The sequence below is a fragment of the Schistocerca piceifrons genome, chromosome 4 (assembly GCF_021461385.2).
Source record: "Schistocerca piceifrons isolate TAMUIC-IGC-003096 chromosome 4, iqSchPice1.1, whole genome shotgun sequence".
NCBI lineage: Eukaryota > Metazoa > Arthropoda > Insecta > Orthoptera > Acrididae > Schistocerca > Schistocerca piceifrons.
Window position 1 is genome coordinate 487,657,590 of NC_060141.1, and position 576,716 is coordinate 488,234,305.

General features: G+C 41.7%; 1 protein-coding gene and 1 pseudogene across 1 annotated transcript; both read right to left on the bottom strand.

Moving 5' to 3' along the window:
• Nucleotides 1-2,498: 2,498 nt before the first annotated feature.
• On the bottom strand, nt 2,499-285,753 carry LOC124795371 (tryptophan 5-hydroxylase 1). The gene is made up of 12 exons (XM_047259377.1): nt 285,639-285,753; nt 210,918-211,046; nt 203,264-203,477; nt 189,125-189,222; nt 173,721-173,788; nt 158,227-158,277; nt 62,065-62,163; nt 55,663-55,709; nt 34,505-34,640; nt 31,000-31,126; nt 9,154-9,383; nt 2,499-3,035 (listed from the first exon to the last, which is right to left on the bottom strand). The coding sequence occupies exons 1-12, from the start codon at nt 285,738-285,740 to the stop codon at nt 2,774-2,776; spliced, it is 1,563 nt and encodes a 520-aa protein (XP_047115333.1). The 5' UTR covers nt 285,741-285,753; the 3' UTR covers nt 2,499-2,773.
• Nucleotides 285,754-470,984: 185,231 nt separating this feature from the next.
• LOC124797111 lies at nt 470,985-471,103 on the bottom strand (annotated as a pseudogene).
• Between the last annotated feature and the right edge of the window lie 105,613 nt (nt 471,104-576,716).

The window sequence follows — 576,716 nt, forward strand, 5'->3', positions numbered from 1 at the left end:
TATAAAAAGGGAAGAAGAATTAGATGATACTGCAAAAAGAATTTCACAGCGAACTGATATACCCAAGTCGAAAAAAGGCACCTGGAGTAGATTGCATTTGGTCAGAATTATTGAGACCTTTGGGGGAGCTGGCCAAGACAAAAATATTCAACCTGGAATGCAAGGTGCATGAAACAGGTGAAATACCCTCAGACTTGGTGAAGAATGTAATAATTCAAAATCTGAAGAAGTCAGGTGTTGACAGTTGTGAATACTACTGCACTCTCTGCTTAATAAGTCACTGCCTCAAACTACTGACAATTATTTACATGAGAATATGAATACTGGTAGAAACTGACATAGGGGAAGAAAGGTTTGTTCTGGAGAAATGTATGGATGTGCAAGACAATACTGAGCCGATGACTTGTCTTAGAAGTTAGGTTGAAGAAAGCAAACCTATATTTGTAGCATTTGTAGATGTAAAAAAAGCTTCTCTCAGTTTTGATTAGAATACACTCTTTGAAAGTCTGATGGTATCAGGCAAAGAATACAGGGAACCATTGGTTACTTCAACTTGTACAGAAACCAGAAAGCAGTTATAAGAGTTCAAGGACATGAAAGGGAAGCTGCAGTGGGGGAGGACGTGACACTGGATTGTAGCTTCTCCCTGACATTAATCTGTACACTGAGCAAGCGGTAAAGGAAAGCAAAGAAAAGTTTGGAAAGAGAATTAAAGATCATGGAGCAGAAATAAAAATTGTGAAGTCAGCTGATAACTTTGTAATTGTGTCAGATGACATTGGACTTTAAGAATCAGTTGATTGGAATAGCTAGTGTGCTGAAAAGAGGTCATGAGATGGATATCAACAAAAGTAAAATAAGGATAGTGTAAGTGAATCAAATCAGATCAGATGACCGTAAGGGAATTACATTAGGACATTAGACACTGAAAGCAATAGATGAGTTTTGCTGTTTGGGCAACAAAAGAACTGTTGATGGCTGAAGTAGGGAGGACATAAAATACAGGCAAAAAAAAAAAAAAAAAAAAAAAATTGAAAAGAGAAATTTGTTAAGACTGATATAAATTGAACTATTAGGAAGTCTTCTCTGAAGACGTTTCTTTGAGGTGTAGCCTTGTGCGGAAGTGAAACATAGATGATAAACAATTTAGGTTACAAGAGGTTAAAGGCTTTAGTGGAAAATTTGTGGCCGCCTTGACTAAAAGAAGGGATCATTTGAAAGAACACATCCCAAAAAATAAGGAATAGTCAGTTTGGTAATGATGGGAAGTGTGGATGGTAAAATTGTAGAGAACAATGAAGGTTGACTACAATGAGCAATTTAGAATGGATGTAGGTTGTAGTAACAGGTCGCAGATGAAGCGGCTTCCACAGGTAGTCTAAAATGGAGAGTTGCACCAAAACAGACAACAACAACAACAACAACAACAACAACAAAGACAACAATGTACAGAGTGTGTCTGCGATTAGCCAAAGAAAAATGAAACACCCTCATAGTGCCAAGGGTTTCCTGAATAGCACGCACTTGTAGCAAAGTTTATACTGAAATGACAGGATGATCCATTATTGTCAGAATCTAATAACGTAAATGAAATTGCAGGCTGAGAAAGGAGGAAAAATTGGCCCTATATGAGCCCATGTTGACTGATGTCTTTGGAAGGGAATTACCATAGCTGTTCTTTTCAAGAATCCATCAAGACCTTTAAGCACAATAATAATTTCAACAAGAAAGAGGAAAACCACTGGCTAAGCAGATTTTGGATTTTTGTCTTACAAAGGATGATGACTGCAGTTTGAAAGTGGGAAGGCATGCCAGTAATGACCAGGAAAGCTGTGACAGTTCAGTCCAACAAAAGCAATGGAAGATGATTCTTTGAAAATGACAGCCATATATGCTGGTGAATCATCACATTATCAGCAAGATTAAAGTGAAAGCATGGTTGTTATAGCATATTAGTACACAATACAGTCTAATCTAACACTTCATCATTAAAACAGTATGTAATATCACACTGTGCTGAGATGTGAAGGGAGACAGTGACATGTGTATGCACATATCATCATCAGCTTTTTTTACAAATGTTCCAACAAAGTACTAACAACATTATAAATAAAAGCAGCATATGGACAATGTGCATTTTTTTGTATTCAGCCAAAATTTTTTAACTGAATAGAATAAATTCTGGGCACAGTGGAAAGTGATTCAGACACCAACAGAAAACAGAGTTTTTCAGCAGAAGTAATTAAGAAACTTAAAAAGAGGGAACTTTTAGTGATAGCATTGAATCATGGTGCCTGAATGCAGTCCACTACTGAACAATGTCCATAAAACAATAAAAACAAAAACAAAATTGAGAGCTTGTAAACGATTTAGATACATATTGTAATACACTGACATACATCTACAATCAAATGCCATGTGGCCCTATATGTATCAGATCATAAAGACTCCAAAGTAGTTGAGAAAGCAGTATTTGCAGTAAGGAAATAAAACTCAAGTTAAAGACATGTAACTTTTACTCAGCTAAATACAGCTAGTAAGCAATGTTTCTGGGGCAACATGTTCATGGGAATGCTCTAGTTAATACAAACATGTTTCTTGCAACAGACTTGAATGGTGAGCAATTATTTGGTAATTATACACAAATTACCATTTCTTATACAGCAAATGAAAAAGTGTTAAATAAACATCTTTTATGCTAGATTAACTAAAAAAATAGCTTTTTTTGCATTTACAGAGACTTATGAATGTGCCATGTAAGCTATTAAGTAACTTAATTTGGTTCAGTTTTAATATCATCATCTTTCTTGTCTTCTATGTTTATGCCAGACTGCAATAGATTTGTAATACTTTCAACATCTACAGTTTCATCTTGTTCGTGTATCTTCTTAAGTGCATTGCTGACAATGCAGAGGTCACCACGGAGTTCTGATACCAGTGCAGCTATCTTCTGTGCACTGCTTAACACTTCAACACTTTGTGTGTATGGATTATAACGGACACCAAATGGCCGCTGGATGTGACTAGCATATGCTCTGAAATACCAACAAGAAAGAATTAGAAAAGTTAAGATATAGAATTCTTTGCAAGAAAAGTATGCTGTCTTACAGAATACAACATGTCTAAAAACAAAGATGATGTGACTTACCAAACGAAAGCGCTGGCATGTCGATAGACACACAAACAAACACAAACATACACACAAAATACTAGCTTTCGCAACCAACAGTTGCTTCATCAGGAAAGAGGGAAGGAGAGGGAAAGACGAAAGGATTACTTTGCTACAAGTGCGTGCTATTCAGGAAACCCTTGGCACTATGAGGGTGTTTCATTTTTCTTTGGCTAATCGCAGACACACTCTGTATATTGGGCTGCACTTCTGCCTCGACTGACATCTCTGCCCAAACTCTTTGCCTCTGTATATGTCTGCTTGTGTCTGTATATGTGTGGATGGATATGTGTGTGTGTGTGCGAGTGTATACCCGTCCTTTTTTCCCCCTAAGGTAAGTCTTTCCGCTCCCGGGATTGGAATGACTCCTTACCCTCTCCCTTAAAACACAAATCCGCCTTTTCCTCTCCTTCCCTCTTTCCTGACGAAGCAACCGTTGGTTGCGAAAGCTAGTATTTTGTGTGTATGTTTGTGTTTGTTTGTGTGTCTATCGACGTGCCAGCGCTTTCGTTTGGTAAGTCACATCATCTTTGTTTTTAGATGTATTTTTCCCATGTGGAATGTTTCCCTCTATTAATTCATATCATTAATTAGAATACAACATGTGTAAGATAAGAAACAATAAGGGTGAAACAATATGTAATGTGTGAAGAATTGTTTTCTCTTTTTCAGGGATATTGCTTATGTTGTAAATGAATATGTAAAATTCTCTTTGTAGTATAAATGTGGCAATTTCAAGGTGAAAACATTTCATTTGCAAGAAAAAGGTCATACAGTATAAAACTATATCTCAATCTATCTACACCCACGTTCTACAAACAACTATGAAGTTCATAGCAGTAGGTGCTTCCCATTGTAGCACATATTAGCATTTATTTCTTTTCCATTCCTGTACAGAATGCAGGAAGAATGATTGCTTAAAGCCCTTCATGTGTGCTGTATTAATCTAATCTTGTCTTCAAAGTTCTTATCTGGACTCCTCACTTAAAACTGTTTCTCAACACCATGGACACGAACTCATCTTTGCAGTGGTGCAAGAATTAACCTGGGAGAGTACAGGTGGATCCTTCTTTGTTAATGAACATTTGAAAATAGAGTTCAGCATTTCTGCTTCTTGTTCCTGTATCATCTGTGAGTGTTTGGACACCAACTATGCTGCCAGTGATAGCCTGAATGTATGACCAGAATTTCTTTGGATTTGGTGAGAGGTCTTTCAGTAAGATTTTACTCTACTCATTACTGAGGGCTACACACTTTGCCTGTTTGATAGTGTAATGCAACAACTCAACACACCTCGTTTTTGTGAAATATGGAAGAACACAATACAAAAAAATTAAACTAATTAGTTATAATAGAGGGAAACATTCCACGTGGGAAAAATATATCTAAAAACACAGATGATGTGACTTACCGAGCGAAAGTGCTGGCAGGTCGATAGACACACAAACAAACACAAACATACACATGAAATTCAAGCTTTCGCAACAAACTGTTGCCTCGTCAGGAAAGAGGGAAGGAGAGGGAAAGACGAAAGGATGTGTGTTTTAAGGGAGAGGGTAAGGAGTCATTCCAATCCCGGGAGAGGAAAGACTTACTTTAGGGGGAAAGAAGGGGTATACACTCGCACACACACACATATCCATCCGCACATACACAGACACAAGCAGACATTTGTCTGTATTTGTCTGTGTGTGTGCGGATGGATATGTGTGTGTGTGTGCGAGTGTATACCCTTTCTTTCCCCCTAAGGTAAGTCTTTCTGCTCCCGTGATTGGAATGACTCCTTACCCTCTCCCTTAAAACCCACATCCTTTCGTCTTTCCCTCTCCTTCCCTCTTTCCTGATGAGGCAACAGTTTGTTGTGAAAGCTTGAATTTCATGTGTATGTTTGTGTTTGTTTGTGTGTCTATCGACCTGCCAGCACTTTCGTTCGGTAAGTCACGTCATCTGTGTTTTTAGATAAACTAATTAGTTAATTACTCTAATGATATATTATTAATATAGTACTTATTGTCTCTAATAATCATTGACAAAGATAAAATTGATAAAAAGAAGCTTTTAGTTTCCTGGTTCATAGCATCATTTTGGAATATGTATCTCCAAGCAACAACCCAGTTCGCTTGCAGCAAGCAGAATCACTGATGTAGATGAACACTCAATGAAGAATTTCTACATCAACTAGCACAAAGTTAAGTAAATAAGATTGTTTGACTTCCAGTTACCTATAATAACTTTATAATTATCCCAAAAATGGATGCATTGTTTGTTTTTTGCCAGTTTTGGAAACTTTGTTAGTACCTAGATTACTGAAGCCAACAGAGAAAGCCAAATGTGTTTAATTTAGCATATGCTTATAACCTTATGCTTTGAATACATCATCTGTGATGTATTTCCTCAGTTGAGTAAAAATATTGCTATGTTAATTGTATTATATAAAACCAACTAGTAAGAGGACAACATTTTGATCTGCTTATAGCCTGATATGATCCTTAAAGAAACTGTCAAGTCAGCTGGTTGCTATCATCTGTGGCAACACAGAAAACATTGCCTGCAATGACTTATTTCAAAAGCATATACTCTCCTATTCTACAGTTTCTTTTTTTCAATTCTCTTAAACACTGACTGATGCATACCAGCAAACTGTTGGTTACATATTTAATTTCTAAGTTTCTTGATATATGTATGTAATAGTTTTGTTGAGTTGCTGTTTTTTTGTTTTTTGTTTTTTTTTTTTTGTTTTTTAATCTTTTCCATTCTGTGATGGAAACATCTATGTGGAAAGGACAGACTGCTACTCACCACATTGAGGAGGCACTGAGTTGCAAACAGTGTAATGAAAGATAATGCTCAAACAAACAATGGAAAAGCCAGGATGGAATAATGACAATATTATGAAAAGGGTAGATTGCTACTCACCATATAGTGGAAATGTTGAGTGGCACACAGGCACAACAAAAAGACTGCCAAACAAGTGAGCTTTCGGCCAAAAGACCATCTTCCAATCTAGACAACATACACATGTTCACACAGGCACAACACACACCCGCATTACCACTGGCTGCCAAGGCCAAACTCTGAGCAACTGTGCATGGAGGTAGGGGTAAGGGGAAGGCTGTAGTGGGGAGGGGGAGGGATGGCAGGATAGAGGTTGGGGACAGAATAAAGTGCTGCTTGTTGGAGCGTACAGGGATGTGTTGGGGACATTGTAGGGCAGTTAGCTGTAGTCAGGAGGTTAGGGGTTGGTGGGAGTGGAAGAGGAGAACACTAAAGAGACAGTGCATGTGTTGATGTAATAGCACTACACAGCCTTCTGTTCCACCAATGCACTCACAGTAGTTCTTTACCTTTTCCACCCCCCCCCCCCCATCCCCCTCCCCCCCCCACCCCCCGCCCCTCAATCTGCCAATGCAAATAGCTGCCCTATCCTGTACCCACCACTTCCCTGTATGCTCCCACAAGTAGCACTTTACCATCCCCTACCCCTACCCTGCTATCCCTCCTGCTCTGCACCCCACCCTCCTCCTTACCTGCACCACCCTAATTGATTTTCCCATAATGCGCAGTTGCTTGCAGTCCAGCCTCGGCAGTGGCCATGTGCGTGTGAGTTGGTGCTTGTGTGAATGTGTGCGTGTTTACTTTAGAAGAAGGCCTTTTGGCTGAAAGCTCACTTGTTTAGCAGTCTTTTTGTCATGTCCATCTGCAAGGCAACATCTCAACTACCACGTGCGTAGCAATCTGTCTTGTCAAAATATTGAAAAAGAATACTAGAAATATTTCGGCTTTCAGACAAAGTCCTTCTTCAGAAGTAGAAAAATCACACACACAGCCACTGTCTACACTCTACTGCCTTTTCCTGTCTGAAACTGAAATATTTGTAGTACTTCCATTTTGCCTGCCTGCAACTCAGTGCCTCTTCTATTTTGTGAGTAGTAGCACTCTATTCTTTGCAAATTGTTCTTTCCAATCCTGTACATAAATGATTCTTGACTTCTTGTGTGGAGACCCAAGTTTTAATTGCAAACCACCAAACTACTTTAAATTATTTTAAACAATTTATTGGTACAATGGTGGTATAGAATGGAAGAGATTATTTATTTGAAGAGATTTGTTTGTAAGGAACAATTCAGTTCCATTAAGGAAGCCAACCCTTCCACCTTCCCTGACAAAAAATAAATTTGTTATGAAGATAATGTTTCAGTATATCTGAAAGAAATAGCATCTTATAAAAATAGCAATACGAGATAGAAAATAAAACTTTAGTAATTACATGAAGATAAACTAGTAGCAAAAGGTGAGGCATATATTTTTATGCACATGAGGAAATTATTATTATTATTAAATATAGGGCAAATAATATATTTTAATAGACCAGTCTTTGCAGCTGAGATCTCTAAGTGGCAATTGCACCATGAAGCCTTTGCACCATGAAGTCTTAAATTACATTTTCATGATGGTACTTAATTAGAAATTTGCTCAATTGGATTGGCTTTAGTATATTGTTTCAAAGAACTACATTATGTATGATTGCATACATAGTCACTTCGACAATATATGTGCCATCTACACCAAAGAACCAAAGAAATTGATACACCTGCCTAATATCATGTAGGGCCCCCATGAGTACACAAAAGTGCTGCAACACAATGTGACATGAACTCGACTAATGTCTGTAGTAGTGCTGGAGGGAATTGATACCATGAACCCTGCGGAGCTGTCCATAAACCCGTAAGAGTATGAGGGGATGGAGATCTCTTCTGAACAGCATGTTGCAAGGCATCCCAGATTTGCTCAATAATGTTCAGATCTGGGGATTTTGGTAGTGTTTAAACTCTGAAGGGTGTTCCTGGAGCCAATCTGTACCAATTCTGGATTTGTGGCATGTCATATTGTCATGCTGGAATTGTCCAAGTCCGTCGGAATGCACAGTGGGCATGAATGGATGCAGATGATCAGACAGGATGCTTACTACGTGTCACCTGTCAGAGTCGAAACTAAATGTATCAGCAGTCCCATATCACTCCAACTGGACATGCCCCACATTGTTACAGAGCCTTCACCAGCTTGAGCAGTCCCCTGCTAACATGCAGAGGATCCATGGATTCATGAAGTTGTCTCCATATCTGTACAAGTCCATCTGCTCAATACAATTTGAAATGAGACTCGTCCGAACAGGCAACATGTTGACAGTTATCAACAGTCCAATGTTGATGTTGATGGGCCCAGACGAGGTGTAAAGTTTTGTTTCATACAGTCATCAAGGGTACACAAGTGGGCCTCTGGCTCCAACATCCCATACCGATGATGTTTCATTGAATGGTTCGCATGCTGATACTTGACAGCCCAGCATTGAAATCTCTAGCAATTTGCAGAAGGGTAACACTTCTGTCACTTTGAACAATTCTCTTCAGTCATCATTGGTCCTGTTATTGCAGGATCTTTTTTTGGCTCCACAGATGTCAGAGAATGGATGTTTTACCAGATTACTGATGTTCACTTTAACACCACATTGAAACTCACTTAAATCTTCCTAACATGCCATTGTAGCAGCAGTAACTGATCTAGCAACTGTACCAGACACTTGTTGTCTTATATAGGTGTTGCTGAACGCAATGCCATATTCTGCTTATTTACATGTCTCTGTATTTGAATACTCATGCCTATACCAGTTTCTTTGGTGCTTTATTGTATATTATACAGTTTCATATTGGAAACACATGTACACTTTGGGAGGGTTCGTCCTTTAGTACACTTTTCTTCACCTCTTTCTTGTGCTGGAGTGTATATAAATAACTTTTAAGAGTATAGTCCAACGAGTGTTATGTATCACAATTATGAATTGTTTCATGTAATTTAACTGTGAAATTTGTACCCATAACCTCATCAAAAAACTTATGTCCATTGTAACATTCCGTAACTATCTTGTCCCATATCTTACGTACCCATAAATTCATAAAAAAATTGACATATTGAGTTTTAATTGTCACCTCATTTTCTCCTTTGCTTCCTCGAATGAATCTGTGTAGTAATAAGCATTCTGGTATGCAGTAATGATACACTCTTCATGACAGGTCACATCTGGATTAAAGCGTTTTATTTTATCTGTTGCTGCGACAGCATGGCGAAGCTCAGCAACAGATGACAAAAGTCCAGCTCCATATACTCTCAGTTGACCATCTTGCTTACACAAACCAAATTCAACTGTGAAGAAGTAGAGCTGTAAAATACAAAATTTTGATTTGATATTCGGAACAAAAAATTGTTAAAAATTAGCTGCAATTAAAATTTATCATCATCATCATCATAAAAATTATTATTATTATTATTATTATTATTATTATGAGAAAACCTTTCTCAGACATTATATCTGGTTAAAAATGGAAAGTGACACAAACCTTGATCAAGTGTGACTTCCTTTTAACTGTACGGTATATGTTACATTGCATTTAGGAACTTTCAGGTAATTGAACAAGTAACAATAATTACAGATTTCTGTAGTTGTATATATACGTTTGGTTGTAACTGTATTGTGTTGATGTACTGGTGGATATTGTGTGGTATGACTCCTGTAGTTAATAGTATAATTGGTATAATGTCAACTTTATCCTGATGCCACATGTCCTTGACTTCCTCAGCCAGTTGGATGTATTTTTCAATTTTTTCTCCTGTTTTCTTCTGTATATTTGTTGTATTGGGTATGGATATTTCGATTAGTTGTGTTAATTTCTTCTTTTTATTGGTGAGTATGATGTCAGGTTTGTTATGTGGTGTTGTTTTATCTGTTATAATGGTTCTGTTCCAGTATAATTTGTATTCATCATTCTCCAGTACATTTTGTGGTGCATACTTGTATGTGGGAACGTGTTGTTTTATTAGTTTATGTTGTATGGCAAGTTGTTGATGTATTATTTTTGCTACATTGTCATGTCTTCTGGGGTATTCTGTATTTGCTAGTATTGTACATCCGCTTGTGATGTGGTCTACTGTTTCTATTTGTTGTTTGCAAAATCTGCATTTATCTGTTGTGGTATTGGGATCTTTAATAATATGCTTGCTGTAATATCTGGTGTTTATTGTTTGATCCTGTATTGCAATCATGAATCCTTCTGTCTCACTGTATATATTGCCTTTTCTTAGCCATGTGTTGGATGTGTCTTGATCAATGTGTGGCTGTGTTAGATGATACGGGTGCTTGCCATGTAGTGTTTTCTTTTTCCAATTTACTTTCTTTGTATCTGTTGATGTTATGTGATCTAAATGGTTGTAGAAGTGGTTATGAAATTGCAGTGGTGTAGCTGATGTATTTATATGAGTGATTGCTTTGTGTATTTTGCTAGTTTCTGCTCGTTCTAGAAAGAATTTTCTTAAATTGTCTACCTCTCCATAATGTAGGGTTCAAATTAATGATATGGTTATAATAGAGGGAAACATTCCACGTAGGAAAAATATATCTAAAAACAAAGATGATGTGACTTACCAAATGAAAGTGCTGGCAGGTCGACAGACACACAAACGAACACAAACATACACACAAAAACACAAAAAAAACATACATGTTTGTGTTCGTTTGTGTGTCTGTCGACCTGCCAGCACTTTCATTTGGTAAGTCACATCATCTTTGTTTTTAGATATATGTCCATAATGTAGGTTTTTTATGTCGATAAATCCCCTTCCTCCTTCCTTTCTGCTTAATGTGAATCTTTCTGTTGCTGAATGTATGTGATGTTTTCTATATTTGTGGCATTGTGATTGTGTAAGTGTATTGAGTGCTTCTAGGTCTGTGTTACTCCATTTCATTACTCCAAATGAGTAGGTCAATATTGGTATAGCATAAGTATTTATAGCTTTTGTCTTGTTTCTTGCTGTCAATTCTGTTTTCAGTATTTTTGTTAGTCTTTATCTGTATTTTTCATTTAGCTCTTCTTTAATATTTGTATTATCTATTCCTATTTTTTGTCTGTATTCTAGATATTTATAGGCATCTGTTTTTTTCATCACTTCTATGCAGTTGCTGAGGTAATCCAATATGTGATCTTCTTGTTTAGTGTGTTTTCCCTTGACTATGCTGTTTTTCGTACATTTGTCTGTTCCAAAAGCCATATTTATATCATTGGTGAATACTTCTGTTATCTTTAGTAATTGGTTGAGTTGCTGATTGGTTGCTGCCAGTAGTTTTAGATCATCCATGTATAGCAAATGTGTGATTTTGTGTGGGTATGTTCCAGTAATATTATATCCATAATTTGTATTATTTAGCATGTTGGATAGTGGGTTCAGAGCAAGACAGAACCAGAAAGGACTTAATGAGTCTCCTTGGTATATTCCACGCTTAATCTGTATTGGCTGTGATGTGATATTATCTGAATTTGTTTGGATATTAAGTGTGGTTTTCCAGTTTTTCATTACTATGTTTAGAAACTGTATCAATTTAGGATCTACTTTGTATATTTCCAATATCTGTAGTAACCATGAGTGGGGTACACTATCAAAAGCTTTTTGGTAATCAATGTATGCATAGTGTAGCGACCTTTGTTTAGTTTTAGCTTGATATGTCACCTCTGCATCTATTATCAGTTGCTCTTTACATCCTCGTGCTCCTTTGCAGCAGCCTTTTTGTTCTTCATTTATAATTTTGTTCTGTGTTGTATGTGTCATTAATTTCTGTGTAATGACTGAAGTAAATATTTTGTAGATTGTTGGTAGGCATGTTATGGGGCGATATTTAGCTGGGTTTGCTGTGTTTGCTTGATCTTTAGGTTTCAGATAAGTTATTCCATGTGTAAGTGTATCAGGGAATGTGTATGGGTCTGCAGTGTAACTGTTAAATAATTTAGTTAGATGTGAATGGGTTGAGGTGAACTTCTTTAGCCAGAAATTTGCTATTTTATCATTTCCAGGGGCTTTCCAATTGTGCGTAGAATTAATTGCTCGGGTGACTTCATGTTGCAAAATTATCACTTCAGGCATTTGTGGTATCATCTTGTATGAGTCTGTTTCTGCTTGTATCCACCGGGCATGCCTGTTATGTTGTACCGGGTTTGACCATATGTTGCTCCAGAAGTGTTCCATGTCTGTTATGTTTGGTGGATTGTCTATTTTTATGTGTGTGTTATCTATTGTTTGGTAAAATTTCTTTTGGTTTGTGTTGAATGTTTGTTTTTGTTTCCTTCTATTTTCACTTTTTTTGTATCTTCTAAGTCGTTTGGCCAATGCTTGTAATTTCTGCTTCTTTTCATCTAATTGCTCTATTGCTTCTTGTTGTGAGATTTTACCTAACCTTTTTCGTTTTTTGTCTGATATTTCATTTCTTATAAATTGTGTTAGCTGTCCGATGTCTTTTCTCAGTTTTTCTATTCTGATCTGTAGCCTGTGTTGCCATGCTGGTTTTGTGGGTTTCTTCTGTGTGTTGGTTGGTTCTGATCTCTGCCTAGTGTGTATATTTAGTGTAGTGAGTGCTCCTACATAAACCAGTAGTTGTAACTCTTCCATAGTTGTGTATTCATTTACTTTGTTGTGTATGATTGCGTTGATAGTTTTTATTGTTGTTTCGACTTGTGGGTTATTTGGTGGTCTATGCAAGAATGGTCTAATGTCTGTATTTGTGTCTTTGTATTCTATATATGTCAACTGAAATTTTTCTTATATATCTAACATGTGTGTCACTTTGTTTGCTCTGGGATGTTTGAGTCCATTACTGTATTTTCTTCTTCTTCTTCTAATTGCACATTATTTTTTTCCAGTATTTGTTGTACTTGTTGTTTGATGTTTTCTAATTCTGACTGGGGTATCCTTTTTTTTATTTTTTTTTTACATGGATCGTTATTATTATCATTAGTATTAGTATTATTGTTTATATTTATTATTAAGAGGATGATGATTACAATGGTGTTTTAACTTTACAAAAACTGTGACTGTGTGCTTACAAAGTGCCATGCAAGCTGATATTTCAGTTATTTCAGTATGTGTATCTTAATGAAGTGAGTCTGGAATACGACCATAAGGATTAAACTGCATGTAGATGCAAAATAAAATATGCTGTTGAAATGGCCATGAGTATTTCTTTATTGGTCCTGTAAATTGTGATTTGGGACCAGTCAGGTTTGATACAGTAAATACAATTTATACATACTATGATTTTGAAAAATAATTCAATACATATTGCAAGTTGGTATCATATCTATAAAAACAAATAAGATAATGGAAGGAAACATTCCACGTGGGAAAAATTATATATAAAAACAAAGATGAGGTGACTTACCGAACAAAAGCGCTGGCAGGTCGATAGACACACAAACAAACACAAACATACACACAAAATTCAAGCTTTCGCAACAAACTGTTGCCTCATCAGGAAAGAGGGAAGGAGAGGGGAAGACGAAAGGAAGTGGGTTTTAAGGGAGAGGGTAAGGAGTCATTCCAATCCCGGGAGCGGAAAGACTTACCTTAGGGGGAAAAAAGGACAGGTATACACTCGCACACACGCACATATCCATCCACACATACAGACACATCTTTGTTTTTATATATAAAAACAAATAAGATGATAGAAACAATAGTATGGTTAAGAATATTTGATCAGTTACACTAATTTTATGGTGTTCCAAAACTTGGAAACAATAAATTTAAATTTGGTATCTGTTTCAAACAGGATGGCAATTGCTTATAGAGCGAAATACAGCATAACACACTCGTGCTCTCCAAATGTTTATGCTTGCTATATTGACATATAGATTATACCTCTGTGTAGTGTCATAAGAGTGAAAATCACAGTTATACTTGAAGACTTTTTTGTCTTTTAAGGGGCTTTTTTGTGAAGAATAGTGCTTCATTGTTATATAAACAATTAAAGGGCATTATATTGAGACTTTTAAATACTGATGTAGAGGTATCACTGTATTTGACATGTTTTATTTTTCTTACAGATTTAGAGAACCTATATTCAAAGAACACTGTTTGTTCATTATGTTGCCACCATCATATATCTTGGGTAAAGGTTATGACAATAAGATGAGAGATTAGGCCATATAGACAGACATATAGATAGCCACTTTTGCCTCACTCAGTATGCAAGTGGGACATGGCAGAAAACTGATAATATAGGGACAAAAACCCTCCACCATGAACTGCACAGTGGCTTATTGAGTATATATGTAGATGCAGAAACAATGGCTTGTCATATGCTGTGAGATATTTGAAAATATATGTGATAAAAATCATGGAACAAGTATGTAACATTAATTTGACATTCAAACCGCAATTTGAAACTTCTCCAAATTTTTGCCGTGGTATGTTTGGTCCATTTACTGCTAAAACACATCTAAAAGAGCCACATTTTTTAGGGTATCATTACCAAATTTTTATTCATGGTATGGTTCTGTCTTTCTCTTGTCTCATGAATTTTGGAATTACAAATACTGAGAGTGTGTAATAGCAAGGAAAACAAATTGGTCAAAAGAGGAAAGGAGGATTGACCTGATGGTTTTGATATTTACAGTGGGAGAGAACAGTTGAGATGCCATTAACATATAATGAGAATAGTGGCAGGCCCAATACTGATCCTTGCAAGACTCCTGATACTGCATTTGTCCAATGTTAACTTTTTGTTCTAATCACTACACTATGTAATGTATGAGTGGAACCATTGTACAGCAGCTGAAGAAGAGTTAGGCTTTTGCGTTTAGCAAGTAAAATGTCAAAGTCCACAGTGTTAAATGCTTTGCTGAAATCTAAAAATCACATAATAGTCAGTGCTGTTTGCCCATGACTTGTTTTAAATTGTCAGTCGCTTTTATAAGAGCGCTCATCATACTGTGATTTTGCCAAAAACCAAACTGGTATTCATCTAAAAGGTTGTGGGATATGGTGTGAAATAATTAGTGAGCTGTCGACAAACTATATATTCTAAAGGATTGGATTCAATGGGGTATATAGTTGGAGAGTTCTTAGGTAATGGTTTTTATGAGTCCCTGCTTCCAGTCTGATGGGAAGGAGAAAGAGGTTAGAGAATTCTTAAAAATGTCCCTTTATATTGGGTGGCAGTGGATCAATGAGAAAATTGATCATTTGTGCTGCAATATTATTGTGTCCTATAGCTGCAGAACGAATTCACAGCAATTGACTCTCTGACCATGTTAGGGCTTACAGTCTGCAGAGATAAATTTCCTCATATCCACTAACCACTGATGCACTGAGGGAATCAGTAGTTTTTGCTCTTGTGTGTTGGTCAAGTATTGATGTCGGCATTGTGAAATACTGATTTATGCCTTCATTAGAAAAAAGGTTCAGCAGCAGATATGGGTTTGCCTGTTTTTAGGCCTCCTAGATTTTTTCTCAGTACGGCACATCTGTGAAAGTACTCAGTGAGTAGGCATACCTGAATTTTGCATATCTGATGGATTGACTTGCTTGGTTGCATAACTGCCTGCATGTGATGTGATTATCAAATGTTGGGTGCCCCTTGCATTTCGTGTATGCTGTGTCTGTGACACTGTTTTTAGGGGAGCATCCTCCACAACCTATGAGGTGGCTTGTTAAGTATGGATGCAGATGTAGATTGTTAAGACTGTCTGCAGATTTACTTTCTGACAGCTGCTTATATGCTTATTCCAGTTAAGACCACAATTATAACATCATAACATAACAATTACTTTTCTTTTGTTAATAAATCCTTTGACTCATTCTTCATTCTTGAACATTCCTCTTTATGAAGAGATTTCTTGAATATGATGGATGAATGAATGAATGAAAGACTGGATGAATGATTAAATAATTACATAGACACTCACATATGCATGATGTTGTGGTCTTCAGCAGTTACATTATGAATTATCCTATTGAGATCTTTCTCCTGTAATATCTAGTCTTTTGAACTGAATAGGCAGGAACTGTACCTTCAGTACATTCTGTTCCTTGTAAACCTCCCTGACTCAATATTTTCTAGTTCCTATCACTCGTTTGCTTATCTCCTTTTTGTACTTAACATAGTTCTGTCTGCCCAACCTTCTCTTCTTGGTCTGTTTGTAGTCTATCCCTCTATTTTGTAAACTTCTCTATTGATAAACTCCACGATCTTGTATTTACTATATATTCACTTCTTTTAAATTTGATCCTACTTGGGCACTTTTCTCTTAAGTGTAGATACTTACTCTCTGATTGTCTTTTCCTACTGCCTCACCTGTACTTACTCTCCCTTTTGACTCCCTCACCCCCCCCCCCCCCTTTCCCACCTCACGAAACCTTTTATGATATTTACATCGCCAAGTAACCTTCCACTATCTTCACTTTCTCAAGTCTCCTTACCTTCCTGTCTCCTTACCTTCCTGTTTCCCTAATCTGGAGCACCAATAATGTCAGTAACATCATAGTATTCAAGGTGTAAATGTCTTTGCTACAATGAAGAACACTACTGGGATAGATCATAAGTAATTAGTTACTTTTATGAGCTTCCTCAGAGTGCTTAATCTTTAAGGAGGACTGTAAGTTGTCTCTAAAACTGTTGTTTTCTGTATATCACATGTTCTCCATTCAAAAACTAACATTCTTGTCACATGGTCAAGAATACTGATGAGCAGTTGGATTAGAGGTAGCATTCATGTTGTCACACCCAGTAAGTCGCACTACACTGCTAAGATATAGCTATACAAAGGATGGGCAAGATTCAAGAGCTCAGTGAATGTGATCACTGTTAGATTATTGAGGTCAGAAATACAGGACATTTCATCTCAAAATGCACACAAGCACTAAACTGGCATGGACCAATTATGCCAAAGGTATAATGTCAGTCATCCAACACATCAACAAAATGTGGATAATGAGCTCACAAGAGGATACCTCAGATTGTTAACCTAGCGAGGTGGTGCAGTGGTTAGCATACTGGACTCACATTTGGGAGGGTGACAGTTCAAACCCTAATCAGATTGTTAGGTGGATCACAATATGTCAGACCATTTACTTCATCACTATATGACAGCACTATCTCAGCAGCTATACACATAAGTTTAATAAATATGAAATATTGCACTGAGGAACATCCTGTCCACAATCCTTCCACCATCCACTTCATGCTCAGTCTCTGAAATATACTGATCCATCTTTATACTATACCTACTCCCACACACTCACCATATGGGTCATAACTCGGTAGAAAGTCCAGGTGCAAGACTTGTTCTATATGTGCACTCAACACATCCTGTTCCAGTCTCATCACAGGCATATCCTATCGTATCAGAGCCAGGGCCACCTGTGAAAGCAGTCATATCCATGGGAGTAGTCATAGGATACTGTGACACAAGGGAATATTGATGTATGGTGATCCACTTAGCGTCCCTGAATGCATGCACTTGACGATACACTCAACCCAATAACCATCCTGGCATTTGATTAATGTGTGGCAAAATTCTTGTGACTAGGCATTATGCATCGTTTCTTGCCTTCACCACCGGGGAGGAAAATGACTTTATGTAGGGGTGTTATAAATAGGCAGGCTATGTGACTTATCAGCAGTGAAGAGTTTGGTGACAGAGCTCAGAGGACCTGAATACAAAGGCTAACAGCTTCCTCCCTCCACACTCCCTGGGGTCCAAGGTTCCATGCCATCAGGCTGCCCATTGAATTCTGTAAACATGGTGGGCCTTTGCCAGGTGGCAACAGTTCCACTCAAAGTAAGTGAAGTTGCCTCCAAGGACACTGCTTTGGCATCAGGTAGCCATCACTGCAGTGAATCATCAGTGCACCAACTCTTACAGCATACATGGTCCTGTGTTTCTTGGATGTGGCCGTCTCCACTACATCAGGTAGAAAGACACCTTGGGTCAACAGCAGGCCTTGCCCACCAGACAAGGGAAAACATCTGTGTCTCTTTTAGTTTGATGTAACAAGAAGTTTTATTGTAATCTGCCTATGTAGTTGCTTCTCCTCCCCCCCCCCCCCACCCCCATCACCCTCCCCCCCCACCTCCTCCCAACCTTTGGCAGACTTTTGACTCCACTGCGCACTGATTGAATCCACATTATCTTTTAGGGATTCCAACTACATCATGCCCGGCAAAAGCAACACTCCCCAACTTCTCAGTGACAGACTGTAGTATCAGCCTGTTACAACTGGCAACTGTGATTGGTTTGCACAATTAGGGGGAGAGCTTGTACCCTTTTGGTACTTGTTAGGGGTTTTGCCAATGTCAGCACTCCAGCAATGCCATTGTGATTAAGTTTCAGCCTGTGCCTACAGTAACCTCTTGTGGGTTTTCTTTTTCCTATGTTCTCAGTTTTGTGTCCAGCCTGTTTTGTCCTTTATATACCATATACCACATTGGAAATAGAGGTGATTTCAGCTTGAGAAAGGGGTCCTAGAGTTAAACCTTGGAAACCATGATATGTACTCAGTGTAACCTATCAGGTACTGAGTCTCCATGTTCTGAGTCCCAGAACATAGTGTGTTGGGCATGTTAACAAAGAAGGCAGTACACCATGCAGTGCAGAGAAAGCACTTGGCTAAACTATGGTGAGTCTTGGGTTACAGAGAAATATAGATAAATATTGGTCAAATTTGAGAAAAGTGGAGTTGTCATGTGAGTTATAAGTCTGAGAGATCTTCCAGAGATGTACTCTAGTAGGTACATTGGATAATGTCCATAGAGTGCCTGAGTTTCTCCCTTCACATTTTGTAGTGCTTCGAGAATTTTGGAGTAAATTCTAGAACCACTAGACCTTCCACTGTTTCGAACACACAATATTTCAGAGGTGAGTGGGAGAAACGAATATGCCCTACTGTGCATTGTGTATTTGTATGTGCAGGTCTAAAAATGAGAAGAAGATGGACCCGGGAGCCAGATGGTGGCAAACAAGTACCTGCTGTATGGTCCACAGAGTCTCCATGTTTGGGTTGAGAAGAACAAGGAGACTTTATGTAGTAGTCTGTGCTCTTTAGTGTCTCTGTTGATTGTAAAAAGACTAATGAACAATTGAATATAGATTTCTATGTTCATTCGTGTCAAGACACATGTTCATATTTTCATATAGTTTTTAAACCAACTCTTATGTCTCAATGTACTTAATTATATCCAAAGCTCGAGATATGATTGAGATGACAAAGATATTTATATGTCTAAGAAGAGAATTTTTTTATGCATAGCAGTTCTATACATCGTTAATCAACAGGTACGTTGACACTGAAGTTCATATATGTTATCAATAGATTACAGAAATAAGAAGATATTATTTTCTGTCGCGAAAAATGTTAGAATGTGGCGACACAAGTGACAAGATCCGAAGAAAACGGGAATTTCAGGACAGAAACGGGAGGAAGATATTAGGTGTTGCCATAGCAACTAGGCCTAACAAGATATTAGAACTGTTTCCAATAATTGTATTGAGTCCAATAAACCAATAGAAGAAAGATGCTAGTGCAATGCAGTAAAACACCTGAGAAAGTAATAGCAAGGAGGTGGAGGAGGGGAACGGAGAGAAGACCTCAACTTTTTGACTAAGAAGATTGGGTGTGGACAGTAAGCAGTTTTCACACACGTACATTGCGCCAACACAGTAATCACCCACCGACACCGACTGCACCAGCTGCTGCTCACCGATGATGACTCCACGTCCGCTTGCCGACGCCGATGCTGAAACCAACATTCAACGCTGCTGGCGCAACTGCTGTTCACTGGCACTGATTACACATCTGCTCACCAACACAGCTAGAACTCTACGCCAGGTGAGTGAAAAACAATAATTGTTTGGTAAAGTTGAAGGAACTGTTGGATGATAAACTGTTAGTGTAGTTATTGTACTCACTGATGATTACTAGGTCTAAAATTAATAAAGTTATGCATCAAGAACAGCAAATATTCTGACAATTTGTAGGATAGTGGGACTCTAGTAACCTAAGTAAACATGTTATATATTGAATGGTGTATAGAGACATAGTATATACCAAGTATGATAAGTTGAAAAGTAGGGGAGAACTCCGGGGACTAAATGAAGTATCAAGAAGTGGAGTTGTGGTGTAAAATAGATTTGTAACTTTACCAGAAAACATTTAAGGAATTAAAACTGGGGCGTACCTACCAAAACAGAAGGAGAAAGGGTACTCATAGGATCAACTCATATGTGATGTACTGTTTCTAGAGGGGAAAGGACAGTATTGTGACAATAGTCACAAAATTTTGTGGAAATGATTCTGGTAAGTTTGAATTCTATACTTCACTTGTATTCTTATGTTTTTTGAGTGGCAATAGGAACACTTTTATTTTGCCCAGAGTTCCTCCAGACTACAAAAATTTTATAAATAATAAGACCATTGTGTACTAAAGCAGCAGTGCAAAGAATTAGAATAAAGAATAAAGTACTAAAGTGTCGGGAAAACCTGGAGTTTGCGATTGGAAATTGAGACAGAGTCCTAATGAAGCCTAAATATTAGAAAAACTTATAAGATCATAATGGAATATTCGGGTTTGATGTCACAATAGAGTGAGAGTAGAATATATGAAAGATTAACTAGATTTTATTCTAAGTGAGTACAAAAATTTATGTGGGAATGTATATTGTTAGAATTGTATGTGATATAAATTTGCGTAATGATTGTATAAAATATCATGTGTTCGATTTAAGCCAGCGTTTCAAACACCTAATATTTTAGAGGTGAGTGGAAGAAATGAATACGTCCTACTGTGCATCATCTATTTGTATGTGCAGGTACAAAAACAGTTACGAGAAAAAGATGGACCCGGCGGCCGAACGGCGGCAGACAAGTTCCTGCTGTACGGTCCACAGTGTTTTCATGTATGGGTTGAGAAGAACAAGGAAATTTTATGTAGTATTCTGTGCTCTTTAGTGTCTCTGTTTATTGTAAAAAGACTAATGAACAATTGAATATAGATTTCTATGTTCATTCATGTATTGGACTTGTTTGAGACTAGAGACTTTTGAATTACTTCAAGTCTTGACTATGAACGAAGCAAGACACATGTATGCTATTTGAATATGTGTAAATGAGTCTAATGTTTAAGGAATAAATTAGCTTGAAAATTTATTGTCTGTGAAAGTTGTAAATGTATAGTGATTGAACTGAAAAGTATTTTATGAGTACCAAAATTATTTCAAGGATAGAGAAGTATTTTAATAAATCCCTTTAACCAGCTATAGTCTTTGGAGAAGAAGCTTTTTGGAGATCGATGTAGCTGATTACCCAGAGAAGAGGATTGGTTACACACAACGTGACAGTTAACTGAATTGAGACACGTGTGTGCCTTGCAATCCAATACCACACTGTCTCTTGTTGTTTGAAAAATGTTAGAATTTCAGTGCCACACTTCTAATGTAACTGCAAGAAAGCCAAATGTGAATTCTTAATTACCTGTGATACAATACTGTCAGAACTGAAGGGAATAACATGGGAATCAGAAGTGGACTATCATCACAACAGGTTCTGCATGGTTGTGGCATTACCTTAAGTGGGATATTTAACTTTACATCATGTGGGCAATGGTTCAAAGCAGTGCATAATGGAGCTAAGATACCAAGCTGATACAAGATGGTGTTACAGGCCATGGCACTATTGCTATATCATGGTCAAAGGTATCCCGGGTACAACTAGCTTGACAGCAAAAAAATCTACCCCAGTTGGATGTTTGAACTAGTGTAGTATGTCAGGAGGAAGGACAAGATTAAAGCTGCGATACTGGACACTGTGCAAATTGTATGAAATCAGTGAGAAACATTTGGTGATGATTTTAATGCTATTGGTAAAGAATGTCAGAGTGAGAGATAGATAGATAGATAGATAGATAGAGAGAGAGAGAGAGAGAGAGAGAGAGAGAGAGAGAGAGAGAGACGAATGCCAACAAAAGTATGGTGTACAAATTGTAGCTGTGGAAGAAAACCTGCAATTTGTGACAGAACATGTAAGCTGGGTGAAATTACTGAAATCTCAAATATCTGCATGGCCGAGGTGGGACAGACACTGAGCCAGGACAGGTGGCCAAAGTAACCACTGTCCAAGGTCAAGCAGCTGCTGGCGTCTGGGCAGTGGCCCTAGGAATGGGATTTTACCTAGCCCTGGCAGTGGTGAAAGATGGTTGGCTTGAGTGCCAGCATGTGGAGACTGCTGAGGTGACAAACATGGCAGTTTTCACACAATGGTAGACAATGGCTACTGAATAATTCTTTGAAATCATGTAATAATTCAAAAATTTATTGGATCACAAATCCAAACACTGCACTGTAATAGCAGTGCTGAGGTGCACCTTTTGATACTTTAGAAACAATCATATTATAAAAACTAAACAAGGTACATCAACACAATAAAAGAACATGACTGCCTCCATGAAGGATTGCAAACTGCTGGTAAAGCTCTTTTACAAGAAAGGTGATTGGGTACCAGTAGCCCTGTCGAAGTTCTGGACATTCAAAGGTGTGTAAAAAGGCACTGGTCCTGTGTCTACTGATAGTATGGAGATAATGATTCCAAAATTTGAAAATACAGGTTCTTTTGAAGTGCAATATGGCAGACGTCTGTGAAAGGTGTGGCCACAGCATTGCAGGAGGTGTCGAGCAGTGGCGTGCAAACATGCAGTGCACGGGGAATTGTCCAAACATTGGACATCTCTGAGAGCTTGGCACCTAAATTCCTATGGAACACCTTGCATTGCTATCCACACAAAATCACCCATATTTAGGAGTTGCTTTCTGCTGACGTGCAAGCAAGAGAAACATTCACTCTGGAATTTCTTGCTTGCATGGAACTGGCCAATGATTGGCCATGGAGCATATCTACAAGGATATGTCAAGATGCACAGTCATCACTGGTAAACAACACGAGTGTCTTTTGAACACCAATGTCATTCCAACCTTTCAACAGCATGGATGTGTGGATAGGATCATTTTTATGCAAGATGGCACTCCTCCGCACATTGCACAGCCACTGAAGCAGCTGCAGCATAAGCATTTCAGAAATGCTAAAATTATCAGCCATCATTTTCATACAGCATGGCCATTCTGATCATCTGATCTTAATTAGTGTGACTTCTGCCTGTGGTGTTATGTGAAAGATGTTGTGATCTGTGCTCCAGTTATGAACATAGCTGAATTGAAGACATACATCACACAACACTTTCTGCTAGTGACCCCTGATACACTCTGATTTCTTGTGCAACATGCTGTTTCTTGATTTCAACTGGTGTCAGGAAATGATGGCAGCATGTTGAACATGTCTTGTACCAGTTTCGCGACAATGAAAAACCAATGTCGTTTTGCTTTTTGTGTGACTTTTGGCCCTAGCACAATTAAAAACCTATTTTTACCATTGCCATCATGGATGAGCTTACCTAACTAACAGAGCCACAACTACTGACTGTTGAACTTGTGCAGTCATACACACTGAACTGTACAGTTGGTGTAATGTGCAACTCAAACCAGAGCCACTGTATTGTGATTAATCTGTCATTTGTAGCTGACCACGTTTTCGTTAAGACACTTACAGTGCCCTCGATTGGTAAAATTTTCATTAAAATTTTCTTTTGTTCCATGACATTCACCCTGTGCCAATAATATGCTGTTCAAATTTGACATCATTCTGAATAGTGGTTCTCTTTCTAAAACTAGAACTTTAATTATGGACACACTATATTTTATTTATTGTATTGTACAAAGTTTTATACAATTTTAATGATGCACATGTATCAGAACATAATATTCTCTACACTTACAGAGAAAGTGAATGCAGCACAACATTCATTGAAGCTTTCCCTATGTAACCATGTATCATATGTATAGTTTGTTAAGTAGCTTTTTGTTGAATTAATGAAATGTTAATTCAGCTTAAATAGAGACCAAAGTCAGTTACATGTGGTAATAAGTATGCAATATAAAACCACTATTAAAAAAGAGTGGAATACATGTTTCTATTGATCAGGCCATAGTTAGATTAATAACATATTGATGACAATTTCTTTGTTAATAATATTGAGCACATGCGCAGAAATTTCATGTTTTGATGAATTGTGGATAAACTACCAGTGTTAGGATATTGTGTGTGGTCTGAGGGGACAAGCAAAGAAAGATGCCTCTTTTTCTATATTTCAAATGGTAGTCCATTTTATGTATTTTATGATCATTTCAAAATTTGACAGTTATCACAAATGGCATGTGAAGTGCCACTTCTGTCATTCTGCACTGTAGGGTCATTGAGGTAATGTGTATGTTGAAGAGCAGTTAGCATAGTTGAGAACTTGTTAGCTCATAGGTTTTGGGCAGCAAACAGCCATGGGAGTACTTTAATTTTTGTTCAAACTGAGAGAAACTCCATGCCTAGCTGAACGTAGAATCTGTGAACCAGTCAGGACTTTAACATTTGCAAATGTCTGATAATGCGCAGCTTTGGAAATTGTATTATTTTGACTGCATTTAAGGATAGGTACTGAATTGACTGTTAGAATATAAGCTTGATTACGAAAATTTAGGAATGTTAATTCCTATACTGGACTTTAATGATAATTATTTGTTAACTGAAGATTACTGTGTGAACTGTTTGGCAGAAGGGGCCTTGATATTTTCCGAACTACTGATCTTTAGTTAAGTCTTTGGGAAATCTGATACCTCTTACACATGGATAAATGTAATCTTTATTGAAGATCATCATTATTGTTTTTTTATTTCATACTTACCTGCATAACTGCAGAACAACCATTTCAATTATTTGCATGTTGTTACTGAATGAATAAATCATTAGTTCTTTAAATATAAATACTTTGGTGATGCCTATAACCATTTATTCAAAAGCATATGACTTTTCATCATTTTTAGTAATATTTTATTAATCAACTTGTACTTCTGCAAAACTTGACAAAACTTAGATAATTTAAACTGCAGGATCTCACACTATATCAATTTGCAGTGATTTACCTTCTAAGGCATGAAGCAGATGATGCACCGCTTGACTTTAGTACAATATCAATCTATTATTTCAAATAACATTATGAGAAGGAAAGTTGCTCTCACCATATAGTGGAGATACTGAGTCACGGATAGGCACAAGAAAAAGACCATACAACCAAACCCAAACCTCCTTGCAGTACCTTCTCTCCATGCGCAAAATTCTCTTGCTGTGAAAAAAAGACTTTTTTTTTTGTTGTGCCTATCTGTGACTCAGCATCTCTGCTATATGGTGAGTAGCAATTTTCCTTCTCGTAATATTGTTACTTTCCTTCCTGGATTTTCCACTGTTTGATATTATTTCAAATAGTTGGGCAAATGCACAACTGTGTGTCTTGAATGCTGCAAATGATTGATCTCATCAGGGACTATGGCATTTGTATTATTACAGTTGTATGTAAAGTCGCAAATGGTGTTTTCTCGTGTGGAATTTGAATTTATCTTCTTACAATCACTATCAGAGTTTTAATTTGAACTTGAATTCAAGTAGGACTCTTCAACTGAAAACTCATAAATAGCCAATGCAGCACAACAATGATGACCCATGCATGCCTTTATTCAGAGGCAGCAAAACAAATTGGTGCAGGGATGCTATAAATAGGCAGGCTCAATGTCTTACCAGCAATGAAGAGCTCAGTGACAGAGCTCAGCAGACTGGTCATACAGTAACTGCCAGTCAGTCAAACTTGCCGCACTCTATGGGATTGCAGGTTTGACACTTTCGGGCTGTCATGGAATTCTGTGAACACTTTGGGCCTTCGCCAGTTTGCCACCATATCAGCTAATTGCAGCTGAGCCTGCCTGCGAGGATGTCATGTTGTCATCAGCTGACAGCCACTGCCTATTAGCAGTGTACTTAGTGCTCAGACATGGTCACCTCCTTTACACCAAGTACAAAAATGCTGTGGGACAATGCCCAGCCGCACCCACTGGGCAAGGGCATACCTTTTTTGTCTGGCTCAGTTTGACGTAAAGTAAAGAGTTTTACTGAAATTCATCTCTGTTCCTGCAGCAATCTCCCAGCTTCGACATAGTCCTAACCTCTTTGTTGACTGATTGAATGACTGGGTGAGAGAGCTGCTTTTTTATCGTGCCCAAACGAAGCAATATTGCCCCCCACCTGTCAGTGACAGACCCTGGAAGTGATACATTGCGTATCACATTCACATACTTGCTTTTCAGTAATTTCTACAGAGACTTTTATGCCTGCATAACTACCAACCAGCTATTTGCTCAGTTGATAAAAATGCTTGATGTAATCCCATCTAACAAGAGTAGTTTCACCAATGGATCTTTTAGACTAATCAATAGTGAGGATTTGGAAACCTTCAGTAGACATTTGCAGCAGTTGGAATGGGACACAGTACATCAGGCTAAAGGTGTCAATGATAAATTTAACATATTCCTGAATGAGTTTGTTACCTATTTTGAAGCTGTGTTTTCCGAGAGAATTTCAAAAAACACCAGTCTGAATGACTGCAGCAGACAATGGCTCACTAAGGGAATCAAAACATTCTGTAAAACAAAGTGAATGCTTTATGTCTCACTCAGATATTCTAACAAACCTCAGGGTAGGGAGCACTACAAATTATATGGTAGCATACCAAAGAGTGTCATTAAAATGCAACAGCATGTTTATTAAATCTGAAATTAACAATTCAAATAATAAAATAAAAAGTATTTGGAAAGTGGTCAAAAGGGTGACAGGAAAAATTACAGAAGATACAGACAGTATCGAAGTGTGTTGTGCGTCATAATGGAAGCATGGCAGATGATGGTGATATAGTAGCCAATATCTTCAACAACCATTTTTTGACAGTACGAGATATAATTGGTTGTAAAGGGTCTAGAGTTGAAGCCATGAGCCTTCTACAAAAAGTAGTGCAGAACAAAATTAGTCAGATGCATGTACCCTATATTACAACTGAAGAGATTGAGAAGGTAATAAGGCAAATGAAAAATAAAAATTTCACTGGTGTGGATAATAAATCTATCAAAGTACTGAAGCACTGCTGCAAATTTATTCTTGATGTTCTCTGTCACATATTTAATGAGTGCATAAATCAAGGTACTGTCCCTAACAGCCCTCAAATATGCAACTGTGAAACCACTGTTCAAAAAAGGTGATAAAGCTGATGTTTCCAATTACTGGCCAATTTCATTCTTAACAAGTCTCTCTAAAATCATAGAGAAATTAACATTCAAGAGAATCATAGATCATCTTAGTGAAAACAAAATCCTTCATAAAAATCAGTTTGGATTTCAAAAGGGTGCTTCAACTGGACAGTCATTTTCTCATTCGCCAACCAACTCCTTGTATCTATAAACAATAAAATGTCATCAGTTGGAATCTTCTGTGATCTTTCTAAAGCATTCAGCTGTGTAGATCACAAAATTCTACTTACAAGGGGTGAGCACTATGGATTAAATGGCGAAGTAAGGATGTGGCTCAAGTCATATCTAGACAACAGAGGGCAGAAGGTAGTATTGAACAGTTGCACAATGGCATCTGCCTACTCTGACTGGGGAACAGTAAAATGTGGAGTGTCACAGGGCTTGGTGCTTGTTTCCTTACTTTTCCTCATCTTTATCAATGATCTGCTTTGCTGTATGACACAGAAAGCACACTTCACCCTGATGATGACACAGCCATTATGATTGACAAAACACCCAACTGCAGTCTGGAGAACACTGTGACCACTGCATTCAGAGAAGCACTTGCTCGCGAAAGGCATAGGTCCCGAGTTTGTTTCATATCAGCGCACACTTAGCTGCAGAGTGAAAATCTCATTCAAGCTCCAGATTGGTTCACTTCAAATGGTCTGTCACTCAATGTTAACAAGACTCAATTCATTCAGTTTCAAACAGCAAATGAAAAACAGGAAAATACTGAAATAAAATTTGGTGACAAAGAAATATTGAGAGTTGAGTCTTTCAAATTCCTGGGATTACACATAAACAACAATCTAAACCAGTCAGTTCACTTCAGTGATCAATGTAAAATACAATTCAGCAGAATTTGCCATTCCCTCAATTTCATCTGTTTGTGACTTGGAAACAATTAAAGCTGCATACCTAGGATATTTCCATCCACTTATGACATATGGAATCATATATTGGGGTAACCAGTCTTGAGCAAACAGATTCTTTATTGCACAGATAAGAGTCATCAGAATTATGGCTTGAATGCACCCCAGATGCTGTTGCAGAAACTTATTCAAACAGCTCGGGATCCTCCCCATGCCATCTCAGTACATTTTTTCACTAATGTGCTTTGTGAACAATAATCATACAATTTACAAAACAAACAGTGAATATCATGATCATGATACAAGAAGTAAACAAGATCTTCAAAAAGATAGAAAAAATCTCAGCATGGTACAGAAAGGAGTACATTATTCAAGCATAAAAGTATACAATAAACTTCCATTTCATATTAAATCAGTCATTGGGGATATGACTAAATTCAAAAAACAATTGAAACATTATCTTTTGAATAGTCCTTTCTATTCTTTACAGGAACTTTTTGACAGTGTGTAATAATTAGAACAAAGTGTTTAATTTTAAGTATTCTTATAAGAATTGACTATGTAGCACTGGGATATCAATTGATGACAGAATGCTTCCTATGTGTATTAGAATGTAAAACTTATAATTTGTTTGTGTAATCATTATTACTACTATAATCTGTCTTGTTGTTTAAACACTTGAACCTCATGCATCTGTTTATACATGGTTTAATTTCTAAGCCTCATGACCATTTAGATATCGTTATTACTGTAATAATCTGACACATTCTACCTCCTAGTGATACACTCACATCAAGGATCTATGGAACACAAAAATAAATAAATATAATAAGTCCAAATCAATGGCCACTTCCAAACTGTAGTCAAGGGCAAAGGTGACCACCAAACGTAGTACACATTGCTAAGCTCAATATAAACAACTTAAATAACTAATTCATCACCTGTGCCATCTGAGTCCTGCCACCCAACACCAGCTTCTCTGAATTACATAGATGCTTCGATGCAGTAATATTGGACTCAATCTCCACTAGCCCCTACCCCCTTTATCCCTGCTTCCATCATTCTGCACTCACACTCATCTCGCTTTTCCTATTCCTCTTTCCTAATGTCCTGTCCAAATCCATTGTTCCACTTCACTGCATGCCACATGCAATTCCCCTTTACTTGTGAAAGAGCAACTGCTTGAGTGCCACATTCCTTTATATCCTGTCCCCCATCACCCTTGTTTCCTCTTTCTCTCACTGCCAGTCCAATCTTCCTCCCCTCCTGCACCCCCCTCTCAGACTATTTGAGTTACTAATGACAAACCACACATTAGTTCATCAATGTTTGCTCACTTGTTCACCAGAGACTTTTCTATTTAATTACTTTTAATATTTGATTTTGTTTAACCATCCTGCCTATACACACTGCCTAAACAAAAAGTGAAGCATGCAGAAGACATAGTCAGATGTCAATGTAGCTTCGAACGTGCACAGCATCAGCAGTAGGTATGTAAATGATTAGTGCTGGAATTCTCTGTGACAGCCTCCTCATTAGTGTTGTTCATGTTTAGTGTTGTTACCAGCTCTGGTAGCATATATAAGGAGCATGAACAACATCAGATGTTGAGTGATCACTGTGAAGGTCACGGAGATGGCGCATGCTCAAGTGGACAGTGCTATTAACACCCAACAGAGTTTGAAATGGGCTTCATTGTGGGTCACATTTAGGGGCTGGTTGTATTGTGCAATATCCAGGTTTCTGGGTCATTTGGGTACGAGGGTGGCCTGATGTTGGACTGCTTGGGAACATGAGTGCAGTCATATGCATCAAGATTCCTGTCCACCATGTCTGACCACTACCAGGTAGGACTGCTGCATTGTGCACAAAGCACATTGTTACTTCTTCACATCTGTGGCTGTCATTAAAGGACAAGTAATGACTTCCTTGCAATATTCTTTTGACATCATGCACCATTGTTTGAAGAGTAGCAGCAGTCAGACTAGGGAATTCTGTTCCATGCATAGGCTGCCGTTATCACCACAATGCAAACAGCTGCATTTGGAGTGGTGCTGTGAATGGGAAGCAATGACTCCTGATGAATGACATTGCATTGTATTGAGCAATGAATCATGGTTCTTCACTATCCAGATGACCATTGTCTGTGAGTATGGTGATGGCCTAGGAAGAGATATCATTCTTCCTATGTTTTGGAGAGGCACTACAGTGGTATTCCTCGTATCATGGTGTGAGTTCCACTGAGTATGACTTCAGGCCTTGGTTGGTACTGATTGAGTGAATTCTGATGGCACATCGGTATGTCATGGACATCCTGTGTCCTAATGTACTATGTCTTGTGCAGCAACACTAGAGTACCATTTACCAACAAAACAGTTTTCATCTACATATAGCACATATCTCTATGAACTGTCTGCATGGGGCTGAGGTACTCCTGTGACCAGCAAGATTCCCAAATCTGTCAATGATAGAACATGGGGGTGTCAGCTCGTACATTAACTCAATCCCTGTTCCAGTGTTGAGGATATGAAGGACCAGTTACAACAGTTATCAAACAGCTTGCCTCAAAGAAGGATACAATCGCTTTATGATATGCTTCCCAACCAAATCAGCATGGAAATCCAGGTCAGAGAGGATGAAATATTATACTGGTAAGTGGGTTAATGCTGTCAAGTTCTTTGTAAATTTTACTCAATTTTGTAATCACTGAAGTAACATCACATGCCCTCTCAACCTGTGAAGTTCAATTTTGTTTCCTCCTCCCTTACTGTGTGCTTCACTTTTATTCAGGCAGTTTAGTTAACACCTGTTTGTGATAAACTACAATGCAGTTCTAGAGAAGAAATGAAGATAAGTAATAAAATTCTGTAGCAGTACTTACAGTTGCAAGCTTGTTAACATCTTCATCAAGGGCACCTAGAGAAGCCAGTCCTAGTTCCTGTGAAAACTGGGCAAAGCTTGGATTTGCTAACAGAGGCATGTGACCCAGCAGTTCATGGCAGCAGTCTCTGTGTGCAAAGAATTTTAATTTCCAAAATGTTGAGAACGGTAGGAAGTATATGGTACATCAAACATAATTTATTGCTTAGCTTATAAACACTCAAACACAGTTTGAGTGGAATCAAGTTGTAGCTGATTCATTTTTTGTCTATGAAATTTTCAATCTCCTGAAGTAATCTAATTCAGGCCTTAGCTTTCCTATGTATATTCCACCAGAAATTTACATACATACATTTGGTTCCTCATACATATAGTGCTTATAGAATAAATTTATTCAAATGTGACTGAAGAGTGTTCAAACAAAATACTAATATATGAACCCTATACAAAGTTGTATAGTCTGTTTACTGCTTCCTTTTAAAACTTCATGTGCAAGTTTCAGCTGGTCCCTTATTCTAGACTTACATGTGTAACCAGTTTATTATTTTCCATGATGAAAGTCTAGTGAGTTTTTTTATTAGATGATTAATGGAAATTTTACCATATAAATTAAGTAATATTAAATTGTTTGTTAATATATGTTCAAAGTGTAATTAATTATTATAACTGAGTGTGATGGGTGCACAAAGAATATCACGTAATTTTCACTGTACGTAGATTGACACTATTCATAACTTGCGGTTAGCATGCTTTACGAAGGTAGGCTGTTAATGTACAACTTGACTTGTTCCACATCTGTGAAGGCTCTTATTCATTATGGAATCTACAGAACCTGAAGTGTGAATGAATGACTGAAATGAAATAAATTGGTGATAACAATGTGAAAAGTCTTTGCATCTTTCCATTTCTTATGACTTAAAACTGTTACAATTGTGCTTCAGATATCAAATATAGTAATTTTACTTCTAATTATGAAAATAATGATGTTTTGGTCATGGTGGAGAAATCAGTGATTGTTGACACTGTGGAAATACTTTTTAAAAATATTTTATTGTCCATTACAATCACATATAATTTTAAAAAGAAATTAGTTTCAGACATCTCCAGCCATCTTTAGATCATAAGAAGGAAGTAGTAGTTCAGTCCTAAGTGTTTTGAGAATACAATGTTGTTGTTGATTGGCAGTGAAACTGTGAGTGTGCTAATGCCTCTTTCCTATGATCTGAAGATGGCTCGTTATTGACAATAGCAACAATTTCTTTTGAAATTATATGTTATTGTACTGGACAATAAACTATTTCTAAAAACATGTAATTCTGTTGATTTGTTTATGAGTCTCTTTCAGTACAACTCCCTCGATTTTATGAACAATGTTGTTCTCATTTCACTTTCAGGTGTTTGTCATTGCTCCGTGTTTCTGGTAATATTACAGTAATGCTTTCATTATCACAGTTTATTACCTGAATCGAGTGAACTAAAAAAAAGGAATTTTCAGACATCATTACAATGTTCTGCTTCTAAATGATGTCAACAACATTTGATACCATAACTGATTTGGTGGCTGCATGATAATATGCATGCCTGGAACCTGATAGGTTGTGGATCAAATCCTGGCTGAATCTTGGAAATTTTCCAGTCTGCCTTTAACCTAGCCTTCACTTCTCAATGATGTAAAGATTCACCAGGAATGACACTTGGTTTGGATTTCATGTTAAACTATAGGTCACCTTTCCTTCTTTGGCTAACTGGGACACCTAAGTTGCCAAATTGGTATCCAATTGAAGGACTTGCACCAGGCTGTTAGACCACACAAAATTAACATTATGAATGATTTGATGTGTTGCCTACCTGCCATAAATGTCTTGTCATGTTTTTGTAATGGTTCAATTATCTTTCAATGTATTATGATTTGCTTGTAATATTTTGCAGCATATTTTGTTAGTTTTATTTAATCCAGTATTTGTACAGTAATTATAAGATAATTTATCCTCAATCATCTTCTCTTCAGCAAATGTCATATTTATTCTGAAATCTTGTCTATTTTTGTCTTCTTCACATAGAAAATGAGTGAAGCTTCTCTGTTGTTTCTCAAATTTAAACCTGTAGGTTCTTCATTCCTAGTGCCTTAAACCTATAAGCTAATTTCAGTTGATACTTTTCCTCTTTCTCAGATATTAAGGATCTCTGAATGTGGCAACATGCTTAGTAGTTAAGATTTTTCCAGCTTGGGGTTTGTTTTCCATCTTTTTATCCCATGGTCATAGATGCAGGAAATGGTTTACAGTTCTGCATAAGACAGCAATCTGAAGTTCAAAACAGATAAATTTTAGGTTCTATGTATTCTAATTTCTCCAAAACTATTTATTGGATTCTGGAAAGTGTAACAGTTCAGCTAGTCTATTTGATCTAAAAAACTAGAAGCAAAAGCAAAATTGATATCAATATCTCTGCAATTAATATAGGTATAACAAAAGGTTGCCTCATTTGGTGAGGATTTCCATAAATTCATCTGGGTGAAAGTTATGGTATCTTAAACAGTTCTAGAATATCTGAAGTGAACATCTAATAGCCAAAACAATAAATACACTGAAATGGCAATTCACCTTTACGCCTCTTGAAAAAGTGGAATATGGGCATCTAATATCAAGGAAGTACTTACTATCTATGCAAAAATGAATGGAAAAAAATCAATGCTAACATTGTAGTGTGTAATTACAACCATCTGAAACAGGAATAACTGATGTGCTGACAGACACCCAAATTTGAAAATACTCAAGTCTTCAGAATTTTGTAAACTTTCTTCGTATGAATAAGAATGGATGAGAGGCAAAGTAAAGAATACATGCACTGGTGCTGAAGGAAAGGAAAAAAAGACACCAAATCCAAGACTAGGAGACACAATGGGTACAGGAAATGATTAAGAAGTAAAACGACAAACAACCAAGATTAGTATCAAGTGCTATTTGTAATAAGGACCTGCAGGGGATCCATTAGTTATCGAAGAGAGCTGAAGGCCAGAGAAATAAATAGAAAGAAGTAAGCCAACTGCAGCTGATGCCCATCACTCTTTTTCCCTCCTGATTTCAACCATCCCCTCCTCACCCCCACTCCTGCCACACATTGTTTTTGATTAGGTCTTGCTTATGTCATCTTGCACTCTATGATCAGTGAATAAGTAAAATATCATTGGAGAAACTGGAATGGATTAACATCAGTGTCAGTTAGGATAGATTGCTTACTCTCTATATAGAGGGGGTTCTGAGTAGCATACAGTTACAGGTAGACTATGGTGTCAGATAAAGTCCTTCACCAGATTTAGGGAAAAAAAAGGGCAAACCGTTCACACACATGTTCACTGTTGTTTCTACTTTTAAATGTGTGCCCTTCCACCCAGCCCTTTGCTGTGAGTAGCAATCTGCCCCAGTTCATATTATTGTTAATGCATATTTACATTAGTTATGGTGTTGTCTGTAGACATAATGCAATCAAGCAAATAATTTACTTACGGTTCAGGAGTATAAAAAGGGTCGGATGAGTGACGGATATACTGAGTGCAGTGAAACACTCTAAATGCCAATCCTGACAGGAAATCTCTTGGAGACAAGTATCCTGCAACTGGACGAAGTTGAAAACCTGTCTTTCCTGGAAAAAAAAAAAAAAAAAAAAAAAAAAAGTATGTATCAGTCAGTTAAAACATACCATTTTTCTTGTAAAATAATTAATTGCTGTAGATACCAGAAAAATATAGTGCTGACTTTTGAAGTCATTTTACACTAATGCCTGTGATAATTTAAAATAGGCAGACAGAAACCCCTAATGAATCTAAACATGGAGAATTTGTGGAACAGTGCACCAGCAATAATAAATGGTTGAGATTGTGGAACATTAAGTCCAACCCCTCGTCCAAGTCATGGGAGATGGGCAACAGCACAAAGTAGGGGACTGCCTATAGGGGCGATGTACAGCGGGGACTTCGTGTGCCCCAGGACCGCTACGGTAGCTGAGAAGGCTCTATGGGAACCCTGAAACGTGACGGCTAACGGGGCTCTGGTGAAGCTGCGATAGGCCTAGCAAGCCAGTAGTGGATAAATCAACTGCTTTTAAAAAGGGAACATGCCTCGGATCACGGAACGGATTTAAAGGAAACCGACCAAGCAATGGAAAAGGATTACGAGATGGTTTACGACTGGGCACCTTAAACGTAAGGACTCTAACTGGGAAGTTAGAAGATATTGTAGAAATGATGGAAAGGAGGAAATTGGACATCTTGGGACTTGCTGAGACTAGGTGGAGAGGAGTTGGTGAAAAACCACTAAGTAAAGGATGTAAACTGTACTGGATAGGGAATGAGAGGGGAAGAAATGGAATGGCAATAGTGGTCAGAGAGGGTCTGCAGGAGGAGGTGGAAGGTATCAATGATCAAATGATAAAAGCCAGAGTACGAGTGAAAGGAAAAAGCATTGAAATCATCCAAGCATATGCCCCACAGGTGGGGTGTACAAAAAAGGAGAAGGAGGAATTTGAAGATGACATGCAAAAGCAGCTAAATGGAGGTAATCAGATTATAATAGGGGACCTCAATGCACATGTTGGCACAGACAGGAAAGGATTCGAGGAGATAATGGGACCAGAGGGCTGGGGGAACCGAAATAGAGAAGGAAAATTGTTGCTGGAATTCTGCAAGAGGAATGGGCTGACGATCGCAAATTCCTGGTACAAGAAGAGAAGTAGTCACAAAATAACTTGGTACAGTGGGGACTGGTCCCAAACTTCAGTAGTAGACTATGTACTAGTGGATAGGCAGATGATGAGCAGCCTCACAGATGTTAAGGTCATTCCATCTGAGGCCTTAGACAGTGACCATCGGCTGTTGGTAGCCACCCTGAGAGAGAAAAAAGATAGGAGGGCAACAGATATACAGGAGAAAAGGTTGAAGACATGGATGCTGAAAGAGGATGAATGGAGGACCCAGTACCAGACACTGATCAGGAAGAAGCTGCCAAAGGAAGATCAGAGAACAGTGGAAGAGGAATGGGGAGATTTTAAGAGGGCCCTAGTTGAGGCAGCTGAGATTGTGTGCGGAAGAACTAGCACAAAAAGGAGAAGTAAGGAAACCCCATGGTGGAACAACATATGTAAAGAGGCAGTACTTCGAAAGAACAAAGCCTTCAGAGAATGGTTCCAGACCCGAACAGAGGAAGCTAGGGTAAAATATAAGGAAAGCAAGAAAGCGGCACAGACCATAGTAAGGGCTGAGAAGAAGAAGTGGATGGAAAAATGGACAAGAATGTTAGAACAGGACAGTGAAGGGAACAAAAAAGTACTTTACACCATGGTAAGAAATAAGAGGAACGACAGAAGCGAGTGCCTGAGGATCATGGATAATAATGGAAGAGTTGTGGAGGAAATGCATGAGCTCAAAAAGATTTGGAAGGAGTACTTTGAAGATCTGTTGAATGCCGCCAAGCGGGTAACTAACAGCGATGGAGAGCCTAAGGCAGCAGACGATGATAATAGTGGGGAAATTGATGATCTAACTTGGAATGAAGTGGAAGAAGCCATAAAGAGGATGAAAGGGGGCAAGGCACCAGGTTGGGACGAAGTAACAGTGGATATGATACGAGCAGCAGGAGAAGTAGGAACCCAGTGGCTATACAGAGTGCTGAGGGTGGTGTGGAAGGAGAACAGAATTCCTGAGGATTGGAAGAAAGGAATTATAGTCCCGATCTTCAAGAAAGGGGATAAAAGGAGATGTGAGAACTACAGAGGAATCACCCTGCTATGCCACTGTGGAAAAATCTATGAAAAGATCCTGGAGAAGAGAATAAGAAGCAGTATTGAAAGTAGACTGCAAGAGGAGCAGTACAGTTTCAGACCGGGAAGATCAACAACGGACCTCATATTTGCGGTAAGGCAACTGCAGGAAAGGCACTATGAGTACGGGAAGGACTTAATCATGGCCTTTTTAGATATTGAGAAGGCGTATGACAGTATCTGTAGGGACAAGCTCTGGGATGTGCTGAACGCAAAAGGGATAGATGAAGAGATAACACAAAAAGTCAGAAAAATGTATGAGGGAAGTGAGAGTTGTGTGAAAGTGGGGAGGGAATGTACTGCATGGTTCAAGCTGGAAAATGGGCTGCGACAGGGAAGTGCACTTTCGCCTTTATTGTTTATTATTGTTATGGATGAAATCCTACAGCAAGTGTCAGATGCAATTGGAGATCATAAAATGAAAGCAGTGCTTTTTGCCAATGACCTGATGTTATGGGGAAATTGCGAGAAGGAGGTGCAAGAGCAGTTAGATGCATGGGAGGCAATGGCAGCACAATATGGAATGCATTTCTCTGCAAAGAAAAGTGAAATAATTGTCACAACAAGGAAGACGAATAGGCCAAATGTGGATATAACTTGTGGAGGGGAAAAACTACAAGTGGTAGAGAACTTCAAGTACCTGGGAAGCGTGATTGAAAGTAAGGAGGGAAACGCATTGGAAATAAATGAAAGGTGCAGAAAAGCAGGGCAGTTCTACAAATGCATTAGGGGGCTTATTTGGAGCAAGGAGGTGCCACAGAAATCCAAGGGAATTATATACCGAACCTACTTTGTCCCCATATTGCCATATGGAAGTGAGACATGGGTAATGCACAAAAGCGACAAAAGTAGAATACAGGCTAGTGAAATGAAGTTCCAGAGGAGCAGGTTGGGTGTAACAAGATGAGACAGATTGCGAAATGTGTATGTGAGGGAAAGACTAAAGGAGGAACCAGTACAGGACAGGATAGAAAAATCAAGACTGCAGTGGTATGGACACATGAAGAGAATGGATGAGGGAAGAATTCCAAAGAGGATGTTTGATCTGCAACTGGAGGGGAAGAGGCCCAGAGGAAGACCAAGAGATAGATGGGTGAAGGGAGTGAAGGAATGTGTGACGAGAAGAGGAGAGAACTGTATGAAGGTGGAAGAGGGGGAATGGTGGAAAGACAGAACACGATGGAGAGGCTTGTGTTCCCGACAGACCCAGCCAGTGGCTGGAAACTGTCCAAGATGATGATGATGATACATGCAGCCCTAACAGCCCTCTCTCTTGGCTGACTGGAATGGTAAGTGTTACACCAAACTCAGACAGTGAAGAGATGTCAGATGAAATGTAAATGTGAAAACAATGCCAGTATATTTAGTTGACATCAAACCTGTGAAAGAGTTAGTATATCACAGAATGCTTGATCTCCTGAAAACAGATGACTCCTCTGTCTATTTTACAAGTTATCCTACACTAACAGTGAAGTGTGTGTGAAATATGTTGATAGGAGACACTCTTATTCAGTGACTACACCATGAGCTGACTGTCATCTCTGTATATCAACTATGTAGCTTTTCTCATTGTGCTGGAGCATCACAGTAGATGTAAACATGTCCACACTGATGCTGTGATGCCACCTGCATAGGAGTGGAAAGCTAGTATTTTTGCCATTGAATTAGCTTCCCTCCCCAGATACCACAAGTGCCTCAGACTACAACATGCATGGGAACACCATGCATAGGGGTGAAAGTACTATTTTCCAGATGAGTTCCACTTCAACATGTTGTTAACCTCATTGGTTAAATGTTGGTGTAATGTGGCACCCTACATTAGCAGCATGGTGGCTAGATACTCTTAAATACTGAAATGAAGTCAGACAGCAGCTGCTACATCAAGAAAGTTTTAAAGATTAAGGTAAAGTCCCTGTCTGGCAACTCGACAGTCTATACTTCTGCAGTACAATTTGCAGGCTCATGCAGAGATGAGCATTCTTCAAAGAATAGTGAGTGCCACTGCTTCTATGGCCTGCACATTCATTCCACATACCACACATCAAATAGACCTTGGGTATCTGCTGAAATCCATTATAGATAGGTTGAAATATGAAACAATAAGTCAATTAACTGAACTGAAGAAGGTGCAGAGGTAGTTTCATGTCCCTTAATTGTCCGTACCAGATCCATTCATAGTCATGAGTGGCACTCTGAAGAAAGATGTGGTAGAGATTTTAAAAGTGTCTAGCTGCTGTTTTTATTTATGGGTGAACTGCTACACCTCATGATTTGATGGACGATGAAACTGCACTAAATAAAAACTGTGATCTGAGTGAGTTCATAAGATTCAGACCTAGCTAAATGGATAAAACTGATTTGTGTGAGAAAAACAGTTATTATCAGAAACAGTTTGTTTCAGCACTAGTCATAAGAGAAGTGTGTAAACACTCCTCTTGAAACATTGTTGCAAATAAAAATTTATGTATCACAGCTGATGGTGCTTCTACCTGTGACTGTGAATGCAGTATCCATCTTGAAATGGAACAGGGGAGCATTTATGGAGTATTTGCAGAGATATTCTTTAATGTATTATGGAGTTTTGTTGTGGCTGTAATTCATTGCTTGTTTGATTCCTTTTTGTGGTATTGGTGCATTGAGGAGTTAAGAATATCCTGTCATAATCTGGGATAACATTGAGCAGCACCCAAGTAGCTTGAATCATAACATCAACTTTGGAAGAACTGCAATACAATGACACACTTATAGTTCTGAATTTTGATGTTAATATACCAAATACATATTCTCCTTATTTTAATTCTCCTTGTTTTCATCTCCTTGAAAATCCTGAATATTCTGTGCTCATTTCTCAAACCTCTCAGCTAATTCCTTGAGAATGATTTTATTATATTTGTGCAAACAGGCAAGGCCTCATCTGTCACAGAACAGTGAGGAACCTTACATTTCACCCAGTAATGGAAATGATCATGGCAAACTAGCATGTTCTTGTTTCAAAGTTCATCCAAAACTATTGTTCTGAAATGCTCATCTATTGATGTGGCATCCATAATCATTTGTGTCCACTTTCACAAATAAACTATCTGTGTCTACTGAAACTGTTGGGCAGGTGCTACAGAAGGCAGAAACAGTGAGTTCTTTCTAAGACACTTTGTAAATGTTCTGGAAAAGATAGGAATACATGTTCAGATCTTTCACTACATCAGTAACACCATATTTCTTCCACTTTTTTCCAGCTATGATGAATACATGCAATATCTTCTTTTCAGCTGAACATTTATGAGTTGGAAAAGATCCAGTGCTTTGCTATTATGCTTTGATGAAGATGACATTATTTATTTGTAACATGACTGTTCCATATCTCCTGGCAGCATCACAACCATGTGCTTTGCTCATCTCCTGCTCGTGTCACATCACTGCTTCACCATCACCTGATGTCCACACCATGTAATTTCCATGTGAATTGCACATTAAACCATGAAATATTGAAATGTTGTGGTTTAAGTTACATGAAATGGATGAGCTATTGAAAATATATGAAGCAGTAATATATTGAGAGACTACAGTAGTTATTTTATTCCCGAGGGCATGCAGATCTTTTTTATGCCTAAATGAAAATGGTATTCTCTTGAGTAAAATATTCTTGAGATGAAATAGTCCCCCATTCAGATGGCTGGGTATGGACAACTCAGGAGGATGCCATTACCAGGAAAAACAAAACTGGCATTATGTGAGGAATGTTAGATCCTTCAGTCAGAAAGATATGTTACAAAATTTAAAAAGGAAAATGGATACGTTGAAATTATGCATAATGGGAATTAGTGAAGTGCAATGGCAGGAAAAATAGGACTTCTGGTCAGGTCAATACAGGTTATTAACACAAAATTAAACTGGGGTAATGCAGGAATAGGTCCAATAATGAATAAGAAAATAGGAATATGAGCAAGCTGTTATGAACAACATAGTGACTGCATTATCGTAGTCAATAGACACAAAACCAACAGCTACCACAGTAGTGCAAGTTTATATGCCAGCTATCTCCACACATGAACAAGAGATTGCAAGAATGTGCTAAGAGAAAGGAAATTATTCAGATGGGAAACAGAGAAGGAAATGTAATTTTGATCATTTACTGGAATTTGATAGTAGGAAAGGAAGACAGAGAAAAATAGTCAGGGAACATGGACTGGAGGAACGTAATGAAACAGAAAGCTGCCAGGTACAATTTTACACAGAGCATAATTTAATCATACTAATATTTTGTTTAAGGGCCATGAAGGAAGGAAGATAGCTGAGGACACTGGAATGTTTCAAACATTATATAATGATAACACAGGATTTCAAAATAAAATGTTAAACAGTAAGTTACTTCCAGCAGTTGTAGCCTCAGACCATAATTTATTGGTTATCAACTGCAGATACAAGCTGAACAAACTGCAAAAAGGTAGAATTTAAGAAGATGGAACCTGGATAAGTGAAAGAAATAGAGGTTGTTGAGAGCTTCAGATGGAGTATTAGGCAGTGTTGAACTAAAACAGGGAAAAGAAAGACACTAGATGACAAATAGGCAACTTGAAGAGATGAAATAGTGTAGGCAGCAGAGGTCATGTAGCAGATGTAAAAAGACCAGGCTTCACAGAAATCCTTGGATAACATAGGAGATACTGGATTTAATTGACAAAATGTGAATACATAAAAATGTAAATGCAATAGGCAAAAGGCAGTACAGAGGTCTAAAAAATAAGATTGTCAGAAAATGCAAAATGGTGAATCTAGAATGGCAAAGGATAAATGCAATTCTGTAGAGACATGGATGATTAGGGGAAAGATAAATGTCCCTTATAGGAAAACGAGAGACCTTTGGTGAAAAGAGAAGCAGTTGTATGAGTATAAAGAGCTCAGATGGCAGGCCAGTACTAAACAAAGAAGGGAAACCTGAAAGGTGGGAGGAATGTATAGACTTACAGAGTGTCTATACAAGGGAAGAACAATAGTACAGAAATATAAAAGGATGTAAGTAAAAATGAGATGGACAGTGAGATACTGTGAGAAGTATTTGATAGAGCACTGTAGGACCTAAGTCAAAAAAAGGTTCCTGGAGCAAATGACATTTCCTCCGAATTTTTGATGTCCTTGAGAGAGCCAGCCATGACAAAACTATGCTACTTGGTGTGCAAAATACAGAAGTCACGGGATACCACCTAATATCATGTTGGACCTCCTTTTGCCCAGTATAGCACAATGCCTCAAGGTGGCATTGGGAGTACCCTACAGAAATATTAAGCCATGCTGCCTCTGTAGCTGTCCTTAACTGCAAAAGTGTTGCCAATGCAGGATTTTGTACACAAACTGACCTCTCAATTACATCCCATAAATGTTCAATGGAATTCATGTTGGGCAATCTGGTGGCTGAATCATTCACTCATATTGTCCAGAATGTTTTTGAAAGCAATTGTGAACAGTTGTGACCCAGTGGTAAAGTGCAGTGTGATCCATAAAAATTCGGTCACTTTTTGGGAGCATGATATCCATGAATGGCTGCAAATGGTCTCCAAGTAGCTGAACATAACCATTTCCAGTCAATGATGGGTTCAGTTGGACCAGAGGACCCAATCCATTCCATGTAAACACAGCTGACACCAATATGGAGCCACCACCAGCTCATACAGGGTCTTATTGACAGCTTGGGTCCATGGCTCCGTGAGGTCTTCACCACACTCAGAGCCTATCATCAGCTCTTACCAACTGAAATCGGGACTCACCCGACCAGCCGCTGTTTTCCAGTTGTCCAGGGCCCAACAGACATGATCACGAGCCCAGGAGAGGCACTGCAGGTGATGTGCTTTTGGTAAAGTCACTTGTGTTGGTCTTCTGCTGCTATATAATCACATTAGAAACCTTTTGACATGAATCACCTGAGTACAAATTACAGATCCACCAATGCACTGCCTTTCTATGCTTTGTCTGCATGATACTACAGCTATTGGTATAGGTGCATATCATCAACCCATGACTTTTGTCACCTCATTGTACCCTCATACTTCAAGACAAATGTAATAATTCCAGTCCCAAAGAAGGCAGCTGCTGACAGGTGTGAATACTACTAAACCACCAATTTAATGAGCCATTGTTGCAACGTATTGGCATGGAATATTTTACACATAAATGGAAAAAGTTAAAGGAACTGGAATCAGGGAAGATCAGATGGGCTCCTGAGATACACAGGAACATGCAAGGCAATAGTGACCCTATGTCTTACTTTAGGAGAGAGGTTGAAGAAAGGTAGTATTTAGATAATGTTTACTTTTTGTCCCAATGGACTCATAATGAAGAGACTGTCCAGGAAGTAGAACATGTTAAAAAAACTAGCGTACAAAATAAATATTTACAAATAAAAACAAGTATGTTAACGTACTTTCCACAGATCTCAAGTGAAATGGTCCTTATGGATGTGAAATAAGTCAAAAAATCTGAAATATATTTTCATTTTCATTTACAAAGTAATAGCAAAGATGTACAAAACATGTAAATGTTCAATACACTAAGGTGCATTTGATAGTTCTTAGGCTATTGTAGCTATGCATCATCAAATAGAAATGTCTTCTACATCACTTATTTGCAATAATCACATTGCTGTACTGAATTTACATCTTATTACACGTTTTTGGACTCTCAAAACTTTGAGTTACTGCAAAAAAATGTTACCATATGACATTATGAAAGTAGGCATAGTATGCTTGTTTTTTATTGTTATATCACCTATGTCTGACAATGTTTGCTTTGTAAATATACATTTATAGTGTTTATAGATTTAGAGAAAGCTTTTGAGAATGATAACTGAACTGCACTCTGAAATTTTGAAGGTAGCAGGTATAAAATACAGGGAGCTAAGGGTTATTTACAACTTATACAGAAACCAGATTACTATTACAAGAGTTGGAGGATGTGAAAGGGAAGCAGTAGTTGAGAAGGGAGTGAGACAGGGTTGTAACATATCCTCAATGTTATTCAACTGATCAAGCAATAAAGGAAAACAAGGAGGTATCTAGAAAGGACCTTAAAGTTCAGGGAGATGAAATATAGCCATTGAGGTTTGCATATGACATACACTCATACTCATAAATTAAGGATAATGCTGATACATGGTGAAACAATGCTCTGGTGGGCGGTTTGTGGGTTTAAATCACCCTGGGGTATGACCCTACAGTGCATCTGACCTGCAGTCATCGCATGGTGACGCTGGCAGCAGTCCACATACGTAGAGGTGTGTTGGTGCATGTCAGAGTACGCTGCAGCAAATAAGTGTGCAGACACTTTCAGACGTGCTAATGGTAACTGTGTGTTGAAAATGGCTCAAAGAACACATATTGATGACGTTATGAAAGGTAGAATACAAGAGTGACTGGAGGCTGGTCAAACACAGCAGGTCATAGCACGGAGCCTTCGTGCGCCACAAAGTGTGATCTCAAGATTATGGCAACAATTACAGCAGACAGAAAATGTGTCCAGGTGCTACAGTAGGGGATGTCCACAGTGTACAACACCACAAGAAGACCGATATCTCACCATCAGTGCCCGCAGGTGGCCAGGGAGTACTGCAGGTAGCCTTGCTTGGGACCTTACCGCAGCCTCTGGAACAGTTGTCTCATAACACACAGTCTGCAGACGACTGAACAGACATGGTTTATTTGCCCGGAGACCTGCAAGGTGCATTCCACTGACCCCTGGTCACAGGAGAGCCTGTAAAGCTTGGTGTCAAGAACACAGTACATGGTCATTGGAACAGTGGTCCCAGGTTATGTTCACAGACGAGTCCAGGTACAGTCTGAACAGTGATTCTCGCTGGGTTTTCATCTGGCATGAACCAGGAACCAGATACCAACCTCTTAATGCCCTTGAAAGGGTCCTGTATGGACATCATGGTTTGATGGTGTGGGGTGGGATTATGATTGGTGCACATACACTCCTGCATGTCTTTGACAGAGGAACTGTAACAGGTCAGGTGTATCGGGACGTCATTTTGCACCAGTATATTCACCTTTTCAGGGGTGCAGTGGGTCCCACCTTCCTCCTGATGGATGACAACACACGGCCCCACTGAGCTGCCATCGTGGAGGAGTACCTCGATGTAAGGCGAATGGAGTGGCCTGCCTGTTCTGCAGACCTAAACCCCATTGAGCACGTCTGTGATTCTCTCGGTCGACGTATCACTGCACGTCTTCAAAGTCCTAGGACACTTGAGGAGCTCCAACAGGCACTGATGCAAGAATGGGAGGCTATACCCCAGCAGCTGCTCGACCACCTGATCCAGAGTATGCCAACCCACTGTGCGGCCTGTGTACGTGTACATGGTGATCATACCCCATATCGATGTCGGGGTACATGCGCAGGAAACAGTGGCATTTTGTAGCACTTTTGTTTCGGGATGGTTTTCTCAACTTATCACCAATACTGTGGATTTACAGATCTGTGTAATGTTTGTTCCCTATGTGCCTATGCTATTAGTGCCAGTTTTGTGTAGTGCCACATTGTGTGGCACCACATTCTGCAATTATCCTCAATTTATGAGCATGAGTGTAGAATTCTCTCAGCTGTGACTAAGGACTTTGGAAGAACAATTAAATGGAATGAATAGTGCCTTGAAAACAAATTATAAGCTCAACAAAAGTAAAAGAAGGGTACTGAAATAAAGTTTAACTAAATCAGTTGAAGCTGAGGGAATCAGATTTTTACACTAAAAGTAGTAGATGACTTTAGATATTTAGAGAGCAAAATAACTGATGATGACCAAAGTGGATAGAATATAAGATAGAGTTTGGCAATAATGAGAAAAGTATTTTTGAACAAGAGGAATCTGTTTACATCCAAACAAATAGAAGTGTTAGCATGTATTTTCTGAAGGTATTTGCGTGCAGTGTAGCCTCATACAGAAATGAAGCACAGGTGATCACCAGTTCAGAAAAGAAGAGAAGATAAGATTTTAGAGTGTGGTGCCATAGAAGAATGTTCAAGATTAGATGGGTAGATCAAATAATTAATGAAAAAGTACTGAATCGAAATGGGAAGGAAAGAAATTTATGGTGCAACTTGACTAAAAGAAGGGCATCAAGGCATCCTGAGGCATCAAGGAATAGTCTGATTAGTAATGAAAAGAAATTTAGAGGGTAAAAATTGTAGAGGCAGACCCAGGCATGAATACACTATGGATGTTGAAATGAATGTAAGTTGCAGTGATTATTCAGAGATGGAGAGGCTTGCACAGCATAGACTAGCACAGAGACCTGCATCAAACTAGTCATTGGATTGAAGAATGTGACAATAAAATAACAACAGTATATCAAGAAGATATTTGTTTAGCTCTGCTTATGGGATACAAAACTTCATTGGAGCATTATTAATTAATCTTTACTAACATTAATCTACATCCATTTTTATGTGCAGGAACCATGGTGATATTCCATACCAGATCTGTAATGACTAAATTATTCACAATATTTCTAACCAATGGAAAGACCTAACGTAAATAAGTGTTAAAATATTTTTATTTAGTGTGATGGTGACTTATTCATTAGGAGAGTGCATTACTGTAAGACATACTAATCATTGTACACTTCACTCTTTCATTTTAGGAGCCCATTCATGAAAGACATTGACAATTTGCAAAAGGATCATATTTCATTTATTGTTTAACAAGTATTTCCAATGCAGTAGAATTTAATGTGGTGGATATGCAAAACTTTTGTGAGGCAAATTCCTCTGGATCATATCCACATTCTTTTTGATTCTGGCCATACCTGTGGGAGCTTTGCATACAGTTTTGTAATCATTATCATTTGTGTGTTGCAATGTATATATTCTAAGATGTAAAGTTTATTTCAATCAAACTGATTGTAATTTTCATTAATATTTATTTAATGAAAGGAAAAAGGGATTAGTTATATCTGTATCCTTACAACAGCTTGCAACTAGTAGAGTGAGACAGTACCTACAAGCATTAGAAATATTTTAGAATGTGTATTCTAATGAATAGAAATTGCTGAGACATTATCAGAAGGAATATATGTATTTTATTTGTATGGCTTGTACCTAACAGTATTCAGATTGTTTTGTTGAGCTCATTCATTCTGAGGTTGTTTCTTTTTATCCTATTTTTGTGCTGCTGCATCCTTTTTCTGGAGAACAACCCTTAAATTACCAATAACATAAAATATTCTTGGGTGTTTATCTTCCTTAACATTCACAGACCATTGGAAAAAATATGTGAAGAGCTAAACACCTTTCAGCTCTTTCAGTAGATTTTTTCTGTCTGCTCTTTAAGGAGAGTAGAAATCTAGTTATGTGATACAACTGTAACAACTGTTTATATTGTTGGTTATTAGGATCAGTGTGTACAGTGAATGCCTTTTTAACTTTTAACTGACATTTCCTAAGCAGCAATATTGTCAACACTTGCTGCGAGGTGTGATGGGAATGAAAGAAGGTGTGTCAGCTGGTGGTTTTGTGCAGCCAATGAGAGAGCAGTGGACAGACGACTTATTGGGAAGCAAGAGATTAAGGAATATTGTCACATTCTTACATCAATATAGAAGCAAACTCAATATGTATATAGATAACACAGCAGTGTTCTTAGGTTCCAATCTAACCACAATCTCAGAAATTGCAACATGTTCAAAAGAGACAGCCAAATATTTGTGACAACCAAGACTATAAATGTTACTGATGTCTGTTTTGCTCACAGCAATTGAAGTTGTGCTATTAGGTCTCTTCCTAATGACTACCTTGACAATTATGACACATTCAGAAGAAACAGCCAAATACTTGTGAGAACTAAGATTATAAATTTCACTGCTGTTCTTATATAGAAATATATTGCCTCTTTTCACACATTTCATTGGTTAGGTGGAACTATCATTCTGCTGGCTGTGTACTTACAAATAAAGATAATGGTACCAGTGATGATGATTAAAAATAGTGACATCACAAATGAATGGCTTAGATAGTAAGAAAAATGGAAGTGAAGATTAATTTAATGGAAACCATTTGTTTTTGCTTACTTTACTTCTCCTTCTATTATCAAAATGTTGACAACTAATAATTGGCCTTAATTTAAAATAGGTATAATGTTTACTTTTTCAGACAGATACCATCTATCAGTGACACAGTTAGTAATTTTGATTAGTTTGAGTATTGAAAATAAAATTTTTCAAGAAGTCTGTTAAAAAGAGAGGGTTGTCTTATATTCAGAATCATTTTATAATCAGCTAAATAAAGTACACTGTTTTGTGTGAAATTTGCATACTCAAGAAAGAAGCATTGAAATGACCTGAAGCTTAAATTAGAAGTTGGATGTGCCATGTTTGTCTTAATGCACAAAGTGACAAAGTTACAGAATATGAATGAAGGTGAATGGCTGGACTTTGTGAATGAATTTTGCTTTATCATGAAGTTACAACCAGTATGATGTGTGATGCCACTACAGTGGATGTATGTATCTCTGACAGGGCACAATAAAGTATGACAGTAGTATGTCAACATACTAGTTCATTCGTATGAAACACTTGTCTTAATGCTGCACTCAAAGAGACATTGCCCTGTGGATGACCCCTGTAATGCACACCTTTTTCTTTTGTGTTTGTTATCATAATAAATCCTGATCATGTAAATGTCACTGAGAACTACCTGTGTCCCCCACCTGAAATCTTTCCCTGTACCTTTCTACTCCAGAATTCCACCATTCTCTCAGATGCCACTGTCCTTTCTTCCCCTCTGCCATCTGTTGGCCTATGCAGTCCTTGGGATACAGTCACCTTCACTGTAGCTACAAAAATGTGAGTTCTGGTGCCCATGTGTCTATGTCTCTGAATGTATATACTAGTACGAGAAAAAGAATGAAAGCTGTTTCCAAAGCCAAAGCATTTATTGTGGGAGTTGTTTTAAGAAGAAGAGGGATAATATTCTGTTTAGCAATTGTTGAATCAGTACTTTGAGTATATGTGTTTTATAAAATCCTTATAAATTATGGTTCAGTAACAATGTGTGTCTATTTCTTGACTTTCTTTTCACTGTTTCTTTCAGGTAGCGTATAACTGGATCACTTCTTTTATTTATTTTATTTATTTTATTTATTTATTATCATCCCAATGATCACATTTGTGATATAGGATTTGTCAGGGTACATTTTAACAACTATATAATATCTTTACAAAATTTGTATCTGTGCTGAATTCATATTAATCTATCTTATGTTTAATACAATATACAACTAATAAGTGTTTTTATAACATAATTTCTTATGCACTGATGTAATTTCATTTCTAACATTAACTTAAACATATATTGTTATACAGTTGCGCAGAGATATTCACTTATGCTGTAATAACATTTGACAAGCATGTGGTTCTTTATAACAGTTTTAAATTTATTCTCGTTTTCCAGCTCTTTGATATGTTTTGGTAGTGCATTAAAAAGTTTGATGCCTTGATTACATACATGTTTCTGGCTTCAGGTCCTTGTTACAGCTTGTATGTGAAGATCTTTACATTGCTGTGTATCGTAATTATGGAAGTCTGTATTGGTTTTCATTTTGTCCTGATTTCTTTTGATCACCAACAGACATTTCAGAATGTATAATGACAGGATTGTTAAAATTTTCAATGCTTTAAAAAGGGGCCTACAATGTGTTTGAGGTGGGCTGTGCGTCATTATCCGAATAGCACGTTTTTGTAATTTGAAAGTCTCATTTAGACGACAATTTGTTTTTCCCCAGAATACTATCCCATAGGATGCAATGGACTGAAAATAGCCAAAATATACTAATCTGGTACAGTCATTACTACAAACTCTTGAAATTTTTCCAAGCACAAAACATGCTGAATTTAGTTTTAGTCCTAAGCTCACAACATGGTCCTTCCAATTAATCTTCTCATCAATGTGCATACCCAGGAACTTTGCACACTGTACTCTTTCAAGTTGTTTGCCCTCCATGGTGGGATTTAGGTCGTCCTGTTCACTTATTTTTCCATGTTGCACATAATTAGTTTTTTTTGCATTCAGTGTAGCTAACACAAGCTTTTATTGTTACACACAGTTTATTACTGTTCTGTATTAATGAATCTGAAACTATAATTTCTTCTCGAGGTGCAAGTACTGAAGCAGTGATACAAGAGCAGAATGGTGGAAGATTACTAAAATTAAATATTGGCATTTAAATAGAAGTTTAGAAATTTCCTACAGGGGATAGTACTGGTTAAAACTAGAAAAAAGTGTACTGCATATATCCAGAAACAAATAATTCTTGAGATACTTAGTATGGTATTTTGTTTGTGTCAAGAAGGGGCAGTATTCAGTGGTGTAGGATGCGTTTCTGTTGACAGTCACTACTGATTTATTATTGGCTGCATTTATCTCTGTACTTATTTATTTTGAATGTGCTGCTATTAAAAGATGTAGAGTTTACAGTTATCTCCTATGTCAGCCATTTTGAGGTTGTTTTAGCATGAGGAAAAAATTAATGATTTCAATGCAGTTAATCAAAATGCATGGGCTAATTATTCTGAACAACATTGTCAATGCTACATTACATATGAGAAAAAAAGAAGCTTAACACATTGTTCCAGTGAGATTCAGAGTTTGGATTATTCACTAAAAGGATGAGGATTGTGGCGGATCTCACACTGTTTGCATGCATGATATAGAGGAGCAAGAGTTGTGACAAGTAGAAGTTGATCCTGACAAATGCTGCTGCTGAAGGGAACAAATTATGCTCTTTCATTGTCAACTCTTTGTGGTCAGTTACTTTATCTGTATCACTTAGAACATGTGTAATCTCTCACACCACAATTCAAAATTACATTTCAGCTAATTGATTTTAAGATAGAGCACCGAAGATCTGTAGTTCACAGTTTCCACTTTGTTTATACATGACATGGGATTCTCACAGAGTGGAATAATAAATTACAATAACCACATGTGGGAAGATGAAAATATTCAAGCCATTCTGGAAGCGATGCATCAGGTTTGCTCTAGCATCAATGTATGAGCAGGAACTGTGGATGACAGACTTGTAGTGACATACATTTTACCAGAAATATTATCAGGTGCCGTTTATCACCAATTCATGTTCAATAATTTGCCCTTGCTGTTAGATAATGTTAATTTGGTGAAAGACAACAGATATGGTTTTTACACAAAGGGGCATCATCCATTTTCCTATGTCTGGTACAGTAATACAATAAGAGTTTTCCCAAGGTTTCTCTAGATTGTTTTACACAAACGCAAGACTGGTTTCTACTATGAGGCCGCTGTTGAATAACAGTCCTATCCCTGAGAAACTAGACCTGTAAGTATGTAAATGTCTATCAATTTGTCCAATATCCTTGTAAACATGCACCACAGATGAATAAAACTGCTAATGCCTCTACTTCACCTTCAGGCTGCTGTCTCGGGGTGTAGCAGTGGCGGAGAATTTGGCACATCATATGGGACACCTCAGGTGTCACTTGTTTTGCCCAAGGGCTCTGCTTCCAAGGCACCTCCTAATGCACCCGACGTGGTTGATCTGCCCTCATATCAAGGTGAGTGACAGGTGGTAACATGTTTGTATTGCTTGAGGAAGCAGGCCAATGTGGAAGCTGGTCACTTTGCCTTGCCCATTCACCCTGTGAGTGGACAGGTGGCTGCTCCTTCAGCAAGGTCTAAGCAGCCACATGGGGGGAGGAGTTTACTAGTTATTGGGAACTCCAACATTAGACGCTTTATGGAGCCCCTTAGGCAGTTAGCGTTCAGGGCTGGAAAGAAAGCCAGTGTGCAATCAGTATGTCTGCCAGGGGGCCTCATTTGAGATGTGGAGGTAGCCTTGTCTGTGTCTATCAAGTGAGCAGGGTGCAGTCATCTGCATGTTGTGGCTCACTTCGGCACCAACAGCACATATAGTATGGTTTTGAGATGATCCTCAGTTTGTACAAGCAGCTGGCAGAGGTGATGAAGATTGCTGGCCTCACATGCAGGATGCAAGCAGAGCTCACAATTTGCAGCATCATTCCCAGAATTGATCGGGGTCCTTTGGTTTGGAGCCAAGTGGAAGGTCTCAACCAGAGGCTTCGTCGACTATGTGATGGTCTTGGCTGCAATTTTCTAGACCTGCATCATAGTGCGGGGATTTGTAAGACTCCTATTGATAGGTCGGGGGTGCACTACACAAAAGAAGCAGCTACTCGGGTAGTAGAGAACTTGTGGAGTGCACATGAGGGTCTTTTAGGCCAGGCAGTAGCTTGAGGTACACTGATGAACATCTGCCAATCAATATGCAGCAAGGGAAGTCAAACAGCATTCAGAATAAAGACAATTCAATGTCACAATTTTATCAGCAAACTGTCAAAGTATTCGTAATAAAGTTCTTGAGTTTACTGCCCTCCAGGAAAGTTCTCGCACTCATATTATTCTTGGGACCAAGAGCTGGCTGAAACCTGAAGTGGAAAGCTCCAAGATATTAAATGAGCCATGGAATGTATATTGGAAAGACAGATTAGAGGCCAAAGGAGGGGGGAGTATTTATCACAATTGGCAAATATATTCACTCTATTGAGATCGAAGTTGAGTGTGATAGTGAAGTCATCTGGTCATGTATAACAGGTGTATGTGAAACCAAGTTAATTGTTGTATGTTTTTACTGTCACTTGATTCTACTGAGACAGTTCTAGAGTCATTCAAGAAAGTCTATGGTCAACAGCATGTGAATAACTAGATAATGCAATACTGGTTACAGGTGACTTTAACCTGTCGGGTATAGAGTGGGATGTCTGTGGATTCATTGCAGGGGGTACAGACAGACAGTCATTGCAAAATACTTTTGAAAATGTTTTCTGAAAATTGTCTTGAGCAACTAACTTGGCAGCCCACATGCAGTGGAAATGTCTTAGACCTTGTAGCTACAAATAGGTCAGACCTTATTGAAAACATTAGTATAGGCACAAGGATTCGTGATCATGATGTCGTTACAGCAACTATGATAATGTAACTTAATAAATCAGTCAAGAAGGCTAGGAGAGTGTTTCTTCTAGATAGAGTAGATAAGCAGTTATTAATGTCTCACTTAGACAGTGAATTGGCATCACTTAGTTTCAGTAAGATGGACATACAGGAAGTTTGGGCAAAGTTTAAGCAGTTTGTAAACTATGGTCTGGAGAGTTATATGCCTAGTAAGCAGATAAAGGATGGAAAAGACCCACCATGGTTTAATAACGAAATTTGACAGATGCGAGGAAGCAGAGGCTGTTGCACTCTCTGTTTAAATGGGACTGCATAAATGATGACAAGCAAAGGTTATTAGAGATTCATGCATCTGTGAAAAGATCTGTGTGTGAAGCATACAACTACTACCACTGTCACATCTTAGCAAAAGATCTGGCAGAGAACCTAAGAAAATTCTGATCTTATGTAAAATAACTAAACAGGTCTAAGGCTTCCATTCAGTCCCATGTTGATCAATCTGGTGTGGCAGTTGAAGATAGCAAAACAAAAGCTGAAGTTTTAGATTTCATGTTCAAGAAATCATCCACACAGGAGAATCATACAAACATACCAGCATTTGACTATTGGACAGACTCCTGTAAGGACAACATAGTAATGATCATACCTAGTGTAGAGAAACATCTGAAGGATTTGAAAACAAATAAATAACCAGGTCCAGATGGAATCCCAGTTTGGAGTACTCTACGGCATTGGCCCCTTTCCTAGCTTGCATTTATTGAGAATCTCTCGCCCAGCACGAAGTCCCAAGTGACTGGAAGAAAGCACAGGTGACTCCAGCATATAAGAAAGATAAAAGAATGGATCTGCAAAATTACAGACCAATATCCCTAACTTCCATTTGCTGCAGAGTATGTGAAAATATTCTCAGTTTGAATATAATAACCTCTTTTGAGACCGAGAAGCTTATGTACATGAATCAGCATAGTTTTAGAAACCATTGCTCATGCAAAACTCAGCTTACTCTTTTCTCACATGATATACTGAGGACTATGGATGGAGAGCAGCAAGCAGAGTCAATATATCTATATTTCTGGAAAGCATTTGACATGGTGCACCATTGCAGGCTGTTAACAAGGTACAAGCATATGGAATAAGTTCACAGATAAGTGAGTGTCTCAAAGACTTCTTAAATTATACAACCCAACATGTTGTTCTCGACAGTGGATGTTCATCAGGACAAGGATATCATCAAGAGTGTCCGAGGGAAGTGTGATAAGACGACTGTTGTTTTCCATATACATAAATGATTTGGCTGACAGGGTGGGCAGCAATCTGCTGCTGTTTGCTGATGATGCAGTGGTGTTTGGTAAGGTGTCGAAGTTGAGTGACTGTAGGAAGATACAAGACAGCTTAGGCAAAATTTTCAGTTGGTGTGAAGAGTGGCAGATAGCCTTAAATGTGGAAAAATGTAAGTTAATGCAAATGAGTAGGAAGATCAAACCTGCAATGTTCAGATACAGTATTACTAGTGTCCTGCCTGACTCTATCAAGTCATTTCAATATCTGGACATAACGTTGCAAAGCGAAATGAGGTGGAACGAGCATGTGAGAGCTGTGGTAGGGAAGGTGAATGGTTGACTTCAGTTTATTGGGAGAATTTTAGGAAAGAGTGGTTTCCCCTGTGAAAGAAACCACATATAGGATGCTGGTGCAACCTATTTTTGAGTACTGCTGGAATGTTTGGGATCCATACCAGGTTGAATTGAAAGAGGACATAGAAGCAGTTCAGAGGCGGGCTGCTAGATTTGTTACCGGTAGGTTCAAACAATACATAAGTGTTATGGAGTTGCTTTGGGAACTCAAATGGAAATCCCTGGAGGGAAGGCAGCATTCTTTTTGAGAAACACTATTGAGAAAATTTAGAGAACCAGCATTTGACCCTAACTGATGAACAATTCTATTGCTGCCAAAATACATTGCACATGAGAACTGCGAAGATAATGTACAAGAAATTAGGGCTCATATGGAGGCATAAAGACAGTCGTTTTTCTCTCGCTCTAGTTTTGAGTGGAGCAGGAAAGGAAATGACAAGTAGCGGTACAGGGTACCCCCCGCTACGCATTGTACGGTGGCTTGCAGAGTATCGATGTAGATGTAGATGTACTATCACCACCACCACCACCACCACCACCAACACCAACAAAGCAACCACTTCCATGCAACAGTCATTTAAAAAGGGATGGAATGGTTGAGATCTGATAGCAGGGCCTCCTTCATTCATTTGATCAATTGAAGGCAGTGATGTATTCCACACCCATGAATGACATGCCCTCTTTGTAGGAGCATGTCTACCATGCATGTCACTAAATCCATAGTCAGATAGATGTGTTGAATGAGTTGATGATTTTTTGAGAAAGAGCACTGCAGAACATTTAAGATTGGGTAATAACTAGATGTAACACCTGCTGCAGTGTCAAATGACAGATGGATATCATAGGACAGAGTGATCCCTATCTCAAGAATTAGGTATGTCTACAGGACTTTTTTAACCAGTACTCTTGCCTGTAAAAAATAGGACACTTTTTTAAACACTCTGTATGTGACTCCATTTTTGTGTAAATGGGAGACAGGGAGATTATATCAAACATTGACTGCCTATTATGTACATGAGATTTTTAAAAATTCTAAAATGAAATAAAAATATGAAGTTTGCACTTTGAAAACTTAAATGACTGGGAAAGAAGGGCTTTTATGCTATTTATGATATATGCTAGATATATATGACTGAAAACAATCCCTTGTATTTACAAAAATGTTTTAACAATATAAATTATTTTTGCTACAATCAACTGTCAATACTGTAATCTAAGTGAGTTTTACTTACTTTTGAGGAAGATATTGACATCTTCCAGCTGTGGTATATTGTCCTCCCTGAAAAAAGAGTATTGCCTTAATTTATATATTCAATAGAAATAATTGATAATTTGTTAATTGTTTTATGTTTACAATCTTTGCTACATTCTAATTTGATATAATCTAAAAAAAATTCACACACAAGTAGATAGGCTGAGGAAATCATGGAGCCTGAAAAAATAAGAATTAAGTATCATGTCACACTGAGCAATAAATACTATGCCTTACAACTCATTGAATGTACTGTGTCAATTAGGAATCTAGAAAAACACAGATTAATAGTACTGATAGTACAGATCAGCAATTGAATATATTTTAAATTTAATCAATCAATTAGAGAACTAAGCAGAGCTAACTGAAGAGTTAGAGAGATTGTTGAGACTTAAATATTTATTTCATACCACATACTGCAAAATCCATGGAAACTTGTTTGTAGATTACTTTGCGTTCAATGGCTTGGATGCAGAAGAAATACTAAACTGTGTATCTAACCACAATTAACAATCAGCCATCTTAATAAATTACATTTTGATAACCACACTGTAATGCAATATGAAATATAATTTGTTGTTGTTGTTGTTGTTATTGTGGTCCTAAGTCCAGAGACTGGTTGATGCAGGTTTCCAGGCTACTCTATCCTGTGCAAGCCTCTTCATCTCTGAATAACTACTGAAACCTCCATCCATTTGCACTGCTTACTGAATTCATCTTTGGTTTCCTCCCTCAGTTTTTAACCCCCTACCCACACACACTTCTCTCAAATATCAAATTGACAATTCTTTGCTGCCTCAGAATGTGTTCTAACAATTGATCTTTTCTTTTAGTCAAGTAATAGTATCATACATTATGCAATCTACCCATCTAATTTTTCTAATTCTTCTACAGCATTGTATTTCAAAAGTTCTACTCTCCTCTTTTCTGAGCTGCTTATTGTATGCACTTCACTTTTGTACAATGCTTCAGAAAAGACTTACTACAATTTGGTTTTGACTAATAGATAGACTGATCCTTGAGGAAGATTATGGTTTATAATTTATAAATATTTTTTGAAACTTGTCTGAACTATGATGGAATGAAGTCTGCCACCACTGTGAAAATGGCCGTCTAGCAGTTTGGCTACCACAACACTAGACAGCAGTGAAGCTTGAGCAGAATCCATGTCAGGCCTATTGGTATAGCATGTGGCTGAAAACTGAAACATTGCATGATCAAATGCTGGTGGGATTGTGGTTATTATTATTATAATAATAATTATTATTATTATCATATACCTTCCTATTACTTCAGCCATCCCCTCTGTTCAGGGCATCCTCGTCTCGTACATGACAATGCTCCTTTATTTTAATAAAATCGTCAGTAGCAGAACATTGTGAGAACTGTGGCTCTGACATTGATTTTAATAATGTACATGTGCTGTCTAAGGAAACCTACATTTATAGAATAAAGGTCCGAGAAGCAGTTTAAATTTCCAAGAATGCATGTAATTTCAATAGACAGGACGGCTATAGGCTTCCAGCATTGTGGCTCCCTGCCATCAAGGAATCGAACATGCGGCCGTGGTTTGTGAGCAATACAAACAATGCGCTGCAAGTCACCTCTGCAGACAATAATATTTTGGGTAAACATTCCCCCTCTCTTGTTCTGTCCATTTTACATGTAGCAAATGATGATGGATGACCAATAGCAGCAGGAGGAATTTCAACCAATAACCCTTTTCCAGTGCAAGTGTGGAATAGTGCCTTTCTATCCAATGATGATGGGTCACCAATAGTATCCACAAGAGTTTAGCCAGTAATACCCCTTTTTATGCACCAGCTTGGTAATATTAGCCTAAGATAATGGCTCACCAATGGTAGCCACAAAAATTTTAACCAATATTTCCACTTCTCCAGCACAAATACAGGAAAACTCCTTTTTATAAGAGAAAATGACTCTTGTCTCTGACAGTGTTCTAGCAGTAGTGGACACTGAAACATCCTGAAGAAGACTCCAGTAGAGGGGTTGAAATGTCAATTACTTCAGAAGGAAATATGATATGGCCTAACAACCCAGAAGATTTTAACTTTAGTGACAATGGCCATGAAAACCCACAGACTTACATAAAACTCCTTTATTTTGTTGATGTGGCCTTTCCAAGACTGTCGTGGTCTGATGCATTTATGTCTGTCAGGTGGTTTCCATTCGAAAATCTTCTTTGGTCACTGATGATCTGGCATTCTCAACAAACGCCTATACCACTAATGATTTTCCTTCAATTCTACACATGGCTGCCTCAGTTTCCCTCATTTCACCCCTTACTTCAGCATTAGTTTTTTCCTCAATTCTGCTCCTTCACAAATAATCAATTTCCAAAGGTATTACTCTTCCTTTGGGGTCAGGATTTAAAACTCATATTTCTGATCCACAGCAAAGGACAGATTCAACCATTGGCATACTCACTCTTTTCTAATTGTCATTGGAAATGTTCTTGTTCTACCAAAAAGAATTCATATACCTTATTACTTTTCTGCTTTGTTGTGTTCTGCATTTTACTTCTATATTGCCCAATCCATTTTTGTCAATATATGCCCCTACATATTTAAATTTTTCTACCTGTTTTATAACTACTTCATCATTGATGTAAATTTCAAATGCAGTGTCACTATTCTCTATCAAATATTTGGTTTCTGTTAGGCTCATCAGTAGTCCACATTTGTCCTATTCATGGTACAAACATCATATCATAAACTCAAGGTCACATTCATTTTGTGCTATAATGATTTGATCATCAGCAAAACCTAACTAAACACATATACATTATTAACAATGGTTCCCATTCCTCCACAGCTGCTCTTCCATCTTCAGAGAGCCACCACCATGTATAAGATAGTTGATATACTGCAACGTATCTCAGACCTTTTGTGGCATTAATAGGTTCTTATAATTTTGACCTTCTTTCAATCTGTACCATATTATCTCTGTACATTTCAGTAATAATCTGTAAAAGACAGTTTTTCATATCTGTATCTTTCAAAGCTTCCTAGAGTTTTGTATAGAGTCTGTGTCGTGAGCTTTTGCTAAATCTACAAAGGCAATGTGTAACTCCACTCCTACCGCTATAAATTTCTCCATTTGCTGTTGTAGAATAAAGAGGTTATCTGTACAGGATATGTTCTACTATTTAAAAACAGGACTTGTTCTGTCTGAACCCACGCGGGTTTCCCCATTATGGTTGCCAACATTCTGCTTTATTTTCTCATATGTAATTTTGCCAAATATGTGGCTCATTTGACAGTTCACTCTAATGCCTCTGTAGCATTCTGTATTCCCCTTCTTGGAAGTGGAAAACATGCATTATCTTTTACACTGTCCAAGCCAGTGAAGAGAATCTGGAGCGCACACGGTACAAGCTCTTTCTCCTGAAGCAATTCAACATAAAGGAATTATTTCAACAGAGATTAGAGTATGAACTAAAAATTATGCCAGAAGATGACAATGTTGATAAGGGAATATGAGAATAATGAACAAGAAATTATGAAAATTGCTCTGGATGTACTGGGGACTTAGAGTGAGAGTCCTGACAAGCAAGATCTTCTATGTATGTCAGAAGAACCTAAGATGATGATTTGGGAAAAGAAGAATTTATACAAAAATGGTAGTCTACTAAACCACATCAAGATAGTCATAATTACCAGACAATGAATCAAGGGTTAAGAAGCAGAATTAAATCAAAGAAGGGCGAGGTGTGGGAACAAAATGCATTCAAATTGAGAGTTTATAGGTGGATCACAAACTCAGAAGTGTGGAGGACAGTTACTGCTATGAAGAAAACAGCAGTAAACAAATAAGTAGACAACTTAATTCCTTTAAGGGAATACAAAAAGGATCATACAGATCTTTTAATTGAAGACAGAACCCAGTATTCAAAAGAGAAAGAAGATAAGACTGAAGAAACTGTTTTAAATGTGATCATTATGATTGAGGAAGTGAACAGTGCATTAGCTCAAATGAAGAATGGTTGATCACCTGGTCCTGGAAATATTCATGTGGAATTATCAAAAACTGGAGGACACCATTTGAAGAAAAGTGCAATGCACAATATGAACAAGCGTTGTCACACTGAGTTTTCACTGTATTTTAACCTCACATACAGTCTCAATGAAGTGGACATTCACCAGAAGCAGAACATGGTTCAGATTCCATGCTAAGCTGTGTGTCTCACTTTCTCAAAGTGGAATCAAAGTCCATTTTGATGGTGTAGTGCTAACTGGCATGGTAGCTCAGAATAGTCAGGGGACTGGCAACCCTCTGTAACAGGGAAAAAAAGAAAAGAAAGAAAGAAAACACTGACTGAAGTCTTCCCCATGGGAATTTGAGAGGTGTCATGCAACTTACACACAGAACTGAAGACAAAAAATGTTGAAGATACAGATAGATACAGCTAAAAAAACTGTGCTAAGGCATGGGACTAGCAGTTGAAAGATCATGGGTTCAAATCCAGCCAGACTACAGTTTTTTATCTCTGTTTTCTTAATTTGACTGTCACTTTTCAATGATGTGGAGATTTATCAGAAACAAAATGTATTTCAGATTAACCTTAAACTGTAGGTCACATTTTTCCAGGAGGATTACTGGCTAGGGAGAAATATGTCACTCATGTGATGTCCAGTCAAAAGACTTGCATGAGAACACTGAGCCAAACAAAATTATTGTCAGAACCTGTGCATATATAGATACATTCTCCATCTGAACAAGTTGTAAATTAAAGTTACCTACCTACTTTTTCTGCCTAAAAATGAGGGCTAATCTCAGGAACTACTTTAGGGATTTTTATAACATTTTCATTAATGGATATACTGACTCACAAGGAAAGTTTGTTTATATAATTTACAAATATTTGGTGCAAATTGGCTGAACTATGAGGAATTAAAGTATGCTGCAAAATTTTTTCTGTCTGTATGTGAAGCCTACTCTCAGCAACTACTGTAGAGATTTGATACTTACAGTGGATTGGTGTGACTGCACCACTAACAAATGAGTGGCCATGGAGGCGCAATATCTTTGATGCACAAATAGCTTGTTACTGGGTTGCTGTTGGGCAGTCTGCTCATACCTTTAGGCACTGCAGTATGCTAACAGTTGGCATGAGCTGCTTACATCATTTAAGTTATATGAAAGTGATGATTCAATTAGCTACCATCATCCTCTGATTTTTAATCATAACTCAACACAGTGCCCGGTATGCAAAATTTCCACTACAGAAAACAAGTTATCTGGCTGTAAATACTTAGTGCCACATGTGGGAAGCTGTGGTGGGTTACTAGTGAGGTATAACATTAATGTTTCTTTTAACTTTTTGGGAATGTAAGTGTCTTGCTCTAGGTTATATGGGAACTTACTGGAAATTATTGTAGTGTCAATCAAAGGTGTTAATCACTGTGAAGTTTTTAGAAGCAGATTTTCTCTTTGATTAAAGAGAGATGTTTTTTTGCTAATGATGCTCTTTTAATGGTATGGACATTTTGAACTTATCGTTTGTTTAATGATTTGCCTCTTCACATCTTTGAATCAGTTCCACTTGACCATAATATCTGAGAAATAATTCTACTTATCCAGTCACCCTTACAGAAAATATAATTTGGATCTTCACTACCGATATATTGTGTATCTTAAGTTATAATGCTCATGGTGTTCAACTGTGTAACCTTCCCTAACACAAAAATAGGGTACCCTATAATTATCATTTAACATTTACCTGCTCAGAAATCTTGCAGTATTGCCAGTAACTTGTAAAGTACTTTTTGTAGTATACTAGTCCAGACAACAAAACCATCTCTTTCATGATTAACAGTGAATGGTATTTTCCATCATAAGTCATCATCAGACTAACTTCTTGAGGACACAAACTACACAACCACATTTTACAAGGTAGCACTATCTGTGCTAGTTAGACTTTCATGAATACAAAGGTGTTCAAAGTTAAATATTTTTACATATGTAACCTTGTTCTTCCTGTATGAGGAACTTGTACTTAATATAGATGTGAATCTTGTACAAGAATCATCCACAACTGTTGCACTATTCACAGTGTCAAAATAATTATATTTTTTGCCAGTGGATGACAACACTACACACAATATTTTATTTATATTAATCTATAAATATTTTCCACTGATGAAATAACATTGATGCAAGGATAATGCAGTGCCACTGAGTGAATTGTGAATGTCTTCTGAGTTGTATCTAAGATCTAATCTAACTAGTGTGTGATTTATTTCTTGTTAAACAAATGCTACAGATTTACTATAGTTGTTGAATAAAAACTAAATGTTGTTTGGTACAGAATGATTTCTAATACATTTTTGAAATTTAGTGTCTGACCATTATTACATACCGATATCCACAATACTTCACAAGTTGAGGCCAGTTTTCCAAGTATTCCTTACATGCGTGGACAACATAGAGTTTATGCAGCTCCCGAAAAACAGTACCCCTGAAACAAAACGTTATTAATTTTCTACAAATGTTACAGATATATAAATATACTTATTAAAAAGAAATTGACATGACAGGTCACAAACAATTTCAAAAATACAAAAGTTAATATGTTAAAAAAAATTATGCCTTGAATATAATGATATTTTTATGACTGTGTGTGAGCAGCCTTTTTTCTGTTAGTAAGAATAATGAAGACATTTGATTAAACTGATGCTGTATGACCCTAATTAATAAAGTGACAATTTATGGCTTATCAAACTGAAAGCTTTGGTTGGAGGAGTTCACAAACCAAAAAGAATTTTAAATGACTTAGTTCAAAGGCAGGTTTGTATATTTAAAAACATGCACATGTGATGGAATTTTTCAACCTACCTTCATATGTAAAAGATTCAAAAACAGTACCATGCTATCTGCAGAGGATGTCAATTTATTCATTAAAGGAAAAATTGAGGAAATATAATTACTACCATAACAGAATGAATATGCAAAGATCAGCACATTCCTCAAACTGGGGAACTATCAAGAATGGGGTTCCACAAGGGTCAGTCTTGGGCCCTTTGTTGTTCTTAATATATATTAATGACTTGCCATTCTATATTCATGAAGAGGCAAAGTTAGTTCTCTTTGCTGATGATACAAGTATAGTAATCACACCTGACAAACAAGAATTAACTGATGAAATTGTCAATAATGTCTTTCAGAAAATTAGTAAGTGGTTCCTTGTAAACGGACTCTCACTGAATTTTGATAAGACACAGTACATACAGTTCCGTACAGTAAATGGCATGATGCCATTAATAAATATAGACCTTAATCAGAAGCATATAGCTAAAGTAGAATATTCAAAATTTTTAGGTGTGTCCATTGATGAGAGATTAAATTGGAAGAAACACATTGATGATCTGCTGAAACGTTTGAGTTCAGCTACTTATGCAATAAGGGTCATTGCAAATTTTGATGATAAACATCTTAGTAAATTAGCTTACTATGCCTATTTTCACTCATTGCTTGCATATGGCATCATATTTTGGGGTAATTCATCGCTGAGGAATAAAGTATTTATTGCACAAAAGCATGTAATCAGAATAATAGCTGGAGTCCACCCAAGATCATCCTGCAGACATTTATTTAAGGATCTAGGGATGTTCACAGTAGCTTTTCAGTATGTATACTCTCTTATGAAATTTATTATTAACAACCAAACTCAATTCAAAAGTAATAGCAGTGTGCATAACTACAATACTAGGAGAAAGGATGATCTTCACTATTCAAGATTAAATCTAACTTTGGCACAGAAAGGGATGAATTATACTGCCACCAAAGTCTTTGGTCACTTACTAAATAGTATCAAAAATCTGACAGATAACCAACAAGTATTTAAGAAGAAATTAAAAGAATTTCTGAATGACAACTCCTTCTATTCCATAGAGGAATTTTTAGATACAAATTAAGAAAAAAAAAGAAAAAAAAAACAAACAAAAAATTATTAAAAAAAATTAAAAAAAAAAACAAAAAAATAAAAAGTTGTTATATTAACTTAATTATGTTGTTAAATTAACTTAATTATGTCATGTATTGGAAAATTTGACTCGTTCCACACCATTACGAAATATCGTATTCATGATCCATGGAACTAGTATTAATCTAATCTAATCTAATCTAATCTAGAATGCACTGATTCAGTTTTAAGTGGTTTACTGACAGACTAACAAAATAACAGTCTGTCTGCACTTCCATATACAAAATAATAACATACAAAAACATGTGGGGACAAGGATTATCAAATAATAAAGAGCATTTTTGAAACTTAATTTATTGGCAGTCATATTTAATACAATCTTAAATAGACCTCATAAGTCTCTAAGGACAAACAGCAAAAAATCACGCAAACCATTTTTAAAGAATTTAGTACATTATCCTAATCCTCCTCAGCTGCTCCAGAAACAGGTTTAATGTGCTATTTCATCCCTTGATACCAAGAAAGCAGCTGATGGTGACCAAGTAAGAAACCAGTATTCCTCTTATCACCAGGCCTTCAAAAATCCATGACATCTTGTAATGTTATCAGATGAGCAATATCCTACGCAAAATCTGACCTTCATTCCCAAAAGTAGAGTTCTATCACATGCCTTGCATATGCAAAGTTCTAAACCATCCCTTCGACATCACCAATTTCGATACACCATCTCACACACCATTAATGTATGCACTCAGGTGTAAGCCCTGTCCGTTTTGGTCTCCCGTCACCTCCTACAGCCACCCTTTCATAGGCATTTTCTACTCAATCAAAGATAAGATCACATGTAAAATCAGCAATGTCATATACCAGCTGTACTGTAATTACTGTACAGCATCCTATTCAGGTATAGTATCTGACCAGCTGTGTTGACAGCCTGGTTGCTGGCTGTATCTACATCAAGTTCATGGGAGAGAATATGTTCCATTGTAACAGTTACTAGGACCTATTCCCTGTTCCATTCATGTACAAGGTGCAGGAAGAATGACTGTTTAAATGCTTCTGTGCATGCTGTAATTAATCTAATTTTGTTTTTCTGATCCCTGTAAGAACAATACTTAGGGGTGGTAATATATTTATAGTTCCATCAGTTTAAGTTGATGCTAGAAACTTTCTAAATAATATTTCAAGAGACAATTTGCATCTATCTTCAAGCATCTGCCAATTCAGTTCTTTCAGCATCTTTATGACACTCTCTCATATGTCAATATTAGATAGGTGTACTTTTTGTTCCAATTGATCCATAGTGAGGAGATCCTCTGGGATGTGGACTGTGCCAGAAAACAAGAATATGCAATAAATATTTGCAAAATAAGAACAGATATTCTAATATACCTTCCACAGATACCAAACGCAATTGCCCTTGTTAATGTGAACAGCACTTACTTACAACACTCACACTACTGCACAAAACCTGTACAGAAGTCAGATTGTATGTAATACTCACTTTATGTGATATGATTAACAACGTATGTGCATCAGTCGGTTCTGCTAAGAAATTCATCAATGGATTACAAGGAGTTGGCCACCAATAAATCCTTTAGACATTTCTCAAACTGAACTTTCATGGGTGCTGGCATGTCATTGAAAATGTGCTTTGCTGAACAGTGGAACGTTTATGAACCAAAGTAAGTGACTTTAAATCTTCATGAAATTTATCATTATTTTTAGTGTTGATTCATGAACTGAGCTGGAGAGAGAGACTTTCAATGGCAAATTTCATTAAGGTGTAAATATATTGGGAATGAGAAGTTAGCATCCCCAGTTCCTTAAACACCCCGCTGCAGGGCATTCTTGAGTTCACAGCAGATATAATTTGTATTGCTTAGTTTGATGAGGTACCCCAGAAAATTATCCCATATGCCATTTTGGACCGAACATAAACATAGTATGCTAGCCTTTTATTTTTATATCACCTATGTCTGGAAACATTCACATACTGAATAGAGATTCATTTAGATGATTTAGCAGTTCTGTGATATACTTCTCCTACTTAAATGTATTATCAAGCTGTATTACTAAGAATTTCACACTGTCAACTTTTTCTATCTGTTTGTCATCATATTTTAGCCAGACACTGGCAGGAAACATTTTACAAGTTCTGAAGTGCATATAGTATGTTTTTTCAAGGATTAGTGGCAGAGAATTGGCTAGGAACCATTTATTGACATCCATGAAAATTTCATTAGTTGACCTCTCTATGTCTATACCAGATTTAATATTTATTGCAATGTTTGTACCATCTACAAACAAAACAAACTTGGCATATAGTAATGTTACTGATGAAAGGTGCCTGAAAAAGTAAGAGTCGTAAGATGGAACCTTGGAGGACACCACATGTTATTGTTTCCCAGATGGATGATGCCTGATAGCTTAATACATGTCTCTTTCCTGTTGACATCCTTTGTTTTCTGTCAGAGGTACAGGCTTTGAACCATTTTGCAGCATTTACTGTTACACTGTAATATTTTAATTTATTTGTATGAATATTGTGATCTGCACAGCGAAATGCCTTTGATATATCTCACAAGATACTGGTAGCCCGTAATTTATGTCTAATGAGTTAAGTACATTCTCACTGTATGTGTAGATAGCACTCTCAATATTACAGCCCCTTAGAAATCTTAATTGTGACCTGGATAATACTGTATTTGTGGCCAGATGGTTAAGAAGACAGCAGTATATTATCTTTCCTAAAATTTTTGAGAATATGGTCAAAAGTGAAATTGGATAGAAGTTTTATGGTATTTCTTTATCTCCTTTCTTATAAAAAAAGCTTAACTTCAGCATATTTCAACCATTTAGGATATATTCCACTGATAAAGACTGGTTACACACATACAGTGTATTATAAAAAAAGCGACAGACCAGAACACAAATACAATACAAATGCACACATTGGATTTCAAGGAGAAATACTTATTCTTGCTGAAAGTCAAGGCCGAAAAATAGCAGAAATGTTGAAAAAACTACAAGCTAATGCAACAGGTATAGTTAAGCCGGGTGCTCCAATGAATGAAATCACACACGACTGCAAAACACTGGCAGGCCCACTAACTAAAAAGGATGTTGTTTTAATATTTGGTGGTGCAAATGATGTCTACCAAAACAATGCCAGAGAAGCCATCAGATCTGCTAGAAGGGCCCTGAATAATTTAAAAAATCTAAATGTAGTGTTATCAAGCATACCACTCGGAAAAGATCTAGTTCCAAATTTGTGTGTAAACAACAAAATTGAAGTCACGAACAGAAAACTGGAAAAGATTACCAAAGCCTTCCCAAATACATTGTTTTTAAAACTTGATGGCTTAGAAAGAGTGCATTATACCGGACATGGTATGCATTTGAATAATATGGGAAAGCAATATGTCTGCACACAAATAAAAAAGCTCATCTGGAAATTTATTAACAAGAAATATGATGATCCTATTATATTACAAATGGAAGCTGAAGACCCAACACAGTACTCTAATATGTTTATAGATACGAAGGTAACAACCACGGCACCTTCTCTAACTATGAAAGCTGTGCCTAAAGGACTAGTCCAACAGCTTCAAGAACCAATGTAATAACAAATGCAGTACAGCTCACTCCTGCTGGAACAAGCACACAGAAGTATGAAAGAAAGATCAATAATTCAGGGAAACACTCCACTATTACAAGTAGTTGCAAGAATAATGGAAAAACAAGATCAGTGCAGCCTACAGTGACAACCAACATACCAAAGAATGGAAAAATGAGCTTAAGACCAAAACAACCTTCAGGAATGAACCAGGATTTTTTCTACCCCAGAAAAGGAAAAGTTGCAGTATAGAACTTTCAACAAATGTGCAGACAACCAACTTCTCTATGACCAGTTCGATAAAACAAACTGTAAGCGTAACTAAATCTAGGATCCCATCAAATTCTTTTCAAGTTATGAATCTAAATATTCAGTCTCTAAGAAATAAATACCTTGAACAAGCAGTTGCTTTAGATGAGTTTAACATTGAGTGCTTGTGTCTTTCGGAGCATTGGTGTAGGGAATATGAATTAAACATCATTATTTACCCTTTTAGACTAGCTAGCTCTTACTGTAGGGAAAATGCCAGAAGTGGTGGTGTCCGTATTTATACAAAAACAGGGATAAAATTCAAAAGGAGATGTGATATTGAAAAGTTAAGTGTAGAAAAGCATTTTGAAGCAGCTGCTATAGAGTTGTATGGTAAGCAAAGGAAAATGATAGTAATGATTGTGTACAGGTCACCATGTGGAGATGTAGATAAATTTTTTTCAAAACTAGAAATTATGTTAAACATTGGGTACAATGAAAAAGCTACTGGGCTTCTTTGTGGGCATTTTAATATAAATCTTATGTGCAATAATACGGTTAAAGATAAATTTCTGAATATTTTACAGAGTTTTAACATATTACCCCATGTAATAGGTCCTACCCGAATATCACACACATCACATACTCTCATAGATAATATATTCTCAAACATAGATTCCAATGAAGTGGAGGTAAATAACACTGACCTTGGTTTAACTGATCACAATGCTCTTGTCCTTACCGTTCCATGTGAAAGAAACTTCTTGCCACACTTATAAAAGAATTTTTTGTAAAGAAAACTGCACACATTTTTTTAACTGTCTAACCAATGAAAGCTGGACATATGTGAGATCAGAATCAAGTGCAAATAATGTGTATAATACCTTTTCTTCTATATTCACGTTACAATTTGAAATGTGTTTCCCTAAGAAGTTAGTGAGGTCCAAGTCTTCAGAACAAAAAGCACGCAAATGTTGGATAACTACAGGCATTAGGATTTCCCGTGTAACCATGAAATGACTGAACCAAGAAATTAAAACTTGCTCAGATCCACAGTTTGTAGAATATGTGAAAACATACAGAAAAATATACCGAAAGGCAATAGCAAAGGCAAAGTTGTTACATAATGACCATTTAATCAGTAACTCAGACAACAAACCACAAACTATATGGGACATTGTGAGGAATGAAACTACTACCTGGGGAGAAGAGGAAGAAATAATACTCAAAAGCAGTGAAAATTGCAATATAGAAAAGAAGGAAATGGCAAACTATATTAATAACTATTTTTTAAATGTACCACATTCACTAAACTTAAACTCCACAAAACAAAAAATAATACATGCTCCAAGGGTTGCTTGCAGCATGAATATTCCTTCAACAAATGAACAGGAAGTAATTAGAGTGATTAGAAGCTTAAAACCAAAAATGTCAGCAGGTGTTGATGAAGTACCAGTTTCAATCATAATAAGGCCTGCAGTGCAGATTGCAAAACCTTTAGCACATATTGCAAATTTATCCTTTAGTGAAGGTGTGTTTCCTCAATGACTGAAGATCTCAAAAGTGAAGCCACTACTTAAAAATGGAGACAGTAATAAAATAGAAAACTACCGTCCCATATCACTTCTTACTGCTTCCTCCAAAATATTAGAGAAACTGATGAAATTGAGAGTCACTAGTTACCTAGGCAATAATATTGTATTGTATTGTATTTATATAGCAAAGGCAAAGTTGTTATATAATGACCATTTAATCAACATGGTTTTTGTGCAAAACGAAGCACAGAAACTGCAGCCATAGACTACACCCAAGAAATAATTAAAAATTTGGAGAAAAACAAAAGTGTAGTAGGAATCAATTTAGATCTATCTAAAGCTTTTGATACAGTCTGCCATGAAATCCTCCTTGATAAGTTGGAAGCAGTAGGTATTAGAGGAAGAGTTAAAATGTGGTTTGAGTCATATCACAAAAACAGATCTCAGATTGTAGAGCTCACCACTGTAAATTCAAATCAAAAAATAAGATTAGTTTCAGAAGCAAAAGAAGTTCCTTTAGGAGTACCCCAGGGCAGCATCTTAGGGCCACTACTCTTTCTCATATATGTCAATGATTTACAGCTACAATATGATAAAGCCAAAATAGTACTATATGCGGATGACACAAGTCTGATAGCGAGCGACTTTAAAAACTAGTTACAGTCAACTACTGACAAAATCCTAAAAAGTATTGAGACTTTGTTCAGTGCAAACAAATTTACACTCAATGCAAAGAAAACAAATTACATACAGTTTGGTAAAATGATTCAGGATGAAGACATTAATCTAGAACTGGATGATAGACTAATAGAGAGAGTGCATTTTGCACAAGTGTTAGGAATGGATATAGATGAAGCTATGAATTGGAAACACCATGTAAAATTTCTTACACACAGACTTAACTCAGCCTGCTTTGCACTGAGAGTTATTGCAAATGTTTGCACTTTAGAAGGCATCAGAATGTAATACTTCAAATACTTTCATTCTGTTGCCTCATTTGGAATAGTGTTCTGGGCCAGCTCAAAATCTGGGCTGTTTGAATAATTACCCACACTCCGACACAAGATCACTGCAGACCTCTTTTCAAAAAGTTAGGAATACTTACTCTGCCATCAGTCTGTATACTTAAATGTGTACTCTTAACCAAAGCTAATCTAAGCAATTTCCACACAAATGCAGACTGTCACAACTATAACACAAGGAACAAGAATGATCTCCACATAGAACAAGTAAGAGGACACGAACTCAGAAGCATGTAAGCCACATGGGCATTAAGCTCTATAATGCACTGCCTCAGTACATTAAAGATTTAAAGGATGATACAAATTTTAAATTGGAACTTAGAAAATTTTTAACTGATAAATGTTACTACTCAATAAATGAATATCTTGAAGACCAAGAAAATGACTTTACAAACTAATCTCCAAAATTTTCTATCTTCATTTGTTTCAGCTTTTATTATATTTTACCTTCTATAGTACTAGTTATATACTGATACTGAGAAACAAATTACTATAAACCATTTATGTGGAAATAAAGTGTGAGTTTGCTGTCATTTATTATAGACAATTTCATTTTGTGCATTCTATATTTTAATTTCTGTGTATGACAAATCTAATATCATTTGTATGATGACACGGATGCTAAATACATAAATAAAATAAATAAATAAATTGTTGAACTATACGAGAAAACATAAATTAGTTACAAACTGCAGCGTGCACACACTTTATTCAACATGTGAATGTCACTACAGATACTCGGATTTAAGTTATGACATGTTCATTGGTGATGATGTGGCATAGATGAATAGCTATATTGTGCATGATCCACTGAAGTGATGGAACATCAATGTTGTTGATGACTTCCTTAATGTCTGTTTTCAGCTCAGCAATGATTTTGGGGTTATTTCTGTACACCTTGTCTTTAATGTAGCCCCACAAAAAAGAGTTGCATGTGTTAAAATCCAGGAAATATGGTAGCCAATCAAGGCCCATGCCAGTGGCCTCTGGATACCCCAGAGCCAGAATGTGGCCCCCAAAGTGCTCCTCCAGGACATCAAACACTCTCCTGCTTCGATGGGGTCAAGTTCCATCTTACATGTTGTCGAAATCAGGGTCACTTTGGGTAATGAGGATGAAGTCATCTTCCAAAATCTCCACGTACTGTCTGGTAGTGCTATCAAGGAATTTTGCACTGATTATTCTGTGACTAGACACTGCACACCACACAGTCACCCATTGAGGGTGAAGAGACTTCTTGATAGTGAAATGTGGATTCTCAGTCCCCCAAATGCGCCAATTTTGCTTATTGAAAACCCATCCAAATGAAAGTGGGATTCATCACTAAACCAAACCATGCTTTCACATACTAATTCACATCATGCCCCACAGCCAACTGTGCAGTTTGAACATCCTAATGCAAACCATTCAGAAGTTATGGTGATTTTATTTCCTATAGTTCAGTAAGTGTCACCCTGTAACTTACAATGTCACTAAACTCAGAGGCACAATGCTTAATTATCTTTGATGATATATTATCATAACCACCAGATTATTATTATTATTTTTTTATTTTAAGGATTTTATGGTGGAGATTACTTCTACTGGTGATGTGAGGGTCATACTTATATTATGGTAGTTATTTGTAATGTCTTCTCTGAGATATTCCATGGCAGCATCTACTGAACCTGAAACCCTATCATTTCAGTAACAGTTATAAAGTGCTTATTGAAAAGTTCAGCAACACTGCACATATCTGATAGCCATGTTGCATATAGCTCAATGATATGTGCTCTTCTTCACCTCTGGTTCTACAAATCTCTTCATTCACTATTTCCGATATTGCATTTGCTTTGAAGTATACATTACTATCTTTAATATTTTGCACTATGTTTTGTAATGATCTATAGCATCTACATCAGAACTATTTTTGACTATAGACATAGTTTCCTTAGTGTCTTACAGGATACCATTATTCCTTGAGTAATCCATGACTTTTTTTATAGGCTTTGGTCTAATCTGCGTTAGTTTTTGGTGGAAAATGGGTTTTAAATAAGTTACGGATGTTATTAGTAAAAGTGTTGTGTGTCTAATTCATGTTGTGAGTATTGTACGCATCACTCCAACTCACATGTTTGAGGTGTTTCCCACAACAATCAATTTTTGGCTTACTGACTGCCCTCTTGAACTCTGATTTAGTAGCTTTTATATGCTGATTAGTATTTACAGTTAGCAATATATGTCATGGTCTGAGAGGCTACTTATTATTGGTTTTATAATATAATTTTGTTCATTAGACATTTCTATAAAGATATTGTCAATTGCTGTCTTTTAGCTCTTAGCTATTCTAGATGGAAAGTTAACAATATGAATTAAGTTGAATGAGAGTGCTACTGACTGCAATAAGTTCTTATTGGAAGAGTTTTCAAGAAAATCTACATTAAAATCACAGCAATCTCAAATTCTTTCCTCTTTGTTGTTAAATACACCAATAGAGCTTCAGAGTTATTAATGAACAGATTAATATTACCTGCTGGTACTCGGCATACACTACTGTTATGAACAATTTATTATGAAAATCTACTTCTGTTGCACCTGCTTCCATATGCTGTTCTGGGCAAAATTTATGAATGTCAATGTTATTAAATTTATGACAATTCCTGATGAATGTGGCAACTCCTCCATCCTCCATTTCTGCCCTCAAAAGTGAGAAGCTAACACAAATTCTGCAACACTTAATACATCTGTACCAGTGGTGACATGATGTTCAGAGAGGCAGATTATGTCAACTAGGTTGGATGACCAATTCATCAATGCAGATAAGTAGTACATTAATTTTACTTCTTAGCCCTTAAACATTTTGATGAAAGACATTTCACTTTGATTCAGATAAACCTGGGTGGAAATTAAATTTCTGCTGAATGATGAAAATTTTCAGCCAACGACTGTGATTGCTGATCCAGTGTGCCAGAATTATGCTGTCTAGTTTCTTTCTCAAACTGAAGGTTTGTTCCAATCCTGACCCCTCTTAGAACTTGACTTCTTTCTATCCCACCTGTCCTAAAAAAAATGTGTTGCTTCAGCACCTGTAACCACTGGAATCATACTACTCATGACAGTGCCTCCCCTCCTTAAATTTCCTGCTATTAGCCCAGCCAGTTTACCCTTCCTTTTCCTGTTGATGTGTAGGGTGTGCCTAATATAATCCCTTCTGCTGAGAGAATCAACAGCAACAACACCAGTATGTGATCCTGCACCAAATCCAAGCAGCCACTCTATGGTGATGGCGCTCAGGACTCCAGAGAGTACCAAATCACAATTGATAAGCCGTGCTTGAAATACTCATAGCACAGTAGCTGTCTGGGTTAGCAATAAGAACTGTACTGATGTCCACCAGGAGCCACAGCTGTCAACCCATGGACATCACAAGTGTGGATAGCAATTGATTGATGCTTCATTAAGTGTCAGAGCATTGAGCTATGATGGACAGTTCTCTTCAGTCGTGTACAGTCTCCAACTACCACCAAGTCTACAAGCTGCAATGTTCATCTGGCATCTTCAAGACTTAGGCTCTGTAGGCATCATAGGCCAGCTCTGGATTCTCGTAGGCATCACTCAGAGACATTGTAACAGGACTTTAATATTTTAGAGGACTTGTAATAACTTCAAATGTCTAATTGTGCTGGGCAATTCACAAAAAGCAGCATAATTTAAATTGAGCATTTCTTCATATCTAATAAATATCATTTTATTACTATCGTTGGGAATCTTTCTGATTGAATATAACCTACGCAATCCTCTTGTATCCCCTACACATTCCAACTACAAATTAACTCTCCTGACAGGAGAGTGATGGCATCGCAGAACAGACACAAACTCCACACTGGCAAGTTTCAATGTTGATGCAATCTTTACCAGGTCACACTATATAGTGTATCTGGGATCTCTGTCAATACTGTTGCCCAGCCCACCTGCAATAATCATGATGTCTTTCTTTGTAATGTCTTTACAGTGTGAACCTCAATTCTCTGTCACATGACCCAGACAAGCACTAGGTTTGCAAAATTGGTGACCTGTTACACTGATCCTAATTCATCCTGCACAAGTTGGCCTACATCTGTGGCATGAGAGCTACCCTACAATAAAACTTTTTTTCCTGTTTGCTGACTCACCTGCATTATTACTCAATTTTCTATTGAAAGTTTGTTGTGTCATGCTTACACCTACTGTGCCTGAAGCTCACCAGTTTCTAGCTGAAGCAAGAGATCAAACCTATTTTTTACATTCACCACAAAGCTGTTTGATGATGTTCTAACATGTTTCTTTTGTTACCTGCTGCCACTTCCTACTTCTCTGTACCCTTCTTCCTCTTTAACCCATCCAGATCTTTCCTAGCCTGATCTAACTCAGCCTGAAGGGCAGCAATTTCCTCCTCCTGTTCTATTATCTTCCTACCTCTACTACATATCCTACAGAACCACTGACGAGTCTGATTCACTTCCCCAATTCCCACAACACTACAGTCACCCCAACGGGAAAGACTACTGTATCTATCACACCAAACCCCAGGGCCAACAATTTGACACCAAGTCAGGCACTTTTCACTCACGGTAAAAATAATACTTTAGGGAAAAGTCAATTAAATTACCGACAAACAAGAAAACATGTTTACAAAAATAGGCCCACTCACAAAGCTACTATGTGCAAAGTTTCTAGATACAGCAAATTCAAATTTATGCTGCATTCTGCAAATGGGAATTAAAACAATGAAGGGATACTCCATACTTAACTTGTTGGAAAGAAGAAAGGCCAATTAAATGAGATTCTTTACATTTACTATGCCAAACCAAAATATAAACAAAAATATGACTGTAACCCTACTTTATGATCTATTCACATTTTCTGGAATAATGTGCAAAGAAAAGTCAAACCTTTAAAGGTAAGCTTGAAAAACACACTAATATACTTATTTAGTTAATTATCAGTATTAAACTAAATTTTATTTCAGTCTAGATCACTAATCTGTACAAGAGCACAAAACTTGCGCATCTTGCTTGGCGCAGGGCTACCAACTCAAACAAAATTGTGCTGCTCTGCTTTGTATCCATTCAATGTCCCCTGTTAGTCCTATTTGATACGGGTCCCATACATGTGACCAATATTCTAGAAAGGGTCACATGATCATTTTGTATGCAATCTTCTTTGTACACTGATTGCATTTCACTAGTATTCTGCCAATGAATTGCAATCTGCCACCCACTTTAGCTATTACTGAAATAATGTGATTGTTCCATTTCATAGCTCAAGTATTTGTATGAGTTGACTTATTCCAGCTGTGACTCACTGATACTGTAGTCATAAGATACCATGTTTTTTTTTTTTTTTTCATTTTGTGAAGTGCACAATCTTACATCTCTAAGCATTTCAAGTGAGTTGCCAGTATTTGCACCACTTTGAAATTATATCAAGTTCTGACTGAATATTTGTGCAGTTTTTCTCTGTCTGTGATTTCATTACATGTGATGCCATCATGTGCAAAAAATCTGAGTTTTCTATTAAAATTATCTGCAATGTCACTAATATAAAGCACAAACAGCAAGGGTCCCAATACACTTACCTGGGGCACACCTGAAGTTACTTCATCTGTTTGATGACTCTGCATCCAAGATATGTTGTGTCCTCTCCACAACAAATCCTCAGTTTAGTCACAAATCATGCTTGAGACCCCATATGAATATAGTTATGATGTTAAGGATATATTTGGTGCTGAGTCAATTGCCTTTTGCAAGTCAAGAAACTGCCTTGATCCACAGCTTTCAGCATCTCATGTGAGAAAAGTTTGAATTGGGTTTGGCGTGATTGATTTTTCTGTATCTGTGCTAGTTGGCATCATTCTGTCTGAGATAATTCATTACATCTGAACTCAGAGTATATTCTAAGATTCTACAACAACTGGATGCCAAGAATGTTGGATGGTAGTTTTGTGGATCACCTCTGCCACCCTTCTTGTTGATAGGTGACCTACACTCTCTTTCAAACACTGGGCACAGTTTTTTGTTCGAGGTATCTTTGGTATATTATGGTCAAAAGGAAATTTGGTGTAGAATCTGATAGGAATTCCATCAGGCCCTTGAGCTTTGTTCATTTTTGATGATTTCAGCTGTTTCTCAGTATCACTGACACTAATATATATCTGACTCATCTTTGCTGTAGTACAAGAATTTAATTTGGGCACTACTCCTGGTTTTTCATAAGCAAAGGCAATTTGAAAAAGGAGTTAAGAATTTCTTCTTTGGCTTCGCAGTCCCAAATTTCAGTTCCTGTCTCGTCCTTGAGTGTCTGGACCCTAACTTTTGTGGCACTAGCAGCCTCTATATATGAACGTAATTTATTCAGTTTGTGTGAAAGATCCTTTAACAATACTCTGCTGCAGCAGTCATTGAAATCTGCATAGATTATCCTCTTGACTGTCAAATGCATTTAATTCAGGTCCATCTGAAGTGCTGTGCTTTGTTTTACACTTATTAAGCAGTAGTCTGTGTTTCTTTAGAAATTTCTTTATAGTGGCTGTATACCATGGATGGTCTCTCCCATCATGAACTGTTCTGCTAAGTACATATGTGTCCAGTGCATGGTCAACTTGAGCCATAATTCATTGACATACTCCTGTCCTGAGCCAAAAATTTCAGATTCCTCATTGAGTGCGACACTACTACCTCTTTACCTAGTTTACCGAATGTATGAATCTTACCACTTGTTTTAATTGCCATTTGTACTCTGTTAGACATTGTTGCTACAGCTGCCTTATGATCACTGATACCAGTTTCATTGTGAACATCCTTGAAGGGATCATTTTTATTTGTCAGTGTTAGATCTAATATATTTTCATCTTGAGTGGCATTTTGAACTATTTGTTCTAGGTATTTTACAGAGAAGACATTTTGTAATGTTTTGCAGGATGTCTTATCACTTCACTAATAAAACTGTAACTATTGCAGTTGATTGTTGGATGATTAAAGTCTGATGACAGCATGATCGGGGAGCTTACATACTAGCTTAATCAGTAGTTCTGCAATCAGACCAACTAGGTCTCAATGACAGATGTTAAACATCAGGCAAAGAATGACTTTGTTGCTCAAAGCTGTGTTTCAGAATCTGTCCATCATAAGATATCCAAGAGTGACTGGTGCACATGGATATGACAATCCAAGTTGTGTGTGAAACAAACATTTGCATTCATAGTCTGTGAGTGTTTGTTTTACATACAACTTGAAATGCCATATCTACCTGCAGAAACTGCTCCCAGATATCTGATGATGGATAAATTCTGAAATACATCAAATCAGCAATAAAGGCATTCCTTGCCTGATGTTTGACTTTTACCATTGCAACCCAGCCAGCCTGAATGCAGAACTACTAGACACTATAATAATGGTTGCCTGCCTCCTGCATGACTTCATGTCACATTTATATAAAGTACTAGTGAACTGATGATATTGGTTACATCAGGGGATGGGTCTGGTGGTCAATAGAAGGATCCAGTTATAATTTCACACAAACCCCTGAGTCTTTCACAAACAAACTTGCATGCAGCTTCAATTTCTATATCGGTGTGTCTCAATGTATGTCTACTGTGATAATTATGCCACCTCCATTTCCCATTCAAGTATCCTTCTGATAAATGCTTAAACTTTCCCCAAAAATCTCACTGCTGTCAATGTTGGGTTTCAACCAGCTATCTGTGCCTAGTATTATGTGAGCTTCACTGCTTTTTATGTGCTTCAAACTCTGGCTCTTTGTCGTAAATGCTTTAGCAGTTAATCACTAGGATTTTAATCCTCGCACTTGTAAGAGGAATTTCACTGGACCTCATATTGATACTTCTGGGTTTCCTACAGCTGTTATTATCTGGAATGGGTAAAAATCTAATCTAAAAGCCCTTATGTGCACCCCACACAGAGTCAGCTACCTAGGTAGCAGCCTCTGACTGTAATGGTGACCTGATCCATTTAGGGGGCTCCACCAGCTTTCAGCCCTATGGCCTATGGCACAAGTCCAGGAAGTAACAGCTAGGTTGTCACGGAACCTTCAAAGCATCTGGTTCAAGCCTTTCACTTGGCTCCAGACAAGGGGGTCACAATATGTTCTAGAGACAAAACTGTTGATTGTGAACTTTATTGAAACTGCATGAGAAATGCTGTTATTCTCAAACTTCTGTGCCAGTCACTGGAATGATCCAAGTATGACCTTGGGGCCCAGTCAACTGCCATCGTTTGTTTCAGCATGTGTCACAATCTGCAATTGGTTGCACCCTGTTCTCTCAGTGGCTGCCAGAGTAGCCTCTGCAACATGTTGAGTGAACCCACCAGACATACACATTGAGAGCACATGACATTCCTTCCCACCTCTTGCACTCATTTCCCTAAAGGGGTATAATTATTCTCCATACATTTGAACTGCCAACAATTAATAGACCCTTACCTTTTAGTGTGTGCCCCCCTTGACATGGGACACAGCAGTTTGTAGCAGCCCTTAGCGACACATCCAACCCTAGCAATTCCATATATTCCTAGAGTGCTACAGCCATCTGCTAAGGCAGCAAGTTTTTTCTTCACATGCTGGCTTCCTCCACAAGCTGTTGATTCTGTCACATGACCAGATTCCTGGATACTATGGTTGCTGGCTACTGATTTAAAGAAAGTAGCTTGGGTTCTGGCGAGGCATCTGCCAACCTAACTTTGCTCAATCTGACTCTCCTTCTCATGGTATCAGCATCAGTTCAGTTGTGCAGCTGTGTTGTGATGGACACACCATGTGGCAGCATGCTTGTATCGAGATATTTGCCATTGAGTTTAAAGTTCCTCCTGCACTGTCTTGTCCCCACACCTGCAATGGAGCTTGTGAGTAACTGAAAGTTCACACTGCAAACATTCTGACCAGCGTTTTGTGCCCGCGTGGGTACTGTCTGATTCAGCACGTCACCACTGTTAATACACATGTGATAGCTGTGTGACCTTATTCTCAATCTTGCTATCAATATTTCCTGTGAGAAATGATTAATCCTGCACACTGTGTCAAGAGAAATGCAGTGTTGTGCTGGTGGATACCCTGGAGTGACGTAGCAACTTTGTGCAGTGATTCCTACTCTTACTACACGCTCCTTTATTTAGCACCATAAAATTTAGCGAGTAACTTTCTCCACAGACCATTCATTTGTGAGACTAATTCATGTTACCTTTGTGTAGCAATTCACTGTTTAAATAAAAGTACCATTTTTTTAGCCTTATGTAGAACTATTCTTTATACAACACCTATCATGCGACACTCCATTACATTTAAATTAGGTAAGAAAACATTCCCACAAGATGAAATGAGCCTCACTGGCTCAGTTTCAATATCTGTGGAAGACAGCACCACAAACTTGATGGTTAGGTCCCTGTTACCTTGTAAAATGGCCCTTGCTCTACCACTGACACACCACTCACAATCAAGTGAATGAGTAGTGATAGATTCCATATTTCCTGATGACAAGACAGCATCAACAGGAGAGGGTAGTACTTAAGATACCTTTAGTACCTCTGATACATGACTCTCAGGAGATATCCCAACACACCTATTTGCAGCATCTTCCAATCACTTGATGAAGGTCAGAGCCACTTCCAGCTGCTTGCAAATAGCAAGAAACTCATCCTGCACCTGTGAACGGCATATACAGTGGGGCTGTGCAGCATAACCGATGACACCATAGCTATTTTGATGTCTCAGTCATGTGTGTTCTCTTACTTAACAGCTGATGACCTCAGCCGTTTGGTCCCTCAGGAATTCACACACATTTGATCATTTTGAACCTACCCAGTAAATACTCCTGTGAACTTCACAGATGGGAAGTTTTCTTTCAGAACATCTACTGTTATCAAAATTTCCCTGGGCTAAATTCCTGCTTGTCTCCATCCCCAGGGTACCTCTCTTCACATTCTTCCTTTCATCCTTTTCTTATCTGTCATTTTCTAAAAATGTACGCAAATATTTTCACTTCTGTGTCTCATATTCCACTGTTGCAGTTTTGTGATTATTGGAATTTTAATCATAATATTGTCAGTGCCACTAAGAGCTGCCCATTTCTCCTCTCCCTTTCCCAATACGTCTCTACCTCTCATTGCACTGCACACTCACTTTCCCCAGTTCTCTCCTCTTCCATCAGAACTGTCAGCCTGAGAAACCACTCATTACAACCAGTACAATTTTAGCCAAGTAAATTAATATTTCACTTGATGGTAAATAAATAAAGATATAGAAGTTTCACTCAGTATAAACTTCCCCCCACAACTGTCAACCTGAGCAACCACTCATTACATTCAGCACAATTTTAGCCAAGTAAATCAATACTTTACTTGACAGTAAATAAATAAAGATATAGAAATTTCACTCAGTACAATTTAGCCAAGTTAATTAATATTTTACTTGACAGTAAATAAATAAAGATATAGAAGTTTCACTCAGTATAAACTTCCCCCCACAACTGTCAACCTGAGCAACCACTCGTTACAATCAGCACAATTTTAGCCAAGTAAATCAATACTTTACTTGACAGTAAATAAATAAAGATATAGAAATTTCACTCAGTACAATTTAGCCAAGTTAATTAATATTTTACTTGACAGTAAATAAATAAAGATATACAAGTTTCATTCAGTATAAATTGACATATCTTGCAAAGGAAAAGGAAACTGGGTGTCTTCCTAGCCTGATACTGCAGGCACATCATCTTTTAATGTCCTTGTTGATACAGTACTGGCAGAACCCAATAATTCGCATCATCCTCCCTGCCTCCCAAAACACATCACTGTCACAGCAATGCTTATTTCAACAAAAGCCACATACCATGGCAGCAATATCATGTGACTGGTGCATAAAGTCTAAACTCTGCCTTTTTATTCACCTCTCCAGTGTATTTCTCAACATCCATTTCACTAAGTAATTAATATGAAATTTTTCAGATGTTTCACATAGAAAATAAAATTAAATCTCTATTACAGTTAACAATCTTCAAGCAAATTGTATACAGATGAATAACAATGGTGAAAATAGATATGAAATATGTGCACACATTTGGTAAATAGATAATACAAACAGATAAAATATACACAACTGGTGCAATTTATACAAAGATCACAGTGTTTAATAACTTGTCACTCTGCAGGTCAAAACACATTGACACCACAATTCACATCAAATGGTGGTGTACATTATCACCAAAATTATCATATGCTGCTGGAGTTAGTTCTGGTCTTGGGTCAATGCAAGATCTTTTATTGCTTGGTGCATTATATGTGAGATCTATCTATAATTCATTGTTTAATTTATGAAAAGCAAACCTCCATCAGCAGATTCTCAAATCCACAAGTTCCATAGTCACACTTATGGTTGTTGGTTTGTTCAAGGTTGCAGGCCATGGCAATTTTTAAATTTATAGATAACAAACAAAAAGTTTGTGTAGCGTTTACTTGTAATCTTTGGTACAAAAATAAAGACAATTTGCTCCACTTTCAACTGGCATAGTCAGTATTGCTGCCTTACTATTTATTCAGACAGAAAAAAATCAAATCTGTGTCATACCTAGATCAACACTCTCAGTAACTGTCCACAACTGTCCTCACTGAATAGAGGCAGCTGCTTTTATTCTGGTGGCTTTTGATGTGTTTCCTATGCCATCAAACAAGCCTCATCTCATGAGTACTCTATGTCTCATAAATCAAATGAATATTTCTACATTTTCCATTGACAGTTAAGACTAATTTTCCATATGCTTCAATGAGTCAAAATGGCACTCAGGGACCCCCATATCAAAATTACATAGAATCTGATCCACATTCATCTACATAAAAATATTGTGTTTTAATCACAGATTACAAATCTGGACTTGGATACTTGCACAAAAAGTATCTCATAACTTATCAATGCATCTGTATCAGGTTTAATTTGTATTTGGATGAAATAAATTACCTGTATCAAGGTATTTTAATCTTGTGCATTGACTGTGTTACATTAGTTGCATCAGAATGCTTTTCATAGAGACTGTCAAAAAGTAAGCTGAGCAGTGCTGTCATTGCAGGGTCAGTTATGGCACCTATCCCCACAAAATTTATTTTGTCGCTGTGAATAAGTCATGGTTCTGACTTCCAGTACATATTAGTAAAGGTAGAGATAATTTCTAAAAGGGAAGCCAAACTTAACCACTTGAAGAAACCTGGTAAGGTAAATAGAGGTACAAATTTTGATGTGGAGAGATATGGATAATGTTCTGGGATAACGACAAGTACCGATATGACGATCAAGACTGGAAGATCAGAGAGGGCTGTGAGACAACAGCCAGTAGTACACTGACAAACACCTCTAGGGTGACACCAAGACAGAAGTGGCCCCTATGTGAAGAGTATATAAGTGCCGCGTCACCTAACCACAGCCGGAGTGGAAGACGAGCCATCATACAAACGCTACAGCAGTGACTTATGAACTGTATTGTTTTGACTGTAGTGAAATTGTATATACTGAAGGACATTGATTATTTGTATGTTACCATTTGCTTGTGACACACCTATGTGAATATGCAAAGTTATGTATTGTCAATTTAATTTACTGTAATAAACTCCATTAATATGCTTTGCTTGACTTTTTGTCTAATGATCTGAGAAAACAGCTTCCTAGGCACCCTATATTAGACAAGTGGGCAGAACACAATACAAAATTTCCAGCTCTTTTATGTACTGGTCAAAAGTGTCCATTATGTTGTAATGGAACCAGCTTTTATTCTGTGAAAATTTAGGTTATGATGAAAAAGGACCTTCCTTCTGAAGCAATTGATTAAAATTTGACTAAATGATTGAAATCTGCCTCTGATTTATGAAAAATTTGGATAATTCATAAGAGTAATTATATCACAAGGCAGTGAGCATTCCCTGTGTCATCAGTACTGGGATGTTCCGCTCAAAGACGTGGAACTTTTGGCAACATATTGGAACTTTAGCAATTTTACTTGATATAAAAATAAAAACTAACAGTCCAATCACAATTAATTACTAGAAGTAACCAATTTTGGTTATAATGACTATCAGACCAATATCCCAGAACACAGGAGGCATCAGGGCTCGGAGGCACTATATAATACCATATAGTATCTGTTGTCAATCTCTGGCATTTTTCATTTCTTCATATCACAAATGGCTTCATACAACTGGCATTTTTTCTAGAGTTTCACTGTTTTCAATGTTCATTCCCTGTGTTTCTGATGGTCATCTTGAGCTCTACAACAATTTAAAAAATTTTGGAGTGCTTGATAATTTTCTTTCTGTTGTTACTGTGTCATCTACCATGCCAGATGATGAAATATGTTGTGTATCCAATAAAAGAATGGAAAGTCCAGAATGGAATAATGACAATATTATGAAAAAGGATAGATTGCTACTCACCACATAACGGAGATGCTGAGTTGCAGATAGGCACACCAATAAGGCAATCAAACAAGTAAGCTACACACACACACACACACACACACACACACACACACACACACACACACACACACACACAACAACAACACCACCACCACCACACATTACTTATACACACATGACAACAGTTTCTGGCTGCTGAGGCCTCGGCAGCCAGAGACTGTGGCCATGTGTGTATGATTTGCATTTGTGTGGGTGTTTGTGTGTTTTTTTGTCTAATTCAAATGAAGAACTTTCTGGCCAAAAGCTTATTTGTTTGACTGTATTTTTGTTGTGCCTAGCAGTGACTCAACATATGGTGAGTAGCGGTCTATCCTTTTCATAATATTATGATGAAGTCAATGAAAGCTTTGTTATATTTTATTCATACTTTTATTATTTTCAGGTGTTTACCAGACCAAATTTTCAATGTGTGTTTACACATTTTCCCAAAAATTTATTTTCCAAATAGTTTTTTTGAAAATGAGGATATTCTGTCATCTTCCTATTATTGTTTGCCCAAAACTCCTGTCCCCTTTTTGATAGTTGCCAGCTCCCATATAACAATTCTTCTCATTTTTCATTGTTCTTAATTGCAGTACCTTCTACTGCTTGCCTAAGAACTTTTAGTCTCTAGTTATCCTTTTCATCTATGCTTGTGATCCTCTTTATCCAAGATGTTGAATGTGTTCTTTAAAATACCATGTATATCTTTCTATCCTTAAATACAATTTCATAATCAACCTACAGTATCCCATTTCTAGCTTCATCAGTCATTTCTAGCTTTGTATCTACACTATCTGATTAAAAGTATCAGGACACCACCATGTAATGTGGAACTGACCACTAGATGTCATGAGAGGGGGACCCACCAGTAGAAACGGAGGTGGAGGTGGTTGTTGTTGTCAGGAGAGAAGCAGTAACAGCAGAATAAGTTAGTCAGGAGAGTTCAGTTACTTCTAATGTGTATTAGTATTGGATATCTCCTGAATAAAAAATCCATCAGGAGCATTTCAACCCTTCTAAAGTTACTCAAGTCAACTGTTGGCGATGTGATTGTGAAGTGGAAATGCGAAGGAACAACTACATCTAAATGAAGACCAGGCAGACTTCTTATACTGATAGACAGGGGCCATCAAGCATTGAGGAAGTTGCTTGTCAAAATCACATGTAATCAGCTGAAGTAATCATTCATACATTTCAGTGCACTAGTGTCAGTCTGGCTAGCATGATGACTGTTTGTAGTGAACTGAAATATGGCCAAGGAAGGGAGGTTTGTGGTAATCTGTCACCCTCTTGGGCTTGATGTACTAATAATATTTCTTGCAGGCACCTATTTTGATGAGTTACTGATTTCGACCTGCAAGGCAGGGCCAAATAACCATGGTACAGTAGTAGTTTACGGACTTTGTCTCCTCTTGCACTCTTTGGATGCTGAAAGAGAGTGTGGATTTTCTTCCAAAGTACTGAAGTAACACAGTAGAATACCACATTGAACTCCAGTATTAACTCTTCTTAGTATAATAACTCATTCCTTCCATTCACAATAACTTTCACAGTCACGTTACCTTCCATTAGGAATGTGGGTACACTCAGTGACTGCAATCTGATTTATAAATTATAGAGCACAGCAATTAATTGTCCTCTTTTGCAGGTTTTATTTGGCAAATCCAGATTTTGGGTAGTGCGTAGCCATTATCAGTGCACTATTTTATAGTCTCAGTGCATGTCAGTTCCCTGTTGTTCGGGTGTAGAGTCACAGTTCTTTGAATAATACTGGCACTTACACCTGAACAACAGGGAACTCACTACTGAGACTGTAAAATAGTGCAGTGATAATGGCTAGGCACTACCAGAAATCTGGATTTGCCAAATAAAACCTGCAAAAAAGGATGATTGATTGCTGTGCTCTATAATTTATAAAACTTTTACAGTCTTCAAAATATGTTATTATGGTTGACTAATTTTTACATCATCTTATTTCAGACAAGATTAAACTGACACTTCATTAGATTTTTGCTTGTCATACCATTTACATTGCTGCAGTGACAACCCTTTTTTCTGTGGCTACAAAATACCTCCAAGCCATGATCTCAAGGAACAAATAGTGACACAGCAGTTGGAGATGCTAACTCACCATCCTGCCTTGTACATGTGATGCACCCGTGTCTTCCATTACACCCACACATATCGCAAACCGTTCCTCTCATAGTGTGACATCCAAAACTTAATTACTAATAAAATAAATTTTCTTAAAATATAATGAGCATCTTTCATTGTTATGAAGATGTGTGAGATTTTTTACATTCTTTTATCAAAACCGACATGTCACATCTTAGTAGGGAGTTAAAAAGAAATGGGTACAATGGTCAAGCAGCTCATAATAAGCCACACATTTTGGTAGTCTGTGCTAAGCAGTGTTTGAAGTTGTGTATAGAGTTATGCTACTGCACAGCAGATAACTGAAAAAGAGTGATACAGAGTAATTAATCATGCTATACCCTGTGGAAACCAAATGGGAGGATTTGAGTTGATGAATGCCTGAAAAACATTATCTGTCATCATGTGCAGTGCCAACAGTGAAATATGGAGACAGCATTACAACATGAGGGTGTATTCCATGGTTAGAGTATGGTCCACTTATTTGCTCTTGAGAAAATGCTAAATGCAGAAGGCTGTGAACACATTTTATAGAATTGGGTGCTATGTACAGTGATGGCAATGCACACTGTCATAAACAGCATCTCTGAGGCAATGATTTGTGAACAATAATATTCCTGAAATGGACTGGTTGAGCCAGAGTTTTACCTCAAGCCAACTGAACACCTTTGGGATGAGTTAGGATATCAAGCTCACTCCAGACCACAGCATCCAACATCATTACCTTCTTTGGTTACATTCCTCCACAGACATTCAGATACCTTCATAGAACTCTAAAGAAGTTTTAGACCTATTAGACCCCATAAATTTTCTTATTGAGTGATAAAATATGATCAGTTCTATTTTTAGTTCAATTTGATCCTTGCCAACTACATTTCCTACCTGTTTTTATTTTCTTTCAGCAAAATTTACTAATGTGTAATGTCTGTCATTTTTTTCTATCATGTTAAAAGTATCCTATTAATGCATTCCAGGGATTGACAGAGGAAGCTGAGAAGACCAGTCTTGCACATAAGGTCAAAGAAAATTCCTGTTAGATTCTCATTAAGTACCTCAAGCAAAAAACTGTGAGCAGTAGTTGGAAGAATGCACAGGTCACTTCTGTCTACAAGAAGGGTAGCAGAAGTGATCCACAAAACCACCATCCAATATCCTTGATATCTGTTTGTTGTAGAATATATTCTCAGAGTGAACTTAATGAGGTATCAAGAACAGAATTACCTCCTCCATGCTAACTAACATGGATTCGAGAAACAACGACCATGGGAAACTCGACTCATACTTTACTAACTTGATGCCCTGAAAACTCTGTATGAAGGCTGACAGATAGAGCAATATTTATTGTTTTCTGAATACCACTCCTAGGATTATTATGGAAAGGATGATCATATGGCATATCAGACAGAATCTGAGACTAGATTGAGGATTTTTGTAGAGACGATGCAGCGTGTTATCTTGGATAGAGTGTCATCAACAGTAACTTTGGGCATCACTCAGGAAGTGTGTTGGACCTTTGCTGTTTATGTTGTATATTAATGACCTTGTGGACACTATTAAAAGTAACATCAGACTCTTTGCAGATGCTGGAGTAATGAAGTATTATCTGAAAGAAAGAAAAAAAATGCAAATATTCAGTTGGATCTTAATGAGATTTCAAAGTGGTACAAAAATTGGTAACTTCTTTTAATTGTTCAGAAATGTAAAATTTTGCTCTTTACAAAACAAAAGTGTGTTTTTTTTATGTCTACAATATCAACGAGTCTTAACTGGAATTGGTAACTCATACAAATACCTGGTATAACAGTTTGGAGTGATATGAAATAGACCAGTGTGTCCTGTGGGTAGTGAAACAGCCCAAGGCAGACAAATGCTTGTCAGGGAAAGTGGAAGAGCTAGCAGGTGATGGAAGTAGAATGTTTGATCCAATGACATGCTTGTTTGTTCTTTGAGCAAATATATACTTTCATGGAAGTTGTTATGAAGCCCTCTGCAATACAGAAATCAGTATGAAATGTGAACTGTGGTACCAAAACAGAAACCAGGTGTAAATATTGTGACAAGATCTCTCATTACACACTGGCATTGTGACTGAACCAGCTTCTCAGTGAAGTCAGGTACACTAACAGTATATTAAAAACAAGGCTTTGTAATAACCTACAGAAAGAACAAAACAGAGGCAGTCCCAAATAGAAGATGAAAACAATACTGGTAGGGTTGGGCTTATGCCTTCTGCATCAGTGAGCATGTCATAGCCTGCAGAGGCCTTGTACCACTGTCCATATCACCATTTACCAATGAATTTTTAACTATCACAGATGTAGTAACTGATGAGAGTATTGTTCGAGAAGTGTATGAAACACATGTACTGCTTCCCCGGATAGAATCCAAATAATTGCACAATGTCTTCCAGAAGATATGACCCAATTATGAGCCATCTTTGCATCATGCACTTTGAGGTGACCTTCTAGATGCAAGTACCTGTTATGCAATAGACCCAGAAGTCACATTCACTTGCATTAATTGTGGATGGGTGGATGAATGTTGTAGCCACAGTGTGGTTAATTTCATAATAACCAGTCTGGATTTAGAGCATTAATGCTGGAGAGCAAAAGGAAATTTCCCAATACTGTGCATATACTATCACAAACATTATCAATGAGACAGACAATGAGAAGATTGTTACTATTTATAATAGACAGTGCTGGAAGTATGCTAGGTGCAGACAACATTTTACACCAATGATACCCACATGTTATCAGCACAGAATGTGCAACATACACATCAGCCACCTGATTATGTACTCTCTCTATAAGTACTTCACGAGCTTAAACATATACACAAAAAGATAATTCTTTTAAGTACAGCCAAATTCCCAGTACAATATTGGATTGTAAAAGGAAAGCTACATATGATACATCATTTGTCAAACTCAGACTTCCATCTTGAATGTGATGGAGTGCTGTAGCAATCTTTTGGTAGCTTGTTAAAGAACAGGGAAGTTATAATGGAAACAATTTCTTTCCCAATATACAGTCGACAAGACGAAGAAGCCTGCCATTCTGGAGGATGAGATATGGCAGAAATTTGAAGAGACTTTGCTGTTACTAACACCTATGCAAGGTAATATAATGCAAACAAAAGCAGATCATACCACTTTGTTGGAAGTACATGATCTTTTTACTCTGATTTCAGCTAACAGAGAGGCAGTGTTGAAGGAGAATAAAATGTTTTCTGCAGAAGATCAGTTATAAAAGTTGCTGCAAAATGTATAAAAGAGCTGACATGTAAAGTGGTCCACACAGATGCAAACTGTTTCAGTTCATGGCATAAGGAAGTGTGTCGTGGGGTAGACTCTTTTATGTACACACAAAAATGAATTAATCTGTCAATATAGAGTGTTATAATCATTGTTTCTTGTTGCTGTCCATTATACACAGAATATATATAACTTATTTGTGTCCTATATTGTTACAAATTTATATCATGTAAGCTATAATTGTTTTGCCCATATATTTAATTCAGATTGTTCTCTGATAGTTTTTACATAATATGTTGTTATTCATATTTTATCTGTATGTAACATATGACAAATCCCATATCATTGTACATGATAAAACGGGTGCTCAATAAACAAACAAACAAACAAACTCTTATCACAAATGAGCAAAGACAAGCAATGGACTATGTAGCAACATTACAATTTACTTCAACATGATTCTGGAATTATTATGCAAATCTAATGGCATTTTGAGTTTCTGCTGCTATCTGAGCAAGAAATCAAGAGAACTAGTTTGAGAAAATTCTTCCACACAAGCAACATATTTGGTGGACTCACCTCCACTCTCTCTCTCTCTCTCTCTCTCTCTCTCTCTCTCTCTCTGACAGTAGTTGTTTTTCCTTGGGTTCCTGGTTCCTGGTAAGATCATTTTACCATACATGTTTTAATGTTTCACTTAATTCCACAGAACATGAAATGATGTATGCAATATGGAAGAAAGCCAGCACTTTCATGATGCAACAGGTATTTGCATGTGGTGGTTAGGGGAATTGCAACATACACTTGCTTGCAATGCATTCACAATGTTGTATTTTTGTGAAGGCAGTATAATAGCAAGTCAGATAGTGGAGACTCTGGTAAAAAAGTTATACTACTGCTGCAATATACTGTACTTGTTACTTTTTAAAGATCATATTACTTTTACTTCTTTGATTTTAAATTTACATAATCATTGTAATGATAAGAAGTTAAGAAGTTACAATAATAAAACTCAATCTATTGTAAAAAAAAATCATAATTTCTAAGAAACAAGGAACTAAATATGGCAAAAAGTAAAATAAAATAAGGTCTTCCCTGCACTAGAAATCTCTTACCCAGCGTAAAGTTCCCTGTACTGGAAAAAAGTGCAGATGACTCCTGTATGTAAGAAAGGTAAAAGAACAGACCTAGAAATTTACAGACCAATATGTAACATTGGTATGCTGCAGTATTCTTAAACATATTGTAAGGTTGAATATAATAAATTTCCCTGAGACAAAAAAGCTTCTGTCCATAAATCAGCTTGGATTTTATAAAGTATAGCTCATCCAAAACTCAACTTGCCATTTTTTAATCATGGTAACCTGTGAACCATGGATGAATTGCAACAGGCAGATTCCTTACTCCCAGATTTTGAGAAAGTGTTCAACACGGTTCCCGATTTTTTTCAAGTCACCAGTCTTCTGACCAATTTGATGCAGTCCACCACAAATTCCTCTTCTGTGCCAACCAAAGTTCTCAATTATTTGCTGGAAGTATTCCAATCTCTCTCTAGTTCTACAGTTTTTATACTCTACAGCTCCCTCTAGTACTATGGAAGTTATTCCCCGACGTGTTAACAGATATCCTACCATCCTGTCCCTTCTCCTTGTCATTTTTTTCCAAATAGTCCTTTCCTCTCCAATTCTGTACAGAACTTCCTCATTATTTACCTTATCAGGTCATCTAATTTTCAACATTCATCTGTAGCATCACATCTCAAATGCTTTGATTCTCTTCTATTCTGGTTTTCCCACAGTCCATGTTTCACTACCATACAGTACTGTGCTCCAAATGTAGACCCGCAGAAATTTCGTCCTCAAATTAAGGCCTATGTTTGATACTGATAGACTTCTCTTGGTCAGAAATGCCCTTCTTGCCAGTGCTAGTCCACTTTTGATGGCTTCCTTGCACCATCTGTCATGATTTATTTTGCTACCTATGTAGCAGAATTCCTGAACATCATCTACTTTATAGCCATCAGTTCTGATGCTAAGTTTCATGCTCTTCTCATTTCTGCTACTTCTCATTACTTTAATCTTGCTTCAATGTAATCTCAGTAGCCATTCTCTACTCAGTAGACAGTTCATTACACTCAGCAGATCCTTGTAATTCTTCTTCATTTTCACTGAGAATAGTGATGTTATCAGCAAATCTTAACATTGACATCCTTTCACTTGAATTTTACATTCCACCCTGGAGTCTTTCTTTTATTTCCATCATTGCGTTTTCGATGTGTAGATTGGACAGCAATGGTGAAAGACTACATCCCTGTCATACAACCTTTTTAATGTTAGCACTTCCTTCTTGGTCTTCCACTCATGTTATTTCCTCTTGCTCTTGCATCTGTTGTCTGTTACCTGTCTCTCCATGCACCTTCACCCAATTTTCCTCAGAATTTTGAACATATTGCACCATCTGACATTGTCGAATGTTTTTTCCAGGTTGACAAATCCTATGAACATGTCTTGATTTTTCTTCAGTCTTGCTTCCATTATTAAGCACAACATTAGGACAAACTCCCTGGTATCTTTGGCTTTCCTAAAGCCAAATTGATCATCATCTAATACATCCTCAATTTTCTTTTCCCTTCTGTATTTTATTCTTGTCAGCAACTTGGGTGCATGAGCTGTTAAGTTGATTGTGCAATAATTCTCACACTTATCAGCTCTTACAATTGTCAGAATTGCACGGATTATATTTTTCCTAAAGTTAGAGGGTATATCGCCAGACTCATACATTCTATACACAAATGTGAATAGCAATTTTGTTGCCACTTCCCCCTTTAGTTTTAGAAATTCTGATGGAATGTTATCTATCCCTTTGTCCTTATTTGATCTTGAGTCTTCAGAAGCTCTTTTAAATTCTGATTGTAATATTGAATCCCCTGTCTCTTCCCTATTGACTCCACCACATCAGAAAAGTCTTCCCCCTCATAGAGTCCTTCAGTGTAGTCTTTCCACCTATCTACTCTCTCCTTTGCATTTAACAGTGGAATTCCCATTGAACTCTTGATTTTGTCACCTTTGCTTTTAATTTCACCAAAAGCTGTTTTTACTTTTCTATATCCTACGTCAGTCCTTCTGACAATAATTTATTTTTGGGTATCTCCACATTTTTGATGCAGCCATTTCATCTTAGCTGCCCTGCACTCACAGTTTATTTCATTCCTAAGCTACTTGTATTTTGTTACACATGGTTTCTTATCAGTTGCCTTCTTTGTACCTGTGTTTTTCTTTCCAACTTCGTGATTGCACTTTCTGGAGATGTCCATTCCTCTCCAGCTGTATTGAGTGCTGAGCTATTCCTCATTGCTGTATCTATAGCCTTAGAGAACTTCAAGCATGCCTCGTCATTCCTTACAAGGGAACCTCCCCATCGCACCCCCCTCAGATTTAGTTATAAATTGACACAGTGGATAGGCCTTGAAAAACTGAACACAGATCAATCTAGAAAACAGGAAGAAGTTGTGTGGAACTATGAAAAAATAAGCAAAATATACAAACTGAGTAGTCCATGTGTAATATAAGCAACATAAAGGACAATGATAGCTGATGAGCGCCGTGGTCTCGTGGTTAGAGTGAGCTTGGTTCGAGTCCTGCCTCGAGTGAAAATTTTACTTTCTTTATTTTCGCAAAGTTACGATCTGTCCGTTCATTCATTGACGTCTCTGTTCACTGTAATAAGTTTAGTGTCTGTGTTTTGCGACCGCACCGCAAAACCGTGCAATTAGTAGACGAAAGGACGTGCCTCTCCAATACGAACCGAAAACATTTGATCGCAAGGTCATAGGTCAACCAATTCCTCCACAGGAAAACACGTCTGATATATTCTTTACGATACTGGTGACGGCATGTGCGTCACATGACAGGAATATGTTGTCGACCCACCTAACTTGCACACTTGGCGAATGGGTAAAAAGATTATTCTACCTTGCCCGATTTAAGTTTTCTTGTGGATGTGATAATCACTCCAAAAAAAGTGATGAAAAACATAAGAGTTTGTCACATAAACTGCATCAAATGAATGCAACAGTTTCAGAGTCGCACAGTTTTCCCTGTGCTCTGTCAAAACATATGTTTTTTACGTTTTCAAATGTTTCCGTGCGTATATGTCCAAGCAAATCTGAACATGTCCTGGAATTTTGGAGAGCGAAGTTGATTATGTGTGAGTGCCTGAACTTTGATAATTATCTGAAAATAAAAAATTAAAATTTTCACCCGAGAGAAGATTTGAACCAAGGACCTGTCGTCCCACAGCTGCTCACGCTAACCACGGGACCAAGGCGCTCGTAAGCTAACACTCTCCTTGATGTTGCCTACATTGCACATGGACTACTCAGTTTGTATATTTTGCTTATTTTTTTCATAGTTCCACACAACTTCTTCCTGTTTTCTCGATTGATCTGTGTTCAGTTTTTCAAGGCCTATCCCTGTGCCAACTTATAACTAAATCTGAGGGGGGTGCGATGGGGAGGTTCCCTTGTTAGTACTTCCATATCCTACTTCTTTGTATATTTATTTTCCTAACTAAGCTCTTAAACTTCAGCTTACTCTTCATCATTACTTAATTGTGATCTGAGTCTACATCTGCTTCTGTGTACACCTTATAATCCAGTATCTGATTTTGGAATCTCTGTCTGACCATGGTGTAACCTAACTAAAATCTCCCGATATAATCAGGCCTTTTCCAAGTATATCTCCTCCTCTTGTGATTCTTGAACAGAGTATTCGATATTATTAGTTGAAATTTATTACAGAACTCAGTTAGTCTTTCTCCTCTCTCATTCCTAGTACCGAGCCCATTTTTTCCCATAACTCTTTCTTCTACTCTTTCCCCCACAACCACATTCCAGTCCCCCATGACAATTAGATTTTACATACTGAATTACCCATGCAATACCCTCATATACTTTCTCTATCTCTTCATCTTCAGCTTGCGACATTGGCATGTATATCCGAACTATTGTTATCGGTGTTGGTTTGCTGTCACTTCTGATGAGAACAACTCCATCACTGAACTGTTCACAGTAAGTCACTTTCTCCCTTATCTTCTTATTCATAACGAATCCTACTCCTGATATACCAGTTTCTGCTGTTGTTGATATTACCCTACACTCATCTGATCAGAAGTTTTTGTCTTCTTACCATTTCGCTTCACTGTCCCCACTATACCTAGATCGAGCCTTTGCATTTCCATTTTCAGACTTTCTGACTTCCTTATCTCAGCATACAGAACAGGTTCCCAGATATATGAGTGGCTCAAAGGCATCTTAAGTAATTGAATCCAATAGGGCTACATTGTTGTCTAAGGCACGTGGTCACCAGGGACATGAGTAGCATCAGTGTCACAGGACCTTACTTGTTCTCTTTATACATAAATGATGTAATGGAAAGTGTGATTGGCAATTCGTGACTGTTTACTAATGACTCTGTAGTATACATACAAGGAGTCATTGAGTGACTACAGAAGGGTACAGGATGATTTAGACAGAATTTCTATTCAGTGTGATGAATGACAGGTTGCTAAAAAAAAGTTAATGCAGATAATAGGAAAAAGAATCCTGTATGGTATTAGTGGTGTGCTGCTTGACACAGTCACAATGATTAAATATCAAGGCATAACACTGCAGAGTGATACAAAATGGAATGAGGACATAAGAGCAGTAGTAGGGAAAGGGAATGATTGACTTTCGACTATTGGGAGAGTTTTATGAAAGTGTAGTCCATCTGTAAAAAGAGATCTTGTATAGAATACTTGTGCTACCCATTCCTGAGCATTTCTCAAGTGTGTGGGTTATCTACCAGGATGGATTAAAGAAAAACATCAAAATAATTCAGAAACTTGCTACTAGATTTGTTACTGGTAGGTTCTATCAACACAGGAGTGATACAGGGATGCTTCATGAGCTCAAATGGAAACCTTTGGAGGGAAGTTGACATTGTTTTCATGAACCACTGGAGAATAGGCATTCACATCGGACTGCAGAACAATTCCTCCACTGTTGTCAACGTATATTTCATGTAAGTGACATAAGAGAAATTGGGGCTCTTACAGAGGCATATAGACAGCTATTCTTCAATCACTTGATGTGATGGAAAAAGTTTACATTTCAAATACATTTTTACTAACTAATGTTTGATGTTGACACCAGTGGCAGGTCATAATTACACATTCGCAATTACATTGACAAAAGACATGGGATAGTGATATGCACGTATACATGTTGCCGTATTATTGCATGCACATGGTATAAAAGGGCAACACATTGGCAAGCATGAAAGATAAAAGTAAGAGAAATTTTAAACAAAAAAAAGGCAAGACATATTGTAGTTGATTGTAGTGAGAAATAAACTAGATATAAGCTAGATTAAGAACTCAGTCAAATAAAGAAAATAAATAAAACAAAATGTATACAACGGGCCAGTAGAGCCCAAACCTATCAGTGGCCCACTCTATGTCTTCAAGATGGGGGAGGGGGGTGGGAGTGGGGGGTGGGGATGAAATCTGGCACATAGACTGAGGTGACAAGGTCATGGAATAACAATAACCACATATGCAGATGGCAGTAGTATCATGTACACAAGGTGTGAAAAGACAATGCATTGGCAAAGCTGTCATTTGTATTCAGGTGATTCATGTAAAAAAGTATCTGAAGTTATTAGGCCTGCATGATGGCAATTTAACATACTTTGAACTCGGAATCGTAGTTGGACCAAATGCATGGGACTGCCCATTTCGGAAATCGTTAGTAGATTCAATATTCAGTGATCCACAGTGTCAAGAGTGGGTTGAGAATAACAAATTCAGGCGTTACCTCTGAGCATGAACAATAAAGTGGCCAACGGCCTTCACTTACCGACCAAGAGTAGCAATATTTACATACAGTTGGCAGTGCTCCCAGACAAGCATCAGTGCTTAAAATAACGTCAGAAATCGCTGTAGGATTCATGACAAACAAGTTCATTAGGAAATTTAGCTTTAATTGGCTATGGCAGCAGATGACAGATGCAAGTGCTCTTGTTAACAGCACGATATCACCTCAGGTGCATATCCTGAGTTTGTAACTGTATCTGTTGGACCCTAGACAACTGGAAAACCTTGACCTGGTCAGATGAGTCCCGATATCAATTGGTAAGAGGTGTTGGTGGTGGCTCCATAATGGTGTGGGGTGTGTTTACAAGGAATTAACTGGGTCCTCTGGTCCAGCTGAACTGATAATGGTTATGTTTGGCAACTGAGAGACCATTTGCAGCCGTTCATGCACTTGACCTTCCCAAATAACGTTGGAAATTTTGTGGGTGACAATGCACCATGTCAGTGGACTATAATTGTTTGTGATTGGTTTGAAGAACATTCTGGACAGTTAGAGAAAATGATTTAGCCATCCAGATCGCCCAAAATGAATCCCAGCAAACATTTATAGGTCATAATTGAGAGGTCAGTTAATGAACAAAATCTTCCACCAGTACCACTGTTGAAATTATGGGCGACTATGGAGGCAGCATGGCTCAATAGCTCTGCAAGGATTTTCCAACGACTTGTTCAGTCCATGCCATATCGAGCTACTGCACTACGCAATGCAAAAGGCAGTCTGACACAGTATTAGGAGGTATGCCATGACTTTTGTCACCTCAATGTAATCCAATGACTCGGAACGAGATATAATGATTACAGGTAGTTTTTAGAGAACGCTTTTAGGAAAGTTTTGAAGGAATTTATGTATTCTCATCAATAGTGTAAGTATAATTTTCCCAAATTTCCTCCACTATTGCAACTTGTGTAGGAAATATTCATGGCTGGTCATTCAAGTTGCAACACCAGGAATGACAACAAACAACAAAAGTTACTTATTGTGTGTATAACGACTGGCAGGAGGATTAAATGATTAAATTTGCCAGTGAATAGAAGGTATATAGGATGCGAAATCTGGTACACAGAACTGCCACCTCTGGTAGAAACAATGTCTCTGACTGGGTTGGGGATCAAGTCGGCCTGAGATGACAGCTAGGGGTACATCACACAATGCTGCTTCAACTCTGTGTCAGACTTCATCAGTTATAGTTGGTGGTCTGCAGTCAGTTGACACCCTGTCGACATCTTACACCAGATGTTCTTAGTGTGTGAGAGACGTGGACAATGCGCTTGATGGGCCAACAGCCGAACACTGTCAGTATCGAGATATGTCAGGACAGCAAAACATATTTACGTCCATCGTTTTGTAATAGACGGCAGTAGCGGCAAGTGGTGGTGCAGGTGATAGGTCATGTCATACAATAAGCTTAGACGTTTGTAAACATAACGCCATTAAAATATCAGTTGATCTGAGCTTGCATAACAAAGCTATTCTCCAGAATGAGATTTTCACTCTGCAGCGGAGTGTGCGCTGATATGAAACTTCCTGGCAGATTAAAACTGTGTGCCCGACTGTGACTCGAACTCAGGACCTTTGCCTTTCACGGGCAAGTGCTCTACCATCTGAGTTACCGAAGCACAACTCACGCCCGGTACTCACAGATTTACTTCTGCCGGTACCTCGTCTCCTACCTTCCAAACTTTACAGAAGCTCTCCTGCGAACCTTGCAGAAATAGCACTCCTGAAAGAAAGGATATTGCGGAGACATGGCTTAGCCACAGCCTGGGGGATGTTTCCAGAATGAGATTTTCACTCTGCAGTGGAGTGTGCGCTGATATGAAACTTCCTGGCAGAGCTTCTGTAAAGTTTGGAAGGTAGGAGACGAGGTACTGGCAGAAGTAAATCTGTGAGTACCAGGCGTGAGTCGTGCTTCGGTAGCTCAGATGGTAGAGCACTTGCCCGCGAAAGGCAAAGGTCCCGAGTTCGAGTCTCGGTCGGGCACACAGTTTTAATCTGCCAGGAAGTTTCAAAGTTATTCTTGACTGAATATGTCAACTTACGAGCCCAATTCTCGTCATCTGTGGGAAATTTTAATTTCCTGCTTTAACATGAAGAAATATGCAGCAGAGACTCATAAAATGCTGGGCAAGACCTGTGGTGAAAGAACATGCAGATAATGATTTCAACACGTCAAGAATGGCGAGCTCGATGTCGAAGACTGGCAAGGCGGTGGAAGAAAGAAGGTTTACAAAGTTAATGAAACTGATCACAGGAGATCATTATCGAAGGCAGCTGATGCTTCTGAGCCGAGCACTGAAAGACAAACGGCTCCAATACAGTGATAGACATGGAAAAATGATTTTGCAGCATGACAATGCTCGGCACAATGTCACTGAACCTATCAAAACGTACTTGGAAGTGTTGAAACAGGAACTATTACCCCACCCAGTCTACTGCCTTTCTTGATCAATGGCAGCCGGCCTGTCTGACCAGCACTTCCGGTCAGATAAACAAGTCTAAAATTGGATCGATACATGGACCTTCTCAAAAGACGCCTAGTTCCTCCACTGCGGGATTCGTATGCCTCCCAAAAATAGGAGAAAGCAGTGGCCAGCGATCCCCAATACTTTGAATCATAATTTTTTTGTAAATTTGTTGCAACAAAGCCTCGAATTTAGAGACACAACGGCGGACGTAAAGTTGTAGACCTAATTCAGTCCTATGTTATCTTCTTGAAAAATAATGTCAGGATGACCTCAAAGATAAGGCACAGCCACGGTCGTTAAAACGACAGAAACGTTAAAGCTGCTGTCCAAATTACACGATCTGTGAACCAAACATGATTGTATTAAGCCGATATAAAAATGACAAATGCAGTTGGTAATATTCGTTCTTCAGATTCATGGATATCTCCATCATGATGCTGTATAACGGAAATTAATTTGAAAAGACAACGTGGTGCTGTGGCGGCAGCACCATCCAATGCACGAAGGGCTGAACTACGGCACTGCCGACACAAGTAGGGGCAGCTGTACCGTTACGCCGAATTTCGGCAACGGTGCGTGGCACGCCTGACTGCACGGGGACAAAAGCAGGCGGACAGTGCGAGCTAGTCGACGCGACGCGACACACATCTCTCAGTTCTCCCGCCGTGGACCACGACCGTCGAGTCAATGTGACTCCACCGTAAATGCGTACGCGCGGTCGTAAACGCAGTCGCCGTTCCGCAGTGTGCACCGTACTGTTAAAGTGCCTTTCGCTCCTCTGGGATCGGTGATCGAGCCGTGCCGCCAGTGCAACGCACCTGTATGGACGGACATTAGCGACGAATGGTATTTGTCATTTATTGTAACGGTAGGAAGAATAAATGTGTCCTGTTCCGAAACTGCTTTAGTCGTTTTTTATCACCAAGCCTCTCCCTTGAGCATAGTGCGTGGGCGCGGCGATAAAGCCGGTTCACTGCACGTGAGTGACTGTAAGAGGAGATACCACACGTTCCCGCTTCACTGGTGACCCCGACGTGATCTGAGGCTCAAGAAAAAAAAAAAAAAAAAAAAAAAAAAAAAAAAAAAAAAAAAAAAAAAAAAAAAAACACGTGGTGACGAACGTTCGTTGGTACGAGAGGTGTGGAAGCGCGAGTAGGCTTGCGCGTATATGCCCGCGCCGAACAGTGCTCCGTAGTAAAAAATTTTTTTTAACTATTTTTTTTGTATTGTTTTTGTGCACATATGTTTTGATCGCGGACTGCTTAGTGTTATTCTTTTTTGGTGTGTTTCCCTTGTCGTGTTATTTTCACTGTGTACTTTCCTCTTGTACGAGGATTTGACTCTGAACTAAGATGGCGACATTAGAGGAGTTACAAAAGACCGTTGAAGAACTGCTCGCACGCAACACGAGGCTAGAGAGTGAGCTACAAGTACGGACTACACGTGCGGACGCCGCACAGCCATAGACAGCTCAGGACAATGTTGGTGCGCAAATCCCTGCCACACCGACGCCTCCTATTATTGCCGGAATGCCGACAAGCGCTGGACGGGCATTGATCAGGCTGCTTCCCTTTTGGCCGCGTGACCCTGTAATGTGGTTCAGCCAAGTTGAGGTGGTATTTATGAGCAACCAAGTGACCTGCGACCTGGCGAAATTTGGGCAGGTAGTGAGCCAGCTGGACCAGAACTATGCAGCCAAAGTGCGGGATATAGTCTCTGCCCCGTCAATGCAGTCAAGCTACAAACGGCTCAAGGAAGAGCTGATCTAGTGGATGTCATGGTCCGAGGAACAATGAGTGCACCAACTGCTGCGGCAAGAGGAATTCGGCGATCGGAGGCCTTCGCAGTTCCTGCGCCACTTGCAGAGCCTCGCACAGTCTGATACAGTGCCAGATTCGTTGTTATGCACTATCTGGGTGCGCAGCCTCCCAGCTCAGGTGCAGGCAGTAATAGCCGTACAGACGGAGATGCAGCTGGATGCCGTCGCTAACTTGGCCGACAGGGTGCACGACATGCTGACAACTGCGCCTAGCGCCGCAGCTGCGGCAGCTTACAACTCCGTCCCCCCACCTCCGTGGCGGCACGCGCCTCCCGCACCCGCATCGGATGCCGAACTGCACCAGCTAGTGCAAAACTTGACCGCACAGGTGGCAGCTCTCTCCACACAAGTCGACCGGTTAGCGTGCTCGCAGCAAGAGGGCAGCATGCACCGCAGTGGCAGCAGACTGGGCGACAGGCAGCGCGGCTCGTGTAGCCAGCAACGCAGCAACAGGCATTCCAATAGTACCCCGCAGACGTCAGAGCACACACAAAGTGGCTACTGCTAGTACCACGCCCGCTTCGGCAAAGACGCAACCAGGTGCCGCACTCCTTGGTCGCACCCAAACACCAGCTGCGACCGGACCTAGGTGCACCCAGCTGCAGTGTGATATCGAAACGTCTGTTTGTTGCGGAACGGGGGGCAGGCGTGAGGTACCTCATCGACATGGGTTTGGACCTCTCGATATTCCCCCGTTCTATGTTACGAGACTGCAGGCGGGCCGAGGCACTCTGCCTTACAGCGGCGAACAATTCTGCTATTAAAACTTACGGCACACACAGCCGCAATATAGATCTAGGCCTACATCACACATTCTCATGGACTTTTACGGTGGCCGACGTCAATGAGCCGATCCTGGGCGCAGACTTTCTCGGCCACTACGGGCTGCTAGCCGACAGCGCAAACGGCCAGCTCATCAATGCGACACTGAATTTAAAGATAGTGAGACAGCGTCAGCAGGTTGCATACTACAGTGTTAAACCCGTGAAGTGCCCCGGATCATACGCTGACATCCTCGAACTATTCCCCGACCTCGCGCGCCCAGCCGGTGCACCGAGAGACATCAAACATTCGATGGTGTACCACATAATAACCACACCCGGACCCCCCACATCGTGTCGCCCATGTCTACTCGCGCCTGACAGACTTGCAGCAGCAAAGGCAGAGTTTGAGGCCATGCTGCGGCAAGGCATCGTGCGACCATCAAGCAGCTCATGGTCATCGGCATTGCATTTAGTGCCCAAAAACGACAATTCGTGGCTCCCGTGTGGGGACTATCGCGCCGTTAATTCGCGAACGGTGCCGGACCGATAACCAGTCCCACACCTTTAAGACTTCAGCTATGCCTTGGCGGGCTGCGCGGTGTTCAGCAAGATAGATTGCGCAAAGGCGTACACCCAAATTCCGGTGGCGCCCGAAGACATTGAAAAAATGGCCATCGTAACGCCATTTGGGCTTTTCTAAAGCCTGTTTATGACATTTAGTCTTCGGAATGCCTACCCAGACTTGGCAGCGGTTCCTGGACGGCGTCTTGCGAGGCTTGCCATTTTGTTTCGCGTATCTCGATGACATCCTGGTGTATTCCAAGTCGCCCGAACTCCACCGCTGCCACTTAACGACCGTCTTTCAGCACCTGAGTGAAGCCGACATCGTTATTAACCCCGTTAAATGTGAGTTTGGTGTGACAGAAATCGAGTTCCTCGGACATTTAATTACGCCCACCGGATCAACACCGCTACCGGAGAAAGTGAAAGCAATACTGAACATGCCGCGTCTGCAGACGCACAAAGAATTACGACGTTACCTCGGCATGTTGAACTTTTATCATCGACACCTGCCCAACGCCACAGCCGCGCAAGAGCCGCTGACTAAGGCGATACAGGTTCCTACCTCAAATGGAAAGACCCTCGTGAATTGGACAGACGCAATAGAGCAGAGCTTCATGGACTCAAAAAGGAATCTCGTGGAAGCGACGCTGCTCACGCACCCGGTACATGAAGCGGACTTAGCTGTAGTCGTGGATGCCAGCCAGGCCACCATTGGCGCGGCGTTACAACAGCGCGTCGGCGGGAGCTGGCAGCCTCTCGGTTTTTCCTCTAAAAAGCTTTCCGATTCGCAATGTGCTTGGAGTGCTTATGACTGAGAGTTGCTTGCGGTGTACGCGGTGGTGAAATGCTTCCGACCGTCCATAGAAGCCTGACAATTCGTCATTTTCACCGACCACAAACTCATTACCCACGCGTTCGAGAACAACCACACTAAGTGTTCACCGCGCCAACTCCAGCAGTTAGAATACGTGTCGCAATTCACGACAGACATCCGACACATTTCGGGGATAGACAATATCGTCGCCGATTGTTTGTCCCGAGCGTGTGCCGTTATTTCACCCCCTATGAACTTTGAGGATGTGGCCCAAGTACAGGAGAGTTATGAAGAACTGCACCGCCTCTGTCAAGACACTTACAGCGGCCTGCAACTCGAGCTGGTGCTTGTCCCCAGCTCCGCACGGAAGATTTGGTGTGACATCTCAACCGGCACCCACCAACCGTTCCTCCCAGAGAAATTCCGGCACAGTGCCTTCGACCATGTCCACGGACTGTCACACCCCGGCACCAACACCACTGCGATGCTCGTGGCCGCGCGTTTCGTCTGGCTCGGGCTTCGAAGGACTGTCGCGAATGCGCGCGCACTTGCATGGCATGTCAGCGTGCCAAAGTCGGGAGGCACACCCACGCACCCGTGGGCACCTTCTCGGACGCGACACACCGATTTGCGCATGTTCACGTGGACCTTGTCGGACCGCTTCCTCTCTCACAAGGCAAGCAGTACCTCCTAACTATGGTGGACTGCTTCACTCGCTGGCCGGAAGCAACGCCCGTCGCGGACATCACAGCCAAGACCGTCGCCACCACATTTGTTGACACCTGGGTGGCACGCTTCGGATGTCCCAGTCACGTGACAACTGACTGCGGCCGCCAGTTTGACTGTGCGCTGTTAACGCACGTCGCCAGACTGTGTGGCACCCGGTTACACAGGACAACCAGCTACCATCCGGCGTTGAATGGCATGGTTGAACGGTTCCACAGGACTCTGAAAACCGCTTTATCCTGCTACAACACCTTATGGCCAGAGGCGCTCCCACTGGTGCTGCTCGGCCTGCGAGTAACGCTGAAGGAGGAGATCGGCGCGTCACCTGCCGACCTCGTTTACGGGCAATCTCTGACAATCCCAGGCGATTTTGTCGAAGATGGAAGACTCCCACGCGACGCAGTGGCACCCACTCTGGCAGAACGTCTGCACACTCACATGGCCGGCCTCCGAGTGCACGCACCGACCCAGCACGGCACCGGGGAGATATTCGTCCACGCCAACCTGCAGCGCTGCACACATGTCATGTTGCATACCAACGCAGTACAGCCACCTCTCCGACCCCCCTACAGTGGACCGCACTGCGTGATCGCCCAAGGAGACAAAACACTGGTCATCGAGTGCAACGGGAAGCCATTGACAGTGTCAGTCGACCGCGTCAAACCAGCCTATGTCTTGCCTGCTCCATCAGCCACGCATTTCTTTGACCCGGCAGAGGATCTGATCATGGACGACACTCCCTCTGCCAGCGGTCAGACAGAACTCGCATCCATAGCCGCCGGTGACGCACAGCTGCAACCTGCTGTCATCGCGCCACCATGTGCGCCTCCTACCACCACGCCCAGGCAGCTGGCACAGCCTACTGGACTGCGCCCACCACAGGTGCACAGGTCCCCCCCCACCGCACCCGCCAGCGGACTATGTAAAGCGCGCCGGCCGCCGCGTCCGATTGAAATGGCTGTGCTGCGTCGCCAGCGCGCCACGACACCCAAACCGGCAATCACGCGCCGGAGCCGCCGAACGCCGTCAGAATCCGGCGCCCACGAGCCGCTGTAGAGACCCGGCCTCCAGCTGCAAGTGCCTTCGGCCGGTAACTCCAGTCGAGCCCCGGACACCGTCTCCTGCGTTCGTCACAGCTCCTGAACCTGCGTTCGCGTCGCTTCGCCTCCGCCACGTTGGGCATTGAGGCCGGATCGGCATCCGCGCCAGTTTATCGCATTCGCTTCACTGTCGAGCTCCGGACATCGCGCTCCACACCGCTCGGCTTGTCCGTAGCAGCTCCCGGACCCATGTACGAGTTCCGACGGTACCACACTCGTGCAAGTGCCTTCGAGACGTCACCACCAATGACCTGCAACGTGCTCCTTCACGCGCATTGCTATGGACAGTTGCAGCCAGTGCCTGCTGCCACTGTCACTAGCCGACAGCGCGAGGACACGCCTGCCACACGCTCGCCGGTCCGGCGCACTGGCGTCACGGGCCGCCGCCATTCCAACGCCGACCGACCCCCACCAACGCTGCTGCACTGCCATCACGCAGCGCGCGAACTTCAAACACACGCGCGCCACCGAACGATCGCCGCGTTTTTGCAGCTATGGAGCTCAGCTCTCCAAGGTGAGATCTGTGTAGCGGCAGCACCGTCCAATGCACGAAGGGCTGAACTATGGCGCTGCTGACACAAGTAGGGGCAGCTGTACCGTTACGCCGAATTTCGGCAACGGTGCGTAGCACGTCGGACCGCACGGGGACAAAAGCAGGCGGACAGTGCGAGCTAGTCGACGCGACGCGACACGCGTCTCTCAGTTCTCCTGCCGCAGACCACGTGCGTCGAGTCAACGTGACTCTGCGGTAAATGCGTACATGCGGTCGTAAACGCAGTCGCCGTTCCGCAGTGTGCACTGTACTGTTAAAGTGTCTTTCGCTCCTTTGCGGACGTTAAGGCGCCTCCGGTCGCGCCAGGAGCAAAACATTCAGTGACGCGGCCTTTTGTCTCGCTCGGTCCACGCGGTCGCGCCACGGCTCATCACTGGAGTGTATACCCTCCGGGATCGGTGATCGAGCCGTGCCACCAGTGCAACGCACCTGTATGGGCGGACATTAGCGACGAATGGTATTTGTCATTTATTGTAACGGTAGGAAGAATAAATGTGTCCTGTTCCGAAACTGCTTTAGTCGTTTTTTATCACCAAGCCTCTCCCTTGAGCATAGTGCGTGGGCGCGGCGATAAAGCTGGTTCACTGCACGTGAGTGACTGTAAGCGGAGATACCACACGTTCCCGCTTCAGTGCCACTCTTATGTCCTGTGTTGCTGTTGTTGGATGTATCACTATCGTATCCACGCCTCTGCAGCCTCGACAAGCGAAGCATATGGACACTATCGTATGCACGCCTCTGCAGCCGCGACAAGCGAAGCATATGGATGTATTTCATGTTGCAAACAAGCTCAGCTCCTCGCTTAAAGTATGTGACGGCGCTGTACAATTCTGCAGGACCCTGTGAACAATATCTCTGTCCTCTCGGGAGCTATTCTACGAGACCCTGCATGGCATTATGGTGTGGAATTTCTGAAACCATCAGATCGATACGCTTCCATATGACTGCCAAATGATCCCAACCACTGAAAGCAGCAGAGTTGTGCAACGAAAAACCACATTCTTAATTGGCCACGATCCTGCTGCTGTTGAATTCCGACACATGCTGACAATGTTTCTCCTTCTTGCAGGAGGTATAACGAGGTCTTCTCGCAAACACGCGATATTCAGATCGCAGATGCAGTTTCTCTATGATAAACCCAACGTATAATCTTTCCCGATACACAGAAAGTAGGCTGCATTGGTCTTAAATACTTTATACAGTTGTGCCGAAATGCTAATACTTTCACATTCAAGACAGTAGTATACTTCATGAAAATTGACATCTGCTGTATGTCATCTTCCTGCTGTTGCAATATTAATTGCCATCAATATACACTATCTGATCAAAAGTATCTGGAAATCCACTAGTGGACATTAATATGTGGTTTGTCCATCCTTTGCCTTTAAGATGGCTTGAACTCCGCTAGAGACACATTGAACCAAGTGTCTGAATGTTTGTGGAGGAATGGCAGCCCATTCTTCCTCAACAGTCGAAACCAGAAAAGGTAGTGATGTTGGACACTGAAGTCTGGAGAGAAGTTGACGTTTAACTCATCCTACAAGTGTTACATTAGGTTAAGGTTGGGACTCAGGGGATGCCAGCCCATTTCAGGAATGCTACTGTCCACAGACCACCAGATGCTGCTTATGACAGGATGCATTGTCACGCTGATACAGTTAATCATCGTCTCCGAACTGTTCTTCTACACAGTACACAGTACTGTAAAATATATTCATTCCCTTCCAGATTTGACGTATTCTTATGAGCTATAAGAAGACCAAACCCAGTCCCCCATTCTGTAACATCACCTCATCTGTACTTCACAGTTTGCACTACACATGATAGCACGTAACATTATCCAAGAATTCGCCAAACCCAAACCCTCAGGCGGGTTGCCAAAGGGAATGGGATGATTCATCCAAATCATTCGTTTCGTTCCACTCTTCACACCACCTCAAGCATCGCATAGCACTGACTACAAAAATTTGTGGCTTATGAGGAGTTCCTTCATCATTATGCCCCTCACTTTTTAACTCCCTCTGCTCAGCCAGTGTACTAACTGGATTGCAGATAGTGCTGTGGATCTAACTAGTGATTCATTCCGCTGATTACAGGCGATTTTTAGGATTCCGTACCTCAGTCAGGAAACGTCAGAATCTTTATATGACCACTTAGTCTGTCTGTCTGTCCGACTGTTAAGACCCCTTTTTCTCAGAAACGGGTATAGTTATCAAGTTAAAATTAGTGTCACATACTAAGGTATATGACCCCCTTGAGGTATGAAAAATTTAAGCTTCTAGCACAATTAGTCAATAGATACACTCACTTATGTCACATATTTCCATACTGGCAAACTCATTCATGAAAACGTTTAAGGTACTTCCCGTTGACCAAGAGTCATGAAATTTGACAAGAAGCAACGTTCCACAGTACACATAAAGGGAGAAAAATCCATAAATTGTTAATTCTTTTCACGAAATCGTCTCCTGTGCCAAACTTTTCATTTCTGAATATCACCTAGAACCTACATCCTCAACTGTTTGCCGGATGTATTCCAATCTCTCTCTAGTACCTAGGAAGTTATTCTCTGATGTCTTAACAGGTGCTCTATCGTCCTCTACCTTCGTCTTGTCAGTGTGTTACATATACGCCTTTCCTCGTCGATACTGCGGAGAACCTCCTCATTCCTTGAAAATTAGGTGGGCTGATAACGTAAGGAATTGGTAATTATGTCATCTTTTTGACATTTATTGTCAGTCTATCCGTCTCTGAAGATCCCCTTTTCCCAGGAACAGGTATAGGTATCAATTTTAAATTTATGTCAAATACACTCCTGGAAATGGAAAAAAGAACACATTGACACCGGTGTGTCAGACCCACCATACTTGCTCCGGACACTGCGAGAGGGCTGTACAAGCAATGATCACACGCACGGCACAGCGGACACACCAGGAACCGCGGTGTTGGCCGTCGAATGGCGCTAGCTGCGCAGCATTTGTGCACCGCCGCCGTCAGTGTCAGCCAGTTTGCCGTGGCATACGGAGCTCCATCGCAGTCTTTAACACTGGTAGCATGCTGCGACAGCGTGGACGTGAACCGTATGTGCAGTTGACGGACTTTGAGCGAGGGCGTATAGTGGGCATGCGGGAGGCCGGGTGGACGTACCGCCGAATTGCTCAACACGTGGGGCGTGAGGTCTCCACAGTACATCGATGTTGTCGCCAGTGGTCGGCGGAAGGTGCACGTGCCCGTCGACCTGGGACCGGACCGCAGCGACGCACGGATGCACGCCAAGACCGTAGGATCCTACGCAGTGCCGTAGGGAACCGCACCGCCACTTCCCAGCAAATTAGGGACACTGTTGCTCCTGGGGTATCGGCGAGGACCATTCGCAACCGTCTCCATGAAGCTGGGCTACGGTCCCGCACACTGTTAGGCCGTCTTCCGCTCACGCCCCAACATCGTGCAGCCCGCCTCCAGTGGTGTCGCGACAGGCGTGAATGGAGGGACGAATGGAGACGTGTCGTCTTCAGCGATGAGAGTCGCTTCTGCCTTGGTGCCAATGATGGTCGTATGCGTGTTTGGCGCCGTGCAGGTGAGCGCCACAATCAGGACTGCATACGACCGAGGCACACAGGGCCAACACCCGGCATCATGGTGTGGGGAGCGATCTCCTACACTGGCCGTACACCACTGGTGATCGTCGAGGGGACACTGAATAGTGCACGGTACATCCAAACCGTCATCGAACCCATCGTTCTACCATTCCTAGACCGGCAAGGGAACTTGCTGTTCCAACAGGACAATGCACGTCCGCATGTATCCCGTGCCACCCAACATGCTCTAGAAGGTGTAAGTCAACTACCCTGGCCAGCAAGATCTCAGGATCTGTCCCCCATTGAGCATGTTTGGGACTGGATGAAGCTTCGTCTCACGCGGTCTGCACGTCCAGCACGAACGCTGGTCCAACTGAGGCGCCAGGTGGAAATGGCATGGCAAGCCGTTCCACAGGACTACATCCAGCATCTCTACGATCGTCTCCATGGGAGAATAGCAGCCTGCATTGCTGCGAAAGGTGGATATAAACTGTACTAGTGCCGACATTGTGCATGCTCTGTTGCCTGTGTCTATGTGCCTGTGGTTCTGTCAGTGTGATCATGTGATGTATCTGACCCCAGGAATGTGTCAATAAAGTTTCCCCTTCCTGGGACAATGAATTCACGGTGTTCTTATTTCAATTTCCAGGAGTGTAATAAGGTACGGTCCCCTGGCGGAGTAAAAAATTTAGTCTTCTAAGTCAATGCAATCAAAAGATACGGGCGTCTGTGAAGACTCCTTCTTATCAAGAACGGGAATAGATTTCAAGTTGAAAATTATGCAAATAGTGAGGCCTACTTTCCCTTGGCGGGGTAAATAATTTAAGCTTCTAAGTAATTGCGATAAAAAAATACGGACATATATGTCGCATATTTTGACACACACGAACTCGTTCATCAAAACCTATAGGTTAAACGATGTACAGAAAAATCGGGCCTGGTGGCTTAGTGGTAAAGTGTATGGAGAGGTCTTGGGATCGAATCTCGGTCGGACCACGGATGACGTGAGAAGTCATCAGAAACAACACGTGATTCGTACTCCACGTTAAACTGTAAGTCCGATTTCCCCGGTTGGATGACCGGGATAGGCCAGGGACATGCAAGTTGCCAAAGTGGCGCGCAACGGAAAGACTTGCACACACGAAATTATTAGCTATTGTTATCTGTATACGTTACAACTTTGTACGGCACCCTTAGAGCGCGAGTCTCAGCCGCACTCGTTTGGCTTTTTTACAGCTACTGTCCCCAGTGCTAGACGATCGTTGTTGGTCGTTACATGAGGTCTGTCTGGTCTTGGTTTAGATGCGGTTGCTCTTTGGCATTTGGACTTCACAGGCACATCACCAACAGTCGAATCAGGCAGTTTTGGAAGGTCTCAAATGTTCTTGGTGGATTCGTTACTCAGGTGACATCGAATGACTAGTCCATGTTAGAATCGTTGAGCTCTTCTGGCTGACCGATTCTGCTGTCACTGCTTCTCTGCTCACAACACAGTACTCTCCGCCTCCCTTCATACTGGGCACCTCTCGCGACATCTAGTGGCCAATTTCACTTTACATGGAATGTCTAGATACACTACTGGCAATTAAAATTGCTACACCACGAAGATGACGTGCTACAGACGCGAAATTTAACCGACAGGAGGAAGATGCTGTGATATGCAAAAGATTAGCTTTCCAGAGCATTCACACAGGGTTGGCGCCGGTGGCGTCACCTACAACGTGCTGACATGAGGAAAGTTTCCATCGATTTTAATATACAAACAGCAGTTGACCGGCGTTGCCTGGTGAAACGTTGTTGTGATGCCTCGTGTAAGGAGTGAAAATGCATACCATCACGTTTCCGACTTTAATAAAGGTCGGACTGTAGCCTATCGGATTGCGGTTTATCGTATCGCGACATTGCTGCTCACGTTGGTCGATATCCAATGACAGCAGAATATGGAATCGGTGGGTTCAGAAGGGTAATATGGAACGCCGTGCTGAATCCCAATGGCCTCGTATCACTAGCAGTCGAGATGACAGGCATCTTATCCGCATGGCTGTAACGGATCGTGCAGCCACGTCTCGATCCCTAAGTCAACAGATGGGGACATTTGCAAGACAACAACCATCTGCACGAACAGTTCGACGACGTTTGCAGCAGTATGGACTATCAGCTGGGAGACCATGGCTGCGGTTACCCTTGACGCTGCATCACAGACAGGAGCGCCTGCGATGGTGTGCTCAACGACGAACCTGGGTGCACGAATGGCAAAACATCATTTTTTTGGATGAATCCAGGTTCTGTTTACAGCATCATGATGGTCGCATCCGTGTTTGGCGATATCGCGGTGAACGCACATTGGAAGCGTGTATTTGTCATCGCCATACTGGCGTATCACGCGGCGTGATGGTACGTGGTGCCAGTGGTTACACGTCTCGGTCACCTCTTGTTCTTATTGACGGCACTTTGAACAGTGGACGTTACATTTCAGATGTGTTACGACCCGTGACCCTACCTTTGATTCGATCCCTGCGAAACCCTACATTTCAGTAGGATAATGCACGACCGAATGTTGCAGGTGTTGTACGGGCCTTTCTGGATACAGAAAATGTGCGACTGCTGCCCTGACCAGCACATTCTCCAGATCTCTCACCAACTGAAAACGTCTTGTCAATGGTGGCCGAGCAACTGACTCGTCACAATAAGCCAGTCACTACTCTCGATGAACTGTGGTATCGTGTTGAAGCTGCATGGGCAGCTGTACCTGTACACGCCATCCAAGCTCTATTTGACTCAATGCCCAGGCGTATCAAGGCCGTTATTACGGTCAGAAGTGGTTGTTCTGGGTACTGATATCTCAGGATCTATGCACCCAAACTGCGTGAAAATGTAATCACATGTCTGTTCTAGTATAATATATTTGTCCAATGAATACCCGTTTATCATCTGCATTTCTTCTTGGTGTACCAATTTTAATGGCTAGTAGTGTATTTTTGATCAAATAGTGTATGCAATAGTGAAATGAGGTATCACTGTTATGTTATATGATCATTTGTAGTTGAGCCTGGTCCTCAGTGAAAGGAACCTCTAATGTCTCACCAATCCCGAGACGTGGTTACGGGTTCAGAATGTTGCAGGGATGTTGCTTGTACGGCTCATAGTTCGACAGCCGTAAGCCTAATGTTCACGGCAAACATATCATGTCAGGATGGGGGTTAGACTTACTCGTACACTGGAAGTAAATACTTAACACGGCAGGATCCTCAAGAAGTTTAATTTCAATTCTGAAGTCATTGTTCCGCCGATGCTCGAATACAGCTATTACCTTACTTTCAAGACCTCGACTTTCCTTCTGGAACTTCGTTGGATGTGATGTGTTATGTAATCGGTACCACTTCAGACTCACGTTGCTTGCACTTGCAACGTAGCTCTCTGCTGCATTTTTGGCTATCAGATTAGTGCCAGTCTTCGTTTTCACATGCACCAGTGACCTACATAGTTTCCTGTAAATCTATCACACTTTAGAACCAACTATAAGTTTCAGCTCGCCGATACCATTTCATACGTGGACTCAGCCTCTACTTCAGATAATTTTCGCTCCACATTCACTGCTTTGGATGGTACACTTCTTATATAATGGAGCCTGTCTACGTGGTAAACGCACTGGTTGTCCCAACGAGTTCACTAAATTCAATTTCTGATCTTTAATCGAAAGGAGGACTTTGGAGGAGATTCAGACCTTCCCTGACGGATGCTTAGCAACACTTCAGTACTCTCATCTGATGGAGTCTGTTTCTGGGATCTGATAAAACCTAAGTGTTTTCGAATCCTCTGTGGTTAAGTTTATGTTTACTGGATGAAGAGCCAATTTAGAAGAAAAAAACTCCAATGAGCATATATAACACTGTACAACCGCCCTGGGTCTTGGATTTGTGTCTGTCCTTGATACGATAATGCGTTCACTATTCTGTTCATAGCAACTCATCCACATTCATGACTGATATCGACAGAGAATGTCAAATTGATTCCATATTTTTGTATTTCCAAAAGGCTTTCGACACTGTTTCTCACAAGCGTCTCCTAACTAAACTGGATGGAATATCGGCTCAGTTGTGCGACTGGATTCGTGATTTCCTGTCAGAAAGATCACAGTTCGTAGTAATAGACGGAAAGTCATAGAGTAAAACAGAAGTAATATCCGGCGTTCCTCAAGGAAGTGTTATAGGCCCTCTGTTGCTCCTGATCTATATTAATGACTTAGGAGACAAACTGAGTAGCCGTCTTAGATTGTTTGCAGATGACGCTGTCATTTACCGTCCTGTAAAGTCATCAAATGACCAAAACGAATAGCAAAATGATTTAGCTATCTGTATGGTTCGAAAAGTGTCAAGGTATTCACATGAAAACTAAAAGAAATCCGCTAAATTTCGATTATGCGATAAGTCACACAAATCTGAAGGCTGTAAATTCAACTAAACACTTAGAGATTACAGTTACAAATAACCTGAAATGGAGCGATCACATAGATAATGTTGTGGGTAGAGCAAACCAAAGACTGCCATTTATTGGCAGAACATTTACTCGTAGAAGGTGCAACAGGTCCACTAAAGAGACTGCTCACACCACGCTTGTCCACCCTATTCTGGAGTATTGCTGTGCGGTGTGGGATCCTCAAGAGGGACTGACGGATGACATCGAAAAAGTACAAAGAAGGGCAGCTCGTTTCGTACTATCGCGAAATAGGGGGCATAGTGCCACAGACATGATACGTGAATTGGAGTGGCAATCATTAAAACAAAGGCGTTTTTCGTTTCAACGGCATCTTCTCCTGAAATTTCAATCACCAGTTTTCTCCTCCGATTGTGAAAATATTCTGTTGGCACCTTCTTACATAGGTACTCACGATAAAATAAGAGAAATCAGGGCTGGCACAGAAAAATTTAAGTGATTGTTTTTCCCGCGCTCCGTTCGAGATTGGAACGGTAGAGAGACAGCTTGAAGGTGGTTCATTGAACCCCCAGCCAGGCACTTCATTGTGAATATCAGAGTAATAACGCATATGTATATTTATTATTATACCTACTCCGTTGTTACTCCTATTTGATTCTGTATTGCTAACCCTGCTCTCGCTTGACCAGAAGTGCTGTTCTTTCTGCCACCATACTTGGCTAATTCCCACTGTATCTAATTTTAGCCTGTCTATTACTCTGCTGAAGTTTTGTATGGTACATTATTAAGGAATTTAACCTTCCACAATCCAACCCATCAACTGCCAGATTTATTTATTATTAATACTGTGGGCTTGCCCAGATTCACGACACATTCTCGGAGCTACACTTTGACTTATTCGTTCCTGGCTAGCTCACTTGGTAAGGGCTTTGCCCGCAATAGGCAGTTTCCTGGCTTGAGTCCTGTCTGACACTCTGTTTTAATCTGTCTGCAAGTTTCATTATGGCTGTAGTTTCCCCTTGCTTTCAGCCATGCGCTTTACCAACACAGCAAGACCATGTTGACTGTTGTGACAAGGCCAGGTCAGTCAATCATCCAGGCTGCTGATCCTGAAACTATTAAATAACTGCTGCCCCACTTCATGAATCATATGTTAGTCTGTTATAGTTGCACATACAGTATACTATCTGATCAAAACCATGCACACTTCGATATGTAACGGAGAACTGATCAACATATGTTACGAGAGAAGGACCTGGACGCATAAAAGGACGAGAATATTGTACTGTCAATAGAGAAGCAATTACAGCAGTATCGGTCAGTTAGGAGAGTTCAACGAATTCTAACGAGGACTGGACACTGGATATCAGCTGAGTAACAAATTGGACATTTCAGCTTTTCTAAAGATGTCCAAGTCGACTGTTGGTGACACGAACGTCAAGTGGAAACGTGCAGGAACAGCAGCAGCTAAGCCTAAACCAGACAGACCTGACTTACTGGTGGACAGGGATCGTAGAGCACTGCGGAGGTCAGTTGTAAGAAAATGGATGAATCGAGGAAATCAGGGACGCAATCACTCGTGAATTCCAAAGTGCTACCATTAGTCCACCCATCACAATGGCTGTGCGTAAGGAGGTCAAAGAATGGGGTCGAGCAAATTCTCATACGTCAAGCATTTCTGTAGTCAGTGGTAGGTGACGCCGCTGGACGGTGCGAGACTGGAAATGAGCGGTTTGGAGTCATTAATCACTCTGTATCACGTGGCAGTCAGATGTAGGTGTATGGGTTTGGCGAATCCCTGGGAAACAATACCTGTCACTGAGCGTAGTGCCAACAGCGAACTATAGAGGAGATGTTACGGTATGGGGGTGATTTTCGTGCTTAGGGCGCGGTCCCCTTATTGCGCTTACGAAAATGCTATATGCAGAAGAATATGAGTATGTTTTACAGTATTGTGTATTGCTCACAGTAGGGGAACAGTTCAGAGACAATGATGGACTGGCGTCACCAGAGTCTCGATCTCTACCCTAAGGAACACCTTTGGGATGAGTTAGAACGTCGAATTCGCTCTAGGACCCAGCGTCCAAAATCACTACCTGCCACAGTTCCGACTCTTGAGGAAGAATGGGCTGCCATTCTTCCATAGACTCTCAGACGCGTAATTGAAAGTATTCCCGGCAGACTTCAAACGGTCGCAAATGCCAGTGGTGGACACACCCCATATTAATGTCCGATTATAAGTGTCTGGATACTTTTGACCATGTAGTTCATGTGTATCCGTATCGTCGAAACATGCAAGCAACCCCACACACTGCAAGGTCCCTAATAAATAGGGGAGCATTTACTCACAGTTAACAATTATAAACATATCCCTCTCCCCACAATAAACTCTTTCTGCTGATCAAAACGTGAGATCTATTCACATTCACTATTTACTTGTTTTTATTATGCAGTTAGTGGTGATGTAAGACCGGTGAAATGAGAACTACTTTTGCCACAGCTAATCCCTATTTCTTTCATTCGCCAAATTTACATGAACTAGATTTCCCTCAACCTTACGATGAACAGATGCACATTTTATACAGGAACTACTTTCCTGACAGAATTGTGACAGCAGCAGGCTACAGAAAGTTTTCACCCGAACAGCAGCGACTAGGGGAAGAACACGCGTATCGAAAGGTTCTCTCGGTCACGGTACCAGTGAGAGGAAAGGAAAAACCAAGAGGGAGCGCGGGAGAGCCGGGATTGTCTTCGTTTGCTTCCGGCACGCTTGAGACTTGAGCAATTAGCGCTCCCAACTTCTGCGATGCTGAAGGTGCTGACGCAAGGAGCAGGACGCGTAGAGTCCGCACCCAAACTGTATCCGGTGTGAGCCAGGAGGAAAGATACATGTTTGACGGGTGTTGGTATTAGTGATTCTTAACAAAAACTTCATATGGACGTATGCCCTATTCCGAATGGTTTCCGAGATAGAACACATTTAATATCACTTTTGTACGTTTTTCTTGAATAGCTCGAAAACCGGGCCCTCTAGTGAAAACGTGTGGCAGTACAAAATTAAACTATATTAAATTTTCTACAAAAAAGATCCTATTAATTTTTTTCTCTAGAACTAATGGTTTGTGGCGAAGAGAGCGCGAGAATGTTGAAAAACTCGCTCTACGCGCTTGCGCTGTAGCTTACGTAGTTTTTGTAGGCCAATTTGAGGTAGCATATTGAGATAGCAAGTTGAGACGAACAGTCTGATACGGGACACTTGTCTATCAAGTCGGGAAACTACCTCAAATTTTCTGCAGAAAAAATGAATAGGGTCTTTTTTGTAGGAAATTTAATATAGTTTAATTTTTTACTGCGACACTTTTTCACTGGAGGGAGCGGTTTTCGAGTCATTCAAGAAAAACGTACAAAAGTGATATTAAATGTGTTCTATCTCGGAAACCAATCGGAATAGGGCATAAGTCCATATGAACTTTTTGTTCAGAATCACTAATACTATCACTCCACAACTCATGTACCTTTCCTCCTGACTCACCCCGTATACCTGTATAAAACGGAGTCTCAAAAAGTTCTCAGGAGCGCAGTTTCGGAGCTAGGCCTACACTGCACAGTAACACGACGAGTAGGTGCCGTAATAATAACTTAAAGACCTTTTCGTTCCACTGAGCGTATTTCTCTTAGACATTGTTGCAAAACACCAATCGTGACGAAGAAAATCGTAATGGCAGGAAAGACGGCAAATAATGAAATTTTACATCTTGTGCTTACACAATAGGAAGAACGCACAAGTAAGTTTGTGATGTGGAAGTATCCGTGGTGCGGAACTTAGTACACAGAGCTGAGACTTGGCAGCAAAGTTGGCCCCAACCTGAGAGGGCATCGAGTAAAACTGAGCTTTGATGACAGTTGCAGGCACGCTTTTACACTGAGGTGACAAAAGTTAAGGGTTACCTCCTAATTTCGTGTCGGATCTCCGTTTCCCCGATGTAGCGCAGCGACTCGACGTGGCACGGACTCAACAGGTCGTCGAAATTCCCCTGCAGCAATAATGAGACATTCTGCCTCTACAGCCGTTCATAACTGTGTAAGTGTTGCCGGTGCAGGATTTTGTGCACAAACTGATCTCTTGATTACGTCTCACAAATGTTCGAAGGGATTCATGTCAGGCAATCTGTGTGGCCGAATCATTCGCTCAAATTGTCCAGGATGTTCTTCAAACCGGTAATCTGGCGCACTGTCACTCATAAAAATATTCCATCGTTGTTTGAGAACATGAATTCGATTAATGACTGCAAATGGTCTCCGAGTAGACGAATATAAACATTTCCAGTCAATTATTGGTTCATTTCGACCAGAGGATCCAGTCCGTTCCATGCAAACACACGTCACACCATTATGAAACCGCCACCAGGTTGTACAGTGCCTTGTTGACAACTTTGGTTCATGGTTTCATGGAGTCTGCGCGACACTCGAAACCTACCATCAGCTCTTACCAACTGAAATCGGAACTCATACGACTAGGTCATGGTTTTCCAGTAGTCTAGGGTCCAACGGATACAGTTACGAGCTCAAGACATGCAGTGGAGGCGAAAACGTGCTGTTAACAAAGGCACTTACATCGCTCGTCTGCTGTCATAGCCCATTAAAGCCAAATTTCGCCTCACTGCCCTAACAGATACGTTTGTCGTACGACCAACACTGATTTCTGCGGTTATTTCACGCAGTGTTGCCTTTCTGTTGCGGATGAAAACTCTACACAATCACCTCTGCTTTCGGTCGTTGAGTGAAGGTCGTCGGCCACTGCGTTGTCGTTGGTGTGAGAGAGTGCCTAAAATTTGGCATTCTCAGCACAGTATTGACACTGTGGATCTCGGAATATTGAATTCCCTGATGATTTCCGAGATAGCGTCGTGAGTCCAGCACCAACTATCATTCAGCATTCAAAGTCTGTTAACTCCTGTGGTGAGGGCATAATCAAGCCAGAAATGTTTTCACGTAAATCATCTGAGTACAAGTGACAGCTTCGCAAATGCAATGCCCTTTTACACCTTGTGTACGCGATACTACCGCCATCTGTACGTGTGTGTATTGTTATTCCATGACTTTTGTCAACTCATGGTATGTGCCAGAGTTCATCAAACGACACGCCAGTCTCTCGGCAACCTACTCTTAGGCATTTTGAACGAGACGTGGAGAAAGCAGGACCTGGAGAAAGTACCGACCAGGGCAACTGTGGAACACACACACACTACCGAGGTAGGCGCGGGGCTACATTTCTGATTGTCTTTGAGGTAATCAGTTCGACCAAGCTCGGATTCCATGTAAACACAGTGCACAAAGTTATGAAGTATAATAGTTAAAGTTTTCTTTAATAAAGCTGAAGATCTGTTTGATGTTGTCTTGAAAATTTCCTATTCCGGCATTGGCCAGTCAAAGAGGCTGTACATGGATGAAATTCGTACCAAAATTCAATTTTCGCCGACTGAGATCGCGATTTCAGACTAATTGTATGACTGGAAAATTTCATCTCCTGGACGCATATGGGGCTCTGACTAGCTGACAAAGTTTCTCAGCTGGGGATCCATCGACCGAATAGCTTGATTAGGGCGGTCCCACAGATTCTCGATTGAAATCCAGCCAGTTTGGTGGCCAGTGGAGTATGCTCTTCAAACCACTGTGAGCTGTGTGATATGTTGTATTGGCCAGCTGGCAGATGACATCACACCGAGGAAAAACAAACTGCGTGTAGGGGTGAACATCGTCCCCAAGGATACGTGCATATTTGCATTGGTTCATCGTGCCTTTAAGAATGACGTGAGCGACCAGGGAATGCCACGGAATCTTTCCCCGGACCATAACACACTCCTCTTGCCTGGACCCTTCCAACGATTGTTTCAGGGTGTTTGCTTTCAGGCGTTTCACGCCATGCACGTCAACATCCATTTGTCTGATGATGTATAAAATGTGAATCATCTGGAAAGGCCATCTGCTGCTATTCAGTGGAAGTTTAGTTGCGGTACTGGCGTGCAGATTCCAGTCTTCGTTGCCAATGAACAGCATGAACCAGGCGTCTGTTGCAGGGGGTCGTACAAAGCAACGTTCACTGAATGGTGGTTGGAGATACACAGTTGGTAGCCCCTTGGTTCAGCTGAGTGGCTGGCAGCTCAACAGTTGCACATCTGTTCGTCTGTACGCATCTCCACGAACTTTATTCACCCCCTCAAGTATGGCTCGCGATGCGCCACAGTTGCCTTGGCGCCAATTTGAGATAACGTCATTTTGCCATGTACAGGACACTTTAACCAAGGCAGCAAGCGAACAGTTCACAAACACTTTTCAGAAATGCTTTCACCCTTGACTAGCAGTGTAAAGGGGGTTCTGTGCAACTTTTGATATCAAACTCATATGCTAATTAATTAAATTGCTGACATAATACCTTAATCTATTGTTATACTAATTGATTTATGACTCTATCCCCCTGGGGATAATCCATGCTTCTGAGAAGCTGCCACCCCATTCCCCTCCCCCAACCGTCCCCCTGCTTCTCACCAATCCCTCTGGGAAATATCCAACCCCCTCCCCCTTGCCAATACGAGCACACTACTGATATCAAATTAACTGACTAATAAATTAAGTTGATAAATTAATTAATCCCTCTCTCTAAAATAAATATCTAAGCCCTCACCTTCCCCAGTTGCCCCCATCCCTCATCTGGAATATGTGGGCAAAAGGCTCAGTCTGTGCTGGAAGGGAACGATCTCATGGCATGAAATTCAAATCAGTGTTTACAATAATAATATATTGATGAATATTCTTTATTTAATCAGTTTGTGGGAGACAGGGCTCTCCCATGTCTTATCATAGTAACTGTAAGCAGTGAATAATGGAATAAAGTGCAGCAAATTAGCTGCCAATTGGGGTTGCCTGGGCTAGTGCATGTGCATGCTGTGGAGGTCAGGTCCCTGTTGAGGCTCAAGCTCCCTGTGCTGCTGCCAGGAGGCAAGAGTGTTCCAATTGTCTCTCCCCCTAAATTGCTCAGTCTGTGTTGAGCGGTTGGACAGGAAGGACTCTCTATGGAGCACTCATGTGGTGGTGAAAAAAATCAGAGATGTTTTATAGTACGCTTTTTGCTGGATGCTTCAGCTTAGTTCAGAACCAATCACAGCAGTGTCTTCTTAATATGTAGTGTATTCCTAGAAAGGTACTTTCATAATGTGTTCAATTGAGGAGATGTTGGTATCAGACAGACAGGAAATTAATAAGTGTATCACCTGTAAGCATACAGCCAAGGACTGTGTCCATAGCATCCTATATGAGGAATGGAAGGAAGCAATAATGGATGAACATGGGATGAATAGTTTTCAGCACATAATGATGATGCAGAAGGATGGGCTGAGGATGCGTTTTACAACTCGTGGAGACTATTGCCTGTGATGGAGCAGTTCATGTTTCCAATGGTTCAAATGGCTCTGAGCACTATGGGACTTAACATCTGAGGTCATCAGTCCCCTAGACTTAAAACTACTTAAACCTAACTAACCTAAGAACATGACACACATCCATGCCTGAGGCAGGATTCGAACCTGCAACTGTAGCAGCAGCGCGGTTCCAGACTGAAGCACTTAGAACCACTCGCCCACATCGGCCAGCAGTTCATGTTTTTTTTTAAATGGCCTGTCCATCCACAGTGTAGGAGAAAACTTCTTTCTATTCTACTACCCTCGACAGAATAACAAGAGGTATTCATCTTGGTGTAGGGACCTCAACTGAGCGTGTTCACAAAACTTTCACACAGAGAGCTCTTGAAACAGGTTTTCTTCTCCACCACCACTTCACTCAGGAACCAATATGATCACTTGAATATTGCCAGGAGCCAACAGGAATGCAGGAACAGTATATTCCATAACGTGGTAATGACGTTGGATGGATTTGCTGTCATTCACAGTCAGTCTACAGTGTCAACAGCAGCCAAGATCCTCATCTGCCTCTCCATCACAGAAGAAGCATAAAAGTAAGTGCTCATTACATATCATTACTAATATTACCGTATGTAGCAGTTCTTCCTAATCTTTGTCAAGTTCTTTATTGGTTCAGTTCTATGTCATTGTCTGTAGATACCTATTGTTTCATCTTCTTTGTTCAGAGCAGCCTCTGGTGTGTCCAGACTAGTAACTACCTCATGCATGTCTGGACCAGCAGCAGCCATCATCGACTTATAGCTACCTCTGGCATGTTGGGATCAGCAGTGTTAGCAGCACTGTGGGATCCTGAAGTGCACCACACCAGCATGTTAGAGCAGGAGAACGAGCTGCTACTATTCATCACACTCATTGATCTGTGTACCGAAGACGCTCAGCCAGTTCCTGCCTCTCAGAAGTACTATGCTGAGGGCCCTATACCACGTGATGCAGGTCAGTAAGGGTCTCCAATGTATGTGTCATCCCAGAACTTTCTTGGGTTACTGCAACAACAGAGTGTTGATGTGATGGATAAGAAGCTGCTGATTCCTCACAGTGCTCTACTGCTTTTCACTTATAAGTTACAATTGAACAGCTAGCTGCTCAAAGCGCTGAAGGATTGATATAGAACCATCAGCGAACAGTGACTGATGTGTTGTGTTAGAGATCGAAAATGGAGCGAGAAGTGTTAAAGTGCTGTTTATGGAGTTGGAATGGCATGAACATCAACCAGCAGACGACCTCCGAGTATTCTCCATTTCTGGACATTTATTGTGCTGGCCTGATGTTATCTGTATCATTATTGTATGATGACATGACACTCTTGGTGAGATCTGGAGGTCGATCCATTTATCTGCAACACTTCATTGTAACACACTTGTTCAGTCTATGGATGGTGATATCCCTTGTGTCGGAAAGACTGAACTTTTGGCTGCTGTGTGTTCAAACTGTGCTACCTCTATATGTATAATGGGCATGCAGACGATTTAGTACACTGCATCAATACAGTGTCAAAAGAAGAAGCTAAAGGAACATCCATCAGTTTGAGAGGATTACTCACTGAATTGTATGTATACAAGAAACGTTTTTGCGAAATACTGTACTGTGTGAAGATGAGCCAGTGAATTCTTACTGATGTGTACCATACTGTACTGTGTGAAGTTGAACCAGTGAATTCTTACTGATGTGTACCGTTGTTGATGTGTAAATAAGAAAAATACTATCACGAATCTTTGTAGTATTTGTTATTTAGCCACCCTCTCTTTATATAATGTGAGGGTAGCCATTGTAGCCCACTCAGTAAGATGTTTGCTCTATGGTGACAACATCCAATATTATTATTACTACAAATGTTCATTTTCCTGTAAGACCTCATCGCACACCAAAACCTGATGTATTTGGTATCATGGCAGGGTGGGTGAAGCATTAGGACTTTTTTGTATGTGACTGTTATGTGACGGTATGGAAGAAGACCGGAAGAAGAAGAAGAGGAAGAAGAAAAGAAGAGGAATGGGATACTCCTATCTGATAATATTCTATGGATAATTGTAGGTCCTTTCAACTGTGGGAAGACAAATTTTCACATTTCAATACTAACACACAAGGCATTAATAATGGAGTCCGCTTTGAGAATGTATGCCTATTTTCAAAAACGCTGTTTCAACCCGAGTACCAGCTACTTTAAAAGATACTGCAAGGTGTAGATGGTGTAACATAAATGACATTTTCAAGGCAGTCCAGTCCCCCCAATAGAAAAAGTAAAGCCAAAGACAGTGTATATACTTGACTATGCTGCTGTGGAATGCCAGTATCAAATTCTTCGCTATTTTTTGCTTTGATCGTCATGTGGGTGGTTCCTGGGAGGTTTTGTAGTGGCTAGTGCTACCAACTACAAGACACAAACGTCGTCTGTTAAAACTTCCCATGACGAGAAAGATACCAGTAGAAATGCACTGGCATTTAGAACTTTTAAAAGCTTCAAACGCTACTCATCCGACACGGTGATGTGCGACATTTTTCACCTAATGTTCTTGATAGCGATCTTGTTCTCCTCTTGAGCTCCTTGACTGTACGAGTTGTTATCCGTTGCACTCTGTATGAGAATAACATCCTGTTTAACATTCAGAGCAAACTGCTACATGTCCTCAGAGTATCCCATAAGCAGTTTTAAAGGTATACATGCAGTGAATCATTTATACTCTTCCGCTTTTCTATCCATTGGCTCGTCTCTAAACCATCCAGCATTTTCTAAATCGTTCAAATGCGAAGGAGAAGTAAAGACATACGTTTTAAGAGTTCATGTTACCCGTGTATTGCATGTACAGTCAATGTCGACCCCGTTATGTTCATATCACATCCCATGAAACAGGAACGCTAAAGCACTAATAGTAAGGTTCGATGCCACTGTAGCAGTACCATCCATTTTTGTAAACGATCCATCAAGATACATGAAACTCTTGCATGGGAAGGTTAAAGGGATTTGATGTCGGATGACAATCCTAATTTCATCGTTCTTGTTAAATTTGGTTGATGCATAAGGTTTGCGCGAGAAGTATTTCTGGCATATAATACACTCGTCGTATTTCACCAAACTAATTATATCGAACAACGTCATTGCGCAGCTTCAGATCTACTGATTTAAGAAACTCGTAGTTTGCACATGTTATCACCTTGCTGTTGTGTTGTGAAGTGCCGCGCTGTAAGTTGTGCACTTTGGTTTTATACCTTACGCCCATCCTGTCTTTGTTGACAACACAGGACTGCTGCGATCCCTTCTGGTCTGGCAAGGAAATGTCTTTGCTTCTGCCTCCAACAGGGCATGGCTGGTTAAAGGCCGTCGCCGCCACTTCTGGGTTTCTGTATGTTCAAGGTCACTGCTAGTTCGCTTTGGATGTAACCGTACAATGATTTACTTGCCGTGAAAGTCGAGAAATTGATAACTCTGGTCCACAATACGCAGCTACAGATAGTCCAGTGTTCGAACTTTTACTGGGAGGTAAACAGCGTTGGTAAGGATCTAAAGGATCTTATACCCCGTTCCCATTCGCGGTCAACAACGCCATACGATCATTTCATTTCACGGATGGGCAGAATCCGAAAATTGTATGGCTCAATCTGTTGTTGAGGTAAGAGTTTGTTGCAATGTTGCACTCGACACAGATTGTACTGACGGGAAATGTATCCACTAACTTATTAGATCTGTAGAGTTTGTTAAGATCCTTCTTCAATATCTGTCCTTTTGTGAAACATAGTAGCCGTCTTATTGAACATTTCTGGTTAAAGTCAATCATTGCACTCGTTGTCTTTGTTTCAGATTTAAGCGTATTAATGATGGCACGCAGCGCATCCCTTTCTCAGATCATTTTAAAACTTCATTTAAATCGTCGATATCGTATGCATTAGGTTCTATTTCCACAATTTCTTTTCCACCATTAATTTCCAGATGAAGTTTATTGTCAGCCTCTGTGTTATTCCGAATGCTGTTGTATACATGCAGTCTAATCAACGGAATATTCCCGTTTCCTTAAATCAGTTGGTGGGAAGTAATTCGTGCGTAATAGTGATGATTGTTCTTTTAAAGTCTGAGTATACGACGTTGCATCTGAACCTCAGCTGACGGGTGGATTCTTGGTGGGCCTCCTCATGTACAGGGTGGTCCATTGATAGTGACCGGGCCAAATGCCTCACGAAATAAGCATCAAACGAGAAAACTACAAAGAACGAAACTCGTCTAGCTTGAAGGGGGAAACCAGATGGCGCTATGGTTGACCCGCTACATGGCGCCGCCATAGGTCAAACGGATATCAACAGCGTTTTTTAAAATTGGAATCCCCATTTTTTATTACATATTCGTGTAATACGTAAAGAAATATGAATGTTTTAGTTGGACCACTTTTTCGCTTTGTGATAGATAGCGCTGTAATAGTCACAGACGTATAAGTACGTGGTATCACGTAACGTTCCGCCAGTGCGGACGGTATTTGCTTCGTGATACATTACCCGTGTTAAAATGGACCGTTTACCAATTGCGGAAAAGGTCGATATCGTGTTGATGTATGGCTATTGTGATCAAAATGCCCAACGGCCGTGTGCTATGTAAGCTGCTCGGTATCCTGGACTTCATCCAAGTGTCTGGACCGTTCGCAGGATAGTTACGTTATTTAAGGAAACAGGAAATGTTCAGCCACATGTGAAACGTCAACCACGACCTGCAACATATGATAATGCCCAAGCAGGTGTTTTAGCTGCTGTCGCGGCTAATCCGCACATCAGTAGCAGACAAATTGCGCGAGAATCGGGAATCTCAAAAACGTCGGTGTTGAGAATGCTACATCAACATCGATTGCACCCGTACCATATTTCTATGCACCAGGAATTGCATGGCGACGACTTTGAACGTCGTGTACAGTTCTGCCACTGGGCACAAGAGAAATTACGGCACGATCACAGATTTTTTGCACGCGTTCTATTTAGTGACGAAGCATCATTCACCAACAGCGGTAACGTAAACCGGGATAATATGCACTACTGGGCAACGGAAAATCCACGATGGCTGCGACAAGTGGAACATCAGCTACCTTGGCGGGTTAATGTATAGTGTGGAATTATGGGAGGAAGGATAATTGGCCCCTATTTTATCGATGGCAATCTACATTTCCTACGTAATGTTCTACCGATGTTACTACAAGATGTTTCACTGCATGACAGAATGGCGATGTACTTCCGACATGATGGATGTCCGGCACATAGCTCGCGTGCGGTTGAAGCGGCATTGAATAGCATATTTCATGACAGGTGGATTGGTCGTCGAAGCACCATACCATGGCCCGCACGTTCACCGGATCTGACGTTCCTGGATTTCTTTCTGTGGGGAAAGTTGAAGGATATTTGCTATCGTGATCCACCGACAACGCCTGACAAGAGGCGTCAGCGCATTGTCAATGCATGTGCGAACATTACGGAAGGCGAACTACTCGCTGTTGAGAGGAATGTCGTTACACGTATTGCCAAATGCATTGAGGTTGACAGACATCATTTTGAGCATTTATTGCATTAATGTGGTACTTACAGGTAATCGCGCTGTAACAGCATGCTTTCTCAGAAATGATAAGTTCACAAAGGTGCATGTATCACACTGAAACAACCGAAATAAAATGTTCAAACGTACCTACGTTCTGTATTTAATTTAAAAAACCTACCTGTTACCAACTGTTCGTCTAAAATTGTGAGCCATATGTTTGTGACTATTACAGCGCCATCTATCACAGAGTGAAAAAAATGGTCCAACTAAAACATTCATATTTCTTTACGTACTACACGAATATGTAATAAAAAAGGGGGGTTCCTATTTAAAAAGACGCAGTTGATATCCGTTTGACCTATGGCTGCGCCATCTAGCGAGCCAACCATAGCGCCATCTGGTTTCCCCCTTCAAGCTAGAGAAGTTTCGTCTTTGTAGTTTTTTCGTTTGACAATTATTTCGTGAGATATTTGGCCCGGTCACGATCAATGGATCACCCTGTATTGGTATGCTTCTTCATAAACGATAGGAGGTATATGATACACAGATGCCTGCATAAGTAGGTATTAAACTCTTGGTAATGGTGAAAATCGCAGAACACACGTCTTCTGTCAGTGTAGTATCGGTATAACTCTTCTGGTGGCTACAGATGTCCAAATGAGTAGAAATAGTAGCCGTTATTTGTATTTTTCTTAACATGTGCCCAATAGTGGGTTCCTGGTCACCCAGCAACATCTAAATTCACAATCCACGTTCTCCAGATTTTCACATAGTCATCGATAATGTATCCCGCAGTAACGGAATCTTGGAATGCTGATTTTATTAAATGTATTCTTGCTTCCTCTAACTGCTCCTGGGAGTTCTGTGCATTCTTCACTGTTCTGGCAGTAACCACAGCACCACCAGTCAGTGAACCTGTCGCTGAGAGACCCGCGAGGGTGTCGGCAGAAACCGGGGTGCTTTAACCAATCGTTTATGCTTCAGGGCACTTTTAGCTGCATACATCTCTTTTAGTATACAGTTTTTTAAACACTGCTTCTTGTTGTTCACCGTTGTCTTCTTCCTCTTCTTCAGTGAACGCTGTGCAGCGTTCATAACTTGCTTGAAGTTCTCACCCAAATCCAACTTAGTTGTATCACACTTGGTTTTATCAACTAAAAATGCTACAATGCGCTGCCCTATACCATTTTCCTCTCTCGCACATATTTCCTTGATTTTATCATCAAAAATTCGATCTGCTATATTGACCCCCTAATCATAATGGTTTTATAATGTCTCTGTATTTCACACTATGTTGGTTTCCTGCTTTTCTGTATACACCAGTCACGTGTAGTATTTCAACATACATCTCCAGATCTTCCGGTGAAAATTTTGCGGTTTTTAAGGGTTTTAGGAAAATGAGGTTCAGTAGACCTGGTGTTCTTTGAAATTCACTATCGCCTATCTGTATTGTTTTTTCGTTTAAACTTATAAACTGCATGTCCAACATGTATGGTTTTTCACCATTGACATCAAATGTTTTGCCTATCCTAGCAGTGTCGTGATGGTTAGTAAAACTGGCAATGGCATCACCATTGTCGTTCTGTAATTTTGCAGGAGTTCATTGAGAGATTCAGTAAGCGATTTAAAGGTTTATCTCAGTGTCTGCTTTCGATCCAAATGTCCTAATATGTCTTCCGTGTAGCGATGAACGTATGCTTAGCTGGCGTCTTGTATACACAGCGAGCTGCTTCATAGGTTGCACCTTATATATACATTTCGCTCAACCTTTACAGTTAAGTCATGTACTTTCTTTTCAGTATCATCAACCTTTACAGCTAAGTCATCTACTTTCTTTCTCAGATTGATCTGGGTGTACGTCCCTAGTTCTTTAACCTTTGCACCTAATTCGTTGATCAGTATCAGAAGGGTCTGGGCATACATCAATATACAGACACAAGACACAGGGGAGCACTCATGTCGGGGGAGGGGGGGAGGGAGGGGGGTAGCGTCTCTGATTTGTTGTAATCAAAACGTGGTCAGGCCCAGGTTCGAAACCTGCCACTGCTTAAATTCTGATTAATAATCAGCATTGGTTGCCGAAGATTTCTGGCGTAAGAAGACACCCTCATTCTGCCAACGGCCATGTCAAAGAGGACGCAGGAGCGGACAGAGGTTCAGGGCACTCTCTTGTCCTTGGAGTGGGAAATTTCCCCTAAAGGCGGAAGAATCAACGACATGAGATGCAGAAGGCAATGGAAACCCCTGCATTAAAGACACATAACGTATATCCACAGGACGTGTGGCCTGTAATTCAGAAGGAGTCATGATGATCTGTCCACTGGCAAAAGAGTCCGGAATAGTCCCCATTCAGATCTCCTGAGGGGACTGCCAAGGCGGAGGTGATCATGAGAAAAAGAATCAGTAACCAACGAAAGGACAACGTTCTACGAGTCGGGGCGTGGAATGTCAGAAGCTTGAAAGTGGTAGGGAAGCTAGAGAATCTGAAAAGAGAAATGCAAAGTCACAATCTACATATAGTAGGGGTAATTGACGTGAATTGGAAAGAAGACAAGCATTTCTTGTCAGATGAGTGTAGGGGAATATCAATAGCAGCAGAAAATGGGATAAGGGGAGCAGGATTCGTTATGAATAGGAATGTGGGGCAGAGAGTATGTTGCTGTGAACAGTTTAGAGATATGGTTGTTCTTATCAGAATCGACACCAAACCAACACCAACAACCATAGTTCAGTTATACATGCCGACGTGGCAAGCTGAAGATAAGGAGATAGAGAAATTATGTGAGGATATTGAACGGGTAATACAGTACGTAAAGGGAGATGAAAATCTAATAGTCATGAACGACTGGAATTCAGTTGTAGGGGAAGGAGTAGACGAACAGGTTACAGGAGAATATGGACTTGGGACAAGGAATGAGAGAGGAGAAATGCTAATTTAATTCTGTAATAAATGTCAGCTGGTATTATCGAATACTCTGTTCAAGAATCACAAGAGGAAGAGGTATAATTGCAAAAGGCCAGGTGACACTGGAAGATTTCAGTTAGATTATATCATGGTCAGACAGAGATTCCGAAATCCTATACTGGATTGTAAGGCATACCCAGGAGCAGATATAGACTCAGATAACAATTTAGTAGTGATAAAGAGTAGGCTGAAAATTAAGAGCTTAGTGAGCAAGAATAAATATGTAAATAAGTGGGATATGGAAGTACTAAGGAAAGATGAGATACGCTTGTAGTTCTCAAAGGCTATAGATACAGCAATGAGGAATAGATCAGTGTGCAGTACAGCTGAAGAGTAATGGACATCACTAAAAAGTGCAATAACAGAAGTTGAAAAGAAAAATGCAAGTAAAAGATGGTAACTGCGAAGAAACCGTGGGTAAGAGAAGAAGTACTTCAGGCGATCGCTGAAAGAAGGAGTATAAAAATGTTCAGGGAAATTCAGGAATATAGAAATACAAGTCGCTGAGGAACGAAAGAAATAGGAAGTGCAGGGAAACTGAGACGAAATGACTGCACGAAAAATATGAAGAAATCGAAAAAGAAATGTCTGTTGGAAAGACTGTCTCAGCATATAGGAAAGTCAAAACAACCTTCGATGAATTTAAAAGCAAGGGTGGTAGCATTAAGAGTGTAACGGCAAATCCACTGTTAAATGCAGAGGAGAGAGCGGATAGGTGGGAAGAGTACAATGAAGGCCTCTATGAGGGGAAGATTTCTGTGATGTGGTAGAAGAAGAAACAGGAGTCGACTTAGAAGATACAGAGAATCCAGTATTAGAGTCAGAATTTAAAAGAGCTTTGGAAGATTTAAGATCAAATAAGGCAGGTGCGATAGATAAAATTCCATCAGAATTTCTAAAATCATTGGGGGGGAAGTGGCAACAAAACGACTACTCAAGTTGGCGTGCAGAGTGCATGAGTCTGGCGACATACCACCATCTGACTTTCGAAAAAATATCATCCACACAATTCCGAAGACTGCAGGAGGTGACAAGTGTGAGAATCAACGCACAATCAGCTCAACAGCACATGCATCCAAGTTGCTGACAAGAATAATACACAGAAGAATGGAAAAGGAAACTGAGAAATGTTAGATGACAATCAGTTTGGCTTTAGGAAAGATAAAGGCACCAAAGAGGCAATTTTAATGTTGAGGCTGATATTGGAAGCAAGACTAAGGAAAAATCAAGACACTTTCATGGGATTTGCCGACCTGGAAAAAAGGTTCGACAATGTAAAATACTGCAAAATGTTCGTAATTCTGGGAAAAATAGGGGTTAGGTATATGGAGAGAAGGGTAATACACAATATGCACAAGAGCCAAGAGGGAATAATATGATTGGACGACCAAGAACGAAGTGTTCGGATTAAAAATGGTGTACGACAGGGCTGTAGCTTTTTACCCATACTGTTCAATCTGTACATCGAAGAAGCAATGATGGAAATAAAAGATAGGTTCAGGAGTAGAATTAAAATACAATGTGATATGACATCAATGATATGATTCACTGATGACATTGCTATCCTGAGTGAAAGTGAATAAGAATGACGTGATCTCCTGAATGTAATGAACAGTGTAATGAGTGCAGAATAAGGATTGAGAGTAAATAGAAGAAAGATAAAAGTAATGAGAAGTAACAGAAATGAGAACAGCGAGAAACCTAACAGCACGAAGAAGATGAAGTTAAAGAACTGTGCTACATAGACAGTAAAATAACCAATGACGGAGAAAGCAAGGAGGACACAAAAGCAGATTAGTACTAGCAAAAAGGGCAATCCTGGCCAAGAGAAGTCTACTAGTATCAAACATAGGCCTTAATTTTAGGAAGAATTTTCTGAGAATCTACGTTTGAAGCGCAGCTTTGTACGGTAGTGAAACGTGGACTGTGGGAAAACCGGAGCGGAAGTGAATCGAAGCATTTGAGATTTGGTGCTACAGACGAATGTTGAAAATTAGCTGGATTGATGAGGTAAGGAATAAGAACTTGATGCGAAAAATTGGGGAGGAAAGGAATATGCAGAAAACACTGACAAGCAGAAGGGACAGGATGATAGGACATCTGTTAAGACGTCAGGGAATGACATCCATGGTACTAGAGGGAGCTGTAGAGGGCAAAAACTGTAGAGAAAGGCAGAGATTGGAAAACATCCAGCAAATAATTGATGACGTAGGTTGCAAGTGCTACTCTGAGATGAAGAGGTTGGCACAGGAGAGGAATTCGTGGCGGGCCGCATCATTTCAGTCAGAATTCAGAAGTGGCGCTCCTGAAACCATGGAGTCTATATTCGTACGACAGTCGTGTGAGATCTGAGTAACAATATCGCGAACGCTTAACCACATTGTGGATAGGAAAAAAAAAACCAGACATATCTCTATTAATGCACACCTATCCTCTCGGGCTGACTCTCTGACATACGTGCGAACTTGTCTATGGTGCAATGTATACTAACATACTCAATACTTATTTCATAGCTATCTATTAAGAAACTATCTATACTTACCATCATTCTTGATTTATCAATAACAAGAAACCCATACTATCTTTGATTGCTTCAATCTGCGCATATCTTTACAAAATCATTGAATGACATGTCTGTTCCTATGTGTCCTTGGTAAATATGTTTTTAATTCAAACTGAGTTCTTTGAAAGCTATAATGAGATTTGTATTATCCTTCCCCATCTCTTTCGGGTTTCTGGAATATGTCAGACGCAAATAAAATACATGACACCCATACGACGACCGAATAGAAATATCGAAGAATTTTATCCTGGTTTTCCACAGCAACATCGTCGAATACAACCTCTGTGTTTGGCTTCACTTATCTATAGGGGTGATTGGACTGCTTTGTCTGAATGTCGTGTATGTTACACTATCTACACCCTGCAGTATCTTTTACAGTAATTGGTACCCGTGTTGAAACAGCATTTTTGAAAGTACGCATACATTCTGGAAGCGGATTCTATCCAGGCATATTAGTACTGACATGAGAAAATTTCTCTTCCCACCGTTGGAAGGACCTACAATTATCGCTTGAATATTATCTTGTACGAGTATCCCATTCTTCGTCTTCTTCTTCTTCCGGTCTTCTTCCATACCATCACAGGACCAGTCACTTAGAACAAGATCCTGATGCTTCACCCACCCTGCCTTGGTACCAAACACATCAGGTTTTGGTGTGCAATGAGCTCTTACAAAAAAATGAACATTTGTAATAATAATAATAATAATAATAACAAAGCCTCTGGGGAGGGTGGAATTGTAGACGAATTTCTGAAAAGTCTAGGGCCTAATTCAAGAAAGGAGCTACTAAGAATTATTCAAAATATATGGGTCACCGAAGAAATCCCAGAAGATTTGAAGTGTACCCTAATACATCCATTACATAAAAAAGAGGACAAACATTAGAGGAATTTCTCTACTCTCTGTCACATATAAGATATTGCCAGCTTGTATTCTTGAAAGAGCACAACAACTGCTAGAACTCAAAATCTCAGAATTCCAAGCTGGTTTCAGGGCAAACAGAACGTGCCCAGAACAAATTATAAACCTAAAATTAATCACAAGAATAAGGAAGATGCGAGGCAATCCTACAGTATATGTTTTGGTCGACTTTAAAAATGCCTATGACTCAATCCACAGACCCACACTATTTAGGGTTCTTGAAGAAAAAGGATTGGATCCCAAAATACAGAAAATCATTCAGCAGCCATTAACAAATGCAACATCCAAAGTGAAATTTATGGGAAAACTTTCAAAACCATTCGAGATAAAAACTGGCGTTAGACAAGGTGATGGGTTATAGCTTTTGTTGTTCAATGTGGTTCTAGATAGAGTCATGGAAGAATGAGAAAAGTAAATGGGAGAAGAAAATTGCTGGAAACCAATTTCATTAGGAAAAAAAAAAAGAACCTACGAATCCCCTACTTAGCCTTTGCGGACGATCTCACAGTAATGGCAGATTCTTGTGAGATGGCTATAAAACAGATAGAAACTTTCAAAGAATGCGCAGAGAAAGTCGGCCTGCAGATATCATTTGAAAAGACAGTGTTTACAACAACAAATTTAGAAATTTTCAGATTACAAACCAAATATGGAGAAATTAACAGAGTATCACTCTTTAGATATCTAGGAGAAATTATCTCTGAAAAATATGCACAACAAGAAAGAATACAGAAAGGTTGTAAAGGTTTAGGATGCTTATCTTTATGTGCCAGAGTTAGATATTACGGAACAGTAATTAAACCATCAACGTTACATGCCAGCGAAACTTTGGCACTAAACAGGGAAACTGATATAGAAAATCTAAAGAAAGAAGAAATAAAAAAAAGAATTAGGAAAATTTTGGGACCAACATGGACCGAGAACGGATATAGACTACAGAAAAGGAGCAAAATTGAAGAATATTCTAAGAGACAGACATGAGGAAAAGATGCCTCAAATTCTATGGCCACATAATGAGGCTTCCAGAACACAGACTAACAAAAAGAATAGTAAAATACGTAGATTCCCTCGCCGATGGAGGAAAGTGGATCCCAAATGTTGAAACACACTTGGAATTAGCCAAAATCACCAAAGAAAAAATAGACGCAAGGAAAAATTTTAGAATAAAAGTAGAAAAATGGGAGATTAAATCAGAGACAAAAGCCCAAAGAACTGGAACAAGATGGAGCAAAGAAAGAAGAGCTAAATTCTCACAAACAATGAAAAACTGGTGGGCAAATAAAAAGAACCAGAAGAACAAGAAGAACGGAAAATGAACCATCTTCACTTAGCGTCTTGCATTCTGGAATCTTTGCGACTAATAATAATAATAATAATACATGTAGTCTAAACATCTTACCGACTGAGCTACAGTGGCTAACCTTACATTATATAGTGACAGGGTGGTTAAATAATAAAAACAACAAAGATCTGTGATGATATAGTTGTTGTTTACACATCAACAATGGTATACATCAGTATGAATTCACTGGTTCATCTTTACACAGTGCAGTATTTTGCAAAAAAGTTTCTTGTATGCATAGTATTTAGTGAGTAATCCTCTCAAAGTGATGGGTGTTCCTTTAGATTCTTCTTTTGACACTGTATTGATGCAGTGTACTAAATCGTCTACATGCACAGTATACATACAGAGATAGTACAGTTTGAACACACAGCAGCCAATAGTTCAGTCTTTCTAACACGAGGGATAGCACCATCCATAGAATGAACAAGTGTGTAACAATGAAGTGTTGCAGATAAATGAATAGACCTCCAGATCTCCCCATAAGTGTCATGTCATCATACAATAATGATACAGATAATGTCAGGCCAGCACAATAAATGTCCAGAGATGGAGAATACTCGGAGGTCATCTGCTGGTTGATGTAGGGTCCTGCACAACACAGTTCATACCATTCCAACTCCATAAACAGCACTTTAACACTTCTCACTGCATTTTCAATCTCTAACACAACACACCAGTCACTGTCCACTGATGCTTCTATAACAAACTTAAGCGCTTTGAACCGGTGGTTGTTCACTTATAACTTGAAGTGAAAAGCAGCTGAGCATTGTGAGGAATCAGCAGCTTCTTATCCATCACATCAACACTCTGTTGTTGCAGTAACCCAAGAATGTTCTGGGATGACGCATACATTGGAGACCATTACTGACCTGCATCATGTGGTGTAGGGCCCTCAGCATAGTTCTTCTGAGAGGCAGGAACTGCCTGGGTATCTTCATTACACAGATCAGTGAGTACCATGAATAATAGCATCTCGTTGTCCTGCTCTAACATGATGGTCTGGTGCACTTCAGGATCCCACAGTGCTGCTAACACTGCTGATCCCAACATGCCAGAGGTAGCTATAAGTCGATGATGGCTGCTGCTGGTCCAGACATGCATGAGGTAGTTACTAGTCTGGACACACCAGAGGCTGCTGCTGGACAAAGAAGGTGAAACAATAAGTATCTACAGACATTGACATGGAACTGAACCAAGAAAGGAACTTGACAAAGATTAGGAAGAACTGCTACATACGGTAATATTAGTAATGATATGTAATGAGCACTTACTTTTATGCTTCTTCTGTGGTACAGAGGCAGATGAGGATCTCGGCTGCTGTTGACACTGTAGACTGGCTGTGAATGACAGCACATCCATCCAGCGTCATTATCACCTTACAGAATATACTGTTCCTGTATTCCTGTTGGCTCCTGGCAAATTTCACATGTTCCTATTGGTTCCTGAGTGAAGTGGTGGTGGAGAAGAAAACCTGTTTCAGGGGTCCTCCGTGACAGTTTTGTGAACAGGCTCAGTTGCGATCCATACACCAAAGTGAATACCTCTGGTTATTCTGTTGAGGGTATGAGAATAGGACAAGTTGTCTTCTGCACAGTGGATGGACAGGCCATTTGAAAAACACAAACAGCTGCAGCATAGGCAGCAGTCTCCATAGGTTGTGATTGCATCTTCAGCACATGGCTCTGCAATGACATTATTTGCTGAAAAGTATTCACCCCATGTTTATTCATTATCATCTCCTTCCAGTCCTCACGTAGGATGCTATGGATGCAGTCCTCAGATGTTGCTTACAGGTAATACATTAAACTCCTCTCTTTCCAGTACCAACATCTCCTCAGTCGAACACATTATGAAAGTACCTTTCCAAGAGGACACTACATATGAAGAAACTGCGGTAACATGGTTCTGAACAAAGCTATAATATCCAGCAGAGTGTATATAATACCAGATCTCTCATTTTTTTCATCATCACATGAGTGCTCCATAGCGTGTCGTTCTTGTCTGACAGCCCACACAGACTGAGCAGTTTAGGGGTGGGAGCCAATTGGAATGCTTTTGCTGCTTGGTGGAGCCGTGTGGAACTGGAGCTTCAGTAGGGCCCGACCTCCACAGCATGCAGATACTCGCATATGGTGCCCTGATGCCAGACACATGCGTAAGTGACCCCAAATGGCGGCGATATACACTTCATTTCATTTCATTTCTTGGTGCTTACAGTTATTACATCATGGGAAATGGAGGTAGGCTTGAGCTCTACCCACGTGGGAGAGCCCTGTCTCTCACAAGTTGGTAAATAAAGAATCAATATATTATTATTGTTTTCATTGTTTGAAGTTTGTGTTGTGAGATCCTGAGCCCCTTTCCTGCCTGCCAAATTCCAGATGGACAACCGAGCGAGGTGGCGCAGTGGTTAGCACACTGGACTCGCATTCGGGAGGACGGCGGTTCAATCCCGTCTCCGGCCATCCTGATTTAGGTTGTCCGTGATTTCCCTAAATCGTTTCAGGCAAATGCCGGGATGGTTCCTTTGAAAGGGCACGGCCGATTTCCTTCCCAATCCTTCTCTAACCCGAGTTGCGCTCCGTCTCTAATGACCTCGTTGTCGACGGGACGTTAAACACTAACCACCACCACCACCACCACCACCACCAGATGGACAACGGGAAAAGTATAGGAGAGGAGGGGGGAGATATCCCTGAGGGGGAGGGATTAATTAATTTATCGACTTAATTAATTAGTCAATTTGTACCGGAGGGGTGAGCTGGAAGGGGTTGGGGATTCCACTGTGGGTTTGGGGAGGAAGAAGGGGATGGGCAGACAGGATGAGGGGGTTTTCAGAAGGACGGATTATAGATCAACTCTCAGGCTGTCATAAATCAATTAGCATAACAATAGGTTAAGGGATCATGCATCAATTTAATTAATTAGCATGTCAATTTGATGTCAAAAGCGTCTCAGAACCCCCTTTACCCTACAACTCTGTTGGTCCAAAACCGAATGATTATATGCTTTAGGGCTTCTGATAAATCGCTCTGTTTCCTCATGATCACGAATGCTCTGTGTTCCGCATTCCCCGACCCCCGCCCACAACTCGGTTTAGATACCCTCCACTGAGAGTGCTGCACTTGGACGAGAGACATAGGTGGCGGTCACATATATGTATGTACACACACTACACACACATCTATATATAGTGTGGCCAGAAAGAGGCTTAAAAATTTGTGAAGGTGTTGCAGGGGCGGTTGTGATGAGAAATAATTTTCAGGAATTGTCAAGAAAAAAAAACTGTATACGTTGCACCTTTTCCGAGTTATTTAGCATTGAAGTTACCTAGTCGGGTCGTCGTGCGCGCAAAATGAAGCACTCTTCCAGAGGCAGCGTCGCCAGAAGTGTGTTTCGTTTGGTTTCCTCAAACCGAACCAATGTTGTTTTTGACCAGCCAGCTTAAATTTGCCATTTCCGAAAAAGGCACATTTTAGCCGATAATGAGCTGCACAGAATCGGAGAGGAAAGGAATATGTAAAAAACGCTGACAAGGAGAAGGGTCAGGATGCTAGGACATCTGTTAAGACATTAGGGAATGACTTCCATGGTACTCGAGGGAGCTATAGAGGGCAAAGACTGTAGAAGAAGACAGAGATTGAATTACATCCAGCAAATAATCGAGGACGTAGGTTGCAGGTACTGCTCTGAAGTGAAGAGGTTGGCACAGGAGAGGAATTCGTGGCGGGACCATCAAACTAGTCAGAAGACAGGTGCTGATGACTCAAAAAAAAAGAGCATTTCAACAAGTGGTATATTCAAGTATATCTGTGAATTGCCGCATTTATTTTAGCGCGAGCAAGTGCTCGAATTTGCGCACACAGTGACTTGATTCGCTAACTGAGAAATGACACAACGTATCGAATTTTTTTCTAAACAGTTATTTCTCAGCACAGACTCCCCTACAACACCATTACAAGCTTTACGGACTGTTTCCGATCACCGATCAGCGGCAAATGAACTGTCCTTTAATCTTCTCTTGTAAATAAATTAGCTTCTTTACATGAGAAGTGAAGACGACATAAAATTAGCTTTCGACTCTACACACTTTTATTGCTCTCTCATACTTAAGACAACACGTATATCCTCAATAGCAGATAGAGTGACTCTTTACATTATTACTAGTTCATTACAAGAATAATTAGATTTTCATTTAATTACAACACCATCGACTGATGACGAATGAAAAGCAGAGTTCCGCAACAGTTGTCAGCAGGACCTTCTTGCTGTAACTAGATGTCGCTTCAGTGTGGCAGCGGTTAGTGATGATGATGATGGTGATGATGTTTAGTTGGGGGGGCGCTCAACTGGGCGGTCATCAGCGCCTGTACAAAGTTCCAAGTTTTACACAGTCCAATTTTTAACTCAATCCAATCTAGCAACTGTCACGAATGATGATGATGAAATGATGAGGACAACACAAACACCTAGTCCCTGGGCAGAGGAAAATCCCCAATCCAGCCGGGAATCAAACCCAGGTCCTCGTGATCCGGAGGCAGCAACGCTAGCCACTGGACCACGAGCTGCGGACACAGCAGATAGTACAACAGTTCTGGCGCCGGCAGCGAAGGCTGTGCCGTAGGAGTATTGGATCGTCCTTGATCTCGACATGAAATGAAGAAAACAGACATCCATGCAATAAACAGTTGTAGTAAGAAATATATTAAGTATATGAACTGGAATCAATTGCCCTTACATGCAATGAATTTAATCAAGTCGTCGTCTTACCTGTATTTGCTGAGGCGGTAAGAACAGCAGTTGACAGCTTCCGATATTCTGTTACGTAATATAGGCCGGGACAGAGCAGTTGGCATGTAGTCTTCCATTATTATGTAGAAAGGCAGCATCACTGAGACTTCAAAAACAAGACACAGCCACCAGTCCTCACACCACAGAAAAGTAAAGTCTGGTATTATCTGAATTAGAGATGATCGAGTTGTGTATCCAATGGCACCCATATGGCTACTCCAGAAGACAGGTCGTATGAAGACGATGAACGCATCTGACTACGCTTGTTCTCCTAGGAGCCTCAGCACATGTATACGTTCATAGTGATGCTGTGTGCAGAATCAGGACTTGTTCGGAAAGACACAGTAGCGCACATCCTACATCCAGCGCTGCTGTTGGGCGCACAGCTGTGGCCGCGCTTGTCTGCGTCTGCGTCAAGGGGAGCTGCAACAATTTCCGTCGTGGCGATAGTCCGTGATGCTGCAGACGTCGTCGCACTGCCCATGTGGTTTGTTTACTGTTGCAAGAAAATCCATTTCCCGTTTCAGGGCACATGGTGCGGCTGTGCGATCTTGAACAGCCGAGCGAACAATATGTCAGTCCTTTCAGAGCTAGTGGCGATGGCCGTTGAGATCCTGTTTAGCGCTGAGTATGGCTCTCCTGGCATTCCTGGCCGAGAGAAAGCTCATGCATCCAAGTTGCTTACAAGAATAATATAGAGGAAAGGTGCCTATTATGCGATAGTTCCCTAATATGAGACACCCCAACTGCGTTCATGTTAGGGGTTGCACTCTGGTGGAGAGTTTCGTAAACACGTCTATTGTGTGCCAGACGACGACACAGCGAGTAGGACGCCATAGTTGAGCCGGACACAGTACTAGAGGTTGATACAAAATTTCTTGTGTTTGGAGTTTTTGCGAAATCGGTGTTGAGACAATATTTCAGCTTAAAGGTAAGTGGATATTACTGCACTCTTTTATTGTTGTTATTTGTAACGGTATTACCTATAATTATTGACAATTAGGTTCATTTTCCAACGATCGTTGTTAGCAAGTGTTTGATTCTTCGTGTAAGATGGCGAAATTCTTAATATGCGATAGTGTGGGGATCCAAATACGCGACAGTGTCACATATTACGATACCTATCGCATATTGGGGGAACTCGTTCTCTCTCCATTTTTTATATGTAATTTACGCAATACTGTCATGAGATAACAATATTTCATCATTTATTGTAGTAAAATTTTGGCAACTGCGTTTATTTTAATTCGATTAATTTATCATAAATAGGGATTACTTTGACTAGTCTTATGATCAGAAATTGGAATGTTTTCTGGAACTTGATGGACGGTGCACCTGCAAGATCAATATCAGCTTGTCATCCAAGTGGCTGGATACAAACTCACATTTTTACTCAGTGGTTTGACCATTTTGTGAGTCATATAAAGCCATCTTCAAATGACCCTGTCATTTTGATCCTTGATGGGCGTTATTTCCACACAAAGAATCTCGATGTGTTAAATAAAGCACGTGAAAATAATGTTCATGTTCTATGTTTGCCACCTCACTCAACGCATAAAATGCAGCCACTTGACGTCGGATTTATGGGGCCTTTGAAAACCTACTATGTCCAAGAGATAGAAACGTGGTTGGCAAGTAACCCAGGTCGTGTTATCACTCCATTATTAATAGCCAAGTTATTTGGGGCAGCTTACAACCGAGCAGCAACAATGGAAGCATCTGTGTATGCCTTCAGAAAAACAGGTCTCATCCCATGCAACAGAAACATCTTTAGGGAACATGAATTTTCAATTCACGCCATGCTAACGCTCTTCAAGAAAGAGATGCCAAAAACTGAAAGGAAACTACTGATGGTGATGGTCAAGCTGTCAGCCCGGCAGATATCAGACCTCTCCCACACATCGCAAAACCACCTGGAGTTAGTCAAATAGGTCAAACATCGCGTTCGTGCTCTGCTGCGTTACTAACTTCAACTCCTTATTGTGAAGCAATTGCAAGAATCTAAACAGAAGAAATCAGAGGCTGAAGCTAAGAAAGCAGCGAGAAATTTATTTGGGGAGAAGAGTGAAAAATCTTCCAGTCGTAGACCCAAAGCAGAAGAATCGTCTAGTGACTCGGCATCCGATGTCCATCTTGATGACAGTGGGGATTCAGACAGCCTTGATGACGATGACGCAGAGTGTCTGTTCTGTACTGGGCGCTTTTCTGAAGGCAAACACGGGGAGAAATGGGTACAGTGCACGAAATATTATCGCTGGGCTCATGAATATTGCGGTGTCACAGAAGACAATTTTGTTTGCCCCGGACGTCGTAAATATAAACCTAAGTAGTGTGAAACGAGTGAAGGATAACAGAAATGAATGAACATGTAAAAATTGTATATTCATATGTCATTATTATGTAATAAAATAATCAAAGCAAAATATTATTACTGTCTCATATTAGGAAACCTTGATCTCACTTCTACGAAAAGCCTTGTTTGTGAAGATTTAATAACTACTCTGAAATATTGTTTATTATTGCAAATACGATAATTGTAAGATAAAATTAAATAATGCAAGATCTTATTACCATCATAAAAAATACAATTGCACTTACTGTTAGGTCTTTCAAATGGGTTTACAAAAGAGTGTCTCACATTAGGCACCTTTCCTCTACAGAAGAACGGAAAAGAAAACTGAGGATGTGCTAGATGACGATCAGTTTGGCTTTAGGAAAGGTAAAGGCGCGAGAGAGGCAATTCTGACGTTGTGGTTAATAATGGAAGCAAGACTAAAGAAAAATCAAGACACGTTCATAGGATTTGTCGACCTGGAAAAAGTGTTCGACAATGTAAAATGGTGCAAGATGTTCGAAATCTTGAAAAAAGTTGGGATAAGCTATAGGGAGAGACGGGTAATATACAATATGTACAAGAGCCAAGAGGGAATAATAAGAGTGGACGACCAAGAACGAAGTGCTCGTATTAAAAAGGGTGTAAGCCAAGGGTGTAGCCCTTTGCCCCTACTGTTCAATCTCTACATCGAGGAGGCAATGATGGAAATAGAAGAAAGGTTCAGGAGTGGAATTAAAATTCAAGGTGAAAGGATATCAATGACACCTTTCGCCGAACATTGCAGTCTTGAGTGAAAGTGAAGAAGAATTATATGATCTGCTGAACGCAATGAACAATCTAATGAGTACAGAGTACGGATTGAGAGTAAATCGAAGAAAGACGAAGGTAATGAGAAGTAGTAGAAATGAGAACAGCGAGAAAATTAACATCAGGATTGATGGTCACGGAGTAGATGAAGTTAAGGAATTCTGCTACCTAGGCAGTAAAATAATCAATGACGGACGGAGCAAGGAGGACATCAAAAGCAGACTATCCCTGACAAAAAAGGCATTCCTGGACAAGAGTAGTCAACTAATATCAAACATAGGCCTTAATTTGAGGGAATAGTTCCTTGGAATGTACATCTGGATCACAGCATTGTATGGCAGTCAAACATGGACTGTGGGAAAACAGGAACAGAAGAGAATCTAAGCATTTTAGATGTGTTGCTACAGACGAATGTTGAAAATCAGGTAGTTGATAAGGTAAGGAATGAGGAGGGTCTGCGCAGAATCGGAGAGGAAAGGAATATGTGAAAAACACTGACAAGGGGAAGGAATAGAATGATAGAACATCTGTTAAGACATCAGGGAATGACTTCCGCGGTACTAGAGGGAGCTGTAGAGGGCAAAAACTGTAGAGGAAGACAAAGGTTGGAATACATCCAGCAAATAACTGAGAACGTAGGTTGCGAGTGCTACTCTGAGGTGAAGAGGTTGGCACAGGAGAGGAATTCGTGGCGGACCGCATCATATCAGTCAGAAGAATGATGACTTAAAAAAATAGCATTCCTGAAGTCATAGATTCTATATTCGTATGACAGTCGTGTGATATATGAGTAACAATATCGCGGAACATTTAACCACAGTTTCGACAGGCTACGATCATGTTACTGTCGATTTATGACACGTGCTGGTGAACGTTTCTCCTATTTATACAAAAACCAACAAACAAATGCAATGTCTTTGAACAAAACAGAGGTATCTTATTACTACCGGTCATCTTCAAATTATCTCCAAGGTATTACTCAACAGACTAGAAGCACAAGCTGACACAAGATAGGTGAATACTATGTAGGCTTCAGACAAGGAAGGTCATGCATTTAATAGATTTGAAGCCTGTGAACGCTCCTCAAGGTTAGACGCACGGACAACACTGTTCTCATTCGTGAATTTTATTAAGGTCTACGACTCCATAGACTGGCAGACTCTCTTTGACACTTAGAGGGAAGTGGAACAGTCGGAAAAACTAGAACACTCTTACAGCAGACAATTACAAACACTCGTACAGCAGACAATTACAAACAACACATCCAAAATAAAATTTATGGGAAAAATCTCAATCCCATTCTATATACGTACAGTGGTCAGACAGGATAGTCTCTCACCGCTTTTACTCAATGGTCTTGGACAAAATTATCAAACAATGGGAAGAAAAAGTAAAAGGAATTCAGTTAGGAAGAACAAGTGCATAAAAGACAACTATAAAACGCCTGTCATTTGCGGACGACCTAGCAGTACACAGCAACAACGGGCAACAAGCACAAGAAGCACTGGAATACTTACATGAAGTCTCCACTAGAGCAGGTCTACAGACATCACATGAGAAAACGCAATACATTGAAAGAAAGAACAACAACCAAACCATGTACACAAAATACGGAAAGGTCAACAAAGCGAAAAAATTTCAAATGTCTTGGGGAAAATATATAAGTAGGAGGATAAAACGAGGCATCCACCACAGAAAGAACAGAAAACTTCAGAAATCTTACGAACTGACATGGAAGCACCACACAATAAAAGAAATATTTCAAGACAGATCAAACTCAAGCACTACAATACGGTTGTACTATCTGAAGCACTCTGCGCATCAGAAATGACCACAATCGAAGCATCATGCATCACAGAGATGGAAAAAATAAAACGTAAAATCCTCAGAGAAATTTTTGGATCAGTACGCAGAGATGGTAAACGGTTGAAGAGACCAACCAAAGAATTATACGAACGCACAGACGGACTCACAGACACGACCAAAAAACGTCGACTAACATTCTACGGACTCAAACATAGGATGAAATACGACGGACTCACAAAGAGTATTTTTGATGTACTAAACAGTTCAATTAAAAAAAGAGATGGTTTCAAGAAAAAGAAGAAGACCAAAACACGCAGACATCAGTACTGAAGTGATAATGACGGAGACAGAAAGAAAATCATGAACACAAAACCTGAAGTAAAATAAAGAAAGAAAACAGGCAAAACATGGACAGAGCAAAGAAAAGAGGAACACAGCCAAAGAATGAAGAGGTTTTAGGAAGAGAAAAAGAAGGAGGAAACAAGAAAAAATGAGTAATCATGTAACATTCTAACTTAATCACTCTTCTGGAGGCAAAAATGTTCAATAATAATAATAACAGTTTTATGCGTCAGTCACTTACTTATTTTGCCACGACGCGTTTCGATGATTCACAGCATTATCTTCAGGTGGAAAAGTGTTAAGCTGCGTAGCTGATAGTGAAGAGCACAGATACCTTTTCACAACTGCAGACCAGTTTATATTCCCTCTGTTTAATGGGATTAGAGCCGATAAAAGGCTGCGTACTGATACTTGTTGCTTGCGCACTCTACTGTACTTTATGTTTACACTGACACAATGACAGCGACGTACAACAAACGACAAGAAGTGACGGCGTAAACCTGATGTACAGTGGAGAGCACATGCTATAAGAAGTAGCATGCAGCCTTTTCTGACGCCGTCATTTATGGACAAAATATTCATGCGATTTCTGAATGACAAACTAGCTGCGTAATCTTTCCATATGTACAGTGGAGACAGCATTACTTGTACATACTTAGTGCGGTTGCACTGAATTGCTAATTATTTGCGTTTCCAAGCATGTAGTAGGCCTACTCTTCGTGCGATATTGATGTTCGTTGTACGCCGCTGTCATCGCTTTGCAGTTTTAATGGCCAGCAGTATACAAGTAAACGTAAAGTTACAGCCACTTCACGAAATCTAAACATAAAGTAGCTTTTCGCTACACGAATAACGAGGCATAACTGGAGTCAGTAAAATATCTGGGAGTAACAATGTATGTAGGCATGAGTTTAACTATGCAGCCTTAATTGTGTGTAAAGCAGTTGGCAAATTTCGATCCATTGTTAGCATAGTGGAAAACTGTGACACGCCTATGAAAGAGCTTGCTTGCAAAACACTTGTACCAAATATACACTGACGGAGGAAAACGCAACCCAAAAAGGAGTAGTGCAACATAAACAATTGTTTTACGCCAGTCGCATGAGAATGGAGCTAATAACGCCACTATGAGTATGCAAATCAGATTTGCTTTAAATACGCGGTGTAGCGGTCGTGGGCGGTAGTTACCTTTGAGATTGGGCGTGATGAGTTGATGTTAGTCAACAATGGCTTTAAGATGACAAAGATGTCATTATCATTAGCTCTCTGAGTTTGAACGAGGTCTTGAAATAGGGCTACTAGAAGCTGGATGTAGCTTTTGCGATACTGCAGAAAGACTTGGCAGTATGTAGCTACAGTAGAAGTGACTTCAGGTGTGCCGCAGAGAAGTATGTTGTGATCCTTTCTGTTCTTGTTGTATATTAATGACCTTGCAGGCAATATGAACAGTAACCTCAGGCTTTTTGCCGACTATGTAGTTAGCTGTAATGAAGTACTGTCCGAAAGAAGCCGCGTGAATATTCAGTCTGATCTACATAAGATTTGAAAGTGGTGCGAAGATGGGCAACTTGCTTTAAATGTTCAAAAATGTAAAATTGTACATTTCATAAAACGAAAAAGCGTATCCTATGACTATAATATCAATGAGTCACTACTGGAATCAGCCAACTCATACAAATACCTGGGTGTAAAACTTTGTAGAGATATTAAGTGGTATGTTTATATAGACCCAGCCGCGGGTAAAGTAGGTGGTAGACTTCAGTTTATGGGTAGAACACTGGGGAAGTGTAATCAGCCTACAATGGAGATTGCTTTTAAATCACTCGTGCGACCGGTTCTAGAATTTGGCTCTAGTGTGTGTAACCTGTACCAAATAGGACTAACAGGGGATATTGAACGTATACATAGAAGGGCAGCACGAATTGTTACAGGTTTGTTTGATCCGTGGAAGGGTGTCACAGAGATATTGAAGGAACTGAACTAGCAGACTCTTGAAGATAAATGTAAACTATCCCGAGAAAGTTTATTAGCCAAGTTTCAGGAACTGGGTTTAAATGATGCCTCTAGGAATATACAACAATCGCTCACATAGAGATCGTCAGTTTACGATTAGAATAATTACAGCACGGACAGAGGCATTCAGTTATTCTACCCGCGCCCCGTACGTGGATGGAACGGCAAGAAACCCTAACAATTGATGCAATGGGATGTACCCACTGTCATGCACTTCACGGTGGTTTACAGAGTATAGATGTAGATGTAGATACATGATTGCTGGCAGGGGTAGTCACGGGAATGTACGGTCGCAAGAAAATCGGGCTCCGGACGACGACGTGGCACTATCAAGACGGAAGACCATCGTGTTCGGCATGTGGCTCCGGCGCAAAGTAGTGGATCTGCAGCAGCAACATGAGCAGCAGTTGACATACAGTGACACAATGGACTGTTAGAAATCGGTTACTTCAAGGACAAATTCGAGCCAGATGTCCTGTAGCGTGCTTTCCACTGACGCCATACCCCCGCCATTTACTACCTCAGTGGTGTCAAGCGAGAGCTCATTGGACAGCAGGGTGGAGGTCTGTTGTGTTTTCTGATGAAAGCTGGTTCTGCGTCGGTGCCAGTGATGGCCGTGCAATAGTTAGGTTGAGGTCAGTTGAGGACCTACAACCAACCAGTCCGCTTGCTATACATACTGGACCTAAACTAGAGTTATCCTCTGTGGTGCAATTTCGTATGACTGCAGGAGCACTCTCATGGTTATCCCACGCACCGTAACTGCAAATTTTACGTCAATCTGGTGATTCGACCCGCTGTGCTACCATTCATGAAAAGCATTCCAGGGTCTGTCTTTCAACAAAATAACGCTCACCTACATATTCGCTGCTGTAACCCAACATACTCTACTGAGTGTCGACATGTTGCCTTGGCCTGCCCGATCACCAGGTCTGTCTCCAATAGAGCACGTATGGGATGTCATCGGACGATATCTCCAGCGTCGTCCACAGCCAGCATTAACTGTCCCTGTATTGACCGACCAAGTGCTAAGAGTATGGAACTCCACCCTACAAACTGACTTCCGACACGTTTACAACACAATGTACGCATATTTGCATGCTTGCATTCGACATTCTGGAGGTTACAGCGGTTATTAATTGCTACAAAATCACATTTCCAATGGCTTGTCTCGTACTTACATTAACCTGTGATCTTGTAATGTTATTCCGAAATTTCATTACTCTATATGAATTATTTTTTAGCGATGCGATTTTTTTGTAAGTGTACTAGAATACTGTATCAGTTTGCAGTATCAGTATCAGGCGAGACTAAAGAAGGGATGGCGATCATGCATAAGAACGGCCATACGAACGGTCCCAGGTATGCTTGACTAACAAGAGACTAACTGAAACACTGCAGAGTCCAAACTAAGGGGCACTTGAAGAAGTATGTATAATACAGTGTGTTTTATTATTACACGCTAACTCGTTGCGAATAGATTTCTTGGGACAAGGAAATAAGGAAACGTACATACACTAACGGATCTATATTGATTTCAAAGGGAACTAAAAGCCACTAAGTGTTATGACTTGCGAGGTGTTGTTCCACGAAGAAATAGAAACAACTTTAATAAAGCAAGGAAAATAACATTACTATAGGCAACAAACCATTACAGAGATAATATTCCTTACTGTATTAAATCAAGATTCAAACCCTAAAATTGCTTGGAACTTTGTAGCAATCGGGTTTACATGAGACGTTAAGAAACAGCATGCAAGTGACTATAAAAAAAGTTTACCTTCGTTGTGAACGCTAACATCACCACAGACAAAAGTCACGTTTTGTTATATGAAAAGCGAAAAGGTCATTCATTAGCTGGGTGATCGGCGGCCCACATTACTGTCATATATGTCCTGTGGCAGTAGACATCAGTCAGTGTGTTGGAGACACAACCAGCTGACAGCCTGGTTCACGTTTTCATCCAAATACAGATAATTAATGTGTCATTAAATGGACCTGCTCTACACTGTAACGCGCAGCCTGTGATCTTGCGAGACAGGGAGATAAGCCAGGCCCTGATCTAACCCGCTCGGCAAGTTCACAATAGTAGGCTGGTATACCTGCCAACGTAAGTGCGGTTTTAAACGGTTTCCCACGCTCATTTAGAGAAATTCTGAGCTGTTTTCCAAGTTCTGCCCCAAAGAATACGGTATACAAATCGTCAGAATACGAAACAAAGTCTACATGAATCACAGACAAATGGTGCACATGACTTCCATCCCTTAGATTGGCTTGACGAAGGTGGTACAAGGGAGGGCATCCAGCCACAAGAACGGATAAATGCTAGGGAAAAGAAGAAAACGTCTTATTAAATGTTGGTAGTGTGGGATAAACAAAAAAGTGATCACAAGAGGTTTTCAATTCTAGCGTTTTAATAAGGATGAAACTTGTTTAAATGGTCGCAGCATATTCTATGATTATTAGCCTTCTATCACTGACGTGCAACTCACGCTCTACATACGAGTAGCGCCCAATAAGTAATATAATTTTTTTTACTCGGCCAATTTCGGTTGAAAAAATGCAGAATTTGTTGTGGGACCTCGTAAAATATTTCCGCTTCAGCCCCTACAGTTTCTTGAAGTTCGGCGGAGAGCTGTCTTTGAGTGTGTTTTGGCGGAATCACAAATATTCATAGGCGATAGCAGAATGTCTACGCTGATCTGGCAGGGAAAAAAAGCCCGGCGAATCGTTGGGCGAGGCGTCTGTCATCGCCGCAACAAGGTCGCACAGACCTGTTCAGTGTCCCGCGCACTGGCCGGCCGCACACAGCTGTGACTCATACAATGTTGAACACTGTCACTCGAAGTGATCGACGGATCCCAATCAAACACCTCACTGCTCAACTGGACGTCTCTATTGGTAGTGCTGACACACTCGTCCACCAGTTGGGGTACTCAAAGGTCTGTGGCTGATCGGTTCGACGCCGCCTAACAGAAGACCATAAACAGTAACAGTTACGAGGCTGCTCGTAACAATTTTTTGTCGAACATCGTCACGGGTGATGAAACATTGGTTCATCACTTCGAACCGAAAACAAAACGGCCATCTATGGACTGGCGCCACACCACTTCTCCACCGAACAAAAGTCAAAGCCTGGGCCGGTAAAGTCATGGAGACGGTCTTTTGGGACTCTGAAGAGATTATTCTGCTTGATGTCTTCTCTCAAGCTACAACGATCAATTGTGAAATGTGTTGCGCTGCCCTCAGGAAACTGAAGAAACGACTTAAGCGTGCTCGTCGCCTCAAAAATGCAAACTAACTTAACTCGACATAAACGTTTCCTGGGTGTGGTACCGCGTCATAATGTATAAAACTACTGCTGCTGGAGAAAAGCCAACGTTTCGGCCACGGTTGCACCGGCCTTGTTCTGGGTCTACTGTTCAGATTTCCGGGTGCGGTACCGCGTCATAATGTATAAAACTACAGTAGTTTTATACATTATTACGTGGTACCACACCCAGAAAACGTTTATGTCGACTGATTCTGGCAGCTGAAGCCTACGCAATTACATTAACTTACACTTCTTCATCACAACGTAAAACCTCACACAGGCCTGTGCAACCGAGAGGACTATTCTTCCTCATCCACCCTAAAGCCCGGATCTCGCGCCCTTCGACTTAATCAATTTGGCCCATTGAAGGATACGCCACGCGGGAAGCAGTACGTGGATGGTGTGTAGATTACTGATGGAGCAAGACGCTGGATCCGACGTCGACCGGTAGAGTGGTGCCATGCGGGCATTCAGGCCCTCCCAGTAAGGTGGGGCAAGACCGTCGCATTCAATGGAGATTATGTGAAAAAAAATTATTTTGTAGCCAAGAGAGTGAGGAATAATATGGTGTATTGGAATCCTGAATAAAACCAGCTTTCAGAAAAAAATGTGTTGCACTGCTTATTGAAGACCCCTCGTACCATTTAACTACAAGTGCGATGTATGTCAGTTCCTCGTTGCACCACTCCATGCCACATACACTCCTGGAAATTGAAATAAGAACACCGTGAATTCATTGTCCCAGGAAGGGGAAACTTTATTGACACATTCCTGGGGTCAGATACATCACATGATCACACTGACAGAACCACAGGCACATAGACACAGGCAACAGAGCATGCACAATGTCGGCACTAGTACAGTGTATATCCACCTTTCGCAGCAATGCAGGCTGCTATTCTCCCATGGAGACGATCGTAGAGATGCTGGATGTAGTCCTGTGGAACGGCTTGCCATGCCATTTCCACCTGGCGCCTCAGTTGGACCAGCGTTCGTGCTGGACGTGCAGACCGCGTGAGACGAAGCTTCATCCAGTCCCAAACATGCTCAATGGGGGACAGATCTGGAGATCTTGCTGGCCAGGGTAGTTGACTTACACCTTCTAGAGCACGTTGGGTGGCACGGGATACATGCGGACGTACATTGTCCTGTTGGAACAGCAAGTTCCCTTGCCGGTCTAGGAATGGTAGAACGATGGGTTCGATGACGGTTTGGATGTACCGTGCACTATTCAGTGTCCCCTCGACGATCACCAGTGGTGTACGGCCAGTGTAGGAGATCGCTCCCCACACCATGATGCCGGGTGTTGGCCCTGTGTGCCTCGGTCGTATGCAGTCCTGATTGTGGCGCTCACCTGCACGGCGCCAAACACGCATACGACCATCATTGGCACCAAGGCAGAAGCGACTCTCATCGCTGAAGACGACACGTCTCCATTCGTCCCTCCATTCACGCCTGTCGCGACACCACTGGAGGCGGGCTGCACGATGTTGGGGCGTGAGCGGAAGACGGCCTAACGGTGTGCGGGACCGTAGCCCAGCTTCATGGAGACGGTTGCGAATGGTCCTCGCCGATGCCCCAGGAGCAACAGTGTCCCTAATTTGCTGGGAAGTGGCGGTGCGGTCCCCTACGGCACTGCGTAGGATCCTACGGTCTTGGCGTGCATCCGTGCGTCGCTGCGGTCCGGTCCCAGGTCGACGGGCACGTGCACCTTCCGCCGACCACTGGCGACAACATCGATGTACTGTGGAGACCTCACGCCCCACGTGTTGAGCAATTCGGCGGTACGTCCACCCGGCCTCCCGCATGCCCACTATACGCCCTCGCTCAAAGTCCGTCAACTGCACATACGGTTCACGTCCACGCTGTCGCGGCATGCTACCAGTGTTAAAGACTGCGATGGAGCTCCGTATGCCACGGCAAACTGGCTGACACTGACGGCGGCGGTGCACAAATGCTGCGCAGCTAGCGCCATTCGACGGCCAACACCGCGGTTCCTGGTGTGTCCGCTGTGCCGTGCGTGTGATCATTGCTTGTACAGCCCTCTCGCAGTGTCCGGAGCAAGTATGGTGGGTCTGACACACCGGTGTCAATGTGTTCTTTTTTCCATTTCCAGGAGTGTATGTAGAGTATCGTCTGCAGCGTAAATTGCCACGTCAATAGCAACAAACAGATAACCCCAGAGCTACGTGATGTGAGGTGAAAAATGAAATGGAGAACTTAATGTTAACTTAGGGTAGAAAAATACTAGCCACGATACCAGTCTGTACGTCACGTACGACAGAAATGTTGGTTCAAAATGGCTCTGAGCACTATGCGACTTAACTTCTGAGTTCATCAGTCGCCTAGAACTTAGAACTAATTAAACCTAACTAACCTAAGGATAGCACACACATCCATGCCCGAGGCAGGATTCGAACCTGCGACCGTAGCGGTCGCTCGGCTCCAGACTGTAACGCCTAGAACCGCACGGCCACTCCGGCCGGCCACAGAAATGTTGACTTTATAGCTCTCAGGTATTGACGTAGCCCTAAAGTTTTGGGACATCATGTACACATCACTCTCTGCTTCTCGTGCACGGCTTAGAAGCTCTGAATCATTGTTTCCTTTCGCTCAGAGTATCATACCAGAGCAGTAAGAATATCTGGTTCCCTTTTTTTCCCTGTCTTTTGTGTGAGACGCCACATGTTTTGCACGTGCCACATGCACAATGGGGTATCTGAGATGCGACGAATTAAATACCTTTGTCTGACGTTTTATGTGTGAAACGTTGGTGGAGATGGGATATCGTCTCGTCTGATAGTAACGCGACAGCGAACAGCCAATTCTAGGTGCGTTCAGTCCGTACTGCAATCCGAAATCGGCTATCTTTCCCTACGCTTAACACGTTCTCCGTACACTTAACCTCTGACCCAACCCTGATCCAGAAGCAAATCACCGTCGTCCTGACCAACATCAGTTTTCATTCTCTTTTACATGTTGCTTTCTGAAATGTCATGTGATCTTGATTCAAGTCCAATGTTGGGGTGCGAACCCTTGCTTAACGCACGAAGGAGTGAAGTCTGTAAAGCCGTGGTGTGTGGTAAGATATCATACCAATTTTCGTTATTTATCGAACGTAGTTTCGTATTTGTCAGTAGATAACTCATTTCAAATAGAAGGGGTTCATGACTTCCTAAATAATCGCTTTGGATCCTATACTGCAAATATATTTCCTTGTGACAACTTGTCAAAAGCTTGAATAGCCGCCTTTTGGAGTGAGAACCACTGCGATGCGTACAGAAAGACAGACAGTGAGGTTCTGGAAGGTACTGGCAGGGTTGTGGAGCCACGCCGACTCCAGCGCCGTGGCCAGCTGCGCAAAGTTTCTCGGTTGAGAATCCATGGTGCGAACAGTCCGATCGAGGTGGTCCTACAGATTCTCTATTGGGCTTAAATTCGAGCAATCTGTTGGCCAGGGGAGTACGGCAAAATCATCCTGGTGCTCTTCGAACCGCGCACGTGCACAACGAGTCTTGTAACACCTTGCATTGTCCTGCTGATAGATGTCATCGTGACGAGGAAAGACAAACTGTATGTACGGGTGGACATGAATGCATACGTGTGTTGATCCATTGTGTCTTCCAGAATGACAGGATCACCCAGGGAATGCCCTCCAGTCTGGACACTCCCGACGATTGTTGCAGGATATTTGTTTTCAAACGTTTCGCCCCGTACATACCGACACCCATCTGTCCAATAGAGCATTCATCTGAAAAGCCCACCTGTCGCCAGTTGCGGTACTGCCATTCAAATTCCAGCCTTCGTCGCCAATGAACAGCAGTCAGCATGGGTGCATGAACCGGTTGCCTGCAGTAGAGCCCATGCACAGCAACCTTCGCTGAGCCGTCGTCGAGGAGACACTGTTGGTAGCCCCTTGGTTCATCTGGCCGAGCAGTTGCACGTTCATCCACCCGTACACATCCTCGTAACCGTCATTTACTCCTGTCATCTACAGCCTGTGGTGCACCGCAGTTACCTCGACATCTTATTATGCATGGTGTACTTTAACCACGGCGGTGCGCAAACAGTTTACAAACTTTGTTGGTTCGGAAATGTTTTCGCCCTCAGACGTCAGATAAGTCGTTCTGCTTCCGCATACCGACAACGATTACAATACTTTTTTCATCCTCCCGACACGCTTTATATACCCTCCACTGCTAATGCTGCCACCCGCCGTCTGGGAGTGGTTATTGAACGTTGATGTGGAACATAGGCGGTGGTCACATTAACGTGACTGGACCGTTAATATTTAATAACGAAACACTCCGAATGTCGTGGCAACCTAACTGAGGGGAACTTACGTTGTTACACCAGTCCGGAATTAGCAGACTTCGTGGAGGTGTTCATCACGTAAGCATATAAAATGATTGAACTTTCATTCCACTCAGAACTGTGTTCGTCATCAACATTAGTGTGAATTTTGAAACCCCACGGGCACGAAATCACTCTTGTATTCCTTGTAGCACGGAAGCAGCCTTTGAATTTCGTCTTGACGAGACATATGCCTGAGACATATGCCTTGTCGATTCATGAAGACTGTTGGGTGGAGACAGGGATGAAAGTATATGATTTCCCACTGCATCTTAGACGTGCTCTGAGGATCACAAATAAGGGTACTGGACAGCCCAGTCAAAGATTCACACATTCACGGTGGTCCATTAAATTTCGGTTTTCAGCCGCATATATTCTTCATCTAACATTTCGGCCATATACCGTTCGGCAATCTTCAAAGTGCGCTGAAAGAAGGATGCTACAGCTCTCGCTCCGTGCTTTTAAACCTACGGACCGCGCCGCTGCGCTGGCAGCCCCAGATATACAAGCGACAGAGACTTTGATAAGCAGCAAACAAACACACATATAGATCAACTGAATCTGTGGTTATGCAATCGATCCATGATGGAATTCGATGTATCATTAGTGTAGTAGTGTCCTGTGGTCGGCAGGAAAGAACTAACGATCAAGTGTGAATACACTTTATTTAAATAAAACGCCTTCTTGGTGTGCACTAATTTCCAAACTCAAGAACAACAAGAAACACAATAATTATTGTGGAGCTGGCCGGAGTGGCCGAGTTGTTCTAGGCGCGACCGCTACGGTCGCAGGTTCGAATCCTGCCTGGGGCATGGATGTGTATGATGTCCTTAGGTTAGTTAGGTTTAAATAGTTCTAAGTTCTAGGGGACTGATGACCTCTGCTGTTAAGTCCCATAGTGCTCAGAGCCATTTGAACTATTTGAATTATTGTGGTGGCGAAAGCCAGATAAAAGTTACAAGACATTGAAAAGAAATAATAATAACCAAAATACTACGCTACACAGTTCCAAAGTGGCGTTACACCCAATAAGATACAAATTTCTACAGAAAGGCTATGGCGAGTATCTACTGGGCTAGAGCCAGCTTAGGTATTGGCCAGAGCTGTCCTAGCTGTAGGTACACGCTGCTGATCTGACTCTGCTGCTACGCTAATAACACCGATTCCGCCTACTGATACACTTCGTCACATTAGTTCCAATTGGAGGATCTCTGTCACATGGCTTTTCACGAAGTAGTGCCGTGTCTATGCGGAAAGTTTGTTGATGTTTACATTCACTGGCGATGTTTTGATATGAGCTCTTGAAGCGAGGTCGGCAGCCGACATTGCTTGTCTGTTGTGCCGGCCCTCTAACTGAGAAGGGGCCACTACGACAATTAGCGTCAACAATGTTCCATCAGCCCACTTGAAGAAGATTCAATGAAGATGGCTTGATGTCCTTTGAAGAGATATGTTTTCCTGGAGACATACTGAGTCTCAATTTTATCTTCAATAAGGATAGAAGCTGAAGAAATGAATTAAAAATTGTGTCAAGGCCAGGACTTGAACGCAGGTGTTCCACTATACTATACAGATGTGCTATCCACTACACCACCCTGGTGTTGTGGCTAACACAATGGTCTAGAGTAGTCTGTGCAGCTATGTTAGCCAGAACTCCAGTGTGGTGCAGTGGACAGCGAATTTGCGTAGTATTTCATTTTTTCACCTTCTGTCCTTTGAAGAGAAGTATTCTGTGTGAGACTGCGAGATGTTTATGGCACTGCATTGCCTTATAATATCGTCCACACTTCACACTGTGCGATTCACAATTACATTTGGCACAGAACAGGCCGTCTACCTCGTCAGTGTAACCGTCCTGCCGACAGTCTGCAGTAACACCCTTGTTTTGTATGTAGATATTAATAACGTGGCCAGTCACTAATTACGAACTTAGAACTGTTGTTGTGGTCCTCAGTCAGAAGACTGGTTCGATTCAGCTCTCCACCCTAGTCTGTCCCTTGCAGTTTTCATCGTCTCAAAAAAACTTCTCTGTAACTTACATCCACTCGAAACTGCTTACTGTATTCATCCCTTGGTCTCCCTCTTCAATTTTTACACTTCCCCCTTCCCGTCCCTCCCTCGCCTCTCCCACCCACACACCTCCCTCCGTTACCAAACTAACGTGTCCTTCACGTCTCAGGATGTGTTCTGTCAATCCTTCTGTTAGTCAAGTGGTAAGGGATACTACTGTCGATTATGATACAATGTAGTAAATCTTACCCCCCCCCCCCCCCCAGGCATCGCTGTTTCTCTGGAACTTTAAGAGCCTGTTCCGTACTACCATCTTTCAACCTTTTTGCGTCTCCTCCTGGAAAATCGTGTATACGAATATTACAAATTTTCAGTGGCGTTTTCTGTTCGTGGCTTCTGGTCCACTTCGACTGATACATTATAGCTTTATTTTCTGATAAAATTTACAATTGAATGTTTACAGGCAAATTATTCATTTGTGTTGTCTTTGGAGTAGCAAAACATGAAGTTATTTTCATTGGTGTACAGTATCCAACGAGCATTCGTTTGTTAAGTCATTAGGAAATTCGGCAAAAATGCATAAACATTATTGCGTATTGGTACAGGTATAACGCTTCCGACATAGGTGGGATTGGTGCAATACGGGAAAGTCACACTAAAGTAGCATCCAGTCTCCACGAGACTGTACTGCGTGTGTCATTTGCATAGAGACTAATGTATGCTGCTTCATGCGGGCGGAATTCAAACCAACGTTAAGTTGATCTGCATATATCATCCAGTACACGTCACTCACCGAAGCTGCTGTCCAGTTGGCGCATCACAGACTAGTTAAACTGGTTTCCTGTTATTCAATTTTGGTCGGTTATTTCACAGTTCTTAGCAATAAACGGTAAGTAAATATGTTGGCTTTGTTGCTGTGCACTAACCTGACTCTAACATGTTGCTCAAAATTATAGATGCGGTTTTCATTTTCTGAGGAGTGGGTATGAAAAAAAACTAATGTATTGTTTGCAGTGGTGCTAGAAACTTGAAATTTGAGGGAAAAAGGCAGACTAAGAAATTTGCAACTTCCATTCGTGGTTTAAGAGAAGTGATATTTTACAGGAAGTTTTAAGAGTATTCGCGACTCTATAGTAAACAAGGTAAGTGTCAAAAGACAAATTAAAACATCCAGAATTCATTACACAGTGACCCACATGAGCTTTTTCTTTGACTTGCTGCTTCTTTTATCTCTATATAGTTGCACCGCTGTTCAAAGCTCATTTTAATCTGTAGATCCACGTATAACTTGCTGTATAAGGTAGTTACAATGTTAGGAGAAGGAAATAGTATGCCACGTCTGATAGAACCATAACTAGTAAAGCACTGCAGTCGTCGAACCAACCTTTCGGTCGAGGATAACTTTACTTTACTCAAGAACATGGCAGTGTGCCAATACAAATCAGAAACCCACAACACTTTCGAGACTGCTGAAAGTATAAAACTGTCATGTTGTCAGTAACATTTTTGTAATTTTAAAACAGATATAAGATGAAAACAGTTGAAAAAGTGAATCACTTGCAATAGTTATTTAGGATTATAAATAGATAATTTTCATTGATGTCATTATAAATAAACCTTTAACTTGTTCGCTTTTAAATTGAAATAAAATTTATAAAGAATTAACAAAGTAGGGTGGAGTGTATTTAACAACAGTGCACTTCAACTGAAACTGGTAGGACGACACTTGGAAGGGATATAGTTAAGAGGTGAAAGGAAAAGGGCTTTCGTGGGGTTGTAGATTGCACGCATTAGCAAAGGTGTCTGTGGGGTTTTAATGTGGAGGTAGTGGTAGTTGGGTGCGGTGCTGAGGGGTTGGATGGTGAGAGAAGGATAAGGGACAAGGTTTCGATATGGCTCACGGTGGTATGGAAGAGGAAAGTAATGGTGGAAAATGAAGGAGACAAGAGGCTTGTTGTAGTGTAAGATACAGAGGGAACAGCTATAGCTGATAAGATGTAAAAATATCGGAGTGATCTGAATTCATTGTCTTTACGAGGGAGTCGGTTAAAGTTTTATTAGGAGAGAGTATGAAATGTGCTTGTTCACTGTGAGCAAGGATTGGTGAGATTTGATGAGCTGGTAAGGGTTCCATGAGAGGGGGAGAGTAAATGGATGTGGAAGGCAAGATTGAGTGTGTGGCCTTAAATGATTTGATGATAGATCTTTGGTAGGCAATATTGACGTAGTAAAGAATAAGTGTGATCAAGGTTTTGCAGGGTGTAATCCTTATCTCCATTTATTATGGGCCTTCTGTTGGTTGGTTAGTAGCTGCGCCTTTCATGTTGGTTGCCTGACAGCTATTAGACATTTAAGGTATTAATAGTAGTTGTAAATTATTACGTAAGAGTCATGATAGGGAGTCGTCGCTTGTTTGTTGTTCTGCCTAGGTTTCAGAAGAGGTTGTCTTATGGAGCCCCTGGGTGCACCAGTTGGAAAAATTGATGAGATGGAGCTGGAGGGATCGTTGAGACATTTGGAGTCTAGGGAAGAGGAACAGGAAAACAATGTCAGCGAACTGATCTAGGTGAACAGGAGGAGGTAGTTTAGGAATGTTGGCATTGTAGTAAAGAGGATATTGGAGGACAGAAGGCTGGGCCTTGGGTATCCCTGCAGTAGGACGGGAGACATGGGAATTGGTTTCTCAGATAGTGACAAATGACAGACGATCAGATAGAAATGATATAGTATGGCTGTGAATGTTAACAAACAATAAACAACGTTACAGCAGGCGCTGTCAGCAAAACTCGACAACACACCAGTTGGCTACCGAATGACGTCACAGCTTCTACATTGTAAGAAGGAAGAATGCGTTGTAGCTCGCCTTTGAGCTGGCGTGCAATAAGATAGACTGCAAGCTGCGAGCCAGGCTGCTGCGCCCTAGACAGCGCCAGTCCGCTGTGCTTAGCAGGGTACTTACCGCGCGTGCGCCGAGCTTGAGCGGAGCGGAGAGGAGCAGAACAGAACAGAGCGTCACTCACCAGGTTCGGATCTCCTCCTCGGTGTACTGCACCTTGGGGATGGGCTGGCCGCTGCAGGCAGGTGAAATGCGATTATAGCAGACACGATTGGCGCATTCAGCGCCGCTGCTTATTAGGTTCCCCCCCCCCCCCCCTCCCCAGGGGCTGCGACTGGCCGCGTATCGCGCCTAATGAAACTGATTACCCCGCCTCCTCCCCCTCTCACGCCACTTCAGCTTTCGCGCTGCCATCTGTCAGTCAACAGGGGAAGCACACGAGCGCTCCTTTAGCCGAGAAGGCGCACACCATAGGCGCTAGCCACCTTCTCTTCAAAGAGAGAGAGCGAATACGTAGAGAGACTGTGGCACGGGATTTAGCGATCCCTGTGGTGCCCAGTATAAAGTAGGAATATCTATGAACATTAAGATATGCGCAATAGAATTTTTGTCACCATTGTGATTATGGTACGGCTTAAGTTTTTCCTGCAAGCGCCCTGCAGAATGCTACTACTTTCAATTAATACCTAGGAATTATAATTACAATATCAACTTAAATTGGAACGATCACATAATATTGGGGGGAAGGCAAATCAAAGACTGTGCTTTATTGGCAGAACACTTAGAAGATGCAACAGGGTTATTTAAAGAGACTGCCTGCACTATGACTGTCCTTCCTCTTCTAGAGTATTGCTGTGCTATTTGGGATCCTTACCAGGCAGGAGTGACGGGGGACGTCGAAAAAATTCAAAAGGGGGGGGGGGCTTCTGTAAAGTTTGGAAGGTAGGAGACGAGGTACTGGCAGAAGTAAAACTGTGAGGACGGGGCGAGAGTCGTGCTTGTGTAGTTCAGTTGGTAGAGCACTTGCCCACGAAAGGCAAAGTTCCCGAGTTCGAGTCTCGGTCCGGCACACAGTTATAATCTGCCAGGAAGTTTCATATCAGCGCACACTCCGCTGCAGAGTGAAAATCTCATTCTGGAAACATCCCCCAGGATGTGGCTAAGCCATGTCTCCGCAATATCCTTCCTTTCAGGAGTGCTAGTTCTGCAAGGATCGCAGGAGAGCTTCTGTAAAGTTTGGAAGGTAGGAGACAAGGTACTGGCAGAAGTAAAACTGTGAGGACGGGGCGTGAGTCGTGCTTGGGTAGCTCAGTTGGTAGAGCACTTGCCCGCGAAAGGCAAAGGTCCGGAGTTCGAGTTTCGGTCCAGCACACAGTTTTAATCTGTCAGGAAGTTTCACTAGGAATACTCCTCTCCTCCAGCGACCAACGGTACACTGCTACTAGAAGAGAATCAAGTTTTTTCGCCCCTTCTATGTAGACTCGTATTCGGTATTCTCACAGATCCAGTGGCCTTTCCTCTGTTCAGCGAGTTCAGCTGCTTTTCTATTCCATGGACACTTATTTCTATATGTGACTCTTTTTCGTTCGGACGACAATTTAAAGGTGGAAGTGCAGTGCAATGTTACTGACTGAAACAGTTTTGGGAAAAGACATCGTCGTTACAGACTGATCCCTGTCAAAGATTGCATGGATTTTGTACACACGATTCAAGACAGTTTGTATATGATATAACTACAATCTAAAAGTATTTCACAAACTCAACAAAACAAAAACCAGTAAGCCCTGGCCATACCCAGAACTGTGAACATGGTTTACAGTAAAACACTAACAGATATTTACTACATGCAGTATCCATGGAAAATAAATGAGAAATACGGCATCATTCGTTTACTACGTTCTATAGGTCGCTCGTAATAGCAGAGACCTTGCAGCAAAAGAGGTGTGTTTCATTGTGGCGAAGGTGAACAAGTGGTCATGACTGTTAAGATATGCATTTTAGAACCCATGTTTAATGAAATTTTTTTTATTGTTTCGGTCCATAGAACCACCACTCGAAATACGATATACTTCTTTTTAACATTCTATATATGGCCATGCAGGCACTAAAATTAACTCTTTGTTTTACCTGACTGTGGAAAGTATCATTTCTTCCTTTGACGTATTTCGATATGCATCCGCAGCAACATTAGATGATCACTTTTTTCATTAGTAACAAGTAAATATGTAAATAAAGAGCAAATGAGAGTAATGTTAAAGTTTCTCCTTCAGCACAAATTGTAAACAAAGACCATTGTATGAAGTCACACAGTAGCCCTCTGTTTGACGTTGGCGACATGCGTAGTACATTGTGCTCACTTCACAGATATTCGTACACTCATTAGTCGAAATACTTCATGCAGTCGTTCTGCAGTTATTTCGAAAGTGAGAGAGTTCGTGTACGGCTTTGTAAATTACACGATTGCTTAATTTGTTATCTAAATAATGCCTACACCGTGTTGAGTGTAAAAATTCATAGGTTCTATAACTACCAAAAGACCCTCAATTCTTTAAAGAATCGAACTACCAAGTATAAAACAGCGTCAAGTCAGATTACTTTGCAAATTAGTTAATGTGTTACATGTTTACTGTTAAAAACGTATGCGAGAAAGTTAAGAAAAAGTTTGAAATTTTGCTAAAAGTTTGCTGGAAGTCTCTAAGGCTGTTATTATGAAACACTAGGTAAATGTAATCTGGGTAATTCGCACTCCATTTTAAGCAAAATCAAGTTTTTCACGCTTCTCACTGTTTGCGACATCATACTTTCCGTTTTAAGGTGGTATGATTTTGCAGGTACATTCAGTGATATATGGAGATACTGACTGCGAAGTGTATTGCGAATAGAGTTAGTAGGCCTAATAAGGAAGTAATAAATCAAAACGCCATGCCTGTTGTTGAAGTTTTACTACGCTTTAAGCATGAGCTAGTTTTTCACACGTCTAACTTCCTATGACGTCTTATTTCCTGAGCTATGTGTTCCATAATGATATAATTTTATGCACGTACATTAACTAGTATATGTATATTCTTTTTGTAAACTGTGTTGCGAATAGAGTCGGCAGTAAGAAAGTAATAAATTAAGTCATCGTGTCTGAAGCTGTACTGCTTGGACAGCGAAAATGTAGTAAGCGATAAACTTCTTTTCTTTCATCTTTTTTTTTTTTTTTTATTTGCGAGTGGATGGGTGGTGTCAGCGAGAAGAAATTTCGCAAAGGTTAGAAATTATGTGTAAATTTTGTTGGAAGTCGCAAAGCCTCTCATTCTTTAATACGAGATGAATGAAGTTTTTGTATTTGCTCTGCTTCAAGACAAACCCACGGCTTCTGACTGTAATCCTAGTCTTACTTAGTTAAACTTTTAAAGTGAGATTATACCTCTTAATGCGTAGATTACGACACCGTTTTAAAATTTTAAATTCGGCCAATAATTACGCTAAACACTGAAAATCAAATTTTTGTTGCCCCTAGAAGCCGTTAGACAGGCAATCTGCAACTGATTCGGGGTTCGGGACAGTCGCTTCGTAATATTGATGCTGCACTTTCTGTACGTTAATGTTTTTGGTAAAATTTTAGTGTGTTTCCCCAAGGCACTACGCCTAGTTTGTATAAAAGTGGCGTATTTGTTTACTTTTGTAATAATGCTTGTTTCATCCAAGTTCTCCTTGCCATACAACTCACGTCACTTTATATCCCCAGAATTTTGTGACTGTGGAGAATCATGACATAGGCTAGCAGCATTGCTCGTAACATTTCCTAAATTTTCAAAAGCATAAGATCATACTTTTTGCTGTGATTGTAAACTTCTTTGCTGGGTGCGAAGTATGGCGAACTGTGTTTTTCTCATTTGAGTGTTCTAAAACAATTCTTTCAATTTTTGACAGCTGCGATGGGCATTACTCTAATAACTGTTTTTGCAGCTTTTTGCCAAATTTGAAATGTAGCATGATTTGAAATTAGAAAATATTGATTACAGACAGAAAGGCAGGTCATTTCTTGTCAGTAGAGATATTAATAAATGGGTAAAACGGTCACCTAGTGCCAGTAGTATGTTGCTTATCTAATGGCTTCTAAGGCCACAGTACTTTGATTTTCAGTACTTTATACAATTATTCAGGATTCAAAAATTTGAAATGCTATTATAAAGTTGTCAATAAAAGATATAATCTTATGTTAACGGTTTAATACAATAAGAATAAGACAAGTATTAAAGTCGGAGACTGTGCATATGTCATGAGGCAGAATGACTCACGGAGCGCAAATTAGACAGGCTTTATTCATCCAGTATTTGGGAATGAGGGCACTTAGCGACTTCCAGCAAACTTCACCCATCCTCCTTTCTGCAATATCTACAGTATCTACACATATCACTGAAGGTACCTGTAAAATCATATCATTTTACGACAGGAGGTATGATGTCATAAACAGTGAGATGCTCGAAAATCTTGAATTTGCCTGAAATGGAGCGCGAATTACTCATACTATATTCATCCAGTGTTTCATAATAAGAACGCTTAGAGAATTCCAACAAACTTTCAGCATAATTTCAAACTTTTTTTAAACTCTCCCACATATATATTTAACAACAAATATGTAACACATTAACTTATTTGCAAAGTAATCAAATATACGCGGAGCTTTCTAAGGCTGACATCCCTAAAAAATAATGAAAAGAAAAAAGTTCATGACTTACGACATTTTCACCTTTCATACAATAAAACTTCAGCACCAGCCATGACATTTTTATACAGGTGAATTATTGGAACAATTACTAGTTTTAAATTTTTCCTTCAAATCTTTATTAAAGATCAAAATGATGGTCTATGAAGCTGAATCTTGTTATACATTTGATCCTGGTTAACAGTCTTGCAAAAATTTGGATCTTTATGGTGAGCAGGTGATAAACTGCTTTGGGAGAAATATGTTTCAACTACATAGTGAGGAAGGTATTAATATAATAAACATACTGTTACCCAACAACTTGGTTGTGTTCTACTGGCTGAATAGCATTGGATGTGAGTTTTGAATGAGGGTTTCCGTATTTGATACAAAGTTTTTCCTTGATTTCAAATTCAGATAAAAGTTAACAGTATGCTACAAACATTTTTCATAAAATTAAACTTTTTCCAGAACATTTCTTTATTATCCATCTTCAAAAGTTTTGGATTATGCGTATATTTAACATGAAGACTGACGCCACAAGCAAATAATTTAATTTGCAAAGAATATAAACATGCATTCGGGTATAAAAAATGCAGGCTAAAAATCCATTGACTGTACCAAAAGAATGGAACCAGCCACACAAACTAGACAGATTATGAATTTCTACGAAACCAGCACCAAAGCTAAAACTGAAACAATAAAATGAATCTGTGTAACACATATTTCTTACCAGCCAGAAAAATTTGTAGGTAAAAAGTTCACTACTAGATATTTGGGATGGCAGAAAAACTCAACAAGACCAGAACAGCTTGGTGTGACTAGCCGGAAAGAGACCATTTTGAGACAGTGTGAAAGTGTAGAGGATATTCCAACAAAAACCGAACAGCCGCCACAACGGGATCATGGAATGGTTCCCTTCAAAAGTAATCACCTCACGAGTCAAGACATTTATCCTGCTGGGAGACGAGATGACCAATTCCTGTTTCATGGAACGCGATCGACCGCTGACGGATCCACAGCCGCACCCCCTCTCGTAATTTTTCGGCCGACTGAAGCCGACGTCTGTTACACGGTAACGTCCGCCCACTCACTTCCAATCGGACATAGGTTACTCTTAAGCGATTTGGGTAGGAAACAGTGCAATATCCTCCGTAGGCAGGGATCTTTCACTGTGTGATTTTCACGTATTTGGCGACCAGAAGAAAGATATACATGGACGCGTGTCTATTTGTTCTGAAACCTACTTGATATTCAGCAGTTTTGCATTAAATTTGTGCTCGGTGCAGGAGACATTGAGATAGGATACTGTACAAGACAGACAGATGGGAAATCCCTCCACAATGATAACATACGCCCTGTCACCCTTCTTATGAAGTGGACGTATCAGTTCAGTTTTCCAGTCATCCGAAATTTTCTCGGTTTAGCGAAAGTTCTGCATGATCAACAAACTTTCTTTGAAATTTTTTAGACTAGCTGATTTCAGGAGTTCTGCAATTTCGTTTTCACCAAAAGTTTGTCAGTTTTTAATGTTTTAATCTGTCTAGCAATTTTGTCTTCATTTGGTGCTAGCGAATCCGGATTCGTTTTTAGGAAAAATTCTGATGGAAATCTTTCTGTGAGTTCAGAGCAATTTAGAAATTTTCAAAAATATCTGTAAAGTTCTCTGCAGTGTTCTTGTTTGTTAAGCGCCGGTTGTCCTTTTTCCTTCTTGGAGCAGAGATTTTTGGGTTGATGTCCGTTTGGATTTGTTTTAAAAGTTTCATTACATGTCCTAGTGTTGTTGTTCAGGAAGTCTTCTTCAGTTTCAAAGAATTGTTTTGATACTATTTTCTTGTTTGTCTAATTGATATTAAGCAGGTGCATGTCATGTCCATCTTATGATTCGTTGTTATTACATGATTCTGATGTCTTCTGTCACGATTTTACTGCGTGTTTACGATTTTCATTCCATCAAGGGCGTGTTTTCCGTCTTTATAAAGGAACTAGATTTCGAGCAGTTTTAATAGACTTGTGTTTGATTTGTCCCTAACTTTATGCCTGTATTTTGTCGAGCTCATTTGCTAATGGCAGGAGTTGAATTTTAGCAGTATCAAATTAAAGAACAGCCGTTGTCTTTTTACAGAATTTTGTAGCTTTAAATTTAGTTTCACTCGAGTTAGGTAGTGGTCTGTGTCAATATTTCCTCCTTTACGTACTTTAAATTTAAAACCTCGTCGTGATATGAATACGACATTACGATATGATCAATGTGGAATTCACATACATTCTTGTTGGGTGATTGCAATGTCTCTGAAATTTCTACACAGTACCACCAGTCTCTTTCTATTTTGATTGGTCCATTTTTGCATTAAAATAGTCCAATTGCATTTTTACACGGTTTTCTTGAATTTTTAATATTCTATTTTCTACCACTCCCCATAACTTTACTAGGTTTGTTTTATTTTCTTGGTTGACTGGCATGTGTACATTAATTACTGTGTACATTTTATTTGCTCTTGGAATTACAAGACTGGGTCCGTAAACATAACTCAGTGTTTATTACTGGAGGTGTTATTTCTAGTTAAGCTCCGACCTCATCTCTGGGAACAGACATCGATCACACTATCGCTTGATCCAAGTCAAACGCAAGGACGATTTTGATAAATGCTACGCTTCTTACTCTAGTTTCGCTACACCGAAATCTTTTTTTTCGCCTCAATATCGTTGACATCTTCGCCGTCACCCTACCAAGGGGTCCTCACAGGGTTCTACCATATGGACCAGGTGAACCCAGGTTTATTAAGGAGGTTCTTACTCCTCCCCCTCCTCCTTCCTCGTCACATTCACGATGAGACCCCGGGTTTGGCACTGGTAAACCAGAACTGCTGAAGATCAACAGTTGGATGTCATTTCGCAATCAGTTGATACATTATATCACTGTTTACCGTATGCTTCCTTGTTTTGATGACATGAAACGTGTTCAACTTGAGTTGCGTCGTTATGGCGTTGCCCTTCTATAGTACCTATCTCTTTGCTTCTGTTCTACAGCAGCGTCTCCCGGTGAGGCTTTCATAGATCTAAATACGGTATTGACAAATTTATGAAGGTGTTTTTCTTGCGCCTAAAGTTATTCTCGACGAGTATTTTTTTAATAAAATCGAGTGCAGATAAAAAAAACAATGTAGCCGAACGACATCTCAAGTACTCCATTGTCCGTAACAAGACAACAACTCATTTGCACGTCATCAACAAACACCACAATAAGAATAATATGTAGAAAATGGCTCAACTTTTACTAAAAAACACACATGGAAGCAAAAACATTTAAGCATGCCGTTCATAAGTAAAAAAATAACAATAAAACCACTCAACAGTTTCTAATTTGCTAACATTTTGTATCAGTCTACAGTAACAAACAGGTCTAGGAAATACGGTGAGCGTAGATAAAGTGGGCTATGTAAAATCCGACCACAGGATTTACAGTTACCCTTGTGAAAGAAGGATTACGTATGAGAATGTAAGAAGAAATTGCTAAAGGACGAGTCCCACTGGTCTGTACCAAAACAGCTATTAAAATGCATATGAACTGCTTCTGGTATCTTAGTGTAAATAATGAAACTACTTGTGATGTTTTTCTTCCTGCATGTCACAGCCCTGATTTTTGTTTTCCTCAAAGTTCTTTTCTTTCTTCATCGGAATTACACAGTGTTTGTTGTAACTTGAGACAATTAAACACCTCGACAACGACGCATCGTATGAAACAAATAATTTGGGTATAAAGTTAATATTAGTACAGACGTCATCTGACTGTGCTACAGGTAGCCACCTCCTGACCACCCTTCCTACGTGAGCGGGATCAACTTTGTATTTCAGAATGACACCCTCACCCCTCAATTTCAGTTGCATTTTCGGATTGTATGCCTATAATAAAAAAAAAAAAAACGTACGGTTTACTCAAGCCATTCTTTTCCATTAGTGGCACATTTCGCTGTATTCGACAAATATCAAGAGTTTTTGCAGTTAAGAACCGACGCATCTGATTCTACATTTCATTTACGAAGTAAATGTAAACGTTTATTCCAACGCTTGATATTTATGTTAGAAATTTGTTCCAGTGTTGCAAATTTGGTTGGACAGTACAATATAATTAGCCATTTCAATGCCTAGTTCGAAAATACATTTAGCGTGATCCAGAAACAACGAAGTGGATATAATAGTTTTCTCTTCTCATTGAGATGCATGATATCGGCGAATCTCCTTGCCTCTCATCACTGGGGTGCTTGATTTCGTTTTGATGGGAGTAAGAAACTATTACTTCCATCTCGTTGTTCCTGGATCAGACTGAACTTAGTTTTTAGGCAGATATAACCATATTGTACTGCACAATCAAATTTGAAATATAAAAGAAATTTCGAACATAAACACCAACCGATAAACACAAAGACGTAATTTACATCGTAGATGAAATGTAGAATCAAATGCGTCGGTTCTTAATTGCAAAATCAGGCAAACCTGGTATTTGTCGATTACAGCGCTATCTACCACGAATGGGAAACAATGGTTTGCGCAAACCGAACGTATTTTTCGGCGTAGAATCCAAATATGCAATAAGAATTGGGGATTCCCATTAGAAAATACAAAGCTGACGCCGCCAACTCTGGATGAGTGATTAGGAGGAGGCCAGATGTGGCACACAAATGTCACCTTTACTAATATAAACTTCTCATCGAGACCGTTAATTTTCGCCTGATGCGTCGTTTTCGAGATACGTAGTTGTGTCAAGTTACAACAAACTCCCTGTGTATCACAACTGACCACATGAGACGACTTCGTTATTTTAATGTGAACCTACATAAAAGAACTACAGAAACAGAATTGGGACACTGACTTCGAAAACAATACGAAAAATTTTTTCGTCATACAGAAAACACGTAATGTAGAAAATGCAGTTAACGCACTTCTGACAATTGTGGGAACTTAGAATGTACGTTTTCCTTCTTAAAGCATCTTTTTGTGGTGTTATGAAGTGAGTATCGGCTCTCTGTCCTTTTTAATCCCTGTTGTACAGAGGGCAAACAAAAATGCGGAAACACCACAAACACAATTAATACTGTGTAGGAAAACCGTTGGCATTCAAAACATCTTCCAGTCGTCTCGGAATTGGTAAGTACAGGTCCCTTAAAGGGAGTCTTATATTATTCTTCCCGTAAGTTTATATAATAATGATTTAGGTGGATAGCGATCATGCACCCTTTTCTTTACAGAGAAACACAAATGCTCAATAATGTTGAGATCTGGGACTGTAGTGTCCAGTTGAGGTGCAAGGAGGTTACAATTCATCATAGTGCCAACAAAACCAGTGGTGGGCGATGCGAGCTGTCTGAACAGGGACCCTGTCCTCTTGGAACACAGCAAATTTGGTAGAAAATCCGAGAAATTCTGGTCGTGTGTAAAGTACACAAGCGGCAAGACGCAGTCAATACCTTCGCTGCGCAGTGCCGATGGTATTGTTACCGACGATTGTCCCGCTAAAGCGGAGTTATTGAACTCAGTTTTCCGAAATTCCTTCATCAGGGAAGACGAATGGAATATTCCAGAATTTGAAACACGAACAGCTGCTAGCGTGAGTTTCTTAGAAGTAGATACCTTAGGGGTTGCGAAGCAACTCAAATCGCTTGATACGGGCAAGTCTTCAGGTCCAGATTGTATACCGATTAGGTTCCTTTCAGATTGCGCTGACACAATAGCTCCCTACTTAGCAATCATATACAACCGCTCGCTCACCGATAGATCTGTACCTACAGATTGGAAAATTGCGCAGGTCGCACCAGTGTTTAAGAAGGGTAGTACGAGTAATCCATCGAACTACAGACCTATATCATTGACGTCGGTTTGCAGTAGGGTTTTGGAGCATATACTGTATTCAAACATTATGAATCACCTCGAAGGGAACGATCTATTGATACGTAATCAGCATTGTTTCAAAAAACATCGTTCTTGTGCAACGCAGCTAGCTCTTTATTCGCACGAAGTAATGGCCGCTATCGACAGGGGATCTCAAGTTGATTCCGTATTTCTAGATTTCCGAAAAGCTTTTGACACCGTTCCTCACAAGCGACTTCTAATCAAGCTGCGGGCCTATGGGGTATCGTCTCAGTTGTGCGACTGGATTCGTGATTTCCTGTCAGGAAGGTCGCAGTTCGTAGTAATAGACGGCAAATCATCGAGTAAAACTGAAGTGATATCAGGTGTTCCCCAGGGAAGCGTCCTGGGACCTCTGCTGTTCCTGATCTATATAAATGACCTGGGTGACAATCTGAGCAGTTCTCTTAGGTTGTTTGCAGATGATGCTGTAATTTACCGTCTAGTAAGGTCATCCGAAGACCAGTATCAGTTGCAAAGCGATTTAGAAAAGATTGCTATATGGCGTGGCAGGTGGCAGTTGACGCTAAATAACGAAAAGTGTGAGGTAATCCACATGAGTTCCAAAAGAAATCCGTTGGAATTCGATTACTCGGTAAATAGTACACTTCTCAAGGCTGTCAATTCAACTAAGTACCTGGGTGTTAAAATTACGAACAACTTCAGTTGGAAAGACCACATGGATAATATTGTGGGGAAGGCGAGTCAAAGGTTGCGTTTCATTGGCAGGACACTTAGAAGATGCAACAAGTCCACTAAAGAGACAGCTTACACTACACTCGTTCGTCCTCTGTTAGAATATTGCTGCGCGGTGTGGGATCCTTACCAGGTGGGATTGACGGAGGACATCGAAAGGGTGAAAAAAAGGGCAGCGCGTTTTGTATTATCACGTAATAGGGGAGAGAGTGTGGCAGATATGATACGCGAGTTGGGATGGAAGTCATTAAAGCAAAGACGTTTTTCGTCGCGGCGAGATCTATTTGCGAAATTTCAGTGACCAACTTTCTCTTCCGAATGCGAAAATATTTTGTTGAGCCCAACCTGCATAGGTAGGAATGCTCATCAAAATAAAATAAGAGAAATCAGAGCTCGAACAGAAAGATTTAGGTGTTCGCTTTTCCCGCGCTCTGTTCGGGAGTGGAATGGTAGGGAGATAGTATGATTGTGGTTCGATGATCCCTCTGCCAAGCACTTAAATGTGAATTGCAGAGTAATCATGTAGATGTAGAATACGATTGAAGAGCAAACATTGTACCATTGTACCTGATCATCAAAAACAGTCACATATTCCTTGGCATTAATGTAGCCCTGCAGAGTAACCACGGGGTCCGTGGAATACCACGATGTGGCAGCCCAGATCCTCACCGAACCCGCACCGTATCTGACTCTTGGGACGTAAACTTGGCCGAAATTTGGGAACAATGTGAAACAAGACTCAGCCAACAAAATGACATTCTTCTATTGATCCAGGTTTTATGCTTCGGCACCAAGATTTCCCGTTACGGGGATTCGCACCGCTGATGTGTGGTTTTGGAATCCCAGCACACCCTGCAGTTCCCTGATTCTGGAACTGGCTTCGTGTTGTTTTGATGCTGACAGGATTCGCGAGTGCGATATCCAGTTCTGCAGTGACTTTTACAACTGTCATCCTCCTCTTGTCTGTCACAGTCCTTTACAGTGACCGTCCATCATGATCGCTCAACACACATTTTCTTCCGCGTTGTGACTTAGCGGGTGATGTTTCTTCGCTTTCCCTGTCAGCGGTGTAAATCTTCTACACGGTGCCTCTTGAAATGCCAGACATGTCGGGTAACTTGGCTGCAGAAGCACTCAGTATACGAGCACCAACAACTTGCCCACGTTCGAATTCTCTGGCTCCGACATAACGCACTCGGAACTACACACAACACTGTTCTGACCACGGCTGACACTTGTAACGTATTGAGGACACTGCACTGGTACCGTTCGTCGTCAACTACAATAGTGCACCTTTAGCAACAAGCATCTGCCTCTATGTTCAGAGAAAATATTTCTCACGGCTTTTCCATATTTTTTTCAAATCCATGTATATTTCATCAAAATTTCATGTTACGCTAATTTTGTTAGCGTGCATGCAGCACACATATTCTTTCCAGGTATACACCCGGTATATTATACTGCTAACAGATTATGTGGCCAAACTACGAATTTCAGAGGAATATGGAAAAAGAAATCCACGTTAGTTGGTAGCAGAAATTGCAGCAACGTGCTGCATTTGGAAATGCATAATCTTCGATACAATGGGGTCTCTATGTACTAAGCCATAGCCTATGATTGAAAACCGATGCCTATGCGAGCTTGACTGGAACACGGACAGTTGTGGGACTGCGTGACTCGTAAAACAGTGGAGATCAGACAAATCGCTGACCACTTTGGTGTGTCTGCTGTCGTGCGTCTGCAGACGCTATTGGAAAGAGTTGGAGTCACATTCAGAGGAGCGCCACTGGACAGGCGTACGGCCATTGCCGCGCACCCTGTGTCGCCACAGCCGCCATAAAGAAATCGCACCTCTTCGACCAGTTAGTGAGCAACAGTCCCGAACTTCTCGAAACAGTTTACGCAGAAGCGGGTATAAGTGAAAGCATTTGTGCTAGCAGCGCCTACATGTGTTATGAGGAACGCGTTGGGAAAATGTGGACTTAGCAAAAGCGAAAGGAAACAAGTAGGGGAATATCTGGGCAGTCACTAAATATTCAGCATCGACGACAAAAATGTGGAGTATATATGGTTAAAAAGTAAGGGACAACATTCCTTAGATCTGTATGTGCTGAGTAAGGTTGTGAAGGATGGGAAAGCCCCGCTCTGTTTTAGTAGCCGGGTCAGAATGTTACTACTAAAGTACCAAAGAGAACTTCGTCACAGATTTAAGCCAATCCATAGCCTTGTTGAAAAGACAAAAGAGGAACGAAGCCAAAATAAGCGCAAAGAGAGTAATGCGAACAGCTTTCAATGAATAGGCTCTGAGCACTATGGGGCTTAACATCTGAGGTCATCAGTCCCCTAGAACTTAGAACTACTTAAACCTAACTAACCCAAGGACATCACACACATTCATACTCGAGGCAGGATTCGAGCCTGCGAGCATAGCGGTCGCGCGGTTCCAGACGGCCGGCTCATTGAATTCGAAACTTTTGCCAACCGTTCTCACCAAACATCCTAAGAAGTTTTACATCAAATCAGTAAGCGGTTACAAATTATCTGTTCAGTAGCTTGGTGACCATACCATTACCCAAACGGAAGATGACAAAGAAGAGCCTGATCCGGTCTTCAAAAACTATTTCACTGCGGAAGATCGTAATTTGGTTCTTTCTTTAGATTATCGCACGAACAGTTAAATGGCAGAAATTGAGACTGATCGTGAAATAGAAAATCAACAAAATTCCCTCAGCAGTGGAAAGGCATTTGGACCGAATGTGATACCTATTGAGACTCTACATAGATTATGCGAAAGAAATTGCTTCCTTTCTATCGGCGGTTTATCGTAGGTCGCTGAAGGAAGGATTTTTTGTTAAGGTATGAGTCTGTTGCGTGACGTCACTATGGACGCTCTGTAATTTTGCACTGTGAACTTGTACCGAAGTTCCTGCAACAATCATTTCATTAATATATACGCAATAAGTGTGTTAGTTTTAGTACGACACTTCGTGTAAATTACTTTTCTGTTAACCAACCGATATTAACACGAGTTTACATATGCTGTCCATTCGTATGACGAATGCTACGTGCGATTGTTTCACAATATGCTTCATCGTTCACTCGTGTGGTCGGAAACCGCGCTGCTGCTACGGTCGCAGGTTCGAATCCTGCCTCGGGCATGGATGTGTGTGCTGTCCTTAGGTTAGTTAGGTTTAAGTAGTTCTAAGTCTAGGGGATTGATTACCTCATATGTTAAGTCCCATACTGCTCAGAGCCATTTGAACCATCACTCGTGTGAATGATAGTCAATCATATTAAATTTTTTTTTACACTATGTCTTTTTTAAAAAAAGAGAATATTTTTTGCCTTGTTTTCATGTTCAGTGTCTCAAATTTACGTCTATTGTTCTTTTATGTAGGTTCTTGAAAGCTGTGGAAATTAACCAACAGTGACCTATAAACGATGCAGTTGAATGAAAAAAGAAACAGCCAGCAGGATAAATGTTTCTATTTAATAATTAGAACGTATATTTTACAACAGAATATTATTGGTGACAGTCTGGTGTCAAAAAACGAAAATTCGTCTAGCAGTACAGGATAATGTTTCGTTTAGCCTCATCTTCAATAGCTGATTTTCCATTGGGGGAAATTGATTGAAACTGAGTTGTCATGAGGTAGAAAACAAACAACATACAGGTCTGCAATTACACTGAGTTGCCAGAGATATTTGTATGTATTTATTTGCTGCTGTGCATATAGCAAATCTCAATAATATGCATAATTCCACAATATCGAGCTGAATAAGAGGTCGATGTTTCTCTTTAGTCAACATATGTGCAGAAATTAGTTCTGTTGTTCATGTTAGTACTCTCTTCCTCTTTTTATTTAGCTTTTGTTGTTTAAGTAGTGATATCATTTCCCAGATCTATTAAATAGAAGAGCCCCGTATCATCTTTATTAAAATTATTATAGCTATTGTATACATAGTTTGGTTAATAACTATGGATACGACAATGGACCATGTCTTACTGAAGAGATCATCCGGTCATTTGCCTGAAGTGGTCTTTGTAAACCACGACAAATATCAGTCCAAGACTGGAAGGCCATTAGATGCTTGTCCCATCCAGAACAAGTGTCCAGCCTGTTAGTTATTACACTCACCACTTATCTCGATAGCTCATGCTTGAGAACAGATGTGGTACTTTACTGACTAATGTTCAACAATTATAAAGATGAACTGTCACTACAGGAAGACACAGTCCAATTTGCAATGCTGCTGACATAACAGGAAGGGAAGGTATGGGGTTCAATACGCGCGTTACTTGGTTCTGACGGTAAGACAGATGCATTAGTTTGAAAAGTTTTCTAAACAGGCTCCCTCCGTTTTCACTTAAAGCAGATACTTACTGTCTGTAGTTGTTGGCAATCTCGGCAAACTTCTCGCGTCGTTTCCGGTAAACTGGATCCTTGAATCCCTAAGAACAAGAAATGTACATTAGATCTGTGTTTTAAAGTAATTTTGTTCCGTAAATAATAAGCCGCAAGCGCCGACACATACATAAGTTAACTGAAAAAGGAACTAAATAGAAATTATGAGCACTTGCAGAAGAGGAAAACACAGATCAGCATGATTGCGAATGATTTGTGCATATGGTATTCAACGTAATTGTCGTCAGTTATAACGGCATTGAAGGTCAATATCAATTATTCATTAAAGAATAAAACAAACAAAATTTTCACACACAGACACACACACAGACAAATTATTTCTATAGTTTTGTTTCATACAGGAACAGATCACAACTAAGACGCGATTGATAATAAGTCAGGTATACAGGGTGAACCAGAACACCACCGACAAAATTTCACAACTTTTTTGAGGATGTTTTCTGAACATTTGGTATAACGCATCTGTGGTCTTCGGTGGTTCGTTACAGAATAATTATATTTCGTGTGATTTCTTCCCCTTGTATCGGTAATGCATTGAAAATATCTGCAGAAGAGTGCAAATGTGGACCATACGCGGCGTGCATCTTGCATGTAAACAAACGTGTTCCTTTCGGTCAGGGTACTTGCTGTTGACAAGAGTAATGCACACTTTCCTCTTGGTCCACAAGGTTGCATCCAGTACTGCTTCGTTCTGTCTCGCGTCTGTTTTTCCAGCATTGTTAAGAATGATGCACAGTAACATAAAAAGTTGATGAATGGGTTTAGTGAATACAGTGGAACAGGGTCACGAGAACGCTATGCTCGGCTGTTCCCACGGCGACGGCAGCCACATCACAACAATTTGTATCTGTACATTGGCGCCCACGTACAATCGAATCCTTTCGTGTTACTGCTTTTCGGTGGTTGCGTACTACAGATTTTTCACTGTTGTGAAACTATTTTGACAGACACAAAGTAATTCTGGAAAAAAAGTCAGATAAATCATAGTTACATAGTCCATCTATAACGAGCCACTGGAGACTACTGGTAACTTATTCCAAAGCGCTCAAAAAATACCCTGAACAACCTCTGAACTTTTGTCTTTATGTGACTAACTGAATGTTACATAAAAAAGAATGAGTCAGCCATTCTGGGAGATACTCATCGAGTTTTAGCAACGATTTAACGGAAGGTTCGACATGTTTTCGCGGGTTCATCAGCTTGTAAGGTCATTTGAGGTAGAAATCTTTGTCTGATAAGATAATTTTTGACTGACAAGAAATGAGGCTATCCGCAGGAACGACGAGGAGAAGAACATATACGAATTTTTGACAAGAAGAAGGGACGGGAAGACAGGACATGTGTTAAGACGGCAAGGAATAACTTCCATGGCACTTGAGGGAGTTGCAAGTAAAAACTGCAGGGGAAGAGAGAAACAGAAGTAATTCAACCAATAATTGAGAACGTTGGGTGCAAATGCTACCGTAAGATGAAGAGGGTTGCACAGGAGAGGAATTCGTGGTCGGCCACACCAAACTCGTCAGAAGACTGATGATAGAAAACTTAACCAAGTGCATCTTGCTTAGGAACCCTATATATATAGGGTGACTTACCTAAAAGCTGCACCGCAAAGATTGCGGAAATGGAAAGAATTATTGTAGTGCAGTTTTCACGGAATGGATTGGTAGTTAGGGGCTCGTGTTATTATTAGCCAATAAACGGATTTTAATAATACTTAGAAAATGTATTTTTTGTGCAAACACACACTTTTTTAAATGGAGCAATGCTTACTGACATTAACAAACGAGAAGAAGGGTAAAATAGAATGTCAGTAATTTTTTTTGCAGGATCTAATGCCAACTATTTACGAGATACCATATTTTGAGAAGTTCCCACACCGACACTTGTACCTGTGGTAGCATACACTAAAGAATAGCACAAGTGCATACACAAGTTATGTGGATTCTAGCCAGTAACGAGACAACAGACCGTCACAGGTCGTATTCTAAATGATCACCGGCAGTGGCAGTACACGCTTACAGTCTGGTATGGAACGACTGCTGCAAACGTGCTAGCATTTCAGCGGAGATGCTCCAGCAGGCTGCAGTAATACGTCGTTGCATATTACCGAATGTAGTTGGTATGTCCTTGTAGACAGCGTCCTTCAGCTGTCCCCAAAGAAAAAAGTCTACAGGCGTCAAATCCGGGTAACGAGCCAGTCAAAGTACAGGTCCTCTACGTTCAGTCCTACAATTTGGAAACAATTCGTGAAGACATGCAGCAGTACTTTGTCCAGTATGGGCTGGACAGCCATAATGTTACTACCACAGATTCCTCCTAGTCTGTATAAAACGTCTTCTAGCATTCTTGGAAGGTGGTCTGTTAGGAGGCTACGATTAATTGTGTGCGTTCAGTGTTCCGTCTATGAAAAACAGACTTACAGGCTAATTGTTCACTATCCCACACCTCGCGTTTACACTCCATGGTTGCTGACGTTCCACCTGATGAAGCCAATGGGGATTGTCGACAGACCAACACTGCGTGTTTCGGCAGTTTACCTGACTATGATTGGTAAGTGTGACTTCATCACTAAACCATATGCATGATACATCTGAAGTATCCTGTCCTAATGCCCCTGTACAGAAGTAGCACTATTCTCATAAACGTTTCCATGCAGCTCTTGATGGAGAGACACGTGGTAGCGACGGAACCTTTGTCGATGGAGAATGCGTAGGACACTTGCCTGACTCATGCGACTTCTCCGTGCGATAGCGTGGGAGCTGATAAACTGCAACAACAGCAAGAATATTAATTTGCCCCTCTTCTGTTGTCACTTGTTTCCTTCGGTTACATTATCCAGGTATGGTGTAACACTACCACTTTCACGTAACTAATTAAAGAGGTTGATAAATAATCACCGAAATAGTTGACGTCTATTGGTATATCTTGCCGCATACACCGTACACGAACGAACTGCGTTCTTCCTACACTCTCCATACACCATGAGCATGTCGACTTTTCCTGCTTTGGTAAATCCCATCGTCCACTCACGACCTACTGACTACCAAGTTGCAGTGCACTCAAGGAACACACAAGCACACTGTAAGCAAACACCACAACATCGTACCTAGCGACTAAGAAGGCTGAATGGCACGAACAAGTGTCGGTGAGGGAACTTTCCAAAAAACTATATCTCATAAATGACTCGCACTAGAATCTTGGAACAAACACCACCTACTTTCTAATTTACCCTACTTTTAGTCTCTTAGTGTCAGTAGGCATTGTTCCATTTAGAAAGTGTGTGTCTACACAAAACTACACTTTCTAAGTATTAGTACCACCGTTTATTGGCTTACCATACGAGCCCCTTACTGTCAATCCATTCTGTGAAAACTGCACAACGATAGTGCTATCCGTTTCCGCAATATTTGCGGCGCAAGTTTTAGGTGAGTCACCATATCTACCGTATATTCGTGAAGATAGGCTGCAGTACTTCGTGCAGTATAGGCTGGACGGCCATAATGTTAGTACCATAGGTTTCTCCTTATAGATACTGGCAAGATATCGGTCCCGAAGACCGCATCAAGATCTCTAATCCCTCAGACTAGCCCGGACATAGAAAAGGAAGGGAGGAGGGGACTTCAGTTTACATATGTAGATACAGAAAATTTGCTTAGTAAAACATCGCTACAACTTGCGTTTTATGTCTGCACACAGTAATGTTCGTTTATTATGATTCTGACGTATGATGATTGCAGTGTATGTTCTAATGGCAAAAAGAAATTTTTTGTGATATGATTACAATTTAACAATTTTCAGATTTTTTTACTTGACGTTTAGTCTGAAGCCTTGCTTCTTAGCAAATTTCATAGTTCTACGTCAACAGTTGGTCGCCTCGAGTTTCAAAACACGTAACATAAGTGGCCGAATCTTTTGAGTGAATCGACTTCTAAGGGGTCATAGGCTTTAGTACGTAATATAAATCTGAACGTGATACGTCAATCAGTTCCAGAGAAAAAGGGGTCTTAACAGACGGATAGATGGATAAAAAATGATAAAATATTCTTTTCGTGTGTTATAATTGAAAATGAACCATTTTCGGAAATTTCCTTTACTTTTAAGCCTTGCTTCATGTCAAATTTCATGAGTCTAGGTCAACGGGAATTACCCTATCGGTTTTGATGAGTGAGTTTTCGAGGATCACAGTATGTGACATAAACGGCCGTATCTCTTGATTGAACTGACTTAGAAGATTAAATTTTTTACAGTACCAACTTGATACGTCCACCTGTTCATGAGAAAAAGGGGTTTTTAAAAGTCGGTTGAATAGACAGACGGACGGACGGGCTACGAAGCGATCCCATAATGGCTCCGTTTTTGCAGATTTAGGCACGGAACCCTAAAACGATCATTTATCTTTATGTGGTGACTGTTCTTTCGGACATGTCCGAAGAGGTCAGTGCGACCCTTAGCGAGAAACGGAGAAATCCGGGTTCGAGTCCTGGACCGGCACAAATTTTCAATTGAAATTTCTCAGGTTAATAAATGAGAAGGAACGATCTGCTTTGGTAAAAAATTTTCTGTAGCCAAGATCACATAAATATTTATTTGCGACGACCGGTTTTGACAGGCTTGCTGTCATCTTCAACACGATTTTTAACAATCATATTTGAAGACCAGAAGAAGTCTGTCAAAAGCGCCTGTCGATCTTGGCTATAGAAACTGTTGTTTTACACATTTTCAACTTTCCACAGTGATTTAATTCATTGCCCAATAGCAGTTACTGAAATTATTCCTTTGATTAAAGCTCATTTTTCGTCAGAATATTATATCTGAGGTATTCTAGGCTTTCGCCTGAGACCACAGCTACTCGCAATACAGACCTGGTATGCACGTTGCTCACGCTCCGGTTACTCACAAGGGAACCTCCCCATCGCACCCCACTCAGATTTAGTGATAAGTTGGCACAGTGGACAGTCCATGAAAAACTGAACACAGATCAATCGAGAAAACAGGAAGAAGTTTTGTGGACTATGAAAAAAATAAGCAAAATATACAAACTGAGTAGTCCATGGCAAGATAGGCAACAACATGAATACTTTGAGCTCAGGAGCGCTGTGGTCCCGTGGTTAGCGTGAGTAGCTGCCGAACGAGAGGGCCTTGGTTCCAGTCTTCCCTCGAGTGAAAATTTTATTTTTTTTATTTTCCCAAAGTTAAGATCTGTCCTTTCGTTCATTGACGTCTCTGTTCACTGTAATAAGTTTAGAGTCTGTGTTTTGCGACCGCACCGCAAAACCGTGCGCTTAATAGACGAAAGGACGTGCCTCTCCAATGGGAACCGAAAACATTTGATCGCAAGGTCATAGCTCAAAACCGATTCCTACACAGGTAAACACCTCTGATATATATATATACGACACTGGTGACGGCATGTGCGTCACAAGACAGGAATATGTTGTCGACCCACCTAACTTGTACACTTGGCGAATGGGTAAAAAGATTCTTCTACTTTGCCCGATTTAGCTTTTCTTGTGGATGTGATAATCACTCCCAAAAAGTGATGAAAAGATAAGAGTTTGTCAGATAACAATTGTCTGAAAATAAAACATTAAACTTTTCACTCGAAGGAAGACTTGAGCCAAGGACCTCTCGTTCCGCAGCTACTCACGCTAACCACGGGGCCACGGCGCTCCTGAGCTCACATTCTTCATGTTGTTGCCTATCTGTCCATGGACTACTCAGTTTGTATATTTTGCTTATTTTTTTCATAGTTCCACACAACTTCTTCCTGTATTCTCGATTGATCTGTGTTCAGTTTTTCAAGGCCTATCCACTGTGCCAACTTATAACTAAATCTGAGGGGGGTGCGATGGGGAGGTTCCTTTGTGAGGGCACTGCCACGCCAGACACAGATGTCCACAGTACAAGCACGGCGTATCAACTACAACAAGCTAGACTGTGTCCAAAAGGTGCCTGTCTGTTTTTAAGTGGTACTCAAGCCAGCCCAAGGAATCATGCGGGACTAGCTTCACCTCGAGAGGCGCAAGTCTCGAGACCAACGGCGTGCTCATCCTGGGCAACAGCGCCACAACTGGAAGTACAATTTCGCTTCTGCGAATCATGTGCTACACAAGCAGCAACCAGATACTACTCAGCCGGGTGTGTATTTAGGATGACGGCAGGACGCTATCCTCAAGTTCAGCTCGATGACCCACGTCAGAGCGGGCACCGGGATCTGCTGCACCTCGCTGTTCCAGCAGCCGCCCAATCTGGAAGATACCTTACAGCAGCCACTACGAACAGCCACATGTCGGTCAGGAAACTTCGTCTTCGCCGAGTTGATCACTTGTTGGACCGGTGCTCAAAGTCTGGTATTCTTATGTGGAACTTAAGACTTCCAACCGTGCTCGTCACTGTGGTCAGTAAACGACTGAACGGATTTTGACTGTTCGTCAATAAGCGCCTTTGACAAGTGAACTTGACATTTATCATCGAGTTCTATGGAAGATATAATCTTTTGGTTTATCACTCATTAATTCGTGGTTAAGCTTTGTTTGCATCCAAGTGAACAAAGGACAAGTTTGTTTTGTACTTCTGAATTATTGTGTCAAATGAAAATAGATGTTAATTGCAAATGGCCTTGGGCAATCAGTTATAGGGTGTGTGCTATCACGTAGGACACATCAATACTGTTCCAAATCATATGCATGTCGTTAATGCAGCAAAGACTATGCCAAAAATAAGACTTCGTGGTAGGTTAGAACCGCGTTCCGGACTGAGACACGAAATTGGAACTTAACATTTCTCAGCCAATTCTCTGTTCTTCTTCTAGGCGTGCTAGTCCAGTAAGTTTGTAAAAAGGGAGAGCAATTCAGGCGAAATGATATTTTGTGAGGAATGACAGTGCGTTGTGACTGGATTGCCCACACCAGCATTACCGCTTATGTCCAGGTTCTGCGTTCAAGACCCAGTCTGGAGCAACGTTTTAATCTACCACGAATTTGCAGAACTGTGCACACTCCACTACAAAGTGAATCATTAGCTCAGTGGGAAACACCATCCACGAACTGGAAGAATGACGTGATGAACGCCCTTAGCGATAGCAACGGCCGATAAGTATCGGCTGTTAGGGCTGTTGCCCAGCATGACATTTCTTCTCTGCAGGCCGCAGAGTTGAGAAAAGTCTTCTGCGGTATTAAACTTTATCTATAGAAATAAAATATTTTATGATGCTAATGAGATCTCTCGATCAATGATAAAAAATTATGTTTGAAAGTGGAACAACGTATACTGACAGAAAAAATCGTAACACCAAAAAATAATTAATGTAGAGTAATGAAATTTCGTGAATACATTTGTCTAAATAACTTATTCAATTGATTAACATTGCAAGATCACAGGTTAACGTAAGCGCGAGATAAGGCATTCCAAATGTGAAGTGCTGGTGTAATAATATCCAGTGTAAATGCCAGAAAGTTGAATGCAAGCATGCACACGTGTATGCATTGTGTCGTACAGGTGCCGGTTGTAAGTTTGTGGAATGAAGTTTCAAGCCTGTTGCACTTGATCAGTCAATATCGGGACGGTTAACGCTGTTTGTGGATGATGCTGGAGTTGTCGTCTGACGATGTCCCATATGTGCTCGACTGGAGGCAGATCCGGTGATCGAACAGGCAAAGGCAACATGTCGACACTCTGTAGAGCATGTTGGGTTACTACAGCGGTATGGGGGTGACCATTATCCCGTTGGGAAACACCCCCCAGTATGCTGTTAACGAATGACAGCAAAACAGGTCGAATCACCAGACTGACTTACAAATATGCTGTCAGAGTGCTTGGGGAATAACCATGAGAATGCTCCTGCTGTCATACGAAATTGCACTCCGGACCATAACACCAGATGGAAGTCCATTGTGTCTACATGCAAATAGGCTGGTTGCAGGCTCTCAACTGGCCTTTTCTAACCAATGCACGGACATCACTGGAACTGATACAGAACCAGATATCAGCGGGAAACACAACAGACCTCCACCCTGCCCTCCAAAGAGTTCTCTGTTGACACCACTGAAGTCGTAAATGGCGGATGGCCTACAGGGCGTCCGGCTCCGAGCTGTCCTTGAAGTAAACGATTTGTAAGGGTTCGTTGTTTCGCTGTGGTGCCAAATGCTGCTCAAACTGCTACTGCAGATATAGTACGATGCGACAGAACCACACGGTGAAAACGATGGTCTTCCCTCTCAGTAATGCCACATGGAGTCCGGTCTTCTGGCGACACTACATTCTTGTGACCACCGCTGCCAGCAGTCATGTACAGTGATACATTCCTGCCAAGAAATTCTGGAATATCGCAGGAGGAAAGAAGTTTCTCGTAGCCCTATCACAGACCTCATTGAAATTCAATGAGATGCTGATAATGACGTCTTTTGCCCCTTAATGGCATTCTTGACTAACACCAATTCACCAAGTCCAGTCTGAAAGGTAACTAACCTAAACGGTCATTACAGCTTGTATTGAAAGTAAATCTGATTTGGATCCTCATAGTCTCGCTACTAGCGCCATTTTTATACGACTGGTGCAAAATTTGAATGGCATCATGTAGAAACACACCTACCGAGTTTCGTTTATGTCGCGATTTTTTTCCGTGAGATAGGAATGGAGTTCCCCCTGATTATGCAAACAGCTAATCGTCTTAAGAGCCAAAGATAGCAAACTGGCGTTATCATCTTTGAATGACGTTTTATTCATGTCTGCGTAAGAAATGTTTTATCTTATGATTATTGAGTCGAAAATTAAACCTCAAAACATTTTATATCTATCATGATCGCCGATATTTCGTATTAAGGCTGCACTCAGTTCCCGCAATTTATAATACAAACACTTAGAGCGCCATCAACCAAAAGATAATGAATCCTCTAAACTGTTTCTACTAAGGAGACATCTACTATAAACTACTATCGTTGGAACAGGATCTCCGTCACTCATCACTGATCTATACCGTCTGAAATTTCTGGAAATAAATTACGTGAATTCAAAATGTGATGCAGCAGTCATGCGAGGGCTCTAAAAAGTGAATTACACGCTATTATCGCAGGACAAGTAACTTTTATTCAATGCTGAATTACGCTTCAAAGTGAAAGAGATACGTGATGCCATTTTTCAACAAACTCATCAGGACATTGTAAACAACAAACAGAACGTTCTACCATTTGTTGAACTACTCAACAACATACGTAGGTTGGAACTTAAATAGTGGCAACACTGCTGTGGAGACACTATGCATTGGAATCTACTATTTTCGCTGATAGCACACATTGTTGACATACCTACTTTACCTCCGAGCAAATGGACTCGCCCGTCCCACGTCACCGGCGTGCGCACAATCGAAGGAAACACAGCCACTTGTGAGCGAGCGGTCCAACGTAACGGTGTCACCATGTTTTTGAAACAGGAACAACGGAGCTGGATCAAGATTGAATGTGCCAGAGGTCGTACAGCACGACAGTGTCATCAAGACCTTCAAGAGGCGTGCGGGGAATCGGCATTGCCGTACAGAACAGTGGCATGTTGGGTAAAAGCATTCAACGAAGGTCGGGAAACTGTGGCAGACATGAAGAAGAAGTGCATGCTGTTGCCGCGGTAGTGGTGTGTGATCGACGCCATACGATTCGTGCACTCACCCACGAAACCGGATTGCCGCATACGACTTTGCTTCGCGTCCTGAAGGAACGCGTGAGCTTGCGAAAAATTGCATCACGATGGGTTCCGCATGACTTGACAGAGATGCAGAAACGGATGCGTTACAACGCTGCTCAGACGTACTTGGAGTGCTATGAGCGCGAAGAAGAGGCTTTCTTACGCCGTATCGAAACACTGGATGAGACATGGGCCACATCGTACGAGCCAAAACTGAAACACCAGTCCAACCCAACGAATGGCGTCATTATGGGTGCGTCAGAGCCCCAGTATGGTGAAAGTTATGGTGATTCTCGTGTACGACTGTGATGGTCTTGTCCTAAAGCATTACGTTCCTCCATGGCAGACCTTCAGTGCACAGTATTACTGTTCGTTTTTGGAGCATCACTAGCGACCAGCTTTACGAAAGATGCGGCGACTCTTTCTGTGCAACCCACCCATCATTTTGCAAGCTGTGGCTGCTCTGTTCGATCGACGGGACCGAGAAGTACTGTACCATCCTCCATACTCGCCGAACTTAAGTTCTTGTGACTTAGATTTGATTCAGAAGATGAAGGAACCAGTTCGTGGCACTCGCTTCAGAACTGTTCCAGAGATTCGACAGTCAGTAGACCGCCCCATTCCCACCATCAACAGAACAGGCTCTGCTAACGGTATACTACGCCTTTCACATCGCTGGCAATGGGTTCTGCACAACGCTGGTGACTACTTTGAAGGATAGTAGCGGGTGCAAACATGTAACTCTTTTGTATCGGTTGCGAATAAATAGTTGCCACTATTTAAGTTCCAAACTTCGTATATCTGCTGCTAGACGGAACCATCGTGGAGTCGATGTTTGAACATTTTAATCCCTGGAAAATCTCTTTCCCCCTGGATGTTCTTTCAGCCTGCCAAAAACATTTAAATCGGCATCACCCACGGCCGTGCAGCCTTGGTCACATTGTTGCTACCATTTCGCTGCGGCTGGACGCAGCATACCATTTGGACCACATACATCCAGCATTTCACGGCGAATTTGTGTGCAATTTGCACGTTTTGTACACAAGTATTGTAATGTTTCGCGTATTTCAACTGTGGAGTACGTGTCCAGTTGCTGCCCATTACACTCTCACATTGTGATGGACCTGTTATCCCCACAACAGCGTAACTGTCTACAGGAGACCTGGAACAAATGCTCCCTTTTGACAATGCGCCAATCTTGTTTCTTGTAGCTATAGTGTAACTTACTTTCTGAAGCCCTTCGTAGCTGCACTTATATGATTTTAGTGTATGTTTGTCTTCACCACAAACATTTTTTTAATTTCCGGACGCGTTTTGCACACTGACCATTTTCAAAAGAACATAAAAAAGACTGATTCATAATATCTCGTCAACGCTGTTGGTACGGAATATAGCACTCGAGCTTCCGATCGTACCGACAACTGTATTGTTCTCCGTTGTTAATGGTGTATTTTGCAGAAGTTTGGCTTTCCTCTTGAGTGATGACTGCTGATTAAGAGTTGGCAACTGTATTCATGCACACTGGACTCGCATTCGGGAGGACGACGGTTCAATCCCCCGTCCGGCCATCCTTGTTCCTCTGAAAGGGCACGGAAGACTTCCTTCCCCGTCCTTCCCTGATCCGACGAGACCGATGACCTCGCTGTTTGGTCTCTTCCCACAAACAACCCTGTATTCATGCCCTTGGATAAAACTCGGACTTCGCCTTCAGATTCGGCAGTAAATTCTGGAAGTCAAGAATTTAACGCAGTATCCAGTGATGTAAATAAATACGACACTTTTCAGATCTGTGTGCCATAGACACTGATGAGCCAAAACATTATGACCACCTGCTTAATAGCTTGTTTGTCCGTCTTTGGAACGAAATACGTCACTGTTTCGTATAATGAATTCGCCGGTTTGTTAGTAGGTTTGTGGAGATATGTGACATTATAAGTCTATTCACAGGTCATGTAATTCGCTTAAATAAAGAGCTGCTGATTTGCATAGGCAGTGATGACGCCCAACAGCGACCGAGATGGGTTCCACAGGATTTACATCAGGCGAATTTGGTCGCCGAGACATCAACGTGAGTTCGCTATAATGCTCCTCAAACCAATGTACCACGGTTCTGGCTCCGAGACACGGACAGTTATACCGCTGAAAGATGACATCGCCGTCTGGAAAGACATCGAGTATGCAGGTAATTCGCAGATGACAGCGAGGCTTCGATTACTACCAGAGGTTCCCTACAAGCGCGGGAGAATGTCTCTCATAGCATAAAACTGCTCCAACCAGCCTGCGCCCGTGGTACGCTGCACTCTTCGAAGTGTTGTTCACCTCGATGACGGCGTTTGTGGACACGACCATCGACCTTGTGCAGCAAAAATGTGATTCATTTGAAGAGCCAACACGTTTTCATTGATCGTCGGGCGAATCCCGATGGAGCCCTGCTCATTGCAATCGCAACTTATGGTGTCATTGGGTCAACTTGTGGACAGCTGGGAGTGGCCTCCTTGGAGCTCCACATTCGACAATGTACGATGAGCAGTGTTCTCTGCAGCACTTTTGTGTGCCCCAGCAATGTGCTCTTTCGGCAGAGATGCGGTCTGTCCTACTTTACAGAACAGACAAGCCTCCAAACCCCAAGTTCTGTGGAGAGTCATGGACATCCAGTCTTCTACCTCTTTCCATAGATGCTCACGACAGTAGCACGTGAACATTCGACAAGCTTCGCCGTTTCGGAGATGCCCATTCACAGGCCCTGCGTAATAATAATCTCCCCTTTGTCAAAGTCGCTTGTCTCAGTAGATTTCCCCATTTACAGCTCATATGTTGTCTAGGACGATCTCCTGTCCACAGCAACGCCACCAGGTGGCACTCAACGTCGGGGTGGGCAGTGGTCATAGTGTTTTGAAGTAAAGTACATTAACAATTCATAATAAACACTTATTTCCACGCAAGATTACAATAACTGCTTACCTCCTGATCTCACTGTCAATGTCAAATTGACAAATAGAAATAAAACAATGGGATGAATACATCCAGAATGATATTTTCACTCTGCAGCGGAGTGTCCGCTGATATGAAACTTCCTGGCAGATTAAAACCGTGTGCCGGACCGAGACTCGAACTCGGGACCTTTGCCTTTCGCGGGCAAGTGCTCTACCATCTGAGCTACCCAAGCACGACTCGTTGCCTACGAAAGGCAAAGGTCCCTAGTTCGAGTTTCGGTCTGGCACACAGTTTTAATCTGCCAGGAAGTTTCAGGATGAATATATATATATATATATATATATATATATATATATATACACTCCTGGAAATGGAAAAAAGAACACATTGACACCGGTGTGTCAGACCGACCATACTTGCTCCGGACACTGCGAGAGGGCTGTACAAGCAATGATCACACGCACGGCACAGCGGACACACCAGGAACCGCGGTGTTGGCCGTCGAATGGCGCTAGCTGCGCAGCATTTGTGCACCGCCGCCGTCAGTGTCAGCCAGTTTGCCGTGGCATACGGAGCTCCATCGCAGTCTTTAACACTGGTAGCATGCCGCGACAGCGTGGACGTGAACCGTATGTGCAGTTGACGGACTTTGAGCGAGGGCGTATAGTGGGCATGCGGGAGGCCGGGTGGACGTACCGCCGAATTGCTCAACACGTGGGGCGTGAGGTCTCCACAGTACATCGATGTTGTCGCCAGTGGTCGGCGGAAGGTGCACGTGCCCGTCGACCTGGGACCGGACCGCAGCGACGCACGGATGCACGCCAAGACCGTAGGATCCTACGCAGTGCCGTAGGGGACCGCACCGCCACTTCCCAGCAAATTAGGGACACTGTTGCTCCTGGGGTATCGGCGAGGACCATTCGCAACCGTCTCCATGAAGCTGGGCTACGGTCCCGCACACCGTTAGGCCGTCTTCCGCTCACGCCCCAACATCGTGCAGCCCGCCTCCAGTGGTGTCGCGACAGGCGTGAATGGAGGGACGAATGGAGACGTGTCGTCTTCAGCAATGAGAGTCGCTTCTGCCTTGGTGCCAATGATGGTCGTATGCGTGTTTGGCGCCGTGCAGGTGAGCGCCACAATCAGGACTGCATACGACCGAGGCACACAGGGCCAACACCCGGCATCATGGTGTGGGGAGCGATCTCCTACACTGGCCGTACACCACTGGTGATCGTCGAGGGGAGACTGAATAGTGCACGGTACATCCAAACCGTCATCGAACCCATCGTTCTACCATTCCTAGACCGGCAAGGGAACTTGCTGTTCCAACAGGACAATGCACGTCCGCATGTATCCCGTGCCACCCAACGTGCTCTAGAAGGTGTAAGTCAACTACCCTGGCCAGCAAGATCTCCGGATCTGTCCGCCATTGAGCATGTTTGGGACTGGATGAAGCGTCGTCTCACGCGGTCTGCACGTCCAGCACGAACGCTGGTCCAACTGAGGCGCCAGGTGGAAATGGCATGGCAAGTCGTTCCACAGGACTACATCCAGCATCTCTACGATCGTCTCCATGGGAGAATAGCAGCCTGCATTGCTGCGAAAGGTGGATATACACTGTACTAGTGCCGACATTGTGCATGCTCTGTTGCCTGTGTCTATGTGCCTGTGGTTCTGTCAGTGTGATCATGTGATGTATCTGACCCCAGGAATGTGTCAGTAAAGTTTCCCCTTCCTGGGACAATGAATTCACGATGTTCTTATTTCAATTTCCAGGAGTGTATATATATATATATATATATATATATATATATATATATATATATATATATATATATATATATATTTGAAATTCTTTTGTTCGCTTTTTTCACTTTCCTTATTGTCATTTGTGGCTTCTCCTCGAAGGAGGACGCGCTTTCTCGACATTGGCGACGATTCATGGAGCGTGTATAAACGCCCCCGAAGGTATTGCCATTTACAAAGCTAATGAAATCGTCGTCCGACTTCGAATTCTAAGATACGCGCCGTCCCTCCATATTACTCGCCACACGCAAGTGTACACCAAGAAATGCACGGTAGTTCCTCTCTCCGGAATATTAAATTACTATGTCTTATGATAGTTTGTGAGCCTCAATCGTTGGCAAGGCTCTTCCGGAATGACACACAGCACCACACTACATTGACGAGGTACTCTGTGTCAGTCTATGTCATGACCTTTTGAAGATGGCCTGTGGTGGAAAAGCGGTTGGAAATGATAGAATATTTGCGATCAAGAAAAACGTACAGTTAAATGTGTAAGCCCATAAACCGTTCCCGACTTCACAACCAGAAAAATTAATCACAGGAACCTGTGCCAAGAGCGTACAAAGGATGTGTGCTAGGGGTAGGCGGACAGCACGGAGGAGGATGATATGTTAATATATCGGTGAATGGCGAAATAGTTTTGAGATTTTACGTCAAACGGCTGTTCGTACCCTTGTTACTAAATATCCGTTACAAATTCTTTGGTTCTCGTGTCGATACTGGAATGATACATGCGTCTGTTTGACGGGGCAGGAAGCGAGTTGAATTTTGAAGATCTTTTCCTAAGAGAGAGGGGATAGGGGATGGGATGTAGGACGGGGTAGTTGCCCTTCCAGGGTACCCTCTTGATCTCTGCCACACCTTCATACTAAATAAGGCTGAGAGAAGATTACTGAATGATTCTCGTCAAAGAAATTTGTCACGTTCGTGGGGGATAGGTGTAGACTTACCGGGTGGTCTGCATCCAGCTCTGAGCCGTACATAAGGACTCGTTGGGCTCGGTCCAGGTCGCTGATCTTGCGCGGAAACCACGGCATTTCCCCGAAATCTGCAACAGCCGAGCCAGGGATCAGCTAGAGATACCACCAAACGGCCATAGTATGGCTGCGGTTATTTTTTAATACAACTAATAATTAATGGCTTGTCAACAACCGTAATTTTCCTGTACTGTGATTGGTTAGCAGAAGCAAACTTGACAGCCCACTTCGGCATAAGTTACTGCAACTGACAATGAGCTGTGTTCCACATGTTCTAAGTTTTAGATCTCGTGATGGCAGTAGCCGAAATATGTCATTCATGTAACAGAAGCAACATTTCACGAGTTGTTAGTTTTGGGCGAATCCAATACTTCTATTGATGTTGTTAACGCCTTTATTTTCTTTTACGCAAAAAGTAGAAATGTTATGTCAGAATGCATTTCGCAGCTGGCTCGCGGAAGGACACAGCTCTTTCCACATAGATTTAGTCACGTTAATGTAGCGTGCCCGGCGATTCGATTGCGAGAGACAATCGCGCGACAATTGCTCATTTCAGCGGGTCAGCCGCGCGGCCGAACCGCTGTGGCTAAATCGCTAGTGTAAAAGCCGACTACCTCCTCTGACGGATAATTGCCCTGCCGCTATTTTATTGCAACCCGAGTACTCGCCACGCTGCAGAGTGATCGCGTGTACAATACATGTGTTTATGTCCACAGAGAAGTGCTTTTGAAACGACTTAGGGGAATGTGTTCGCTTTCTCGTATTACAGACTCACATTGTCACTCGGCAGTGAACTAATTACGTATTAGATATTTATTACTATGATCCATCGCATTTCATTCGTGGAATTTGCATTGAGACATATGGTCGTGCGGTACTTTAATTTTGGTGCACTTTACGTCAGACATTGCTGCATACGAAATTGAGCTGGTATATCAAAACTGTTTTTAAATCTGAAAGCATAGCAATATTTTACGTCATGTGGAAACTGTATCACTACAACTCAGAGTTACGTATAAATTATACATCTAGAAGAACTTCCCTCGAACTTTATAATTAACCTTACTATTAAATTTGTAACTTGATTCTGCAATGTATTATTTTTCATTGAATGCAGTGTCTCTGGTATATTTTGTAACGTAGGTTCGTTGAATATATGTTGCAATAGTGAATAATATTTTAAAAAGCGACTGTATGGTTAGTTTATAGAGATATCCGATTGTAGAAAATCCTATATACTAGTAAGAAAAGAAGGGGGATGTCTTAAACAGAAAGGTGCTGAAGCGCCTAGGAAATGGTGGGAAGTATGCGCTGCGGTCGCGCTTCTAAGGATTCCAGCCAACTAGGCAGTGGCTAGCATGGTAGCAGGAAAGATGGATATTGGCTAACCTAGTGCAAGAACTTGGAGCAAATGGTCTCGGATGATGGCTGTAATTTGCGTGTCAACAATCTGTAGTAAAAGTGCAGTTCCAGACACCATAGCATATTGCTGGAAACTGAAGCAGAAATAAGAGCCTGAAAATGGTAGTGACTACCATGTTGTCCACGTGAAGAGAAACTGTACTGACAGCAAGAACAAAGACCTCGCAGGGACACATCTTCACTCTACCTCCAGGCAAAGTATTATCTACCATTGTAAATGCACGAATCAGTATTTTTTCGTGAACTGAATGGAACAAAAGTGCATTTTTAATTATGTTTGTATAGCCTACCATTGTTCCTTTTCATATTACCTGGGACACTCTCATTTTCGACAGTGTCATAAAACTGATCAATATTTAAGATCGTATATTTAAACATTTAATGCTTTAAAACACTAATTCTGATTATTCAAGCATTTAGTTAACAGAACATGTTGTGAATGCTGTGTTGTATATTGTTTCCAGTCTTTTCAAGTGAGTATGCCATTTTCAGTTCCAAACAGAATAAAAAATTTTACAGCTTTTGTTAGCAACTTAGCGATAGGTTCCTGATCTGTGTTTAAATATGTGTTACAAAGCATCCTCGTGTGTATGCACATATTTTAATCGACCGTTCATGTCATTTTTGATCATAGTATTCTTGAATTTCGTAGGATTTGTAACTTTCTGTTTCATAATTTTTCATTTGTGCAATTTTAGGAGAACGTGCTGTGACCCCTCTACTCCCATAGGGACTAATGAGAAGATCTATTCCTTATACAGATGAGTAGTTAATATTTTCACAGTTATATAAACAGTAGTGACGTCAAAAGGAATAGTTTAACTTTTCACATAGTGCCGTGAGAGTATTACAAGCTCCCCACAATATGTTGCAACAGAGACATCATCTACAAGGTATTCACGGCATATTTAATTACATGGTAGTGTTGCATCTCGCTGTCTGCAGTGAGAAAGTTTTATCTTCAGTCAACAAATTCTCTGTTTAATCCGAAGGGGACAAAATGTATTTTCTTTGTTTTGGTGTCATTAAAAGGCAGGAATACGTAGAGCTTTTTCTGCTAGTGGTACCATTTAAGTAAATCAACACGTCTTGCGACTAAGAGAATGAATAATATATCATAAAAATTAGGAATTCCAATGGAATCGCCCTTTTCTGTAACAGACTTACTTAGAACAAAAACAAAAGCAAAAAAAGTTGTGGATGAAGTAATTAGTATACTTTTGACATGTGCCTTCATTGCACAAAAAAGTTTGCTTGGGAAGGCAAGACTTTGTCAAACTAAAAATGACACAACTCTTAGCTTGGAGAATATTAGAAACATTTACAGCACATTGGTGAAACAGTGCAATATCATTAGCTCCAAACATGCTGCATAAAATCAGTATGTGAATACTATTAAATTTTATTCGTAAAGGGTATGAAATTTGGACATTGTAAAGTAATAACGAATGAATCTTCAGGGATTACTAACTAATGATACATTTGAGCCAGATTCAGTTACTGTTACCATGAGGATTTTTCCTTCGCGGGAGGACTGGGTAATAATCCATTCAAACTTGTGATAACAAATGAGAAGCTACTTGAATGAAAAGGACAGGCTTCAAGGTTTGACAAACTACAATAGTTAGGAGATCAGTGAGCTGAGATCATGTTCCTCCACACCGCATCCGACTGTGGCTATTGTCAGACGATAACAGGTGGCCAGTCGTTAAGTGGCATACGGCTGTTGCCTTATAATCCAGCCACACGCCACACAAGAGAGTGCTGCGGGTTGCAGCCTCATCAAGGCGCCAGCAAATAGAGCCTGTGACAATTGCTGCAGTATTGAAGGCGTCACGTGCTCCAGATACAGCCGGTATTACACAGAAGCGCCAAAGAAATTTGTGTAGGTCTGCGTATTCAAATACAGAGATATGTAAACAGGCACAACACGGCACTGCGGTTGGCAACGCCTATATAATACAACAAGTGTCTGGCGCAGTTCTTAGATCGGTTACTGCTGCTACAATGGCAGTGTATCAAGATTTAACTGAGTCTGAACGTGATGTTATAGTCGGCGCACGAGCGGTGGGACACAGCACATCCGAGGTAGTGATGAAGTGGGAACTTTCTCGTACGACCATTTCAAGAGAGTACCGTGAAGTACAGTAGTACAAGTTCATATGCCAACTAGCTCTGCAGATGATGAAGAAATTGAAGAAATGTATGATGAGATAAAAGAAATAATTCAGGTAGTGAAGGGAGACGAAAATTTATTAGTCATGGGTGACTGGAATTCGAGAGTAGGAAAAGGGAGAGAAGGAAACATAGTAGGTGAATATGGATTGGGGCTAAGAAATGAAAGAGGAAGCCGCCTGGTAGAGTTTTGCACAGAGCATAACTTAATCATAGCTAACACTTGGTTCAAGAATCATGAAAGAAGGTTGTATACATGGAAGAATCCTGGAGATACTAGAAGGTATCAGATAGATTATATAATGGTAAGACAGAGATTTAGGAACCAGGTTTTAAATTGTAAGACATTTCCAGGGGCAGATGTGGACTCTGACCACAGTCTATTGGTTATGAACTGTAGATTAAAACTGAAGAAACCGCAAAAAGGTGGGAATTTAAGGAGACGGGACCTGGATAAACTGAAAGAACCAGAGGTTGTACAGAGTTTCAGGGAGAGCATAAGGGAACAATTGACAGGAATGGGGGAAAGAAGTACAGTAGAAGAAGAATGGGTAGCTCTGGGGGATGAAGTAGTGAAGGCAGCAGAGGATCAAGTAGGTAAAAAGATAAGGGCTAGTAGAACTCCTTGGGTAACAGAAGAAATATTGAACTTAATTGACGAAAGGAGAAAATATAAAAATGCAGTAAATGAAGCAGGCAAAAAGGAATACAGAGTCTCAAAAATGAGATCGACAGGAAGTGCAAAATGGCTAAGCAGGGATGGCTAGAGGACAAATGTAAGGATGTAGAGGCTTGTCTCACTAGGGGTAAGATAGATATTGCCTACAGGAAAATTAAAGAGACCTTTGGAGAAAAGAGAACCACTTGTATGAAAGTCAAGAGCTCAGATGGAAACCCAGTTATAAGCAAAGAAGGGAAAGCAGAAAGGTGGAAGGAGTATATAGAGGGTCTATACAAGGGCGATGTACTTGAGGACAATATTATGGAAATGGAAGAGGATGTAGATGAAGATGAAATGGGAGATACGATACTGCGTGAAGAGTTTGACAGAGCACTGAAACACCTGAGTCGAAACAAGGCCCCGGGAGTAGACAACATTCCATTAGAACTACTGATGGCCTTGGGAAAGCCAATCCTGACAAAACTCTACCATCTGGTGAGTAAGATGTATGAGACAGGCGAAATACCCTCAGACTTCAAGAAGAATATAATAATTCCAACCCCAAAGAAAGCATGTGTTGACAGATGTGAAAATTACCGATCTATCAGTTTAATAAGTCCCAGCTGCAAAATATTAACGCGAATTCTTTACAGACGAATGGAAAAACTAGTAGAAGCCGACCTCGGGGAAGATCAGTTTGGATTCCGTAGAAATATAGGAACACGTGAGGCAATACTGACCTTACGACTTATCTTAGAAGAAAGATTAAGGAAAGACAAACCTACGTTTCTAGCATTTGTAGACTTAGAGAAAGCTTTTGACATGTTGACTGGAATACTCTCTCTCAAATTCTAAAGGTGGCAGGGGTAAAATACAGGAAGCGAAAGGCTATTTACAATTTATACAGAAACCAGATGGCAGTTATAAGAGTCGAGGGACATGAAAGGGAAGCAGTGGTTGGGAAGGGAGTGAGACAGGGTTGTAACCTATCCCCGACGTTCTTCAATCTGTATATTGAGCAAGCAGTAAAGGAAACAAAAGAAAAATTCGGAGTAGGAATTAAAATCCACGGAGAAGAAATAAAAACTTTAAGGTTCGCCGATGACATTGTAATTCTATCAGAGACAGCAAAGGACTTGGAAGAGCAGTTGAACGGAATGGACAGTGTCTTGAAAGGAGGATATAAGATGAACGTCAACAAAAGCAAAACGAAGATAATGGAATGTAGTCGAATTAAGTGGGGTGATGCTGAGGGAATTAGATTAGGAAATGAGGTACTTAAAGTAGTAAAGGAGTTTTTCTATTTGGGGAGCAAAATAACTGGTGATGGTCGAAGTAGAGAAGATATAAAATGTAGACTGGCAATGGCAGGAAAGCATTTCTGAAGAAGAGAAATTTGTTAACATCGAGTATAGATTTAGGTGTCAGAAAGTCATTTCTGAAAGTATTTGTATGGAGTGTAGCCATGTATGGAAGTGAAACATGGACGATAAATATTTTGGACAAGAAGAGAGTAGAAGCTTTCGAAATGTGGTGATACAGAAGAATGCTGAAGATTAAATGGGTAGATCACATAACTAATGATTAAGTGTTGAACAGAATTGGGGAGAAGAAGAGTATGTGGCACAACTTGACAAAAAGAAGGGACCGGTTAGTAGGACATGTTCTGAGGCATCAAGGAATCACAAATTTAGCATTGGAGGGCAGCGTGGAGGGTAAAAAGCGTAGAGGGAGACCAAGAGATGAATACACTAAGCAGATTCAGAAGGATGTAGGTTGCAGTAAGTATTGGGAGATGAATAAGCTTGGACAGGAAAGGCTGCATGGAGAGCTGCATCATAGCAGTCTCAGGACTGAAGACCACAACAACAACAACAACAACACCGTGAATATTCGGGAAAACATTAAATCTCCGACATCTCTGCGACCGGAAAAACATCCTTCAGGAATGGAACAAGAGAGAACTGAAGAGAATCGTTCAACGTGACAAAAGTGCAACCCTTTCGCAAATTGCTGCTGATTTCAATGGTGGCCCATCAACAAGTGTCAGCGTGCGAACCGTTCAACGAAAAATCATCGATATGGGCTTTCGGAGCGGAATGCCACTCTTGTACCATTGATGACGGCACGACACAAAGCTTTACGCCTCGCCTGGGCCCGTCAACACTGACATTGGACTCTTGATGGCTGGAAACATGTTGGCTGATCGGACGAATCTCACTTCAGATTGTATCGAGCGGATAGCCGTGTACGGGTATGGAGTCAACCTCATGAATCAATGGAGCCTGCATGTCAGCAGGGGACTGCTTAAGCTGGTGAAGGCTCTGTAATGGTGTAGGGTGTGTACAGTTGGAGCGATATTGGACCCCTGATACATCTACATACGCCTCTGACAGCTGACACGTGTGTATGCAGCCTGTCTGACCACCTGTATCCATGCATTTCCATTGTGCATTCCGACGGACTTGGGCAATTCCATCAGGACAATACGACACCCCGCACGTACAGAATCGCTACAGAGTGGCTCCAGGAACACTTACTTCCTAACTCATTTTCTGGATCATTTGCATTAATGCATTCGTACTAAATACCGGCAAGTTACTACCTTGTTCCATTATCTGTTTCGCTTTCGTCTCTGTTGCGTTTACATCACTTTTATATTCTGTGTCATTCGTTTCCAAATTACCGTTACTGTCATCACATATTTCTTGCTTCACCTTTGCATTATTTACACATTCTGTTCCTCCAGTATTGGTTAGTTTGTCGTCAATATCTGAAACATTGTCGAACATATCTGCGCTCGTATCGTTACTTCGTACCCCCAATTTACACCTCCATTGTTCTAACTGAAATTTTCTCACCAATACTCATTGTAAATAATCACTGCTAATTTTGCAAGGCTCGGAACAGTAGTAATTATAATACACTATCCTGTCACCGGGAACCACGTATAACCCGTCGACCTCTCCTGCTAATTACGCTTTTCTATATGACCGTGTGCCTAAAGTCCCTAATCTGTGGGGAAAATGCATCTACTCCGAAGAATAATGCAAAACCGAGAGAGGTAGATGAAATTATAACCGAATCGCCACTGCGCAGTATTTTAGCAATGACGATTAGAAGCAAAATTCGGTTAACTTTATATATTTTTATTATGTAAAATTAACAGTGGTCAATGGAAAGTTGCAAAAAAGGTTTTCAAACCATGTCATTAATGAAAAGAACCAACGGTCGCCAGTTCCTCACCGGAACAAGAATAATTAAATTAAAACAGAATTTTATATTCGTAATCAATCTTACGTAAGAATAGTTACTGGCGTCATAACGTAGGAGCAGTATCTAACGCACACTTTCAAGTACTTCATACCACATGTGTCACGGTTGTCAAACAATAATCCAATAGCAAACACATACAACATACTATATTAATTTTCAAAGATCAGTTAAAGTAAGATTGTGTACTGGCTGTGGACAGAAACTTTTTGTTACGTTATTCACCGTAATAGTGACTGTCGTAATAGTAGCAAGCAGAAAGATTGTTTGAATTTACTCATGCAGTTACTCTGATATTTCTTTGTAATAAAAGTTATAAATTATGCCACAAGCCATAAATTAGAACTCTGTTTTGACAGTGAAGTTAAGTGTTCAAATTACGTAAAGTTTTACTACCAATTTTTTATTATGAAAGTTACTCTATTTTTACCAAATGAATCAATACTGGCTTTTGCGTCATTCTGTTTCTGACATTATTCATACTACAGCCAAATATTTCATTATTACGTAATTGTCCAAAAGTTGTAAAAATTATGTTCTGATAATCTAATTATTAATGTCCATTTCATTTTCAGTTAATTTCTGATTATCTCGGTTCATACAAAGGGATAGGATGATTACTACTTGGATGGTAGGAAAACTATTTACGTGACAGTATGCATGAAAAAAATGTTATTTAAGCAATAAAATTCCAACTACGCTGGTCAGCCTATTACATATCTAGTTATAAAAATTCTGCATCTTACTTCACTTAATGATGCTGTTGGTTTGTCGAGTGGCTTCATTTAACGGTAAAATATGGCACAGGTTGATCTTATTGCCATACTATTGCCAATAAAAAGGGTGAGATTAGCTCTGTAAAAAGCAAAATCATGAATTCAGTAAGCAATGAAATTAGTTCAGTGACGATGAGCGCAAGTAGTGAGATAAGTTCTCTAAAAGAGGAAATAGCTGCCTTGAGAAGTGAAATAGAAATTTCAAACAAGAAATAAATGACTTAGATACTAAATTTAGTAATGGCAGGAAAGATATGACAAAACATCTTACGGACGAAATCAAAAGAATCAAAGACAACATGCAACAACAAGTGGGCGACTTAGTGGCTGCAAAATGCGGATATATCGAAAATCAACTGAAACATGATATCGGTGTGAGAACGGACGAGATCAATGAAAGTCAACAAAAAGGTAAACCGCGAAACAGCAAAAATCCGTTCTGACTTTAAAAATTCGGTTGTTACTTTGAATGGCCAAATTGTAAGTGTTAAGGTCAAACTTCATGCGTTGGAAACGGATGTTAATGATAAGTTTTCTGAAATAAAAGACAAGGATGTGGGTGACATAAATGAGCGTATTAAAAATCTGGAGAACGCAAGAAATCTAATCGCCACTTACGTTGTAGGAGGGACATGCCAGAGCCAAATAAGCAGTGAGATTGATAAATTTGATCCGAAAGGTAGTAGTAATCCAGTTGTGTTCGTGGACAAATGTAAGTCGTTAATTCAGAAAGAATTGCCAGAAGAAATTCGCGTCAGGATTGCCAGGACACGACTGAGTTGTGACGTAGATAGTTGGGCAGTTCGCTCCCTGAGAGTTTACGAAACGCTTGACGAATTCTTAAAACGATTTGAAGACGAATACTGGTCAACCAGTAAACAGGAGGAAGTAATTACGGAATTTTCGTATGCTCCTTCGTATTGTGCAAGCAGAGACTCAAGTATGAAAAATTATTGCGAGGATATGTGTAAAAAGATCGAGCATGTAAAAGGACACATAACCGAACAGAGAAAGTTGGACATACTGCGCGGCAAATTGCCACATAGTGTCCGTGGCCACATAATTGGTGGCTGTAGTAAAACAGCGTTTTTGAATAAGTTAGGAGATGTAGTGCAGTCACCACAACAGCAGCTACAATCAGAACGGAAATAGTAAATATTACGATCGACGAGGTCAAAATAATCAAAATCAAAGTCAAAACGGAAACTTAAATAGTGATTACAATGTGAGATCGGCACATGTAGATAGAGGAAGACGCGACAGAGGCTTTCGCCGTGGTAGGGGGATTATAGTTGTAACCGCCGTGGCAATGACAGCGTGGAAAACGGGGGTCCGCAACAGTAGCGGGTCTCACTGCAGCTGATCTCTTTGTGAGACCCCGCCTGCATCAGAGGCAGTATTGCCGCCGCAACAGTGACGACGCAAAGGGAACAAAAACGAGTAACGAACTTAAACAAGGTGAAGTGTACGCTGGAAACAGCGAGAATGAAAAACGATGCAGAAATGTCGCGATTTAGACGCTGGTCGAATCAGATGTATTAGTAATCGGAGTCACAAATGTTGTTGGAGTGGCTACTCGTGCGAGTACAGACAGTACCGCTGCACCGAGTTTAGCGCATCTTCTGGTAGCGAATGTGCAAGTAGTCTCGGTAAATGAAGTTGAAATAATTGAGGATAAGGAATGGTTGACGCAATTAAGTAATACTGTATGTACGATGTTCCGGAGGAATGGAAGAACGAAGAAAGTAGCGTATATTTTACGGAAAGTAATGAGAGATGATGAGTAATGAAGATGAGTATTTTCTTTGTGATACTAAAGGTAATGTTGATGAGTATGTGAACATAATAAAGAATGTGGGGCACGTGAGGTGCATAATAATAATGTATTTGTTGATGCCATTACCGAACTCGACGAAGTCAGCCGATTAGAAAAGGCAGCCGGAAACAGTGTTATGGGGCAAGGGTATGTTTGGTTTGGTAACTGGATGAGGTTAGTGAGCGAAACGGAATATTCTAATGTGTAACAAGTTAGGGCGGAAGATGAGGTAGCCAGCTTGACTATGCAACAGATACCGCGGAAATAAAACATGTTTTGTTTCAGACAAAAGAAGGTAGTAGTAGGAGGCAGAAAAAAACCACTGGGTAAAATGGTTGAGCCGGGTGGTAGTCTGTGGAATGATTTGGAAGTGGAACATGATTTATTATAGAAAGATAGAGGTGATGAGTCGAGACGATGTGAACAGATCATGATCCTGGTAAATGTACATGGTGTGGAAACTCAGACATTAACCGATAGTGGTAGTCAGATTAGTGTCTGTTCCCAGTCATTTTATGAGCATATCAGGATTGAACGTGAAATAGTCGCGATGCCAGTTGAGGGCGTGAAGATAATATGTGCTACTAGTAGTCGTAAACAAATAATATCGCAGGTGTTGTTACAAATGATAATTAAAAATGTCTTGTTTGAACACGATTTCTTAGTGGTGCCCAAGTACTGAAATCATTGCAGGTATGGATTGGATGACTAAGCATAAAGTAATTATTGACTGTGATAGGAACGAAATGATTTGTTCAGTGGGAGATGAGAAGATAAATGTGTATTTAGATGAAGTAGTAGAAACTGGTGAAAGGAGTGAAGTTAATTTACGAATACTTAAGTTACCATTGTACTAAGGTGTACAGGTCTTCGTGAAGGAGCCGAGCGTTATCATGTTAGAAACTTGAGTGAACTGAACCCAACTAATGACGAAATGAAAGACATAGTAGAAAATGGAACTGTAGAATATTTTAGCCAGTAATATAGAAGTATTTTCAGAGCAGCCTGGTTTAGAACGTAAATTTGAATATGTAATCGAAACTGTAGATCATGAACCATTTTTCGGACCAATCTATCAAATCTCGTTAACTAGGAAGGAAGCAGTAAAGAGAGAAATAAATCGTATAGAGGAATGGGGAATAACTGAAAGATCTAGGAGCCAGTATAATAATACACTTGTTCTGGTTAATAAGAAAGACGGGGGAATCGGAATTGCTCCAGACCCCATGTGTTCAACATTATTATCTTCTCTGGTTTCGGCTTTTGAGGAAGAATGGGGTGCCAGTCTTCCACAGACATTCAGTCACCTCATTGTCCCCAGCATTCAAGCCATCGTGAAGGCGGAGGATGGACACACACCACATTAATGTCCATTAAATTTTGATCAGGTCGTGCGTGTTAAGTTCTTGTTGTACCGAAGCAAATGACGCGATGTTCGGTTTGTGTTACCTGATTGGCTAGCTTCAGTGCTAAATAACTCTGAAACGGAGCAACTTATCGATTTTCTTAACAATTATTTCTCAGCATAACCTCCCGTGTAACACCGTTACAAGCTTTCCACAGTTTTTCTGACCACCCTGTATGGAGTCTGAGCAAAAGATTCCGGACACCACTATGTAAAGGGGAATTGGTCACTAGGTGGCATTAGAATCGAACCCGCCAGTATGGAACGAAGTAGGGGTGTATTGAGTGGTCAGTAAAGAAGCACTACCAAGAGAGCTCAGTGACTTCAAACGCAGACTAGTATTGGATGTCACCTGTATAACAAATTTATCGGGGACATTTTAACCCTTGTTAAGCTGCTCAAGTCGACTGTGGTGACACAAGGACCATGGATCATTTGTGAGGGTGGTTTGTAAAAAAGTAGCATGAGATAAGCGGAAGGAATCACTCGTGAGAGCCAAAGTACTATCAGCAGGCCACCTAGCACAATGCCTCTGCGTAGGGAAGTAAAATGAATGAAATACGGTGGCCGAGCAGTTCCCCATAAGCCTCTCATTACTTAGTCAATGCGAAGCGACGAGAGAGGTGGTGTAAGACTGGAAAAAGGTGGCTTGCAGCTGTGAATCACGCTATAGCGCGTGGGAATCCGATGGAATGGTACGAGTTTGGAAAATGGCTGGCAAACGTTGCCTTTCACCATGTGTAGTGCCAACAGTGAAGTACAGAGGAGATAGAGTGCATTTAAAAGTTGGGGTGTGGTCCCCTTGTTGTCCATAAGAAAACGCTAAATGCAGAAGTATATGAAGACATTAGAAAATTGCAGCGAAATGCAGGAAGATCTGCAGCGGATAGGCACTTGGTGCAGGGAGTGGCAACTGACCCTTAACACAGACAAATGTAGCGTATTGCGAATACATAGAGAGAAGGATCCTTTATTGTATGATTATATGATAGCGGAACAAACAATGGTAGCAGTTACTTCTGTAAAATATCTGGGAGTATGCGTACGGAACGATTTCAAGAGGAATGATCATATAAAATTAATTGTCGGTAATGCGGGTACCAGGTTGAGATTCATTGGGAGAGTCCTTAGAAAATTTAATCCATCAACAAAGGAGGTGGCTTACAAAACACTCGTTCGACCTATACTTGAGTACTGCTCATCAGTGTGGGATCCGTACCAGGTCGGGTTGACGGAGGAGATGCAGTCACACGTAAAGTGCCGCGACACACCGTTGGGTGGCTTGCAGAGTATAAACGTAGATGTAGTAGAGCAGGGCTTCCCAACGTGTGGTCCGTGAACCCGGGGGTCCGCAGCCACCTTTGACCAAATCGTGTAAAATAATGAGTAAAATCATTGAATACAAATGTGAAAATCAAATTCATCACAATTGTTTTTTTTTCGTGTGTAAAACATGTGTACTTTTACTTCAGGTCGTAATCCCTAGCAGCGTTTGCGGTTCGTAAGTGAGAAAGCATACACAGTTTAGTGCCGGTGAATGCGGCTTCTCTGATCGACTGTTTCGCAACAGTACGGGGTCGTTTGTGCGCCGGCTCACGGCGCTAGGTGCGCTAAAACCTTTTACGCAGGCGCGGAGCGAGCTTTGTCGACCAATCACAGCGCTCGCTGGCGCGTATGCGGCTCCAGGCATCATTAAATGTTAAACTTGCTTTGTCAGTGCACTACCTATTTCATAAGTCGATTTTTGACCAGTTTATTACTTCTAACATGGATCCGTGGCTGAAGACAGGATCATTGAAGAAGGGTGCGGTTTCTCCATCGCCTTCACAACAAGGGAAGTTTCCAGTTGAAATGAGTGAGGAGGGAGAACTACCAAAGGAAGAAACAATCACAAGAAGCTCCAAAGACTATTGATACTTCGGGGGAGGGGGGGGGGGGATGGGGGGTCATTGGGAACGTGGCACTTGCATTAAGAAGCTTTCAGTTCCCATGGGTTTCGCTCTGAAGTTTAAAGTTACTGTGCTCTTGATTGACTAGGGGTCCGCCAAGGATTTTCGACTGCAGAAGGGATCCGCCAAGGATTTTCGACTGTAGAAGGGGTCCGCCAGCTGAAAAGGTTGGGAAGCCCTGCAGTAGAGGAACACTTCAGTGACGATGACTGTTTATATTTGCATGACAAGCAGTACCGGTGAGGCAATGGTTTGTTAACAATAACAGTCGTGAAGTGGACTGGCCTGGCCAGAGTCCGCACCTGAGACCAACATCTTTGGGATGTGTTCGAACGTCGACTCTGCTCCGGACCCCACGTGTCCAACATTACTATTGTCTCTGGTTTCGGCTTTTGAGGAAGAATGGGGTGCCAGTCCTCCACAGACATTCAGTCACCTCACTGTTGCCAGCATTCAAGCCGCCATAAAGGCGGAGGACGGACACACACCACATTAATGTCCATTAAATTTTGATCAGGTCGTTCGTGTTAAGTTGTTGTTGTGCCGAGGCAAATGACGCGATGTTCGGTTAGTGTGAGTTTGGTGTTGGACAGTGGGTCGCAGAGTAGAGATGCAGACAGAGTGCGGTCGCTCACCGAAGCTGGCGCTGGCGGAGAGCGGCGTGGGCGGCGGCAGGTCCTCGCCCTGCTCGAAGCGCGCCAGGTTGATGGCGGCCACCTCGCGCCGCAGCGCCGCCACCAGCTGCTCCATGCGCAGAGCGTCGCACTCTACGTCCACCAGGATCTCGTACTCGGAGTCCTTGCGCGAGCTCGGCCGCGACTCGATGTGGATCACGTTCACGCCCAGGTCCTGTACAGCAGACACCGACAACCAAATTCACGTCAGCACTCCTCATCCTCTGATGTGCTTGCTTCACTCGTGGATTCGGCAAACAGATTTTTCATACTATTAGAACAGTGATTCCCATCCTTTGTATGACCGTTTCCCCTGAAGGCTAGTAATACCGACCTCGCCCCCTTCGCCGGCCGCGGTGGCCGAGCGGTTCTAGGTGCTTCACTCTGGAACCACGAGGCTGCTACGGTCGCAGGTTCTAATCCTGCCTCGGGCATGGATGCGTGTGATGTCCTTAGGTTAGTTAGGTTTAAGTAGTTCAAGTCTAGGGGACTGATGACCTCAGTCCCATAGTGCTCAAAGCCATTTGAGCCATTTTTTTCGCCCCCTTCGCGCCCTCCCCCCGCTCCTGGCATCGGCATTACCGCCCAAATAAACTTCAGAACTAACACTATTTGTTTTTGAAACTTCCATTGAACTAATATAATCTTTTTACTAAAGTTTATTTGTCGGTTGAATGGTTGATTTGGGAGAGGGGACCAAACAGCAAGGTCAGCGGTCCCATCGGATTACTGAAGATTGGTGAAGGAAGTGCAGGGCACGTGGAAACTGTTTTCAACACATACTGTAACTATGGCTGCGTCGTACAGCGTGTATTAGACTGCAGTCTCTGTAACAATGTATGACTGAATAAATGGTCTCTAGCAAGGAAAACAAAATGGTTCAAATGGCTCTGAGCACTATGGGACTTAACATCTGAGGTCATCAGTCCCCTAGAACTTAGAACTCCTTAAACCTAACTAACCTAAGGACATCACACGCATTCATGCCTGTGGGAGGATTCGAACCTGCGACCATAGCAGTCGCGCGGTTCCAGACTGAAGCGCCTAGAACAGCTCGCTCACACCGGCCGGCCCGGACTTTAGTTCATTAGACCTTTTCTGTTCAGCAATCTCTCATCGATCAATCCCTAGAGTTTGTACAGGGTGGAAAAAAATCACCCTGTATTTGTAGGGAACTAATTTGCGCAAAGTAAATTGCCATCTTCATGTTATTTACATACATAGACCATTGTGCCACTCTATGTAGCGCACGATCGTTTAGCCTTGGGTATATTTGGGAACAACTCGTTGAAGAAGACGGTCCAGTGCTGCGTTATACATTAAACAATAAAATTATGATTGTACAAAACACAGAAAAATTTTCGCATCACATAGATTTGGTTCATAGGTTAGGCCTGCTGTCTGTATCAACTCTCAACACGGACACAGAAGGCAATATCCTATGAACCAAATGTATCTGATGCGTTATTGTATGATGTATAACGTTACACTGCAGCGTCTTCTTAAACGGGTTGTCCCAAAATATGACCATGACTAAAAACCGTACGCTACATAGAGGCGAAATGGTCTTTGCTTATAAATAATCTGAAGATAGCAATTTAATTTGCCTGATATATATATATATATATATATATATATATATATATAGAGAGAGAGAGAGAGAGAGAGAGAGATAAGAGGTAAAGGGTATCTCTCCAAAGAGTTGTGAGGCACATTTTCTCTGATGTTCCGCAGACATTTGCAATTACTTATGTTTTTGCAACGTGTAGCTGCGGCCAGCCCAAATAAATGCTGCTCATCACGTCTTTCATGCGATGCCCAGCGTAGATGGAACGCGTCAGCTTGTTTCCCGCTACAAACAAAATTTAAAAGGGATTTTTATGTGCCCATTCGACAGAGAGGTCCCATTTAGTCTAGTGTGACATTCGTTTTATGAGTGTGTATTAACAGCGACAGTAAAACTCGAGAAATAACCAGTGTCCACCTGCGACAGCATCGCCCTAGCCCGCACTGACTGCTACCGCCAAGCACGCAGCGCTGCTCAGTCGCCGCTGGAGTACTGGTTATCTTCGTGTTTTACTCTCCCTGTCAGTACATAACGGTAAAAGGAATATCGCACTAGGCTAATTTGGCACTGCTCTATCAAATGGGCTTATAAAATTACGATTTAAAAATCATTTTGTTTTCAATAGGAGAGACGCCCAGTGCGATATCGTTAAATAAACTTCTCTAGTAAGACGATTACATTATTCAGAGATCGCTCTCCTGCTAACAATGTCAGGTAACTATTTTATTTTTAAAATGGCGAAATATAAATGATATTTAGTTTTTGTAGGCGTTCTGTTAAACCACTAACTAAAGAGAAATTGCTACGGGCTTACCTCTATCAACCTTTTTTTACAGAATGATGAAGCAATTCCCAGGGCATCGTGAGTGCTATCTACAACTTCTACTGAGAAAAGAAACGTATCTATCGATATTGAGAGTAGATAATTGTTATAAGACATTCATCCTCTCCACGACACCTCTTCCTACTTCACTCACACTCTGCAGCCACTTTTAAAATCAACGAAGTTAAAATGTCTGCACTGTATTTATTGTCTGTAAATTAGTTGATCACTGGAATTCTTACTTCTGGACTGGCAGAAATTGGAAGACTTCAGATTTCCAATGTCGCCTGACCACTGCCACTAATAATAACAATAACAATAATCCAGAATGAGACTTTCACTCTGCAGCGGAGTGTGCGCTGATATGAAACTTCCTGTGTCCCGGACCGAGACCCGAACTCGGCACCTTTGCCTTTCGCGGGCAAGTGCTCTACCAACTGAGCTCCCCAAGCACGACTCACGCCCCCTCCTCACAGCTTTACTTCTGCCAGTATCTCGTCTCCTACCTTCCAAACTTTACAGAAGCTCTCCTGCGAACCTTGCAGAACTAGCAATCCCGAAAGGAAGGATATTGCGGAGACAGAGCTTAGCCACAGCCTGGGGGATGTTTCCAGAATGAGATTTCCACTCTGTAGCGGAGTGTGCGCTGGCAGTTCGAGTCTCGGTCTGGCACACAGCTTTAATCTGCCAGGAAGTTTCAATAATAATAATGTTATTAATGGTAATAATACTGTGTAGGCCCTACAGAAATGTAGTTACGTAGCTGCTATTGTGTTATGTTGCGAAATGAATAATGAAGTAATGATGTTAAGTAGAATTCCTCTGACAGCTCGTAAAATTGTTGTTTTATTGTTACACAACTGATTTCGCGACTAAAGCCGCATCGTTAGGTGCAGCATCCATGATAAAGAGTAACTTGTAGTGTCTCAACTTTGTGGATATTGAAATTAATAAAGGTGGTAAATGGAAAAGAGCGAGTGGCATCGTTGGTCGGGAGGCGCCAACCGGGGAAGTTCGGCCGCTAAGTGAAAGTCTTATTTAAGTCGACGCCACATTGGGCGACTTGCGCGCCGGTGATGAGGATGAAATGATGATGAGGACAACACAACACCCAGTCCACTAGCGGGGGATCGAACCCTGGGCCCTCTTACATGGGAGGCGAGCACATTCCCACCCAACTAAGCAGGCGGACAATAAAACTGGTATCTAAAATATACTCACAGGTTAAAAGCTCATAGCTGTATCTATCGCTCCAATCAAGACACGTATATTATTCAGTGAATATTGTCTAATTTATATCGATGAACGATGGCCGCGAAACTGACTCCATACCAATAAAACAAGAATTTTACCAGCTGTCAGCGGAATTCTTCTTAAAATCATGCCTTTCAACAGCTGCGCATGCCTGGAACATAAAATACTTCGCGATAATGAAGTAAGTTCGGTGCACTAGAGGAGTTGACTACAGCTAGCATTTTCACGATATGGTGTACATTCAAGGTGTCTTGCAGCCTTCATATAGTTTATGAAAGACATTTTTGTTTGTATGTATAATGACAAGGTTGCTTGTTTTTTATATTTTTTAATTAACCTGATCGATATTGAGCACATGCTCATCAGCGGCCTTGTATTTTACTTGTAAGTCTTTAAAGAAATTTTATACATTTTGTATAATATTCGGTAAAGTATACAAAATTAATAGAACACCTGAAAAATTCTGTGAATGGTTAAAAGTGAAATATAGACCGCTGATGATGAGCATTGATCGAAAGTGGTCCAATATATTAAAAAGCTTAAAACGCAAGCAGCCTTGTTATTATAATACAAATAAAAGTGTCTTTCATATTAATGCCATATTTAAGCGTACGTGCCGGATATGTCTCAACTCCAGTCTCGTAGATATTATGCATGTAGTGCATGAACTCCGTGAGGAAGCTGTTGGTCGTACATTCTTTTAACCAGCTGTAATGTCCACCACATTGCGGCACGCGTTAATGCTAGTAATTGAGAAAAAAATTGATAATTAGATAAGTTATCAGTACTACGGTCTTACGAAATAATCGTCACCAATATATAACCAAACCCCTTTTTTTTACTGCTTCAAAAATATCATTTTACCCCTTAAGGGGTTAACCACTCCCTAGCTGGGAACCACTACACTAGAACATGGTAAGTGAAATACAGTCAAAGGACTGTCAATAATCCACACCAACTGTAAATGACACTTATCAGCAAACTGGAATCATAAGATTGAAGAAGAAAGAAATAGTCAGTGCAGAACCTATCGTTAAATTTTCGTAGTATATGAGCACAAACATTGCCTATCTCTTTCAAGACTTTTATAGCTAACCAGCAACCCCCTCCAAGTCCAATACATTAAACAATCGAACTCCCTTCTATAAAGTAACTTCCAATCACATTTGCACAATCGATATTGAGAATTGGAAGTCACTAAGTGCCCTCTTTATCAAACCCAGGATGAATCTAATCTTGGTAATTTTCGCGGCTTGAGTTACACTGACAAGACGTCAAGTCAGATACACAGTTTCGAATTCGAGTACTTGCCTTACTGTGTTAAACTTTTAACCTAATGAAAAGAATATGATAACATTAAAAAATTTTGAATTCGGTCAATAATTATGTAAAATATTTAGAATTAAAAAAAATGGTCGGTTCTGAAAACCGTTACATAGGTTACCAAGAAACAAGATTGGATGACCGCTTTACACGTTTACTAACATAGATAATCGAATGCTCAGCGAACTCGAGTCACTGTCGGATCCAGTGATTCGATCCAGTTGTTCAAATTCTCTTCATTGTGGCTTTCTGAATTAGCGCGGATAAATATCGTCGCTACTTGCTGTTAAAATATTCCGGGCTGTTAAGCCGTGGTCGAATGAAGCTCTTGGAGAAACCCGTCATTTTGTCTCCATTTGCGAAAGACGTCTTCAAGGCAGCTTTTAGGGTCTACCCTGACTCAGTCGGTCACGAATCAGGGTGTGATTCCCTCTTGAAAATTCCCTCCACAGATGGGGGTGAATGTTAAGTTTCTCAAGGAAATGCATACGAACACCGGATAATAGCTCAGAGTATTTTAATAAACGTGACATTTCTGGGCGTGAAAGTTTACATTATACAGAGCTCTCTGTTATAACGCACCGTATCTAATCACAAATCTAGCCGGCAAACAAGTAACGATGACGTTGAACTCAGTGAGATGCAGTGAAGTGGTAATGGTGAAGCCAGCTCAGAAGACGTTGAAGTCCATTATAATGAATACTTTACAGTAATGGAAATTTGTACCAATCTGGAACGTATACCCAGATTTCCTACTTTTCGCGAGCGGTGACATTAACCACTAGGCTGCCTCAGCAGCACTCTCATTGCCACATATACCTCTACCTTGCCGTGAAACAACGAGGCGACACAGTGATTAGTGCACTAGACTTGCATTCCGGACGACGACGATTCAAATCCGTTTCCGACCATCCAGACGTAGGTTTTCCGTGATTTCCCACAATCGCTCCAGACAAATGCCGAGATGCTTCTTTCGCAAGGGCACAGCCTATTTCCTTCCCCATCCTTAGAATATTCCGAGTTTCTGCTCTGTTTCTAATGACTTCGATGTCGATAGTATGTTGCTTCTTTACTTCCTAACTTTCTTCCTTGGAACATATTTTCGTGAATCACGACGTACTAGTCATTAAAATGCGTTTCCTGTATTCACAACTCGCATACTGAGTATCAAGTGCACAGTATCACCATACCTTAGACCTCCACCCACAGACTCCTGTATGTGTGTTAACAACACCGACTCAAAGGAAGGCCTCGGCGCTTGTTCGTGACGTCACGTCAGCTAGGCACGGCGAACGTCAGGTTTGTTGCAGGCATACTCATAATGGTGGTGTCTCCCTGTCTGACACAGGAAAAGGTGAAACTATTGGCGGTAGTTGACCAACACACATTGTTCTGAGAGATGTCTGCAATCAATTAATTGTGCAATTCATTACACTTCTTAACAAATAGTATACTCCTGAACTTAAATTTCCACCTGTTTTAAGGATTGACATACAAAAACAAGTTCATGGTCCAGCAGCAACGGAATTCGTGCTTCTTTACCTTATTCGTAAATCTGAGGAAGTTACGTTTGTACTGGGTTGCTTTTACGAGAAACTGTGAACATATTGGTGTTCTTCTTTAGGTATCTTGGTTGACTATGGGTGAGGAGCACTGAATGTTAATGAAATATCTTGCGATTGTACACGTTGGAGGAGGGGGTTGGGGACAGAAGAAGAGGCAAAAGAGAGGTACTTGTTTTATAAAATAATTTTTTTTATCTTATAAAGTTTCTCCTTTCAGTTGCAAGAGGGGAATATTTATCTTTTCTAATGTGCATGTTTAAAAAAGCTTAAGCTCAGCAGTATTTTCGATGTATGAAGCTATTTTGTTTCCTGTTTAGAATCGCTTTCGTTGAAAACGACTGTAATCTAATTACTGGCAACAGTTGGACATTTACACATGTAAATTAGTTCACATTTCCAGTGACGATGTCAAACGAAAATAAATAAATAAATAAAAGAAACGAGTTCATTGTAAGGGGGTTGTGGTAAGTTTCGATAGCAAAATGGATCAAGTAAATATAGTTACTTGAATGTAAAATTTCCGAAGCTTGCAATGGGGCAGCGTCTTCTCATATTGATCTACGTTTGTTTCGACAGGATTCAGTAATACAGAACTATGATCTTCATTTGTAGCTTTACGATAGTAAGAAAATCTTTCATCTAAATAAAACTGCAGAATCCAAAAAAATACCAAACATTTTGTCCAAAAATAAGAGATTTATAGTGATAAGCACGCCCAGGCGTTTCTGCCTGCAACACACCTGGCGTTCGCCGTGCCTAGCTGACGTGACGCCACCAACAAGCGCCGAGGCCTTTCTTTGAGTCGGTGTTGGTGTTAAGTGGTCCTAGCGTCCTTGTGCCATTTATTTCATGACTTTCCACGACGCCCCACCGAAATTTAGTCGGCACATAATTGCCACAAAGTTTGTTTTTGTGGATTCCGAAGATCCTTGAAGTTACAGAGATGAGTGTAGTTCATTGAATGTATATCATCTGCTACACCAGTTGTGCAAGTTCAGAAACAGGGATGTGATTACAATATGTATGTCAGTTGGATAAATGTTGCTGTCGCATCCGTCGACCAGAAGGCAGCGGTGCACTCACCTGGAAGACCTGCAGCGCGCGGGCGAGGCCGCCCACTTGGTTCTTCAGCGAGAACACCACAGAGCTCAGCGAGTCCTTGTGGCCCTCCACTGACACCTCGTTGGGTCCCGCGTCTCTGCTGATACTCCGCTGCAAACAAAAGAAAAGACTTTTTAACCTTCTCCGGCACAAACCAAGATATTGCTAATAGAATATTACAATTAACCCTTCAGTTGACGTAGGTGTCATTGGAGAAGGAGTAAAAAGCTCTGGATGTGGGAGGTGGGTGAAAATCTCCCGTGGCCCTTTCTGAGGAACCAACTCGTCATTCACCTCGAGAGTTTTTTTCTTTTAAAAAAAGGCATAAAGGAAACCTTCGTTCTTGCAGAACACGCCTGTAGTCTAAACCTAGACAAGGGCAGCCGTGAGAATGGTCGCCTTGCTGAGAGCAGGTGGTGTTTTAGACGTCTTGCTGCAAGCAAGAATATTTTCTCACAAGGAACTTGAAGTATCTGTACGACCCCGCACGATGGGACGAACAATATAACTTTCCTCTCGGGCACTGCTCGCAGGGGTCATCAAAATCCTGCATGACGTTCAGTGTTGCCCACATGAACCTTTATGTTCCATGCTCGTATGACAGTCATGGGATTCGACCAACGCGAGCAGTAGTACCGAAGATCCATATACCGCAACCTCAACAGGCTACCACGCTCTTGTTGTCGAATTCCAATACACGGCGGTAGAAATTTCTCCTTATCAAAATCTTAAAAAGATTTCACAAAAAGTTAACATTCGAATGCAGTTCCTGGATGAGAACCCAGCTGCCAAACCTTTCCTTATATACATAATATAGATGGCCTTACGTCTGCCTACTTTGTGCAGTTGTGTTGAAATGCTAAACATTTGCCTATCATGTGTTACATTTAGTTAAAGTTTGACGTTTGTAGCATGATGACGTAATTCCATGAATATCAATAATACATATTTTTATGGCCGGCCGGAGTGGCCGAGCGGTTCTATGCGCTACAGTCTGGAACCGCGCGGCCGCTACGGTCGCAGGTTCGAATCCTGCCTCGGGCATGGATGTGTGTGATGTCCTTAGGTTAGTTAGGTTTAAGTAGTTCTAAGTTCTAGGGGACTGATGACCTCAGAAGTTAAGTCCCATAGTGCTCAGAGCCATTTGAACCATATTTTTATGGTACGCATAATGTCAGCAATCCATTGTTTGTTCTCTATTTTGAATTATGATACACAAAGGGTAAAAAGCCTCCAAAATTTTTCATTTAGTTTTCAACTTTTATCCGTAGTGCAAGGAAGAAACATTTAATTTTCTGAGCAGGCTGCATCTAACTATCATCAAAGTGATTCTATCCCATTTAGTTGTCATTAATACATTTCCGAGTTTTATATATAAATGTAGGCGCAAAGACAAGAAAAAAAAGCTGCACCACGAAGAAATTATCTGAATGGGATGGAAATCGGTAACTGTGATCTATACGCACAGACAAACAAATGATTACAATTTCAGAAAAATTGGATGATTTATGTAAAAGAAAAAGTTTCACAAATTGAGCGAGTCAGTAATGCGTTGGTCTATATCTGGCCCTTATGCAAGCTGTTGTTCAGCTTGGCATTGATTGAGACAGTAATTAAATGTCTTCTTGATAGATATCGTGCCAAATTCTGTCCAATTGGCGCGTTAGATCGCCAGAATCTCGAACTGGTTGGAGGGTCCTGCTTGTAATGCCTCAAACGTTCTGAGTTGGGGAGAGATCCGGTGTGGCCAAGGCAGGGTTTGGCAAGCACGAAGACAAGCAATAGAAACTCTCGCTGTGTACGGTCTGAATGTAAGCCCAAGATGCCTTCTCATGATGGGCAACAAAACGGGGCGTAAAATATCGTTGTCGTGCCGTACTGCTGTAAGTGCGGATGACCATCAAATGGGTCCTACTACAGGACGAAATGGCACCCAGACCATCACTCCAGATTCTCGGGCCGTGTAGCGGACAACAGTCAGGCTGCTATCCGACCACAGTCTAGGGCGCCTCCAGACACGTCTTCACTGGTCATCGGGTCTTAGTTCGAAGCGGGACTCATCACTGGAGGCAATTCTACCCCACTCAATGAGATTGCAGGCTGAATGTGCCCAACACTGCCGAAAATAGTCCGCCCATGGTAGCTGAGTGGTCAACGCGACAGAACGTCATTTCTAAAGGCTTGGGTTCGATTCCCGGCCGGGTCGGAGATTTTCTCCGTTCAGGGACTGGGTGTTGTGTTGTCCTACTCATCATCATTTCATCCCCATCGACGCACAAGTGGCTGAAGCGGCGTCAAATCGAAAGACTTGCACCCGGCGAACGGTCTACCCGACGGGAGGCCCCAGTCACACGACTACTGAAAATGTGCTCGTTGCTCTACAGAGGTCAATGATAATCAGCACAAGTGACGCCGTGATCTCAGCCCCGTTTCTATGGCCTATTAATGTCCCTGTGTCCCTGATGATTGCCTGGCCCTTGCATTCTGCCATCTCTCTAAGTGGACCGCTTCCTTCTTGACGCTGTGTCCGGCCATGGTTTACCGATTCCTGCCAACCTCGTCGAATAGTGACATCGCTCCTATTCAAATGTCGAGCGATTCGCCGAGTTCTACAGCAGGCTTCTTTGATCCCAAATACACATCCTCTCTCAAATGGCAGTCTGCGATGCATAATTACTGTCCAACTGAGAACACGGATGAAATTCACAAATACTTTATGCCCTGGTGTCTACATGCCCCTGTTTAGTCCTTGCCAGTTGGGCGGTGAAATTGTGCTGCAGTATCACGCATTCATCTATAGACCACCGAAGTTTAGAATTTAGCATTTCGATTTGCGACCTTCCTGCATAACTCCCTTGTGGAGCGTCGGTTTTTTTAAGTGTATATGCATTGTCTGTTTTTTCGAACATGTCCGAAAAAACAGACATCGTCTGATCCAGCTGACATATAACTAATTCTTCAAAGGTTTCATTGACATTAGCCGCATTTGGGCTTTGAAATGTATCACAGGTAACGGGTGAAAATTTGGGCAGGACCGGGCCTCGAACTAGGATTTCCCGCTTTACGCGAGCGGTCGCTTTGACCGCCTCGGCCATCCGAGCACGCTACCCTTCCGACCCGACTCGAAACTTGAACCCCCTACTCGCAGATCCCTGATTCCTGTGAGAGATGGAGCATGGTGTGCATCCACACTGAAAGAAATGATCTTCCAGACAGGCGCCACTACAGAAGTGTGTTCAAGGCTGGGCATTTGGTCGGAAGGAAAGCGTGTAGCGTGTTTAGATGGCCGAGGTAGTTAAGGCTACTTCTCGTGTAAGTCGGAAAATCCGGGTTTGAGTCCCGTTTCTACAGCAATTGTTGACCTGTTCCCATTGGTACAATTTGATGCCCAAGTGTGACTAACGTCAATGAAATCTTTGAACAATTTTCGTGTTACTTTTTGAACGCTTATTCTCTTTTGGCATTTCACTGTAGATCATCATCATCTTTATTTGCATAACATATGATTTCATTTGTTGCTTTTGAAGGTTGATTTCAATTTTTACCTGCCTTGCTGGTTAGGTGAGGAAAGCTTCCGACTTCAGACGCCAGGGTCCAGGATTCAGTCTTCAGTCTTGCTCTTTCACCTATGGTAATCTGAAAGGTGCCAAGTTGAGCCGAATTCGTGATCCACGTTCCCCTTTGAATGGCTAGTAAAATATCGGAGGAGGATAAAGGCATACCACCTCCAATATGACAATGCCTGTAAAACGCTATGGTTTTTATACCAACTTTAGGTTTGTTGACATCTTCATTCCTTTTTAGGAGTACCACTGATGGTTCTAAAGAATTACCCCAGGATATGTGTGGTTCCAAGCAATAGCATATCCTGTATCTTACCGTTGTTATTGCATATTGGACACTGAGATGAACCATTTTTGTTCTTGCCACAAATGAATAATATCTGCTCCCCAGTCTCTTTACATCGTTTGGTTTTTGAGTCGCTTGATCATTGGGATTACAATCAGGAAGGAGGCAACTGTGTACTGTCTAGCGTATAGCAACGTCAGGCCTGTTAGGTGGTGCAGCTCAAGCATTGTGTATTTTTTATAGATGGTAATTTTAGATCCCTTACGTGTTGCCTTTGTACGATTTATTATTCGTTGTTGTTTTGACCATAATGACCGCTCTGTTGAGGAGTCTAAAAAACCATCAAGCTCTTTTTTAAACAAATAAAAGCATTTAACCAGACAAGCCCAGCCTTACATAGAACTTGCTTGGTTGGAGCAGAGGCATTATATAGCTGTTAGCAGCACGTACTACAGATGTGAACAAATTATGTTACAAATAAAGCACTAGTTTCATTAGACTGGTCTGAATATGGAGTTAAAAACGACTTAAAATTGCCTTTTGATACCCCAGGGAAGGATTTTAATGTCGAACACATCAGCATTTAACCAGCAGTTAATAACAGCACGAGATGAGGAACAAATGCAAACAGTCAGCACGCTACGAGATTTTTCAGCTCTTCTTTTTCTACCGCTAAAAAATCCGCGACGCTGTTTACTGAAATTACAAGTGTGCCTCATTTCTGCAGCAGAGTACAAGACACGAAGTCAAAGGAAAAACCGAAAGGCAGGGAGAGAGAGATATGCTTAAAATAGCACTTGAAATTACGTTGAGAAATGTGAATACGCTCTCAGATCCTGCTATGTCCTGTAAATGAATTAAATTTTTGACGCGGACATTACTTTAATTAATTCCTGAAGTTAAGGCGCACACCCTTTCCGGCGCTGTGAGACGGTTTTGGTGGCGCTTATACCTTATAGCGAGCATTCGCTGCAGTATTTGATTTAATTCGATTTCACAATGTCCAGACATGCCTACTGGAGTAAGATCGCCGGCTTGTTCAGTTGCGCCTGAAGCTACTAAGTGGAATTCGTAGTGATCAGATTTCCGTAGTGTGTATGTTACTGAACTGAGCAGAGTAACTTAGTTGTAAAGACCTGTGGGGACGGGGGAGGGGTGGTTGTGTCTAGGATCTAATGCCTGGCAGGCGACTTGGAAAGGTGTACCATAAATGTTTTCAGGTGAACGCCGCAACTACTCCTTCTAGAATCCGTGCCAGATTCCTAATTAGTTAACTGCTACTAATAATCTGGAATATGGATGGAAAGAATTAGTCATAAATCTGGACTCGTCTCTCTGACCTGGATTATTGATTTGGATATTATATTACATAATGTGAAAAGGAAGACGCTGACAGGTGTGAATAATTTCGAACCACAATTTTAATAAGTTATTGTTGCAAAATATAACACTAATTATTTTCAGAAGAATGGATAAACTGGTAGAAACCGACCTCAGAGAAGATCAGTTTGGGCCTCAGAGAAATACAGGAACACTTGAGGTCATACTGACCCAACGACTTATCTATGGAGATAGTTTAAAGAAACGCAAGTATTTGCGGATTTAGGGAAGGCTTTTCATACTGCTGACTTGACTACACTCATCGAAATTCTGAAGATAGCAGAGATAAAATACAGGGATCGAGAAGTTCTCACAAGTTGTACATAACCCAGACTGCAGTTATATGATTCGGAGGGCTTAAAAAGGAAGCAGTAGTTGGGAAGGGAGTGAGATAGTGTTGTAGCCGCTTCCCCATATCATTTGTGTATACATTGAGCAACCAATAAAATAAACAAAAGAGAAATCTGAAAAAGGAATTAAAGATTAGAGAGAAAAATAAATACCTTAAAATTTGTCGATAACACTGTAATTCTGTCAGGGAGGGGAAAAAGGTTGCAAGAACAGATGAATGGAGAAGACAGAGCATTAAGAAAAGTTTGTAAGGTGAATATCAACAAAAGTAAAACAATAGTAAAGAAAAGTAGGTGAATTAAATCAGGTGATGCTTACAGGGTTATATTAGGAAATGAGATACGAAACGTAGAAGATTACTTTTTGCTATTTGGGCAGCAAAACAACCTATAATGTAAGGCAGACTGATTATAGCAAGAAAGTGGTTCCAAAGACGAGAAATTTGCTAACCTCATGTTAGGAATGGTCGATAAGCGGTTTAGGGAAGAAGAATATTGAAAATTAGTTGTGAAGGTCGAAATACTAATAAGGAGTTACTGAACCGAATTAATAAAAAACATGTTTTACATTAATAATCTTTCGGACAATAGTAATAGCAACCTCAGACTTTTTGGGGATGATGCAGCTATCTATAATGAATAACTGTGTGAATGAAGATGCATAAACTGTCAGTCAACTTTTGATAAGATTTCAAAGTGGTGTAGAGCTTGGCAACTTGCTTTAAATGTTCAGAAATTTAATATTACATACTCCACAAAACGAAAAAAGCATAGTATCCTGCGGCCATTATATTAGTGAATCACAGATGGCATCGACCAACTTACGCAAATACCTGGGTGTAGCATTTTGTATGGATATAAAATGGAATGGCTGAGTCTGGGTATAGCAGGTAGTATACTGGGGAAATGCAATTAGGCTGCAAAGGAGAATGCTTACAAATCACTCGTGTTACCCATCCTAGAATATGGTTCAAGTGTGTGGGATCCATTCCAAATTGACAGCAGATACTGAACGCGTACAGAGAAAGGCAGCACGAATGGGCGCAGGTATGTTTGATCGGTGGGGGTGAGTGTCACAAAGGTGCTGAAGAAACTGAACTGGAGGATGCCATAAACCACCCCGAGAAAGCCAACTTTTAAAGCTTTGTGAGAACAAGATTAAGTGCCGGCCGAAGTGGCCGAGCGGTTCTAGGCGCTACAGTCGGGAACCGCGCGACCGCTACGGTCGCAGGTTTCAATCCTGCCTCGGGCATGGATATGTGTGATGTCCTTAGGTTAGTTAGGTTTAAGTAGTTCTAAGTTCTAGGGGACTGATGACCACAGCAGTTAAGTCCCATAGTGCTCAGAGCCATTTGAACCAAGATTAAGTTATGAAAATTTTCTCGGGCTTCCAGCCGCGTCAGGTTGTGGGATTTTAACCGCCTGACGCGACTGGTAGCCCGAGAAAATTTTATTAATTCATATCGCCGCGAAACCATGCATTCATACAAGATTAAATTAATTAGAGCACGCACGGAGGTATTCAAACAATCGTTCTTCTCGCAATCCATACGCAAATGGATCGGGAAGAAACCGTAATAATTAGTACAGTGGGAAGTATCCTCTACCATGCATTTCACAGTGGTTTGCAGAGTTTAGACGTAGAAGTAGATGTAAATTTGGTAATGCAGGGGTGCGAGGAAGGGGGTAGGGTGGGGAGGATAAAAGTTAGAAATTGGGACGGAGACTCTAATACAGTAAGCTAGATCATATGGATGCAGGTTGCAGTAGATATGCAGACATACAGATGCTTGCACAAAAAAGTCTATCGTGACGAGCTGCAATAAACCAGTATTCGGACTGAAGACGACAACAACAACGGTGTGAATACGTCTCATTTGCACCATGGCCATCAGGATAGGTCGGATGACCTGAAGAGTTATCTTTGTTTCGCTATGTTTCATCACTTTCAAGTAATAATAGTTTTGATTTCCAAATCTGTGATATCAATAACTATTTCGTACTTTTCATTGACATACTTCTCCTGGTGAAGGAAAAGCTAGACTCTCTCATTTATTTTGTTTTACATGTTACATTCTCTTGTCTCCTTTTTCCTTCTCCATCCTTGTATGAGTGATCGCATGAAGTGAGTACAGGTTGAATTTAGAGGAATAAGGGCGGACCATAGGTAGAAGAAGAAGTGTAGAGGCAATACTGAATGAACCTGGTGGGAAAGTTCAGCAAAGGGAAGGCATCACCAAAGTTAACCTAGCTGGCAGGGTAAGAGTCGTCAGGTTGGTCACAGGGATTATCGTATCCCCAACACCAAAGTTTGAACGGGAGAGCCGTTGTTGGGGTGCACGCTAGTCCTAGTTTAGGCGAGATGAGCGGATGCAGCCGGGTGCCGCTCTTCATATTTGGGTAACAAAGAAAGACATCAGAATGTATTATTTCGTAGTGGAGAAGGCGAATGATGTGTGTTTTAAACTTAATTTTGTCAGTGAAAGTTTTATTTTCATGTTAATTACCATGATTTTGATGGAATAAACGATAGTAAGCAGGGGCTTAGTCGTGAGTGGACGTGGTGTGTGGACCTTCAGTTCACACCGTTATTTTGTTTGCTAGAAGCTTTTATTTGTTGTTTGTTTATGTAAAATGTTTCTCTCTTGCTGTAACAGTATAATTTTGGTACATTAGTTAAATAATTTTAAGACTTTTCTTTGTGTTGCGCCATTTGTTGCAACCTGCAAAAATGTGGTTAAACTGTAACGTCGTGTCTTTTTAGATCGTGTTCTAAACTCAGTTACGGACAATAGTCACGACAACAGAAATTTTGTGGGGAAATTTTATTTAATTTTAAGTGTTTATTTCTTGTTTTGTGACAGACAACACGTTCGTGACTTTTACCTTACGTTAGCCTGTGTTGTTTGTGATTATGTTTTGTTGTTACCTTATTTCATTGAAAGTAAAGTAAATCCGAAATCTTTCACGGAGCAGTAATTCCCTGGAGGAACGATAGTTTATTTGTGCAATTTTCTTTGTGTGTTGTGTTCAACCATACAGCACCGGGATGGCCTCTTTCACATTATATAGTGTCTATGGTATCTCATTTTGATGTTAAGGCCACTGCAAACTTAATTATGAGAATACGACCTATGTCAGAGAGATTTATTGTGAGATTTTTGATTGTTTTTGTGTTGTTTTTTGTGCCTGGCTTATGACCACATGTCGTGTTACTTATGTTACACGAAAGTTACGGTCCCCTTCTGCAGTCCTACGTGAATCATTGGGATGTCGATCCATATTATTTGAGATACAGTAACAATCAGTGATTCATTTTAACCAGTAAGCTTAGTAATTTTAGAGATTGTTTAGAAAAGAACAGAATGTATTGAAGCGTTCCACCCATCTCATATCTTCCTGTAATTTTCTACTGTTTTAATAATTTTTCTGCATTAAAGTAATGTTTTATATCAGATCTTGCCCCGATTTTCGTGGTAAAACCAGCAGTGATACTTGTTCAGTGCCTAGGTTTAGCCATGTACTCACATCTTACACCAAAGTTAATAAATAAGTATTGCATTGTTCAGTTCAGAAAGTAAATCCCATATGTGTTACTTAAGTAGAGGTTTCACTCTACTGGCAATGAAACAGACAAGTAATATGAGTGCACTTGACAACTTTGCAGAAATTTGCTCATCACATTGAAGTAGGTCTTGGTCCACGTCCCATGTTGTTCTAACGGCATGTACAGGTAGTTGAATTGGTGTGTACAGTATAGTTGGATGAATCGTTCGTTTTCCTTTCCGTTATTTTCCAAGGGAAGGAACGTGTGACCATAATCATGTGCTGAAGGAGAACATAGCTGGTAAATTCTGCAATTTTATCGTCAAAGTAATTCAAAAGGTGTAGAATACGTTGCATAGAAAGCATAAATTTTGCAGCTATTGTTTTTGCCAGTTTTAGGATAAATAAATGCAAATTGTCAGCAGACTAAATTTCGTGAACTGCTTACAACACCCCCGCCCCTCGCCCCCCCCATCCTCCACCCCCTTTGCCACATCCGAATGAATCTAATTTCACCCAAGTATTTAAACGATTGGCACAATTACTGAATTAATAGTCGCAACAGAGTTCAATGAATAAGTTAATGAATGAACCCATGTCAATCCCAATGATGAGATTGCAAGCTACTGCGACATTTATTTCTTGCTTTATGGTAACTCGCCCCATTAATGTTACCTGTTTTGCATGTAATTAATTTGTTTAATAAATTTGGTAAACGGTTAACGTTGACCTCTGTTTATAACTGTTTCAAGGGTGTTTGCCTAGAGCAACTGTATTCGAGTTCTTAACCATGAGGTAAAAAGTGTAGCAAGACTAGGAGCGGACCTATAAATAAAACATAATTCAGTCATTCCTTCAGTATACTAACATTCTTTGAATCAATTACTTATTCTGAAACCGAATTGACTTTGATTTTTGCCTAAAGAATGTAATCAATAATTTTCGACTTTTACAATTCATTCAATGATTCTTAATTACTTAGTTCTTTTTGATATGCCTTTCTCGTCTACAAAAAAGGTGTGGCATGTGCAAAGATTAAATGATGTCAGAAGCTCGAAAGTGGTAGGGAAACTAGAAAATCTGAAAAGGGAAATGCAAAGGCTCAATCTAGATATAGTAGGTGTCAGTGAAGTGAAGTGGAAAGAAGAGAAGGCTTTCTGGCCAGATGAGTACAGGGTAATATAAGAAGCAGCAGAAAATGGTAAAAGAGGAGTAGGATTCGTTATGAATAGGAAGGTAGGGCAGAGAGTTTGTTACTGAGAACAGTTCAGTGTTAGGGTTGTTCTCATCAGAATCGACAGCAAAGCAATACCGACAACGATAGTTCAGGTATATATGCCGACGTCGCAAGCTGAAGATGAAAAGATAGAGAAAGTGTATGAGGACAATACAGTATGTACGGTATGTATAAGGTAATACAGTATGTAAAGGGGGATGAAAATCTAATAGTCATGGGGGACTGGAATAAAGTTGAAGGGAAAGGAGTAGAAGAAAAGCATACAGGAGAATACGGGCTTGGAACAAAGAATGGGAGAGGAGAAAGACTAAGTTTCAACTAGTAATAGCGAATACTCTGTCCAAGAATCACAAGAGGAGTACACTTGGAAACGGCCGGGTGATACGGGAAGATTTCAGTTAGATTACATCATGGTCAGACAGAGATTCCTAAATCAGATACAGGATTGTAAGGCGTTCCCAGGAGCAGATATAGACTCAGATCACAATATAGTAGTGATGAAGAGTAGGGTGAAGACATTAGTCACGAAGAATAAATACGCAAAGAGGTAGGATAGGGAAGTACTAAGGAATGACGAGATAGCTTGAAGTTCTTTAAGGCTATAGATACAGCAATAAGAAATAGCTCAGTAGGCATTAGAGTTGAAGAGGAATGGACATCTCTGGAAAGGGCCATCACAGAAGTTGGGGAGGAAAACAGACGTACAAACAAGGTAACTGTGAAGAAACTATGGGTAACAGAAGAAATACTTCAGTTGATTGATAAAAGGAGGAAGCACAAAAATGTTCCGCGAAACTCAGGAATACAGAAATACAAGTCGCTGAGGAATGAAATAAATAGGAAGTGCAGGGAAGCTAAGACGAAATGGTTGCAGGAAAAATGTGAAGACATCGAAAATAAAATGATTGTCTGAAGGACAGACTCAGCATCCAGGAAAGTCAAAACAACCTTCGCTGAAATTAAAAGCAAGGGCGGATAGGTGGAAAAAGTACACTAACGGCCTCTATGAGGAGAAAAATTTCTCTGATGCGATAGAAGAAGAAACAGGAGTCGATTTAGAAGAGATAGGGGATCCAGTATTAGAATCAGAATTTAAAAGAGCTTTGGAGGACTTAAGGTCAAATAAGGCAGAAGGGATAGACAACATTCCATCAGAATTTCAAAAATCACTGGGGGAAGTGGCAACAAAACGACTATTCACGTTGGTGAGCAGAGTGTATGAGTCTGGCGACATACCATCTGACTTTCGGAAAAGCATCATCCACACAAAATCCGAAGACGGCAAGAGCTGATAAGTGATAGAATTATCTCACAGTCAACTTAACAGCTCATGCACCCAAGTTTCTTACAAGAATAATATACAGAAGAATGGAAAAGAAATTTGAGGATGTGCTAGATGACGATCAATTTGGCTTTAGGAAACGTAAAGGCACGAGAAAAGCAATTCTGACGTTGTGGTTAATAATGGAAGCAAGAATTAAAGAAAAATCAAGACACGTTCATAGGATTTGTTGACCTGGAAAAAGCGTTCGACAATGTAAAATGGTGCAAGATGTTCGAAGTTCTGAAAAAAGTAGGAGTAAGCTATTGGGAGAGACGGGTAATATACAATATGTACGACAGCCAAGAGGGAATAATAAGAGTGGATGTCCAAGAACGAAGTGCTCTTATTAAGAAGGGTGTAAACAAGGATGTAGCCTTTCGACACTACTGCTCAATCTGTACATCGAGGAAGCAATGATGAAAGTAAGAGAAAGTTTCAGGAGTAGAATTAAAATTCAAGGTGAAAGGGTATCAGTGATACGATTCGCTGATGACATTGCTATTCTGAGTGAACGTGAAGAAGAATTACATGAGCTGTTGAACGGAATGAACAGTCTAATGAGTACAGAGTATGGAATGAGAGTAAATCGAAGAAAGACGAAGGTAATGACAAGAAGTAGAAATGAGAACAGCGAGAAACTTAACATCACGACTGATGGTCACGAAGTAGATGAAGTTAAGGAATTCTGCTGCCTAGACAGTAAAATAACCACTGACGGAGGGGGCAAGGAAGACATCAAAAGAAGACTATCACTGACAAAAAAAGGCATTCCTCTTCAAGAGTAGTCAACTAATGTCAAATATCGACCTTGATTTGAGGAAGAAATTTCTGAGAATGTACATCTGGAGTACAGCATTGTATGGTAATGAAACATGGACCATGAGAAAACCCTAACAGAAGAGAATCGAAGCATTTGAGATGTGGTGCTACAGGTGGACTGATAAGATAAGGAATGGAGTGGTTTTACGCAGAATCGGAGAGGAGAGGAATATATGGAAAACACTGATAAGGAGAAGGGACAGGATGATAGGACATCTGTTAAGACATGAGGGAATGACTCCCATGGTACTAGAGGGAGCTGTAGAGGGCAAGAACTGTAGAGGAAGAGAGAATTGGAATACATCCAGTAATTAATTGAGGACGTAGGTTGCAAGTGCTACTCTGAGATGAAGAGGTTAGCACACGGGAGGAATTCGTGGCGGGCCGCATCAAACCAGCCAGAAGATTGATGACAAAAAAAAGGAAGAAAAGATCGTAAACTTGAGAAACAATGTCAGACACGTTCTAAATCGTTTGAGGTACTTCTTGGCATAAGAATAGTTGCCTCTTAAAGTTTTTGTGAGTGCCTATTTAGTTACCAGCCAGTTGAAGAAAACCATTTCTAGCCACCAGCTGCACATATACACCTTTATTCTCTTCTAGTATTAGCAATCATCATCATCACAGAAGATTATAAAATAAAAAAAACAACAGAAAAACATGTTACACAACCAACAAACTTTTCACAATAAGAACACACGTGAAGAACAATCGTCTGGAAAGTACCTACAAAGCTGTAAATTGATGGATCAAAAACACTTTAAATTCAAAACAGGATACAACTGTGTGTCCAGTACAGATCTGCTCCATTATAACCTTCAAAATACTATTACCCCTAAAAATAGTGTATAGTAGATACTCTTAGCTGTTAAGAGCTAGTAAGTTCAAGATTTCAGAAGTACAATATTGTCAGAGATTATAAAAATAAAGATCTGTAGTCAAAGGATATAGAATTTTTGCTCTAGTTAAAGTTGGCAATAAGTCAATATCGTCAACAAATGGTGCCCATAACATTGATGCATTAAAAAAATTTATAGTGCCATTTCATCTAAATACAACAAAACATTTAATGCGATAATAATTATTACAGTGGTCAAAAGTAACGTTATGTGAATCAAGTGGTATGTTTAAAAGATTATAAAACATTATAACATTCTTGAAATGTTGAGGTACAAAGTGTATCTTACTTATCAGCTCATTTTAAAACAATAATAAAAAAATCTGCATTATTGGTTTTATATTCCCATAAAATATTATAAACCAACTTTTACAAACCCCAATATGATTTAACATGAAAGCAGGTTTACAATGTCAGTAATTGGTAACGGCAATCGAAAATAATGAACCACTTTGGTTCAGGAAACTGGGATATGAGCCCTAATCGTCGGAATCAGGCCCTGTTACATGGGCACACTAACGCAGACCTAGATAAACTATGGATTTCTCCCTCAGTTACCATTTACATAATCCATAAATGGAATCTACAGAAGTATAAAGCAAAGTAATCAAATTGGAGCTAATCTGTAGACAAAAGGCCCAACACGAAACATGACTCGTCAATCCTAGACCTTGAGTAACTACTAGCCTATACCTCTGAATACATGTTTTAAAACGTCCATTTTATTTAAGTACGACATCATTAAAAGAAAATAATCGGTGGTCGTGTCTGTAAGCAACGTTAAAACTCTCATAGAAAGAAGAGATTATCATTGTAATAAGGCGTATGCCAAACAGGTTCACGGTTTGTATATTATTTTGAACGAAAATTATATAGAATGATTTAAAACTAACCTAAGCATCTAGTTACGTATATTACAGCAGCACACAGTAAAAAGAAGTATGAAGAAAGCCTGTTGTAAGTTTTTTTTGTGAGATATCTGTCTTCTGACTGGTCTGATGCAGCCCGCCACAAATTCCTCTCCCGTGCCAACATCTTCGACTCAGATAAGCACGTGCAACCTACGTCCTCAATTTAATTCCTGTGTTTTCCAATTTCTGTGTTCCCCCATAGGTTCTACCCTCTACAGCTCCTTCTGGTATCACGGCAGTTATTCCCTCATGTCATAACAGGGATCCTATCATCCTGTTCCCTCTTGTTGTCAGTGTTTTCCACATATTCCTTTCCTCGCCGATTCTCCGGAGGACCTCCTCATTCCTTACCTCATCAGTCCACCCAATTTTGAACATTATTCTTTAGCACCACATCTTAGATGCTTCAATTCTCTTCTGTTCCTGTTTCCCCACAGTCCATGTGTCACTCCATACGATGCAGTGCTCCAAAGGTACTTTCTCAGAAATTTCTTCCTCAAATTAAGGGCTTTGTTTGATATTGGTATACTTCTCTTGGCCAGGAATATCCTTTATGCCAGCGCTAGTCTGCTTTTTATGTCCCCTTGCTCCGTCCATCGTGGATTACTTTGCTGTCTAGATGCAGAATTCCTTGACTACTTCTACTTCGTGATCCCCGATTCTGATGTTAAGTTTCTCACTGTTCTCATTTCTGTTACGTCTCATTACTTTCGTCATTTCATTCAAAAGAACCTGTAATTCTTCTTCACTTTCACTGAGGACAGCAGTGTCATCATTGAATCTTATCATTGTTATCGTTTCACCCTGAATTTTAATCCCGCACATGAATCTTTCATCTATTTCCGTTCTTGCTGCTTCGATGTGTGTACTGAACAGTAGAGTCAAAAGACCACATCCCTGCCTTACACTCTTTTTATTCCGAGCACTTCGTTCTTGGTCTCTCACTCTTATTGTTGCACCACTTTACACTGTCAAACGTTTTTTCCAGCTTCACAAACCCTATGAACGTGTCTTGAGTTTTCTTCAGTCTTGCTTACAATATCAGCTGCGCCAGAACTGTATCTCTGGTGTCTTTATCTTTCTTAAAGTAAAACTGATGGTTATCTAACAGATCCTCAATTTTCCTTTCCAATCTTCCGTATATTATTCTTGTCAGAAACTTGGATGCACGAGCTGTTAAGCTGACTGTGCGATAATTCTCGCACTTGTCGGCTCTTGATATGATGGGAATTGTGTTGTTTTTCCGAAAGTCTGATGGTATATCGCCAGTCTAATAAATTCAACACACTAACGTGAATCCGATGGAATGTTATCGATTCCTTTTGTCTTATTTGGTCTTAAATCCTCCAAAGCTCTTTTGAATACTGACTCTAATACTGGATCCCCTATCTCTTTCCTATCAGCTCCTGTTTCATCTTCTATCACGTCATCAGACAAGTGTTCTCCCTCATAGAGGTTTTCAATGCACTGTTTCAATCCATCCGGTGTCTCCTTTTACCAGTGGAATTCCAATTACACTGTTAATGTTACCACCGTTACTTTTAATTGCAAGGAAGGCTGTTTTGACTTTTCTCCTTACAACAATCATTTCTTTTTCGATTTCTTCACATTTTTCATGCAGCCATTTTTCTTTAGCCTCGCTGAAATTCCTATTTATTTCCTTGCTTAGTGGCTTTTATTTCTTTATTCCTGAATCCCCCTGAAAATTTTTGTGCTTCCTGGTTTCGTCAATCAACTGAAGTATTTCTTCTGTTATCCATGGTTTCTTCACAGTTACCTTCCTCGCATCTACGGTTTTCTTTCCAGCTTCTGTGACTTTCCCTTGTTAGAGATATCCGTTCCTAATGAGCTTCTCACTATCACAGGATATGAAGCCTGAGAGAACTTCAATCGAGAAGCTTTTCGTAGCTTAATTCATATATATTTAACTTACTCTGAACAATCGTGTAAGACCAGTAAGAACTGGCTGTAGCATTAACTACGAAGAATGGCTAGTGGACAGAAGCACTCTGTATGATGTCTCATAAATGTGTTGATTATTGTTAAGAAGATAGTGATTTCTGTAAGGGTTACCAGTTACATCATCCAACAAGTGAAGCAAGTGGATGAGAACTTCAATCATATCTCTTCATTCCTTAGTTATTTCCATATCTCACTTGTTCCTCACTATTCTCTTTAAACTCTTCATCATTACTAAATATACAGATATAGAGTCAGATCAATCTGCTGCTGGGTACGCCTTATAATACAAGATTTGATTTTGAAATCTCTGTCTGATCATGATGTAATCAAACTGAAATCTTCCCGTATCTGACGGCCTTTTCGAAGTATACCTCCTCCTCTTGTGATTCTTGCGCAGATTATTCGCTATAACGAGCTGAAATTTCTTTCAGAAGTCAGTAAGTCTTTCTCCTCTCTCATTCCTACTCTTAAGCCCACATTCTCCCGTAACTCTTTCTTCTACTCCTCCCCTACAACCGCATTACAATCACCCGTGGCTATTACTTTTTCATCTCCGTTTACGTACTGAATAAGCCATTCACTTATCGGAACCTGGTTCAAAAGAACTCTATAAAAAGTCGATTCCGAAAACAGCCTCCAGTCGCGACTTGGAAGGCGAATGAATAAAAGTTTAGTATCATGCCAGTCAGTCAGATATTTTCATTATATATTCATTTACTTTATTATTAAACTTCCTCCCAGATTAAAACTGTGTGCCAGACCGAGACTCGAACTCGGGACCTTTGTCTTTCGAGGGCAGCTTCTCTACCATCTGAGCTACCCAAGCACGACTCACGACCCTTCCTCAGAGCTTCAATTCTGCCAGTATCTCGTCTGTTACCTTCCAAACTTTACAGAAGCTCTCCTGCGAACCTTGCAGAACTAGCACTCCTGAAAGAAAGAATATTGTGGAGATATGGCTTAGCCTTATTTCCAAATAGGTAGTCTGGATTTCTATGTATTTATTTTGTGCGTGGGTCATAAGAGGCCTGTATGAATCAATGCATGTAGTAACTTTTGTGTAAAAAGAGCTTATAGCACGTCGAGAATCGATCATAGCATTTATTTGTTTTGCTGTTAGGCTGTTTAAGCTTGGTGTAAGTTTTATTCAAAGAGTGGAATAAGTTCTGATAGCTAATCTGGAACCTTACAGAAAAGCCAACGGTAAAACAACCTGTGGTAAATATTCGACTTCACAATGACGACAAAAAAGAAAAAAAAAGGACGAAGAGGGTCCACCTTACCTGAGTCGCGCCCGCGGACTGACAGGTCGATAAATATATTGGATGGAGCTGTCACGTGTGATACAACTTTCCACAAGACAGACGCAAATCGCTTCACATAAAGCTATTGGCTTACAAATCCTGACGTGAAAGATAGAAATAAAACATGAATTCGCGAATATATCACTACAGCGACAGAAACAGAGTGAATATCGAAAAACGGTCTCCGCATACGAAACTTTCAAAACATCTAGAAAATGTAGAAGCATATGAAAAACTGTTGAATGAACTAAGTCTCTCCTTTTTCGAAAATCAAGAACTCAAACGACTGACAGATCTGTCTGTCATATACAATCAACCTTTTTCGATGAGCTTACCAGTAGTGTTACGGCGGGAACCTGCTGTTGCTACCGATTAACTAAAAGTATAGTATACAATTAAACTTTTGTTCATGACCCTAGAAGTAGCTTTATAACAATAACCTTTTGTTCTTACCGGTGAACTGATCTTCGCTAAGGCGTTAGTTAGTTGCTTACTCATTTCTCTTTATTTTCACATGATTCACAAAAGAGATTATTGGTAGATGTTAACAGAGTTACCCATCATCGCTTTACCACATCACAGCCCCTCCCCCCCTGTAGCTGAGAGCCAGTCTTTAATTTCGTAACTACTGACATACTCTGATGGCACAGAAAATTAGGACAATTGTTTTAACTGTTTTCTGGTCAACCCTTGTGCGTGAAACGAATTCAGTTTGTTGTCACAAGGATTCAGCAAGGCAAGCTTATTAGAGGTGGCATATATATATATATATATATATATATATATATATATATATATATATATATATATATATATATATATATATATATATATATATATATATATCGGGGCGACCTCGGCTCTTGGCCAGGTAGCATTGTATTACCACACTAAGTTCAAACACTTCCTGTAATTGTAGCCGAGATCACTTCCTGTAATGGCTAGAAAGCGTTTTGTGGGTTCTCTACTGGTAATCGATGTACTTTGAGAGGTGCGACATAATTTCTGTAGAATGAAGTGACTCCTGAAGTTTGTCTCTCCGCTTATAATATAGCAACATAGAACAGAAATACATCGTGATATCTTGGACTACCTAAACTCTAACCACTGTAACACAAACTTGACGATAGAACTTTGAAAGAGGGCAGTTTACTCGAAGTTAGTAAAGAATAAAATGTAGTGATCCGTCTTCCACAGTGTACATAAAAAAAGTCCACACTCCCCGATCCGTATCTCCACGATTTCAGTCATTACCAACCGTCTAAAAACAAATGCTACGCTGAGGACTATGGTGCTCAGAGCTGTCACACTACCAGGCAAGGACTGTCTCATCAACGAACTATGAACGTCTAAAAAGTGTTCCACGCATTTCGAAACTTAGCTCGACAGAGTGAGTTTTTCAGCCACCACCAACGAAGCCGCTGGAAGAGATCAGGATCTCGGAGGAATTAGAAAACCAAAAGTCATCGATATGGCCAATGCTTATTTCTGGACATAATCGATAGATTCGTATGGACAAAGGCATCCATTGCATTGAAACCAACAGAGGGTCTGCTCTGAAATGTCAACGACAATGTAAGCCACCGAATGCCGTGGTGTGTGCCGCGATAATGTGTAATGTCTTCCTTGGGACATACCATTAGAACAGTGGAGAATAGGCGAGAGGCCCTTCCGACTAAATTTGCCCAGCAAACCAGCTTGGGGAGAAGAAAGGGGCCCAACAAAAAGTGTGTTCTAGCTTGAAGTATAAATACATTCGGGCAGCGTATACTAATACTTTCATTCCAGAAACATCCCATAAATGCAACGTAGCAATTAACAAAAGGACAGCCTCCGTTCCAAAAATTTCTGTTATCTCCGATAGTATCGACGTACGTCCATAAACAAACTAACTAGAACTATTTCAGTACTTATGCTGTAAATACACTGCTGTCCATTAAAACTCTAATGCTATAAAGATGGCATGAAACAAACGCAAGACTAATACAAAATGTACTACATTCTTGGATACGCACAGAGTAGTTAGGAGTTATTAATCGCTCACTAATTGCAAAATATTAGTCCTACAGAAAAGATGAACAGGAGCATCTTGTAGGAAATTTAATGTACTTGAATTTAGTACTGGAATACGAATTCGCTAGAGGCCACAATTTTCTAGTTATTCAAGAAAAACGCGTTTGAAGGTCACTTCTGTGCGTTCGCCTTGAATAATTTGAAAAGTATCGCCTCTAGAGGAAACGTATCCCAGTACAAAATTTAGCTACATTAAATTTCCAACAAACAAGTCCTGTTCATTTTTCTTGTAGGGCTACTAGTTTACACGTAGCGAGCAGGAGGTTACGAAAACCTTAACGGGTTACCTGAAGGCGTTGCAAGTTGCTTAAAACCCATGGGTAGGGGCAACTGAATCACTCTATATATAAGGAAAGATTACACACTGGGTTTCTCATTCAAAACCCTTTTCATTTACGTGTTGTGGGTGAGTACAGGTTGTGTTAGGCCTTGTGTCAAAACGAGAAACGTCTGCCAGAACAATGACAGGATCGCAGCGAATCGAGACTGCTGTTCACACTTATGTGATATCGCTGCTCGCGTTGGTCATACGACCATAGGCAGTGCCATGCACGATCTCAACATTTTCATCCTATGAGCGCATGACAGAGCCGTGCGGGATCATACACCTATGGCACGCGCCATGAATATGGATATTTGTTTGCAACAAGTATTCACACTGACATTTTTTTTCATGTTTATTAATTACAACACTAGCCCACTACCTAACTTACATTTAAGTGGGCAGTAATACAAACTAAACAATACTACTACTACAATACAATATAAAGCAAATGACAGTGAGTATTCAAACTATAATATTTATCCCATGTAGTTCGTCAATGGCCACTTGACCGCCGTGGCTATTCCAGGATGTTGCCCGTCCCTACCAATCGGGGAGATAAGTCTCTAGTTTCTAGTTTTACCACTGCCAAAATACATACAAAAGCATCTCTCCATCACCATTATTGAATCAACACAAACTGCACTCAAAAACTGTTATTAATCATAACCAGCATATTTATTAACTTCATACTGCCATACACGGTTAGGCCTTTCGCCATTCTCAGAGGCCCTACAAGAGAAATACATTGTTTCTATTACATAAAACGTAATTCGTACAAACGGGAGATGCAAGCACTCAGTGAAAAGCGTTTGTACAATACACGAAATGTACATCGTTAAAAAGAGGGGTAAAACTCACCAAATATCCCTAACACATTCTTATGTAACACGAAACTAAATTTAGCAAATATGGGTACAAAATATCTGATTTACATTATTTGACGAGAGCTGAGTACAAACTGACTAACTGGCACATCGAAGTATTGGGTGAAAAAGCCGCCTGATGGTAGTACTAAACTGCGTTAATGAAAACTTTATGTTTTGAAATATGGAAATGCTGATATAACTAATTGAGACAATGTGGTTTTAAATGACAAATAACACTCTGTTATATCTATTACATCACACTGTTTATTAGCTAACAAACATCCGTCTTGTGCAAGGAGACTGGCGAAAATTATCACCACAAGATGGCTTTATGTATAAAATGTAATTAAAATAAGTGAGCACCCATCTGTTCAGTAAAATAATATCATATAACAAATGCGTGATTTAGTATCCATTAATGCAAACATAAAAACGTTAAAATCAGTATGATGGTATTACAATCATAATATAAAACAAAATTTACAAAGTTACACTCAGAATGACAGGAAGCATGTATTACTAATGTAACTAACCCGATCTGACTTGTAAGATATAACTTGTGATGGGTAATTTGTGTTATCAGCGCCATAGGTGTAGAACGGTTCTCTTTCCATAACATAAATTTTTCCTCAAACGTTTGAGGTATGGTGCTATGGAAGGCTGTTGAAATTAGGTGGACTGTTAAGACAAGGAAGGAGGAGGCTCGAACAGAATCTGCGAAGGAAGGAACATAGGGGCTAAAATAAGGGAGACAGAGATTGAATTACACCCAATAAGTAATTGAGGACGTAGGTTGCAAGTGATAATCCGAGATGAAGAGGTTGGTGCAAAAAGAGCAATTCGCGGCAGGCCAATCAACCGGTCTGATGACTCAGAAGAAAGAAATGAAGATCATCTGCATTTGTAATCATTTAAGGACAATCTATTTGCCTTGAACCACTGCACATGTTTTAAAATATTTTATTGCTGTCCTCTTCAGCTTGTACTTCCTATACTTATCATCTGCAGAAAACATAAATTTTAAAGCGTCTGACAATGCAAGCTGAAGATCATCCCATAAGACACCATCAAATATGTCAATTCGGTAAATGTACTGTACGTTGCTCCATGAATAAAAGAAAGAATTTATTTGAGTTGTTGCCTACTAAGCTACTCCGATCTAGGCCTAAGCCGAAGAGTCTCCAATATAGATTTTGGAGAATAATGACAGAAAATCAACGAGAAATCATATTTCTTTATTGAAGATATGTCTGGAGATAAGACATGACAGAGAAGAAGAAGTTTAGACGTCTAAATCGAGCCTTGTTGTTACAACGTAGTGGAACGGATTAGTTATTAGACTGCGTGAATAAACAGCATAAAATGTCTGAAGTAATGTCTATTGTTAGGATTAGCCACAACTGTTAGTAATCATCATCATCTGCTTCTGTGGAACGTAATAACGGTACACAGCGTGAAACCAACAGGTGGGCACCATCATCGCATGTAAGTTATTTCACAAATACAACGTAGTATGGTGGGTAACATCAGCGCATGACATACAGAAAAACAAATTCTTCTTTGAGGAGACGTATTGCTGCTGTTTGATGGAGAGTATGCAGCGAAGTACCGCACATTTGTTCCCGGTGCTGCATACATATTTAACTTGCCACAACTTCACACTGTCACTCAACAAAACGTAGTTCTCGACACAAAATTCTCGTAAAAGGGAATGTTGACTATTTCAACCTACTCAGTCAACGAAGACGGACAGTTTAATTCATAGAAGGAACGCTTTCTTTTTTATGGAAGGCTTTCTTGGAAGTCCACCTGTCAAAAAATGAGTGTTGCTTTATTCACTGACATGATACTCCCCATTGGCACTTCTTTCTTATCTCAAGCGCTCTCTCTCTCTATTTCTCTCTCTCTCTCTCTCTCTCTCTCTCTCTCTCTCACACACACACACACACACACACACACACATACATACACAGGAAAACATAAACACAAAGAGAGAGAGAGAGAAACACAGTAAAATTTTTTAGATGTAATTCATCACTGTTGGCAGCACTCCCGTAAGTTTTTTTGGGCTCGTTATGTCCTAGAGCGTAGTTTCAGATTACCTCATTCTATGAGAAAAGGCGTTGTAACATAATACGATGTTGAGTTGCAGTTATTTATATCGCTGTTTACCTATAAAACGAAAGCACCTTTGTAACTACGAACTTGTCGAACAATCTACTTGTACTAAAATAATTTTGATTTCGCTATCTCATCCCACATAGCGCCACTTGCTTCTCAGAAAACCGTACAACAAACCATCTACGTTACGTTGATTTGAAAGACTTCAACTAACGTTGCAGACGTAATCCTCCTAACGGGTATTTGAAAGATATAAGTTATTGGTCTATTCGGCTTGTGAATTTCCGTTGTGAACACAAATGGTTAAAATACGAATAAAATTTGTATCATTCTCAGCCATATAGCAGAAACCAATTCCCCTCCCCCCTACCCCCCGCCCACTTAGGTTCTGGGCAGTTACCGTCATTAGTAATCCTGCCAGAGACATTACAAGCACTGAAGAATGAAATTATGTCCAGAACCCTTCTATGAACAGAATGGGAAGGAGCCCTAATACACCGTACGAACGTAACTACTACCATCTATAAACTTTGTTGTGATTTGCAGTTCTGTCTGTATGTGCAATAACCTTAACGAATGTTATCTCAATGTTCACCCCAGGTTTGTATCATTTTCTTGCGGTGGAGGAACGTACTTGGCGCATTTCTCTGTTCGGCAGTCCACACCAGTGTTCGTCGAAATATATAAAACTTTCGAAACTGCAAATAATTTAAAAATTACGAATTACGACACGACAGAAATGTGTGATTTGTAAAGCTTGCACAAGACGAGTGGCATTCTCCTGTGGCTTGCTTAATTATTCTCAGTGGCAATCCTTGCTGATTACCTTCTCGATGGCAAAATATTTTCTTCGCAATTACTCTCATCACTGCTTACGTAAAACTTGTCAATATGTAATAGCAATTCTATTGAGTCAATGGCACAAACGCTGCCGAAATATCAGGCATTGAAACTGCTGTGATATTTGAGACGACTTTTTATTCTGCCCGCAGCCAAGATATGGATGGAATGCCCACGAAAGCGGCGACGAATCGATCAATTAAAACTCTGCGTCAGCGAAACTTGAGATTAAAGTTAATTGTCTTTGGGTCTTACTTTATGACTTTCTCGAAAGAACAGTCTCATCTTCTGCTGAATGAATCAAGGTTTCACTCTGCCCTTGAGTGGATTAGGCAGGAAATCGTTTTAAAAGTATTCCTGAAGTCAAGTTTTCTTAATTATCATTTAGAAACTTCGTCCACCTTTAATCCTACTGCATATCTACAGTATATTTATGTCTTAGATTTTTGAAAGCTGATCTACTTCATAGAAACGTACAGAGATTTTGTCGAACTCGCCTTCTCGAAACGTGGATCGACGGCATCTTTCGTGAAGCTTGTGGTTTTGATCATCGTTCTATAGTAACTGTCTCAGATGCACACGTATTATAGTGCGCAGTGTGTGTTACAGAGGAAACTCAGTGCTGGAAATCTTTGAATTTCCTTTCAAGTCACACAAGTTGATATTTAAGGAACGATTACTAAAATTAAATTATGCTTCTATTTGAGTCGATGTACCAAGATACTGGAAAATGACATAGGTCACGCCAATACTCAAGAAAGGAAACAACAGTAATCCGCTGAATTACAGAACCATATTACTAAAGTAGATTTGCGATAGGAGTTTTGAACATATATTGTGATCGATCATTATGAATTACCTCGAAGGTAACGGTCTATTGACATACAGACAGCACGGATTCAGTATCTCGTTCTTGTGAAACACAACTAGTTCTTTATTTGCATGACATGTGAAACTGATTCCATATTTCTAGATTTCCAGGAGACTTCTGACGCTGTTTCAATCTAATCAAATTGTGCTCCTGTGGAGTATCACTTCAGTTGTGCGACTAGATCCGAGATTTCCTCTCAGAAGTCACAATACTTAATAATCGACGGAAAATCATCGAGTAAAACCGAAGTGATATCTAGCGTTTCCCAAGGAAGTGTAATATGCCCTTTGCTGTTGCTAATCTACATAAACGATTTAGGAGATAATCTCACCAGTCTTCTTAGATGGTTTGCAGTTGATGCTGTTATTTATCGTCTAGTAAAGCCATCAGAAGCTCAAAACCAATTGAAAAACGACTTAGATACGATATCTGAATGATGTGAGAAGTGGCAATTGTCTCTCAACAAGAAAAAGTGTCAGGCAGATGTAGACAGTTAAGTCAGCTAGACAGTTTTAGATTTTAGTTATCGTTTCTTGTTTCATCGGCAAGTAAAGCAATATGCCGCATAAAAGATTCGATCGTACTGCTCTTTACGTGCATTGTTGCACGAAGTTGCACATAATTTAGCCATGCTTTAGAGAACATCTAAACCAGGATATTAATGGTAACTAACTGTTGCGTAGTATGTAATACAGAGCGACATGACATTGTCTTAGGGTGAACGGGATCCATTGGATGTGGCGCTGAATAGAAGCCCTGCGCCTTTAAATTATCTGAGTTTGTCAATGTCGGACAAATTGTATTTTCATAGTAAGAAGATGGAATGTCTTATGTCTCGATAACTTAGAATGCAGTGTTGAAATTCTTTTACATCATCATCATCATTCTAAGAATTTATGTCATATTTTACGAAGTTTTAGAGAAGAGGGCAGCCCAGATATCCTTCCCAAAACATCTGAAAGGTTAGAATACATTCTTAGCAACAGAACTCCACAGGGCATTTTTACTTGCTGAAAACAATACGAAAAACATACGAAAACAAAGCGAAGGGGACTAAGTTCTTTGCTGTCTATTGTAATAAATGAGGCACTACTTGTCTTTAAGATATGCATTGCATCGCTAACACCAGCTCTTATGTTTTAAACGTCTTTTTAAGGCAGTTATCAGCTTGTAAGTACTTTGTAAAATGCGTAACATACAAATGCTGACTTTATTTATATTTAATTAGCATATCACTTACGATCCTGGTTATGCCAACATGTACCAGTTGCTCTTTCATCAATTTGAGTGCCGGCTGACATTGTATTAGAGGTGTTTGTGGCATAAATATTATAGAAATTGCTTGTAATCCTTATTGTTTTATACTTATGTTTATACATTATAAATTTTGTTTGATGATATGTCAACACAGCTAATATGCTTATGATACTGATCCTCGTTTGGTTATGCCGGCCGGAGTGGCCGAGCGGTTCTAGGCCCTACAGTCTGGAACCGCGCGACCGCTATGGTCGCGGGTTCGAATCCTGCCTCGGGCATGGATGTGTGTGATGTCCTTAGGTTAGTTAGGTTTAAGTAGTTCTAAGTTCTAGGGGACTGATGACCACAGCAGTTAAGCCCCATAGTGCTCAGAGCCATTCACTTCATTTGGTTATTCTCCTAGATGGCCACACGTTGTTATTGATCCGCATAATTGTGATTAAGGAATGTGATATTGTCTGATTGCCTTAGATCAGGGCTGCACAACTCAAAAAGAGTCCAGGGCCACACAAAATCCATAATCTAAAGCGCGGGCCCACAATAGACTTCTTGGTCAATTGTGTTGAATATAATCTTTAAAATTAATAAAAATTAATCATTATTCCAATTATTAATTATTATTTTATTACATATTTTCGTTGAAATGTGACACAGATATAGCTGACGTATTGTATAGATGTAGGCTGCATAACGTAAGCAACAACCAAAAACATTAAACTTTGTGAAACTACATAAAATTTATTTTTGAACTGTTGAATAAATACCTTATTTAATGAGAATTTTTATTCAAGACAAATTTAATGACAGTGAACAGTTTTAGTAGCATACCAGCATGACAAACTATTACCTATGAAAACAGCGTAAAGAGATCATAAACTGAAACCAAACATTAACGTAAGGCATTGCGTCTGAAGTCAACTACAAGTTTTTCGAAGTCAGAAGTCGTATTTGACACTGAAGTTTTTAGTATGTCTTCTAAATGTTCGTCAGTTAAAGAAGAGTTAAATTTGATTTTATTTAAGTACATAACAGGAAATGATTGTTCACGTACGTAAGTGCTGCCAATCATGGTGAATGCTATTACTGCTACGTCTCTTAGGTTATTAAATTTATTTTTTTCCAAGCTTCTATAGAAATCAAAAATACTCACACTCCTTGTTCTTAGTTATATTGGTGAAAACTTAATTTCCATGATCTTCTGTTATAAGTCCACAGGTATCTCTTATGGATTACAGAAAGCGGATATTCAACCACCATGAAAATGATTTTATCCTCTTTTGACAACGCAAATCTCTTGTCGAATTATTCAATTAATTTATCAACATCACGAGAAAGTTTTCTTCCTATCACAGCATGTTTCTCTGAAGAAATTGTTTTGCAAGTAGGAAAATGGGTCATATCTCATTTCAATAATTGGTTTTTGAAGAGTGCGAGCTTCATTTTGAAATCACGTACTGTTGCCAACAGATGGGAAACAGTGACTTTCCCTTTAGTTTTGAGTTCAGTTCATTTAAGTGAAAAAAACATGAGTCATTGGTCCAATCTTTATTTTCCAATTCAGGGGAGTTCTTTGGATCATTTTTCATAGAATCGTCGATTTCCTCTGTTAGTGCAGAAAAGGGCTGCAATACTTTACACGACTTAACCAACATCCATATTCATGTGATACTATAAATCCCCGAATTTCGTTCCACTTCAAGAAAACCACGAAATATTCGGTGATTAAGCCCTCTCGGTTGGAGATAGCCGATAACAGAAACCACAGCTACCACGATATGGTCGTATCACAGAACTTACCTGTATAACACTTGTTGATGAACAACACGGTGGAATTTGATTACTGTTTTTCCAGAATATTCTTCCAGTAGTGATACTGCATCAACCTTCTCTTCACACATGAAAGTTGCTCCATCGTTGCAAGTGGCTGCAATATTATCAAAAGTCAAACCCAGTTTCTTAGTGAAACATACTTTCACTTCGTTAGAGATGTCTCTATGGATTGTCCGACCTTCCGTGGGACAAACTCCTGTCAGTTCTTCTTTGATACAGAAATTGTTAAAGACACCACGTATTCTACAGCTTTATCTCTCAACTGCTTGTTAAATTTCATAGAGATATCATGCACTATTCTTTGAACTGTCATCGTGGACAATCCTATGCCGTAAAAAATTTGATTTTTTTTCTGGATATAGTTCTGATGTAGTGATCACCAACCACGTTTTAAGAAATCTCCTACCGTGAAAGGTTTTCGAGTAGCAGCAATTTATCTAGAAGTTAAGAAACTTACTTTTGTAGCCACTTCACTCTCTCTCTTTGTTTTCTTGAAAAATTGTTGTTGACTAGACAAAGATTTTAGCAAATTCGATTCCTTGATCTTCCTTTCGTTATCATCCAGCTTCACCAAATCAGCACGTTTTAATTCATAACGACATCGGACATTATATTATTTTACAACTGCTATCGATTAACGGCAAACTGAACAAAGTACTTTCCCGTTGCACAGATTGAAAGACTACTTATTTGTCCACTTCGTATTAAGTACTTTGCACAAACAATTTTTTGCTTGGGGTTTTTGTCAACCATTTTTTTCTGGCCACACTGAAGTGAACATTAATAATTAAAATTCGTACTTTTCCGTGCATGCACATGTAAAAGCAGAAGGCTCGCGATTATTGAGACTTTAAGTAAAGTGGTATGTTCCTCTCAAGACATCTGAACTTTTACTTCTGACCAAGGGCAATAATTTTCTTCTTTAATCAAAGCTATATTATCAATATTAATTCCACAGAAACACAACAAATACGTAGGAGTATGTGTGACAACTCTAACACTAAGATATAAACATTGGTCAGAAATTAAATTCAAATATTGTGAGACGACATGACCACAAGACACAGCACTATAATACAGTACCTTGGCAGATTTTGTTCTTTCAACAAGTGGCGGCTGATAAGGGGAGGTAAGGAACGCCGGCCCTCTCATTTTTCTGTGTTAGAAGTGGTTATAACAGTAGTAGCAATAGGTGTTTTTTACAGTGAACTTTTATGCATTTTTGTCAGCGGGAGTGAAAAATTTCAGTTTGCGTTATTTCTTGTAAATCACCAGCACTAGACAGCAAGTCAAAGGGCGAAAGCTTAACCATAACCGAAGGTAGCCAGAGGCGCGAAGTGTATGGCGACGAGGCCGGAGTCGTCCAGGTTGCCAGCAAACAGTCGGTTGCCGTGGTGACTATGACGTCACTACTAGGAACAGAAGATTGGGGATAGACTTTTGCAGTCATGTTGGTGTGTGCTTCGTGGCACAGGAGGCCAACAGTTGTGGTGCCGCCTCCCTAGGTTTCTCTTACGTTACTTGTCCGATGTGCACTGAATGTTGTTGTTGTTGTGGTCTTCAGTCCTGAGACTGGTTTGATGCAGCTCTCCATGCTACCCTATCCTGTGCAAGCTTCTTCATCTCCCAGTACTTACTGCAACCTACATCCTTCTGAATCTGCTTAGTGTATTCATCTCTTGGTCTCCCTCTACGATTTTTACCCTCCACGCTGCCCTCCAGTACTAAATTGGTGATCCCTCGATGCCTCAGAACATGTCCTACTAACCGGTCCCTTCTTTTTGTCAAGTTGTGCCACAAACTCCTCTTTTCCCCAATTCTGTTCTATACTTCATCATTAGTTATGTGATCTACCCATCTAATCTTCAGCATTCTTCTGTATCACCACATTTCGAAAGCTTCTATTCTCTTCTTGTCCAAACTATTTATCGTCCATGTTTCACTTTCATACATGGCTACACTCCATACAAATACTTTCAGAAACGACTTCCTGACACTTAAATCTATACTCGATGTTAACAAATTTCTCTTCTTCAGAAATGCTTTGCTTGCCATTGCCAGTCTACATTTTATATCTTCTCTACTTCGACCATCATCAGTTATTTTGCTCCCCAAATAGCAAAACTCCTTTACAATTTTAAGTGTCTCATTTCCTAATCTAATTCCCTCAGCATCACCCCACTTAATTCGACTACATTCCATGATCCTCGTTTTGCTTTTGTTGATGTTTATCTTATATCCTCCTTTCAAGACACTGTCCTTTCCGTTCAACTGCTCTTCCAAGTCCTTTGCTGTCTCTGACAGAATTACAATGTCATCGGCGAACCTCAAAGTTTTCATTTCTTCTCCGTGGATTTTAATACCTACTCCGATTTTTCTTGTGTTTCCTTTACTGCTTGCTCAATATACATATTGAATAACATCGGGGAGAGACTACAACCCTGTTTCACTCCCTTCCCAACCACTGCTTCCCTTTCATGCCTCTCGACTCTTTTAACTGCCATCTGGTTTCTGTAAAAATTGTAAATAGCCTTTCGCTCCCTGTATTTTCCCCCTGCCACCTTTAGAATTTGAGAGAGAGTACTCCAGTCAACATTGTCAAAAGCTTTCTCTATGTATACAAATGCTAGAAACGTAGGTTTGCCTTTCCTTAATCTTTCTTCTAAGATAAGTCGTAAGGTCAGTATTGCCTCACGTGTTCCAGTATTTCTACGGAATCCAAACTGATCTTCCCCGAGGTCGGCTTCTACCAATTTTTCCATTCGTCTGTAAAGAATTCGTGTTAGTATTTTGCAGCTGTGACTTATTAAACTGATAGTTCGGTAATTTTCACATCTGTCAACACCTGCTTTCTTTGGGATTGGAATTATTATATTCTTCTTGACGTTTGAGGGTATTTCACCTGTCTCATACATCTTGCTCACCAGATGGTAGAGTTTTGTCAGGACTGGCTCTCCCAAGGCCGTCAGTAGTTCTAATGGAATGTTGTCTACTCCGGGGGCCTTGTTTCGACTTAGGTCTTTCAGTGCTCTGTCAAACTCTTCACGCAGTATCGTATCTCCCATTTCATCTTCATCTACATCCTCTTCCATTTCCATAATATTGTCTTCAAGAACATCGCCCCTGTATAGACCCTCTATATACTCCTTCCATCTTTCTGCTTTCCCTTCTTTGCTTAGAACTGGCTTTCCATCAAAGCTCTTGATATTCATACAAGTGGTTCTCTTTTCTCCAAAGGTCTCTTTAATTTTCCTGTAGGCGGTATCTATCTTACCCCTAGTGAGTTTCATTTACTGCATTTTTATATTTTCTACTTTCATCAATTAAATTCAATATTTCTTCTGTCACCCAAGGATTTCCACTAGCCCTCGTCTTTTTACTTACTTGATCCTCTGCTTCCTTCACTACTTCATCCTTGAGAGCTATCCATTCTTCTTGTACTGTATTTATTTCCCCCATTCCTGTCAATTGTTCCCTTATGCTCTCCCTGAAACTCTGTACAACCTCTGGTTCTTTCAGTTTATCCAGGTCCCATCTTCTTAAATTCCCACCTTTTTGCAGTTTCTTTAGTTTTCATCTACAGTTCATAACCAATAGATTGTGGTCAGAGTCCACATCTGCCCCTGGAAATGTCTTACAATTTAAAACCTGGTTCCTAAATCTCTGTCTTCCCATTATATAATCTATCTGATACCTTCTAGTATCTCCAGGATTCTTCCATGTGTACAACCTTCCTTCATGATTCTTGAACCAAGTGTTAGCTATGATTAAGTTATGCTCTGTGCAAAACTCTAGCAGCCGGCTTCCTCTTTCATTTCTTAGCCCCAGTCCATATTCACCTACTATGTTTCCTTCTCTCCATTTTCCAGTCACCCATGACTATTAAATTTTCGTCTCCCTTCACTACCTGAATAATTTCTTTTATCTCATCATACATTTCATCAATTTATTCATCATCTGCAGAGGTAGTTGGCATATAAACTTGTGCTACTGTAGTAGGCGTGGGCTTCGTGTCTATCTTGGCCACAATAATGCGTTCACTATGCTGTTTGTGGTAGCTTACCCGCACTTTATTAACCCCACTACTGCATTGCACTGAATATGGAGAATTAAATGCCTGCGAACTAAGATTCATGAAATTGTCGTCCCTCTCCTTTACCTCCTTCCCCCCCCCCCCCCCCCCAAGTTATCTTTACTCCCTATTTTGCACATTGTTTGGATTTAGCTTTACAGCAGAGCTGTTCTTGTATAAAACCACTAAGTATTATTTTCTTCTTTCTTCAGAGTTTTCCTTTCTTCCATCGTTCTTCCAAACGAACAGCAATTTTCTACAGTATTTTTGGTAAATGCATTCCTTCAAACAGTGTAACGAGTTGGAACAATAACACAAGAGTAATGCCCGTCATTCACGAAAACCGTCTGGGGCTAATTGAGGTTTTAAATGAAATAATTGCCAGTCCATACTCTAGTGTAACGACTACAAGAGAAATCAGTAGTTTGAAAAATAGCCTTATAGACCTTGGCTTTGTTTTTCTTCTCGCAGTTTTTCAAAGCATATTTTTGAAGGCCGAACTGCTTATCAACATTCTTCAGAACAAAGTCAATGACGCACAGTTCTGCAATAATTCTGTCTCAGAATGCGTAGCTTACATGAAAAACTTTAGAAATGAAGCTAAACTGATAGACTGTTTAAATCCCACGGAACGCTCGATTATTTCGCAACCTGTAGCGTCCATGGTCAGAGCTGAAATGAGGGCTTAATGCATTGGCAATCCTTTGATGTATTTTGAGGTATTGGATAATATTGTAACATAATTGGAAACAAAATTTTCACATCACGATAAACTGCTCTTGCTTAAACTAGGCGATGCTACTCAGTTCGCCAATTATTTTCAGCACTTCCCTGTAGACTGATTGAATTCACTACAGTGAGTCCTTTAATAGCAGTTATGTGTACAGTGGGAGACTGTATTTTCTTCCCAGCGTAAAGAAACGATCTGTCTGTCATTTTGAGAGGCGTTATCTAAACAATGACTCAGAATGAAACTGACCAAATACTTCCAGAAGCTTTGAAACAGTTTTGTCTAACTGCTACCATTCTTGTAGCGAGTGTTTCTTTTGCAAGGAGTTTTTCTTATCCTAAAAGCGCAAAAACGTAATTGAAGAACAGTATGATCCAGGGTCGCTTAACAGCTCTTGTTTGTAGCTCAGTCAAAAACCAGTATTGCGAATACGTGAAAGGCGAGACAAATGGTATAAAAAGATGTCCATCGAAAGATTCGGGAAGAAGGGAAAGATCGTCGAGTGAAGTTTTGTACAAGTAACTATAACGAATCTACCGGGAGAACAGTAGAACAGTAGATAGCAGTAAACATCTCCAGAGGATGTACGTCCCCACGCATCTTGCTACAAAATTTGTTGTCCTGAAAACGATTCTAGTGCTGGAGCAGACTGACGCAGCTACCTCCCACATGTTTAAGCCAATAGGTGCTGTAGTGTGTTTGATCTCAGTCCCTTTAAGGGCTCGTCCAGTGCTTGCAAAGCAAGAATCCAAGCATCGTCTAAGCTACATACATACACAAAATTTTTTCAAATATGTGTGAAATCTTATGGGAGTTAACTGCTAAGGTCATCAGTCCCTAAGCTTACATACTACTTAACCTAAATTATCCTAAGGACAAACACACACACCCATGACCGAGGGCGGACTCGAACCTCCGCCGGGACCAGCCTCACAGTCCAAGCCTGCAGCGTCCAAGACCGCTCGGCTAATCCAGCGCGGCACATACATACACTATCCGCTCAAAAGTATGCAGACACCCATATGTAATGCGAAATTGACTACGTGATGTGAAGTGAGTCGGACCCGCCAGTGTAAAAGGAGACGGGTGGTGTCAGTAGATAATCAGTAACAGCAGCATTGGTCAACCAGGCGAGCTCAACGACTTCGAATGTGGACTAGTAACTACATGTCACCCGAGTAATAGCTCGATCAGGGACATTTCAACCCTTGTAACCCGCCCACACCGACTGTTGATGATGTGACTGCGAAGTGGAAAAGCAAAAGAACAACAGCTAAACCGTAGGTTAGGAAAGGAGACACTAAAAGTAGTAGATGAGTTTTGCCAACAAGACAGCAAAATAAATAATTTTGCCCGAAGCAGAAAGGGTACAAAATGCAGACTGGCTACAGCACGAAAAGCGTTTCTAAGAAATGCCCATTTGTTAAAATCTAATACAAATAATCTGATACAAATTTTTGTGTTCTTTTTCGAGGTATCTCTGCGGAGTGCATCCTTGTACAGAAATGAAATGTGGACGATAAGTAATTCAGACAAGAAGAGAACAGAAACTCTTGAAATGTGGCGGTACAGAACTATGGTAGAGATTAGATGGATAATGAATAACAGATAAGTACTGAATCGAATTGGGGAAAAATTAAATTTACAGCACAACTTGACTACAAGAAAGGGTCGGTTGGCGCAAGGGCACTCACAAGTAGTCACTGAAGTGGATCATGTCACAAGGTATTTCCAGGTGTGAGGATGTACGGTACAGTGCACTTTCTACATTTCTCCTGAATTACAGTGATGACTTCCGCGCAGTCAGACGTAGTAGTGGACACAGTGGCCGTTGTCTCTCCGAACTTTGGTGTTTATGTTCGTCGTCGAACTTTCCTTGGTAACAATTTTAGTGGAGTGGACATTTCTTTTTGGGACGTTGGTCGTGCCTTCTCGTTAAATTATAAAGTTGACAGAACACTAATCTGTTTGCAATTCGTTCTAGATGGCGCAACAAATTGAATTTCCGTTGCCAATGTGGAAACTATTCCAGTCCCTTACCGCCGCTATGGAAAATTTGTGTACTCAGGCTGTGTTGTTACAATGATTGGTGTATCGGGATCAGTGACAAGTGGACATCAAATAACCTTATAGATCGAGAAACCTCAGCTAAAGAACTTGTACATAATATGAAGAACAATCCAACGCCGCTCGGGATTAGCCGAGCGGTCTAGGGCGCTGCAGTCATGGACTGTGCGGCTGGTCCCGGCGGAGCTTCGAGTCCTCCCTCGGGCGTGGGTGTGTGTGTTTGTCCTTAGGATAATTTACGTTAAGTAGTGTGTAAGCTTAGGGACTGATGACCTTAGCAGTTAAGTCCGATAAGATTTCACACACATTCATTCATTCATTCATTCATTCAACAGTCAAATAACTAAAATCAAAGATAGTAAAATAGTCTATATTAAAGTGATTGAAAGACCAAATCCACAATAGCTGTATGTTGTGTTTTTCGCTGTATGATGACTGGTTTCATACCTTGGAGGTATATCTTCAGGTCATATAAAACTAATACTTCATGTGCCACGATTTCCAAGGTGCAAGTGCGCCTATAAACGTGTGACTCCTCGGTAAAGCCATGGATGAACCAGCAAATGGGCATCCGATTCGAACCGTTTACGATCAGTAAAACGTCTCCAAAACTCTGTTAAAAGATGAGCCGGACAGCACATGACGATCCAAGTCTGAGAGGATAAAACCATCGTCGAACTCCGCGGAGTAAACAAAGACTCACTTCGGAAGATGTTGCCCGCGATTGGCAACGACACGTTAGGAGGAAGAATTTCTACTGTTCGACCGTGGCCTCTTAGCCTAGAAGTCTTAATGAAGACGCCGGCCGTGAAAACCTACACGTTATAACAAATAAAACCATTTTCTGCGTCAGTCACTTGTTTATTTTGCCATTATGCGTTTCAGTGGTTCACACCATCATCTTTAGTTGGATGATTATTTATTTACATAGCTGGTGACGGTGAAGAGTACAGACGACTGCAAGTCAATTCACTGTCAGAAATTCATGTTTGTAACCTCAAAAGCCCCCTTTCTAAATAAACAATTTTATCATTAACAAAAGATGCAACGTAACCTACTCTGCCCTAGATCTGCAACTGTGGAAAATCGTCTGTACTCTTTACCGAAACCAGCTATGTAAACAAACAATTCTCCACCTGAAGATGATAGCATCATCGAAGCCCCTAGTGAAAATAAACGAGTGACTGACGCAGAAAAATGTTTTATTTGTATTACACAGATTAAATGTGCAACCAGGGATGAATTCTCAAGTATTTGTGAGTTACAGTAAATACGTGTTCTTGGATTTGAGCTAATTTATTTTGTGTAGCGGTTACAGAACTCTTACACTGGCGCAGTCGTTGGACCCAACCACAGCCCCTGTACGAGCAATAGTGTGACCGTTATGAGACACTGGTGTATCTACGTTGGCAGGGGAGCTGCGTGTTATTACCGTATGGATGTCAACATCTAACCGCAGACCAAGTCACTTAAGCTTGCGGTGATGCCCAAAGACGCGTCCTATATGCGAGCTCCACAGACGCGCATGACAGGGGCTTCCCTCTAGCGGCGTAATTATCCAACTTGTGCACTCCGAAGCAGACGTCATACGTAACGTCGTGCGAGATCTCCCGCAATGACATGCGAAGTACTGCGATATCTTAAGCAAAGTGATCATATTCTCCTCGATTTTTTGAAATATGTTGAATTGACTGTGTGGTTGATGAATATTTTATAAATAATTATTTTACATAGGTGACTTGTCACTATCTTACTATTCTCTTGCGCAATTTCTTCATGATATGAGTGTTGTAACGGGTAGAATTGAAAGACGGTGCTGGGTCTCAGTGACGAACTTTGAGGACGGATGACACAAAGATCATTTTTGGTCCAGGAACATTTTATATTTAACCAATCGTTTGTGAATTACGCGCGTAAGATGACTGTATAGCTTCGAGAATGTTTTAGGAACATGACACTTCTTTGAAGCACAACTCAAATAAAGTTCCAGTATGTGTTCAAACGGCATAATCTGTACCTCATTAAATGCCTTTTTATAAACGATAATCACTGATATCGGTTGAGCTTGATAGGCTTCTGTTTCACACCGAGAAACATGTTGGTGATTCGGATGGCGGAAAAAGAAGATGAAACACGTCAAATCAGGCGCACAAGTCGTGTTAGACGTATCTTGTGATCAACAAAATCGGCAATTGGCAGTGGTCGCGCATCAGCACTGTAATGTGCTGGAGCTCCGTAGTAATAAGACCAGAGGTTGACGGGCACAGCAAGCGCTTTTGTACCCAGCAGGTCTGTAAGTTTGATGTACAGTAACTGGTAATAAGCTGATTCGCTTAAGGTTACAGTAGAAGTGTAGGTTCTGGAAGAAGATTGCCAGTGATTCCTGTCCAAATATTAGCAGAAGTGTTTTATATTGAGATACGACAGCAATCTTATGTGCCTATGCCGACTGTTTATATAAATGAGACAAACAAAATAGGCCTCATGTCTGAATAACACTTTGTTGGGAAAAAAATGGTTCAAATGGCTCTAAGCACTATGGGACTTAACTTCTGAGGTCATCAGTCCCCTAGACTTAGAACTACCTGAAACTAACTAACCTGAGGATATCACACACATCCATGTGCGAGGCAGGATTCGAATCTGCGACCGTAGCAGCAGCGCGGTTCCGGACTGAAGTACCTAGAACCGCTCGGCCACATCGGTTGAAAAAAATTCGTGCGTAAATTACAAGGGAAGATCGGAAGGTAACGACGCTCAATAATTTTATTACTAAAATGTTTAACAGGTAACAACGCAAAAAAATCACAAATGATGTTACATCTTATACCTACTTCTCTACTTAGTCACCAAAGTTCTCAACATATTTCTCCGATCATTGTATCAGTTTCAACGTGGCCTGTTCATAGAGTTGCGTTTGGATGGAATATAGCCATCTGAAGACTTCTGATTTCCGTATCTGTCGCAAAGCATTGCCCGGCCAAGAATTTATTCATGGGACCAAACACGTGAAAATGCGACGGTGTGAGGTCCGGACTGTATGGTGGATGCTGGAGCACTTTCCACGCAAATCTGCCGGTTTTCTCACAAGCAGGAGCAGAAAAATGGGGACAAGCGTAGTCATGAAGAAGTTTAACATTGTCAGCATTAATGCTGTGAGCGTTTATTACAAAGGACACAACGCATCTTAACCAAAGCTTTAATGTAGGCTACAGAATTCACAGTGCTCCTGTGTTCGGCAAAGTCCACCAATAAAACACAATGCTTATCCCAGAACACTGTAACGACTAGCACACTAAGTCGCTTTGAATTTTTTTCGTACTGGGGAACCAGCATATTTCCACTCCACAGAGACGTGCTCTGTTTCGGGCGTGTAGTGGTACCCCCATGACTCATCAACAGTGACGATTCTTTTCAGAAAGTCATGCCCTCCTGCTGCGTAACGCGTTAAGTGATCCAAGCTTGTCATAATTCGCAGGCCCTTGTGGTTGTCTGTCATGTTCTTAGGCACCCGGCGAGCACTAACTTTATGAAATTTTAAACGTGTTATGAACAACATCGTGCGCCGCACCATGCGAAATCAACATTCACAGTTGCATACGCTGTCGTTCAAAATTGCTCCCTCAACGGCTTGCAGTTGTTACCGGCCTCCCGGAGTGTGGTGAATCACTAAGATTCACACGGCTCTCTTGAAAGAATACACACCACCTACAGACAAAGATACAGTCCATACAATGCCCAGCATGTCACTATGAATTTCGCCGGCCGCTGTGGCCTAGCGGTTCTAGGCACTTCAGTCTGGAACCGCGCTGCTGCTACGGTCGCAGGTTCGAATCCTACCTCCGGCATGGGTGATGTCCATAGGTTAGTTAGGTTTAAGTAGTTCTAAGTCTAGGGGACTGATGACCTCAGATGTTAAGTCTCATAGTGCTTACAGCCATTTCAACCATTTTTTCTCTATGAATTTCACTCGGTTTATGCCCTTTGGTCCAGAAATAACAAAGTACACTTCGCTGCTCTTCACAAATTGACGAGAGTAACACGTTCGCCATGTTTGTTCCGTAGTTTGGGCTTCTCTCGCTGGAGCTGATCATGAAAACAAAATACCTTCTGTAGCGCAAACTTCGAACTATATCGCTTGAAATTTCGAGACTGCAGCTGAATATCAGGGGAGAAAAAAATTATTGTACGTTACTTTACGATCCTCCCTTGTACATGTGAGATGCGAAATGAGGTGATTTTATTGTGTGCGTCTTCAGAATGTGGAACAGGTGTAGTGGGTTCTCCAGTACCATCCAAATGCTTACGTGGCATGGGGACATAACAAACGGCGCAGTACGCGTGCTAGTGGCGGGTGCGCTACTAAACGTCTCTGTAGTGACTGATCAAACTCTGGTATCAAATCATGCCTTCCATCGACTATATGCTCAGGAAGTATACCGTCTGTGTTTCAAAGGCGTCATTAAACAGCAGAAAACCTACTGTGGTGTGGAGGTCTCCAGTTAGTCAAACAAAAACCGGAGATGCGTGGAGCGTCTCTTCCATTGGTCCTCTCCTTGCTGTACCAGCACGTCAGCGAGCTCGAACAAACTCGCAGTTCTTGCTAGGTCCAGGACCTTGCATACAAATAATTGCTGATAAGACATCATGAGGACTTACAGGCAGAATAGCTTAGCATGAGTTGGTTACGGCGCTCTGTATACCATGATCAATGCGATTCTCTCGTGCACATCACTCATAAGCTATTGCTTCAACAAAAACGATTCTCCGTGCACAACTTGCTGTCGTCAGAGCTAGTCTATGACATCCTTGTACGTTCGGTATAAAGTTTAGATCAAAAATTTATTTATTTTCTGACATTTAATTTTTGTTGATGTAGTTTTAGTATTTTATGTATCGAAATAATCAGCAACCAGTTGCAGTTGGAGTTGCAGTTTTGTTCATAGTTACAGGTCCACGGCTTAATTTGATTTTTGAAGCGTTTTTGCGGTTTGAATAACAAATAGAAACTGTACGAAATGTTTATTCATTCTTTATCTTCAGCATGGACAAAAACATATGCCTGAATCACGCAAATACAGCTGCCACCAGTGTTCGCCATCAAACCATTATTTAAAACGAAAATTCAGGGCCATCATACAGCATGAGTCAACGTCTTCTCTAACTGTCAGAATAACCACTGCTCGTCAGCGTCCATACACGCAACTGAGACATACGTAGATGAGTGTGTGTGAATTCCTAAGGGACCAGACTGCTGAGGTCATCGGTCCCCAGACTTACACACTACTTAAACTTAACTTAATGTAACTTACGCTAAGAACAACACACACACCCATGCCCGAGGCCGGCCGCGGTGGCCGAGTGGTTCTAGGCACTTCAGTCCGGAAGCGCGCGACTGCTACGGTCGCAGGTTCGAATCCTGCCTCGGGCATGGATGTGTGTAATGTCCTTAGGTTAGTTAGGTTTAAGTAGTTCTAAGTTCTAGGGGACTGATGACCTCAGATGTTAAGTCCCATAGTGCTCAGAGCCATTTGAACCATTTGAACCATGCCCGAGGGAGGACTCGAACCTCCGGCGGAAGGGGCCGCGCAATCCGTGACATGGGGCCCCTGACCGCTCGCCCACTACGCGCGGCGATACCTACACTCCTGGAAATTGAAATAAGAACACTGTGAATTCATTGTCCCAGGAAGGGGAAACTTTATTGACACATTCCTGGGGTCAGATACATCACATGATCACACTGACAGACCCACAGGCACATAGACACAGGCAACAGAGCATGCACAATGTCGGCACTAGTACAGTGTATATCACCTTTCGCAGCAATGCAGGCAGCTATTCTCCCATGGAGACGATCGTAGAGATGCTGGATGTAGTCCTGTGGAACGGCTTGCCATGCCATTTCCACCTGGCGCCTCAGTTGGACCAGCGTTCGTGCTGGACGTGCAGACCGCGTGAGACGACGCTTCATCCAGTCCCAAACATGCTCAATGGGGGACAGACCCGGAGATCTTGCTGGCCAGGGTAGTTGACTTACACCTTCTAGAGCACGTTGGGTGGCACGGGATACATGCGGACGTGCATTGTCCTGTTGGAACAGCAAGTTCCCTTGCCGGTCTAGGAATGGTAGAACGATGGGTTCGATGACGGTTTGGATGTACCGTGCACTATTCAGTGTCCCCTCGACGATCACCAGTGGTGTACGGCCAGTGTAGGAGATCGCTCCCCACACTATGATGCCGGGTGTTGGCCCTGTGTGCCTCGGTCCTATGCAGTCCTGATTGTGGCGCTCACCTGCACGGCGCCAAACACACATACGACCATCACTGGCACCAAGGCAGAAGCGACTCTCATCGCTGAAGACGACACGTCTCCATTCGTCCCTCCATTCACGCCTGTCGCGACACCATTGGAGGCGGGCTGCACGATGTTGGGGCGTGAGCGGAAGACGGCCTAACGGTGTGCGGGACCGTAGCCCAGCTTCATGGAGACGGTTGCGAATGGTCCTCGCCGATACCCCAGGAGCAACAGTGTCCCTAATTTGCTGGGAAGTGGCGGTGCGGTCCCCTACGGCACTGCGTAGGATCCTACGGTCTTGGCGTGCATCCGTGCGTCGCTGCGGTCCGGTCCCAGGTCGACGGGCACGTGCACCTTCCGCCGACCACTGGCGACAAAATCGATGTACTGTGGAGACCTCACGCCCCACGTGTTGAGCAATTCGGCGGTACGTCCACCCGGCCTCCCGCATGCCCACTATACGCCCTCGCTCAAAGTCCGTCAACTGCACATACGGTTCACGTCCACGCTGTCGCGGCATGCTACCAGTGTTAAAGACTGCGATGGAGCTCCGTATGCCACGGCAAACTGGCTGACACTGACGGCAGCGGTGCACAAATGCTGCGCAGCTAGCGCCATTCGACGGCCAACACCGCGGTTCCTGGTGTGTCCGCTGTGCCGTGCGTGTGATCATTGCTTGTACAGCCCTCTCGCAGTGTCCGGAGCAAGTATGGTGGGTCTGACACACCGGTGTCAATGTGTTCTTTTTTCCATTTCCAGGAGTGTAGATGAGGCAGCGGCCATGCCTAGATGAGGCAAGATCATTCGGAAGCTAAGAAGGCGTAATAAAAGAGATTATGGCTATGTGTACAAGGTAGTGATGGGTTACTGTTGAATTTGAAATGGTTTCTGGTTCAAAAACAGGGTGCAGTAGTTCGTTAGGTGTGGGCTATGACTGGTTCAAATGGTTCAAATGGCTCTGAGCACTATGGGACTTAACTTCTGAGGTCATCAGTCCCCTAGAACCTAGAACTACTTAAACCTAACTAATCTAAGGACATCACACACACACATGCCCGAGGCAGGATTCGAACCTGCGACCATAGCAGTAGCGCGGTTCCAGACTGTAGCGCCTAGAACCGCTTGGCCACCACGGCCGGCGGCTATGAGTGAAACACATCAACCGACAGAAGTGAATGATCAGGTAATAGGGCTGAAGCGTTTTAAATGCTGCACCGAATGCCGGGCAAATTCCATCAGTAATGCGCTGTGCACACTCAGCTCGACCGCTAAAGCGAATAACGTATCGTGTTATGCCTATTTGCTCGGCTGACTGTGTTTACTGAAAATCAATTTCCCTGTTAGCAGCAGCGTGAAGTTGTTTCACTGGATGGCACTAAAACACCGATCCACAAGTTGTAAGTGGCCTCCCTCCTCTCTTATAAAGTGGAACGCCTGTACTGTTTTCCTGTGGTCGGAACTAGTTATCGCATATAACATATCTGGAAGTTCTGTAAATTTCATATTTATTGCCATTTTTTTCTATTTCTAGAACTTCCGATCCGTACCGTGTACAAAATGTTACGGCATAAAGTCCAGAACGCCACCATCGTGCAACCAGAAAATATGTTTGGGCGTTTTCTTCTATACATTTGTACTGAGTGATAATATACACAAGTAATTTGTCTGAAGTCTATCCTCAGTTTAGTTGCTACAGTGCGCTGCAGGATTTGCGTTGTTAGTGGTGTTAGTGTCATGACTTACCATTAGGCAGCAGTACTGGTACGACGACGTAGGAGGAATTAGAACCCCAAAGAGCAAGTACATGCAGTGTGAATTGCTTTGGCAACATGTGATCTCTGCTCTACAGGAGAGAGGTGCTTTGGACTCAGTGGTCGAGCGGTTCTAGGCGCTTCAGTCCGGAACCGCACGACCGCTCCATCGCAGGTTCGAATCCTGCCTCGGGCATGGATGTGTGTGATATCCTTAGATTAGTTCTAAATTCTAGGGGACTGATGACCTCAGAAGTTAAGTCCCATAGCGCTCAGGGCCATTTTTTGCTTTGGATTCACCCGTTTTGATAGACGATGCATTGCTCATTAGGTCGCTCGGCTACTCCGTAACACACCTGGAGAAAATCGAATCATTGGTCGTTCTTTTCAAATTGTGTGGCCACCAAGATCAGCAGATTTGAAACCGTACGATTTCTGGCTGTGAGATTACCTATAGGTAACAGGGTTTATCAACGGGACACTAACACACATTGGAAGCTGATGACGAGTACTGCGAGGGAGGTAGCCAACATCCCATCTGAGATGTTTCGGGCAGCAGTAGAGTAATCTATAGTGCGGATCTAGGCTGTCTTCGATGCAGATAATCGTCATATTGATCAGCGTTTGTACCCTGGAACGTAAATATAGTACCCAAATAACAAAAAGTGTATTTCTATTAATCATTCTTACGTTATTTCCCTTCAGTATGTCCTCACAACTGTTTTCACAAAATTTCATTGCTCTACCATTACTCGATATCATGGGGCTCTCTCAAGTACCGATAGATTAATTATAAGCACACTGTACTTTCTCTGTTTCTTCATCTTCTGCTCGTGTCGTCTGTGTGTGTGTGTGTGTGTGTGTGTGTGTGTGTGTGTGTGTGTGTGTGCCTGTTGTTGGCTTTGGTATGAGGTCGATTTTTATGAGAACAACCCTATCACTGACCTACTGATAGCAATTCACTCTCTGCCCTACCTTCCTATTGATGACGTATCTTACTCTCGGTATTCTTTATATTATCCTGATTTGTCAAACTTCTTTATCTGCTTTCCATTTTACCTCACTGACCCTCCACTCTATGTAGAGTGAGCCATTGCTTTCCATTTTACCTCCTGACCTTCCACTGTATGTTTGACTGAGCCATTGCTTTCCATTTTACCTGACTGACCCTCCGCTGTATGTAGACTGAGCCATTGCATTCCCCTTTTCAGATTTTCTTGCTTCCCTATTACGTCCACATTTCTAACATTGCGGGCACCGTCTCATAGAATATTATCCTTTCGTTGGTTATTCGAACTTTTTATCATGGTTAACTTGTAAGTAGGCTGTTTATGTTTTCTTATTGGTAACGCCACATAGCGCTCTGTGTGAGAATCACTGGCTGTGCTGTGTGCAGTCTGTGGCTGGTTTGCATTGTTGTCTGCCATTGTAGTATTGGGCAGCGGCAGCTGGATGTGAACAACGCGTAGCGTTGCACAGTTGGAGGTGAGCCGCCAGCAGTGGTGGATGTGGGGAGAGAGATGGCGGAGTTTTGTAATTTGTCATGAACTGCTATATATATTATGACTATTAAGGTAAATACATTGTTTGTTCTCTATTAAAATCTTTCATTTGCTAACTATCCCTATCAGTAGTTAGTGCCTTCCGTAGTTTGAATCTTTTATTTAGCTGGCAGTAGTGGCGCTCGCTGTATTGCAGTAGTTCGAGTAATGAAGATTTTTGTGAGGTAAGTGATTTCTGAAAGGTATAGTTTAATGTTACTCAGGGCCATTCTTTTGCAGGGATCTTTGATAGTCAGATTGCGTTGCGCTAAAAATATTGTGTGTCAGTTTAAGTGCAGTCATGTATAATTGTTCAAAGGGGACGTTTCATATGGCGACCCTGCCAGGATACCTCACTGGAATCTTCTGATGTTTTTTTCTTGTAGTTTGTGTAATTAGTGTAGCTATTGTTTATTGCTAGTGCGTAATTGTAGAGAGAATCTCCTTTATAGTTGCAGCCTTTCATTGTTGTACAGTAAAGCAGTTGTGGCATGCATGTAGATTTGCAGCAAGTATTTTGCAGCTGCGCTTGCAATTAACTAGATATTATTTTCAGTGCTATGTTAATATGTTCTCTTATTTTTGCTCTTCAAATTGTGCTTTTCTGTGTTATCGTGTGAAATATTGTGACAATAATGGCGTGTGAAAAACGTAATACTAGGCTCCAAAGTAAACTGAGAAATGACAGTGAAGAAGAAAGCAGTGTGTTAGCGCCACCGTGTAATGAATTAACTAATGTTCAACATAGTAACTTGGTAATTGTGCATAGGGAAATGGAGCGGGTGGCAAACAATGGTGTAGGCAGTGAAACAGTTAGTGAACAGGGAAGCATTATCAATCGATCGCTTGGCAACAGCTCGCCTCAGGAATCCGAAATGACAGGACACAATTTTGCAAATACTGTAGATTCAGGTTTTGCGTCCTCACTGTTTTCTCAAATAAGTCAAGACACATTTTCTGCTTGTCAAAATGTGAATGTTGCCGGTGCAAATGCACTGCCGAAAAGCGTAGAGGAACAGATTCCAGACACTAATGCATTGTTATTACAGCTAATGCAACAAATGGAACAACGCCAGAGACAAACACAGCAAAAGCTTCAAAAGTTAGACACAATGGAACAAAATCTTCAAAAGTTAGACTCATTGGAACAAACTCTTGAACAAACACGTGAAGATTTAACTACTGAGTTACATAACATTGAATCGAAATGTCAAAAAGTCTGTAATGACGTAAAAACTCAAATTTGTGAGCATTTTCAACCTATTTTTTCGCGGCATGAAAATGCATTGCAGAATCACGAAGCAGCCATAAAAGAACTGCAAACTATTGTTCATGAAAATCATGAGATCTTGCAAGCTAAATTTGACTCAGTTGCATCTACCGGTTCGGTTACGCAACTTGCAAAAACTCAAGAAAACTTAAAGGACAGAGTAGATACTGTGAAACTTGGTTCAGAAAAACACACTGAGGAAATGTGTTCACTATCGGAGAAAGTAGCCGAACTTTCGGATCAGTTCACTAACTTATCTACGAAGGTAGATGATAATCTGAACGACACAAAACCGGTAGTCTTTGATGACACAGAAGAGTGCGAACAAATTAGGAAATTCAAACAAAATCAGAATCAAATTAATACGCAACACCAAAGAGAAATCCGGGAAGTACAAGATCAGCTGACTCAGGTAATACAAGAATTACGTATTTCAGAGGCCACTCGCGCTCCAATACGGGAAGAGGGACTTAGAAATACGGAACAACCACAAAATAATAACACAGGACAATTCGGAAATTATGAAAGAAATTGGCAAGGCGCATTGGATTTTGAGATGGAACCGCCGACACGACGTAACAATGACCGATATGCTACTCGCCGACACGATGATTTTGACTATAAGCTGTTCATTACTACACGTAAATTCAAAACTTTTAAGAATTCTGGCAACGACATTCATCCACAAGCATGGCTCCATCAATTCTCTCATTGTTTTCCTCCCAACTGGTCGTTAGAACACAGATTAGAATTTATGTGTGGCTATTTAGAGAATGAACCAGCTGTAAGAATGCCTTCGGTCATTCACGATTGCCACAGTGAAGGAGAATTTTATCATGCCTTCCTCTCAGCGTATAGGTCTCAAGCTGCACAAGACCGAGTAAAACATAGCATCATAATGATGAAACATTTCGAACAATCTGAATTTTCCAGTCTTGTGAAATATTTTGAAGACATGTTGCACAAGAATCAGTACCTGTCAAACCCATACAGCCCCTCAGAACTCATCCGCATTTGCTTAATCAAACTGCCTGAACATTTGCGACATATTATTTTAGCTGGACGTTGCAAAGACGACATTGAAGCTTTTCAGGGACTGATACAAGAATTAGAAATTGACACAGACAGTCGCGGGATGCGAAAACAGGAAAACAATCACTACAGGTCACATCTGTCACAATTCCGTGACGACAGAAACAATAACTGGACACGACAAGGCTATTCTCACAACACAAATCGTGACCAAAAAGACACCACCCATATGACAACCACTGGCAGAATAATAATAGTTACATCGAAAGATCGCATTTCCGTAGTAATGAATATGACAGAGACAATCATAGAAACAGACAATATGGGAACCAAAATAATTATTATTACGGGAGACAGAATAACTTTAGACGCAACGGTCCAGCGCACAGTTACGATTCAGGGAGAAATTCTCCACCACTTAACCGACAAGAAAGAAACTACAGGAACTACCGACATGACGACAGACGATGTGATCGTAACGACAGACCTGAATTGCATCAGAACTGGCGGGATTTAAACAGGGCAGCGCCTTCTCGTCAGAGTGAATTTGTAGAAGTTAGGTCTCCTAATCCCAATAACGGCGCGCGCCAACAAAGAGACAGACAATGACTCGCACAGCAGGCAGCCGCGTGCGCCCGCTGGCTCCGAGAAAAATAACATAAGACGTTAGCCTTGAGAAAAATTTTAGCATTCTTTACCGATGTATACAACATGATAATTGCTTTGAAGTTGAAACTCTGTGCACTAGGAAGAGTAAAGGTTTGCACCACATTTCACATGTAAAACCGTTTATAGAATTGCTTGTTAGTTGCACGATTACGTAACGACTATAAGGCTCACATACTTAGAACATTTACCAGTACTGCTAATGAGATTTTAATGCAACATTTTGGTTTATTTGAAAATACATTCTGAATTTAAAGTGCTTTCTGAGAGATACCAGATGCACAGTGGTTAGTTTATTTGACAGCTACACGACTATATCACGACACTGCTAATGTGTGACACAATTTACATTGTTGCTTTTGCGGTGTATCTGTTTTATATCTGCACAGTTTTTCTGAATTCTTCTGGAAAGTAAAACATGTTTTAGTAGTAAGCTACAATGTGACAGCCTTTTTCGTAGCACAACAATACTTTACAGTATAGTACTTTCTTGATCACAGTAATGTACGTAATAACTACGATTTCTATACACAAAGCATTTCACTTTCGTTTATGATGGGGTAAGTACATTGACTTCTGCAGAACTTAGCTTTCGGAGGACGATAATTACGACACTTCCACAGAATTATCTTACAGCAAGACGCACATTTAGCGCTACAGGACACGCATTTGAGTGATTAATTTTGTACTTAAAACATTTATTTTTAAAGATATTTGAAGTACAATGATACGAAGTTTTCCCGTGATACATTTCATTCCATTGCAATAATCTCTAACACCTGAGGGTATAATTACATTAATCCTCAGGGGGGTACACGCCTACTTTGTGTACCATGTGTTTGGCAAGCACAAGGAGCCCTAGCTAATATGGTATTTGCTTATACAACTTTACACATCGGTACCATATTTCTCTAACACACAAATTACACAGCTATCTGATCATGTAACTGAGAAACAAACATTTTTTTTACTATATCAGTGACAGATGTTTACGTAATTACACAGTTGGATAACTTCACACTTATGAAACTGTATTTTGTCTGTACTTTGTAAACTGTTCATATTTTTTCTGAATCATTGTGATACTATGAGAGCTTTGAATGATGTATTTGGTATGGGATCATGATTTTTAAAGTACATTTGAGGTAGATGACACTATTGAAATGAGCAGAGAATTTTCTTTAGGTTTTGAAATTACTGCAGAAAGCTATGACGTTTTTGAGATTAGACTGAGATGTTATGATGTTATTATTACGACGATGATGTGTATTATGCTTTTGAGGTATGTTCATGATCAATGAGATGATGTTATATGAGGAATCTGATTATGCTATGTATTTCTTATGATGAAATATTGAAGAAGTGTCGACGAATAAGGTAAGGAATAATGAGTAGTGGTTAGGGACTCTGGTTTGTGAAAAAGGTTGTTGGAAACCAAGAATCGTACTTTAAGAGTTATGAAATGTGTGTAAATGCGTAAATGTATCACAATGCAGGCGAAAATTTTTTGCACACTGTTATATTCATAGGATTTTGTTTCTACACATTTGTAACGTAAATTTTCGACCTGTGAAATTTTATATGAGACTGTCACTGTAGCGGAAACTGGGGTCGTAAATATTTCGGTAAGAAAGTTAAGTGACCACCTGCACGTAATGCATCGTGAGCACCCAGCTGCGCGACAATCACCTGGAAAAAAAAAAAAGCCTTTCAGAGGTACAGGTGGAGAACAAAAAAGGGAGGCCATTATCCTCGCTATTGACATTCCTCTGTAGAAAGCATCGCAAATACGACACGCTCGTTACTTGGAAAGATACTTACATCTGCACACCTGATTGTGACAAACGTCTTTCCACGAGAATTGAGAGAATTTCTACTAACTTATGAAATGCCATATGGCTAGTGAATGACGTTTGACGCCTTGCTTTGCCTATTTTGTTTAATATTTAGCTCCTAGCTGCACTGCAGCATTGGTTAAAATAAAATTTAATATATGTACTAATATAGTTATTTTATGCCTACAGATCCAGTCAATAAGTAATTAATGATCTCCTTCCAAGAAAACGAGGGCACATAAATAGACATTTCCCTTCACAGGAATTGCATAAATAATTTATTTACGATTTGGTAACTTATCTGCTAGTGTAAGTTCTCATGATGCATCACTCTAGTATTAAGATGTGACATAGGTATTAGACATGGCCATTTTTAGTGTACTTTTTTTTTTTTTTGCTTGAGCTTTGTCATGTTTAGGTATAAGTTATTTCATTTTCTGTTGCTGGTTGCCAGGCATAGTGCTACTGAATTTTAATTTGTGTTACTCTGCTAAGCCAGTTTACTTCTGATTTATTTTTCTTGTTTTCTGCTCATTGCCTTATATTAGTTGTAATTTATGTTGCTTACTTCGCCATTTGTATTTTTGTCATTGCTGTTTGTGTTAATTGTTTTGTGCTGCTGCATTGCCTCGTCCCTTAGTTTAGTATCTGAGCTCAGTAGATTTAAGTTAGCTTAAGAGGGGGTAGACTATATAAGAGAATGAGTTGTGATGAATTGGAAGAAACGCATTGAGAAGATATAAGAAACAGATTTGGCAAAAATGAGTATTGTGCACTGAGAAATAATTATTTTGAAAGAAATATGAATAGAATACAGAAAGCAGGTATAGATAGGTCTTTTTGGGAATAATGATGAATGAAGGGAGATCCCCAAGAAGTAAAGAAAGTTTTGTTTGCAAAATACTGCAGTAAAACAAACCCTGTCCTTTCCTTTTGTATTATTATGCTATGTGTTTGTGTACCCTTGTGTATTTTTGTACTTCCTGTCTTTATGTGTTTATCTGATAAGACTTATGTTGTAGAATTTTTCTAGTACTAAGCTACATTCACTATGATGAGGAATACTGTTATCCTCAAATATAATTTGCATTTATAATATGTTATTTTCTTTGTAAAGATGTTTAGACATTATTTATTCTGTTTTGTTTTAATGCTCATGTGTGAAGTTGATGTTTCGAAAGTTATTCAGACCTTTTATGTATGTACTTATGTCATAATTCCAGTAACACTGATGTATATGTTTACTTCTATTCTTTTGTAAAGCCTGTACTACAGATGTTATCTGTATTGTTATGTTCTTTAATGATGTGTTTTGTACCTTTGTAATTGTATTCTTATGTTATAAAATTGTAATTGACACCAGTTCATCATATTATTAACTTGTAAGTTACATTTCACTGCACACGTTTCTGTTGGTCATAGTATATGGACAATATGTGAGAAGTAGAGACTGTTAGTGTTTGCACGTGTGTTAATAATTCAGCAAGGGACTGGATAACAGCATTGCTGGTTCTAAGGACAATTCCAAAAACTTTGTGAGTGCACAAGTGGTGGTTTATGGACTTGCTATCTTCTCTGCAAGCCTCTTCAATGGTGATTGTGCACCTGCACAGTCACAACAGATGGCTGCTGGCCATCTCTACAAGGACTACAGTGGGTCTGCATCTTTGATGACCCACCAATACCATTATTTCTACAAGGACTATAGTGGGTCTACACCTTTGCTGACTCACCAGTACCATTATTTCTACAAGGACTGCAGTCGGTCTGCACCTCTGGTGGCCCCCCTATACCATACTCTCTACCAAGACTATAGTGGGTCTGCTCTGCGATGACCTACCTACCAATACTCTTCAAAACGTCGAATGACTCTGCTGTGGGTTTGCTCTGTTATGGCCCATTACCTGTCTGCATGTCATGAGTCAGCACTGCCTTTCCGTTGGAAGGACAACACTACTTCTTCAAGATTGCATAGAAATCCACTAATTCCGTGTGCATTTTCTTTTACTGCTCAGACTTTGGGAAAAACACTGCAATGTTACTGTGATGAATGATCAGGACTGTCTTTATGGACTGTGAGAAAATTTTAGCTTTTGACCAACATTGTATCAATAAGTGTGTGCATTTGATATCTTTGTTATTGCAGTTATAAAAAAATTTTATCAAATCATTATTGGCCACTGTCCAAAACAATTTGTAAAATTTTTTGTGGGGAGCATGGGGGCTATGTAAGTAGGCTGTTTAGGTTTTCTTATTGGTAACGCCACGTAGCGCTCTGTGTGAGAATCACTGGCTGTGGTGTGTGCAGTCTGTGGCTGGTTTGCATTGTTGTCTGCCATTGTAGTGTTGGGCAGCGGCAGCTGGATGTGAAAACGCGTAGCGTTGCGCAGTTGGAGGTGAGCCGCCAGCAGTGGTGGATGTGGGGAGAGAGATGGCGGAGTTTTGTAATTTGTCATGAACTGCTATATATATTATGACTATTAAGGTAAATACATTGTTTGTTCCCTATTAAAATCTTTCATTTGCTAACTATCCCTATCAGTAGTTAGTGCCTTCCGTAGTTTGAATCTTTTATTTAGCTGGCAGTAGTGGCGCTCGCTGTATTGCAGTAGTTCGAGTAATGAAGATTTTTGTGAGGTAAGTGATTTCTGAAAGGTATAGTTTAATGTTACTCAGGGCCATTCTTTTGCAGGGATCTTTGATAGTCAGATTGCGTTGCGCTAAAAATATTGTGTGTCAGTTTAAGCACAGTCATGTATAATTGTTCAAAGGGGACGTTTCAACCTCACCCTTGGTAGTTCCCTCCAGGAGATCCATATGGTGGACTGACTCGGAATATTTGGCAATGGAGAGATCATCAGGACACTGGTTTCAATTATAGGTGACATGTCATGTGGATAAAGTTTGTGTGTCTTTAATGCAGTGGTTTCCGTTACCTTCCGCATCCCTATGCCGCTGGTCCTTGCTGATTCATCCGCCTATTAGGAGCAGATTCCCACAGCCCCAATAGGGCGCCCTCTTTGACAAGGAGTTGGCTGTACGACGGTGACTCCTCATGCCGAAGATGATTGGCCGCCATTGCTGACTATTTTAATTCAAACTGTAAGTGGTGGCTGGGATCGCACCCGGGACCAGGGACTTCGCAAGTAGGATAACCCTCTGCACATCTCTAATATCTCAGTTTTTTTACCGTCAGACCATTTCACTAGGAGCATGTGGGAGTAAATAAAACAGAGTTACCAAATTAAACAGTCCCGAAAAGTCTTTTTTCTTGCACTTTATGGCAGTACAATGCAAAAGTAGCCATATTTTCTGTTTGATAAAGCAACTACACATTCCTTACATGGTACCTTCTCACAAGTACTTGAGATGTTCAGTGAGAAGTAAACTGTCACTTAATGCCTGCAAGATCATCTTATCTCCTCTCGTGTTGCTTTCACCCGTGGCGATGTACTCAAATAATCCATACACATGAACAAGACCATATTACTTAACGAAAAACGGTGTCTTTGAGATTTTTTAAGTAGCACTGCTACAATTTGATAAAATGCGCACGCTTCCACTTACACCATCTTCCTTAAAGAGCAGCTGTCCTGTTTATTGATCTGGTCCTCAGGTTTTGGATTAGACTTGTATTTAACTGGATTTCTATTCTGATCATGTTTTCCGAACCAGCTTTATTTTGGTAAGACTGTATATTACCAACTCCACATAGAATCTGTGTTCTAACAAACTCAAAATATCGTAAACCCCCTTCCTGCAGCGGCTGTCACTGGATTTGGATAACATCGTTTTCACAGTATACCGTTTGTTAAGCAAACCCGTAACGTGATGTACTGCTGTTCTTGAGATCGTCTCTATCTGCTCCATTAAACGTACCCGGTAAGGATTTCCTTCTGAGGAGCAACACCCAGGAATTGCTTACCTCTCTGGTGGGTGAATTTCATTTCTTTGTGGTTCTTATAATGGTTCTCAGCCTTGCATATGCTTCCCCAAAAACCAGTTTTTTATGCTTTTATGATTTTACTCTTTCTAGCGAATATTATGTTTGCGAACAAAAATTAGCCTTTATTTCCATTAATGCGCAATACGTTACGTTAGCTTATGTCGTTGGGCCACGTCCATTCGCTGCACCAGTCGTCAAACGTCTGTAGCTCTTCCTGCATGCCCCTAGAATTCTCTGGCATTGAGACTCCCGAACGTAGAACAATATAGATTACCCAGCACGATGGTAAAGCGGTAACACACTCGTCTTGTATACGAGATTAGGGCTGTTCATATCCTCGTCCGGCCGTCCAAATTTAGTTCGTCCGTGATTTTCCTAAACTGCTTAATCTGAATGTCGGTATCGTTCTTTTTGGAAGATACGGCCAATTTCTTTCTTCATCTTTTCCAAATCTGAAACGGTGCTCCGATTCTAATACTCTCGTCTCTAACGAGACGCTAAACGCTAATTTTCCTCCTTTTCTTTTCATTGTCATCATCCACCGACAGTTGCTTCCGTCACTATATACGCATCCTTTATACACAGGATGTACCAGGAAAGATGCTCAGCATTCAGTGATACTACAGGAACGATCATTCTAAGCAAAAGTCTAGAAAACGTGGACTCTAAAGTGCATGCCATAAGAGCTATGAGCACGTGTTCGATAGGAGAGATATGTTTTATAGTATCGAAGAAGTTGTCGTAGCTCTTAAGATGTGCATTTTAGAGTCCATATTTACTTTCTTTGCTTAAAATGATCGTTTCTGTCGTATCCCTGAATACTGATCATTTATCTTTGGACCCAGTGTATAGCAAACAGCAGCATCTCTAGATCAATCCATTCAGGTGAATCTGAATTTATATATGTGATTAATTTCGGTCGTTAAGATCGATATGCTGGATGCTGGCTGTTAGGTAGTCCTTAACAGAATCGCAAAACATGTCCGACGTTCTGTAAGCTCGTATTTTGCCCGTTAAGTTACACTAAGGATATGTATCGAACGCTTTCAAAAAGCGGAGGAACACAGGCATCAGTCTGGGAGTCGTTATCCCCCGCCTTCTGAAGGTGATGACCAAACAACCGAGCTCAGTTTCACAAGACTGCTATTTGCTAAATCCATTTTGAATTTGTAGAGGAGATTTTCGGACTACAATGACTTTATAATTCTAGCCCATTCTCCGAGTATGATACCTACGCATGTACATCACATGGGTATATGAACTTCAAAACACATCAACAAAATGCCTAATCTGATGCATCTAAACGTTGATATTGGAATGGAAACGAACTCTGTAGTTCAGCACTCGAACGGTAGGCTGGTAGGAAGGAAGAATGCAAGAAAATCAGCCCGGAATTCTACTGGCCGCACTATGTGATTGCTTCTGTTTACCACCAGAAAGCAGGTTTTTGGTGTCTAGCATAAAATGCAACCCATAATTCAACTTCTGCAAAATATCCATTGTATTTGCATTTAAATCAATTCGTTAAAAAAAGTAATGGTGCATGAGTCTCATGTCAATACATTAGAAAAGAGAAAACATCGGCTGCTTCCTAATACGAGCATCAGAAGTGCTTTTTTGCTGGCACGCCTAACAGAAAATCTATCAGTAAGCCACCATTGCTGTTTCATGGAGCTTTATCCGCAACCTCTAATTTGAAATTTAAATCGTTTTGTAAACAGCGACACATGTTAATTGAAATTCCACTAGCGTGTTGTTCTGGAGCACCTGCACTCCCAGTCAAACCAAACTCCAGCCCCACCTGTGGTAGCCTGAGCTTTAGCCGCAGTTCATTCCATAGTGTAAACGACGATAACTGTTTTTCTTTACTGAGAACATATTGCGAGATATTCAAAGACGCGCATGACTTCCGCACAATGCGTCAAACAAGAAACCCACTGACTTTGTCAGTTGTAATATCAGGTAAGTATTTTGGGACAATAGTTCAGATGAGCATTTTTGAGCGCTGCTTCATTGTACTGTTCATAACAGAGTGTATGTGAATAACTCAATACACACGAAGAAGAAGAAATACTATACATCACTAATACGTAAAATATGGCGGAGGATAATCTGTTTTAAAGCAGTAAGTGGAAAAATCATATATGATGACCAAAGGTGTTCAGACGACAGCACTAACCTTGTAGTGCGTAGAATTCCACTATGGTAATACCTGACTAGATTTCAGTGTGGCTCTCATATCCAAACTTCCAGATGTCAATCAGTCAGATTGGTAACAAACGTAATTTATCGACAGAGTAGCAACCAAAACTCTGATACACTTTCTATTAAATCCTGTCGTCCAGCAAAACGTGCGTAAACGGTAAGTAACAGGCAACACGTGCCATATGGAACACAGGAAAAGCATAACTGTGAGGGTCCATGACGTAGAATTCCGGTGGGAAAGTTGGTAGAGCGTTAGTTTGGCGTACCATAGGTCCCGACATCGAGACCTGGTATTCCCAGTTTTTGTACTGTAGTGATTGTGATACTGTTGTATGGGATAACACGTTACTGACATGTAAAAGGACTGTTCGGGGTTTATAGCAGTGTTGTATTGGCAGTCCGCTTTCACTTCGATTATTTGAAAGTAGCAGACGTATAAAGGGCATTTGTAGTTTCACATAGTAAAAACAAACAATCGGAACATAAGAATAAAGAAACAATTACATCACATGTGCAGAAGTATTAATTTATTAACAGTAATAACAATATTACTAATAGGAATAATAACTGACTGCTACATCGCTGCACCGATGTACACACATCAAAAAAAGTTTTGCATCACCCCTGTACCCAGATCTCCCGAAGATAAACGTTGACCAGTTTCAGCCATTCCACCAGGAAGGAGGTACACAGCTCGTGTTGTCTGTAGTTCAACCATGCCTAGGCTGTCAATACCGCGGTTCCATCGCGTCTGCGTTGTTGCTTTGTGCCAGGAAGGGCTCTCAACAAGGTAAGTGTCCAGGAGTGAATCAAAGAGATGTTGTCCGGACATGAAGGAGATACAGAGAGTTAGCAAATGTCGATGACATGCCTCGCTCACGCCGTCCAAGGGCTACTACTGCAGTGGATGACCGCTACCTACGGATTACTGTTCGGACGAACCCTGACAACAACGCTACCGTGTTGAATAATGCTTTTCGTGCAGCCACAGGACGTCGTGTTAGGATTCAAACTGTGCGCAATAGGCTGCATGATGCGCAACTTCACTCCCGACGCCCATGGCGAGGCCATCTTTGCAACCACGACACCATTCAGTGCGGTAGAGATGGGGCCAACAACATGCCGAATGAACTGCTCAGGATTGGCATCATGTTATCTTCACCGATGAATGTCGCATATGCGTTCAACCAGATAATCGTCGGAGACGTGTTTGGAGGCAACCTGGTCAGGCTGAACGCCTTCGACTCACTGTCCAGCGACTGCAGCAAGGTGGAGCTTCCCTGATGTTTTGGGGTGGCATTATGTGGGGCCGACGAACGCTGCTGGTGGTCATGGAAGGCGCCGTAACGGCTGTACGATACGTGAATTCCATCCTCCGACCGATAGTGCAACGATATCGGCAGCATACTGGCGAGGATTTCGTCCACATCTTGTGAATGACTTCCTTCAGGATAACGACATCACTCGAGTAGAGTGACCTGCACGTTCTCCAGACATGAACCCTATCGAAAATGCCTGGGATGGATTGAAAAGGGCTGTTTATGGACGACGTGACCCACCAACCTCTCTGAGGGGTCTACGCCCAATCGCCGTTGAGGAGTGGGACAATCTGGACCAACAGTGCCTTGATGAACTTGTGGATAGTATGCCACGACGAATACAGGCATCCATCAATGGAAGAGGACATGATACTGGGTATCAGATGTACCGGTGTGTACTGCAATCTGGACCACCACCTCTGAAGGACTCGGTGTACGATGGAACACATGAGAAATCTCTATTCCAATTTTCTGTACAGGTTCCGGAACTCTCGGTACATCTATAAAGTCCGAACAGTCCTTCTACACGACTGAAACGTGTTGCCCCATGTATCAGTTTGACACGTATTACAGTATAAAAACTGGAATGACCAGAGGTCGAACCAAGGATCCTCGGTACGACAACTAACGCTCTATTGACTTCCCAATAGGAGTTCCGCACGACAGGCGCTCACAGTTATGCTTCTTCTGTGCTCCGTATTTCGTCTGATACTTATTACTTACCGTTTACGCACGTTCTCTTGGGCGATATTGCATAGCGCAAATTATGTCGGTATTTTGGTTTACCTACCTATATACGTTTGGTACCCATCTGACTGTCTGACATCTGCTGGTTTGGGTGTCAGATCAAACGTGTAACTGGTCCTCCGCCGTTACATGGGACTTTATAGAGTTCCTGTGTATCTCTGCACGATAATAAAGTCTATTCACAGTCAACCGATGATTATTTCCAGAGATGCTGACATATCTTTTCATATTTCTGGCATTTTGTCTTCTAGGAAACATTAATCCTTATCCACTAATCATTAACGAGCTAAATACCTGGCGTTGCCCAGTAACGTCTTTATCCCATTGTCTCAGAACATAAAGAGCTGAGAGAAGTATTTCTGGCACTTTAGAACGTACGGGAAGCTCTACAGATTATTTTAGTTATTTCCTTTATATTCGACTAAATGTTAAATGTCACAAAGACTATCATCGATTACCATTTACACTAATGAAACCATGGAGTCGACACTAGTACTCTGTATCTTAAAACACATATCTGTTTACTGTAGCAGCAGATCCCTTCCGCTGCATAAAATCTGGATCATACGTGGCTGGGCCCTAAACAGCCTAACATTATAGAGGAAGTCGAGCACGCCTCAAAATGCAGTAGCTGGTTTAGCTAAAACGGCACCGAGCTAAGTCGAACTTTGTGAAATGAATCAGATGCACTGGAATAAAAAGAGCGAATCGATGTAGATGAAATCGGTTAAGATGCAGTGACACAAAGTGATATTACTGCAAACCATTCACATTTACTGAACATGCAATTTAATGAATTTGTAGTGACAATTTAGTGTCTGGCAATCATAGATGGCTACAGCAACTACAAGTTGAAGTAAGCCTCCTGGAGATATACACAGATAACCTAATGGTTCAGGCAACTGATACCGATAAGAAGTAATTCGGGTTTCAGCCTCTGTCTGACACAAATTTTCAACTGCCACGACACCGGTCATGGAAGAGGCAAAGAGGCTTCCCAATTTGTTTGTGTGACGCAATATCAGAGGGTTATTTCAACCACCTACTTTTCTCGTGTGAGCGAAGTTGCTAGAATCAAGCCGTCTTGTGGAAGAGACTAAACAATCTGAAACACCCTTTTCCGCTAATATCACCACAATCCTAGCTTCAGACAATAGTGCTATATCTAAGCCCTTCTCAACCTCTGCCTTGTGGAAAATATCACATGAACAGAAAATCATACGGCAATATCACTTCAGAACTTATTAGTGTGTTATTGCCGCATCTTTCTTTGGTCAATAATCTAGAAGAACCCTATCATTTGTTCCCAACTACCATCGTATGTTACTATGATATAATTACCCACATATGTGAATCATCGGGTGTACCTCTTACGTAATGGGATGTTTAGTTCATGGTATGCTCACCAAACGCAAAAAATTTATTAACAGATAATATGAATTATAATCAACTTCTTACACTTTTCCCTGGTTCAGTGTCTCTATTCACTGTCTCTGCTGGGGAATGTACTAAATTGTGTCTGTAAGAAGTGTTTAAATGTTAAACCATGCCTAGAAATCTAGAAATCCCATTCCAAAACAATTTCTATAGTAGGAATTGCTACGACGTTGTATCGACATGCTGAGAGACTTCGATAGCCCTTAAACTGGCTGGAGTGCCCTCCACAAGAGCTTAGCGAATAAAAGGTTATTGAGTGACGTGTCAAATAATGGCAGACGACAGCCTATATCCAGCAGTATAAAGCGTCAAAGCGTTTGCCCTTGTTGCGTGAGTGCCTTGGCTTTCAGTGTTCCTCAGGTTCAGCTGCCAGATTTAATTCAGCTACAAGACCCCTCTAATCGATACGTCCATTGCTAATCTGCCAGCAAGAGGAAAGCGCATATTAATGGCGATAAATTTCGGAAATTTTTTAAAGTATTCAGTCACAGAAGGAATCGGGAACTTGAAAGGATATGTTTCGACCTGTTGTAACATTATTTGCTTGAAGGTATGCTTTATTATCGATATTACCGTATGCGAGAAGCATGCAAATTGTATTGTTTGCAGTTAGTAGTGTGGATCATTGCCCAACTCAATCCAATAATGTTTTGTTGTTAGGCTGTTTTCAGTAAATGCTGATTCAGGAAGTCTGTAAGCCCACGCGCCTACGTGTCTAGTCCTGGAGAAGGGGAACTGGTATACAGTTGGCAGTTTATTTAATATGAGGGCCACATGAGCAGAAATTCATAAAAGTTATTGACTGATATTAATGCAGGTAGTTAAATATAGGAAAAACGGAATACGTGTACTATACTCGGGGCTACAATTTCTTCGTTCCGGCGCTTTATGTTTGTACGCTCATATTGTGCCAAAATACACTCTACAGCCAGTGATATGTGTTGGTTTTAGAACATTATGTCTCAGGTTCTCTGACAGATGGTAAATTCGAACACACAACATATTTCGTACAACTCACCGTGGTTTAAATGGCCCTTTCGTTACATGACGCGAAAACAGAAAATTTCCCGTAAGAAGGGCTACGAGTGAAGTCTGGAACAATTTCCCCTTCCAAATTCTAAATAAAGATTTATTACATCTACATCTACATCTACATCCATACTCCGCAAGCCACCTGACGGTGTGTGGGGGAGGGTACCTGGAGTACCTCTATCGGTCCTCCCTTCTATTCCAGTCTCGTATTGTTCGTGGAAAGAAGGATTGTCGGTATGCCTCTGTGTGGGCTCTAATCTCCATACTCCGCAAGCCACCTGACGGTGTGTGGCGGAGGGTACCTTGAGTATATCGGTTCTCCCTTCTATTCCAATCTCGTATTGTTCGTGGAAAGAAGGATTGTCGGTATGCCTCTGTGTGGGCTCTAATCTCTCTGATTTTATCCTCATCGTCTCTTCGCGAGATATACGTAGGAGGGAGCAATATACTGCTTGATTCCTCGGTGAAGGTATGTTCTCGAAACTTCAACAAAAGCTCGTACCGAGCTACTGAGCGTCTCTCCTGCAGAGTCTTCCACTTGAGTTTATCTATCATCTCCGTAACGCTTTCGTGATTACTAAATGATCCTGTAACGAAGCGCGCTGCTCTCCGTTGGATCTTCTCTATCAACCCTATCTGGTACGGACCTCACACTGCTGAGCAGTATTCAAGCAGTGGGCGAACAAGCGTACTGTAACCTACTTCCTTTTTTGCGGATTGCATTTCCTTAGGATTCTTCCAATGAATCTCAGTCCGCATCTGCTTTACCGATGATAAACTTTATATGATCATTCCATTTTAAATCACTCCTAATGCGTACTCCCAGATAATTTATGGAATTAACTGCGTCCAGTTGCTGACCTGCTATATTGTAGCTAAATGATAAGGGATCTTTCTTTCTATGTATTCGCAGCACATTACACTTGTCTACATTGAGATTCAATTGCCATTCCCTGCACCATGCATCAATTCGCTGCAGATCCTCCTGCATTTCAGTACAATTTTCCATTGTTACAACCTCTCGATATATCACAGCGTCATCCGCAAAAAGCCTCAGTCAACTTCCGATGTTATCCACAAGGTCATTTATGTATATTGTGAATAGCAACGGTCCTACGACACTCCCCTGCGGCACACCTAAAATCACTCTTACTTCGGAAGACTTCTCTCCATTGAGAATGACATGCTGCGTTCTGTTATCTAGGAACTCTTTAATCCAATCACACAATTGGTCTGATAGTCCATATACTCTTACTTTATTCATTAAACGACTGTGTGGAACTGTATCGAACGCCTTGCGGAAGTCAAGAAACACGGTGTCTACCTGGGAACCTGTGTCTATGGCCCTCTGAGTCTCGTGGACGAACAGCGCGAGCTGGGTTTCACACGATCGTCTTTTTCGAAACCCATGCTGATTCCTACAGAGTAGATTTCTAGTCTCCAGAAAAGTCATTATACTCGAACATAATACGTTTTCCAAAATTCTACAACAGATAGACGTTAGAGATATAGGTCTACAGTTCTCCTCATCTGTTCGGCGTCCCTTCTTGAAAACGGGGATGACCTGTGCCCTTTTCCAATCCTTTGGAACGCTACGCTCTTCTAGAGACCTATGGTACACCGCTGCAAGAAGGGGGGCAAGTTCCTTCGCGTACTCTGTGTAAAATCGAACTGGTATCCCATCAGATCCAGCGGCCTTACCTCTTTTGAGCGATTTTAATTGTTTCTCTATCCCTCCGTCGTCTATTTCGATATCTACCATTTTGTCATCTGTGCGACAATCTAGAGAAGGAACTACAGTGCAGTCTTCCTCTGTGAAACAGCTTTGGAAAAAGACATTTAGTATTTCAGCCTTTAGTCTGTCATCCACTGTTTCAGTACCATTTTGGTCACAGAGTGTCTGGACATTTTGTTTTGATCCACCTACCGCTTTGACATAAGACCAAAATTTCTTAGGATTTTCTGCCAAGTCAGTACATAGAGCTTTACTTTAGAATTACAAAAACCTAGTCAGATATAAGCCACGAATGGATCCAAACCTTCCATCCAGTATCGCGTAGGTTAGTCTAGTACTGAAACTGAAGAGAACGGAGAAAGGTAAACGATATTTTTGGTCTGAGTCTGGCCGCAAATGGTTAGAATCTAATGGAAATGATAGAGTATTTTGAGTCCAGTCAATTAACAAAAATTACGCTACACTGTATTTTCTTTTTTGAGATTTCCATGTGAGAATGACTCCGCAGATTTGAATTCACAGAATATATTTTGCTGAATATCAGAAAAACATGTTTTGCAATAAAATAAAATAATATTTTTAAGTACTACAGTATACCAGTTTTGCTAATTTTATGTGTAACAGCTCATACATGATACTGAATAACGGATGCTCGGTAATTAAGAACAGTTCTACTTTCCCCCAGGGCTGTCCGTTATGGAGAAGTTTTACTGCGTATTCATTGGTAGGATGGCTAAAATAAGGATACGTACCCCCTAAAAGTGCAGCATAGAAGCACGGTCAAACACTGCCAGTATCAAACAGAATTTACCTGTTATTTTCTGGATTTCAGCTCAAAGGTATTTGCAACAATAAATCGTATACTGTTAGCATCCGTTTATTTTCCAAGGGAGAACTTTCCTCGACTGCTAAAAGTCAGCAACAAGAAGACATGCATACTTATCAATGTTCATCTCTGAAACTGAAAATGTTGACTATAAATGGAAGAAGTCCAAAATTATTGCACAATACGCTTTGGACGCTATGTGTCGAGCAAAGCTGTGAAGGGCGGGAATGAACCGTCGTAGTTCATCGACCGTGTTACAAACTTGCTTCGCAGCAAACAGAGCATCACTGCGGACTGAAACGTAGCCGAAGTCTTGTTGTCAAACAAATGCAGAACGAAGCCAAAATTAAAGAGAGTGAAACGTGATGCATTCAATGAGTCCCAAGGTAATGTTCTGTCTACTGGTCTAATCAAAATCCCAAAAAATTTTGGTCTTGCGTTAAATTAGTACATGGATCAAAACCATGTGTCCACTCTGTGACCATAATGGCATCTAAACGGAGAATGAAAGAGAGAAGGTCGAAGTATATTTTCAAAATTATTGTAGTAAGAAAGCTCGTATTACGGTGCCTACTTGTTCCTGTAAGGAACATCTAAATGATATATATCGTAACAAGTGACTGCTGGAAGGAAAATCACCTAAAATCGCTCAACAGAGGAAAGGCCACTGGCCTTATACGGTAACTATGTGATTCTATATAGAATAGGCGAAAGAACTTGAACAAAATGCGAGCGTGATTGGATTGAAGAGTTCCTATTTACCAGATGTAGAGTGGGAGACTCCAGTGATTAGGAGGGGTTGTAAGGAGAAAGAATCGTGTGAAAATGTTTTAAGTGAATTTATCTATGAAACGATTCGTGAAAATAACATCTTAGACCTGCTAGTGACAAACAGACCGGAACTTTTCGATTTAGCGTAAAGCAAGGAATAAGTGGTCATAAGTCCGTTACAGCATCAGTGAATACAGCTGTAACTAGGAATACAAAGAAAGGAAGCAAGTTCTTTCTGTTTAGCAAGAGCGACAACAAACAGATTTCTGATAACCTGAGCGGTCACCACGAAAATTTCTTCTCCAGTACTAACAACGTCGAGTATCAATACACGAATATCAAGATCATCGTAGAATACACTTTATACAAGTATATGCCGAGAAAAATTATGAGTGGTGGAAAATACTCGTCGTGATTCAACAGCCATGTTAGAAAACTGGTACGAAAGCAAATTTAAACGTATTCAAAGCCTCACAGACAAACAAAAATTTAACGAAGGCAAAATTAAAGTGAGGAGAGACATAAATGAAGCGTTCGACGAATTCTGTCTACCTACTCGACGGAAAATCCGAAGAAGTTTTGTTCTGATGTTAAATCAGTAAACAAATGGAAGTCTTTAGTCTAGACACTCGTGAGCATAATGACATCGAAACGGAGGGCGACAGAGAAAATGGCGAAATACAAAACGTCTTTTTCCGAAACAGGTTCACAGGGGACGATCGCACTGTAGTGCCTGCTTTAAATCGTCGCACAAACAACGAGACGACTGATATCGAAATAAATGTCCACGGTAGAGAAAAGTAACTGAAATCGCCGAACAGAGTGAAGGTCACTGGATCTGACGAGATACCAATACGTTTCAGCACAGAGTATGCGAAAGAACTTGTCCCTCTACTAGCAGTGGTGTATCGCAAGTCACTGGCGGAGCGAAGTCTTCCTGATGATTGAAAAAAAAGCACAGGTAATATACCTTTTCAAGGACCCTGTTTCCAATAATCGTCGTCGAACAGACGCGCGGAAGTATGGGGCTATATTTCTGACGTCTGTCAGTCGTAGAATTTTGAAATTGTACGTTTTTGGAGGCCGAAAATCTTCTCTGTAGGGAACAATACGAGTTACGAAAACAAATGGCCGCGTGAAACACAGCTCGGTCCGTCTGTCCACGGACACAGAAAGCAGTACATACAGGCACTCGGGTAGATGCCGTATTCCTTCACTTCCGGAAGGCATTCGATACAGTTCCACAATGCCGCCTAATGAACGAAGTAGGAGAGTACGGAATATGAGACCAACTGTGTGGTTGGATTGAAGAGTTTCTAGCAAAAGAAACACAAAATGTCTTTCTCAAAGGAGAGAAATCGTCAGACGTAAAATTAACTTCGATATATCCTCAGAAAATGTTATAGGATCATTACTTTTCACTATATACGTAACTGACCTAGTGAATAACGTCGGAATTTCCATGAGGCTTTTCGCGAATGATACTGTTGTGTACAGTGAAGTCGCAGTGCTAGAAAATTGTAGTGAAACGCAGAAGTACATGCAAAGGATGACGCTTGGTGCTGGAGATGGCAATCGACACTAGGCGTAAACAGATGTGTGGTATTGCGAATACCCAGACAGAAAGACCCTTTATCGTATAATTACACAACTGCAGAACCATCACTGGAAGCAGTTACTTCCATAAAATATCTAAGAATATGCGTACGGTATGATCTGAAATAGAACGACCCCACAAAATTAATCGCAAGTGAGACAGACCCAATTGGAATGGTTCAAATGGCTCTGAGCACTATGGGACTAAACATCTGTGGTCATCAGTCCCCTAGAACTTAGAACTACTTAAGCCTAACTAATGTAAGGACATTACACACATCCATGCCCGAGGCAGGATTCGAACCTGCGACCGTAGCAGTCGCGCGGTTCCGGACTGCTCGCCTAGAATCGCTAGACCCCAATTGGAAGATTGCTCAGAAAATGTAATCCACCAAGAAAGAAATTGGGTTACGAAACACTCATTAGACATTGAACAATGCTCGTCATTAAGGGATCCATATTAGATAGGACTGACAGAGGAAATAGAGCAGATCCAAAGAAGCGGCACAGCTGAAGCACAGCTCCTGGCTACCAGGTAAACAGCAAGGTGCGAGAGTCAGTCAGCACATGGTGGATCTCCCTACAGCCGTTACACGTCACACACGCATGCACAGAACGAAACGGGTGTTATGGCGAGAATGATCACTGAAATAAAATATGTCTACGTAGAAATCATGGACATTTCGCGTCACACCATCCAGTAACGCTACGTTGATTCCAAAGCTATCAAGCTGAGCGCGTCAATGAGACGAGTCAATCGCCGTTTGGGAGGTTTTTATATGCCAAAAACTACGCAGTTTACAGCGGTATTAATAATTGTCATTTACCCTAATTTCCTTAACAAATTAACGAGTTGGTAGATGAAATATACTTGCTTAAACTGTAACCTGCGAGCGCTAAGCTTTAATCAGTAAATAGTTTTAAGCTTAAAAACAAAACATAATTTTACATTTAGACAAATTAAGCCAGAATATCCAATCCTCAACAGTATCATCTATTATGAAGTCAGCATAGTGTAGGAACTTGCTTTACCCTTTTCCTGCCTTAGTGAATTTTCAGTATTCAATGTGTTTAATAGCAATACTAAATTTATTTGGTCTATTTTTAAAGGATTTTCCTGTGTACCGTAAGAGCAGCTTCCTTGAAACAATCTTGGCAGTGTGAAATCAACGATGCAAAGCACGCCTGTGCTGTGGGGTCTTTTGTGACTCACGACAAGAACACAGCAAGTTCCATAACCCGATTTCCCAGAAACTTCACACAGTGGAAGGGGGGTCAAAATAAGCGAACACGTGTTTACTTATCCATAGATACTCGACCGTTTCTGAGAAAACGACGGTCAAGCTTTTGGATGCAATTTATGTGCTTTTTTTAGCAGCTGATTAGCTCTGTGGCAGTGATGACACTGTATCTAGCCCCGCGAATTCACAATTTTACACCCTGTGTTCGAAACCCGATTATTGCTTTTGTACACAAATGTGGAAAACAATAAATGAATGAGAAAATTTTGAAATTGTTTCCAGTAAAATTCCTCTTGTGCATCTTGTCAGTAATAATGGCGGTGTTGGGTACTCTTTCCGGAAGAGAGCCTTTCAATAGGTCAGCAAGTATACCCGTCTTTCTGAAATCCAGCAAGGAGGGTCTTGTATTCAATCTACCCAGCTGATTTCGCCATCTTGATGGAATCAGTAACGAGACAAATAGTTCTTAGATTAGTTCTCAAAGCGAACAGACAACAAAGGACCATACATACATATATTATGTAATAAATGTGTGACACCTATTGTGAAACCTAGTTGCAATTTTACAATCTTTATAACACTCATGTATCCCCTAATTTCATAAGAAACGTTTATCTACTAACCTTCTGTGGAGATAGGTAAATAAACGAAAAAAAGAACAATAGTCGGGTTCCGAACATGGAGCACAAAAATGAGAAACTGCCATGCTACCCAGCTATCAACGCGCCAGCTATACTCAAGTGCCATAAAAGGCATCTAAAATGTTTCGAGAACTTTGTGCGTCGTTTTCTCAGAAACTCTCGAGTATCTACGGACAAGCCGAAACATGTGTTTGCTTACTTTGACCCTTCTTCCATTAAACGAAGTTCTTACGAAATCGGTTTATGGCACTTGCCGTGATCTCTTTGTCAGTTGTGGTTGCAGTCTCGGCTAAAAGTTCGTCAATAGGCAGCGCTGGAGAGGGATTTTTGTGCTGCAATATTGGCGTTGCCGAATTGAAAGACTTAAATTTTACGCTATGTTTCAGCCTTTATCTTAATTCATCATTCGAAGGTGATAGCTGTTCGGATACTGCGAGAAATTTACCTTTCGTTGGGTGTTAGCGAGCTGAAGCATTACGTTTCTCGGTGTGTCGCGACGCGCTGCAGTGAACTAAATAAAGCCTGTTTAAATTGCGAGCTAAAAGCCAGCAAATTGGTAGCTTAATGAGAAACTAAACAGATAGTTTTTATTTTTTTTTTCAGAATGAATTTTCACTCTGCAGCTGAATGTGCGTTCATATATGATATGGAACTTCCTGGCAGATTAAAACTGAGTGCCGGACCATGATTCGAATCTGGGAGCAGTTTTAATCTGCCAGTAAGTCTCATAACAGCGCAGACTCCACTGCAAAGCGAAAATCCATTCTGAATATAATCCCCACGCTGTGGCTAAGCCATGTCTCTGCAATATTCCTTCTTCCAGGAATGCTATTACTGCAAGGTATGCACGAGAACTTCTCTGAAGTGTAGGAGATGACGTACTAGCGAAAGTAAAGCTGTGAAGGAGAGTCGTGATTCATGCTTCGATAGCTCTGTCGGTAGAGCACTTACCTGCGAAAGGCAAAGGCCGCAGTTTCGAGTCCTGGTCCGCCACACAGTTCTGATCTGCCAATAAGTTAAATGGTTATTAATGGACAATTTTATTGCCTATTTTCACTGACTACACAATCATTTAATAAACTTAAATTTCCGATTTTCATGAAGTTAGGACTTTGAAACTGAGAGCTCACGTTTGATTATTGCTTTGTACAGGAGTTCGCTGTGTGAACAGATCTACTGCTAGCTTTACTACACGCGCATATGAACTTGCTGACGAATTGTTCATGTCAAAACTGCTTTTATTTTATTTCTTTCATTTTGAGACCGCTAATCGTAAATGAATTCAGTTTTCTAGATTAAAATAAAAATTGTTCGATTTCAGTCATCAACTTGTTAACTGTGCTGCTTTATTTACTTGCAAATTGTACCACATTTTGTATTTCTGATCAATTACTAGGGAAGTCAGAAAAAATCTAACTACTCTACAGCCAAGTTGACCAAAGAATGATAAGTGGAACCACTTCTAATCACCCCTTAGGTATTTGTTCGAGCCAAAATTTCTATTAGTTTCCAGATTTACCCGCCTCTCTGCTCTTTTGATCGGAACTTTTAAAATTAATTTTACACTGAAGTGCCGAAGACACTGGTATACGAATCCGTATTGAAAGACAGAGATATGAAAACAGGCAGAATACGGCGCTGCGGTCGGCAACGCCTATATATGGCAGCAATTGTCTGGCGCAGTTGTCAGAGCGGTTACTGCTGCTACAATGACAGTTTGAACATGCTGTTATAGTCGGCGCACGAGCTATGGGACACAGCATCTCCGAGGTAGCGATGAAGCGGACATTTTCCCGTACGACCATTTCATGAGTGTACCATGCATATCAGGAATCCGGTAAAACATCAAATCTAAGACATCGCTGCGGCCGGAAAAAGATCCTGTAAGAACAAGACCAACGACAACTGAAGAGAACCGTTCAATGTGACAGAAGTGCAACCCTTTTGTAAATTGCCGTAGATTTCAATGCAGGGCCATCAACAAGTGTCAGCGTGCGAACTATTCAACGAAACGTAGTCGATATGGGCTTTCGGAGGCGAACGTCCACTTGTGTACCATTGATGGCTGCAAGGCACAAAGCTTTACGCCTCGCCTGGGCTCGTCAACACCGACATTGGACTGTTGATGACTGGATACTTGTTTCCAGGTCGGAGAAATCTCGTTTCGAATTGTATCGAGTGGATGGACATGTACGGTTATGGAGACAACCTCAAGAATCCATGGACCCTGCGTGTCAGCAGGGGATTGTTCAAGCTGGTGGAGGCTCTGAAATGGTGGACGTATGCAGTTGGAGTGATATGGGACCTCTGATACGTCTAGATGCGACTCTGACAGGTGACACGTATGTAAGCATCTTGTCTGATCACTTGCATCCATTTGTGTCCATTGTGCATTCCGGCGGACTTGGGCAATTCAAGCAAGACAATAAGACACCCCCCACGCCCAGAATTGCTATAGAGTGGCTCTAGGAATACTCTTCGGAGTTTGAACACTTCCACCTGCCACCAAACTCCTCAGACATAAACATTATTGAGCTTATCTGGGATACCTTGCAACGTGCTGTTCAGAAGAAATATCCACCTCCCTGTACTCTTGCGGATTTTTGGACAGCCGTGTAGGATTCATGGTGTCAGTTCCCACCATCACTACTTCAGACATTAGTCGAGTTCGTGCCATGGCGAGTTGCGGCACTTCTGCGTACTCGCGGGTGTCCCACACGATATTAGTCAGGTGTACCACTTTCTTTGGCTCTTCAGTGTATCAATCGAAAGAGAGAGAAGGAGAGGGACAGAGGGGAGTGAGGGGGATCTCGCAAGTATTAAACCAATTCCAGGTAACATAGATGCCCGACAGATTCATTGGAAGAATCCTTAGGAAGTGTCGTCACCCCACGAAGAAGGTAGCCTACAAATTATTCGTTGAATCTATACATGACTATTACTCGTCAATCTAATATCATCATTTCCTGATATCTTTATCCGTTTCCCAGATACAGAAGTTCAAAGTTACCCTGCTTGTACACGTAAAATATGCACATAAAGCCCGGTGTGAGGCGAAGATTTATATAGTGATGCAGAACGGAGAAATGTGCTGTAAATTGTCTCCTTTATCGTCAGAAGCGTTCTGGGGTTCTGTGTGTACTAAAGCATATGAAGTTTTTTTGTGCATTTGAAACCCGGTCTGGAGTGTAAAATTAGTTTTACATTATTTCAATCCAATTTAAGTAAATCAACAAAATTTTACTGACGCATAAAATTCTTCTCATATGAGTTACGTGACCTGCTGTGGCAGGGAAGATAAGAAAACCAGCGGAAAAATGCTCGTATCAGAGCACAAAAAAGGCGAATATGCCCCTGTTTCAAAGACTGAATGAAACTGCCTCATTTTTTCTCAACACCTTTAAAAATTTTCTCAAAAATTTTAGCCTGGGAACATATTCGCACTTTTTCATACTGTCAGACAAAGGGGTAGTGGCAGTGGTAAAAATGAGTATTAGTGGAAGGTAGTAAACAGTGGTTACTACACAGAAAGAGCGGAGGAGACGGTGACAGTGTGAGAGAAAACGAGGGGCACAGTGGCAGTGGAATATAGTTGATAATGACAGAACAGTGCTAGAAAAAAAGCGAAGGAGACAGCGTCAGAGGGAGAGTAATAAAAAGAAGTAGAAAGTGTAAGTGGGCGAGAGCCAGTGATAATGAGAGATAATCTATGACACTGACAACGAGGAAGGGAGAGAAGAGATAGCAGCATTTGGAAGGACTGAATTAGGTAGTAGCATTAAAAAAAAAGAGCAAGAGGGAGACAGTGACAGTAAGAGGAAACAGTAGCAGTAGGACAGGACGAAGGAGAATGTGGCTGTGAGACAGGAAACAGAGAGATACAAAGAGATAACGATAATGAGTTGGGCTGAATGACTGAGTGAGAAAATGGGCAAGTGAGTGTGGATGCGTGTGAGTAACTTACACAGAGGTGAGAATGTGAGCGAGGTGCAGTTAGGGGAGCTTGTAGGAGTAAGAGGTGAGAGCGCGACTATGTTCGCATGCCAGAATTTTTGTGAAAAATTTTAAAGGTGTTAGGGAAGGTAGAACGAGACAGCTGGTACCCCACGTTTCTCACAGCTTTTTAAACAGGAGCTTATCCGCCTTTTTTGAGCTCCGATAGGAGCATTTTGCCGCTGAGGGAAGAATGGCGCTTTTCGTTACTGGTTCATCTGATAAACGCGAAAGCGTCACGGAGATGCTCAACCAATTCCAGTGGCAGACACTCAAGAGAGGCGTCGTGCACCATTGTGTGGTTTAATGTTAAAATTTCGAGAGAGTACTTCTCTAGAAGAGTCCGCTGATATATTGGAACCTTCCACGTATATCTCGTGGAAAGACCCCGAAGGTAAAATGGGACAGGCATGAGCTTATGCGAAGGCTTCCCAACGAACGTTCTTCCCGCGGACCTTTGCCGATTGGAACAGGATAGGGGACAGTGTCATTGGTTCAAAATGGCTCTGAGCACTATGGGACTTAACTACTGTGGTCATCAGTCCCCTAGAATTTAGAACTACTTAAACCTAACTAACCTAAGGACATCACACACATCCATGCCCGAGGCAGGATTCGAACCTGCGCCCGTAGCAGTCGCGCGGTTCCGGACTGCGCGTCTAGAACCGCTAGACCACCGCGGCCGGCAGTGTCATTGGTACAAAAAAGTACCGTGCACCTCAACCCGTAATGTGGCTTCCGTAGTACACCTGCAAATGTAGATGAGCGGCATCTAAAATTAAACTAAGCGATAAATCTATTGCATGACTACTTGCATGTCGTATTAATTTTCCAACGACGCGAACGTCCACGGATACTGAGTAGTACATATTATCCGAAAGATATTTTATAAGTACGATATTAACACAATGACTTGAGGTACGCACGGTGCAACTTTTCCTTCAGTTAATGGATCTCCATTGACAACAATATTGAAGATTCTGGTTGGGTTAATCACTATTTGCTAAGTTTGATTAATGCACATCAAATACCAGAAACCTGCTAAGTGTCGTGACTGTTGATAATCGGAATTCCTGTTGCTATATTGCTTAAACCCTGAAATATCTACGTCGCTCAACTAACTGCTCGTTGCGCAATCAGTATAATTGATCGGTATTGCACGCTTCATGGAAAATGAAGAGATCAGCTTTCGTGCGTGGATAAATATTTTTATTAAATTGTGTTTGTTACTGAAATAGTGAAATTAGGCTTGACAGCACAAGCCTTACGAAATTAGCGCTTTCCGGACTCCGGACTATAGCCTTCTTCTTAATAAATTTTCATTGAAAATAATATTTTTGTGACAGGTCATCACATTTCGATTAGTGAGATTGTTGTTGTGATATGAATAGTAAGCATTTTATTTCAAAAAGTCATAAATAAATTTTCATTGAAAATATGCTTTCTTGACAGACTAAATTTAGGTTAGAGAGGTGGTTGTCGTGATACGCATAGCGAACATCTTATCTCCATAGGTAATGACCTAAATTGTAAAATATAACTTTTCAAGCTAGAAATATCACACCTTTTTCACCTATTACTATTGAGCTGTGAGGGAATGTATTTTCGTGATAAATCCAACTTCCTTCCCAGCCTCCGAGGACATATTCTATGGAAGAGTGACTAGGGAGGAGACGGGGGAAAGCGTGGGGGGGGGGGGGGGGTGTGAGTAACCTGCACACTGTGCCCTGCTGCTGACTGGATGTAGCGACTACCTCATGACGTCCTCCTCAGACGGTGACGAGACGTTGGGTTTATCTAGAAAACCTGTAAGACTTAATAAAACCGGAAAATTTTAGTAATTGTGGTATCTTGAATCAAGCTCTGGATATTTGAATGTGCGACTGATCAACAACATTCGCGGAAAGTCGTCGTTCTATGGCTGAAACGAAATGTGGGTTCACTTGTACATCCCAGAGACAGACCTGCATTGTAAAAAATACGCTGGTGGAAGCGAAAGGTCATTAAAAAATTTGAAGAAGTAAATTTGACGTTTGTGACGGGTCGAGGAATGGCGACTTCTTAGGCATCTTTAAGACCATAAAAAAACCAGTGACCAGCTCCTAGTAAGCAATGTTATCAGGCCGCATGTGTAGACAATTGAAATATCATCGCAGCACGAGAATTGGGCTTTGCACAGATCAGTCGTCGGGATTGCAAAACAACAACACCTGTGCTTCGAAGGAGGTCCTTACTAGCACTAACTTCACACTTTACACTATTGGAAAATTTGGAAGGAATAAATTTTCATTGTAACGTGTTATTTGTTCTGCAAACGATTAATAAGCCGAAGTTGGAGAGCAAATTTCTTCGTAATGGGAAAAAGAGCTTATGATGACTGGACCAGCCAAACTGACTTCGGCGGACATCACGATGTATTTTTACCGTACTAGTCCGTCCGATTAAATTAAATTTCTACCAGCGTAAAAGCGTCCACCGCCAGTAAAAATTTGAAACAACTTTTTCGAGCAGTAGGCCGCATAAGTTTATAAAGTAAAACCGATATTAAAACTGACTTTTCATCTAACTTTGCAACGGACCACCATAACGTTTGTAGGGAAGAAATTCTCGATGTGAGAGTTTTCCTTGCTGTAAATGAGTATTACGCTACTGTCCGAAGCAACTTCCTTTGTCGAAGGAGTAAAAATTGAATTTTTAAGAAAATTGGACTAAATGAATTGACATCGACGGAGATGAGGTTGCAAAATAGATTCACTGTATTGTTTCAGATCTACTAAAATTATAAAACCGGCTTCGTAAATAAAATTTCAGTTATATGAATGCGAAATGTGTTCCATGAACCGTGTCAAGTTCAGTAAACATCTTTAGGAATATCCGTCGCGTCATTTTGAAACTATAACCATTATTAAAACCGAGTTTCGGCCTATTTCAGAGTAAAAACAATCTTGGTTGTGAAGTTATTTAATTTAAACGACGCGTTTCACCCTTCGGGGCATCATAAGATGGTACAAAGTTTCTGGATAAGTAACCCATCCTTCATAAAGACGCACAAAATGGAAAATGGACGAAACAGTGACATTGTCGATTTTGTATAGCTTTATGACGGATAGGTTTCATATACGGCTACTTCTACACAATCCGATGGTGCCCAAAAAGTGTGAAATGCGTCAGTGACATTAAATAACCTCGCAACCAAGACTCTTTTCATTCTGAAATAGGTCGAAATTCGGTTTTAATAGTGGTTACAGTTTTAAATGACGTGGCATATTCCAATACAATTTTATTCAACTTGTCGCTGCCCGCTTTTATTCTGAAATAATTCGAAACTGCTTGATGTAGCTCCCTGCCACAATAAAATGGAATTTTTTTTGCAGCGGAGCTCTTCAGGGAGACTAAACTGATCCAGTTTCACTAAAGATGTAAATGTATTTGAATAAAATTCTTTGGGGCATTAGGGTGAGTTATTTTGAAACAGAAACCAGTACCAATAGCGATGTTTCGACCGTCTTTACAGCGATCTTCCTTAGGGAGACTAAACTGATTTAATTTTAGTAAAGTATGTAAATGAATTTGATTTCTTTAGATATTAGGCAGAGTCGTTTCGAAACAAAAAACCACTAACCAGCTAGACATTGGACCGTATTTGCAGCGGTATTCTTCAGGTGCACTGAACTGAGTCAGTTTTATTAAACTGTGTAAATGAATTGCACTAGAATTGTTATGGGCATTAGGACGAATCATTTTGGAAGGAAAACCGCTATTAAAGCATACGTTTCGACCAGCTTTGCAGCGGTCATCTCTAGGGAGACTAAAGTGAGTGAACTAAAGTAAACAGTATAAATGTATTTCCGTAAAATCCCTTAGTCCTTTAGGCTGCGTCATTTTGATGTTGATACCGCTATTAATACCGACGTTTCGACCGTTTTTCCCGCTGTCATTTTCCGGGAGACCAAATAGAATTTAGTCGCCCAGAAGAGAAACTCTGGGAAGACAGTCGAAATATCGGTTTTAGTTTTAAAATGACGCCTACTGAGGTCAAAAAGGATTTTATTCAAATATACTGCTGACGTTTATTAAAACTGGCTCGGTTTTTGGCAGTTGCCCATCTGACTGACAGTGAGACGACAGCAAAACGATTTGGAAACGAGTCGACTACGTCAGGCGCGCTACTGACGCTAGTGGAGTACCTGTAGCCGCGCGGTGACGGGCGGACCCTCCTTCAGCGCCCACTGGCCGCCGGCGGAGCGGTACAGCCACAGGCCCAGCAGACCCTTGCCCGAGGCGCTCATGGCGGACTGGCGGACGCTGCACTGGCGCCGCCGGCGCGCCGCGCGGCTGCCTTTAAAGGCCGGCCGCGCCGCCCCCGCAACCGCCGCCGCCCGCCTCCCTCGCTCCCCTCATCGCCCCGGCCCTCGCTACTCACCCCCACTACGGGCGCCACGCGGCCGCTTTGTTCTCGCGGATTGCAAGTGTGCTGCTTCTCATCTCCCGCCGCTTCACTCAATGGATGGACGGGCCCTCGGTTCGATAGCTAATTCATTCACTTTCTTGCAGCCTCCTGCCACTTCTGGTAAGCGCAAAAGTACCAACGACGGCCGCTATCTTTGACTGCCAATGCGGAGACGGCGCCCGAAATACTTCTCAACTTCTTGATTTTAATTACCTTTTTCGTGCTCTAAACCACGACTGCATTAAAGTTTCGTCATTTTTCCTGCGGTAATACGTACATTTATCAATGGCGCTTATTAAAAGTGTGTCCGCCCCTGGTAGCTGAGTGGTCAGCGCGACGGAATCTCATACCTAACGGCCCCGGTTCGATTCCCGGCTGGGTCGGAGATTAACTCCGCTCAGGGACTGGGTGTGGTATTGTCCTTACTATCATCATTTCATCCCCATCGACAAGCAGGGTCGGAGATTAACTCCGCTCAGGGACTGGGTGTGGTATTGTCCTTACTATCATCATTTCATCCCCATCGACACGCAAGTCGCCGAAGTGGCGTCAACTCTAAATACTTGCACCAGGCGAACGGTCTACCCGATGGGAGGCTCTAGCCACACGGCATTTATTAAAAGTGTAACATCATGTAGGATAGCAACGCATAAAAGTTTGATTATTGTTTGTGCACAGTATAATACGATTAAATCCGTTAAGTGCGAAATTCAGTACACAGGGGTGATGCCTCTCAGCAACATTGGCTTTAACCTTACTAGGCACCGAGCCGAACTAAGCGAGAATAATCCAGTGTAAAAACTAAAAGTCACACCACGAAGGAACTACCAGAATGGGATGGAAATCGGCACATGTACATGAGCAGACAATCAATGCCGGCCGGGGTGGCCGAGCGGTTCTAGGCGCTACTGTCTGGAACCGCGCGACCGCTACGGTCGCAGGTTCGAATCCTGCCTCGGGCATGGATGTGTATGATGTCCTTAGGTTAGTTAGGTTTAAGTAGTTCTGTTCTAGGGGACTGATGACCTCAGAAGTTAAGTCCCATAGTGCTCAGAACCATTTGAACCATTTTGAAGACAATCAATGGATACAATTTCAGAAAAATTCTATGATTTATTGAAGACAAAGAGCTTCACAAATTAGTCAATGGCGCGTTGGTCCACCTCTGCCCCTTGTACAACCTGTTTTTCGGCTTGGTGCTGATTGATACACCTATGGAATGTCCTCCTGATGGATATCACGGCAAATTCTGTCCAGTTAGCGCGTTAGATCGTCAAATTCCCGAGATGCCCATAATGCTCCAAATATTCTCAGTTGGGGAGAGATCCGGGGACCTTTGTGACCAAGATTACAGGGTTTCGCGAGGACAAAGAAAAGCAGATGAAACTTTTGCCGTGTGCGGGCGGACATTAGCTTGCTGAAATGTAAGACCAGGATGGTTTGGCATGAAGGACAACAAAACGGGGCGTAGAACATCGGCGACGAACCACTGTTATGTAAGTATGCCGCGGATGACAACCAAAGGTGTCCTGTTATGTAAAAAAATGGCACCTCGGACCATTACTCGTGGTTGCCGGGCCGTATGGCGGACGACAGTCATGTTAGTATCCCATAGCTTTCTTCGCCAGTCATCAGGACTCAGTTAAAAGACAATTCTGCTCCAGTCAATGAGAGCCCGGACCGAAAACGTGTCTCGTAGACAACCGGACAGCGGTAGGATTCCAACCCGACTGTTGCCTGCCATATTGCCTGACAACCAGGAAAGATGGTCTGGGGTGCCCTTAATTTTCATAGAAGGACCCCCATTGCTTGTTGTTCATGGCACCCTTACAGTACAGCGATACGTCGACGATACTCTGCACCCCGTTTTGTTACTCTGCATAGCAAGTCATCCCGGGCTTATATTTCAGCATGATAGTGCAAGTCCACACTTGGCGAGAGTATCTACTGATTTTCTTCGTGCTTGCCAGTCCCCACCTTGGCCAGCAAGGTAGCCGGATCTCTTTCCAACCGAGATCGTTGGGAGTATTATGGATAGGGCACTACAACCAGTTCGGGGATTTTGACGATCTAACGCACCAATTGGACAGAATTCGGCACGGTATCCCCCAGGATGACATTCAACAATGCCAATCAATGGCTTGACGAATAACTTACTTGCATAAGTGATCATATACACATAAAAAAAGTTTTGCATCATCATGGCTGCGAGAGTTCCGGAACCTGTACAAAAAATTGGAACAGAGGTCAACATAAACATCATTCTCGCCCTTTTTATTGCTCATGAAAAACATACATTGCATATTATAGCAGCATAGAGTGAGACCATCCACTAGTTCATGAAGGCACTTTGGTCCAGATCGTCACACTGCTCAACGGCGATTCGGCGTGGATCTCTCAGAGTGGTTGGTGCGTCACGTCGTCTATAAACAGCCCTTTTCAATCTATCCCAGGCGTGTTCGATGGGGTTGATGTCTGGAGAACATGCTGGCCACTCTAGTCGAGCGATGTCGCTATACTGAAGGAAGTAATTCAAAAGATGTTGACGATGGGGGAGCGAATTGTTGTCCATGAAGACGAATGCCTCGCCAGTATGCTGCCGATATGGTTGCACTAACGGTCGGAGGATGGAATTCACGTATCGTACAGTCTTCGTGGACAGTGTGTCTAAGGCGTTCAGCCTGACCCGGTTGCCTCCAAAAATGTATCCGACGATTGTCTGGTTGAACGCATATTCGACACTCATCCGTGAAGAGAACGTGATGCCAATCCTGAGCCGTCCATTCAGCACGCTGTTGGGCCCTTCTGAACTGAGCTGGTTGCAAAAAATGGACAACGCCATGGACGTCGGGAGTGAAGCTACGCTTCATGCAGTCTATTGCGCACGGTTTCAGTCGTAACACGGTGTCCTGTGGCTGAACGAAAAGCATTAGTCAACATGGTGGCGTTGCCGTCAGGGTTCCTCCGAGCCGTAATCCATAGGTAGTGGTCATCCACTGCAGTAGTAGCCCTTGGGCGGCCTGCGCGAGGCATGTCATCGACAATTCCTGTCCCTCTGTATCTCCTCCACGTCCGAACAACATCACTTTGGTTCACTCCGAGACGCCTGAACGCATACCTTGTTGAGAGCCTTTCCTGGCACAAAGCAACAATGCCGATCGAACCGCGGTGTTGTCCTTCTAGGCATGGTTGAACTACAGACAACACGAGCCGTGTACCTCCTTCCTGGTGGAATGACTGGAAATGATCGGCTGTCGGACCCCCTCCGTCTAATAGGCGCTGCTCATGCATGGTTGTTTATATCTTTGGGTGAGTTTAGTGACATCTCTGAACAGTCAAAGGGACTGTGTCTGTGATACAATATCCACAATCAACGTCTACCTTCAGGAGTTCTGGGAATCGGGGTGATGCAAAACTTTTTTTGATGTGTGTATATGAGAAACCAACAAAAAAGGGCAATATTTCTGTCTTTAATTTTATTTTGTAGTACTCTGAAACTGGAAAATTATATGGGACTCTTGTTTTTAGGATTTCAGATTTAATTCATCCATGCCGATACTTTTGTTGTTTTCTTAGGTTCTTCATTGCACCATATCCTATGTTAAATTCCAATGTTCTTGCTAGTATCTCAGTGTTTGAAGGGATAAGGCACTGATGATGGTAACGGCAACGGAGGATAACAGTGCTAACTGTCTAGTAGTATATAGGCCATGTCTCTGTAGTGGTATTCATTGTTTCCACCTTTCATATTCATCAATATCGTCAACAACGAAAATAATACATTATATTACTCTATACGAAATTATCGAAGCCGTCGACAATGCGCAGACCCGCGTCTCATATACAAGACTCGCAAATCGAGAAACTGCTTGCAGAAAAAGACTTACACCAACAAATGTGATACAAGGAAAGTAAAACTATGACCGCACTGTTTTCAGTTGTTTAGGCAACCAACACGACACTGTTTCTCGGGCGGCCTATTCTAGGCGTACCAGCATCGCACCATCTCCTTCTTTCCCGGAGATAGGTTGACTTGTCCTACTAATCCGAAAGGGTCCGTGTATACATGACATTGTAGAGTAGCAAAAATGAAACACCCAACTGTAGTCGGAAGAGGGGAGCATATTGGGGAGGTCACTGTATAGGAACAAAGAATTTCTGTCTAGGAGGTATGATTAGAGAAGATGACGAGGGAGGGGAGAATTCTGGATGAAACGAAGTTCTTCAACCAGACAAAGTGAGCTGTTGATAAACATCGGTCTAAGACTGATAAAGGACAGAAAAAGCATTGTACGTATGGAGGACAGCAGAGTCTGAAAGTGAAAACATAAACAATAAGAAACTCGGAGTGCTGAAATGCATTGTACTGTAAGGCGTAGAAATAATGGAATGGTGACTAGATAAAGCGGATTCCCATTGCTTTATGAACTTGACAGTCATTTATACGGGCTCTGTAGGAAACTCCACGCACGGTTGTGTCGAAGTGCCTTTGCTTTATGTAGCTAGGTAAGGTTGCGGTTTCCAGCTCCTTCAATTTTTCGTAAGTAACGAACTAAAAGAAACACAATCTCAGGATGGGAAAGAAAAAGTAAAAGGAGCAAACAATTCATTAGGTAGTGTTCAGCCGACAAAATCATTCTGGCTGAAAATAAGGAAGGCTTAGAAGAAGCGCTGATGGGATTGAGCAGTTTGTTTAATACAGAGCATCAGTTTCTACAGTGGCTGTAAAGGATGATTCTACCAAGATTGGGGAGGAAGGAAGGGAGACCGAAGTTTGTCTCGTCGACGGCGAGATTAGAGAGATGGAATACAATCTTGTCTGGAAGAAGGAAGCAGAATGAAATTAGCAGCTCCTTTTGATAAGAATCGCTCCGGTATTTGCCTTCAAATTTCGGTAAATCACGGAAAAACTAAATGTGAATGATTTGTACCGCCGGCCTCCCGATTGCGAAACCAGTATGTTAACTATTGCACCACCTCACTCTGTAAGAAGTGAAGGGGAGCCCTTAAACACAACTTGTTGAATATAAAGTGGAATAACTGGGTAAATGTAGCTATACAATGCTAACTCTCACTCCACGTAGCTGCTGTTGACCATGAAGTAACAGTGTTGATGGAGAACAAATGGACACTTTAGTAAAGAAGTGCACCGTGTTCAGTTTTACGACTTTTGAGTTTTAGATTACTTCTTGTGAGCAAGACAGAACATATAAAGGAAGAAAAGGACAACGTCCAGAAGTATGTATTTACTAGACATCTGCTGACTTATTTGTTTACTTCCAAGAAGTGTTTGTTTGCTATGTGCATCGAATGTTAAATGTAAGTGACTGTGATTTGGAGTTCTACGTTTACAGTAATTCTGGAGGCAATAGAAGCAAGCAAAAACACAACAGTGTGTTACATATGAGTTTATTACAAGTTTTAAGTGAAAATAATTCATCAGTAGGAGAAGCGAGGCTCATTTCAACACATCGCTTCTTCTCCTTCTGCTTTTATGGCCTCTTTAGACCAAACAATCATTTTTCTGCTAATCTTCTTCAGTAAGTTTGCTTTCTGAATTGTCAAGCATCTATTTATTCGTTCTGATATTTTCGGTCGTTCTTCATCTGTAAATACCCTTTTTATTGTATATCATTTGTCTATTTTTATGTTTATCAGTTTCTTTAAATTTTATGTTTTGTTTTGCAAACTGTCCAGAGTTAATTCTAGCTCTTTCATATCCTCCCTGATTTCCTTTATGTATCCTACTTGTGCTTCATGCTCCAAAGTTTCTCTATAATTTGCCTTGGTAATATGGTTTCTGGTGTCCTCATATGTGTCCAAAAAAGAGATACTTTTCTTCTGCGTAGTATTTGTAACAGGTTCCACTTCACAGTTCACCACCTCATTTGGCACTATCCACCACTGTCCATTTTTTGATATTTCTTGTTTACGGGTGTTCTAGGTATTCTCGTCTTTTTTTCAGAATTTTGTATATTCTGTTTTTCTGAGTGACTGAAAAGAATTTCAATTCCGTATGTCAGCTCTGGTTTAATTACCAATTCGTAATGTTTGAAATTTTTAGCTTTTTTATAGATGATTTTTATTGTCTGTACATTATGTTAATTTCTGAGAATTTATCATTTAATTCGTTACTTCTTGCATGAAAATGTCTAGTACAATTTGTGTGTTATAATTTCTCTGGGTACTTAAATTGTTTCACTGCTTTTACTTTCTTGTTATTTACTGTTATGTGGTTGATTAATACTGGATCTACTACCATTATTTAAGTCTTTTCGAATGACCCCAGAGTCCTATTTTTTGTACTACACTACCTTTTGTGCAAATTGCAAGACAAAGAAGAAAATGCATGAATTCAATTTATTTAATACCACGGGTTAGGAGCATGACAAGTAACAAATGATCTGTACATGTCCTTTGAGCCCTACTATTCAGTATGTCGTGTAGCAACCATGCGCTGCAATTAGAGCTGCTATACGCTGTGGCATTGAATCAATAAGGTTCTGAATATGTTCCTGAGGTATTTCCCTCCACGCAGTTTGTATGCGAGCCCACAAATCAGTGACACCAGTTGCTAGAGGACCGTGATGCACCAGGTGCCGACCAACCATATCCCAGACATGTTCGATGGGCGACATGTCTGGCGAAAGTGCAGGCCAGGGAAGCATTGGTACCCGTCGCTCTTCGAAGAAGGCCTGTACATTCCTCTCTATATGTGGTTGGGCATTGTCCTGTTGAAATGTGGCCTGTGGAGATGCCTGAAGTAGGGGGAGTACCTCAGGCTCCGCAACCTCCGTTAAGTACAGGATGCTGTTCAAAGTGCCCGCAATGCGTATGAGGCGAGATCGGTTGTTGTAACCAATGGCGCCCTAAACCATCACACCTGGTGTTTGTCCGCTATGCCGTTCCACAATGCAGCCCTCCAGGTTGCGCACACCATGGTACCGCTGCACACGTATACGGCCATCACTGTAGGACACGTTGAAGTGGGACTCATCCGAAAAGATTACATGTTGCCACTCAGCACCCCAGTGACGGTATTCACCTGCCCATTGAAGTCGGAGGAGCTTGTGGTTTCTGGACAATGGAAGCCGACGTAATGACATGCGCGCAACCAGTCCAACCTGCAGCAGACGGCGACGAACCGACGATGCAAACAAGTTCACACTTGAAACTTCCTGGCAGATTAAAGCTGTGTGCGGAACCGAGACTCGAACTCGGGACCCTAGCCTTTCGCGGTCAAGTGCTCAACCATCTAAGCTATCCCAGCACTACTCACGAGTCGTGCTGGGGTAGCTCAGATGGTAGAGCACTTGCCCACGAAAGGCAAAGGTCCCGAGTTCAAGTCTCGGTTCGGCACACAGTTTTATTCTGCCAGGAAGTTTCATATCAGCGCACACTCCGCTGCAGAGTGGAAATCTCATTCTGAAGTTCACATTTGTTGCAGTGCTCCAGCGACGAGCCAACACTGTATATGATGCATTAAGGCCCTAATGGCCGCGCGGTTAGAGGCGCCATGTCACGGATTGCGCGGTCCCTCTCGCCGGTCGTTCGAGCACACCCTCGGGAATGGGTGTGTGTATTGTTCTTAGCATAAGTTAGTGTAATTTAGTTTAAGTAATGTGTAAATCTAGGGACCGATGACCTCAGCTGTTTGGTCCCTTAGGAATTCACACACATTTGAACATTTGGTCCGTAATGGCCATGCGGACAAGATGACGGTCATGCCGTGCTGTGGTCAAGTTCCGTGGTCCAGTTCCCGCTCGTCGCTGCGTACGACCTTCCTCTATCCACTGCTTCCACACACGCATCATTGTTGTAGCAGCATGACCTGTGCGAGCTGAAATGTCACGGTGCGACAACCCCGTTTCCCGGAGACCGATCATTCTGCCCCCTTCGAACTCTCTCACATGCCTTTGACGTCGACCAGGCATACTGGCACTCACCGTATTGTTTCCACCTTGCGTGACAGCTCTGCACCGACTACACTAGGCGCACCACCGACCCCGTCAGACCGACACGAGAGGGCTCTGCTCGGCCTACGTGTACCACATCTGGCTGCAAAACGTTTCACGTATTGCTTGCACACCCGTCGCCACTTCCACCAAGTATGGCGCTATTCGGGTAATTCTTTCCCAGTGTTGCACTTTTCACAAACGGCAGTGTATATTTTGTGGGCTTCTTATTTTATTTCTGCTTCTTGAATGTTATTAACTGTTAACGCTAAGTCGCCCGTGAATACACAGCAGTTTAAAGTTATTACGGCTACAGCGCCAGTCTCTTTTCAACTGTCGTACGGTAATAGTTCCTGCGCAGCGGGTGCCGCAACTGTACACGTTAAACCGTGGTTTAACATTAAATCTTGCATAGGTTCAGTTATCCGAATGGTCAAAATCCCAGGAAAGGCAGGTAATCTTCTCTCGTTCCACCTTTTTGTTTTTAGGATTCTCATTGTACCATTCCCTCATCATGTATTCCAGAGCACAGTTGAAAAGTTGTGGCGATAAATCATCTCCCTGTCTTAATCCAGTTTTGATCGTAAACGGCTGAGGTATTTCTCCTCTGGACTTTACTTTAGATTTAGTGTTTATTATAATTAATTTGATACGAGCCTATTGTAGAATACAAGGTAATACACTATATGTTTAAGACAGTAAATAAGTAAGTAAGTAAATAAATAACTGTATGTGTGAATCCAAGACTTATTTACTGCCATTAAAGTGGATATTTAGTTAAGAAAGTATTCACTTCAAAATCTAAATAGATAAATAGTATGAAATGATTACTAACTAAACAGATAAATGTCCTCCCTTGCCTCAAACGAGATGGAATATAGTCTGCCTCAATTTGATTTAGAATTCTTGAGAAATAATGAACGTAACAGACCTTCATGGATATCTGGATGAAACAAATACACAACTAGGTCTTCTACATTAATTCCAATCTCATAAGTATATAACACTTTCAAAGGCAATGTCAATGCAATTCACTCATATTAAACAACGATGTCCTAAGTTAATAGAAAAATATTGCAATAGAGGCTATTCCCAACCACTGTGAAATAGTGCAGTCTCCACAACTTTCATTGTCATATATTTGTTGTGTGATTACAAGTAGTGAATATAAATGACACCAAAACTATTATTTGTGCTCAGTAGCAGATGTAAAATCGACATGGGCGTAATAGGTCACTTTTGAATAAAGGGAAAATAATTATAAATCCTGAAATTAATGTTCGTGACACAGTCGATGTTGTGGTAAAAACTATACCACCCTTATGAACCAACAAATATCTTCTACAGGTCAGTCAGAATATGAAAGACGACCACAGCGCGCCAGGAAAGGAAGACGCCGCAGTGACATACGTACCTTATGACGTGACTGTGACGCCGAGAAAGACCGACCAGTGGCTCTAGCTTATGGCATCGGCACACAGACCCTGCTTTCGAAAGTTAACGGTCAGCGTGCCAATATCGAGGTGTTGCTGAACGCTCAGAAACGATGCAACCTGTGCATACGGTATGCGTGTCTCAACATGGAATACGCCATCACAGCGCGCTCCAGTGACAGTCATTGGCTGTAACTGGTACCCAAATTACACTGTTTACGAAATGGACGGGCGTAAAATTGCTAAGTTACCCCATAAAAAAGCAGATTCCTTCCCTTGTCTATAAGCTAGCCACGTTGTTCTGTCCACAGTATACCTAAATAATAATGAACATGGTTTAAGACAAAAACGAATATAACATGTCCAGTCAATAGGGACTTCGGCTTATAAGAGTTCCATTACAAACAGTGCGATGCAAATTTGCAATAGTTCCCCATATTAGACAAAAATTACTTAATCATTCTCACTTTTCAGTAAAACCCTAATGTCATTCTTATTTGATAACAGTTCCTGGTCAGCAGAAGAATCTTGTGAGTTAACGAGCATTTCGCTCTCATTTAAGCATATGGTCGAAAGGGTCAGCCTTCAGGAATTGTGAAACGAACCCTGTCGTCCAGGACCGGATGCCACAAAGGGCGCAGATTCACCACGAGATGGGGAAACTCACAGGCGTCTATTGTCTATTGAGGCCTAAGCGCTGTAGCGTGCGAGTGAGACAGACGAGAACCTACGTCGTAGGGAAACCCAGTAGAAGGCTTTTGTGCCCAAAGAGACGTATCAGTGTTAAATATGGCGGACCTAATATCGGCCATAAAGGGAAACATTTATGAAAACTATTTAATTCTGTAATAGTGCAGGGAATCAAGCCACAGAAAATTTAACCTGCCATCCTCCATAAATTTTCATGGTGATCCCAATAAAACTTGAATATTGATCATATCTATAATAGTTAGGATTTACTGTTAAAGTGAAATTAACGAGTTTTGTTACAAAGACCTGAATGCTAAAATGCGAACGCTTTGGTCGATCTTAACGATCGACATTTGATTAAAATGGCAAACGTTGTAAATATCAACTCTGTAACTTTATTTTTTTAAAAGATATAGTAAATTTAAATTATCTGTAATTTCAGATAAGCATCAGATCATTTACTTCACACAAAACACATCGAACGACGACAGCATGACACCTTATTCAATCATTAAGGAAAAAAGCACCCCGTCTTGAGGCCACGAATGGCCTACCGGGACCATCCGACCGCCGTGTCATCCTCAGAGGAGGATGCGGATCGGAGGGGCGTGGGGTCGGCACACCGCTTTCCCGGTCGTAAGATGGTATTCTTGACCGAAACCGCTACTATTCGGTCGAGTAGCTCCTCAATTGGCATCACGAGGCTGAGTGCACCCCGAAAAATGGCAAGAGCGCATGGCGGCTGGATGGTCACCCATCCAAGCGCCGCCCACGCCCAACAGCGCTTAACTTCGGTGATCGCAAGGGAACCGGTCTATCCACTGCGGCAAGGCCGTTGCCTGTTGAATCACTAGGTATAAGAATATTTGTTGTAAAGCTTAGTGCATAATAGTTACTTTTGTTCTTTATTTCTTTATCAGAAAGCACATTGGTGCAAGGCTACTGGCCGTGACATTCAAAGTTAAGAAGGAAATTGTAATGGTTTTACGTAAAAGAATTTGACGTTTATTATGTAAATGATATTATTGTTACGTTATTTAGAACGTGAAAGTGGTAAAAGCTTTGATTATTTGAGGATGTTAAAATGTAAAATAATGTAGAATAAGCTGTAGCCAATCAGGTGGACGGCTTCAGGAGCGGGAACTACGCTAGTCAGTTGAGCGAGGATATTTAGCGCGCGGGAAACGCGGCCGGGGACGTGCAGAGACAGTGCTGGTGCAGACGCGAAAGCGGACAGTCCGGCTGGAGACACCAAAGTGAACAGTTCGGATTGAGAAGCGAAAGCGGGAAGTCAGACTTAGGTAGCTAGGAAGTGAAACGACTTAGAAAATTTCGCATTGAGTGGTATCGTAGGACTTAGTCGCTGAGCGGTAAGCAGCCGCGTGCCTGGTGTGAGCTCTAACTTTTCGCATTGTTAACGAGGTGGACTTCTAATTCACGATGAGATTGTGAATGATCGAACTGTGTAAAATGTATACGTGCTCAAGTGTAACAGTAACTCTAAATACGACCAATTTCGCTATTAGTTTGCTTTCTGAATAAACATTATTCTAACAAAATCGCAACTGTGTGGTCTACATCATTTATGGGTCGTTAATTTAATTACCAATATTATTATTGCTGTTATTGTATGTTACGTTAACTTTGTATTTCTCAAACTTGCCATCAGCCAGACAAGTGTCTAATTTAGGGCGTGTAATGCAACACGTGCGGTCCAACCCCTAGACAAGATTGAGTCAAGACATTTCGACGAAGAGGAACTGCAAGTGAGCCCGAACATCTATGGGATGTTAGCTCGCAATCTTTACAACATGTGAAACACGAAACTTGAAATTAGAGTGTGTAAAATAACTTACTGCAAGAAGTGCAAGTTTTTTTGTGGGTAAAGCCAATCGAACAAACTGACTGAAAGCACGCACTTGAATTAATATAACATCGAAAATTATAGAATGCTCACCTATTAAACTAATAAGTAAGCATCAGAACCTATTAGGAAACGCGGAGGTTGGTAAAAGAAAAGAATATGGATAGAGTGGGACGCGAACCACCAACTCGTCACGTGCTACACTTCTAAATTTGAATCGCAACTAATTACACTACAATAACAGTAAATGATTTCGGATCATACCTTATCCTGAAAGCTTTAATCGTAGATTTGTTATAACTGACATTTAATTATAACACATTATATCAAGAACAATGCGGTTTTGATGGAGCCTGAATATTCCGTTGCCTTGAAACGGCATACTGTCTCTGAATATTCCGTTGCCTTTAAACGGCATACTGTATAATACACAAGTTACAATAATTCTGTAATCACCAATATGACTTTCCCGTCGATTCGTTGCAACAATTTTTACAATAAATGACGGGTTTTCGAGAGATCTGCAGTTTTTTGGCGCTTAGAGACGGCATATATGCATATGGGCTTCAATTGAAAGCCAAAATGGCGTCTCGCGACTGCTGATGAGAAACAGCGTTATCTGACGTAAGAGGTGTTCTTCCATCTCACTGGTCTACGTTCAGAATATCTTACATGCTAGATATTGCTCTGCATGTTCGAAAAGACTCCCCAACGTGCTATTCCACGTCATGACGTCAGAAACTCGGTACGCTCAACGCTCAACGTTTGAGTGCTCGGCCCGTGCGCCGACGGTTTTAGGCTATAGATGCGTATAAGCCGCATACGCCCCTTCTCTGCTTCTTGAGGCTTACAACCAGCGTCTGTGATGGGGGCTATTAAGGCGATAACCATGTCAACAGGCGCTGTGCGAAATCGAGCGGATAGCTGCTGTTTCCCTCATTTGTAACTGAAGTCAGCGATTTTAACAATCAAGCGATTTGTTCCAGACGATTCCTCAACAGAACATTTGAAATGTTGTTTTATGATTTCCTATTTTATCAGTCACGTCCACTTCTTACATAACATAAGCATTTGTATAAGCTGTGTAAACTGTATTAGAGATCAGGGGCATAGTTCTTATCTGGTAAAGAATCACTGATAACTCCATTCCTGATGCATGAGAAATCTGATTTCTAGACCTGTAACCAAGAAGTTCAGCAGCTTCCTTGGGTTAGGAGATACGAACAAAAGAAGGAAATGAACAACATGCGCACTTCTGTGACCCAGAGATACAGCAAATTTGTTGTGGTGCCCAAATTTTCTGAACTTCTTCTGAACAAAAAGTAGTTAAACTTTTGCTAACTTCTAAAAGTACGTTTATGATATTCTGCTACTGAAGCTTTACTTTCAGTATAGCTACTATTAATACTCAGATAATAGCATCTCTTAGCTTAAAGTCATGTTTGGAGTTGCTCAAAACCTTTATGCAAGATAAACCAAACTTCAGCTAAATGTTGCTTCTGATAGACTGAAACTGCACGTTTAATTGATAAAAACTTGTGTGAATCAATTTTCTTTTCAGTCATATTCATAAAAGTACGTATAAAACGCATCCCTAGTTTCACTATAAATGACAGGGCTTGGCTATGTCTCTTTAATGACAGACAGAAAAACAAACAAAGACCACTTAGATAATTCCAGAATGAAATCTTCATTCTGCAGTGGAGTCTGTGCTGATACGAAACTTCCTGGCAGACTATAACTGTTTGAAAGACTGAGACTCAGACTCAGGATCTTTACCTTTCACGGGTAAACGCTCTACCGATTGAGCTACCAAGCACGACTCAGGACTCGTCTTTCCATCTTTTTTCCCACCAGTACATCATCTCTTACATTCCAAACTTCGCAGAACTTCTCTCGCAAAACTTTCAGGACTAGCACTCCTGGAAGAAAGGGTATTGCGGAGACATGGCTCGGCCACAGCCTGGGGATGTTTCCAGAATGAAATTTTCATTCTGCAGTGGAGTGTGCGCTGATATGAAACTTCCTGGAAGATTAAAGCTGTGTGCAGGACCGAGACTCGAACCCGAGACCTTTGCCTTTCGCGGGCAAGTGCTCTTATTTCTGGAAACTACTGGGGCTAAGACATGTCTCCATAACATTCTTTCTTCCAGGAGTATTAGTCCTTTAAGTCTGGCATCAGAGCTTCTGCGAAGTTTGGAAGGAAGGAGATGAGATACTGGCGCAAGTGAAGCTAGCTGTCAGGAATGTTGCGTCGGCAGCACACTTTCCCGCGAGAAACAAGTGTTCCGAGTTCGAGTCTCCGTCCAACACAAAGGGAACAGATATATAACGATCTTTACTAATAAAGTCGTAACATTTATATTTAATTACAAGGTGAGGCAGAATTCCACCGTTGTTCTGCGGTACCTTATGAGTATTTAGGTAGAAGGGTCACACGGTCTCAGAGAACCAATGTAATTCGAATTTATTCGGTTTGTTACCTCAATCACCCTTGTTTCTGCGGAAATGCTTTCACAACAGTGAAAAAGCCTCTAGTAAGCTACCAGAGAAAAGCAGTACACACAACACAGCGTAACACAACACCCGTCAGACAGATGCAACAGTGGTGTGACGCGGCTGCCATCGGTGAAGGAACAGCACAAGATGGTGTCGCTGTGACTCCTTTCTCATGCATTCAGTGAACACATACACCAAGTGCATATCGACAAACTCTTCACCAGTAAGATTATGCATAGTATCGCTGTTACCGCGCAACATTGCCGGAAAACAAAATCCCAAGCAGACCCAATCAGTACTGGATGCAAACGTTACGGCAACTAGTTAAAAAGGGCATTATTGTTGTTAATAGCAGGTACCGCCAGCGAATGTAAACAAGACACATAATTCAGAAAATGGCTCAGAGCACTATGGGACTTAACTGCTGAGGTCAACAGTCCCCTAGATCTTAGAACTACTTAAACCTAAGTAAACTAAGGACATCACACACATTCAGGCAGGATTCGAACCTGCGACCGTAGCGGTCGCGCGGTTCCAGACTGTAGCGCCTAGAACCGCTCGGCCACTCCGGCCGGCAAGACACATAGTGCATACTGTCGACGTTTGCATTGTTGTGCTCTATTTACAGAGCAATACAGATATAGAGCTAACTGGGGCAAGAAACCAAACGAAATGAAAGAGCTCTCTACATCCACATCGTGCTTTTAAATTATTCTGCTTTCATAATTACGATGATTTTTTAGAATTAAGCCTCAGAAATAGTTATAGTGTATTAACACGTCCCAACGGGACGAATGTGATGTGTGGATCATTATGCCGTTAAATACGATAAAAAATTGTTAGTCTACACCTTAAACTTTTTTTTATAACACATAATGTGTTTCATGACATTTTGACGTGTTAAATCGTGACATATATTGTACAATTACCACTATTTATGTATTTGACTTCTTAGTAAAATTTTACGTAAATTAAGAACTTTGTACCTCTGACTTCCCACGCCAGATGGTGGTTACTGTGCTGTAACAAATTCTGTTATATTTGATGTCATGTTATTTGTATATTTTTCTTGTTTGCTAGTCCTGTAATTTGACACCTTATAGTTATACCTGTTGATTTTTATTCTCGCATGTTTTTTTAAGTTGTTTTGAAAATAACACGCTAGTGTATGTTGGCAAGATGTGCTTTTCCCCCTTCCTTTTTGTTATGCGTTTTTAATGTACAATTTTAAATGTGAAATATTCAATTAATGATTTGCAAGTGCACATTCGGTATTTTGTGGTAATCTCTTGCCAAATAAAGTAATGTTAAGTCTTCACGTGACACTTGTCACATAGAGGGCGTTCCAAGCCCCTGTCACACCGAGGTGTGCTGTATAGGTGAATATAAACAGCGGCTTCAGTTATTGTGATCGTTTCATATCTTTTGTTACTGCTAATCAATAGACACCAGTGCTACGAGCTTTAATTTGTACGTTAAAGGTATGTTCTTGCGAACAGTTGGCTTATACTCAGGTGTATTTGTGGTCTTCTGTTTCTTATTCACTAATCACTATGTGAAAATTTTTAACTTCCAGCACTGAAGATGATCATTATGTGATCGAAAATCGACTTTACTGTTAATAAATCATCAAAATTACGGCCAACGCTGACCTTCCTTCTAATTTTACTCATCATATGGTCGTTGTGAACACAGCACTCTATGGAGTCGCCAATCAACTCTGTAACGAGCCGCCGGAAACAGTGTATTCATTATACCAAACCACTCAGAGGGCATTACTGAACAACGTCTGATAATTCTTAGGTGGAATTCTGTTTAAGCCTATATGTGCTCTTCAAGATAATTCGTATATGCTCGATATGATATCATATTCAACGTCAGAAAACGATTCAATGAATTAATGTCGAAAAATGTATTTCTGAGGATTTGATATCTTCAAAATATCTTCGCTTGTTGAATGGAATGAAGATTACTGTTATTCACATTTTTGAATGCAACTGAACGCTGGATAATATTTCATCATAATCACATAATACTGATTAAAATACTAAAACAAAAAATTACGTTTCTCTCATAAGCCTCCTGTGACCTGTATCCACCTGTCAGGCGTTGGTTTACAGATAATCTCATATGCTGTACATTTCATATCTAACGCTGATCCGGACTTGTTATTAGCTGTACCGATAATGAGACGTTCGTTACACTCCCATTGCTCTGTATACACAACGCCTTGTCTTCCCATCCTTATCTGGATGGCTATTTCAATATTTCGTACAAAATAATGGTTTATTTGGAAGTTATGTCGAACTAAGGCGATGAAACGCCTGCGTGATCGTGCTGTGTAAAAACGACGTACGAATCTAGCTCAAACGATATTTACTTATTATGTATAAAAGTTGAAAGTTGCCTCTTCATTTGACATTTTCATTTCTAAAGCAATTTTCATTTATTCCTGTCTCAGTTGCAGACATTTAAATACATGATATGTTTCGATTTTTCTGAATCATCTACAGATGTATATAGCTGTGTCAACACTTGTCGTGACTGTGTCAGAAGCTCACCTCAGAGTGCGTTTTCGATGGGCCGTAAAACAACTATTCTTCCATTTCATATCAGACTACTATGATAAGACACAGGACGGGTTGCTGACGCAACTACATGATCTGTAGATGATCCAGAGAGATCGAAACATGTCGTGTATTTAAAAATGTACAACTGGTACTGAAAAATAAAAGAGAATTGCTTAGATATCAATACACTGCTCTCCTCTCGACACGAATATATCGGCTATAGATTTTCATATCTTCCCTTATATTTTGTTTCAAGTCAATCGCGACGTTCGTCTTCGGAATATTTTGCGCGTCTGCTATGATCAGTTTCGATTAATCGATACAGGCCATGTTGAAACTTCTTTAGTTGGTCGCTGAAGTAATTTTACATCTTTGGGAAGTCGGTTTGCTTTCAACTAATGGGAATCGTTCGCTGGTTGCAGTCTATGACGTCCTTCTTGCTTGAACGGGAATTCGCCATTACTTAATTTTACATTACGATTCGAGGCGAATCTGCGTGCTCTTCTGGGTTCGGTTGGTGCTAGTCGGTGGAGCTGCGTTCTAGAGAAGACTGTCTTTGTTCGGTGGAGGTCCAATGTTCTCGCTTAGATTCCATCATGAACGAAGTATTAGGTGACATCAAATGGTTCAAATGGTTCTGAGCACTATGGGACTTAACATCTGTGGTCATCAGTCACCTAGAACTTAGAACTACTTAAACCTAACTAACCTAAGGACATCACACACATCCATGCCCGAGGCAGGATTCGAACCTGCGACCGTAGCAGTCGCGCGGTTCCGGACTGAGCGCCTAGAACCGCGAGACCACCGCGGCCGGCTAGGTGACATCGTTTCAGTTTATTTGGCATATTGAAGCTTAGGTATTGTGGTGAATGTAGATTGGTATTGCTTGGTTGCGATCACTTCGCAACTAAGTACCGGCCATGTGCTTGCGCGTAACAAAACGGAAGCCTACGGGCTGCTAATACTTAGTTGAATGAAAGCTAATTATAGCGTCGTACATAATTTTTTGACCTCGTCATGCCGTAAGCTCGAAGTTATTACCATCTTCTGAAGTGTAAAATAGTTTTTATTTATTCATTAAACGTGAGGTAAGAACATCATGCTTGAGGTAAATCTTAATCTTGTAGATTTGAGTACACCTGTGCGGTTGTAAAATTATTCCCTTGTCTACCGTTACAATATAATTCCTTACCAATCCACTTCTTGGCGATTTATTGCAAAATATACCTTATCATTCTTTCTATTATGTCACTGGAGCCTGCCTTCTCGCATGGGCGCCATCTTGTTGAACCTGATGGTATCGTTTATATGAGTGAATGGTGTCTGTTCTTTCGCACGTATGAGAAAGAACAGATATCACGCATTCATGTAACTGATTCGCCTCGATCTGCAATGAATCCGCTCCCTTTAGTGCGGATGCACAATTGCGTTCACCCTCCTATGGAAATGTCAAATAGCGAGCATGGAGGACACGCAGCTGAAGTCAGTACTTGCTTTCCCTTCTCCCCACTCCACCTTTAGTTTGCCTAACCTGTGGTTTCGCTTTACGACCTACAACCACTGAGGCATATCGGAAAACAATCGCTGAATTCGGATCTTCAAAAATGGTTCAAATGGCTCTGAGCACTATGGGACTTAACATCTGAGGTCATCAGTCCCCTAGAACTTAGAACTACTTAAACCTAACTAACCTAAGGACATCAAACACATCCATGCCCGAGGCAGGATTCGAACCTGCGACCGTAGCGGTCACGCGGTTCCAGACGGAAGCGCCTAGAACCGCACGGCCACACCAACCGGCAATTCCGATCTCACAAGACATTGATGATAGTGGTATCCGAAGAAAATTTCACAAGCCAACATCGCTAAAAAAAAAAAAAACATTTTATTGGATGACCCGTTTCAACAGAGATATGAAGTCATCAATGGACCTTATACTTTAAAATAACACGACGTATTGTTCATCACTGTTGCAAGTCGTTTCACACTGCATATACACTTGCAACACTCATGCACAATATATTGTAATATTTTAAAGCATAAGGTCCGATGATGACAGCATAGCTCCATGTATATGCAATGGGAAACGACTTGAAACACTGATGAACAATATTTTGTAATATTTTAAACCATAAGATCCGTTGATGATAGCATAGTTCTGTCGAAACCGGTCATCCGATAAAAAGCTTTTTTTTACCGATCTTGGCTTGTGAAGTTTTCTTCATTTACCATATACTACACATCACCCCCATACCGACAGTGTCAGAGATATATAACATTGATAAAGAGCGACTTGTTTTGCAGTTTTCAGGTCCAGTCAAGGTAGATGAACGGGAGCTGTTTCACCCATAGCTTTTTGCTTACATATCATGCGGATATGTTTCACACATATACTACTTGAAAAGAACATTCACGACTTTTTATTTGAGGCAGATGTTTATAGGTCTCATATGTGCCACGCGGAGTGGCCACGCAGTTAGAGGCGCCATGTCACTAATTGCGCGGCCCCTCCCCACGGAGGTTCGAGTCCTCCCTCGGGCATGGGTGTGTGTGTTGTCCTTAGCGTAAGTTAGTTTAAGTAGTGTGTAAGTCTAGGGACCGATGACCTTAGCAGTTTGGTCCCTTAGAAATTCACACACATTTGAACATTTGAGTTCTCATATGTTCTCAGGCAACGCTTACAAAGTTAAGCAGAGATTTTCTTTGCACAGTTGGTCTCTATAAGCAGAAAGGTAACACATATTCAATATAATTCACTGTTCTGTATAACTCATAGGGAGACCATCAGACTCGTTCATCACGGATTCTGATGAGGATTAGGTATGTTGTAGAGCGACCTGTCCTGAGTACCTACCGAGCGAGGTGGCCAAATCTCGCACTGTGAATACAAGAAAGACATACAGAAATGTTTTCATGTGTAATGGACTAGGAATGGGACGTGGGGAGAAAAGGTCAAATAAGTGAGAAAGACATAATGTTAATTTTGTTATCAACCGCCGCTTAGACAATTTGTTTAATATGAGCACTGGAGACATCGACGAGATGCTGCATCATTAAAACGACATGATCAACAGTTGGCAGCAGCAGTTCTGTGGAATCTGAGCAACGTGTTCCCTTATATTAGCCATCAGATCAGGTAGAGACCGAAAGTGTTGCTGGTAAACGCGTTCTTTTTGATATCCCAAGAGCCAAAAATCACTTGGGTTCAGATCAGCTAATCTTGTAGACCATGCACCTGAGAAACCTCTGGAGATTACACGTTCGTGGTAGATTGCTTTAAGCAGATATTTCACTGGACGAGCGACATGAGATGTTGCCTCATCTCGCGTGAAAACATGGTTGGCACACAGTTGTGCTCTTTCAAAGCAGGTATGACACACCGTACAAGGAGGTCCGGATAACGTGTAGGCGTCACGGTACACCTGACGGTCCCTCTGGGTGTGTTGTCTTCAAAGAAAAACGGATCGAGAATAAAGGTGCTTATGAATCCATACCACACACTCACATACAGTGAGTACAGTGTCTCTTCGTGCACAACATGCCGTTTAACACTATTCCAAATTCGGCAGTTCTGTGTTTTCTCCGCAGCTATGGTGCACAATGTGTCGAGTCATTCCATATAATATTACCTGGCAACATGTCAGCAACTTACGTCCGTGCCAGAAACCGAAGAGCAATTTCAGACCGTTGCTGCTCGTTATGAGGTTGCTTCACCGTCTGTGCCTTGTACGGTTACCGGTGTAAAATAGGCCGCAAAACGTTCGATAGCTTTGACCATGGAATGGGCAATTATCATGACATTGCACGAGCACTGGCACTACCCAGGATGCGTGCTGTAGGTCAGTTGTAGGGACAGAAACTTCGTCAATAACTTCTACCGGAACAGGACGCCTTTCTTTTCCATGTATCACTCCAAGGTCACACGTGTTTTCGAATTTCATTAATATCTTCTTTAAACCCTTTAACGACATCGGTCCTGTCTTCATACCTTCTAATCGCTATAATTACTGCCGTTAAGATAAAACTGTTTCACTAACAGCGCACGGTCTCTCTTCTCGATAGGCCCACTGTTTACACACGTTATGGTTTGTCAGATGACAGCGTGGATGTCATGCAGTCATGCAGACAACGTACAGCACCAGATTTGCACCTGGTGTCCATAATTGGAACGCATTTGTTTTCCAACGTAAATAGGTTCCGCATTAACCCTCTAGCATATTTGTCAAGTTTTGCTACCGTACGGTACATACAGCCCACGCATTATCTCCGTGAGTAGCTTTATTTTTATTATAACAAAAAAAAAAAAAAATGGTTCAAGTGGCTCCGAGCACTATGGGACTCAACTGCTGAGGTCATTAGTCCCCTAGAACTTAGAACTAGTTAAACCTAACTAACCTAAGGACATCACAAACATCCATGCCCGAGGCAGGATTCGAACCTGCGACCGTAGCGGTCTTGCGGTTCCAGACTGCAGCGCCTTTAACCGCACGGCCACTTCGGCCGGCTTATTATAACCACCAGGTATAATTTGTATGTTTACATGAAAACAAATATAACCTGTATATTTATGATATTTAACCAATGTCACTCTAATTTCTTTCTGACTTTCCCATTTATTCGGATTTTCGATGATGCTGATGTCCTACGGTCCTACATAGTCAAGAGTAAAGAGGATTCAGTGCACTTAATATAATTAAATCTAATTTGATTTGCGGTTTTGAGTTTCAGCTATATATTTCTGACTGGATTTTCATTAGTTTTTTCTTTCATATCCCGTGTCGTTTTCATCTCATAGTTTAGGTGCGATACAGTTTTTTCTTTTGTTCGATGGTGCTGCTAAATTTTTATTTATTTATTCGACTCCAAAGAACACTAAAATACAATACAATAAAAACTACAATCAATTATTAACTACAGATAATTTGACTCTTTGAGCCCATTGTTCAACAACCACAATTGCACTGTTATTAGCTGCAAACAAGTGTTCTCTCAGGTTACAGCAGACCAACGAATGTTCAGCGTCCTGCCTTGCCCCACATTCATAATATTCATCATCATCCACTTCAAATTAGTCTTGCACCTTGTCACCCCCGTTCTCAACCTGTTGAGGATGTTCCTGCTCCCCTAACGGAGGTGGTAGCCTAATGGCAGCTTGTCTTTTGCTGTCGATAATCCGCCAGCAGACTTTGATCTTCACAGTTCAGTTCGGCGGACTTCTGATGAACTTGGAATTGGAGCAGCTGTAAGTAGGAAGCTTGTTCTGGCCTTCACTCATGATAGATAGGTGTTGAGTTTTGAACAAAACATGCCCTGGATCTGTTTCTTGCCTCTTATTTTCATTCTCTGCTGCCACTCCCATGAATGGAAATATCTTGTTGGCTGGGATTGTGCGGCCTCTCTCTTGAACAGCCATGTGCAGAATTCCTCCACCACATTGGTGCGGCGTATTACGCAGCAGAGAAACACAGAGCAAATGCGGATACGGTAGACCGCTGGGATCATATGGTGTTTGTTCCTTGTTAATAACTTATGTCTATCTTTCATACATTGTTTGAGGGTTAAGGCGCGATCCAACATTAACCCGAGGTATTAGGAGTGGGCACAGTGGTTATATTGCGTCCTTTCCAGGCGATGTTCAACTTTCGTTTTGCCTCCTTATTGCATAGGTGGAACGCACACTTGAGTTTTATCCGGGTTGGCTGTTGTCATAGTAGATGGCAAGTTCTTCGAGAGTAAGTGTTAACTTGGATCTGCTTCTTCAAATGTCGCTCCCTGAGCGGCAACAGCTGTGTCATCTTCGCAGTTGACAGGGATAGCATTCAAGAGGAGCAGAGTTCAAAAGCCATCTGGTCATACAAATTTAGGTTTTCCATAGCTGCCCTAAATCGACTAAGACAAATGCCTAGATGGTTCCTTTGAAAAGGACTTGTTTAGCTCCGCGTGCTATCATTGTCCTATGACCATTGATATATATGTTACACTATATTGTAGCCAGCACACTTCCCTGAGAAAGGCCATTCTTTCGCATTTTGTATCGACTCTTTTTGTCATTTAGAGTGACAAAAAATCGCCTGTTCTGCTGAAGACACTGAATAATCTGCGTCAGTCCATAGTTTTCTTAATCGTTGTGTACAGCTTCTTTGATAGTTTCTTATGATTGACAGTGTCTTCATCGATCTTTCAGCTGATTATGACAACTCATGTTATTTGCTTTCTTTCATACCTTTCCTCAATGTGATAGGTTAAATTAAGTATCTGACTAGTACATGACTTCCCTGGTCTAAAACCTGACTGTCCTTTAATTATCTTCCTGTCGACAGACGCAGAAATGCGATTCAAAATCATTCGCTTCAGAACTTTAAACAGGCTGCACAGAAGTGATAGAAGTCTGAAGTCTTGGGGTTATTCGGTGCCTTACACGTCTAGAATTGAAAAAATGGGTCAAATGGCTCTGAGCAGTATGGGACTTAACATCTGAGGTTATCAGTCCCTTAGAACTTAGAACTACTTAAACCTAACTAACCTAAGGACATCACACACATCCATGCCCAAGGCAGGATTCGAACCTGTGACCGTAGCGGTTGCGCGGTTCCAGACTGAAGCGCCTAGAACCGCTCGGTCACAACGGCCGGCTCTAGAATTGCAGTCCAGAATCATAATTGAATATAAGACCAATAATGGAAAGAGAGAAAATATCTCATAAGTAGATTTACAGTCTACCATCTATAGCTTCAGCCATCTTACCGCAAGAATGATTATTTTCAACAAACAATAAGGACATTGGTACTTTATACTTCCTATTTGAAGTATGAGCAGGAATAGTAGGAACATCAATAAGAATACTTATTCGTGCTGAACCTTTGCCTGGTTTAAGCAATGCCGCTACTGCTGTAAGAATAAGGAGACACACAGATTGGAGCTTATGGGTTGTGTTGACTCTTGTGGATAATAAATTGTATAAATATGTAAATAAATCATCCAAAAAGCATTGATCTCCGACTGTTCACTGCAAACGCTGTCCCCTTTGTAGAGAACCACCGTGCTAGCTAGCACAATTGCTAAGACACTGCCGGCCGGAGTGGCCGAGCGGTTAAAGGCGCTACAGTCTGGAACCGCACGACCGCTGCGGTCGCAGGTTCGAATCCTGCCTCGGGCATGGATGTGTGTGATGTCCTTAGGTTAGTTAGGTTTAAGTAGTTCTAAGTTCTAGGGGACTTATGACCACAGCAGTTGAGTCCCATAGTGCTCAGAGCCATTTTTTTTGCTAAGACACTGGGCTAGCGTTCAAGAGGAGCAGAGTTTAAAAGCCGTCTGGTCATCCAAAATTAGGTTTTCCATAGCTGCCCTAAATCGGCTAAGACGAATTCCCAGACGGTTCCTTTGGAAAGGACTTGGTCAGTTGCACGTGCTATCATTTTCTATCCGCCATTCTGCTCCGTCTCTAATGACCACTTCGTTGGCAGCATGTTAAAACCTTATCTTCCTTCCCCAATTGCGCATATTCCTTATACTTTACTTGCTTTACGCGATCAGGCCCAGAGCACCGCGCCCAACTTCAAGGCTCCGCTTCCACGAGATAATATTTGAGTAGAGGACACGTAGCGATGGTGTGACAGCCCACACAGCTACATGTGCTCCCAATTTACATGAAATAAAGAATTCTTGACGTCCAGCCGCACAGGGAACTGTAGTTATGCAGTAGCGAAATTGAAAATTTGTGCCTGACCGGGTTTCGAACCCAAACTTACCGGTTCTCATGAGCGATTCATTAACGCTTCGGCCATCCGGACACGGTCCCTGACCGACTCAGACTTCCAACTTCTCACGGTGCCATTCAGCGTCCATGACCCATTGAGCACCTACTCGCAAATTGATTCCCGTTGGATATGACGATGTTGGTGCATCGGCATTGAAACAAACCTCAAGAAGCCGTCATGCTCTTACAGGATACCACTCGTGATGACGCGGATGGTGCATACATTTATATTAAGTAGGAAATGGGGAAACCAAGAGAAGGGATTGAGACCTGGTAGTCAAGGAAGGCAGGATTCGGTTACGCTTGTGGACGGGGCCGTAATCAGTTACTATTGGTTGGCTTTTCTTTTAATCACACACAATTTATTTAAAATCAACAACAAATTAAAATAACGGGAATAATTTAAGAATCACGGCTGAAGGCCTCATTGGCAATAAATTAAGAACTGATGAAACTTGCTAACCCTTACAATTATAGTTATTAAAATATAAAAGACAAGTGACCAAGGTCTTAAAGCTCGCTGCAAAAATACAGTTGCCAAATTAAAATTTTAAGACAAGTAAAGACACTCACGACTGAAGGCCTTAATGGCAATAAATTAAGAACTGTTCCACGGCTGAAAGCCTTAATGGCAATAAATTTAGAATTGTTTAACTTGTTGCAACTTGCAAACTACAGTTATTAAAAATTTGAAAACAAATCACCAAGGTCTTAAAGGTTAACTGCTAAAATACAATTGCCACATTAGAATTTTAAGACAAGTAGCGACAGTCACGGCTAAAGGCCTTTAACGCCAAGAATGACAATTATTAAAAAAAATTAACAAACATAATGTCAAACAGCAAGGCAATAGCAAAAGTTAATTTAAAAGACAGGCAACTGATCACCAAACAGGTGAGACAAAATGATAGTAAACTTGGCGTTACAGCAAGTTTAAACGGTTGCTACCAAGCATGGCAATTACACTGCTGGAAATTGAAATAAGAACACCGTGAATTCATTGTCCCAGGAAGGGGAAACTTTATTGACACATTCCTGGGGTCAGATACATCACATGATCACACTGACAGAACCACAGGCACATAGACACAGGCAACAGAGCATGCACAATGTCGGCACTAGTACAGTGTATATCCACCTTTCGCAGCAATGCAGGCTGCTATTCTCCCACGGAGACGATCGTAGAGATGCTGGATGTAGTCCTGTGGAATGGCTTGCCATGCCATTTCCACCTGGCGCCTCAGTTGGACCAGCGTTCGTGCTGGACGTGCAGACCGCGTGAGACGACGCTTCATCCAGTCCCAAACATGCTCAATGGGGGACAGATCCGGAGATCTTGCTGGCCAGGTTAGTTGACTTACACCTTCTAGAGCACGTTGGGTGGCACGGGATACATGCGGACGTGCATTGTCCTGTTGGAACAGCAAGTTCCCTTGCCGGTCTAGGAATGGTAGAACGATGGGTTCGATGACGGTTTGGATGTACCGTGCACTATTCAGTGTCCCCTCGACGATCACCAGTGGTGTACGGCCAGTGTAGGAGATCGCTCCCCACACCATGATGCCGGGTGTTGGCCCTGTGTGCCTCGGTCGTATGCAGTCCTGATTGTGGCGCTCACCTGCACGGCGACAAACACGCATACGACCATCATTGGCACCAAGGCAGAAGCGACTCTCATCGCTGAAGACGACACGTCTCCATTCGTCCCTCCATTCACGCCTGTCGCGACACCACTGGAGGCGGGCTGCACGATGTTGGGGCGTGAGCGGAAGACGGCTTAACGGTGTGCGGGACCGTAGCCCAGCTTCATGGAGACGGTTGCGAATGGTCCTCGCCGATACCCCAGGAGCAACAGTGTTCCTAATTTGCTGGGAAGTGGCGGTGCGGTCCCCTACGGCACTGCGTAGGATCCTACGGTCTTGGCGTGCATCCGTGCGTCGCTGCGGTCCGGTCCCAGGTCGACGGGCACGTGCACCTTCCGCCGACCACTGGCGACAACATCGATGTACTGTGGAGACCTCACTCCCCACGTGTTGAGCAATTCGGCGGTACGTCCACCCGGCCTCCCGCATGCCCACTATACGCCCTCGCTCAAAGTCCGTCAACTGCACATACGGTTCACGTCCACGCTGTCGCGGCATGCTACCAGTGTTAAAGACTGCGATGGAGCTCCGTATGCCACGGCAAACTGGCTGACACTGACGGTGGCGGTGCACAAATGCTGCGCAGCTAGCGCCATTCGACGGCCAACACCGCGGTTCCTGGTGTGTCCGCTGTGCCGTGCGTGTGATCATTGCTTGTACAGCCCTCTCGCAGTGTCCGGAGCAAGTATGGTGGGTCTGACACACCGGTGTCAATGTGTTCTTTTTTCCATTTCCAGGAGTGTATATTAAAACATTTAGAAACATACAATACAACAGCAAATATAATAATAAGGTTAATTCAAAAGGACAAGCAACTGATCACCAAACAGGTGAGACAAATGATGGTAACTTGGTAATACAATAGTAAAATAATAACACAATAACAAAACACAAGGACTAGTCACAGACGGTGCTCCAGGAACCGAGGTCCGAGTAGGTCAGCCCAAAAACACTTTCGCGAGCGATGAGAAAGGCAGCCAAGAGTTGCACTCACTTCACAAAATGGTAGTTCAGACTAGTGGCAGTCTAACGAATGACTAATAATGATATGATGAAGCTACCTTACGTTCGAGAACCAATGCAACGTTGGAACACAACACAAAAGCCGGAACCGGCGGTCAGCACTACGTTCTCAGAATGCTGTGTTTAGAGCGTCCAAAAGGAGAAAGGAACCACCACTACCAGAGTAGAAGGAACACCAACCGGCCTACAAATCAAGGAAACTGTCAAAACCACACGCCTTACCGGACAGCAGCGGCAAGGTGAGGAAACGTACACTGCCGTTACATACACTAGCCTCCAGGACAGGTAACTGGGGCGTTAGCAGCGACCAGGCAGGAAAAATACCGCTGGTTGAACTTAACAATTAGTAACACATAGAATACAGCAATTGGTAACAAGAGGTCGAGGAAATCTAATTAGATCCGCCATCCCCAAGCACTCCACTCACTGCTCTTCGTCTCGACGACACTGCGAGCAGCAACACGAACCCAAGTCACTGGAGAATCGCGAGATCTCACAATGGTGGTTTCACTGCTAGGATTAAAATCCACTCAACTTAAAGCTTATTGGATACGGTTGACGACTGGATCGTGTACCCTCGCGACCACAGCCCTTCTATCCGGCAGTGCATGCGTGCAACCAGCGGTCCCGGCGTTTTCTCGCGCTGCCCTCTTAGCTCCTCCAGAGTCCCCAACCGAACTGCTCACTCCCCCGACCCGGAATAACAACGCCAATCGAAAGATAGGGCCACAGTCACTGCATATCGATAACGCCACTGCTGCCACTAGCAGACAGGTAACGCTTGCGAAACAAAGTGGCGCCAGTCAACACAAGAAGAATACGAACAATCGCAGTCATGTCAACTAAACTATACAGTCTGGCCTCCAACAGAGGACGGAATCCTACAACAGCACCAACGCGAGCTGCAGCACGGCTAAGGGTGGGGGGTAATTCGTAGCTTCTAGCCGCACATGGCACTGTGGTAATGCAATTATGTAAGCTGACATTTCCAACAGAATGGACACCACTCCAATATACGCATTTCCGTAAGAGTGTGACGGCTCATTGACGTCTATTTCAGGGCGGATGCGCTAATATCGTCCGAGCTCCGACGGGAATAAACAATCTGCGAGAGGGGGTTACTGGACTAGGGATGCTGCACTGCAGCGTGCGGTGAATTGGAAATTTGAGTCTGTCAGGGATCGTGTCCGGATGGCCGAAGCAGTTAAGGCTACCACTGATGAGATGCAGTAAATCCAGGTCCGTGATGCGTTCCGGCACAAATTTTCAATTTCTCTGTTGAATTACCACAGGTCACGGATTCCGGGTTCGTGATGCGGCCCGGTACCAATTTTCAACTTCACTATTGAATTAACACAGGTCACGTATTCCCATCCATCCCCATTCTCTACCTCATATAAATGCATGCACCAGCCGCGTCGGACAGGCCCACTGTATTGCGGCAGCTGAGGAAGACGCATGAGGGATGCAGTAATTTAATAAAGACAGGAAACAGATTTGGTGTCAATAACATAACATCTTGAATATCTTAATTTTAATGCCAAATGTTTCAATTACATTCTGGTCACAGATTATAAACAATCGAATTTCGGTGTTTGGGTAAGAAAAAATATATAAACATTCTAGCTTAATGTGAAGGGTGATCGTTTTATAACGTAAATAGAACAGAACGTAATACCATTTTCGTTGCAGTTTAGGAAAGTGCTGTATGGAACAATTATGTGGATATTTTCCGAAATTTTCGGTTTCGTTTTTCTTTAACTAGTTTATCAATATTAGGACTAATGTTTGGGATGTTTGTGATCGAAGACTGCATGTTAGGTTGTGATCTGACAAGGTGCCTCAAGATATTGACTTCGCTAATCTCATAATAGAAAAGAACTTTTCTCGCACAATGTCGAACCGAATACACATAAAATCCGTGCAACAAGCGTATACAACATCGGAAATCTGGATTGGGGAATATTCTTGTAAAAGTCAGCCACGGGTTTCTTGCAGTTATATTTGCCCTTCAACAAATCATCACGTTGTGACTTTAACAGTTCCATTTGGTAACTGATAGGAACGTTGTTTTCAACCACTAAATACGGGGTTTTAAAGAGCCGAAAAGTAGCAGACAATGTTCCTACATCCAGAAACATAGACTCAAACTAGTTACGAAGATTTTGTAGGTTTTGCAGGATTTCTACAGACTAAAAACCTCTGAAAATGAACAGTGTTTACAGCAAGCAGTTTATTCTTCCACAGATCCAACACCATTATGAAGGCTTTGATTCTGAAGCACATAGCTTTACGATGAGGTCCTTCCTTGAAGTGAGATATTTAAATCGTTCAAGTGACCTATTAAATCAGCATGGAAATCTAAGTTAAATCTAGGTTTTTTTATGTACGTTTGCAGGTGACTGAGGAACAGGCTGATTTTGATTGGTCATGGATAATGCTATTTCGTCGCTTAACTCGAAGAAGCAATCTGACACCTCACCCTTGCTCAAACTTTGCACATTACAATGAGAAAAGTGATCACCATACAGATTGTCACATCGACAAAGAAAAGTTTTAAGCTATCTATGTCTAACGACCGCAGACACAACGGAATCTATAACTTGTACCATGGTATCCATAACACTTTTAACTGGAATATAACTGACACAAGATTCCCTTGATGAAGAATGCAATGGATTGTTATGTGTTGCACCAAGAACACGTTTCATATGTTCTATTATCTGCGTTATTAATGCAAAATTGATTCCTACCATAGACGGAGTCCCATCTATTGCGACAGGAACAAGCTCATTCCATCTTAGCCAGCGTTTTCAACAGCTCTCTCATCACCTTTGAAAATGTTCAACTCAGCGTTGGTACCCTTAAGGGGAACTAAATCCAACAATTCCTCTGTGATGTTCAACTTGACATCGGTGCCCCAAGGAAAATACCTATTTGCGCTGTACCAGACGTCGCCAGTCTCATCGACGGCTAAGGAATAATGTACAAATGTACGTCTCATAATACCTAGTTCTTCTTGGACATTTGCACCCATTTCCTGAATTCGTCGCATAATAACCTTAGGAAACAAATTTATTCTTCCAAAACCTTCTACGAAATGTGTGTGGATTTCTTCAGCGGTCATCACAGTCACTTCTTTTGCAAGGTCTTCTTCAGTAAACGGCATTAATTTCTTGGCTATATGAAGAGCTACCTCTGACTGACAGACGCTTCACTACTTTGATAATAGCCTAACACACCAGCATGTTCCTTCAATTCCGATGTTACTGAGTCACGCTCTTCTCCTTGACATTGCTCATATTCATTTGTGAGGCACACATCATAATGAAGTTATAAACTACAGTTCATAATATTCCGTACTTCTTTGTTACTCATCAACCACTGCAACTTCTCCTCATCGCACAGACAGAAAAACATTTTCCCGCATAGACAGAAAAACCGGCTGCTCTGTTTTACTTGTGCTTGCCATATTATTGTCATTGAAGACGCTGCAGCTGACCGAACCCTCCTGTTCCATATTCACAGCGTCGTTTCGCTATGCTACATTGCAATACACAACTCTTGCCAGACATTACAGGAAATGATAAGCTTGATTTTCGTTCCGACAAGTCACACCGCCTGAATCTGTCCCCCTTTGCCCTATTTCCTGCTTTCTTCCGCCGTTTATCCTCTACGCAAATCTCAGCAAGTCCTCAAAAATTTCACCTTTTCGTTGGTACAACTATTGATCTAACGCGGGAAATTAAATCCATGGATTTCAAAGTCCATCGACGTTTCTCCATCTGAGCGACTTGGTCTGCCGTTACAATATTTGGGCTGTTGTAGGTATTATCCAGCTCACAGTTATGCTGGCTTCTCCATCTCCAGTGATCTCATCTTGTACCGCATCAAAGATATTCCTCAACACTTTCTACTGGATGCGAGAAGATTATTTTACTCTTTTTTACGGTAACTCCACAACCACTTAATCCTATGAGTTCGATCAGTTTTCGGTAACAGCCGGAGTTTAAAATTCCTAGACAGATTGCTATATTTTGAAAAGACTGAGAATGAAGTATGATAGGTTTGCAGCATGAATTCTCGTATTGGTCTCTCTGTCTCACACGATGCGTCCTCTGTAAAAAATCACCCCAGTCATTTAAAATTTTACTTATTTGAGGTCTAGTTCTTCCACTTTTTCAGAACTGAAGTCATGTTTCAGCTCCTCTGTAATTGGTGCAGTCTATTTGGTCACCTTTCTTATGTAAAGGATAGATGACCGTTGTGTTCCAATCTTCTGAGATCTTCTCCTGTTTAGTTGTTGAACTCTCTTGTGGAGTCCCTCACCTCGAGCTTGAATGACTTCCTCCTCGATTACATTTTCTAATGACTTTTGTTCTTCTTCAGTCTCAGTATTTCTCTGTGTCCTGCAATGCAGATGGTGGCCAGTCTAAATCTACAGCCTCAGGAGGTTGAAATCCAAACAGACCTTTGGGTTCATGACTATTGAAGACCTCGCTCAAGTTCGATTTCCGTCTCTCAGCGATGTTGCACTCATTGTTGTGTATGGTCCCATTATCGTCCTTCAAGAATTTTTGGCAGCGCTTAATGCATTCATCCCCAAACCAAATCTTCTTGCCCCTTATCTGTTTCTTGAAGACTGCATTTGCAACCTCATTTACAGCATCCTTGGCTTCTTTCCATATGTCTATGTTCTTTTGTGCATTCTTTCCTGCAGAATTTCAAACTGCTGGTTGAGATGGAGTTGAAATTATTCTTTCTTTGTGATGTAATCAAGCCTAATACACAATGTGAAATCTCCAATACAGGTGGGTATCGATCAATTCATACGTAAATAAAATCGAAACTTTGTAAAAATCGATCTTTGTAGTTTGTGAACACCCATTTTATTGATTACAAATTTAACAATTGTGTAGTCAAATTAATATCAAAATAAATATGCAAAATTTTGCAAATATTATAAATATTAAAGTTTTATAAATGTTTACACAAAGTTTTGTAACGTTTACATGTCAGTTAATGTAAGAGTGCACATTTTGCTGAAAATATGTGTAACTGATTTAAATCTTTGGACTATATGTATATTAACTCAGTTATTGTTGCTCACACACTGTAGGAAGAATGGTAGGAAGTCAGCCATGTTTGAGTTATTGTAAGAAACACTCGAATTCTATTGTAGATGTTGTTAAGAGTTACAGCTCGGAAGGTGATGGGTGTAAATTTTGTTAATGAGTTGAAAGGAGTGTTTCAGAAAATATAAATTAAAAGCGGAAAAATTTTTTACTAATCAATGGGTAACCCAACGAGTATTTACAATGCTCGAAATTCTTGATTTCTTCATACAGAAAGCATGCGAGATCATCATACCCCTGAGAAGAAGACAACGAGGCCAGCAACAGACTAAGCTAAGAAACAGAACTTTAATTTATAATGGTGTGCATGCTTTCAAGTAAAAAACGACGAACATTCTGGAAATGGATAAGCTTGATACATGTTCTTTGTTGAAATGCCGTTATCTGGGATTCTAATATTGTATAAAGAAATGTTAAATCACTAACATATTTTCGAGATAGTCTAAAAGAGTAATTATTTGGAAATTTATTGACGCAAATTTTTATCAATCATTCGAGTGAAATGTTTCAGAATATGTGAGTTGAAAGTGTGAAAACTTTTCATTTCGCAGTAACCCAACGAATATTTACAATCCTGGACAGTTTTGATTTCTTCGTACAGAAAGTATTCAAGACCAACATCACCCCGAAAGAAGAAAACGAAGCCAGTAACAGAATCAGGTAAGTAACAGTAATTTATTAGTAGAAAATGAACATCCTGACAGCTGATACGTCATGAGGCAGTTATTCTTCACAGAAAACGCATGTTTCAATGCCTTCGAGTGCATGAAAGTGGTAGCATAGTTTTTTTTTTATAAAGATGGTTGCTGAGTTTGGCTTTGAGTTGTCTTTTAAATGGCTCTTAACTAGGAAGTTGTCACTTCCGCATTCTGCAACCCATGTAATCGTTAGCCCGGATCTTTGTTTTCGCATCAGTTACAAGTTGATCTAGCTGATTGATTGTTTTGCCATCTGCTGACACTCAGTTTCCCTTCTTCATGTTCTTCCGTTGGAAATTTATGCTGCTGATAAACATCCCTTACTAATTACTGAACACTGTGCGTCTTTCCATCCTAGCATTCCTATGGCCAAGCAGAACTTTACAAATGCTGTCCGGAATGGCCCCCACCACTACGTCTAATTGCTCGTGGAATTCGTATTTCACTTGGAGCATGCTTTATTTCTGTGGATGCATTGCAGTTCACAAACGACATTTTACATCTCTTTGTGTCTGTTGTTAAACTGTCATTCTAGGGGTCAGTGACGCAATACCAGCAATTAGAATTTTTCTCACACAAAAACCCGTAACTAGTGTATGTCCTGAACCATAGTTACCATTAAAGAACATCTAGCTTTCTTCATTAAAAGTACTACTATCCTCTCAGTGAGCATTCTGTAAAGAGACTAAATCCATATCTTTAGATCTGAAGGAGCTGAATCCTCAGTTTGCGTTATCTCTTAATTATCATGTGTTATTCTCCGTGTATGGTTATACAGGGAAAAATAACAGATTATAATCAACACTCAAACCACTGAACTAAACTACTCCATTTCGTAGAAACTTCACACTGTACATTTTCGTATTTCGATATTTTCCTTTAAAAATGGTATGGATTGCCAGTTTGCTCTTTCTTCCCCGCTCCTGTATTTGGGTATGGTTACACGGAGTCTGGATTTATGATAATCTATTTTGGAACGTACATAAACCGAATGAGAACTTTTTTGTACGCTTTTAGTAGTGTCATTAAACGTAGGAGCGAATAATTGAGATAAAACAAATTCTTCCCTTCCACCATCAGATATCTCTTTAAGTAGCTCAGTATCTTGCAGGGCCATTACCTGTTTTCACGAAACAGTGTGCTTTTTCATGAAAATTTGCACATTTTTACAAAAAATTAAAATGCGCACCATTATGAAACCCGCAATTCCATTGATATACAGAACATGGGAGTAACTCTGTACAAGTATCTAAGTGGATGTCTAAAGTCTTAAGAATGGATTCATGTCCAAAATAAAGTCGCTTCTACTGGAGCACTACTTTTACTCTGAAGAAAAATTTATGAGTGCTACTATAAAATGACGAGCATTAATGCCACTTACATATGTATATTTCAATGTTCGTTTCGTTTTTACTTGGTTCATTTGTTTCATGTGATATATGTAACTGCTGTTTTTTTGTTGTGTCTTCTTTACAGTTGGGACAAACTGGTGCAATTAAGGTATATGTATAGTATATAACACTAAAATCCTTTACCTGTCAGGCACGATAGCTCCCTGTAAAAGATATATTGTAAAGGTAATGACTTATTATTGACAGCGTATATCTTACGTTATTGAATAATTCAAAAACATATGACATATCGTTACTTTAACATGTACAGTTCTTCTGTGACTTTTTCCGTATCTGTGTGTAATAACGTGCTGTAAGATTTCTGGGAAAAATGAAAATGAAATCAAATACAATGTTCTGCGGTATTATTTCAAAATAGGCCATAATTCAAGACAGAAATTTATGAGAATTTACATTTGGAGCATTGCTCTATACAGAAGTGAATCGAAGACTGTGGGGAAATCGTAAAAGAAGATGATCGCAGCGTTTAAGATGTGGCACTACAAAAAGAATATTGAAAGCATTGACAAGACGAAGGGAAAGAATGATAGGACATCAGAGATAACTTTCATGGTACTAAAGGGAGCTGTAAAGAGTAAAAATTGTAAGGGAAGGCAGAACTGAAGTACATCTAACAAATAATTGAGGACGTTGGGCGCAACTGCTATTATGAGGTGATGTGGTTCGTACAGGACAGGAAGTAGTGGCTGGTCGCACCAAACCATAAAAACTATACAAGCCGTGATACAAGAAACAGCCGTAATATTAATTTCCGTTGTACATGAGTTTAATAATTTTGTAGTTACTGTAGCTGCAGATTTATTTTAGCTAATTTCTTTTGAGATATATTTTTGAAATGAGTGTTAATAGTTACTGACGGAAATGAACGTAATTCTCGATTATGTGACTGTGGTCTCCATAGATGTATTTCGTACTACACATAAATCAAACTCTGTCGCATTGTATCGCTGATAGACGACTCAGGGGAGGGCATTGATCGAAAGCGCATATGTAGCTGTCGCGGGCTATGTCTGGCAGTGTCACGTTCCGGACAAATGTTGAAGCCAGGGACGCTTTTTCTTTGCGACCAAGTAGCTGCAGCTGCAGCAGAACCTCAGTTGTACAGATGACGTTTCACAGGCATGCCATCTAAACAGCGTTATAATACAATTTGTTAGGAATTCATAGAGAAATATCGAACAGTTTTTATTTTGTACGACAATAAGCTAAGTGAAAATTCTGTGTCACAAACAGAATTAAATAGACAGATATGTCGGAGGAAGAGACTTCCAATATTATGTCTAGGCAGTACCAAATGCCTGAAATTTGTTTTTAAGAGAGTGCGTTCCTTAGTTTCCCTGAAAACGATTGGATAGCTTTAGACGAACAGCGTTTGTGTTAATTTTTATGAACTGGCAATGCAAATTTTCTCTGTTACGTGCAGGATATGATAATTAAACGAAGTTCTATACTTGCTGTGTTGTGTGTCATTTGCACGCTTTATTTAATAGGCAACGAGTGAAGATGATATAAAGCGAAAGGCAAGCATATTTTGAGGGCAAGCTTATTTTACAAGGCAAGATTATCTTGTTGTATGTCATTTCTCTCACATAGTAGCCGCTATTTTCTGTTTCAAACCTATGGATATATAATCTATCAGCTATGTTACGAAGTATGAGAATTGTGTATATAACATTGTCTACGATAAATTACTAGCAGAATTTACGCTTTCCTCACAAACGTACTCGGCATAAATCAGCTCATGCTGTACGAAGTATAACTGAATATTAGAGAGAGAGAGAGAGAGAGAGAGAGAGAGAGAGAGAGAGAGGAGGGGGAGTGAGAGAAAGAGAGAGAGAGAGAGAGAGAGAGAGAGAGAGAGAGAGAGAGAGAGGAGGAGGGGGAGTGAGAGAAAGAGAGAGAGAGAGAGAGAGAGAGAGAGTGAGGTAGTATTCGTGACAAGAACACGATCCCAGATCTTTGTCTTTCGGAAGCAAGTCTCTTCCAGTTTAGCTTTATAAGAAGGCGTTAGAGATTCATTTATACCCATCCCCTACGCTTTTCTTCCACTTAGTAGTTCTGGCCGATCAAACGGCTAGTGATTAGAAACCTCTTCTGGCAAACACATTTAAGAAAAATCACAGTTTGCTCTTAACAACAAGGAATTTCATTCGATAATCAAAGAGCCGAAGCGAGTAGGGTGGAATAATTCTATTGATACTACTCTCTCTCCATTCCACTTACCGTTAAAAAATCTGCGAAGTGGATTACTACGAGTATGTACACCTAGTGCGATGTATCCACCCGGAATATCTTTCGTTTTCAGTTTTTGAGTCGCTTGGATTAATTTGGGTAATATACTAGTCTTAAAGTAATTAACACTAGTTGCGTAGTGTTATGTAAATCTGAGAAGCTTACAAAGTATCCTAAGCAGTAACTGATCACTCATTAAACGTACTAGAACCTGAAACAAGCTGTTAAAGCAACTGATAAATCCTTGAAATAGTATTTGTTTTCAATTTATTGGGATATTTGCACGGAGTACTCAATTTTCCTCTGTGGTTGAAGCTCTGTGATTGAAACATTTGAGTAACTTAAATATGTCACTACAATTTGTATGCTTCGAAGATGAATTGTTAATTTTTCATATTTTATTGTTAAGATTATCTCTTTGATCGCTGTTTGCGATTCATCAACAAATGGTCAGTTACATTTCGCAGATTTTCAAAATAAAATATAAGGAACTGAACTAAATAGGAAATAAAGTGAAACTGTATTCATTTTTACGTTTTTTCTGACAACTTATACTCTCAAATTAGAAGTACCAGTAAGTGTTTTAAAAATGAAGCTTTATCAAAGGAGTATAGATTTGCAATGCTGCTATCATGATATAAATTGCAGAAGAGGTTCATAAGCTGTAAAAAAAATGTGGAAGACGCTAGTTCTACATTTGGGTCAAATTTAAGTGCGTATACAATGCTCTTGATCGGAAAATAGTAGATCAATAGAAAACCCAAGCTTCATAACACAACACTCAAGGTAGTTACTGTGTGACACCACTGAGGCCTCTAAGAGGAAAATTTTCTTCGTCAGTGAATTGAAGAAGAGCTGGCTTATATCACGAAGTTTGTGCAAACACACAAACACGCGCACACACACACACACACACACACACACACACACACACACACACTGGACTACCCTCTCACGTACCTTGTCAACCTGCCGAACATAGCAATTGTTCTGCATTTCGTATTCGGACTCTCGAACTACAGCTCCCATGCGCTCCATTAATGTGTACATGGTCAGAGTGCAGTAAAGAGCTCAATTGCGAGCCTAATAACTACTCGTATAACACCTATTCTGTGCCACTGACGCTGTACAGCAGTGGACTGCCGGGAACCTCTTAAATTACACGGGTATTATAATGACGTGGAAGAAAGACTAAGAGACGTAAAATAAATACAACGATCAATTTCATATTTCAATCTAACCAGGTATTCTTCTCTAATAGTGTTTAAATCTTCCTTACTGACTGTGTTTCATCTCATTCACGACAGTCATGCGATTATGTTATTATTCACTAGGAAGTAATCAACAAGTGGGCTGTTTGAATGGTGATTCTTTTTTCGTCATTTGACTTTTATTTCCTTCATCTTATTACAATTTTAGAGTAAATGCAATTTTCGAGTAATTTATTATTGCCCTTTCGAAATAAGTTACATTGCATGTCAGACCACATTGCAAGGAGATCATACTAATTATTTAACTTTACAGGGATCATCCTGAAGATTTTTTTGGAAACACTTTCTTCTTCCACGTTTTTATTTCATTCTGTTTTAATTTCAATGGCTTTTTTTGTGTATACAAGATAGGCTTACAGGACCAGCTGCCAAATTTAAAAAAGTTCGCTTGCAAGAAACGCAGCAAATAAAAGAAAGCTAAACTAAAAACTACACTCCATTCAGAGGTCAACTACTAAGGAAACATTTTTGCCAATATTTGCAGCGGAACGCGTAGCTCCAAGATTCAGTCAGGCACACTGGCTGTTTAGCTTGGAAGGCGGATTACTAAATCAAAACCAAATGTAACTACCCGCACAAATAGATTAGGATTGGCAGTTTTCTGGAACTTGACCTGAGTTGTAGACACTGCAAAAGGGAACCCGCAGCTTTTTAATTTTTCTCTACAAAAGTGGCAGGTTCTTAAGTATTGTAGTGGTACAGACGTAAATTCAAAAATCCCCTTCCTGCGTTATCTAAATCTTGGGCTATGCCAGCGACGGTGAAACGAAAGGCAGTATCAAATATATGTATGCTCTACGATTCCAAGGAAATCTTCTATGGGCGATGACGACACCAAGGCGCTCTTTCACCATTGCCATTGAATATGCAGTTAAATAAAATACATTGGAGTACTGTTACCCAGTCAGCCTGACAAGGCATTGGAATGATACTGAGTTTAATAATTTTCAAAAAAATGGTTCAAATGGCTCTGAGCACTATGGAACTCAACTGCTGTGGTCATCAGTCCCCTAGAACTTAGAACTACTTAAACCTAACTAACCTAAGGACATCACACACATCCATGCCCGAGGCAGAATTCGAACCTGCGACCGCAGCAGTCGCACGGTTCCGGACTGCGCGCCTAGAACCGCGAGACCACCGTTGTCGTATTAAGCCTAAAGATTGGTTTGATGTAACTGGCCAGTTAGTCTATTCTTTTCAAGCCTCTTCTTCTCTGAATAAGTACTGCAACCTACGTCCTTCTGAATCTGCTTAATGTATTCAAACCTCGGTCTCGCTGAAAATTTTTACTTCCCTAGATTCCTCTCACACTTCCTTCTATCACAAAACTGACGATTTCTTTTTGCTTTAGGACCAATCGATCTCTTCCTTTAGTCAGGTTGTGGCACGAATTTATTGTTTCCCCAACGCGACTCAGTAGCTTCTCATTAGTTATTTAATCTACCCACCTACGTTTTAGTATTATTCTGTAACAACGTGTGAACAACTTATTGACAATCTCTACACTCCACGCACATGCTGTCAAAAAAGATTTCGTAACACTCAAATTTACATTCGACATCAACAAATTTCTCTTTTTCAGAAACGCTTTTCTGGCTGATGCCAGCCTGCATTTTATTTCGGCCATCATCAGTTTTTTTTTATGCCCAAATAGCAAACTCATCTGCTATTTTCATTGTCTCATTTCCTTACACCATTCCATCCGCATCGCCTCATTTAATTCGACTACATCCCATTACGCCTGTTTCACTTTTTAACTTATTTACTTATAAGCTCTTTTCAAAACCACTACCCATTCATTTTAGCTCTTGCATGCCCTTTGACGTCTCTGATAAAATTTCGGTGTCGGAGGCAACATGGAAGTTTTTTTTATCCTCCTTGTGCTTTGTTTCCTTTTCCAAATTTTTTATTGATTTCCTTTACTGCTTGCTCAGTGACCAGATTGACTAACATCAGGGAGAGGCTCCACACCCTTAAGACTCCCTTCCCGAATACTGTCTTCCTTTCATGCCCTTGGATTCTTATAACTGTAGTCTGGGTCCTGAACAGTAGTTACACCGCTGAATTTACGCGCCTATAATGTAGCGAATAGGCAGCCCGCATAACGACTACGTCCCGTGGCTCCACAAGTCGAAGGTGGTTGATACATTAAAGGAAAATTTGTACTTTCCCCAGCACTACTCCAGTATCGGATTACGATTTTCATGATACCGTGTTCTTTGACTTCAGGATGGCATTTGATACAGTTCCGCACTGTCGTTTAGAGTGAAGAAAATACGATCCTATTTAGTATTGGACTAGATTGTAGACCAGGCTTAGGACTTCTTTGCAGATAGACCTCGAAACGTCGCTTACAGTAGAAGAGAATTGACATATGTAAGGATGATTTCCTGGGTGCGCCAACAGAGTGTGGTCGGGTCGTTACTGTTTACAATATAGGATACAGAGTGTCGCTCCTACGAGCCATCAGAAGCATTTTTTATGGTGCTTCGGCAAATTTTTACAGTTTCGCTTCTGCAGTGTCTAGCTGGAATCAGACCAAACAAATATCCCTCATCACGTCTTTCATGTGACGCCCAGTGTCAACGGTAAGCTTTGGATTCTTTCCCGTTAGACACAAAATGATTTTTAAAGAGAAATTCGACGAGCCCTTTCGATAGAGCGGACCCAAATTAGTCTAGTGAGATATTCGTTTTGTCGATATGTATTAATAGGGACAGTAAAACACGCTGAATAAGCATTACTCCACCAGAGACTGAGCAGCGCTGCTACAGGGCATAGGCAGTTGGCGTGGGCTGGGGTGATATGATGCTGCTGGTGTACTGGTTATTGTTCGTGTTTTGCTGCCCCTGATAATAAGTATCGACAAATCGAATATCGCGCTATACTAATTCTGGACCGCTCTATCGACTGAGTATGTAAAATTCTGTTAATTTTTTTTATAACGGCAACCTTTTTGATATTCTAATCGCATTTTCCCAATGTATTCGCCTCGAGTAATCATTTTTACGGACAGTGTGCCACATGACCAGTTTCTATTATCTAAAGATGCGTACCATATACGAAACGCGTAAGTGAAATTTGAAAATAAAAACCTCCGCAACAAGAATATTTTTATCTCGAAAGCTACTGTTGTTGTGAAGATTGTCTTCAGTCCGAAGACTGGTTTGATGCAGCTCTCCAGGCTGCTGCATCCTGTGCAAACTCCTTCATTTTCGATCAACTACTGCAACTTGCATCCTTCTGAATCTGCTTACTGTACTCGTCTCTTGGTCCACCTCAACAATTCTTACTCCCCTCCCCCCCCTCTTCTACACACAAATTTCTCTACAGTACTAGATTGGTGATTCCTTGATATCTCAGCAGGTGTCCTACCAAACGATCCCTTCTAGTCAGGTTATGTTAGGAATTTCTTTTTTTCGGCACCTCCTCATTTGTTATCCACGTAATCTTCAGCATGCTTCCGTAGCGCCACATTTCAAAAGCTTCTGTTCTCTTCTTGTCAAAATTGTTTATCGTCCTTGTTCCGCTTCCACACACGGCTACGTACCATACAATCATTTGTTTTTTTCTATTTCACAACATTTTTCATGCAGCCATTTCGTCTTAGCTTCCCTGCACTTCCTACCTATTTCATTCCTCAGTGACCTGTATTTCTGTATTCTTAATTCCCCTTAACATTTTTGTACTTCCTTCTTTCATCGATCAACTGAAGTATTTCTTATGTCATCTGTGGTTTGTTCGCAGTCACCTTCTTTGTACCCATGTTTTTATTTACAACTTCTGTAATTGTCCTTTTTAGAGATGTCCATTCCTTTACGACTGTACTGCCTATTGAGCTATTCATTATTGCTGTATCTGTAGTCTTAGAGAACTTTAAGCGAATCTCTTCATTCCATAGTACTTCCGTATCCCACTTCTTTGCGTACTGATTCTTCGTGATTAATCTCTTAAACATCAGCCAACTTTTTTTTTTCTTCCAGAGGGCAGCCAGCCCTGACGGAACAGGCTGAGCTACCGTGCCAGCTATTCGACTGAGTTGTGAAGTTTGGAAAAGTAGAAGACGAGGTACTAGCGGAAGTGAAGCTGTGAGGACGCGGTTTGAGTCGTGCTTGGGTAGCTCTGTTGACAGAGCACTTGTCCACAAAAGGCAAAGACCCCGAATTCGAGTCTGAATCTGACACAATCTGGTCCTAGTTTTAAACTGCCAGAAAGTTTCAACCTTCTTTCATGATTCTTAAACCAAGTACTAATGATGATTAAATTATCCTCTGTCCAGTATTCTAACAGGTTGCTTCTTCTTTTATTCATTTCCCCCAGTCCATATTTACCTATTACTATTCGTTATCTTCCTTTTCCTACTATCGAATTCTAGTTTCCCATCAGAGTTAAATTTTCGTTTCCCTTAACTATTAGAATAACTTCTTTTATCTCATGATATATTTCTTCAATCCCTACATCTCAATCCCTACATCAATTGCGGAGCTATTTGGCATACAAACTCGTACTACCGTGGTGGATAGGAGATTCATGTCTTTCTTGGCTACGATAATCCTTTCACTATGCTATTCGTTGTAGTCTACCCCCGTTATTATTTTCTTATTAATTATTACACCTATTCCTGTATTACCTCTATTTGATTTTGTATTTACAAACTTGTATTCACCTGACCAGATGTCCTGTTCCTCCTGCCACCGAACTTCACTAATTCCCATTATATCTAATTTATTATCCATTTCTCTTTTTAAATTTTATAACCTACCTGCGTGATTAAGAGATCTAATATTCCACGCTCCCATTCGCAGAACGCCAGTTTTGTTACTCCTGGTGACGGAATCTTCTTGAGAAGTCCCTGCCCGGAGATCCGAATGGGGGACTACTATACCTCCGGAATATTTTACCCAATATTTGTCTAATTTTTAAAACCATTCGTCATAATTATATTTAACTATTTTCTCGATTGTTCTTTTTGGTAGCATTTACTGCATTAGAGACAGATAACTGAATGTATTGGAGGAGAGTGAACGCATGTTGGAGAGAGACTTTTGAAAATGCAGTCAGCACGGATATTGCTCGTAACTCATGAACCCTATGTTGAAGGTAATGCCTAGCACTGCTGATTCGTCAGGGTCGGTTGACAGCTCCATCTGTCAGCCTACGAGATTGTGCCATGGTTCTATAATTTTGGTGTTTAAATTTTAGCGTCAGACACTATTACTATTTAAAACAAGCAATTACCCTCCTTATATTGTATAAAATGGAGCTGGGTGACTTTAAAGTGATTGCACTTGTAGGAAATCCAAATGCTAGCCTGAGATTCATTGCAAGAGTCTTAAGAAAATGAAAGTCATCTACAGCAGAAGTGGTAAACAAAACATTTGTTCTACCGATTATTGAGTATTGTTCATTAGTCTAGGATCCTTACCGGTTTGGATTAACAGAAGAGGTGGAGGAGATCCAACGAAGAAACGTACGTTTCGTCACGGAATCGTTTAGTAAGCATGAGAACGTCAAGGAGCTGCTCAACAAATTCTAGGGACAGACTCTCCAACAGGGGCTTATTAATTCCGAAAGAGTACGTTCGGGAAAGATTCCGGCAACATGTAATGTCCTGATACATACGTCAAGCGAAAGGACCACGAAGAGAGAATCAGAGAAATTAGAGCCAATGCGGGAGTTTACCAACGACCATTCTTCCCACGCGTCATTCGCAAATGAAATGGGGAAAACAAAACATAGTGGTACCGTAAATACCCTCCACGAAACACCACAAGTTAGCCTGCGGAGTATAGATGTAGGCGACGATCCTGGGTGCGCTGTTAATTAAAGGCATCCAGAAGCATTAAAATCAGTCAATCTGTTGAGTACTTATAGGCGACTAAACACAAGCAATGTACATAACGATTTGCTAACCTCCTATTTGGACATCGGTTGAAATTCATTTTTTGTGATCAACTTCTGAATTTTTTAAGTTTTAGTTTTCGAAAACAAAAGAAACTTTTTTAGTTACAGCAGTAGATTAAAAACAGCTACACTTAGAGAAGGAAGAAAGCGAATGCAAATGGAACAAAAAGACATTATGCATTTGTATATCCAAATATGGACCTATTAAAAACATGTAACAATTTGAACACTTTTATGAAAGTACTTCACAGGACTAAGATTTCACACAAGGAAGAACACCGAAAACTTTCTAGAAGAAGACAAATAATACGAAAAAATTGCGTGAGAGTGATATATTAAAAAGTAAGAATCTCCACTTTCCATATCCATCTCAGTACTGGATCCTTTATCATTTAGCTACAAAATAGCAGGTCAGCAACTGGAACCAGTTAATTCCATAAATTATCTGGAAGTAGGCATTAGGAGTGATTCAAAATGGAATGACCATATAAAATCAATCGTCGGTAAAGCAGATGCGAGACTGAAATTCATTGGAAGAATCCTAAGGAAATGCAATCCGAAAACAAAGGAAGTAAGTTACAATACACTTGTTCGCCCACTGCTTGAATACTGCTCACCGGTGTGGGATCCGTACCAGATAGGGTTGATAGAAGAGATAGAGAAGATCCAACGGAGGGCAGTGCGCTTCGTTCCTGGATCATTTAGCAATCGCAAAAGCGTTACGGAGAAGATAGATAAACTCCAGTGGAAGACTCTGCAAGAGAGACGCTCAGTAGCTCGGTACGGGCTTTTGTTGAAGTTTCGAGAACATACCTCCACCAAGGAGTCAAGCAGTATATTGTCCCCTCCTACGTATATCTCGCGAAGAGACCCTGAGGATAAAATCAGAGAGATTAGAGCCCACACAGAGGCATACCGACAATCTTTCTTTCCACGAACAATACGAGGCTGGAATAGAAGGGAGAACCGATAGAGGTACTCAAGGTACCCTCCGCCACACACCATCAGGTGGCTTGCGGGGTATGGATGTAGATGTAGATGTAGATATAGACCCCTAGAAGTGATTCCTGCAGTTATCTTCCCACGCTCCAACATCCACAATTTATGTGGTGTCCGTACTGTCGGATATATCCTACAGACCAGACATCACACTTTTAATAATATACGAGGGTTATTCGGAAAATAAGGAACGATCGGTCACGAAATGGAAAATACAGTGAAAATCTGATGAAGCTTTGCATAGATGCGTTGGGCTCTGTGTCTAGTATGCCCGTCGATCGCATCACGACGCTCTTTTCAGTTCTGAGCTCACAGTGAGAACTTAAACATGGCTAGAAATTTGCGTCTCCACCCAAGTATGAGAGCCTGGCGAAAGACTTCGCCTGAAGCTATGCAATCCACATAATATAACTGTCACACGACAATTCTCAGCCACACTTCGCAGGGGCAATGAAGATGCAGCGTTTTCGGTGGGAAGTGTTTGATCATCCACAATACAGCCCGTAACTGGCTACCCCTGACGTTCATCTCTGCTCAAATGAACCGCTGGCTATGAAGACAATATTTTGACACAGACAACGAACTGCAGTCCAGAGTAGTAAAATTGTCGGAAAGCGCTGGCGGCTGCCTTCTATAACGAGGGAACTGAAAAGTTGGTACAACGCTACGACAGATGTCCAAGTCTCAGCGGCGACTGTATAGAGAAGCAGCTGGAAGGTGTATCTAACCGTTGCAAATAAAACAGTTTTGATTTTCACTGTGGTTTCCATTTCCCGATCTATCGCTCCTTACTTTCTGAATAACCCTCGTATATGCGCCTAGATTCTTTAAACATCTATATGCGCCTATACAGTAATGGTAACTTCAGTGTAAAAGTACTTTATGTCCAAACTCTTGCGGACATCAGGTAAAGCTGCGAGCAGTGAGGATAGTGTATAGTGGTCACTACACGCGTAGTGTGCGACTAGTTGAAAATTTGGATTGGTCGAGGAATGTTCTCGGATAGTGGAAACAGCTAAGGCGACTGATCGTGTAAAGCAGGAAATCGAGATTCTAGTCCCAGTCCAGCACGAATTTTCGCTTGACGTCTTTGAATTTAATTAGATGCCCAGTTGTGGCTGAGGCATTTATTTCTCTTAAACCGTATTTTTTTGTTCACTGAAACTGCACCATAAAGGCAAAGTAGAGAGCCGGGGAGCGGTCTTTTGAGGTTACTCCTTTTGTTACAGCCGCAATGAGAGATGCACCAAATTAGCAATAAACTCGTTTACTCCCCAGACCCCTTGTGTTATGAAATTCCAAGTTCACTGGTGAACAAAAGCATTAGCGTGCAGTCCTAAAGCTTTGTCAGCACACCGACCAGCGCAGCGCTGCGAAACAGCATCAAGAAAACGCTGACCCACGCGCCAATGGGAAGAGCAGGCCGCGCCACACCTCCAGGAAGACAGAGTTCGGCGCCCGCTGTCAACGCTGATTTAATGAGCCGCCCATCGCTGGTCGGCCCAGTTCAAATGGTTCAAATGGCTCTAACCGCTGTGGGACTTAACATCTGTGGTCATCAGTCCCCTAGACTTAGAACTACTTAAACCTAACTAACCTAAGGACATCACACACATCCATGCCCGAGGCAGGATTCGAACCTGCGACCGAAGCAGCAGCGCTGTTCCGAACTGAAGGGCCTTGAACGCTCGGCCACAGCGGCAAGCGGCCCAGTTCGGTAGCAGACTTTAAAAGCATCAGTACTGAGTAATAGCCGTCGCTTTTTAAGTAGTAGTAGACTGTCCATTTACTTACATGTAGTAGGACAGGACGCATAGGAAGTTACGTATTGTTTCTTCTCTTAAAAGAAATAAAGTTTTCTATTAATTATAAGTGTTTTGCACAGACGATTTTGGGATTCCTTCCACCAGCCATCAGAAGTTCTCTCCTCATTTGTATTGGTGCTGAAACTTCCTAGCAGACTAAAACTGTGTGCCAGACCGAGACTCGAACTCGGGACATTTGCCATTCGCGGGCAAGTGCTCTACCGTCTCAGCTACCCAAGCACGATTCATGACTCGTCCTCACAGCTTCAATTCTGCCAGTACCTCGTCTCCTACCTTCCAAACTTCACAGAAGCTCTTCTGCGAAACTTGCAGAACTACCACTCCTGTCTCCCCAATATCCTTTCTTCCTGAAGTGTTCTGCAAGTTTCGCAGAAGAGCTTCTGTGAAGTTTGGAAGGTAGGAGACGAGGTACTGGCAGAATTGAAGCTGAGAGGACGGGTCATGAGTCGTGCTTGGATAGCTGAGACTGTAGAACACTTGCCCGCGAAAGGCAAAGATCCCGAATTCGAGTCTCGGTCCGGCACACAGTTTTAATGTGCTAGGAAGTTTCATATCAGCGCTCACTCCGCTGCAGAGTGAAAATCTCATTCTGTATTGGTGCTGACTCCCACTGTAACCCACACAACTGACGACAGGGATTCCAGAACCAACGCTGCCTTCACTTTGGGCGGCTCCGTCACAGCACGTCACTAATATTGCTCTTTTTTATTTCAGAGCTACTAGTTACCGTGTATAATTGCTCTGTTGCGGCCCTCCGTTCATTAAAATCGTCTCTCACCCACCTCCTACTCCATCTGCGCTAATGCCTCCGGCTGCTGCTGGCTTTGACCTAATGCAGTTTACTCAGTTTCAGAACCACCAAATGTCGCAGTTGATGGTGGCAGTCGAGCAGCTTGTTAATGCACAAACCGCTGCTGTATCAATTCCGCCACAACAGCCAGTCACATACACGGCACCACCTCCGTGCATTCCACCGTTCCGAGCTTTCAATACGCAAGAGGAATGGAACAATTACTGCGCTCAGTTCGTCGCTCATTGTGTTACGCATCAAGTGCAAGGTACTTTCTTGTCAACGGCCGGCACAGGAATCATCGCCTCGCTCAGAAGTTATTCCTAGTAGGCTTCAGTTGCTAGTTTTTGATGATTTAGTTTCCACCCTCAGTGTTATGAGGATCACGCACAGGTTGCTGCAGTTTGTTACAAGTTCTTCTGATTACGGAAAATCCCAGAAAAGACATACCGTCAGTGGGTCACTGGACATCAGGGTTTGACACGACAGTGTCGTTTTCAATGTAGACAGTAAGACAGTGATACAATTATCCATGATGCAGTTATGTACAATTTGCCAGACAGTAGGATTCATGAACAAATTCTCAAACATTCTGATCCTACTTTGAAACAAATGTTACAAATTATTAAAAATCAGCACTATTGTGATAGTGCTGCGGGAAACTTCGAGGTAGCTCCCATTTGCAATGTAACGCATAGTGATAAACAGGTACCGCCTTGCGAACGACCGCCACGCACAAACAGGGCTCCGTGCCATGCCAGAGAAATAAGTGTCAGAGCTTATGTCTACTATGGCTTATGAACAGTTGGGTTAGCAGCAGTTGGCAAAATGTTGCACGCAACTTACTGTGTATAAAGGTCAGGATATTCAAGTGCTTGGTGCATGTAGTTCGCCTGCCGCATTCCGGTCTCACATGAGAACAGAGACATTTACAACTTTGCGTTCGCGAGACCATAGTGGCAGACCATAAGCTATTTCAGTCTGTTTCATCCGTCCAGACTTCTTCTGCTAAGCACTGATCAGTAGCTGCAACGTTGGGATTTGTTACTGTCAAAGTGGCAATACGAGATTTTCTACCGGCCCACATCGAAGCGTTCAAATGCTGACGACCTTTCTCACCTTCCTGTTAGTCCTGATTCTGAATTCGATGGCGTTGTCAGGTCGATGTTCAGGACATTGACTTTTCAAAGACTTTCCTTTTCTACTATAGGTAAATTGCACAGGCACGGAAGTAGACCATGACTGAACCTTTTTTTGTACTACATCCGTATTGCTTGACCCCGTTCAGAGAAAAACATTCTTTTGAGCTCCGATAATTGGCTCGTTGGCGTAGCCTCTCCGTCCAGCATGGTATGATTCTATTGCAAAATGACTCTGGACGTTCGCATGTGCTTATTCCTAAAGTGTTGCAGAATGACGTGTGGTGATTGCTCCACTAAGGATATTGGGGAACTGTATGCACAAAACAGTTAGTGCGCCAGCACTGTACCTGGCCGGGCATGGACGCTCACATTGAACAGATGATGTTGCGCTTGTGCTGAAAATCTATCAGCCTCGCCGAAAGCGTTTCCAGCTGCACTAAAGTACCAATGGTCGTGGCAAAGAACGCATATTGACTTTTCTGGTCCCTTTTGGAACACTCATTGGCTTACTGTTGTGGACTCTTTGAGGAAATATCCCTTTGCAGTGCCAATGGACTCGATTGCGTTATGTAGTATCGTTCAGACTTTGTCATGTATTTTTTGCTTGGAAGGTTTGCTTGAAGGGTTGGTTACAGACAACGGATCACAGCTTTCGGCTCAGGACTTTGAACAGTTTTATACAGCAACTGGTATCACTCACCTCACCAGTGCTCCATTTCGTCCTCAGTGAACAAAGAAGCTGAATGATTTTTTCGTATTCTCAAGCAACAAATGAACATACTATGTGCACCCCTGCTCTTCTTCGCAAAGAACCACTCCCAACCCTACGATGGTCCGTCGCTGGCGGAGCTTCCACATGACTGGCGCCAATGCATGCTGCTACACTTGCTGCAACCACCACAACGCACGGAGCCTCCCACGCTCTGCAAGAATCGCTTCGTGCCTAATGGTTGTATTCTTTCAGAGGTTTTGGTCGCATGAGGTGGTGCGAGAGGGGAATGAGTTTTCGAAATTTGGGCCCTTGTATGTACTCAAGGTCCTGCTGGGTTGCTGCGCCGCCATACGAACTATATTAGTGCTTGTCGATGGCGAGGTTCTTCCGCAAATTTTCTGTCCCCAGATTCGCATCCTACAGGAATCTTGCAGCTGGCGTAGCCATCCCCGGATACCTCTTCTGCACCGCCTGTGGAACTCAAGGGAGCTGGGCCCATCGCCTCCGCAGCAGCTCAATTCTCTGGCTCTCGTCCCGGACCTCGCCGTGTACCCGCCGCCGCCGCCGTCATTGCCACCCTGCCACCCTCTCCGTTTTTCGTCGGACTGTCTCGGTAAGAGGGTGGACGCGCTTTCGGGGTTTCGTGACCGACGCTCCCCTCGCAGCGCAGGACGGATGTCGGGGCGCTTCAGTCCCAGTTGCGGCTCCCGGCTCCCGGCTCCTCGTGCGCCATCCGACGTCGACGTCCTCCTCTGACCAGTGCAGCGCCGCGAAACGGCATAAAGAAGGCGGTGACCCGCCCGCCAATGGAAAGAGTGAGTAACGCCATACCTCCAGGAAGACAGTTCATCGGCCCCTGGCAGCGCTGATTTAACCAGTCGCCCATAGCTAGTCGGCTCAGTTTGACAGCAGACTTCGAGAGCATCAGTACTGAGTAATAGGAAGATGTTACTTGCCAGTAGCAATTGATTGTCGATATACTTGGTTGTAGGAGGTCTCCTTCATTTTTCATGTCGATGCGACAGTAGCCGACACTACAATTAGCCCACCTGCCTAGTAGTATGTTGGTCCACCATTGGAATGAAGTACAGCAGTGATTCTGCATGGCACGGATTCGACAAGTCCTCCTTAGGTTTCCGAAGCTATGCATCACGAGATGTCTGCACAACTTATACAATTTCCGTAAACTACCGGCCAGTGGTTTGTGGGCGGTGTGCTGAAGGCCGTCGGCATTCCAGATGCATACCAATTGGGATAATGTCAGCCAATTTGTTGACCAAGACATCAACGTGTGTTCACTATCGTGCTCCTCAAGTCACTGCAAATCGATTCTGGTCTTATGAGACAGACATTTGACATGCTGGAAGATGACATCGCTCTCACGTGCCAGAATGAAAGATGCAGACAGTCCACAGTAATGTGAACATAGTGTACAGCTGCAATGATTCCTTGCATTATTACCACAGGTCGCATGGAAGTCCAGGTGAATGTCCCTCATAGCATAAAAGTATCGTCACTGGACTATGTACGTGTCACTGTGCTGTTCGTCTGAAGGGGGCTGACCAAAAGTGACTATCGTCGTCTTGTAATAAGAAACGTGATTCAGCCACCCAGGCGACACGTTTCCATATATCCATGGTGCCGTACCCACTGCAATCTTAATTGACAATGTCGTTCGGTCTAAATGGGAATGGATAGAAGTCTGCTGCTGCAGAGACCCATCTTCAACAATGTGCACCGTATGGGGTGTTACAAAACATCTTTACTTGCACCAGCATTCTACACTGAGGTTAAAAAAGTCGTGTAATGCCTCCAAATATCGTGTCGCACCTCGTTTTTCCCGGCTTGGAGCAGCAACTCGACGTCACAAGGTCGAAAGTCTCCAACAGAAATACTGAGCCATGCTACCTCTGTAGCCGTCCAGAATTGCGAAAGCGTTGCCGGCGCAGGATTTTGTGCACAAACTGACCTCTCGATTATGTCCCATAAATGTTCGACGGGATTCATATTGGGCGATCTCTGTAGCCTAATCATTCTCTCGAACTGTCCAGAATATTCTTCAAAAAATTTGCAACCAAGTGTGACCCGGTGACACGGTGCATTCACGTCCATAAAGATTCCATCGTTGTTTCAGAATACGAAGTCCATGAATGGCTGCAAATGGTGTCCGCGTAGCCAAACATAGCCATGAGCGATTCAGTCGATCCAGAAGACCGAGGCCATCCCATGTGAACAGAGTCCACACCAATATGGAGCCACCACCAGCTTGCACAGTGCCTTGTTGACAACTTGGCTCCATGGCTTAGTTGGATCTGCACCACATTCGAACCTTACCGTCACCTCTTACCAACTGAAATCGGGACTAATCTGACCAGGTCAAGGTTTTCCTGTAGTCTAAAGTTCATCAGATAAGGTCACGAGCCCAGGAGAGGCGCTATAGGCGATGTAATAAAGGCACTCGCGTAGGTCGTCTGTTGCCACAGAACATTTACGTCAAATTTCTCTTCGCAGTCCTAACGGATACTTTCGTCGAACGTTGCACATTGACTTCGGCGGGTTATTTCAAGCAGTGTCACATGTCTGTTAGCACTGACAACGCTACTCAAACGCCACTGTTCTCGGTTGTTAAGTGAAGGCGATTGGCCGCTGCGTTTTCCGCAGTGAGAAGTAATGCCTGAAATTTGGTATTGTCGGCACACTCTTCACACTGTGGATCACGTAATATTGAATTCCCTAGCAGTTTCCGACATGGAATGTCCTACGCATCTACCACTAACTTCCATTCCGCGTTCAAAGTCTTAATTCCCGTTGTGCGACCATAATCACTTCGGAAACCTTTTCACGTACAATGACCTGAGTACAAAAGTCAGCTCCGCCAACGCATTGCCTTTTTATCTCTTGTGTATGCGATACCATCGCTACTTTTGCATGTGCATATCACTGTCCCATGACTTTTGTCATCTTGGTGTATTCTGTCAGCGGATCGAGTGTTCTGCTTTACAGAGCGGGCATGCCAACGACCTCCACGTCATGGCAGGCATAGATATCCAACACCATGTCTCCTACTCGAGGTTTCACCGTTGTTCAACCACGTTCCATAGATGCTCGCAGTAGTTGCACGCAAACAGCCAAGTGGACTAGTCGTTTCCGAGATGGGGACATAAAACTCTACTCTTTGTCAAAGTCCTTGTCAATGTTAGGCGATTTTCCGTTTGCGGCCCCCAGCGCCCTCATAATGATTTCCTCTTCATCTCTGATCCTCTAATGCAGGGTATCAATGGTAACTGTTTTACGACGTACTGCCGTGACTTCGTGACGAGTGATTTGATACGGCTACTTGTAGTCCATCAAGTCGGGAGACAGCCTCAAATTGGCCTACAAAAGCCGTCTAAGCTACAGCGCTACAGATTTGGCTAAAATCGTCCTTGAATGTAAGAAACTGCCCTTGTTGAAAGTAAACGTTGTAAAATTGGTATGTGTATTAATTTTATCTCATAATATTGTGAATTTTAACAGCATAAAATTAACAGTTGCATCGTTTTGTTTGTCTGGATTTGTTACTGAGAAACTACTCTGCTTGTAGGGATTGAATTGAGATTCAATTTTAAACGTAATTAATTTTTGTTCAACGTTTAAAAAAGTATTTTTCGCTTCATTACCCTCACGGGAGAGTTTACATTAATAGTATTAACGAAATAGCAGACAAAGACGGTTGCGTAAGAAAGTGTGAGATCTCGCGTGGTATCTCAGATGACGTTTGAAGGCCGCCGTTTCTCTGAAAGCGACCTTCGTATACTTCGTGCGAACATCTTTGTCTCGCATTACACTAGTTTTCTGATAACAGCCCCGCTGTGCATTTTACTTTCTTTTGGATGCATTCAGTGTTTAGAGCGAGCATAGAACAATCTGTGAATGTCTGTTGTATCCGTCGTTTTTCGAAGTTCTACAACACATGTCCATGTCCACCAGTGTTCGGTTATGTTCAAATCCGGGCATGGTCACTGCTTTGTTGATCTGAAGGTCTCTGGCTGTGGTAAGCTTTTGCACATCTCTCGGCTCTGAAATTTTACTCGCCTTGCGCAGTGTGTACGGTATTAACTTTCGAGATACCAAACTTTCATTTCTATGGGATCACAGGACATGAAAGCGTGTGATCGTCCCACCCATTACAAAAGCCATTATGCCGAAAAAGACCGGCTTGCGCGGTTTCCTTGTTCTCTCCACGTAACAGAGAAAAACGTAATAGTGAGCGTGTTAACGTTGATCAATCGCCCACTTTTCTCCTTTGTCAACTAGAGCCATTTCTTTGTCTCCACATGGTTCACAAATTTCTTGTCACGAAGGGTTGTTTGTTCTTTCGCTGTCTCCCTGTTGTCGTTGACCCTGTGTTCTTTGGACGTCTATTAACCTCATCAGTCGCTAGTGTGACAGCGAGGCCCTCCTGCCTCCGTCACCTTCAGATTTGATGACGTTTAATAGGCGAAATTTTCACAAGAAACGTCTAATGAAATCCATCTTAAGAATCACAGGTAGCAAGTCTGACGGTAATCATCATAATTAATTTAGCAAACATCCATTAATGTTAGGAATGTAGTTGATGCCACGAGAAAACTGATTTCATTCTAGAGCTCGAAAGTAATGGCGACATTTCGTTTTTGGACCTTGACGTAATGTGACAAGACAAATCGCATGCCTCCAAGATCATCAGGAAGCCAATAGCAACACATGCGATTCCTAACATGCTAGCAGCAAAATATATAGGAGCTGCCTTTAGAAGCTTAGTGAACAGAGCCATTAATGTGCCAACGAGTGCAGCAGACAAGTTACGTGAAGTAAACATTATTAAACAGACAGCAATATGTAACAGATTTGATTTCAGAGTAGTGATTCGTCTTATCCATAGTGTAAAGAAAAAACAGAGAGGAAATAGTTAAAGATCACAAAATTATTACTGTACCGTATGTTGGGAAAATTTCAGAAATATTGGCAAACATTTTTAGGTCATGCAGTGTACGGTTCGAATTTGTTGCATAAAATGTGTTGAGATATAGTTTAAAGCATGAAGCTGGAAACATAATAAGTAAATTAGAGAGGGTAGATCTTTGTAAAACACAGTGCGCATCGTATGACGCGAAATGTGGGCCATAGGACAGACCGAGACAAAATTTTCGATAAGTTGTAATGAGCATGCAAAGCTTTTAAACTGAAAAATTACGGCAAATCAGCAGTTACGAAACATATACACCGTAAAAATGTTTCCGACCTGATTATGGCCAAACAACGGGAATTAGCAGACTTTGAATGCGGAATGATAGTTGGAGCTAGACGCATAACACATTTCATTTCGGAAATCGTTAGAAAATTCAATATTCCGAGATCCACGGTGTCAAAAGTGTGCCGAGAATACCAAATTTCAACCATTATCTCTCAACACGGACAACGCAGTGTCCGATGGCTTTCACGCAAAGACCGAGAGCAGCGGCATTTGCGCAGAGTTGTCAGTGCTAGCAAACAAGTAACAATGCGTGAAATAACCACAGAAATAAGTAAGGGACGTACGACGAACGTACCTGTTAGGACAGGACGACGAAATCTAGCGTTAATGACCTCTTCCAGCAGAGGACCTACGCGAGTGCCTTTGCTAACAGCACGACATCGCCTGCAACCCCTGTGAGGAGGTATCCCATGACTTTTGTCACCTCAGTGTATATTAGAGTGCTCACCCGCTAAAAGGCATAGAAGAGAAGTTAGAGAAGAAAGAAAGGGAACTTAGTCTAACTAAAGAACTTTAAATATAAATTATCGATAAAGTTGCTATAAGGTACTGGAAGTGCAAACGGGAAGAAGTAGTAATACTTTCTTCATCTGATTTTTGCATCTTTTCTTAAGGTAAGCGTTAATACGGTAAATGTGAGCAATTTTACATAGATAATCATTGGTATGTTGTCTCTTCATGTCCCTTGTATCATCTCTACATTAATTATTGCGTGTCTTATGATCTATGTATGCTGTAGTTGTTGATGCCCCTATGATTTTACCCTCGTATGATACACTAATCAAGTGGTCGCTAATAGTTTGCTCCATTTAAGATGCTACGTAACAGTAGATCAACTGAATACAACGAAAGAATCAAGTATCACTTTACTACACAATCGGTGACAAATAGCGAGAAACAACACCTAGGAATGTCGATCCACAGTGAATTATATTGAAGTGGGCACCTAAATTTAACTGTGGGGAATGCAAATGCCAGACTAAGTTAGATTTGAAGAATCTTCCTGCATGAAAGGGGTTGCCTAGAAACTGCTTGTTCGACGAATTCTGGAATATTGTTTGTCGCTGGAATCCCTATCAAGTTGGAACAACGGAAGAGATTCAGAGGAATGCAGCAAGGTTAGTCAAGGATGTCGTTAGTATGCCCCAGAGTGTTACCTAAACGCTCAACGAAATGTTGTGTCAGAAGTTGAAAGAAAGACGGTCAATGCGGAGAGACACATCCACGAACACCCCGTTCCAAAATGAGTCGAGAACATATACTGATTAAGAGTCTCCGTACAGCTCTATGTAATGCGGAATGACCGCTAGATGCCAAGAGAGGCGGACCCACCGGTTGCGTTGTCAGTAACGAGCAACAGCACGGGTTAGTCGGGAGAGGACTTTGAAATGGAAGTGGAAGGAACAACAGCAGCTAAACCTAGGCAAGGCAGATCTGATGGAACGACGGACAGAGACTACGAATGTTGAGCAAGATGGCTGTAAAAATGGCTTGAAAATAGTGAAAGAAATCGCCCGATAGTTCCAAAGTGCTGTACGTAGACAATTTAAAAAATAGGTTGCAATGGTCGATCATCTCTGGACAGCCAATGATCAGAAAGGAGTGCTATACCATTGACATCCCATGGAAGGGTTTGGCTTTGGCGGTTGCCTGGAGAACGTTACCTGGTGTCATGCATGGTGCCACCAGTGAAGTAGGAGGAAATGGTGTTACGATATGGGGATGTGTTTCATCGACATGATGTGGTCGCCTTATTGCACTTATGAAAATACTACATCCAGAGGGATACGAACACATTTTACAGCTTTGTGTACTGCGTGCGGCAAAGGAAGTGTTCAGAGGTTATGATGGTATCAGCATTACAGTGCACCCTACTGTAAAGCAGGAGGGCAACTGTCTGTGGACAGTAACATTCCTGAAATGGACTTTTCTGCCCGGAGTGCGGACTTAAACCCAAGGGAACATTTTCAGGATGAGTTGTTCCGTTGGTTTCGCTCCAGACCCAAGTGTCCATCGCAACCCTCTCTGGTTTCCGCTCCTGAGAAGGAATGGGCTACCATTCCTCCACCTCATGGAAAGTGTTCCCAGCAGAGTTGAAGCAGTTATAAAGGCTAAGAGTGGGCAGACTTCCATTAATAGGTGTCCTAATACTTTTGATTTGATAGTTTATTGTAACAAAGAGATTTGCCGTTTTGCTGGTTGTGATGACGGGCAGGTCGAGGTAAGTATGTCGCAGGGTGTGGGCGAGAGCTGGTGTGGTGAGTGGGTGCCCGATAAACTCCCGGGGAGGCTCCAGTGAAACAGTATTAACGAACCGTATGTTTATTACTTAGAGGTCGTCAGTGAGTACGATGCCACTGCAGACAGCCAGCGCTCACCAGGGCGTCGTTAGTATATACCTCTGACGGGCACTTGGTTTTCACCAGTCGCTGCGGCAAAGACTGCCTACGGCAGCAGGCCGGCAGCAAATAGTTTGCCCGCGCAAGTGGGAGCGAACGAGCAGCTGCACGTCCGATGTGACGAACTATAGGCCACCAAGAGTCCCTCCGTTTGCAGAGCGCAAAGTCCTGAGCGTCGGAGACTGCATTAGCACAACGCCATGGCTAATAGGGTCTAGGTCTACAGGAGAAGACCCATAGAGTCATGGAACACGTAAGTCAATAGATGCGAAGACTATGGTCCACCATATGCGCCAACTCATACCTGGGTGACGACTAATATACCTCTAGCTGAAAATGAGGAATATTTATATAGGCCTGGTCTGTGCTTGTTTTCCTACAGCACTGATGTCCTCCACCCAGGTCATGACAGAAACTCGACCCGAGCGTGATGTAACTGGGCTGTCTGTGCCGTGGACACTCCGTCTTCCTGCGGTGCCAAAACTTCGGCGCATGCAGCATCTCGGCTTCGCGACAGTGCGAAGTAACCGCCTCATTGACAGACCATCAGTTCCCACAGAATCAGCATACTGTACCGTATAATTAGCTAGGCTGGCTTGACCCGCTTCTTTGTTGTCCTGCGGCAGTCGAGGGTGATGCCTTAGCTTTCCTCGGCCGCTCCAAATACATTGTTTTGCGGTGCAACAGTACTAACAACAATAAACAAAAGGTCTGTCATCTTCAGGACACATTACGGTATTACAATGTAGCACGGCCTCTAGCCTTGATAATGGGTCCAGTGCAGAGAGGAACAGTGTACACATTTCTTCAGATACGCCATATCATGAAACCTCTCACTCACTGATGATTAAATCCCATAGAGCCCCCAAATTTCAGTGATGCTGACTGGTATGTTTCACCTGCTATTCCAAACAGTTGCAGACATATGCTATGGGATTACGATCGGGCGATGTGGAAGATCAATGAAGACACGATAGGGCGCATGAATCTTCTTCAAACGAAGAATGTATGTGTGGTTCCTTGTGAAGACGACTTATCTTGGAAGACGTTCGCAATCTATTCGTTCACAATGTATTCAACAGGAGGATGTAGAAGGAAGGGCAACATTTGGCCAAAGTTGGAATGAATGCCTCGGTTCACATTTGTAGTACCTGAACGTGTGGACCCTAGTCGTAGGGAAATATCACCATGAAGCCACACAGCTATACTATGTCATACAAAGTATCCGGACACCCCCTAAAACATACATTTTTCATATTAGGTGCATTGTGCTGCCACCTACTGCCAGGTATTCCATATCAGCGACCTCAGTACTCATTAGACATCGTGAGAGAGCTGGACGGGGCGCTCCGCGGAACTCGCTGACGTCGAAGGTGGTCAGGTGATTGGGTGTCACTTGTGTCATAGGTCTGTACGCGAGACTGCCACACTCCTAAACATCGCTAGGTCCATTGTTTCCGATGTGGTGGTGAAGTGGAAACGCGAAGGGACACGTACAGTACAAAAGCGTACAGGCCGACCTCGTCTGTTGACTGACAGAGACCGCCGACAGTTGAAGAGGGTCTTAATGTGTAATAGGCAGACATCTATCCAGACCATCACACAAGAATTCAAAACTGCATCAGGATTCACTGCAAGTACTATGACACTTACGTGGGAGGTGAGTAAACTTGGATTTCATGGTCGAGCGGCTGCTCATGAGCCACACATCACGCTGGTAAATGCCAAACGACGCCTCGCTTGGTGTAAGGAGCGTAAAAGTTGGACGATTAAACAGCGGAAAAACGTTGAGTGGAATGATGAATCACGGCGATCCGATAGCAGGGTGAGGGTATGGCGAATGCCCGGTGAACGTCATCTGCCAGCGTGTGTAGTGCCAGCAGTAAAATTCGGAGACGTGTTTTTCTTGGAGGAGGCTTGCACCCCTTGTTGTTTTGCGTGGCACTATCACAGCACAGACCTACATTGACGTTTTAAGCACCTTCTTGCTTCCCACAGTTGAAAAGCAATTCGGGGATGGCGATTGTCTCTTTCAACACGATTGAGCACCTGTTCATAATGCACGGCCAGTGGCTGAATGGTTACACGATAATAACATCCCTCTAATGCATTACCTGCACAGAGTCATGACCTGAATCCTATAGAACACCTTTGGGATGTTCTGGAACGCCGACTTCGTGCCAGGCCTCACCGATCGACATCGATACCTCTCTCAGTGCAGCACTACATGAAGAATGGGCTGCCATTCCCCACGAAACCTTCCAGCACCTGATTGAAAATGTGCCTGAGAGAGTGGAAGCTGTCATCAAGGCTAAGGGTGAGCCAACACCATATTGAATTCCAGCATTACCGATGGACGGCGCCACTAAGTTCTACGTCATTTTCAGCCAGATGTCCGCATACTTTTCATCACATCGTGGAACTCCGCCATGAAATATAACATCTATAAAATACTCGTTAAACGTCTCTTTTGGTCGTCAGTGCACTTGGAGACTGAATTACACGAAAAGAGACAAAATCGCGACTGTTCAGACTACACTATACGCCTCTGGTCAGTTATTGTTCAGCTGCCGGCCAGTGTGGCCGAGCGGTTCTAGGCGCGTCAGTCTGGAACCGCGCGACCGCTACGGTCGCAGGTTCGAATCCTGCTTCGGGCATGGATGTGTGTGATGTCCTTAGGTTGGTTAGGTTTAAGTAGTTCTAGGGGACTGATGACCTCAGCTGTTGAGTCCCATAGTGCTCAGAGCCATTTGAACCATTTGAAATGTTCAGCGTCTATGTTGTTTGGCTCACTGAAGACGTAAAGCTCTATGTGCCGCTGTGAAATATCCATTGCGTGCAGTTCTCTCCGCACATTCACTAGTGAAATGACAGATGATCGTGTTATAATATAATACGACATATTTTCAATATTTAATATAATACGACATATTTTCAATATCTACTTGCAGCAAAGCACTATTTGTACATGACAAAGTTGAGATTCACCAACATTCACTAACATCAACGATTCTTGTGGGGTTTGAAACCAGTTTTCATTAGCATCTGTACCCTATCGGTCAGGATCTTTTCACGACCGCTGTTCTTACACCGTATTACATAACTTTTAATGGTACAGTCGTGCTCAAAAGTATCCGAGCGACCTGAATTGCATTTCGCTTGATTCCCATGCAACCTACATATCGCAGCTGTCTAGCAGGTCCTCTAATCGCTCCTTGGTACAGTCGTTGACTATTGAAAATGGTTCCAACAAGTCACCACTAGAAAACACTGCTCTATATCGCAATAACTCAAGATGTAAAGTAATACCACGATACTACAAATATCAGGGAACACCTCATCACAGATAGGACTGTCACTTAAGGCTTGTAAGCTCACATTTATTGCAATAAATGACATACCTGAAATGTTAGCACTCTCATTATTACGTCAGATAGGTAATGCACGTAGTAAGTTCGTCGCATTCATGATTTCCTCTTCAAAGTAACATACCATATTTGTTATTTAACACAAAAGTCATCGAAAATTTACGATATTCACGAGCAGCTAGTTGGGAATATGTATGAACTTCAAATGACACGACGAACCGCCTCGTTCTGCATATGGATTGAAACCCAGGTCATGCAGACTGAGATTTCGTGGCTGACGGAAATTAAGTCATTCCTGACTAGGCATAAAGAGAGTGATATACCTCGATTGCGAATTCCTACCCAGCGTCTGTTGTCCCTGTTAACGATCTACGAGATATGTTAAATATTGCTTCTTCACAAGTAACTTACTTGAAATGTAGTGAGGTAAAGCTTTGTGTTGGACAGGGATTCGAACCCAGAACCTAATCGGATTGTTATCGAAGCACAATCAACTTTGACATATCGGATTTTCTCGGCAGTAGCTAGATGTATTAACTGAAATGACGAGACGAAACATTAATTTTTCCTTCCCAGGACTCCAACCCGGCACGTATCGCTGTTGTATTCTAGAGAAAAGGAACGTTAAGTATGGGTTTGTTACACCAGCAGCGACATGTGAGCATGTTTGAACTAGAAATAATATGACGAAGAGTTCAGTGCTGACTGAGAATCGAACCCCAAACATATCGTTGTTGACTACACACAATGAGACGACAGTTACCGAATTTTTCTCCACCAGCAGCTCGGAATATCATCCTTGAACTTACAGTGATCTCGCAAGTAGTTCTGTGTCTCACTGGGAGTCAAAAACGTCAGATATCGTTAGTGTTGACAACGAATGAAAATGCATTAAAAATAAAATTTATTATCCACCAGCAAGTAGGTGTTCTCATGCAAGAGTTTGATAATACATAGTAAAAACTTTAGTGCTGGGCCGGGATTCCAACCTATTCATGCGCAATATGTGGAGATGTTGAGGAATCTGCAGTTTTGAACAAACAACAAGTTGTAGTCGAGCTGTATTGTCACGAAGGGATCAAATACCGCGTTAAGGGCGGTCTGAGTTGCATTCCCAGTTCAGAACCAATTTTATCGACACGCAGAAGCTCAAATAAAAGATGGAATAAGTGTCCTGTGACCATACACAGGGTTTGTTTCGTCACTAGAAATAAGTAACTAGTATAAGAAAGGTTACTGGTGATAGAGTTTCTACATGTCGCCACTTCTTACTTTATTGTGGTTCCACCTAACGTCTACTTGGCAGAGAAGGAATACCATGTTTAATGTGATTTTCAGACCACAATGCCATTATACCTTCTTCACTTGGCGTAGCCAGAAGAGAATAGAATCTGCCTCTCCCTATCAAAAAACATCGGCAGAAGTTGGAATCGAACCCTGACAATCATCATATGAAACTATCATTTTTTTTGCTACCTTTTTTTTTAATAATTTGTATTGAACAAACTAAAAGTACATATATATTCACTATGCAAGAGTTCTTCAAGGTACCATTTAATCATATACAAATAACTGTTAGTTAAACAAAAAAAACATTAAAAAGAAAAACATTAAATACAACAAAATATAACATTTTCTGTCTTCTTCCTTTTTTTTGTTTTTTATTTTTTTTATTTATTTATTTATTTTTTTTTTTTGGTCGATGCATGAGAACGTGGATAAGGGTGTTGCATCATGTGACAGGTAGGCATGGTACACCCCAACTTTGAGGAGGGTCAAGGAAGACGCTGCGGAGATAACCGGCAAAAGTTTGTCGGTAAGATGGTTTTCGGGTGAGGGTGCTATGCGCGGTCACAACTTTGTACCAGAAGTCAAGGACTCTATGCAGACCACACTGAAAGAGGTATTCTAAAGCCTGTCCTCGAAACCAGATGAGGGCATGGTGCTTAGCAAGAGGGTAGTGAAATGTCTGGGGCAACAACAGGAAATCCGGGGTTACCGTCGTTGGCGGGGCACGGAGGTAAAAGCCTACGATTCGTTGGATGAGGAGCCATACGTTTTGTTTCAGGGGGCACGTAAGACGGTGCTCGTCGGTGTCTTCGAGCTGACAGTCAGGGCAGAGTGGGGAGGTGGCCAGTCCTATGCGATAAAGTCGACTATTAGTCGGGAATTTTCCATAGACTAAATTATACCAGAGTGCAGACACAGACGACGGTAAAAAGGGTGCATGCACAAACCCCCAAACCGTGCGCCAGTTAATGTCAGGATGCTGTAGCACCATGGGGTCGCAAGGGTTGGACAGCATAAACAAACGATAATAATCTTTTATACGGGGAGGACGGGTGACTGGAAGATCGGCCCGAACGTAGCTGAGTTCTATGAAACAATTGGCGACGTGGTACAATAATGGAGAAATAGGTGCCACATTGATCAGTGGATCGAGAGAGGCTGGTCGGAGGATATCTAAGAGACTGCGTGTTAAGGACGGGACCGGCCCCTGCCAGTATCGCAACAGAGTGTAGACAAAGAGTGCAGAAGATCGTGTCCGCACGTTGACGAGTCCGAGGCCACCTTTTGCAGGAGGCAGTGTTAGAGTGCTGTAGCGGACTTTGAAAAGTGCCCCTGCTGACACGAAATATCCAAAGGCTGATTGGATGCGGCGGCCAAGGAGTAACGGCATTGGGAGGATCTGGGCGACGTGTACCAGTTTAGGGGCGACATACATGTTGACATAGGACACACGTTGGAGTTGGTTTAAGTTACGGTGCACTTGACCGCGGACATGGTGCCGAATCGACTGAAAAAGCCGCCGGTAAGCCAGGGCCACTGTGCGGTGTGTGGAGCTCGTAGATTCTATACCCAAGTAACGAAGGGTGGCACTGACTGGGAGCGGGGTCGGCACCATAGCCAGGAGGCCGCGCCCAATGTGCATCATAGTCGATTTACGGACATTAAGAATGCTACCAGAAAGACGTCCATACTGGTGGATCCATTGGATGGCGTCATTGAGTTCCGTGGAGGAGCAGGTGAGAAAGAGGAGATCGTCCGCATAAGCCCTACAGTGAAAGGTGTAGTCACGCAAAGTGAGGCCCTGCAGTCTAGAGGTAAGTCCAGTGATGAGGGGCTCAGGTGCAATGGCATATAGTAAAGTAGACACAGGGCATCCTTGACGCACAGAGCGGCGTATAGGAATCGGTCCTACAAGCCTCCCATTGACTTGTACCATCGAGACCGCGGGAAGTAGTAACCGGCGAATGCCATCGACAAAAAGTAATGGGAACCCCATACGTGTCGCCACCATGAGGAGGAATGGGTGTCGAACGCGATCAAAGGCACTCGTGAAATCGACGGATACCAGTGCTGCATGAAGGCGACAAACCGACGCCAGTGCAATGAGGTCACGGCATTCTCCTAGGGCTGTTTGTAAGGTGGCTCCACAACCACGTGCAGTCTGTTCAGGTGAAAGGACCGTCGGTAAGACGGTGTGTATGCGCGCTGCTAAGAGGCGTGCATAGATTTTATAGTCTGCATTCAGTAGTGTAAGGGGGCGATATGCAGAGACATGAGACCCTCCCTTCGGTTTAGGCACAGGCAGAAGAATGCCAGTGACGAATTCAGGTGGAATTGGGAAGGACGGAGTAAAGAGTTCCTGAATCATTTCCGTCCAGCGAGGAAGCATTAACGTGGTGAACGCCCGGTAAAACTCCACTGGGAGACCATCTGTTCCGGGTGATTTGTTCTTGGCCCCTTTGTTGATCGCATCTACCACCTCTTCTGCGGTGATTGCAGACATCATGGACGTTGACTCCGCTACGGTGAGGGTCCGATCAGGGGAAGGACGGAGATAATCAGGAATGGGCGTCGCCATCGATTCATCATCATAAAATTGGCGATAATGTTCAGCAAAGGCAGACACCACTGCCGCCTATGTTGTGTGGTGAACACCATCGGGGGTCGTGATGTTGGGGACGAAAAGTCGACGTCGATGACTATGGTCGGATGCGGCATGGATTGTGGATGGGGTTTCGTCGTGGAGGAGGTCTTGTCGTCGGGAACGCACCACGACACCATGCCGTCGTGCACGTTGAAGAGAGAGGAGACGAGCTTTATTACGTTGTCATTCTCTAAGGGTGTCAGGTGATGGAGGGAGCGCATCGAGCTCACGGAGGACGGCGTAGTGAAAATTTGTGGTGTCTCGATGCCATGCTGCTGCTTCCTTGCCACATTGTATGAAGGCCTTTCTGATCGCAGGTTTGGCACATTTGAGCCACCAATGGAACGTGGATGTGTACTGCGGAAGGCGTCTTTCGCAAGAAGCCCATGTAGTGGCAATACATTGTCGGCAGAGTGGATCATTAAGGAGGGAGGTATTAAGCTTCCAGTTACCTCTGCTGCGCCACACTGACTGAGGTGGCAGAGCCAGGGAGCAAATGACGGCGCAGTGGTCCGAAAATGCAAGGGGCCATCGTTCAGCTTGGGCGACTTCATTGCGAAGGTGGGCAGAGACCTAAAACCGGTCCAGTCTGCTCGCAGAATGTGCTGTATAATGGGTAAAACCGGGGGTATTGCCGTGAATTTTCTCCCAAACGTCCACTAGATGAAAATCTTCGATTAAGGTGAGCAGCGCCGGGCATGGCGAATAACCAGGCATTTGGTCCTGCGGATGGAGGACACAGTTGAAATCGCCTCCCATGATAAGGCGATCATAGCGTTCAGAAAACAGGGGCGCCACGTCATGTCCGAAGAAAGTGGACCGCTGCCGACGGTTCGTGGAGCCAGACGGAGCGTAGATATTGATGACGCGCGTGTCGAAGATGGTAACAGGCATGCCTCTTCCACAGGGAAGGATTGTCGTGTCCTTGAGTGGGATTCCTTCGCGTACGTAGAAAGCCACTCCACGCCCTGATTGATCACATGTGGACGTGTATGAGCCGTAGCCGTAGACTGGTGGTAGTGTGGCAATGAAGAAGGGCGACGTCGACGTCAGAGGCCCGAAGCATGTTACTTAGGAGTTGCAGCTTGGGTGCAGTGCCGATCAGTGTGGCAAACCGGTACGTTTGTTTCAGTGGTGGTGGACGCGCATCTACCATCTCCAAGGGAAGTAAGAGGAGGGCACCGACAGGAAGTCCCGTCCCATCAGCTGCAGTGCCTCGCTTTTGATGTTAACAGGCAGCCTTGTCCGGCGGAGGCAACTCATCCGGAGGAGGGGGCGTATCTTCGTCAATGTCGTCGGCCCATGCTCCTGTGCCGTGGGTCTGTCCAATGTCCATGGGAACTGCGTCGTAGTGAGAGAGATCTGGAGTTGTTGGCGGGGAGACAGGCGTCTCAACCGGCGCACCGATCGTTACATTGTGCGTGGCGACCTCCATAGTGGTCCCATCCTGCGAAACGTCTTGTTCATCGTGAAAGTTGTCCGCCGACCTCTGTGTGGAAATGTCGGCTGGGATGGGTGTCGTCTTCGTCGTCGCGGGTGGCGACGCTTTGAGAGCCCGTGGGTGAACGGCGACGGCGTTTGCGCCTACGTGGCGAGCGTTGTTTGCGCACGTGTTCCTCAGTGTCGGACGACGGCAAGGAGGAGCGTCGACCTGGTTCGAAGGCGTCGGTGGGTACAATGAAACTGTCAAACAGGTGTTGTGAAGAAGTACTGTTCTCCTCAGCGTCCGGTGCGGGAGCCTGTTTGGCGGCAAGGTTGCCAGGTGGGACGTCCGCACCGTCCATAGGTGACTGGGACGGTGGGACGTGCCGAAAGGACCGGGTGACCGACTGGACGAAACTGTAGACGTGGCGAGAGCCGCTGCGTAAGTGACCGGTAGGGCGGTCATCGTGGGTGTGACGGACGCTTCCGACAACGGGAGCTGCGCGACACATCGTTGAATGCATTTAGACCGTAGGTGACCTCCTTTCCCGCAACCGGAACAGGTTCGAGGTTGTCCGTCGTACATTATAATGGCACGGCAGCCTCCGATACGTAGATAGGAAGGCACTCCATGCGGACCAGTCGAACACCGTTTAAAACGGGATAAGTCTGAAATTGTACCCATCGGTCGGCAACATGTTCCAGAACGTTGCCATAGGGACGGAGCGCCTCGATGACAACGTCTGCAGGTAGTTCGAACGGCAGTTCGAAGATCCTTATCGTCCGCGTGCCGAGGCCTGCGTGATCGACGGTAACGGGTCCGACGTTGCCGTCGGAATGACAGAAGCGCAGTCCACGTTTTGCCTCTTGAAGCACCTTGTCGCACGCCGCATCGTTGATCATTTTGACGTAGACGGTACTGCTAACTATGGACAAGTGGATACCAATTAGATCCGTTGGTGGTATTTTAACTTCATCGCGAATAAATCGTTCTACCTCCAGGGCCTTGGGTCGGGCGAACTCGGAACAAAAGTTGAAACGTAATGTCTTCTTCCAATAGTTGTGCGCCATGGTGGTCTAGAAGGGAAAACGGCACTTACAGCGGCCGAAATAAACACAAACACACCGTGCGCGTGACCGCCTTGCAGCACTGCCGGCGGCAGACTTTCATCAGTCCAATAGACCACCAAACCCTCTTCTCTACGACTCATTTCTCTATCATAACACCGTTGCGGCACACAAGATGAGAATTCTGACACACAGGCTCCCTGTAGTGGTTTGCAGGATGTTCAGTACTTTCATTTACTTGGTTGACCGAATCGCCATGAACTAGCTGCCTTGGCTACCCAGTGCATACATTCGACTCTATTTTGTAATCACCGAAATAAAATAACGTAACTGCCACCTACACAGAACTGCCAACAGTGTAGGATGCAGAAATTTAAATAGGAAGTGTTCCTTTCCATTTGAGCTACTCTATTGCGCTATCTGTTTGTTGAAACCGTCGTGCAGTGCAAAATAAATGCTGTAACTGTCTGTCTCTCAGAAGTCTAGATCCGGCCACGTGCATTATCTCACAGCACTGTGGAATGCGGAAGATCTGGAGGACCTGTTGTTCACTTCGAGAGCTGCTCCAAGTACGTCGCAACTAGTAGCGTAACGGCAAGCGTCGCGCACTGTTGGTAAGACGTCGCGTGGTGTTTTACATTTGCTGCTACATTTTTTTAAAACGCAATTCTGCTGTCTGCTGAAGTTATCAATTTAATGGAACTTGGAACATAATTCTCTTCAATTCTCAACCCAAAATAGTCGCATGTGGAAAAAAGGCTAACTTCTGCGTCATTTTGTTCTTTTCAGGTTTGATAGACGATCAGGCAACAGATGCGTCTCGAAGCTTTTGTATTATGTATGGGGAGAGCGCATCGTGCCAAAATAGTCAGAAAAGTAATTTCTACATTAGCTGTCGTCTGGTAGTGGCATTTTATTCTTCTTCAAACCTTGTTTGACAGCTTTAACTCAGAACAAGTTTTCTACATGCATGTAATCAATAAACTGCATGTGTATTGTCAGACTGTTATAGATAACATCAGAGAATTCGCATATACCGTTGATGATTAATTTCTCTCTCATGTTTAGTATTGTTTTAACAACACTAAAATAAACCTTTATGTTTTTGATGCCAAATCCTCATTTTTCTTACTTTTTGCGAGTGCTCGGCCACTTTTTCTTTTTTGTATCTTTTTATTTTATTTTATTTTATTTTTTTATTTTTTTTATTTCGGTTTCTTATTTTCTTTTCTGTAAGCTGGATGCCTAAATTACCTTAGCTAACATAAATGAGAATAAATATTTCTTCTTAATATTAATTAAAGGTAATGAATCTTCCTCTTGCTAATGGAAAGGCAAGTATATTAAAATAAACTGAAACGTGAAGTCTCTCATCTTCATAAGGAAAACATAAAATCTTGCATCCCCTTGTAAAACGTTTTTAGAACTTTAAACTTCTCCGCGTATGGCATAAGATGATTAAAAAAATACATAAAATTTGATGTCTAATTTCTTCATGAGGATGTAGTTCGGTGCGTCTTGCCACGGACTTTATTTCTTTTCTGTAGTGTCTCGTGAAAGGATCGAAGACATTCCGGTTCCAGTTATCTGTAATCGTGCAAGGCTGACATCTCTGAATTCCGTACCAATCTTAATCTGTTATTGTTCTCTGTATAATTTTATTCCATGATTCTATTTAGGAAGCATGCGTAATTTTTTTTGTAGTCTTTCGTCCGCTTGAGATGATGGTGCTGAGTCGTTAGATACACCCAGTAATCTTCTTTGCTTTTATTTTCTGCCTTCAAGATATAGTGCACTGTGTGCCCTTTTAGCCAGTTAACAGCATTTCTTTTCGTATTAGGATATGGCCCTGCGTCTGGAGTCAGAAAATCTGCGGCGGTGAAAACGGTGTATACCATGCAATTTGGAATTAGTTGATATTTTCCTGTTGACTGCATTATACCAAGTTGCTTTCACCTTAGAGGGTAAGTTCCGATCGTGGATATTTTTCCAAATTGCAGACCAGTCGTTGTTGGGGTACTGTCTTTCAATATTTCCTTCCTTAGCTTCCATCAAATATGTATAGATGTCCTTTTCTCTCTTCAACTGCTGTTCTGAGTGCCTCGAGGAGATATAACTGTACTCAACGAGAAAAGTTTTCAGGTGACAAAGACCAGCTGGTATATGCTTCACATCTATTGGCGGCTGCATGCTTGCTGGAGCAATTTCATTCAGCAAGTGGGCCCTTAAGCAGTCGGGCATCTGTTTCCTTTGCTTGCACATTCGACACACATATAACGCTCGTGACCTGTAACTGACATCAACAAGGTTTAAACCTCCTTTCCTTGTTGGGAGTGTTAGTGTATTGAATTTCACTTTGAAAATGTTGCCTTGGCGTACAAAGCTTCCTATCGCGGATAAAATTCTTCTGGCTGTTTCTAATGGCATCGAAAAAGCTTGGACAACATAGTTAAGTTTGGATGTTATATACACATTTACTAGTTTGGTTTTCTGTATCTCGTCCAGTTGCCTCATAGTGTTTCCTTGTACAGATGCTCGTATGCTTGCAAGTAGTTTTTTTATAATTGACGGCAATAGTGTGTTGGATGTTGCTCCTAAATTCAATACCCAGACATTTCAATGTGGATACTTCCGTCAATTGTCCCCCATTTTGCATGCATATTCCTCTGCCTAGGTTCATGATGCCTGACTTCCTTTTATTTAGTTTGGCGCCAGAAGCAAGTTCATATGTGTGTACAATCTGAAGAGCTTTCGCCACTTCATCTTCATTTATAACCAGGACGCCCACATCATCTGCGTTGGCGTTGCACACTATTTTCTTGCCGTTTATACACAATCCTTGCAGGTGATGCGTGAGTGTCGCGAGGAGAGGTTCTATTGCTATTGCGAAAAGGTTTATTGACATTGGGCAACCTTGACGTACGGATCCAGTCAATTCAATCTCTCTACTTAGTTGTCAATTTATCATCATTCGTGCTACTCTGTTTTTCAGAATTTGTTGAATAATCCTCACGAATCGTGGTGGGAATCCCATTACTTTCATGATACCATGGAGATACTTATGATCTACTCTGTCAAACGCCTTCTCGAAGTCTAAAGACACTAAAGCACATTTTATTCGGCATACATTTGCGGTTGATATTATATCCCTATATTCGCATATATTTTGATAGATGTTTCTGTCTTTGCCTACACATGTTTGGTACGTGCCAGTTACAGAGTTAATAACCATTTTTATTCTTCTTGCTAATACGCGGGCCATAATTTTGTAATCACTGTTGAGTAATGTTACTGGGCGAAGGTTTTCAATTGCTATGCTAAGTGAGTTTTTAGGAATTAGAACTATGATCCCTTCAGGAAATTCTTTGGGAGCGGCAACAGTGCCATTCATGATTTCGTTGTACATACATAGCAACTTGCTTTTCATTTGTGGCCAGAACACTTGGTAGAATTCCACGGGGATACCATCAGGTCCTGGAGACTTATTTTTAGGACTCTGTGCTATTGCATCTTTCAATTCATCCTCTTCTATTTTAGCCGTGAGATTTTCTACTTTCTCTGTACTAATTCGTCCTGATACGCTTCTAACAAGATCACGCCGCGCCTCGTCGACGGTAGGTTTGGTGGACATCATATCTGAGATATATTTATGAACAGCGTTTCGAATTTCATGCTGTTTTGTGTGCCTGGTCCCATCAGTTAACTTAACATCTGTCAGTATTTTTCTGTTTCCTCTCTTATTCTCACGCATTACATGGTACATAGCCGTTTCTTCCCCTTCTACAATGTTGTGTAGTCTCGCTCTGACTTTAAAACCTTCTGGCTGTCACCGCTTCAGTGCTAAAAGTTTTGCTTTAACTTTCTGAATCCGGCTAAAGTTCTGCATTAATCGTGTGTCCAAGGTGTACAGGTCTCTAAGGCAGCTAAAATAAAATTCAGTCGTCTTTTTAATCCAGAAACTTTTCTGTCATGAGTAATCGATCAGCATTCTTCTTATTTTAGGCTTCGCACATCGTAACCACCAAGCTATGGCAGAACTGTATAGCGGGAATCGTTTCTCGCATTCTTGCCACACATTAGTAAATGCTACGCGACATTCCTCATCTTGGAGATGCGTAATGTTGAGTTTCCATATGCCCCTCGCTCGGTAAGTCTCTTGTTTTTCCAAATTTACTGTGGTGATGTACGCGGCATGGTCAGAAAACATAGTGGGCCAGACCTCAGACTGGAGTACATGGTTCTTAAGGTTGGACGAGACGTAAATTTTGTCTAGCCTACTTGCTGAGTGACTGGTAAAATATGTGAAACCGGCCTGTGCGCCATGGGTATGTTCCCAGGTATCGGTTAACTGCATTTGGTGGACTATTCTTTCCAGTTCTACGGACTTGTTGAAATTCGGTGTCTAGTCTTTCGGGCTAAGTACAGAATTAAAATCGCCGGCTAGGATTATATAACCTTGACGTGTACCGAAGAGATGAACGATTTCACTTTTAAAAAAATCCGCTCTAGCACGCCTGTTATTGTTGCCTGACGGTGCGTAAACGTTGATGACGCGGGCATTATTAACAGTCACTGCAACCCTTCTGCTGTTTTCAAGTTTTACTATTTGTGTGACACGGATGCCTTCTTTCGTGAGAATTGCGGTTCCCAGCTCTGCACCGATACCGGGGTTTATTATGGCGTTGTATCCACGTATCTTTTCTAATTTAATATCTGTTACTTCCTGTAACAGTAGTATATCAACGTCAGCTGCGTATAGAAAGTCTTGCAGATGCTGTAAATGCAGGGAGGAGCGTATCTTATTAATGTTCAACGTAGCGATTTTGTAGGCTTGTGCTGCGTTCATATTGTCCTATTCATTACCGAAGTCAATATTCGTCATACGAAGTGCTGTCGGAGGAAAATCCTTTTTCACATGTATGTTCCGGCAGTGATGTATCCATCGTGTTCAGTTGATCTCTTGGGGCAGGAGCCTGTTCCGTTCCTCCAGTTTCATTCAGTTCTTCACCTTGATTCGTTTCATCCGATTCATCAGCCCAGGTTTTGCGTTGATTAGCTTTCGATGTCTCTTTTTCTGCATTTCTAGTATCAGGGAAAACCTTGTCTGCATCGAAATTTGCTAGCAGCTTCAACCTCTCGTGTGACGAATGGTCCGTTGACATGGGGCATGGTGTATTTGATTTGGCTTGCAAGGGGTCAGGTGCCTGCATACTCAGAACCGGATTACTATGTTGTTCTTCATGCAGTTTGTTGCTAATCTGCTTTGCTTTTTCTCGCAAAGGCAGTGCCAGTTGTTCAGCGCCCTTATGAGCTAGTCTCCCCTTTTTATGTTTCCTTGGAGGACTGACTCTTGGGGAGGTTTCATCGTTTTCCATTACCTCTTGCGTTTCTTGCGCTCGGTCCTGTTCGCTGGGAAGTGATGGGTTGGTTTCCTTGTGGTTTTCTGGAGACTGCTCGTTCTGAAGGACTATAACCGGTTCAGGAGTTTGTTCTATTTGAACAGAGATATTTGGTTCTTTTTCCTGACTCTTTGGCTGTGTTGTCACCGTCGAGTCGCTAACTTCCATTATCACTTCATCGTCGCGAGCTGCATCATCCTGAGTAGCGTCCCGAGTAGCGTCAGGAGCGTCACGCGTATTGAGTTGTCCTGCGGCTGCCGCTGCTTAAGTTAAAGACAATGTTGACATGGCTGGGGGTCTCACTGCTTCGCCCGCAGGTAGCTGGGCCACTCGGCGCTGTATACACTGCGAGCGGACATGGCCTGTACCGCCGCAAGACGCGCAGGTTCTTGGCTGCCCATCATATGTTACTATAGCCCGATAACCACAAACATTTATATACGAGGGTATGTGCTTGTGTAAATCAACTCGCAGTTGCCTGATACCATTCAAGACGGGGAACTTGTGAGCAGGAGACCACTTTTCTACAAAATTGCTAATTATTCTCCCATACCGAGCGAGGTGGCGCAGTGTTTAGCACACTGGACTCGCATTCGGGAGGACGACGGTTCAATCCCGTCTCCAGCCATCCTGATTTAGGTTTTCCGTGATTTCCCTAAATCGTTTCAGGCAAATGCCGGGATGGTTCCTTTGAAAGGGCACGGCCGATTTCCTTCCCCATCCTTCCCTAACCCGAGCTTGTGCTCCGTCTCTAATGACCTCGTTGTCGACGGGACGTTAAAAAAAACACTAACCTAACCTTGTCTCCCATAAGGAGCTATCACGGAATTGATCTGCTCAGCGGTGATTTCAAATGGTAGCTCAAAGATACGGACAGTCCTTAATCCAAAGCCAGCATGCGTAACACGAACTTCACTAACATTGCCATCGTGATGTTTGAACTTAAATGTTCCGCCACTAGATTCAACAATTTTGTCACACAATTCCGTGTTTTAAGCTTGACATACACAAAGCTACTCACAATTGAAAGGTGAATACCTATAATATCCTCAAACGAAATTTTCACGGCTTTCTCTAACCATAACTCAATTTCGAACGAATGTGGTCTCTGCCCTTTCTGGTCAAAAACAAATTTCAATGTGTCTCTTCTATTAGGCTGATCCATCTCTCCTTCTAATAGAAATCCATCAAGAGTCTCAATTAACGCAGCTAACTACTGCAACAGGCGCTTGACTTACCGAGCGGAGCATAGCAGACGACAGCGCACAGCACACGCCGGAGGTCCGCACACCACGGCCGCCAAAAGCCGACTGTATTGGTCGCTCAGCCTCACAACGCATCGTGAAAGATATTAAAAGTTGTCACTTACGTGAAGAATAGCATTTCTTTAGGCAAAAATTTGTAATTTCTGTCTCAGTGTCTTAGTTTACGTTTGGATTATAAACCACGAGTCATTCAAATGGAAATGGAATATCAAGTGAATTTAGCGAGTCAAATGGTTCAAATGGCTCTGAGCACTATGGGACTCAACTGCTGTGGTCATCAGTCCCCTAGAACTTAGAACTACTTAAACCTAACTAACCTAAGGACATCACACACATCCATGCCCGAGGCAGGATTCGAACCTGCGACCGTAGCAGTCGCACTTTAGCGAGACAGTTCAGTACCATACGCGGAAGTGATTGCACTGTCACAGTGTTGCCAAATGTTTGTGACGATGTTGCCAATTCTCAGCTGTGCTAGGAACAGCTCTGTAGCGTTATAGGAGGAGAATCCTGTGCTCGTGTCTTAGGAGGATACGGAGAGGAGGCGCGGGGTTTGGTTAGTATGCATGGTTTTTCTCCTATCAGCTGTGTCAAACATTCAGGTGTGTAATCTTCCGTCACGATTACAGTTTCCCACAAAATATATACGAATAAAACACTTACCTTATTACTTTGCGACAAAAGAGTATTTCGGTACAATAAAAAGTCTTTGGAAATCAACTTTGCCCACCTGTCACGAAAATTAAGATAACAAAAACTTTGCACCTCGAAATCGACTGCATCTATGTGCAGTCTTGTGATCAACAAGTAGAACTTCATGAATTGCACGAGAATGTAGAAAAATGTTGGTGCAAATGGAAGCTGTAAGAAACACAGTTACCCAATTATTCTGTACCACGTAATAATCAATTCATGTGATAATTCAAAAGAGAAGAAACTAAAAATTATGCCCATTAAGATAGAAACTAAAGTGCAGATGCGGGAACTGTGCAGATCTGCGCCTTTTCATCTTCATATCTATACAAATAATGTATACTAACCAGCGTATTCATTGCTTTCGTAATGTTTGCCTTTTGTTCAGTCTTCTTATGGTGAACTGGATCCACACCCATGAGTCTGAATTTTTCTTTGTATCCTTCCATCTACTATCTTTGTGTGTTATTGTCCGGTGTTCAAAAAGCAAAATATTATGCCTGCTCCCACGTGGTATTAAAATGAGGTCGCAAAAAGGCTAACGAATTATAATCAAAATACAGTGAGACGCCAATTTGTCTGTCGTCATGGTGTTAAGTGGACAGAAATAGTTGGGTGCTATTGCCTGCATCACCGGCATCCCGTTGTCGTCTTCTCTTATTGAGATTTTCATATTACCCTGACACAAGATGCCAAGATAAATGTGTATATTCTCCGTGACGAAACATCCCATATTCCATTCATTCTGGTCCATTAGTTACGTGCTTCGGCGGCAATGAGTGATAGGAAAGCTGTTGTGGGGTGACGAATAACAATAACAATGGTAGTAATTACAAATCAATAATCAAGGTTGTTTACTGCATTACAGACGATTAACAAAATAACCAAGAATGGCTGAGTGTTTAATTGGCGCACTGAGTAGGTGTTCTTACCAATTTGTTACTGAATTCTGTTCTAGTTATTTGCAGAGAGAAAACAAAGAACCCCGTAGCCATACATATCGCTAGTACAACGAGATATTACCTATCAACTATCCTTGCTTTACATCACGAGACGAACATGGCGTCACTGAGCTGATATTTGAAATAAATTTCTGTTTTCTCTCTCTGTCTCTCTCTCTTTTTATTTTTATTTTATTTTTTTGAGGAGAGCATCGAGAAGCCCGATAATAACCAAGTAGGCATATAACCTGTTTACAGTTATTTTCACCGGGATACATATTGCAAAAACACAACTTTTAAGTGTGTTATTGCGTAATTCCAGTTACTGACAGTCTATTCGTGAGCTTGCTCGCATTCAGTGGGGTAAAACCTATCACAGAAGCAAGCAAAACACAAATATTTCTTGCACCATGCGCAACACATAAACGAAATCTCGCTGCACTGAAGTGTTGTCCGATATATTGCACGGAAAACATATCTGATTCATGTTGCTAAATACAGCTCTATCAGATATCAATTTGGAAGCGTACCAACTGTATAAAAGTATATCTTGAAATACGCAGAAAGGCCCATAGAGGTATTCGACTGAAACATAGCCATGAGAAAAATTGTAACTGTGGTCGGCGGCATCGTCGTGTACCACCTTGACAACTCGAACGGTGACAGTGCTCAGCCGGTTACTTACGTTTACTGGTAACAAAGCTACAGCATGAAAACACAAAAATGTTAATAACCCGAAGATCATTAGTTTTGGAACCCATAGAAAGTAAAGCAGTAATCAGTCGGAAGAGTGGTTTGAACACCACAGTACTTTAATAAGCACGGTCTTGTTGGAAGTGGTATGCTGTTACTTTCATCCGACCTCTGAGTTGACTTACCTAGACAGTTAATAGGGGAATCTACAGTTTTACGTGGCTTTCGGACCACAGTGAAACTCGGCATTTTTCACTGCCCGAGGGGAAATATGTGTAAAACGGCACATAAAAATCGTGGGACTGGTTAGGGATCGAACCTGAGATCTTCGTATCCATAGTCTTGCTCTTCATCACCTTGCCACGATGCAGCCAACACTGTGGTTCCTACATGCCATGAAAATTAAAGATCTCTCGTTTGTGCCTGCGTTGGTACTTGCGTGTCGCTTTGGAGACCATACCTTTGGGATTACCCTCGTATACGTGTGTGTAAACGCCTTCCAATGCCCACTCAAGGAAGACAAGGATACATAGTCTAGCTTCAATATTACAAATACGTCTTAGTTTCTGGATGAACGCAGACTTAGGTTGATAATCATTTTGAATATTTATCAGTACTGTACCCATTGGTGTGAAACTCGTTTTCATCCAATGATTCCCACAGCTACGGGAACACTACTTTAATACCTCTTAGACAAAATACTTACGCAGTGCTATCAGACGAAAAGATTAACTTGACATAAACTGTGGAAAGTTTGTTTTACAACCTTCGTACCTGGATAAAGAGCTTTTCCTATTGGAGATATCCGTGAACGTTGCTGCATAAGACGATTTAAGAAGAAACTAAATTCCTTCAGCTACGCCAATGTTTAAAGAAATCGTGTTAACGGCACTAAATCGTGGTTTGTAAATCGTTCACCAGCCGTACTCTGCCGCATTTTGCTGGTTCGAAGGCAAAAAGCTTACTGACAAATTTTACAGAATGGGGACGAAATGTTTCCCACTCGAAGGTCATGTTGTATTACTTAAATAGTTACAAAATCGGGTAAAACGAACAGTGAGTTGTCAGTATAAGCACATTACTGTTGTAAATATGATGTTGCACCGCCCAGGGCCTGTACTGATAAAGGGCCCGTTTAGGTCAGGTATATTGTACACAGAAGTGGAAGAGAGAGCACCACTAAATTCTACAACCTGTACGCATTGAATACACACAGAAATTACTGTTCAGTGTACTTATGGAGCAAAATGAGTGAATTGCATATTTTCCGGTGAGAAAGATCACTGGCAAACAGTCTTCGCTACATTAGGTTACTTAAAGTGGTGTCACTCTGGCCTAGAAAGCTAGAATTTATGGTCAGCGACTAAGTGTAAGGACAATGTGTCGGATGCGGGTTTTGCAATTGTGAAATACTTTCCTACATTATAGAAGCGAATATTAAATTTGAACTAATATTACGAAAATTTTGCACTTGGATAGCTTAGAATGAAAATCTTTCTGTTTATTGCAAAGGAAAACAACTGATTTTCTAAAACATTCTCTGTCATACACAACTTGAAACAGGTTACGTCGACCAAATAATATGGAAGAACTGATATCGACATATATCGGAAGGCAATAAGATCCCTTGGCTTTTGGTTTGGCACTATTCGACAGCCATTTCTAGGCGCAAGTAAATGAAGAAAGGCAGCGCGTTTTCGTTATCAAGTAACTTCATCAATTACTTTAGTTTTAATGTGATCTACGAGTAATTGCTGATGTGTGATATTAACATGAAAAGGGTTCCGTAGACAGGGAAAGAACCTGATCTTGGGCAACTACTACTAGAATGACCAAAAGGCCCTAAGTGATCTTCAAGCACATGTGTTCCAGCAGCAGTATGAAGAAAATGATAGTAATAATGACGGTGATAATCGAATTACCCGGTAACTTCACACTTCACAGTGGATTTTCTCGAACTAATAAATTTCCTCAATTAGTGAAAATTTCAAAATGGCTTCAAATCGTGGCTAAGACGCCTATAAGAGTCTGTACATCCTGCTGACATGAAAATAGCGTAATCTCCACGTCAGAAGCTTGCTTCTACTTAACCATTTAATAGACTCGTGTTTCTTTTCCACCGTGACTAGTTTTGTAAGTTAAGCACATCATCCATTACAGAACACTCCTGGGGCTGGGAAATTTGGCCACAATGCTCTGGTGGAACGAACTATCACAAGTGCAATGCGTGGGTTCAGGCATTTACTTTTAAGAGGCACAAACAAATTTACTTTACTTCTGGTAACCTCAAGAGAAAGCTGTTATAATCCAGAATCCGCATTAAACATCACGTTCCTTCATTCCAAACTGGGCAGAGCCGGTTTACGTTGGAAAATGACATAGGTGCAGGTCAGGGTAAACAGAAATACTGTCGTCAGTAAACTTACTTACATTAGAAAATTTTATTTTATTTGATGAACTGATAGCCGTCTAAAGGAACAGGGCTCTTATTTTACTTGTACTTGATTGAAATAGAGACGTTGAAAAATTTGGTGCTGGACTGTGATTCCAATTCGTATCTCCTCTTTCGAGGATCTGAATCTCTCGGAACAGTATAGTTCAATCATTTCGTTTCTTTTCCCAAGACTGCAATCTTCTCTAGGTCTCCTCCAAAGGTAAGTATGTGGGTCCTAATCCTGATCCAGTACAAAAATATTCATAATTTCATTTCAAGCCTTATCACGTGCACACCGGCCTGCTAGAGAAAATTAACGTGCATTTTTAATGTCTGTTCATGTTGCCAACAATTTCTGGACAAACACGCACACATCTTACTGTTGGTGAGTAAGCAATTGATACTTAAGCAATATTCGTGGACAATAAAGAAGAACGATAGGATTGCGGTTCGATTGTCGCTCAGGCACAAAAATTTGTGTCCTTATTTTAGATTCAAACACCTAGCAGCTGGCAAGAAAAACCGATACGTAACATTTGATTTTACTTAGTTAACAATCCGATTACATCTTGGGTTCGTATTTCCGTCGCAGAACTTCACATCATGCGCTTCATCTTTAAACGCATACACACTTCGTTACTTCTGAATTGAGATATATCAGACATCTTTCATGGTTAGTTAACAGGGATGAAAGGGTCTTGATAGAAGTCCCGGTTTATTACAAAAACTGTCGTCTTTTATTTTCAAGTTTAGATTTGGTTACTGATATAGGAGAAAATTTCGGTACTTCATGACTCTTCATGGATAGTCAGCAATATGATTAGATTAGATTAGATTAGATTAATACTTGTTCCATAGCTCATGAATACGACATTTCGTAATGATGTGGAACGAGTCATTTTAATGAAAGATTTCTTTACATACCAGTATTCAATTTCTTTACAACAATTTTTTCCCCTGCACTCTCTCTCTCTCTCTCTCTCACACACACACACACACACACACACACACACACACACACACACCCGCACACACACATTCTCTTTTTATTTTTGTTTGTTGTACTCGATTATCGGCGAGGCACGGAAACGATCGTGAATGACTTTCTTAGTTTTGAGTATAGTCACGAAAGAAATATAAAAACAACCATGAGAGTTACTGATTTATGATGCTTAGTAGCAGTCAGTTCTGAGTATTGTTAGTAACTAAGCTCCAGTCCCTAAACCTAGTTACAGAAATGCGAATCAGACGCATTACGTATTCCAGGCCGTAGCAGCCGCGTCTTTGAGATGCCAGCTATGGTCACTTCCCAGCTCGCTGTGGGATCACATCGGTTCTTCTTCCTGCTGGTAACGTAACTGAGATTTGGCAACAACGCAAGGTATGTTTGGCAATTCTGTGATCGACGAGTTATTTCCTGGGGTGCACGGAATTAAGCCTCAAAGTTCACTTGATTTCTCCTGTCATTTCCATTGAATAATCTGAGTTGTTATCGCTTGAAGTGTAACAGAAGATTGTAAATTTACGATTTTCAGCACAGCAAAGTCATTGAACGTGGCAATCGCAACTAATCTCGTCCTGTAAATAGCGGTTTACGAGTTCTAGTCACTATTGGCCTCGTAAGAGGAAAGCACAAGCTGTATCTATCCACTAGCTCTGTGTTGACGTGCTGATCTGTAGAAAAGCGACTATTATGGTTCGCGGTTCCAGACTCGCTGCATGTAACGTTTTTATCCCTTCTGTGTAAGAGCTGCAAGCAGTCAGATCAAATATCGATAAGCAAATCGTAAGAAAATACTTTCAGCTCATAGTGCAATGGTGAAAAACTTACAACAGGTAACGCCTCTTTCCGCTGCTGACAAGCAAATTTTGGGTTTCTAGGAATACGTAACTTTATTTATGAAATGCCACATTTGCATACCTGTTGAGTATGACACAGCATACCATTTAAACACAGACCCAATCGAAATCTAAGGGAGTAGTATTTTACTAATTCGTGCAGATAGAGGCACGCTTTTGTACAGATACTCAGTTTTGTTAAAATAGACTTTCGTCGTAAGGTTATCGTGGGTAATTTTATTTCATTTCTTATCATACAGTGCACAGTTTTCGTAAGATTTGTTTCACTGTTGTTGTAACAATACTAAATATAAGAGAGAAATTATTCATCAACCATATATGCGAATTCTCTGATATTATCTATAACAGTCTGACAATGCACGTGCAGTTTATTGATTACATGCATGTAGAAAACTTGTTCTGAGTTAAAGCTGTCAAACAAGGTTTGAAGAAGAATAAAATGCCACTACCAGACGACAGCTAATGTAGAAAATACTTTTCCGACTATTTTGGCACGATGCGCTCTCCCCATACATAATACAAAAGCTTCGAGACGCATCTGTTGCCTGACCGTCTATCAAACCTAAAAAGAACAAAATGACGCAGAAGTTAGCCTTTTTTCCACATGCGACTAATTTGGGTTGAGAATTGAAGAGAATTATGTTCCAAGTTCCATTAAATTGATAACTTCAGCAGACAGCAGAATTGCGTTTTAAAAAGTGTAGCAGCGAATGTAATACACCACGCGACGTCTTACCAACAGTGCGCGACGCTTGCCGTTGTGCTACTAGTTGCGACGTACCTGGAGTAGCACTCGAAGTGAACAACAGGTCCTCCAGATCTTCCGCATTCCACAGTGCTGTAACATAATGCACATGGCCGGATCTAGACTTCTGAGAGACAGACAGTTACAGCATTTATTCTGCTCTGCACGACGGTTTCAACAAACAGATAGCGCAATAGAGTAGCTCAAACAGAAAGAAACACTTTCTAGTTAAATTTCTGCATCCTACACTGTTGGCAGTTCTGTGTAGGTGGCAGTTACGTTATTTTATTTCGGTGATTACAAAATAGAGTCGAATGTATGCACTGGGTAGCCAAGGCAGCTAGTTCATGGCGATTCGGTCAACCAAGTAAATGAATGTACTGAACATCCTGCAAACCACTACAAGGAGCCTGTGTGTCAGAATTCTCATCTTGTGTGCCGCAACGGCGTTATGATAGAGAAATGAGTCGTAAAGAAGAGGGTTTGGTGGTCTCTTGGACTGATGACAGTTTCATATCATGATAGTCTGGGTTCGATTCCAACTTCTGCCGATGTTTTTTGATAGGGAGAGGCAGATTCTATTCTCTTCTGGCTACGCCAAGTGAAGAAGGTATAATGGCATTGTGGTCTGAAAATCACATTAAACATGATATTCCTTCTCTGCCAAGTAGACGTTAGGTGGAACCACAATAAAGTAAGAAGTGGCGACATGTAGAAACTCTATCACCAGTAACCTTTCTTATACTAGTTACTTATTTCTAGTGACGAAACAAACCCTGTGTATGGTCACAGGACACTTATTCCATCTTTTATTTGAGCTTCTGCGTGTCGATAAAATTGGTTCTGAACTGGGAATGCAACTCAGACCGCCCTTAACGCGGTATTTGATCCCTTCGTGATAATACAGGTCGACTACAACTTGTTGTTTGTTCAAAACTGCAGATTCCTCAACATCTCCACATATTGCGCATGAATAGGTTGGAATCCTGCCCAGCACTACAGTTTTTACTATGTATTATCAAATTCTAGCATGAGAACACCTATCTGCTGGTGGATAATAAATTTTATTTTTAATGCATTTTCATTCGTTGTCAACACTAACGATATCTGACGTTTTTGACTCCCAGTGAGACATAGAACTATTTGCGAGATCACTGTAAGTTCAAGGATGATATTCCGAGCTGCTGGTGGAGAAAAATTCGGTAACTGTCGTCTCATTGTGTGTAGTCAACAACGATATGTTTGGGGTTCGATTCTCAGTCAGCACTGAACTCTTCGTCATATTATTTCTAGTTCAAACATGCTCACATGTCGCTGCTGGTGTAACAAACCCATACTTAACGTTCCTTTTCTCTAGAATACAACAGCGACACGTGCCGGGTTGGAGTCCTGGGAAGGAAAAATTAATGTTTCGTCTCGTCATTTCAGTTAATACATCTAGCTACTGCCGAGAAAATCCGATATGTCAAAGTTGATTGTGCTTCGATAACAATCCGATTAGGTTGTGGGTTCGAATCCCTGTCCAACACAAAGCTTTACCTCACTACATTTCACGTAAGTTACTTGTGAAGAAGCAATATTTAACATATCTCGTAGATCGTTAACAGGGACAATAGATGCTGGGTAGGAATTCGCGTCCGTTTGAAATGATACGTTATGTAATTTAAAGTTGATATTTGCTAACTGATACTGTCTAAAATCGATGTATATCACTCTCTTCATGCCTAGTCAGGAATGACTGTTAATTTCCGTCAGCCACGAAATCTTAGTCGGCATGACCTGGGTTTCAATCCATATCCAGAACGAGGCGGTTCGTCGTGTCATTTGAAGTTCATACATATTCTCAACTAGCTGCTCGTGAATAACGAAAATTTTCATTGACATTTTGTGTTAAATAACAAATATGGTATGTTACTTTGAAGAGGAAATCATGAATGCGACGAACTTACTACGTGCATTACCTATCTGACGTAATAATGAGAGTGCTAACATTTCAGGTATGTCATTTATTGCAATAAATGTGAGCTTACAAGCCTTAAGTGACAGTCTTATCTGTGATGAGGTGTTCCCTGATATTTGTAGTATCGTGGTATTACTTTACATCTTGAGTTTTTGCGATACAGAGCAGTGTTTTCTAGTGGCGACTTGTTGGAACCATTTTCAATAGTCAAACGACTGTACCAAGGAGCAATTAGAGTATCCGCTAGAAGCTGCGTTATGTGGGTTGCATGGGAATCAGGCGAAATGCAATTCAGGTCGTTCGGCTACTTTTGAGCATGACTGTACATTATTTAGTGAGGATACGTTGGACAGTTCGCATTGCTTCGCAAAAAAATTGGGAAAAGTCATTCACCGTCATGTTAAACGTGTACCTCTTATTCCAACGACTCTAAATATAAAAACCTCACCATCTTTCGTGGCTGCCAGTTCGACACTTCACTTGCAGTTTTTTGAAGTTCGTAAAATGAGGCCTGTATCTTTTCGCTGCAGTTATCTTCACTGGAAAATGGGCTTAGGCTCCGCTAATGTCAGGATCGACCTGTCAGGCTAATCAAATCTGGTGAATAATAAGGCGGAAACGAAGATTTATTTAATAACTTGTTTATTCACACTGCAAAGATGACGTAATATTGGCCCTGCAAAGTCTAAGACAATACTAGCCATGTCAGGACTGCTGCCACTCGTCCTCACAGATCTTACAATAATCGAAATATAAATAAATTCGTTGTTTAAAGCAGTAATTTTAAAGTTTACATCTAAAAGTTGATTAGTTCTGAAATCAATTTGTTACAGGCTTTTCAGAATAACACAGTTATCACTGTTGAAATGCATAAACGCATGAAATACTTTTTCACAATAATGTTTGATATATAAATGTCTATGACTTTGTAAAGACGACTTTCATTTTAATACTAACATTAATCCTCGATCTCTACGCATAGCTGAACAATAATTTTTGTGAAGGAATTTTTAAATAGAAATTTAAGCATTTGTTTACATTTATTGTTCATATTTTAAGACAGTAACTACATTTCATCATAATAATTTTGGTATACATCGTCATTATTATGATCCAGGTACCTCAGTTTCATGAGTTCAATCAAGTAATATCGTTGCAATGTGTGATCGTTTAGTTTCATAGCTTCGCGTACAGGTGTACATTGTAAGATGGTATCGGGTTCTTCGATATGGTGTCGTCCCATTCTGTTACTTTACTGGGTTATACTCACGTCAAAACACCTTATCAATCCATCTACTTTTCAACGTTCGTCTATGGCACCACATCTCAAATGATTCGATTCTCTTCTGATCCAGTTTTCCCACAGACTATGTTTCACTAACAAAATGCTGTGTTCATTCTCAGAAATCCTATGAACGTTTCTTGATTTTTCTTTAGTCTTTCTTCCATTATCAATCGCAACGTCATAATTGCCTCTCTAGTGCCTTTATCTTTTCTTAAGCCAAACTAATCGTCATGCAAGACATCCTCAGTTTTCTTTTCCATTCTTCTGTACATTAATCTCCTCAGCAACTTGGATGCATTAGCTGAGTGTGCGATAGTTCTCGAATGTATCAGCTCTTGCAGCGTGAATGATGTTTTTCCGAAAAACAGATGGTAGGTCGCCTGACTCATATATTTTACACACCAACGTGAATAGTCGTTTTGTTTCCACTTCCCCCAATGACTGCAGTAATTCTGATGAAATGTTATCTATCTCCTCTGCCTTATTTGACCTTAAGTCCTCTAAAGCTCTCTTAAATCCTGATTCTAATCCAGGATCCCCTATCTCTTCTAAATCGACTCCTGTTTCTTCTTCTATCACATCCGACAAATCTTCCCCCTCATATAAGCTGTCAGTGTACGTTTTCCACCTGTCCGCCCTCTACTCTGTATTTAACAGTGGAATTCCCGTCGCACTCTTAATGTTACCACCCTTGATTTTAATTCCACCGAAGGTAGTTTTGATTTTCCTATATACTGGGTATGTCCTTCCGACAATCATTTTTCATGCACTCATTTCGTCTTAGCTCCTCTGCACTTCCTGTTTATTTCATTCCTTAGCGACTTGTATTTCTGCATTCCTGAATTTTCCTGAACATTTTTGTAATTCCTTCTTTCATCAATCTTACCACGGCTTCTTCGCAGTTACTTTCTTTGTACCTATGTTGTTTTCCAACATCTGTGGTTGACCTTTTTAGAGTTGTCAATTCCTCTTCGACTGTGCTACTCCTGAGCTATTCCTTATTTCGGTATCTATAGTCTTAGAGAACTTCAAGCGTATCTCGCAGTTCCTTAGTACTTCCGTATCCCACTTCTTCGCATGTTAGTTCTTCCTGACAGCTCTTAAACTTCAGCTTACTCTTCATCACTACTACATTGTGATCTGGTTCTGTATCTGCTGCTGTGTACGTCTTACAGTCCAGTATTTGACTTCGGAATCTCCGTCTGACTATTATGTAATCTAACTGAAACATTCTCGTAACACCTGAACTTTTTCAAGTATACCTCCTCCTCTTGTGATTCTTGAACAGAGCATTTGCTGTTACTACCTGAAATTTATTACAGATCTCAGTTAGACATTCTCCTCTCTCATTCCTCGTTCCCATTTCTCCTGTAACCTTTTCTCTTAGTCCTTCCCCTGCAACTGCGTTCGAGTTTCTCATGACTATTATCATTTCATCTCCATTTACGTACTGTATTACGCTTTCAATATCCTCATATATTTTATCTCTCCTGCTTCAGCATGAGACCTCGGCACGAATACCTGGACTATCGTGGTCGGTGTTGGTAAGGCTGTCGATTCTCATAAGAACAACCTTATCACTGAACTGTTTAAAGTAACACACTCTCTGCCCTAACTTCTAAGTCATAACGAATGCTACTCACGTTATATTCTGCTGCTGTTATTATGCTACACTCATCTGGCCAGCCGGCCGAGGTGGCCGAGCGATTCTAGGCGCTACAGTCTGGAGCCGCGCGACCGCTACGGTCGCAGGTTCGAATCCTGCCTCGGGCATGGATGTGTGTGATGTCCTTAGGTTAGTTAGGTTTAAGTAGTTCTAAGTTCTAGGGGAGTGATGACCTCAGAAGGTGAGTCTCATAGTGCTCAGAGCAATTTGAACCATTTCGTCTGACCAGAAATCCTTATCTTCTTTCCATTTCGCTTCACTGACCCTACTATACCTAGATTGAGCCTTTGCATTTCTCTTATCACATTCTCTAGCTTCCATACCACGTCCATGCTTCAGACATTCCACGCCCAGAATCATATACCACTATCCTTTCGTTGGTTATTCAACCTTTTTCTCATGGTCACCTCCCCTTTCGCAGTCATCTCCTGGTAATCCGAATGGGGGACTATTCCGGAATCTTTTGCCAGTGGAGAGATCATCATGACACTTTTCCAGTCACAGGCCACATGACCTGTGGATACACCTTATGTACGTTTGATGCAGTGGTTTGCATTGCTTTCTGCATCCTCATGCCGTTGACTATTGCTGATTCTTCCGCCTTTAGGAGCAGTTTTCCACCCCAAGGGCAAGAGAGTGCCGTGAACATCTGTCTGCTCCTCCCCCTTTTTGACAAAGCCGTTGGCAGAAGAGGGTGACTTCTTAAGCCGGGAGTCTTCGGCCGCAAATGCTGATTATTAATCAAAATGAAAGCAGTGACGGGTTTCGAACCCGGAATCGACGACGATTAGTAATCAAACACGCTACCCCTAGCCCACAGATGCCAGACCCGTTTTAGCCCTCTGATTCCATACAACTGACAGGTAACACACACTGCTCTGTACACCATCTACAGCGCTCCAGCGAGAGCAGTGTGCCATTTGAAGGAGGTGGCCAATATTATTTCGGTGAGCTAATTTGCGTCAGTATACAATGACGAGCCAAAACATTACGACCACTGTACACTGCAAGTCTAAATGCTTCCTGGTGGCGTTGATGGCGGCGAGGAAAGTGTAAAAGTGGCGCAGAGGCGGGTGGGGAGTCTTTCTAGCTTCGATACGGCTTGCGAATGGGAAACCACTGTCTTAAACGACAGAGGCTGGATTGTTATGGCCCAGCTCCTGGGAATGAGAATGCCAGAAACAATGAAGATGGTAGGCTGTTACATGTTACTACCACGAGCTTCTATGGAAAGCCGATGAAGGACGGTGAAACGACGTGTAGGCGGTAAAGTGCTGGACGCCCATGCCTTGTACGCGGAGGCTTATCCACTGTGTGAAGTAGGATAGGCGGAATCTGTGGAAAAATTTGACGACAGAGCATAACGACGGTGTTTTGGAATACACCGTTGGTAGCACACTGTTGAATATGGAAAGCCTCTCAAGATCGACGCCTCTATGCAGTATTACTGCTTATTACGTCTGAATACTGCAAGGAATTTACTAGCGGAATGTGTCACAGTTCTCCCTAATCAACAAACAGATTTATAATCAAACAAGTGCAATGCTCATTATCTTCACTGAATAATAAGGGGATGATAGATGAGGTTGCTCACTGTACACAATGCTAACGTCCTAACAGCGAGAACAACAAGCTCAGGCGTGCACCCAGCTATATTTACCACTAGTGGTTGGCGTAACCATGGAAAAGTTGTGCCAAAATTTAAAGAATCTTGAAATCCAAGTCAAAATTGAAATTAAAAAATATTCATGTGCTCTAATGACTAACAAAAATCGCAATGAAACTAACAGTCGGTAAAGTTCTCTAAAGTTCAAATCAAACCACAAAATGATGCAAACACTGTGGAGAGGCATCAAAAGTATGGAAGAGTGTGTGGAGAAAGCGCAATAAGATCTACTCATCTGGGCAGCCCATGAAACCAAAGTTAACGATACAACAAGAAGCCATAAATTATAACCAAATTAAGCAACATAAGCTACGTGGAAATACAAAAAAGTAACAAACTACTCAGAATATAGATACCGCTACTGCAACTGGGACACTTACATTTCCCAACAACAGCTAGCATGTACTGATCTGCACCAGACAGTGGTCCGCAGAGGAATTGCCCAGCAAGGCAGCCAGGTGCTGAATAGCCCAGAGTACTCATTCACAGCCCTCAATTGCCTAACTTTTCGAAAATACCAAATGGTGGGGACGACCCACTGCTATTGCCAATGTCATGGATGAGAACATTGCTTATTTCACGGAAAAATAGGGGAATGCAGCAGAAACATCCCACTCCTCGTGTACGAAATGCACATTAACATACATGACGTTAGTACCGAGTTGTAGGAGTGTCTTCTTGATTAGTTGGCTTCTTTGTACCAAACATAGTAGCAGGGTGACTCATCTCGATTGGACAAGCAAAATTTTGGAATTTTGGAGTGAAAGCGACTGTTGTCCTCATGCTAACTGGACAGTATAGTAGCGTTTCGACCTCTGAGGTCGAAAAAAAAAATTTCTATGAGCTATCATCTACGTCAGGCGCTGGCTCTAGTCAGAAGAAAGCCTGAAGCACCTCACGGCCTCATTTTCTGTGAAAACTACCCGTTCTCCTGGGGTTTATTGATTGGCTTTCCCTGGTAACACGACCCTCAGACCACGCTGGGAGTGCACCTTTCCAGAACGGAAAAAGCAAAGCTTTCCTTCGGAGCCTACAAGTTCAGTTCTCAGTAAAATAACCACTATATGTTGTTGTTGTTGTGGTCTTCAGTCCTGAGACTGGTTTGATGCAGCTCTCCATGCTACTCTATCCTGTGCAAGCTTTTTCATCTCCCAGTACCTACTGCAACCTACATCCTTCTGAATCTGCTTAGTGTATTCATCTCTTGGTCTCCCTCTACGATTTTTACCCTCCACGCTGCCCTCCAATACTAAATTGGTGATCCCTTGATGCCTCAGAACATGTCCTACCAACCGATCCCTTCTTCTGGTCAAGTTGTGCCACAAACTTCTCTTCTCCCCAATCCTATTCAATACTTCCTCATTAGTTATGTGATCTACCCATCTAATCTTCAGCATTCTTCTGTAGCACCACATTTCGAAAGCTTCTATTCTCTTCTTGTCCAAACTATTTATCGTCCATGTTTCACTTCCATACATGGTTACACTCCATACGAATACTTTCAGAAATGACTTCCTGACACTTAAATCAATACTGGATGTTAACAAATTTCTCTTCTTCAGAAACGCTTTCCTTGCCATTGCCAGCCTACATTTTATATCCTCTCTACTTCGACCATCATCAGTTATTTTGCTCCCCAAATAGCAAAACTCCTTTACTACTTTAAGTGCCTCATTTCCTAATCTAATTCCCTCAGCATCACCCGACTTAATTAGACTACATTCCATTATCCTTGTTTTGCTTTTGTTGATGTTCATCTTATATCCTCCTTTCAAGACACTGTCCATTCCATTCAACTGCTCTTCCAAGTCCTTTGCTGTCTCTGACAGAATTACAATGTCATCGGCGAACCTCAAAGTTTTTATTTCTTCTCCATGAATTTTAATACCTACCCCGAATTTTTCTTTTGTTTCCTTTACTGCTTGCTCAATATACAGATTGAACAACATCGGGGAGAGGCTACAACCCTGTCTTACTCCCTTCCCAACCACTGCTTCCCTTTCATGTCCCTCGACTCTTATAACTGCCATCTGGTTTCTCTAAAAATTGTAAATAGCCTTTCGCTCCCTGTATTTTACCCCTGCCACCTTCAGAATTTGAAAGAGAGTGTTCCAGTCAACATTGTCAAAAGCTTTCTCTAAGTCTACAAATGCTAGAAACGTAGGTTTGCCTTTCCTTAATATTTCTTCTAAGATAAGTCGTAAGGTCAGTATTGCCTCACGTGTTCCAGTGTTTCTACGGAATCCAAACTGATCTTCCCCGAGGTTGGCTTCTACTAGGTTTTCCATTCGTCTGTAAAGAATTCGTGTTAGTATTTTGTAGCTGTGACTTATTAAGCTGATAGTTCGGTAATTTTCACATCTGTCAACACCTGCTTTCTTTGGGATTGGAATTATTATATTCTTCTTGAAGTCTGAGGGTATTTCGCCTGTTTCATACATCTTGCTCACCAGATGGTAGAGTTTTGTCAGGACTGGCTCTCCCACGGCCGTCAGTAGTTCCAATGGAATATTGTCTACTCCGGGGGCCTTGTTTCGACTCAGGTCTTTCAGTGCTCTGTCAAACTCTTGACGCAGTATCGTATCTCCCATTTCATCTTCATCTACATCCTCTTCCATTTCCATAATATTGTCCTCAAGTACATCGACCTTGTATAGACCCTCTATATACTCCTTCCACCTTTCTGCTTTCCCTTCTTTGCTTAGAACTGGGTTTCCATCTGAGCTCTTGATATTCATACAAGTCGTTCTCTTATCTCCAAAGGTCTCTTTAATTTTCCTGTAGGCGGTATCTATCTTACCCCTAGTGAGATAGGCCTCTACATCCTTACATTTGTCCTCTAGCCATCCCTGTTTAGCCATTTTGCACTTCCTGTCGATCTCATTTTTGAGACGTTTGTATTCCTTTTTGCCTGTTTCACTTACTGCATTTTTATATTTTCTCCTTTCATCAATTAAATTCAATATTTCTTCTGTTACCCAAGGATTTCTACTAGCCCTCGTCTTTTTACCTACTTGATCCTATGCTGCCTTCACTACTTCATCCCTCAAAGCTACCCATTCTTCTTCTACTGTATTTATTTCCCCCATTCCTGTCAATTGCTCCCTTATGCTCTCCCTGAATCTCTGTACAACCTCTGGTTCTTTCAGTTTATCCAGGTCCCATCTCCTTAAATTCCCACCTTTTTGCAGTTTCTTCAGTTTTAATCTACAGGTCATAACCAATAGATTGTGGTCAGAGTCCACATCTGCCCCTGGAAATGTCTTACAATTTAAAACCTGGTTCCTAAATCTCTGTCTTACCATTATATAATCTATCTGATACCTTTTAGTATCTCCAGGGTTCTTCCATGTATACAACCTTCTTTCATGATTCTTAAACCAAGTGTTAGTTATGATTATGTTGTGCTCTATGCAAAATTCTACCAGGCGGCTTCCTCTTTCATTTCTGTCCCCCAATCCATATTCACCTACTATGTTTCCTTCTCTCCCTTTTCCTACACTCGAATTTCAGTCACCCATGACTATTAAATTTTCGTCTCCCTTTACAATCTGAATAATTTCTTTTATTTCATCATACATTTCTTCAATTTCTTCGTCATCTGCAGAGCTAGTTGGCATATAAACTTGTACTACTGTAGTAGGTGTGGGCTTCGTATCTATCTTGGCCACAATAATGCGTTCACTATGCTGTTTGTAGTAGGTTACCCGCATTCCTATTTTCCTATTCATTATTAAACCTACTCCTGCATTACCCCTATTTGATTTTGTGTTTATAACCCTGTAGTTACCTGACCAGAAGTCTTGTTCTTCCTGCCACCGAACTTCACTAATTCCCACTATATCTAACTTCAACCTATCCATTTCCCTTTTTAAATTTTCTAACCTACCTGCCCGATTAAGGGATCTGACATTCCACGCTCCGATCCGTAGAACGCCAGTTTTCTTTCTCCTGATAACGACATCCTCTTGAGTAGTCCCCGCCCGGAGATCCGAATGGGGGACTATTTTACCTCCGGAATATTTTACCCAAGAGGACGCCATCATCATGTAATCATACAGTAAAGCTGCATGCCCTCGGGAAAAATTACGGCTGTAGTTTCCCCTTGCTTTCAGCCGTTCGCAGTACCAGCACAGCAAGGCCGTTTTGGTTATTGTTACAAGGCCAGATCAGTCAATCATCCAGACTGTTGCCCTTGCAACTACTGAAAAGGCTGCTGCCCCTCTTCAGGAACCACACGTTTGTCTGGCCTCTCAACAGATACTCCTCCGTTGTGGTTGCACCTACGGTACGGCTATCTGTATCGCTGAGGCACGCAAGCCTCCCCACCAGCGGCAAGGTCCATGGTTCATGGGGGAGAATATATATAATGGCAGAAAATGAAACAAAATCGCATAGTGATATGTGACAGCAATATCAGCAAATTTGGCTTCGCATCAGACGACCCCTACACAATCCGATGCTGATCCAGTGACATAGTGGGCACAGGATCATCGTAATTGATTGTGTATCAACGGAAATACGTCAAATGGTCACCTTGTTACGCCAGTGCAATGATCGTGTCTGGAAACTCTGTCATCCGAATGAATTGTTGCATGAAAATGCACGGTGCCATGGAACCGTTGCAGTGAGGGCAGTATTATGCTGGAGATATTCACCTGGGCTTGCATTGGACTTGTGATTCTTTCATCTTTGATGCCTTGCCGATGGTGATGCCATCTTTCACCAGGATAACCATTCATGTCACTACAGTGGTTAGGACATCTCGGATGCCAAATTCGCCTGGTCTATACCCAATAGAACAGATCTGGGACGCTAATGGGCGCCAGCTCCGCATCCACAGAGCACAAGCCCATAATTTATTGGAACTGGACGACCTGTACATAGATATATTATGTTATATACCGATGAAGGACTTGTCGAATCAATGGTATGCAGACTCCCTGCTGTACTGTATTCCAAAGGTGGTCCAATACACTATTAAGTAGGTGCTAGTAATGTTTTGGCTCCTCACTATTTACTGTGTAACTGGTATAATGCAGATAGTTCTATTGGTGACTGGGGAAGGTGTGCTATACAACGTTACACCAGTACTTACGTTATTTGCAGACTAATAGTTATAGCTATTACAAGTCTCATGTTTTTAGGTTGGGTAGTACCTCCAAGTACATGTGGCGAGAGCAGTGACTGTTTTCCCCTGGGCAACAGGACAGTGGTGAAGTGTGGACACGTCGGCGCAAAATATTTAGCTTATACTGACAAGCGAAGTTCACCTACAAGGAGAACACGGCAAGCGCCATAATCTGATTCCCCAAGAACTTCGCTCAGAGTCGGAGGTGCCAAAATAAACGAATACATGTCTCGGCCTATCCGTAGATACTTGACCATTTCTGAGAAAACGACCAGTAAGGTTTTCGACGTAATTTAGATACTGTATACAACACAAATACTCACCACAAAAAAAAAAAAAAAAAAAAAAAAAAAAAATGGCTCTGGCCACTATGGGACTTAACATCTGTGGTCATCAGTCCCCTAGAACTTAGAACTACTTAAACCTAACTAACCTAAGGACATCACACACATCCATGCCCGAGGCAGGATTCGAACCTGCTACCGTAGCGGTCACGCGGTTTCAGACTGTAGCGCCTAGAACCGCACGGCCACACCGGCCGGCTACTCACCACAACTGGTGGCATAGTGACTAGCGTTGCTGCCTCTCAATTTTGCGTCTCAAGTTCGAAACACAATTATTATTTTTATTTATTTTATTTTATTTTTTCGTTTTCCCGTAGAACTTTATTGCACGAATGTTTTTTAGTAAGTTAGGGGATAGGAAGGCGTTACATTAATTGCAAGTGCCATACAATCATTGTATAATATATGTGTGAGCATGATATTTTCAGGGGCTATAATCTTTTTCGGCTCTCATACTCTTATATTTCATACTTATATCAGTTTTTAAGTCTAACATTTTATTATTATATTTATTCTTCAGGAAGGTTTGGTGCATTGTCTTGGATTATACCGATCGTAGAAACGTTCAAAACATAAAATTTCCAATTCCGAACATCGCTTGGAAGCAAGTTTGCCACAGTGACATTTCTTCGTATGAATCTCATTCAGGAAAGAACCTTCACTAACGCTGCTGAAAGTTTCACACGTTGGCAATAATTACGCAGGATGAGGCACATTTACAAAAAGTTGCGCTTACAATCAATCATGAATCAAGGTACTCTACTGGAATTTCACTGAAAAAATTTCAATTAATTTTTTCATTCACTTTTTTAATTCACTCACCACACATACAATTAGTAGATGCATAAGAAAAATGTTATTTCAATATACACTGCAAAACATTCGAGTAGAAATCTTCTACGGACATGGGCATATAAATGTAAAACAAAAATAAAAATAACAATCGGATTTCGAACACAGGACGCAAAAGTGTGAAGCTGCGATGCTAGTCACTAAGTCATCGCTTTGGTTGAACTATTTATTGGCTCAAGAGACGTATAGAGTACCTCGAAAACTCTGACCGTAGTTTTCGCGTAAACGATGCAGCTGCAACCGTGCAGAAAACATCAAGTCGTGAAGTTTGTGACGTGTTTATGGGAAGACTGTTCGACACAGTGAAAAGGCAACCAGCACATTGGTGTTTTTACACAGTAAGGTACCACATATAAAAACATATGCACTTATACCCGTTACACCCTGTACAAGCCATGCAACGAGCCCAGGGCTGGAATCAAAGGTAGTTGGGCTCATACAGTAGGGTACTGATGGCGTTACTTCCCATGTATAATCAGAGAATGCAGTAAGAAGGGGGAAAATGAAACAGGTGCATTATGTAGCATCCACCACTCAAAGTACAGTAGCTTAGGGAGTACGCAGCGTTACAAATATCTTAGAGAGAAGGTCTGCAGGCAAAGTATATGTATGAAGGGTGTTCAGTAAGTAATACAATAAATGTTTTTTATTCCAGTCTATGATCACAATATGAATTCTTTAGACGATGACCGGTTTCAGTCCGTAATGACCATTCTCAGATCATTTTTACACCATGTCCTAAAGTGATAAGGACATAGTGGCATCGTCAAAACATATAAATACAATCAGCATAGCATCGTCATATAGATCTAAAATAAGGTGTGAAATAGGCCACATCGTCCACACAGTCATTATTGCAACTGACTGTGTGGACTATGTGGCCTATTCCACACCTTATTTTCGATCTATATGACGATGTTATGCTGATTGTATTTATATGTTTTGACGATGCCATTACGGCCTTATCACTTTAGGACATGGTGTAAAAAAGATCTGAGGATGATCATTATGGACTGAAACCGGTCATCGTCTAAAGAATTCATATTGTGATCATAGACTGGAATAAAAGCAGGTTGGTTTTATTTAGGAGTCTGATACAACTTATTACTCCCCACTATCTGGTTACAAAACGCTGTTTTTCAACATAATCTCCGTTAAATGCGACGTCCTCACGCCACGTGACTGGGAGGGCCTGTATGCCCACATGGTACTCTAGTGGTCGAAATCGGATTCAACGTCTTGCTACATGAATGATCTCCCCATCATCCACATACCGCTTCCTGTGGATGCATCCTTCCTTGGGCCAAATAGATGGAGCCTCTTTACTGTCTTCTGTCAGGTGGCGAGGAATCCAGCAGACACACACCTTTGAGTACCCTCACTGGTGCACAAGTGTGTGTCAGTACTACCAACAGAGACGTTCAGTTGAACAGCGAGGTGTTTGAATGTGATCCGTCGATCACCACGAATGAGGGTGTCTACACGTTCAAACATTGCGGGAGTAACAGTTTTGTGACCGGCTGACGCACGGGAAATCGGAGAAATTTGCGCGGCCTTGCTGCCATGATGACAGACGTCTCGTCTAACGACTTACCGTGCTTTTGTTCACTGCCAGATCTCCGCAGACATTCTGCAAATGTCTCTGCATATCTGAGATGTTCGGTTTTCCAACAAAAGAAACTCAGTGACAGCTCTCTAACGTACCTCCGTTATAGACGCCATGTATAGTGTCACCATCTAACTTCATTAAACTATAGGAGATGAAGCAGGAATATGTCACGATGTCCCATAACAAATTCCGCATTGTTTAAACCGAACTTGGCATTATTTATTGAACGTTCCTTCACTGTAGCTCGTACATTTGGCGCCAAGTCGGTGGACAAACTCGCGCGCTGAGCCAGCGCAGCAGGCGGCTGTGCGCGCTGCCCGGCCCTCGGCCACGCCGCCCCTGCGGAGAACATTATCTCTGCCTTTGTTCTCGCGGCCAGCGAGGGCGCTCTCCAGCCGGCTCCCGCCGTAACTGGCCGCCAGGGACGTCCTCTCAATGGGCGCTCGCTTTCATGAATCGTCAGCTTTCACGGAACCCAGCTCGTCTCGGGCTAAGTCTTTTCTGCGGAAGCTAAAAGTAGAGTCCGTCAGGCAAAGTAGCGGATCACAAAATTTCTTTTCTTGTCTTTAATTTCAGTTTCTAAATATGACGTCGATTATTTCTATTTTCAGCAACTGAGAAGTTAGTTACTCTTCTTTACTCCCAATCCAAGACCACAGACAAACTGTCACAGTTATTTGCAAATTAGCTGCGTGCTCTGAATGTTGGATATCGCACTGAATCGGCCAGAACATCATTTCACAGTGTCTTTTCTTGGTTCAACACTTCAGTACGAAAGTAACTTCCGCATGACGTGTCACTGCCCAGCAACGTAGCTGGATGAAACTCTGCGCATATATAAAAAGAACTGCTATAATGTACTAAAGGACATGATTCTTAATAGCGTGTGGCCACCACAGATAGCGATGCATGCTCTGCAACGTGATCCCATGCTGACGACAATGTTGGTAGGGAATTCTCGTAGAAGGACGTTCCAATTCTCCACCAGGGTAGTTGACAACTGCTGGACAATCGTTGGTGCATGTGGACATGCTCCGAAACATCTCCCCCAAAGCATCTCACAACCGTTCGCTCGGGGGAGCGGGCAGACTAGTCCATTCGGCGAATATCCTCTCGTTTCACGAGCTCCTGCACTGTTTGACGCGGTCGTGCATTGTTATCCGTAGAAATGAAGTCAGAACTGAATAACGCCTGTAAAGAAGCTCATGGGGAGGGGGTACAGTGTCACAATGACGATGAACGGTGAGAATACCGTTGTCAAAGATTTGGAGGTCGGTACACCCATGCAACATTATGCCTTCCACATCATAACACTTTCACCACAAAAACGATCGACAATGTTTCTGCGTGCATTAGCGTGTTCCCTTCTCTCGTCATGTGGGGGTTCAAATGGTTCAAATGGCTCTGAGCACTATGGTACTTAACATATGAGGTCATCAGTCCCCTAGAACTTAGAACTACTTAAACCTAACAAACCTAAGGACATCACACACATCCATACCCGAGGCAGGATTTGAACCTGCGACAGTAGCAGTCGCTCGTTTCCAGACTGAAGCGCCTAGAACCGCTCGGCCACAGCAGCCGGCTCATGTGAGGGTAGGTGCAGCATTATCGACCATGATCGTATTGGTGGTCCAGGTGTTATGGTGTGGGCAGGCATTATCTTGCATGAGTGTACTGACCTCCAAATTGTGAACAAGGTACAGTTACTGGTCACTGTTATTGTGACACTGCGATTTTTAGCTATGTAAGTCTTCTCAGTGGTGCATTCGGCCCTCGCTTAATTGTAATGGATGACAATGCGCTACCCCGTTGAATGGCGCAGGAGGAGGGGCTCTAGGAACGAGAGGCTATTCGCGAACGGACTGCTTCCCAGACTTAAAACCCATCGAGCTCGTGTGGGATGCAGTAGGGAAACGTATTGTCACAGTTCCATATGAACCAATGACCATCTAGCACTTCTCAACCCTGCCGGAGGAGGAACGCCCAACCACAAGAACTCTTTAATAACATTTGGACACGTGTGAGAGCACGTTTCACAGCTTGCTTTGCCATCTGTGTTGATCACGCGCTATGTTGAGAACTATGTCCAAGGTATCATCAAGAATCGCGGAGACTCCAACACAACTGTGTTCGAGAAAAAGTGTCACTTGCATTTGTATCATTGCGTTTTTCTTTTAATTACCTTCAGTAGTATAGTGTTGCAGTTCTTTGTATGTATGGTCCAAGTTTCATTGAGTTACCTTGCTTGACAGTGAAACACGATGCGAAAGTTACTTTCATCCTTAAATTTTGCACACAAGTGTATAAGGGACTTGAAGAGAGCCATTGCAAAGGTGGCCGACAGGTCGGTCTTAATAGTGGTTTTAGTTTCAAAATGACCGGCCGCGGTGGCCGAGCCGTTCTAGGCGCTTCAGTACGGAACCACGCGGCTGCTGCGGTCGCAGGTTCGAATCCTGCCTCGGGCATGGATGTGTGTGATGTCCTTACGTTAGTTAGGTTTAAGTAGTTTCTAAGTCTAGGGGACTGATGACCTCAGATGTTAAGTCACATAGTGCTTAGAGCCATTTGAACCATTTAGTTTCAAAATGACACGACCTAATGCGCAAAAGGATTTTATTCGAATCGTTCGATTTACACAGACACATATTTGCACGGTGGATTACGACGTACGAGAGATTACGCTCTTCAGTGCTGAAAACCACCACAATATTTTTTTTTAAAAAAAAAGTAAATAAGATGTACTTTATCGAAGGAACCACTGTAGCGTCAGTATAACGCATCAAAGAAATAAAATATTTCCAAGCGGAAACTGCAGAGCTGAGTACACTCTGCAGAGTACGAACACCAATTGTTAAATCAAAGACCAAGAAAGTAATTGTACCACTGCGCCAAGCTTTTCATCTGTATTGAAATGTGCATAAATATTTCTGTTGTAATGGTCACAGAATGGTCGTTTTATGTGCAGAGTATTTCGGCAGTTGATCTATGGTCGCCCTTTGTCAGCTGCTGCGAGTAATAAGCCTGCTGTACAGGTGCCAATCAAGTTTCTTGAAGTTGGACCCCAAAATACTGTGCGCAGAAAACTGAATTATTAACACTGCTGGACACCCGCAAATATGGTCTATATCAATCACGCCGATACAGTGTCCACGCAAGAGAATGGTCACAGTCTTGCAGGAATGACCACAACTGAGTGAGCACCGTCGTCGACAGTGTTGAGTATAGAAACGGCTATGGATATGTCTACATCGGCGCTTCCACGTCACCAGCGGCCGGCTGCAGCGGAACGGACACCTTTGTGACGATTTCCATTGTCCAGAAACGACACACATCCGAGGCTACAGTGGGTAGATTATGACTACTACTAGTGTGTCGATGTATGTAACGTCGTGCTTCAGCCTGTCCAGCATTGACGTCCGTATCCGTGTTCAGCACGACCGTGGTCACCTTGTAAAATGGATTGGCGTTTATGTGCTATCTCGCTTAACATGTGTAATGGCTAGGTTCGCATTTCGAAATAGAACGTGACCGACGTTGACTCCAATATACAGGGTGAGTCACTTAAGACTTAACACCCCTTTTATTTCGTGAACGGATACACATTTCAAAACGCGGTCTTCAGCAAATATTAGAGCGTCGAGGGGCTTGTATCTTTTTGTTTGCTTAATGTCTTTCGTGCAGCTGTCGTCCGTGATACTGAAGTAAGTACGTTCCTTTAAATGGAACAGTATACTTTATATAACTGCATTAGATAGCTCTTAAGAAGACATTTATAGTGCTATAACTTTTGTTAATGTTGACGCTGAAATCTGTAGTAAAAAATTCGAGAAATTTCCTAGAATGTGAGAGCACAGTTGCCGGAAACGACATTCGTGGTGCAAACACTGTCAAGCAGGTGTCTTGGACCAGGCTGCGTAGTTGTATATCGTAAGGTAGGCCTCCGCTATGAGCGTAAAGCTTTATTTCCCCTTTAACCAACTTACGAGTTAGATGCAGGTTCACCTACGAATGCTGTGTATGGAAATAAGACGTATCATAAAGGACATAGGAAAACTATTTCACATTTGTGTATCCTCCCAAATTTACGTGTGCTGAAACGAGAGAAATGAACTGTTCGCTCTTCAAAAATAAAGAGGTCTGCTGCTGTATAAAATATTGAAAAGTTACAAGGAAGATTTGACCTATCTTTCCTGCACATGGCAAATACACGCTGGCGGACAACTGTCTACCTACATTGCTCTAAATCATATCATATGGGAAACATTGGTTGAACTAAACTTCTTATTAAAAATACTTTGGTGACCATCTGTACTCTGCAAAATAAATGTTTAACAATAAACCGTCATTTCATACTGAACGTAAGCGCGTAATGACAGTGTTACAGCTGCGTGCAATACACACTGTCGATTTACTTGACATTGCAATGCAGCTTCGTACACACGTAAATGAAATAAACAATTTACTAAAAACGATTCGGTAACCAGCCAAAACACATAATATATACTTATTCTTCAAAAACAAATCGAAAAAGAAAAAATAACTTTATCCTTTATTTAGCATACGAACATGGACTGTAAGGTACATTTGGGAGCGCCTTCGAAAGAGCGATGAACAGATGTAATTACAGTGGATGATACGGTAGGGCATGCACTAGGGATTCGAAGACATATCGTTTGGCGATGATCTGGCTTCGTCACAGACAACATCTTTGAATGCTCCACAAAGAAAGGAATCAAGAAGAGTCAAATCGGGGAAAGTCGCAGGTCATTTGGTAACAGAATTTCGTCCTATCCAACGACCAGGGAAGTTCGTATTCGGCATCTGCGTTGCAACAGCGATGAGTGAGATGAGCAACAGTCGTATTGCGGCCACATACACTGTCGAACAACAAATGGTACCTCTTCTAGAAGAACCAGCAGAATGTTCGTCAGAAATTGTGCGTACGAATGTCCACTTAGAACGCCCGAGATGAAGTAAAGTCACACAATATAATTTCCTATGATGCCGCATCATAAGTTTACGCTCGTCGGCCGTTGATGTTGCACCTGACGAAGCCAGTATGGCTTTTCGGCTTCCCAATAGCGCATGGTAAGCAAATTTACATTAGCTCGGTTTGTAAACTTGCTTCATCGGTAAAGAGTGCACGTTGGAAAAAGGTAGGGTCGTCTCTCAGTTCTAAATCACGGTCGTCGAGTGCCTGATGTATTGAGACGATAGAGATGTAAATCCTGTCGATGCAGGATGCGAGTGACACCCGTCTGGCTGATTCCACACTTCTGGGCAATATGTCTAGTACCACTGTGCGGTTTCATTAGCGTCGTAGCCAGAACAGCTTCTTCGTGTTCTCTGTCAGTTGCAGTCTTCTTTTCGTCCTCTTTTTGTCGTTCAAGCAGCCTGTCCGCACTATCGTCTTAATAATTTGTGCCTCGGCCCCTGGCGACACGGATATAGAGCCCTACACCGCTGTACTGTTTTTACGGAGTTTCTTTTACTTTCACCATATCAAAGTAGTATATCCAACTTCTTCTCATTGGTATACTTGCTGCACACAACGGATGTCGAAGCAAAAATGAGCGGCCTGCAGTGCCGATCGTCTTCTCAAGAGCTATCGAATGCAGTTCAAATGGTTCTGAGCACTATGGAACTTAACTGCTGTGGTCATCAGTCCCCTAGAACTTAGAACTACAGAAACCTAACTAACCTAAGGACATCACACACATCCATGCCCGAGGCAGGATTCGAACTTGCGACCGTAGCGGTCACGCGGTTCCAAACTGTAGCGCCTAGAACCGCACGGCCACTCCGGCCGGCTATCGAATGCAGTTATAAAGAGTATACGGTTCCATTTAAAAAACGCACTTCCTTCAGTATCTCCGTTAATACAAGGGCTAAAAACATTAAGCAAACAGACAAAACGTACCCCTCGACCGCGTTTCGATAAGTGTAACCGTTCACGAAATAAAATGAGTGTTACGTCTTACGTGACTCACGCTGTGTAAGGGGGAATCCAGACGACAATCGGTTTTCCAGGGAGGACTTGGAGCTCGAGATATCGCCTGTTTTCCACACAACTTCACAGGATGGTGTAAGACAAGCAGGAACCACGTACGGGGAGTAAACTGAAAACTGTCTTAGAAAAACAGTACGTTCCCTTGACCAGTACCCTGAACGTGTGGCTGGTACTGATGGCTATCGTCCTTTCCGTCTAGATCTTCCAGCATCTTCTCTTGCAGCAACAAGGACTCGCGCACAGAACGATTGAAAGCCCTCTTGTTGCTATAGCGTTGTGTTTGCACGTTCGTTTTGCAGCAGCAGCAGCAGCAGCACATGGGGGCTTCACTCCACAACAATTTTCGAAATCGGATGTCAAGCAGAATTAAATACATCATGGTATAAAATTCTTTCCAGCCATGTTATACTTGGTGTGGCAGTTTTCACAAACATCAGTATACCATGAAAACTTAAGTAATTTTGTCTTTTCTAATCACATCTACACGTTTTAGGATCCAGTGCCTCAATCCGTGAAAACGGAACGCATATAGGATAGCTTTGTTATCCGTCTGTCTGTCTGTGCGACTTAAGAACCCTTTTTCTCAGGAACAGGTAGATGTATCAAGTTCAAATTTGTCACATATTAAGTCTACGATCCTTACCGGTGTAACAATTTGAAGACTGTAAGTTAATGCAACCGAAGGATATGGCCATTTCCTTTACATATTCTGATACTCGAAATGCACAAATAAAAATCTGCAGGATATTTCCCGTTGACGTAGAGTCACAAAATTTGGCAAGAAGCAAGGTTTCACAGTATATACGTATAAAGTACAAAACTCCGAAGATTGTCAATATGTAATTACACTGACGGAAAAAAAATCGCAACGACAAAAAATAATTAACGTAAAGCAATGAAATTCGGGCAATACATTTGTCTAGGTAATATATTTAAGTGATTAACATTGCAAGATCACAGGTTAATGTAAGCGCGATATAAGCCACTGCAAATGTGAAATGCTGATACATCAATAACCAGTGTAACTGCCAGAATGTGGAATGGAAGCATGCAAGCGTGCATGTCTTGTGTTGTACAAGTACTTGATGTCAGTTTGTGGGATGGAGTTCCATGCCTGGTGGGTCAATACAGGGACGGTTCATGCTGTTTGTGGATGATGTTGGAGTTATCGTCCGATGGAGTCCCGTATGTGTCCGACTGAGACGGATCTGATGATTGAGCAAGCAAAGGCAACATGTCGGCATACTGTAGAGTATTTTCGGTTAGAACAGCGGTATGTGAGCGAGCGTTATCCTGTTGGAATACACGCCCTGGAATGCTGTTGCCGAGCGTTTCTAGGTGCTACAGTCTGGAACTGCGCGACCGCTACGGTCGCGGGTTCGAATCTTGCCTCGAGCATGGATGTGCGTGAAGTCCTTAGGTTAGTTAGGTTTAAGTAGTTCTAAGTTCTAGGGGACTGATGACCTAAGAATTTAAGTCCAATAGTTCTCAGAGGCATTTGATTTGAATGCTGTTTATGAATGACAGCACAACAGGTCGAATCACCAGACTGACGAACGGATTTGCAGTCAGGGTGTGTGGAATAACCATGAGACTGCTCCTGCTGTCATACGAAATCGCACCCCAGACCTTAACTCCAAGTGTAGGTTGTTTGCAGGCCCTCAACTGGCCTCCTAACGAACACACGCCGTCACTGACACCGAGGTAGAACCAACTATTATCAGAAAACACAACAGACCTCCTAAAGTCGCAAATAGCTGTGGTTTGGAGTCAGTCGAATGCACGCTACAAGGCGTCTGTCTCTTTCCTTGAAGTAACCCATTTGTAATGGTCCGTTAGTCATTGTGGTACCACCTGCTCAGATTGCTGCAGTAGATGCAGTATGATGCGGCAGAGCCATACACCGAACACGATGTAGTTGCCTCTCGGTAGTTCTAGATGCTCAGATGTGTCTGAATTCCTAAGGGACCAAACTGCTGAGGTCATCGGTCCCTAGACTTACACACTACTTAAACTAACTTACGCTGAGGACAACACACATACACCCATGCCCGAGGGAGGACTCGAACCTCCGGTGGGAGGGGCTGCGCAATCCGTGACATGGCGCCTCAAACCGCAGGGCCACTCCGCGCAGCCGGTAGTTCCACGTGGCAATCCGGAGCCCGGTCTTCTTGCGATCTTACATTTTCGTGACCACCACTGCCAACAATCATGTACAGTAGAAGCATTCCTGCCAAGTCTTCCCGCATCATCGCAAAAGATACATGTTAACTACTCGTAACCCTACTGCACGACCTCATTTAAACTCAGTGAAGTGTTGATAATGGCGCCTTAGTCGCCTTAAAGGTATTCATTAACAAAAACTCACCATGTCCAATCTTAAAGGTAACTAACGCTCACGGCATTTACAGCGCGTATTTAAAGAAAACTTGATTTGCATCCTCATAGCAGCGCTACTAGCGCATGGCGCAAAATTTGAAAGGGCATCATCTTGCAGATTTAGAAACATGCCTACCCTTTTTCGTTTATGTTGAGCAGTTTCTGTTGGTGTTTCTTATTTCCGTCAGTCTATATCACATACTGACATTGCATTTAATACGTGTCAGAAATCATAGTCGATGAACATTACAGCATGGAAACATAAAATATAAATTATAGTCATGGTTTAGTAAGTAAATCTTCCATACCCACATATAGAAATTGAAGTACCTGCTCGCTTCTTTTTGTATGCCCGGGATTGTTTGAGGGACTGTGATACTGTTTTGGAATTCCTGAGACCGACATCTTGCCAGTATCTGCATGGAAAATAGGCAAAAATCGTTCAGATTCTCGATTCCCAGGGTGTATGAACTATATAAAAAGCTTGACTTTGCACGGACCCTCACTGTACGAGTCCTACTCAGACTTGGCCAATTTTTATTTTATCTGTTATGTTCCTAATCTTGGACGTTGGGCATCCGCAACTTTTGTTATCAGATTAAATAGGAGTTGCATTTTCATATTGACATATTTATTGAAACACAAAAGTACATTTTTATGCAACTGGAGTTGCTATTTGATCAAATTTCTCCACTTCTTATTACGTGTTGATACTATTTTGATTTGGTTATTTTGTCCGCCTATACTACCTTGTTTGCCAGTTGGGTCAACATGCACATAGACGTAGCAAGAGTATAAAATAAAACTTAAATGAAGGACATACGCATTAACATTCACTCACACAGCCACGGCGTAACGCAAATGTGCAACTATTTAGCTATCTCAAACTGAGTTCCGCGTTTAGGAGAAAGCAGGACGAACAAAGCATAAATAACCAAGCAACGACTGCTGTAAGTTTCTGGGTATGCTATTAAACTGATTTTAAAATGTTTACGGATTGCGTTGCTTAAACGTAGCACACGATATTGCGGAATAAAGAAAGCAAACCGGTTTCCAAATTCAGTCGATGTACCCAGCTGCACTCGGATGCAAAACTGCACCCAGCGGACCATTTTAAACGGCAGGTGCAAAAATGGTCCCGCGAGCAAGCACATAAAATCCAAGCACATCGTTTCTCCTCACTTTTAACAACCATCTAACTGTCAATAAAATGAAGTTTGTCGCTGATGTTTGTGTATTCGCGTCTGCCTAATGGAAGTACATAAAGCTCACGATGCTGTTGCTTAAGTATTAGTTCTTTGACTCATGCAGTGTATTACTTGGTGTTCAGCTTCAAATATAGTGTTGCTAGTAAAATCTTGAGTGATTGTATAAATATAATATTTGATATAATTAGCATTCATTACTTGTGCTACGGCCCATTCCAGCATTGTCGGTGTTTTAATTCGAGCGATGAGTACGGGAACAATTCGTTATACTCTTACAGCTTCATCAGTTGTTTAGCCTTACCAGTGCCATCAATAATATGCTCTAGTCCTGCATTGAAACTGTTGATCTGCTGTAGCACAAGTTATGTCATTTTCTCTCAAGAGTAGGGAATATGTAACTCGTAGAATAATACGGAAAAGAGAAAGCGAGAACCAGAGTGGCTGAGTCAACTAAGAAAATTTGGAAACTCATGGGAAGGTCTTAAGGGACCAAACTGCTGAGGTCATCGGTCCCTAAGCTTACGCACTGCTTAATCTAACTTACGCTAAGGACGTCACACACACGCATGCCCGATGATGGACTCGAACCTCAGACGGGGGGAGCCGCGGGGGCCGTGACAAAGCGCCCTAGGCCGTGAGTCTACCCCGCGCGGCGAGTCAACTGAGAGTTTCCGGACGACTATGAGTTACGCTCTGGAGAAGACGGAATATCTTTCAAGAAAAGTTATTAATCATATTATCACAAGAGCTATAAAGAGAAAAAATCCGTAATTCCTTAATTACGCCAGTCGCACTGAATTGTGAAGCTAAAACTATGTGAACTGCAACATATACAGCACCATATAAACAGCGTCCTTTACTGTAGTTCCTTGGCAAACGTTTCAGTTCATATGTTGTCGTAGAGGACAATAATTCTCGAAGTTGATCTTACAGTTCATAAGGTTTTAGCTTTAGTCTTTGAACAAACTCCACGTTATGCACCAATCGAGGTTCGAAAAAATTACACGTGATTTAGAGATGGTATGAAGCCACAAAAATAGGAACTAAGAGACTGTAGATGGAACACATCATTCTTAAGCACTGCATAAATTTATGATGCGAGGTACTTACGCTGAAGAGTGCGTTCCCCATAACAGGCGAAGGTATCGAGACTGCTACGAGCGTCGCGTCGTATCACTGTTTCTACCTGTTTCTTGCTCGTAGTCTTTATTTCGAAGCTATGCATTACTTTCGTCAGAGAATCATTAAGAGGACAGACGACTCATCTTCCTGGATAAAGTTTTGTAATTCTGGTACCAGCTCCGCCAGAGACAGAGAGGGAAGGGGGGAGGAGGGGGGGGGGGGAGGACTATGACACGCAGCAGATGCTGCTCTTGCGTAGGAAGCATAGTCTGAGCGAGGGGTATTTATGTCACAAATCGATGAGGTTTCGTAAAGACTAACTAGGAGAAAGACTTAGACAAAGCCTACTGATTCGACTCGTGTTTGGTAGCTCGCATATCTACCACCTGAAGAGAAAGACTTTCACGTTTTAGAAGGGTATTTGTGTCACAAATCGATGAGGTTTCGTAAAGACTAACTAGGGGAAAGACTTAAAAACATGGCCCACTGATTCGATTCGACTCACGTTTGGTAGCTCGCATATGTACCACCAGAGGAGAAATACTTTCATATTTTGGGTCACTCTCTCCCACTCGCCCCCCTTCCCTCCTTCCAATCCCGTTTATAAGAAAACCTTCCCTAAAATTCATGATACGCAATCCACTCAAAATTGATGGGATCGAGAAGTTAAAGAAAAAAGAATTTTTCATCATGTATGGGGTACGCAGCAGCGTATTTTTGGGTTAATCTTCGTTGGTCATCAGGGCTCAGTTGAAAGTGAGACTCATGACTTAAGACAATTCTACTCCACTCCGTGAGATTCCAGGCTGTCGCCGGTGGGATACCAATCTGACTGCCGTCCGAAAACGGCCCGACAACCATGCGTGATGGTCTAGGCTGCAATTTCTTTTTACAGCAGGACCCCTTAGGATGTCATCCGCGACACCCTTACAGCCCACCGATACGTCGACGACATTTTATGTACAGTTTTGTGGCCCTTCATGACAAGCTATCCTGGGCTTACTTTACAACAAGACAATGCTGCCCGCATAGAGCGAGAGTTTCTACAGCTTGTCTTCGTGCTTGACAAAAGCTACATTGGCCAGCAAGGTCACCAGATCTTTCCAAATTGAGAAAGGTTAGAATATTATGTGCAGAGCCCTCCTACCATCTCGGAATTTTGACTATCTAACGCGCCAATTCGTCAGAATTTGGCACGTTATCCCTCAGGAGGACATCCAACAACTCTATCAATCAACGTCAAGCCGAATAACTGCTTTGCATGAGGGCCACAGGTGGAGAAACGCGTTATTGACTTCCCATTCGTATAATTCCTTCATGGTGCCTCTTTCTTTTGTCCTGGAATCTTGTTAGTTACGTAGATAGAAGTGTAGTGAGGGATTTTGAGCCCGAGATTTTCAACAAATTACTCAGCAATGGTTTTAACTACAGTCCTATAGACCTTTAGATAGCAAAATCGTAGCCCAAAACATTGTGAACGCTGGCAGTTCCGAAATTGTAAATCCTCTGCGAACGTTGCGGGCTCGTGGCGCGGTAAGAAAAGTAGATATAAGCGAAACAGAGACGAATGGGGAATCATTCAAGCGGTGATAAGGGTTTTTCTTCAAACGCTTTAGCATGTTTCAATAAAACACGAACTAAATATGTTCTCTGAATTATTGTCAAATATTGAGATTCTGACAACTTTGCAATCATTAACATAAAATACACATTCCCCTGGAGAGGTCTACTATGTCCTTCTACTCACGCAAGAAATCAATTCCTGTTATGCAGCCTGAAATTAACACCTTTAGTATGAGGAATTTGCCTATCATTGCTAGATTTCCTGCAATTAGCGGAACAAGGGTCTGCCATTTAATTATCTGAGATTGTGCGCCTACATCTCCTACAATCGCACGACCATCGATTGGCAAAGTGGGCAACTTAATCGTGTGATGTACTCTTTCAAACAAGCCTAGGGAGATTATGCTGCCTGCAGCACTGTTATCTATTGTCACTATGTTAGGTACATCTCCAACCATGGCATGCGTAGCCATCTGTGACATAATTTGTGATTGAAAGTTTATGCTGTCGCCAATCAGTTCTTCCCAGATGTCACTGCCATTGTCATATGCTATTAAATTAGCCTTTCCTCTCCGCTCCCTCTCATTCTGCAACTGGCCGTTTGGGGCTACGTGGGGTCTAATTTAACTTTCCAAACGTGGTACATGCGGGTGGTTACTGTCTGCAGTACCATTTCCATTCAAATCATCATTACTGGTATTACTATTATTCATCCAATTAGGAATGGTTGGGATAGTTAACTGACTGATATTGCCATTATGGAGCACCATTTCTGTTCAATATGGAATCTACAATTTTGGTTCTTCCGCTTTCTGTGGTTGAAGCGGTTTTGGTTATTGTTTGGATTCCTTTCATGGTTGTTGTTGGGTTCTCTGTTACCATTCAACTGATGGTTACAATTTTTTGTAAAGTTTCTGTTCCGTTCATGGTTATTGTTAAGTGAATTAGTAATATTGTTCTTTCTATTTTGACAATATGCCTTAGCATCTTCATTATTCTTACCAATACAATCTAATATTGACATTAATTCTTTGACACGTTAATTACTTTTCCCTAATATGAATGAGCAGTTTAGCAATTAAAATCCTTATCACATCTCATTGCGAAATGAAATATTATCCTAATATGGTATTTATTCATTTCTCAAAATATTTTCTTAAATTTCCATGACGTGCTTGGAAAGGCTCGGGGTTAGAAACTCCCTTGTGTAATCTTTTCTGCACAGATACTGATCAGCATTTATATGTAAATGCACGTCGGAAATCATCATAGTTGGAGCCAATATCCAGAAACACCCGATGTCTATAAGGTTCCATCACCTTCTATACAAGTTGTCATAAATATAATCTTCTGTGGGTCCATCCACAAAAGTGGCAAAGCTCCTCGAAATACTTTTAAGATCAAGATCAGCTTTTTCTTATCCGGAACAAAAGATTGGAATTGGCGATGCCTAATTAGATTTTCTTCTAACATCATATTCGCAAAATACAACACCGACCCTGCACCACACATTACGTTCAGTGGCGTATTAGTTAATGAATATGTGGTAATTATCCATGCATTAGTCTTTTCAGAAACTGCCCCTCATATGTCATCCCGGAAAATCTCTCTCACTTCTGTTAGATCATTTTCATTTCCCTCAGTTGTTTTTTGACTACTTCTCGCCAACGTGAATACTCTTGGTTAAATTTTTCATTAACGTTCAGTAATTCACTTCCCACTGAAGCATCCATCTTTGTTTTTATGTCGTGAGCTTCAGCGGAGATTTTTCCCATCGATTCTTACACTTTTGTCCCGATGAACTGCGTAAGTTGTGCGTATTTTGCTAAAGAGGAAGTAGTAAATTCGTCTTCCAGCATCTTACACTAAGAACCCAATGGCTCATCAGTCATATAGATTCGTCCAGCAGTGAGATTTCGCATTTTGTTAGACGATGAATCATGCTCGACAGTTAGTTGTTTTTCCTCACATCTCCTAATTCTGTGCAAATTTCCTGCATGGATGCAGTTAAACCAGAATCTGTCTGCTTTAATACAAATACTTCAAAAGCTAACTCTTCTGCAAGTTTGTCCTGCCTCCTAGCATTCCCAGTATTTTCAGATATGATATCATCCTTCTTATGAGCCATTTCGTTTTGCTTTTGTGTCATAGCACTTTGCTGATTAACAAGTTCGACAGTTTCAGCTACGATAGTACTTTGCAGACTCGTAAGTTCGTCTTGTTCTCGAACTTTCGTAATTCGTGATAGCATATAAATTTTGCAATAAAACAATCCTGCGGTAGACTAGCCGCTGCTACATTTATTCTAATTCCTGACGCTTCTTCAACTAATTCTTCTGTTTTGGATCCTAAATTGGCGTCTTTGGAAACGCATTGTTATCATCCAATCACAGGAAAATTTATTAAATTCAGTTTTTTGATAAAAACTATTAATAGTAATAAATTGGAAATATTAATGATAGTATCAAGCAATAATAATGTCACACTATGTCTGGTTTACCAAACAGTCTAATAGAGCCTGTCTGATTGTTGCCTTGTAATACGCACTAATATTCAGACTGCTGAAATTGTCTATGCGTAGGTTTGAAAAATTTATCACACTGTACTGATCTGTGTGACATTCTTTAGCCTGATACGTAAAACTCCCCTGAAAAGGTGTAACTACACTTGCGAGAAGTCGTCTGCCCATCGATACTGGACCTCCACAGTTCTTTGTGAGTTTCACAGATTCGTTCGTTTCCCACTCCAGAAATGGTTAAATCAATTGCATGAAACAGAAAACGAATTGGTGTTAGAATACAAATAATTGACACAACCAGTTTTTCGCACGAAAACGTCCTCGAATGGCCGCAAATTTATAGTGTACCCTGTATGGCCAGTCCTATATGGCGTTAATACTATTAAATTTCGTAATAATGTTAGTAAACTCCGGCTATCGAATTTCGTAAAGGAGTGCACGTTCTAATTTGTTTCTTGAAAACCTATGAGATAACTGAATTTAGTTATTAATCATGCACACTAGGTAAGAGGACGAAGCTGAACAGACTGTAAACGTAATTGCAAATAGAGCTGGAGCCGCATAACTGAATTATATTTGAACAGCTGAAGGCTATTTGCTTAATTTCATTCATCACATAAGGCTGAAACGGGCGTTGGCACCCTAAGGCAGCTTAATACGCACTTGAGCGGTAGGGATGGGGCAGGAGCTAAGAAAACAGCGTTCACAGTTGAAAATATTATAATCGTATTTAATTAAAGGTCAACAATTTATGACGCCAGAAAACAGTTAAGAAATTTGTCTAAAATTAACGAGGAAATGAGAAAAGCAATTGACGTCAGCAAAAGAGCTTTTAAACAATTAATAAACTAAGCAGAATGAAATTTTCGCGCTGCAGCCGAGTGTGCGTTGACATGAAACTTCCTGGAAGATTATAACTGTGTACCAGACTTTTTTTTTTAAATTTTGTTCCGTATTGTTAGGTTCGTTTGGTCTGGGCGGACGTCACATGACAAGTTGATCGTTGATTCTTTTACTCAGTTTTTTTATTACAGAGGACAGTCGGCCCTCTGACCGAACACGCTGAGCTACCGCGCCGGCTGGGCAGAAGTCCCGGGTTCGAGTCTCGTTCTGGCACACAGTTTTAACCTGACGGGAAGTACCAAGAAAGTAAGCAATTTGTCAAACATTAACAGGTATGTAAAGTCAGTCAAGCTGCATATAAGTATTCAATTTAAAAAAATTTCAGTTGACTTTTAAATATAATATCTTAAATGACTGCAACATGATTGTTAACAATAGTACTAACATAAGCAATGCGTCACGGACGTGACGCATTGCAAGCTCAGGATCAGGAGAAGTTATACAGATACAATTCAGCCCCGCGACAGGCGGGATAACCCGACGGACAGAATGGACGGTGTGATCTCGCCACCCATGGGTGACCTGGTGGATGGGGTAGATCCCGTACAACGCGAACTACAGCAGACTAAAAACCAATGTTAGACAGCTAGTAACAGTGCATTGCTTCACAAAAGGCAGCACATATTTCATTATAGCGGCATCTAAGTGCCAAACATAAATAAATAAACATCTGCCCAATCAGCGAATATATTGATAAGCAACAAAGCACTTAACAACTGGGTACACTCTGATTACAGGAATGAGAAAACCCATAAGGCTTAGGTTTCCCCAGAATTATTTGGCAAAAGGTTACTTGTACCGAAATATGCAGCAGGACAGTCATTACACATTATTTTGAGATGGACGAAAATTCAAACTCGCTGACTTCTAACATGTTTTGAGAAAATACTAGCCATAGGTAACCAGTCGGGCAGTTCTTACTAACGTAAACTTCACTATTTCAAGTAGCTAAGTAGCCGAATGTCAGATATCAAACTCTGCTTAGCAGGCTGCTCGTAACAGTACAGTGGAACGGTACATTCTTATTTTAGCAGAATTTACCATAGAAAATCTCAGGGCGCGAGGACTAACAACCCCATCAAAAAGTTTTGCAAATACTTAATTAAAATGATTACAGCGAAAAGGCACTCTGATTAAATTAGACTCACCCCACTAAAATATTTTTTTTAAAAAAAGGTTAACAGACACGAATACAATGAAAATGTCACTCTGATTAAGTTGGACTTTACTGAATTTAAAAGGAAGAACAGCACTGTGTTCAGCCTTCAACATGGTCTGCGGTAACCCACTCGAAATATGACCAATTTAAACAGGCAGTTCTGATTAATGTACCTCCACTAGCTCCGCAACACAGACAGTGGCGACTAACGTTTGCAATGAAACAGAGTTGCTTCCATTAAGATAAACTTCAGTTCCTTCGGAGCGAACACCCATAAACAGAAAACATAGCAGAGGCCGGGCGCGGTGGCCGTGCGGTTCTAGGCGCTCCAGTCCGGAGCCGCGCTGCTGCTACGGTCGCAGGTTCGAATCCTGCCTCGGGCATGGATGTGTGTGATGTCCTTAGGTTAGTTAGGTTTAAGTAGTTCTAAGTTCTAGGGGACTGATGACCACAGCAGTAGAGTCCCATAGTGCTCAGAGCCATTTGAACCAATACAAAGCAGACCTTCCGGGAAGGAAAAACTAGTCGCAGCACTACGACTTTAACAAAACAAGCCGCAGAAGCCACAGAAAGAGTCTCACCAAAATATCTGATGAATCGGTAGCGAAATTGCACTCAAAATATCCATACTCTCGCCACAGGCAAATTTACAGAGTCCCATCGCCACCACAGCCAACCAAAAACACCATCTTCGCAGAATGATGTCTGTGGTGCGCAAAAGCTCCAGACAGCGGAGGTAAACCGACCTCACGCCCTGCAAGTGCTCCTTCCAATTCGGCCCGCCAATTCTGTTACCCCTCCTGCCGGTCAAAGTGGAGAACAACCACGGATAGTGTCTGTCCCGCTGCCGCGAGCGATTGATCAATGCGAGTCGGCACTTCTCAGAGATGATAAAGCTCAGTCCTTTAGATCCTTCGGTTAAAGAATGTAGTTCCCTTTACATTATGAAATAAAACACATTTTATTATCTCTTCAGAATATCATACCTGAACAACTAACAATCGTCAGTAATGAAGTTGAAGTCGGCAAGAATAAGTCAGGCAGAAGAAGCAGGCAAACCTGGGCTCTCAAAACATTCTACATTTAATCTTATAATAGATAGAGAACCAGTGAGTGGATGCCATTAGCAGTATGGAACCCTACAGTGGTAATTGATATACACGATCCAGTCGCATTAATGCGACCACAACTTATGTTCACCGTCATCGTGCAATAATCACGTCCGGCGACGTGGATAAATAGTGCAGTCATTGTCGTAATGGGGAAGTACAGTGATTTGTCTTGCGTCCAAAAGAGCGTCATTGACTTTAAGGCCAAGGGTGGGAGCATTTCAGACACGGCTGAGTGCGTAAACTCTTCGCCTGCTGCTATGTTTAAAGTATACCATGCATGGCAAAATGGCAGAATCCAACTGGTGCCGAGGCAATTGTGGTTCTTCGTGGGTCACAGAGGTTAGGAGAGAATTACAGCTATGGAGATGTGTATGGGCGAACATACATTCAACTGTTGAGCAACTGACCACCCAAATGAACGAAGGGGCTACCAACAGTGTCTCCTCAGGGAACGTTGCTGGATATGGACATTCACAGAAGGGGCCTGGTTCATGCACCCATACTGACTGCTGTTCATCGGGGAAGAAGGCCGGAATTTGCATCCCAGTGCCGCTGGACGTCTACTGGGTGGCGACAAGTGGCCTTTCAGATGAATCACGTTTTCGCTTCATAGGAATAAAACGTCTGAAAGCAAATACCCGTAACAATCATCGGGAGGGTCCAGACAAGAGTAGGATACGTTATAGTTTCGGGTATGTTTTCGTGGCATTCCCTGCGTGATTTCGTCGTTGTGGAAGGCGCAGTGGATCAACACAACTACACATTTATCCTTGGGGCACCATGTCCACTCCGACAAGCAGTTTGTTTTCCCTCAGCACAATGCACCTTCCAGCATGACAATTCCACATGTCACACAGCTTGCAGGGTTTGCGTGGTTCAGAGAGAATCTGTTCTTCCCTGGCCACCAAACTCCCCGAATTTAAACCCAAAAGATAATTTGTGAGACCACCTCGACCGGGCTGTTCGCATAATGGATCCTCAAACAAGAAACCTAGCTCTGGAGCCAGCATGGCTTCACATCCCTGTCTGTGCCTTCCAGAACTCCATTGACTCTCTTCCTGCACGTCTTTCAGCAGCCCTCGCAGCAAATGTGGTTATTCAGGCTTTTGAAATGTGGTCACAGTAACTTGACTGGACAGTGTAGCTCCTCTGGATGGCAGACGCTCATATCAAAGATGTCGCTGCTGCGCCAAGTGTACACTCATATGTATTTTAAACACATTTCATGACAGAAAGCACATGATACAGCTGCATTCGGATGAACATGAAAATCTTAAACAGTTCACGTGCAGGTGGCAAAGAGTCTTATTTCTCAAATGAAATATAATTTAATTGTGACATTAAAGCGCTCTGCTCAAACTTTATTTTTATAAATATAATTTCAGCTGTTTGATCCACTTGCAAACATTTGAATTTCTTCTCATGGTAATCATATACCGGAAATGCGCTAGGTTATGAAATGATGTTGAACGAATTATCGCAGATAACAAAGTGCGAATAAATTGGAATCGGGTTTCATTTCATAGAACACAAACCAGTTGTAGCGCTGTGTAATTAAAACGTAAGCCGTCGTATCTATCTACACATATTATTAATTAAAGTCCCACACCACATCTTTTTGGCTGTATGCAAAATCTAATCTCAATATGTACTGTAAGGATTTCATACTGTTTTCCACTAATGCATGAGGTGATCCACAAGGAAGATTTGTGTTCATAATTGCCGACCGCGGTGACCGAGCGTTTCTAGGCTCTTCAGTCCGGAATCGTGCGACTGCTACGGTCGCTGGTTCGAATCCTGCCTCGGGCATGGATGTGTGTGATGTCCTTATGTTAGTTAGGTTTAAGTAGTTCTAAGTTCTGACCTGATGACCTCAGATATTAAGTCCCATAGTGCTCAGAGCCATTTGAACCATTTTGTTCATAATTTATTACCGCTACATCAGACAAGTCGTCTGACCATAGATAGATACTAACTGCTACCTGTGCTATGGTGGGGTGGGTAACTAGTTCCTCTAATACTAGCATCAAATTGGTGAACAGTTTTCCTGTCTAGATTCGTTGTCGATATGTATGTTTAGAATTTCATGTAGTTAAAAGGTATCTTTTACACAAAAAATTGTACCGATGCTTATTTTATACCTCAGATACAGTAAACTCAACCATATTTGTTCAGTAAAACTGATAAATTGTAAAAGAAAACTGTGCTGACCAGCGACATTGGATACTGCAACTTATCAACAAGCACACCATGGTAAATAATATTTATTAACAATGTCATTGTCTAATAGCAGCAAAGTCTAAAGGTGACGAATCGTTCATCTCGAACTGTGGACAGAAATGGACCTCTTCTATCTAGCAAATGGAGTCGACTGTGTAACTGGTCATATTTATAGCACAACGGAGACTGAGAGCGTAAGTTAAGTGATATTTATACGAGCCAGGTTGTTCAGTGCTTGTCAAATGGGAGCACTCTGGCTTCTACAAGGGACAACCAAAAATTTCTATTTAAATGCCATGCAATCCGTAATCAGTACAACAATCAGGCAAAATCACCGTGAGCACTGAAGCAATCATCCCATTGATGCATCAGGTTCAAGATATCGATTTAATAAAAACCATGACCTGCTGTGTGAAGAAGTTCGTAACTGTCTGCCGCAGATCTTCTGACAGGAATCATCAGTCAGTCAAGGCCTTTTTTAAGTGTTCTGAAGGCGTGATAACAGCGTGGAGACAGATTAAGACTATCGGGCGGATGTTCAAGTGTCTCCCACTTGAGTTGACCTAACTTCTCAGTTATGACATTCCATATGGGGAAGTGTGTTGTCATGAACCACCAACACCCCTTCGTCAGAGTTTTCCTAGACGTCTCACGTTAACTGTAACTCATTCTTTATTCTCCTATGGAAATCTGCTGGTATTTATCCTTCTGCAGCAAAGAAAATAATAACAGCATGTCGTCATAGTTCACATTTTTGCGTTTAACACACACATGGTGGAAAGAAACGAGTGCCATTCTGATCAATTGCCTGTATGTCAATGCTCATAAACCCACATAGGTGTCATACTGGGTTACATGTATGCTGCAGCAATGCCGTCAGACAAAAACATTTTGATTGCCTCTTACAATTTATAACAGGATGGAGCTGCCTGGTGTAACCACTGGGCAATAATGACGTCATTTTCTCTGGCCTTTTTTTTTTTTTCTTTCCTTGGCGCCTCCTCCTGTTGGCATCGTAATGTGCCACAACTCCAACTTTCAGAGGTGCAGGGCGGTGTTCTCTGCAATTTCAGTGTACTGAATACATCTTTTTGTATACTAAATAAAATTTATTGAGTAATGTGTCCCTGTGACACAGCTCCTAGTTGCTGACCTGACCTGCAGGACCCTTCTTGTGACATTGCTCCGCTGAGCAGGAACTGGAGTCATGTACTTCATCAGACAGAACTGTGGGGCAATGCACAGGTTTCTTTGAATATATCCAAACTTTCATTATACTTTCACAACAGATTCGCTCCTTGATGGTGTTTGCAGCTAGTTATGGAAAACCTATCAAATGAACTACAATCAATACAACCACTACAGCAGAGGGGAAAAAAGTAATTACCACGTGAACTTAGTTTGTGCTTTAGAGTTGAGAGTGGTGTTTTGTACTGGAGCGTAAATATGTAAAAGAAGTTTTTGGCAGTCATAAGGCAAGAAATTAGTAATACACACAAATATACAACAGAATTACAAGCATTTATTATCAGCCAATACAAATACAAATTGACTGCTGAACTGGAATGGCTCTGCTGCTTGTAAGAGGGTCGGGCCCTTTTTTTTACAAAAAGTAAATACTTAACAAGTCACGAAAGTTGGCGGCGTACTGTTTGACATGTTAAGCGAACTGTTGTAGGAAAACAGTAAGTACCTACAAGAAGTAATATTTCTTTCAAAGCAGCTGCCTTTTTGACAATTTTATTATATTTTCAAATGTACTCGGGTCAAAGCGTTCAGCTCATCATAACGCGAGTCAGGAATTGGAATAAGTCTTAATCAGGGAGAGTGGGCAATCGCTGAATCCACTAGACAGCAGCTGGGAAAGTAGTTAGCGCTAATTACTCAATTGACAGCTGTGTTGCTCCACCTGCCCACATGTCACCACGGAGGCGAAACAGGCGTGATAGCTTCCTCCTGCGTATTAGAATGGGGCCAGTGACGTAGCTCTGGGTGTATATCGCAAGCAAATCCGGGAAGATGGCTAAGAGAACGGGGAAGTCCGATGAACAGTTGGCTAATGAACTCTCTCAATGAGAAACTATTCTCCGGTGTCGTGGGCTTCCAAAAAACTCTGATTTCCGTAAAGCAGTGGAATTCCCTACAAAATGCCTTATGTCTTTCCCGTTCTCAGAGTTTATCAGCAGATACAGGAAGCAATAAACTTCACTGCCGAAATCACACATAGAGGGAGAAAGGACGGTTGTAGGTTAATATATCCTTTTTAGTGAGATTATTGTACACTGCAGATTACCTTGAGAAGCATCTGAAGAGAGAGATGAAGATGGAACCGGATCAAGTCACGTCGGGAAATAAGAGCAATGTAGAAAGATAGCAGAAAATGTGAGTCACCCAGGCCGCGATTTGAACTCTGTCCCTCTCAAATACTAATCCACTGATTGATGTATTGTTCCACCGCGCTTAGTGCGAAGTGACAGTTTGTATGTTAGTAATTTCGTGGCTATCTACAGCTCCGCCTCATTTAAGGAAGAATATGGTAAAGAAAGGAAAATCCTTTTCTGTAGTCGTTTTTAGATATTGTCGTAAAATTCAGTAACTGATTTTCTCTGTCGACCAGAAATACAGCCATGCTATTCAAACAGTTACTCGACAATATCAGGGAATAGTTGGTTACACTTGAAATTATCGTTTTCCAACATTAATAGACTATAGGACTAATCGGACTGTTTTCTTATTATAAACATACAGTATAAACCTCTTTTCGATTATGGAAATATAAAAAATTCTTTTGTAGATAAACCTTACCGAAGTACACACTAAGGGGAAAAAAAGAAAGGAAACGATGCACCACGAAGGAATTATCCAAATGGGACGGAAATCGGTAGATGTGATGTACATATACAGACGCAAAAAATGATCACATAAAATGCAGAAAATTTGGATGATTTATTCACGAATTAAGCGAGACACTAACGCATTGATCGCCTTCCGGCCCTTATGAAATGAGTTATTCGGCTTGGCATTGATTGATACGGCTCTTGCATATCATCCTGACGTGGAACATTATCTCGTAAAATGTGAACTTTCAGGGCCGGAAATGTCAATACTCAGAAAATGTTCCGCGCTATTATACCGTGGTAGAATGAATTTCGCTTCAAAACCCAACGTTTCTTCCCCAACTGAGGGGGCCATTTTCAGGGGGAATCTTAGCTTCTTTGAGGTCCGATTCACACCCTTGCTCGCTACTAACTACAGCAACATTCCGCTCCCACATGCTTCCGGACAGTGGCGTGACGTCACACGTTTTGAATACGCGAGCTCAACTGAATTTTGTCGACTGCTGTTGTTTGCTGTTGGTGTTACCCCATGGAGGAAGACTGGGAAACATCTTCTTCAGCACCGGAATCCAGATGTCATTCAGTTTCATGCTCTCCTCCCTCCTATTGAAATTTACATTCTCTATGGCTTCTCTGTATAACCTCTCTTAGAATCCGCTTTTGATCGCCAGAACATGAGTACTATCAAAATGAATGTGATGTTCTCTTGGCTGCAAAACATGTTCCGCGACAGCTGATTTGTCAATCTCCCCTCTTCTGCAATTGAACTTGTGCTCTCCTAGTCGTTTTTTCACTGTTGTTTTCGAACTGCCCACGAACACCTTCGCACAGCTACACGGAAACCTATAAATTCTTGCTTTTTCCAGCGCTTGTCGAGCATCCTTGGCCGATTTTAGGTGATCTTATATATTCTGGATGGGTTTGTAGATCACTGCAATGTTCCGGTTTTTTGAAGGTTTTTCCTATGTGGTCAGTAACGTCCTTAATGAAAGGCAGGAAACTTACGATTTCAACGGCGCTTGAGCATCACTATGATTTCTACGAGGTGGTCTTAACTTTCTTTTCACCACGCTAGGTTTTAAGGCGGAATCCATCGACCACGGCATGACAGCCTGGAACATTTTATTGATTGTGATGTGTCCGGCAGTGAAAGTTTAAATTTTACAATTAGACACCTCTTCGGGGAGGAGATGTCAAAAAATGTGCGACGCATAGGAGGTCTCCAGAAGAAGAGAATGCAGCTTTTGTGTTCCCTCACATTTACTGGCCATTGAAATTGCTACTCCATGAAGATGACGTGCTACAGTCGCGAAATTTAACCGACGGGAAGAAGATGCTGTGATATGCAAATGATTAGCTTTTCAGAGCATTCACACAAGGTTGGCGACACCTACAACGTACTGACATGAGGAAAGTTTCCAACCGATTTCTCATACACAAAGAGCAGTTGACCGGCGTTGCCTGGTGAAACGTTGTTGTGATGCCTAGTGTAAGGAGGAGAAATGCGTACCATCACGTGTCCTACTTTAATAAAGGTCGGATTGTAGTCTATCGCGATTGTGGTATATCGTATCGCGACATTGCTGCTCGCGTTGGTCGAGATCCAATGACTGTTAGCAGAATATGGAATCGGTGGGTTCAGAATGGTAATACGGAACGCCGTGCTGGATCCAAACGGCCTCGTATCACTAGCAGTCGAGATGACAGGCATCTTATCCGCATGGCTGTAACGGATCGTGCAGCCACGTCTCGATCCCTGAGTCAACAGGTGGGGACGTTTGCAAGACAACAACCATCTGCACGAACAGTTCGACTCTTGTTCACATTGACGGCACTTTGAACAGTGGACGTTACATTTCAGATGTGTTACGACCCGTGGCTCCACCCTTCATTCGATCCCTGCGAAACCCTACATTTCAGCAGGATAATGCACTACCGCAAGTTGCAGGTTCTGTACGGGCTTTTCTGGATACAGAAAATGTTCGACTGCTACCCTGGCCAGCACATTCTCCAGATCTCCCACCAATTGAAAACGTCTGGTCAATAGTGGCCGAGCAACTGGCTCGTCACAATACGCCAGTCACTACTCTTGATGAACTGTGGTATCGTGTTGAAGCTGCATGGGCAGCTGTACCTGTACCCGCCATCCAAGCTCTGTTTGACTCAATGGCCAGGCATATCAAGGCCGTTATTACGGCCAGAGATGGTTGTTCTGGGTACTGATTTCTCAGGATCTATGCACCAAAATTGCGTGATAATGTAATCACATGTCAGTTCTAGTATAATATATTTGTCCAATGAATACCCCTCTTGGCGTAGCAATTTTAATGACCAGTAGTGTAGTTCCGGATATGTGCAGTTTATAGTTGCTAGAAGAGGTACCAGGTATTAAATACAAAATAGTGAGACATTTTCATTCGTCCAGTCATCACTACATGCTCGAGTATAAACACAAATAAAGCTACATATTTTATAACTTAGCAGTCTTAGTCGGAATCTATATGTAATATTTTTTGTTTTACGTAATGTAGCTACATTGACTGAGAAAAAATCGCAACACCAAGAAGGAGCTGTGCGCCATAAACGAAAGACGAGTTTCTACATCTGAAAGATGATATTTATTCAAATTTGTCTCCAGTGGCAGAAGAGTGAAGCTAGTAGCGCCACTATGAGGATGCAATTCAAGTTTGCTTTAAATACACACTGTAACGGTCGTGAGCGTTAGTTACGTTTTAGACTGGACGTGGTGAGTTGATGTTAGTCAAGAATGCCTTTAAGGTGACAAATTCGACATTATCAACACCTCACTGAGTTAGAACGAGGTAGTGTAATGACAGTGGCGGTCACGAGAATGTACGGACGCAAGAGACAGGTCTCCGGAAGATCACGTGACACTACTGAGAAGAAAGACCATCGGGTTCAGCGTATGCCTCTGGCGCATCGTGCTGCATCTGTAGCAGCAATCTGAGCAGCAGTTGGTATCAAAGTGACACAACGAACTGTTCCAAATTGGTTACGTTAAGAACAGCTCCGAGCCAGACGCCCTATAACGTGCATTCAGCTGGCTCCAGCGCATTCAGTGGTTTCAAGCAAGAACTCATTGGAGGGCAGGGTGATCTGTTGGGTTTTCGGTGCCAATGATGGCCATGTTTTGGTTAGAAGGAGGACAGTTGAGGGCCTGCAAACAACCTCTCTGCGTATTAGAAACACAAGGCCTACACCAGGCGTCACAATGTGTGGTGCGATTTCGTATGACAGGGAGAGCATTCTTGTGGGTAACCCACGCATCCTGTACCTCCGTCTGGTTATTGGACCTGTTACGCTGCTATTCACGAACAGCATTCAAAGGGATGTTTTTCAGTAGGATAACGCTCGCCTTCATATCGCTGTTCTAACCCAACACATTCTACAGAGTATCGACATGTTGACTTGACCTACTCGGTCACCAGGACTGTCTGCAACCCAGCACGCCTAGGACATCATCGGACGACAATGTGGTGACATTCGGATACAACAATGGGATGCGAGACACTACAGCCTTCATACCATTCTTTCTGCTCCATGGTCATGAGGCCAAAACGATAACTAATACACGGTTCCCGTTTCAACTCGATGATGCTCACGATGACTAAGTGAAACATCTCATCACCAGGGTTAGAGAAGCAAGGTAGCTGGATAGCACCTGAACCTTTAATGCAGAGCAGGAAGACCAAGAATGCTATAATTCCAATCAGCGCCAAGTGAGTTACAGTCCGGAAGACTTGTGAAGGATTGATCGATCACCAGGACTGTCTCCAACCCACCACACCTAGGACATCATCGGACGACAACTCCAGCGTCATCCACAACCACTATTAACCGTCCATTTACTAACCGTCAAAGTGCAACAGGCATGGAACTCCATTCCACAAACTGACATCTGCACCTGTACGACACAATACATAAACATTTGCCTGCTTCCATTCAACGTTCTGGCAGTTACACGGGCTATCAGCGTACCTTGATTTGACATTTTCAAAGGCTTGTTTAGAAAGTACATTAACCTGTAATTTTGCGATGTTACTCGTTTAAGTATACTACCAAGACAAATGTATTCCCGAAATTTCGGTACCCTACATTAATAATTTTTGGTGGTGTGATTTTTTTTCCATTAGTGTGTTATTAAAAGCAACAATGTGCTCCTTCATTTTTTTGGGGGGTAATTCTTTCTATCCTTGAGGCTTGTGAGTAAATGCAGACGGAAGAATGCAAACGAAGCCGAGATGCTGTTTCTAGAATGTTCGAGTGGCGAGTGTCGACCAGGAGCACACACAGACCCGATGGCCGAATTCGACCGAGAGCAAACACTTGTCGCGTCTCATATGACGGCCGGCAATATTGGCGGGAGCGCGCTTCGCCTTAAGCCCCGACGTCTCGGCGGCGTCACGCAGGAAACGGGAGCGCCGGAGCCGGCGCCGCCGCCGACACGGACCTTAATGGCCGACGCCTCGCCTGCGCCGCCCGCCACATTCATATTCATCGGCTCCGCGTCTTAGCCCTACCCCACTTCCTATCTCCTTGCTAGGCTTATGAGGAATCTCAGTCACCTACAGCTATTACAAGCAACGGAACGTTGACGTTATTTAAGCAACTTTTCTCAGTTATAATGGTGACATTTCGTAATTAAAATAACATTTTCCACTTACGACTGATACCATACCTCCTGTGCAATTTTTGTATTACAAGGATAACATATTTTGAAACATCTCTGCCATCATTAGTCGACATCACTATTGTCCTGTACGTGGCAATGTACAATAACTGTTGATTTTTTTATCTGACTCCTGCTCACACGTACGTTTACTTTCACATTTTTCTACACGTGAGGTACAGGGTAGGTCCTTATTCGCCACTTAACCATGGAAGAATGGAAAACAAAATTGAGGAAGGGTTAGATGACAATCAGTTTGGCTTTAGGAACGATATAGGCAGCAGAGAAGTAATTCTGACGTTGCTTGTCATAACGAAAGCAAGACTAAAGAAAAATGAAGACATCTTCACCGGATTTGTCGACCTGGAAAAAGCAAGAAGTTCCAAATTCTAAGAAAAATTGAGGTAAGCCATTGGGAGAGACGAGTAATATACAATATGTACAAGAGCCAAGAGGAAATAATAGAGTGGACCACAAGAAGCTACGATAGAAATAAAAGTTTCAGGGGTGGGATTAAAATTCAAGGTGAAAGGATATCAATGAAGCGATTCGCTGATGACATTGCTATCCTGAGTGAAAGTCAAGACGAATTACTCGACCTGCTAAATGGAATGAACAATCTAACGAGTGCAGAATATGGATTGACAGTAAATCGAAGAAAAACGAAAGCAATGAGAAGTACCAGAAATGAGAACAGCGAGAAACTTAACATCAGGACTGATAATCACAAAGTAGATGAAGTTAAGGAATTATACTATCTAGGCAGCAAAATAACCAATGACGGACCCAGCAAGGAGGGCATCAAAAGCAGATTAGCACTGGCAAAAAGGCATTCCTGGTCAAGAGAAGTCTACTGGTATCAAATATTGGCCTTAATTGGAGGAAGAAATTTCTGAGAACGTACGCTTGGAGCACAGCATTGTATGGTAGTGAACGTGCACTGTGGGAAAACAGGAACAGAAGAAAACTGAAGCGTTTGAGAAGTGATGCTACAGACGAATGTTGAAAATTAGGTGGACTGGTAAGATAAGGAATGTGGAGGTTCTGTGCAGAATCGGAGAGGAAAGGAGCATGTGGAAAACACTGATAAGGAGAAGGGACAGGATGATAGGACATTTATTAAGACATCAGGGAATGACTTCCATGGTACTAGAGGGAGCTGTAGAGGGCAAACACTATAGAGGAAGACCGAGATTGGAATACATTCAGCAAGTAATTGAGGACGTAGGTTGCAAGTGCTACTGTGAGATGAAGAGATTGGTACAGGAGAGGAATAAGTGGCGGGTCGCATCAAACCAGTCAGAAGACTGATGACACCAAAAAAAGAAGAAAAAGCATGGTCTACGTTACTTATCCTCTTCTCATTAAGTGGAGTATTGTTTTCTATTCATGCACTAGATTTTCCTTGATTAATATTTTCGTATATATAGTGTTATTTTGCGCATTTTTAAGCGGCAGAGTCTCACTTCACGAATGTTTTAGTATTCGTTACACTCCAGTTTGTTTTCATTATACCAGTTTTTTGCCATCTTATATTTGCATAACTCTTTATTCCCCTTTTCTAATGTTTTAATAATTGGTTAGTATGTCTTATGCTTCAAAATTCACATTTTATTTTGTATAATTACAACTATTAGTCTATAACATTTTATTATGTTTGGTACAGTAAGCTGTACCCTTAGTTTCAACACTTGGATAATGTTGGCATATGCGCTGGTGTTATGGCAATCATGATGGCACCGCAGTACGATGCCAGTTGTCCCATTAGCAGGTAGTTTTTACATTGAGGAATGTTTACGTGGCTAATGTTTAATATCTACACACATATCGAACACCAGCAAAAAAAGTGACAGAAGTCCAAAAACAACAACTTTTAGTTTTTGTCACCAGAAGGTACGCGAGAAGGTCCTTAACCTACACGAAAAACATCACATCTCTACCTTGCAGTTTGTTCACCTCAGGGCAGATGTGTCATTTGTGTTGTAGGCTTCTTCATGATGCGCCACGTCAAGAACAGTGTCGCTTCAGTGTTTCTACTGGCAGGTGTGCATGAGTGCTTCACGAAGAGCGGCACATTCTGACCTGTGAAAGTCAGTGTTTACACAGTGTCTGTTTCTTACATTACAATGTCCACACATGGATGCATGTCTGAAGGAAGATAAACTGACGATTACAGCTGTTGTAAATATTTGGAAATTTGTGGTAAGGTCTTATGGGACCAAACTGCTGAGGTCATCGGTCCATAAGCCTACATACTACAAATCTAACTTAGACTAACTTACGCTATGGACAGCACACACTCACCCATGCCCGAGGGAGGACTCGAACCTCCGACGTGGGGAGCCACACGGGCCGTTTTTTTTGTTTTTTTGTTTGTTTGTGGTTTTAGGGCGCAAAACTTCTATGGTCATTAGCGCCCAAACACACAGGCCGTGACATGACGCCCCAAATCCCTTTTCTTGGCATAAAGTATTCCTACATTATACATCTCGTGGTCGTGCGGTAGCGTTCTCGCTTCCCACGCCCGGGTTCCCGGGTTCGATTCCCGGCGGGGTCAGGGATTTTCTCTGCCTCGTGATGGCTGGGTGTTGTGTGATGTCCTTAGGTTAGTTAGGTTTAAGTAGTTCTAAGTTCTAGGGGACTGATGACCTAAGATGTTAAGTCCCATAGTGCTCAGAGCCCGCCTCCTACATTATACGAGCCAATTTATGATCCTGTATCGACCACTCTGTCCTGGCACCTCTGTAGGGGTGGTGTGTGTGTGTGTGTGTGTGTGACGTTGACTTAGGTCGTGGGGAGCTAGAGCTAATGCTGTGGACAATTTAACCATATAACTTTTCTATATCTTCAATTCTACATGAGGCAGGTTCGACGCTCCTCATGATCTCTGGACAGTACAGCTGGCGTCGGCTGCTAGGCGGTGCTGCGTCATGGCTCTGGCCTGGCGGCAAATGCAGGGCCACACTGCCAGTTGTGACAGCGGCGCTTCCCGGCGGAGCGACACACTAGGCGGCTACCTCCTGCTCTTCATTCCGTGGAGGCGGAGGCGGAGACGGTTGTGTGCGGGTCTCGACCCGCACCCCTCGGACAGGCGGTGGATGGCGGTTGGCGTTGCGATGCCGTGGCCCTCCCTGGGCCTAAGTGTCAGCGGCAGCAGGCACGGACAGCAGGCCGGCGGGGCTAGGCCACCAAGTCCTGACAAGGACCCAGTGTGGCAGCAGAATCAGCCTCGTCTCGAACCGGAGGCTGCTGCTGGCACTGCCCAGTCGTCTCGCGGTCCGGTGGCTTCTGTCGTTGTGGTGTGGCTACTCAGCAGTGACCGGGTCTCCGAATCGGATGACGACCTGTCCTCAAATTCAGCCTCACTTACTGCCCATTTGTTTCTCTACAACCTGGTGTCTAGTCTTATCGATCATAATGAAGAGATCCGCTCGTGTGTGGTATAAATGCCCCGTTTATCATATTGTTCCTCGCAGCGTGGGGCAGATTACTGTTCGACTCAGGTATCCTCGCTTCGTAACTCACTTGCACATCTGTTATTAGACCCTACATGTCGACATAGAGTGGCTGATGGCGAGTGCTGTTACTACAGTACCATGCGGTGGCCTCCATGGTACTTTCAGTCACTTACACTAAAGATTTAATACTTTTGCCTAAAATACAGGGTATTGCCACTACACTGCCTCCTCCATGAAGAAGACCCAGTCCCTCGGGACTTACACCGATCCATTACTCTTATTTGATTACAACTACACTCTTTATCTGTATAGTTACCTCAACTTATATATTGCTAACTTTTACTTAAGTACTGTATCAAATAAGTCGATCTATCTGCCATCTTTTGCCCTGGGAATCCAATTTACCAGAACTTATGTTACCCCTGGGTCGGGTTTCCTCGCTTTACGTCGCCACAAATATATAAAAAACTAGACGGAGGAAAATCAGAATCACCATGGTGCTAGGAATTGCAGCACTTAAAGTCACTGTTACTTGACACCTCCTATTCCGATACTGCAGTATATGTTGTAGCAGTTGTTCTGCAGTTATCTGCCCTTTTGGGTTGCTCTCATTTGTCTTAAGCAGTGGTCCAGACCTGGCTCCCGAGTATCTTTCAGAAAGATACGATTCTGTTTGGATAAGGTCTTTAGGGGTTTGTCTGGCCAGTGCAAAATGGTTCAAATGGCTCTGAGCACTATGGGACTTAACTTCTGAGGTCATCAGTCGCCTAGAACTTAGAACTACTTATACCTAACTAACCTAAGGACATCACACACATCCATGCCTGAGGCAGGGTTCGAACCTGCCACCGTAGCGGCCGCGCGGTTCCAGACTGTTGCGCCTAGAACCGCACGGTCACTCCCTGGCTAGTGCAGCTGTGGCTGTGTCACATTAGAGTAACTCCCATCGTAGTCGCTGATAAATGAAACGTAGGTCCTACTACACTATGCGAAGAATCCGGACACCCACAAAAAAATAAGTTTTTCATTTTAGGTGCATTGTGCTGCCACCTACTCCTAGTAGTAATATCCCTTCTTCCCTCACATGCCTAAATTTCCCGCTACTAAAAACCAATTCTTCCACCCCTGAATATCTTCTGCCAGTCTCCTGATTTCATTTCGTAACTCTCACACATTAGATATCATGGCTAGAAAATACATCTGGCTGTCTGGAAACAACACTCCATGTGATGTACTTGCAGTCCCAGCAAAGAGGTGCAGTTCTGCCAAAACTAGCATTCTTCTTCTCCTTCGCCTGGCAACCTGAGGGCAGGGATCCATATCACCTCCCCCCCCCCCCCCTCAAGAAATCTGCTCTGCTATCTCTGAACAGCGTCCATATTACTGTTCTGCTGATAATAAGACTACGCAAATAAGTATGTAGGTCTACCCTAATACCATCAACATTACACCCTACACTACATGTACGAATAAACTGCACAAAATCGATACACATAGCTGCTCTCTTGACCTTAATGTACAACGAGACTGGGGTACCTTGACTTACCTCTCCCACTGCTCATCGTTTCGCTATTTTCTTTTAATACCCTTCCTTGTCTTTACTAGTACTTCTCATAGAATTGCCTCTGGCGCACCCTTGAACGGCCCTGCTTACCATTCCGCAAGATCGTGACCCAGTTTTAACAAGGTAATAATAAGTTGTCGTCTCTTTCTCTATAAATAGATGATGAATGCAGCTAGCCGCTAACTTTGTGTAATGTCTCGTCTGTATAGACGTGTATCTGTTGCCTTTAAGTCCCTTTCACCTTCACACATAAATCTATCAGTAATGTAAGGGCCTCCCGTGTCTTGGCTGATCCGTGATAAGACAGGCGAAAGGTTAGACTAATGGAGGATTATTAGTATTATCTCTATTTTCATTCGCTCTCTCTCTTTCTCTCCTTTATCTATGTACAGTTTTTAATATAATATTTCATTACATGAAATCAGCCAAATAGGATCTTTGGTGGAGTCCTTCGTCTTGGTAATCAGCGGCTGGCTTGCTGTAAGAGATCTTTACATTTATTATTACTGTTAAACACTGTATTCAGTCGGGAGAATCAATCGTGTGGACAATTTGTTCCTTTTACGAAAGATTGCGAATTCCAGATGTGTACGAAGCCTTTTTGGACGATTTAACACAGACTCAGTGATTGCAGGCTCTCTTCGACACAGCTGAAACTTCCCCACTAATTACAGGGCCAACGTGATGATCAAATGGTTCAGAAAAAACTCATTCGTTCATTCACTCCGGAACAAAAAGTCACAAGCCTTATTTATGAAGTAAATTGTGTATTAAATCCATCTCCGTTACATGTCCAGATGTCCGGTGACTCCACGTCTTAATTATTTTCCGTTTACACTCTCTTTCTATTCAAACAAACCGCTAGTGGCACAAAAGTTAATTCGCTCGATTTAGCGAGAAGAAAATCAGAATATGTAATTCTCAGAAATACGTCAATCCCTCAATCTCTACTCCAGAAGCTGTACTAGTTACCACTCTAACAACCATGGAGAATGCATATATGCATCTCTGTTATTTCAAAGAATAAACGCGCTAGAAAATACTTTGGCGTCGTCTGGCTGTCGCCGCATATGTTACGAGAAAATCAGATCAGATACTTTTCCAAAGTGAATGAATGTGGATGGTTTGATTGACAATGATTAATTGGTTCGTGGTGGAGGGTATTTTCTGTGGGGACATTACAATGCCCCTCGCAGCGATCGAAGTTTATGAGCCTAATTTTGATTTACCGAACACACTTCGCGAGCTATCTATTAGTGTGGGTAACCCGGAAGCGATGAGTGTCAGTCCTCCGACTGAAAAAGAAATAATTATGTTTAAGACAGACGAAGAAAGTAAACATTGGAAACAAAAGAAATTAAGAGACAGGTACCGCGGCTGTATTGCTTTTACGTGCATCAAGGTGTTATGTTTGCTGTGCACAACCAAGGAAGATGATCTTTCATGAGACTGTTATCAGGGTCTACCCATTCGGGAACTTTCTTAAGAAGGGAAACCTTGGAAAACCTCTTAAGCCTAGACCCCCAGCCTACGGTACATAGAAGATAGGAAAGCCTACAGAAGAGAAAAAATAATTTTGAAATTGATCTCTAAAGGAAAGATAGGGATCGATTTATATAACGATTTGGAGAAGAGTGATTTGTGCCTCTAGCGAAAAAAAAAAAAAAAAAAAATACAATAAATAACTCGAGTTTCTTTTTTTTAGAATCTTGTTCCCAGGACAATATCTTGCGATGCTGAAACTCCCCCGGATCTTGCATGTCCCCGACGTCCACATTTGTAGTCGGTCTTCTACGCGGCCCACAATGGGAAGAGTAGAAGGAACAGGGATACCAGATTTCACATGCAACATTCATTCCAAAAGAATTAGCAATGACTGAAAGGGAAACTCTTCCTGTAAAAGAACTGGTTAGGTTGCACCGTCCAAGATTCTCCTTTTTGAAAACAAAATCCCTATGGCTTCATGCATCCTTTTTCTTACGATGTACTGCAAGGAATTTAGCCATTGACATAAAGTTTCCATTTATCCATTGACTAATGCTGTTGCCGAAAACATCGTAATAATTACTCTAGTTTGAATTTTCTTTTGGACTTCGCATCACCATTTGTGCTTGTAAGTCCAAAAATTCTGACACATTTTCTGTCAATGATTTGTTCTTCATAATTTAAAGGAGTCATGCAACTTGCAGTAGATTTTGGATTCAAATCATCGAATAATGGAAAGTGTGGTTCATTTTATACAAAGACATAATCCATCATTTCCTTGAAAAGTCATATCATTTATCTATACTCATAAAAATTTTATCCTAAATACATATATTTCTCCGCTTGATTGCTGTAATGTAAAAGTTATTAGATTTGACGAATGTGGATTCTCTTCTTTCATTTATTCTCTGATTCATCCGGCATTCATACATGCACATATATGGAAATGGATTTTCAAAAAAAATTCCAAAGTGAACAAGACCCATTAAATAACTACTAATTCTATGAATATAACTTTCTTTTGACATTCAACAATAAATCAAGAACTCTTAACGTCTAATTATGACACTTTTTGAAGTTCACATCAATCAGTTTCCCCTCGCGTTTGATGCGAGTCTCTTACAAAGCATATCTGTGTCGTCTATATCGATTCTAACTCTCGCGCCAGCGTCAATTGTTTTGCGCGGGAAATTATCCTTGCGGCATTAACCGTCACTCATGATTCACTGCCTAAACGCATCACTTCACACGTTTACACATCTAAGCGTGTATTGAAAGTATATATGAACATTCACTGGGAACGTCTTTTGATTATGCAGCGTCATTTTCGGAAAACATTTCTTTCTTCTTGAAGGTCATTCAGATCCTTTATAAATCTTGATGACATTAGCAATGCTAAAGTTCCATGTTTGCCCAAATACAGGTGAAGCCTATCTCCACTGTCTTCTTTGCAGCACTCGATAGTAATAGTTAGTCACTATTACTACAATCTGTGTCACTGATTAATTATTTCAGTTTAAAGTTTTCTAACACTAAACACACACAGTTTATTTTTAGGTTTTTTTTTCGAGCGTTCATCTCTGTCACTCGCAACACCATTCCTCCCTATCTTCTAATCTTCATTAAATTTTTTCAAGTCGTTATGGGAAAATAACCCTTTAATTTTGTTAGATCTCGGGTATGCTAATAGATAAGCCCCAGGGTTCGGAATTTGTAGAATGATGTATGGGCCAGTATATAATAACTCCCATTTCTTTATACTCTTCTTTATTAAGGAAGATTTGGTATGTTTTTTGACTAGTACCTTCTCTCTGACGTGGTACGCCTGTACCCTTTTTATTAATTTGTCATATTGTTGTTTTCTCTGATCAGCCCTTTGTGTCATATTTATGATGGCTTGCCTTATTTTTTCTTCCCAAGGCATCTCAGTTTCCTGAGTTTTGGGCATATGTTCAGTCCAGAAGTTTTCTTCTTTTGCCTCGAACATCAATTCATGAATTGTATATCCAGTGGAGGAGTGGGGCATGTTGTTGTATATCTGCTCAAATTCTTCCACATAATTTGCCCACGCAGTCTGCTCATTATGGCAATAGGTCCTCATAAATCGATTGAACTCTCTAAAAATTCTCTCAACCAAATTGCCTTGTGGGTGGTAAAATGATGTTAGTATGTGTTTCTCACCGACTTGAGACAAAGCCTGTTTCCATCGGAGTCCCGTGAATTTCTTAGCGTTGTCTGTTATTATCGCCTTAGGTATACCAACATGTGGAAGATAATCCCTTGTCAATCTTAATACAATTACTTTGGCTGTAGCCGCCTTTATCGGGTATAGCTTTACGTATTTCGTACACACATCGAGAAATGCCTACACGTATGTAACACCTCCTCTTGAAGTAGGTAACGGTCCACACAGATCGCACGAAATGAATTCTTTTGGTTCTCGGACTAATATAGAGCATAACGGGTGCTTACTCCCTTTTGAATCCGGCTTTGCTTTTTGACAGATTATGCATTTCTTCAAGACCTCATGCACTCTGCGCTTTATGCTGGGAAAATAACAGTACACTCTTATCTTGTTTGCACATTTTGTCGCACCGAAATGTCCCCAGGTTAAATGGGTGAACCATACGAGTTTCTCTATTTGCGCCTCAGGTATACAAACACACCAACGGACTTTGTTTGGCCTTCCACAGCGGAAAAATAATACGCCATTTACCAGCTTGTAATAATTTGCCATCTGATCCGAAGGTTGCTGTTGTAACCTTTGAATGACACTTCCCCCATTGAGCATCTCTTTTCTGTAACTGTGCCGGCCGAAGTGGCCGTGCGGTTAAAGGCACTGCAGTCTGGAACCGCAAGACCGCTACGGTCGCAGGTTCGAATCCTGCCTCGGGCAGGGATGTTTGTGATGTCCTTAGGTTAGTTAGGTTTAATTAGTTCTAGGTTCTAGGGGACTAATGACCTCAGCAGTTGAGTCCCATAGTGCTCAGAGCCATTTTCTGTAACTGTGCCATATGTGCACACAAATTGACGTAGTACATCTTATATGGATTTTCCTGCGGCAGCAACACAGGGAATTCTGAGTTATTATCTACTTCAATCTCTATGGTCAAACCCTGTGGTGACCTTGATAGAGCGTCAGCAATAATGTTTTGCTGCCCTGAGACATGCACGATCTTAAATTGGTATTGTTGCAGAGCGAGAGTCCATCTAGCCAGTCTGGGGTGTAACAGTTTACACGTTTGTAAAAACGTTAATGATTGATGATCGCAATATACGATAGTCTTTGACCCATATAGATAATAATGAAATTTTTTAAATCCCCAGATGACCGCAAGAGCCTCTAATTCTGTCGTCGTGTAAGTTCATTCATAGTTGGACAAAACACGACTAGCAAACGCAATAGGACAGAAGGTGAGTTGTCCATTTATCTTGCGTACTTGGAAAAGGCACGCTCCAATACCCACATTCGAAGAATCTGTTGACAAGTGAAATTCTTCTTGCATGTCCGGATGGTACAAAAGCGGTGCCTTTACTAATTGCTTCTTTATCTCTTCGAATGCTTCTTGACACTCTAATGTCCAGAGCCAGGGCACATCCTTCTTCAACAGATTATTTAGAGCTGCTGCGTTCATCGCCTGATTTGTTATGAATCTTCTAAAAAATGAGGCAAGGCCCATAAACCCTTTTAATTGCCTCCTATTCCTGGGTGTTGGAAACTTACTAATCACAATTAGCTTCTCCTTGGTTGGTAAAATTCCCGTTGCGTCAATTATATGCCCCAGGAACTTGATTCTGTTTACTGCAAAATGGGATTTCTGTAGGTTAGCAGTTATTCCCATGGTTTTGAACACGTCCAACACTCGGTTCAGTAAGGTAATATGCTCCTCCAAAGTTTTCGATGCAATAAGCAAATCATCAACAAACACTGTTATCCTGCTTCTGCGTTCTGGGCCTAGTGCATAATCTAGAGCTGCTATAAAGATTCCGGCACTAATGTTGAGTCCGAAAGGAACTACAGTAAATTGGTAACTTCTTCCAGAATAAATGAAAGCCGTATACTTTCTTGATGACTCATCCAGCTTGACTTGCCAATAAGAGCTCCGCAAATCAATGCTCGTCAAATATTGAACATCCTGGAACCGTTGTATAAGTTCGTCTATGTTTTCCGGATGTGTTCTCACTGGAATTATGATTTTATTTATTTCTCTGGCATCGAGTACCAGTCTAACAGCCCCATTTGCTTTTGGCACGACTAACAATGGGGAGCAGTATGGGCTTGTAGAGGGTTCGATCAAACCCCATTTCAACATGCGATCTATTTCCTTTTGAACTTAAGCCTTTAACTTCCAGGGAACAGGATAGAAAGTTCTACAATACGTTTCGTGCGGCTTAACGTAGAGACGGCATATGTATCCCTTAATAACTCCTGGCCTTTCATCAAAAACGTTTTCATACGTTAATAATAATTCATTGTGCTGCTTCTTCTGATCTTCGATAATGCAGTCGGATTCATTTAACTTTTCAAACACTAATTGACCGAAATCTTCTTTGACTTGGAACTCATTAATTACGTGCTCTTTCGAATTTTGGTCCGTTCTGATTACTTGCACACTGATCCCACAATTATATTTTCTCGTAAGGCCTTTTATTTAACATCTCCAACTCAATTTCTTGTTTATTAACATTCAACCAAATTTTTCCTGTTTTAAAATCTATTCTGCATCCGTATTGACGTAGGCTATCGACTCCGATAATGCAATCTACCACCAAATTTTTCACAACAAGGAATGTGCTTAATATTGCTACATTTCCGACTTCCACACCAAGTAGTGACTGCACCTTTACATTACCTGTCACGGTCGCCATTTTAACAAGATAATAATAAGTTGTCGTCTCTTTCTCTATGAATAGATGATGAATGCAGCTAGCCGCTAACTTTGTGTAATGTCTTGTCTGTATAGACGTGTATCTGTTGCCTTTAAGTCCCTTTCACCTTCACACATAAATCTATACAGTAATGTAAGTGCCTCCCGTGTCTTGGCTGATCCATGATAAGACAGGCGAAAGGTTAGACTAATGGAGGATTATTAGTATTATCTCTATTTTCATTCGCTCTCTCTCTTTCTCTCCTTTATCTATGTACAGTGTTTAATATAATATTTCATTACATGAAATCAGCCAAATAGGATCTTTGGTGGAGTCCTTCGTCTTGGTAATCAGCAGCTGACTTTCTGTAAGAGATCTTTACATTTATTATTACTGTTAAACACTGTATTCAGTCGGGAGAATCAATCGTGTGGACAATTTGTTCCTTTTACGAAAGATTGCGAATTCCAGATGTGTACGAAGCCTTTTTGGACGATTTAACACAGACTCAGTGATTGCAGGCTCTCTTCGACACAGCTGAAACTTCCCCACTAATTACAGGGCCAACGTGATGATCAAATGATTCAGAAAAAACTCATTCGTTCATCCACTCCGGAACAAAAAGTCACAAACCTTATTTATGAAGTAAATTGTGTATTAAATCCATCTCCGTTACATGTCCAGATGTCCGGTGACTCCACGTCTTAATTATTTTCCGTTTACACTCTCTTTCTATTCAAACAAACCGCTAGTGGCACAAAAGTTAATTCGCTCGATTTAGCGAGAAGAAAATCAGAATATGTAATTCTCAGAAATACGTCAATCCCTCAATCCCTACTCCAGAAGCTGTCCTAGTTACCACTCTAACAACTATGGAGAATGCATATATGCATCTCTGTTATTTCAAAGAATAAACGCGCTAGAAAATACTTTGGTGTCGTCTGGCTGTCGCCGCATATGTTACGAGAAAATCAGATCAGATACTTTTCCAAAGTGAATGAATGTGGATGGTTTGATTGACAATGATTAATTGGTTCGTGGTAGAGGGTAATTTCTGTGGGGACATTACACAGTGCTTGTACTACAGCTGTCTTTCTGCATCGCCGATCCACAGTTCCTTGTTTCCTTCCCTAATTGTGGTTTACATTGTACTCAATTTCACTAAGTTTCAATGTCCATCTCGTAAATCTACTAGATGGGTCCTTCAAGCCTAGTAATCACTTTAAGGTTCAAATGGTTCAAATGGCTCTGAGCACTATGGGACTCAACATCTTAGGTCATAAGTCCCCTAGAACATAGAACTACTTAAACCTAACTAACCTAAGGACATCACACACACCCATGCCCGAGGCAGGATTCGAACCTGCGACCGTAGCAGTCCCGCGGTTCCGGACTGCAGCGCCAGAACCGCACGGCCACCACGGCCGGCTCACTTTAAGGCTGCATGCTCCATTATCACCTTAAACTTCCTCCTGTATAAATAATATGGAAGGTACGTAAGTCTTTATACCAGACTAAGCGTCTCTCCATTGTACAGTAATTTCTTTTCGCGACGTTTAATTATGATGATGCAAAGGCAACGGGATGTTTTTGACCATCGACCTCTTGGCTCAAAACGCTGCCAAGGGCGTAATTTGAGGTATTACATGACAATATATTTTTTTCTGAAAATGTGGAAACACCGAAACTGAACTAGATGTTAACACCTTCTTTAACTCACCAAATGCTCCCTGACATTTCTCCGACCATACAAACGCAACCCCTTTCTTCAAAAACTGTGTAAGCAGATCCCTTCACGGACCTCCTATAATAATTCAGAGGAAAGAACGTACTACCCTAGTAGTCTGTGGTACTGGAAAGTCCTGCACTGTTTGCACCAACCTCAGATCAGTTGTTACACCATACTTACTTAAGACGTGGACCAGGTAGTCAACTTCCTCCAGCGCAAAATGACAGTTTTCAGTGCTGAGAGTGAGACGTGCTGCCCGTATTCTGCTCAATACTTCTTTCAGGCTTTGTCTACATCTTTAGAATTGACACTTATTTCATCAAGATATACTAAGCACTGGCGCGGTTTCAATCCTCTCAGAACTCCATACAGCAACCTTTGGAATGTCGCTGGCGCATTTTTCAACCTAAAACGTATTCTCCTATATTTGTAGTGTCCCCCAGTTGCTGAAAAGGTTGCTTCAGAAGCCACTTCTAACTGACGGTATCCGCTCTTTAAGTCCATCGTCGAGAAATGCTTGCTATTGCTTAGGTTATCTACGGTCTCTGTGACATTCGGTATAGGGTCTGACACTGCACTCCTTTTCACATTCGTCAAACATCAGCAAAAACGCCCTATGAGTGCGTTAGCGTCACTAGAATAAATTACTGGGGTTAGGAGTGGAACCTTATTCTACGACAGAGCACATCAGTACTTAGTTGTACAAAATTTGTTTAATTTCTGTATTGTAGTCAATGAAGCGCACTGGTTTACATAGATTGTGACATGGCAATTTCGGGACAATTGTCAAGATAACGCGTTACGTCCTGATTAGCAGAAATAACACTGAACACAACAATATCATATTTAAATAGAAGGTTGTCTACAAAATTTTTCTTACATCTAGACAGTGAAGCACTATCTGAGTTGGCCAATATTACATCAAATCATCCGATTCCAGTTCTAAGTTTGGTCTATGTAGGATGACAATCAAGCCTACGAAGGATGGTTAGGTTTTGTGACAAGATATGCAAAAGATTACTCAAGATTGATCATGTTCACAGTGGACGCAAGCTGGTGATCCAATAATTTTACGCTTCTGCCAGCGGCATTTACCTTTAGCTGCGACGTGTTGTTGGCTACATGGCTCCTCTTGCCCTCTGAAAATCCTATAAAAAGCTAATCAAAATCTTTACTGATTTTACCAACTGAAACTGCCCTGTGTTTCTCATTAGGCGAGAAAACATACAGTCATCCCTAGCCTGGAATATACTGCGATGTACACGTGCATAGATGGAGCACTACGTGGCTATTTCGTTTCTCCGCTTTCTGAGCTCAACGACTATTCAGCTAATTTCTAGCCAAAGTGAATGCAGTGTCCACACAAAATTCCTCTTTTGGCGTTGTACAGAGCGTGATGCTTCCTGTTCTGTATTTGATGCTGGTTCAGAGGAGAGTCCCCGAAGTTTTCGGTATCCTGTCTTTCGTAGTAAAAACTGCGCTCTCCCTCCCACCTGTGTCCTTTCGTGCTTCGCATCACGGCTTTTTCAGACCAATGGGAGTGTTCATTTCATCTCGTGGAAACTACCCCCGCCAATCACAAAGGGTGTACCTTTAAACTACACCATACTCTTGCCACTTCTACTCCTTCCGAGTTTATTTCAGCCAATTTAACATTTTGTGCCTGCTCCTGACGCCTAGAAGATAAACACGTACATCACAAGAGCATCACGCACCTTTCACGTGATCAGTGAATGCGACTCTCTTTTAACTGTGTCTCCGGCCTGTTTGTATCCATCTGGAAATTCCTCAACGCAATTTTCTAAAGAATTACTTTGTCGCAGGCAGCGCTGGGCCATTACCTACTCCCGTCGACGTATCGCCTGTTGCGTTCGTTGTCTCCCTTGCCGTCGGTCACTGACCCCTGTTAGAAGCCTTTTGTCACATGCGAGCCTTGGCTAAGCAATTCTAAGTATGTCTCAAACTAAAGCGTTTCTTCCAGCAGCTTTTTCACATTTTCACCATTGACATGCAGGATTTGGGTTCGGTGTGTTAACACCGTCGAATTGAGTGTCATACCTTTTTGCATTACATAGTGTGCATTTTGATAGGCAAATCTGCTCACTATCACCGAAGTATGTCAGGTGACATATCCATCTACTTGTCAGGATGTGTAAAATCGTATGTAAGGTGCGAAATTAACATTCATTCAAGCTGCCACCTTACAAGGGTATGCATCTGTTGTAGTCTTTCTACTTAAACACAGATAATCATAACAAGACTGATACTTCTGCGAACCATCCATAGACATTTTAGATATTATTCCATTGGCTAGTTGTTGAACTATGAACTTTTCTAAATATGGTTGCGACGACAGTGGTATTCTACTTTATCTTTGATATTCTGATACTTCATTTGCTGTTGGAATACTATGGCGTGTTGTAGCGTATGTTACTGGCATGTCAAGCAATGGCCATCTCGGAAAAAGCATACCCTTTACTTCTAGCAATAGGTCCTTCAGCCGCACTGTTTCTACTCCTTTCAAATGCTTCAAATTCTCACGAAATGCAGTCCCAGCAGTGTCCTGTGTCTCCTAATAGCTCACACCTCCTGTGTGGCAATCTTCCTCATACAGTACCTCCAGTGTAACTAATAACCTTCCTACTACTTCTCATTTTCAGCACCAACATTATCCACTTTCATGGGTACAACTTTTCCTCTGTCACTTTCCTGTACGTGTACAATACTAAGTTTCACCAAACAACACGCTGTATCCAATACTTGGCTAACCTCCAACGGTTCTATTACACATATCGCACCCACTCGTAAATTCGGTTCCACATTGACCGACAGCGATTTTCTGGTGCTTTTCGACACAAAGCAGGAGAATCAAGCCTTAATGTTATTGCTCGCAGTTTAACTGGACCGTTTCGTAAACTAGACACTCCTCACAGCAGATTAACATTGACAACAGTTTCCTCAAGTCGGAATGTCTTCCCATTCAGTTCCACTAACATCGTCGAAGGTCAATTATGACAAATGTTGATGCAGAAAATCTAATACTGTGATCATGCTTTACCTGTCTCTTACATGAGACACCATTTCCACACATTGCCTAAACTTGGTTGTCCCAGCAGAATTATGCTGACCCCAATGGTCGTGTATGATTATCCCCTGCGCCACGTAAATCACATCACGGTGGGTACCACTGCCTCCTACCCACTAATTATCTCGAGGCTAATGACACCTGTACTCCTGTGCCCAACAATACTTTAAACCTTCTTTCATCCACAACATCCTTCATGGTATATTTCGCATCTGCATTCGTTGTGACTGAACTTATTCCTAGTGGAAACTCCTGTCGGCGGTTCTGCGGTTCCCTTCTAAGTTTAATGGACCCTTTTTATTCCCTGGAGTACCTCTCCCATTATCCCAATAACCTTGGCGTTCCACCAAATTTTTGGCGACCTTGTTACTCCAGTTGTGCCATGGATTCTGTAATTGATAACATTGTGTTTCTACATGTCCAGTTTGATCGCAATTAAAACACTTGTCTTAATATTGGATGTAAATACCTGTTTACACTCTCTTACCCCTGTCAAGCTATCGATTTCTTCATATTTCAAAGCTAATCTAACTCTTTCATGAAGATCGTTAGGCTCGCCCATGGGCACTATCCTACACATTTCCGGTGCCAAATTCCTTACAAAAAAAAAAAAAAAACCAGCGCTCATTGCTAGGCCTCTTGAGAGCTCATACGTGTTAACGTTCATTTTCCTAGTTCTATTTGCAAAGTCTTCTACTGCCTCATTATATCTCCTGGATACCATCCCTAATTGTTCGCAAAACAACCGTGCACTATTATGCTTCCTGTATCATTGTTCCAACCCCTGTCTCAACTGGCCAGGTACCTTCATTTCGCAATGCTTTTGTGCACCTTACGAATAATTTTGCTTCTTCTGACAAACGTAACCTTGTGATCTGCAACAACTGTTCCCGGCTCATTCATTAACCATAACCACATTATCCACTCTCAGTTGAGCTACCTGATGCACTAATGGTGACATCTCATGTCTCTGATTTGGTTTCTGTGCCCATTATCCACGATAAAATTGAACCTCCTCTCGCCTGGATGCATGCACGAATCCAGCCGAAAAATGGCATCACAACCAAACAATACGCACAGAACAGTTAGTCCTGAAGGGTTCTACAAAGTTGCTTCGTCTCTCTAGTCATGAGCCACCTGGACTCTCCACAGTGCCTAGCAGTGAGCCCGAAATAGTTACAAGTTAGCAGTCCTGCTACTGATTCAGCACAAGGTACAGAATGCCTGAATGCAACGTACAGGTACTAACAATTCATCTTTACCATTACTTCTAAATTGCGGCAGATCCACAGATTACGCTGAGTTTCATAAATATAACTTTTGTAAAATTACGGCTTCTAAACTTCGACCCCATGATTACTACCACACGAGGACAAAATAGTTTCACTCACCCCAATGACGACACTGCGGGCTGTGGCTCAAACGACGTGCTGCATAGGTGGCACACCCTCTGCTGTTGACTGCTGTGAGGTCGGCCCTCCTGAAACCATTGTGCCGTGTGTTACCCAACGACGTGCTGCATGGGTGGCACACCCTCTGCTGTTGACTGCTGTGAGGACGGCCCTCCTGACACCATTGTGCCGTGTGTTACTCATGTTAGTGCCATCCTTATTTAACATCTTGTTTTTACTATACGGCCGCCTCGTCATTTTAATTTCAATTACTGGTGTCATTGAACTGTTGTCTTACCTGCCCGTGAGCGGCAGCAGCAGTGCTTATCGATAAGGGTACTGTCGTACTATCTCAGGGCAACCGAAAGTATTTTCAGTTCATGTGTGTTTGGAAGGGAGCTGAGTTGGAGACGGACCAGGAGGGCGGTCGGGACGCAGCCGCAGTGCAGTCAGGGATGGAGCCCCAGTGAGCCAGTACCAGCGGGGACGACCGTTGCTTGGTCGTTCGGTCGGTCGTCTCATCGGCGACGTGTATTTGGGTCGGTTCCTTCCGGTGTAGAGATGTCGTTTGTGTTCCCTCTGCATGGTGAGGTCTGAGCCAGTGTCTCTGGGACGTCATCCGTCCGAAGGAAGTCAGTTTGAGACGGACCAGCAGTGTAGTCGGGGACGGAGCCCGAGTGACGTCAGCACATCCAGTACCAGCGGAGACGACCGTTGGTTGGTCGTTCGGTCGGTCGTCTCATTGAAGATGTGTGTTTGGGCCGGTTCCTTCCAGTGCAGCGACGTCGGTTGTGTTACCTCTGTATGGTTGGGTCGGAGTTAGTGTCTCCGGGACGTCGTCCGTCCGAAGGAAGAAAGTCAGTTGGAGCCACACCAGCGTGCAGTCACGACGGAGCAGCAGTCGCGGACGAACCAGCAGTCCAGTCGGTCGGTTGGCGTGGAGCAGCAAGCAAGCCCCAGTCGTGCGGAGTCGGGCTGGAGCTGCTGGTGGCGTGCACGCACGGTTGGAGTGTGAGGTGCTGCTTGCGATTGCTACGAAGTTCGTCACTCACCGATCCTGGACATGAAGGTTAAGTCTTCACTTAACTCACTATCGGTGGCGCAGTGGTTAGCACACTGGACTCGCATTCGGGAGGACGACGGTTCAATCCCGTCTCCAGCCATCCTGATTTAGGTTTTCCGTGATTTCCCTAAATCGTTTCAGGCAAATGCCGGGATGGTTCCTTTGAAAGGGCACGGCCGATTTCCTTCCCAATCCTTCCCTAACCCGAGCTTGCGCCCTGTCTCTAATGATCTCGTTGTGGCTCTGAGCACTATGGGACTTAACATCTGTGGTCATCAGTCCCCTAGAACTTAGAACTACTTAAACCTAACTAACCTAAGGACATCACACACATCCATGCCCGAGGCAGGATTGGAACCTGCGACCGTAGCAGTCGCGCGGTTCCGGACTGAGCGCCTAGAACCGCTAGACCACCGCGGCCGGCAATGACCTCGTTGTCGACGGGACGTTGAACACTAACCACGACCACCACCATTAACTCACTATCGAGCCTCAACTGTTTACATTTCTTCATTTGATCCTGTTTGTCGCTTTTGGGACATTCCAACGAGCAGCAACGTCTGTGTATTTATGTCGGCTAAGATTCCAGCCATCTTCCTGTGGAATTTAACTTTATTTATTTATTTATTTATTTATTTATTTATTGATTTATTTAACCTGGCAAGATTAGGGCCATCAGGCCCTCTCTTACATCTAACCAGGCATTCTACTTATTTTACATTCATATGTTTTAGTAGGCATGTTAAACTACATCTAGTACAAAAAGTGAAATAAACAATTTGAAAGGTACACCTGGAAAAATACATACATATAGAGTTTATATTCTTAGGTCACAAGTACTGTTATAATTAGACATTATTGAAGAGACAGATTTTAGATAGGAGTGCCAGCAGCACGGAGTATGAGGGAGACTCATGGTGAAGGGAGGAGAAGAATAGAGACATGATGAAACATAATTAAGGAAATATAAAGGAAAAGAAGATTGCGTGGCTAATAGAGAAAGATGAAGAGGAAGGCATCTCAGGAGCAAGATAGGAGACGCTAGCTTTGCTATTTGACAGATGAGGGGATTGTCCTTGTACATTAATTTTGTGGAGAACTTTGTGAGGATGATAGTAGGAAATGCTTCAACTTCTTCTTAAAAGCAGCAGGAGATCGAATTTTGCGCAAGGTAAGGGGCAGTTTGTTCCATAGGCGGACAGCGGCAACTGAGAAGGAGTTTGCAAAAGTTTTTGTTTTGTGAGTGGGCACAGTTAGGATACCAAATAAGAGTGACCTCGTGTTTCGATTATGATGACATGACAGGTTTTTAATCTCTGAAGCAAGGTACTGGGGTGCTTGCGCGATGAGGAGTCGGTGGAGTAGACATAGAGTGTGGTAGTCACGCAATTTGTCCGGCCGCAGCCACCCTAGCTCGGAGTATGAAGCACTAACATGATCATATCGGCGAATGTTGCAGGTGTAACGCACACAGGCATTCATGGTTAGCTCTAGCCGTCTTTTGTTTTCACTACTCATGCCTTGTTGAATCACATCACAATAGTGGAGGTTCGGTAGAACGAGTGCTTGCACGAGCTGGCGTTTCAAGTCCTGTGGAAATATGTTCCGAAACTTTTTGAGAGCATAGAGACAAGCAGACGTCTTTCGGCACACTGCGACTGTATTCTCCGCCCAGTTGAGATGCTCATCCAAAGTTACACCCAAGTTCTTCACTGTTTTCTGATATGGTATTAGAGTACCGTCGAGCAGAATAGGAGGTAGCCGTTCGCGGAAATCTGAACTTATTAATTTCTGATGGGCTATTAAGATAACTTGCGTCTTTTTTGCATTTAGTTTAAGCCCCAGGTTTTTCGCCCATCTCACTACTGAAGACAGATCATCATTCATCTGAGCGATTGCAGTGTTTACATCTTCAGGTCTGACGCTTAGGTAGAGCTGGAGGTCGTCGGCATAGAAATGATATTTACAGGAGGACAGAACCGACGAAATATCGTTGACATATAAAGAAAACAAAAGTGGTCCTAAGACTGATCCTTGTGGCACTCCCGAGGAAACATGTTTCCAGGAAGATTTTTCATTTACGCAGACAACACATTGCTGTCTGTCTTTTAAGTAGCTTTCAAACCATCTCATTGCACTATCAGAGAAATTAAGCTGTTGCATTTTTCTGAGCAATATGTCAAAGTTAACAGTGTCAAAAGCTTTGCTGAAGTCCAGTAGCGTCAATATTGTTGCCTTTCGATTGTCGATGGCATATTTCAGGTCATCAGTTACTTTAATTAGAGCAGTGTTTGTGCTGTGATGTTTACGGAAACCGGATTGAAATTTGTCATATAGGCTGAATTCATGCAAGTGTTCAGTGATTTGGTCATGAACAATATATTCAAGTGCTTTGGAAACAGCAGGCAGTATGCTAATTGGTCGGTAATCACTAGGCAGTTGCGGGTTTTCGATCTTAGGGATGGGTCGAATTAGGCTTCTTTTCCATGCAGTAGGATATATTCCGTTCACGAGAGAAAAATTAAATATGTCAGTTAAGACAGGTACTAAGATATCGGCAACATTCTTAATCATGGTTATACCGATACTGTCGTTGCCTATTGCATCAGAAGAGATTCTCATTATTGCTTTTCTTGCCGTATTTGTTGTTACATGTTTTAGATGGAAGGTATCGTTGTTAGTTATCCTGTTTGGGGATTCTTGTGGACGGTAATTATCAGCTGTGCTGGTATTCAGAGGTGCAGAGAAGAATTCATTTAATTCGTTAGCAGACACATGAAAAGTAGTTTCCGATTTTGCCTTTCCGACCCCCAAGCTACGGAGATTCTTCCATAGAGTCGTGGGCGTCAGATCGCTGCATACAAGGGAGCGAGCGTGCCTGATTTTAGCATTGCGAATGCATTGTTTCACTCTGTTCCGTAGCTTTCTATATTCTTCGAAACGCTCGGGTTTCGGATCTGCCTTGAAACGCCTGTGGGCAGCATCCCTATTAGTCATCATTTGACGTAATTCAGCTGTCAGCCATGGAGCAGGAGATTTTCTTACACGGATTGTGCGCACAGGTGCATGTTTGTCATAGAGGGCAGTGAGTTTATCACCAAGTTCATTAATTTTGCCGTCGATTGTGGGTTTTCTGATTATTTGATGCCATAGGATTTCTGAGCAATCGGCTGTTAGAGCGTCAAGGTCAATACGTTTCATGTTCCTACAAGTTATGTAACGCGATTTGATCCTTGGGGGCTGCACAGAGTAGGCCAGGAATATTACATCATGTGCTGAGAGGCCAGGGGCCGATGTTTGACCAACATCTCTTACTTTGTCAGTCTGTTTCGTTGCGATTACGTCTATAAGAGTATGACTGTGCGCCGTATGGTGTGTAGGTTGTAATGGAAGAATGTTCATGCTATTGCAACTAAACAGTCTTCTTAGGTTTATTGCGGAGGGAGTGTCTCTTAGCAGGTCTATGTTCAAGTCACCCATTACGATGACATGTTCGTATTGACACTGAAGTGAATGTAATTCCGACTGGAAGGAACTCATTGAGCTTACTTTTGGCGGCTTGTACACGACGCCAGTCAAGAATTTCCGACTTTGTATATTTATTTCAATGAACATGAATTCAGCCTCTTTTTCTTCAGCAGGATTTGACGTACATAAGACTTTCGCTTTGAGATCTGTTCGTATATACGCGCCGACCCCGCCACCTCGCTTTTTTGATCTGTCTGCCCTAAGAAATGTGTACCCTGGGAGATGAAAAGATGCAGAGGATATGTGTGGTTTCAACCACGTTTCGGATAAGAGGATTACGTGGTAGTTTAGTTGGTTGAAGAGGAGGCTAAGTTCTTCGTAATGCGCAGGTAAAGACTGGATGTTGCAGTGAGCTGCTAAAAGCTCTGACGCGTTCCGCCGAGCAGCCTGGAGAAGGGTGGCAGACTGGTTTGTCCCTTTGTTAGGCACTACCTGCCGCGAGGGGCAGTGGCCGCTGCTTCCGCCAAGTGACATACCACAGGGGTGTCCGAGATTTTGCACGCCCTGTTTGTGACACCGCGAGTGCCGAATGAAGGCGCCTGCTAAAGATTTCCTGAGGTTGCGGGAGTATAGAAAATGGATTAGTGGTATTCTGTGCAAGGAGAATATGACCAAAATAGTGACGGCTGTGTGTCACTGTGTATCCTCTGTCGTACGAGGAGAAATGTAATTAGCGTATTTGAAACAGCTTAGGGTGGAAATAAGGGAGAAGGGAGTGATTTAAGAGGCCGATGCTGCCAGCAGAGAGAAGTAAGCTTAGTAATTAATAGATTATCGTAGGAAGCTAGAATTAAATTGAAATTTACTAAAGTGATACTGGTAGTGATTATCGTAGGAAGCTACAATTAGATTGAAATTTGCTAAAGTGATACTGATAGTGATTTTTGTTATGAACAATTTAAACCGAAGAGATGGGTGATTAATGAACTAAAGGAGAGACTAATAATTGCAATAGATTTCAGAACGGAAGAGAATAAACTGAGAAAATGAAAAAAGAATTAGCAGTAACTAAAATTAAGTAATGGTTAGAGCTACAGACACAAAAAAATAGTGAAAAGTTAATACAGTTACAAAAACAACTAGTTGAAGGTACAAATATGGGTATAATTAAAAAATTAATACAATTACAAGACTATATCTGAGTATTGGGGCTGTTACAATTGCAAATGGTGTTAAGTTTGCACTTTTGGCTCGAGTAGCTTCACTTAATACTATTCAGTTCTGTCATGTTTGTGATTGTCTTCTTTCCAGCTGCTGTCTTAATGATTACTCTACCATCCTGAGTCCACACATTCTGAAGACCGAAATGTGATATGGCACTGTTTAAAATCTTTAGCCGTTCATGTGTCAGATCTTCCCTTATTGTAAGCCCTGTCCTTGCTAACTTCTTCTTCTGGGTAAAGATCTCTGCCCTTTTTCGGTACGAGACAAATTTAATTATTATTGGACGAGGTTTGGTGGCACCTGGTAATTTTCGTCCCACCCGATGGCTCCTGTCAATGTCTGCCTTGGTCACTTCAACGCCTAATTTTTCACGTGCAACTTGTATAAGCAGGTTGTCCGTGTCTTCTTCCTTATTTTCTACTACTCCAAACAGTCGTAGACTATTTCGCCTTTGGTACTGTTCTAGTTCGTCAGTTGCGGCAGATAGTTTGACTTCCAACTCTCGTGCCTTTTTCTCGTATTCAGACACAGACTTTTTTAGTGCTGTAATTTCGGCAGTATTGGCCTCAACAGTTTCACGCATTTTGGCCAATACTGCTGCCGTTACAGTATCTGATATAGTGCCTGCTATCAGATCGAGATTGTTTTTATCGCGAGGCGCAGCGTTTACCTCAGAGCGGACCAGCTCCGCTATACCGGGAGCCGCGGCCGCACCTTCCGCCAAGAGCGGGCCCGCCGCACCTGCTGCTTCCCCGCTGCTGGACGCGCTGCTGTTCACTCTTCTGTTTACCATTTTCTCGAAGATATTGGCGGAGCACAGAAAAAAAATAGCACTACTGCACAGAACACTGTTGTTTTCACGATTTCCACTTGTACTAGACAACACCACCTGCGAGAACACCTTCGAATTCAACTAAATTTCGCGAGCCGAACTTAACACGTGTTACACTGCAGCCGCCATGACACGTTATGGAAGTTCACCAGCGGTATCTTCTGCCTTGTCGTCGTTGATGTTCCGGTTACCTGCCCTGGTCGTTGACGTAATTTTAGACAGTGTATTTTCCTCGTCGTGTTGTTGCTGTCCAGCGCGGCATGTAGTTTGACAGCTGAGGTGTCGCTGGTCATTGTGGACGCCAATATCCTGTGTGTCGTGTATTGAAATCTTGTGGTCGTTTTGCTGGTTACGTCGAGCGGAACTGATTTGGTTGATTGATCGGTCGGCTGTCTGTCGGTTGGGTTGCCTTCCGCCTAAACAGGCGTTAGTGTTACAATTCCAGGCAGACGCTTGGAACATCTGAGTGCCATTCCGTGTCTATTATATAGTAACTTCCCTGTTTGAGTTTTAGTTATTTGGTTGACGTGTGGCCTTCAGCCGAATTTTATATATCCTGAATTAATGTTCTTGTCTTGCCCTTAAGGGGGTGGTGCACGTGTGCCATAGGTGGTGGGAAACCAGTGGAAACGCTGAGGACAATTTAACAATATAACTTTACTATATCTTCAGTTCTTCTTATAGGGGCCTTCAGCCGAATTTTACATCAAATCTTTTAAGGCCTTACGCCGTTAAATTATTGTGTTCTTGTGTGGCCTTCAGCCGAGTTTTAATATCTCCTAAATTAAAGTTCTTGTCTTGGCCTTAAGGCATACGGTTGTGATGTTTTTGTATGGGGCATTCAGCCGAATTTGCTGCAATTGCTTTAAGATTAGGGCTACTGCCGTCGGATTGAAACACTTCTTATTGCTTAATACGCCGAGTTTCATTAAAATTAAAGTGCTAAGGCCTTCAGCCTGTTTAGAGTGTAGATTTAGAAAATATTTTTAGGTGACACCTCCAGAAGAACCTCCTGTGTCAGTTTATTACTTAGGCCTTGCGTCTTGGATTTGAGTATGGCCTTCAGCCGATCTAAATTTAATCAAAGGAGATACATTACAACTTTGAGTGTTTTACATTTCTTTTTTAATATTGTGTGTGGACAAATAAAGTTTGTATGTTGAGTGCAACTGGCAGCAACCTTATTTTGGCCCCATTCCACAACCTAACCCGCTCTGTCCTGGTAGCCCAGGCATTTCAACCACTCTGTATTAACCACTCTGTAGTGGCACCTCTGTAGGGGGTGGTGCACGTGTGCCATAGGTGGTGGGGAACCAGTGGAAACGCTGAGGACAATTTAACAATATAACTTTATTATATCTTCAGTTCTAAAGGGGGCAGGTATGCCTCTCCTCGTCATCCCTGAACAGTGCAGCTGGCGTCGGCTGCTATGACGGCACCAGGCAATGCTGCATTTGGCCTGGCGGCAAATGCAAGGCAACGGCCAGCTGTGACAACGGCGCTTCCTGTCATAGCGACACGCCAGGTGGCGACCCCGCTGTTCTTCACTCCGTGGTGGCGGAGGCGGCTGTGTGCGGGTCTCGACCCGCACCCCTCGGAGAGGCGGTGACTCTGCGTCATCAGCAGTAGGTACAGACAGCAGGCAGGCGGGGCTGTGGCGCCGAGTCCTGTGAAGGACACAGTGCTGCTGCGGTAGACGCAGCCTGGTCTCGAACCGGAGACTGCTGTGGTCACTACCCAGTCGTCTCGTGGTCTGGTGGTGCTCTAGGATAGTGGTGCGGGTTCTCAGCGATGACCAAGTCCCCATTTCGAATGACGGTTCAAATGGTTCAAATGGCTCTGAGCACTATGGGACTTAACTTCTGAGGTCATCAGTCCCCTAGAACTTAGAACTACTTAAACCTAACTAACCTAAGGACATCACACACATCCATGCCCGAGGCAGGATTCGAACCTGCGATCGCGTGGTTCCAGACTGTAGCGCCTATAACCGCTCGGCCACCCCGGCCGGCTTTCGAATGACGTCCTGTCCTCAAATTCAGCCTCATTTATACTCAGATACAGCACATTTCTTTCTCTAAAACCTCTTGCCTAGTTACTTAGCCCACAACAATGAGATTCGTTCGAGTGTGGTGGCAATGATCCGCTTATCACATAGTTCTTTGCTGCGCGGGGCAGTTTCACACCGTGCTCAGCTATCCTCGCCTCGCAGCTCACTTGGACATATGTTATTGGGCACTACAAGTCGACGTAGCGAGGCTGACGGCCAGCGCGTTACTACCATATCCCGTGGCGACCTTGCGGCGGTGCGGTTACTTTCATCCATTAACTGTACCTACTGTGAACTCATTCCAGCAGATCGCCGGTAGGAAAGCCGTGCAGAAACCTACCGTGCTGCAACTCGCACCAGGATGCATACAACGTAACGTTTTCAAGAATCGGCTAAAGGTCTTAATTTTGAATGAAAGGTGGAAATACTGGCAAATTTCGGTATATTCTGAACCTTGATAATGTACACGTTCACTGCCAAGCCAGTGATAATCTTAATACAGTCATTCACAAACCCTTCCATTCACGTTAGAAAGTTTATGGTAACGTATTTTCCGAAATCTGAACAGCTACTAAGCACAGATTGGCCGTAAATGAAAATGGTCGATATACTTTTAAGTTTATCGGTGTCTAATGCATTCAAGTTTTTAGTCCACGACCTGCTCAATATGGCACGCGGATATACTTAAAAAGTTCTATTAAAAAAACCACCGTAATAGATATGCTTTCACTTTAAAACACTTTTGAAACATGCAGCACAACTAAAACCGGCAAAGTATAACTTCCTTCGGAGCGCATACTACACACGACCGTACCATTGAAAGGCTGGGGTCCGACTCCTTTAGACTGATGTAAGCATTCTATATCTTCAAGAGAAAAGACCGTTCTGGCTGGTCAGTTTTCTTTAAGGCCAATAGAAAAACATTATTCTTCCCGCCTTAGTCCTCGCTTTTCATGACTAAACAATCAACAAACAACACACTTTCGAACAGTACTATTTCCGGAAAAAATGTTTAACATTCTGATATTTTATTTATATTCACGTTATTAACTGTTTTCATTTGCACTCGAATTATCTTTCCTTTTACCATAAACTTACTTAACATATTATGACACAAAATTCCCTGTCGTCTGCATTCACACTGTCTTAAAATTTTCTCACAATAATTCGTACAGCGTTCATCAGTAGAACGATGATCTACATTTTACTTTAGACCACATTCACGCATCATTCATACTACTAAAAGCATATTCAAAACTGTACAAGCATAAATAAACAAAAAAGTCTTCAAGAACTAAACAGAGCAATTCGCTAAAACATTCTCTTGACCTGTTTCTTAAATGTGCACTACTGGACTCTGGTGGTCAAAACTCTTAACTACATTACAGTTCTTTCTGTTTAGTCCTGTCCGCTACTGTCTTGTAACAGATGAAAATTAGAACTACATAGTCGACTGACCTCGCTTCAGACCATCTGTCACTGTGCACGCATGAGTCATTCCCCCGATACACAGGCTCTGGACAGGAGAGATATAAGGATCCACGCCTCAACTTCAATGGTACTTTCAGTGACTTACACTAAAGATTTAATACTTTTACCTAAAACACTGAGTAGTGCCTCTACATTCTATGCTTTCGTAAATTGTGTTCCTTAAATTGTACCTAATGGATGTTGCTTATTAAGTTGTATTAATTTTCATAAATTACAATTTTGTATGTTGTATTTTTCTTATACACCAATTTCAACTTTTTTCATTTTTTTGACTTAAGTAGCAAATTTTACTTGATGAAGGTTCGAATGTCATATATGAGAGTAAGTAAAAAAAAAAAATCTTATTTGGGTGGAAAGATGTCAAAAGTATTACATGAAGGGTCATAAAAATAGTTTAAAATCAAGAAAAGTGACATAACTCAAAGAATTAATTAATAATTATGTGATAACATCTCACATTCAACGAGAACAGAACTATATGTCCATGTTAGTTTTGTATAGACTATAATGAAGTTCACTGCCAAAATTACTTCCTTGAAATTTAAAGGGCACTTATACTATTTCAGTGTACGTTTTATAGAATTCTTTAAGCTGATTAATTTCAAGCAGTGAATTTTTGAGTTGTGTCACTGTACTTGGCAGGGTACGATATGGCACTGTCAGATGTAATTTACCTTATGTATTTACACTGAACGTTTATTTGTGTTACATATTCACATCATAAAATAGATATGAAGATGGTTATCACAGACCAAAATTGATATTAAATTGATATACGTTTGCTATCAAGCAGTGAGATTAACGAGAACTGAAATCAATATCTCCTGGAGCACTGTTTCTCTTCTTTGTTAAGATGTAGCAAATCATAGAACGCCACACTGTTGTTTGGAAATCGTAGTTTCTTACTGAGACTTCTAGACAATTCAGCAGTCGCTTTCCTATTTTGGTGTTGTTTACATTGGTAGCAGCTGTAGGACTATATTCACGGTGAACTGAACAGCCCACCGTCTGCAACATGAATAAATATTGAGACGCTTAGAAAGTTTGAAAGTTATCGACAGTAAACATATGAAAAGTATACAAAAATATCCTCCAAAACTTAAGGTTTCCCTTAAATACATCCTTATTTTTATTTCTCATCAGTAAAACAATCAAAAGAAAATAAGTTTATACATATTTTCTCTCTTACATTAAGAGAAATCGCAATTAGTTTAGGTAAAATACAAGCAGAACATTTTTTTATCTCTCATACAGGCAAAAGTCTTTTCTCAGTAAAATTCTTCTGGGTGTGTTACCGCGTCATGAGGTAATAAAACTTCCGACGTTTTGGCAACTATTGCAGACAACCTAATGAGGAGAATGCCTGACAAAAAAAGTGTATTTCTCAGGAGGAGGAAACGAAATGAATCTTCATCGGTTGAGAAGATATTTGATGTTATTCCAGTGATTAAAAAAGTCAAATTTACAAAGAATTTGGCAGTATGTGCACACTTATCAACATGACGCTGAACCTCCTCTCGCCTGGATGCATGCACGAATCTGTTGTATCCCTTCCTCAGACAAGTTGGACTACAATTCTTTAATCGGTCCATAATGTCCTGGATTTTGACACTGGGATGGCGCTGACGACCGATCTGGTCCCACACATGTTCTATCGACGAAAGGTTTGGAATCTTGCTGGCCACGGGAGTACTTCAACATCACGCAGACAGTTCATAGATACACGTGCCACATATAGACGAGCATTGTCCAGCCGAAAAATGGCATCACTGTAATGTCGCTAACGAGGTAACATGTGAGTACTCAAGATGCCTGCGGTGTCCCATTGTGCCGCCAGAGTTGAGTCATCGCTATCAGCCGTCAGCTGAAGTCATACGCAATGGATCCCTACACCATGCCGCCAGGAGTAACACCGCTGTGGCCCTCCTAAACATTGAAAGTATATAACGTCTTCCCTGGTCGCTGCTATACTCGCTAATGATGTCCATTCGGAGTAGTGCAGAACTGCGATTCACTCATGCTTCTTGAGCACGACAACTTCCCAAATGCAGGCGTTTGTATTGTTGGTGTTAACGGCAGCCTACATATGAAACGGTAGTTCCCTACTCGGGCTGCTGCTTAGTCCCCGACCAATGTCGCGGGATGACACAGTACACTGCAGGGCGTCCATTACTTGTTCTCAGACAGAAGACACGGACGTGAAGGGGTTACGATGTGGTTGATGCACAGTACAGCAGTAATCCATTTTGGAGGTCAGATGTGACTGTCACAACTTTGGCGACGTACTCCGTTTTGGAGGTCAGGTGTGACTGTCACAACTTTGGCGACGTACTCCGTTTTGTAGGTCAGACGTGACTGGCCGGAGCCTCGGCGACAAGTGCACCTGCCCTCACTTTCCCTTGCAGCCTAATATAGGACCATTGTCACATACGTATGCCTCACAAATTTGGATGTTGCACGATTCGACTAGCAGCCCAATTAGAGACCTACAATTAAGTCCTTTAAAGACTTTTGTCAGGTGCTGATGACACTGTGTCACAGGAGTACGCAGCACATCCACGTCCTCATGTGACGCTCTGAACGCCCATTGTATATCCTTCCAGACCCTTGGTCGCCGTTCTGCATGTCACAGAAAATTGCCACTCTAAGGATTTACCTACCCATCAATGGTCCGCACATATACCAAGTTCCATCGACATCCGACCATGTCCTCTGGGTGCTTCACTTCTTTTTCACCCTGTGAATGTATCGGGTACTTATGTTTTGGTTGAAATTGGCTGGGCGTCCTGGCATACTTTGTGTGGATTGAGTGACATGATCAATGACTTCCAATAAAAATTAACATGAAAGTCACGAATTGCGACATAGTGCCAGCAGAATTGTCCCAGTGATCTAGGGAAATACACATATATTTTTATTTCAGTTACGGATCACAAATATTCGTACCAATAGGACTTTTCAGAGTCCCTTCCCACAGATCCCGCTCCCCAATCTACACACAATATATCAGGACGAGTGTGTACTAGATTAGGAACACTGCAGTGTTATATGCAGTACCTGCTGAGAAGTTGTGCGCGTCAGCATTTCAATGCGACGCTCTGTTTTAGTACCAGAGAAGACTTGGAGCAAAAAGGCTCAAGAGCCACGCAGATGCCTGCCGTGACACACAGTGTCACTCCCTCACTACCAAGCTCTGAATCCCAGGAAATGTGACGACGCACCGATACTAGCAGTAGTTCACCACATCTAAAGCTATTTTTGCTTATCCGTGATATGAATCAGTTCTAAGTGTTTTAAAGGCATTTGGAATAAAGTGAAAATGATGAGAGTCTAGATGTTGTAGATTACCTCGAACCACGGTGAAAGACTTACTGTAATCAATTATTTTTCTTGCATTCTCAACTGCAACTGGTATCAGATTTAAAACGTTATTAACAGACGGTTTGATATTTTTCAGAACATGCATGACTGTTCAGGCATGGTGAGTAACTGTTTGGAGTAGAAATACGAAGGTCTATTACATGACAGAAAATGATGATACTAACCGCAGTTTCATGTACAATAGCTTAGCCATATAATGTTGCACAATTTTACGATCCGGTCGAAAGTATCTGGATTCAAGTAAACAGTGAAGCATTGACCAATAGATGTCACGGGAGGCGAATCCACCAATGCAAAAAGTGGCGGGGAATAATGTCATTAGAAGAGTACAAATAGCAGAATGGACTGGTCAACAGAGCTCAGTGACTTCGAAGCTGGACTATCCGTTAGATGTTACCTGAGTAACAGATCCATAAAGCACATTTTAATCCTTTTACAGCTGTCGAAGTCGACTGTTGCTGATGTGATGGTGAACTGAAAACGCGAAGGAACAAATACAATTTACCAAGACCAGTGAGACCTCATGTAAGGACGGATAGGAGTGATTTGGACTGATTTGGAATGATGAATCGCTCTAAACCCTGTGGTAGTCCGACGAAAGCGTTTGGGTTTGGCTAATGTCTGTAGAGCGTGATTTGCCGTCGTGTGCAGCGCTTTCAGTGAAGTACGGAGTTTATGTTACCGTATTTGGGTGTTTTCGTGGTAAGGTTGGTGTTACTGCGGAAGGATTTGAACTCATTTTACAGCATTGTGTACTGCGTACTGTAGAAGAACATTTCAGATATGATGATAGTTTCAGCATGACAATGCACCGTCATAAAGCAGCATCTCTGAGGCAGTGGACTGTGGGCGACAACTTTCCTGAAGAGGACTGGCCTACTCTGAATCTTGACCTGAACACAATAACATCAACTCTTGAGGAAGAATGGGCTCCTGTACCTCCACAGACTGAAAGTGCTCACAGCAGAGTTCACGCCGTCATAAAGACGAAGGTGTATGTTACCCACGTTAATGTTCACTAATTAGCGTCCAGACACTGTGTGTACGATACAACTCTACATTGCTTCTGCAACGCTCTACCCGAACGCGAACAAAAAAAAGACTCAAAACGATTCAAGAACCTTACTAGCATCATGCAGTTGCAGGCTAAACCACATATTTACGAGTATACATCTCTGCGCCACAAGCCACAGCGGTGGCAGTTTCGGGTATCTTTATTCTTTCCCTCCTTTCCTGTTTCGGTAGCAAACCAAGCGAGATGGCGTTGAGCTAGGTCAGTAGAATCGTGATCGGGAGGTCGGCGGATCAAATCCCCGTCAAGCCATCCAATTTTAGGTTTTCCATGACTTTCCTAAATTTTTTAAGATAAGAACAGTTTACTTCGCTGTTCTTCATTAACTCGAACTCTCGTTCCATTTCTAATGACAGGACGTCTAACACAAATAGTCCTTCCTTCCAATCGCGAATGGCCGTTGGTAAGCATCCATGTAATCTCTAATTTCTCCGATTTTATCGTAATGTGCTATGAACTATGTAAATTGTATGTTGGAGGAAGTAACAAATCATTTGACTCTCTTTGCAACGTGCACTTTTTGAATTTTCACTGTAAATATTTCCGTGGTGCACAACGTCTTTAGTGCCTGACACGGGAATTGGATGGGCATGAGGAGGGGCATGTGGCAGCGACCACCTTGCGGCTGCTGTGTGTCACAGGGATCGGGGATATTGGCTTAACGATCTAGATCGGAAGGAAGGTACAAATCTATCTAAAAATGTCAAGGAGCATTACAGGCCGATCAGGTGGATGGCTGTTGAGGCACACGCGGTATGAGTCGTTCTCCAAAGTAAATGCATGTATCGTAAAGGGCACACCCAGAGTGCCAAAAAAATCATTATTGTTATAAGAACAGTAGAGGTTACTTCCGAGAAGATTCAGCTTCGATGTTTTGGCGGAGTCTCTAAAATCCTGTTTGCGCCTACAGGTGGCATATTTCAGACTCATTGATGTTACTTCCACTGAAAAGAGGAGCTCTATGGAGTAAGGCTAAAGGAAGCATGGCCATCCACGTCAATGACGCTTACCATTTGACATATGTGCCTCCTTTACAGAAGATACTATAAAAGTGACCATCCTACATAATTTTATACTGTGTCACACTTATTTCTCATCCAATGAATTACTGGATAGAGAGACTCCTACTGACCTGATTTCGGAACTCCCCCCAACTGTTAGCAATGTAATATGGAGATCTCCACCAACCTGCCCCAAGGCTCAAGTTACTTAAATCTTCCTTGTATGAGAAGTGCTGTATCTTCTAAGTACCGGTAGCAGCACAGAGTTAAGCACTGCAACGGGTTTGTTCTCCAGAATGGATTTCGCCTTTTGCTCTCCTGCTCTTGCAGACACTGCTCAACGGTTGATGGCTTACATTCAAGTCACTTCTTCCTCTTTTCGGTATACCTCTAAGACAGAGGAGCAAACTGAACGCGACTCAGTCAACTATCCGTTTTTTTTTAATTTTTAATTTTTAGCACTGAGAAAGCGTCCAGAACTAGGTGGGTCCCGTTACAGTGGTGTCCGCCATTGAAGCTGGTTCACTTACCTAATGAAATAATGTTTTTCGATGTTGAACTATGAAATGCAGTCCTGTGGACGCTGGACCAGCTGAGTCGTAGTCATGCTACTAAATTTCTGATCTGCACTGACTTTCTAAGTGCTCTTCAGCCTATCCATCAAACAGCAGATAAAAACATTTTTATCTCATCCAGGACTCCTCTTTGCCTCTACAGAGGCACGGTACGAGGGCACATGGGAAGTCAGGGAAGTGAAGCAGCAGGATTCCTACATGGCAATCAGTGAAACAACTACACGGCTACGGCTTCCTCTTTGAAGCTCCTTAGGCCCACCTCCGGTTACGGCACTATCCTCAGACACACAGATTTCTTATCCAACAAAGAGGACTTACCATCTCGCAGTGTTTGTGGTGTACAGATATCAGCAAACCGTATTTTGAAGATTTGTTTATATATCGACAACAGGTCCGCAACTGTCTTCCCGGCTTATCGGTCCTCAGTTTTAGACATCGATGAAACAAATCTGGTACCTGTTTCAAGATTTTCAGTACCGTGTATCCTACCACATAGATTCAGTACCATGTGACTTTCCATACGGGTTATTACGTAGAAGATGTTAATGTATTTTTAGAGTGGCTGATACATCCTATTTTTCTCCCGGTGGGCAACCAGTCACAGTTTCCTGTTGTACTATTTTAGCTGTTGTGTAATTATAGTAGACGTATTTCAACAATGGATTTTATAACTTCTCTGTAGATAGTCTTACATATTTTATGCTTCTTTATCAAAGTGTGAGTACAGCTGTGCTGTAATGGAGCAGAGTAGATCAGATTTCTGTTTCCTATTTTCATTTTTAATGCAATTTAAAAGATTTTTTTACATTCGTCTTACATTATGTTAGTACGGACACTCCCGTTAAGAAGAACGTGTTGAGTTCTGTCTCTTAGGAAGTCCTCAGTGCAATCACAGTTCTGGTACTTCATTCTGTAAGCACGTAATTTATTCATTAAGTGACAGTGTTGAACTATGTAGAATGCCTTTCGTAAATCAAGGAACATCTGGATTTTGTGAACGAATAAAGCTGTTCAAGTATAATAAGATAACCGTTTGCGGTTTCACTCTCCAGAAAGGTCATTGGTAGGGATAAAACGTATTCTATAGTTCTGCAACTCATTTACGTCAACGATATAGGCCTATATTTATTTGTGTCGGTATGATGACCCTTCTCATCAATGTGAATGGCATGCGCCCTTAGCGTGTCTTGGGTTGTTCCGTTGCATCAGCAAGCTACGAAACACTGGTACTGAACGGGAGACAAGTTATTTCTAGTAATTTATGTAGAATTGTTTAATTATCAGGTAAAGTCACGTTTCCTTTGTTAAACGAGTTTAGCTGATTTTATTTCAATAGCTTAGCATTTTGGCATTCGTACGACGATTTAAAGGAAGAAACATAATGTGATCTTCCTCAATGACACAATTTCGTCATCTTCGTTTCATCCTCTGTTTCGGTGCCATCGTGTTTGCTGAGCGGCATACTGATGACTGATTGATTTATTGACTCTCTGTAAGAGCAAAAAATTTTGGAGTACGTTTAGGCAGAATTTTACTATCGAATCGACTGAGATATGGTCGTGTTATTTTCCTTACACTCCTTTTGACTTCGTTCTGATTTTGTTCGTCTTTAAGCCTTCTGTAAACGTCTGGTGAGGCTGTCTTTGCTATCGTAGCATCTCTAACAAGGCTATCGTACTTTGATGGGTCTGTCTCATACGTCACAATCTTGCTCAGTGCAAACATTTGCCCGCAAAGAAAAAAAAAAAGAGATGAAACCGAATTAATGGCGAGTACAATACTGCTCACAAAATTACTGAACACTTGTAGCTATGAACGTGATTGAAATAAATTTACTCATACAACACACAAGGAAATCTACGTCACCTAAACTGTACTTTTACGGACGTGCAAAAGCGAAATTTTTGATGTGCCGGTTGGAAGACCGAACAGTGATAATAAATGCTTCGAACATAGGCTAATATACACTCCTGGAAATTGAAATAAGAACACCGTGAATTCATTGTCCCAGGAAGGGGAAACTTTATTGACACATTCCTGGGGTCAGATACACCACATGATCACACTGACAGAACCACAGGCACATAGACACAGGCAACAGAGCATGCACAATGTCGGCACTAGTACAGTGTATATCCACCTTTCGCAGCAATGCAGGCTGCTATTCTCCCATGGAGACGATCGTAGAGATGCTGGATGTAGTCCTGTGGAACGGCTTGCCATGCCATTTCCACCTGGCGCCTCAGTTGGACCAGCGTTCGTGCTGGACGTGCAGACCGCGTGAGACGACGCTTCATCCAGTCCCAAACATGCTCAATGGGGGACAGATCCGGAGATCTTGCTGGCCAGGGTAGTTGACTTACACCTTCTAGAGCATGTTGGGTGGCACGGGATACATGCGGACGTGCATTGTCCTGTTGGAACAGCAAGTTCCCTTGCCGGTCTAGGAATGGTAGAACGATGGGTTCGATGACGGTTTGGATGTACCGTGCACTATTCAGTGTCCCCTCGACGATCACCAGTGGTGTACGGCCAGTGTAGGAGATCGCTCCCCACACCATGATGCCGGGTGTTGGCCCTGTGTGCCTCGGTCGTATGCAGTCCTGATTGTGGCGCACGGCGCCTGCACGGCGCCAAACACGCATACGACCATCATTGGCACCAAGGCAGAAGCGACTCTCATCGCTGAAGACGACACGTCTCCATTCGTCCCTCCATTCACGCCTGTCGCGACACCACTGGAGGCAGGCTGCACGATGTTGGGGTGTGAGCGGAAGACGGCCTAACGGTGTGCGGGACCGTAGCCCAGTTTGATGGAGACGGTTGCGAATGGTCCTCGCCGATACCCCAGGAGCAACAGTGTCCCTAATTTGCTGGGAAGTGGCGGTGCGGTCCCCTACGGCACTGCGTAGGATCCTACGGTCTTGACGTGCATCCGTGCGTCGCTGCGGTCCGGTCCCAGGTCGACGGGCACGTGCACCTTCCGCCGACCACTGGCGACAACATCGATGTACTGTGGAGACCTCACGCCCCACGTGTTGAGCAATTCGGCGGTACGTCCACCCGGCCTCCCGCATGCCCACTATACGCCCTCGCTCAAAGTCCGTCAACTGCACATGCGGTTCACGTCCACGCTGTCGCGGCATCCTACCAGTGTTAAAGACTGCGATGGAGCTCCGTATGCCACGGCAAACTGGCTGACACTGACGGCGGCGGTGCACAAATGCTGCGCAGCTAGCGCCATTCGCCGGCCAACACCGCGGTTCCTGGTGTGTCCGCTGTGCCGTGCGTGTGATCATTGCTTGTACAGCCCTCTCGCAGTGTCCGGAGCAAGTATGGTGGGTCTGACACACCGGTGTCAATGTGTTCTTTTTTCCATTTCCAGGAATGTATAAATAGCTACTTGTAAGTGGATTTTTCAAATGGCTGATACTCATGTACCTGCTGATACCTGTTTTAGAATCCCAGTCATGACTTTCTTCTTTACTGCTTTAAAACGTGGCATCTTGAGCGAATGAGCCTGTGTTTCATCGCAAGCTGATAATCGTCCAAAGATATTCTACAGTGGAGTGAATCTAGGATGTGAACAATAATCACTTATTTTCGGCAACGCCGACAGAGGCATTTAGACTGACTTTCTAAATATCATTTCGAATTATTGGCGTTGGGTTTTTATCATCGTTCGGTTACTTTTCGATGGAACTGATAATTGTTGCAGGTGCAAGACAGTCGATAAGAGTAAATTCGCTCGGTTCCGTAAAGCATCACTGAACGAGCACTCGTGTACGAGCTGGAGACTGGCCCTGCTGGAAACAAGTTGCTCCTTCAGGATACAGCTCTTGCATGGAAAACCTCATGATGTTAATCATAATGTCAGTCTACAGACAAGGGAACAGGTTAGCTACAAGATGTCAAAACCTGTCCTGAAATATTTTATGCAGAAAGAATACAAGGAAAAAATAAAATGTCAAAATTTTAGCTGCTACGACACACTGTAAACATTTTTAAAAAATGTTGAAAATTGCGAAATTCGTAGCTAGCCAGGAGACTGCAGAAACGTACACTCCTGCCGTAGCTGTAGCAGACAGCGCATACGCAACACGGCGGGCACATATCCTTGATCGACCGCACATCGGTAAACAGATAACACAGCACAAAAATGGTTCAAATGGCTCAGAGCACTATGGGACTTAACTACTGATGTCATCAGTCCCCTAGAACTTAGAACTACTTAAACCTAACTAACCTAAGGACATCACACATATTCACGCCCGTAGCTGTCGCGCGGTTCTAGACTGTAGCGCCTAGAACCGCTCGGCCACCCCGGCCGGCCCAACACAGCACAACGTAACCGTAATTTGTAAAGGGAATTTCAGTTTCCGTCGGTAGTCTCTTTGATACGATTGTTCACCTTTACTATTCACTCGAACCTGTGCCTCATTTAATGTCCATAATACACATATCAAAAAAAGTGCTGCATCACCCCGGTTCTCAGAACTCCTGAAGACAGACATTGACTGTGTATCACAGACACAGTCCCTTTGACTATTCAGAGATGTCACTAAACCCACCCAAAGATGTAAACAACCAAGTATGAGCACCGCCTATTAGACGGAGGGGGTCGGACAGCCGATCAGATCCAGTCATGCCACCAGGAAGGAGGTACACGGTTCGTGTTGTCTGTAGTTCAACCACGCCTAGACGGTCAATAGCGCGCCGAATCGCGTCGGCAGTGTTACTTTGTGCCAGGAAGGCGCCTCGGAGTGAACCAAAGCGATGTTCCTCGGACATGGAGGAGATACAGAGAGACAGGAACTGTCGATCACTTGCCTCTCTCAGGCCGCCCAAGGGCTACTACTGCAGTGGATGACCGCTACCTATGGATTACGGCTCGGAGCAACCGTGACAGCAACGCCACCATGTTGAATAATGCTTTTCGTGCAGCGACAGGACGTCGTGCTACGACTCAAAATGTGTGCAGTAGGCTGTATGATGCGTAACTTCACTCCCGACGTCCATGGCGAGGTCCATCTTTACAGAAGACTTGTGGAGAAGTCTGACCTATGCAGCATCTAGCGGCTTTGTTCAAAGTGTGTAGTGAAGAACAATGTCACTGAATTGACGTGTTGTTAACCTCAATTAGTTTCTACTAGAAGTGCTATGACAGATAAGCGATATACAGTGGAGAAAAATCTTTCTCTCTTATTGGGCAGTGACTTTGAAGATGAAAGTGACTCATCATACGAATCTGACGATGAACATGAAAAACCTATTGTAGCTGCTTCTACATCAGGTACACTTGCTACTCCAGGTTTTCCATTGACATACCCAGATTTGGATTTATGCACAGACACGACACATAATATCAAAAATATGTTTGATTTGCATAAATATTTTCCCGAATAAATATACAATATAAAGTCCAAAAAATTACAACAACACTACGAGTGTGAAAACAGGACAGGGTAGCGCCGCGTGGAGCGCGAAAAATGCGCCGGGCGGGACTGGAGCTCGTCCACACCGCACGACGCAACAATCACTGCGCCGGCGTAAAAGGGTTAACAGATAATAGAGAAATTAGCTGACGTGAATATAAAACTTGCTTTTCTCCCCTAAAATGCTGTGTATAAAACCAGTAAGTCAGGTTTCATGCAAGAACTACGTGTAAAACGCACTCTATCATTAAAAAAAAGCCACAGCCACTTGTGCAGTGGATGAATGCTATACGCATTCGTATACAGCAATGATAGTGATAAGTATTAGCGAGTTCGTGTATCCACAGTTCTCACAGCTTTATATCTTTCTTCCGAAACATCAAGGCGAATTAGAGAAAAAATTTAAAAAACTGCTGTTTACTTGCAAAAAACTTCGTAGCAAAATAATTTTCATTATTACGGTACCTTCGAAACGTCTTCTTCCCATTTGCAGACAATAACTCATTGCTTTTGCTGGATTCTTCACCTGAACATAATTTTTATTTTTTATTTTATTTACACGTCAAGTTCCGCAGGAGCAAATTGGGGAGCAAATCTCCAAGGTCATGGAACATGTCAGTACATGAAATTACACCTTTGTCTTAAGGAGGACGACGAAAAGAATTAATGCGATTCGGATTCCACGTAGAACTAAGAGTTTTTCAACAGTGCAGAACATTTTTCAGAAATTTGCGGACTACATAATTTCCACTACTCTTTGTCATTTCACATTTATCGGTGAAACAGTATCGTTAAACGTCAGTCATTTCTACATCGTCAATTTGTATCACCATGTTTTACAAATTTGATCAAGTGTGCTTGATGTTGTTGTTGTGGTCTTCAGTCCTGAGACTGGTTTGATGCAGCTCTCCGTGCTACTCTACCCTGTGCAAGCTTCTTTATCTCCCAGTACTTACTGCAACCGACATCCTTCTGAATCTGCTAAGTGTATTCATCTCTCGGTCTCCCTCTACGATTCCTACCCTCCACGCTACCCTCCAATGCTAAATTTGTGATACCTTGATGCCTCAGAACATGTCCTATCAACCGGTACCTTCTTCTTGTCAAGTTGTGCCACAAACTCCTCTTCTCCCCAATTCTATTCAATACCTCCTCATTAGTTATGTGATCTACCCATCTAATCTTCAGCATTATTCTATAGCACCACATTTCGAAAGCTTCTATTCTCTTCTTGTCCAAACTATTTATCGTCCATGTTTCACTATCATATATGGCTACACTCCATACAAATACTTTCAGAAACGACGTCCTGACACTTAAATCTATACTCGATGTTAACAAATTTCTCTTCTTCAGAAACGCTTTCCTTGCCATTGCCAGTCTACATTTTATAACTTCTCTACTTCAACCATCATCAGTTATTTTGCCCCCCAAATAGCAAAGCTCGTTTACTACTTTAAGCGTCTCATTTCATAATGTAATTCCCTCAGCATCACCCGACTTAATTCGACTACATTCCATTATCCTCGTTTTGCTTTTGTTGATGTTCATCATATATCCTCCTTTCCAGACACTGTCCATTCCGTTCAACTGCTCTTCCAAGTCCTTTGCTGTCTCTGACAAAAATACAATGTCATTGGCAAAACCTCAAAGTTTTTATTTCCTCTCCATGGATTTTAATACCTACTCCTAATTTTTCTTTTGTTTCCTTTATTGCTTGCTCAATATACAGATTGAATAACATCGGGGAGAGGCTACAACCCTGTCTCACTCCTTTCCCAACCACTGCTTCCCTTTCATGTCCCTCTACTCTTATAACTACCATCTGGTTTCTGTAAAAATTGTAAATAGCCTTTCGCTCCCTGTATTTTACCCCTGCCAGCTTTAGAATTTGAAAGAGAGTATTCCAGTCAACATTGTCAAAAGCTTTCTCTAAGTCTACAAATGCTAGGAACGTAGGTTTGCCTTTCCTTAATCTTTCTTCTAAGATAAGTCGAAAGGTCAGTATTGCCTCACGTGTTCCAACATTTCTATGGAATCCAAACTGATCTTCCCCGAGGTCGGCTTCTACCAGTTTTTCCATTCGTCTGTAAAGAATTCGTGTTAGTATTTTGCAGCTGTGACTTATTAAACTGATAGTTCGGTAATTTTCACATCTGTCAACACCTGCTTTCTTTGGGATTGGAATTATTATATTCTTCTTGAAGTCTGAGGGTATTTCGCCTGTCTCATACATCTTGCTGACCAGATACTAGAGTTTTGTCAGGACTGGCTCTTCCATGCCGTCAGTAGTTCTAATGGAATGTTGTCTACTCCTGGGGCCTTGTTTCGACTCAGGTCTTTCAGTGCTCTGTCAAACTCTTCACGCAGTATCATATCTCCCATTTCATCTTCATCTACGTCCTCTTCCATTTCCGTAATATTGTCCTCAAGTACATCGCTCTTGTATAGACCCTCTATATACTCCTTCCACCTTTCTGCTTTCCCTTCTTTGCTTAGAACTGTTTTTTCATCTGAGCTCTTGATATTCATACAAGTGGTTCTCAAGCAGTATCTATCTTACCCCTAGTGAGATAGGCCTCTACATCCTTACATTTGTCCTCTAGCCATCCCTGCTTAGCCATTTTGCACTTCCTGTCGATCTCATTTTTGAGACGTTTGTATTCCTTTTTGCCTGTTTCACTTACTGCATTTTTATATTTTCTCCTTTCATCAATTAAATTCAATATTTCTTCTGTTACCCAAGGATTTCTACTAGCCCTCGTCTTTTTACCTACTTGATCCTCTGCTGCCTTCACTACTTCATGCCTCAGAGCTACCCATTCTTCTTCTACTGTACTTCTTTCCCCCATTCCTGTCAACTGTACCCTTATGCTCTCCCTGAAACTCTGTACAACCTCTGGTTTAGTCAGTTTATCCAGGTCCCATCTCCTTAAATTCCCACCTTTTTGCAGTTTCTTCAGTTTTAATCTACAGTTCATAACCAATAGATTGTGGTCAGAGTCCACATCTGTCCCTGGAAACGTCTTACAATTTAAAACCTGGTTCCTAAATCTCTATCTTACCATTATATAATCTATCTGAAACCTCCAGTATCTCCAGGCTTCTTCCACGTATGCAATCTTCTTTTATGATTCTTGAACCAAGTGTTAGCTATGATTAAGTTGTGCTCTGTGCAAAGTTCCACCAGGCGACTTCCTCTTTCATTTCTTATCCCCAATCTATATTCACCTACTATGTTTCCTTCTCTTCCTTTTCCTGCTACCGAATTCCAGTCACCCATGACTATTAAATTTTCATCTCCCTTCACTATCTGAATAATTTCTTTTATCTCATCATATATTTCTTCAGTTTCTTCGTCATCTGCAAATAAACTTTTACTTCTGTGGTAGGTGTGGGCTTCGTATCTATCTTGGCCACAATTATGCGTTCACTATACTGTCTGTAGTAGCTTACCCGCATTCCTATTTTCCTATTCATCATTAAACCTACTCCTGCATTGCCCCTATTTGATTTTGTATTTATAACCCTGTATTGACCTGACCAGAAGTCTTGTTCCTCCTGCCACCGAACTTCACTAATTCCCACTATATCTAACTTTAACCTATCAATTTCCCTTTTTAAATTTTCTAACCTACCTGCCTGATTAAGGGATCTGACATTCCACGCTCCAATCCGTAGAACGCCAGTTTTCTTTCTTTTGATAACGACGTCCTCCTGAGTAGTCCCCGCCCGGAGATCCGAATGGGGGACTATTTTACCTCCTGAATATTTTACCCACGAGGACGCCATCATCATTTAACCATACAGTAAAGCTGCATGTCCTCGGGAAAAATTACGGCTGTAGTTTCCCCTTGCTTTCAGCCGTTCGCAGTACCAGCACAGCAAGATTAGATTAGATTAATACTTGTTCCATAGATCATGAATACGACATTTCGTAATGCTGTGGAACGTGTCAGGTTAATGAAAGATGTCTGTACAAGATATTGCATTACACAAAATATTGCATGACACTAATGTTTAAATTGTTTTTTTCCCTTAATTTATATCTAAAAATTTAGCCAATGAGTAGAAGGAGTTGTCATCTAGAAATTCTTTTAATTTATTTTTAAATGTTTGTTGGCTATCTGTCAGGGTTTTGATGCTGTTTGGTACGTAACCAAAGATTTTTGTGGCAGCATAATTTACCCCTTTCTGTGCCAAAGTCAGATTTAACCCTGCATAGTGAAGATCACCCTTTCTCCTGGTGTTATAGCTATGCACACTGCTATTACTTTTGAACTGGGTTGGATTATTAACAACAAATTTCATAAGTGAATATATATACTGTGAGGTTACTGTGAGGATCCCTAGATCCTTAAATAGATGTCTGCGGGATGACCGTGGGTGGGCTGCAGCAATTATTCTGATTACACGTTTTTGAGCAATGAATACTTTTCTACTCAACGATGAATTACCCCAGAATATGATGCCATACGAAAGCAGTGAATGAAAGTAGGCATAGTAAGCTAATTTACTGAGATTCTTATCACCAAAATTTGCAATAACCCTAATAGCATATGTAGCTGAACTCAGCCGTTTCAGCAGACCATCAATGTGTTGCTTCCAGTTTAACCTCTCATCAGTGGACACAGCCAAAAATTTTGAAAATTCTACCTTAGCTACAAACTTCTATTCAAAGTCTATATTTATTACTGGAGTTGTGCCATTTACTGTACGGAACTGTATATACTGTGTTTTATCAAAATTTAAAGAGAGTCCGGATGCTGAGAACCACTTAATAATTTTGTGAAAAACATCATTTACAATTAAATCACTTAGTTCTTGGTTTTTGGATGTTATTACTATACTTGTATCATCAGCAAAAAGAACTAACTTTGCATCTTCATCAATGTGGAACGGTAAGTCATTAATGTATATCAAGAACAGTAAAGGACCCAAGACCAAACCTTGTGGGACTCCATACTTGATAGCCCCCCCCCCCCCCCCCCCCCCAGTTTCAGGAATCAGCTGTTGTTTTAACATTTCATGAACCACTTATTTTAACTTTCTGCATTCTTCCAGTTAAGTATGAATTAAACCATTTGTGCACTGCCCCACTCAAACCATAATGATTTAGCTTATCTAAAAGAACTCCATGATTTACACAATCAAAGGCCTTTGAGAGGTCACAGAAAATACCAATGGGTGATGTCTGGGTATTCAGAGCATTTAATATTTGATCAGTGAAAGCGTATATAACATTTTCTGTTGAAAAGCGTTTCTGAAAACCAAACTGAAATTTTGTTAGTACTTTATTTTTACAAATATGGGAGGCTACTCTTGAATACATTCCTTTCTCAAAAATTTTTAATAGAGCTGTCAGAAGAGAGATTGGGCAGTAGTTGTTGACATCCGACGGATCCCCCTTTTTATGCAATGGTTTTACAATGGCATATTTCAGTCCATCGGGGAAAACACCCTGCTTCAAAGAGCTATTACATACGTGGCTGAGAATCCTACTTATCTGTGGGGAACAAGCTTTAAGTACCTTGCTGGAAATGCCATCAATTCCGTAAGAGCTTTTACTTTTCAGTGAGTTTATTATTTTACTGATTTCAGAGGTAGAGGTTGGTGGAATTACAGTTGTTTCAAACTGCACAGGTATAGCCTCTTCTATTAGTAGCCTTGCCTCTTCTAGTGAAGATCTAAATCCTATTTTCTCCACAACATTTAAAAAATGATTATTGGAAAATTTTCAATTTCTGATTGTTTGTTAGTACACTTGTCATTCAGTTTTATGGCACTAAAGTCTTCCCGTGTTCTTGGTTGCTCTGTTTCCCTTTCAATGATATTCCAAATTGGTTTAATTTTACTATCAGAGTTACTGATCTCAGACATGATACACATGCTTCTGGACTTTTTAATAACTTTTCGTAGTGCAGCACAACAATGAACAATTTCAGGGTCAATACTCCCCCTTGCTGTTAGATACAGTTCTCTTTTACGGTTGCAAGATATTCTTATTCCTTTAGTTAGCCAAGGTTTTTTATATGTTTTCTTGGAATTATGTTTAACTATTTTATTGGGAAAACAATTTTCAAATACCCTTAAAAATGTATCGTGAAATAAGTTATATTTCAAGTTTGCATCGGGTTCCTTATACACTTCATCCCAGTCTAGCTGTAGGCTTTCCTAAAGTTTGCAATATTTATATTGTTAATTGAACGCACTGTTTTGAAAGTCTGATTTGATATACTGAATGGAGCTATGTCATGTACTGTAACTAGCTGTGCACCATGATCTGAAAGACCATTCTCAACAGGATAAGCATTTATGTCCTTAAACTTATCTTGGTCTATAAAAAAGTCATCTATCAATGTACTGCTGTTCTTTGTTATCCGAGTAGGAAAATCAATGACGGAGCTCAAATTGAAAGAACTGAGTAATACTACAAGGTCATTCTTCCTATTACACTCTTTCAGGGAATCAACATTGAAATCCCCACAAATGATAATTTGCTTCCCCCTGTCTGACAGATAGCACAACAAAGCATCCAAGTTTTCTAGAAATAGCTGGAAATTCCCTGAGGGGGACCTATACACTGCTACAATTATGAAAGTGCCATCATTTAGTTTAAGTTCAGTGGCACATGCTTCCATATGTTGCTCTACACAAAATTAATTAGTTTCTAAATTTTTTACACTGTGGAAGCTTTTGACATATATGGCAACTCCTCCTGTCATCATATTATCTCTGCTTACATGTGCACCGAATTTGTACCCACTGATGCTAACCTTTTCATATCAGTGACAATGTGATGCTCAGACAGGCGTAGTACATCTATTACATTCTCAGTTCCTATATCTTATAAACAAAGCAGAAGCTCATCAATTTCATTCTTCAATCCCCAAATATTTTGATGAAATGTGCTAACATTATTTTTCACTCTACTTTTGTGAGTATCTTGAACTTTTTTAACATCTTTAATACTTGCCTGGCTGAGTTTCCCACTGGACACTGATCTTACACTAAAAAAGAGTTTTCACCATGAGATGTAGTTCCTCCCCCCTTTAAATTTCCTGCTATCAGCCCAGCCAGTTTACCCTTCCCTTTCTTGTTGAGGTGTAGGCCATGTCTAGTATAGTCCCACCTACAGAGTGAAGCAACAGGAACCACACCAATGTGTGGCCCTGCACCAGATCCAAGTAGCCGTTCCAACTCCAAATTAACTCTCCTGACAGAAGAGCTCAAATGAGGTCGGTCGTGGCGCTCCAGAACCGACACAAACTCAACACTGGTATGACTCGATGTTGATGCAATCTTTGCCAGGTCACACTCTATGCTGTACCCCGGATCTCTGTCAATACTGTTGCCCGGCCCACCCACAATAACCACGGTATCTTCCTTAGTAAAGCCTCTACATAGTGAACCTAAATCCTCTGTAACCTGCCCCAGTCCAGCACTAGGTTTGAAAAAAAACTTGTGGCCTGGTATTCTGACCTTAATTTATCCTGCAGAAGTCGGCCCACACCCCCAGCATGCGAACTACCTAGCAACAAGACTTTCTTTCTCTTTGCAGTCTTCCCTACATTCTTATTCAATTTGCTGCTGAAAGCTTGTTGAGCCCTGTCTACATCTACTTCTGTGAGACGCTCATCTGTTTCTGACTGAGGCAACAGGTCAAACCTATATTGTACATTAGTAACAAAGCTGTCAGAAGAATTTCTTGGCCTGTTCCTTATGCCTGTTGCCACTTCCCACCCCTGTTTACCCTTCTCCCCCCTTAACCTGCCCAATTCTCGCCTAGCCTCATATAACTCAGCCTGAAGGGCAGCAAAAAATCACCTCCTGTTCCACAATCCTTCTATCTCTACTGCATAGCATACAGAACCACTGATGAGTCTCGCCGTTTTGGTTAGTGCTACAAGGCCAGATTAGTCAATCATCCACAACAGATACCCCACCATTGTGGTTGCACCTACGGTACGGCCGTCTGTATCGCTGAGGCACGCAAGCCTTCCCACCAACGGCAAGGTCCATGGTTCATGTGGGGGGGGGGGGGGGGTTTATGCTTGATACGCAGCGCAATATGCAGAATATCGGCCATGACCATTTATTACTCCGTTTCAGTTCTGTATAATTAAAATTAGCCATTACTGTGATGTGCGTGATTGCATTAAAGTCTTGTCATGTTTGCCTTGTGTAAGGAGAATGTTTGTTTTCGTCATCGTACAGGCACTTCACATTTATCTGACGATTCTGCGGAAAAGACAAGGAACTGTTTAACAAAAGTGTCATAGAGACTGTGCTAGAGGAATTGTTATAAAATACTTTTTGTCAACAAATTGAAGTCCCGAGTCATGGAAGTCGTCTAATGTAACATTATATACTGTCTCGATTTTTTTTCTCTACTTATAAGTTGTTTAGCAATTACATCTGCATAATTACACCAGCAATCGATATTACATGCAAGTTATTCACAAAATTAGTGATCTGAGACCAGTATGGTTTAAGTGCTTAAAAGACGCGTGTGTGCATTTTGGACTTCGTGCTACGCAGCGCTACGTTCTCTTGTCATGACTACGTCTGCTTACTCGCCGACCGTTCGTCAGGCAGAAAGGGCTACACACATCACGGTTTTAGCCAATTCTCTGTGTGGAAAATTATTTAACATTTTTCAGAATACCTGTAGTCTGCCTTAGCAGCTAACATTTTGACGGTGCATGTTTCACCATAGCGCTATATGAACGACATAAAATAGCAAGGAAACATAATTTAAGCCTATCGACCAATAAAACAAACTCCGTCGCACCCGAAGGATCGCAACCTCTAAGACGTAAATTCGTATCAGAAACCAAACTATTGACCAAGTTAACATCATCAGATTCTTGGTCTGTGACATATATCGGCGAAATTGATATTAAAAAAAATTGAGTTATTTGATATAACGTGTGGCACTATCAAAAGAAAGCTCATGGGAAAAGTACGAAAGGACACAGCGCTAAAATTTTAAAGAAACATGGCAGTTCCCTGCGGACAACATGGAAGTCAAAACTAGCCTATTAACTCTGGAATACATAGTAGATTCCGATCAGCGTAGGTAAGTCGTATGAGAACAGTTCAGCAGGAAACAAGAAGAGACACAAAAATGGGACCATCCGGAAGAGTGTAAGAACTTACAGCTTAAACGAAAAGATTAAAGAATACAGAAAAGCATGGGAAGAACATAATATAGAAAGAATGGCCGTTGAATGTGTTCAAAAACAACTGCTATAGCACGTTCCTAAAGGAAGGTGCAACATCAGTAGACCTTTGTAGACGCATCAAGAAATAACAGCGGATCAACTGGTCTAATGGATGAAGGAGCAGGAAAAGAATAAGAACAAGAAGAAGAAGAAGTACGTTTCGCCAGTTACAGTTGGCGTTGTACTCGGAAAACATTACCCAGTGTTGTCGATTTTCATTTTGGGATCTCTTTTTGACTGCCGTATTTTAAAAAGAATTTTCCCACGTGTTCACCACTTCGTTCTCCTGCGGCGGATGACGAAACACGCAAAAGTCCAATTTCAGTAGATCTGCAGGGCCGGCCGGTGTGGCCGAGCGGTTCTAGGTGCTTCAGTCTCGAACCGCACGACCGCTACTGTCGCAGGTTCGGATCCTGTCTCGGGCATGGATGTGTGTGATGTCCTTAGGTTAGTTAGGTTTAAGTAGTTCTAAGTTCTAGGGAACTGATGACCTCAGATGTTAAGTCCCATAGTACTCAGAGCCATTTGAACCAGATCTGGAGGTTCCCCGTTTGTCGATTCCATTATTGAGACCAACAGGCCTCTTTTGCGCCGGCATCCGATGACCACAATTTCGCTTCATCGAGAAGAACAGTAATGTAAACATCAGTAGACTGTTTACAGTGTGACAGGGATTATGAATGAAGTGAATCCATTCAAACCGAGGTATGTCAGAAATTTGACCATGAATGCCATACTGTCACTTTATCGTAGAATGAGTGATAACATAGATTCACAAGAAAATCTCTCTCACACCCACCCACCCGCACACACACACACACACACACACACACACACACACACACACACACACACACACACAGGGCTGTCATAAATGTTGTTACTGAAGGCTGCTGGACGAGGTTCATAGAAACCAAATCATAAGGTGAGGGTGAGCGACTTCAAACGCCTGGAAAAATCAGCCTATGCTTCACGACTGAGCATATGTCTGTACAAATATATATGAAAAGAACGATATCGTAAGCTACTTACTACATACACAATTTTACACATTATTTTATGGACCATCCATACTTCTCAGATGATTTGACAGATTTTAGAACAGTTTGTTTACTTACATAATTATAAAACACCTCACACCACATTTGAAAGTTATAAGTAGAATGTAATATTTTTCTGTTGTTGATACATACAAAAGTGTACCTTCTTCAGTCCTTTGAGTTCCGATTATGTAAAAATTCTCTCAACATTACATTTATGTGTTACAACTGGAAACATACATGCATATCTTTAGCAATTCTGACTTCTGCACTCTTAATTTCTGAAAAATTCCAGTCAGTTGTTGTGGGCTGGTAACATTGATTGCCAATTATCCTTTGCAACTAATGTAGCCACAACATTCTTCAAATGGGCGTACTAATCAAACATTGCTGACCTACAAGTATCAACTTCTTTTCATTTTAGCCGGCCAGAGTGGCCGTGCGGTTCTAGGCGCTACAGTCTGGAACCGAGCGACAGCTACGGTCGCAGGTTCGAAACCTGCCTCGGGCATGGATGTGTGTGATGTCCTTAGGTTACTTAGATTTAATTAGTTCTAAGTTATAGGCGACTGATGACCTCAGAAGTTAAGTCCCATAGTGCTCAGAGCCATTTGAATCATTTTTTTTTTCATTTTAAATAAACCAATGTTCTTTTTATGTCTTGCCATTCAACTGAGTCAAAACCATCCACCCAAAAATGTCAAAACCTGATAGTTTATGAGACCGTTTTGTAAGATAAGTAACCGAAGTTTCATAACACTCTTACGTCAGTGTGAAATTTTTCCATGTTTAGTTCAGAGTAATGATTCTCTGCATTTTTAAAATTTCTTTGGGTTTCATAACCAAATAACAGGCACCCGTAATTCGTGTTGCAGTTGCCGCAAATTGCTACACAATTTTTTAATTAATTTTCGAACTGTAAGTGTTAAAATATTTAAGTTGCACATAGTCTCCAATGTTTCATTTTGTACAGAATTCAGCTTAATTAATTTAGTTCTTATCCGCTCACCTGCGTCAAAATACTGAACAACTTTAGGAAATAATTTCAGTGCTTTGTGATTACCGCCGCGTCATAAGCTGCTAGCCCGTAAAACTTTTTTTTCAAGTCCAAAACGCAAAAGGAAACAGAATGAGAAGCAGGAATATTATCTTTGGTGTGACTTTTGTTCTTGCTACACATTGCTTTTCAGCAAATCGAGTAATCAAGATACATAACTGAACACAATTTCGTTGTGCTGTCAAATAATTAAATGAATGATGATGTTTTACAGTTATGTATGCTGCTTTCAATTCAGCGGTAGCAATGAGCATTTCCTCTCTTTTATCAGGTCTTACAAAAGAAACTTCTGAGTTTTGAACTGGGTGCCCTTCTTTGAGTAGTTCTTTTCCACTTGTGGGTCTCAATACGATGATACGTCAGGTTTCCTACCATGTTAAATTGAAAAACGACAGGAACAAAGTTTGCAAACTACTTCCCTATCTGTATTGCTACTTTTTATGAAAGGCCATATTCCTGTGTATCTGTCACTGAAAGAGTACTAACGTATCGCTTGGCGGTTGATTATATGTTATTTACGTATACATATTAATGTATCGATACAGAAGAACATAAACTTCCGATTCTGTTACATGAAAATCAGCGCTTTTAGAGTCCCGATTGAATATTTTGGGACATGGGTACAAAGAGTGAAAAAACGAGAAATTCCCGAGTAATTGGGACGTATGGAAACAATACACACACACACACACACACACACACACACACATACACACACACACACACAGTGTGCGTGTAGTCTCCGATTAGCAATTAAATTAGCAGTTGTAATTTTTTCGTATTTTCAGGCTTATTTGGTTCTCTTTTTTGTGGTCGCTCTTCAAATTCTAACAATATTGGATGCACTCTATAATCTTCGAGATCACGCGCTTTTTCCAGAAACTCAAAATTGAAAGTAAATGCACTAGTGTTGAATAAACGATTGGAAATTTTCTTGAAAGTAAACAATGCTGCTTACATATGCCAGAGAAAAATCCCATGAAAGCACCTTTGTCGTGGCTGCTCTTTAGAAATTATTACTAGCGGCGACTACGCCGATGAACTTTTGACGGTATTGTCTTTTGTAATAGTTGGTTGCAATCACTAATGCTGCAGTAGCTAATGGGTATGTACTGTTGAAATATGTGTGAGATAGCCGTGCACAACGCATTAACGCATTACAAAATATTCGTTTAAAAATTACGCGTTTGTAAATTCGGTTGATTGCACTCTGCAACAAAGACTCTCAGCCGGTAGCGGAAAATTATGTCTTTTAAATATTTCATTACAACTTCAGAACCGTGTGTCAAGAAAATGTTTGGAAATAGACAAATGTGACGTTAGCTTCAAACAAGCGAGAGAAGCAATTATGACTTTGTGCTTAGTCAGGCAGGAACTTGATTTGACAGTGACTCCTGTCAGCGAGAATTTATCTCTAACACTTCTTCGAGGAGACACGGAAACAAGAGCTGCCTGTTACGCTTGTGCAGTTCTCAGAAACCGGCAGGGCCTGCGCTGGTGACACAAGAGATGAATGATACAGCGGGCAGCTAACGACCCGTGCTTGCCGCCCAGCGAGCAGGAACCAGCAGCGGCGGAATTCTTGTGCGACGCTCGCTGCTTAACGCTTTTCCTCCACGCAGTTCCATAATAAAAAGTTTGGTCTTGCTAACATCTACAGCACAGGGCCATAAATAGATATATACGGAACGAAATGCTTTTGACTGTCAAGAGGGCAATGAGTGAAGCCTTCAATGACTACAGCATCAGAATCTTATCGAAAGCCGGCCGTGGTGGCCGAACGGTTCGAGGCGCTACAGTCTGGAACCGCGTGACCCCTACGGTCGCAGGTTCGAATCCTGCCTCGGGTATGGACGTGTGTGATGTCCTTAGTTTGGTTAGGTTTAAGTAGGTCTAAGTTCTAGGGGACTGATGACCTCAGATGTTAAGTCTCATAGTGCTCAGAGCCATTTGAACCATCTTATCGAAAAATCTCTCAGAAAACCTCTGTAGTCATCCATAATCGCGAAAGTGTTTTCCGGTGCAGGATTTTGTGAACGAACTGACTTCTTGATCATATCACATAAATGGTCGATGGTATTCACGTCGGGCTATCTGGGTGGCGAAATCACTCGTTCGGATTGTTCAGAATGTTGTTCAAACCTATAGCGAATAACTGTGGCCCAGTGACTTGGTGCATTGGCATCCAAAAAAATTCCATCGTTATTTGGGAACATGACGTCCATGGATGGCTGTAAATAGTTTCCAAGTAGCAGCACATACCGAGAACCCAGTCTATTCCATGTAAACACAGCCAACATCATTATGGAACCCCACTAGCTTGCACAGTGCCTTCTTGTCAACTTGGGTCCATAGCTTTGTGCGGTCTGCGCCACACTTGAACCCTCCCGCCAACTGTTACCAACTGAAATCGGGACTCATCTGCCCAGAACACGGTTTTCCGGTCGTCTAATGTCCAACAGCCGAGGAAAGGCGCTGCAGGTGATGTCGTGCTTTTGCCAAGGTACTCGAGTCGGTCGTATGTTGCTATACCCCCATAAACGCCATATTTCGCAGAACTGTACTAACAGGCGCGATCGTCGTACGTCCCACATCGAATTTCTGCTGTTATTTGATGCAGTGTTGCTTGTCTCTTACCACTGACAACTCTACGCAAACACCGCTACCCTTGGTCGTTAAGTGAAGGTCGTCGGCCACTGCATTTTCCGTGGCGGGAGGCGATGCCTGAAATTTGGAACTCTCGGCACGCTCTTGACACTGTGGATCTCGGAATATTGAGTACCTTAAAGAGATCCGAAATGGAATATTCCATTCGTCTAGATCCAACCACCATTCCACGTTCAAAGTCAGTTAATTCTCATCATGCTGCCAAAGTTACGTCGGAAATCTTTTCACATGAATCACATGACTACAAATGACAGCTCCGACAATGAACTGCTCTTTTATACGTTATCTATGCAATACTACCGCCGTCTGTATATGAGCATATCGCTACTCCATAACTTACGTCATCGAAGTGTATGACACTAACATTAATTATGTCAATGAAAAATTACACCAATCGCAGGATAAAAAAGTAAAATCTGTACACTTTTCCACGTTCCCCGTGTGGAGCGAAGCGTGCAGCGCGATACCTGCAGCAACAAGCACAGCCGTGTATTGCATTGTGGGCGGTATTGTAGGCGTTTCCGCTGTAGAGAGCGAAAGATAATAGGGTAGAGCGAGCGACTTGCACTTAGAAAAAGTGCTTAAATCGCCAGTCCCTATTTAGTGTGTCCGTAATACATAAAGGAAAAATGGAAAAAATAGCTGTGGTCGGATATCGAGAAGACGTGCTTTCCGGTATGCCACGATCTTAATTTAGGACTCAAAACAGGCAGCTTTGAAAGCACTTTTATTTATTTTAGTAAAAAGAACCGGTTAAAACTTAAATAAAGCTGTTGGAAATACGATGAAACTAGATAAATACACACATCAAAAAAAGTTTTGCATCACCTCGGTTCCGAGGGTTCCGGAACCCGCACACAAAATTGGAATAGCGATTAACACAAACATCATTTCCGCCCTTTTTATTGCTCATGAACACCACACATTGCATGTTTTACCACCATATAGCGAGAGCTTCAGAGGTGCCGGTACAGATTGCTGTATATACCGGTACCTCTAATACCCAGCATCAAGTCCTCTTCCACTGATGCATGCCTGTATTCGTCATTTCATACTATCCGCTAATTCATCAAGCGCCTGTTGGTCCAGATTGTCCCAGTCCTCAACAGCGATTCGGCGTGGATCCCTCAGCGTGGTTGGTGGGTCACGTCGTCCATAAACAGCCCTTTTTAATCTATTACAGGCATGTTCAATAGGGTTCATGTCTGGAGAACATGCTGGCCACTCTAGTCGAGCGATGTCATTATCCTGAAGGAAGCCATTTACAAGATGTGCACGATGGGGGCGGGAATTGTCGTCCATGAAGACCAATGTCTCGCCAAAATGCTGCCGATATAGTTGCACTATCGGTTGGAGGATGGCATTCACGTATCGCACAGCCGTTATGGCGCCTTCCATTACCACCAGCGGCGTACGTCAGCCCCACATAATGCCACCCCGAAGCAGCAGGGAACCTCCACCTTGCTGCACTCGCTGGACAGTGTGTCTAAGCGGATTGTCTCCAAACACGTCTCCGACGATTGTCTGGTTGCAGGCACGTGCGACACTCATCGGTGAAGAGATCGGACTGATGACCACAGTAGTTTAGTCCCATAGTGCTCAGAGCCATTTTTGAAATGATGTCTGTTTATGCCAGAGATCAGACATTAAATATTGTACTTCAAATGTGTGATGAAATATCAGTTTCTGATAAGCTAGAACAAAATTATAACATGGCAGTAATATCCTCCTCTGGTTTTGTTAAATCTATAAATATTTATTTTGGGGCCGTTGAGAGAATATCAGGCACGCTCAGCAGCCAAAAAAGTGATTTCCGGAATGACTAGACAGTGAGACATGTACTCAATCTATCGATGAAGTTTATTCTTATTTAACCCAAATGAATACTGCTGAGATCAAAGATTGGCTTGAGAGAGAGGTGAAAGCGTAACCGTTGTCTCTCTCCCATACTATCTATGAGGGTTGCCCAGAGAGTAATGCACCACATTTTCTTTCTTCAACAATTCTTTATTGAACATAATGAGAATTATACACACGAAATAATGGTGTACTATTTACACACCCTTTTTTTTTGCACGTAATCTCCATCCCGTTCTATGGCCTTCCTCCAGCGCAAAACAAGAGCATGTACACTCTGTCGGTACCAATAATTGTCCTGGTAGCGGAGCCAGTGCTTCACTGTGTGAATCATGTCCTCATCGCCCTCAAAATGGTATCCTTTAATGGCCCAAACAGGTGGAAGTCCGACGGGGACAGGTCAGGTGTGTCAGCTGTGGATGGTCTCCCCGGCCGCTGCAAATCGTGGAGCTCCGCCGAACCGCTTTCTGATGACCTCAACACTCCATGCCCAGCGACTAACTGTATTTCTGTAGATAGCAGATGCTCCATAGACCTTGCACAGACGTTGGCGAGTATTCCCCACAGTTTCTTTCTCTGCAGTGAGAGATTCAATGACGGCACGTTGATTGTGACGTCCTTACCTACAGACGCCATTTTGAAACTGTCCTGCAGCTACGCTATCTGTCGGAAGTGACGGAAACCTGTCGCGCTCACTCACGATACTTCAAATAATACATACTAACGTTTCACATTCGTAGCATTCTTTTCGGTTGAGACAAAAAGTGCGGTGCATTACTTTCTGGGCAACCCACTTAATTTAGAGAGAAGAAAGTTTTGCTTTCCAGCCTTAAATGTGGCTAGTGAAAGAAAGTTCAGTGCGGCTTGATGCGTTGTCTCGGACGAGGAAGCAACTTTATCCGAAACGAGTCGATTCATTGTAGTTACGTCAATAGGCAATAACTGAGAGACAATTTTGTTCTTGTTAGATTTCTAATTTGTTACTGGTCAAGTTCACATATCCATATTTGAATTAATAAATCAAATGGTGTTATGAAAAAAGAGCAATGCGATTTTTCATCACGAAATCTAAAAAAGTTGGTAGCTACACAACTTCCCTGGAAACTCCAAACTGTTTCCTAATTTCCGTTATTGTATAAACCAAACTGTTTTCTCTTACAAACTGCAATGATTTCACTGTTAGAAACTGCCACCCGGAAATATATGTCTAGCCTAACTAAACTGATGTGAGTGTAGGTCCATAAGCTGGTAGGAGTATGTCGGAAGTGACAAAAAATGGTTCAAATGGCTCTAAGCACTATGGACTTAACATCTGAGGTGATCAGTCCCCTAGATGTAAAACTACTTAAACCTAACTAACCTAAGGATATCACACAAATCCATGCCCGAGGCAGGATTCGAACATGCGACCGTAGCAGCAGCGGGGTTCTGGACTGAAGCGTCTAGAACAGCTCATCATTTGCGTCTGATACAAAAGACATACAAATAAGTGTACACTTATCGATGTCTATAACGGAAGAACATTCTGTACGCATACCAGTAGAAACTGAAGGTTCGTACATATTGCGTATATCTATATCAAATGAGGCGTGTGTTATGAAATTGTTATGACGTAAAATTGATGTGGATCTAGAAATTTTAACATCATAAAGATTTCGTACTTTACTCACATGTTATCTGACATAGAGGTAGACGATACGCAAGTAGCTTTATATTTCTACTGTAATATGTACAAGACGTGCTTATGTTATAAACAACAAAATGTATACATTTATTTGTTTGTTCTATGTATCAGACGCCACTGATGATGGGCTATATGGCTGGATATCGGTATGGCAATGAAATATTTTTAAATGAAGATCAGGTGGGCAACAAGATGTCTTTTAAGAAACCAAACTTACTATCCAGGCACTCATGGATGATAAGGTCTCAAGACAAAAACAGAAATGTAAAAATACGGTTTCAAATTTTCCTTTAAATATTAAATTCCAGCTGTATTGCCCAAATTTAATTGTAGTGCTATCGCAAAGAAGAGTGTTATGTAGATATTAGTGTCAGTGGTGTTGAGAAACAGGAGAAATCGTTAACACTGAACCAAGCTCCAGGACTCGACGGGATCCATATCAGATTCCATACCTAATTGCTGGCTGAGTTAGCCCCTCTTTTAACTATAATCTACCATAGATCCCTCGAACAAAAAACCGTGACCAGTGACTGAAGAGAGCACGAGTACACGTAACGCCATTCTACAATAAGAGCAGCAGAAGTGGTCCAATATCCTTGGCATCTATTTGTTGTAGAAACGTCGAACATATTCTGAGCTGAAATATAATAAGGTATTTCGAACATGCAAACTGTCATGGATTCCGCAAACAAGGATCGTGTGAAGCCCAACTTGGACTTTTCACACATGACGTCCATAGAACCATGAATCAAGGCATTTAAGTATATGCAGTATTTCTTGACTTTCGAAAAGTATCTGAGTCAGTACCACAACTACGCTTACTATCGAAAGTTAAATCATATCGAATATCAAGCGAAATTAGTGTCTGAATTGAGGATTTCTTGGTATAAAGAACGTATCATGTTATTTTAGATTGTCATTAGTAGATGTGGACCTAACGACAGGTCTATCACAGGAAAGTGTTTAGGGACTCTTGCTGCTGATGTTGTATATTATTGGTCTTCCAAACAATATTAACCGTAATTTCAGAATATTCGCAGATTATGTAGTTATCTTACAGCCTTTCCAGATGAATGCCGTCTAATGACCCATCGGACAAATACCCGTTGGCATGTACGGCATGAAATGTCTCAAAGAAAACAATAGTCAGGAAGGTCCAGGCCAGAGGAGGCAATGTTATTGTCTGGGGAATGTTTCCGTGGCGGTCCCTGGGTGATTTCGTCATTCTGGACGGCACACTTCATCAACACCCGTATGCATCTACAGGGTGTTACAAAAAGGTACGGTCAAACTTTCAGAAAACATTCCTCACACACAAATAAAGAAAAGATGTTATGTGGACGTGTGTCCGGAAACGCTTAATTTCCATGTTAGAGATCATTTTAGTTTCGTCAGTATGTACTGTACTTCCTCGATTCACTGCCAGTTGGCCCAATTGAAGGAAGGTAATGTTGACTTCGGTGCTTGTGTTGACATGCGACTCATTGATCTACAGTACTAGCATCAAGCACATCAGTACGTAGCATCAACAGGTTAGTGTTCATCACGAACGTGGTTTTGCAGTCAGTGCAATGTTTACAAATGCGGAGTTGGCAGATGCCCATTTGATGTATGGATTAGCACGGGGCAATAGCCGTGGCGCGGTACATTTGTATCGAGACAGATTTCCAGAACGAACGTGTCCCGACAGGAAGACCTTCGAAGCAATTGATCGGCATCTTAGGGAGCACGGAACATTCCAGCCTATGACTCGTGACTGGGGGAGACCTAGAACGACGAGGACACCTGCAATGGACGAGGCAATTCTTTGTGCAGTTGACGATAACCCCAATGTTAGCGTCAGAGAAGTTGCTGCTGTACAAGGTAACGTTGACAACGTCACTGTATGGAGAGTGCTACGGGAGAACCAGTTGTTTCCGTACCATGTACAGCGTGTGCAGACACTATCAGCAGCTGATTGGCCTCTATGGGTACACTTCTGCGAATGGTTCATCCAACAATGTGTCAATCCTCATTTCAGTGCAAATGTTCTCTTTACGGATGAGGCTTCATTCCAACGTGATCAAATTGTAAATTTTCACAATCAACATGTGTGGGCTGACGAGAATCCGCACGCAATTGTGCAATCACGTCATCAACACAGATTTTCTGTGAACCTTTGGGCAGGCATTGTTGGTGATGTCTTGATTGGGCCCCATGTTCTTCCACCTACGTTCAATGGAGCACGTTATCATGATTTCATACGGGATATTCTACCCGTGCTGCTAGATGTGCCTTTACAAGTACGACACAACATGTGGTTGATGCACGATGGAGCTCCTGCACATTTCAGTCGAAGTGTTCGCACGCTTCTCAACAACAGATTCGGTGACCGATGGATTGGAAGAGGCGGACCAATTCTATGGCCTCCTCGCTCTCCTGACCTCAACCCTCTTGACTTTCATTTATGAGGGCATTTGAAAGCTCTTGTCTACGCAACCCCGGTACCAAATGTAGAGACTCTTCGTGCTCGTATTGTGGACGGCTGTGATACAATACGCCATTCTCCAGGGCTGCATCAGCGCATCAGGGATTCCATGCGACGGAGGGTGGATGCATGTATCCTCGCTAACGGAGGAAATTTTGAACATTTCCTGTAACAAAGTATTTGAAGTCACGCTGGTACGTTCTGTTGCTGTGTGTTTCCATTCCATGATTAATGTGATTTGAAGAGAAGTAATAAAATGAGCTCTAACATGGAAAGTAAGCGTTTCCGGACACATGTCCACATGACATATTTTCTTTCTTTGTGTGTGAGGAATGTTTCCTGAAAGTTTGGCCGTAACTTTTTGTAACACCCTGTATAGTTGAGGGCGCCGTCCACCCGCACTTGCAGTTCGTTTTTCCTCAGCATGACGGCATCTGTCAGCAGGACATTGCAACCTGTCTGGTACGCAGTGCTCCCGACAGGTTGTCCGTGGTAGGAAGGACAGGGCCAAAGGGAGACCAAACATCATTCGTGTTGTGAACTTTATTTTAACAGAACACACTAAGATTTATTAAACATCTGTTTGGAAAACACTACCAGTGATATTGACTACTACGAAACAGAATAGTTTGCAATCACAAAACTGTGCCATATTGGTTAATAGTTAAGAGACTAAGTATGATTATAAAAACTTTATCAGTTCAATAAAAGAGCTAAAAATTCTTTCTCTAAAGAAACTTTAAGGTTTACAATCCAAAATAGAAGTATGCTCTGCAAATAGCTACCATATAGGAAAACACCGCCGGATAGCAGAGGTGCACAAGGCATGCAAGAGAAATAATGAGACAAACTGATGTTAAATATTACATCCTGAATGGTACAAACAGTTGTGAGAGCCTTCACCGAACCATTGTTGTTGTTGTGGTCTTCAGTCCTAAGACTGGTTTGATGCAGCTCTCCATGCTACTCTATCCTGTGCAAGCTTCTTCATCTCCCAGTACCTACTGCAGCCTACATCCTTCTGAATCTGCTTAGTGTATTCATCTCTTGGTCTCCCTCTACGATTTTTACCCTCCACGCTGCCCTCCAATCCTAAATTGGTGATCCGTCGATGTCTCAGAACATGTCCTACCAACCGATCCCTTCTTCTAGTCAAGTTGTGCCACAAGGTCTTCTTCTCCCCAATTCTATTCAATACCTCCTCATTAGTTATGTGATCTACCCATCTAATCTTCAGCATTCTTATGTAGCACCACATTACGAGAGCTTCTATTCTCTTCTTGTCTGAACTATTTATCGTCCACGTTTCACTTCCATACATGGCTACACTCCATACAAATACTTTCAGAAACGACTTCCTGACACTTAAATCTACACTCGATGTTAACAAATTTCTCTTCTTCAGAAACGCTTTCCTTGCCATTGCCAGTCTACATTTTATATCCTCTCTACTTCGACCATCATCAGTTATCTTGCTCCCCAAATAGCAAAACTCCTATACTACTTTAATTGTCTCATTTCCTAATCTAATTGCCTCAGCATCACCCGACTTTATTCGACTACATTCCATTATCCTCGTTTTGCTTTTGTTGATGTTCATCTTATACCCTCCTTTCAAGACACGATCCATTCCGTTCAACTGCTCTTGCAAGTCCTTACTGTCACCAAATCAACAAATCTTAAATCTCCTAGTGTTTGGCCAGTTCAAAAACCAACCGTGTTGCAAGGAGTAAGACTAATAACAATTCAGTTGGCTGAGCCACACATGTATAAACACATGTAAGTAAATAAATTAGTAATTATTTAATTGGCAAACTAGCCAGTTATCACTTCAATAATTTACATGAGCTAGAAATAAAAAAAATTAAAAGGCGAGATGCATTACGAGCGCAATGATTAAGACACAAATAAATACATCGTCGTGCTGTACGACCCTGGCTTAGCAGGGCGTAGTGGACTCAGAAAGATTAAGTTGTGCAAGATCATTTGCACCCGGCTGGCCGTTCGATCGAGCGTGGACGGGGCTCCGCTTTCGGACGCTGCGCCTGCACTATGAACCAGACAGATTTCACTAAAGTTCCACCAGAAGAAACACAAATGTTAGCCTAATTATAAGAGAAATGAAGAATTTAGTACAGTAATTGGACGAGGCGATTACTACAGACCGAACACCACCACACAACAGTCAGAAATGCAAACAAACAAACCAGTCCGAACAGGCCTATAAGGCCCAACGGTACCGACCGGCCGCCGTGTTATCCTGAGGCCTTAGGTGCCAACGGACGCGGATATGGAGCGGCATGTGGTCCTACTTTCCTATTCACAATGAATCTGCTCCCGCTATACCATTTTGTGCTGTTGATGTTGCCGTGTATTCGTCTGACCAGAACGCCTCCCGTTTCACTTCATTGAGTGCCACCGTATACAGATTTACTTATTATACATACTAGCTTTCCTTCTACGTTCAAATTTTTGATATTCCACGCACTGACTTGCAGAACTTTATCCCCTGCTTGGTTATTCCATTTTTTTCCGTTGTCAGTTTTCGTGACAGGTGTCTCTACTTCTCAGTCAAATAGCTCCTCAACTGGTCTCACAAGGGCTGAGAGCATCTCGCCTGCCAATAGCACTCGGCAGACCCGAACGGCGACCCATCCAAGTACTAGTCAAGCCCGACAGCGCTTAACTTCGGTGATCTGACGGGAATCGGTGTTACCACTTCGGTAAGGCCGTTGTCAGTGAAAATTGCAGCAACTGATTTATCAATGAGTTAACGGAGTCAAATCAATGAAACATGTAAGGGGATCAAAATATACACACATTTCCTAATACTACTAATGTGTTTGGAATAAACATTTTTTTTATTTTTTGACATAGTCTCCTTTTAGACTTATAAACTTCGTCTAACGCTGTTCTAATTTGTTGATCCCTTCCGAATAATAGGAATTGTCCAAGTCCGCAAAATACCTATTAGTTGCTGCAATCACCACCTCATTTGAATGAAATCTTTGTCCCACCAGTCATTTCTTCATATTGGGGAATTGGGGGGGGGGGGGTGGGATGTGAAACGAGTTGGAATCCCATTTCCATTAATTTTGCGACACAACTTCTGAGGTGTGTGCTGGTGCATGTCGTGATGGAAAAGGACTTTTTTGCGGTCCAATCGCCGGCTTTTCTCTTGCTGCTCGGTCTTCAAACGGTCCAATAACGATGAATAATATGCACCTGTAATAGTTTTACCCTTTTCCAGATAGTGGATGAGGATTATCCCTTGCGAATCCCAAAAGACAGTCGCCATAACCTTTCCGGCCGAAGGACTGGTCTTCGCCTTTTTTGGTGCAGATTCTCCCTTGGTAACACATTGTTTAGATTGTTGTTGGTCTCAGGAGTATAGAATTGTATCCATGTTTCATCCACAGTGACGAAAGGACGCTTATTGTCCTGCGGATTCTTCCTGAACAGTAGCAAACCATCCTTGCAACACTTCACACGATTCTGATTTTGGTCAAGTGTGAGCAATCGCGGAACCCATCTTGCAGATAGCTTTCTCATGTCCAAATGTTTATGGAAAATATTATGTACCCCGTTCATTCGAGATGCTCACAGCACTAGCAATCTCATGCACCTTAACTCTTCTGTCATCCATCACCACATAATGGATTTTATCAATGATTTCTGGAGTCGTAACCTCCACACGGCGTCCAGAACGTTCAGCATCACTTGTGCGATTATGGCTACTCCGAAAATTTTGCAACCACTTATAAACTGTTCTAATCGAAGGTGCAGAGTGACTGTAATGTTTATCAAGCTCCTCTTTAGTCTCCTGAGGCGTTCTGCCTTTCATAAAGTAATGTTTAATCACCACACGAAATTCTACTTCGTCCATTTTTTGACAATCACTGGACCTCCTTGATTCACACGAATGCCAAACACAAAGAAATAGACCAATATGGCTGAAACTTGGTGTGCGTTGTTTCCAACGATGCTACTAACTAAACATGACCTCGATAAGCGCCATTGGTGCAATCTCTCGGATTTTGCACGGACTTTTCAAACGCCCCTCGTATTATTCAGTGGCTCTCTGCGAAGGATCTCACTCTAAATTTTAAACAGACACGACATATTTTGGTCTGCACATCTAGAGGCACTACACCAATGATAACTAACACAGGATGAGGAAATAATAACTAGGATGGACACGTCAAAATTAGTAGGTGTTCATATTGTCGGGAATTTAAGCGGGAAAAACGCGTTTTGGAAATCCTACAACAACTTAGTTCAGTCACATTTGCACTTAGAATCATTGAAAATCTTAGAGAGAAATTAGTAAGCTGACATATTTTGCGTAGTTTCATTGAGTACTGTCACAATGAATAATATTCTCGGGTAATTCAACTTTATCGAAATGTTGATTGCTCAAAAACATGTTGTAAGAATAGTAAGTGGTGCTCACCCACGATCATCTCGTAGACTTCGACCATCTTGTAGACAACGATAATCTGCTAAAGAGTTGCTCAACTTCGCAACTCATCTTTTGTATTTGCAGGTCTTGTACTTTTCCGTGTTTGCAGTTAAATTATTGGATAAATTTGTGTAATTTATGTTATACAACTGCCCTTTTACTTCTCAGAATGTGGTGTACTCGATATAAACCGCGTTTTGAGTAGAAAAAAGGCGTTTGTACAACCGAAATTACACAAAGTAAATGTAATACGCGTGTGCAGTGCCCACAGGACGTGAAAGAAGAAGGACCAGTCACAACAAAACATGACGAGCTGTTAGTGCAGGACACCATACGATCCTGCAAAATCATGTAAAGTGAAATCCAGTATTACAATAAACAAAACCAACCTATGATGGCACAAAGGTGCCAAAACATGTTTGGGCAACAAGGAAGAACAGTGTTTTGCATAAAACTTAAGTCCGATAATTTTCGCAGTTGCTTCACATTATATTTATTTCCTCGTTAAGTTTGTTGTAAATAAACCACTGCATTTCAAAAGGGACAATGATGAACATAATCACAATGACAGAGAAAAAAATGTCATGCACAATGCTACCACCAAAATTTTTGATCACTTACCGAATGCTATAATGTGTCTGACAAAAAGCAGAATTACATTTGAAAGCAAGCTGAAAAAGTTTCTCCTTGACAAATCGTTCTATTCCGTGGAAGGATTTTTACTTAGTAATGTGTAGAAGGTGACAGATGGGAATTAGTAACTCACAACAGAAGAAAGATCTAGAAATCTGATCTAAGTACAGGTTTTGAGCGAAATAAAATTCAATGAAGTGATAATATGGCGAACGTGATGGGCAGGAATTACACTACTGGCCATTAAAATTGCTACACCAAGAAGAAATACAGATGATAAACGGGTATTCATTGGACAAATATATTATACTAGAACTGACATGTGATTACATTTTCACGCAATTTGAGTGCATAGATCCTGAGAAATCTGTACCCAGAACAACCACCTCTGGCTGTAATAACGGCCTACATACGCCTGGGCATTGAGTCAAACAGAGCTTGGATGGCGTGTACAGGTACAGCTGCCCATGCAGCTTCAACACGATACCACAGTTCATCAAGAGTAGTGACTGGCGTATTGTGACGAGCCAGTTGCTCGGCCACCATTGACGAGACGTTTTAAATTGGTGAGAGATCTGGAGAATGTGGTGGCCAGGGCAGCAATCGAACATTTTCTGTATACAGAAAGGCCCGTAGAGGACCTGCAACATGCGGTCGTGCATTATCCTGCTGAAATGTAGGGTTTCGCAGAGATCGAATGAAGGGTAGAGGGCCGGCCGCAGTGGCCGAGCGGTTCTAGGCGCTACAGTCTGGAACCGCGCGACCGCTACGGTCGGAGGCTCGAATCCTGCCTCGGGCATGAATGTGTGTAATGTCCTTAGGTTAGTTAGGTTTAAGTAGTTCTAAGTTCTAGGGCACTAATGACCTCAGATGTTAAGTCCCGTAGTGCTCAGAGCCATTTTTTGAAGGGTAGAGCCACGGGTCGTAACACATCTGAAATGTAACGTCCACTGCTCAGAGTGCCGTCAATGCGAACAAGAGGTGACCGAGACGTGTAACCAATGGCACCCCATACCATCACGCCGGATGATACGCCAGTATGGGGATGACGAATACACGCTTCCAATGTGCGTTCACCGCGATGTCGTCAAACACGGATGCGACCATCATGATGCTGTAAATAGAACCTGGGCTCATCCGAAAAAATGACGTTTTGCCATTCGTTCACACAGGTTCGTCGTTGAGTACACCATCGCAAACGCTCCTGTCTGTGATGCAGCGTCAAGGGTAACCGCAGCCATGGTCTCCGAGCTAATACTCCATGCTGCTGCAAACGTCGTCGAACTGTTCGTGCAGATGATTGTTGTCTTGCAAACGTCCCCATCTGTTGACTCAGGGATCGAGACGTGGCTGCACGATCCGTTACAGCCCTGCGGATAAGATGCATGACATCTCGACTGCTAGTGATACGAGGCCGTTGGGATCCAGCACGGTGTTCCGTATTACCCTCCTGAACCCACCGTTTCCATATTCTGCTAACAGCCATTGGATCTTGACCAACGCGAGCAGCCATGTCGCGACACGATAAATCGCAATCGCGATAGGCTGCAATCCGACCTTTATCAAAGTCGGAAACATGATGGTACGCATTTCTCGTCCTTACACGAGACATCACAATAACCTTTCACCAGACAACGCCGGTCAACTGCTGTTTGTGTATCAGAACTTTCCTCATGTCAGCACGTTGTAGGTGTCGCCACCGGCGCCAACCTTGTGTGACCGCTCTGAAAAGCTAATAATTTGCATATCACAGAATCTCCTTCCTGTCGGTTAAATTTCGCGTCTGTAGCACATCATCTTCGTAGTGTAGCAATTTTAATGGCCAGTACCGTAGTAACTCACAAAAGAGAAAAAATGGGCGGTGATACGAAATTAAGGAATTTATTAAGTCCTTCCTTTATCGTTACTACTTCTGTTCACTAATTTCAAGTGAAAATAAAAAAAACTTCCGACGTTCTTATTCATATTTCTGTGTTCTGTGCGAGATAGCGCGTTGAACGCCTATGTACCTTGTTCGCGGTCAGAGAGAAAAAAAGAAAAGGATGGAAGGTGCTGGTTTGCCGTTTAAAGCTGCAGCACTTCAATCACGACACGCCCAAGGTGGGGGGAGGGGGGGGGGGGGGAGAGGCAAGGGAAATGGGGTGGCAGCTCCTGTGTAAACAGCTGAATGCGAGCCGTGCCGAGGCGGCCGCGGCCATTCAGTCGCCAAATTGGATGGGCTGGCGGCCCGCAGCTCATCTGGCGGCTGACTGCCGCTCTGTATCGACCAAGAATCACCACTGAGCAACAAGTCGTCAGCGCCAACTCATCGGAAACGTCTACAGTGGTCAACACAAATGTCGCATATTGCGGAAATTTTAAAATGGAACGCTGTTATCCAGAAATATCTGTACATTGGTGTGTTTGTAATGTAATTGTAGCGAGTATAATCCATTTTTCCACTGTGAGGGGGCAGTATATGAAGCCTATGGCAACCGTGTCACCTGTAAACATTGCAGCACTTGTGCTGTGTATCATCGCGAGAGTTGTGTTGTTTCAAACTTTGGACAACAATAACGTACGATTAGAGGCTCAGTATAGTCACTCCAACGGGTCAGGGAATCAGACAGGCGAACGACGCATTGAACGCCGCTGTGAGTCAATGTAATATCTTCAGAATCTGGAACAAATTTCTAGTGACAAGATCAGTTGAGAGTCGTCAAAATAACGGCCGCGGAAGAAAAAAGAACAGGTACGCAGCACCGATATCAGTAAATAACAGCGAGTAGAGACTCCAACACAGTGTGAGACTTCTACGGCGGCAGTTCTAAACAGCTACACGAGTGCAGGTTCAACACAAATGATATGAAGTAGGCTCCTTGAGCAGGGATTACGAGCCAGAAGGCTTCTCAAGGCTCCTCCTCCAAATTGTGTCCGGAGAAGGACTCTTGTCATTGGCACGAAACCTCTTTTTGTAGTCTAGACAGCAGTGGGACACAACGCTCTTTGATCATGTATCAGTCTCCACCGTGAAAATATTGATATTCGTACGTGGAGGCAATAAGGACGACGTTTACACCTCAACTGTACTGTATACCGTCACCGTTATCAAGGTGGTTCAGTCATCTTTTGAGGTGGAATCACGTGCGACCTGCAGGACACCCTTGTGCCAAAACATTGGAAGATGACTGGTGTGAAATATCGGACGACATCCTTGTACGCATTGTGGCTCCGTTTGGTGAACATATCTGAATGGGATTCAAACTGATGGACGGCAGTGTACGCCCCCATCGTCACAATCTTGTGAACTCCTTCCTAGTTGTGCATATAATCAGTCAGACCGAACGGTCTCCATATCCTCCAGATCTCTGCTGCATTCATAGTGCATAGATAATGCTAAAACGAGCGGTTTGCAATCGACTTGTTCCATTGGAGATCTTACAGTGCATCATAGAGGTCGCTGTGAAGCTGCAGGACATTATTCCATAGACTTATCTGGACAATTTGGTATGGAGTATGCCTAACCACATTCAAAAGTGCCCCCATTACGAGGAGGATCAGTTGGTTCACAAACGACGTGTTATGTGAGAAGAAATTGTAATGTCGGCATTGGAATCTTTTGTAAGGTTTTGTTTTTCGGTTTATGTCTGTGACATTCAGATGGCAATGTCTTTATCTTGTTTTCTTGTGACGGTATCTGACAGCAAAACACAAATTTTGCTTCCCATTATGTCCAGTGTCGGCAATAAAGCAACATACGACATTTAATTTGACCACTTCATGTAAAAAATATGGTGTACGCCTCTGTGAGGTTCAGATTTTAGTTCTAAGCAACATTATTACATATTCTAAGTTGCAGGGACAACTTTCTTCAGTGTTTTTAAATCGAAACTACTCGAGGATCGATGCAGGACAAATAAATTTTTGATGTTTGTATACTTTTTCTATTTATTTTTTTAAATGGATTTATCGTCCAGTTGACAACTCCTAGCAGACTTTGCGCTAGGTCAGTGCAGTTAACAAAGAAATGATTGGTGTTGGCCTTGTACTAGCATTTTCTTGATGATTTGCTAGTAAGAGATGTACAAAACAACAAAGCTAATTTCCATTTCATTAAGCAGGACCTGCAAAAATGTATCAATTAAGATAATTTTGGAGAAAGAGTCGGCCCCAGCACGTTTTGACTGTAACACCCCAGATCGCGGTCTAGGATGGAAACTGGCTATGGATTGTGCAATGATTATGGACTTGAAGTTTCCACAGAAGTGCGGAACTCCCATTCATTTTCGAATGACAGCCAGGGGGATTGTCTGTTGGCTGGACGAGATGGGTTCAAGAATCACGGGTTGTGTTGTCTGTCAGGTTTGTTTTTGGGTGCTGAATTTACTTCTTGCAGTATAAAACCAGCACGACAAATTTTCACCACAAGGCTGTTTTCTGTGGCCTTTGTAATCCTCTTCATAACATACTCAAGGAAAAGAGCTTAGTGAATTAACTACATTTGTCTTAAAGCGGAGGAAATTCGCGTGACAGTCGGTTTGCTGTGAGTGGTAGCGAATGAATTGTAACAAACGTGCACATGAGTAGTAGGGTACTGCTGGTATGAACCGAGAACGCTGACGCAGCTTCGGCAATTGAGCACACATCATATATTGCTGACTGTAGCATCAGCACTTCCTTATCTCCAAGCCATTCCAGGAATCATGACATCAGCCACATGCCAAAGCCATGGAGGGAATGAGGAAGGGAGTATAGGGCCCTCCCACTTTCCTGCACTTCTGTTATTATCATTAGCTGTCCAGAATGAGCCGCCATCGGCAGCAGCAGCAACAGTGATCAGCTGGGAAGAACACTGTAGATATTAATTATGCCTATCTAACTCTTATTATTATTATTATTACTATTACTGCATATTCTTCATTATACATAGTCTTTTTTATTATAATTGTTATAGATGCAGAGCAGCAGTCGCAACCCACAGGATGTCTAGTGTTGTTAGGCTATGCTGTAGCATGAGCGAATCAACTGATCCAGTGCTGAATAATAAGGACACTCAGATATTTCCACAATCGCAGGCCACAGAATTTCTTTCCAACATTTTGGCCCTGATGTCATCTGACTAAGCCATAGCACAACTGCAGCAGCCAAGTCCCACAGGAGTCTTGTTATTCGCTAACACATACAATGGAGCCATCAGTGATTGTAAATGTGTAAATGTAGATTTGTCACCTGACAATGACTCTGAAGAAGTCAGAGAGGTAGAAAATGCACAACTTGCCAGTATTAAAGTGCAGTACTCATGGTATGAGTGGGACTATTTATGCAATATGATGGAATATGTACATAGAATGATGACAGTTGTGTATGACACATCTCACACTCCTGTTTACATTCACATGTTTGGTCGTAAAGTGTCTGCAGTAGATATGCTATGCTGTGCTAGAATTAACCTCATGGAACGTAAATACATATGTAAAACACCCAAGCATTGTTAAACTAAAAGACCTGTATTGCATGTTATAAATTGCCACTAATAGAATGAGTCATTGATGTCAATATGTGAGAGGAGTGTACCATGAAAACATTGAGTATTTGCGTAATAACAGTGTAAATACAAATCAAGTGGTGCATTGCATGAATGCCTCCATTCACCCACATACCAAAGTGTGTTAGTACTGAGCCTGGAGGCTGAATTTACTGAAGGAATGCTTATGTATGTCACCACACCCATATGCTTGAATACAATTCAGGCTGAATTCAGAGCATACAAAAATATTATTTGGGTACTCCTGGAATGCTGAATTGTTGTGTGTAAATAAAAATAATCTTATGAAATTGTTCTTATTTACTTCGACAGTACAATAACGTTAATGGTTAAACGATCAAATAGTAACAACAATACAGATTTAGAAAATTGTCTCATTATTTAGAATCAGAAAAAATACATTTCTCCAATAAAGAGATTGCATAAATGTAGAACGATTTTCTTTACAAAACAGCAATTGATCAAGTATACAGTATTTACTGCAGCAGAGATACATTTTACCAGTAACAATACACTCTTTTTTTCAAGAAGAAGTTGCACAGATAAAGAATGATTTTGTTTACATAACAGCAACTGATAAACTATACAATATTGATAGCAGCAGAGATACAATGTATTACGACGATTTTTTTCGTTTGCAAAACTTTTTTTTCATTTGCAATAACAGCAACTAATAGACTATACAATATTGATAGCAGCAGAGATAAAATATATTAAGACGATTTTTTTTTCATTTGCAGCACACACACACACACACACACACACACACACACACACACACACAAACACACACACACAAAACTGCTCACTGTGTGCACTTGTACAAACACACACACACACACACACACACACACAAAACTGCTCACTGTGTGCACTTGTACACACACAAACACACACACACACACACACACACGCACACGCACACAAATCACTCAAGCAAATAGTGTGAGAGTGGGAGGGTCCTGATGCCATCAGGACAGATGAAACATTTGTCATAATGATCTGTGACTTTCAGTTGCAGTGCAATGTGCATCTCATTGTCCCACGACCGAAAGACTGTTTGCTGCACTGCATAAGGAGACATCATCAGCAAAGGCAGAGTCCTTATAATCTCTGATCATGAACACCTGTGAGGATATCTTATGCACACCCTTTGCCTGTCTCTGGGTGGCTTTTGCATCTGCGCAATATGCATTCATCTTTTGGACCCTCCAAATGCCTTGTCTTTCATTAGGCCGATACCCCTCTTGTTCTGAGGAGTTACGCCTCAAGGATTATTGGCCGCTTATTCATATGGGTCAAATTCCTCAGTATGTAACTCAAATCGTCGTTCATATGAATCATAGCCTTTAATACAGTAGATGAAACTGTCTGTTTTCATATAAAGTAACCTGGCATCAACAAGGTTTGGTTTTGCAAAATTGTAGTGCGACCGGTACATGTGGTGTTTGGAGAGGTGCAGAATACAAACCAATATAGACAGGCTTTGTGAACTCCTCTGAAACCTTGGCCATCTCTACATCTAGTCCTTCATTGAACATCATGGCCCATTTCAAATTTGACCTGGTGGCATAATCTCTTGCATCATAATGCCCATCCCAATGGTAAACTAAATGAATATCACAATGCTTTCTAACATTCTCCATGGTTTTGCCGAAATCTGAATTATTCAATAACTGCAACTCCACTGAATGTCACCTGATCCGTTTGTGGTGCGACACAAGTTTTTGCTGGGGTATACAGGGTGGATCCACTAGGAGCCGTTCAGAACCACTCGACGAAATCTGAATGTGATCCGAAGCAGCAAAGTGGTTTTATGCTTTTTTTCAGCACGTCCGTTTTGCGTCATCAGGTGCTGTGATTAAGAGAGGAAGGGAGAGGCCTACTACATTATCATGAGCGTGAATAAAACAGCCAACACTCTTAGTGCCGCTTTTGCTGAAAAATTTAAAAAAGTACCTGTCGGAAACTTGAACACCAATTTATTCTCACGCCTGCTTTTTGCATCGAATGTATGCAGACCCTACCTAAGTGGTGTGTTAGGGGTTGCCTAACTCTCAGGCGTTAGAGCAGCTGGGAGATAAAATTGGTGTCAACGTTTCCGACGGTTACATTTTGAAAGTGGGCGTAGGTGTCACCGAGGGTGTTGTCGAACTGGGGGGGGGGGGGAGGGGAGGAAGGGAGTCTTAGAGACACCCTATGCCATTTTATTCAAGAACGTAATTTAGCGACCCCCCCCCCTCCCCCCCAATCTCCCATGTGATCAAGGCACAGGATGTGCTGAAAAAACATAAAACCACTTTGCTGCTTCAGATCACATTCAAATCTTGTCGAATGGTGTTCACGATCCCTAGTGGATCCACCGTGTTTACTCGACCAAAAATTTTGGTTTCACTACACTCCAAAAGGAGTTGCAGCCCCTACTCTAAGTAGAATTGAAACGCCCACGGGGTGATAGCATTGTCGAATGTCGTCAACGTCATCCTGTTGCTCATCAGACTTCAAAGTGTCCTTTTCGATGGCGAAATGTGTGGGAATCACTGCACTAAGGTATGGGGTGGTTACATTGATGGGCCCATTATACCACCCGTGTCGATTCTGAGCGGCAGCGTGTCTGAAACGTTTCCCTTCGCCACTCATAAGGAAACTGCGTGAGTTCAAAAGGGGCGTCAAAAAGAAGAGATGAAATGTGATTCGAGAGGGTGTGACGACCATCCAATCGTGTGGAACGTTCACAGTGGCGTTAGGCAGAATTGTGATAAAATTTGGTGTCAATATAACACCATTAACCCACATTAAGCTCGCATGAACTTATGAGCAGTGGTCTTTTTGTCCCTTTGACGACACCGTGGTGTTTGAAGTGTCACTGAGCAACGTGTCACTTTTGCAACGTTTTCAAACTTAGGCGTCAGAATGGGAGACAGTTACGGTGCTTAGAAAAAATGATTCTTTAATTTTGTTATGTAGTGTGGAATCAGCTCCTGCTTTGCATTGATAATAATACTACTATTGTCTTCAAAGCAGCCCACGAACGTTTTGAGTAGAAAGCACACAAGAAGTTATCTATCGGTCTCTCTATATGAATCATCCGGCGTTTCATAGGGCATTCGGATTCACTGTCGATGCAGAGACGAGTGTCGTGAATGTCGGTGTGATCCCATCGATTTCAGCCTATTTAAGTTTGTTTCTTATTTCTTGAAACAGGAAGGCGAACACACTACTTGGCTTTCTTAGGTGTAAATACTCCTTCTATATATAGGACACCATCTGGAGCTGAATAACAATTCGCGTCTCGACATTAGTATTAAAGCGGTTTGCACGAATAATATTCCTTGCTAATGATACGCTCGTCACACTGAACTGGTGTTGTTAGATCGAGTGACGTCATTGCAAGGTTAATTCAATGGATCTAAGAAATTCGCAATTCTCGTGTGTTACCACGTCCTGCTTCCGCTGCAAGGTGTTCTTCCGACGGTTGAATATGTCGTACGTATACTTAATATCCATAATTCTGCTTCAGATGAAGACGTTTTGTAATTTCCTCATCGCGAAAATCGACTTGATTCCCGTTCTCATCGACGATATTCAGCTCGAGAAAGTCTAATGTCTGAGCACTCTCAGAGAGATACATTGAATTACTACGAACATCTGCTGATTTATAACCAGAACCCACTGTAGAAAAAAATGCGTATTAATATGGAGTAATCTTTCGTTAAGGTACAAATTCATCGCGATATTATACTCTACACGAATCTTACATACATTCATAAATGTTATCAGTTTTATGCTCCAGCACTTATCCCCTCCAGAAACCTAGTAGCGATCCTATTGTTCCTTTGCGACAAAAGTACACTGTCCCTTCTGTTGTTTCTACCCTCGTATTAACGTTTCCATGTAACCCAAAGCCCTTTACAAATCTTTTTACACTGAAGCGCCAAAGAAACTGGTATAGGCATGCGTATTCAAATACAGGGATATGTAAACAAGCAGAATACGGCACTGCGGTTGGCAACGCCTATATAAGACAATAAATGTCTGGCGCAGTTGTTAGATCGGTTACTACTGCTACAATGGCAAGTTATCAAGGTTTAAGAGAGTATGAACGTGGTGTTATAATCGGTGCACGAGCGATGGGACGCAGCATCTCCGAGGTAGCGATGAAGTGGTGATTTTCCCTTACGACTATTTCACAAGTGTACCGTGAATATCAGGAATCCGGTAAAACATCAGATCTCCGACATCGCTGTCCGCCCCTATTAGCTGAGTCGTCTGCGCGGCCCAGGTTCGATTCTCAGCTGGGGCAGGAGATTTTCTCCACTCATGGACTGGGTGTTATGTTGACGTCATCATCAGTTCATCCCCATCTCCGACGCGGAAGTCGCCCAATGTGGCATCGAATGCAATAAGTACTGGCCCTAGGCGGCCGACCTTCCCTGAATGGGGGACTGCCGGTCCACAATGCCGTACGCTCATTTCATTTTTTTCCGACATCGCTGCGGCCGGAAAAAGATCCTGCAAGAATGGGACCAACGACGACTGAGGAGAATCATTCAGCGTGACAGAAGTGTAACCCTTGCGCAAATTGCTACAGATTTCAATGCTGGGTCATCATGAAGTGTCAGCGTGCGAACTATTCAACGAAACATCATCAATATGGGCTTTCGGATCCAAAGGCCCACTCGTGTATCGTTGAGGACTCCACGACACAAAGCTTTACGATTCGTTTGGGTCCGTCAACACCGACACTGGACTGTTGATGACTGGAAACATGTTGCCTGGTCTGACGAGTCTCGTTTCAAACTGTATCGAGGGAATGAACTAGTACAGATATGGCGACAACCTCATGAATCCATGGACCCTGCATTTCAGCAGGCGACTTTTCAAGCTGGTGGAGGCACTGTAATGGTGTGCGGCGTATGAAGTTTTAATATGGGACGTCTGATACATCTGAACGACTCTGACAGGTGACATGTACGTAAGCATCCTGTCTGATCACGTGCATCCGTTCATGTCCATTGTGCCTCGCCACAGTCTTTGGCAATTCCAGCATGACAATGCGACACCCCACACGTCCAGAATTGCTACACGATGGCTCCAGGAGCAAGTTTCTGAGTTTAAACACTTCCGTTGCCTTCAAACTCCCAAGATATGAACATTATTGAGCATATACCGATTTATGGACACCAGGATTCATGGTGTCAGTTCCCACCAGCACTACTTGAGACGTTAGCCGAGTCCATACCACGTCGTGTTGCAGCACTTCTGCTCGCGGGGGTCTTACACGATATTAGGCAGGTGTACCAGTTTCCTTGGCTCTTCAGTGTGTTTACGCATTTAAATCGTCAGTGTCGTGTGAGCGACGAGGTACTATCACAACTTCCGCACTCCCTAGATTCAGTTTATTATCCACCTCAGCGACATTATCTATGTTGTTGTATGTCTCCTAACTGATAAATACCATATCCACTTCCTCCTTCTCAGGTATATTGGGGAAAGTAGTTTTTAAATTAGGCGAACATTCTTTTAAAGTTATAGTGAACGACATCGCATAATGACCTCAGATGATGCAGTGGCGTGTACACTGCTTGTTTCTATGAAATTTTCAAGAGAAAAATTGGGCAGAAATGTCCACATAGGTATGAATTGAAATCTTGGTAGCATCTAAAATTGTGCGACACCTGATTCCTGTTAGCAAAGTAATAACACAATTTCTCAGGCACTCTTAAATCGCCGAATGAGTTCCATAGGCCCTCAACAACGGCATTTTTAAGTTTTCTGAGGAGTCTGAGCAGATCTATCTTTGTAAGCGGTTTGTCCAGTAGTATCGCCTTGGGCTTCTTTTATGTCTATGTACAACCCAAGCCCTTTCCTGTATGGAAATACAGTCCTCTACTGACAGCGATGGCCTCCATGGTCATATTATGGGTTTCAGCTTCCTGTAGTTGCTACTCAGCATTTCCAATTCAAATGGCTCTGAGCACTATGGGACTTAACATCTGAGGTCATCAGTCCCCTAGAACTTAGAACTACTTAAACCTAACTAACCTAAGGACATCACACACATCCATGCCCGAGGCAGTATTCGAACCTGCGACCGTAGCGGTCGCGCGGTTCCGGACTGAAGCGCCTAGAACCGCTCTGCCACCGCGGCCGGCCTACTCAGCATTTCATGCATTCTTTCACTACTTGAGCTATGGCAGAGGTTCCACTAGCTAACGAACCAATGGCTGATAGCCCAACAAATGCAGGGGTTAGAAACGTATTTATTCTGCCAGATGTCTTTGGTATTGGCAGGATCCTGGGCGTTCTAGCGCGTCATTCCCTTCCTGCTTTCTGCCTCAAGGCACCTTTCGACGCTGTCACCAATGAATAGATGCAATTTTTAAAAACAGCCCATAGGTTTTTCCTTCTTCTTTAGTGTGCAATAAGCTGCATTCATATTTACTTGAAGGTTATTCGAGCATCCAATTTAAATTTGACACTGCCTTATCAACCACGAATGCGGCAATACGCTGCCTTATTCCAGTATCCTTTCTTCGATGTATCTGCCTGGCTTTATTGCTAATATTTGGTCTAATGCAACGATCTCTATTTGTAGCGTAAGCAGTGTCGTTTTCCATGCATACATCGTCTAGGATATTAATCCCCTGGCCGGCCGGGATGGCCGAGCGGTTCTAGGCGCTACAATCTGGAACCGCGCGACCGCTATGGTCGCAGGTTCGAATCCTGCCTCGGGCATGGATGTGTGTGATGTCCTTAGGTTAGTTAGATTTAAGTAGTTCTATGTTCTAGGGGACTGATGACCTCAGAAGTTAAGTCTCATAGTGCTCAGAGCCATTTGAACGATTTGAACCATTAATCCCCAGGTCTAAAAGTTGTATCCAGGGATATGAAGTCCGACTGTTAGATTTTCGAGAATATCATCCACAATTCTGCTGCTACGTTTCCTAGCACTCACCACATGCTACTACATGGTTTGAGGTTTTCGTATCCTATTGCATACAAATTGCGAGCGTTCACCCAACTGTTGTGCTTTGATGAGAAGCCGAGTCATTTCATTAATGCCTTGTTCCCTCAGCATCTTATGACCCACTCTACGAAGAACACATCCAGTTCAGAACTCTTCTGTAATTGCTGTGTGTAAAACACCCTGCAATTTCTTCACTATCAGTGTCTTGTATTTTCTCGGATTTGTGCACTGCATCTTGGAAATATCTTTACTTGTTATTTCGGTAAGTAACACTTCTTAAATGTGTTTTTGTATTTCGAATTATGTACCAATCACCTGTGTTAAAATTCTGCTTGCGTGGTTCCACCATCTTAATATCGCTGTATACTGTATTTAGAAATCCATTATCATGAACATCAAAACGTCTCTTCTTAATGGTATGGTGAGTAGTGCGATTATTCTCGTCAGTGGTTTGTGGTAGAATGTTCAGCCATTTGTACGTCATGTGAAGATTAAATTGCTTCCACATCTGGTTTTTAATTATCCTGTGCAACCATTCAGCAATACTAGCTTTCAAACGGGAGAATGTTGATTGAGGTTTATCTCATATCGTTCCATTGCCGTTTTGCATAGCCTATTGTAAAATTGACATCCATGGTCTTTCTGAAGCACTTATTCAAAAAATTCTGTAACCTCCTTCCCCATTTTTACCTTCACAAGTAGAGCCCAAATGAATTTGGAATATATGTCTATGAGCATTTGAATGCACCTAAAACAGTTATTGAATCGTGAATATTCTGCCATATCTACGAGATCAGCCTGCCATGAATCGACCAATCCTTGGATAATCACATGTCTGAATGGGAATGTTCTGCATGCAGACTTGTGAAGCTCATGAACAGCCATCTCCACAGTTACTCAATGAGGCATCTTCCTCAGTGCTCAGATATGATTGATATTATTTCGTTCATGTGACCTGTACTGCCAGCAGCAGCTGATGCTGTAAGCAATCATAATTAATCTATGATTTCATTCAGTTCGTCGTAATATATATGCTCCAGGGGTAGATGATTCAGTCTTTTATGCTGAACCTCAACGTCTTTACCTGCGCTATGTGCAGCTGCTGGCGCTGATTTAACCATATTCTTGCATATGTCACTCTTTGAGGCTTTCATTCGGCCTTTCAAGGTCCTACGTGGATTAGTCGCGCGTAATATTTGACCACACGCTTTTATCTCTCTTATAAAAAGTGTGCGACGGCCCTTTTAGATTGTCGGTTACTGGCTTAAACGTTTCTGAGAGATGCCGATCTCTTTGCAACTGCCCAAACTTTAACAATCGTAACTTCCGTCAAATAGCCTTCTACGCCTCAATAACTTTACGTTTTGTCGATGACAAGCTGCTGTATCTGACATAGCATAAACTTATTCATACTTTGACACTACTGGTGATGACGGAAGTCAAGTGCCTTAGCTACAACCTTACCACATTCATATATCCATATATCTGTTACTTTTTTGGGTTGACTTCAGAAAAAATTTTATGTTGACGTCTTCAGTTTCCTCAGTGACATCACCTCTGCATTTACAGCCCCAACCTGTATAAGACTTGCCAGTAGCAATAATTTTGCGTTAATTGCCTCGATTTTTCTGTGACTGTAAAAACGCGAGTGCTTTTCACCCTCTGAACGAGTGTGTGGCAGAGTACAAATTTGTCCATAGTCCACATCATACTGAAACAGTTACGTTTTGATACACTTTCTTTTATGGCAGTTAGTTAGTTGCATGTTCGATAGATCATTTGAACGTTCCTTTTATCGAAATAATGTGTAACGAGACAATTTACGGGATATGTATACATGATTAGTTTTAACGTTAATGAACACATTATCATTTTTAGTCCTACTCATGCAGCTACACTTAATTTTTTTTCCACTGGCTACTAGTTTTTAAGTAGAAATTCATTACTGGAATGGAAGGAGTTATCCGAGAGAAATGATTTTAAGTTAGATTTAAAACTTTAAGTCACCTTCTGTACTATAATGAAGCAGTTCTTTCCATGCAGAATTTAAATAAAAACCGCTATCTCTGTTTATGAAGTTACTCACCAATTTAATTTGAACAGCTTCCATAATAACATTATCCCAACTGCTGCAACTGCATGCCAGAATCTCCATGTTGTTATATTCCATGGTATTACCTGTGCCATTACTACGTTTTGCAATGGCGGAACCTTAAAGGACCCTGACCTCACGTGGTGTTCGAGAAACACACTTCACATGATATTTCCGCAAAATACGAAAAATTCTGTTCGAAATGCTCCCTGCGTAGGTTAAAATCCCATAGACTTTGGAGCCACCTCGGAATTATCATCACTCACCCGGTGTACAGTTGTCGAACAGCGCAACGCACGTGCCTTTCACTACAACCATTCTGACGAAAGGTGGCATCGAGATGGGCTAACTCAGGCGACAGGCTCTCAGGGTTCGAGATGAAGTGGACCCTGTGAACCAAGCTACGAAGTACCCCCTCACGTTGAGCTGGATGGTGACAACTATCACCCTGCAGATACAAGTCAGTGTGAGCAGGCTCCCTGTAAGCCGCGCGGGATTGGCCGAGCGGTCTAAGGGCGGTGCAGTCACGGACTGTGCGGCTGTTCCCGGTGGAAGTTCGAGTCATCCCTCGGGCATGGGTGTGTGTGTTTGTCCTTAGGATAATTTAGGTTAAGTAGTGGGTAAGCTTAGGGACTGATGACCTTAGCAGTAAGTCCCATAAGATTTCACACGCATTTGAATATTTTTTGCTCCCTGTAACCGACATGTCCCAATGTACCGTCCACCTTTCTCCTGAGCAACACATCAAGGAAAAAGTGGTGAAGCGGAGATCTAAGCTCCAATATAATGAAGAATACACGTCACAGATACTGAGCACTGTGGGTTAAAGAAAGTGCAATCTAATATTCATCCTACAGCAATTAAATTAATAATAAATATAAAATCTCGCATAACATTAAACTGATATACTTGCAGTTTAATTCAAAGCTTAGGGACTGATGACCTTAGCAGTAAGTCCCATAAGATTTCACACGCATTTGAATATTTTTTGCTCCCTGTAACCGACATGTCCCAATGTACCGTCCACCTTTCTCCTGAGCAACTCATCAAGGAAAAAGTGGTGAAGCGGAGATCTAAGCTCCAATATAATGAAGAATACACGTCACAGATACTGAGCACTGTGGGTTAAAGAAAGTGCAATCTAATATTCATCCTACAGCAATTAAATTAATAATAAATATAAAATCTCGCATAACATTAAACTGATATACTTGCAGTTTAATTCAAAGCGGAAAATAACTTAAGGTAAATGTGGTAATAAAGGCGTTATCAAAAATAGACAAAAATTGCTTTGTCTTACTTAAGGCACTTAAACTGGCAGAAGACAAGACATTCAAATTTATATGGATACACCTAAAGTAAAAATAAAAAGAGTGATGGGGAAACTCATAAACTATGGTGGTATAAACTAAATCTGGAGGATGTAGGAATACAACAGAATTTAGAGAGTGTTTCAAAAAAGAATTATTTGATTTCAGACCTCCATATTTACTCACAAAAACCCAGTACAAACATGGTATGTATTGCAAAATACCCAAAAAAACAAAGTTTTAGCTATGCTGTTGCAAACTCTCTATGCGTCCAGCGACAGTAGTACGAACAACATCTACACGATAGTTAAATTCGTCATAAACTTTACACAATGTATCTGCTTTTACAGAAGTTACAGCAGTTGTTAGTCTGTTATTCACTTCTTCTATGTCACGAGATAAAGGAGAGATGAACGCACTTTCCTTCACATATCCCCACAAGAAAAAATCGCATGGGGTCATGTCTGGCGATATTGGATGTCAACGAAGCAGAACAGTGTTTGGGGTCCCGTATGCCCTATCCATCGTTGAGGCAGAGTGCCACTGAGAAACGGACGTACGTTGTTGTGCCAGTGTGGTGGAGCTCCATGCTGTTGGAAAATGAAGCCATCAGAGTCCTCTTGACGCATGGAAAAAGCCAATTATGCAGCATTTGAAGATAGCTCATTACAGTCATCGTTTTTTCCTCAAAAAAGAAGGGACATTTCACTTTTCCACGGGAAATGGCACAAAAACGTTCATTTCAGGTGAATGTCTTTCGTGCTCTGCACTGTCATGAGGGGTCTGGAGTCTACTTTTGTGCACCTTATGTCGGTTTCTTTTACCACTAACATAAAATTTTGCTTCATCACTGAAAACTAACCGTAGTCAAAATGTACCGTATTCCATGCCTTCTAGTAGAGCATTGCAAAATCAAGTTTCCTTTTATTATCAACCCGAAGAGCATGTACTAATCGCAGTCTGTATGGTTTATATATCAAATGACGCCTTGACAGTCGTATGAGGCATTGTCAGTTCTTTGCTGGCGTAGCTGGTAGACTTTCGTGGTCTCCGCTCAAACGTTCGCCGAATTCTTTCCACCACGTCATCAGAAGTCCGAGATCGACCTGGACATCTTACCTTTGCACAAACAATCTGTCTCTTTAAATTGGCGATACCAATGACGAACGTTTTTGGCTACAGGCGGATCAATGCCAAACCGCCGACTTTTCAAACTGCAGCACACAAAATGCCTCCAATTGAGTGGACTTCATATTACCTCTGACTGACTGCTGACTGAGAAAACAAATTGACTGACATCTAAAGGCGATTTTATGAAATTCTGGGCCATACCCAATCAAATAACACACATTTCTTGCTGGCACGTCCAAAATCAAGTCATTCTTTCTGAAACACCCCGTATTACGTCAAAATAACAAGAGAAAAACTATGAGAAATCACTATAAGTCTGTTTCTGATGATGGACAGAGCGGATTGCGACTTTCAAATGACAACGCGCACTCGGATGTCGGTTTTGTGGTGTACTGGTACCTTCAGCATGCAACGTGTAGGGTAACACAAACAGATCAGCCGATGGACTGATTGCTTGCTTACTTCCTTTTTAAACGTCTGTGGAGTGGAATATGGGCCTGGAATCTTGGCCACAGACGTCAATAATAAATTTTATAAATAATGTGCTTGAGCACATGTTTGACTATCTCAGGCACTATAATCCACATTAAACTCCGATATTCCAACAGTTATATGAACCGGTATATCCAGTGAAGGCTTCCGACACAGACCAGTGGAAGTCACTGGGAGACACTTTCGTACAATAGTGGGGCACTATACACGTATTGTAACGATACGAAAGGGAAGAGAACACATTAGGTAAAAGCAGAGTTGGCCGGCCGCGGTGGCCACTCGGTTCTAGGCGTTTCAGTCCGGAACCACAGGGCTGCTACGGTACAGGTTCGAATCCTGCCTCGGGCATGGATGTGTGTGATGTCCTTAGGTTAGTTAGGTTTAAGTAGATCTAAGTATAGGGGACTGATAACCTCAGCTGTTAAGTCCCATAGTGCTTAGAGCTATTTGAATTAAAAGTAGAGTTGACGGGCCGGCCGTGATGACCGAGCGGTTCTAGGCGCTACAGTCTGGAACCGCGCGACCGCTACGGTCGCAGGTTCGAATCCTGCCTCGGGCATGGATGTGTGTGCTGTCCTTAGGTTAGTTAGGTTTAAGTAGTTCTAAGTTCTAGGGGACTGATGACCTCAGAAGTTAAGTTCAAATGGTTCAAATGGCTCTGAGCACTATGGGACTTAACTTCTGAGGTCATCAGTCCGCTAGAACTTAGAACTACTTAAACCTAACTAACCTAAGGACATCACACACATCCATGCCCGAGGCAGGATTCGAACCTGCGACCGTAGCGGTCACGCGGTTCCAAACTGACGCGCTTAGAACCGCACGGCCACACCGGCCGGCTCAGAAGTTAAGTCCCATAGGGCTCAGAGCCGTTTTAGAGTTGACGGATACAATAAAGAAAAGCAATTTCTGGCACTAGTAACTAAGTGTATGACCTAAACCCGTAACTGTTTCAAATGACATCATTAGCCCACAAATTCATCGATGTAAAACACACCATCAGGCAGTAATTTATTTATTACCTCTTATGTCAATTAATAGTTAAAGGTATGCCATTTACTAATGTGTAAGTCATTGTCTATTGCGTGGATTACTTTTACAATATGACTCCTATCAAATGCTGCCCCCTCTGCACAACACATTTATCTAGGCAGCGTTGGAAGTTTTCCATAACTCGGCGTAACGTATTCCCTGGGACATTGCTGACGGCACTTCTGATGCGAACCAACTCAAGAATGAGGGCACAACGTCTTCGGAACATTTCGTGCTTCAGGTAGCCCCAAAGAAAAAAGTCTGCACATGAAAGGTCAGGTGAGCGAGGCTGCCAGGAAAAATCACCAATACGGGAAATTACTCTACCGGGAAACGTCTGTCGCAAGAAATCCATGCAAATTCTGGCTATATGCGACGTCGCTCCGTCTTGTTGAAACCATAATTGTTCTACATTCGCATCGACGATGCTCAATTGGGGAATAACGAAGTATTGCAGCATCTTTAGGTAGCGTTCGCTGGTGACAGTTTACAGCCACACCGCTGTCATCCTCAAAGAAGTAAGCCCGATTAATCCCAAAGGAAACAACTCCACACCACACTGTGACTCAAGAACTGTGCAAAGGCTCATGCGGGTTTACATCGCTCCACTGACGCATATTCTGTGTTTTCACTGAACCACGTAACTAGAAATGAGCTTCATCTGACATCAGGATGGTGTACAACACCTGTGGAGTTTGGCGAAGGATATCACACATGGTTAAACAGAGTGTTTCCCGTGAAACCCAATCGCGAGGCCTAATTTCCTAAACAATCTGCAGCTTATATGGGTGAAAACGGAGATCTTCGTGCAATATTCTCCTGAATGAGCTATCAGACATATGCACAGTTTGCGCATGACGACGAGCAGATCTTTTTGGGCTACGCAGTAGTGCAGCACGAACATTTTCCACGGCATGTGGTGTCCGCACAGTCCTTTCACTTCTTCCACTGCAAATAGAACCTGTTGTTCGAAATCCACGCACCAACCTCACAATGTTCCGTCCATCTGGAACTTTCCCATGACGTCCCAGTTTGAAATGTTGTCGAAATAGACGCTTGGCAGCAGTAACAGAGTTGTTATTCTGGAAACGCCGGCCGCGGTGGTCTAGCGGTTCTAGGCGCGCAGTCCGGAGCCGCGCGACTGCTACGGTCGCAGGTTCGAATCCTGCCTCGCGCATGGATGTGTGTGATGTCCTTAGGTTAGTTAGGTTTAAGTAGTTCTAAGTTCTAGGGGACTGATGACCACAGATGTTAAGTCCCATAGTGCTCAGAGCTATTGCTATTCTGGAAATAACTTTCAACAGCATAGGCATGATGCTGTGCACTCCACCGCGCCATATCACTGTCACACTCGAAATAGCAGCTCATTAGTACACGAATGCGGCACGAGCTGGAGCGCATTCCTGCAGTACGTCGTTGTACTATGCAAGTCAAATTACGCTAGGAACGCTGCCGCACCCTGGTTGCGATCCCCCAGTCAGATCAAGGTTTTCGGAAGGCCTCCGCTTTTAGGCGGATGCTGCAACCGCTACATACCATACACTCCCGATTGCAAGCACCCCCGCTCCCCACTCACAGACTGCCAGGCCATCTGACTGAATACAGCCGCGACTCCCCTTATGAGCCGAATCGCAAACAGCCCGCGCTGCCTTTAGAAGTATGAACGAAAAGTAGCGGATGCTTATAACTGTACAGGGAAATTTGATAGGTATGTTAATGTGTTAATACAGAACCGATTTACGCTGGAAAAAATTAGTACCAGTTTTTGCCACCAGTAGCATATCTGGCGCTGTGAATGCAACAAAGACATATGGAAATGTTTTCATATGTAATAGATTAGGAGTGGAACGTGGACAGAAAATATTGAACAAGGGAGAAAGGCATAATCGTGATATTATTATTAACCAGAATACGAGTACGGGCACCAGAGACGTCGAAGAGGTGCTGAATCCGTAAAACGACGAGCTCGCTGCTCTTCCGATGGAATGTGAACAACGTGTTCTTTTACGATGGCCTTCACACCAGGTAGAGGTCGAACGTGTCCCTGGTAAACGGATTTGTTACATGTCTGCAGAACCGAAAGTCGCGTGGTTTCAGATCACGTGCTCTTTCAGGTAACGCATCTGCAAAACCTCTGCAGAAGGATGCAACAAGCAGATATTTCACTGGGCGAGCGAGATGAGGTACTGTATTGTCCATCCTGCATGAAAACAGTGGTTTCCACATAGTTGCGCTCTTACAAAGCAGAAATAACATGGTGCAAGGACTCGACAACGTTCAGACGCCACATTACACTTGACAGGCCCTCTGGATATATTCTCTCCAAAGAAGAACGAGCGGAAAACATTGATGCTTGTGAACCCACACCACACAGCCACACAAGACGAATGCAATGGCTCTTCGTGCACAACACGCGGTGTAACAGTTTTGCGTATTTGCTGCATCCTGTAGTGTGAAATGTGGCTCGTCACTCTATAGAATATTGTCCCTCCACATGTCATCAACATAGAGCCGTGCCAGTAAACGAAGAGCAAATTCAGAATGTTGCTGCGGATCATGAGGTTTCAGTTGCTGCACCGTCTGCATCTTATACGGGTATAACCGTAATATAGACCGCAGAACTTTCCATATTGTTGACCGTGGAATGGACAATTCTCGTGACACTACACGAGCACTACACGGGTCACTTGCAGCATGCTCAGTTACAGAAAAACAACTTCGTCAGTAACTTCCACCGGGATGGGAGGGATGCTTTCCTCTTTCAGGCGCAACACCAAGCTCACCCGTGCGTTCGGATTTTATCATCATCTTCTTTAAACGAATTGATGACATCGGGAATATCCTCATTCCTTTCAGTCGGCGGTACTCTCTCAATTCGGCAGTGTAATTGCTGCTGTCCACATAAAACAGTTTCACTAATTGTGCGCGGACTCTCTTCCCGATAGCCATACTGTTCACTCACGTTACGGCTTGTCAAATGACATCGCGGGTGTCATATCGCTGTATTAACAGAGTGCAGCGCCAAATTTGGACCTGGTGGCCAAAATTGTTTTTTCCAGCATAAATCGGTTCCACATTAAAAAATTATCATATCTACCAATTTTCGCTGTCGTAAGATGATTACAGCCCACACTGGTCCTCGGTGTGTTACTGAGCTTAAATTATAACCAAGTGGAACAAAAAAATGGTTTGTGGAAAAAAAGAATCATCTCTCTAAAAGAACGTTAGCGCCAAGGAGAACCAAACCAGGGGGAAGACATAAATATTAAGTTAAAGGATAAGGCAGTACAAGCAAAACAAAAGGTCCAAGCCGTATGTTAGTAAATCTAATGTTAGATGGAAAGAAAACACTTGGCTGTTTGGTGGATTCGGCGAACCGGTAGTAACCCTTTCAGGAGCCTGGTAGACGCCCCGAGCCTCAAGGAGCAAGGCAGCGCCTTAGTGGAGGAGGAGCTAGAAGGGTAGCGAGCGAGGAGGCGTGTGATGGAAGAGGGCAGGCGGGTCCGCTAACAGATACAGCACATTACGCGCCTTTCCAATTACGTAGCCCTCTCGTCTCCGGCGAGCCGGTCTCTCGCTCAGCGCCGCGACTCAAGACTTCTTCGTGGGCGGAGAACCCCTATTCTCAGCGAACTCTCCGCCACTTTTAGTGCATAAGTTTGAGAATCTGGCGATCTTCGGCCTTACTGTTAGGTTTTCTTGAGTACAGCCCTCCGTAGTGGTACTTGTGATAGAATCGCATTCAACTCTCAGCTCATTTCGTAGATCAAGGACAGACAGCAAAGCACTCGAACTGTACCTAATTGCACGATTATATTTGTTGCGAGATAATAGTCTCTCAGAATTCTTTAAATCACCGTTGACTATACTGTTTATTACAATACCCACTTCTGCAATTTCAACCTTAGCTCATTATCAAGTATCAGCACCTGTAATCATTTGATAATGACCTGAGGTTGAAATTGCAATAGTGAATATTGTAATAAACTGTGCAGAATTACGAATATGCAGCCCTTTAAACATATATCTAATGGACTGCTTAAGAGCGAAGACCGTTTGTTCATCCTAACCAATATCATCGCCTACTAACATCTGGTTTCGATGTAACATAACAGGCACTTTCAGCTACAACGTACAGTTGGCTCCAAATTGTCTCCTTTCATAGCAGTCTTTTTAGAGTTCCGTATCTCAATCGGTAGAAACGGAGCCCTTATAGTATCGCTTTGTTGTCTGTCTGTCTATCCGACTGTTAAGAACCCTTTTTCTCAGGAACAGGTAGGAGAATCAATTTTAGATTTATGTCTCATACTAAGGTCTGCAGTCCCTTGGCGGTGTAAAACATTAAGCTTCTAAGTCAGTGCAGTCAAAAGGTAAAGACATTTATGTCTCATATTTTGGTACTCGGAAACTCTCTCATCAAAGCATGTAGGGTACTTCCCTTTGACCTAGAATCGTGGAATTAGGTAAGTAGCAAGCTTTCACGATACAAGTAAAGGGAAAAAGATCCGAAATCGTTGATTTCTAATTACACTACAGAAAAAAAATATTTTTCCCCATTAAAACGTACATTGCATTCTTCATCCATGAAAAGCATACTAGAAAAATATTACTGCATACAAGCATAAAATGTAAGGTGTAGTCATGTTTTAGTAAGCAAATAAAAATATTTTGCAAATATTGTCTGTCTACATATATAAGTACTGAAGTCCCCGTGCTCGTTTCCCGGTTCGGACTGGTCTCAGGAACTAATGTAGAGATTTTGATATGGTCTTGGAATTCCTGAACTACTGTAGAGATTTTGATATGGTCTTGTAATTCCTGGTCTTGGAATTCGTCGATATTCCCGATTCCTGGGGTGGATGAACTACTTATATACACAATGTAGTTTGTACGCAAACCTCAGTGTACGAGTCCTATTCACACTCGGCGATTTTTTTTTACATATTTTTTGAGTTTATCATTTTTCATGATGTGATTCAAATTTTAACATTTGGTTTCCATTTTAGAAATTGTCGCCAGAGATACTAACATTCATTAGAGGTCATAACCACCCCTTATTCGCAGTAACGTAATAGGTTTTGTGGGGGATAGCTTCCACACACGTATGAATACCGCAGAGCGTGATATGAGATGACTGCTCAACTTACTATACAAATTTTATTTGAAAAGCATTATAAAGCAATTGTACCACACTCAATTTAAAAGCTTCGATAAAGGCAGTGTGTTTTAATGAAAAGATCGCGTTTTGATTAATATGTATTAATTAAAATATCGACAAAAATGCCTTGACAAAATCATAGTCTAAATTTCTGATTTATCGACGATATTTTGAAATGTTTATAAACCACATCCTGTTTAATTTGATTCCGATATTATTGCAGTGACTTTCGTTTTATTCATGTTTTTGGTTCTTCTTTCCTGTGCAAGGCAGTTCAATTACTGTTCAGCCTCTTCGACCATAGACACTAGTAGACTGGCCTTGATGTGCAAAAGCTATAGGGCTGGTGTGGCTCCAACATAAACCACGTCACTGTTGGCAAAACGTGGCGGGATTTCAAATCAGCGGTCTGCCACCCAATGTTTGTACCGTATTTTACCCACATTTCTCAATTGACTGCCAAACGCTTCCAACAAAAATTACTTTTTTATTTGCAAAAAATTATGTCAGAACTACATTTGACCTGGATTTGTTCACAGTAGCAGTTATAAAATCTAACAAATACATCGAACGCCCCTCTGGTGTGCAGCGGGACGAAATTACTATAAACTATCAATTAAAGTAAAATGTCGTTAACATTCTTTAAAACGGTAAGCGTGGGCTCGTGTCAAAACTTTAAATATTGGATTCGCCGCGTTTTGAGCTCTAGTCACTTATAAAAGAAAATGGGATATGGGAATTATGTCAACTATAGGTGCCAAAATTGTCGACTTTAAGAGCAGGTCCGTTTTAGAATATCAATTTTAGGTGCACTTCAAAGGTTCAGTTCCTCCTACTTTTACAAAAGTTTAAACAATCAGTTTAAAAAAATGATATTTTAGATGAAAGGTGAGACTTTGAAGTTTCAGAAAATAATTTTGGCGCCTACATTTATTTAATAGTATTAGAAGGTAGAAAAAAATTCTCTTCATGTGTCGACTATAGGTGCTCTTACCTTACTATAATCTCACCTGTATATACAAAAGGGCGCGTATGTGCAGATGGCTTAACGTTTTTCCGTTTCAGGGCCTGTATCCAAAGCTGCCTTCGGTTTTCATCCTTAGTGAACCTATGAATAGGAACGAGAAACAGTTATACTTACTTCTGTAACCGAATTGTCACAGATACTTTCCAAAATGTAATATGAGTCTGACTTTACAGGCATCACTTTCAACACTTTAATTTACGTGATACTCTATTTCAAGTGTAAAAAACATATAAAAGTCATTTCATCAGATTTAAATAAACGCATCTGCACTATCATAGAAACACACGTGAAATGTAATGCCATTTCCCGCGACAAAACGCTGAGTACAGCCATAAGCGCAAAACGAGACAACCATGTTTTGCCAAAATGCACGTGACTTTAGCCCATAGATGTTGGAGCCACGAAAATGACGTCAGGGCCAGTATATTATATTTATGGTCGAAGTTCAGCCTATACTCAACATTTACGTGAAAAGAGAAACAGCAGAACGTCGATGCAATTAACCATTATAATGTCACAATTTAATATGAACAACTTCATTAGTGAAATGACACTGTCTATGTAGGTATCACAGACGCTTCAATCTTTTAGAGAGATATGAACAATATTACCATCTCTGAATTTTGTTGTTATCTGGAATGTTAATTAATCTATTGTTCTTCGGACTATTTATCTGGTTAAGATTATTTCGAAGCTACTACAGCTCTGTAGATATATTTAATTGTATCAGAAGAAACTGTGAAGAAACTTTACAGTTTTTAATCACTGGTAAATGTACAGATAATTATTCGACTCTCATTCCAAAGATTCATTTGAAATGTATGTAACACTGACGGACGAAAGAAGATTTGAGCTCTTCGTTTATTAGTTTTAGTAATACAGTAGTTACCTTTCGTTGTTCTCATGTCCTGGTGATAAGATGTATAAACAAAATGCTCGGCAATTTCAAGTGAAATGGTGCTAAATAATGAAAGCCACTTCTGAAACAATACGATTTTCTCATTTACGATACCATGGATCCCAGCTCCTGTAATTCTGGAAGATTATTATTATTTTAATTTTGTATGAAGAATTTAGATGGAGGCGACGATCTTCACGACGGCGCTGTTCAACAATAGAGTTACGTGAATGTGTTGACCTCTTTCCCTTCGTGTCCGCCAATGTCAATTTCAATGTTTAGGTCATATTTGCCGCGACATTCAGAACCTGCAATCTTTCTTTTCATTTAATTACGAAGTCCTATTATTTTCTTTCACAGGTGAATAAACGCATTTAACCAAAATTCTTTTTACCCTGCCAACGGGGAATGATAGCACTTAGAATGTACGTGCCTCTTTCCCCATCGTACGTTCGCATAGAACTGAGTGTGTACCGACACAACTATACTTAGTACCCATTTCCTTTCCGTATTAATTCTTATTCTTAACCACTCACTCGCGAATGTACTGGCCCTCTTATTTTGTTTAGTCAGTCGGGTGTATTCCTTAATAACGTTACTTTTCACATTCAGCTGCTTAGTTTCCACAATTGACCTTTGCCTGTGACGCAACGGCGCTTCACGCGAAATATTTATTACGCGGCTTTCATACTAACTTTCATTTCAAAGTTACGACACCGGCTGAATAAGTTTCTAACAGTTTAACGGGGCGGTTACAATGGCGACCGAGTGCCATGACCTTTGTTTCAGAAAAAATAATACAAATTTTAAGTTGAAATATATAAATAATTTTTTCCATCTCTTATTGTGACTATAACCAGTTGTTTCTGATACATATTACGCCATCTGCGTACCGTATAAAAAAAAATTATTACCGAAATCACTCTATAAAATTTACAAATATTTATTTTAAAAATTTGGAAAAGAAGGAAGTTTTGGAATACAAAACGTTAAACCTTCTACCAAGAAAACCGACCGACAAAAGAAAATACGTAGGCCAAAGGTAAAAGTAACAGCACTACTGTTAAGAGCAACAGCACTACTACGTTTTTGGTTGATCGTAAATGTGGGTTAGAACTGCATCTTTGCGACACCCAATGCGTAGCACTTATTTCTTTCAAAATTTAGTTTTTACATAGTTTGGTAGATTTTTGTAAATATATTATACGTGAATGTATCACAAGATGGCGAATCATTTTCATTAATTGCGCGCGTAGAAGGCACTTATCAGTCTTCTGTTTCACCAGAGACGTATTTTACTTTATTGAATTTCACGAACGAGCGAGACGTCATCTGTGATTTGTTAAAGTGTAGTACGAGCTGCAATAGTAGTGAAATTCGGCGCTGCACGCTGGATACGGCTATATATAGCTGTGGTGAAATTAATTTCACAACCAAAACGAAGGATAATTTTTCTACACAGAAGTAGAAAACATTGTAGTTACTGATAACGCAGTCGCAACGATAAGTGGTACTCAGCCGTAAGCGACAGACGATAATACGTCAACTTTGGAAACTGTTCCAGATTCCGCAAATGTACAAGTTCCACATTATGCAGATGTTTAGAGTAATGTAGACAGATTTGATGTCACAACTTGTAACTGAGATAACAGCCCAAATTAATACGAAGATAGGAAATGTCACAACACAGATAGGGAATAGGGAACGTGACAATTCAGATAAGCAATGTCACTACACAGGTAGAAAACGTCACAACACAGATACGGAGTGTACAGGTAACCATTCAAACGAACAAGCTAGACAGTGATGTAAAAAACTTTACTGATATGCAGAATAACCTGACAACACAGCTGACATAACTACATAAAGAGGCAGCGGATAAGATAATAGAAGTCGTACGTGAAGATTTAAATTCTATGACTCAGGACATTTATAATTAGAAAACCGCAGCTAAGAATGTGCCAGATCAGATACGTAAGTTAACTGAAAATTTCAGTGCTATGAGTGTACAGCAAAACCGAGCTCAAAACAAAAATACAGGAAGCTATAAATCAAGTTGAGGACAAGACAAAACAGTAAAAACAGCACTTTGAGGGCTTTGTAGAAGAAAAAGACACGCACATAAACCGTACTCTAGAAACAGAGTATCAAAAAGCAATAAGTAACACAATGGAGTAAGTATACACTACACAAAACACACCTGTAGTTAAACTGCAAACTGACATAGGCCAGATACAGAAAACTTTGATACAGGACTTACCAGGCTGGCAGAATAAAGTTGTCGAGCAACTTAACAGGAAACTTAATACAATAGGTCGCATAATTTCGCCCGCACGGATAAAATCGGACCCTGAGGAACTGTTGGCGATAATTTTCCAGCACATTGCAAAAACGACAGCTAAAGGCATTCGTAGGTTTGTGTTCATTTTACCGTCGGTTCATACCAAACCAATTACTCAATAGTCCTGCATTAATAGGTCTATTAAAGAAGGCCAGACAGTGTATCTGGACGCAACAGTGCCAAGCTGATTTAGGTGATATAAAACACGCTCTGGTAAATTCCAATATTTAGGACATCCTGATATGAGCAAAGATTTTTGTATAGTGGCAGATGCTTCATTTTCGGGATTAGGAGCCTACCTATTTCAGCTGGACGAAGGTGGAGACACCGACAACGTTAAAGTAATTAGTTTTACTGGCCGCACACTATGAGAATGTGAATGCAGGTATTCAACAACAGAGTTAGAAGCCCTTTCTATTGTGTGGGCGTTTAAGAAATTTAATTATTATCTTTCTGGCCGGCACGCACGAGTCCACAGTGACCACCACCAGACATTAACCTTTTTACTCACTTGTAGGCCTTGCGGTGGAGTTTGTTTTTGCAGTCCTATGATTTTGAAATTATACATGTGAATGGCAAAGACAACGTAATGGCCGATGCACTGTCACGGTTACCCGAAGGTTTGCCTGAGTCTGAAGAGTTGATAGAACAAAATACTGAATTTAAGGTTATGCTCATTAAGGACACTAAATTTAGAAAATATTGTTTGGATATGTGTAACAACATGGCGAAATTGCAAGAAGAAGATGAGCCATGGAGGAAAGTCAGATTTCAATTAAACAATAACCTACCAGCACCTGTACGACAACATTACCAGTTGTATATAGCTGTATTATTCTATAGGAGAAACCCAAGCAGCGATATATGGTGCATTTTTATACCCGAAGCGTGTGAGAAAAGTTTAATTTGGCATTCTCATTTCACTTGGGGACACTACGGTGCCCGCAAGTGCTGTAAGAAGTTGAATATGTACTGCTGTTTTCTCAATATGCTTCGACAAACACAAATTTTGAAAACTTTTATTGTTTGTCAGAAGGCTAAGCCGTCAATCTGAACTGCGAGACAGAGTTACATCCTATTTTACCCAAAAAAAAACCTGAAGCTTGTATGTACAGATGCTACAGCACCTTTACCCTCTGCACGACGAGGTGTGAAATATATAATTGGTGTATATGACGTATTTTCACATATGCGAAACTCTGTGCTACAGAAACAATCTCAGCTAAGTCTATTGTTGGATGTTTGCTAAATGACTATTCTCCATCTGTTGGGAAACCTCAGGCGATCTTTTCAGATAATGCAACAAATTTTACATGCTATGCTTGGAAACAATTTCTAAAAGAGCAGCACATCAAACAAATTTTAATATCCAAATAAAGCCCAAAATCCAACCCGACAGAGAGAATTTTTCGTGAACTGAATAGGTTTATGAGGACGTATGTAGCCAACAAACAGTCTGAATGGTTAGAGTACTTAAACGTATTTGAACACGTGGTAAGTAATCTTCCTATCTACGATACAACTGTTACACCGTCAGATTTAATATACAATAGGAAAGAAAACAATGAATGGGTGAACCCCGTCCCATCTGTTCCAAGACAACCTGTAGATTTAAATGAAAGAGTAAGACCGGTATTGATCTCTATTACAGAATAAGCTCAAAGCCGTAAGAAACAGTTTCGACAAACAGCTACATGGTGTGGAGGAAAAGTAGTACTTAAGACCCATGCGAAATCTTCTCTGTTAGCCAAGAAAAACGCTAAGTGGCAGATAAGGTATGCAGGTCCGTATATTACTGTACATATTCCACATGACGGATGTTATTTAGTTGCGTATACTCACAATGGTAAAATAAAAGGACTCTATGCACACAGAGACTTGAGGAAATTCTTCCATGTTTAAGTGTCATACTTCACATCTGTCTATGCGCACGAGTGAAATAAGTAACCTATAGTAAAAAGTAGGAATACGATTATGGTAAAGTAAGTATATTTTATGCAGCTACGTGAATCAGAGCATTTCACTACCTTTGATTACATTTGTCAGTGACTGGGCGCAATACACAAGCAAGCTGGGGCATACACATCAATTGATGACTAGCAATGTTAGCACAGGGTGTACTTGTACAGTTTGACTGAATAGTCTATCATCACAGTGGTAATTACGTTTTAAGTTTACGTACGAAGGATTCTGGAGCGAACAATTAGCCAGACCTCGGAAGAAAGCAGATGAAAGTTTTTTTTTATGCCACTTGTGCATCAAGACTGTAAGGTACAGGCTAAGTTACAGAAAATATTGGACTCCCTAAGGTACTGCAGAAGTATATGGTCACGCAAGTATGTGTCATGTTGCAGAGAGAAAATATATATATATATATATATATATATATATATATATATATATATATATATATATCCACACCACTAGCCATTATCTATGTATATATCGAGCAAAACGGTATTAATTTTTTATGTATGCTGCGATGATGAAATGATTTCTGACTACTAATGAAAGTTTAGCGTGGTATATACCATACGCATGACAATCAAATCTAAGTAAAGTGCATCTAAAGATATAACCTATGAATAAAAACTAGTGTGATCTTACTGAAATACAAACAATTTTTCGACTTTATACACACGTTAGAGTGAAAATACACTGTTGAGATACGGTTTGTAAACGTTATCTGAGGTACACTTAACACCATCTCTTATATAAAAAAAAGAAATATCTACGAAGTAAGTTAGAGTAAACTGTCCGACAGAGAAATTAAGTAATGACGAAACAAACATAATTCTTTACAGGCGGCGTTCATCGAGATGCTGTGAGACTTCAGTCGGCGATGAGAAGCAAGTAAGTTACAGTAATGTCACTACGATTTACGATCGACGTTGTAAAATATTACCAAGGTCGTTGAAAAGTACACTACTTGACGCTCAGTAACACCAGAGATTTTAATAATTTGTCTTTTCTTCGGCATGAAAGTACTATGAATCTAAGTTGACTTTAGAAGAATACATACGATGATTTTCTCTTACGTTTATAATATTTTATCCAATATGAGTTGAAGATATTTTGTAGAAGAGGTAAAGGAAGGAGTGATGAAGGTCACGTTCAATAAAAAAATTGTGCACACCAATGATACAATGATGAACACATAACATGAAAACATGTACAAACATAGACACAGACTTAGGAAGCAGTACAGCGTACAGCAGCCAAGCTTCATTATCACTGTGTTGTTCGTATTACCCAACATTTTAATTTTCTATTTATGCGTTAATTTAAGTATAGTAATACGTTTATTTATGTGCTTTTATTTCATCCTACTTGTTTTTGATGTGAGTACGATGTGTTGTTAGAATGTTGGGTGACGAAACCATGAGATTCTTCCCCAACAGTAACTCGCGGGTAGTTACAGCACAGATTTTGCCTCATTAGGAGACAATTTCTATAAGCGCTTTTGGTGCCTTCGTTTTTTGTGTAGTCGTTTCGGTGTACAAGTGTCGATGTATAAATTTTGATGTATAAGTGCCTGGATCGGCACACCAAAATATACGACGTTTTTTGAATTTTTTTTTATTTTCAGGAAAAATATAATTGTAGAATCATAGAAAAGACTTGTGAAACGTAATTTTGTTGTCAACGTGTTATTGAAAATGTTATTTGTACGCAGGAACGATGACGCTGCAAACCATCACAAAGAAGTGACGTTAGGGAAGTGCTGTTGTTCTTGAAAACTTGTTCTCTTATGGCCTGTGAGATGTAAGATAGTATCGCGATCGCGAACTGTAGTACTAGAGGCACGTATTTTCTGAGAGCACATTCAACTAACAACTTGGGTAATGAAATATTTTGGGCAATATGTACCCTGATAAGATTTTGAAAGAGAATACAGGAACTAATAATGCACGTGTTCATAAACTACAAAAAACTAGCCAGTGTTCTCAGGAGCTACAATTTTTTGAACGATAAAAATGAACGGAATAGCGTATAGTTACCCAATGACAGTGAGTTATTCAGTGACAGTTATTTATTCACTGACATGTGAGTTGCACGCATAGAGGCAAGTGAGAACAAGTTTTATACCACGAGTCTTCTACTTCGAAATAAATCAGACTTGATGAATCGAGGAAGAGTACTACGGTAGAGATGTTTGTGTACTTGGCCATTGGCAAGCTAAATAGTAAACTGCAGTACTTCGTGCAGTGAACGTAAAAGGTGCCCTGGCGTCCCATTCTCACAGCCAAGGTATACGACGAGTTGAAGCAGGTGCAGTAGTTTCGTAAATGCTGCGAACGCTGCACAAAACGCTTCATAAAAATGCACTGAACAGCAAGCGCGGCATCGCTACCCGGCGCGTAGCGTGCTGCCAGACTAATCGTTGCGTGTGTGATTACTTGTAAATGACGCATTATTGAATGACGGCGTGTTGCAGGAGGACAATTTGAATGGAAAGCAAAATATACCTTCAAATGGACACCTACCGTAGGGCAAAGAGATGTAGAGACACGATTTCTTGACCCACTAAATAAAGTCTTACCACTACAGCTCATGATCTAAGTCCTACGATATGAAATAAAAACGACACAAATGTTCATTGAACTTAGGCAGAATAGCACCTGTGTTTATGTGCATGTTAGTGTTAAGTTAGACTAAGTACTAATCTCTGTGAATTTTATTTGTTACATGTTTATCTTGCCCATCATGACACAACTATAAAACCCAGAAAGGAGGTAGACTAGGACGTTAACAAATACAGGGTGATTCAAAAAGAATACCACAACTTTAGGAATTTAAAACTCTGCAACGACAAAAGGCAGAGCTAAGCACTATCTGTCGGCGAATTAAGGGAGCTATGAAGTTTCATTTAGTTGTACATTTGTTCGCTTGAGGCGCTGTTGACTAGGCGTCAGCGTCAGTTGATGCTAAGATGGCGACCGCTCAACAGAAAGCTTTTTGTGTTATTGAGTACGGCAGAAGTGAATCGACGACAGTTGTTCAGCGTGTTTATACCAACGTTTAATACACCACCTATCAGGAGGTTTAACACCATACTTCGTTCGAAATGCACGCATCCAGCAAGCATTTGTTCACAGCCCGTGACAGAGCACTTCATCACTGGCCTCCAAGAAGCCCTGATCTTATCCCCTGCGATTTTTTCTTATGGGGGTATGTTAAGGATATGGTGTTTCGGCCACCTCTCCCAGCCACCATTGATGATTTGAAACGAGAAATAACAGCAGCTATCCAAACTGTTACGCCTGATATGCTACAGAGAGTGTGGAACGAGTTGGAGTATCGGGTTGATATTGCTCGTGTGTCTGCAGGGGGCCATATTGAACATCTCTGAACTTGTTTTTGAGTGAAAAAAAAAACCTTTTTAAATACTCTTTGTAATGATGTATAACAGAAGGTTATATTATGTTTCTTTCATTAAATACACATTTTTAAAGTTGTGGTATTCTATTTGAATCACCCTGTATATCCTGGTATAAAAGAGTGGGGAGTATACGCGTGATTCGGTCTGGCACGAAGGGCTGCTCTACAAGTAATTCTCACTCGGCTTTCCAGTGTCTCATGTACGGCTAATAACGACATACCTGGAAGGTCGCACCTTCCACATTATGATCCCTGAGGGGACATCTACGCGACGACGTATCAGGGCAGGAGTACCGCAAGGCAGCGTACATGGACCGCTACTCTACTCCCTCTTCACGGCCGACCTCGCCTCTGCGCCGAGGATGCATTTAGCCCTCTATGTGAATGACACGGCGCTCTTCTCTCGTTCTCGGAGTGCGGCAGGTCTTCAACAGCGGCTCCAGGGGGCAACAGATTCCCTTACCGAATGGGCTAGGACCTGGCGTCTGGCATTTAATCCCTCCAAAACCCAAGCGTGGAATGTCAGAAGCTTGAACGTGGTAGGGAAACTAGAAAATCTGAAAAGGGAAATGCAAAGGCTCAATCTAGATATAGTAAGGGTCAGTGAAGTGAAGTGGAAGGTAGACAAGAATTTCTGGTCAGATGAGTATCGGGTAATATCAACAGCAGCAGAAAATGGTATAACAGGTGTAGGATTCGTTATGAATAGGAAGGTAGGGCAGAGGGTGTGTTAATTTGAACAGTTCAGTGACCGGGTTGTTCTAATCAGAATCGACAGCAGACCAACACCGACAACGATAGTTCAGGTATACATGCCGACGTCGCAAGCTGAAGATGAACAGATAGAGAAAGTGTATGAGGATATTGAAAGTGTAATGCAGTATGTAAAGGGGGGACGAAAATCTAATAGTCATGGGCGACTGGAATGCAGTTGTAGGGGAAGGAGTAGAAGAAAAGGTTACAGGAGAATATGGGTTTGTGACAAGGAATGAAAGAGGAGAAAGACTAATTGAGTTCTGTAACAAGTTTCAGCTAGTAATAGCGAATACCCTGTTCAAGAATCACAAGAGGAGGAGGTATACTTGGAAAAGGCCGGGAGATACGGGAAGATTTCAATTAGATTACATCATGGTCAGACAGAGATTCCGAAATCAGATACTGGATTGTAAGGCGTACCCAGGAGCAGATATAGACTCAGATCACAATATAGTAGTGATGAAGAGTAGGCTGAAGTACAAGACATTAGTCAGGAAGAATCAATACGCAAAGAAGTGGGATACGGAAGTACTAAGGAATGACGAGATACGTTTGAAGTTCTCTAACGCTGTAGATACAGCAATTAGGAATAGCGCAGTAGGCAGTACAGTTGAAGAGGAATGGACATCTCTAAAAAAGGGCCATCACAGAAGTTGGGAAGGAAAACATGGGTACAAAGAAGGTAGCTGCGAAGAAACCATGGGTAACAGAATAAATACTTCAGTTGATTGATGAAAGGAGGAAGTACAAACATGTTCCGTGAAAATCAGGAATACAGAAATACAAGTCGCTGAGGAATGAAATAAATAGGAAGTGCAGGGAAGCTAAGACGAAATGGCTGCAGGAAAAATGTGAAGACATCGAAAGAGATATGATTGTCGGAAGGACAGACTCAGCATACAAGAGAGTCAAAACAACCTTTGGTGACATTAAAAGCAACGGTGGTAGCATTAAGAGTGCAACGGGAATTCCACTGTTAAATGCAGAGGAGAGAGCAGATAGGTGGAAAGAATACATTGAAAGCCTCTATGAGGGTGAAGAAACAGGAGTCGATTTAGAAGAGGTAGGGGATCCAGTATTAGAATCGGAATTTAAAAGAGCTTTGGAGGACTTACGGTCAAATGAGGCAGAAGGGATAGATAACACTCCATCAGAATTTCTAAAATCATTGGGGGAAGTGGTAACAAAACAACTATTCACGTTGGTGTATAGAATATATGAGTCTGGCGACATACCATCTGACTTTCGGAAAAGCATCATCCACACAATTCCGAAGACGGCAAGAGCTGACAAGTGCGAGAATTATCGCACAATCAGCTTAACAGCTCATGCATCGAAGCTGCTTACAAGAATAATATACAGAAGACTGGAAAAGAAAATTGAGAATGCGCTCAGTGACGATCAGTTTGGCTTTAGGAAAAGTAAAGGGACGAGAGAAGCAATTCTGACGTTACGGCTAATAATGGAAGCAAGGCTAAAGAAAAATCAAGACACTTTCATAGGATTTGTCGACCTGGAAAAAGCGTTCGACAATATAAAATGTTGCAAGCTGTTCGAGATCTTGAAAAAAGTAGGGGTATGCTATGGGAGAGACGGGTCATATACAATATGTACAACAACCAAGAGGGAATAATAAGAGTGGACGATCAAGAACGAAGTGCTCGTATTAAGAAGGGTGTAAGACAAGGCTGTAGCCTTTCGCCCCTACTCTTCAATCTGTACATCGAGGAAGCAATGATGGAAATAAAAAAAAGGTTCAGGAGTGGAATTAAAATACAAGGTGTAAGGATATCAATGATACGATTCGCTGATGACATTGCTGTCCTGAGTGAAAGTGAAGAAGAATTAAATGATCTGCTGAACGGAATGAACAGTCTAATGAGTACACAGTATGGTTTGAGACTAAATTGGAGAAAGACGAAGGTAATGAGAAGTAGTAGAAAATGAGAACAGTGAGAAACTTAACATCAGGATTGATGGGTCACGAAGTCAATGAAGTTAAGGAATTCTGCTACCTAGGCAGTAAAATAACCAATGACGGACGGAGCAAGGAGGACATCAAAAGCAGACTCGATATGGCAAAAAAGGCATTTGTGGCCAAGAGAAGTCTACTAATATCAAATACCGGCCTTAATTTGAGTAAGAAATTTCTGAGGATGTACGTCTGGAGTACAGCATTGTATGGTAGTGAAACATGGACTGTGGGAAAACCGGAACAGAAGAGAATCGAAGCATTTGAGATGTGGTGCTATAGACGAATGTTGAAAATTAGGTGGACTGATAAGGTAAGGAATGAGGAGGTTCTACGCAGAATCGGAGAGGAAAGGAATATGTGGAAAACACTGATAAGGAGAAGGGACAGGATGATAGAACATCTGCTAAGACATGAGGGAATGACTTCCATGGTACTAGAGGGAGCTGTAGAGGGCAAAAACTGTAGAGGGCAAAAACTGTAGAGGAAGACAGAGATTGGAATACGTCAAGCAAATAATAGACGACGTAGGTTGCAAGTGCTACTCTGAGATGAAGAGGTTAGCACAGGAAAGGAATTCGTGGCGGGCCGCATCAAACCAGTCAGTAGACTGATGACCAAAAAAAAAAAAAAAAAAAAAAAAAAATATCATCTGCCGGCGCCATATTCCCATTTGGCTCTCGCAGGCGTCCATCCTTGGTACCCCAGTCCCTTGGACTCGTACTGCGAAGTACTTGGGCGTTACGCTGGACCAACGCCTCACTTGGCGCCCCACATTGACGACGTACGTCGAAAGGCGATAGGGCGGCTATACCTGCTCTACCCCCTCACCAATACCACCCCTTCACTCCCTACACACCTTGCTGTCAGACTGTACACCTCCCTTGTTCGTCCCATCCTCGAATACGTGGCGGTGGTGCGGGGCAATGCTGCCCCCACCCACCTCCGCCGACTCCAAACCGTCCAAAATCAAGCTCTCTGGCGTGCCCTCCACCTCCCTTTCGATTTCCCGACCCAAGAACTCCATATCCTTGCCGAGATGCCAGTCCTTCACTCCCGCATCCTTTCCGCAGCCGCTTCCTTCTACTAGAAAACCCGCCACTCTGCCAGTCCCCTAATCCTTTCCCTGGGCAACTGTGTCCACTATCTGGCCACCATCCGCTGGCCTGACCTTCTCTTCCGCTCTCCATGACTCCCCATTCACTAGTCACTTTCATGTCACTTCATCATTTTCATATCATCATCACCACGTCAAGACATCCACCCCTCCCTCCCCCCCGCCCCACCGCGCCTCACGCCATCCTCACCGCCCCTCATGCCCCCCCCCCCCCCCAATGTCGGCCTAATCCTTACAGGCCCTTTCGTTTTCACTTCTCCATCTGTCACTCTACGATTTATTTCTCTTCCCCCCCCCCCCCACTTCATCCCCTCATGACTGTCTGCCACCGCCGTCACCGACGCCGCCATGAATCTGTCATTTACTTGTTGTAAGCTACCGGCTAGTCAATGGACCGTTCGTTTTCCTCACTCTCTCACTGTCCCTTCTACTATCCTTTCATCTGTCATTTTTAAATACTACGCCGGCCAGTCAATTGCGCCGTTCGTTTTTCTGCTTCTATTACTATCCCTCTAACTATTATTTCATCTTAAAAAAAGAAAAAGAAAAAAGAAAGAAAAAAAAGAGGTCACGTCAAGTCCAACACAGCACCACCACGCAATTTCCTCCACACCACACCAAGACTGAAGGAAAAGCACCCCAGAGGCGCTAGCATTTCACCAACAGCCGAGGTTTCAACCTCAGTTATGTGCGAGCGAGCGAGCGAGTATAAGCAACTACAAGGAAGAATTTATCACGCATACCACTCCATATATCCTTGTTAACCCTACAGCCGGGATCGGCACACCAAAATATACGACGTTCTTGTCAATTTTTTTATTTACAGGAAAAATGTAATTGTAGAATCATAGGAAAGACTTGTGAAATGTAATTTTGCTGTCAACGTGTTACTGAAAATGTTATTTGTACGCAGGAACAATGACTCTGCAAACCATCATAAAGAACTGAACCACGGACTTCTGCAAAATGTAATGTAATATTCATGTATTTGATGTAAAGGACAATGCTGTAATTTTTGTTTGTAGTATGTAAGTTAATGTATATTTTGTGTAGCCTAGTGTACATATTTTCATTGCTAAAAAGCCATAAATGTACAGTAAACGAGAGAAACGAATGTTACAAGTGATTAGCTGAACGCCAGGGCCGACACCAGAACTATATAAGCAAAGTGGCGATGAGAAATTCCTTGAAAGATACGAACAGTGCAATTCAAGTACGTGTGTAAAGGAGTGAAGAGCTATCAGTGTGTAAAGTGGTTGGGCTCATTGTCCGGAATTTGACATTTCTTCGGACAATTCGCCCAAGGGGGGAAACTGTCAAGAAACTTAATTTAATTTTTTCTTATTGATAAATGTATAGAAAAATTATTCGACTCTCTTACCAAAGAGTCAATTGAAAAGTATTTAACACTGACCGATAAAAGAAGATTTGCGCTCTTCGCGTACTGGTTTTAGTAATAGTTACCTTTCGTTGTTCTCATCTCCTGGTGATAAGACGTATAAACGAAGTGTTCGGCAATTTCAAGAGAAGTTGTGCTAAATGATGAAAGCCACTTCTGAAACACTACGACTTTCTCATTTACGATACCATGGATACCTGTAACTCTGGAAGGTTATTATTATTTTAATTTTGATTGGATAATTTAGATGTGGGCGACGATCTTCACGATGGCGTTGCTCAACAATAGAAGTACGTGAATGTGTTCATCTCTTTCCCTTCGTGGCCGCCTATGTCAATTTCGATGTTTAGGTCATATTTGGCTCAACATTCAGAACCTGCAATCTTTCTTTTCGTTTAATTACGAAGTCCGATTATTTTTTTCTCAGGTGAATAAATGCATTTTAACCATAATTCTTTTTACCCCGCCCATGGGGAATGATAGCACTTAGAATGTACGTGCCTCTGTCCTGATCGTACGTTCGCTTACAACTGAGTGTGTACCGACGTAACTATACTTAGGGCCCATTTCCCTTATAGTATTAATTCTTATTCTGAACCGCTCATTTGCGAATGTACGTGCCCCCTTATTTTGTGAAGTCAGTCGGGTATATTCCTTAATAACGCTACTTTTCATATTCAGTGGCTTAGTTTCCACAATTGATATCTGGATGTGTCGCAACGGCGCTTCACGCGAAATATTTATTACGCGACATTCATACTAACTCTCATTTCAAAACTCGAAATTAATTATTCTTTTACAACCACATTCTAATAAATTTACAGAGTGTTCCAGATATCTAGATTGACGTGGATTTGGAAAGACGCTGGAGACGTGGCGAACGAACCTGCACCCCTCGGCTGTTCTCTACAGACTCAAGAACTCGCAATTAACAGCGCTTTACCAAGATTTCGCCACTCCATATATTTCGTTAACGACGAGTTTAGTTAACATCACCTAAAAACCAACAGTACCAGCCAAAATCTCGTCCAAATAATATTCTAACACAACATAAGACAACTTAAAATACCTCAACACATAGAATAATGTAACAGTTGTGCCCACGGACTGGACACTACTTGAGTCTTCACAGAAACTCGACCATTATAATGTATTTTATTGTGTGTACTACTGTTATAAGGAACTAATATTGTATTTTTTCATGTATGGTTGGTCGATTACTACTGGCGGATAGGTGTCCATAATAGAAAGCTGTAGAACAAAGAATTGTAACAGCAATCCATTATGCACCAGTCTGCGAAAAGTAGGTGTACATTTTCACTTGTATCTCTGTTGACTTTTCTACGGGTGTTGTAAGAAAGAATTAGTGGTAGAGAGGCACTTTCCTTTTCGTAGATTGTACGTAGTTAGCACCAAAGTTCATTTGTGTCAACTACCTGTCTGACGTTATCGCTACGTAAGCAAAATTAGAGTGTTTCTGAGATGCTGTTACGCAACAGGCAAACACGTTTTTGCAGCGTAGTATTGTTGAGGACCCAATTGCAATTAATTTAAGCAATATAAACTGTGTCACACGATCTGTATGAGATATTAATAATTTTATGGCCAGAACAAGACAACAAGCTAAAATGGCGGAACAGAACGAACAAAATGTTCCGTAGGTGAATGTGCAAGAGGTTGCTGATCCGATTACGTTACTGTTAACGCGTATTGAATAAATGTCAACAGAATTAAAAACGGAATTAGAACAGAACTGCAGAAGAGCCAAACAGCGCTACAAACAAAATAACAGAAAAGTCATACAGCGTTAAAAACTGAATTTCAAACACGATTTCAAAACTTTCCGACTGTAAAAACCGAATTGCAGGCAACTAAAACTGCGCTGTAGAATCAAGTAGTAGAGCCGAAAACTGTATGCAAAACTGCAATTCAACAGATTTCTAACGAAAACAGTAGTTTAGCCACTGAATTTCGTCAGTTCCGAGAACAACAGAAGCATTTGCCAGATGCATTTAATACTTTAAAATCGGAATTTGAAAATGTGAAATTAGCCCAAGATGAGCCGTCGAATACTGTTGTTGAGCTGTCAAAAGCAGTAGATAATGTAACTCCGGGTCAGCTAAACACTATAAAAGCGCAATTCACGCAACAAACGGAATAATTTACAGAATTTTTCCAGCAGTGGTTAGGTGACCAAGATACACAGCTAGCTAATACTGCTGAACAGAAGGTGCAGTCTGTGGTAAAGGATGTCACGTGAGACAGAGATTTATCTAATCAGGAATTTTCTAGAAGTTTGCGAGATACTTTCAAGCAGATTGAAGATATGAGCAAGCAAGTAAATGATTTACGTCACGGTTGCCAGGATAATTTATTCAGCTGTCGTGGAAAATGAATGTGTGAACGAAAGTCCACACAAAACGCAGCAGGCTTTTAGAACTAAATTTTGTCACATGTGAATGTAATGGCAAATAATGTTAGTGACTGCGCTGCGTAACTCATGGAGGAGAAATTAATTAACTACAGATAATTTCCATCTTATAATACAGTTGTCTGTATTAGATCATTTAAAGGAGTTTTATCTAGAATATGGACAGCAAACAAGAAGATTAGTTGTATGAGTGGGTATATCTTAGGAAATGGAGCCCTATGAGCAGTTGAAACAGCAGAAATCTGCAATATGTATGATGAGTTTGAACATGTGTTTATTGCGAAATACTGGTCTTCTTCCATGCAAGAGAGAATTCCTAAGTTGATATACTACCCGAACCTTACAGTTCACATTTAGGCACACTACGTAGATACTTTGAGAAGTATCTTAGCAAGATTAGGTACTTAACAGAACCAGTCTCTGCCAAAAATCTCACTAGAATACTGAAAGCAAAATTGCCATTGAACATACAAACTAAATTATCATTTTCGTGAGTTTTTAACTGCATTATATGCTGCAGAAATGTTAATGGAAGACACCAGAGCCGGAGGAAACATTGGAAATGATCATAACGGGTCATATAGAAGGAATTATGGAAACAGACGTACGAGCAACCATCAGCAAAATGTGAATACTGATGTAAACGAACAAACAGGTTAGCTCAACCCAGGGTTTAACAAAGCCCATAACCAAAGATATGGAAACGGCAGTAACCATGGATACAAATACAAGAACAAGAAAGATGATAGGCAATTGAATCCCCATTATCACCAGAACCCAGGATATCATAGTAGAGTCAGAATATTAATATTCTACCAAATCAATATGAAACCAATAATGATTGGGATAAATCACCAGTTAGTACTGAGGTTACAGATGAACAAGCATCACCGAATAATAGAGGGCACGAAAACTAGACGCGACCAACTTTAGCCTCGAAAGCCTGGTCAGAGTTAGTGAATGGGGTTGTGACAGTAATATGAAGATGATGAGGTACTCGCGTGGTACTGACATTAGGAACGAATTATTGCACGATGACAAACCCCATAACTTTAAACCGAAAAGCATGTGACAAGCAGCTATAAATATCAACATTGTTGGATTCAGTGTCACAGCAATCTTAGACACGTGCTTAAGTGTAAATGCTGCCTCCACGGCTCTTATGAAGAGATTACAGGAACGAGCAAATCTGCCGACCTTCGAGAACTGCAAAATACTTGGTGCTGCAGGACGATGCTTTCGTGCAATTAAACCGGAAATAAGGATCACAATGGACCATGGTAATAGAGCTATAGATTGCACGTGCCTAATGGTACCTAATCTTGTTGTGTACTTAATTTTGAGGCATGAATTCATGAAAGAGATGAATGAACTAATAGACTTTGCCTCAAGGAAGCTCATGTTAATTATAGACAAGGTACCTCTGACAGTTAGTGTGGTACAGAAGCAGGAACTGCGTGGGTGCTATTGTCAAACGATTGCAATGAAATTCATTACTTGGGATGACAGCAGGATGATCATTAACCCAATGGCCAGTGGTTCTACCCTAAGCATATTAGTACAAATTGACACCAAAGTAACTGAATCTAAAGTCCTAATGCCTCAGTAAAAGCATGAATTAAAACAATTATTGCAGGATTACACAATGGTTGTGAGACCTCATAAAAAGTACTGTCACAAGCATTACTCCGTGCCTTGGGCACTAAGATCTGCCACCAACCAAGAAATGAAGTGAATGCTTAGCTGGGGTATTATTGAGCCATACAATCTTTATTGCAGTCCATTACATGTGGTATCCATGTGGTTGTTTGTTTTCTGGGTGTCAGAGACATAAATAAAATTATTCTTCCAGTAAGAATGCAATCTCCTTATATAGAGGAATTAATCCAAAGATTTCCTGTTGTCAAGATTTTTCCCACAATACATTTAAGCTGCTCGTTTTGGCAAGTCCCATTACACCTATAACTAAGAACGTATACCACCTTCCTTTACTTTGGGCGCAATTACCAATTTACTGTACTAACATTCAGTCTTAATAAGAGCTCGAGTGTACTCATTTCTGCACTAGATCCTGTCTTTGGATTAGGTTCATTTTATTGTCTTTTCAAACCAAATCAGGTCTTAAATTCAAAAGCACTGTTATCTTTATTAAACCATAATGTGTCATGGCAGTGGACTCATGAGTGTGAGATAGCATTTAGCAATACTAAAACCATTCTTGTCGATGAACCTATCTTACATCATCCAAACGTGACATTAGATTTTGGGTTGATGACAGATGCATTGTCATATGGATTAGGAACTTTGCTATTTCAGATCCAGTTAGTTGATGGTATACATATCTTTGTGCCATATCTTTTGCAAATCGAACGCTCACTAACTGTGAACGAGTTTATACAACCAGACAATTGGAAGCATTGTCAGTTACTTGTTCATTTCGAAAATTTCATTATTATCTAGTGGGAGCACATACTAGAGCATATTGTGATCACCAGGCACTAAGCTTTCCGAATAATTGAAAGCTTTTACATCCTCGATTACCTAGATGGACGCCGCTTTGAAATTCTATACGTCCATGACAGACAGAACATTATTGCAGATGCGCTGTCAAGACTGCCGAAGCTATGGAATTAGAAGACCAAACAATGGAATTCAAAGTTTTACTAATGAAGGATGTAGAAAATTGAAGAGCATATCTTAGAATGTGCAGGAAGATGGCACAAATACAACGAACAGATCCTGTTTGTATCATCTCATTCAGAAGGTTCAGGAAGAAAATTCACCAAGGATAAAAGAACTGTATCAATTGCATGATAATGTCTTATTTCATACAGGACATCTCAATAAAAACAACTGATGTGTTTGCATTCCACAAGACTATGTTAAAAATTAATATGGCATAAACACGTAGTTTAGGACTGTGGAGTATGTCGATGCTCAGAAAAGACTGGAAAATATTACCATATTCCCAGTCTAAGAAGAAATGCGTCAAGCACGATCAAGAAGTGTCAAATATGGCAGAAGGCAAAACCTTCGAACCATGTTGCCAGAGGAATATTACATCCAATTGTTATTGAAGAACCACTACATGTTGTGAGAGTGAATTTAATGGAACACCTGCCTCTAGCTAGATGAAATGTCAAATACATTATTGGATTCTATTATCTATTCACTAAATATGTAAAACTATATCCAGCTGAGGCATGCACTGTCATTCCATCATCCACAGACTCACGACTGACTATATTCCACATGTTGGAAAGCTACACATTTCGTTGTCTGACAATGCCACCATTTTAATGGGACACAAATGGAGAAGATATTTTATTTATGAGACAACGAAATTAAACAAAAAAACAACTGCTGCCTTGTAGTTGAGAGTTGGGTCTCCGAAGGCTAAGGGAAGAAAACCCTGATTAAAAATATCCTGTCCCCCGGTAGGGGTTGGACACATTGTTGACAGCCCGCTCTGTAAAAAACAACTGTCATGAAACTTCTGTAAAGTAAAGTCGGACAGATGAAGGATGACGGACCTGGCATGGAAAAGGACAAAGAGAACGGAATACAAGCAAATGAAGGAGGGAAAATAAGGAAGAAGAGAAATACAAGGTGTAGATCAGATCTATATATTGGTACTTGGAATGTGAGATCGCCCAGGAGTACTGAAAGAAATGCTGGATCAAATAATGAATCTGAAGCAAAGTATAATAGCACTACAAGAAACTAGATGGACAGGGAGTGGAGTTTTAGAAAAGAAAGAGGTGAATATATTCTATAGCTGCAATGAAAGAAATCATGAGCTGGGTACAGGATTTGGTGTACACCATTAATTAAAGCATTTGGTAATAGGGTTTACACCCGTTAGTCCAAGATTATCAACACTCAGTATAAAGGGGAAATTCTTTAACTATTCCATGATTGATGCCCATGCACCAACAGAAGAATCCGAAGAAGAAGAAGACAAAGAAGTATTCTATGAATCTTTGGAAAATGTATATGATGAGCGTCCAGGGCATGATATTAAAATAATAGTCGGAGACCTAAATGCTCAGGTGGGGAAAGAGCAGATTTATAGACCCATAATTGGCCCCCACAGCAAACATGTAACAAGTAATGAGAACGGAACAAGGCTTATACTGTTCGCAGCATCTAGAAATATGCTAATAGGATGAACACTGTTCCCACATAAAGAAATACCTAAGGCGACATGGAACTCAGCAGATGGAAACACAGTAAACCAGATCGACCATGTGCTGATAGATATGAGACACAAATCGGACATATCGGACGTGAGGAGTCTCAAAGGCCCAAACATAGATATAGATAATTTTCTGGTATGGGCACAGGTGAGGGCAAGGATATCTAATGCATCGAAAGGAGTCCAACCCAGGGCACAGAAATATAATATAACAACTTCAGAATCATCAGAAGTTAGAGAACAATATCAGGAGAAGATAAATCGGATTCTGGAAAACGTTGGAGAATATAACAACATCGAAGATCAGTGGGAAGCGATAAAAAAGATGGTGGAGACATCGGCAAGAGAGATACTTGGAATTGGGACAAGACAAGTAAGACCATCATGGTTTGATACCGAATGCGAAATAGTAACACAAGAAAAGAACAAAGCATATAGAAGGACACTGCAATCACAATGTATGAAGCGGATAGTAGAAGAATATAAAGGAAAACGGAGAATTGAAAAGAGGACTCACCAATGAAAAAAGAGAGATGGATGAAAGCAAGTGTCAAAGAGATGGTGCTCATGAGAAGCAAAAATGAAATAAGAAAATTCTATAGAGAGGTGAATGCGGAACGGAAGCCTTTTGCTAGTAAAACAAGCTTAATAAAAGATGAGACAGGGAATATAATAAGTGAAGAGAAGGGAATATGCAAAACATGGTGCAGGTATTTTGGTAGTCTCTTCAACCCTAGAACAACTATACCAGGGAATCCAACAGAAACTAATGGAAAAGAGGACCCAGTCAACAACACTACCCTACCAAATACAGAAGAAGTGAAAACTGCAATGAAGAAATTGAAAAACAACAAGGAGGCAGGGACATACGGTATTCCAGAAGAACTATTTAAGCAAGGAGGCAGAGAGCTGGAAAAAGCCTTCTGAAAATGGTCACCAGAATATGGGAAGAGGAGTATATGCTGCAACAATGGAAACAGGGTATAATATGCCCCATATATAAGACAGGAGAAAAGATGGAGTGTGGCAATTACAGAGGGATCACACTGCTTAATTTGGGATATAAAATATTCTCTAATATACTATTCGACAGAATATTTCCAATTATACAGAGGGAGATGGGGCCGTACCAATGCGGATTTCTTCCTGGGAAGTCAACTATAGATCAAATAATCACCTTAAGACAAATCCTGGAAAAAACAAACGAATACGGGGTTGGCACGCATCACCTCTTTATAGAATTCAAAGCAGCTTATGATAACATAAATAGAGAGCAGTTATATCAAGCTCTAGATGAACTGATAATCTCGAGAAAGTCTTAGGTGGAGATTTCAATTTACCAGATATAGACTGGGACACTCAAATGTTTAGGACAGGTGGTAGGGACAGAGCATCGAGTGACATTATACTGAGTGCACTATCCGAAAATTACCTCGAGCAATTAAACAGAGAACCGACTCGTGGAGATAATATCTTGGACCTACTGATAACAAACAGTCCCGAACTTTTCGGCTCTGTAAGTGCAGAACAGGGAATTAGTGATCATAAGGCCGTTGCAGCATCCCTGAATATGGAAGTTAATAGGAATATAAAAAAGGGAGGAAGGTTTATCTGTTTAGCAAGAGTAATAGAAGGCAGATTTCAGACTACCTAACAGATCAAAATGAAAATTTCTGTTCCGACACTGACAATGTTGAGTGTTTATGGAAAAAGTTCAAGGCAATTGTAAAATGCGTTTTAGACAGGTACGTGCCGAGTAAAACTGTAAGGGACGGGAAAAACCCACCGTGGTTCAACAACAAAGTTAGGAAACTACTGCGAAAGCAAAGAGAGCTTCACTCCAAGTGTAAACGCAGCCAAAACCTCTCAGACAAACAGAAGCTAAACGATGTCAAAGTTGGCGTAAGGAGGGCTATGCGTGAAGCGTTCAGTGAATTCGAAAGTAAAATTCTATGTACCGACTTGACAGAAAATCCTAGGAAGTTCTGGTCTTACGTTAAATCAGTAAGTGGCTCGAAACAGCATATCCAGACACTCCGGGATGATGATGGCATTGAAACAGAGGATGACACGCGTAAAGCTGAAATACTAACCACCTTTTTCCAAAGCTGTTTCACAGAGGAAGACCGCACTGCAGTTCCTTCTCTAAATCCTCGCATAAACGAAAAAATGGCTGACATCGAAATAAGGAATAGAAAAGCAACTGGAATCACTCAACAGAGAAAGTCCACTGGACCTGACGGGATACCAATTCGATTCTACACAGAGTACGCGAAAGAACTTGCCCCACTTCTAACAGCCGTGTACCGCAAGTCTCTAGACGAACGGAAGGTTCCAAATGATTGGAAAAGAGCACAGGTAGTCCCAGTCTTCAAGAAGGGTCGTCGAGCAGATGCGCAAAACTATAGACCTATATCTCTGACGTCGATCTGTTGTAGAATTTTAGAACATGTTTTTTGCTCGCGTATCATGTCGTTTTTGGAAACCCAGAATCTACTCTGTAGGAATCAACATGGATTTCGGAAACAGCGATCGTGTGAGACCCAACGGAATTAGACAAATTCTAATTTCCACATCCCATCCAGAAGCTACCCTGACTGAGAGGTTGTTTCGTGAAGTAAATAGATTTATTAGTACATATTGCCTTCATTAACAGACATTGTGGGCTGATTATCTGCAGCAATGTGATGAAATTTATAACACTTTAACGGATTTATCAACTAACTCTACACGAACAGAACTAGTGATGAATAAGAGAGAGAACACTAAGTGGATTAATTGCTTACCAATGGTACATGCCTTAGAAGAATCTCGGGAGGCCAAGATTCGTCGAGTATTAGCCACAATGAGGAGAAAAGCTCAACAGAGAAAAATTATTATGAGCAACAATTGAAGAAAACACAGACATATCAAGTGAGTGCAAAAGTGCTACTAAATACCCATCCAAAAGCATCATTGCTTAAAAGGAAGGACAGGAAATTGTCACTCAGGGCCTCGTGGGACCATTTCTACACCAAACTCTGGATCCTGTATGTTAGGTCACCCGAGTGGTACCAAAGCAAAGGGAATGTAGCCTCCTCACTATATGAAACCTTACTAGACAAAAGCTGATCTAATCAGTGATTAATAATTTTAGTCAAAGTTTTCAAGTGAATTTTGTACTATAGTTTAGTCACAGTTACACTCACTAGATACTATGTTGTTTGAACTCTATGTTTATTCATTTTAATCGTTTCTACCAGCATTGAAAAAATGATATCATGTTATTTTGTTATTTCTTTTAGTATTAAGTGATTAGTGATAACTTCTCATAGTCTATGAAGAGGATGTTAGTAATATATTCCTACTTGATGCACACACAGACAAGCACACTTACTTATGAATGACAGACTTTAATATTAGTGGCGTATATCCATTGCTAATCTACACAGATTTCTGAGGTGTCTATTTGGCTCCCTTGGTCGTATTGTTTTGCTCTTTTGTCTTTTCCATGTTAGGAAACCGATCCTCATGGTTTTTTCTGGTCATCCATGCTCGAACCCCAGGGTAGTCTTTTTCGGTGTTGAGAAGTGAAATGAAACGAACATTACACAACACTAATCCTACATCATCAGAAGTAAATATAGATGAAGATAAAACTATCGTTATTGTCATGTCAAACATGGGCAATGCACAATTGGAAAGTAAAGCTTAACACCAGTGATGTGTGATCGTAAAGATTGAAAGAACTTAACTGTGTGTTATTAAAATTCGGATCTATAAAATGCTTGTGCAGGAGTTCATCATCGCTTTGTGGCATACTATGCTGTACTCCTGGGTGAGACCATTGTAAAGTCACAATTTAATACGAACAATTTAAGTAGCAAAATGATTCCTTGACACTGTGCGATATATGTAGGAATCAAAGACATTATAATCTTGCAGAGAGAGATGAACAATACTATCATCTCTGATTTATATATAAGTTTTGTTGTTATCCAGAACGTTACTTATTTTGACTATTGTTCATCGGACTGTTGCTCTTGTTAAGATTATCTCTAAACTACTACAGCTCTTTATTGTATCAGAAGAAATAAAAGAGCATATCTCAGTTGATTAATAGGAGAGACTCGAAATTAATTATTCTTCTACAATTACATTCGGATAAATATCTAGAGAGTTCCAGATATCTACGTCGACGTGCATTTGGAGAAACGCTGGAGACATGACGAACGAACCAGCACCACACGGTGATTCCTTGCAGGCTCAAGAACTCACAAATAAATAGCGTTAATAGCACTTCACCAAGATATCGTCATTCAATGTATTACGCAAACGACGAATTTACTGAACAGTACATCACTTGAAAGGCAACAATGCCAACCGAAACCTCGTCCAAATACAGGGTGTCTTACTCAAACGTCCCTGATTTCAAAGACCCAGGAAGAAAACCATAGTAGGTACGACAGTGAAAAATGCACCACATTGTAGAGCATCTCAAAGAATTTATTTATTTATGATCAATACACCTCTACATGTGAACCATTTGTAGCCCGAAGAATATTCAGTTTTTTGCCAAGTTCTTTGCAACATTTCGTCTGTTATTATTGCAATCGCATAAGTGATACGATGTCGCAACGTAGGAATATCGTCCACTTTGGTGGCTTGCACACGGTCCTTCACGAATCACCACATGAAGAAATCAAGCGGCGTAATGTCGGGTGAACGTGGTGGCCAGGTAATGGGTCCTCCGCGCCCGATCCAATGATTGGGAAATTTCCTATCCAGGAACTTGCGAACAGCTGTTGACCAATGCGGCGGAGCTCCATCTTGTTGAAAAATGATGTTGGGTTGCAAGCCTTGTATCTGAGGGTACACAAACTGCTCTAACACGTCCAGATACGCTGAGCCACTCACTGTTTGTTCCGCAAAGAAGAACGGTCCAACAATCTCATCGTGCATTAGCCTGCACCAGACGTTTAGTTAAGGGCTATCACGAACATGTTCAATGACAATGTGCGGATTTTGCGAACCCCAAATCCGAACTTTATACCTATTAACCCTACCTGACAGGTGAAACGTTGCCTCATCTGAGAATAACATCTTTTCAGGAATATGGCAGCCATATCAATACGCTGCAGCATATCCACAGCAAATTGTTGTCGGTGTCGTTTGTCGTTCGGCATCAGATGTTGCAGAATTTGCACTTTGTAAGCACACACACGAAGACGCTGGCGAACAACACATTGCAATGTTGATCGAGGTACATCAAGTTGCCTGGATGCTTGACGAATTGCCTTACGTGGGCTTCTGAGGAACGAACGTTTGTCTGATGTCCTCCACGGTCTCTTCTGAAACTCTTTAACATGCACCGCCAGAATGTTTCAGAACACTTCCTGTTGCCAGAAACTTCCAATACCAATCCTTAATTGTTTTCACATCAGGTGTATAACATTCATACACACGACGATAATTTCTTTGCCCAGTAATCGGCGATTTTGTTTCTGCAAACCACGCTACTGTTTGTGCGCACAGCTGTGGAGTCGCCATTTTCACTTCATGCGACCATGCCGCACTCTGGCGACGATACTTGACACTTCTGACGCGGGAATATAAATTCTTTGAGATGCTCTACAATGTGGTGCATTTTTCATTGTCGTATCTACTGTGTTTTTCTCTCCTGGGTCCTTGAAATCAGGGGGGTTTGAGCGGGACACCCTCTAATATTCCAATACTACACTCCTGGAAATGGAAAAAAGAACACATTGACACCGGTGTGTCAGACCCACCATACTTGCTCCGGACACTGCGAGAGGGCTGTACAAGCAATGATCACACGCACGGCACAGCGGACACACCAGGAACCGCGGTGTTGGCCGTCGAATGGCGCTAGCTGCGCAGCATTTGTACACCGCTGCCGTCAGTGTCAGCCAGTTTGCCGTGGCATACGGAGCTCCATCGCAGTCTTTAACACTGGTAGCACGCCGCGACAGCGTGGACGTGAACCATATGTGCAGTTGACGGACCTTGAGCGAGGGCGTATAGTGGGCATGCGGGAGGCCGGGTGGACGTACCGCCGAATTGCTCAACACGTGGGGCGTGAGGTCTCCACAGTACATCGATGTTGTCGCCAGTGGTCGGCAGAAGGTGCACGTGCCCGTCGACCTGGGACTGGACCGCAGCGACGCACGGATGCACGCCAAGACCGTAGGATCCTACGCAGTGCCGTAGGGGACCGCACCGCCACTTCCCAGCAAATTAGGGACACTGTTGCTCCAGGGGTATCGGCGAGGACCATTCGCAACCGTCTCCATGAAGCTGGGCTACGGTCCCGCACACCGTTAGGCCGTCTTCCGCTCACGCCCCAACATCGTGCAGCCCGCCTCCAGTGGTGTCGCGACAGCCGTGAATGGAGGGACGAATGGAGACGTGTCGCCTTCAGCGATGAGAGTCGCTTCTGCCTTGGTGCCAATGATGGTCGTATGCGTGTTTGGCGCCGTGCAGGTGAGCGCCACATACGACCGAGGCACACAGGGCCAACACCCGGCATCATGGTGTGGGGAGCGATCTCCTACACTGGCCGTACACCACTGGAGATCGTCGAGGGGACACTGAATAGTGCACGGTACATCCAAACCGTCATCGAACCCATCGTTCTACCATTCCTAGACCGGCAAGGGAACTTGCTGTTCCAACAGGACAATGCACGTCCGCATGTATCCCGTGCCACCCAACGTGCTCTAGAAGGTGTAAGTCAACTACCCTGGCCAGCAAGATCTCCGGATCTGTCCCCCATTGAGCATGTTTGGGACTGGATGAAGCGTCGTCTCACGCGGTCTGCACGTCCAGCACGAACGCTGGTCCAACTGAGGCGCCAGGTGGAAATGGCATGGCAAGCCGTTCCACAGGACTACATCCAGCATCTCTACGATCGTCTCCATGGGAGAATAGCAGCCTGCATTGCTGCGAAAGGTGGATATACACTGTACTAGTGCCGACATTGTGCATGCTCTGTTGCCTGTGTCTATGTGCCTGTGGTTCTGTCAGTGTGATCATGAGATGTATCTGACCCCAGGAATGTGTCAATAAAGTTTCCCCTTCCTGGGACAATGAATTCACGGTGTTCTTATTTCAATTTCCAGGAGTGTATATTAAATACCCTAGAAAATAAAACAATATAAAATCATTTTTAAAATTGTCATCCTGTTTCACTGAAAATTGTTTAAATGATGTTTTAATTCATAAGACTCCTCGCAGTTCTGACAAAGAGCTTGGTTGGCTCCTTAATAATAGTGACACAAGTCATCATAATAAAAGAAGCTGCTTATGCTGAAGATGAGCAGCTGGGTAGAGTTGCCAGTGAGTTAAGCCCCTTGCTAGGAAAAATTTCAGAATATTCGATGCTAATAAATAGTATGGTGGCAACACAGACAACGCCACATTGAAAATATACATCTACGCGATTACTCTGCTATTCACAATAAAGTGCCTGGCAGAGCGTTCAATGAACCACCTTCATGTTGTCTGTCTACTGTTCCACTGCATGAGGGAATAACGAGCACTTAAATTTTTCTGCGCAAGCCCTGTTTTCTCTTATTTTATCGTGATGATAGTTTCTCCCTATGTAGGTGGGAGCCAACAGAATGTTTTCGCAATTGGAGGAGAAAACTGGTGATTGAAGTTTCATGAGAAGATCGCGCCGCAACGAAAATCGCCTTTGTTTTAATTATTGCCACTGCAAATCACGTATCATGTCTGTGACACTATCTCCCCTATTTTGCGATAGTACAAAACGAGCTGCCCTTCTTTGTACTTTTTCTATATCATCCGTCAGTCCCACCTGATGTGGATCCCACACCGCACAGCAATACTCCAGAATAAGGAGGACAAGCCTAGAGCAGGCAGTTTCCTGCTAGGATGAGAAGAATGTTTTCATTTTATACTGAATAATTATCAACAAATACTGTTTTTGTTATAATTTGTAGGGTAGGATTTGGCTGGAGTTGGGTTCGGACAGAAGACAGTACAGGAGTAGGTTCAATTTTACTAAGAATTTACTAGTGTAAAATGTTCTTGCTGACAGTGGAGAACTGATAATATAATTTACGGCCCAACACAATTCTTGAATGCATGGTCCAGCAAGAGAATACATAAAATACCTTTAACACAATGAAAACAAAATTCAAGTAGGTTTCGCCCCAACAGATAGAACCGGCCAGTAACAAAAATAGTTTAAAAAATATAAAATCTGACCATAGGCAGAAAATGACAATAAAATTAGCCTCTTCCATTAGGCGCAGCGCTGAGAACTAGAAGACAATTATCTGTCTTAATTGGGGCTACTCACATTAGCAGCCAACTAAATATTGATCTACAACGATTCCCGTCACCTACCAGTCACTTAGGGAAGCTACTACCAACCGTCTACAGGAATACATACGCAAATTTCTCAGTAGGGTACCCTGTACAATATAATGTACAAAATAGATCACACTCATAACTGGATAATTTTCAGTAAAAAGGCGTAAACAACATTAGCCACATTGGCAATAAAATATAAGGGGCGATTAAAAAGTTTCCATTAGATGGCCGTGCAATCCAGAATCAATACGCCAACGAGGCAATATCGCCGGGACCATTGGGGCAATCATCTCATCCACTCACCCTGTTGAAGATACCCGTTTGGTAAAAGACCGTGTTCTGCTGCATTAGGAAGTCCGTAACTGCCTTTAAGGCCTTTTGTGAGGGATCGAAGGCGTGATAATCGAATGCGGAGACATCAGGACTATGCCCTAGTGTCTCCCGCTGGAGTTGGTGTATTATGGGGACGGGCGTTATCATTAAGGAGCAGCATCCCTTGTCGAGCACCATTCCTCAACCTTGACTTTCGACAGGTATGTTGCTCCATGCAACGACGGATGTGTTCCGTCCGCAGCTCGTGGTCGTGCGGTAGCGTTCTCGCTTCCCGCGCCCGGGTTCCCGGGTTCGATTCCCGGCGGGGTCAGGGATTTTCTCTGTCTCGTGATGACTGGGTGTTGTGTGATGTCCTTAGGTTAGTTAGGTTTAAGTAGTTCTAAGTTCTAGAGGACTGATGACCATAGATGTTAAGTCCCATAGTGCTCAGAGCCATTTGAACCATATGGATGTGTTCCGGTGTTTGTCTTTCGTCAGCCAAAAAAAGAATAAACACGTTGATACTGATTGGACGCATATGCTAATGACGTCGCAAAAGTTCACGTTTTCGTACGCAGGTGTGAAAGACACGAATGCCACACTGATCCCTTACCTACATATCGGTGCTTGTACACCAGCATCGGGATCGCACTTCGTTGCGCATTTGGTGCAACAACGCCCTGAAACGGAAGCCTTCTGTACAATGGCACATACAAAATCAATGACACTCACGGTTCATAAATAAAAAAATCAATATGGTTCTCAGTCTTTAAAGCATCCGCACGCACAGCGTGCCGCCACAGAACAATCATCCCACGCCACAGTGCAGTCACGGAGCTTCCTACCGATCATCCGATGCCGTCACACACAGCCCGTACACTTCACTGTGCGTTGTGTTGCATCACTTGACAGATCATAATACTGCTACCGGCTACTGAAGTTAATGGTCTCCTTTTAATAAGGATGCCCCTGACTGCAACTCCCAATGGAATTGACACTCTCTTTCCAGGCAAAAGACACCAACTGCAGCAGTGGGTTGTTTGGGTCCACACAGCGGCTACACTCCGTGCTGACCATTAATGGCCGGCCGATGTGACCGAGCGGTTCTAGTCGCTACAGTCCGGAACCGCGCTGCTGCTACGGTCGCAGGTTCGAATCCTGCCTCGGGCATGGATGTGTGTGATGTCCTTAGGTTAGTTAGGTTTAACTAGCTCTAAGTCTAGGGGACCGATGACCTCAGATGTTAAGTCTCATTGTGCTCAGAGTCATTTGAACCATTTTTAAACTATAAAATTTCGTCCCGCGCTTATTTCAGGCAACACTGTAATGAGATGTACATAACTATTCCTGTCCGCATACACAGCACTGCTGTGTGGTTGGGGCAGCGATTAGCGTTGTGAGTGAACATGTAGGAGTTACAGGATTCGATTCTGGGTCGGGGCTTACTTGTTTTTATTTGCTAAAAGTAGTCTGTGTGGTACGGTATCTGGCTTCTTAATCGTGATACTGAGTTTGCAGTGGGTTTTTTACAAAACATTTGCAGTTACATACTACAAACATAGAAATGGAATTACAATTGTCTTCATTGGTCAGCTTTTAAGAAGCCTTTTGCACTTTGTGGATGCGAATTGTTTCGCGCTACTGCATCTACTAGATTCCAAATCTGAGTTTTGTGTATCATCCACCAATGGTGCCAACGAAATTATTTACAAAGCAGGTTGATAGCCCTGCTGATGACGTAAGGTCCTACCGAAATGTAATGGACCTGAACGTGGCAAGAATTAGTATTAATCTTAGTATGTAGTTGAAAAAGTTGTAGCCGGTGACTTAAGAGATTTAGATTATGTATTACTCACACAAACGACAGCGTCACATACTCATGGCACCTTTGCCACCTTGAGGCGTGGTGCTTAAATATCGCTCCTGTCTAGAGCCTGTGTATCGGGAGAATGACTTATGTGTGCACAGTGACAGACGGTCTGAAGCGGGTTCAGTCGAGTACATAGTTATAATTTTCATCTCCAAGAGGACAGTAGTGGTCAGGACTCACCAGAAAGAACTATAGTGTAATTAAGAATGATGACCACCAGAGTCCAGTAGTGTACAGAGACATTCAAGAAACAGGCCAAGAGAATGATTTAGTGAATTGTTCTGTTTATTTCTTGAAGGCTTTTTTGTTTATGTTTGTACGGTTTTGTATATGCTTTTAATAGTGTGAATAATGTGCGAATGTGGTCTAAAGTAAATATGTAGGTCGTTGTTCTACTGATGAACTCTGCACGAACTAGTTTTAAGACAGCGTGAATGCAGACGACGACGACGACGACGATATGCTAAGTAAGTTTATGGTAAAAGGAAAGCTAATTCGAGTGCAAATGAATATAGTTAATAACGTAAAGTATAAAGAAAATATCAGAATGTTAAATATTTATTCCGGGCAAAAGTACAGTTCGAAAGTGTGTTACTTGTTGATTGGTTAATCATGTAAAGCGCGGATTAACGCGGGAGAATAATGTCTTTCTATTGGCCTTAAAGAAAACTGACGAATCAGAACGGAGTATTCTTCGCACGTCTTTGGTCTTGGAGATACAGAATGCTCACAGCAGTCTAAGGGAGTCGGAGCCCGATGTGGCGTCTTCTGTCATCGTTCAGGGCCGTGAGAAAAATGGTTCAAATGGCTGTAAGACTTAACATCTGAGGTCATCAGTCCCCTAGACTTAGAACTACTTAAACCTAACTAACCTAAGGACATCACACATATTCCTACCCGAGGCAGGATTCGAACCTGCGAACGTAGCAGCAGCGCGGTTCCGGACTGAAGCGCCTAGAAATGCTCGGCGACAGCGACCGGCAGCACCGTGACATGCACGAGTGTTTGCAAGTACAGTGCCGCGAAACTTTCCCGCTGGACGCCAGAGACGCTATACACAAGCGACATTTGTTCTGTGATTTACTCTTTGATTGTTTATATCTGTTCCACGTCCTACTCCTTGACGAAAAGCGTGAATCCAAGTGTTAGCCAGCTGGTGTGGCCGAGCGGTTCTAGGCGCTTCAGTCTGGAACCGCGCGGTAGCAAGTTCGAATCCTGCCTCGGGCATGGATGTGTATCATGTCTTTAGGTTGCTTAGGTTTAAGTTGTTCTAAGTTCTAGGGGACTGATGAACTCCGATGTTAAGTTCCATAGTGCTCATAGTGCTCATATTTGAACCATTTTCCAAGAATTAGATATGGAATGATTTACCGCACTTAACTTTTCTCACGCGTTCGCACGAGTTATTATTGAGTGCAGTGTATTATGGTCTGTCCTGCCCTCAGGGCTGCGTTAATAAATTGTTACATCAAGCCGAGTCAAGCCTACTTTCCTTATTCACCTTACAAGCACACGCAGATGTTAAACCGTCGATCGCAGTAATTCACACCGGTACCGACACCCAGCCTTTCAGTGGTGCGGTCGGGTACAGTATGAGCTCCGAAGGAAGTTGTAATTTGCCGGTTTTAGTTGTGCTACATGTTTCAAAAGTGTTTTAGAGTGACGGCATATTTATTCCCGTGTGTTTTTTTAGAAAGTACGGATTTTTTCAGAAATTTTGTGAATGAGAAGAGACAGTAATTCCGCGTGGCATACTGAGCAGATCGGTGACTAAAAACTTTAGTGCATTAGACACCGATTAAGTTAATATTAAGGCGAGTATTTTCATTTAAGAACCATCCGCGCTTAGTAGCTGTTCAGATTTTATGAAATACGTTGCCATAAACATGCTAAAGTGCTGGTTTTAGTTGTGCTAGGTGTTTCAAAAGTGTTTTAGAGTGAAGGCATATTTATTCCTGTGTGTTTTTTAGAAAGTACTGATTTTTTCAGAAATTTTGTGTGTGAGAAAAGACATTAATTCCGCGTGGCATACTGAGCAGATCGGTGACTAAAATCTTGAGTGCATTAGACACAGATAAACTTAATAGTATGGCGAGCATTTTCATTTAACAACAATCCGTGCTTAGTAGCTGTTCAGATTTCGAGAAATACGTTACCATGAACTTACTAACGTGAATGAAAAGGTTTGTGAATGACTATGTTAAGATAGCACGAGCTTCGCACTGAACGTATACATCTGAAGGTTCAGAATATACCGAAGTTTTGCCAGTATTTCCACCTTTCATTCAAAATTTAGACCTTATCCCGATTCTTAGTATAGATTCGTTATATGCAGCCTGGTGCGAGTTGCAGTACGGTCGATCTGCTGCAACGGGTTCACAGGTAGCACGTAGTGTCAGTAACGAACGGAACCGCGCCGCCGCAACGTCACGTCACGGGGAGTGGTCCTGAGGTCCCCAGAGCGGAATAAAGCAGCCACGATCTCTCACTCTGGTATTTATTCCTACATGCTTATCAGGTACACAGTGGACTCGGACCAAGTTTTTTATATTTATTTCTGGCTGCGTTTTTCATAGCATTACGACGGACTATGGCGTTACGGAAGGACTTCCAGCATTTCACAGTGTCCATCCTTTGTGTGACTGCAGTTAGCCAGAAGCCAGAAGCTATCATACAGCGACGAACTGTTAACCCGTACAGAACCTGTAAATACAGTCGTGTACAAAATTAAAGCAACGAACCGCTGTTTCCCCATATTGTGTCTAATTCAGGATACAATCATACAAACTGTCAACAGATGTCCGTACAGTCGTGTTCTGCACGGAAATTGGCATTCCGGGCAACGGAAAACCAACAACGATGACGTCAGGGGACCTATCAAATGGGATAGTGTTTGGCGGGTAGTCCCAATGCCATAATCGCTTTGTGTACAATCACCGACGGTGCAGTGTGGCACAAAGACGACACTTACCAGACATTCTGTGGTGGAGCACCGTAAGGAGAATGGAAGCAGGACAGTCGCAAACTGACGAAGCCCGATGGCTTAATGTGAATCGATCTGTTTTTTCTCGCATGTGGCAAAAGTTTAAAGAGACCGCAACAGTACCCCAAAGACCAGGGCAGGGTCGATCACGTGTGATACCTGAAAGAGAGGACCGTTATTTGGATGTAGGAGCACGACAGTACCACCTTAGTACCACATGGCACGTGGCATGTGTCTTCGCAGCATCCACTGGACGTGTTGTATCGAGACAAACGGTGTTCAGAAGGCTTCGGCGCAGTGGCCTTTGTCGGAGACCTACTGTTTGTGTACTTCTGACACGTCTTCACACAAGAGATCGTCTGTAGTGGAGTCATCAACATGCCACCTGGGCGGTCGAACAGTGGGCCAATGCTCTTTTCACAGACGAGTCCCGATTTGGTCTGGAGACTGATTGACGACGCATTCGCATCTCGAGGGAACGTGGAACGCAATTTCTGGACCCAAACATTGTGGAAAGAGACCGATATCGAGAAGGATTCCTTACCTCATGTTGTGTGCAGGGATTGTGTTGACTACGTGAATACCTCTTCATGAAATTGTATGAGTGGATTGACAAAGTTTAACTGCAGTCAGGTACGGTGACGAGTTCTTGGGACCTCATGTGCGGTTGTTGCGAGGTGGTGCAGACCAAGACTTCGTATAGATGGTCGATAATGATCGACCTCATAGAGCAAGAACACTTGATGTTTCCTTGGAAAAGGAGGATATCCCACGCATAGTGTGGCCTGCTCGCTCACCCAATTTGAATCCCATAGAGCATATTTGAGGTGCACTAGGGAGATAGGTTACATCATGTGAGCATCCACAAACCACTCTCCAAGATTTGCGAGCAGCTCTCCAGGAACAATGGGCGTTACTGCCTCAACATAAGATTGATGATACCATTCACAGCATGCCCCATCGTTGTCAGACCTGTATTACTGCCGGAGATGGTCACACCTCATACTGAGCACATTCACCAGTCGTCGAAATGTGTGTACAAATTCGTAAAGTTGGAGCAAACGGAGAACATCTTTGTTACCGTTATTCATATTGCAATTGTTTACGTTCTTTATTCTTTACACTGTTTCTGCTTTACTATCAAACGTTTATACTGTTTTGCTACAAAATAAACATAACCTTGCAAAATTTCCGTTCGGCGATTTAATTTTGGACGCCAGTGTAGTTGTGTTCAAATAAAGAGAACGGGAACACCGTTTCAACAACGCTATTGCAGTATCGTATAGTTCGGCGTGTTCCTGTTGCAGAGCATCACGAAACTAAAGGTTATTACAGCTCTTTCTGTTGAAAAAAACCACAGCCTTAGTGTAAATGAATCATATCAGTAAGCGGTCTTCACGACAAATTAGAAATATTCGTTTTTCAGTTACACTGCACAATCTTCGAAGGATAGACTTTGCAACGGAAATTGTAACTTACTCTCAGTGGGATATGTGAGGAATCTAGATTAATGCAGTGTAACTGGTACAGTACATATTCTGTTTTTAGTTATCAATAAGCAAGGATCATCAGTGTGACGATCACTGAGACAAGTGCCAGGCACAAATGAAATTCTGGCCCCAAAGGTTCCGCACTTTCGATATCACGTTTTAATGCCGCATTCTTCTTCTAAAGTGCGAAATACCTTTGCGCTGTATTAGCGTTAGAATTACGTCAATAAGATACAGCCCACCGCCTGCGCTGGGTCGACGCAATAAGGTGAGCAAATTTACGAGCTCTTCATAATGAAACAGTTTAAAACGGTTCCAAAAACAGCACCTGTTTCTTGAAGGGGAGCTGCCGATGTAATCGCGGGCTGTTCCGCGTGTATTTGTTTCCATGAGACTTTGATTAATCTCTGGGAATAAATTTGGGTAAAGGAAGGCAGAGGACAGGTTTAATCAATTGAAAATGAAACTACCGATCTGTTTATTTAATTTAAAAGTACCTCCCTTATAGCCTCGTGTCGTATGAAGTACTATAAGTGTTTTGCGGACCACATATTATTAAGTTTTCCAAATTTCCTCGGGAACAACCAACCAAAAAAAAAAAATCAGTAGTCCACTTAAGGTCTCGCACCACTGCATAGCTCAGTGATATGGATATTTGTGTCAGTGGCGTTAAGAAACATCTGAAATATCTAAAAATGTACGAAGCTCGGGACACGATGTATCCCTTTCAGATTCTCTATAGAATTTGGGACTGAATTAGCCCCACTTTTACCCATAATATGCCTATATTCCTGGATCAAAAAAGTTTGTACAGTAATTTGAACAAAACAAGGGTCACATTCGTCTACAAGAAGGTTGGCAGAAATGATACACAAAATTATAATCCAATTCTTTTGATATCCAGCTGTTGCGAAATATATTATGAGGTCAAACATAATAAGATATATCGAAAAGAATGATTTCTTCCATGCCAACCAGCATGACGAGATTCGAAAACATCGTTGATGTGAAGTTCAATTTGTCTTTTTATCCTAAAAGTCCTGGATTGAAGCAGTCTTCTACACGCATTGTTACTTGACTTCCAAATAGCATTTGATTCAGAATCACACCAACACTTATTATAGAAACTGCGATCATATAAGGTATCAAATGACATTTTTAGCCACTTAAGTATTGCTAATATGTCATCAAGGAAAATAAAATATATTAGTATATACCGCATATAAGTATATTTAAAACGGCTTTTGTGGTGGAAACACTGTGCGCTGAGATACAAATCAGTGTGAGTCGGCTGACGATACACCGAATGTCCGAGATTCCCATCCGGCTTCCATTGTACCAAAACATCTAGAAATGGCAATATTCCTTCTCTCTGTTTCGAAATCGAGCTGGACGTTTGGGTGCATGCTGTATACTTATTCAAGGAACTGCTGAAGAGATTTTACACTGTGTTGTCAAACCATAAACATTTCGTCAACATAAAGATAAAATGGAGTTGGGAGAAATGGTGACGAATTTAATGCAGATTCCTCGAAATGATCCATAAAGTAGTTGGCAACTGCTGTAGACAATCGAAAACCCATAGCCATTCCAGTAATCATCTCATAATATTTACCACCTTGCATGAAGCAGGCGGTTGGCATACCATGCCATGATAACTTTATTGTTTCAGGAGAAAAGTTATTTGCTAACATTTTCAGTATGTCTTCCACAGGACCTTATGTAAATAAAAACACTACATCTACGCTGAGTAAATATCGTAAGGACCAACCTTCATTTATTTCATTGTGAAATCAATGAACATCTGAAAGTTTTTAATGAGATGCTCACAGTGGCTATAGATAATCCTCCAACAATAATGACACTTTGTTACGATATTCAGTAGCATTATGAGCAACCGTCACATTTGCCCCGTCGGTCAAAAGCATAACGAGATCTTCATCTTTCCGCAATACACGAAATCTCTCTCTCTACGCTCTGCTGACGTTTGATTTGAGAGGCTTGGCTGTGGTTAAAATGCGACTGGTAACAAGTCGCACATCATCGGCGGCATCTTATTAGCGATGCCACTCATTAATGATGTCCACAGTAGATACAGTGCAAGGTGTAGGAGCGAAATTCTATCCTTCAGCCAGGCCCTAAATGGTTCCTTCATCCAGGTTCTTGCCTGAGAGGTTGATGACAGTACATGTACTTCCGTGAGAATACACTGGTCTTTGCGTGATTGCAAGCAACTCGAGTTCCATTGTTTGTTTTGCCGTTGTACTGCTGTAATGAGCCTTTTAATGTCGACATATCAGCCACTCCCAGTCCAGAGATACGAGAGCTCCAGATAAAGAGAGTGGTGATTATTAAAATAGTGTGCATTATTATCCACTTCGTATATTGTATGCCGTTTCCTTTCTTTACCAATCGCCAGGCTAATCTCCCTAAAACACTGTTTACTTCTACTTCTGGCACAGTCTTCCTGATAGGAATTTCATAAGTATGATTTAGGACATGCACGAAACTATGACGCCTCAAAAATTCTGTGACAAAAAGTTTTGGTACTCTTCGCATAAAGTTTCATTACCTCCGCATGAACTTTTTTCTTTGGTTTACTCAAATCTTTCCTGGTCCAGCTGCTGTAATTTTTGTTTGATGGTATTATTGCTTTAAGGTGACTGGAAAACCCAGTTCTTCTCACACTGTGCTGCCGTGTATGGTGCTGTCCAATGCTAACTCCTCTACAAGAGCTGTTTCATTCAGCTTTAATACAAACAATTCTTCAGTGAGTGCCAGAAGTGGAAATAAATGCGGAGTCCAGTGCATCATTCTTCATCATAATACAGCATCACAATTTTTATTACTCGGAACATTGTAATTAACAACTGACATAGTTTTGATGATGATATTATATTCGAGTTCTTTTTAGATGCAAAACGTCACAGTCGATATTACATAAGTGTGGCATGCACTAACATGTAGTAATAATTATTACCTGACTGAATGCCTCGTACAGGTGATCAACGATAATTAGCAGAAATTCCATTTGTAGCAGCTATACAAAGATGCCTCAGTCCCAATATTTCAAATCACGGATTGCTTCCTCACTATTGTTCAGACAGGACACGAACTAAATAACCAGATCGGGCTATGCTAGTGCCTCTCAGCAGAGGACACTGATCTGTACCTTACAAGAGCCGTAGAATCAAATCAACATCTGCAAACTTCTTAATACATACTTCTATGTTTCCTATTACAATGAAATAATATACCGTGTGAGGAAAATAAGACACACCATTTCAGATGTATCCACAACGACTGTATGTATGGCTGTGCTGATTTCCAAAACTTATAGAGGAAAGTATGTCTAAATTTTAAAACACGAAAGCTATTTTTACCATTCATTACTGCCAAATTACGATACTGGCTTTGTTGTTTCTTAAGTGGAACTATCTGCTTTGTGTGTGACTTTCGAATAAACCTTCTATGATGACTTCAGCGACATAGCAGGTAGGTACTTGATCAGACTAACAACAGCCTAGCAAACCACCCTTCCGCCGTCATCAGAACAGGTCCTACACACCACATCCATACTGGACCTAGTGTACGCAGACGAGAAACTCATGAACAGTCCGCGTGTTTATCTGCACGATTTAGGCCCATTAATCTGTTCGCTGATACTTCAGCGATGAGATGACTTTCTCATGAAGCTACAATATATATGACAGTCAAATATGTGTTCTGTGGGTGTGTCTCCTAAGAGTTGTCACCGCATTTCATCGGGGTTTTCGGTGAATATTTTGAATATCTGCCATTTCGTTTTAGCAGTATGTAATTGGAGTCAGCACAATAAAGTGCTGCTTATCACGTTTTTCATGCGACTCCCATTGCCGGTTTGTTTCTCATTGCAAACAAAATGATTTTGCAAGCGGAATTTTGCGTGCCCATTCGATAATACGATTTCAGACTAGTCTAGTGCGATATTCGTTTTTTCGATATGTATTAACAGGGAGAGTGAAATACGAAGATTAAAATGTACTCAGATAGTGACTGAGCAGCGCTGCCCAGTATGGTCTGCTACCATCCTGTAGCAACGTTACCACTCGCTGCTGAATTAACTGTCATTATTTGCGTTTTACTGTCCCTCTTAATACATATCACGAAAAAAAATGTCGCAATAGACTAATCTGAGGCCGATCCATTAGATGGCACGTGGAATTCCTCTTTAAAAATAATTTTCTTTATAATGGAAAAACGATGTTTTCCATTGACGCTGCATGAAGGATGTGATGAGCAGTATTTATTTGGAGCGACTCTGGCTGCACATTTCAATGACGGAGTTGGAAATATCTGTCAATAGACCAGTGAAATTGCGGATGAAGATTCTTAGGAGACACACTGAAACTACATGTGTTGATGTTTTAAAAAACTGAAATTGTGAGTGCTACCTTGTTCACAGCACCAGATCAGTATTTTCCTTTTTGAAGTGCGTATCACATATTGTGCTAGTAGAGAGTGTGAAATGATTTTGAGGAGCAGTTGACATAATGGTGCAGTGGCTCAGTGGTCAAGCGCACTGACTGTCAAGTCGTCGGCTAGGGTTTGATTACCACTGGTGTTACCTTCTTTTAATTTATTCCTCAAAATGTTAAACTATTAACTGTATAATTTAATTATATTTTAACAGTTAATTTTATTTATGTAAAATTAATGTGTCCAATTTAGTTATGATTACTACCCTTGTAAGTCAAAAGGCTATAGGCTACCACACTGTAACACACTGGTAAAATTTTGGACGAACCGCCACTGCATACAATCCACCTCTCTCAATGCGGCATCTTGTATGTGCGGCTGCGGCAGCCAACGAGTGTCCTGCGAATTCAACGCACCATTTTCACGTTTTGCTCATCAACAGCTGCATAGCAGTAACTTTCAAAGTCAGTACATCTTCTGGCTGGTGTTTACTAAAACTGCAAATGGGTGCAGCATTTCAATGGAAGACTTTTTAGGGCTTAAACATTATTTATAGACCATAGAAAAATCAGTCTTCGGATTATGCACTATTGGTCAGTTGAAACTCCACGCTGGCGGAAAGAACTGGATATACAATGACCTTGGTCTGTCTAAGTCATGATGTGGGTATTCCATAAACATATTACTGCTATCTGTTTTGTAGCTGGGACTCTAAACAGCCACAAGTATCTACGGTTTCTAAAAGATACACTGGCGAAGTTACTGGAAAACCACCCCCAAGAACGTGATGGATACCCCGTCCATTCCGCAATCTTTTAACAGAAGATTTAGGGAAACCAAAAATCTGCTGCACATTTATTATACTTAACACCTCTGGTCTTCTATCTGTTGGGAAAATGGAAAGGCCTGCAAGGAAACACCGACGTCTCCTGAAGACATGAAATGCTGTACAAGACGGGCCTGCGCTGCTATAGTCCAGATAAAATTCAGTGCGCAGTGTCGTCTATCCGGAATCACTGTGGTTAGTAGTTAGGTAATTAGTTACATGTTCTATAGATAATCTGAACGATATTTTTAGCGAAATGGTGTGGAACATGTCAGTTTACAGGATATGCATACAAGATCAATGGTAGATCAGTGGCTCTGAGCACTATGGGACTTAACATCTATGGTCATCAGTCCCCTAGAACTTAGAACTACTTAAACCTAACAAACCTAAGGACAGCACACAACACCCAGTCATCACGAGGCAGAGAAAATCCCTGACCCCGCCGGGAATCGAACCCGGGAACCCGGGCGTGGGAAGCTAGAACGCTACCGCACGACCACGAGCTGCGGACTAGATCAGTGGTTCAGATGGTTCAAATGGCTCTGAGCACTATGCGACTTAACTTCTGAGGTCATCAGTCGCCTAGAGCTTAGAACTAATTAAACCTAACTAACCTAAGGACATCACACACATCCATGCCCGAGGTAGGATTCGAACCTGCGACCGTATCGGTCGTTCGGGTAGATCAGTGAACATATTTTTTAAACACCCGACTGCTGCTACACTTAAAAATAGTGTTTATTTTATTTTGTTATTTTTTCACTGCTAACAGTTTTTAAACAGAACTTCGCTCATTAAATAAAAGGAGTTGTCCGGAAGAAATGATTTTAGGTTAGATTTAAAACTTACGTTGTACCAGACAGATATTTTATGTCTCCGAACAAATATTAGAGATGTTTGTTGCTGTATATTCAACTCGTTTCTGATCCACTGAGAACTATAATAAAGGCTAATAAAGGACATTGTTCTTCTAGTATTGTAAGTGTGGACATCACTATTCTTCCCAAATTGTGATGGGTTATCTATGAAGGATTTCGTTAGCAAATTTTTGCATTGTGATGGTGCTCTTAAAACGCCTGACTCCTTGAAGAGGTACATACATGACGACTGTAGGTCAACGCTACGTACTATTATTACTCCTCGCTTTTATGCAATCAATACTATTTTCCTAGGCGATGCGTTGCCCCAGACAATTGGTGCATAAAACATTACTGAGTGCACATATGTCAAATACGCGAGGAGGTTGATTCGTTTGTTTCGAAGACTAGCAGTTTTACGAAGAACAGAAATAGCTAAACTTTGAGAAGCTCAGCAGTATGCGCTTCCAGTTCAAATTTTCTGCCCTCTTTATTGTCTTATGATCATATGCTACATCAGTTATTAGTATGACTACTTTTTATACATAACTGAATATAGCGTCTCTGTAAGTCAATCTTTTTGCCATTTTTTGTACATAACTCAATATAGTGTCTCTGTAAGTCGATCTTTAAACAGCATTGTTGCGGGACTTCGGCTCTTCAATATAAAATGTCAAATCACAACACTTTCAATTGCCTAAATTTCCAGTTTTATTTTAATTTTTCTACCTGTTCCAGCGTTACACTACACCATCTTAGGTCCCCATGGCCGACGTTTAGAAACAATCCCACCTCTTGTACAGTTGAAAAACGGTCCAGTACACAGTCACTGGTACCCGTAGACAACATAGCGATTCCTTCGATCATCACTTGCAGGCTGTCAGACAAACGTTCAAACCAAACTGGTCAAAGATAAAAATCAGTGTTTGGTTTGAATGTTAGTTAAGTATGATTCAGACTATTTGTATGTAAAACCATCAATTCCATACAACCTGTTATTTTAAGAGTGTAACGTGCTGTAGACAATACAACACCTTAGAAAAAACACAGAAACACCAACTGGCACCGAGCGAGGTGGCGCAGTGGCTAGCACACTGGACTCGCATTCGGGAGGACGACGGTTCAATCCCGCGTCCGGCCATCCTTATTTAGGTTTTCCGTGATTTTCCTAAATCGCTCCAGGCAAATGCCGGGATGGTTCCTTTGAAAGGGCACGGCCGACTTCCTTCTCCGTCCTTCCACAATCCGATGAGACCGATGACCTCGCTGTCTGGTCTCCTCCCCCAAAGAACCCAACCACCCCCCCCCCCCCCCCCCCCACCAACTGGCGATATTTTATTATTTAACGCATTTTTACTATTTGATGAGTGAACGTATAAATAGCATCCTCAGAGTATTATTTATATTGGGTGTCTTAATTTAATAAAATTAATATTTATTACATTTGATAGTGATATGCAGCCCTTTTGGAATTCAAAGTGTGATATGCTAAGTAAATTGTTTCCATTTAAATGTGAGACTGTTCTTCAGTACAACACTTTTTCGACTATTTTTGGGAAAAGATGTCATTAAGGAAATTAGACGATAATTATTTAGGTCTTGCTTGTCATCTTTCTTATAAATAAGTGTAACGATTGTATGTTTTAATATGTTTGGAAAAATTCTCTGTGGCAGCGATGCATTACATATATGACCAAGTACATGGAATTCTTATAGACAAAATTATGAGCACGTGATACGACAGTCATAACAGTAAACACACGAACAGTACCGGAGTAACGTGTTTGCTTACATCTGGTACTTTAAGGCAGACCTCCTGACAGCGATTTGTAACACTGTGGATCAAGTTCCATCTACGTTTTGTTTTTGAAGTCCTAATCTAAAGTTCTTTGCCATTGCACAGTAAAAATCGTATAGTTCTGTCTAAAAAGATAAAGTCTGTGTCATAATGCGGCACCTACACAGCCGGAATAAAATTGATCACCTGGAAAGACGACATCGATTTTTATACGATGACGACATAAGCCACCAGGGGAATAGTAGGTGTACTGATTATGGTTTGAACGTTGTCCACCAACTGATAGCGTAGTGGCATAGCCACTAGAGCACCACCTGTGTCTATCCGGTAATAGGGAATGCTCGCAGCCAGAAAGGCGCAGTGTCGCGCAAACGTGTGAAGCAAGTACGCAGCCATGCCGCAGAGACGCACTCGTGCGCTTCCTTTATCAACCGCAACGTCAGAATTGCCTCTCTGGTGCCTTTACCTTTCCTAAAGCCAAATTGATCGTCACCTAACACATCATCAGTTTTCTTTTCTTCTGTGTATTATTTTTGTCAGCAACTTGGATGCATGGGATTGTGCGATAATTCTCGCACTTGTCGGCTGTTGCAATCTTAGGAATTGCGTGGATGCTGTTTCCCGAAAGTCAGACGGCTATCGCCAGGCCCGTACATTCTACACACCAACGTGAATAGTTGCCACTTCTCCCAATGATTTTAGAAATTCTGATGGAATGTTGTCTATCCTTTCTGCCTTATTTGATCTTAAGTTTCCAAAGCGCTTTTAAATTTTGATTCTAATACTGAATCTCTATGTCTTCTATAACAACACCTGTTCCTTGTTCTATCACGTCATCAGACAAGTATTCCACCCCATAGAGGCCTTCACTGTACTCTTTACACCTATCCGCTCTCTCTTCTGCATTTAACAGTGGAATTCACATTTCACTCTTAATGTTACCGTCCTTGCTTGTAATTTCGCCAAAGGTTGCTTTGACTCTTTTGTATGCTGAGTCAGTCTTTCCGACAACCACTTGTTTTTTTTGATCTCCTCACATTTTTCATGCAGGCATTTTTGCTTAGCTTCCGTGCACTCCCTTTTATTTAGTTTCTAAGTTACTTGTATTTTTGTATTCCTAAATTCGCCACCACATTTTTGTACTTCCTTCTTTCGTCGATCACCTGCGTATTTCTTCTGTAACCCAAGGTTCCTTCACAGTTACCTTCCTTGCACCTACGTTTCTCTTTCTAATTTCTGTGACTGCTTCAATTGCACTACCTACTGAGCTACTCATTATCGCAATATCTACAGCCTCAGAGAATTTCAAGCGTATCTCTTCATTTCGTGGTAGTTCCTTGTCCCACTTGTTTACGCACTGATTTTTCCTGGCTAGTCTCGCATATTTCAGCCTACTCTTCCTCACTAATAATTCGTGATATGAGTCTATATCTGCTCCTGTTTACACCTTGCAATCCAGTATCTGATTTCCGAATCTCTACGCGACCATGATGTAATCTAACTGTAATCTTCCCGTATCTCTCGGCCATTTCCAATAATACCTCCTCCTCTTGTGAGTCCTGAACTCGCTATTACTAGCTGAAATTTATTGCATATCATTTGGTCTTGAAACTTCGTGGAAGATTAAAACTGTGTGCCGGACCGAGACTCGAACTCAACTGGTAGAGCACTTGCCCACAGAAGGCAAAAATCCCGAGTTCGAGTCTCGGTCCGGCACACAGTTTCAATATGCCAGGAAGTTTCATATCAGCGCACACTCTGCTGAACAGTGAAAATTTCATTCTGTCAATTAGTCTTTCTCCTCTCTCATTCCTAGTACCCTGTCCATATTCTCTCTTAACGCTTTCTTCTACTCCTTCCCCTACAACCGCATTCCAGCCCCCAAGGATTACTAAATTTTCATCTCTCTTTACCTATTCAATTACCCGGTCAATATATACTTTCTCTGTTTCTTCATCTGCGGCTTCCGACGTCGCATGCACACCTGAATTATCGTTTCTGGTTTTGGTTTGCTGTTGATTCTGTTGAGGATAACCCCATCGATGACCTGTTTACTGTAACTCAGTCTCTGTCCTGCCTTCCTATGCATAACGAACCCTACTCTCTTTATACCATCTTCTGCTGCTGTTGATATTACCCTATACTCATCTGAACAGAAATCCGTGTCCTCTTTCCGTTTCAGTTCACTAACAACCTTTATATCTAGACTGAGCCTTAACATTTACCCTTCCAGATTTTATAGTTTCCGTACCACATTCAAACTTCTGACATACCACGCCCCGACTCGCAGAACGTTACCTTTTCGTCGATTATTCAATCTCTTTCTCTTGGCCCCCTTGGGAGTCCCCTCCCGGCGATCTTTCCAGTTACAGGCAATATGTCCTATGGATACACATTATGTGCCTTCCATTGCCTTCTGCATCCTCATGCCGTTGATAATTACTGATTTTTCCACTCCAAAGGTAAAACAATGCCCAAAACCTCTCTCTGATCCTCTGCCCTCTTTGACAAAGCCGTTTACAGAGTAAGGCTTATCTCGGAAGCCTTCGGTCGCCATTACTGATGATTTTTAGTTAAAATTTAAACTGTGTTGGGGTTCAATCCTGGGACCGATGACGTGGTGATTACTAATCGTGTCGTGTGACTAGGGCCTCCCGTCGGGTAGACCGTTCCTCGGGTGCAAGTCTTTCGATTTGACGCCACTTCGGCGATTTGCGCGTCGATGGGGATGAAATGATGGTGATTAGGGCAACACAACACGCAGTATCTGAGCGGAGAAAATCTCCGCCCCATCCGGGAATCGAACTCAGGCCCTTAGAATTGACACACTGTCGCGCTGACCACTGAGCTACCGGGAGCGTACAATATCGTGGTATAATTTTGCAGGTGCATTTAGCGGCATATGTACACATGTCTGCCAAATTTATTGGGAGTAGAGTTATGGTCCAAATGGCTCTGAGCACTATGGGACTTAACTTCTGAGGTCATCAGCCCCCTAGAACTTCTAGAACTTAGAACTACTTAAACCTAACTAACCTAAGGACATCACACACATCCATGCCCGAGGCAGGATTTGAACCTGGGACCGTAGCGCTCACGCGGTTCCAGACTGTAGCGACTAGAGCCGCACGGCTACTCCGGCCGGCGAGTAAAGTTAGTAGCACAGAAGAATGAAATATGAACCTCATGTATGATGCGACCGTTTTTTCACGCATCTCATTGCATATGACGTCATATCTTCTGAACCTGATATGTAGATGGTTGTAACTCGACGGCCATGGCTGCCTGACATTAGGGGATGTGTATACCAAGTTTGAATTGGCAGAGTAGTTTGGGAGGAGATGTGGAACACACACACACACACACACACACACACACACGTACATACATACAGCCATTCTTATAATCTGTATGGATTGTTATTATTATTATGTTTTTTTATATTTCATTTTATCTGTTTCTAATATCGTGTTATAATTTCATGTATTGACTAGTTCCATGACCATGGAGACTTCTCCTTAATTTGGTGCCACGGAACAATAAATAAATTATATCATCATCAGTTTAAGAGTACCGGCATTACCATTATTGTTAGTATTGCTAGTATCTGCTTCCAGTTTCTTATGAGGGGACGTTTGGCAGTATTTCATAATCAGATCGCTATGGATTCTAGGCAGGTAATGAACGTAGTGTCCTGGCGCTGACGTCGCCTCAGTGTGCCTGGCTTCCCAGCCGCTGCCGTGCCTACAGAAACGACGTGCAGGGGCAGCCGGCTGCTGGGAGTGAAGGGGCCGACCGGCTATCTGGCCCGTCGCGGCCTGCGGCTGCTTGCTCTGCTCTCTGCCGCCTACTCACGGCAACCAACACGGCTTCGATAGCCGCCGCACGCCGCTGTGGATTACACCCCGGTGGCGTGCCAGCACCGCGCTCCCCACATTTCGTTCCTTCACCTGCTCAACGAGTTTTAAGGAAAGTGGGATCATAGCGGAAACATAAGCAAAAGTTATTATTTTGACGCACTCGTAGTAAGTGATCTAAGACTAACTGTATTCAAGACTGCTGTAATTTCTTTACTTTTACAATATTAAGACAATTAAAATTCATTGTTGAATTTCGAATATGTGCACATTTGCATCTTATTCCGCTGAAGGCAAGAGAAAATAAACGCATATTTCATGTATGAGAAGCATATATTTCTGTTGTCTGTTGTTATTATCATACGAACTTTACTTGACGCTTAGAAATGTTTATGGAGTCTAATACACTATGTGATCAAAAGTATCCGGGCGCCCCAAAAACATACGGTTTTCATATTAGGTGCATTGTGCTGCCACCTACTTCCAGGTACTCCATATCAGCGACCTCGGTAGTCATTAGACATCGTGAGAAAGCAGAATGGGGCGCTCTGCGGAACTCACGGACTTCCAACGTGGTCAGGTGTTTGAGTGTCACTTGTGTTACACGTCTGCACGCGAGATTTCCACATTCCTAAACATCCCTAGGTCCACTGTTTCCGACGTGATAGTGAAGTGGAAACGTGAGGGGGCACGTACAGCACAAAAGCGACCGTTACGTGTTATAGAAAGAAAGAAAAAGAAATAAGATCTTCGTGAATGTGTATGTAATATATGTAACAGTCCATTGTCATCATGACATCATCAAGAAAGTTGGCTATGATTAGTGCATAAAAATTAAAAATGCGCCAAGTGCAGTCGCTCCGGCCTACAGGAATAGTGCGCTGCCCTCCAGCAGCATGCTCTGCGTTCAGGCACGTCGGCCTCCACTGCACCGATTGGAAGACATCATGGATCGACGTCAGGCTGCACTTACCACAAGAGTGCACGTACCTGTATCTTCTTTGACCTGATGAACTAAACAGTTTTCGAGAACTCCGTCTGCTTTGCTGCAGCACCTTCACCTTCAGTGGATTTCTGTAGCTTCCATCAGTGTATTGAACGCACAATGCTCAGGTGGGTGATCAACTGTTCAAAAATGTGTGTGAAATCTTATGGGACTTAACTGCTAAGGTCATCAGTCCCTAAGCTTACACACTACTTAACCAAATTTATCCTAAGGACAAACACACACACCCATGCCCGAGGGAGGACTCGAACCTTCGCCGGGACCAGCCGCACAGTCCATGACTGCAGCGCCTGAGACCGCTCGGCTAATCCCGCACGGCCGGGTGAACAACTCCCCACCCATCTGTGGAAGCCGTATTACACCGAACTGCTACACTAGAATGAAGCGTGCCATGCTGCAGTCATCGTGGAGCTCTAAAGAGAGAACAGAACAAACTCTTTGGATCTCATAACATCTGTCAATGGAGGGATATATTAACACTGGTATACACAGGAGACCAAAGAACAACGACGTTGTCATAAATGCAAAATAACGTCAGCCCAGGAAGCATGGGTATACCATCTTCAAATCTAAGATACATAGAATCTTGAAGTTATCATTGGAAAAGGGTGAGATTTAGAAAGAACGTCAGGTCATCGAGTAGATACGCAAGTAAACAGATACAGAAGTAGTGGCATTATCAAGACGTACAAGAAGATTTAAAGGCACATTTGCAGGATGGGCGTTGATATATTGCAAAAACGTAGATATAATTTGAGAATACAAATAAAAATTACTTACAATATTAATTAGTATAAGCGGTTGTATCGATTGTGGCGTGAAACATTAGAAAAATTACGCAGTTCAGTTGTCTTGCCGAGAAGACAGCACCTTTTATGTTCTTGTAGCGGGCAGATTATTTGTCGTGCGTCCGACCTTCGTATCTGCACAGTGAGTGTACTAATGTGTGCAAACTTAGCTTACAACTTAGCGCGCAAATGGACAAAACATCTGAACTGTCTTCTCAAGCTCAGGGTGTCAAACAGACATTCTAGATAAATATGACCCTGGCCCTGTAAGGCAGGTGCGGATCGTAACAAAAATCATTGGAAACGCTGCTGTCACGTACCTGGAATGGATGAATTAATAAAAGTGCAAGTTTGCGATCTATTCTAGAAAGACAACACAGCTATTCCCTTTTTTTCTACATATAATTTATCAACTGTTGCTTTCAGGGGTCAAGTGACAAACAACAGTGATGTTCAATTACTTTTGACAGTCAATAATGAAATATTAAATTCTTGGACATATTGAAATGACGATATTTCTCTAAACAAGAAAATTTTTATCACAAGTAAGAATGATTATTAAAAATCCTCATCAGCACATTTAAATCAATGATGTGGTAGCTGGTCAATGCACTGAGTTGGTGGAGAATAAATTTACTTTCTGAAGCAATGAAAAAAAGCTCTCATGTACTCATTGTGAGGGTAGGTTAGCATTCTAGCTTTTGATATTCAATGGTCAAAGCGAACTCAGGTTGAAGTGAGCAAAATCTAGACTCAAAATTTACTGTGGCCTAACGCGTAATGGGTGATGGTACTTTAACAAGCGGCATCTGCAACGGTGTAGTGTCCGTGCTGGATCTGAAACGCTAATTCCCTACTCTGGCCTTGACTGAATTCACTCAGTCACTACTTTCCTGCGTTCTGTAAAACGTTAATTCCTCCCTAGTCGAAATAATGGCTATTGCACACTTGCTATGGGTTGAAGCAACGTGCACAATTTCTTTGCCCGCAAAAATTCCCACAGGCATAATTAACTAGCGCTTTGCTATCTATTGCCACGATATGCGAAGCGTATCGCCCTCACTTCGCAGAAAGCAAAGCTCTCAACACCCTCGCTTTTTTCCACACACTTGTGCGGTCCACAGTGAGACGAGAGAGACAGAGATAGAGGTAGAAATTTTAGGTCTCAAAATGCTTTTATATAATGGGGATCTCCCCACCGTGTCGCGTCTCCGTCGCCAAGTATGGCTTCAGCCAATCACTGTCTCACTAGAGGTGAATACATTTTTATTTTTCTAGCTAAGTCACAGCCTAGCCCTGTTAATGACTTGCAGCCACTTACCCTCGAGTCCCGGCCTTATTTACGTTAAAAGGTATAATGTATTGCTCTGGCCTTATCCCTTTCTGCGGTGAAGGTCGCCTTTCTCTTGTTAAATGGGAGTTTTATGATATCATTAACCACTTGCTCGGTTCGTCTCTAAAATGTGTTTCATTTTAACTTGTTTGTTCATGCCAGTCCATTTATTGGTAGATATTGTTTTGTTAGTTTTTGGTACATGAGATTAACTGCACTTGTCTTTTGTTGATATAATTATTATTTTCTGAGGATCTCATACTGTATCGTCATGTCGTTATGTATCAAGCTCATGTAAGGTCCGTAAAATCCGCCTTACAAATTACTTGACACACCATCATTATTCTGTTTTATTGACACACAATCTCACTAGATGTACTCATAGTTACACACAGCAAGAGATTAATGTAAGTGTCTATGTAATTTAATTTAACATAATATTTTGTGAATACAGTAACATTATTTAACCTTGTGTTTCATTTATGTTGTAACCTATTGTTCCAATTAAATGGCGTTTTGGCATGGCTAAAGGTTCCGTGTTACAAATCTTATGAATGGACCAGCACAAGCCAATGCATTGGAATTATTAGATCTTCGAAGTCCGATAAATAAATATTTTCTGAAGAGTCTCTCACAGCCAAACTTACAATGAATGGATCTTACTCAAGAAACCATTGTCAAGCACCCAAATTTTGTATTAGGCACCATTAGAAATTTATATTCTGATCACATAATATTATCATCATCTATTACTATTTGTCTATTGACTGATATTCAGACCGGAAGAGCCGATAAATTAAAAAGATCAACCCTAGAATACTAGGGGGGGGGGGGGGGCACACCATCCTCGCAGCAGGGCCTGGGAAGCCTAGCTGGCTCTGTGATTCTGCTGGCGGAAGTGACCTACGCCACTCTTCGAACAGGTAAATCGTGTTTCGTCCCGTTGAATCGACGAAGGTAAATGTTGATTCGTCTAAACGACTAACGTGTAGTATTCGCAAAAAAAACTGGACTCGTCGATTCGATGAACGTTTAGTTAGTTGGTTGGTCGGCTGGTTTGGGGGAGGTTACCAAGCAGCGAGGTCACTGGTCCCATCGGATTAGGGAAGGATGGGGAAGGAAATCGGTCTTGCCCTTTCAAACTAACCATCCCAGCATTTGCCTGAAGCGATTTAGGGAAATCACAGAAAACCTAAATCAGGATGGCCAGACGCGGGTTTGAAACGTCGTTCCTCAAATGCGGAACGTTTAGTAATGAGCGACCAATCTGCAGTAAGCGTCTGATTGGATGTTTGTTGGAAAGAACGTTTTGGTTTCAAGTGGGTTGTGGTACCTACTCCGTAACTTTCATTTTCTTTTACCAAACAGCGAGGTCATTGGTCCCATCGGATTAGGGAAGGATGGGGAAGGAATTACTCAAAACGAATTGGATGCAATGGAATCAGGTATTGACATATAATCATCTGATGATTCTGACGATGATTACGACGTAGAAGAAGAAGACATCTTTTCCTATGACGCTATCCACTTTGCACCAGATTGGAATGAAGACGCACTCAATGCAACGGTGACTCAAATTGAGAAGGAAACGTCTGTTGGGAAAAACAAGTAGAATACCGAACAGTCAACTATTAATCCCAAAAATACTGGCCTGAAAAGTGTGCAGAACACAAGTAACGAGAATAGTACAAGGCAGAAGAGTTCCCCAGCAACTTCCCAATCGTTAAACACAATTTCTTCATCTGGAGATGCTTACAATACATCTTGGCACCATCAAAACGCTAGCTAATGTCTAAGACAGGAATGGCCTAAAATGGCTTATCTCAGCTAAATTTCATGTTCTTCCTCACAGATGCTTTGTCGTAGGAACGGCACATTGAAAGAAAAGATGTTTAAAGGCGGAGCAGAGAACAGAAAATGTGTTGAGGTTACAAACACCTCTGAACGGTGCCCAAAACAAAAGGAAGGGGAACTTCAGTCTTCCTTCAGCAATTCCCAACGCAGATCATAGGGCCGCATCCCAACCCAGCCCCCTCAGTGTAAAGAATGCCGCATTTGCAGAGACTTCGGTTATAAGCTGAAAAGAATGACTGAAAGCAACTGTGTAACGTGTGGGGTACCTGTGTATAGGGAACATCACAAGATTGTATGCAATAGTGCCATCAGCAACACTCATGAAACCTGAAGAAATTCCATTGTCGGGATGTTACCTATCTCTCAGAGGGTTTTTCATTTGAAGTCGATTTTGTGCAGTTCCTCAACGCAACATCTGCTGTCGAAAGGCCATTTGTGATATGTAGACATATTCTTTAGTCAAGGGCAGCTTTCGATTTTTACCTTTTTAGGGTGTTGTATTAGTTTTCATGTCGGCCATTCTGGTTATTTCGTTGGGTATAAGAGCTTTTTGTTTCCACACTTTTGTCAACTTCCTTTTGAATTATAAAATGGATGTTTGACCACCAGCTGCTTTTATTTTAAACCCAAATATCAACAGGTTTCAGTCATTGACCATGGTTTAAGCCGCCGCAATACACTTCTCATTACTTAAATAATGCATAGAGCATTCATTAATATCAATATACGACACAGGACTTGTAGAAGCAAACATACTGAGTGTACACATAGCAGTACTTATACCTAAAGCAGATCTCTGCTGCTATCCGAGAAAGAGTAATGAACTCCTTGCAACACTGTGTGTTATCGTTGACGAAAGACTAACGGCAGCCGGACTACAGAACTACCGTCCCATGCGTCGGCTGCCGTTGAAACAGGTCTACTGGCACTTTGTTATTCGCATTTCTGGAATCTCTACATACTTTGGATGTATCGTACGCTAAGCGAAAATTTTTAATCGCTTATTATTCGTGAGCATCTTTGGTCAAAGTAATCAAATATATCCAGGACATGGCTAAAATTGACTTAAAAGTTCGTGGCGCCCTCCATCGGTAATACTGGAATTCAATTTGGTGTTGGCCTACCCTTAGCCTTGATGACAGCTTCCACTCTCGGAGGCATACGTTCAGTCAGGTGCTGGACGGCTTCTTGGGAAGGGCAGCCCATTCTTCACGGAGTGCTGTACTGAGAGAGGTATCGATGTCGCTCGGTGAGGCCTGGCACGAAGTCGGCGTTCCAAAACATCCCAAAGGTGCTCTATAGAATTCAGGTCAGGACTCTGTGCAGGCCAGTCCATTACAGGGATGTTACTATCGTGTAACCATTTCGCCACAGGCCGTGAATTATGAACAGGTGCTCAATCGTGTTGAAAGATTCAATCGCCATACCAAAATTGCTCTTCAACAATGGGAAGCAAGAAGGTGCTTAAAACATTGACGTAGGCCTGTGCTGTGACAGTGCCATGTAAAACAACAAGGGGTGCAAGCCCCCTCCATGAAAAACACGACCACACCATAACATCACCGCCTCCGAATTTTACTGTTGGCACAACACACATTGGCAGATGAGATACACCGGCCGTTCGCCATACCCACACCCTGCCATCGGATCGCCACATTGTGTACCGTGATTCGTAACACCACACAACGTTTTCCCATGTCATTCCCGGCATGTGTGTCAATTTGTATCTCTCTATCTACATTATTCCGTGATTTATTCAAGTTTTCAAATTTATACTGACTTTTTGACCACACGGTACATTGACGTGATGAGTTGTGTGGTTGGCAGGTGTCGTCTAGTTATACAGCTTCTGGACATTAAGTGGATCACCATGTCCTGAAATTCCTTGGCGTCGTGGTATTCCGCACACACCGCAACACTAGACTTTTCCTGTATTTCATCAGAATTACTCCTACAAAACAAAAAATGTCATTCACATATCTTTTATAATAGTCGAGTTTCTGAGTTATATCTTGGTTTGCTTAAAAAAACTTATTCGATAATTTCTGCATATCAATAAATACGCTGAGGTTTGCAAGTCAGAACATAATCACGCTTTTAAGGTTCTGTACCTGTCAGTAAAAACGGCACCCTTATAGGATCACTTAGTTGTGCGTCTGCCTAGGCGTCTGTCTGTCCTACTGTTAAAAACCCTTTTTCTCAGGAACGGGTAGACGCACCATGTTGAAATTTATGTCACACTTTAAGATCTATGGTCTCTTGGCGGAGTAAAAAATTTAAACTTCTAAGTTAATGAACGTTATGGACATATATGTCAAATACTTTGAAACTCGCAAAGAGACTCTCCAAAATCTGTAGGGTACTTCACGTTGACATAGAATCTTCAAATCTGAAAATTGTTGATCTGCCATTATATCATGCCAAATTTTTTTGTCATTTGTTATCAAATTGTCTGTTTGCCCCTCCGTCTGTTGAGACCCCTTTTTCTCAGGAACTAGTAGGCCTATCAAGTTGAAATTTATCTAGCATACTAAGGTCTATAGCTACTTGGCGGTGTAATAAACGTAAGCTTCTAAGTCAATGCAGTCAAAAGGTACGGCCATTAATGCCCAATATTTTCGTACTCGCAATTTAACTCATCAAAACGTAAAGGGTACCTCCCGTTGGCCTAGAATCATGACACCTGGCAAGAAGAAAGGTTTCTTAGTACAAGAAAAGGAAAAAAATCCAAAATATGTTTATCTGTAATTATATCACACGGAAGAAATTTAAATTGACACATTCTCGAAAGTTTTGGAACCCTTGGGGCCGATAGCTTGCCAGTACCAATATTAATAACAGGTAAAACTCGTCGAGATTCTCGATTTCTAGGATAAATTAACTGTCTACATACGCAGTTAAGTTTGAAAGCCTCAGAGCGCGAGTCCTACTCTCACGTGGCCATCTGCTTTTGTGTTTTAGAGTAGCAAGGAGCGTGATGAGAAGCTTCTTGAACATTAAATTCAGCAGATATTTACAACATGAAGTCACTTCCAGTTATGCTGTGGTTCAAATCAGAAACAATAGACTCTTGTAATAGCAATGTACGTGCATGCCGGCAGATTCCCAGTTTTGCTGGTAGCACTGCTGCTGTCTCCCCAATACATTTTCCCGATACGTTTGCACGTACATGTTTGTAGATGCTTGCAATGGCGTAACGTCGATATTGGAACAGCCATTAACAGAATATAGCAACATTTTAACAATTATTTTTTGCACAGTTCCTTACACCAACATCAGTTACACAAAACGCACGAAATCCTTTCAGCTTGAAATCTGAGATTAATTAAAACCTAGTTCGAAAGATTAAACCAATTTGTAGCATTCTATTAGAAAAAGTAATGCTTTTTGATGCTCTGCTGTTACACACCACACCACACAGCCACCACCACCAGCACCACCACTACATCCGTCAAAGTTGTACGGTAGCTCACTACCACTAAATCTATACACTATTGTAACTTACAGCCAACTCATCGAAATTTTAATACACAGTATGAACTACAACGCATATTTAAAAAGCATTGTTGGCAGGCTAAGATTGTTCTTTCAACTGTTGAAATACAGTCACATTAATGTGACCACCGCCTACGTTCCTCGTCAACGTGCAGTAAACATTCACACAGAGCAGGTGGCAGCATTAGCAGTGGAGGATGTACAAAGTGTATCGGGGGAACGTAGATCACAATCATTGTCGTAATGTGGAAACGGAACGATTTACCTGACGTCCAAAACGACGTGATCATTGGCTGTCGGGCCAAGCGTCAGAGCATTCCCACAACACCTAAGTTAGTAAACTGTTCGTGTGCCGCCGTGGATAAAGCTCACCGTGAATGGCAAAATGGCGCTAGTCCAAACCGGTGCTGAGACAACTGTGGTGTACCACGGATCATAGGTGACAGGAGTGAACGACAGCAGCGGACCCACGGCCATACGGTCGTGCAACTGTTGAGCAACTGACCGCCCAGGTAAACCAAGGGGCTGCCAACAGCGTCTCCTCAATGACTGTTCAGCAAATGTTGCTGCGTATGGTCCTCCTCAGCAGGCACTTGGTTGATTCATCCATGATGACCACCGTTCATCGATGAGAAACATTGAAATTTGCACCCCAATACCCCAACTGGACGACCACTGACTGGAGACTGGAGACTTCTCACATGAATCACGTTTGTTGCTCCATCGGCGTGAAACGTCTGAAAGCAAACGCCCTGCAACAATCGTCGGAAGGGCCCTAGCTGGAGGAGAGAGCGTTATGACGTGGGGAAATGGAAATGAGCGTTTGGTGTCACTGACCGGGAGGCCCCTTACAGGGCAGGTCCGGCCGCCTTGGTGCTGGTCTTATTACATTCGACACCACATAGGGCGACCTGCGCGCCGGATGGGGATGAAATGATGATGAAGACAACACAAACACCCAGTCCCTGTGCGGAGAAAATCCCCGACCCAGCCGTGAATCGAACCCGGGCCCCCTAATCGGCAGTGCGTCACGCTGGCCTTTCAGCTATCGGGTCAGACATGATACGGGGAATGTTTTCGTGACGTTCTCTGGGTGATCTTGGCGTTCCACACAATGGATCAACATAAACATGCATCTATCCTTGGTGGCCATGACCATCCTTAAATGCAGCTTGCTTTTCCTCGGAAAGATGGCATTTACCAGCTACGTCTCACACAGCTCGCAGTGTACTTGCGTTTACCATGCTCCCTTGGCTAACAAACTCCGTACTCCTTTGTCCAGCAAACTCCCTGGAATTAAACCCAATCGAGAATGTGTGGGACGTTCGTGACATGGATCTTCAACCGTGAAGGCCTAGTGCAACTGGACACGTCACTGGAGTCGCCACGGTTCCACACCCCTGTCGGTACCTACCAGAACCGTGATGACTCCCTTCCTCCACGTCCGCACTACGAAATGTGGTTATTCAAGCTTTTGAGAGGTGGTCACACTAATATGACTGGATCTTGTATAATACCATTTAATGACCTGTCGCTTCACACCATCAACATTCAACGTCTCGATATGTAGCCAGATGGAAGAATAAGCCAAGTTGAAACGGTAAAAAAGACACCGTGTGATGGCACAGGAGACTTCACCTTATCAGTTACTGTGAAGTAAAGCTGTATGGCATATTTGACTGGGAAACTTCGAGAGCTAGGTTTTTCGCCCTTCGTGTACAATGGCAGCTTTCCATCGCCAAGTGTGAGACTTGTGTGTAAGTTGTTGTTGTGGTCTTCAGTCCAGAGACTGGTTTGATGCAGCTCTCCATGCTACTCTATCCTGTGCGAGCTTCTTCATCTCCCAGTACTTACTGCAGCCTACATCCTTCTGAATCTGCTTAATGTATTCATCTCTTGGTCTCCCTCTACGATTTTTACCCTCCACGCTGCCCCCCAATGCTAAATTTGTGATCCCTTGATGCCTCAAAACATTTCCTACAAACCGGTCCCTTCTTCTTGTCAAGTTGTGCCACAAACTCCTCTTCTCCCCAGTTCTATTCAATACCTCCTCATTAGTTATGTGATCTACCCATCTAATCTTCAGCATTCTTCTATAGCACCACATTTCGAAATCTTCTATTCTCTTCTTGTCCAAATTATTTATCGTCCATGTTTCACTTCCATACATGGCTACACTCCATACAAATACTTTCAGAAACGAGTTCCTGACACTTAAATCTACACTCGATGTTAACAAATTTCTCTTCTTCAGAAACGCTTTCCTTGCCATATCCTCTCTACTTCGACCATCACCAGTTATTTTGCTCCCCAAATAGCAAAACTCCTTTACTACTTCAAGTGTCTCATTTCCTAATCTAATTCCCTCATTATCACCCGACTTAATTCGACTACATTCCATTATCCTAGTTTTGGTTTTGTTGATGTTCATCTTATATCCTCCTTTCAAGACACTTTCCATTCCGTTCAACTGCTCTTCCAAGTCCTTTGCTGTCCCTGACATAATTACAATGTCATCGGCGAACCTCAAAGTCTTTATTTCTTCTCCATCGATTTTAATACCTACTCCGAATTTTTCTTTTGTTTCCTCTACTGCTTCTGTGTATACAGTCTCTATATTAGGTGAATAAAATTGTCTTCGTATGCATCGAGGTATTATTTTACATTTTTCACTACTCTTATTCTTTTCCTCCTTGCGATTGTCCCGTGGTCAACTGGTTAGTAGTTTGTTTAAGGGGGACGTGGGGGGGGGGGGGGATGCTCTACCACCACAGTCGTCTCTAAATCTAAGGAAACGAAATTGTCTGTCGTGAACGTCCACGGAAAGTGGTTGAAGAATGGTGAACCCAAGAGTAGGCGACTTGTTATTGGCTGTCCACCCCTCATCACAGAACATGGAGATCAGATGCTTGTCCACACTGTAAAGCAGAGTAGGATGTATTCCGTGTCAGACCTACAAGGCAGTGCAACGCTGGTCAAGGCACAAGTGTTTTGGTGCACACTATTCAGCGCACATTGATGAACGTGGGTCTCCTCAGCAGACAGTCCGCGCGTGTTCCCACGTTGACACAACGACGTCGTCAATTACGACTGGTGTGGGCACGGGTTCACTGAGATTGGATCGTGAATCACTAGAAACGTGTCACCTGGTCGGGTGAATCAGTTTTCATGTTACACTAGATAAACTTTGTCCCATATATCACCTTATTTTAGCTGATTGTGAACTGTATTTTCTGAGGCAGAGATTGGGAGACGACCCCGCAGTTGCCAAAACTAGCGTGGGAAGTTGCTGCCTAGAAACAACAGTTGTGTTGGCCGGTTCACCATGCCAACGACTCTTAATCTGGCCTAGGGATTTTATTTAGGTCTGTGCCTCTTTCCAGTTTCGTAATATAGCTCATTGTACAGGTGATTATAATTAAAGTTAAACCTTCAGAACGGTGTAGAAATAACACTACTGATCAGAATGACGTCAAATTACAACGGAATAGTATGGGAGAAGGGGGGAAAACGTATGGCAGAAAAAAAATTGTGAAATTTGATCAATAGATGGCGCTGTATGTGTCAGAATACGTAAATGAAAACACCTGTCATGCCCACGACCCATTGAAATTGGTATAAACACGCCAGGTACATGGCTTTTCCTCCATTCGCGTCTGCGACGTTCGCCATGACTGTCTCAATGCAGGATAGCGTTCTGCTTGTAAAGCTGTATTAAAAGAATGATGACTGTGCACAGGTCGCTCTGCAGAAGTGCCGGACGCTGAAGGGTTTGAAAAAAGGCGTTGGTCCGATGACTGCCGTGTGTCAGGAGAAAACGATTCGGAAATTCGAAAAGACGGATTCTTTTGCTGTGCAACCTGACAGAGGAAGGAAACGAATTGATTCGACGACAGTGGAAGCAGTGGTCATAACCATGCAGGAGGAGACGAGTGCGGTGGTGTGCCAACGTGTGCTGCACGGGGAACTGCCCGAACATTGGACATATCCGTGAGCATCGTGCGTAAAATCCTACAAAACATCCTTCTTTGCTATCCATTCAAAATTACCCATGTGCACGAGTTGCTTCCTGTTGATATGCCAGCAAGAGAGACCTTTGCTTAGAATTTCTTGCTCGCATGGAAATGGACAATGATTGGTCGTGGAAGATTTTTTGGACAGACGAAGCCCACTTCCATCTGATAGGATTTGTCAGTACACAGAATTGTCGAATGTGGGCAACCAGTACCAGTTCATCCTGAAAAGGTCACTGTGTGGTGCGGGTTTGCGGCATCATTTATCATAGGGCCATATTTTTCGAAGAGACAGGTGCTTCTGGTCCTGTTACCTATACTGTCACTAGTAAAGGCTATGAGTGTCTTTTGCACAAGCATGGTATTCCAGCCCTCGAACAGCGTGGACGTGTTGATGACATCATTTTTATGCAAGATGGCGCACCTCCGCACATTTCAAAACCAGTTAAGCAGCTGCTGAAGCGCCATTCCGGAAATGATAGAATTATCAGCCGCCATTTACCTACAGCCTGGCTCTCACGATCACTTGATCTTAACCCGCGTGAGTTCTGGCTGTGGGGTTATCTGAAAGATGTTGTGTTCAGTGTTCCGATTGTAAACTTGACTGCATTGAAGACGACACATTCTGAACGTGACCTGGAAACACTTCGATCAGTTGTGGAACATGCTGTTCCTCGATTTCAACTTGTTGCAGAAAACGGTGGACAGCATATTCAACATGTTTTGCGCCAGTCACACGGAAATTAATAATCCGACTTGACTTTGCTTGATGATTTTTATGCGGTTTTTGGCCACAGGACAATTAAAAATCGATGTGATTGATGCTTTTTGTTCTGGCGTAACGACAAGCGCCAGACAAAGACGGAGAACGCAAGACCAGAGAAGGCGGTGAAACGACATCAGCCAGTGGTGCGTGGAATAGGACCGCACCACGACAGGAGCGCCCTCAAGCAAAAGTGAATATAAGCGCAGCTCCTACCAGCCTCGGCCGCTCAGATCGGCTTACACTGCTGGCCATTAAAATTGCTACACCACGAAGATGACGTGCTACAGAGGCGAAATTTAACCGACAGGAAGGAGATGCTGTGACATTCAAATGATTAGCTTTTCAGAGCATTTACACAAGGTTGGCGCCGGTGGCGACACCTACAACGTGCTGACATGAGGAAAGTTTCCAACCAATTTGTCATACACAAACAGCAGTTGACCGGCGTTGCCTGGTGAAACGTTGTTGTGATGCCTCGTGTAAGGAGGAGAAATGCGTACCATCACCTTTCCGACTTTGATAAAGGTCGGACTGTAGCCTATCGCGTTGGTCGAGATCCAATGACTGTTAGCAGAATATGGAATCCGTGGGTACAGGAGGGTAATACGGAACGCCGTGCTGGATCCCAACGGCCTCGTATCACTAGCAGTCGAGATGACAGGCACCTTATCCGCATGGCTGTAACGGATCGTGCAGCCACGTCTCGATCCCTGAGTCAACCGATGGGGACGTTTGCAAGACAACATCCATCTCCACGAACAGTTCGACGACGTTTGCAGCAGCATGGACTATCAGCTCGGAGACCATGGCTGAGGTTACCCTTGACGCTGCATCACAGACAGGAGCGCCTGCGATGGTGTACTCAACGACGAACCTGGTGCACGAATGGCAAAATGTCATTTTTTCGGATGAATCCAGGTTCTGTTTACAGCATTACGACGGTCGCATCCGTGTTTGTCGACATCACGGTGAACGCACATTGGAAGCGTGTATTCGTCATCGCCACACTGGCGTATCACCTGGCGTGATGGAATGGGGTGCCATTGGTTACACGTCTCGGTCACCTCTTGTTCGCATTGACGACACTTTGAACAGTGGACGTTACATTTCAGATGTGTTACGACCAGTGGCTCTACCCTTCAGTCTATCCCTGCGAAACCCTACATTTCAGCAGGATAATGCACTGTAAGGGCCTTTCTGGATACAGAAAATGTTCGACTGCTGCCCTGGCCAGCACATTCTCCAGATCTCTCACCAATTGAAAAGTCTGGTCAATGGTGACCGAGCAACTGGCTTGTCACAATACGCCAGTAACTACTCTTGATGAACTGTGGTATCGTGTTGAAGCTGCATGGGCAGCTGTACCTGTACACGCCATCCAAGCTCTGTTTGACTCAATGCCCAGGCGTATCAAGGCCGTTATTACGGCCAGAGGTGGTTGTTCTGGGTACTGATTTCTCAGGATCTATGCAGCAAATTGCATGAAAATGTAATCACATGTCAGTTCTAGTATAATATATTTATCCAATGATTACCCGTTTATCATCTGCATTTCTTCTTGGTGTAGCAATTTTAATGGCCAGTAGTGTAGTATACCGACATTAGCGCTATGTATTCACGCCGTAGCGGACATTAGTGGATAGCATTCGTGAAGTATTAGCACAGCCTAGCAGAGATCAGATTTTAGTGATCCATGATTGCTTGTTTGAACCTTGTGTATAGCGAGGACTCTGATTTTGTCGCATGTCGCCCATCGCTAGCGACACCTTTAAACATTAAAGAATAGTCAATCTGCTACTAATGTTGTTTGCTGAACTGTTGTATAGCATTCTGTGTATAACATTCCGAGAACGCAGCATCGCTTTGCCACCCTATCCGAGACGCGTAGGCGAGACCCAACAACTGGCGACGAGAATGCTCCGAACCCAGTGCCTGACAGCCACGACCTTATGTTTATTTTTTTGTTGCTGGCGCCTTAATATTCTCTTGTCTTTCCTTTGCTGGGGCGCATATTACTTTAACAGTTTCTTGTTGTTTTTCCTAATCAGTGTTTTCAGATGGATGTTGCAGAAAATTCCTTTGATTTTGTCGTTATTTGGATTTATTGCCTTGTCTATTTGGTGCATGTGTGTCTTCCAACATGCCCACCCCACCCGTCCTGTTTCCTGCTCAGGCGCCGCAGCCGCAAGCGTTAGATGCTACACAGCTAATGCAGATGTTTCAGTTTCAGACTCAGCAGATCTCAGCACTACTCAGCAACTACCCGCCAACACTGCGTGCCCAACAGAACAAGCACAGCCTACTACAGCTGCTATATCACCTTTTCGACAGTTTAGTGACCAAGAAGAGGAATGGCTAGAGTGGTTGTCCCAGGTCGAATAGCATCTCATATCCCACAATGTACCAGGTACTGTGAAACTTCCCTATCCATTATCCACGGGGAAGTGCAGTGTTCAGATTAATTCAAAAACTCTTTCCTAACGCCACTGAGAGAACTTGCGTATGACAGCATGATCGACTCACTAACAAACCATTATGAACAACAAGTGAATGTGGTAGCAAAAAAATGGTTCAAATGGCTCTGAGCACTATGGGACTCAACTGCTGAGGTCATTAGTCCCTTAGAACTTAGAACTAGGTAAAACTAACTAACCTAAGGACATCACAAACATCCATGCCCGAGGCAGGATTCGAACCTGCGACCGTAGCGGTCTTGCGGTTCCAGACTGCAGCGCCTTTAACCGCACGGCCACTTCGGCCGGCGAATGTGGTAGCAGTTAGGTATCAATTCTTTCATTGCAAAAAACGTTCAGAACAAACTTATCACGAGTGGGTAACAGATTTGCAGGGTATGACAAGGAAATGCAAATTCAAATGTACTTGCGGTGCTTTATATTCAGATGTCATGTTGCTTGATGTGATTGTGTGCAATGTGTCTGATGTCAAACTCAGAGAACAAATTTTGAAACAGTCTATTCCATCATTTCAGCAAGTAGTATAAATATTAGATCAGTACGATTCTGGTGCCTTGTCGTTGCATACGTTTGAGCAGCCAGCTATTTGTCGGGTTGGGCCCCTTGCTTGCAATCGCCCCATTCTGCACCGACGGCGTGCGCTAGTCACGACGAGTAAACAATGTTTCACGCCGCATAAGCAGTTCGCTAAACAGGTGGCTACACAGGCGAACAGAATTAAGTCCCGCCCTCACTGTTATAAACGGCACAAACGCCAGGAGTACACCTTTCGACAAGCTCAGTGTTACGCTTGTGGTCAGAAATAATATGTGCAATCCGTCTGTCTGCTACCGAACAAACATAAGAATTCGGCCCACTCACAAAAAAATCAAATGGCTCTGAGCACTATGGGACTTAACTGCTGAGGTCATCAGTCCCCTAGAACTTAGAACTACTTAAACCTAACTAACCTAAGGACATCACACACATCCATGCCTGAGGCAGGATTCGAACCTGCGACCGTAGCAGTCGCGCGGTTCCGGGATGAAACGCCTAAAACCGCTCGGCCACCGCGGCCGGCCGGCCGGCCGGCCCCCTCACAAAAATCTAGTCACAAGGCCCAAGTCATTAATGCAGTATATTTCAAGTCTGCCACTAGTAAGCGTGCTGTTTCTTCAGTGATACGTCAGACAAACAAACTTCTCGTTCATTTACTTATTTGTGGGAAATATGGGAAATTTCAGTTTGACGTGGGCGCCTCTGTCGCATTGCTCAATCGTCACACATATGAACTGTTAGGCTTCCCACGCCCCTCTAAAACTAGCACGCTAATGACGGCTTATAATGGACGAGACATTCCCATTCTCGGAATATGTACTTTGCCAGACATGTATCGCTCGCATATGTGAACAGTGACTTTGACAGTGCTACAATGATGTAAGTGTGAGAACATATTTGGTCTGGATTCTTTCGATTTCTTTGCCTTTAACGTTTAGGAAAATGTGTTGTCTGTGTCTGCATTCAATGCTAAAAGAATTCCCGGACTCTTTTCTAAAAGTTTAGGCAAGGCTAATAATTTTGTTGCACGTATTACGCTGAAAAACAACGCTCAGACGAAATTTTGCCGGGCCATAACTGTTCCCATTGCATTACAGGTAAAAGTCGCGGCTGAACTTAAAGAATTGCAAGATAGCGGAGTTGTTGCGCCTATATTAGTTAGTCAAAGGACAAGTCCACTGATTTTGCTTCCCAAACTTTCAGGTCACATTCGCCTCTGTGTTGACTTTAAGTCTACAGTCAACTCACAAACTGTCATTGATACTTATCTATTGCCACGCCCACAGGATCTCATGGACAGATTTGGCGCTGAACGCTACTTTTCAAAAACTGACTTGCGTGATGCATATCTTCTAAGACTGCTCGATGTAGAACCTCAAAAATTGTGTGTAGTACACACTCATTTGGACTTGTTCAAATAATTGCGTTTGCCTTTTGGCAGTGCTTTTGCACCCGCCATTTTCCAACTTTATTTGGAACAGCTGACTGCACACGTGCCAAACTGTTCAGACTATTTGGACGATATTGTGGCAGCAGCTCGTACACCTGAAGAACATATTGCAGATTTATGTGCTTTGTTTCGTGTGTTATCTGATGCAGGACTTAAGTGTAGACTGGACAAATGTGATTTTTTAAACCTGAATTGCAGCATCTTAGTCATGTTATAAACAGTCAAGGTGTACGTCCTCCTAAGTCCATTTGTAAACCATACGAGACCTGCCAGTTCCTCGTAATATCACAGAATTGCAGTCAGTTTTAGCGTAGATGAACTATTATATTCGGTTATTACCGAATGCTGCACAAATCGCAGATCCATTGCATCGCTTGCGTCGCAAGGATCTCCCCTTCGCCTGGTCTGATGAGTGCCAGGTAGCATTTCAGAAACTTAAAGATGCAAAGCTCATTGATCGATGCTTAGTTCACTTTGATCCTGACAAACCAGTTGTATTGTAAGTTGACGCTTCCTCTTACGGAATCGGTGCAGTGCTTTCACACACAATTGGCGGTAAAGACAGACCTATTATTTTCGCATCAAAAGTGTTGTCCAAAGCTCAGTGTAACTATTCACAAACTCAAAAAGAGGCTCTAGCTATTGTGTATGGTGTCATCAAATTCCACCACTATTTGTATGGCAGAAAATCTTACTTAGTAACGGATCACAAGCCGTTGCAGTCCTTGTTTCATCCGACGAAACCGGTTCCGGTACGAACTACCCAAAATTGCAAAGATGCGCTTTTTTGTTGTCTCAATACCAGTACAAGATTATGTATCGTTCGACAGCTCAACATGGTAATGCGGACGCACTTTCCTGCTTCCGATTGGGCCTGATACAGACTTGGACGCTTCTGCTGCATGTTGTCACATCGATGCTCAGGATTCTGATTGGATTCAGTGTTTTCCTCTGAACTATAGGAAAATTGCACAGGCCACGGAAGCTGATTCAGATTTGAACATTTTGCTAACACACATTCCCACATCTAGGCATCACTCAGTGAATAGCATAAAAAACTCTTTAGTGCTCCGATACTTTGCACGTCGGCATAGCTTCGCTGTACAGAAAGGTATAATTCTTGTTCAGAATGATAGTGGACAGTCACGTGTGTTGATCCCTAAAGCTTTGCAAAAATAAGTGTTGCAGTTACTTCTCCAAGGACACTGGAGGATTTTTCGTACGAAACAGTTGCGCGTCAACACTATACTTGGCACGGTATGGACGTCCATATACAACCGATGACGTCACAGTGTCACGCATGTGCGGAAAATCAGTTCGATCCTGCACAAAAATTCTCTGCTTGGCCTAAGTCGCAATGGCCATGACAACGTCTGCACATATACTTAGCGGGACCTGTTTGGAACTCTCATTGGTTGATTGTGGTTGACTTATATAGCAAGTTTCCATTTGCTGTGACAATGAACTCGACAACGTCACATAGCACAATTCAGGTGTTGTCATCGATTTTTTAAAAATGTGTGTGAAATCTTATGGAACTTAACTGCTAAGGTCATCAGTCCCTAATCTTGCACACTACTTAACCTAAATTATCCTCAGGACAAACACACACACCCATGCCCGAGGGAGGACTCGAATATCAGGGATCAGTCACACAGTCCATGACTGCAGCGCCTTAGACCGCTCGGCTAGCATCGATTTTTGCCTAGAAGGTTTACCTGAAGTAATAGTGTCAGACAACCGACCTCAGTTCACATCAAATGAATTTGAAACATTCAGTGAACGCAATGGCATACAGCATGTAACTATGCACCGTTCCATCACAGTCAAACTGGGAAGCGGAACGTTTTGTCAGAACATTCAAGCAGCAGATGGCCATATTTCGCTCCACACACACCAAGGATCAAGCATTGCAGCTGTTTCTCGCCTCATATCGTTCGCACCCACGAGACGGACAATCGTCGGCGGAATTGTTCCTCGGCCGCCGCCATCGGACAGTGCTCCACCTGCTCCACTCTCTTCAGCATCCGGCGCCAAAGGAAGGCCGCAAGTATCGCTTCGTGCCGCGTGATATTGTCTTTCACAGGGGTTTTAGCGGTAGCAGAGTGTGGGCGCGAGGCGAGATCGTCCGTCGACTTGGTACTTGCGTGTATCTTCTTTCAGGTCGAGATGGCTTGCAGTGCCGCCACCAAAATCAACTTTACATCTGTCATGTGCATGATGATCTTTCAGTCTCTCTTCCGCCAGATTCACGGGTCCAGAGGGTGTCCTCACTACACCACAGGACAACCCCATGGAGACGGAGCCTTCGCCTCCTCCTCCTCCTCTCGTCCTACGGATGGAGCTGGACCAGCCCACACCGCAGCAGCAGTCGCCACCTTTCCTTCATCAGGTTCATGGCAGCAGGAGGTGCACGCGTACCCTTCTGGTCGTCTTCTGGGGGACGTTTCCGCCAGAGCGAAGGCTGGATGGCTGGGTAAGACCGGAAGCTGCAGCTACAGCTTCCGGCCCGATGTTGCGCCCACACTCCTGCATCCCCTGCCGTGGTCGCACTCCGTACACGACGACGATCCGTCGCTTTGATGGGGGAGGAATGTTCTGGCGTAACCACAAGCTCCGGACAAAGACGAAGTACGCAACAAGATCATAGAAGGCGGTGAAACGACTTTGGCGAATGGTGAATGGAATAACATACCCGTGAGCACGGTGCGTAAAATCCTACAAAAGATCCTTCTTTGCTATCCATTCAAAATTACCCATGTGCACGAGTTGCTTCCTGTTAATATGCCAGCAAGAGAGACCTTTGCTTTAGAATTTCTTGCTCGCATGGAAATGGACAATGATTGGCTATGGAAGATTTTGTGGACAGTCGAAGCCCACTTCCATCTGACTGGATATGTGAGTACACAGAATTGTCGAATATGGGCAACGGAAAATCCACACGCGTATCAACTAGTACCACATCATCCTGAAAAGGTCAGTGTGTCGTGCAGGTTTACGGCATCATTTATCATAGGGCCATATTTTTTCTAAGAGACAGGTGCTTCCGGTCCTGTTACCTGTACAGTCATTGGTAAATGCAACGACTGTCTTTTGCGCAACCACGGCATTCCAGCCCTCCAACAGCGTGGATATGTGGATGGCATCATTTTTATGCAAGATGGCGCTCCTCCGCACATTGCAAAACCAGTTAAGCAGAGGCTGAAACGCCATTCCGGAAATGCTAGAATTATCAGCCGCCGTTTTCTTACAGCCTGGCTGTCCCGATCACCTGATCTTAATTTATGTGACTTCTGGCTGTGGGGCTAGCTGAAAGATGTTGTGTTCAGTGTTCCAGCTGCAAATTTAGCTGCAATGAACGCGACACATTCTGAACGTGACCCTGGAAACACTTCCATCAGTTGTTTCTCGATTTCAACTTGTTGCAGAAAACGGTGGACAGCATATTGAATATGTTTTGCGCTAGTCACACGGAAATTAATAATCCGGTTTGACTCTGATTCATTCATTTTATGCGGTTTTTGGCCTCAGGACAGTTAAAAACGGATGTGATTGATGCTTTTTGTTCTGGCTTAACCACAAGCGCCAGACAAAACGAAGAACACAAGACCAGAGAAGGCAGTGAAACAATGTCGGCTTGGAATAGGACCGCACCACAACAGGAGCGCTCTCAAGCCGAAGTGGATATAAGCGCCTCTCCTGCCAGCCTCGGCCGCTCAGGTCTCCTCAGTATACCGACATTAGTGCTGAGTATCCGCGCCGTAGCGGACATTAGTGGAAAGCGTTCGCGGAGTATTAGCACGGCCTAGCAGAGAGTGCTACGAGATCAGATTGTAGTGATCTATATCCATTGCTTGTTTAACCTTGTTTATAGTGAGGACTCGGATTTATGTTGCATGTCGCCCATCGCTAGCTACGCCTTTTTATATTAAAGTTAAGTATTGTCAATCTGCTTTATAGAAATAAAACTATTAATGACATTTGCTTAAATTTTGTACAGCATTCCAAGAATGCAGCATCCATTAGGCACCCTATATTAGACGAGTGGCCAAGACCCAACAATTTTTATGCTGTTTTTGGCCTCAGGACAGTTAAAAACCGATTTTTTGAGTGAAATCTTATGGGACTTAACTGCTAAGGTCATCAGTCCCCAAGCCTACACACTACTTAACCTAAATTATCCTAAGGACAAACACACACACCCATTCCCGAGGGAGGACTCGAACCTCCGCCGGGACCAAAAAACCGATTTTTCCCATCCGATGTGATATGACCTTACTATTTATTTTTCTTCTGCTATACATTTTCCCCCTTCTCTGATAACATTCCGTTGCAATTTGACGTCATTCCGACCTGTAGTGTTCTTTCTACAGCTTTTTGAACGTCGAACTTTAATTATAATCACCCTGTACTTTAAGCTACACTTCTTTGTACCTTTCTTTACCTCAGAAAGTGAAACTGGTCGTTGATCTGGCAAGGAGATTAGATTTGGGTCCAACTCTCTTCCGTCTCTGCTAACCTAACTTCGTTGTGCATTAAATTACACTTATCTTGAATATAAAATTGAGAGCATAAATGCTATATTGCGAGTTAAAATCTTCCTCTCAAAGTTAAATTTTATCCTCTTAAAAACCAAGTTTCTCCTCTCTCGAGAAATGAAAATTCTTTCTTCATTAAAAATTGAATTCTTCCTTATTTGAAACTAAAATTCGTCCAGCTTTAAAACAAAAATTTTCCTTTCTTAATTTTTTCCTTTTTTTCATCTTCTTTGCTAATGAATGATGTTAAGTAAGAGTGTAAAGACGCTGATCTTGATGTTGACTTTTTAAATTATTAGTTTTCTTTTTCCACGTAATTATTAAATGTTGACTTCTGTAAGTGTTATATTTTTCTACAACGGCTAATACATAATATAATACTTACATACAAATACATAAAATCATTTACGTTATTATATCCTTAGTTACAAAGTCAAATGAAACTGTATTGTTCCAGAGAGCATTTCAAGTCTCAAATAAATGAAAATTTGTACCAAGGCCGGGATTTGAACCAAATATATACATTATAGGTGTTTGAGATTTGAAAAGATCTGGAACGATATAGTTTCATTTGATTAAAGTACTTATGTCTGGGTTTCAGGCAGGATTGTACATTCGATGTTGAGGTGCTAGCGAGCCGCGGCAGTGCTGTTCTAGGTTAGGGTGAATACCAAGTGAACTGAGACGTGAATGGAGTTTGGATTGAGGAGAAAGGTGTGGTTGGGTAACCCACACGGTTGTACACAGCCATTGTGCCACGGTGGCGTAGTGGTAAGCGCATCTGCCTAGTGAGTAGGAGACCCAGGTCCCAGCCTTTGAATAAATTTTCATTTGTAGCTTCAGTCTGCATATGTTAATCGTAGTTTACACGATGACACTAGGTTGCAGGCAACTGCGTTACCGGCCACTGCTCATGCGCGCCGCCCGTTAGCGCAACTCGTTGGTGAAACTAAACACTTTCGGCGTGTTCCAACTTTGGCGACACTAGTTGCATGAGTTTTGAGGTTATGTGTATTCGTAGAGTGTAGACAAACTGAAATATGAAATGGGGAACGGAGAATAATGTTCGCTTTTTGGATATCTATGCTTGTGGGATTTCAGTGATGCTGATTACAAATCTAAGCAACATATTGCTGCCGCTGAGACAGTCATGTGCGATCATAACATAGATGGTTTGACAGTATCTGAGCTGCAGGGCAAAATTTATTGAGCTAGGAGCACATATACAACTGAATTACGAAAGAGACAAGCAAGTGTAATTCTAGCTGTGGCAATGCTCTCGTCCACTAGACTAAAATCCCATCGTTTGAGTTGGCCAACTCTTTGTTAAGGAATATTGTTGGCAGGAGGGAAGGCTACAAAAATTCAAAAAGCTTTATTCTTTATTCAGTATTCATCTATTTAAAATGTCGCTGCAGTGTTCTCCATTCACATATGTTCAAATTTTGAAATATTGCCACTGTACAGATCTATCTTCAATAGAGTAATTTGCAAACTATTCTCTTCTTAATGCGGCCTGCTTCGAATGATTATTGTTTCTAATGTTAGTATTTACTACTGTTAATGTTAATAATTATTGGTGTTAATTAAAAAGCGTCATCACCAACTAAAACCGTATCTTATAGCATGCCGAGTGTTCTCGATTGTAATGCACGCAATATGAAATGCAATTTCAATTCTGGCGACATTGCTTCACGCATTACAGTACCTTTATTCCGTATCGCATCTCCATTTAGAAAAAAAACGTGAACAGTTGTGGTGACATAGTAAGATAATTAAAAGAACTTCTTGGATCTTCCGCTATAAATTATTTCAGCAAGAATGCTGAGCAACCGAGCTCACGTCTTTTCTTATGCAGCGATTCCACGCAATAAGCCTTAATTCATCACAACTCGTGCGACGTGCAGCTATCAAAAGTCAAAAGTTTCATTTCAGACACGACTCAGGGACCCACAAAACGACGAAACTGAAGTGTATACTGGTGTCGCCGTGTTTACAGTCATATGTGAAACCACTTGCGTGCAACTCATTCCACGCAACGAGTGGCGCAACCCAATGTCGGTGTGTAAACTAGGCTTTAGTCACAAAGATTTATTTCTGTTTCCGTATTAAATTTTATGTTCTCCATTGCACGTTATTTCATACTCTACAGCTACTTTTTATCTTCTTTCAATGCTTATAAAAATATGCATCCTATAAAGAGCTTGCATTTTCTTCTGTAAAATGCAGTTTTGTTTCATAATACAGAACTAGTACTTTAACGATAAAAAATTCTTTCAGTGAATAAAGACATTTTACATGATTTTAATTTTGTTTTAAATACATCCCTAGTCTTACGAATTCTGGGAATGGAGCCATTCATATATAGACCGTGGTCTGTTATTTTTAATTTTGTTCTTTGTCTCAAATAAGTGTGCTTATTTTTGTCACCATACGAAATCTGACAAATATTTACAGCGCTGTAGCATGAGTTGTCTGTTTGTAACTTCAGTTTTGCGGTATTAATTTTTAGACCCTCGTTATTTAAGTATTTATTCACTTCTGATGTATTGTATGTTGAAAAATGTAGTATCTTATCATCGTCAACAAAAAATAGTTCAGAGGTGTCATCTGTGAAATTAATTATATGTCAATTAGATGCTGTACTACGTCATTTATGCACAAGAGAAAAAGTAATTGTTCAAATATGTACGTTGGTGGTAGTAGGCTCGTACAGCAGAAAAAATGTTGGTTCTTTACCACTTTGAGTCCCAACATGAAAAATATATTATTTCTAAGTTGTTCACAAAATGAACCTTTACTATCACAGTAAGTAACGAATACAAAATAATGAATTATTTTAAAGAGGTGGTTTCACTTTGGAACCACTGGGACATACAGATTTCAAACACTCATCATTTCATATGATATATTTCAAAGGAATTCCGCAAATTACCTACACACAATCCCACATCTCGGAACTTCCATGAACTCACAATACTTAGAACAGATTACAGTCCTAAGTAACAAGGAAAAATGGTCACAAAATTTAATAAATTTACATCAAAAGTACATACTGCTCCAGTGGTTTCAGTTTGAAACCACTCTTAAAAGCAGTAGTATATACTCAAATTTACTTTACAAGAACTGTAAATATACTTAATTTTGCTGCAAATGGTCTTTTCAATATGATCACTATTTGTAAAAAAAAAAAAAAAATCGTGTCTCAATGTCCTAAATCACGCAGCACATTCTCCGTGCTTACTGCCTTTGAACGATGTTAAGTGGATTACAATCAAAGAGACAGAGAATTCATATCTTTGGTTACAAAGTGCTACAATCGTAGAAGTACCACAGTCTAACATAACAGTCGCGACACTTCGCCTCTATTTTGTTGCCTACAGCGCCAGCAGCGCCCCAAACGGCCGGTAGGTTGAACTGTGAATTCGGCGCGATCGTGAAAGCGAATAGTGATTGTTTATTTTGATTTATACAATGGTTTTTACCATCGGGAGCGTTTGTAGCGCAATAAATTGCAGCAAAAAAGGGAAGAAGACACCACAGTTGTCTTTTTTAGGTTTCCTAAGGATCCTGGGAGGTATATACCATCATGTTACAAAACTGTATCGTCAGGATTCACTTGCAAACTATATGTGTATAAATGATGAATGTTTCGTTTTAGGAGCAGAAAATGGCTTGTTAATAGCAGACGAGAAGACCTTATGAAGAAAGACCCAGTTTACCTGTATAATAATATTAGGTTTTGTTCGCTACATTTCGAACAAAACCAGTTCATGAACGCAGCCAATAACAAACTCGTTTGGAATGCAGTACCCACGCTGTTTGACATTCCAAATAAGCCCCCTCAACTGACGATGAAGAAGAAACTGCCACAAAGATTCGACAGTCAATCTAAAGCTGTAAAACAGTCCTATGACACAGAAGCAACCAGTTCGACTCTCCATGTATCAGTGCCAGATTCGTTTGCATCAACACTGACCTGCTTTGACGATGAAGTGGTTAAATTAAGTACAGCTGTTCGTGTCTTACAGAAGCGTGTGAAGTGTCAGAATGTGCAGAAGCGAAACTATTACGGGACAAGGAAAGTGCCTACAGATAGATTGTTTGAAAATTACTCAAATATTTGGTTTTTCGTGAATTTAATGTAATCAGCTCATTATAATGTTTTCAGAATATGTCTACCACTATTTGGCAGTTGCTTGTCCCACTTAGAATAATATAAAGATGAAATTCATACTTGTGGCAACAGGTGACAATGACAAACAGAACGATAAACGAGCTGTCGATCGCTTTTGCATGTAGAGGTACATATCTGTTCTTCTTACATGTGAATCTGTGCGTTTATATTCTTTTGATATCAACGTGGTAAGCTGCAATTCTGTCCAATGTCACAAGTGTTTCTTCACGAATGTGTTGTAGCTTGCCACTCTATTCATGGTTTTTGTCCATACTTGCGCATATTTTAGAATCATTTTTAGAAACGTATATGCCTTCTGATACTACACAAACTCTTGGAGGCAAGAAAATAACTCGAATAATTCGGAAATGACGTAGGAAATGAATGCAAACAAACATTATGCTTACGACGCGTCTGACGTTCACCTTACCTGCCGCTTGGAGCGCTAGTGTCGCTCCATCTGTCAAACGGCAACAACTATTACAGCAGTGAGTGTCGCGACTGTTATGTTAGACTGTGGAAGTACCTCATTGCACTGCTAGATGTCTCTGTCCTCCACCAGCATCGGTGCCTTCACGCGAAAGGCACTGGTAAATCAAAACTTCTTGCTGAACTGAATCTTTCTCTGGTACTTTACTACCAGAATAAATCTTCGACAGTTCCGGCATTGTCAAGAAAAAATGATTTAAAGCTTGTGCATTTTGTGTAAGTCCTACGATACCGCCGCAAACTTTCATTTTTCTGTTTCCCAGCTAAACTGCTCCATCTCCTCCTAAGGAACAGAATGGGACGTCACTTTTGTTTGGAGCTCAGCCAAATTTCAGTCGTAAACGTTTCATAACCGGTTTTCCAAAACCTTTCCATCTCAGCTATGTGCCATGCACATGGTGCACTGCAGTTGCGAAGGTCCAATGCAAAAAAATACTCCCAGCCTTAGTTTCTCAGTTGCCATCATGCACTCCTCTAATAAATGGAAGAAGACTAACCACCATCTCTCTGTAATTGAAAAGTCATCTTCAGGGTAGGATTCTCTTTAGTCATAGCAAAAGCCCGTCAATTTTTCTTCAGGTTTTCTTTTATATCTTCTATCATGTCATAATTTGCTGTTCGAATGACTTCCGAGTTTCTGTTTCTCCATACACGTAAAATCTTTCGTTGGATTATTTGAGTGTTTTCTTTAAATGCCGGATTTCTCTCTTGGAACGCGTTTAAGAGAAGAATGAAAAGAGCACAAATTATAGTGACATGAGCTCTGAAGGATCGACGGACATGTTTTCCCTCTAATAAATGACATTAGCCAAAAACATCACTTTCAATCCTTATGTCAGGGACGCCAAATGATTCAAGCGGAAGTACTTTTCTTATGATACGCAGGTCCTCAGGAAGTATCACACACTTCTGACCGGAAAAATGCATTTGTAAATGTTTCAGAGGACGATAAAGCCCAAGATCTACTTTAACTACTAACTTAATTCCTGGTGCCATGATCTTTTCATTAGACTTTTCTAGGTGTTTCAATGGTAAATATTGAACATAAGTTTCAATTGGTGTAACTAGAAGAGCAGGCAAGGCAGACACAAGCGCTTTTTGTCTGATATCATACACAATTTAATTGTGTGCTGACCACGTTAATAAAAGTTGTTTCGATGCTTGATCAATACTGAAACCGAGACAAGTATTTCCTGTTCTCATCCATCCCATGTCTTGGATTACTGCTTCTCTGAGGCAATACTGTTACTCTGAAGAAGGCAACTGAGTATTAATTTAGAGCTCTTTGGTTTACTACACTTGAAAAGAGAACTTGGTATCAACGCATATATATGTTTTCAGGAACAGCAATTTTTTCAGCATGAAGACACAGTGCAAAATCTTCACCTACGTTATGTTCTTCACTTTTCTGTTACGCAACTATGATTGTACCGCTGTATCTTCTTGGAAGTCTACAATATCCTCTGCGAAATGAATAAATCTTTGTTGAATCACATCTGGCGACAGATAACTCGTTCATTTGCATTCGTCTTAAAAGTTACAGTTGTGGCTGTCTTGTTCACTAGCCGGCCGAAGTGGCCGTGCGGTTAAAGGCGCTGCAGTCTGGAACCGCAAGACCGCTACGATCGCAGGTCCGAATCCTGCCTCGGGCATGGATGTTTGTGATGTCCTTAGGTTAGTTAGGTTTAACTAGTTCTAAGTTCTAGGGGACTAATGATCTCAGCAGTTGAGTTCCATAGTGCTCAGAGCCATTTGAACCATTTTTTTTTGTCTTGTTCGTTATGTCGCAAACACGTACATAATGAACTGAAATTCGAGTGATATGTAAGAAATTTACAAGGTTTGAGCTTCGAGTCAACTGATACATAGACAGACCAATAGGAAATCGCAATGGAAGTTCTCGAGTCTGTTATATAATAATCTTGTGACCCGTCAGTTTGATAAACGTTCATAGGTTAGTATTTAAGATAAACGACTAGCACAGAAATCAATTTCATTAATTCTTTTTTCTCTGTACTTACAGAACGTTTTCCAATAAGACGCCATGCTGTTGTTGTTGTGGTCTTCAGTCCTGAGACTGGTTTGATGCAGCTCTCCATGCTATTCTATCCAGTGCAAGCTTCTTCGTCTCCCAGCAGTACCTACTGCAACCTACATCCTTCTGAATCTGCTTAGTGTATTCATCTCTTGGTCTCCCTCTACGATTTTTACCCTCGACGCTGCCCTCCAATACTAAATTGGTGATCCCTTGATGCCTCAGAACATGTCCCACCAACCGATCCCTTCTTCTTGTCAAGTTGTGCCACAAACTGCTCTTCTCCCCAATTCTGTTCAATACCTCCTCATTAGTTATGTGATCTACCCATCTAATCTTCAGCATTCTTCTGTAGCACCACATTTCGAAAGCTTCTATTCTCTTCTTGTCCAAACTATTTATCGTCCATGTTTCACTTCCATACTTTCCTTCACTCCATACAAATACTTTCAGAAACGACTTCCTGACACTTAAATCTATACTCGATGTGAATAAATTTCTCTTCTTCAGAAACGCTTTCCTTGCCATTGCCAGTCTATATTTTATATCCTCTCTACTTCGACCATCACCAGTTATTTTGCTCCCCAAATAGCAAAACTCCTTTACTACTTTAAGTGTCTCATTTCGTAATCTAATTCCCTCAGCATCACCCGAATTAATTCGTCTACATTCCATTATCCTAGTTTTGCTTTTGTTGATGTTCATCTTATACCCTCCTTCCAAGGCACTGTCCATTCCGTTCAATTGCTCCTCCAAGTCCTTTGCTGTCTCTGACAGAATTACAATGTCATCGGCGAACCTCAAAGTTTTTATATCTTCTCCATGGATTTTAATACCTACTCCGAATTTTTCTTTTTTTATCGTGTACTGCTTGCTCAATATACAGATTGAATAACATCGGGGATAGGCTACAACCCTGTCTCACTCCCTTCCCAACCACTGCTTCCCTTTCATGTCCCTCGACTCTTATAACTGCCATCTGGTTTCTGTACAAATTGTAAATAGCCTTTCGCTCCCTGTATTATACCCCTGCCACCTTCAGAATTTGAAAGAGAGTATTTCAATCAACATTGTCAAAAGCTTTCTGTAAGTCTACAAATGCTAGAAACGTAGGTTTGCCTTTCCTTAATCTATATTCTAAGATAAGTCGTAAGATCAGTATTGCCTCACGTGTTCCTATATTTCTACGGGATCCAAACTGATCTTCCCAGAGGTCGGCTTCTACTAGTTTTTCCATTCGTCTGTAAAGAATTCGCGTTAGTATTTTGCAGCTGTGACTTATTAAACTGATAGATCGGTAATTTTCACATCTGTCAACACATGCTTTCTTTGGGGTTGGAATTATTATATTCTTCTTGAAGTCTGAGGGTATTTCGCCTGTCTCATACATCTTGCTCACCAGATGGTAGAGTTTTGTCAGGATTGGCTCTCCCAAGGCCATCAGTAGTTCTAATGGAATGTTGTCTACTCCCGGGGCCTTGTTTCGACTCAGGTGTTTCAGTGCTCTGTCAAACTCTTCACGCAGTATCGTATCTCCCATTTCATCTTCATCTACATCCTCTTCCATTTCCATAATATTGTCCTCAAGTACATCGCCCTTGTATAGACCCTCTATATACTCCTTCCACCTTTCTGCTTTCCCTTCTTTGCTTAGAACTGGGTTTCCATCTGAGCTCTTGACATTCATACAAGTGGTTCTCTTTTCTCCAAAGGTCTCTTTAATTTTCCTGTAGGCAATATCTATCTTACCCCTAGTGAGACAAGCCTCTACATCCTTACATTTGTCCTCTAGCCATCCCTGCTTAGCCATTTTGCACTTCCTGTCGATCTCATTTTTGAGACGTTTGTATTCCTTTTTGCCTGCTTCATTTACTGCATTTTTATATTTTCTCCTTTCGTCAATTAAGTTCAATATTTCTTCTGTTACCCAAGGAGTTCTACTAGCCCTCGTCTTTTTACCTATTTGATCCTCTGCTGCCTTCACTACTTCATCCCTCAAAGCTACCCATTGTTCTTCTACTGTATTTTTCCCCCCATTCCTGTCTATTGTTCCCTTATGCTCTCCCTGAAACTCTGTACAACCTCTGGTTCTTTCAGTTTATCCAGGTCCCATCTCCTTAAATTCCCACCTTTTTGCAGTTTCTTCAGTTTTAATCTACAGTTCATAACTAACAGATTGTGGTCAGAGTCCACACCTGCCCCTGAAAATGTCTTACAATTTAAAACCTGGTTCCTAAATCTTTGTCTTACCATTATGTAAAAAACAGAAAAAAGTA

Excerpts from the sequence above, each read along its gene's own strand:
- LOC124795371 (XM_047259377.1), bottom strand. The coding sequence starts at position 285,740 with ATGAGCGCCTCGGGCAAGGGTCTGCTGGGCCTGTGGCTGTACCGCTCC. Across the intron at positions 55,710-62,064 it reads GTGAAGTATTGTGGATATCG|GGAGGACAATATACCACAGC; the intron begins GTATGTAATAAT and ends CTCTTTTTTCAG. Across the intron at positions 34,641-55,662 it reads TGTCAATATCTTCCTCAAAA|GAAAGACAGGTTTTCAACTT; the intron begins GTAAGTAAAACT and ends TTTTTTTTCCAG.